Below are 576,716 nucleotides of genomic sequence, written 5' to 3'. Positions count from 1 at the left end.
AAATGGGCGTACGAGAAAATGACCACTTGATCGCTACCTCGGAGACGCTGTATCCTATCGCTCGTGCGCCGACTACAACACTACCTTCAAACTCACTTAAATCTTGATAATCTGCAACCGATCTAACACCTACGCCAGACACTTGTTTTCTTATATAGGCGTTACCGACCGCAGCGCCGTATTCTGCCTCTTTACATGTCTCTATATTTGAATACGCATGCCTATACCAGTTTCTTTGGCGCTTCAGTGTATGTTACTTGCATGGACAAGGGTGGAGGAACATGAGAGTCACGTCTGCCTGAGGAAACTTACAGAAACCAAAGTCAATAGGTAAGCCACAAATACACCACCGCAGAAGAAAGATTTCGGTTTAACGTCCCGTCGACGAGGAGTTCATTAAAGGGCGGAGCATACACTATGATGAAAAAGGTCGAGTCCTTTCGAAAGAAACCATCCTGACATTTACCTTAAACGATTTAGGAAAACGTGAGAACCAAAATTTGAGTAGCTGGACGAAGATTTATGCCTTCGTCCTTCTGAATGCCAGCCTGGTATGATAACCGTTCTGCCACGTCACTTGGCTTCACACTTATAGACTGATTGAGATGGTTCAAACTTCCTTTCTCTGTCCTGATTTAGGCTTAATTTGGTTTCGCTAAATCACTGGATCGTTGATTCTAAAAGTAACAACATATTAACTTGCTCGTCGTTTTCAGCTGAGCTAGCGTCCACTTGCATCGATCACGATGTCGACAGCAGACACGCTATAGACTTGGCTCGTTCCTTTTCACGACTGTATAGCTCCATCACTTTTTCTTGTCTCAAGTTCTCTCTTCTGTTACAATCTGTGAGGCACCCTCAGTCGTCTAACGGCGTGTTTTCCGCTTCCTTGCTGAAGTTCAATGCCCCAATGTCAGTAGAGACACGAGTGGATGCTGTTTACACTCTGCCTCTTAGTCTGGATTTACCGAGAACTACTTGGCGGCCTGAAAAGTGTTATTAGCAACACTACGTTCAGTTATTCAAGAATAACTCGTAGTTATTGTACTGTACCACTGCTATCGTCGAATACAAAGTTATCACAGTGTCTGAGAGCGTTGTTTCAGACTACATGTAATCTGCAATTCATGAGAGAGTAGCACGTAAATGAAATTCTGCTCGATACTTCGAAAACCGTAAATATTACGCAACGCATTATGTAGTGTTTTCTAGGGCTTGCAACTGAAGTGGCGAAACACAAATATGACAACAGTCAGCCTTTCACAAGGCGAAATCCGCCTTGCAGCTATAGCAATTCTGTAACTGATGGATTACGTAGTTTTCCATAATCGAGGAAAGCTTCGCACGGGTAGCTACAGCTGGATGACTTGGCTGGCGTAGCGCTAATAAATTATACACACAAACCTCCTCATTAATCAGCCTGTCTATTAGTGAAAAGCGTATCAAAATCGCTACAGTAGCTCGTGAGATTAGCCTTCAGATACGGACAGAAAAAACGCGGAGAGGGGCCTTAATTTATAATATGTATATATGAATATTCTGACGGTTAGTGTTTACTTCTGTTAAATTTCCAGCTTAGACGCTGCGGACGGTACAGAAAACTATTCACTAACCTGTCGGCACGGTTCGCAGAGAAAATTTTCAGAGAGAGAACACTAGTGAATGTATAGAAAGCTCAAGAGGTCCAGAACTGACAGGAGTAAAACGAACTGGTCCTCAAAATGCTAAATGTAGGCACTATGACCGAGTTAACGCCCAAGTTGGTCCCCCACACGCTATATCACGAGCAGGCACAGTAATTTTGCTTACGAATGGAGCATCTCAACGTAATTCAAGCAATTCACAATCATGGACGTGCGTTGTCCTACTGAAAGATGCTAGCTTCTGATTACAAATCCATAGTTCTGGGGTTCGACCTCCGATCAGTCCAATGAGTTTTATCTTTCACGTCAGGCAAAGTTTCTTTATGTGAAAAATGCCGAGTTGCTCAATGGTTCGGTGTCCACGTTAAACTCTACATCCCCTTCTAATAGACTGGATAAGCAGTTCAAAAGTCGGAGGAAGGCGACAGCACATCTCTTCCAAAAGTACTACGTCTAATAAAGCACTTTTCTGGTCAAACCAGCCTTCCAGCTGATGAGACTATTGTCTTTACCAGGATACTGTGCCATGACAGATAACACACGAGGACGCAGGTTGCCCGTAACGTTTCGATGTGCCATTACAGTTCCTTAAACCACTACCATATGTGACCTGAAGTCATACCCGATGGATTCCCACACAATGTCACTATGGTACAATCAATATATCTCTTGAAAATAATGGCATAATGTGTCCTCGGAGTCGCAGCGGCAAGTCTGAATAAAATCTTCTCGGGTTTCAAGTCGCGTCAATTCGAATAAAATTACCGAGCTTTCGATGGCCACCTCCGCCAATGTCGTCAGGAGTAAAACCCCAGATTGCCGGGGCTGACACGGTTCCACATTTACATAGCCACAGTTGCGGCCTCTGGCACCAATCAGAGAGGACCGAAATGACGTGTGCGCAGAAGCCGATTGGGCAGCTCGTAGCAACAGTGGGCCAGAGCTGTGGAGTTGCCCAGTTAGCTCCCGTGCACACGTCGTTTTGGCCCTCTCTGATTGGTGCCAGAGGCCACAGTCGTGGCTATATAAGCGTGAAGTCGTTCCAGCCCCGGCAGTCAGCGTTTCACTCCTGACGACGATGGCGGAGATGGCCATCTAAAGCTCGAGAATTTTATTTGAACTGATGCAGCTTGAAAACAGAGAAGATTTTATTCAATGGCAGAATGTGCTCTTTGCCCTCGGCGTCCCCATACTCGTAGCGGATAGTCACCATAGATGGCACAGAATTGATTTCACTCTCTGAAAATGACACAACGACAGTCTTTGGCTGCCCTTGCAGCCCGTGCATATCACAACTGTCTGTACTGAGGTGTTAACAACCACACGCGCGGGACAGCGATTCAGCAGCCCTGTGTCTGCTAGTATCTGATCGATGTTGCAGAATGACGTGGGGTGCTGTCGTGTATCCATTACTTGTGCCCAGATGGCAGGTGCAGATGTGAAGAGGCCAGAATACGTTTGTCATCCAACATGGTGCTCCACCCTCAGTTTAGTTCTACTTGGTCCACCAAAAACATGACGATGCATGTGGCTTTCCATATGTTCCCACTTAGTGTCAACAGCGGGTCACTGCAATACACAAACACCCCACAAGCCTAGTTAATAAACGACCTGACATGCTGGCCGCACACAGACCCACAATGAGGCCCGTTGTCTCACAGAAGAACGTAGCAGTTATGGCCACCAGGTGTAAATATAGCGACCTATAGCATCCCATCGGCATCTCCGGTGCTCATATTAAAGATACTGTGTGAGTGGTGGTCAATAATAAATCAACTTTATGCCTTTCTCACATGTCAGTGATTTTCTGCCCACGTCCTATTCGTAATTCACTACACATGGAAACGAATAGTACACTTCACAAAAGGAAAAAGACACAGTATCCCATGACTATAATATCAAAGTCACTGCTGGAATTGGCCAAGTCATACCGATACCTGGATGTAACACTTTGATACCGGCCGGGTGACCGAGCGGTTCTAGGCGCTACAGTCTGGAACCGCGCACCGCAACGGTCGCAGGTTCGAATCCTGCTTCGGGCATGGATGTGTATGATGTCCTTAGGTTAGTTAGGTTTAAGTACTTCTAAGTTCTAGGGGACTGATGACCTCAGAAGTTAAGTCCCATAGTGCTCAGAGCCATTTGGACCATTTTTTAACACTTTGATCGCTCGTGTAACCAGTTTTAGAATATTGCTCAAGTGTATGGGTCCCATTCCAGATAGGACTAACAGCGGATACAGAGAAGGGCAGCATGAATGGTCACAGGCTTGTTTAATCCGTGGGAGAGTGTCACAGAGATACTGAAGGAGCTGAACTGGGAGACTCTTGAAGATAGACGTAACCTTCGCTGAGAAAGTCTACTAAGTTTGAAGAACCGGCTTTAAATAATTGCTCTAGGAATATACTACGACCCCCTATGTATCGCTCGCATAGGGATCGTTAGGATAACAGTAGAATAATTACTGCAAGCACAGAAGCATTCAAACAATCATTCTTCCTGTACTCCATACGTGATTGGAATAGGAAGAAACCCTAATAACTAGCACAATGGGACGTAATCTCTGCCACGTACCTCAAAGTGGTTTGCAGATTATAGATGTAGATGTAGATTTCTAAACGTCTTTCTTCCATTCACAGCACCAGCTTTGCACCCAGTGGGCAAAACTGGAACTAATTTTTTTTCCTCTGTAAATCGGTTCTACATTAATGCATTAGAATATCTACCAAGTTTTGGTGCCATACGATAATTACAGCCCACGCTGGACCTCTGTAAATAGCTTCTGCCTCGTGATGACTGGGTATTGTGTGATGTCCTTAGGTTAGTTAGGTTTAAGTAGTTCTAAGTTCTAGGGGACTGATGACCATAGCTGTTAAGTCCCATAGTGCTCAGAGCCATTTTTTTTAATAGCTTCACTTTAATTAAACCATATTACATTATTTTCGCAACTTTTATTATTTGCTACGCTAATATTTAATGATATTTCCATTGTGTGAACCAGCCAAATTCAGCCATAAACATGAATCAGTGTCACTTCTGATAATTACTGGTAAAACTTACAAGCTTTTTTAAATTTTTTAAAAAAGAAGTTTCATTTTTATATACTGACATTTGGCCTTATTGGTGATGCGTTCCATCAGTACTACACTGTATAATTGTAGCGTAATTTTTGTTAATTACAGCAGCTCAGTTGAACAATTATAATGGAGGAAATCAGCCATGGCCTGCTCAAGGGAGAGGAAGATTTTTAGCGAAACAGTGGAAAATTTAAAGCTTGGGGTGGGGGAGGGTTAGAACCCCACTCCACCACGATGCCAGCATAGGGACATAACCACAAAGAAAAATGAAGGAATATTAGGGTTTAGCGTCCAGACGACGACGAGGCCGTAGATATGGAACACAAACTGCGTTAGAGAAAGGATGAGGAAGGAAATCACCTCTGTTCATTTCGAAGGAGCCGTCCCAGTATTTGCCGTATACGATTTAATGTAATCACTCAAAACATGAATGTGGATTGAGAGACGCGGACTTGAATGGTCTTCTCTCGAATGCGAGTCCAGTGTCTTTGGTTTAACCCTGGCAATACCAAGGGAAGGGGGCGGAGACTTCTTTGGCCCTCACTTTTGAAAATATTTTAATCTAATCATTTACTACAGATTTTAAATCTTTGAAAAACTATTCATCGTTTTTAATGATTTCTTCTAGCAGATTTCGTAACTGTTTTAAATTTTTCAGTAAAACCTAACAGAAAATTTTAAGTCTGAGTAGTGGGTTTGACTTTTCACAAAAAATGACATATTCATTTATTGAGGTTTAGGGCACTTCTTTAAAACATGTGTTGTGAATAAACGTCAACGAAACTGCTATTTTTTTTTAAAAATTATGGTGATCATAAAGTATCTCCCCTTCGGCAACACACGTTATGGAAAATGCGTTGATATTCTAAGCTTGCGTTTGAAATTTATTTTTAGGTTGTGGACCCTACTTATACATCGGTAGCTATTTACAAAGTATGTTGCAAATAAAAGTTGACAACAATTAACGAAATTCGTTTTCGTATTTTATTTTATTTATTTAGGTATTTATTTTACTTTTTGTGGTTAGCATTAAGCTTGGCACCCCACCTCTGTTAGTACACGTCATGGAAAATGTGGTGATATTGATAGAGTTAAACAGTACAGAGAATTATAATCTCTAAGGATAATCTTTTGTATACAACTTGCAGTTCACTTCAGCTGCGTAATGTTAAAGCAGAACTAAGTTTTTGAGGTTTTCTTATTATCAGATTAATTTAAAGAATTATTTTTCAAAACATAAACGCTCAAGTTAACAGGTATAGGAAATTCACAACTCCAGGAAATCTTGCACTTCTTTGATACTTAAGAAGTAAGGACTTATTGGAACGGCTGATTGATAAAATGTCCAATAACATTTTATATAGGAGTAGACGATGCATGCGTCTACTGAAGTACGCAATATACTGTAATTTTTATTATGTTGATGAGTATTTACGACCGTGTTTCTACCTGTCACACATATTAATCACCATTTAACATCATTTGAAGTAATTTAATGATCTGCACAAGACAAAGTTCATTATTTAATTTCTTATGCAAAATTAAGGTTCTTTGAAGACTGTAAGTTCGTGTATACGTTCTCTTGTTGAGACACTTCAATAGGTTCATATCCGTATCAATTCTTTCATGTAATGCCAGTCTTGTGTAAGATAGGAAGAATTTTCAAACTGAAGTTACCGGTAAACATTGTAAAATGTCGTAGTCAGTCATTCAAGTGTAAACATTTGAATTATTAACAACATTTAACACATATTTTCAAGACATTTCTTCGCATGAACTAATAAAACTTTATCTGTAAATCTACGCAACTAAACTGCTCGAATACTTTAGCCGGAATGTGGATATCTCAAAGAGGATTGTTCGAACACAAAATTTTAAGAAATTGTATACATGAAATTTTTCTGTTTGATAAAAATCATTACTTCAGATGGATTACTTGTTTATGGAACAAGTGTTGACATACTTATAAATTTATGAATTGTTGATTCTTCATTGTAAATCAAAAAAGTTAGAATTATAATAATGAAAACCTTTTTTGTAACTGTTACTTGTTTAATTAAAGGTTAGTGCAAGGCTAGGTCAGTTTGCTGTCGATTTGCTTATTGATTGGTTATTGAGAAGCCGCCACAATTTGCCATCCAGTATGCTTTTGTGGAATCTTCACACTTTAATTGATAATGAGACATAAGTTTTCTTGGCACGAAATTCCTTAGTTTGAGTTACCACCAGGATTTCTCGCTGACCTAATATAACGTGCCAACTTCACCAGTTAAATATTTATTAAATTTCTTTATGTTTCTAGCGTCCTAACATTACGTAGCAATAAATTCGTCTCGAATTAATACCAGTGTTGCAAACGTGTATGCTTGGCTGTGGATAGTGCAGTGATTAGTTGGAGAGGCACGCACCCGCAGCACTGTGGGAAGCATCTGGTGTTGCGCGGCTATCTGGCCGTCGCCGTCGCCAGCCGTGCTCGCATCGTGTTCCGCGGCGCGGCTTTCACACTGAAATATTACGACCGCTCTCTCAACGTAGAACGTGCTCCCATACTCGCCTACGAGCCTCGGAAGCCAATGTGGGGGTCATACATCGCCGTTCTTGGGAAGGGCTTACTGAAGGTGGCTCCCGTTATTTTCCTCCGAGCGTTCTCTCGTCGGAGACGACTCTTGTGCGACCTATTCTTCAGTGCTGCTCGAACGTTCGGTATCTTAATCGGATCGGATAAACAGAAGACGTCATTGGAACACAGAGGCAGCTAAATTCATAAACGACCTCTTCTATCGGTACGAGATCGTTGTGGATGGAAGGAGGAGTAGGATTTAGTGTGTAATCGTAATATACTTTTTCATTCGTGTAAAATGTAGCTATACCGTATACATAATATGAAACTGGAAGAAAATGTGTGTACGTCTGCAATCAGTGGTGCAGATATATAGTGGAAGAGATGATATATTTATTCATAATAGATGTGCGTGTAGATACGTAGTGAGATATACTGGAATGTAAATTATGTTGTGAGAATCATCAGTTTGTAAATGTGTTAAAAACTGTATACATTTAACTAAAAAGTACTGATACATGTATAACTTCAACTCACGCAGCCAGTTTCATGGTAAACGTGCTGAAAGGCTAGTAAATAGACATCTTAACGCGACGATGTCAACAGACACGAAGCACAGGCTTCAAAAGGGGTATAGGTGGGAAAGAATCTGCTGTGTTTCGTCTGTTTGCCACAGCTCAGCAATCGTAGTGGCTGGCAAGTGGTGGCCTGCCAATCGAACGCCCCTCGCTGTCAAAGAGGGTCAGGATATAACAGGCAGCACGTGGTCTTCCGTTATCTTGCTGGAAAACAACGTCCCGGTGACCCCAGAGATTTGGCACAGCTACCAGTCTTAGCACTGCGGAACGTGATGGCTGCTCTCCAAATTATCGGCTGTGCAAACTACAGGTCATCGTGTTGTGTACTGAGTGGCACCCATACTATCAAATCAGATGCTGGTCTCTTATGACGATGACGAATGCGATCTGACAACGCCTGTCGTGCTCGTAGCCTACCCACTCAGATACGTTCATCGTGATGCTGTACGCAGGACCGGCATTCATCCGAAAAGACGGCGGGATGCCACTCCTGTGCCCAGTGCTATTGTTACGCATGAAACTGTCAGCGGGCCTCTCTCTGCTGTCGCGTCAAGGGATGCCATAGCACCCGTCGCCGTGGTGGCAATTCGTGTTCTTCCAGACATCGTCGCACTGTCCTTGCGGATCCTTTCTTGCTGCAAACAATCCCATTTCCTGTCTCAGTTATGTGACGTTCTTGTACAGGTTTGTACGACAGAACGGCCGCTAGTCTTGTGTGGCCGTTGAGAGCCTGCATGACGTTGAGTATGGTCCCACTGAACGCATCGATTCCATATTGGCATGGGCAGACTTGGGATCTCGAGCCATGCGAGCAGCAATATCGTGGAATGGTAAACCGCACTCTTCACAGATCAAGCTTTGGTTGCTGTCAGATTCGGAAGCGTGCTAGTTGATGTATCTTCTTCAAAGCACCATCTTCTCACAAGCAAATAACATTCAAATGCGATTTCTGAATGAGAAACATTCTGCGTAATTTTACTTATACACTGATGAGCCAAAATATGACCACCTGCTTAATAGCTTGTTTATCCCTCTTTGGAATGAAATACGTCACTGATGCTGCGTATCAGGGATCCGACAATTTCTGGTAGGTTTGTGGAGATATGCGGCATTAGATGTCTACGCACAGGTCATGTAATTCGCGTAAATAACGGGCTGTTTACGGCTTACCTGATACCCCGTCAACTCAATACCCCCATTCACCAGGCATTTTGAAACTTTTTTAAGATTGGTATAGTCGGATCTGTGTTTCTACACCTCATATTTTCCTCAAAAGGTTCATATATGAAGGGCTTATTTCAATAGTGGTACAAGTCCACTTTTGTTCATTCTGAGATACAGAATCCTAAAGTTAAATGAGCGCTGAATAATCTGCAGTTGAGATACCAGAAATATTCAAGCATATGGCTTCTTGCTAGAGATGAACCTTTCTTTCTGTTTGTTTGGACCATTAATGTCAGAAGCATTATAGACAGAAAAGTAGAGGTAATGGACTTGTACCACTATTGAAATAAGCCCTTCATATCTAAAGTCTGCAAGGGAAGTGCAAGAGATCTATTGCCAAAGTCGAAATACACACAGCTTTAATAGAATCTTTATTCAACGCCATTGCATCAAAAACTAATCCATTAACAGAGGACTGAAAACTCCATTTAGTGATAATTTAGTAGTCAAGTTTCACCTTTTCCTTTCCATAATTCTACATCTGAATCAGGCGTAAAATTACAGGCACTGTATGAGTGCAGTGAGACACAAGTTTTGGATATGGGAATAACATTGTTTACTGTAGTAACACTGGTCGATAAGTGCAGTTTAGGATGTAAATTACATTAGCAGTTGCATTCGTGTGTGTTTTGCAATGCGTATTGCACCGAGCTGAGTCAGATGCATTGGATGTCAGCAAGACAAGACTTTTCGGAATAAATAAAATGCCACTCAGTGAGTTCGGTCTTGTCGATGTCTGTCTGCTTGTTTGTGTCTCTTGACAAGCATCATAGAACAATTCAGATGCAGAAGATAATTAATTTGTGGATTTGTTGTGCCTTACATTCAAAAATTGTTCAAATGGCTCTGAGCACTATGGGACTTAACTGCTGTGGTCATCAGTCCCCTAGAAATTAGAACTACTTAAACCTAACTAACCTAAGGACATCACACACATCCATGCCCGAGGCAGGATTCGAGCCTGCGACCATACCGGTCGCGCGGCTCCAGACTGTAGCGCCTAGAACCGCTCGGCCATTGAGGCCGGCGATAATTCTTCACTGAGGGATCTGAAGAAATCTATGATTTTTTTCAAAGCTATACTGAAACGTATGATTAGCCGTGAAAGATTGAACAAGGAATCAAAGTCTGCAAAACTACAGTGAAAAGTAGACATTTCATTTGCAAGCTGAGGTGATAGTAGGAATGGTATCAGCAGTCCGGTACACTTACAGAGGAAGTTTTTATTTAATTGTACTTTTAACTGCACAAGCCACACCCCCTCCCTATGGCGTTCATCACAGTGACGTCACAAGATGAAGTCATTTTTCAATGACGCCATCAAGATGATAGATTGCGAAAATTAAAAAAGCAATGTGCAAGATGGCGGTGGGCGGGAAAATTAATATTTCTATAAGGTAGATGGTGGCTAATTTTTAAAAACCCTGCAATTCACACTTCAGTGCCTGGTAGAGAGTACTTTACAGGGTACTCAAAAGTATCTTAACGCGCCGAAACATAAACAGTGCACAAAAGTATCCGAACACTCTTAATTTTTTACGCCATATTGAACCAAAAAATTAAGTATTTTTCAGAGTGCTCAAAAGTATCCGAACTCTGTGAAATTTCTGCACCATATTCAAAAGTATTTATCGAACAATTATATGGAGCATCACTTGCGTACCTTCGATGTTCAATTTCGAATGTAAGGGCTGAAACGTTACTGAAGGATAGGTATATACCACTGGACCAATATAAACAGATCGTCCTGTTGGAATGGAATGCCGGGAATGCCCTGAATGAAATGTACCATTTCGGGGTCTACAATTTCCCAGGTGAAATTTGTGATGAGAGTACTCCCAAATAAGTGCAGCGCGGATCGTAGGTGATATCCTGTTGCGCATCAGAATGTCATGCTATTGTCATATTGTCATATGGCGCAATAGAGGCTGTACTGATGAGCTCATCTTACAAGGGAAACTCCTCATCGCAACCACCTCCCCCCCCCCCCCTCCCCTCAGATTTAGTGGTAACGTGGTTCAGTCAAAACCCGTCAAAACCTGAAAACAGATCAAGCATGAGAACAGGAAGAAGGTATACTGGACTGTGAAAAAAAAAAGCAAGATCGGAACAGTGTACAGTCCAACTTCATGATGTGCAATATCGAACAGCCACGACGTCGTGGATATGCGGCCACAGTATTGGCTCCGACAGGGAAGATCCGTGTTCCAATTTCTCTCGTGGTGCCCCATAATTTTTTTCACTAAATTTTGGACTTTTTTCACAAAATTGTGAACTGCCCATCTCCCCCCCCCCCCCCCCCCCCATGAACCATGGACCTTGCCGGTGGTGGGGAGTCTTGCGTGCCTCAGCGATACAGATAGCCGTACCGTAGGTGCAACCAAAACGGAGGGGTATCTGTTGAGAGGCCAGACTTCCTGAAGAGGGGCAGCAGCCTTTTCAGTAGTTGCAGGATTGACTGATCTGGCCTTGTAACATGAACCAAAACGGCCTTGCTGTGCTGGAACTGCGAACGGCTGAAAGCAAGGGGAAACTGCAGCCGTAATTTCTCCCGAGAGCATGCAGGTTTACTGTATGGGTAAATGATGATGGCGTCCTATTGGGTAAAATATTCCAGAGGCAAAATAGGCCTCCATTCGGACCTCCGGGCGAGGACTACTCAGGAGGACGTCATTATCAGGAGAAAGAAAACTGGCGATCTACGTATCGGAGTGTGGAATGTCAGATCCTTTAATCGGATAGGTAGGTAAGAAAATTTAAAACGGGAGATGGATAGGTTAAAACTGGATATAGTGGGAATTAGTGAAGTTCGGTGGCAGGAGGAACAGGACTTCTGGTCAGGTGGATACAGTGCTATAAATACAAAATCAAATAGGGGTAATGCAGGAGTAGGTTTAATAATGAATAAAAAAATAGGAACGCGGATAAGCTTCTATGAACAACGTAGTGAAAGCATTATTGCAGCCAAGATAGACATGAAGCCCATACCCACCACGGTAGTACAAGTTTATATGCCAACTAGCTCTGCAGATGAGGAAGGATAGAGAAAATGTATGATGAGATAAAAGAAATTATTCAGATAGTTCAGGGAGACGAAAATTTAATACTCATGAGAGGCTGGAATTCGACAGTAGGAAAAGGAAGAAAAAAGGTGAATGTGGACTGGGAGAAAGGAATAAAAGAGGATGCTGCGTGGTAGAATTTTGCATAGAGCATAATTTAATCATAGCTAACACTTGGTTTAAGAAACATGCTTGTAAGGTTGCATACTTGAAAGAGACATGGAGACACCAAAAGGTTTCAGATTGATTATATTATGGTAAGACAGAGACTTCGGAACCAAGTTTTAAACTGTAAGACATTTCCAGTAGCAGATGTGGACTCTGACCGCAATGTATTTGTTATGAACTGATGATTAAAACTGAAAAAACTGCGAAAAGGCAGAAATTTAAGGAGATGGGACTTGTATAAACTGAAAGAACTAAAGGGTCTAGAGAGTTTCAGAAGGAGCATTAGGGAACAACTAACAAGAACAGGAGAAAGGAATACAGTAGAAGAAGAATTGGTAGCTCTGAGAGATGAAATAGGGAAGGTAGCAAACGATCAAGTAGGTAAAAAGACGAGGACTGGTAGAAATCCTTGGTTAACACAAGAGATATTGAATGTAATCGATGAAAGAAGAAAATATAAAAATGCAATAAATGAAGCAGGCAGAAGCGAAAGCAAATGTCTAAAAATGAGATCGATATAAAGTACAAAATGGCTAAGCGGGAATGGCTAGAGGACAAATGCAAGGATGTAGAAGCATATATCACTAGGGGTGAGATAGATGCCGTCTGCAGGAGAATTAAAGAGACCTTTGGAAATAAGAAAACCACCTGTATGAATATCAAGAGCGCAGATGGAAAACCAGTCCTAAGCAAAGAACAGAAAGCAGAAAGGTGGAAGGAGTGTATATAGAATCTATCCAAGGGAAATGTGCTTCAGGGCAATATTATGGAAATGGAAGGGGACGTAGATGAAGATGAGTAGGGAGATATAATACTGCGTGAGGAATTTGACGAAGCACTGAAAGACATAATGCAAAACAAGGCGCCGGGAATAGTAACATTCCGTTAGACCTATTGATAGCCTTGGGAGAGCCACCAGCCATGACAAAACTTTTCCATCTGGTGAGCAAGGTGTATGAAACAGCGAAATACCCTCAGAGTTCAAGAAGAATATAATAATTCCAATCCCAAAGAAAGCTGGTGCTGACAGGTGTGTAAATTACCGAACTATCGGCTTAATAAGTCACTGCAGCAAAATACTAACGCGAATCCTTTACAGAAGATTGAAAAAACTGGTAGAAGCTGACCTCGAGGAAGATCAGTTTAGATTCCGGAGAAATGTAGGAGCACGCGAGGCAATACGGACCCTTCGACTTGTCATAGAAGATAGGTTCAGGAAAGGCAAACATAAGTCCATAGCATTTGTCGACTTAGAGACAGTTATTGACAATGTTGACTGGAATAAACTCTTTCAAATTCTGAAGATGGCAGGGGTAAAATACAGGGAGGGAAAGGCTATTTACAATTTGTACTGAAACCAGATGGCAGTTATAAGAGTCAAGGGGCACGAAAGGGAAGCAGTGGTTGAGACGGGGGTGAGACAGTGTTGAAGCCTATCCCCGATGTTATTCAATCTGTAGAGAGAAGAAATAAAAGCGTTGAGGCTTGCCGATGACATTGTAATTCTCTCAGAGACAGCAAAGGACTTGGAAGAACAGCTGAACAGAATGGACAGTGTCTTCAGAGGAGGATGTAAGATGAACATCAACAAAAGCCAAACAAGCATAATGGAATGTAGTCTAACTAAATCAGATGCTGCAGAGGAAATTAGATTAGGAAATGAGACATTTAAAGTGAAACATGGACTTTAAACAGTTTAGACAAGAAGTGAATAGAAGCATCTTAAGTGTGGTGCTGCAGAAGTATGCTGCAGATTGGATGGCTAGATCACGTAACTAATGAGGAGATACTGATTAGAATTAGGGAAAAAAGAGTTTGTGGCACAACTTGACTAAAAGAAGGGATCAGTCGGTAGGACACATTCTGAGACATCAAGGGATCACCAGTTTAGTACTGGAGGGAAGCGTGGGGGGCTAAAAAGTGCAGAGGGAGACCAAGAGCTGAATACAATAAGCAGATTCACAAGGATGTACGGTGCATCAGCTACTTGGAGATGAAGAGGCTTGCACAGGATAGAGCAGCATGGAGAGCTGCATCAAAACAGTTTTTTGGACTGAAGACCACAACAACAACATCAACTGTAAGTCCGGTCATTGAAGTGACTGTTCGTTGTATTTAAATTTGTGTCTGTGTCGTGGTGTAGCGTCCGATTGCAACAGTAACGTATGTACGTACCTACTATTTGTTCTACACAACTACCATATGTTACGGCTCTTGCGTTCCATTTTGGAAGTTCTGACACTTGAATTTCTTTCTTGTAACATAGTCCACACCAATTTATTTGTTTTTCTTCATTTGTATGAGAGGTCTATGCGGCATCTCGCCTTCACTCACTGTTCATCACATTTACTTTCGACGGTAATATATTCTCACTTCATGACTCACATTCTGTAACTAATGTATAGTATAACAACTGCCAAGACTACAGAAGGAAAACAAACACGTCAATGACCGGATGGAAAGTTCATCATTTTTTGAAAAAAGAAAAAAAATGAGGGCAACGAGGAAAATTTGAACACGGATGTCCCCCTTGCACTCCAACACCGTAACCACACAACCACGACGCAGTACTTCTTGCTTGATGTTCCAGACATGTACCCCTGTAACAGGTTTATTCTAGGTAAGTGTCGTAATTTTGTTACACGGCAAACCACACGTTAAATTCATGTAGTTTGGGCATATAGCTCCTCTTGCCATGTTCTAGGGATAGCGATGGCTTCTGCAACGTTCCCATCTGGCAATAGGCGACGCGCAAGCTTCAATGTTTTTCATTTTATTTGATAGGGAAGGCCGCAGCGACGTTGATGGCGATACTTTGAAAAACAATACACGCTAGCCTGGGAAATGTCCACAGTGAGACGGTTCATGATTCATTGGCGAGAATAGAGCATTACTCACTACAGAAAAATGCATAACATACGGTGCAGGAACGTTGCCGATAGCGTGGCAGGTACAGAGGACGTGCGACATTTTAATCGGAAGAAATTTATCGCCGTAGATATAAAACTACGAGAAGTACGCCTTGTAAGCCACAAAAAGTTAAATTAAGTTTTTTTCACAGAGGAGGAACTCAGAAAATGGTGTTGGAACGTGTGGGAGAATACTTATCAATAAATATCTGTTAACTTGACTGTGAGATGTACGCATGCAAGGATACAGTCTGCAGAGTATTGGTAGAGCATCTACAACGTGTACACACGAAGGAGCAAATCCAGAGTTCAGTTCTGTCGATGGAGTATGTACCACAGTACTGCATTGTCCAACCACCTATAATCTGTATTGTTCACGGATGAGGCTTCTTTCAGTCGTGATGGTGTTTTCAACTGCCTCAAGAGCCATATCTGGAGTGTGAGAATGCGTACATCACACTCACCGTGGAATCAAATTCTACAAGATAAACTAATAGGGCGTTACTTTCTGCCGATGATGGTGAGTGAAGCACGTTACCTGGGATGAGAGCTGAGCAAACGATACTCGCGTTCGGTCGGACTCCACATTTCCCGATACGCTGCTGCGCTTCAAACAGCATCGAGTCTGCTCGAACAAACACGTGACGTTTGAACCACGCGGCGTGAAAGAAAGGGATACTCGAGAAACTGTAAGCTAGCCACATGCTAGAACTCTGCTTCATATTTGACAATTTCGTGAAACACAGAAGGAAACAGCGTTAAATCCAACTATCGTACAAACTATTGTTGTATTTGAACAAATTGCCAATAAGAGTTCTCATATAGCACCAGTATGTATAGATATCTACATCCATACTCTGTGAACCAGTTTGAAGAATTTATGTCGATTTTTAAGCAAAGCTAACAGTCAAAGGGGAAAATGCTGTCTTTTAAAGAATATTACTTGTTACGTGTCTCTCAACTTGGTACAGTACTTTATTTAACTACGATAGACTGTAATGATTTACCAAGTGGATTGCCAATGAGCATTTCGAGCAATGTTCACATTTTAGAACAAGGGGTAAAAATGTTACCAGCTTTTAACTGACTTGAAAATTAGATGCAATATTCAACTGAAACAAGAAACAAAGTTAGTCAACTATCAATTCCCTAATGAACGAAATAAATCATTAAACTGACTGTAACTGCTATCGCGAGAGTAAATCATGGAGATAGTACCACCAGATCGGGGGCTGAGCAAAAATTCGAGAATTAGACTGACTCGTGTTTGCGGTATGTTATTTACATACAGTTGTTACATATGACCCGGCCGGAGTGGCCGTGCGGTTCTAGGCGCTACAGTCTGGAGCCGAGCGACCGCTACGGTCGCAAGGTTCGAATCCTGCCTCGGGCATGGATGTGTGTGATGTCCTTAGGTTAGTTAGTTTTAATTAGTTCTACGTTCTAGGCGACTGATGACCTCAGAAATTAATTCGCATAGTGCTCAGGGCCATTTGAACCATTTTGTTACATATGACCTACACCCAACAAGATATAACTATCCGTGTTTCTCAGTAATTTTTATTATCAAAATCCATAGTACTATTTTGTCGAAAACTGAGATTTGGAGACTGTACCTATACAGGGTGAGTAAGCTAACGTTACCGCTGGATATATTTCGTAAACCACATCAAATACTGACGAACCGATTCCACAGACCGAACGTGAGGAGAGGGGCTAGTGTAACTGTTTAATACAAACCATAAAAAAATGCACGGAAGTATGTTTTTTAACACAAACCTACGTTTTTTTAAATAGAACCACGTTGGTTTTGTTAGCACATCTGGACATATAAACAAATACGTGATCAGTGCCGTTTGTTGCATTGTAACATGTTAATTACATCCGGAGCTATTGTAACCTAAAGTTGACGCTTGAGTGCCACTCCTCCGTTGTTCGATCGTGTGTATCGGAGAGCTCCGAATTACGTAGGGATCCAAAGGGAACGGTGATGGACCTTAGGTACAGAAGAGACTGGAACAGCACATTACGTCCACATGCTAACACCTTTTTACTGGTCTTTTTCACTGACGCACATGTACATTACCATGAGGGGTGAGGTACACGTACACACGTGGTTTCCGTTTTCAGTTACGGAGTGGAATAGAGTGTGTCCCGACATGTCAGACCAATAGATGTTCCATGTGGTGGCCATCATGTACCGTGTGTACCGTGATGTGCCTACAACCCCAGAGGATATGAAACAACGTATTGTGGCAGCCTGCAGCGACATGACACCAGATGTACTGCGGCGTGTACGACATTCATTACGCCAGAGATTGCAATTGTGTGCAGCAAATGATGGCCACCACATCGAACATCTATTGGCCTGACATGTCGGGACACACTCTATTCCACTCCGTAATTGAAAACGGAAACCACGTGTGTACGTGCACCTCACCCCTCATGGTAATGTACATGTGCGTCAGTGAAAAAGACCAGTAAATAGTGTTAGCATGTGGACGTAATGTGCTGTTCCAGTCTCTTCTGTACCTGAGGTCCATCACCGTTCCCTTTGGATCCCTACGTAATTCGGTGCTCTCCGATACACACGATCGAACAGCGGAGGAGTGGTACTCAAGCTTCAACTTTAGGTTACAATATCTCCGGATGTAATTAACATTTTACAATGCAACAAACGGCACTGATTATGTATTTGTTTATATGTTCAGATGAGCTAACAAAACTAACGGGGTTCCATTTAAAAAAACCTAGGTTTGTGTTAAAAAACATACTTCCGTGCATTTTTTTATGGTTTGTATTAACCAATTGCACTAGCTCCTCTCCTCACGTTCGGTCTGTGGAATCGATTCGTCAGTATTTGATGTGGTTTACGAAATATATCCAGCGGTAATGTTAGGTGACTCACCCTGTATACAATAGGTCGATTCTTTCAATGAAGAAGACAGCAGCCAACCACTATTGATAATGCTATTTACGTAAATAAATAGTGGCAGCTTGCTGTCTTCTTTGTTGAAAGAATCAACCTTTAAAATCCATAGTAACTACGACACGCTAAGACACGTCGTAGGGATAGTACCAACATAAGTCTCTATATCACGGGATGATCAAATGATCGAGGCGAAACTGAGGTTTCTACAGTAATGACTAAAACTGTTCGAACAGTTCCAGTGGCACTCTACCACAGCACTACGTGTTGTTCTTCTGCAAATGTAGAAAAATGCATCTCCTCTTTTCCGCCAATGGGTATGTTTTTCAGCAGGATGGTATAACAGTCCGATTCTATATTAATATCCTTGAGGATTCATTAGTAATATCCGTGAGCAACCGGACAATAAATACTCATCGTCTGATTAGAAAAGGAGGTCCTATCAAATGACCAGCGTCATCGCCGAATCGCACTCATAAATTCTCTGCATGAAGTTGATGGCATGTGTAATCCAATGTAAAACTCAAGAGAGGAAGTGGTTGACAGTCTCGTAGCTGCCTGCCCCCCCCCCCCCCCCCACGGTACAATCTACAATAGGAATACCTGAGAGGGCAGGGGAAAATTTTATGCATACAGTGAGAGTGGTTGTCAATACTTTGAAGACGTAATGTAAGCTTATGTCGTTGCTTGATGAAAGTTCTTCAGGAATTTCTTGTCTTGAAACAGACATGCACTTTAACAGTTCATGAAAACTGCTGGCTAAAGTCTGCCATGAAATTATACATCAGTATTGGGGCAAGGCGTATTTTACCCCAAAGTACCATTATCCAAGATGGCGGCGATGACGTCACCCAACCAAAAGCGGGTTCTACCACAAAGTACCGTTATCTCAGATGGCAGTGCTGACGTATCGTGTCTGTGACGTCATCCAAGACGGCGGCTGTGAGGTCAGCTGATGCCACAAGTACCTTTATCCAAGATGACGGGAAAGTGCCACGCCCCAATTATATGCTTTCCCCCTACCACGCCCCCCAGGTGGCAACCTCTAGTAACCTAAGAAAATGGTGGACCCGACTGCCACCTCATCCAAGAAACTGGCGCCAAATTAGAATTTTATCAGTAAATAAAGATCACTTAGGTTATCTCTACTAATCTAAGAAAATGGCAGGAAAGAAAGCTCAAATCCACTAACGTAAGCTATCCGACTGCTACCTCCTCCTAATAGGGATTGGTTGGAGAGAGGACTCGACATGTGCTGGACATAAGTCTTTATTTTGCATACACTATTTATTTAACCAATTAGAGGCAGTACCACCATCAAGTGTGGTCATCACAAGGTCTGGGTCAAGTACACAGTACCACCACCAGAGGGCGCTGTCCTCGCTTCCATGACGTAATCCAAGATGGCGGTCTGATGGTGAAGAGGAAGGGCCTCATAACAGGAAATTCAGGGGTAAATTGTTCATTTATAAAAAAATCTGTTTGTTGGGGGTTGGATTTCTCTTGTTCAAGATTCTCTGCTGTTTGGAAACATGTAGATCTTGGAAGAAGTAATTACATGGAGCAAAAGTGATGCATAACCTAACATTCAGCTCTGTACTCTGGGTGTCCTAACATAATGTTGGGCCCTTTGTCGGCACTTAACTTATTCCTCTGTTAAATGGTTTTCCATATCACCCCCATTCCTCTGCTGTCACGTCCTTGCTGATCACGTGAGGTACAGCACTCACCTCGCCACAGAACTCCAAGGCACGCTCACATCTATCCAATATGCGAAACGCCTCCGGGTATCACATGTGTTTGCCGTTGCTGCCACTACACCTATGGACACTGATGTCACAGACCACACTATAGAAACCAGTTCCAAAATAGCACAGGCTGCTTTCCCCATAACGATCCTGATGGAACAAACGAGCTGTGTCCAACCGTGCGTACCTGGCACAGCATAACTGACACCTCGCTGTGAAACTTCCACGTGGCGCCTCGCCATCTAAAAGATTCTCAATGTTATCCTGATGTTACATGGCTTTGTAAAATAAGAGCCAAGTCGACCTCTCGGAAATTGTATAGTGTCCCAGAAATAGCTAACGCTCGCTTTCTTGATGTTTCAGCTTGTATGCAAGGAAATTCTTACCCTAACAGAACCTGTTTACGAAAATATCCTGGAATAACGCCGAATGCATTCCTCATGATGGCCCCAACGTGGCACCCTGTTCACTGCGTGTTACTTTTCATGCTTTCAACATACTTAAACGTACTCACCGCTATGTAGAGACTCCTGTATCCTAGCACAAAGGATGTTAATGAATCGAGCATTATGATTGGCTCTTATCGAATTTACCCGCCGAATTACAGATGCCGTCAGTATCGAAGCACCATCAACCTTTTCTTTCTTTCTGCAGATGGGACTTTCCGTGGTAAAAATATGTTGTGCAGATCGCTAAATTGCATTGACAGTTAAACCTCCAAAGTTGTCTACAGATCATGAAATACATACGAGACTCACAAGAATATTTGTAGCCAAGACGATATTTAGCATTGTAACTATAATTAAATATTGTGATTGCTGCTACAGTCTGACACAAATCGATGTACAGGTAATGTCGCCTCTTGATGACTGTGCTTCTGAAACGAATCTCAGTATCTATAGTACACACAATTTTCCACGTAAAAAATCTCTCTCATACCCTTGCAGTTATCGATGTGCTGAATCTACACGTCCCTCACGATTGGACACCCAGTCATCCTCGCTAGTCATGCCACAACACAAACCATAGTAACTTTACAATGCAATATATACACATTTTACACAACATAAGCCACAGTAACTTTACTATGCAATATACAGGGTGGTCCATTGATCGTGACTGGGCCAAATATCTCAAGAAATAACCGTCAAACGAAACAACTAAGAAGAACGAAACTTGTCTAGCTTGAAGGGGGAAACCAGATGGCACTATGGTTGGCCCACTAGATGGCGCTGCCATAGGTCAAACGGATATCAACTGCGTTTTTTTAAATAGGAACCCCCATTTTTTGTTACATATTCGTGTAGTATGTAACGAAATATGAATGTTTTAGTTGGACCACTTTCTTTGCTTTGTGATAGATGGCGCTGTAAGAGTCACAAACATATGGCTCACAATTTTAGATGAACAGTTGGTAACAGATAGGTTTTTTAAATTAAAATACAGAACGCAGGTACATTTGAAAATTTTATTTCGGTTGTACCAATTTGATACATGTACCTTTGTGAACTTATGATTTCCGAGAACGCTTGCTGATACAGTGCGATTACCTGTAAATACATTAATGCAATAAATGCTCAAACTAATGTCTGTCAACCTCAATGCATTTGGCAATACGTGTAACGACATTCCTCTCAACAGCGAGTAGTTCGAATTCCGTAATGTTCGCACATGCATTGACAATGCGCTGACGCATCTTGTCAGGCACTGTCGGTGGATCACGATAGCAAATATCCTTCAACCTTCCCCACAGGAAGAAATCCGGGGACGTCAGATCTAGTGAACATGTGGGCCATGGTATGGTGCTTCGATGACCAATCCACTTGTCATTAAATATAGTATTTGATACTGCTTCATCAGCACGCTAGCTATGTGCCTGACATCCATGATGTTGGAAGTACATCGACATTCTGAAACATCTTGTAGTAACATCAGTAGAACATTACGTATGAAATCAGCATACATTGCACCATTTAGATTGCCATCGATAAAATGGGGGCCAATTATCGTTCCTCCCATAATGCCGCACCATACATTAACCCGCCAAGGTCACTGATGTTCCACTTGTCGCAGCCATCGTGGATTTGCCGTTGCCCAACAGTGCATATTATGCCGCTTTACGTTATGACTGTTGGTGAATAACGCTTCGTTGCTAAATAGAACGCGTGCAAAAAATCTGTCATCATCCCATAATTTCTCTTGTGCCCAGTGCCAGAGCTGTACACGATGTTCAGAGTCGTCGCCATGCATTTCCTGGTGCATAGAAATATGGTATGGGTGCAATCAATGTTGATGTAGCATTCTCAACACTGACATTTTTGAGATTCCCGATTCTCGAGCAATTTGTCTGCTACTGATGAGCAGATTAGCCGAACCAGCAGCTAAGACACGTACTTGGGCATCATCATTTGTTGCAGGTCATAGTTGACGTTTCACAAGTGGATGAACACTTCCTGTTTCCTTAAATAACGTAAATATCCAGTGAACGGTCCGGACACTTGGATGACGTCGTCCAGGATACCAAGCAGCAACATAGCACACGCCCGTTTGGCATTTTGATCACAATAGCCATACATAAACACGATATCGACCTTTTCTCCAAATGGTAAACAGTCCATTTTAACACAGGTAATGTATCACAAAGCAATTATCATCCACACTGGGGGAATGTTACGTGGTACCACGGACTTATAAATTTGTGACTATTACAGCGCCATCTATCACAAAGCGAAAAAAGTGGTCCAACCAAAACATTCATATGTCTTTACGTGCTGCACGAATATGTAATAAAAAATGAGGGTTGCTATTTAAAAAAGCCACAGTTGATACCTGTTTTACCTACGGCAGTACCATCTAGCGGGCCAATCATAGCGCCATCCTATTTCCCCCTCCAAGTTAGACGAGTTTCATTCTTTTTAGTTTTTTCTATTGGTACTTATTTCGTGAGATATTTGGCCCAGTTACTATCAATGGACCACCCTGTATACACATTTTACAGAAACAGTGCATTTATCTTTTATATTTGTACAGCACCCGAAAAAATTATGGTATACGTCACGATGCTCCTCAGTCCTATGGAAGCATCGTTGGTCGTTTCTTTCTACAGACGTGACATTCAGCGGCAATAAACTATTTTACACTGATTGTCATATTGCACCGACAACAAAGTGCCATACATATCGTCAAATACAGAAGGTTCTTACTCAATTACACTCTTCTCTCACTGAGGACAGGAGCTTGAATATTAGAGAATGAAACCGATCTCCGACGCAACAATATATCACCATGTACCGTGTCGACGTAGTAAACATACAATTTATATCCTCCTCCATACAAAATCATCCCTTTTACATCAGAAAGCTGTCAGTGGATCGAAGTCCCTCTTGAGAACTGTTGTGCACAGACTGGCTCGTTTCCCCCTCTCAGTACAAACGCATTGCTGTTTCTGGTCAGGACCTGCCTGCATGCTCACGTTCCTACACCCATCTCCCATCTGATCGCTCATGCAACATAATTCCAAAGATTATTTCTATACAAACGCAAAACTTTAGCTAGGTGAAGTATACTCTGGACCACTGAGTAACTAGAAACAATCAGATGAAAAATGATATTTGCACCCTTGAATACCGATCTTGGTAATGTAACAGATTCTAAATCATCCCTATAATTTGCAAGGTCAACTAAGGTGTTTTCATGTCTAGAGAACCGGCAAACATGTCATCCGCCTGTTAGATGCGCATGGCACAATTGCTCTTCTCTCAACTAAATAAAGATGGTAAATGTGAAGAAACAGTAAACCGAACAATTCACATAGGAGGGAATAATGGCCCAGCGCAAACACATGTCCATATTGAATCTCATCAAATTTCCACATTATCATGAAAGCTATCCAACACATACTAAGGATTAATTTGTTATTCACTCATCTAAAGGACAACATGGAGCCGTCCGTGAGGTATGCATATACACAGGCATACAGAAAACAGAGCAAACGCTCTCCAAATGTGGAAGTGAGTGAATACAGTCATGTAGAGTGCTACATAACGCCTCTCGATCAGTGCATTTGGACTAGGTGTTGGCAGCTGTGAGAGGTTATGTCATATCGCATGGATACATCTGAAATAAAATCTATAGTATTGCGAAAAATGACGAGGGAATAGGTATAAATTGACCGAATATATATCGAAATGCGGGGAAATTGAGGAAGTACTTGCGTATCTTCTTGTTTGCGCCAAACAATTTGTATTTGTACTTGGGAACAAGTATGCAGCAACAAGAGGAATCCGAGAAGGCATCGACATTGAAACGAAGGGAATCAGGGAGGCAGTCAATTTTTTTCCATTGAGGCGGAATTATACTGTATGTCTATTGAGGCACCAGTGATACACGCAAGTTGACTAGTACATTTGACGCTTTTCAGGAAAACAGAGAACTATCTGCCTCTAAACTTACTTGCATGTTAGTTAAAGGATAACAGAGAGTGGATGAGGTGATAGACTGAGATGGAGCTGTAACGAGGTATGATTTAATTGCTGACTGATGATGCATTCTAGACAAACTTTGATTTATGCGATATACTCCATCCCCTCCCCCCCCCCCCCCCCCACCGCCCGTCGCATCTTTGGTGTAAAATCGATACTTTAGCGTCATAACTAAGTTAGCGATAGGTGCTTGTGAGGCACTGCATCCCCATGTACATATTTGCCTGACAGGTGTGATGTCTACAGAGTTAGTGATGATACGATCTGTAATTTTCACATGTCGCACGCTGCTGCTATGCGTTTATCTGTTTCCTTGTAACGGGTTTCGCCATTACTAACGATCATTTTATGTAGGGCTGATGCAGACATAGTTTAATTTCCGAACCATGAACTGATGTGAACAATGGGGGCTATACATCTCCTGAAATCTTTATTGTACACATATCACACAGAGCCAATGTTTTAAGGAAGTAGTTTTTTCGTTTTACGGTTTGATGACATAGTTTATCGTAGAGAAACCGAGAAGAAGGGTGTACATCCTGCGTTTCAAATATATTTCTTACATTGGAATATTAACAGCGCGACATTTCACACGACTGATAGGTTGGAAATGCAAGCGATCTAACATTACAGTCCGTTTTAAGTGCAGAATGTTGTAGCCTTAGGAGTGCGAGTGTTTATGTTCTCTCTTACCAATACCTTCCAGGTACCGATCCTACACTCTAGAACAATACTTTAGAGTTGATAGCTTGGTTAATTTAAGTAAAGATGCATCGAACTCCATCCATCTGGAGCTCCTTCGCGCGTAACAATCATTCGTTTCTTGTTCTTCTTAACCGTCTGCTATTACATCACTACACTTTGAAATCTGTTACTATACATCGATAACGAGTGCTAAGCTCCTCGACATGGGCGCATCTCGAGAAATCTCATGCACTTGGATGGGTGAGAACTCGGAAAGCTCCCTTCATTCACGAGACATGGAGTGTAGCGGTCTTCTTCTGATCGGTTGCAGATTAATTCGGTAACGGTGCTGCAGGGCGAGGTGGTCAACGACAATGTGAAGACGGTCTTTCACTCTTTAATTTTACCTTAAGACAGCGAGAATGCTCTGTGACTCTCATACGCAGAGAAATAGATCGTAAATTAAGAATTGTGTTCGTTGTGTTAGAAATATGTAGAGCGCTGTCTGATATACTTTGATGATTTATGTGTTCGAGAATTAACACTGAATGGACGTACTGAGCAGTCATGTATCTACATTCGCAATGATACTCGCAAAGTAGAGAAGGGACAGTTTAGCTACGATACTGAAATTGGGGAAACATGCTGTTACATGTGCTCGATGCCTGCATGCATGCGGTATTTTTTCGATATACGGCAGGAGGGAGATGCGGTAAAAATCTTATCTAGTTATCTGTTGGATGAAATTAGTTGGCCTTTTATAGGTCGTGATTTTTCTCTGATGGAGGGTACAGAATAACGAAGATAGCATGTTGGGGAGATAGATGTGAATGGACATGGATCTGTAGTACTTGTATGTAGTTTGAAGAAGCACCACAATGCAGTAGCAAAATCCACGTCCTTCCCCCAGTTCCTGTACTGTCTTTTATAATACTTCATGTTGCAGGAGCAGGCCTTGTTTCCATCGAATAGTCAAAACACAGTTCTGTCGCAATAACTCTGCTTTGCCTGTTTCTGCATGGATTGCAGGTGGTGGTAGATATAGTTTCCTCTGACCCCTACTCATTTCTGACTTACACTGCAACGATCACGTGTGCAGAGGTGCAGGGACGAGGCGTAGAGTCTGGGGAGGCATTTGCAAGATGCATAGGGACTACCTAAAACGACAGGGTAATTTTACTGTAGCAGATAGATTCGAGAGAGGCGGATCGTTTGGACATATGAGAGTGCCAGAAACATGACTGAGTAGTGGTTGTAATCATTAAAGGACCCATTGCAGGTATGTACTTGAATGTAAAGACTTGATTCCAAACCCTAGACAGCATTTCTAGCGGATAGCGTGGCATTAGAGATCTGAAAAGCTTCTGTACATTTCTTACGCCCTCAATCATCACACCATCTACTACTGTTTGGGATCCTTCTCAATCAACCATTGCCTATAGCCAAGTGGATATATCACCGACCCCCTTGACATTGCATCGAGACAGAATGCCTTACAAATACTATAGAATTATCTATATGGGCGGTGTGAGGGAGTCGCAAATACTGCTTACGTAGCACGTTCTTTAGCCGAATCACTTTCAAAATGCGGTTGATTTATCACGAGGTTGCATCGTGGGCTACGTGTTGGTCTGATAATAAACATTCCTACAATAACCGTCATGGTATTTGTCCGGAAAAAACCACCTCATTCAGAAAAATATCGTACCTCGATTTATAAAGTCAGTATAGCTTTTAACATTGATACTTGTGTGTGTGGTGTAACCGCCAGACACCACACTTGCTAGGTAGTAGCCTTTAAATCGGCCGCGGTCCTTTAGTATACGTCGGACCCGCGTGTCGCCACTGTCAGTGATTGCAAACCGAGCGCCACCACACGGCAGGTCTAGAGAGACTTCCTAGCACTCGCCCCAGTTGTACAGCAGAGTTTGCCAGAGATGGACCACTGACAATTACGCTCTCATTTGCCGAGACGATAGTTAGCATAGCCTTCAGCTACGTCATTTGCTACGACCTAGCAAGGCGCCATTACCAGTTAATATTGAAATTATAAAACATGTACCATCAAGAGCGATGTTCTCCAACTATGGATTAAAGTTGAGTATTACATCAACTACGTACTTTATTTGCTACTATTAATTACTTTACCTTGTTCCAGACCTCACGCCAATCTGTGTGAGCTTAAATGCGTGCCTTTCGGCTTCCTCTCATAGTGACTTGGCTGTCTTGCCAAGTCACAACATTTTGGCGACGAGTCTCAAAAGGGTCTTCTTCTTTATACTTGCTTAAATTACTTGTGTCATGGCTTCGCCACAATCTCCAGATGTACTGTCCGAATTTTATCGCTTGCAGAGTCAGCAGACGCAGGCCTTGTTGGATGCCCTTGGACAGCTCGTCCAGGGTCAACGTGCACTGCAAAACGATGCGGCGGCCGCCGCTCCACCGCTACCGCAGCCACAACACGCAGTTGCACCACCTTTTCGTCCTTTTGATGCGGCACTGGAAAGCTGGACGGAGTGGTCACGCCAATTTGGATTCCATCTCGCCGCCTACAGAATTCAAGGTAATGAGCGGCAGCCTTTTTTGCTTTCTTGCTTCGGCGTGTCCACGTACCGAGTGATAGTGAAATTGTTTCCTCGACGCGACATAGCAACTCGTCCTACGACGAAATTTTGTCTGCATTAGATGCATATTTCAAAGAATCAGTCAATGTCGTTGCAAAAAGGTATACTTTCTTTCGAACAAAACGTACGGCCGGTCAAACTAATCGGGAGTGGGTTGCAACTTTGCAAGGCCTTACTAGGGATTGTGCTTTTGAGTGTGAATGTGGCCTCCCTTATTCAGATGGTATGGTGCGTGATGCAATTGCACAGAACGTTTCTGATGTTCGTATCAGGGAACAGATTTTGAAACTAGTCAATCCCTCCCTTCGACAAGTGATAGACATATTGGATCGGCAAGACACACTTGACTTTGCTCAGGAATCATTTGCAACTTCGCCAGCCGTGTGTCACGTTAACCGGCCCGCCGGGCGCGCTGCACGGAACAGTAAACAGCCCTCGCGCCCGTCCGCACAGCTGCCGCCACGTCCTCCGCTACTTTAGCCGCGCAAGCAAGCAAATGCAGTGCTAAAATCATGCCCGCGGTGTGCAACTAGACATTCGCGTGACAACTGCCCGTCACGCCAAGCTATTTGCTTTTTCTGTACTAAAAAAGGACATGTTCAGAGTGTTTGCCAGAAAAAGCTTAGATCGGACACTCACAACCATTCCAGGCCCTTTGCTTCGCGCCGGAATCGGAATCAAACCAAGAATACTCGGGCTTGTGAACCTTTGCCCATGGAAATTCATGTAGTCCATTCCACTCCGCCCGGTGCCACCCTCTCTAACAGTGACTGTGTTCGTTCCACAAAAAGTATGCGTCGACGTCGCCGGAAATCACGTCAAGTACCAAGTGATTCTGTACCAGTGTCGGTTCACGTGGCACGAGACAGTCGCTCTTGTCATCAGCAGGACAATAAAATTTTTGTAGATTTGGACATTCATGGCCACGTGATACAATTCCAGCTCGATACCGGAGCTGCAGTTTCATTGATCAATAAAGACACGTACGAACAACTGGGCACACCTCCGTTGCGTGCCACAAATGTTAAGCTAACTACATATTCAGGTCACAAGACCCCTGTGTTAGGACATGCAGCCTTCTTGCAACATACAAGGGACAAACAAAACTTGTGTCATTTTACGTCCTTCGTTCTTCTTCTGCAGTGAACTTGTTTGGTTTAGATTTATTTCAGTTGTTTAACTTGTCTATAGTCAATCAGGTCCTCTCAGTGAACAAGACTGTCCCTTCAGACAGTGTTTCTCGCCTATATGAAGAATTTGCAGACATTATTGCACCGGGCCTTGGTTGCGCTACGAACTATAAAGCACATTTGGAACTGAAAGTAAACGCGCAACCGAAATTTTTCAGAGCGCGCAATGTTCCCCACGCATTGCGGGATGAGGTCGCAAGAACCTTACACGATTTGGAATCACAAGGTGTAATTGAACGTGTGCAGGCTTCCCTCTGGGCATCACCCTTAGTAATTTTGCCAAAACCTTCCGGAAAATTGAGACTCTATGTGGACTTCAAGGCAACGGTGAATCCACAACTAGTGATTGCAACTTTTCCTTTGCCTGCCCGGAAAGTCTTTCTGACAAACTGTGCCTGGGTAAATATTTTTCGAAGTTGGACCTCGCAGATGCGTACTTGCAAATACCAGTGGACGACGAATCCCAGCGCGTCTTGGTGGTTAACACGCATCTTGGTTTGTACCGATTCAAACGACTGCCATTTGGGTGTGCATCCGCCCCTGCATTGTTTCAGCAATATCTGCAAACTGTTTGTGCATCGGTCCCTACTGCAGCAAACTATCTGGACGATATTGTGATCTCCGGAAAGACAGAAGAAGAACATTTAGCCAATCTCCGAACATTATTTCAGGTCTTGCGACAAAATGGTCTTCGCTTGCAGAAGGACAAATATGTGTTTTTTGCTCGGGACTTACCCTACCTGGGCCATGTACTCAATGCCCAAGGCATACATCCCAGTCCAGAGCACCTCCGTGCCATACAAGACTTGCCTTCGCCGCAGAATTTGACGCAGCTACAGAGTGTGCTGGGAAAAATTAATTATTACAACAGATATGTGCGCCATGTCTCTTCCATTTCAGCTCCGCTTCATCGCTTACGCCGTAAAGGTGTTCCGTTCGTCTGGTCGACGGAATGCGAACGCGCCTTTCGCCAGTTGAAATCGGCGTTGCTTTCAAATACTTGCCTTACGCCATTCGATCCCCAGAAACCCATTTGTTGATGGTAGATGCATCGGATTTCGGGATCGGTGCTGTGCTTGCGCACAAAGATGGTTCGCACGATCGCCCTATTGCCTTTGCGTCCAAATTGCTTTCGTCTGCGCAACGACATTATTCACAGATCGAGAAAGAAGCTTTGACTCTCGTACTTGGTGTTACGAAGTTTCATGATTTCTTGTATGGTCGTCACTTTACCATCATCACAGACCACAAACCTTTGACATCGCTTTTTCATCCGAACAAGCCTGTACTTCCACGTACAGCACAGAAATTTATTCGCTGGTCAATTTTCCTCTCGCAGTACCACTACGATATCTGGTATCGGTCCACTGCTAAGCACGGAAACGCTGATGCGTTGTCCCGTTTGCCTGTTGCTGAGGATAGAGCATTCGATTCTTCCGAACTTGCTTGCATGTTCATTGACTCGGAAACCGATGACGTGGTCGAATCGTTTCCGATTGATTTTCGTCGTGTAGCTGCTGACCCTGTCCTTGCTACCGTTTTGCGTTTTGTTGCTACGCAGTTCGCCGATTTTTTGCTCACAAGGAGAGACTTTTTGTTCGACGTGGTGTTTTGCTGTTGCGTTCTGATAATGATCAGTCTCGGGTCGTGGTTCCACGTTCATTGCAGTCCTCTGTCTTATGGCTTCTCCACCAAGGACATTGGGGTATAGTGCGAACGAAATAGCTTGCTCATCAGCAATGTACTTGGTTCGGAATCGATGCTGCGATTACGAATATGTGCTCTTCTTGCATGGCGTGTGCCGAACAACAATCCGCACCACCGCGGAAATTCTTTGCATGGCCGAAAGCCACTTCCCCTTGGTAACGCTTGCACATAGATTTTGCTGGTACATTCTGGAATGCTCGATGGTAGGTTGTGGTCGATTCCTTCAGTAATTTTCCTTTTGTTGTCAGGATGTCTTCCACGACGTCTTCGGCCACCATCCAAGCGTTCACCACTGTCTTTTGCATAGAAGGTCTTCCACAGACTATTGTTTCCGACAATGGCCCACAATTCATGTCCGCAGAATTTCAGTCATTCTGCAAGGCCAATGGTATTCAACATCTGACATCCGCGCCGTTTTCGCCTCAGTCAATTGGTGCCGCTGAACGATTGGTCAGGACTTTCAAGTCCCAGATGTTGAAGTTGAAAGAGTCGCATTCTCGGGAGGACGCGTTATTGCTCTTTTTGTCCTCGTATCGCTCTCAGCCCCGAGATGGTCGCTCGCTGGCTGAGTTGCTCCACGGTCGTCCTCATCGAACCCTGATTTCTTTGCTGCGTCCACCGCATCAGGTTCCTGTGCAGCGGCAGACGCCTGCTTTTGCTCCGGGCGACGTTGTATACTATTGCAACTATCGAGGTTCACAGCGGTGGCTCGCAGGGCGCATTCTTCGCTGCCTCGGCCGCGCTATGTATTTGGTTTTGGGGGCCTCTGGTGAGGTGCGTCGGCATCTCAATCAGCTGCGCGTCTGTCGTCGCACGGGTTCTGCCGCTCACCGTATGCTTTCAGCGACGGTGCCGTCCGGTCAGCGCCCTGGGGACCCATCTACTGGCTCGCCTCATCCCCAGGTGTTACCGACGCTGCCTTCCATTTTGCCCCATGGCGACGCGCCGCCGCCGCCGCCACCGCCGCCTGTTCTCCCGCCGGCGACGCCCGCAGTGGATGCTTCGCTGCAGCCGCCAAGCACCTCCCTGGGTCACGCGCCGCCGATAGCTTCCCATGACCAGCTGTCCTCCGACATGAAACTCTTGCCCGCTCCGGACCAGATGTCGTCTTCGTCCGTCGGGTGCCTCGTTCTGATGGAGGTCGACCCTTCGGCCCCTCCTGTCTCTCTAAGGGCGCATACACCGCATGTTGGCGTGCCCCCTGGACTAGGTTTTCAGGCGTTTCCTAGCTCCCCTCGGACCGAATGGCCGGGTGCGGGTGGCACAGCCTCGCCTGTTGTTAGGCTCCCCACCTTGTCGCATACGTCAACATGGGGTCCTCCCCACGGAGGGCGGAAGCCTTATAACACAACCGTACGCTGATTTGCGGGGGAGGAATGTGGTATCACCGCCAGACACCACACTTGCTAGGTGGTAGCCTTTAAATCGGCCGAGGTCCATTACTATACGTCGGACCCGCGTGTCGCCACTGTCAGTGATTGCAGACCGAGCGCCACCACACGGCAGGTCTAGAGAGACTTCCTAGCACTCGCCCCAGTTGTACAGCAGAGTTTGCCAGAGATGGACCACTGACAATTACGCTCTCATTTGCCGAGACGATAGTTAGCATAGCCTTCAGCTACGTCATTTACTACAACCTAGCAAGGCGCCATTACCAGTTGATATTGAAATTATAAAACATGTACCATCAAGAGCGATATTCTCCAATTATGGATTAAAGTTAAGTATTACATCAACTACGTACTTTATTTGCTACTATTAATTACTTTACCTTGTTCCAGACCTCACGCCAATCTGTGTGAGCTTAAAAGCGTGCCTTTCGGCTTCCTCTCATAGTGACTTGGCTGTCTTGCCAAGTCACAACAGTGTGCACCTGTAAAACCAAGACTGCTTGGCATAGTAACGTACAGTAGTTGCTGTGATCGGTGTTTTTTTTACATGTGGCCTATTAGGCTCTCTTTCTAAGACACATTGGTATCACTCCTGAGACCTCAATCGTAACATTTAGTTGTAAGTGCAGGAATAAAATATACATCTGACCAATTTCTTAGGGTAATGATTCTACCTGTGCATGCTTGACATGCAGTGCTGTTGACCTGTGTGGGGATGATTCACGTTTCCCATTAACAGTAGAAGCCCTCTGAATGGAGAGACCTGGTGGAGTGCATGAATGTAGATGATTCACCATGCTGTCCTGTAGACGACCAAATAACAAACTAATCCTTAGTATGTGTTGGATAGCTTTCGTGATCACATGGAAATTTAACGAGATTCAATATGGACATTTGTTTGCGCTTGACCATTATTCCCTCCCATGTGAATTGTTCGGTTTACTGTTCCTTCACATTTCCCGTCTTTATTTAGTTGAGAGAAGAGCGATTGTGGCATGCACATCTAACAGGAGGAAGACGTGTTTGCCGGTTCTCTAGACATGAGAAACACCTTCGTTGACCTTGTAAATTATAGGGAGGATTTCGAATCTGTCACATCACCGAGATTGGTATTCACGGGTGCAAATATCATTTTTCGTATGTTTGTTTCAAGTTACTCAGTGGTCTAGAGCATGCTCCACCTAGCTAAAGATTCACATTTCTGTAGAAATATTTTCCAGTCTGTATCTTCAGTATTACGTTGCGTGAGCAGTCGGTTGGATACTGCTGTGTGCAAACCATGCGAAATTAGGTATGTTTTTGTTATCCTAGAGTCTGGAGATGGGTGTAGAAACGCGAACATGCAGACAGGTCCGGACCAGAAACAGCAACGCATTTGTACTGAGGGGGGAAAACTAGCCAGTCTTTGCACAATAGTTTTCAGACTGACTTCGATCCACTGACGGCTTTCTGATGTAAAAGGGATGATTTTGTATGGAGGAGGATATAAATTGTATGTTTACTACATCGACACGGTTTCATGCTCTAATTTTCAAGCTCCCGTCCTCAGTGGGAGAGCAGTGTAACTAAGAATCCTTCCGTATTTGAAGATATGTATGACACTTTGCAAGGTTTAGTTGTCAGTTCAATATGGCGATCAGTGTAAAATAGTTTCTTGCCGCTGAATGTCACACCTGTAGAAAGAAAGAAAAGGTGGATCGTGCTTCCCTAGGACTGAGGAGCATCGTGACATGTAGCCAGTGTGAGTGTAGGCATACCATAATTTTTTCAGGTGCTGTACAGATATAAAAGGTAACTGCACTGTTTGTGTAAAATGTGTATATATTGTATTGTAAAGTTACTGTGGCTTATATTGCGTAAAATGTGTATATATTGCATTGTAAAGTTGCTGTGGTTTATGTTGTGGCATGACTAGAGAGGATGACTGTGTGTCCTATCGTGAGGGAAAATTATGTGCACTATAGATTCTGAGATTCGTTTCAGAAGCACAGCCATCAAGAGGCGACATTACCTGTACATTGATCAGTGTCAGACTGCAGCAGCAATCGTAATATTTAATTGTAGTGACACTGCTAAATATGGTTTTGGCTTCCAATATTCTTGTGAGTCTTGTATGTAATTGATGATCTGTAGACTACTTTGCGGGTTTAACTGTCAATGCAATTTAGCAATCTGTGCAAAATAATCTTACCACTGAAAGTCCCATCTGTAGAAAGAAAGAAAAGGTAGATGGTGCTTCGATACTGACGGCATCTGTAATTCGGCGGGTAAATTCGATAAGAGCTAATCATAATGCTTGATTCATTCACATCCTTTGTGCTGGGATATGGGAGTCTCTACATAGCGTTGAGTACGTTTGTGTATGTTGAAAGCATGAAATAAAACACGTGATGAACAGGGTGCCACGTTGGGGCCATCATAAGGAATGCATTCGGCATTATTCCACGCTATTTTCGTAAACAGGTTCTGTTAGGGTAAGAATTTCCTTGCATACAAGATGAGACATCAAGAAAGCGAGCGTTAACTATTTCTGGGACACTATACAATTTCCGAGAGGTCGACTTGGTTCTTATTTTACAAAGCCATGTGATGTCATGATAACATTGAGAATCTTTTACATGGCTAGTCGCCACGAGGAAATTTTGCAGCGAGGTGTCAGTCATGCTGTGGCAGGTACACACGGTTGGACACAGCTCGTTTATTCCGTCAGGATCGCTAGGGGGAAAGCAGCCTGTGCTGTTGTGGAACTGGTCTCTATAGCGTGGTCTGTGACGTCAGTATCCATAGGTATAGCGGCAGCATCGGTAAACACATGTGCCGCCCGGAGGCGCTTCGTGTATTCGAACGGTGTGAGCGCGCCTTGGAGTTCTGTGGTGATGTGGACATGGGTGTGTGCTGTACCTCACGTGATCGGCGAGGACGTCACGGCGTTGGAGGTGCAGGCTGCTACTTACTGGGAGTGCGGCTGCAGTTGTGGTTGCTGCAGCCCTAACCGTCTAGCCTGAGGGAGGGCGAGCCAAGGATGCCAGAGCAATGCTGTGGTGGCAGCAGGTGGGGTGGTGTCAGGGCCGGGGGCAGCAGTGGCGACAGCTGCGGCGGTGGCGGCGGGGGCGGGGGCGGCTGCAGCGTCAGGCGTCGAATGGCGGGATGTGTTTTCTATTAGCTGTCTTTTGTTTAAACTATATTCCATCGATTTCACTGACCAATAGGATGCTGCACATTAAAAAAACTACCCCATACATGTGAAAAATATCGATGCAATTAATTTGAATAAATTTTTTATGTCAACACGGTGTTAAGGGGAGGGTGTGCGTGAGTGGGTAAATGGAGCAGAATAGCAGGTTAAGTGCAGAGCACTAGGTTGATTTGCAAAATTTTTATGTAAATGCATTACAAAAGTGTAAGGGGGTGGGTGACAAAGAAGAATGGTCTAGAAATGGCGTTCAAAAGCATGTGGTATTCGAAAAGTGTACCAGAAAATGGTGGGAGGACATAACTACTTAATTTGGTAATAATGGCGGCAGAATAGTTTAAGGAAATAGGGTGATATGGAAAACCACTTAACAGAACAATAGGTTAAGTGCCGACAAAGGGCCCAACATTATGTTAAGACACCCAGAGTACAATGCTGAATGTTAGGTTATGCATCACTTTTGCTCCATGTAATTACTTCTTCCAAGATCTACATGTTTCCAAACAGCAGAGAATGATGAGAAAGAGAAAACCAACCCCCATAAACTGATTTTTTTATAAGTAAATAATTTACCCCTGAATTTCCTGTTATGAGGCCCTTCCTCTCCACCATCAGACCGCCATCTTGGACTACGTCACGAAAGCGTGGACAGTGCCCTCTGGTGGTGGTACTGTGTACTTGACCCAGACCTTGTGATGACCACACTTGATGGTGGTACTGCCTCTAATTGGTTAAATAAATAGTGTATGCAAAATAAAGACTTATGTTCAACACAGGTCGAGTCCTCTCTCCAACCAATCCCTATTAGGAGGAGGTAGCAGTCGGATAGCTTACGTTAGTGGATTTGAGCTTTCTTTCCTGCTATTTTCTTAGATTAGTAGACCTTTCTTTACTGGCAAAATTCAAACTTTGGCGCCAGTTCCTAGGAGGAGGCGGTGGTTGGGTGACTTAGGTTCGTGGAGGTGGCCCAGATGACCTATATTTAGCGCCATTTTCTTAGCTTAGTAGAGATACGTGAATTGGCCTTTCTTTACCACCAAATTTCAAGCTTGGCACCAGTTCCTAGGATGAGATGGCAGTTGGATTACTTAGGTTAGTGGAGGTAGTCCAAGTGTCCTTTCTTTCATGCCATTTCCTTAGCTTAGTAGAGATACGCGAATTGACCTTTCTTTTCCGCCAAAATTCAAACTTGGCGCCAATTCCAAAGATGAGGTGGTGGTCGGATGACTTAGGTTAGTGGAGATAACCCATGTGACCTTTTTTCCCGCCATTTTCTTAGGTTAGTAGAGGTCGCATTGTCCTGATTCAATTTGCACTTCCCACCTGGCAGGGAAGTGGCAAGGGGAAGGCATGTAATTGGGGCGTGATACTTTCCTGTCATCTTGGATAAAGGTACTTGTGGCATCAGCTGACGACATGGCCGCCATCTTTGATGACATCATCAACTGACATCACGGACGCCATATGTCATCGCCGCCATCCTGGATAACGGTACTTTGGGGCAGAACCCGCCTTGTCCCAATACTTACATCTTCCTGTTGCTCTTCTCACAAGCTCTATGGGTGGCAAATCGGTGTTCGGCAGGCCAATCGAGGATCGAAACATTCCTTAAGGCGTTTTTGGTGCGAACTGCGGTATGGTGACTTGCATTATCCTGCTGGAATATGTCATTTGGCAACCTGGTCACGAAGGGAATGGCAGCAGTGTTAATAGTTATTGTCATGTACTGGCCAGCATTCAGTCGCCCTTCAGCAATAACCAAATCAGTCATATTGCCATTTTTATTAGCTCTCAACACAATGATTCGAGGATCTGGAAAATTGACGTTTCCTAGGGCCTTTCGCCATGTCGTCTACGAACACATTGGCGTCGATCTGATCGCCATTTACAGGAGCGTGACTCATTCTGAACACCACAGAAGTGTCACTCAGTGTTCCAGTTGACTCTTGCTCTTCACCATTTATGTCCCTATTGTTCGTCGTATGGTGTCAGCAGTAAACGACGCAGCTTCCAGTAATCTGTTCATGACATTTTATAGTGACACCCTGCCTGCAATTTCTAACCGGATTTCGTCTATTGGCATCCTTCCATTCATCAGTACCAGTCAGACAATTCTAAAATCTTCTCATCCTTCCGGAAAACCCGTGCCTAGTCTTCTTGCCACAAAGTTGTTCTGTATCCGTCTCGTCACCATTCGTTCTGCTCCATAGTCAACTGTCTGTACGACCTGTTGGTATGACACTCCCGCGTCCGTCATCTCAATGATTTGATCTTTCTCAGAGTCCATTGATCTTTCTCAGAGTCCAACAGATGACGACAATCAGCAAGTGCACGTACTCGAACCGTGCTGTGTTGCAGTCTCCACCTGATAAGTTCCAGCCACCATGTACGCAGACCACTCTTCATTTGTAGGAATGGCTCTTTTCTGTAGTGGAAAGAAGCTTGCATAATGATGAGGTTTTCGTCACCATATCCCACAGCCCTGGAAATACTGAAGTATCGGTTTGCTAGTGTTCAGTTAAGGAATTCATGTCGTAATACCTTACATTTCCATCTCGGAATACAGATACTGGAATGCTTTGTTTCGGCACGGACGATAATGAGCAGGCTGCAGTCTTTGTCATCAAGGATGATCTGTTTTATCTTTCATTGAGAGCCATTACATACACATCGTTCTACTTCCCATCTGTTACGCCTTTTCTGAAGGGGATACATTGAAGGATTTCCAGTAGGATAACCGACCCTCTGGCTCATAATCAGACAAGCTTGGTGACAGTGAACGGGCCCAGCACCTCAGGCTTCCACTGCATCTCCCACACGGAGCACGTAGCTTAACAAGTAGTATGTGTGCAAATTTTCTCTGGAGAAGGAGCAACGAATATGTAAGTGAATCGTACTTGAGTACTTTTGGTGTCTGTAATGACCTGCAGATGCCGTTAATCAGTATGTAACAATTAATGAAGTGCACATGAGTCACTGATTGCTAATGTGTCTTCAGACATAGCTACGATTCTAACTGAAAACGTAAGTACAACGAACATTTAGTAATGTTATTTGAGTTTTCCATTACTTGTATGTGGCATGACACTAATTATGACTAAAAAGTGATATTTAGTCTATAAAGTTTTCCTCAAAAATATTTATTGCCGTTTTAGCATAAAATACTAGAAAATCCATTAAAATGACAGATATTAAATTGGAAATTTCGTTTTACGGTACCAGTCAAAGTAAAGCTAAACCTTTCCTAGTAACGATCACGCTGAAAATCAACTGATAAAGCTGTCATGTCAGTTGGCCGTATTTCATATCGACAGAATTCTGCATTCTAAGATCATTGTGTAACTTTTATCTCAGGCTTGGCGTTATCTACATTTCCAGCTGTGATCTTAGCATCGTTAAGTTACTGGTAACCTGCTTACTCTTTGTTTCGAATTCGTGTCACACCCACGTTCTTATCTTCAGTAGCATCCGCCACCAGTATTGGGGACGGGGTCGTCTCAGACTGCTGTATCAGGAGCCTTTTGCTACACATGCGTCTGTAGGTAATGAGGGAAAGGGGACGATGTGAGAGTACATACGTCGAGGACACTTGAACGGCGACACAGAACAGGAGGCAGCAGGTTGTTACAGCATTTAAAATCCCACATAGTCACAGAATTAGGGAAGGAAGGTCAGAGTTTAGCGTCCAACCGAAATTTAGGGGTCGTAACACTGCACTGCTGCTCATTACAATTGCAACTACAGGAAGGATAGGATACAACGAAATTTTAGTTATTGTACGTGTACAGTGTAGTAGGGTCCACCCCCGGTAGCTGAATGGTCAGCGCGACAGAATGTCAATCCTAAGGGCCCGGGTTCGATTCACGGCAGCGTAGGAGATTTTCTCCGCTCACGGACTGCGTGTTGTGTTGTCCTAGTCATCATTATTTCATCCGCATCGACGCGTAAGTCGCCGAAGTGGTGTCACATCGAAAGACTTGCACTCGGAGAACGGTCTACCCGACGGGAGGCCCCAGTCACACGACATTTATTTTAGTGTAGTAGGAAGAATACATGATCAAATTTCTGAGTGTTTTACGACGAACAAGGTGCGACATTTATCAGACAGTTCTGCCGCCTGGCACCACTTACGGCTCTAAACCTGTTGGGCATCGTGTCGAACTGCTCGAGCGTACTTTTTCTAGCTTTGAGTAGTTTATCTATAGCAGACCACGACATATGAGCCTACTACACGGAGTACCCTCGCAGTGCCATCTTTGAGAGGATAAGATATGCATCGCTATTCTTTTTGCTATATTAAAGATAGGCGTGCACGGATTTTGAAAACCTCTATAAAATAACAAAGAAACTTTTTGCTACTGTGCAAATCGGAGCAGATCCAAAATACAGGATTCTTAATAGTGAGGAACTTGGTTCGAATCCTAGTTGAGTCACAGGTATCCTGATGCATGTTGTACGAAGTTGTCGTAAAACAAGCTGCACCACGCTGCGGTCAGAGCCACAGGATTTCTCGCACTGCCTCTAATGACCTCGCTGCCCAGGGATCGATAAACTTTAAAAAAGAAATATGGAGGGAGGAGGAGCTGTGGTTAAAACACTAGGCTCTTGTTCGAAATGACACGGTTTCGGATCCCTCTTCGGTTACCTAGATTTAAATTTTCTGTGTTTTCCCGAAATAACTTCAGTTGAATGACGGGATTTCCTCGTCCAGCCATGTCCATTTGTGGAAGTTCTCGTCTCTAATGTCCACTGTTTTGACAGGGCGTTGGTTACTAACTCTCCTTCCATCATTTTAGAAAATAAAAACTGTCCTTGTATCAAATTCTACCTTTCCAGTTGTTATTCGACTTACGTGATGAGATTTCTCCCATTGTGGATTTAATATTATTATTATATATCTGGGGATTAATGCTGCATCTAACTATAGATGCGACTGAATGTGGTGCACCCCATTTTTCAGTGAATCATATAAAATTTGTCTTTTCGCTTTCGAAATTAATTGGTTTCATTGTTGTGGTACTGAGACGGAGGAGGGAACAAAACCGGTATTGGCCTAGAAAGACGTAAAAAATCATACGTGAAGCCGAAAGCAACATATAAAGGCCCTTAGACATGGGGATATATATAATATAGATCCTGTTCACATTGAAACATAATTATACGTGAGATGGTACATACAAATTTGTCTACTTTGTTACGTACTTCCTTCTGTCGTGACGCTAGCAGGAACCATTTGCTCTTGTGACACCGCCTTGTACTCTTACTCCCCAGTGCTCTTTTCCCTGCAGTACACTATTTGTTCGAAAACCTTGTCCTCGAAACTGGTTGACTGGTTTTTAAGATTTGCAGTTTTCCCTGTCGTGGCGTTTTACGGCTAGCTCTGCGCTTTTGCGCTTTTGTCTGATTTGACATTAAAAATTTCAGCATCAGGAAAGACAGCAACTAAAGAAATTTTACTTGCTGTATCTATATAATGTAATAGGAAAAAGTGTAATTAGATTTGTAGGTGATTTGGGTTGCGAAATTTAGTGCACAGAGCTGCCACGTCTGGCAGCAGCAATGGCCCAAACCCGGCTGGGCATCCATTGTAACTGAATCTGAGTGACGCAAATAGACTGACGGGAAAAATATTGCAACACCAAAAAAATAATTTATGTAGAGTAATTAAACTTCGGGAGTACGTTTCTCTTGGTAACATACAGGGTGACAATTATTGAACTATATGAAATAAAATCTTCATAACTTCTGAACGGTTTGCGTTAGGACGTTCCAACTGCACGGTTGGCCACGGGGCACGATGGGAATTGGTATGCTCATATCGTTTGGTTTAGCGACGAAGCCCACTTTCATTTGGATGGGTTCGTCAATAAGCAAAATTGGCGCATTTTGGCGACTGAGAATCCACATTTCGCGATCGAGAAGTCTCTTCACCCTCAACGGGTGACTTTGTGGTGTGCAATGTCCAGTCACGGGCAGGCATATCTAACGTGTTGTAACCTAAATCCGAATACCTGTAGTGACGTTTACATGTTGAATAAAGTGTGTGCACGCCGTAGTTTGTAACTAATTTACTTTTTTTCATATAATTAAGTAATTGTCATCCTCTATGTCAGTGATTAACATTGCAAGATCACAGGTTAATGTAAGCGCGAGATAAGTCATTGCAAATATGAAATCGTGGTACATTAATAATCGCTTTAACCGCCAGAATGCGTTGTGATGTTCAAGTGCCGCATCTCAGTTTGTGGGGTGGAGTTCCACGCTTGTTGCACTTGACTGGTCGGTACAGGAATATTGTGCATGACACTGGAGTTGTAGTTCGATGATTCCCATTTGTGCTCGACTGGAGCCAGATCAGGTGATCGAGCAGGCCAAGACAACATGTCAACACTCTGTAGAGGAGCTCGGATTACAACAGTGCGTATGGTCGAGAGCCTCTGAAATGATGTTTGATGTTCATGAATGACAGCACAACAGATTGAGTCACCAGACTGACGTAGTAGGTGTTCGTGGGATAACGACGAAAGTGCTCCTACTATAATACGAAATTGCACTCCAGACCGTAGCTCCAGATGTAGGTTCAAAGTGTCTAGTACACAGACTGGTTGGTTTCAGGCTTTCAACTGCCTCCTCCTACCATCACTGGCACCGAGGCAGAACCAGCTTTCATCAGAAAACACAACAGACCTCCACCGTGGCCTCCAATGAGCTCACGGTTGACACCACTGAATTCGCAAATGGCGGTAGTTCGTGGTCAGTGAAATGCACGCTACAGAGCGTCTGGCTCGGAGTTGTCCTTGAAATAACCGATATGTTACAGTTGGTTGTATCACTGTGGTGTCAACTGCTGCTCAAATTGCCGGTGCAGATGCAGTACGATCCGCCGAACACGACGGTCCTCTGTCTCGGTAGTGCCACGTGGCCATCCAGAGCCGACCGTACATTCCCGTGACCACTGCTGCCAGCAATCGTGTACACTGGCTACGTTCCTCACAAGTCTTTCTGCAATATCGCAGAAGGAATATTCAGTTTCTCGTAGCCGTATTACATGACGTCGTTCAAACTCAGTGAGGTTCGATAACGACATTTTTGTCACTTTAAAGGCGTTTTTGACTAACATCAACTCACCACGTCCAGTCTCAAAGACAACTAACGCTCACGACCGTTACTGCGTGTATTTAAAGCAAACCTGATTTCTATCCTCATAGTGGCGCCCCTAGCAGCACTCTTCTGCTACCGGCGCGAAATTTGAATAGACGTCATCTTTCAGTTGTAGAAACGCGCCTACCAACATTGGTCTGTGTCGATGTTTATGTCGATGTTTTTAGTGTTGCAATTTTTTTCATCAGTATGTATACATCATCCCGTGCTGCTTCAGCTGTGGCCAGCGTCCGTGAACCGCAGTGGCTGACGAGTGGTGGCGTGCCAGTTAGTCTCTCGGCAACCCCTGACCACATGACTCCAGTGGGTGAGAGATCTAGAGAACGTGCTGCGAGGGAACCGGCTGCATACTCTCTGTCTGGGAAATCTGTGGTAAGGTCTTACGGGACCAAACTGCTGAGTTCAGCCTACACACTACTTAATCTAACTTCCGCTATGGACAACACACACACCCATGCCCGAGGGAGGACTCCAACCTCCGACGGGCGGAGCCTCTCGGACCGTGACAAGGCGCCTCAGACCGCGCTGCTGCCCAGAGCGGCGTATCATACTCTCTGTATCGAGGCAGATAAGGACGGCGTGGCCAACATGAGATCTTTCGTTAACTTACTGGAAGATAACAACGTGAGGACCTCGAAGATAAGGCACCAGCCATAACCTGTGAGAAATGTAACAGCTTCTGATCGAAATTACTAGCTACGCAAACCAGAGGTGATCATGTTGTGTATCCTATAGTACACCATACAATTAAGTAAGGTGCTGGGCCCATATGACAACATTGATGAGCACCTTTAAAGCTGATACAATGGCGCCATACTTACAAATCATACACAACCGCTTACTCGTCGGAAGATCCGTACCTGAAGACAGGAAAGTTGCCAAGTCACACAAATACCCAAGAAAGGAAATACGAGCGATCCGTTGAATCAGAGACCCGTATCACTAAAATCTATTTGCAGTAGGATTTCGGAACGTATAGTTTGTTCGAACATTATGAATTAACTCCAAGAAAACGATTTATTGACAAATAGCCGATACAGAATCGGAAAGTATCTTTCTTGTGAAACACAACCAGCTATTTATTCTCACGAAATAGTGCGTGCTATCGACAGGAAATGTCAAATTGATTCCATATTTTAATTTCCAGAAGGCTTTTAAAACCGTTCTTCATAAGCGACTTCTAATCAGATTGTGTGTCTATGGAGTATCGTCTCCGCTGTGTGATTGCATTTGTGATTTCCTGTCAGAAAGGTCACAGTTCTTGGGAACTGACCACAAGTCATCGAGTAAAACAGAGTAATATCTTGCGTTCCCCAAGGAAGTGTTGTAGGCCCTCTGCTGTTCCTCATCTGCACAAACGATTGAGAAGACAATCTGAGCAGCCCTCTTAAATTTTTTGCTGATGGTGCTATCACTTGATTAGAAGCAACTGAAAAATGAGTTATGCAAGATATCTGAGTGGGAATTGACTCTAAATAATGAAAACTGTGAAGTCCTCCACGCAAGTACTAAAACGCATTCGCTTATTTTCGGTTACTCGATAAATCACACAAATCTAAAGAATGTAATTAATGATTACAGTCATGAATAACGTAAACTGGATCGATCACATAGATAATATTGACGGGAAAGCGAACCAAAGACTGCGATATATAGGCAGAAAACTTGGAAATTGCAACAGGTGTACAAAAGAGATTGCTTACACTACGCTTGTCCTCACTCTTCTGGAGTATTGCTTTGCGGAGTGGGATCCGTATCAAATATGATTGACGGAGGACATCGAGAAAGTTCCAAGAAGGGCAGCTAGTTTTATATTATCGAGAAATAGGGGAGAGAGTGCCATGGATACGACAGGCGAATTGGGGTGACAGTCATTAAAACAAAGGCGTTTTTCGTTGTGGCAGAATCTTCTCACGAAATTTTAATCACCGCTTTCTCTTCAGGCTGTGAAAATATTTTTTGGCACCCATATATATAGCGAGAAATGATCATCGTAATAAAATAAGAGAGCTCAGAGCTCTCACGAATAGATCTAAGTGCTCGTTTTCCCCGGGCGTTGTTCGAGAATGGAACGTAGAGAAATTGCTAGAAGGTGTTTCGATTAACCCTGTGCGAGGCACGTAATTGTGAACTGAAGAGTAATCATCTAGATGTAGATGGTGACGAATGTTTGTTCTCATCGGAGTCTCCACACACTAATACGTGCGCCATGATGCATATGCAGAACGGAGACTCGTTTGAAAAGACAGCATTGTGCCCACCTGTGTCCAGTCTTGTTGGTTACATCATTGTAGGTGCATCTCTCTTAGCTGCCACAACAAGGAAAGCAGTAACAAAGGTCTGTGTCCCGACTGCTCCTGGTTTCCAGGCGTCGTCGAACTATCTGTGTGGATACTTGCCTAGCTTTAAGCAAGCTCATTTTCCAACTCAAAGTACGTGATGTGGCTGTGCGAATGAACAATTTATCTGTCTTCTTGGGTGTTAGCTGTGTGGGGTGGCTGACATGGTGCATAGGGATCTCTGTGGCCATACTGAAGCCATTGATTCCGTGGTCGCATGATAGTCCTGGGATCTCACGCAGCGTGAGCAGCAATATCGCAGAACGATAAATTGCACTCTCGATAAGCCACGATCCTGCCACTCTCGAATTCCGACACATGCTGGTAGACATTTGTGCTTTTTACACGTGTCATAACACGACCTTCACACTAACAAACAACATTCAGATATGATTTCTTAATCAGAAATATGATGTCTAATCTTTTCTTATACAGTGTGTCCCAGAAACGTTGCGACAAACTTCGAGGGGTCGTGGAGGGTGTGTTGAGGAACAAATCGAGGATAGGAACCCGTGTCTGGAAACGTCATCCAGCGACGCTACTGAATGTCGAAGTCATAGGAGCTGGCGCCTACGCCTAGGCTACCCCTTTGGCATCAAATGTGACTTCGTGCACTGACAGACCACAAGTGGAACGTCTCGCAATGTCGTTTGTCACTCAGTGATTGCGACTAATTGCCACGATCGCCAGTGGAAAAGATGGAGAGAATTGCTGTGTAGAAAGGCCTCGCCTCCTACGAATTCGATGCTCTGTTGCCTTGATGGATGATGGTTTCGGACACATATTTCCATAACCAGTTCATTTTTCTCCTAGAACCCTCTAAAATCTCCAGGGTTTTTTGGTATAGATTGATAAAATAAACTGCAAGTGGAAACCCATATCATAAACCATCATCCACCAAGGCAACAGAGCATTGCATTCATAGAAGACAAGGCCTTTCTACGCAGAAATATATTAGATATTAACAAATTTGCCTTTTTCAGAAAGACTTTTCTGATATTGCCACTCTACATTTTACTCTGATAAGCCAAAATATTGCGACTACTGTCGGCCGCGACGTTGGATGCGTTGCGGGCACGTGAAGCGGTAACAAAGGTATGTAAGCGGAACAGACACGGACGGGAGATCGCCCTAGCGAACATATGGGAGACCCAATGAGATACGCGCCTTTGACAAAGGGCAGATTATTGTTATACAGAGCCTGTGAACGAGTATCTCGAAAACAGCGAAGCTGGTGGAACTTCCGCGTGCTACTGTGGCGAGCATCTACGGAAAGAGGTAGAAGGATAGAAAAACTACCAGTAGGCGCTAAATGGTTGGACGTCCACGACTCTTCACAGAACTTGGGGTTCGGAGGCTAGTCTGTTCTGTAGAGTAGGATAGATGGTAATCTGTGTCGTCTCTGCTGAAAGAGCACAGTGATGGTAGAAGCGCAAGTGTTTCGGAGCACACCGTTCATCGCACGTTGTTGAACTTGGAGCTCTGCAGAAGACCACCCCCACGTGTTCATAAATTGACCCAACTTAACTTAAAGAAGGGATCAATTGGTAGGGCACGTCTTGAGGCAACGACCAACAAACTGTCGGATCCCTGATGCGCAGAATCAGTGATGTATTTTGTTCCACAGACGGACAAACAGGCTTTTAAGCAGGTGGTCATAATGTTTTGGCTCATCAGTGTATATCCTCTCTACATCGGCCATCATCAGTTATTTTGCTTTCCATACAATAAAACTCATCCGTTACTTTATTGTCTGATTTGCTAATCTAACTCTCTCAGAATCGCACGATACTCCATTAGCTTGTTTAAATTTTGCTAGCGTTCATCATATAACCTCTTTTCAAAACACTATACGAGTACATTCTGTTCAATTTATCTTAAAAGTCCTTTGACGACTCTAACAGAACAACAGTGTGGTCGGCAAATTAAAGTTTTTGAAAATGGTAACAGCAGCAATCAGTCGTCGTTTCCGTCCTAGCGTTATTAAAGCAGATCCAGATCTCAGGTAATAACTAGTTATTTTCAGTGCAGTATTTGAGTTATTTTACGTGCCATGGTACATCTACACCTGTTGTTCTGGCTCCTGTCACAGTTCATTAAAGACTACCTAAAGTTTTGATTTTCCTCCCTTGACTTTTAGTTATTTTAGAAATTTCTCCTTGCTTTCTTTCACCGTTTGAGCCATGTACGAACGGTAAAACGTAGGAGATTGGCTATAACCAGTCTTCTCTTCTCAATTGCTGCTTCCCTTTCGTGTTCTTCAACTATTTTAATTGCAGTTTGGTTTCGGTACAGCGTTTAGATAACCCATCGCGTCCTGTGTGGCATAACAAACACATTTGCCAGAGACCGATCATTCTTTCCATTTGATCTTACGCACATAACTATATCGCGGCCTTTGATGTCGACACGGTGTAAGGGCACTTGCTTCACGTGTCCACTTGGTTTGATAGTTCTGCCCTGTCTAAGCCTGGCTTAGTCCTCACATTTCTGTTTGCACAAGAAATGGTGCATATGCCATCTCTCTCACCTCCTTGTTGCTAGTACACTCTTCTACACATTATTCGAGATGGAGTTCATTTGGCTTGTTGTTTCTGGCCGCTGCAGTGTAAGATTGCAGAACAAAAAATGGTTCAAATGGCTCTGAGCACTATGGGACTTAACTTCTGAGGTCATCAGTCCCCTAGAACTTAGAACTAGTTAAACCTAACTAACCTAAGGACATCACACACATCCATGCCCGAGGCAGGATTCGAACCTGCGACCGTAGCGGTCGAGCGGTTCCAGACTGTAGCGCCTAGAACCGCTCGGCCACTCCGGCCGGCTGTTGTAGAACATGTATCCTATTGTCGCAGGAACATATTTCCTTTGCGGTGCACCTCAATCGTGTACGTCACCATCGGATGGTCCGGATAATAACGGCAGCGTGACCTTCATCTTCGATCACGCGGAGACACCAAACATTCAGCCATGTTACCCAGAGTGCGCTGTCTGCAGATCTAGAACGCACATCACACTGTGGATAGACAAATGCTAGATAACCGCATTGCTTTGGAACTGGGACGTGCCATTTGGTCGTCAATCTTTATCATGCCCCGTTCAGCCTCCTTCCCTCATGATTGCCGTCGTGCTATAAGCAGCCGAGTCTGCCTTCAACAACCAAACAGCTGGGATAGGTATGCATACTCGAAAGTCGACAAATGATGTGTGACTTTTGTGAGACCAGGTCACTGCTGCTCGCCTACGTTGCCGGCGGCGATGCCGTTCAACTAGTTGCTAGCCGGAGCGAATACCGGCAATAGAAATATAAATATCATTCCTAGTATTTGTACTTGCAATTACTGATGATCATTCTATGAATCAATATCCTGGTTTAAATCGCAAATCTCTCTGCATAATCTCGTGGAGTGTGGACATGTCACATTTTTGTCGTCTGTCTGTTGGACAAAGGAATTAAGTTCGACAACCTCCTTCGTATTATTCGGAAGGTGTAGATTACTCTACTGGCCATTAAAATTGCTACACCACGAAGATGACGTGCTACAAACGCGAAATTTAATCGACCGGAAGAAGATGCTATGATATGCGAATGATTAGCTTTTCAAAGCATTCACACACGGTTGGCGCCGGTGGCGACACCTACAGCGTGCTGACCTGAGGAAAGTTTCCAACCGATTTCTCATGCACAAACAGCAGTTGACTTGCGTTGCCTGGTCAAACGTTGTTGTGATGCCTCGTGTAAGGAGGAGAAATGCGTACCATCACGTTTCCGACTTTGATAAAGGTCGGACTATAGCCTATCGCGATTGCGGTTTATCGTATCGCGACATTGCTGCCCGCGTTGGTCGAGATCCAATGACTGTTAGCAGAATATGGAATCAGTGGGTTCTGGAGGGTAATACGGAACGCCCTGCTGGATCCCAACGTCCTCGTATCACTAGCAGTTGAGATGACAGGCATCTTATCCGCATGGCTGTAACGGATCGTGCAGCCACGTCTCGATCCCTGAGTCAACAGATGGGCACGTTTGCAAAACAACAACCATTTGCACGAACAGATCGACGACGTTTACAGCAGCATGGACTATCAACTCGGGGACCATGGCTGCGATTACCCTTGACGCTGCATCACAGACAGGAGCGCCTGCGATGGTGTACTCAACGACGAACCTGGGTGCACGAACGGCAAAACGTCATTTTTTCGGATGAATCCAGGTTCTGTTTACAGCATCATGATAGTCGCATCCGTGTTTGGCGACATCGCGGTGAACCTAGTTTTGTTTGCAGCAAACGAATAACACAAATAAAACTAGGTCAAACCAAGAATGCTTGTAATCTGCCATCTGAAGATGGATTTGTAAAGAAAAATCCGAAACCGGTCATGGTCTGAAGAGAATAAACCTTTTAAACCATACATGTGGCTGGTAGCTGTTTTTTATATAAATTATAAACCTTAATTAAAGAGTAGCCTTCAATATGAAAATAAGTGAGAGTGTGAGTTGTCCTCTCTCAAGGTTATTACAGATTCAAAATGTGAAACAAACTTGGTAAAAGTAAGCATCGAAAGTGGGTCAAACATGTGAGTCAGATGCTTGTATAGACCACCCCCATCAGGAGCTGTAAGGCAGAGTGCTTCAAAGACAAATGGGGATTATCATGACTCAGTCTCCTGATTATGCTGTTGTAATATAGGGAAAATTCAGCTTGCCATCTATACAATGGGAGAGTCATGCAATTAAAAAGAATTTGAGTGAGGCTGTTCTGAACGCATTATCTGGAAATACTTCGAGTGGGTAGTTAAAGAACCAACCCATGAGGGCAATGTCCTAGACCCCTAGTAACTAATAGACCCGAACTTTTCGAACCAGTTCCGTCAAGGAAGCAATCAGTAATTATAAAGCTGTGATAATGTCAATGACTACAGGTGTTAAAAGGATGTTAAAAAAGATAACTAATTTTGTGTGAAATTGCGTACATGTGAGTTTGCAACATAATTTGATATTGAGAAAGATTCACAGAGCACTGTCATTCAGACAACTTCCATGTGAGTTTGTAAGTGATTTGTATAATATATCTGTAACTAATTGTGTACATGTGAGTTTGTAACTGATTTGTATACAGAAAATAACAAAAAATTACACATTAATTGTAACTTTTTCTTTATTAACTGAGTGAAATTAAAAACACATACATTAATTGTTATTTTATTTCATCTGAAATTTCCTTTCTGCATTCTTTACAATTCATTTTAATAGGAGGTGGTCCATCAATTTGACAATGTGCATTCACATTATAATGCTTGTACTTAGAAATGAGAGCATCATTTTGCATCACTTGTGGTAAACTGTGAAATATATGAGAAAGATCACACCCAAACAGTTGTTACACTCTTTATGTGTTGTCAAAGACAGAGAAACATGCATCCAAGAAATATTTTGGGTCCTTAAACCCCCCTCGGTTAGGTATCTCACCTGTACATATTCTATTTTTGAACGCACTTTCAACCGAAACCCATTCCAGAGCATTACTTTCCTGATGATCATGATTCAGCTTAATGCGCTTTGGCGATGGTTCGGTCATTATTCACTTTCAGCGCTTCTCAAAATATCGTATATGGCAGACAACAGGACATTACAATTAGAATATATAAATGAAACATCCCCACTCTTTAACCATATTTTGAGGCAAGCCGCTCCATTTAGAAAATCAAATTGACAGCTAAATGCATTATGAGAACAAAGTGTATACAATACAAACAAAATCTCTTTGATGTAAGCATCAACAAGATTATTAAACTTGGTAACATATAACTCTGTGTAATAAGTACACTCGTATTTTTCATAGACTTGAAAAGCAGCAAAATGTTCACCTTGTTTAAAGCACTCTGTTTGAATTAGCTGCACTATTTTTCCATTCAGTTCAGAATATGCATTTACATCCTCACCACACCCTATTACTTTTACTGCAAATACTAATGTGTCATGTGTATCAAAATCTGTGCCACAGGTATCGTCTTTTAAGGATTGCAAATCTATTTCCTTAATCTTGCCATTCGGTGAAACTTTCCGTATTTGAATTCGACATGGTTAGTATCACAATATGCTAACAACTACGTAATACTAGTATAAGGAAACATATGTTAGTATTTATCAAACAGATTCAAAGTCAATGATATCCATACTATTTTTCCTACGACGATATATAAGAGCAACTGTTCCGGAATTCAGAAATTCCAATTCTTCATCACTGAGAGTGGAGAATCTTGCAGGAAGGAATATTTTGGACTCCTTCAAGTATACTACGACCGCTGCTCCAAATTTCGTCGTCGTCCGTCTCGCACTTAGGATGGGATATTTCTCCCCCTGTTCCAGAGACGACAGCCGCAGCGTAGTTTTCGAGCCTCTTTCTCCCAGATGCTTCAGACTCTGCAACACTGAATGAGAGGCATCCCTCTTCTCTTGAGTTACAACAACTTCTTAGTAGATGAAAACTATATGCCACTTAGTAGTAGTAGCACTAAGTAATACATGTTAGACTTACATGTTTTGAGCCAGCTATGTGTTTCACTCTCTCCGACAGCAAAGGCAATTCCAATACTGACACTCGCACGGGACTCGCACAGCTGAAGGAATGCGACAGAGTGGAATCGTCTGTCGCTTTATACTGGTCTACAGGCATAAAAAGTTTTTGCTTCTCTGCTACATTCACAGAGAGAGAGAGCATCAAATAAAGACAGGGAGAGAGAGAGTGAGAGAGTGGGAGAGAGAGAGAGAGAGAGAGAGAGAGAGAGAGAGAGTGAGAGGGAGAGAGAGAGAAACCTCTTGCAGTCATACTACACATTGCTTCTCTTGGAGTACATTCACTTGGAAATCGTCCACTTCATGCTGAATTTGAATATCGGGTTGTAAATTAAAGTGTAATTTATCTGAGCAGTTGCGTACTACAAAGCACTCGCAATCATCATCATGTTCCTCAGATTCCTAACAGACGTCAATGAGTGCACATCTTACACGCTAGGATTAAAGACCCATATAGGAAATGGAGAAGGTGAGAAAAAAGAAAGTGCACTGTCCAAATGAAGTATGTACCTCAGTGCACATTTTAAATGATTGGGATTTTTCGGTATACAGAGAGGCTCGCATAGGGCTTTGCTGGCAACGTGCCGCCATTGACAGTCTTCGATTCAAGCAACGTATAGAACAAATGTGTAAAATTATCTCACCAATCCTCGACGATGCGCATAGGCAGCGTGTGATAAACACATACTTGAAACCTCTAAGTGAAGAAATTACTGTTATAAATTGAGATGTCTACTTAAATTTAGTTCAGATAGCGAGTGGGCAGTTTTGAGCTAAAAACATGCTGCACGATTCGATTAAACGAAACATTAATCTTAAAATACAGATCGTTAAAGCTAGACAGAATATCCGAAGAAAGATGCTATCTCTACATAAAAGAGAAACTGAAACAAAATCTGTGCTGGAAAAGACATTTAAGCCCATTTCACAACCACTAAAGGAACTGATTTACCGATTTCCGGCGAGAGAAAACAATAGCAATTCTGCAGCTAGATGTCAAGACAATATCAATGGCTGTGACATTAAAGAAAAATATGATGATGATGTGGAGAAAAAAAATGAAAAGTAGCAGAAAAATACAAGAGTTGCGTATAGCAGAAAATGCAGCTGGTCGACTGTCGGCTTCGTATTTTAATAAACCTATAGACAAAACCCGCGACACCGTGTACGGCGTAAGATTTGATCCATTATCAAGTGAATGGATGATTGGAAACTCATCAGTGGAAGTTGATGAAAATGACTCAATAATACAAAATCCTGGAACTAGAGGGCTATACAGTTTATTGTTCAAAATCAAGCTTAAGAATTACACGAGCCGTGATCTTCAAAATTATGTAAAAATTCTGAAGGTAACCAATGCCTTTAGACAACAATACCTCTCCTTCAAGCCTGTAAACGCAAACAAAGGATATAAGTATACACGTATCATAAAGCCATTAATTGGAATACTTGAGGGCCCAAAACGTCGTACTGCAGCAGCAGCAGCAGCAACAGCAACGGTTTCCCTAACATCTACAGAAAAAGACCGTGAAGAGGATAATAATAGAAGCGAGGATGACGATAGTGATGATGACATTGTTGAGGAATACAAAATTGGTAAAGCAGCGAAAATAAAAAGTAAAATACGTACGGGAAATTCCCTCTGTACCTGGAGTAAACAGAGAAGATGAAGAACAAGAAGTAAAAATTGACTGGAAAGACTATTCAAACAAATCACATGTTGACTACATTCACTGGAATAACCCAAACGAACTTGTTCAACGTCTAGTTTTTCTCCTTGCATCAAAAACAGCTGGCAACAATTCACACGACAATGAAATTATTTCAATAGAGGAAGAACTCCGAGAAGCTGCAATTATTGCTTAACATAAAAGAATAAAAAACTAATCTAGCAGTGCTTAAAACTTTGTATATTCATATCAACTGAATAAATAAACATTTTCACTTCAAACTATTTTTTGTGGTTTCCTCTTTTATTTCTCATATCCTTCAAAGAAACAAATCTAAGTATATTTGATTACAGAGAGAACTGTAATTGTAAACTGTGTGTGTGTGTGTGTGTGTGTGTGTGTGTGTGTGTGTGTGTGTGCACGTGCGTAACATCTGCATTGGAGAGCTGCCAGAGCAAGCAGCGAGCAGTAGTGATGTCACGGGGCGGTACGGTGCTAAGGACGGTACGTATAAGTCCTCAATGTGTTCCAAAGGCCCCATATAATATCTATTAAGTACACACAAATGGACCTGATGATTCTGTGTATATGTCAAGGGCCGCAAGATAAATGTTGGTTGCAAGAGTGTGCAATGTGTCCTGGTGCTGAAGTGATGACTGTATCTGTGATACAATATCCGCAGTTAACGTCTATCTTCAGGAGTTCTGGGAACTGGGGTGATGCAAAACTTATTTTGATGTTTGTATAAACTACTCCATAAATCTTATCCAGGCATGGAGTGAGTAATGTTTGAGGAGTCTACTACTCATCCACAAGTGAATCAGTGTTATTAAACTGTTTCGATATCCTCTTACAAATATATCAGCCTTGACCCATAAAGTGTCTGTCATAGCAGTTTTCACTTTGCCATTCAACATAGTGAACACCAATTGGTGTTGAACCACTATATTCCGGTCATTGAAAACAGTATGTAACGGCACAATAAATTCGATCTGGTTTCCAACATATTGTTTCTCAGCCCGAATATTGTCAGTAGACTCTTTCAAAAATTGCATTCTTAAGAGGTCTGAAGAAAACGCGTTGACTATGGCTTCGGATTTCTCCAAATAACACTTTTATCGCCTTGGTTAGACACAGCAGTATGATCCAAATGTATGATCGAAGTGAAGAACGCAACTGCATCACTGAATTCTGTTTGTATACTTGACCGGCTGATTCGTCATAGATCCTCTTAGAAATCAAGGTAGAATTATCAAGAAAATCGGAATCTATCACGTTATTTTCGATTCTTCGCCACATCACTCAACATCACTGAAACATGGTGCAGTCGATAACAACGTCTTTAGCTAACAGCATTTTGGTGTACGATGCATACATGTATGTACGGCGGTTCTTATTCGTTACATCTCGTACCATGGGATATGTTGCCTTAGTCATCTTATCTGCGACAATAACTTACAGAGCTTAAGTCAGCAGATTCTCGTTTAGTGCTGGTTTCTGCGCAACTTCCTACACCTTCTAGTATTTGGCCACTCGCTCCAGTGAATTGCTGTAAGCGCTTACAATGAACTAGAGGCCGCAGGGAGTCAAGGACAACACCCGCACGAAGACCTACTCAGCTGTGCTGGTCGATGATTACAGTTCCTGTGACCTGCGACCCTTCGTTCCTTCCGTAGTATCGTCAAACGGGAATCGATTCCGACCAGACGTCTTCTTTTCATTCCTTTGCGTACTGTTCTGTAGCTATGCCGATGCATAATACAAGATTAATTTCATGACACGAACACAACGCACGAAGTGTTGCAATGAGCGATAATACGAACGTGGATAGTACTCTCCACATATGTAATTGAGTCGTCCAATCACTGTTCATCAAGTCGGTCGCGCTTCCATTGAGCCCGATTCCACATCATCCACAATTTCAGCAGAATTAATCACAATAGCTTTTCATTAGCAGCAGTCAGCTGAAACGGACTGCCTACGTTCTCAGACAATTTTGACTGTCAGTACTTGCTGCCCGTACATATCGCAAAATGTCAAATATTAACCTACATGTGTAGGTTTTTGAATGGGAATTAAATACTGAAAAATAAATCGTTCAAAATGTTCATCGCAAAATTACCCAAAAAACACGATTTATTGATTAATTTTCAATTCAGTAACCAAGCAATCGTTTAATTGATTGTTAATTAATACAATTATTACATAATAATTACCACAATATTGCCTATTATTGCAGAATATTGTGCATTATTGCACAATAATTGTCTACTGTTTGACACTGCCACATGATGGAAAAATATCCGTCCACTAAAAACGCGCAAACGTGCGCACGAAAAATACATTTGCATTAGTTAACTATACTATTAAGGTAGCAGGAAATCCATTTACAAAAGTGGTGCCACGCAGAGGAAATTTTGTAGCCAACAATTTCGCATAATATCGGTAGCAGTTTTGTTTTAAGTCTATATACGTCATTATACCTGTTAAAAATATCATAAATATATATTTTGTAGCGCTAACCATCATATTTTATCCTGAAAACTGGGCAGAATTGCTGTCATATATTAAACAGGCCCCACAAACAGTATCTGAGAAATATGTCATCATCCGATTCATTGTTTACCCCCAACTGAAGCGACACGTATCATATCGACTTGTAACTCGAATCCTACCGCAGCATTAGACAAGTATGCAGCAGTGCCATCTACAAAAGATTTGGCGAACTAGAGTCGGAACGCGCAAATTCTGTTCAAATGGTTCAAATTTCTCTCAGCACTATGGGACTTAACTTCTGAGGTCATCAGTCCCTTAGAACTGGTTAAACCTAACTAACCTAAAGACATCACACACATCAATGTCCGAGGCAGGATTCGAACCTGCGACCGTAGCGGCACCTTCTGTACAGCCCAGGTTTCAAGTGATTTGGCCCACTGTGGGTCGCTGCTGCTTACAATTTGTAATAATGATCTAGAACATAACGTTGGAGGCTCCGTGGGATTATTTGCGGACGATGCCGTTGTCCATATGAAGGATGCAACGCTAGATGACTGTATCGAATAGCAGAAAGGCCTGCAGAGGAGCGATGACTGGTGCTCTCCCTGGCACTTTTTTTTCCTTTATTGGATTTCGATTCCCCCCCCCCCCCCCCCCCCAGAGGGCGGTGGGCTGGTAGCAGCGTAATATGCCGCTCTGCAGCCTACACAAAAGTTAAAAACAAAATTAGGATATACATAAAAATAAAAACAGACGATAAAACGGTGACTGATTAAAACTGGAACAAGACGAAAAATTGCGAAGAGAATATAAAAACAAAGGGTCGGCGATGCTGATTAAAACGCATATTAAATAGACGGACACAATTTAAAAAAACACGGCGACAGTCTGGTTTCTGTTCGTAACAGTTTAAAAACACACCTAGCGACAGTATAGTATCTGTTCACAACACTGATAGGGGACGCACAACACTGAACACGCACTTGAAACAGCACTATAGAGGAGACACGGTTGCAGATGGTGGATGGTGGGGGGTGGGGAGGGAGGGGGGGGGCAAGGTCCCGGACCGATGATGGGACAAAATGGAGGGAGGAGAGGAAAGGAAAAAAGGGGGAGCCGATAGAGGGAGAGGACACAGGAAAAGGGGGGCAGGGCGGATGCAAGAAGGAGTGGGGAAGGCAGTGGAGGGAAAAGAAAAAGGACCCAGGGGAAGGGAATGGAGTCAGCGAGTGGGCAGGTGGAGAAAAACCAGGTGGAAGTGGGGGAAGAGGGAGCCCAGCAAGACAGAGGAAGGAAGGGGGAGGGGAGGACCACAGTTGATAGGAGGGATAAATGGAGGGAGAGGGAATCATCTGGGAAGGGGAGTTGATGGAAGCCACCTCAGGAAAAGAGATGAAAGGTGTAAAAGTGGCGGTTAGGGGGGACACAACGGTGAAGGCGCGGCAGTGGGTGGGGGATGGAGAAAAGAGAAGCAACCAGGGGATGAGGGGTATCAAGTCAGCGGGAGGTGTAGAGGACGCAGAAATGTTCAAGGAAAAGGAGCAGATGGGGGAAAGGAATCAGGTCATAGAGGACGCTCGTGGGGGACGGGAGGCATATACCCCTGGCACCTGCCACTGAATGTAAATAAAACGTACTGCTCATAAACAGGGGAAGACGTCCGCTACTCCTCCAGTTACCTATCAGTGACAAAGCACTGGACACAGTCATAACTATAAAATACCTAGCACTAAGTATCCAAAATGATCTAAAGAAGAATGCCCACATAAAACAAATAATAGAAGAAATAGTTCTCAGATTGAGATTCATTGGGAGAAACTTAAGGAAACGTTCACTGCCTGACAAAAAAAAGTTAATCACCCGGAAGGGGAGTTGAAAATGAAATAAAACTTAACAGGTTGGAGGGCATGTGGCCGAGCTGTTCTAGGCGCTTCAGTCTGGAACCGCATGACCGTTACGGTCACAGGTTCGAACCCTGCTTCGGGCACGGATGTGTGTGAGATCCTTAGTTAGGTTTAAGCAGTTCTAAGTTCTAGGGGACTGATGACAGATGTTAAGTCCCATAGTGCTCAGAGCCATTTGAACCATTTATTTTTTATTTTTTGCTGATCACAAAATCGAGTCAAATTCACAAATAACTAAGCAGTATGAGACTACTTATCAGTACCACACTGCACACCCCCCCCCCCCCCCCCCCTCCCCTCCAATGGCCTCGGTACGTGCACTGATTCAGATGGGAAGGCTGTCGTAAGCCATTGTATCCTCTCCAGAGGTAAGCTAAGCTGGCCGACGACTGTTGTCACTGGTTGTTGATATCCTTGATACTGCCGTGGGGATGGAGTTGATGTCTGAGCTGGACCCACACATGTTCTCTCAGGGTCAAATCTGAAGATCTTGCTGGTCAAGATCATTATCTCGCAGACAGTTCATAGAGAAATGTGCCGTATGTGAACAAGCATTGGCCTGTTGAGAAATGGCACTACGACGCTGTCGCACGAGATGTAACACGTGAGAGCACAGGATATCCGTGACGTCCCGTGTGCCGTCAGAATCCACTCGATCACTACCAGCCCTGGTTAAAGCCCTGATGGTTCCCCACACCATGATGACGACCATAACACCACAGTACTCTCTAAAACATTGGAAAAATGCGACCTCTCTCCAAGTCGGCACCATATCCACAACTCACGGTCATATGGGGTGTTCATCGCTGAATACAATGCGACACCATTCGTCAGCAGTCTATGCTCCCCAGTCATGGCACCACCTCTCCAAACGCAGCCGTCTGGCTGCTGCTGGTCTCCATCAACAGTCTGTAATGACACTGAACGTTTCAGGGCGTCCATTAATTGTTGTCTGATGGCATCTGCAGATGTGAAGGGTTTATGATGTGTTCGGTGCACAACACGGCTGTGCCCCATTTTTATGGTCACATGTGTCACTCAGAAACTTGATTATGATTATTTCTGTCATAAAGTTACCATACAATCCAACATCCAGCCACTGTCAAATTTAAATGACCAACAAATTTGGATCCTATACAATTCTGTAGCGGTCACCCCTCAGGTCAGGATTTTTAGTGGTTGTGGAAGCTAAGCCGGCGAAGCGGTGACACTACTGGTGCAGGAGGCCGAGTTTTTTAGCTGGTGTGGATGGGTGTCATACGTCGTAAGGCATCAGTGAAACAGTGTTGCCTGGAATCATATTTATTACTTGTAATTTACAGTACGGTTTGTCTTCCCTGGCACGGCGAAAGGCACACTGATTTACACACTCGCGTACAAGGAATGCGGACACATCGCATTATCGGCTGCAACCATTGTATAGGTGAGGACCCAGTGGCAGTGACGTGCAGGTGACCCGGTCAGGAGTCTGTAGGCGCAAGCTCGTGCGGTTAGCCCCAGTGCCCTCAAAGCTGATCATGCACTTCAAATGGTTCAAATGGCTCTCAGCACTATGGGACTTAACTGCTGCGGTCATCAGTCCCCGAGAACTTACAACTACTTAAACCTAACTAACCTAAGGACATCACAAACATCCATGCCCGAGGCAGGATTCGAACCTGCGACCGTAGCGGTCACGCGGTTCCAGACTGAAGCGCCTTTAACCGGACGGCCACACCGGCCGGCTATCATGCACTTAAGCTGGTTCCAACAGCATATCACATACGGCGAGCCTCATGAAGGCGCAGCCCAGAATCCAAATCGGCCACGCAGCATACAACCGAGGGAACGATACTTAGGTGCCTTGCCCAACAGGTTGTAGGCGATACTTCGTGATCACTCGGTACTGCCCTTCACCAGCGGAAGGCCCAGGTTCATTTACATCTTCTTCAAACACGGCGGCGGTCAAACGCCAATGGCAATTTGGAGTGGCTGGCTATATCCCACTACAGCAGACTGGCTGTGGTTTCAGAGGCGAAGTCTTCTCTCAGCCACATGCAACATATTACGGTTCGCCATTCAAGTTATCTTGTAACTAGCGAGACTGTCATTCCGTCGGAATCAGAGATGCCCGCGATGCGATCATTTGCCCTCGTATCTGCTGAAGGGGTCAGCAGACTTTTCCTCATGGTGTTGTCTCAGTTACTGTCAGTTCCCCTTGCCTTCACAGTGTCTTGCAGTGCTAGAACGCCGTGTAGCGGCTGAGCTAGGAGATAACATGTTATGGCTCCATAATGCAGGGCTCTCAGAATGACGTATTAGTAGCTGTCATACTGCGCCGTTTGCACTTCTCGACTGCGACTTGGCTCAGTGGGGAAACGTATTACAAATGGCGCCCTGCCTTCTGCAACGCTGCACTCCTTGCGTGCCCCAGATACCGGTTGTGTCACATGGTATGAGCCGGATCTGACTCTCAGCTGTCTGCGCCAAGTAATAACTTTATTTATATGCGTACCCGGGAACTGAATTTGCTATGCAACAATTCTACCAGCTGGTGAAATGGAGATCCACAATTAAACCCGTTTCAAACTCTGTCAGACGCTGATGACGCTGTCTCGCACGAGTACGTGAGTTCATATTGATGACTCAATATCTGACAATGTTCACGCCCCTTATACACTGAAGAGCCAAAAAAACTGGTACAATTGCGTAATATCGTATAGGGTTCCTGCGACCAAGCAAAAATGCCACAACACGACGTGCCATGGACTCGACTAATGTTTGAAGTAGTGATGGAGGGAACTGACACCATGAATCCTGCGGGCTGTTCATAAATCCGCAAGAGTACGAAGGGGTGGAGATATTTTCTGAACAGAACGTTGCAAGGTATCTCACATATGCTCAATAATGTTTATGTCTGGGGAGTTTGGTGGCCACTGGAAGTGCTTAAACTCAGAAGAGTGTTCCTGGAGCCACTCTGTAGCAATTCTGGAAGTGTAGGGTGTCGCATTGTTCTGATGGAGTTTCCCAAGTCCGTCGGAATGCACAATGGACATGAATGGATGTAGGTGATCAGACAGGATGCTTAGGTCCGTGTCATCTGTCACAATCGTATCTAGACGTATCAGAGGTCCAGTATCACTCCAACTGCACACGCCCCACACCATTACAGAGCATCCGCTAGCTTGAACAGCCCGCTACTGACATACAGGGTCTATGGATTCATGAGAGTGCCTCCATACCAGTATACGACCATCCGCTCTATACAATTTGAAACGAGACTCGACCGACCAGGCAACATGTTTCCAGTCATCGACAGTCCAATGTCAGTGTTGACGGGTCCAGGCGAGGCGTAACGCTTTGTGTCGTGCACGAGTGGGCCTTCGGCCCCGAAAGCCAATATCGATGATGTTTCGTTGAATTGTTTGCACGCTGACACTTGTTGATGGCCCAGCATTGAAATCTGCAGCAATTTGCAGAGGGGTTGCACTTCTGTCACTTTGAACGATTCTCTTCATTCGTCGTTGGTTCCGTTCTTGCAGGATCTTTTTCCGGCCGCAGCGAGATTTGATGTTTTACTGGATACCTGATGTTCACGGTACACTCGTGAAATGGAAAAATCCCCACTTCATCGCTATTTCGGAGATGCTGAGTCCCATCGCTCGTACGCCGAGTGTAGCACCACGTTCAAACTCACTTAAATCTTGATAAGTTGCCATTTGAGCAGCAGTAACCGATCTAACAACTGCGCCAGACACTTGTCTTATATAGGCGTTGTCGACCGCAGCGTCGTATTCTGCCTGTTTACAAATCTCTGTATTTGAATACGCATACCTATACCAGCTTCAGTGTATAACCTACCAGGCTTGGTAACAACTCTAGATGCGAATAACACCAGTACACTCTGGTGTGCCACAGAGAATTGCAACTTTAATCATTTATACATCCGCCGATGGTGTGTGCATGTACGAAGTTATACTGGCATCCGACTACGTCTTCTATGTGCTTCATCCACGTAAAGTAGTAGCTTACAAAAACCCTTTCGACCCATTGTTGAATATTGTTCATCCATCTGGGACTCTTACCATGTAGCATTAATAGAAAAGGTACAGAACATCCGACGCAGCGGCGCGTTTCGTCACCAGATCGTTTATTCGGCCGGAGAGCGTTAAGCAGTTGCTCAGCGATACAAGAGAGGCGTTGCGTATTACGGAGAGATTTACTGTTGCTATTTCGAGAGCTTGCGTTCCAAGAAGAGTCAGGCAATACTTCACTTTCTCCCATATACGTCTCGCGAAATGATCACCACGAGAATATTAGAGAAATTAAATGTCATACGGACCTTTACCGAATTCATTTTTCCCACGCGCAATTCGTGAGTGGAGGAAAAGGGGATTAAAAGATAGTGGAACAAGAAGTACCATCCGCCACACGGCGTAAGGTGACTTGCGGAATGTTTGTGTAGATTAACGTTTGCTTGGTTCAAATACAATCACTGTCGTCTTTCTTAGTAAGCGTAAAATGTCAGATGAAATTGCGCGTAAAGTGTGTGTGTGTGTGTGTGTGTGTGTGTGTGTGTGTGTGTGTGTGAGTGAGTGAGTGAAGGAGTGAGAGGGACGGAGAGAGGGGAGAGAGAGAGAGAGAGAGAGAGAGAGGGAGAGAGAAGAAAGAGAACATAGAACAAGACGACATCATTGTGGGGACTAAAATGATTTGAGAATGAGCAAGGTAGTGTATATCGTATCATAAAGTAATGAATAGGAGGTGCATTCGAACAGCTTCTGCTGTAGCAGGTACCATACTGTTGTCTCACTGCACGAGTTAGGTAATGATGCCTTTCCCCACTCAGAGAGAGCTGTAATAACGTCTTGTGTAGTCTTCTGAAGGGTGAAAAGACTCCAGGTGGCTAAAAGGCAACAGCGACGACACACAATAATGGAAGATTGGACGCAGGCGCACGACAAAGAACAGGCAGCTCAGCTACCGTCCTTCAGTGGTCTACAGCCTGGAACACAGGGCAGAGAGACGAACGTCGTATAACATCGCTCACTGATCAGTCTTAACGTGGGAATCATTACCACACTATTATCATGGCGAATGAATAAGCTACAAATGGCTGTAGGAGTTAAAAAATAAAAATACTGATCTGAAAACGTACCTTTTGTTGTTCAACATAAGAATATGTGATATTGTTCCATAAGCTTCTGACAACCACCAGTAGAAAATTGTTTAGGTTGTTGTCTCGAGGAAATGGCGACCCTTTAGAGCTGCGACGTCAGGAAAGTGGTTACATATAAGAGGATCGAACTTACAAAGTAATATACACTGGTGGCCATTAAAGTTGCAACTCCATAAAGGCGACGCGAAACGATATCGGATTGGCTATGCAAATGATTAGCATTTCGGAGCAACCACACAAACCAGATAGGAGTGACGTCATCTGCAGTCTGTGTAAAGGGAAACATTATATAGTAGATTTCTTATTCAGAAGTCACATTTGGAAGTCGGTTGTTTGTCAAAAGATTATGTTACGCCACGTGTAAGAAGGAAAGCTTCAACTAGCAGTAGGATCGTGGTCAATCGAGGTTGTGGTTTATCGTTTCGCTGTATTGCTGCTCACATTTGTCAGTATCCATCATCTGACTGTGGAATCGATAGGTTCAGGAGGGCCAGATTCAAAGCCGTACAGGATCTCAATGACCCCACGCAACTCGCGCCAGAGAAGCCAGACATATTGTTTACTCGGTCGTGCAGAATCAAATAACCGTGTGACATACCACAATTCAGAAAATGGAGTTGTTCGCAACAAGGCAAATATCCACATGGACATCTATTTCTTCGATTTATTAACATCACAGAGTGCCCACCCAGCTAGCGGAGCCGTCTTAACGCGCTGCTTCGCGAGCGGGAAGACGTGCAGGTCCCCGGCACGAATCCGCCCGGCGGATTAGTGTCAGGTCCGGTGTGCCGGCCGACCGGAGTGGCCGTGCGGTTCTAGGCGCTACAGTCTGGAGCCGAGCGACCGCTACGGTCGCAGGTTCGAATCCCGCCTCGGGCATGGATGTGTGTGATGTCCTTAGGTTAGTTAGGTTTAATTAGTTCTAAGTGCTAGGCGACTGATGACCTCAGAAGTTGAGTCGCATAGTGCTCAGAGCCATTTGAACCATTTGAACTGGTGTGCCGGCCAGCCTGTATGGTTTTTACGGCGATTTTGCATCTGCCTCGGCGAATGCGGGCTGGTTCCCCTTATTCCGCCTCAGTTAGACTAAGTCGGCGATTGCTGCGCGAACACTGTCTCCACGTATGCGTACACCGCGATTACTCTACTGCGAAAACATTTGGGGTTACACTCGTCGGGTATGAGACGTTCCCTGAGAGGGGGGGGGGGGGGTCCACTGGGGGCCGAACCGCACAATAACCTTGGGGCGGTGGTGGGGTGAGTGGACTGCTGTGGCTTGCTGTGGGGTTGTGGACCACTGCAGGCTACAGCGGGACAAAGCCTCTCCGTCGTTTGTAGGTCCCCAGTTCAATACAAATACTCAGTACAAACGTGACATACCGCCTTGGTAACTATGGTGGGTCGTTTTCTACTAAAAATTAGTAAGAAGCTGCAGAGAAAGACTCTTCGTTTTTTTCTACAGCCCCTCTCAGTACTGTTATTTTTCTGGTCTTTTTCATAACTACAGTGTTAATTAAAAAACCTGTAATACAGAACGTACTTTTTGAGAAAGGAAAGATTTTTATTATATTCTTAAGTAGAAATAATAGAAGAAAGGAAATATTTAGATAATAAAAGAGAGCCATTTACCTGGCTATTTCAAGTGTGAGGACTTCGGTGAACACTTCCAACCTGTCTCACCTGAATTAACGTTTTCTTTTCTACAGTGCTTACCACTGTATGCATATATATCGTGAGATTAACTGTTGTAGTTTGCGTATGAGATTTAACAGTATTATTTGCTACTACAATTACTTCCTCCATTTGCCCAAGCCATAAGCGGGAGAGGAGGCTCAGAAGAGTGACTTCGAACCTCGTCTCCCCGAAAGGCACTTCTTACGTATGTTGTGTGTTTGTGTTACGATACTATGTATGTGTGTTTATGTACAATATTATAAAATTCACATGTTTTATCGTTTGCGTCTCATACAGTTTACATATTACACTATTACATGTCTGAAAAATATGATCAAAAAAACTAAAGAATTACTTGCGTTACTTTGTACAAACAGGAAAATTCGTTGTTTTATTTCTTATTACTAACTTACTTCAAAATTCCATGTATCTATTGCTTCTAGTATTGCTGCGGTAGTGCGATCTGCCACTATGGCGTTTATGTATCTGTATCTGGTGATACTGGTGTGTTCATGTCATCATCTGTTTCCATATCAGTGTTTGAATCTCTGTTGTCCCATCCATCCCGTTGTAGTGTAGGGTTTGCGTCTGGTCGTTGCTGCTTATTAGTCTTGTGCAGCGCTCTTGATATTTCATCAGTAATCTAGTTAAGCATGCTCAATTTATCTGGGTATCTTAAAGCTTGCCCTATGTCTTCGATTTCTGTCATCAGTCTTACGTGTGTGAGTGGGCTGCATTTTAGTGTTATGTACTCGTGGGCTGCATGTTCCCCACATTCCCACGTATCACTTTAGATAAAGCCAAGGCGGTGCAGGTGTGTGGGGTTAGGGCCTTGGCCCGTCAGGAAGCGTACCATACGGCGACATGGGTCAACATGTCTGAGCCTCAAACGTCCCCGGATATTCGGGAAGATTGAGAGGACCCAACGACCCTTGTCAGGCGTTTCCCATTCCTTTCAGAATGTCTCAACCTTCCAAAGATTTCACTGGCGTTTTTATGTAATATGCTCCTCTGTTATCTCATGTACAGTCTTGCTCAAAAGTATCCGAACGACCTGAATTGCATTTCGCCTGATTCGCATACAACCCTCATAACGCAGCTGTCTAGCAGGTCCTCTAATCGCTCCTCGGTACAGTCGTTTGACTATTGAAAATGGATCCGACAAATCACCACTCGAAAACATTGCTCTGTATCGCAATAACTGAAGATGTGAAGTAATACCACGATACTACAAATATCACGGAACACCTTATCACAGATAAGACTGTCCTTGAGGCTTGTAAGGTCACATTTATTATAATAAATGACATGCCTGAAATGTTACCACACTCATTACAGGGTGTTACAAAAAGGTACGGCTAAACTTTCAGGAAACATTCCTCACACACAAATAAGGAAAAGATGGCAAGTGGACATGTGTCCCGAAACGCTTAATTTCCATGTTAGAGCTCATTTTAGTTTCGTCAGTATGTACTGTACTTCCTCGGTTCACCGCCAGTTGGCCCAATTGAAGGAAGGTAATGTTGACTTCGGTGCTTGTGTTGACATGCGACTCATTGCTCTACAGTACTAGCATCAAGCACATCAGTACGTAGCATCAACAGGTTAGTGTTCATCACGAACGTGGTTTTGTAGTCAGTGCAATGTTTACAAATTCGGAGTTGGCAGATGCTCATTTGATGTATGGATTAGCACGGGGCAATAGCCGTGGCGCGGTACGTTTGTATCGAGACAGATTTCCAGAACGAAGGTGTCCCGACAGGAAGACGTTGTTAGCAATTGATCGACGTCTTAGGGCGCACGGAACATTCCAGCCTATTACTCGCGAATGGGGAAGACCTAGAACGACGAGGACACCTGCAATGGACGAGGCTATTCTTCGTACAGTTGACGTTAACCCTAATGTCAGCGTCAGAGAAGTTCCTGCTGTACAAGGTAACGTTGACCACATCACTGTATGGAGAGTGCTACGGGAGAACCAGTTCTTTCCGTACCATGTACAGCGTGTGCAGGCACTATCAGCAGCTGATTGACCTCCACGGGTACACTTCTGCGAATGGTTCATCCAACAATGTGTCAATCCTCATTTCAGTGCAAATGTTCTCTTTACGAATGAGGCTTCATTCCAACGTGATCAAATTGTAAATTTTCACAAGCAACATGTGTGGGCTGACGAGAATCCTCACGCAATTGTGCAATCACGTCATCAACACAGATTTTCTGTGAACGTTTGGGCAGGCATTGTTGGTGATATCATGATTGGGCCACATGTTCTTCCACCTACGCTCAATGGAGCACGTTATCATGATTTCATACGGGATACTCTACCTGTGCTGCTACAACATTTGCCTTTACAAGTACGACACAACATGTGGTTCATGCACGATGGAGCTCCTGCACATTTCAGTCGAAGTGTTCGTACGCTTCTCAACAACAGATTCGGTGACCGATGGATTGGTAGAGGCGGACCAATTCCATGGCCTCCACGCTCTCCTGACCTCAACCCTCTTGACTTTCATTTATGGGGGCATTTGAAAGCTCTTGTCTACGCAAACCCGGTACCAAATGTAGGGACTCTTCATGCTCGTATTGTGGACGGCTGTGATACAATACCCCATTCTCCAGGGCTGCATCAGCGCATCAGGGATTCCATGCGACGGAGGGTGGATGCATGTATCCTCGCTAACGGAGGACATTTTGAACATTTCCTGTAACAAAATGTTTGAAGTCACGCTGGTACGTTCTGTTGCTGTGTTTCCATTCCATGATTAATGTGATTTGAAGAGAAGTAATAAAATGAGGTCTAACATGGAAAGTAAGCGTTTCCGGACACATGTCCACATAACATATTTTCTTTCTTTGTGTGTGAGGAATGTTTCCTGAAAGTTTGGCCGTACCTTTTTGTAACACCCTGTATAACGTCAGAAAGTCGATGCACGTATAAAGATTTAACTTTTTCACGAGCTGCTAGTTGAGAATATGTATGAACTTCAAATGACACGGCGAACCGTCTCGTTCTGCATATGGATTCAAACCCAGGTCATGCAGACTAAGTAAAGACTTCGTGACCGACAGAAACTAACAGTCATTCCCGACTAGGCCTACAAAGAGTGATATACCTCGATTTTAGACAGTATCAGTTAGGAAATATGAACTTTAAATTACACAACGTAAACATTTTTAACGGACGCGAATTCCTACCCAGCATCTATTATCCCTGTTAACGAACTACGAGAGATGTTAAATATTACTTCTTCACAAGTAACTTACTTGAAATGCCGTGAGGTAAAGCGTTGTGTTGGACAGGGGTTCGAGCCATGAACCTAATCGGACTGTTATCGAAGCACAATCAACTGTGACATATCGGATTTTCTCGGCAGTAGCAAGATGTTTTAACTGAAACATCGAATGAAAATACATGAAAAATCAAAATTATTATCCACCAGCAGATAGATGTTCTTATGCTAGAGCTTGATAATACATTGTGAAAACTTTAGTGCCGGTCCAGGATTCGAATCCATTCACGCGCAATATGTGGAGATGTTGAGGAATCTGCAGTTTTGATCAAACAACAAACTGTAATCGAGCTTTACTGTGACGAAGGGATCAAATTTCGCGTTAAGGGCGGTCTAAGTTGCATTCCCAGTTCAGAACCAATTTTATCGACATACAGAAGCTCAAATAACAGGTGAAATAAGTGTCCTGTGACCATACATAGCGTTTATTTCGTCACTAAAGATAAATAAGTAGTATAAGGAAGCTTTCTGGTAATAGAGTTGCTACATGTCGCCACTCCTGACTTTATTGTGGTACAACCTAATGTCTACTTGGTAGAGAAGTTGTATCATGTTTATGTGAATTTCAGACCACAATGCCATTATACTTCCTTCACTTTGCGTAGCCAGAAAAGAACAGAATCTGTCTCTCCCTACCAAAATTATGGGCAGAAGTTGGAATCGAACCCAGACCATTATATGAATCTATTAGCAACCCAAAACGCCACCAAATCCTCTTCTGTGCGGCTAATTTTTCTATTGTAACGCCAGTGCGCCACACTGGATGAGAATTCTGACACACAGGCTCCCTGTAGTTCAGTGCATTCATTTACTCGGTTGACCGAATCGCCATGAACTAGCTACCTCGGCTACCCAGTGCATACACTCGACTCAATTTTTTAATCACCGAAATAAAATCACGTAACTGTCACCTACACAGAACTGCCAACATTGTAGGATATGGAAATTTAAGAGGGGAAGTGTTCCTTTCCACTTGAGCCACTCCATTGCGCTATCTGTTTCTTGAAAACGTCGTGCAGTGCAAAAGAAAAGCTGTAACTGTCCGTCTCTCAGAAGTCTACATCCGGCCATATGCATTATCTCACAACACTGTGGAATGCGGAAGTTCTGAAGGAGTTGTTCTCGGCTCCTGGAGGTGCTGTAGCTATGGCTCAGCTAGTAGTAAAACTGTAAATGTAGTTCATCGTAGACTAAATGTTGCGAGTTCAAATACGTTGACTGCTACATTTTTTTAAAACGAAATTCTGCTGTCTTCTGAAGTTATCAATCTAATGGAATTTTGAACATAATTCCCTTCACTTCTCAACCCAAAATAGTCACATGTGGAAAAAGTGCCAACTTCTGCAACATTTTGTTCTTTTCAGGTTTAATAGATGGCCAGGCAGCAGATGCATCTCGAAACTTTTGTATTATGTATGGGGAGAGCGCATTGTGCCAAAATACGTCAGAAAGTATTTTCTACATTAGCTGTCGTGTGGTAGTGGTATTTTATTCTTCTTGAAACCTTGTTTGACAGCTTTAACTCAGAACATGTTTCTACATGTAATCAATAAACTGCATGTGCATTGTCAGACTGTTATAGATAACATCAGAGAATTCGGATACATCGTTGATGACTAGTTTCTCTCTCATGTCTACAGTTGTTTAAACAACACTAAAAGAAACCTGACGAAAATTGCACTGCATTATAAGAAATGAAATAAAACTACCCATGATAACCTTACGACGAAAGTCTCTTTTAATAAACCTGATTATCTGTACACAAGTGTGCCTCTACCGGACCGAATTAATAAAATACTACTCACTTACATTTCGATTGGGTCTGTGTTTAATTGGTATACCGTGTCATACTCAAGAGGTAAGCAAATGTAGCATTTCATAATTAAAGTTATGTATTTCCAGAAGCTCTAAATTTGTTTGTCAGCAACGTAAAGAGGCATTACCTGTTGTGCAGCATTGTAAGTTTTTCACAATTGCACTATGAGCCGAAAGTATTTTCTTGCGTTTTCCTTATCGATGTTTGATCTGACTGCTTGTAGCTCTTTCACAGAATGGATAAAAACGTCGCAGTCAGCGAGACTGGAATCGCGAACCAGAAGAGACGCTTCTTTACAGATCAGCATATTACCACAGAACTAGCAAAGTGGTATGTGACTACAATTCCTGTTACGAGCCCAATAGCGACTAGAACTCGTAAATCGCTATTTAAAGGACAAGATTAGTTGGGATTTCCACGTGCAACGACTTTCCTGGGCCGAAAATCGTAAACTTACAAACTTTTGTTACACCTCAAGCGATAATAACTCAGATTATTCAATGGAAATGACAGGTAAAATCAAATTAACTTTGAGGCCTAATTCCGTGCACACCAGGAAGTAACTCGTCGATGACAGAGTTGCCAAACATACCTTGCCTTGTTGCCAGATCTCAGTTAAAGTACCAGCACGTAGAAGACGAACCGATGTGTTCCTACAGAGGGCTGGAGAGTGACCATAGCTGGTACCTCAAAGACGTGGCTGGCACGGCCTGGAATACCTAACGCGTCTGATTCGTACTTCTGTAACTAGGTGTATGGACTGAAGCGTAGTTACTAATAATACTCAGAACTGACTGTAAACTAAGCATCATAAATCAGTAACTGTCATAGTTGTTTTTATATTTCTTTCGTAAGTGTACTCAAAACTAAGAAACTCATTCATGGACGTTTTCGTGCCTGGCCGATAGTCGAGCACAACAGCAAATAAAAATAAAAATCAATGTGTGTGTGTGTGTGTGTGTGTGTGTGTGTGTGTGTGTGTGTGTGAAGAGAGAGGAAGAGAGAGAGAGAGAGAGAGAGAGAGAGAGAGATAGGGACAAATATAAAGAAGAATGAGAGAGAGAGTAAATGGTATGTAAAGAAAACTTTCATTAAAATGTAAAATGACACGTTCCACATCATTACGAAATGTCGTATTCATGATGTATGGAACAAATATTAATCGAATCAAATCTAATCTAATCATATTGCTGACTAGCCATGAAGAGTCATGAATTACCGAAATTTTCGCCAATATCAGTAATCAAATCTAAACTTGAAAATAAAAGACCATAGTTTTTGTAATAAACTGGGACTCCTATCAAAACTCTGTCGTCTCTGTTAACTAACCACGAAAGATGTCTTATATACCTCCATTCAAGAGTTACAAAGTGTGCATGTATTTAAAGATGAAGCGCATGATGTGAAGTTCTGTGATGGAGATTCGAACCCAACACGTAATCGGATTGTTAACTAAATAAAATAAAATCTTATGTATCGGTATTTCTTACCAGCTGCTAGGTGGTTGAATCTAGAATAAGGATACAAGATTTTGTGCATGAGCGACAATCGAACCGCACACCTGCAGTCGTTCTTTATCTTCCACGAATATAGTTTAAGTATCAATTGGTTACTCACCAACAGTAAGGTGTGTGCGTGTATGACCAGAAATAACGACACCTATTGCGAATGTTGGCAACACATGAACAGACATTAAAATGCATGTTAATTTTCACTAGCAGGCCGAAGTGCACGTGATAGGGCTTGAAATGAAATTATGAAAATTTTTGTACTGGATCAGTATTCGGACCCACATGCTTACCTTTGGAGGAGACCTAGAGAACATTGCAGTCTTGGGAAAAGGAACGAAATGATTGAACTATACTCTTCCGAGAGATTCAGATCAAAAAAATGGTTCAAATGGCTCTGAGCGCTATGGGACTCAACTACTGAGGTCATTAGTCCCCTAGAACTTAGAACTAGTTAAACCTAACTAACCTAAGGACATCACAAACATCTATGCCCGAGGCAGGAGTTGAACCTGCGACCGTAGCGGTCTTGCGGTTCCAGACTGCAGCGCCTTTAACCGCACGGCCACTTCGGCCGGCCAGATTCAGATCCTCGAGAGAGGAGATACGGATTCAAATCACAGTCAAGCACCAAATTTTTCAACGTCTGTAGATCATTCAAGTACAAGTAAAATAAGTGCCCTGTTCCTTTAAGTGGCTATCGGTGCATCAAATAAAATAATACTTACTAATGCAAGTAAGTTTACGCTGGCGACAGTATTTCTGTTTACCATGAGTTCTGCCTATGTCTTTTCCCAACGTAAACCGGCTCTGCCCAGTTGGTAATGAAGGAACTTGTTGTTTAATGCGGATTCTGAATTATAACGTCTTTCTCTTGAGGCACCAGTGGTAAAGTATTCTAAATCTTTTTTTGCGTCTTAAAAGTAAATGCCTGAACCCACGCATTACACCTGTGATAGTTTGTTCCAACAGATCATTGTGGCCACATTCCCCAGCCCCAGGAATCTGATCTAACAGATCATATGTTTAGCTTACAAAATTAGTCACGGTGGAAAAAATGCGAGTCTATTAAATGGTTAAGTAGAAGCAAGATTCCGGTGTGGAGATTATTCTGTTCCCATATCAGCAGGATGTAGAAACTCTTCTAGGTATCACAGCCTCGATGTGAAGCCATTTGAAATTTTCAGTAATTCAGCAAATTTCTTAGTTCGAGAAAATCCACTGAGAAGTGTGATGTTATCGGATAATTCTATTATTGCCGTCATTATTACTATCATTTTCTTCATACCGCTGCTGGTACACATGTGCTTGAACATCATTTAATGCCTATTGTTCATTATAGAATAGTTGCCCAAGAACAGGTTATTTCCCTGTCGACGGAATTCTTTTCATGTTAATATCAAATATCAGTAATTACTCGTAGATTACGTTAAAACTGAAGTAATTAATGAAGTCGTCACTTGATAACAAAAACGCGCTGTCTTTCTTCATTTTCTTGCGCCTAGAAATTGATTCTGTAATGTGGGAAAGAATTTCACATTTGCAAAACCCGCATCCGACCCTTTTTTGACCTTGCTGACCATAAATTCCAGCTCAGAGAGACACCAGTCTAAGTAACCCAATGTAGCGAAGACTGTTTGCCAGTGCTCTTTCTCACCGGAAAATACGCAGTTAACCCATTGGGCTCCGTAAGTACACTGTTACAGTAATTTCTGTGTCTATGCAATGCATGCAGATTGTAGAATTTAGTGGTGCTCTCGCTTCCACTTCTGCATACAATATGCTGATCTAAACGGGCCCTTTATGATTACAGGCCCTGGGCAGTGCAACATCATATTGACTCAAGTAATGTGCTTTTACTGACAACCTCACTGTTCGCTTTACCTGATTTTGTAATCATTTAAATAAAACAACATGACTTTCCAGTGTACGTTTTTTCTCATAAGACGCATAATGGCAACGAAGATTTGAGTTGTTTAATTTTTCTACTTTTCTGTTTTTGCCAACTTGAAAGCACTACATTCAGTTCTGTTCTCTTTATTTTGGTGCAGGGACGCGCAAGTGCCAAAGCACACAAACAAGAGATCCTTAATTTTAATTCCAAGCAGAAGCCACAGTGGTGGCTACATGGCGGCAAGTGATAAACAGCAAGATGACGAGTACCAAGCTCTCGGCTTCGATCCCTGGTCAGTCCGACAAATTTTATCTCCCATTCTACACTCATTTCCCCTCGGGCAGTGTTTGTCGATCTGAAAAGTGCTGAGTTAAACTGTGGTCCGGAAGGCACGTTCAACTGTAGGTTCCCCTATTAACTGTCTAGGCAAGTCAACTCAAGGGTCGGAGGAAAGCAACGGCATATCACCTCCAATAGGACCGTGCCTATTAAAGCCCTGTGGTGTTCAAACCAATCTTCTAACTGATTACTGCTTTACTTTACTATGGGTTCCAAAGTTAATGATCTTCAGGTTATTAACATTTTTGTGTTTTCATACTGTAGCTTTGATACCAGTAAACGTAAGTAACCGGCCGAGCACTGTCACCGTTCGGGTTGTCAAGGTGGTAGACGACGATCCTGTTGACCCCAGTTACAATCTTATTCATGGCTATGTTTCAGTCGAATACCACTTTGTGCGGCGGTGGTGGTGGTTAGTGTTTAACGTCCGGTCGACAACGAGGTCATTAGAGACGGAGCGCAAGCTCGGGTTAGGGAAGGATTGGGAAGGAAATCGGCCGTGCCCTTTCAAAGGAACCATCTCGGCATTCGCCTGAAACGATTTAGGGAAATCACGGAAAACCTAAATCAGGATGGCCGGAGACGGGATTGAACCGTCGCCCTCCTGAATGCGAGTCCAGTGTGCTAACCACTGCGCCACCTCGCTCGGTCCACTTTGTGCCTTTCTGTGTATTTCAAGATACACTTTTATACACTTGGTACGCAACCACATTGATATCTGATAGAGCTGTATTTAGCAACATGAATCATATATGTTTTCCGAGCAATATATCAGACCATACGTCAGCGCAGCGAGATTTCGATTGTGTGTTGCGCATGGTGCAAGATATATTTGTGTTTTGCCTGCTTCTGTGATAGGTTTCATCCCACTGAATGCGCGCAAGCTCACGAATAGACTATCAGTAATTGGAATTACTCAATAATACACTTAAAAGGTGTATTTTTGCATTATATAACCCGATGAAAATAACTGTAAATAGATTATATGCCTACTTGCTTATTACTCACGCTTCTTGATACTTTCCTCAAAAAATTAAAAGAAAAATAAAAAGAGAGGAAGAGAGACAGAGAGAGAAAATAGAAATGTATTTCAAATATCAGCTCGGTGACGCCATGTTCGTCTCGTGAAGTATGGCAGGGATAGTTGATAGGTAATATCTCGTTGTACTGACGATATGTATAGCTACAGGGTTCTCTCTATTCCCTCTGCAAACAACCAGAACAGAATTCAGTAACAAAGTGGTAAGAACATCTATGCAGTGCGCCAATTAAACACTCAGCCCTTCTTGGTTATTTTGTTAATCGTTAACAATTGTCTGTGATGCAGTAAACATCCTTGAATACTGATTTGTTACTGCTAACTTTGTTATTGTTATTCATCACGTCACAACAACTTTCATGTCACTCATATTGCTGATGCACTTTACGAATGGATCAGGATGGATTGAATGTGGGATGTTTAGTCACAGAGAATATACACATTTATCTCGACGTCTTGTGTTCAGGGTAATATGAAAATCTCAGTAAGAGAAGAGAACAATGGGATGCCGGTGATGCAGGCAATAATACCCAATTATTTCTGTCGACTTAACACTATGACGACAGACAAATTGGCGTCTCAATGTATTTTGATTATACTTCGTTAGCCTTCTTGCGACCTCGTTCTAATACCTCGGGGGAGCAGGCATAACATTTTGCTTTTTCAACACCGAGCAATAACACACAAAGTAGTAGATGGAAGGATACAAAGAATCAATCAGACTCATGGGTGTGGATCCAGTTCATCATTAGAAGACTAAACAAGAGGGAAACATTACCAAAGCAATGAATATGCTGGTTAGTATTCATTATTTGTATAGGTCTGAAGATGAAAAACCGCAGATCTGCACAGTACCTGCATCTACACTTTAGTTTCTGTCTCAATGACCATAATTTTTAGTTTCTTCTCTTCTGAATTTTCAGATATATTGATTATTATGTGGCTCAGAATAATTAATCAATTGTGTTTCTTATAGCTTCCATTCCCACCAACATTTTTCTATATTCTTGTGCAATTCATGAAATTCTACTTTTATGATATATGCAATCGATTTCGAGGCGCAAAGTGTTTGTCATCTTACTTTTCGTGACAGGTGGGCAAAGCTGATTTCCAAAGACTTTTTATTGTACTGAAATAATCTTTTGTCACAAAGTAACAGGGTAAATGTTTTATTCGTATATATTTTGTGGGAAACTGTAATAGTGATGGTAGTTTATTCACCTGAGTGTATAAACCCCGCGTCTCCTCTCTGTATCCTCCTATGACACGAGCACAGGATTCTCCTAGCATACCGCTACAGAGCTGTTCCTAGCACAACTGAGAATTGGCAACATCGTCTCAAAAATTTGGCAACACTGTGACAGTGCGATCACTTCCACATATGGTACTGAATTGACTTGCTAAATTTACTTGATATTCCCTCCCCATTTGAATGACTGGTGCTATATAACCCCTAGATACTGAGGCAGAATATTCAATTTTTTGGCTGAAGAAATGCTATTCTTCGTGTAAGTGACAACTTCTATTATCGTTCACGATGCGTTATGAGGCTGAGCGACCAATATCATGATGAGAGTGGCGTGCTGGCAGCAGTGTGTCCGTAGCCCTATGCCACCACCTGTATCTCGTGTTGCAAAGGCTCAATGGGTCGTCAGATCTAACCATGGCGGGGATTAGCATGTGCGAGGTTTTTTTCTGATTTATTTTATGGAGCTGCGAATTTTCAGAAAAAATTCTGTAACAAAATCAGAAGAAAACCTTTACACATCAAGTCCTCTTGGTAGCTCGATACAGCAAGTTGTGTTAATCATCATAGATCTTGGCTTTCTGATTGCCAAACTGCTTCACAATACAAGCGTCTCTGAAGAAATTCGAATCAACCATCAACGATACGAATTTCAATATTGTTCTTCACTTAAGACTCACATGCCAGGGTGATAAGTATGAAGGAAATGAACCTCTTGATTAGTATAGGGCCTCTATGCTAAATTTCCACAGTAGCAATTAGGAACTCTCTGCAGAAATTTGGTAACAGCGTCTCTAGCAACTTACTTTTTCTCTGGGTAGCTTCAAATATGGGCAATTTTGTCACCTTAAATCCAAATGAATATTTTAAATATCACTTTTGAACAGCGTTCACTTCTCCATTAATTAATGTATAGACCTCAAAAGAAGCAATTTGCCTGAGTAGCTATAGAGCAGGTTCTGAAAGGTATTGACACAATGTTTCGCATCGATTTACCATATGGAATCAAAGAAAGAAACCAAACCCATTACATTGCGTTTACTCTCTGTGCCTTGACTAACACATATGAATCCATGACAAAAAAAATTGTTTAAAGAATCTTCGGTGAAAGGGAAAAGAACAGGATGTGACGCTTTAATTATAGCACACTGGAACAGGAACAATGAAATTAATTCTGTGCCACATTGATGTATTGCATACTAGTGTAATAAAATACTCATCAAATAAAAACGGTTTTTTGCCTCCATTGCCATCGAGTGTGAAACACAAATCATAGACAGATTTTATTGGTCACCACTCAACAACATTGAAGCATGTTACACCGTCAAGAGTGAGGAGTGGAGCAGACGTTGTCGGCAGAAGGCGAGGCAGCGCAGTGCCTCAGCCCCCGCCGGTAGGCAGCAAATGGGTCCCAGAGAACTCAGACGCATGCAGTGTTCAGTGGCAGATGGCTGGCCAAGAAATCTCTCGCTAAAATAGTGTTGAACATAGCTGTTATTACCAATGTGACAGAAAGCGAAACATATTGTAGATTCGCTTGAATTACACTCATAGCTTCAGAACCGAGAGGAAAGGGGCGATAAAAGTTTCGTCGACGTGTGATTTCTGTTGCCAGATGTCGTATTAGCTAGTCTCGTGTTTTACCTCAAGACTACGGTCGTAGTCAAGACTGATGTACTCAGACAGCAGTCAAGACTTCCTCCGGGAAGTGCTGTAGTCTACAATGTTGCCAGGTCGAGCATATTGCTGGACATAGAATTTTGAGGGGGCCACGACTTTATTGTCCACCTTACGTGAACGACTCGGCGGTCAATTGTTTTGTCTAAGACTGTATCTAGAACACATATTGCACGCTGAAGACCCAGAAGAATTTAAAAAAAAATTAATTTATGAGTGCAACGTTAACAATAGTGTTCGAAGTATTCACAGCATTGTATAGGTGTGTGTAAACGCCTTCCAATGCCCACTCAAGCAAGACAAGGATACACAGTCTAGCTTCAGTATTATAAATACGCCTCAGTTTCTGAATGAGCTAACTCTTGATTGTAATCATATTGAATATTTGCAGTACTGTACCGATTGGGGTTAAACTCGTTTTCAGCCGATGATTCCCACAGCTACAGGAACACAACTTGTGATACCTCTTAGACAAAATACTTATGCAGTGATTTCAGACGAAAAGATCAACCTGACACAAACTGTGGGAAGTTTGTTTTACAACCTTCATACCTAGATAAAGAGCTTTTACTATTTGAGATATCTGTGAACGTTGCTGCATAAGACGATTTAAGAAGAAACTAAATTCCTTCAGCTATGACAATATTTAAAGAAATCGTCTTAACGGCACTAGGTCGTGGTTTGTGAATCGTTTACCATCCGTACTCTGCCGCATTTCGCTGGTTGGAAGGCAAAAAGCTTGCTGACGAACTTCACTAAAGGAAAAGGGGACGGAAAGTCTCCCACTGGATGGTAATGTTGTTTTATTTTAATGATTACAAAATCATGTGAAACGAACAGTGAGGTTGTCAGAAAAGCACATTACTGTTATCAGTATGATGTTGCACTGCCCAGGGCCTGTAATGATAAAAGGCCGTATAGATGAGCCATATTGTATACAGAAGTGCAAGAGAGATTACCACTAAATTCTACAATCCGTATGCATTGCATACACACAGAAATTACTGTTACGTATACATATGGGCCCAATGGGTTAATTGAGTATTTTCAGATGAGAAAGAGCACTGGCAAACAGTCCTCGCTACATTAGGTTACATAAACTGGTGTCACTCTGAGCTAGAATTTATGATCAGCGACTAACTGTGAGGTCAATAAGTCGGATGAGGGTTATGCAACTGTGAAATAGTTTCCTACATTATAGAAGCGAATATTAAATTCGAACTGATATTGCGAAAATTTTGAACTTGGATAGCTTAGAATGAAAATCTTTCTGTTTATTACGAAGGAAAACAATTGATTTTCTAAAACATTCTTTGTCATACACAACTTGAAAAAAGTCACGTCGACGAAATCATATCTAAGAACTGTCAGCGACATATATCTGAAGGCAGTAAGATCACTTGGCTTTTGGTTTGGCAGTATTCGACAGCCATTTCAAGGCGCAAGTAAATAAAGGAAGACAGCGCGTTTTTGTTATCAAGTGACGACTTCATCAATTAATGAAATCATCGAGTAATTGCTGATGTTTGACATTAACATGAAAAGAATTCCGTCGACAGGGAAAGAACCTGTTCTTGGGCAACTATTCTATAATGAACAAAAGGCATTAAATGATGTTCAAGCACATGTCTTCCAGCAGCAGTATGAAGAAAATGATAGTAATAATGACGGTAATAATCGAATTATCCGGTAACTTCACACTTCACAGTGGATTTGCTCGAGCTAAGAAATTTGCTGAATTACTGAAAATTTCAAATGGCTTCACATCGAGGCTGTGATACCTAGAAGAGTCTTTACATCCTGCTGACATGAGAATAGAATAATCTCCACGTCGGAATCTTGCTTCTACTTAACCATTTAATAGACTCGCGTTTTCTCCACCGTGACTAATTTTGTGAGCTAAGCACATCATCTGTTACAGCACACTCCTGGGGCTGGGAAACGTGGCCACAATGGCCTGGCGGGACGAACTATCACAGGTGCAATGCGTGGGTTCATGCACTTACTTTAAAGAGATACAAACAGATTTACTTCACCCCTGACGTTATAATCCAGAATCCGCATTAAACATCACGTTCCTTCATTACCAACTGGGCAGAGCCGGTTTACGTTGGGAAATGACATAGGCGAAAGTCATGGTAAACAGAAATACTGTCGCCAGCGTAAACTTACTAACATTAGAAAGTTTTATTTTATTTGATGAACTGATAGCCACTTAAAGCAACAGGGCACTTATTTTACTTGTACTTGACTGATATACAGACGTTGAAAAATATGGTGCTTGACTGTGTTTTGAAATCGTATCTCCTCTCTTGAGGATCTGAATCTCTCAGAACAGTATAGTTCAATCATTTCGTTTCTTTTCTCAAGACTACAATCTTCTAGGTCTCCTCCAAAGGTAAGTATCCGAATACTGATCCAGTACAAAAATATTCATAATTTCAGTTCAAGCCCTATCACTTGCACTTCGGCCTGCTACTGAAAATTAACATGCGTTTTAAAGTCTGTTCATGTGTTGCCAACATTCGCAATAGGTGTCGTTATTTCTGGTCAATCACGCACACACCTTACTGTTGGTGAGTAACCAATTGATAATTAAGCTATATTCGTGGAAGATAAAGAAGGACGGCAGGTGTGCGGTTCGATTGTCGCTCATGCACAAAATCTTGTATCCTTATTCTAGATTCAACCACCTAGCAGCTGGTAAGAAAAACCGATACATAAGATTTTATTTTATTTAGTTAACAATCCGATTACGTGTTGGGTTCGGATCTCCATCACAGAACTTCACATCATGCGCTTCATCTTTAAATGCATGCACACTTTGTAACTCTTGAATGGAGGTATATCAGACATCTTTCGTGGTTAGTTAACAGAGACGAAAGAGTTTTGATAGGAGTCCCGGTTTATTACAAAAGCTGTGGTCTTTTATTTTCAAGTTTAGATTTGGTTACTGATATTGGCGAAAATTTCGGTAATTCATGACTCTTCATGGCTAGTCAGCAATTTGATTAGATTAGATTTGATTCGATTAATATTTGTTCCATGCATCATGAATACGACATTTCGTAATGATGTGAAACGTGTCATTTTACATTTTAATGAAAGTTTTCTTTACATACCATTTACTCTCTCTCTCATTCTTCTTTATATTTGTCCCTATCTCTCTCTCTCTCTCTCTCTCTTCCTCTCTCTCTCTTCACACACACACACACACACACACACACACACACACACACACACACACACACACACACATTGATTTTTATTTTTGTTTGCTGTTGTGCCCGACTATCGGCCAGGCACGAAAACGTCCATGAATGAGTTTCTTAGTTTTGAGTACACTTACGAAAGAAATATAAAAACAACTATGACAGTTACTGATTTATGATGCTTAGCTTACAGTCAGTTCTGAGTATTATTAGTAACTACGCTTCAGTCCATACACCTAGTTACAGAAGTACGAATCAGACGCGTTAGGTATTCCAGGCCGTGCCAGCCACGTCTTTGAGGTACCAGCTATGGTCACTCTCCAGCCCTCTGTAGGAACACATCGGTTCGTCTTCTACGTGCTGGTACTTTAACTGAGATCTGGCAACAAGGCAAGGTATGTTTGGCAACTCTGTCATCGACGAGTTACTTCCTGGTGTGCACGGAATTAGGCCTCAAAGTTAATTTGATTTTACCTGTCATTTCCATTGAATAATCTGAGTTATTATCGCTTGAGGTGTAACAAAAGTTTGTAAGTTTACGATTTTCGGCCCAGGAAAGTCGTTGCACGTGGAAATCCCAACTAATCTTGTCCTTTAAATAGCGATTTACGAGTTCTAGTCGCTATTGGGCTCGTAACAGGAATTGTAGTCACATACCACTTTGCTAGTTCTGTGGTAATATGCTGATCTGTAAAGAAGCGTCTCTTCTGGTTCGCGATTCCAGTCTCGCTGACTGCGACGTTTTTATCCATTCTGTGAAAGAGCTACAAGCAGTCAGATCAAACATCGATAAGGAAAACGCAAGAAAATACTTTCGGCTCATAGTGCAATTGTGAAAAACTTACAATGCTGCACAACAGGTAATGCCTCTTTACGTTGCTGACAAACAAATTTAGAGCTTCTGGAAATACATAACTTTAATTATGAAATGCTACATTTGCTTACCTCTTGAGTATGACACGGTATACCAATTAAACACAGACCCAATCGAAATGTAAGTGAGTAGTATTTTATTAATTCGGTCCGGTAGAGGCACACTTGTGTACAGATAATCAGGTTTATTAAAAGAGACTTTCGTCGTAAGGTTATCATGGGTAGTTTTATTTCATTTCTTATAATGCAGTGCAATTTTCGTCGGGTTTCTTTTAGTGTTGTTTAAACAACTGTAGACATGAGAGAGAAACTAGTCATCAACGATGTATCCGAATTCTCTGATGTTATCTATAACAGTCTGACAATGCACATGCAGTTTATTGATTACATGTAGAAACATGTTCTGAGTTAAAGCTGTCAAACAAGGTTTCAAGAAGAATAAAATACCACTACCACACGACAGCTAATGTAGAAAATACTTTCTGACGTATTTTGGCACAATGCGCTCTCCCCATACATAATACAAAAGTTTCGAGATGCATCTGCTGCCTGGCCATCTATTAAACCTGAAAAGAACAAAATGTTGCAGAAGTTGGCACTTTTTCCACATGTGACTATTTTGGGTTGAGAAGTGAAGGGAATTATGTTCAAAATTCCATTAGATTGATAACTTCAGAAGACAGCAGAATTTCGTTTTAAAAAAATGTAGCAGTCAACGTATTTGAACTCGCAACACTTAGTCTACGATGAACTACATTTACAGTTTTACTACTAGCTGAGCCATAGCTACAGCACCTCCAGGAGCCGAGAACAACTCCTCCAGAACTTCCGCATTCCACAGTGTTGTGAGATAATGCATATGGCCGGATGTAGACTTCTGAGAGACGGACAGTTACAGCTTTTCTTTTGCACTGCACGACGTTTTCAAGAAACAGATAGCGCAATGGAGTGGCTCAAGTGGAAAGGAACACTTCCCCTCTTAAATTTCCATATCCTACAATGTTGGCAGTTCTGTGTAGGTGGCAGTTACGTGATTTTATTTCGGTGATTAAAAAATTGAGTCGAGTGTATGCACTGGGTAGCCGAGGTAGCTAGTTCATGGCGATTCGGTCAACCGAGTAAATGAATGTACTGAACTACAGGGAGCCTGTGTGTCAGAATTCTCATCCAGTGTGGCGCACTGGCGTTACAATAGAAAAATTAGCCGCACAGAAGAGGATTTGGTGGCGTTTTGGATTGCTAATAGATTCATATAATGGTCTGGGTTCGATTCCAACTTCTGCCGATAATTTTGGTAGGGAGAGACAGATTCTGTTCTTTTCTGGCTACGCAAAGTGAAGGAAGTATAATGGCATTGTGGTCTGAAATTCACATAAACATGATACAACTTCTCTACCAAGTAGACATTAGGTTGAACCACAATAAAGTCAGGAGTGGCGACATGTAGCAACTCTATTACCAGAAAGCTTCCTTATACTACTTATTTATCTTTAGTGACGAAATAAACGCTATGTATGGTCACAGGACACTTATTTCACCCGTTATTTGAGCTTCTGTATGTCGATAAAATTGGTTCTGAACTGGGAATGCAACTTAGACCGCCCTTAACGCGAAATTTGATCCCTTCGTCACAGTAAAGCTCGATTACAGTTTGTTGTTTGATCAAAACTGCAGATTCCTCAACATCTCCACATATTGCGCGTGAATGGGTTCGAATCCTGGACCGGCACTTAAGTTTTCACTATGTATTATCAAGCTCTAGCATAAGAACATCTATCTGCTGGTGGATAATAATTTTGATTTTTCATGTATTTTCATTCGTTGTCAACACTAACGATAACTGACGTTTTTGACTCTCAGAGAGACACGGAACTATTTGCGAGATCACTGTAAGTTCAAGGATGTTATTCCGAGCTGCTGGTGGAGAAAAATTCGGTAGCTGACGTCTCTTTGTGTGGGGTTCGATTACCAGTCAGCACTGAACTCTTCGTCATATTGTTTCTAGTTCAAAAATGCTCAAATGTCGCTGCTGGAGTAAGAAACCCATATTTAACGTTCGTTTTCTCTAGAATATAACAGCGATAGGTGCCGGGTTGGAGTCCTGGGAAGGAAAAAATTAATATTTCGTCTCGTCATTTCAGTCAAAACATCTTGCTACTGCCGAGAAAATCCGATATGTCACAGTTGATTGTGCTTCGATAACAATCCGATTAGATTCATGGTTCGAATCCCTGTCCAACACAAAGCTTTACCTCTCGGCATTTCAAGTAAGTTACTTGTGAAGAAGTAATATTTAACATCTCTCGTAGTTCGTTAACAGGGATAATTGATGCTGGGTAGGAATTCGCGTCCGTTAAAAATGTTTACGTTATGTAATTTAAAGTTGATATTTCCTAACTGATACTGTCTAAAATCGAGGTATATCACTCTCTGTATGCCTAGTCGGGAATGACTGTTAGTTTCCGTCGGTCACGAAGTCTTTGCTTAGTCTGCATGACCTGGGTTTGAATCCATATGCAGAACGAGACGGTTCGCCGTGTCATTTGAAGTTCATAAATATTCTCAACTAGAAGCTCGTGAAAAAGTTAAATTTTTAATGTCATTTAGTGTTAAATAATAAGTACGATGTGTTACTCTGAAGAGCAAATCATGAGTACAACGAACTTACTACGTGCATCGACTTTCTGACGTTATAATGAGAGTGGTAACATTTCAGGCATGTCATTTATTGTAATAAATGTGACCTTACAAGCCTTAAGGACAGTCTTATCTGTGATAAGGTGTTCCCTGATATTTGTAGTATCGTGATATTACTTCACATCAGCATGGCATCAGTTACTTATTTTTACAAAGAGATGTGTAGCCTTGCTTTCATGTTGCGCTCTCGAGTTTGCAGTTATGACTACTAGCAAATAGCCAGCCAGCATAGGCTATTACACCCTTAACCCTATCCTCTTCAACCGCATTCTTTAGGAGTGGTTCTATGGCAATATCTCAGAACATTGGCATGCATGTTGAATATTGTGGCCATACTTTAGTGCTTTTGTTGATAACCTTTTGTTTTCATGCTTGCCACTGAACCACGGTAATTTTGCCGAAGTCGAGTAAGTTATTGTATAGGACTGCTGGTATCTACATCTCTCGCGGTCTTGCGAACAAGGCACGCCACAGAGGTTGTCGAAGGTGTCGGTTTGCTACTGCGTATTTTTCTTCTGTGTCCTGTATTATGTCCAGCATGCGGTTAACTTCATCGTCTATTGAGCTTTTGGATCTAAATCCATACTGATGTGTGATTGTAGTCGATTACAGAGGAGCCTCTCCCGTACCTTAGCCAAAGTGTTCAAGAGGCAGGTGGTCTTTGGGTCTGTTGGGTCCCGATCCTCTGATTTTTTGATGATTACTACGTTCGCAATTTTCTCTACCTTGCAGTAATGCTTTATCCAGTGACTCTATTAGAAAAGTGGTGATCTGTGCAACTGTATTTTTAGTGTTTCTGAATGTATGCCATCTGGATTTGGGGGGAGGGGTCTTCTTATTCTTTACGTGTTTAATTGCTAACTCTAACCCTTCTTGGGTAAATGGGACAGTAAAGGTACTATTTCGCTACGACTGCCCGCCATAGCGGCGGGCAGTAACTGCCAGCCGTAACTGCCGACCGTCACTGCCTGTGTATTTCGTTGAGAGTGCTGACCGCAGCGGCCACGCCACTTAGTGAAAGGAACACGCACGCGAGCTCGCAACATGGATGCTAATACCATTCTAGGTTTTTGGTAGACGAGGAAGAAGAAGAGGAAATTATTGCAATGCTTACAAGATCTTGTCCCCACAGCATTTTACAAACACGGAAAAGTGAAGGAATTTATGATAACTTAGTAGCCGGTCACTTGCGAAACGATGAAGAGAGGTTCAGAAATTTCTTTAGACTTAACCCATCTCAGTTCGATTTTGTTTTAAGTCTGGTGAAAGAAGATACAGCAGGAACAGCTACCAGTGCAGTGCAAATTCCAATAGAAGCCGACGAAAAACTGGCAGTGACCTTACGGTAAGTAGCTGTATAAAAACATACGTATTCATCAACAATGGTTTAAAATGGATAATTTTGTATCTCTATGAAATAACATAAATTTCTATTAAAATAATGGGTTTATTTGGAAACGACTCAGGGCCTGTACAGTTTGTCGTTTATTTTATCTTTACACTGTGTTTAAATTACGATTAGTAATTATTTTCAAAAGTAGTATCACCTGCTTGTGGTTCGACGTTTATTAATGGGGTGAAAGTGTACGCATCGTCTCCAACCGATGAAGTTCGTTCGAACGGGGATGAAAGGGAAGACGAGCCGGAAGTACTGATGCTGACAGGTAGTGGCACAAGAGACGATTCTGAAGAACTGTCAAGTCCCGTAACATAGCTTAAAATGTTACTTTTCGCTTTATTAATGAGGTGACGTCGTAGTTTCCTAATGGACGCTGCGATGCTTCTCATGAACAGCCCCACATCATCTTCCGGCTCCCGATTATTAGCCAAGCGCTGCAGCAATTCCAATCGTTGTTGGCCCCTTTTGTTGATTGAATACCAGGGTGTTTTCCTCGATCTGCGAGCTGAGGTGCGTCACTAGACGACAAGGAAACAATGGCTTGTGGAGTGTGAGGCCCTGTTTCATTGGCATTTTGTCCGTCTTCATCAGATAGCAGTCCTTCAACACTTGTTGGCTCCTTTAGCGGAACACTACAAAAAGACGATCGCTCCCTTTCTACATCTCTCAAAAAGCGTAGTCTGTTGAACAACGCCCATTTTGTTGTTGAACTTGGTGCTGCAGAACCTGTTTGCAGTTGTTCTTTTCGAACTGTTTTCCAGTAGTTATCTCTGATGTCTTTCCATCTCCTCTTACACTGGTTGCCTAAAATGGAACGATATTTGTTTAGCTGTGTAATTAGGACAAGACATATTATGTATGTTTCATGTATTAATAATAATTATAGTTTGTGTTACAGGCTTCTAGCTACAGGGGAGAGTTTCGTGTCCATTGGATATGGTTTCTGGATATCACCAAGCGACGTGAGCATCATAGTTCGTGAAACAGTAGAAGTTATGTGCCAACACTTGGCACCTATCTCCCTGCCTCCTCCATCTCGAGAATCTTTCAGGGAAGGTGCGAAAGAATTCTACACTCTTTGGGGGTTTCCCTAACTGCTGTGCTGCGATTGATGGGAAACATATAAGGATACGGTGTCCTGGAAAAAACGTTCCCTTTTCTGGAATTACGAAGGGTATTTCTCCATAGTACTTTTGGCATTGGTTGATGCGAACTGTAAATTCGTTGCGATAGACGTAGGTTCATATGGGAAGGAAGGAGACAGTGGCATATTTAATAAGTCAGCAATGGGAAAATGATCATAAAAGGAGACGTGTTTCCAGCAGATGAAGAGCTTCCATTAACTGATATCAAGAGGCCATTTGTTATAGTAGGCGACGAGGCATTCCGCTTGCGAAAGCGTATTCTCAAGCCTTACACTCGCTCGTCTGCCCAGCAAGATAAATCAAAAGCGACCTTCAACGATAAATTGTCACGAGCGCGCCGAGTTTCTGAAAACGCTTTTGGACTTTTGTGTCAGGTATTTCGAGTGTTCTACACAAATCTGAATCTGCAACCTAACACATGTGATAAACTCGTTACAGCTTGTTGTTGTCTACACAGTCTGCTCAGGGACGCCTATTTAGAAAAAAGAGGACGACCTTTTTATGAACTTGACCACGACGTGAGTTTACCACAGAACATTATTCCCCTGCCCTGAACAGGGGGATTCTACCAAGCTGAAGGGTTTCATGTACGAGATACATATAAGAATTACTTCTGTGAACCTACAAATCAATGATTACAACCTGGAAAAGAATTAAGGCTCAAATAAAGGAAATAAATTATTGCTACTACTCGTAACGACTATTGTTGTAACCGTTTGATGACAGAAAGAATGGAAGCATTGTTGTAGCCTCCATATTGTACAATTTGTCACAGTAGGAAAAAACATAAATAAATGAATGTTATATGCAAAACACTTACCATCTTTTTTCATTGCTTCTCCTATCTTCTTCCACACCTTATCCTTCCTTTGCCATCACATTTCTGAAATCTGTATGCTTGTGATCATACAGTATAGAGTATCTGCTCAAATACCCCACTACCTGTTCGTCGTCGTCATCGTGAAAACCTTTCTTCGACATAGCGCGTCGTTGATTTCTGCAGTCATCACACACCTGGCAGTCGCGGCCGAACTGCTTGACTGCTTCTGCAGCGGCCGAGACGCGGCAGTCGCTATGACGTCACGACCGCTTACTGCCGAGCAGTTACAACGACATATGTTCCGTTGCTTTGCCTAAGAGCAGTAGTCAACTGTCCGCATTCATTGCCGGCCGCTACGGCCGGCAGTTGCAGCGAAGTAGTACCTTAACAGGGCCATTTGTGTAGGTGTCATCCATTTGTAGTCGTCTGTGTGATGTTGCTGGTCATTCGTTTTTTCGTCATCAGGGAGAAGCTTGTTCAGTAGGTTACCTGCTGAATGCCTCCAGCCCCTTGTACTAGAGCCATCTGAGCGCCTAACTGGCGTTTTCTGTGACCTGAAAAAGACTTTGAATGTGTGAATCACAGCATTCTCTTAAGTAAATCAGAATATTTTTGTGTCACCAGCAGTGCTGCAAAACGATTTGAGTCTTATCTAACTAACAGGAAACAAAGGGTGTCGTTGCAAAATACCTGAGCAGTAAGCAGTCAGTCTTCATCTGACTGGGAATTAATTACATGTGGTGTTCCTCAAGGTTCCATCCTGGGTCCGTTGTTTTATCTTGTGTACATTAATTTGTAACGTGGCAGAATAAATGAAGGTCAGATTCGCACCTTACATGAGAGCTTTATACATCGCAATGGGAAGGTGAATATGACACCTAACATAATTCGGCGGTTATGAGCAAATTTGCCTATCAGTATGTAATGCAAAACAGAGATGACACCCAATTGCCGGTAATTAACACACCGTTTCTATATAATGCATGTCTATGAGCAGAAGTTGCAACAAGCAGCGAGAGGCGTTTTAGTTTGGAATTTCAGAGGGGTACCACGACCTTTTTATGAACTTGACCATGACGTGAGTTTACCACAGAACATTATTCCCCTGCTCTGAACAGGGGGATTCTACCACGGAAACCACTTAAAGAGGAGTCCCAGGCGGAAGGTCAACGATCGACCAGGTGACTCCGACAGGGAGAGCGAGTATAACGACCCATTTGAGGGAAGACAGGAAAGAAAACTTACAGAAAACTGCGTTTCGGAATTCCAAATGGATATGAAACAAGACCAGTGAGGCATTTTCGATCACGTGTCCAGCGAGTGCTACACAAGTGAGAGAGTCAATATACGCATCTAGGCGTCTGGAACGGGAGCAAAACGTTCGATTGGCGGAAAAGCGCCAGGAAGGAGAAAAGATCCAAGTTTTGACGTAATTTAATGGTAGGGACCTTGCAATTGGTAGAGTTTCCACAATATAAGAGGAACACTCCTATTGGTTGGAAAAAGCCGTGACGTGAAGAACGAAAGAACCCAGGTGGGGAGACAGTTCAGCTATGAGTAAGACAAGACAAAAATTTCAGGGTACTCTTCTCTGAACTGGCGTCAAGTGCAGATAGAAGCGCATAACGCTCTGTACGACACAGAGAAGAAATTTGGCTGAACACTGCGTTCACAGCGGCTGACATACAGCTAGAAATTAGCTGTAGCGTCGTTTAGCTCCAACTGTGGAGTAACGAGCTAGCGAATTACTTAATTCTTCTTGTGAGAACTGAGAGGGCATTATAATATGCATGCTGCTCCGGCCATGCGCGTGTATATCGCCACTTTCTAAGACTAGGGATGAGTACATGTTTTCTCACATAATGAGAAACATAGGGAAAGTTTCTGCTGGGAAATTCAGAAAAGGTTTAATTAGTTTTATAGCAATTTCAGTGGAAGAGAGCAGCCTAGCAGACGACAGCTCATCGCAGCATAAGGTAAATACCGCATGCAGAGGAGTAAACTTGTTGGTTCACCAGCTTGCGTCCACTGTAAACTCGAGCGACCTTGGGTAATTTTTTGCTCAATTTGTCACATAACTAACCATCTACCATGGACTTGATTGTCATCCTAAAAGTGGTACCCAACTTTGAACCGGCATCGGACGATTTTCGTAGTACTGACCAACATCATAACGCAATTGAAGGAACAATTTTGTAAAGAAACTTGTAGTTAAACTTTAATATTGTCGTGTTTAGGATAATTTAACCTTCTGAGAGTTAATATTTAATACTATTGTGTTTAGGATTATTTCACTTTTTGATGTTGACGAGATGCGTTATCCTGACAACTGTTTTTTGTTGTCACATTGAAAACTGAGTAAAAGCGTGTATTTTTGTGCTAATATTGCAACATTAAACATGTCATTTCAACTTACACAGTTGTCTTCAATCCTAGAATAAGAAAAACCAGAAATATTGCACCTGACAAATTACCTCTCGTCTGTTGCATTACCAAATGCTAAGTTAGTTTTGCTTGCAGATGATATAAACATTGCAATAAGTATCAAGTCAAGAGCCTGTAAGAGCTTTCCTTCCAGCATCTGTATAACATATGAATGCAGATCGAAGCAGTTGACAGTGTTAAATTTATGGGACTACAACTTGGTAATAAATTCAGTTGGGAAGGGCATACCACAGAATTTGTGAAGCGCCCAAACAAGTCTGTATTTGCAGTGAGAATGACGTCAGATGTAGGAGATATAAATATAAAAAACTTCCATACTTTGCTTAGTTTCAGTCTATTATGTCATACGGGATCACATTCTGCGATAACTCATCAAACCGAGCAAAAGCTTTAGGTATTCAAAAGCATGTAATAAGACACATTTTTGGTGTAAATTCAAGAACAGCACGTAGAAAATTATTCAAGGAACTTATATTCTAATCGCTGCTTCACAGTATATTTATTCCTTTACGAAATTTATTGCAAGGAATAAGTCTCTATTTCCAACCAATAGCGCATTACATAGTATCAATACTAGGAATAAAAGAAATCTACGTAAAGACCTAAAATCACTTACCTTGGTCCAAAATGTGGTCTAATATTCAGGAACACATTTTAAATAAATTGCCAGCAACCATTAAAAACTTGGTTTCAGATAAAGCTCAGTTTAAACAGAGTTTTTGATAGGCATCTCCTTCTACTCTATAAATGAATTTCTTACCAGGGACTGTTAGACCAGCTTAAGTAAAAATGTCTGTTAGATTTCAGTTTGAACAGCACTTGATCACAACAGTCACGATTAGATATTTCGTGTACGATAAATTTATTAAAAGTGCATAACAATGTTCTTTCTAACAGTGTATTCATTCTGTAAATATTAGCAGTTGCAGTTGAATGTAGTGTATTCACTTATTTTGACGATCTCCTGAAAAATTATCAGGCTAGTGAACAGAAATTCAAATAGTTTATGTCTTTTATGTTATACTTTCTGATATGTTCTACACCCACGAGAGTCATCTCATTTTTGGGTCTATGGAACGAAAACTTAATCTAATCTAAGACTTGACAGTACTGTCGACGCCTTTACCTTTTCTGTTTGAAATTCTACATCTACATCTACATCAACACACATACATTGCAAGCCACCGTACGGTACGTGGCGGAGGGTACCCTTTCTTTCCTGATCCACACGTAGGTAAAGCGAGGGAAAAAGGACTATCTACGTTGGCGGCAGTAGTATCATCTTGCAGTCAGCAGTCTCTAAACTTTCTCTGTTGTGTTCTTCGAAACGAATGTCTTCTTCCCTCCAGGGATTCACACTTGAGCTCTCGAAGCGTATCCGTAACACTTGCGTGTTGATCGAACCTACTGTTAACATCTAAGAACTCGCCTCTGAATTGCTTCGATGTCTTCTTTCAGTCCGACCTGGTGCGGATCACAAACACTCGAGCAGTACTTGAACAGATGGCACTAGCGTCCTATATGCGGTCTCCTTTCCTAACATTCTCCCAATAAATCCAAGTCGAACATTCGCGTTCCCTAAGCTATTTAAAGGACGGGACTGTGTCAAGCAGAACACTACTAATAATGTATCTGAACGTTACGGGTTTGGTTTTCCTACTCATTTTTCCTACTCATCCGCATTAACTTCCATTTTTCTACATTAAGAGCCAGCTGTCATTCATCACACCAACTAGAAATTTTATCTAGGTCGTGTTGTATCAACCTACAGTCACTTATCTTCGACACCTCCTTGTGCATCACAGCATCGCCAGCGAACATCCGCAAATTGATGCCCACGTTGTGTGCCAGATCATTTATGTCTATAGAATATAGCAACGGTCCTGGGGCTCTATCTCCGATGAACTTTCGCCGTCGAGGAAACCATATTGGGTTCTATTACTTAAGAAGTCTTCGATCCAGTCACATATCTGGGTGCCTATTCCATATGCACGTACCTTCGTTAGTAGTCTGCAGTGGGGTTCCATAGTTCGCAGTATAAAATGTCAGAAAAGAGCAAGCTGGGTTTCGCACGAGGGATGATTTCTAAAGCCGTGCTGATTCGTAGATCTGAGCTTTTCGGTCTCTGGGAAATTTATTATATTCGAAGTCGAAATATGCTCTAGAATCCTGCAGCAAACCGATGTTAAGGATATTGGTCTGTAATTTCACAGGTCTGTTCTTTAACGCTTCTTATATACAGGAGTCACTTGCGTTTTTTTCCATTCGCTTGACACTTTGCGCTGATCGAGAGATTCGCGCTAAATGTAAACTAAGGGGCCAATGACGTATAGTATTTGTAAAACCGAACTGGGATTCCATCCGGACCTGTCGACTTGTTAGTTTTCAACTCTTTCAGTTGTTTCTATACGACAGGGATTATGTCAGTCATATGGGACTCAGTACGACGGTCAAACGACGGTACGTTTGTACGATTCTCACGCATGCACGATTTCTTAAACGTGGAATTTAAAACCTCGGCCTGCCTTTTGCTATCTTCTACTGCCAAACCAGACCGGTCAACGAGTGACTGGATGCAAGTGTTAGATCCGCCTAGAGATCATTCCCACCTTATATTGTTTTGTAGCTGAGTTTTGGAATCGTGGCCAGTGCGACGGCGTCTGAAACACACAGCGGCTTCCCCAGATGCGGCAGCAGGGAGAGGTGATGCGCCCAGCGACAACACTGGACGCAGGAGAGGCGACAGATCTCAGTTCTGCATGCAACGTCATCTGTGTGTGGAGGCTCCGAGGACAACCAGTGTTGCCATATTGAATTCGTCGCCATGGTATGAGGTGCCATCACACGATCTCAATTGGTTTGCATAGCTGACAATTTTGACAGCAGTCATTAAATCCCTGACGTGTACATCTTTGAAGTCTCCGTGACGCTATCTTTCAAAAAGATAACGCAAGACCATATGTTGCCCATGCTGTCCTTCCCTGCCTCTACGTAGAGCGTGTTTGTCCGTTGCCCTGGCCACAACGTTCTCTAAATCGCACATATATTAAAAACATCTACACTTACCACCATTGCTTAGAGATATGGGGATGAAACCTTAGAGATCATATATAGGGGCCACGTTTGTCATGTCAGGATTAGGTAGAGTACAGTGTTCAGAGAACAGAGTAAACTGCAAATAGCCCGACCTAGACACCCGATCTCATGAGAGGTCTTCTCTGTCCACGTCCCGCCCCTCAGCACGAAACTCACAACAGCTGTGAAGTGCTCTATAAAGATAATGGACCAATCAAGTTTATATCATTGTTGTGAAGTTTGTATTATAGGTGGCGATTACATTTCATATCGTCTTGAGAGGAAACTCTTTGATCTAGGTTTGGGGAGACTGAGAACAGCAGGCATCATTTATAGTTTTGATGTTTTCTTTTTTTCCTATATTTCTGTGCTTATGTCGGCTGATGGTTTTACTCCTTCGTTACCCAAATACCACTTAAAATTGTATGTTGTATTCTTAACAATGCTTTGGAAACCTTTACAACTACGCCCATTTAACCTAGACATGGGCCAAGTTAACATACCCTTTCAGCTGACATAGAATGATGGTTAATAATATCTGAGAAATGAACATATGTTATTAATTACAAAACTTTTATTTCAACAGTAACGCTGAAAAGACTGATGTGTGTGTTAGGCATCAATATTGAAATTAAATGAAGTAAAAAATGCAAGAGTAAAAATTACAATAAAAATCAGGAAGAATAACATATTTATCAATCAACGCTACACGTCCATCATGAATGTAGGTCGCTACCTTATTTGAATTAGTGGTTTTGATTATTGCACAGTTCTATTATTGTTATACCAAATCCTACCAGGAATGTCTCGTAATTTCCAAAACTTCTTTCCTTTCGCCCTACTGGAAACAAATAATTAATCACCATTTATATCCAGTATCATTCCAGAATACAGTAGGGCAGTATTGTATTGTATTGTATTGTATGTTAACCAGGGACCTAGAAACGACGGAGAGGCTCCGTCCCCGCCGCAGCCGCAGTGGTTCACAACCCCACGACGACTACCGCAGTCCACTTCACCCCTCCGCCGCCCCACACCGAACCCAGGGTTATTGTGCGGTTCGTGTTGTGGTTGGCAAGAGAGCCAACACCGTTTTACTAAAGGAGGCCGAAATGCACGCGTTTTAGCTCACGCAGGCTGGCGTGAGGTCTGGAACATGACAAGGAAATTAGAATTTAGAAAAACGGACGTAGCTGATGGAATACTTAACTTTAATCCATTAATGATGAACGTCGGTTTTGACGGTACATGATTCACAATGTCAATAGTAACTGATAATGGCGCCCTGCTAGGTCGTAGCAATTGAGGTAGCTGAAGGTTATGCTAAACTATCGTCTCGGCTAATGAGAACGTAAGTAGGCAGTGAACCATCAATAGCAAACTCGGCTGTACAACTGGGGCGAGTGCGAGGAAGTCTCTCCAGACCTGCCGTGTGGCGGCGCTCGGTCTGCAATCACTGATAGTGGCGACACGCGGGTCCGACGTATACTACCGGACCGCGGCCGATTTAAAGGCTACCACCTAGCAAGTGTGGTGTCTAGCGGTGACACCACAGTTCGGACCCCGGTGGACCTCCCCCCCCCCCCCCCCCCCACGCCCAAGGAACGTCTCACACCAGACGAGTGTAACCCCCATGTTTGCGTGGTAGAGTAATGGTGGTGAACGCGTACGTGGAGAACTTGTTTGTGCAGCAATCGCTGACATAGTGTAACTGAGGCGGAATAAGGGGAACCAGCCCGCATTCGCTGAGGCAGATGGAAAACCGCCTAAAGACCATCCACAGACTGGCTGGTTCACCGGACCTCGACACAAATCCGCCAGGCGGATTCGTGCCGGGGTCCAGGCGCTCCTTCCCGCCCGGAAAGCCGTGCCTTAGACCGCACGGCCAACCGGGCGGTCCGTAGGGCAGTATACTTCACCACCATACCTCAGATACTGCTCTAAATTATTTCCATAGACTACATTCATAGTGTTCTCGTTTAGAGCTGGTGTAGGTGGGCCCTCTTTAGATCAGGGTTAGTAAAAGTTTTCTACCTGCTGCGCAGTTTTGTATCTCTGTTAGTAGTAAGAGTTTCTAACCGCCCATCAGTTACACATTAACGATAATTTATAAAGTAGGGAGGTAATTTTACTTACAACATTTTGTAAAGCAGGGTTACAGGAAGTTAAAGCATTTAATAATAATTACTACTAAGAAACGTTTTATGAAAACGTAATGAAAATAGATTTAAAACACCTACCAAGAAAGCTGGAAAGTCCGCTAGTGGTTGGTAGGGACCAGGTGGAATACCACTGCTCTAGATCTGAAAATCTGGACTCATACTTCTCTCCAGTGATTGTTCTTAATGGGAAATCGAGGTTATCCTCAGAATTAGCACTCCTTATTAAATTAATGTACAATGGACATGGATGGATGCAGGTGATCAGACAGGATGCTTACGTACGTGTCACCTGTCAGAGTCGTATCCAGACGTATCAGGGGTCCCACATCACTCCAATTGCACACGCCCCACACCATTACAGAGTCTCCATCAACTTGAAAAGTCCCCTGCTGACATGCAGGGTCCATGGATTCATGAGGTTGTCTCCATAGCCGTACACGTCCATCCGCTCTATACAATTTGAGACGAGACTAGTCCGACCAGGCAACATGTTTAGAGTCATCAACAGTCCAGTGTCGGTGTTGACGGGCCCAGACGAGGCATAAAGCTTTGGGTCGTACAGTCATCAAGGGCATACGAGTGGGTCTTCGGCTCTGGAACCCCATATCGAAGATGTTTGATTGAATGGTACACACGCTGCCACTTGTTGATGACGCAGCATTGAAATATGCAGCAATTTGCAGAAGGGTTGCACTTCTGTCACTTTGAACGATTCTCTTCAGTCTTCGTTGGTCCCGTTCTTGTAGGATCTTTTTCCGGCCGCAGTGATATCGGAGATTTGATGTTTCACCGGATTCCTGATACTCACGGTACACTCGTGAAATGGTCGTACGGGAAAATCCTCACTTCATCGCTGCCTCGGAGATTTTGTGTCCCATTGCCCGTGCGCCGACTATAACACCACGTTCAAACTCACTTAAATCTTGACAACCTTCCATTGTAGCAGCAGTAACCGCTGTAACAACTGCGGCAGACACTTGTCTAATATAGGCGTTGTCGACAGCAGCGCCGTGTACTGCCTGTTTACTTATCTCTGTATTTGAATACGCAAGTCTATAACAGTTTCTTTGGCGCTGCAATGTATATTTCAATATAACTGTTACTAACATTTATACGTCCGCAGCTCGTCGTCGTGCGGTAGCGTTCTCGCTTCCCACGCCCGGGTTCCCGGGTTCGATTCCCGGTGGGGTCAGTGATTTTCTCTGCCTCGTGATGACTGGGTGTTGTGTGATGACCATAGATGTTAAGTCCCATAGTGCTCAGAGCCGTTTTTGACATTTATATCAATCAGAAATATTTTAAACGTCGCGACATATTCAAGAGCTTCACAGAATAACAAGAACTTCGAGTGAAAGGAAACACGTACGCGGTTGGAAATCAAGAAACTTGCAGCTCTTCGTCTCTGGCAGTTCTCATCACACCAAAACTACACTTGAAAGTGCAACACCTTTAGATTGTTCCACTGTGCTGATGTTAGTGCTCAGCACTTACAGTAGTGGAAGAAAGAAGCTGTAGGGCAACAGACCCCTTGTGTCAACTAGCCCTCGTCTCCTCTACACTGAATTCTTCAAAAGTCAAATTCTTAAACGAGATTTTGTCACAAATATATCATTTCTACTTAATTTTTATCCATGTAGCGTATATCTTTGATGTCCAATTACTTACAAAACAATCCTACTTAATTAAAATGTGTTCAGTTGTTTAATCCGGTTTCTATCCATTCTTTGTTTTACGTGGCTGCCTCCGTAGGTGGGTTTCAGCTTTCTCTTTTCTTATATTTTTACAATTACGTCATCGCCTACAGCGATACCAGTACAGCACCTTATCACACTAAAACTTCTCACGACCATGCTTATGTAGCAGACTCCCATCTAAGAAACCAAGTTGAAGAAAGAAGAGGGACTCCGTCAGAGTATTTGTGGATATGTCACCAATATCCACAAAGAATGTGGCACGATGGCATGCTTGGAACTAATGACGATACTTTAAAGCTTTTGGCAACCTAGACATTTCCTTGCACAAATGTGAAAAATTAAGGCTTTAGCCGGCCGGAGTGGCCGAGCGGTTCTAGGTGCTGCAGTCTGGAACCGCGCGACCGCTACGGTCGCCGGTTCGAATGCTGCCTCGGGCATGAATGTGTGTTATGTCCTTAGGATAGTTAGGTTTAAGTAGTTCTAAGTGCTAGGGGACTGATGACCTCAGCAGTTAAGTCCCATAGTGCTCAGAGCCATTAAGGCGTTAGAAGCAAGAAATGTACATTTACCTGCAAACGAATTTAAATAAACGATCAACATTTGTTAAAATTCTGGCTGTTGGGAATATGGTTTCACTGGAAGCTAGGCGCTCGCCATCCTAAGTCACAATTGCTGCTTAGTTAAGTTTAAGAGAAGTGTGATAGAACTACTATTATTTTCTATATACATATGTGATCTGGCGGACAGGGTGGGCATCAATCTGCGGTTGTTTGCTGATGATGCTGCGATGTAGGGGGAGATGTCGAAGTTGAGTGACTGTGGGAGCATGCAAGATCACTTAGACAAACTTTCTCGTCGGTGTTATGAGTAGCAGGTAGCTATAAATGTAGAAAAATGTAAATTAATGCGGATGAGTAGGGAAAACAAACTCGTAATGTTCAGATACAGAATAAGTAGTGTCCTACTTGACACACTGATTTCGTTTAAATATCTGAGCGTAACGTTGCAAGGCTATACGAAATTGATCGAGCATATGAGGATTGTAGTAGGGAAGCCGAATGGTCGACTTCGGTTTATTGCAAGAGTTTTGGGAAAGTGAGATTCATCTGCAAAGGAGGCCGCATATAGGACGCTAGTGCGACCTATTCTTAAGTACTGACCGAGCATTTGGGATCCGTACCAGGTCGGATTAAAGGAAGACATCAAAGCGATTCAGAGAGCTTTGTTACCGGTTGGTTCGAACAACACGCAAGTGTCACGGAGATGCTTCAGGTAATAAAATGAGAATCCCTGGAGGAAAGGCGACGGTTTTTCGAGGAATGCTATTGAGAAAATGTAGAGAACCGGCATTTGAAGCTGACTGCACACCGATTCCACTTGCCGCCAACATACATTTCGAGTAAATACCACGAAGATACTAGAAATTAGGGCTCATACAGAGGTATATTGAGAGTAGCTTTTTCCTCGCTCTGCGAGTGGGGCAGGTAAGGAAACGACTAGTAGTGGTCCAGGATAGCATACGGCACGCATGCGAAGTTTGTACGTAAATGTGGATGTAGATGTAGATTACAACTGCACTTCCACCAACAATTTTCACGACAGATTGTCGTGATTCACAAAAGCTCAGCAATTTTAATGCTGTGTTAGATTTCATGCGTAAGAAAGCATTTTGCGACGATGCAACAGTCGTCATTGTAAATTATGTGTAATATCGTAAAGCTGTCATTAACCTGAAGGTTGATTTAAGTATTATAGTGCTCTACTAGGTACTGTGGTACTGCCCCATTAGAGGCAGTACACCGTTTCATTTCAAATGACTTACTCAGTCAGTCAACGTAGATTCAAACCCACGGTACAACTCGTCATTTTCCACATTCCTAATTGACTGGAGATAAGAAAGCAAATTTTACTTCAAACCGTTCTAATTCTTATTCAAATGTTTGCTGAGTAGTTGTATAGAGGAAATTCCCAACTGAAAAATTAAACGTAGCGTTTCGTAGAAATAGACCTATCCTTATATTCTTCTGTAACGCAGTGAACTTTATAGACTGACACATCAGTACCTAAATTCAATGCGATAAGTTTTGAGGCTCTTTTTTGGGTATATGGACATAATACGGAATTAAATACTGCCTTATTTAAGAGCTGCAAAAAAATTAAAATTCTTTATAATGCATCAATCTACAATAACCGCTAACAGTATGATGTGTGTAACATTTAAATAGTAGGCAAAAGAAGGCAGTGTGCTCGTGTTACACAAATTGTCCCTCGGAATGTTGAACTCCATCTTAAGCCGGGTTTGCAACCGGAAGTCGCAAACTACAGTTGCTATCGAAATGATTACCTCGCCGCTGGCGGCGACACAGCAAATTATATGCGGAACTCTCTGCAGCCGTCTCCACCTCTCATCAACATAGAAGCCGACAAGGACCTGCAACATTCTTCACCGTGTACGGGTTATCTCGTGCACAACTCACACCTAAAAATGCTGAACACGTGCTTCAACCCAGAGGCAAAAGCTTTATCCCTGGTGACTTAAACACGAAACACCCGATCTGAACCTCCAGGATGACCAGGCGCAGTGGCCGCGTCGTCTCACGAGGTATCGAAAGAGTCAACGCTCTAGGGTGTGGTCCACTTGAATATACTACCTACCCACATGGAATAGGAGCACCACATGTCCCGGACATTGTCATCTTTAAAGGTATCACAGGACTCATCTCAGCAGAGGTTTTCCGTGACCCTCTCATCGGATCTCCCGCTAGTGGTATTTTCAGCGACGGTTCAGCCCACTGCTAACACACAGAGATTCAGTACTGCCAGGACCAACTGGGACCGACATCGACAATAAGTTCGCAGTAACTTGAAGAAGACCCGGCTAGTATTAACACGGACTCCAGTGAAGCTGTTACTCACTTCACCGTCACAGCCAGGGAGGCTGTTCACACTGCAGCAGCATGGGACCGGGAGAAATCAGAAATTTTACAAATCATCCGACGGAAAGGCCAGCTGTCAGAGGAATGGCGCCTCACCAGACAGTGAGGGAGCAACGCTCGCACTAATCTTCTCCACCGACACACTAAAGTGGGCCTAACGGACCACAACAACAGACTCAGGCCCGATAAACTTGGGACGCTACAGCGGGATGTCTACGTGGGACGCAGTCCGCATCTTTGGCAAGAAAAGGCCAACACTGCCACCACTCACAACGCCAGCTGGTAGATGTATACACCTACAGACAAGGCGAATGCCTTGGCTGTCGCATTTGAGGCGAACTTCCGTCCACTGCAGCACGCTATGAAACACGCTCACGTCCAGATGGCTGAAGAACGTGAAGACACAGAACAAGAAGCCATCACAGCACCCGGAGTATATCAGTGCCTGAGAGCACTCTCCAACAAGAAAGCTCTGGGACATAATGAAATCGACGCCAAGACACTAAAAGAATTGCCCCCAGAAGCCATCGACTATCTCGCCTGCACTTTCTCCTCCATACTGCAGCAAAGAGTCTACCCCGCGGCGTGGAAGCAACCTGTCACTGTCGTGGTTGCCAAAGCCGGCAAACATCGGGCAGACACGAGGAGCTATGGACCAATAAGCTTCCTGCCAACAGTGGGCAAGGCCTTTGAGCGCATTCATCTTCATAGAACGCCACGGCACCTTAACCGAGAAGACGTCTTTCCTGCAGAGCAATTTGGCTTCAGGTCTTGACATTCTACAGCTGCTACTCCAGGTAGCAGAAGAGGCCACACAATTCTTTAACAACAAGGAATACTATGGAGTAATATTCTTAGCTGTCTGTGCACATTTGACAATGTCTGCATTGAGGGCTCTGGTACAAGCTGCACACATAAGGAATGACTGACTCATTGGTGAAGCTACTCGCTGATTACACCGAAGGCAGGAACTTCGCCATCAGGACTCTTCACAGTGAATCAATGCCCCAAGATGTACGTACAGCAGTACCACAGGGGTTGGTAATAAGCCCTGTCTTATATAATGCCAGCAACGTTGACCTCCCTACGTCGCCACGTCTACGCCAACGACACCTAACTCGTCTGCCGGAGTCGGCGATCGAACGTCGTCCGGGGAAACGTACAAACTGTCTGCACTGACATCGGACGATGGGCAACAGACTGGCACATGGGTCTTCTTGCTCCAAAAAGTCCAGCTCTGCTACTGACTAGGAGGCGTCTTCCGAACATCCGTAACATCCTAAAGAGTATCTCCAGAACTTTAAAAAATACTGAAACAATCACTCACAAGACAGATTTTAACACCTCAAACATCACATATACTAGATGTCAAAAAAGAAAAACAAACCACTGGGAAGAGTAACACGGGGAATTTCACAGACTTAACAATCCTCCATCAAAACACGCAATCAATAAAAAATAAATTACAAGTATTAGAAGTTGAGCTCCATCTTTGAACTGCACAGTAGTTTGTATTACTGAGCACTAGTGTAGACACACAGAAATCCAACATGTAGTATTATCATTGTATGAAAAAGCAAATTCTTACTGCAGAACTACTTCAAGGGGTGGAGGATCATGCATTTATTTCAGAAAAGGAACACAGTGCAAATCAAGACATGACATCAGTACCGTAAGTGAAGAGAAACACTACGAAATATCAGCTATTGAATTAACAGGGCTTGATATCACCAAGAAAATAATCATTTTGTGTGTGTATGGATCTCCCAGTGGTAGTGTGGAAACTTTTTTCAATAGGTTAACAGAAGTTCTAGATACAGTCTCAAGTACAAAGCTCAACATAATTCTGTGTTGGACATTAACATCAACACTAATATCATAAATGACTCCAGCAGCACCTTCATAAACATCCTTCAAAGTTTTGGCATGTCCCTGTGGTCAATGGTGCAACAAGGGTTACCACAACGACTTCATCAGTAATTGACCATGTGACCACAAATATGGACAGGGAAAAATGTGATGTAGCTGTAAAAGATCTCGGACTATCAGACCATCTCTGTCAAATAACAACAGTAAAATGAGGCGTCGAATCATTCCCTAAACTACGAGCCTACAATCGACATCTATCAGAAATCAAAATAAAAGATTTTTCAAAAGAACTAGAAAAATAAATCTGGGATGAAGTGTATAAGGAAACCAATGTGAATATGAAATTCTCTAAATTCTCCACATTGTTTAAATTGAACTTTGAACAGGCATTTCCAAAAGTATGCATGTCTGTGTCAACATCTCACAAAAACAGATGAATAACAGCAGGTATTAAGATGTCCTCTCAAACACTTAAACACATCAGTTCCATGAAAAAGATTCGCAGTGATCCAGAATTCTTAAATTTCTATCATAGATACAAAAAGATCTATAGGAAGGTGCAGATTGCTGCAGAAAAGTCATTTAATGACAAAATAATATACAATGCAGAGAATAAAAGCAAAGCAGTCTGGGATGTTATAAAAAAGGAAACGGGGAGAGGCAAACAAACGCAGAATAATATACTGCTAAAGGAGAGGGATGAAGTAATAAATGATCCACAGCACTTAGAAAACTATGTGAAGGAGCATTTTTCAAGTATTGGAGAGAAGTTACAGCAAAAATTCCACCAAACAAATATAACACCTGTAAATAATGTTGCACTAAATACAATGATGTTACTTCCAACCACAGAGAATGAAGTCAGTAAAACAATTCAAAAACTAAAAAATAAAAAGTCAGTAGGCTTAGATGAAGTACCAATGTGTGTACTGAAACAATGCATAGGGGTTATACAAGGCTCCTTACCAAACATAATAAATGAATCCTTCATATCAGAGACATTTCCAGAGCATTTAAAACAGTCAAGAGTTGTACCTTTGCTTAAGAAAGGTAATGCAGAAGACATAGAAAATTACAGGCCCATTTCCCTGCAGTCATCATTCTCAAAAATAATAGAAGCAATTATGAAAGAAAGATTAATGAATCACCTGAATAAATACAATCTTTTAAGTGAACCACAGTTTGGTTTCCGAAGTGGCAAAAATACGGATTCAGCCATAGTAGAATTCACAAATGCTGTACTTGATGCTCTTGATAAAGGTGAGTTTGTCGCAGGCATATTTTTGGACCTTTCAAAGGCGTTTGATACACTTGACCACAAGATTCTATTAAAGAAATTAGAAGCATTAGGAATAAGAGGGGTAGCTAACGACTGATTTCGAGCATGCCTAACAGAGAGGGTACTAACAGTAGAGATAACACATACTTCAAATAGATCCAAACATTTATTAAACCACTTATCAGAACCAAAATACATTAATATAGGGGTTCCGCAAGGTAGCATATTAGGCCCAATAACGTTCCTGATATACATCAATGACTTTCCCAGTAGTGTTACTCATGCTGAAAAAATACTCTTTGCTGATGACAGCAATATTATTGTCTTTGAGAAAACAAGAGAACTCCTTGCCGAGAAAGCAAATGAAACTCTCAAGGAAGTTTATGATTGGTCAATAAGTAATAAAGTGACATTGAACACAAAGAAATCTAATGACGTGAATTTCAGTTTGAAGCGGAAAAATGACAATGTTAAATTAAATGTAGATGGCACCTCTACAGACTGTGTAACAAATGCAAAATTTCTAGGAATGAATATTGATTCTCAGTTCAAGTGGTGTGAACACACAAAGGTACTTGCAAACAGAATTTCATCAGCATGTTATGCCCTTAGAATCCTATCATCAGTGTGTAATATGCAGTGTCTTTTAGTTACATATTATTCATATGTACACTCAATTCTTAGCTATGGAATTCTTTTTTGGGGAACAAATGCACAAAATATGAACACAATTTTCAAACTCCAGAGAAGAGCCATAAGAATAATAACCAAAAATTCTAGTAGAGCTCATTGTAAAGATCTGTTCAGAACACTGGGGATTTTAACTGCACCATGTGAATACATTTACCAGTCTGTTGTAAACATCAAAAATAACATTGGTAATTACTGTACAAACAGCTCTGTCCATGACCATGCAACAAAAGATAGACTCAGCTTACATTTACCAAGAAAAAATAAACATAAAACTCAAAACAGCAGTTTCTACCAAGGAATAAAACTGTACAATAAATTATAAAAAGAGATTAAAGAAATTGCCAAAATCCACCTATTTAAAAAGGCAGTTAAAAAGTACATGTAATGCAATACATTTTATACATTGAAGAATTACTTAGCTAAAACAGAGTAGGGGTTTGATAAAAATGTTATGAAAATAAATAATAATAATAATGATTATAAAACATCCAACATTCCACATAACACCTTCACTTTATGTTTTTTTTCCTTCTTTTTCTCCTTTCTAGAAATACAGGGCTATTACAAATGATTGAAGCGATTTCATAAATTCACTGTAGCTCCATTCATTGACATATGGTCACGACACACTACAGATACGTAGAAAAACTCATAAAGTTTTGTTCGGCTGAAGCCACACTTCAGGTTTCCGCCGCCAGAGCGCTCGACAGCGCAGTGAGACAAAATGGCAACAGGAGCCGAGAAAGCGTATGTCGTGCTTGAAATGCACTCACATCAGTCAGTCATAACAGTGCAACGACACTTCAGGACGAAGTTCAACAAAGATCCACCAACTGTCAACTCCATTCGGCGATGGTATGCGCAGTTTAAAGCTTCTGGATGCCTCTGTAAGGGGAAACCAACGGTTCGGCCTGCAATGAGAGAAGAAACGGTTGAACGCGTGCGGGCAAGTTTCGCGCGTAGCCCGCGGAAGTCGACGAATAAAGCAAGCAGGGAGCTAAACGTACCACAGCCGACGGTTTGGAAAATCTTACGGAAAAGGCTAAAGCAGAAGCCTTACCGTTTACAATTGCTACAAGCCCTGACACTCGATGACAAAGTCAAACGCTTTGAATTTTCGGCGCGGTGGAGATCATGATCAGCAAATCATGTCATGGCCTTCACGCTCTCCCGACTTAACCCCATGTGATTTCTTTCTGTGGGGTTATGTGAAAGATTCAGTGTTTAAACATCCTCTACCAAGAAACGTACCAGAACTGTGAGCTCGCATCAATGATGCTTTCGAACTCATTGATGGGGACATGCTGTGCCGAGTGTGGGAGGAACTTGATTATCGGCTTGATGGCTGCCGAATCACTAAAGGGGCACATATCGAACATTTGTGAATGCCTAAAAAAACTTTTTGAGTTTTTGTATGTGTGTGCAAAGCATTGTGAAAATATCTCAAATAATAAAGTTATTGTAGAGCTGTGAAATCGCTTCAATCATTCGTAATAACCCTGTACTTACCTACAGGCAATGCATAGCACAATACTAACATCTCTTCCTATTTCTGAGCTCAACATCTCATTCATTATGGAGGGATGCTGACTCAGTTTTTCAGGATAGCAAATGGGTACAGAAAATGACCCAGAGATCACCAGTGTGTGTGTGTGCGTGTGTGTGTGTGTGTGTGTGTGTGTGTGTGTAGTGAGTGAAGTGTTATGAAACAATGTGTGTGTAGTGTGTGCAGTGACTTATAGTGAGATATGAGTGAATAATGTGGCATTACATTATTTAATACGTTATTTGTAAAAAAGTATTGTATACCAGGAGCAAATCTAATTATTGTTTCTAACTAGAAGTCTGTAAATATATGTGTATACAAATTAACTTATTTTAAAATGATCTAAATTTGTAAATACTTTGACATGTCCTATATCCTTGTAAAAAGATATCTTCGGATGAATGAAGCTACTACTACTACTACTACACTCTTCAACTTGCCGTTCGATTCAAATCAACTGTAAAATACCTTGTGTGACTTTGGACCGATGACCACCACGTCGATGACGTCCATAAGAAGACGACCAACAACCTTTATCCGCTCATAAACGAGCGTTTAGCTCTCTCCACTGCTTGTGGTTTTCAAATTTGTAGGTCTTCCATCCGGCCTGTAATGGACTTTACTTGTCCTGTTTGGTGAATAACTGCGAAGACTCATCTCACCAAACCACAATGCCTCCAAAACAAAGCTCTATGACGGATATGTTATGTACCAAGGAACTTCCCAGTGGAGTGTCTACACTATGCAGCAGATGAGAATGTGGTGTCACCGCCAGACACCACACTTGCTAGGTGGTCGCTTTAAATCGGCCGCGGTCCATTAGTACATGTCGGACCCGCGTGTCGCCACTGTCAGTGATCGCAGACCGAGCGCCACCACACGGCAGGTCTCGAGAGACTTACTAGCACTCGCCCCAGTTGTACAGCCGACGTTGCTGGCCATGGTTCACTGAGAATTACGCTCTCATTAGCCGAGACGATAGTTAGCATAGCCTTCAGCTTAGTCAATTGCTACGACCTAGCAAGGCGCCATTTATCCTTTGCTATGTATCTAATGAAGCATGTACAGTAACGAGACCAATGTTCACCAATTGTGGATTAAAGTTAAGTATTCCTGCAGCTACGTACTTTTCTTTATAGCATTCATTACGTATCCTGTTTCAGACCTCACGCCAGCCTGCGTGAGTTTAAGCGCGTGCCTTTCGGTTACCCGTCACTGTGAACTGGCTGTCAAATCAGTCCACAACAGAGAAACTCGGACTTGACAAATTTAAAGAGCACGCAATGAAGTTTGACAACAAGGCGAGAACTTCCCAAAGCCCTTTGGTCCGCAGCTTTCGAAGGCGCAACGACGTTGCCGACCGCTACACGCGGCTCGAGGTGCTGCTTGACAGGCAGAGAAGCTGAACTCGCAGTCAAAACCTACTTCTTAGCCCAACGCGGACACATTCAAACACGAGAAGCGATAAATGAACAATATGACACTGAATAGTAGGCAATACACATCCAGTTGCGACAGCACTATTAGTATAGGGCAATATCCCCTAGAGACGATGCTTGCTTGGCCTTAGAACGTATGGGAAGGCGTCGTTCTGTTTCTACATTTTTCACAAGTCTTAAAGCAATACTTCGATCAGTTCCTAAAGATTAGTTGTTTATGCATTAGAGCGTTAAATGAGGCACCATACCATACCACTGCTGTCCGCAGTTCGTGGTCTCGCGGTCGCGTTCGCGCTTCCCGAGCCAGGGTGCCGGGTTCGATTCCCGTCGGGGTCAGAGACCTGCCTAGAGATGACTGGGTGGTTGTGTTGTTTTCATTATTTCATCGTTATTGATGAGAGGGGCGAGACTGGACTGAGCAACAGTTGGGAAATTGTACGGGCGCTGATAACCGCGCAGCTGGGTGCCCCACAAACCAAACATCATCATCGTAACTCTATTGCACAATTTACAGTTTTTCTATTATGTCCTCTAGAAACTGTACGTTCCCTAAATTAAACACTGTCTGTAAATTCTCACAAAGATTCATGCCGTAACAGTACAGTCGATTCTTCATTAACTACACAGTTTAAACAAAATTCGTTTAAGAAAGGGAATATATTAGTGATAAAAACAAGTGTAATTATATTTCTATTTATGAAATACATATTAAGCTTAAATATAGACATCAATTTTGTTTCGTTTTTGTTTTCTTATATGCGAAACCCAATAGTTACTAGCCGCATTTGTCTTTGTTACGTCTACATATGGATCTGATCTGCTTGCATAGCCACGGTATGGATTGTTTGGACTAACACGAGAGCGATGAAACTTGAATAGCGCGGTGTAAACAACTCATGCTGCCAACTACACCCTGCCCCGTATACGTCAGAGACCTTGTTGTTGTGGCGTGTCGATCTCAGCATGGACTGTGTGATGTTATCTGTGTCATCTGTCATTCGAGCGAGGTTAGGGAGGTGGAACATATATGTGGTACGTGAGGAAATGGAAGGTGTGATAGATGAATAGTGAAGAGAAAGGAGGCGACGAAAAGCGTGAGTAATGATTTATTAATCGAATCACATTTCAGTATGTGGGATCAAATTAGAATGGCTGTGCATTAGAAATAGCTTGTGTTCGAAGAGCTTTCAAAGGACGTTTCCTTTCATATGTTTACATGCTGTAGAAGCGTGTATAGCGAAGTAATATACTGCTTCAACAAGTTATTATGTAAATTTTGCGTAAGAAGGGTCAGACACTGAATGGTAGTTACACCTTTTATACTTAAAAGGTGTTTCATTGCAGGATGACCTGACTTCACGGAAGAAAAGTGAACTAATAACTGTATGTGTGGTAGGATACCAAATGTCAGGCGGTCCGTACCACCCCTCTGAAAATCCGGGGTCAGAAGGAGCACCTGGAGATGGTGCTCTTCAGCCACGCAATCCACTACTGTGTTTCCTATGTGATGACTATTATAGTGAGCCATGTTTGCTTGCTTGTTACCACACCTTCTGTGCAAGATGTCTAAGAGGGAGAGATGCAGATTCAAAAATATCGTGCCCATTATGTGGGTAAGTATATTGTTTTGTAGCGCCCAATAGTTATATAGTTATAGAAATCTTTTTCTACTTTAAAAACTTTTTTAGTAAACATTTTTGAGGTTTGGCATCATGTTCTACCAGTATGAAATTAAAGTAAATTTTATGTTGTATTAGTGTGAGTGGATTTATAAGGTATATTGTAAATGTGATACTTTAAATACTAGAAGTGCCACATTCAGTAACATTGTTGTTACTGATCTGCCTAATGAGGTAATAGGAAAAAAAACTCTTGGTTATATAGAAAATGTTCTGTGAAGCTGAGATTTTTTGTTGAGGTTTTAACAATGTTTGATACTACATTGTGGCTGGTATCATTCTAGTGGAAATAGATCACCACTACCCCAGGTTTATTGACGGAAAAATTGCTAGTCCTGTGGTATTAAATCATTGTAAAACTTGCCATTCCATATTAACCAACTTTATACAAGTGATAAACTAAAACCTTAAATTTTCACAGGCAAGCTTTTGTCTGTAACCACCAATGATGGTTTTTCATTTAGGGTGTAAGGTTTTAATGACTTCATAAATTTAATGGTGCATAGTTGAGTTTAGTTTGTCAAAACTACTTAGAATTTTCATGCAAAGTGTAACAGATCCATTCAGTTTTCATTTTGTTCTATGATGATAAATAACTGTATTGCTGAAGAGTTTTTCTTCTATTAAGGGATAACTGTAACTGGCACTAACATTGTGGATTTTGTTAACGTTTAGTTCTGTTAAATAATTTAGTAGGGCTGCATTAGGGGACCTATACTAAATTTGCTGTCAGTAGAGCTTGAGCAGATAAACTACAAAGTACCACACTTACCAGAAGTTGTATTAGCAATTTTGAAATGTTATTACTATATAGTTGTCTTCTGATTTTTCAGAAGCTGATGTCTTATTTCTAGAAAGTTAATTTTACTTAGTTATGAAAGTAGTTTTGTAAACTTGTGTTTGTGACCTCCCTAGGCAATGAATTCATTGTTGATTATTTTTCTGCAGTGAGTTTTGCATTTTCTCTAACAATATTTCAAAAACCTGATCACCAATAAGTTAAGGTGCTTTAACTTTAAAGAATTAAACTGCCATTATCAGGGTTAATGGTATTAGTCAGTTAATGGCATCATATAGCCATTTTACAGCACTGACTTTCCATTTGTGGCTATTTTATAATTGGAGTGCTCACTTGATATTCCACTAGAAGAGCACATTTTGCAATTAGTCATGTGCTCACATAATAAATGGATGTTGCTAGTGCCACATTATACATGTTTTCTGTTTGTCACAGCTATCTATCTTCTAGGAAAGGCTGTCAAAATCTTCATTTTTATTCTCCCCAAATTACTTTAGGGTACATTAGGATCATGGATAATCTAAGGATGACATGGTGAAAGGTAATGTTGCAAGATAGTACAACAGAAGTATTATCAGTATGTCTTCATGTTTAAGATTTAAAAGATCAGTAGTCATTTTATGATGAAGTCACAAAGGAGAGATTAGGGGAAGGATTTAAGACACTTTTGGTCCAGATTCACCCCAAACCTAGCCTCCCCTTGGCTTTGAAAATGCTGCTCTTCAGTTGCTTCTTTTGTAGAAAATGGCAGTCTTCATTGTTTAAAATATTTATCTATAATGCTGAGAGTAGAAATTGTGATATAGGGAAGGAATTAGCTTTAAGGAAATTCCCATCCAGTGCCTATAGTAAAATGAGTACTTTATACCTCATGATTTCACTGTTGTGCTGAGTGACAGGTAATTGTTGTTTATCCTGGCATTCACAGTAATCATTTAAGTTATTTATTTGCTTACTACAATTTCCTTAATGGATAAAAAATTTCAAGATGTCAAATACTTTCATATTTGTTAAGCAACAAATTTGCTGCTTGGTATACTTGCCAGAGCGACTGAATTAATTCAGGAGTCACTCACTGTATGGTGTTCTCATGTTATGATTATTGCAGATAGTGATAAGAGAATCACGTATCAATGAAAAGTCCTGTACAAATAACCAGTAAAATCTGTGGACAGCTACTGTCTGATAAAAGTAACGAGGCACTATTAGTGGACATCAGTGTGATGTGTGCACCCTTTGCCTTTGTGACAGCTTGAATTCTGCTGGGGACACTTTGTGAGGTGTGTGATTTTTTTGTAGAGGAATGACAGGCCTATTATTCCTAAAGAACGAAGACCAGAAAAGGTACTGATGTTGGACACTAGGTTCTGAAGTCAACCTTCTCCCATCCCAGACATGTTCCGTTGGGTTCAGGTTGGGACTCTGGTCAGGTCAGTTCATTGCAGGAATGTTATTGGGAAAAAATTCTGACAAAAGCTGTTTTGCGAGAATGCATTATCGTGCTCAAACAACCAACCATTCTCCGTATGGTTCCTCTACTGTACGCAGTACACAACACAGTAAACTGTATTCATATCCTTCATTTAGTGTCTTAAGTCCAGTAAGGGGTCCACACCTCCAAACCATACCACTGCCTTCTTTGTATGTCTGTGTCAGCAATACTTATGGTAGCAACAAATTTTCTCCAGAAATTTGCCAAACTCACTCCTCTATAGGATTACCACAGAGTATAGTGTGTCATCACCCCAAATCTATAGGTTTCCAGTCAGCCACTGCCCAGTGGCATAGCTCTTTAGACCACCACAGTCATTGCTTAAAATTGACTTCAGAAATGCTGTTTATGAGGAGCTCTTCAGCCATTGTATGCCATTTATTTTTATTTTTTTAAACTTGCTGAGTAGTCATTGCTAGTTGGACTGGTAGTAACACTTCAAAACTCAAATGATTCCTTCTGCTGGTATCATTTGATTTGTTTAGTCACACTTTCAGTGCTTGACAGGCCGTGTTCTTTAGTACATGAGGTTCGTCTGGTCTTTGATTGGATGTGGTTGTTCCAGTGTTTCCACTTGTCATATCACCTACAATTGACTTTCGTAGCTTTAAAAGGATTGAAACATGTTGAATGAAATGTTGCTGCTGGATTTATTACTCGGATAACATCCAATGGCTGGTTCACATTGTCATTGAGATCCCCTAATTGACACATTCTGCTGTTAATGCTTCTGGTGGGTCTGCCACTTGTGACATCTTGTAGTTAACTCTGAATTATGTAGGTGTGTCTGGTTACTTTTGATCGAGTAATATATGTTAAAAGTTATGATGAAGCAATGTATGGAGTCTGTTGCCTAAGCCATTAGCTGCTGGTGCTGACACTGGGAGAATTCAGTTGTACTTACTAAAACTGCTCCTATTAGTTTGAAGAAAGTGAATTAGAAAGCTATTAAAGATCATTTTAAGTTGGCCAGTACCCCAGGTGTTTCATATTGTATGTGTTAGGTGCTTTGGTAAACATACTGTAGGTCAGGTGTGGTTTTAGTGCAATTGTTAATTACATAATTCCTTAACTTTATCTTTGAATTCAGTATTGCTTCTGTTGATAAATTGACAGAAATTTCATCTGCATCATAGCATCATCAACTGAGCTCAGCACTTGTAATTGTTCAGGATGTTGTAAAAATTAGTCTTGATGTAACCTAAGGAAAAAAAGTGATCACATCTGAAAAATTGGTCATAATGTGGTAGATACTCTCATAATGAGAAATTGTCATGCAAAAATTAAGGAATTTACAGTAACCTGATGGTGTACATTCTTCCTGAAAATGTCTAGCAGTTTTCATTTTCATCAGGAAGCATCTTGAAATATATTGAGGCACGGTGTGTTCACTGTTCTGAGAGAGGAAAAAAAAACTGTGCTGCAGTGTGACAATATTTCCTTGTGTTTTAACCATTGATGGTTTTTCATTACTCCAGTCTATTGCTCATATCAAATTTTTGAGTAATGTGTTGTTCCCACATGTGTGATAACAAAGCTTCAGCTCCTTTTACACTCACTCACTCTCTCACTCACTCACTCACTCTGGCACTTATGGCTGCTGGGAAGCTTCATGAAATAATGGGCTAATCTCCCTGGCCGACAGGGAGTATAACTACCATATATAGTATGAAAATTCTTATATGGTGTTAAATTTTAGAATGTTTATGGAAATCAGTATGGGTGCTACCAGTGACCGCAGGTTTTAGAACTGATTCTAGTGCATATGGTGGTCTGAATCAGTGGTGCTGTAAGTTGTCTCAATAAATTTAATAAGTCCTCAAAATACTTTTCATATTAAGACATGTTAATTCAGGTGTATCAGCTGGTCATCATAAAATACTTAAAGCCAATTTCCATAGTGGAATTACTACTGACCTCTTGTATTACATTTTAACTGGCCAGTACAGTGAGGACTTCATGTTATGTTAAGAGACAGGGCATGAGGTCCTGTATGTGAAGTGACTGAAAACACACATCGAAATCTCCACATTTCTCATTCTTTGCTATGTGAAGCTCTCCAAATTGATGAGGTCCAGTCCACTGGTCATTTCCCCAACACTTGTCACAAATCATGATCTCCATTTTGATGTCTCTTGTATTGTTGCTGCATTTGTAAATAAGTTATCTTTATTTCTGAGATGTTAATGAGGCTTGAGACTAAATTTTTGCAACTTAGTGTAGGCTGACATGTTATATTATGTATTTTGAGATTTAGAATACTATATACTAATCAAATGAGAATTGTTAACTTTTGCTCAGATTCAGATAGTTCTTATTCATGTGGATGTCTGTAAGGGAATAATTAAAGTGCACTTGGAACACTTGAGTTTTTCTTTATTCTTCAGTATCAGATTTTAGCTATTTAGATTTATTATTTTATATATTTATCTTTTTAAATTTTAATGTGATGAGCTGTCTTATACTTTTGTGAATTTTTGTTAATTTGTTTGTGAAATAAATTATTTGCTATGTTTCTTTTTGTTTGCTTCACTTTAATTTCCTTGAGATGCCTGATGCAATTCTTTCCCACCAATTCCTTACTGTTACCGTTTCTATATGCTTTACAAATTTTAAGCAAATGCATTAAGAGTTACTAATGACAACAAAATTGCTTAAATTTAAAACGTGTAGGTACTTCAGTGTGCTAAATGGTTTTGTTTCATTTTACATCAATTACTTAGGAGTGAGATCTTGAAGTAAGATTTTGCGGGCCCAGAAATCTGAGAGAATTTGGAAACATTCTTCGTACAGGATAAAAAGTAGTAATACAACAACAACAAAATTATTCTACTAAATAAATCTGCTACTTAATGTAAATTAGTGTGTACAGAATTTCAGCAGCCCAGTAAAATCTTCAGATGCTCAAATAAGTCATTCTTTAACAGTAAGGTTGCACTTAAACATGAGAGCTGGTTATGTTGCCACTGTAAAAATGAATGTGGTGTTGACAAGTGGCATTAAATCACCTAACAGCATGAGTGATACTACCATCAGAAAGTTACATCAGTGTTAGCAATGAATGACTAATGCAATGTTGAGCTAATTTAATGAAATACAGAAATATAGACCTCAAAGTTAATTTGTAATGTGGGGAAGATGATGATGTCAACTGAAAGAGCATGTTAAAACATATTTGGAAGCATGATGCATGAGTTCTAGTAAAGCAATTATTACTTTTTGTTCAGTTGTTTTCTGCACTTGGTGTTAATGTTATGCAATGGTGTAAAATTTATGGCATGACTACTGTATTGTCATTGGTGAGATTCACATATCATGGGGAACTGTTTGGCAAGGTGATGCATACTCTCTTCTGCAAGTGTGTGTGTGTGTGTGTGTGTGTGTGTGTGTGTGTGTGTGTGTGTGTGTGTGTGTGTGTGTGTGTAGTTTGATTTGAAGAACAACCTATAGCCTGTCCAAGAAAATATCACGAAGTGAAGTTGAAGTAATTTAATGGAAACCAGGGAAACTCTTTCTTTGAATCGAACGTCTCGTGTATTTACAGTGTGCTACTTAACTAGAAAGGGTTGTGACAGTAATGAGGACTACTTGAAGCACACAAGGGTGCTAATAAAATGTTTGTGCACGGTCATACAGAAAAACATCTGATAATTACTTTGTCGTAAATGGAAATGTTTAAAAACATTTATGCATTTAAACATTATGAACTAAGAATTGGTTGTCTGGAGTGAAGTATCATAACTTTTGGTTACTGCAGATGATTCATGATAAATGCTGTTCTGAGAAGTTATTTGTAGTGTCATAAACTGCAAGAAATATAAATTCAACTGACACGTCGTAAAAGGTTTGTAATAACCCTTATGACTTACTTCAAAAAATGAAACTGGATTTTCTGTGTTTAGAAACTGAAACAGTTTACATCATATAAATAATTTGAATTTATCAGGCAAAAGCACTAGACAGTTTTCACATAGTCTATCTCCACATAACTTTCTCCATGGGGTGCCACAGTATCCTAGCACTAGCCCTGCAGCCAGAGAAATTTGCCTGAAACTGAGAACTGCAGAGGCCTAGTTATTGGTATGGCCTTCAAAGTTAGATCCCAACAGATGAACCAGAAAATTACAGTGTTGCACTTTGTCCTGTGCACCTTAACCATTCACAACATAGCTGTAAGAGACAGTGACACAAGCAGGTGTCACTTTATTAAAAGGCACAGGACTAATAACTGTCCAGCTTCTCAGGCAGCATGGTGAGTAGACATCTGCAACCTTGCAGACAGAGCACATTACTTTCTGTGATAGAAAACTGACACTACCATAACAGGATGACCCTCTGCTATAACATGTTCAGAAAGTGAACTGGTTGTGTGGATATCTTAGATGGTTAGAACAATTGGAGTTGGCCTGAATTTTGTGTATGTCCTGCTCTGCACAGGACTTCCCTCACTCAACTGTTTGGGCCTTGGAGGCTAGTGTACGAAGGGTAGGTCTGGCAAAGTCCCTATTGCCAAATGAGAGTTCATGAGATGTTAAAGCATATCAGATGTAGTGGACAGGGGGAATTCTCACAACACTGGGCACAGCCAGCTACTCTTGTGTCTGCATTTTGGTGCTCCAAGTGTGGTAAAAACAAAATTGGTATTGAACTGAATAACAGAGTGCTAGATTATTAGGATATCAAAGGTGTGAAGAAAGGAAGAGGATGAGATAGAGCTTCAATCAGCAAATTTCTATGTGGCACAATTTGTACTAAGTAACTTTCATTATAATTTTGAAAAATTAAATTACTGCTACTAAAGGAATCTGATAATAGTTAGAACAGTACTAGAAATAAGATACTAATTAAAAATAGTAAAAACTTTGTTTCAACAGTCTAATGCAATTTTACATCTTACGAGATACAATGCAAATTTAATGGAAAAATGGTAGAAAAGCGACATTAGTAGTGAGCTTCGAACTTAAATATCAGGAATGATAAAGGAGGCATTCTAGTGCAATTTGCTGAGAACAAAGTGTACATCCTAAACACATTTTTTCAAGATCAACCTTTGCAGGAAATGGAATTAAAACTGTGATTGACTGTGTGCCGTCAAAGAACACATTTTGCAGTGTGTCTACCTTACACCTGATTCTGGTTTTCTGCTCACAACAGGTAAAGAAAATTGGACACTGTCCAATTCACTGATTAATAAAATATGTATGAAAGGGAAATGCCAATTAAAATTAACTAATTTAAGCCACTAGAGAATAAAAAACTGTGGCCTCGTGAGAAATTGTACAGTAACAGATATTATACTGGAAACAGCTTGAGGTGAAGTAAAACTGAAGCATATTTGGCTGTCGTGTCTTTGAGGACACGACAGAGATGAAATGCTAGAAGTGTGTAAAACGTTCCATAGAATTAGCTAAAACAAAAGCATTCAGAAAAGTTTGAGATGTCTGATAGTATCGGAGAATAAGGGGGGTGTTGGATAGCAACCAGAGTACAAAGAAAACGAAACACATTTGGGTTTGGTAGACATAGCACACCAGTCACATGGCAGTTACAACTAACTGGGAAACCATACTAAAGGTGTCTAGAGATTTATCAAAACTCTATGGTGGACCAAAGAAACACCCTTAGGTGAGACTGAGTGCTTTCTGCAAGTACTACCAGAAGAATGGTAAGCAATTTGGCACAGAGAGAAACCACTTGGAAACAATGGAATACCTAAAGAACTATAGTCACATTATGTATTTTTCTTTGTATGTAAGATTTTTACAAAAACTGTTACCAATTTAGAACCAGTGGAAGAAAAGCTGCCCTTATAAGTAGTACAACACATTGGATCTTCTGCAGTTTGTATGGGTTTTATAGACTATAAGAAAATATTTGACTATAACAGTAGGTCTTGAGAACTAACGAACAGTCTATCGACGTCAGCTTCAATTTTATTTCAGAGCAAGAAGTTGAGCAAAGGGACTAAGTTTCATCAAAATTGTTTCTTGATGCCTTGGTGGAGATCTGCAAAGCATTGAAATGAGATGGAGAAACACACACAGATTTTGACAGCCTTTGGTTTGCAGGTGTCATTGTAATTTTGTTATCTAGTATGACTTATGCAGAGAATGGAGGAATTGAACAGCACAAGTACAAAATTATGTGGGAAGATTAATTACAATAAGACCAAAATGTTACAATGAGTAAGCCGGTGGGATAATGGTTAAGGGTTAATAATAAAGTTAGAGAAGTAGTTAAATTTGTATACTTAGGAAAAACAATCAGGTGGTGGACACTTAAGGAAATAACTGAGTGAAAATGATTTGGAGTTAATTTATGAACATGAATGCTTTATTCAGAAGTGAATACCCAATATGACATGAACAGAAAGTCTACAACCAGTGAATACTGTCATTGTTAGCTAATGGAAGTGACAAAGATGTTAACTTAACTGCTCATATAGTGTGTGTGTGTGTGTGTGTGTGTGTGTGTGTGTGTGTGTGTGTGTAATTCTGTGTTGGATTCCTCATGTCAAGACCAGTCGTACAGGATGCCCTAATGGATAAATGGATGGTGGTGGTTAAATTTGACATTTATAAATATTGTGCTGTGAACATACCCAGTATCCAGTTAGCTTTCTCTGACTGCATTTAGTGCTGTTTCTTGTATTATTCTTAGGCTAAGAATCTACTTTTTGCATCCATTGGCAGGATTTGATAGTTTTTGGTAAACACAAAATCCCAACTTCTAACAGTCCTTTACTCACACACAAAAATCATGGTGTACAGAAATTTCAGGATATATGGTGACAAAGTTTGGACAATGGATTCAGCAATGAAAGAATATTGAATTCAGTGTCTCACCAGTTGGACCTGCATCTTAAAGATTCCTCAAATTTCTCAAGACAGAACTGTGGTGGACCAACATTTTCAGTGAAACTATTTCTGATTCTCAGAACAACAAAGTAGGAAGAGTTATTTGTATGTAATTATTTCATGGGTTTTTGTACTTTGACACAACTATAAATGTGCTTAAAGAAGGCAGTTCTTTATGTGGACATTGGTTTGAACACTGAAAGTTTTAGCTTTTTCCTGTTGCAAGTTTTATGCATGTGCCCTTATTACACCCATGAACTAACTTACCCTGCAAAGTTTCTACCACTTAATGTGAGATTTTATCATGACACTATTGCTATTTTTCATATACAGAAAGTATTACAGTAATAATACAAAAAACTTCTCATCTATAGGTACCATCTATTGAAAGACGTATAGAGAGAATAAATAGTTTGTACACTCCTGTGTGTGCTAATTGGAGTGTAGAAGCAGCAAGAAAAGAAACTGGGAAAAGTTAACCTAAATTTCATTCGCTTTAGATTTTTCATAGTTTCTATCACACAAAATGAATAAGAACTAATTTGTATGACAGCAATGAACAGTCTTTATCCTTACCTCTCTTCCACAATAGAAATAAATAAATTCACGTAAAACTATACTTTTATAGTGTTTTATATCTAACAAAAATGGAAAACCTGGGGTGATTAAATGACTTTAATAGTATGTGGTGAAGCATCTTACACAAAGCAAACTTAATGTGAATGAGGCAGTTTGTACCTTATTGTGACAAATTGCTAAGAATTGCAAAATGTTACCCAGATTTCCTAGTATTTTCCACTTTGAGAATGGTTTTATTGCAAACTGCATTAACAATGCAGTTTAACTTGTAGTGACACATCTTAAAATTTACTCAGATTTCCTAGTATTTTCCACTTTGAGAATGGTTTTATTGCAAACTGTATTAACAATGCAGTTTAACTTGTAGTGACACATCTTAAAATTTACTCAGATTTCCTAGTATTTTCCACTTTGAGAATGGTTTTATTGCAAACTGTATTAACAATGCAGTTTAACTTGTAGTGACACATCTTAAAATTTACTCAGTGGATGCTGTATGTACTATTGTGTCCAGTTCAGATAGTTCATAGTTTATGCAGCAATAATGTCTGATAAACTGTTTTAATTTATGTTACCATCATTGAGAGCAATGTGAAGGGTTTGATTTGTTAGTGGCAACAAAGTGTGTGGCAACAAACTAGTTTGATGGTACTTTTGGAGTGATAGGAACTGTGGAATGTACGATCTGTACCAGGTCCTAAAACAATGATTGGGTTGTGTGTAAGTGTAATTGAAGTCACAAAATGAATTTTTTAAAAAAAGAAAACCTGTAGAAGTTTTTCAGCTGAAACTGACTACAGAAGTTATTTACAGATTGGTCTCCCACTTATTTTTAGGAATACTTTCTTTTTGGCTGCACATCGAGAAAGTGTAAGGTGACTCAGCTGTGCATGTGGGTGAAAAATAATGAGAATGCTTTTTCCATTTGAATGTGGCTTGTCTTGTTCTCTGTATAAAAAATAGTTGTTAAAATGACATGACATTGTTCCATTATTATTATTAGTCTCGATATTATAAATGGAATAAACATATTAACTGGTAATTTAGGTGAATATTCATATTCAAGTAACATGTAGTCTGAGATATAAACATAGACTATACCTGTAATAGTGCAGGGCAACACAGTTGATATTTACTCTTGCATCAGTCATACAACACTATGGATAGACTTCACAGTGTGAAGTTGTATGCAGCTTTATTTCTGAAGTGAGCAGAATGGCAGGAAACTAAGGTTTCTCATGGTTTAGTGCCATTTCTGGATATTTTATAGGCATGGGTATGTTGTATATATATATATATATATATATATATACACACACACACACACACACACACACACACACACACACAGAGAGAGTAATGTAACAGTTAACTTGTTTTTGATACACCTGTACACTTTCTGTCAACTAAGGTATTTACTAATAGTCCATATAGCCATGTGTGGATGATACTCTTAACTACTGTGCTGACATTTTGCACGTGTTTGGCCTCTCCACATAAGTCTTTTCCATCAAATATTGAAATGTTGCTTAAATAATGAGTGAGAAATTAACCTTTCATTCAGATTAATATCCAAATCACCATCTGGTTATGTAGGTTTGGGTTTTCCATGGTTTCCTGAAATTGAGGCAAACACCAACATGGTTCCTCAGAAAAAGAGGACAATTTCCTTTGGCTACCTTTGCACTATCAGATTTTGTTCTCTCTCTCTCTCTCTCTCTCTCTCTCTCTCTCTCTCTCTCTCTCTCTCTCTTTCTCTTTCATATGACCTCACCAGTAGGGCATTAAACTGTACTCTTCCTTCCATGTTTCAGTAGGAAAGTACCAAAGGAAAGTGTAGTGAGAGCTTTTACTGAAGTTCATAGTTTTACATTTTAATAAACAAACGTATATTTCTACTTCCGATGGTTTCATATGTGACACAGCTCATGTGGTTTCACACACAGATCATCATGCATACAGTGTATGTGTGATAACCACTGTGTGTGAATGTTAATATTGAATTCTTGACAAAGTTGACTACCACAATATAGTAAAAAGATCTGATTTGTCATAAGGGTTATTTTCAGTGCACTCAATGTTACAAAGCTTACTTACCTTCTGTCGCAGTCCGAGGACTGTGTCACAATATATACAGTCATACAGTCTACTGCAGCTTACAAGGGAACCTCCCCATCGCAACCCCCCCCCCCCCCCCCCCCCTCAGATTTAGTTATAAGTTGGCACAGTTGATAGGCCTTGAAAAACTGAACACAGATCAATCGAGAAAACAGGAAGAAGTTGTGTTGAACTGTGAAAAAAAATAAGCAAAACATACAAACTGAGTAGTCCATGTGCAAGATAGGCAACATCAAGGACGATGTCAGCTCAGGAGCGCTGGTCCCTAGGTCGCCGGCACGGTAGCTCAGCGTGTTCGGTCAGAGGGTAACGTGCCCTCTGTAATAAAAAAACTCAGTTAACAAATCAACAACGAACTTAAATGGATGTCTTACAACGTTCGCCCCGAGCAGATGCAACGAAATAAAGCGAACAAAAAAAAATGTTAGCGTGAGCAGCTGCAAAACGAGAGATCCTTGGTTCAAGTTTTCCCTCGAGTGAAAAGTTTACTTTATTTTCGCAAAGTTATGATCTGTCCGTTCGTTCATTTACGTCTCTGTTCACTGTAATAAGTTTAGTGTCTGTGTTTTGCGACCGCACCACAAAACCGTGCCATTAGTAGACTAAAGGACGTGCCTCTCCAATGGGAACCGAAAACATTTGATCGCAAGGTCATAGGTCAACCGATTCCTTCACAGGAAATCACGTGTGATATATTCTATACGACACTGGTGACGGCATGTGCGTCACATGACAGGAATATGTTGTGAATAGTGAACAGTGTTTTATTCGTCTCATAACATACAATTTCTAATAATATGATTAGTGTACTGGAGACACGTCAAAAAAATGGATAACACAACTTAGGCCTAATTGGTACAAAGAATTTTAACATTAATATAAACTTTTATTTTTCTTTCCTCCCTTTTGTGAAGGACAGCTACATTTACACACAAGACTATATGTAAATTTATCCTGGTCAAATGTTCAGTTCATCCTTCATGAACTCCACAACAGTGTAGTAGCAGCGTTTGACAAGTATATCATATAGCTTTGTTTTCAGTGTCTCTAGGTTCATACTCAGAACATTATTTCCTTTTAGCTTGTTATGAACTTTCATTGCCATATACTGAGGAGACTGCGCGTATAGGTTTAAGCGATGAGTGGGAAGCATAAAATTATCTTTGTTTCTCGTGTTATACGCGTGATTGAAACAGTTTTTCTCGAATGACAAAATTGCTATGTAGAAAGATGATATCATAGATGTATAAGGAGGGAACTGTTAATAACTGTTGTTTTTCAAATAGTGGGCGACATTATGTCCTTGGATGGGCAGTACACATGTTCCTTATTATTCTTTTCTGTAACTTTAGTATGCGCAATATATTGCTTGAATTTCCCCAAAAAATAATACCATAACTTACAACAGATTGTCGACCCATCTAACTTGTACACTTGGCGAATGGGTAAAAAGATTCTTCTACTTGCCCGATTTAGGTTTTCTTGTGAATGTGATAATCACTCCCAAAAAAGTGATCGCATCGGACGGACGGACGGACGGAAGGACAGATAATAATTGTGTTAAAATAAAAATTTTACTTTTCACTCGAGGGAAGACTTGAACCAAGGACCGTTCGTTCTGCAGCTGCTCACGCTAACCACGGTACCACGGGGCTCCTGAGATACATTATCCTTGATGTTGCAAATCTTGCGCATGGACTACTCAGTTTGTATATTTTGCTTATTTTTTTCATAGTTCCACACAACTACTTCCCGTTTTCTCGATTGATTTGTGTTCAGTTTTTCAAGGCCTATCCACTGTGCCAACTTATAACTAAATCTGAGGGGGGTACGATGGGGAGGTTCCCTTGTTAGTAGGTGAGCGTTAATGGAGTTCCGAACGGAAAGAGTAAGTGACCTATCAAAGATCTGTGAGTGGGCATGCTGGAAGAGCAGTTCTCGTGAAAGGTTTGTATCCGGGTTAGCGTGCTCGGTCGTCATACAGATTCATATTGTCATTGCTCAACAGTAACTTAGTGACGATGGTTGCGTAAATAATCTTTCAAACATAGTTAAGTAATTTGAGTGTCAATTTGTGTTCAATTTATAGGACAAGACATGTCCGACAGGCCACCCGGAACGAATAAATATATTTAATATATCAGTATGCTGTTTCCGCTACGTTCTAGTGGGCAATGTGGCGAATTTTCTGACGTAAGTAGGCAAGGCTGCTGTGATTTAAACACAACATAATTGGCAGAGCATTGGAACTACAAAAAATACTCATTAGGATGAAATACAGAATAAATTATTTCCTATTAATCAGTAAATATATGTTCACAAATGCAGTTTATGCAGTGGTACTATAGTTACACGATGTAATGCCGGTGGAATTCGAGCGAATTAATTTTTGTGGTGTAGTACGCTGAATCGGAGCATGCAGTAGTATACACAAGTGTATCGTCGAGTCACTATTAACAGCAGAAGTTCGGTTTCGTTTATTATAGTGTCTGTAAACATTAGAGGAAATTATACACACTGCAACATCAGTTTATGGAACACTTGGCTGAGGTGCCATTGCTAAGATCGTGCTCTAAATTTCACACTCGTTTCAGAACGAAGTCTTTCTAGCAGTTTTATTTCAATGTACAGTTTCCTTCATCCCATTAAAAGTTCAAAACAACGGGTTCTGGACATTGCTTTATTATGAAAAATATTTGATTTCACACTCTATATTATTTCCGAAAACTAGGAATAGTTATTGCGATGTATAACGTTTTGTGACAATTAAAAGCATTTAAAATGTAACAAAATTAATGGCGCTTTGCGAGGCTTTTGTTCAGAAAACGTTTGAATCACGCTATCGAAATCAAGTTGTCTGCTAAATTAGACGGAGTTGCCAAGGCCCCAAATCTGAAAGAAATTGTTAATGCATAATTGATACAGACAGTTCTTAACACAAACCAGAATGCTGAATGATGTTTCTCCTTCAACTACAGTCATTGGACAAGTGCAAAAGAAACGCAAAACTAGATATACATTCAGAAATAAGTTTGAAATTTTAATATTCTGCATTTTATTCGAGAGGTCTAACAGTTCCAAAGTAATGTCTTCAAAGTTTGAAGTATGAATTGTTTTTAGATATGTATTTTCTTCTTCTGAATCTGTTGTGGCATTATTATAGTAATCATTGATAAATAACTTGCATGCCTCAGCGACCTGATTAATCTTAGTGTTTCCATAAAATTCCAAATGTGTCATCGTCATTGCTACATTCTGGGACCCTGTCATATAATTTTTTCCACTTTAATTAATACGAATATTCTGATTCTGAAGAGAAGTATGAATGAATGTCTCAGCGTAACTGGAAAGAAGTTGGGAACAAAACAAAATAATCCTTGCTGAGTTACACTCAAAACTAACCATTCATGGGGCGCACATTCATTGTTCAGAAGTTTACACTGAAGTAGAGGTGTAGGAAATACATGGGAATTGACATCTGCTGGAAAATGTTTTGGACGGTTAAGTGAGCCACATTTTATTACCTTTTGTATTCCCTTAGTTGTAGAATTTAAGGTGCTTAAAGTTCCAACATCAAAACCGTTGGGAACACTTATAACTAGATCCGCAATGTTGTTGATCTAAAAGTGTTTCACAATATACTTACGAGGTGCATTCAAGTTCTAAAGCCTTCGACTTTTTTTCTCCGGACTGGAAACATGCGCATTGTTTTAAAATGAGGCCGCGTTCATTGTCAATACGTCCCAGAGATGGCAGCACCGTATGGCAGATGGAATTTTACCGCCAGCGGCGAGAATGAGAACTGTTTTAAATACTTAAAATGGCGACGTTTTCCTTACTTGAACAGTGTGCAATCATTCGTTTTCTGAATTTGCGTGGTGTGAAACCAATTGAAATTCATCGACAGTTGAAGGAGACATGTGGTGATGGAGTTATGGATGTGTCGAAAGTGCGTTCGTGGGTGCGACAGTTTAATGAAGGCAGAACATCGTGTGACAACAAACCGAAACAACCTCGGGCTCGCACAAGCCAGTCTGACGACATGATCGAGAAAGTGGAATGACTGTTGAACAGATCGCCTCCAGAGTTGGCATTTCTGTGGGTTCTGTGCACAAAATCCTGCATGACGACCTGAAAATGCGAAAAGTGTCATCCAGGTGGGTGCCACGAATGCTGACAGATGACCACTTGGCTGCCCATGTGGCATGTTGCCAATCAATGTTGATGCGCAACGACAGCATGAATGGGACTTTCTTTTCATCGGTTGTGACAATGGATGAGACATGGATGCCATTTTCCAATCCAGAAACAAAGCGCCAGTCAGCTCAATGGAAGCACACAGATTCACTGCCACCAAAAAAATTTCAGGTAACCGCCAGTGCTGAAAAAATGATGGTGTCCATGTTCTGGGACAGCGAGGGCGTAATCCTTACCCATTGCGTTCCAAAGGGCACTACAGTAACAGGTGCATCCTACGAAAATGTTTTGAAGAACAAATTCCTTCCTGCACTGCAACAAAAACGTCTGGGAAGGGCTGCGCGTGTGCTGTTTCACCAAGACCACGCACCCGCACATCGAGCTAACGTTACGCAACAGTTTCTTCGTGATAACAAATTTGAAGTGATTCCTTATGCTCTCTACTCACCTGACCTGGCTCCTAGTGACTTTTGGCTTTTTCCAACAATGAAAGACACTCTCCGTGGTCGCACATTCACCAGCCGTGCTGCTATTGCCTCAGCGATTTTCCAGTGGTCAAAACAGACTCCTAAAGAAGCCTTCGCCGCTGCCATGGAATCATGGCGTCAGCGTTGTGAAAAATGTGTACGTCTGCAGGGCGATTACGTCGAGAAGTAACGCCAGTTTCATCGATTTCGGGTGAGTAGTTAATTAGAAAAAAAATCGGAGGCCTTAGAACTTGAATGCACCTCGTAAAACACTATAAGCCGAAATCTTAATAAAATGCATTATAAAATGAAGAAGATTATCGTATGGTAAAATGTTTGAAAATTACATCATAAATTAATATCGTAAGTATAAACTTAAAATGGAAACAATGAGGGCCTTTAATGCTTTAAGTAACGTTTTTAATACGCCTTAGTGTGAGTTGAATTGCAATGTCATTCTCAAGCTGTTGAACGTGAAAGAAGTCGGTTATTAGCCAACACGGTTTTATACATCAAAAAGCACAGCTGACGAGATCAGAACCTACTCATTCCTATGCATGGATAGTTTTTACCTCAGATTATGAGATCTGACACAAAATGTTGTACTTGATATTTTTGTCAAGCAATAGTTTCAGTATTTTCTGAAAACTTTCTTTCAGTATAGATGCAATAATTGTAGCAATTTTACCACAGCTGTCAGTGATTACGATCTAACACTGTGTGGCGTTGTAGTAGCCCCCACGCAGTGAACTACTTATTGTTTGACCTTCAGCTGTGGCTTTAATTTCATTTCATATTCGCTGCTATAACAAAGTGTAACACCTGAACTTGAACGGCACTGTTTTGCGCATTCGCGAAACCTTCTTACTTCCGTGCGTAGTTTACATCACAGCAAGTGGTCAAAAAGTAACACGAGCTGGACATTTCACCACCGCGTGAGATCGCCCCGCCCCCTCCCCCTCCCCCATATTCCGCTTCCGCTCCCTGTGGCGGCAATGCTGCTTACCCCTTTCTTCCATAAGCAACACATTGCACATTGCTGTGCCTCAAGGAAACGGGGGAGGGAGGGGGGGACGACGGCACTGGCCGCGAGATGGGGAACTCTGCGGGGAGACAACACGCTGGCATTATAGCCGCTCACTCATGTTCGCTAACCGCCAATCAAAGTGTAATGAATCAATGCACTGGAAATGACACTGCACCGCCCACTGTTAGTTTGCATACGTTGGGAGTTGTTTCAACGACGACGACTTCCGATATATACGGATAAATACTGGATGGGAGGCTGGGGCCAAACTGCAGCTGCCAGACGGTAAATAAAATCCGTGCCGTTTCTTGAACATCACTTGAATGATTTCTGTTTCCTGTACTGCCAATGGACACTGCAAAGGCACATAACGGAAGCTATATACAGCGGTGCATTCGAGAAGATAACTTTATACGAACAGGCAAATTAATGAATAGTAATTATTCCACAGTCACATAAGAAATTCATCTTCGCCGTTTTCCACTGCTGCAGCTTGGGCATCAGGTGACTGGTTTTGTCGTTTTGTTTATCATTTTACATTGAGAGGCTGAATAAACTTGTCTGACCTTTTTCCCTTTCTGCTTCCCGAGACGTGTGTTTAGATTCCACAATATTAATATCACTTTCATCAAGAGTGCACTCTTGTACAACGAAGCCAAAACTGTCCAAAGTTTGTAAAAAAAATCGTCAGTGTTGCAAACTCAAGACACACTGCGGTCTGCTTTGGTATCGCTACGTATGAGACCCTGGGACTTATTATACAGTATAGCTACTCTCCGGTAGTTCCCACGCCCTGGGTGTAGCTGACAGGTAACAGGTGTCTGTGATCTTTAGGAACAGCAAAGGGGATCCCAGAGACGGCGTAGTGACAGTAATTCCTTACATCGACAATAGTGGATGCTATCTGCCATTGACGCGAAGAGAACTGGGGGATAGTGATGGAAAGAATCTTATTAACCAGGTATTTGGCTACTTGTCGGCCACAGTTATAATCACTTTTTTTTAAAAGTTACTGATAACCGTTAAACAAAGTAAAGCAAGCAGTGCTATTTTAATAAAAATCCCAAGGCAACAGTCACGTGACGCGAGAAGCGGTACAACATTACTAGCTAATAACGTTGTCCTATGTGACGTCCATGCACAGTACTTAGACTAGCCTATTAGACGGCGCTCGGTGCACGATTCATTTTTACTTCGTAGAACAGTCAGTTTAAAAGTGAACTACCATGTGCAAACTTACGTTGGTGGAGGTGAACTATAATATTGCTGATTTGGCAACACTGACCTCTGTTATGAGCCGATGACTGATGAATGTTGCAATCTTTAGAAATGTTCTGAAACCCAACATGGTACAAAATTAGTTTTACAATAGCAGTCTGATATTGTCCAGCTGTGCACCCTGAGAAATCCAGACCCTTGACAGACTTCGGCCACGCATGAGGCTTGGGTCCCGGTGATTCCCTCTCCTCCCACCCTCGACTTGCCTGTACTAAAGTAATTTTTAACGTTTATAGCTGCAGAACTATGACTCCGAAGTTTTTAAATGGAACTATATACGTTTTCTGCGAAATTATACATACAATTTCTGGAACTTGATCAAATAAGCGAACAGCAGCACAAAATAGTGCCCCATTTTTAGGGGAGAGGTTCCAAAACGTCTGGCTTACTGTAACAAACGTGGATACTGTTCGCTTGTTTACCTGTGCGCTCGAAGCCCAACGGTCTGTTCACAGCAGAGAGTTTGTTCGGGAACTGTCGGAGAAGTGGATGTGGTTTCCGTTTATGGTCAATGTCACCAAACCTTAAAGCGCTCTTCTGAGCGTACCAAGCCCTCACTTTCTGCCTTTGCAAACATTACAAAAACAAATCAAGAAATTGGAGTTTTGAAGGATAAAATGCACCAATGAAAAAGAAAAGCATCTGATGAGTGAAATGCAACTAATATTTTTGCTGCGGTGACGCAAAATCCATGTCACTACGATGCAGCTTAAATGCGACCAGCCAAAGGAATGTTCTGTTACTACTACATTCCAACGCATTTCATATTTTCCATACTTCGCTTCATCAACCTGATGATGCAACTTTTGGTTGCGAAACGATTGTACTAATAAAGGATTATTCAACAGCTGCTCCAGTTTTAGCAAGAATTCACGGCAATAACTTTCTAAGTCGGTTGTTGCAGTTTCCAGTTTGTATTTACGAAAACTGCAAAGGTTTGCGTCGTTTCTATGCAAGATTTTGTTTACAGATAGAGTGTAGTACACAAGCTGTGGACAAATCAGTCTTAGCAATCTGGACTGCTGAGAACTTGAAAATCCACGCTGGCTGAGAAAACTGGATAAACGACGTTGGCCTGGCAGCCTGTGTTGTGGGCTTTTTCAAGACTCGCATCTTTGGTGCCTGTTGTATCGAATAGGTCTCTAAATAGCCACAAGTATCTACAATTGTTAACAGATGTGCTGCAGCAGTTAATTGAAGACATCCTACCGGTCATAAGGCAGTCCATTTGGTACCAAGATGACGGATGTCCTGCCCATTCCTCACCTTAACAACACATGTAGAGATAGCTGAGTCGGTCATTTGGGAAATACAAAAAGGGCTGCACACTAACCAAACTTAAAACCTCTGGGCGTTTCTTTGAGGGAAAAATCAAAACTAGAGTTCTACTAGGAAACACTACCGGCTTCCAAAGCCTTGAAATGTATAACATTGGCCTGTGCTGTAATAAGTCCAGATGAAATTCAAGACGCAATGGTATCAGTCCGAAATCGCTGTATAACATGTATCAATTCTCAATGTCAACATTTCAAGCACTTGACGTTATATTAATAGTAATAAACACACGAACACTATCTGAGTTATGTTGGTATAGTATAGTAGTGCATACATTTGAGTGACTTCTCCTCCTGAAAACAGGACGGCAGTTAGCGGCGCTGTTATCTTGTTATTACGTGATCAAGTTCGATATATTTTAAGTCGTTGAAGTCCTTTGCGGAAGCGTTTCCCAAATGGCACTAAAATAAGATAAGACAGGCGGTGTGCAGTTATGACGATTAAAAATTACTTTGTTACGCCAGCGAATTCGCCACAATGTCCACTACACCTTAGTGTAAAGCTCGCCTCTTCTATTTATTAACTCGTTCTGTATATCTTTTGGGACCTTTGTTAGCTGCCTCAACGTATATGAACACAAAAGGTGGAAACAGATAAGCAAAGAATATCTGTTAAAAATGTAATCATATGTGTGGACTATAATGTCAAACTGATTTTTGACAGAAATGACACTCCCACTTGGACTGTTACGCGACTGCAGTTTCCACTGTCGTATCATTCCCAAGGTATAGCACGCTATGGACTGCATCAGTAGATTCTGATTGTAAAGTAATAAATTTAATAGGAGTCTAGACCGAATAACAAAGAGTTGAAGACAAGTGAGCCGCCAGCTCCGGATGGAATCCCAGTTTGGTCTTACAAAGAGGACTCCACTCTAGGGCATTGGCGAATCTCTCGCCCAGCGCACAGTCACAAGCAACTGGAAAAACGCACAGGTGACTCCAGTGTAAAACAACGATTCCCCAAAATTACAGACCAATATCCGTAACATGTGTTTGCTGCCGAATTCTTGAACGTATTCTCAGTTCGAAGATAAATTTCCTTGAGACCGAAAAGCTTGTGTTCACGAAGCAGCATTGTTTTCGCTCGTGCAAAACTCTGCTTGCCTTTCCCTCACTTGATTTACATTGATCAGCCAGAATATTATGACCACCGACCGACTAGCGATATAAACCTTTCTAAGCGAAAGCAGCATCACCTGGCAAGGAATGACTGCCAATCAAACACACGCACGGTGCATGTTGTATCAGTGAGCGTGCTGTCCGTGTGTAGGATGGGGAAGGCACACGATCTGTTGGAGCTTGACTGAGGGCACACTGTGATGGCCCAGAGGTTTGGCACGAGCATGTCGGAAACTGCACTTGTCGGGTGTTCGAGGATTGCTGTGATGTCTTCAACATGTGGCGAAACCAGAGTGAAACCACATCCAGATGTTGTGTGGTTCTGCAGACACCCTCATTACAGATGTCGGACGTCGTAGGCTGGACAGACGAGTAAAACAGGACAGGTGGTGAATTGTGGCGGAATTAATGTCAGACTTTAATGTCGGGCAGAGTGCAAGTTTCTGAACACACAGTGCACCCAGCACTCCTAACGATGGGCCTGCGCAGCCAACGACCCATGCATGTGTTATTGTTGACAGCACGATATCGGCAGCTACGACTGAAATGGTCACATGACCATCGGCACTGGACGTTGTCGCTGTGGCAGAGAGTTGCATAGTCTGATGAATCCTGATACTTTCATTATCTGAATCCCGATACTTTCATTATAGTGCTGATGGGAGGGCACAAACCCGTCGTCTTCCAGGGGAACAGCTCCTTGACACCTGTACTGCAGGTCGGGGACAATGTGGCAGCTCCTCCGTTATCCTCTGGGGAACATTCACGTGGGCATCTGTGGGTTTAGTGGAGCTCGTGCAAGACACCATGACGGCCAAGGAGTATCATACCCTGGTTGCAGACCTCATACTCCCATTCATGACGAACGTGTTTCCTAAAGGCTGTGGCATTTTTCATCAAGAAAATGTGCCATGTCACAATGTCAGGAGTGTGATGGAGTTGTAAATAGTCTTCACGGGTTTGCCACCGGATCACGTTGTGCAAATTCCGGCGGAAAACCTGTGAAGACTATTTACAACACATCTGCTGGGAAAGCTTCAAGAGTCACATGTGATGGAGTTGTTTGAGGAACACAGTGGCGAAGTCCAGTTGATGTGCTGACCTAGCAACTCGCCATACCTGAACCCAACCTAACCCATCTGGGATGTGACTGAACGTGGTGTGAGAGCTTATCGCCCCTCGCTGGAATTTACGGGAATTAGATGGCTTGGGTGTGTAGATGTGGTGCCAACTCCCTCCAGCGACTTACCAAGGCCTCATGTCATGACGTGTGCCACAGGTGGACGTACTGGCTATTACTTAGGTGAATGTAATACTCTGGCTGATCAGTGTACTTCGAACAATGAATGAAGGGCAATAGGCAGATTCCATATTTCTAGATTTCCGAAAATCATTTGACACAGTGCCCCACTGCAGACCGTTAATGAAGGTACGAAATATGGAATAGGTTCCCAGATATGTGAGTGGCTTGAAGACTTCTTAGGAAATAGAACCCAGTATGATGTCCTCGATGGCGAGTGTTCGCCAGAGACAAGGATATCGTCAGGAGTGCCCAGGAAGTCTGATACGACTGCTATTATTTTCTATACACGTAAATGAACTGGTGGACAGGTTGAGAAGCAAATCTACTATTGTATGGTGATGCTGTTGTGGTGTACCGGAAGGTGGTGTCATTGCGTGATTGTAGGAGGATACAAGATCACTCGAACAAAATTTCTGGTTGGTGAGATGAATGGGAGCGAGCTAAAATGTAGGAAAGTGTAAGTTAATGCAAATGAGGAGAAAAAAACAAACACATGATGTTCAAATACAGAATTAATAGATTCCTGCTGCACACAGTCACATCGTTTAAATATCTGGACTTGACGCTGAAAATCTATATGAAATGGGATGAGGATGCAAGGACTGTGGTAGAGAAGGCGAACGGTCAACTTTTATTTATTGGGAGAATTTCAGGAAAGTGTGGTTCATCTATATAGGAGATTGCGTGTAGCATACTAGTGTAACCCATTCTTGAGTACTGCTTGAGTGCTTTGGATCCCTATGAGGTCGGGCTAAGAAAAGACATTGAAATACACTATTGGCCATTAAAATTGCTACACCACGAAGATGACGTGCTACCGACGCGAAATTTAACCGACAGGAAGAAGATGCTGTGCTATGCAAATGATTAGCTTTTCAGAGCATTCACACAATGTTGGCGCCGGTGGCGACACCTGCAACGTGCTGACATGAGGAAAGTTTCCAACCGATTTCTCACACACAAACAGCAGTTGACCGGCGTTGCCTGGTGAAAGGTCGTTGTGATGCCTTGTGTAAGGAGAAATGCGTACCATCACGTTTCCTACTTTGATAAAGGTCGGATTATAGCCTATCGCGATTGCGGTTTATCGTATCGCTACATTGCTGCTCGCGTTGGTCGAGATGCAATGACTGTTAGCAGAATACGGAATCGGTGGGTTCAGGAGGGTAATTCGGAACGCCGTGTTGCATCCCAACGGCCTCGTATCACTAGCAGTCGAGATGACAGGCATCTTATCCGCATGGCTGTAACGGATCGTGCAGCCACGTCTCGATCCCTGAGTCAACAGATGGGAACGTTTGCAAGACAACAACCATCTGCACGAACAGTTCGACGACGTTTGCAGCAGCATGGACTGTCAACTCGGAGACCATGGCTGCAGTTACCCTTGACGCTGCATCACAGACAGGAGCGCCTGTGATGGTGTACTCAACGACGAACCTGGGTGCACGAATGGCAAAACGTCATTTTTCGGATGAATCCAGGTTCTGTTTACAGCATCATGGTGGTCGCATCCGTGTTTGGCGACATCGCGGTGAACGCACATTGGAAGTGTGTATTCGTAATCGCCATACTGGCGTAGGGCAACGGCCGTGCCGCAGTGGATACACCGGTTCCCGTAAGATCATCGAAGTTAAGCGCTGTCGGGCGTGGCCGGCACTTGGATGGGTGACCATCCGGCCGCCATGCGCTGTTGCCATTTTTCGGGGTGCACTCAGCCTCGTGATGCCAACTGAGGAGCTACTTGACCGAATAGTAGCGGCTCCGGTCAAAGAAAACCATCACAACGACCGGGAGAGCGGTGTGCTGACCACACGCCCCTTCTATCCGCATCCTCATCTGAGGATGATACGGCGGTCGGATGGTCCCGGTGGGCCACTTGTGGCCTGAAGACGGAGTGCTTATACTGGCGTATCACCTGGCGTGATGGTATGGGGTGCCATTGGTTACACGTCTCGGTCACCTCTTGTTCGCATTGACGGCACTTTGAACAGTGGACGTTACGTTTCAGATGGGCTACGACCCGTGGCTCTACCCTTCATTCGATCCCTGTGAAACCCTAAATTTCAGCTGGATAATGCATGACCGCATGCTGCAAGTCCTGTACGGGCCTTTCTGGATACAGAAAATGTTCGACTGCTGCCCCGGCCAGCACATTCTCCAGATCTCCCACCCATTGAAAACGTCTGGTCAATGTTGGCCGAGCAACTGGCTCGACACAATACGCCAGTCACTACTCTTGATGAACTGTGGTATCGTGTTGAAGCTGCATGGGCAGCTGTACGTGTATACGCCATCCAAGCTCTGACTCAATGCCCAGGCGTATCAAAGACGTTATTACGACCAGAGGTGGTTGTTCTGGGTACTGATTTCTCAGGATCTATGCACCCAAATTACGTGAAAATGTAGTCAATCATCTGCATTTCTTCTTGGTGTAGCAATTTTAATGGCCAGTAGTGTATTTCAGAAGCGTGCAGGTAGATTTGTTACCGGTTGATTCGATCATTGCGCGAGTGTTGCGGAGATGTTTCGTGAACTCAAATGAGAATCCCTGGAGGGAAGACGACTTTCTTTTTGGAAGGACCATGAAGATAAGATGTGAGAAATTAGGGCATGTTCGGAGGCATGTAGACAGTCCTCGTTCTATTTGCGAGTGAAACAGGAAAGGAAATTAGTAGTAGTGGTACAGGGTGCCCTTCGCCACGCACCGTAAGGTGGCTTGTGGCGTATGTATGTATGCCGAAAATAAATACATAAGTGCTCAAAGTATCCGGACGCCTCATTGATCGCGCGATGTTAACAACAGGCTTGCATCAGAGCGTAGATAAGGGCAGGCACAATGCGTCACCATTATAGATACGTTTCCTGCCTGTTAGTGGGAGGCGCTGAGTTTGCAGGTTGGCAGCTTGTCTGGAAAACATGGATAATTGGGAATTCTCAGGGAAGTTGAGTTTACTGGAAAAGCCTTGGAAATCCGAGAGAATTCTGAGACTAGTGGGAATTGAACCGTTCTTTGAAGGAAAGGAATGTTGTGAGTCATTTTGTTGCAAATCATTGACGCTCTGTTTCGGAAATTATCGGATGTGGAGTTGCGTAAGGAAAGAATATTTATTAGTTGTATGACTAACTGCAAGGGACAGTCGAATGAAAGCGATAGAACTGACAACTATTGGGAATCAGGAAGGAACAGCGCGAACATTCACTGCTGTGCTATTTGTCTGACAGACGCGCTCGACGTGAGGTCAGCCAGTGGTGTGTGCGTACGACTTCACTATGGAGACTGAGGAAGAGGAACAGCGAGGTACAGTGCGGTTCTTGACTACGGATGGAGTGCCAGGAGGTGAAATTAATGCCCCAAATATCCGCTGTTTATGGCGAACACAGTATTTCAACGGACGACGGCATTCAGTTGCAGGATAACGCCCGTCCACATGTTGGCAAGATTGGTTCAAATGGTTCAAATGGCTCTGAGCACTATGGGACTTAACATCTATGGTCATCAGTCCCCTAGAACTTAGAACTACTTAAACCTAACTAACCTAAGGACATCACACAACACCCAGTCATCACGAGGCAGAGAAATGTTGGCAAGATTGTTTCGACTCACAGAAAATGTTTCGCTGAGAAGCCCTTACACATCCTCCAGATAGTGACGATCTCTCCCCCATGCGATTCCCATATTTTTGGAGCCCCGAAGAAAGACATTCGTGACCGTCGGTTTGCTTTGGACGAAGAGGTGCATACCTAGGTACAATCATGGTTCTGTAGGCAACTACAACCATCTTTGCCTGAAGCCATTGACCCTCTTGTCTCACAGTGGGCTGAATGTATTAACAATTATGGCGATTACATGTGAAATGATAAACAGTTTACTTAGTTTTCATCCATCTGTCTTATTTTCATTTGACTCCCTCTTATAATACCTATAAGTTCCAAATTACATACACACAAAAGGAAAAAAATTGCAGATCACAAACTTTACAAAGAAAAATTAAAAATCACTAATTACACAAAAACTTAATGCAATCACAAATTCTACGAAAAAATTAACTGACACGGCACTCCAAACTCAAAGATGTATATCAGTATTTGATATCCTATTAATAGCTTCACCTGGAGGCTTTGGAACGTCACTCCTTTTCCCTGAGTATCTTCTCTTGGGGTGCTGTCGGACGATGCGCTCAACGTCATGCTCTGCAGTGACATCCAGGGCTATCGACGAAGCCCCATCAGTGGAAGATAGGCCTAGTTCTGGTGTGGCCTGTTCGGGTTCTCTTCAGGCGACATCAAATCTTCATGGATAGTTCACACCGCGACGTTGCTACAGTTGGGGCGTTGGTAGCCATTAGAATGGAAACCTGTGAAAGCCTTCACTCTGTCGTTCCATACCTCCTCCGCTGGAGAGTGTTGTTCCCATGACAGAACTTCATCTTGGCCCACAGGTCTGTGGGACTTCAGGCAGGGGCCTTATCCAGTACAATGTGGACTGTGTGTATTCCTGGGAGTATGGGAGCATTAAATGTACCATTATCTGTGCCCTGTTGTTTCAGTTCTGGTGGAGCTGAGTCTGCAAGGGCATGGCGCCAAAGTGTCGGTGCGGTTTCAGCGTTTGTCATAATGCGCATTCACCCATTTCGATGGGCACCTGTTCCATTAGTGTTCGTGGTCGTGTACCAAACTGGTGCACAATAACCTTCAGGAGGATACACTAGGGACTGTGCGATGTTGCTTAAGATGTCCACTTGCGTTCCTCAGGCTGTTCCTGCGAATTTCCTTGTTATTTACTTCTGGTCTTTCGTTTTCGTCCAGTTGTGTTGTTTATGCGTTAGGGGTTAGGGAACAATCGAGAGTGACTCCAAGGTATTTTGTGAAATTTCTCCGGTTTCTTTGTTTTTTTGCAAAATGAAACATTCAGCTTTGTGTCTTTTAGGTGGTTACAGGAGTGGAATGCGCAGCTTTTCATGTTTGTGGTATTTGGGCGCAGTCTCCATATCTTATAATATTCATTCAGCTGTCCCAAGCGCAAACTTCGGACAATTCGTGTCCTCTTGTAAATGTTTGGTTTAGATGGCTATTACCAAGTCACCATCGTAACAAAGTTCTTGTGAGGCCATTACTAGTATGTCAGAAGTGTGCAGGTTAAATATAAGAGGATCTAATACCGAGCCTTGTGGTAGCCAATTTATTATGAACAATTACTTACTTAGTTTTTTTATACTATGGTACCATCATTTCCATGTGCCTGGTAAGTTTTGAGCAGGAAAGAAGGGCACTGAATTGTTATATTGTTTGTTACTCAATCGCCGAGCTCGGAAATTTTTATTATTCTCCGTGTTGAATGCGACGGAGTAAGAAGTGCGCGTGTATTGTCACGTAGCTGTGAATTCGTCATTAATACCGATTTTATTTTTAATTTCATAATATATATATATATATATATATATATATATATATATATATATATATATATATATATACACTCCTGGAAATGGAAAAAAGAACACATTGACACCGGTGTGTCAGACCCACCATACTTGCTCCGGACACTGCGAGAGGGCTGTACAAGCAATGATCACACGCACGGCACAGCGGACACACCAGGAACCGCGGTGTTGGCCGTCGAATGGCGCTAGCTGCGCAGCATTTGTGCACCGCCACCGTCAGTGTCTGCCAGTTTGCGTGGCATACGGAGCCCCATCGCAGTCTTTAACACTGGTAGCATGCCGCGACAGCGTGGACGTGAACCGTATGTGCAGTTGACGGACTTTGAGCGAGGGCGGATAGTGGGCATGCGGGAGGCCGGGTGGACGTACCGCCGAATTGCTCAACACGTGGGGCGTGAGGTCTCCACAGTACATCGATGTTGTCGCCAGTGGTCGGCGGAAGGTGCACGTGCCCGTCGACCTGGGACCGGACCGCAGCGACGCACGGATGCACGCCAAGACCGTAGGATCCTACGCAGTGCCGTAGGGGACCGCACCGCCACTTCCCAGCAAATTAGGGACACTGTTGCTCCTGGGGTATCGGCGAGGACCATTCGCAACCGTCTCCATGAAGCTGGGCTACGGTCCCGCACACCGTTAGGCCGTCTTCCACTCACGCCCCAACATCGTGCAGCCCGCCTCCAGTGGTGTCGCGACAGGCGTGAATGGAGGGACGAATGGAGACGTGTCGTCTTCAGCGATGAGAGTCGCTTCTGCCTTGGTGCCAATGATGGTCGTATGCGTGTTTGGCGCCGTGCAGGTGAGCCCCACAATCAGGACTGCATACGACCGAGGCACACAGGGCCAACACTCGACATCATGGTGTGGGGAGCGATCTCCTACACTGGCCGTACACCACTGGTGATCGTCGAGGGGACACTGAATAGTGCACGGTACATGAAAACCGTCATCGAACCCATCGTTCTACCATTCCTAGACCGCCAAGGGAACTTGCTGTTCCAACAGTACAATGCACGTCTGCATGTATCCCGTGCCATCCAACGTGCTCTAGAAGGTGTGAGTCAACTACCCTGGCCAGCAAGATCTCCGGATCTGTCCCCCATTGAGCATGTTTGGGACTGGATGAAGCGTCGTCTCACGCGGTCTGCACGTCCAGCACGAACGCTGGTCCAACTGAGGCGCCAGGTGGAAATGGCATGGCAAGCCGTTCCACAGGACTACATCCAGCATCTCTACGATCGTCTCCATGGGAGAATAGCAGCCTGCATTGCTGCGAAAGGTGGATATACACTGTACTAGTGCCGACATTGTGCATGCTCTGTTGCCTGAGTCTATGTGCCTGTGGTTCTGTCAGTGTGATCATGTGATGTATCTGATCCCAGGAATGTGTCAATAAAGTTTCCCCTTCCTGGGACAATGAATTCACGGTGTTCTTATTTCAATTCCCAGGAGTATATATACAGACCCCATATTTGAACAAGCTTGTTTTGTATTTGAGTGCTGAATACCCAGTTTTCGATTCCCTTTGATTAATTTACATGCAAGGGAGTACTTTGCTCATTTTCTCACGGCTTCATACCTCATGTTACCAATTATAATAGTGTGAAGAACGTCCGGTCTGAAAAACGATGCGTCATTGCTATCAAAGACTTCTGACAGTACATTGCAATGACTAACGTTCGAGGCATGTTAATGTGAATTTTTCTTGAGTTTATTAAGGAATGACGCGAAATGATGACAAACGATGGTAACGATGAAATTTTCACGGCGGCAAGACCTTATAACTTACATGATTGTTGATGAAATTGTAAATCCTAGCTGAACATGGAATAATCAGTAATAAGTGACAGAGCAATTCAAAAAGTTCATTTGCAGCCATAAAGACTAGTAAAGAAAAATTCGCTCTCACATACAACAGAAACCGGTTCAAGGAAATTGGGAATTTCATCCTGGAAACATTTGCAAACCTCAACTAAATATTTTGATGAAATAGAATCACCACACTGGTCTGAAGGATTCATAATTGTATATGTCCACTTGTTCAGAAAACTGTCGGAATTCACAAAAGTTACATGTGCCCCGATACACTGATTGCTGTGTTATTGTGAAACGTGAAACTGTGGATTCAAATGGTTCAAATGGCTCTGAGCACTGTGGGACTTAACATCTGAGGTCATCAGTCCCCTAGAACTTAGAACTACTTAAACCTAACTAACCTAAGGACATCACACACATCCATGCCCGAGGCAGGATTCGAACCTGCGACCGTAGCGGTCGCGCAGTTCCAGACTGAAGCGCCTAGAACCGCTCGGCCACACCGGCCGGCTAACTGTGGGAAGCACAAAACATAGTCATCGCTCTGGTAGGCCATAGAGTTCCAATGTGTATAGTACGAACCTATCGTCATACATCCAAGTCATCTATTACTGCAGAGTTCAGATGCAAATGTCAGTGACCGAACAATAGAACTCTGTTTTAGTGGTCGTGTCACTGTACAGAAGCAATCGATTGCACGAATGAATTCGCATCGTCTCTCAGTGGTGCAAACAGGTTCGTCGTTGATATGTGGATCAAAGTAACAAGATTTTGTCACTTGATGACGCAGGTACTCGATGTAGCATTCAGACAGGCATCTGTAGACCTGATGGATTCCTAACCCCGTTTACTGAAAAGAAATAAATAAATGTGACGACAATAAAAGTAGACTGTCGTGGTATGTTAGGGAATATTTGTTTCTCCTGATATATGCTGGCCCCATTGTTGATTGTTGGTAAAATGAATACACGTGAAAATTTCAAATATTGGCGGAAATTTCGAATTTTGGGGGGAATTCCTTTGTCCCAGGACTGTACTGACATCCCACCCCACCCACAACCTGAGGAATTGGCGGGAAATTTAAATTGGCAGTGCCCTTTCTGGGACCTGAACCCTGTTTCTACTGGAAGGAAACCCCAAGTGCACCCCCCAACACATGGAAACTGTCCAGATGCAGAAGAGGAAGATTGGGTTAGTTTATTTATTTTGGTCGGGAAAATGAAATAACGATCGGTCCTCATTACGTAATTAATCGCAAATATCGGGCCTAATTAGACAACTATATGCATAGTGCTACACAAGGACGGCCTAAAATCACAATACAGCTCAAAAATTGGCGATGCCATGCAACTGGTGTTATGCTGCTGGGAAAAAATTTCGCAATACTACTTGAAACTAGTGACACACCCTCAAACTTTATCCTTCACTTACAAGCTGGCTGGAAAAAAGGTTGGGATGTAAGGTAGTATCTTTATTCTTTTTGGCTGGAAATATGTTCAACTGATGAGATGCTGGTGTTGGACAGAGAGGAGTTTAAAAAGTGTATTACCTGGAAGCATACAGCTGAGGACAGTATCAGTCGTCGTTTGACGTCATAGTTCACTACAGATGCCTACCCAAAAACCACCCTGCAGCCCAGGTAACCGAAGCCAATGCAAGATACCACAACTGATATAAAAAATGCGTCACAGTACTAATTACACTTCGAAATTGTCATGAAAAAACCAGCACTCTTAATGGATGGGTCATAATGCAATACATATACTGCAGAAAGTCAGCGTCCTAAATGACTGCAGAGGGGGCGATAACTCACCGTGCGTTCTCCTTGTCGGCGGGGTGGCCGAGCGGTTCTAGGCGCTACAGTCTGGAACCGCGCGACCGCTATGGTCGCAGGTTCGAATCCTGCCTCGGGCATGGATGTGAGTGATGTCCTTAGGTTAGTTAGGTTTAAGTAGTTCTAAGTTCTAGGGGACTGATGACCTCAGAAGTTAAGTCCCATAGTGCTCAGAGCCAATTGAACCCTTTTTTTGCGTTCTCCTTGATATACAATCCCAAACTGCCGAAAATCGAGGCCCCTCATCCCTCACCTCTCTCCCTCCCTCCATCCACCTCACCTAAGTGGAGGACACCGTCTTCTTGAAACAGCCAGCTGCTCCACAAAGTGCTTTGCTGTTTTTCTGAGGCTCCATTGCCACCCCACTGATCACACCAGGCCTTCCGCTGCCCTCTGTGGTCGCTCTGGGCATGTGACCTGCCTTGAGGCAGCACACCTAGCACGAAAGGGAAATTTAGCAGCACCACCCTGCCCCTCTGGAAAATGCTCCAGATGGCTTTTTCAAAAGTCTGCTGCTTGGAGCCGGCCGCGGTGGTCTAGCGGTTCAGGCGCTCAGTCCGGAACCGCGCGACTGCTACGGTCGCAGGTTCGAATCCTGCCTCGGGCATGGATGTGTGTGATGTCCTTAGGTTAGTTAGGTCTAAGTAGTTCTAAGTTCTTGGGGACTGATGACCACAGATGTTAAGTCCCATAGTGCTCAGAGCCATTTGCTGCTTGGAAAACAGAAAGCCTTCCGCCTAAAGCAATCGCAGCCCCACACCGCAGTGTCTTCAGTAGAATGCGTACCAGCGAGCATGCTGCTGGGCGGTGGCCGTTATTGACGCTAAAACAGCTACACGTACAGTAGAGCTCGATGCTGTCATCTCTCAGAACAAAACCGTGATACATGAGGGTTATACCGACTGTGGGTTGTTCGTCCAAAAAATGGACTGCCACGACCTCTCAGGGTACTCGGCCACCACGCCATTCCGAACACTGGGCTGGAACATTTGTATTTAACATCAATGCGACTCCTATAACAAAGCAACTATTAAAAACGGAAAACACAATCGCGATGATAATAAATGTACTCTTCCACGAAATTAGCCACAGTCCATTTTCTTTTAGTTTTATGAGCAAATTCTCTATAGTTTTTACATGCAACTGCAGGATACAGTTCATATCTCATTACTTTGCGACATCCAGCGAAGTGCACCACAACCGATCACAGATGATCACGTGTGTATTACAAACATTTCAGACACGTGAAATACGCTAGAGAATACAACCTGTCCCTCCATTAGCTCACACGTCAAAAGAAAAAAAAAAAACAAAAAAAAACGCATTCATCTTATGTTCGACAACAACAAGCTATAATTCATGGGGACGTAGCTGTTTCGTACACTGTCGCAGGTCCTGTTTTATCAATGTGATGCTATATCATACTAGCATTTACGAAACAGATCGTTCGAGCCTGTCTCGCCCAGTGTAGGTGAGAGGTTGAAATTTCGTGAAAAGACATCGCCGCAACAAAAACAAAAAAAAGAAAGAAAAAAGAAATGCATGTCAAGAATCATTCCGTGGTGCCCTAGCCATATCCTCCACTCACCAGGCGGCACGTCATTGATATCAATTTGATACTCTCACCAGGCAGGTCAAATTGTAATCCATGGAAGGAGGACGATGACTATTGAGAGCTAACATTTGAAGCTGACCGCAGAGGGATTCTACAGCAAACACCATACATCTAGAGTAAGGACCGCGCTATTAAACACACGATTGTAGCGACTGTGTTACTGTCACCCTGCATAGACAGCGGTCTTGAGTCTACAGGCGCACAGACGAGTCGCGGACAGCGTTATGCTTTCTGGTAGAAATGCTGTCTGCAATTTGGTGTCAAGTCTCTCCATTCTACCACATACTTGCGCTGGATCGTGTAGAGACGTCTTTTAATGATTACAGTCACTGGTGAATCATATTCGTGCCACTCTCATATCTCAAAACGAGCCACCCATTTCGAACTTATCTGATAAGGATCCCATACAGCAAAAACTCCATTGCTATTTCTTAGACAGTCCCTCTGCATCTTGTAACTGCTCCTCAGTCTCTGCCCCGCCATCCCTGGAGCTTTGTCCATGTGATCGTCCCAATTTAAGTCGGACCTGAACGGAAGTTGGAGAGCGCTATATCTAAGACCATTTGCATCTCATAGAGACACAGGACGAGTTGAGTTAATGCGACAGGAGCGTGTTTTGAGCACTCGGTGGAAATGGGAACATGTTGTCGTAGTTCCAACAACTGTGTACAGTGTGTAAGGCCAACACCAAACGAAGCTTTCCCCTGTAACACGAGGTAGTAGAAAAGATGGTACGAGCAGTTACGGTGGTGTTTCTTGTTAGGAAAATTAGGAAGACTACACGTCATACAGGACATGGAAGAAAGATGAGGATTTTTACTACTGCATTGTGACACATCTCCAAACTACATACAGACATTGCAGTCCGAAAGAGATCTGTGTCTCTCAGAGTGCATTCATGTCTATCACCCAAACATTCTCTCTCACCTCGGCATGTTGTACCACCCAACAGAGGAAACCTACGAATTATAAAAACTTCACCGACGTCATCCATCAGAGAACTCGATAAGATATTACCACACCCCTGTCTTCTGATATATCTAAAACAAATACAGTCTACTTTGCGGCATTGACCATATGTGGCGATCCTACTGAATATACAGGTAGTGGTTCATTGGAGCAGGTGGCTCGTGATCAAAGACCGGTGTAAAGTTTCATCAACTGTACTGCATGAGGAACATATCCAACAGACTATTAATCACATTAGAGGGTTCCTGTATTGTTCCTTCATAAGCAGGTTAATACATATTTCACGAGTCTGAAATGTTTGTAATACACACGTGATCATCTGTGATCGGTGGTGGTGCACTTCGCTGGATGTCGCAAAATAATGAGATGTGAACTGTATCTTGCAGTTGCATGTAAAAACTATAGAGATTTTGCTCATAAAACTAAAAGAAAATGGACTGTGGCTGTGGCTAATTTCGTGGAAGAGTACATGTATTATCAGCGCGATTGTGTTTTCCTTTTTTAATATTTGTTTTTTTATAAGAGTCGCGTTGATGTTAAATACAAATGTTACAGCCCAGTTCTCGGAATGGCGTGGTGGCCGAGTTCCCTAAGAGATCGTGGCAGTCCATTTGGACAAACATCCCATGGTCGGTATAGCCCTCGTGTATTACGGTTTTGTTCTGAGCGATGCCGACGTCACGCTTTATTGTACGTATAGCTTTTGTCATCGTCGATAACGGCCACCGCACAGCAGCATGCTCACTGGATCGCATTGTACTGAAGACACTGTGGTGTGCGGCTGTGGTAACTTTAGGCGGAAGGCTTACTGTTTTCCAAGCAGCAGACTTTTGAAAAAACCATCTGGAGCGTTCTCCAGAGGGCGTGGTGGTGCTGCTAAATTCCCGTTTTGTGCCAGGGGGCGCCGCCTCAAGGCAGGCCCTGTGCCACAAGCGGCTGCGGAGGGTAGCGGAAAGCCTGGTGTGGCCAGTGGGGTGGGAGTGGAGCCTCAGAAAAACAGCAAAGCGCTTTGCGGAGTAGCTAGCTGTTTGGAGAGGCCTGTGTCCTCCATGTAGGTGGATGGTGGGAGGAAGGGGGTAATTGGCCCTGAGCACTATGGGAGGCCAGCAGTCCCCTAGAACTTACAACTACTTAAACCTAACTAACCTAAGGACATCACACACATCCATGCCCGAGGCAGGATTCGAACCTGCGACCGTAATAGTCGCGCGGTTAGGGACTGAAGCTCCTAGAACCGCCACTACGGCCGGCTGCTTCCAAGACGAGCTGTCAGAACAACTCCACAAATCTCCAGCAATCACAGGTGATTTCGGACAAGAATGGACCGCATTAAAGAACATCTCCAAAGAGAATGTTATTGGCGGACAGCAATGAAGAAATCCAAGCCATTATCAGTGCAAAGCGGGATGCTTACCTAGCCCTCTCTCAAGATCCGTCCTGTGCAGAAAAGAAAACACACTTTCAAGAGCTCAAGCAGAAATATCAGAGTGAAATACGAGCAATCAACAACAAATGGTGGCAACAGAAAGCCGCGGAACTCCAAAATCTTTCCGATTCCAGGAACCTGCGTGGATTCTATGCTGGAATTAAATAGCTTTATGGACCCATCCGCTCCTCATCAGAAATACAGAAAGCTGCTGACACTACCACCACCACCAACCGCACTGAAAGTCAGAACATCTTAAATCGTTGGAAGGAGCACTTCAGCTCACTGTTGAACCGCACTTCTACTACCGCTGGAGACTTTCTCAAACATGTCCCACAGCATCCTCCAAAACGTTAGATGGCTGATCCTCCAACTTTTCAAGAATTCAGCAAGTCACTCGATAGTATGAAACCAGGAAATACTCCTGGACCTGACAACATCCCGTTGTAACTTATTCAAGGTGGCGGCTTGCCTCTAAAAATTAGGCTCTTCTCACTCATACTATTAATGTGGGAAACTAGCAAGGTACCATCCGACATTAAGAATTCCACAATTGTCACCATCTTCAGGAAAGGCGATAGAAGCATCTGTGGTCATTACCGTGGAATATCCTTGCGCTCTGTTGCTGGTAAAATTTTTGCCAGAATCCTTTTAAATCGCTTTCAGACACTTTCAGAGACTGTGTTTCCTGAGTCTCAATGCGGGTTCGCCCATTGACATGATTTTCTGTGGACGACAACTGCAGGAGAAGTGCAGACAACATCAAAAGCCTTTACTATTAGTTTTTTACGACCTAGAAAAGGCCTTTGATACAGTTCCCAGAGAAGCCATGTGGATGGTCTTAAAATGTTTCGACTGCCCCGGACATTTTGTTGAACTGATTAAAGTTCTCCGTGATGACATGACTGGACAGATCATCTGCCAGAATGAAACCTCTAATGAATTCCCAATAACGAGTGGGCTCAAACAAGGCTGCATTCTTGCACCAACATTATTTGCCTTGTACCTGGAAGCTATGCTTTATGGGACATCTGTAAACAACGCTGGGGTAGAAGTAAAGCCCAGGTTCGATGGAGGATTATTTAACCAATCCACACTCCACTCAAAAAAGTTCACCATTACCACTCGTGTAACAGACCTGCAGTATGCTGACGACAGTGCCTCTCGAGCTCATTCACCTGCAGAGATGCAGCAGTCTGTTAATTGTTTCAGCAAGGCATACAAACGATTTGGTCTTTCCATCAATATTCAAAGGACAAAGGTACTCGCACAGCCAGCTGCTGGCTCTTCCCTTCCCGATTTCATCATATCCATTTCTGATACACCCTTGGGACAAGTGGACCATTTCCTCTACCTAGGAAGCATATTGTCATCTAATTACTCATCTGAAAAAGACGTGGAGAACAGAACACGTGTTGCACATGTAGCATTTGGTCGTCTCAGGAAACGTGTCTTCCTGAATAAAGACCTAACACTATACACCAAACTGATGGTGTATAAAGCTGTTGTCATCTCAACGCTGCTCTATGGATGCGGAACCTGAACATTATACCGCTGCGATCTGAAGAAACTAGAACGCTTCAACCAACAGAAGCTAAGATACATCATGAACATCAAATGGAATGACTTTATATCGAATACCACCGTCCCTGAGAAATCGAAAATTAATAGTACAGAAGCTGTCATTATTGGGCATCAACTAAGATGAGTTGGGCATTTCCAGCGGATGAGAGATGAGAGAGTTCCAGGTCAAATGCTGTACTGTGAAGTGAGCACAGGCAAATGGCAGCGAGGTGCCCCTCTTAAACGCTATAAGGATCAGTATAAGAAAAATCTAAAAGCCTTGAACATCGATCTGAGTAACTGGTCCACCATAGCAGAGGATCGCAGTCGCTGACGCTCAGCTACGTCAAATGCTCTACAGAACTTTGAGCAGGAACGTCGAAGACTGGAGAATGAAAATGGCCAGAGAAATAAATTCCTCCAGGCCCAGCCACATCCTCCACATTCCATCATTTGTAATGTCTGTGCTCGCATGCTCCATGCTAGGATTGGACTACTAAGCCATCAAAGACATTTCCACGCCTGAACCGTGACAGAGGAAATCTCAGGAGAAAAATGAAAACTTGGATACGAGTATCAGCCGCCGACGCCGACGGCGACGACAATATCATTGGTACGGAGACAGAGAGTAAAAGAATAAAATAGCACCACTGCAGTCTTGCTCTTGGAAAGACATAGGGCAAACATTATTAGTGATGTGCTGTTTGCTTAAAAATCCCGCGGTTACGCCTAATAGGAGTATGAACAAGCTACTGGCATTGGGAAAAATATGTAAATACCGTGAGAGAGGCATGGTTGAACATCAGTGCATATGCTAGCTATGCCTGCAGGTTGCGCTGTTGTATTTGACCACAAACAGCACATGTACAATGTGCTCAAAACGGTACAAATGTCAGTCGTGGTCACAACAGTATTCTCTGTAGTTGTACGTGCGTTGTGTCGGAGTTCAGTGAATTCGAACGTGAGCAAATGGTTCAAATGGCTCTGAGCACTATGGGACTCAACTGCTGAGGTCATTAGTCCCCTAGAACTTAGAACTAGTTAAACCTAACTAACCTAAGGACATCACAAACATCCATGCCCGAGGCAGGATTCGAACCTGCGACCGTAGCGGTCTTGCGGTTCCAGACTGCAGCGCCTTTAACCGCACGGCCACTTCGGCCGGCCGAACGTGAGCAAATTGTTGATGTTCGTATGTTGGGTGCTTCCATAACCAAGTGTTTGGCGTTTGCAGATGTGCTGCACCGAAGTTTTATATCGCCTACAGGGAACACGGAAAAATAAATCTACTAAGTCACATCGCGGAAGAAAGTGTGTGTTGAGTGATCATAACTGATAGTCATTGAGAGGGACTGTGAATAAAAATAAGAGGGCCACAGCTGCAAATGTCACTGCAGAACTGAATGTCGCAGTACCAAACTCTGTCAGCACCAAAACAACACCAAGGAAGCAAAGCAGGGAGCTGCATTGATGCCAATACCTGTAAACGTTGTGCTGAAGCCACAAAACCTGGGCTGTGTAGCATTGCAAGAAAGTCCGTTAAGTCACGTTTCACACTAATTCCAACTTCTGCTCAAGTTTATTTTCAGAGAGAGAAGCGTGGTGGTTTCGAAGAGAGAAACGTGTCGGTGGTTCGGTGACGATCTGGGCTCCATAGTTACTTTGTAAGGTCGCATTTCTGCCAAGGATTATGTGACATTTTCACAGATCAGGTCCATTCTCTGGCCACCACAGCCAAACCCCAATATTACTGAGCCTATTTGGTCTACTTTGGAGAAAAGGATGGTTGGTCGCTACCCACGTGAATCATCGTTACCTGAGGTTGGCACTATTTTGCAAGAAGAATGGTATATGATTCCCTTGAAAACCACACAGGACCTGTGTTTATCCATTTCGAGACAACTGGAAGCTGTTTTGAATATTAACAGGTTTCCTACAGCGTATTAGGCAAGGTCATTTGTTGTGTTTTTGGTGTTTCCATATATTTGTCCAGTCCATGTGTGAGGAATGATAATAGGCTTTTTTTTCTCTACTGGCCGAGATAAGTACTTGAGACAATGGTGTGCTGAAGGTGCTTTCATTCAAAAACGTATCAGCTATAGGTCATGTGTAGGTAGTGGGGAAGGCGGGGCTCGTATTACACCACACAGTGAGATGGCTGCAGCACGAGTGGCGAGAGGAGATGGACTCTTTTCATGCGCTAGGTTACCACTGACTGTGCAGTGAGGAAGGGAAATATAACAGAAATTGGTACATGAGGATGTATAGTTCGAAAGGATGTGACTACTTGTTCTTTTTGTTCATAAATCCGAAGCACTGTACATTTGTTTTTAGCTCGCAGGTCTTGTGTAGAACTGAAATCAGGAGTTCACAGGGAACATACGGATGCAGAGGATGGGGTTCAGTGGTTACAGGATGGAACATATCACCTATCGAGTGCAGGGAGAGGTGAAAGTGGCCCACTTCTAACAGAAGGGTCGTGGAATCTAGCACTGGTTGAATCTGGAGAAGGCATATTCAATTCTTCGGTATGTAGCAATGGGGAAAGATTATAGATCCTGTCCTGATCGAGGGAGAAGCAAAGTAGAACTTCATCAGTTGTGTGATGCTAGGGTAAGAACAAACAGGTGATGGGCAAAGAAAATAACTGGATGGGGCTGATCGCAGCTTCCCAACAATGCTAAAACGCAAAGCAGCCGAATGGAGAGTTGCATTTCTATCCTTCTCAGTGGCTGAAGGAACCGACCATTGAATGTAGTGTTCCCCAACTAGCTGCAGGGATAAATTGGAGAAGCAGAACTCAATATCTTGATCACTATCTGTACATGTATTTGGGGTGCAATGCATACCAATGTGGCACTGGGAGTGTCTTTGGAGGTACTAGTTTTGGTTCGTTGAGGATCAACAGGAATTAGTGCTCATGGCAGTGTCAGATGACAATGATACGGCTTCATCCTGCAAAAAGTACAACCACTGTGCAATCTGGTCATTGTTACTCAGCATTCACAGGTGTCATGAGCCACGAAATCTGGTACAGGCCCTTGTAGGATGGAGGCAACGTCTTTGTTCATTCCCTTTTGAATGCAGGACTTTTCAAAAAGGCCCAACCCCTATGTGTATAGGGTGACAAAATAGCCTTCTTTATATGATTAGCAGCTGCCCTGAAATTGTTGTGTTGCACTTTTTCCAAAATGGTTTTGCCTGAGTCTGAACATGCTGGTAGCTTATCTATTTCAAAAGGGGAGCTCATCTTTCGTTTGTACACAACTTCATAAGGCGTATGGCTAATCAGCTCATAAATTTTACTGTTAATGGTACACACAATACATGGCAAGTAATTATACTAACCATTGCGAGTTTTGTTAACATAGTAAGAAAGCATTTTAGTGATGGTTTTCTAAACATGCTTAGATGTTCCAATCTTCTTGGGATGAAACCGTGTTTTTCTCCATTTCTTAATACACAGTTAGTTACAAACTTATACGAATAGTGAGGACATAATATTTGTTCCTTGATCAGTCAGTATCATGTCAAGACTTCCAAAACGTAAAAACAAGATGCGTAACAAAAGCTTTCACTACCACCTCTGCTGTTATATCAGTATTTTTGCAGAAAAGGTCCTAAGAATCAAAGCTACTATTTCAAAGGGTCTAGAGACCTCAGGGTTTACAGTGGAATTTGGGATTTAATCTGTTTTGCTCGCTGTTCCTAAGGAATGTAATGTTCAACATTGCATTGTTATGTCTTCCACCAGTATCTTGTTGCTACTTGAGCATTACTTGCCAACATTTCACTGTGACAAGCTTGTATGCTGTCATGAAACTATGCAAAAATACCGTGTTGGAGCATTTCTGTATCACTGACCAATTCTCTTGCAGGGTTTCATGGTACAAAATCCCATCTTCCTATGAAAATTACAGTAGAGTAGCAAATATTGACTTCATTCGTGTTTTTATTGCATTTCCTGCAATTCAGCAATAGGTACTTTATCTGCTTGTGGCACATGAACTTTCTGGCTAAAAGGGTCGGCATTGTGGTGCATCTTAGTGGGCTTGTGGTGGACCTTGTAAACATTCTCGCTAAGCTTTAAGGTAATCGTGTCAGGTGAACACTCAGGTCTTTCAAATTTAAAGGTCACAATAAGGCAGCATGTTAGAGTTAGCAGATACTCCATTATTATCAGAATCTTACGTTTTTTCACCGAAATTCTCATCCTCCATTTATTTTTTACCTGGAGTGAATAATTCTCCATTTTCGTGTTTAAGTCTATTACGAATCACATTTTATGAAATGAATACAATGTTAAACGTATCTTCTTGTAAAATAATTTTCTTGTAGTTTCCTCAGTTGTGTTGAATGTCATGAATGTTGCCCACACTTGAACTTCCACATATTTACATTGCTTTCTCCAGCATCTACAGTCTGATTCAAGCATGGTTCGTACTGTGTTCTTAATCTGTTAGCCTTTACTAGAAAATTAGTTTCGAGTTAAAAATGGATGAGGACGAAGAAAATCCATAAAACACTCCCCAGCAAAAGAGTTTAAATCTCAAGGAGAAAATCACCAAATAAATCTCAAGAAACAGGAAGATATGTTTTCGTGGGTTAAGCCTGGACCAGAGAAGAGTCAAGCGTTTTGTAATTTGTGTAGGTAGAATTTTAGTATTTTGCACAGTGGACAAACTGACCTGAGGCAACATGTACAATACGAGGAACATCAAATTAACGTAAAGTGTAATTTTGGCAGTTTGCATCATATGAGTTAGAGCTAGTACTGTGCCAGTGAGCTGCAGGCAGAAAGGAATCAGAAAAATTGCATTACAGTACAGGAAAGCTTAATAGAGTATGAGCCAACAGTAAAAAATAATTACCAACATGTCAGATGTCGTAGACACGTTGGTACTCAAGAACTGTTGGGCAGGGCTATCCACTGCCATCTTATTGCAGGAGATAAAAGTTTCTCATTATTACAGAAGCAGATAGGATTGTAATCCGCCAAATGGAATTTTTTTTTTCTTTTTGAGACAATATGATCACCACATACGAATTGCCTGATTTTAGAAAAGGCAGATAGAACTGTAATGCACTACAACCCTCAATTTATTTGTCCTTTGAGACAATATAAGTGATATGCAAACATTATTTTTGAGGTCTGTGTTATAGGGCATTAACGCCATCCTAGACTTATTCATTGTTTTCTGACAGCACTAGCTCACATAAAATTCACATGAATCAGAGTGCAACACATATTCCTTCAAATAACTATTCATCAGCAAAATTCAGAAAATTGAAAGAAGTATTACAATGTACTGATTTCTAAAATAAACATTGATCCTGACTACTGATCTTATTTCAGTTGACAGCAGACAATACGATTTGTTTTAGAATTATCAACAGATTTAACACACTTACCGCAACCTAATCTCTTTACAGCACAAAAATTGAGACTTCCATTTGTCAAGTCAGATTATTAAGAGTGATTTCCTTTGAAACTCATCTGTTTGGTATTTTGAAAACAACAATAAAAGACTTAGAGTAAGATGTCCTAAAACTGATACAGCTAAAATCTTCCAAAAATGATACACCCAGTCCGTTCATAAGAAAACCATACCTATCACAAATGATGTTTAGGAATATTTGACCATAATTCATTTTTCCGTTACAAACTTCAGTGTTGACATAAAAAATAATTTTGACAAACAACACTTTTGGACTGAAAATAAATATTCATGCACTTCTGGAATCCTTGTCACATTTATGAAAATATTGACTCTGTATCTAAAAAATTTGTGTTAAATACACAGAAAATTGTGCTCTGTCTGCTATATTATTCATTATTGTCTCATTTATCACGTGGAGATAATCATCAAACAGTCAGTATAATCTGAAAATATGATGCGATTTCTGTAAATTGAAGGGGGATCACCGCTATCAGCTACAGCAGGACATTAAACGGAATCAGTGGCGACGAGCGGAAATATGTACCGGACTGGGATTCGAACCCGGGATCTCCTGCTCAGTAGGCGGGTGCAGTAAACACTCCCTCACAGCCGATCCACACTCCCATCAAGCGCCACCTATCTGAAGGAATGGACATTGTGCATTCAGATAACTGATAAGCCTAGTTGGGCAATGGATCCACTTTCTTCAGTGCGAATGCACAAATAGTCCGACCTCCTGTGGGATAGGTGGCGCTGATGGGAGTGCGGATCGGCCATGAGGCGAACTGAGATAGTCGGTGCAGTTGCGACAACGTTTTGTCCTGGATGGTGCATTAGTTACCGCACCTGCCTAGTAAGCAGTAAGCAGTAAGTCATCGCTCATCGCAGCTGATAGCAGTGATCCCCTTCAATTTATATACAGTGTTTCACAGCTGCTGGATCTGCGTGGTGTCTGTTTTTTGAAGGAACAGACCTTGCGCATTCAAACAAATGATGCGATTTGTTCCAAAACAAGATACAGTTGATTCAAACAGTGATAAACTATTTTTTATCGTGCAGTTCTATACACTGAAATGTGTTTCTAGCTTCTGTAGACAATAATGTAGCAGCTGTTGTATTTCTTGCTATTGTTGACGTTAGTGGACCAGATAATACAGACGGTGCTAGCTAGTACTGTAATTCGTTGATTGAGAGGGGTCATCATATGGACTTCCTGCAATAGACAAATGATTTACCTGGCACATTTTATTAAAATGCAGTTATTGGTTTCATGACATAAACCATCTTTTCGGATTATTTCAGTCATTTCTATGACATTTTAAAAGAGAGACCTTTGCTTTTGCTGTTGGATGGTCGCCTAAGTCCTTTAGATCCCAAAGTCATCGAAAAAGCGAAGAGTGAGTAAGCTGCAATCATAAAACTGCCAGCACAGATAACTGACGAACTGTAGTCATTGGATAAGTATTGCGTCATGCCATTCGAGGATACCTGGAATACTGAGTTGGTTCAGAGACAAAGAAGCAATAAGAGAACGTCGTCTAAATCAGATATTGTGGATTTTATCTCCACAAAATCGTCAGATGCTTTGAAACATAAAAACAGCTTCAAGAACGCACGAATTTGTGGCGACAAGAAGGGCATATGACCACCCCTTAAATTAACTATACCAAATCCGTTAATAATCATGCCAACTCTGCGTCGATGTGGGACAAAGGTACAAGAAAAAGAACACAGGAATCTGTCCTTACGATAGGTCACAGTATCCTGTTCGATGATTGGATACTGAAAAGTTCGAATATACAATATACAAAACAAAACTAAACTGAATGAACCCACAAATCTGACTGAGCCGAGTCACATGGCGCATTGTCATCTATAAAATTCCATCATTTTTGATTATGAAGTACATGAATGGTTGTAAATGGTCTCCAAGTAGCCGAACATAGCCATTTATAGTTAGAGTCCATTCCAAATAAACATAGCCCACACCATTATGGAGCTACCACTAGCTTCCACAGTGCCTCGTTGAAAACTTGGGTGGTCTGTGCCACACTCAAACCCTACATCGGCTCTTACCAACTGTAATCGGGCTCATCTGACCAGGCCGTTATTTTCCAATCGTCTATGGTCAAACCAGTATGGCAACGAGCCCAGGAGATGTGCTGCAGGCGATGTCGTGCTGTTCGCGAAGACACTAGCATCGGTCATCTGCTGCCATGGCCAAATTTCGCCTCACTGGTCTAGCGGATACGTTCGTCGTACGTCCCACATTGGTTCCTGCGATTTTTCATGCAGTGTCGCTTGTCTGCTGGCACTGACAACTCTAAGCAAATACCACTGCTCTCGGTCGTTAAGTGAAGGCCGTCAGCCACTTCGTTGTCGGTGGTGAGAAGTAATGCCTGACATTTTGTATTCTCTGCACACTATTGACACTGTAGATCTCGGAATATTAAGTTCCCTAACGATTTCCGAAATGGAATTTCCCTTGCATCTAGCTCAGTTATAATTCTGCATTCAGAGTGTGTTAATACCCGTCGTGCCGCCGTAATCACATCGGAAAGCTTTTCACATGACTCACCTCAGTATAAAGGAAGCTTCGCCAATGCACTGTCCTTTTATACCTTGTGTACGCGATACTACCGCTATCTGCATATGTGCATATTGCCACCCCATGACTTTTATCACATCATTGTAAATTGTTGACCTTTAGTCATTTATATTTTCATTCTTCGTGAATGATACTTAGCGACTCCTAGATTGCTTGGATCCGAATATGTTGGTTTCTGACACGATAGTCTTGAAGGTTTCGTACATTCTGAGACTGATTTTAGTTTGCCAAATTAACGGTGTTGATGAAACATTTCCAGGAGGTTCTAGAACAGTGGGCACTTCACGGTACAAGTAGTCGACATTTGAGCATTTTTTAGTATTCATCCTGGTCCTTTCATTTTCAACCGGACACTACTGTCATCAAACAAGGGATGAAAATAATGGGTAAGCTGACGAAATGAGAGTACCGAACTTGAACTGCCAGCTACAACCCTGATCTCAACCCAACTGCGCACACACGGTATAAGTTACAGCCCCAGTTTAAAGACAGACCACACAATGCCAGAACGGCTGCAGACCTTGTAATACTGTTACTAAATTAATGTAGCAGACAACTCAGTTGTCTGCTTGGAATATCCACAATACCATTTTTGTGCACTGATGGATGGTAAGCGGAACTCCTGGCTCTGGGGCTGAAGCCATTCGACACGTGAGATGACGTCCAAAGAGCCCGCGCCTGTCATAAATAGAGACTGGCAGGCGCCGTGGCGTCATCGTACGTACTCACGTCTGCTGCCAAATAGTTGGCCTAGTTGCAGGCGTTGGCGCCTATAGCTTCGTCACTATGTAGCGTCGCTGGATGGCGTTTCCGGACATGGGTCGCTCTCCTCAATTTGTTCCTCAGGACACCCTCTACAAGCCTCAAAGTTCGTCACAATTGTTCTGTTACAACCGTCTCTCGATTGATTCTTACCTTTGTTCATATATCAAGTAGAATGTCGAAAAATGTGCTGTATGGAATCGTAAAGGCATAACTCTATAAACACAAAAAAAAATTGCAGTTGTTTCAAAGAAAATGCCTTTTCTGCATGCTGCACATCGAAATTTTCATTTTCATTTATGCATTCAGACGCGTTTCGCCTTTTTTACAAGGCATCTTCAGTGGGTGTCCTGAAATATTACATGATTTGTTCATTTTTACATATAGGTTATGGTTTCACATCTAGGTTATAGAATTAAAAACAGTTCCTTAAATTTTTTAATGAAATAGAAAGTTACCTGTAAGTACCTTTACAATTCATAAAAAACGTTAAAAAAATAAAAAAAGAACGTTAAGGGACTGTTTTTGAATCTATAACCTAGATGTGAAACCATAACCTATGTGTAAAAATGGATAAGTCATGTAATATTTGAGGACACGCACTGAAGATGCCTTGTAAAAAAGGCGAAACGCGTCTGGGTGATATAATAAAAATAAAAATTTCGAGGTGCAGCATGCAAAAAAGGCATTTTCTTTGTAACAACTGCAATTTATATACAGCTGCTCCGAAAATGGCCACTACAAGAAACAATAAAAAAATTCAGAAGTCTCTTTCAAGAGACGGCCGCTGTGACCGAGCGGTTCTAGGCGCTTCAGTCCGGAACCGCGCTGCTGCTACGGTCACAGGTTCGAATCCTGCCTCGGGTATGGATGTGTGTGATGTCCTTAGGTTAGTTAGGTTTAAGTAGTTCTAAGTCTAGGGGACTGATGACCTCGGATGTTATGTCCCATAGTGTTTAGAGCCATTTGAATAATCTCTTTCAAGATGTGTTTGGTCTTGTAGAACGCGAAATAAAAATAAATGTGTTATACTCTTCGAGATTCTTGGTTGAGCTTCGTACGTCTGGTTCAAAAAATATTCAAATTTCTTTTGAATCGTACGACATTTGCTTCATAATGATAAATGAACACACTTGCCAGTGGATCAGAAATCTATGTACACTATCTGATCAAAAATATCGGAACACCCATATTCACGCGGAACTGACTACTGATGTCACGAGCCCGCATCTCGTGGTCGTGCGGTAGCGTTCTCGCTTCCCACGCCCGGATTCCCGGGTTCGATTCCCGGCGGGGTCAGGGATTTTCTCTGCCTCGTGATGGCTGGGTGTTGTGTGCTGTCCTTAGGTTAGTTAGGTTTAAGTAGTTCTAAGTTCTAGGGGACTGATGACCATAGATGTTAAGTCCCATAGTGCTCAGAGCCATTTGAACCATTTGATGTCACGAGAAGCGGACCCGCCAGTATAAAAGGAGGCTCGGAGTATCGTGTTGTCTGACGAAAAGAGGTAACAGCAAAATGGATCGGTCAGGGGAGCTCATTGACTTCGAAGTGCACTATTGACTCACTACAGCCCACCAAACAGATGTCTTCAACCACTCCTTAAGAGCAAGTGTTTTCCTTGAGGCCTGGAAACAGAGATCTGCTAAACCATTACCTAAAAAGGCACTACCTTTAGAGGTCATTGCCACAGCACCCTCTGATTACCAGCTTATCAGCATTCTTCTGGGACTGTCTAAGATCTTAGAATATATTGACTTCGAGCAGCTAAGTCACTACTTAACTACAAACACTCCTCTAGACGAATACCAATAATGTTTCCGCAAATATTGCAACATGTGCACCAATAAAAGTAACAAGCGATATGAAACTTGCCATGGATGGACAAGAGGCGATTATCATGTGGCTCTTAGACTTTACTAAAGCCTCTGAGACTGTGTAATTCGACAATTCCCTAGCTAAACTTAGCACCCTAAATTTCTCTCATACGTGATGTCTCTCCAGCAATGCGTCATGTCCAGTACCATAAAGTCACAGTAGACACAGTTAGTATCAGGCGTCCCCCAGGGCTCGTTTCATTGTATGTTACTGATGTGTCATCAGTTTTGTCCTACTGTAAATACCAGATGTATTCTGATGACCTCCAGTTGTATCTAAGTGAAAAACCAACAAAAATTTAAAACAACTTTCGTATCCCGTCTGGATAGGCGGCGCGTGGGTCTGCTCCAGTGAACTGCTTCTGCAAAATAGTCCTAGGGTGAAGGACGCGAGTAGGAGCGGGAAAAGGTCAAGTACTTCGGTACTCCGTATAGGTTAAAGCTCTTTTACTGGTGTATGAACATATACAAATTATAATATTACTTAACTTTGCGTACAGATGAGCACGTAGGTGCGAAGCCGTTCATGTAGCAAAGCTAACACAGGCAAAATCTGTAGTGGCTCGCCCACTATGAAAACGAAACAATGGTGGTCGGTCGTCTGCTCAGAATCGAATGGGTAGAATCTGAAGCGGCTCTCGTAGAGCTGCACAACACCAGCGACAAGGCGCTGTCGTCGGTGTCGGTGTCGTAGTGCCAACCTAAGAACTTGTATCTACACTGTGGCACCGGAGCTATCGATAGCACAACAACTATCGAGAATTTCTATACTGACGTGTGTGAACTATCAAAATGGGCGCAGGATATAGGGTTAAAGCTCAATCCAACCAGCATGTAAGTTCTCCTGATGGGTCATGCTGCACTCATTAGCCAGAAATATCGGGAGTTGCTACGATCATTAATTTGAGGTACAAAAATCAACTTCTCTCTCTCAGTAAAGAATCTAGGAGTAATAATAGATGAAAAGCTAAATTGGTCTGAGCACAATGCTGCACTGTGTAAGAAGGCATCTAATAAAATATGAAAAGCTCTTCCGTTTCGACCTGAAAAAGAAACTTGTACAGGCACTTGTATCTCAAATTGTCGATTGCAGCGAGGTCTCTCTCAGGATAGCTCACGGCGCCTGGAACTGGTGATGAACGCCTCCATCCGACATATCTGTAACGTTCGACTCTTTTATCATATTTCACCATATTATACACAGCTGTCCTCTCTACGTGCAGACAAGCGCAGAAAGACACAGACGTTATCTCCAAACAATAAATCTTCATTTACTTGTATGCTAAATACATAAATAGTTTCATCAAGACTCATGCAAAGCCTAATGTACCGTTCATAATATTTATGAATGTTGCCACATTTCACGTTAGAGAAAGTAATAGTAGCTATTTTGCGGAAGTAGATACTGAACTGCAGTGTGGATCATGGCACCCTGACGAACGGAAGCTTATGCCGTACAATGACGAGGTAAAACATTATGATCACCTGCTTAATAGCTTGTTGGGCCAGATTTGTGACGCAATACATCACCGACTCTGCGTATCATCAATTCTACAGTTCGTTGGTAGATTTGTGGAGCTAAGTGGCACCAGATGTCTACGCACAAATTACGTAATTCCCGTAAATAACAGGCCGCTGATTTGCGTACGCGGTGATGGCGCTCGATAGTGACTCAGATGGGAACCGTCGGATTCACATCAGGCGAATTTGATGAGCAAGACAACGTGATTTCGCTATCATGCTCCTCGAACCATTGTAGCACGATTCTGGCTTCCAGACATACACAGTTATACCGCTGAAAGATGACATCGTCGTCAGGGAAGATATCAAGCACGAAGGGACGCAGGTGGTCCGCAGATGACATGGTGTCCCATGCATGCGCAGGAGAAGGGCCATCATAGCAGTCCGCAGCTCGTGGTCGTGCGGTAGCGTTCTCGTTTCCCGCGCCCGGGTTTCCAGGTTCGATTCCCGGCGGGGTCAGGGATTTTCTCTGCTTCGTGATGACTGGGTGTTGTGTGATGTCCTTATGTTAGTTAGGTTTAAGTAGTTCTAAGTTCTAGGGGACTGATGACCATAGATGTTAAGTCCCATAGTGCTCAGCGCCATTTGAACCATCATAGCATGATACTAGCCTGCCTCCGTTGCATTTTGCACGTCTCGAGCATCCGTTCACCTGGATGACGGCGTTTGTGGAGACGACCATCGACCTGGTGTAGCAAAAAGCTGATTCATCCGACGAGCCGACACGTTTCCAGTGATACACTGTCCAATCTCGACGATCCCGAGTCCACTAAAATCGTAATTGACGATGTCGTTGGGCCAACATATGAACACACAAGGGACGTCTGCGACGGAGCCTCGGTGCGCGCTAAATGGTGTGCTCCGAAACACGTGTACGGCCACCAGCATTGTACTCTTTCGCCAGAGAAGCCACAGCTCGACATCTACCCTACTTTACGAAACAGACAAGCCTCCAAACCCCACATTCTGTGAAGAGTCGTGGACGTTCGAGCATTTGGCGCCTACTGGTCGTTTCACTGCCCTTCTACAACTTTCCGCAGATGCGCACGACTGTAGCACGTGTACATTCGACTAGCTTCGCTGTTTTCAGATACTCGGTCACAGGCTCTGCGCAATAATAATCTGCCCTTTGTCAAAGTGGATTTCTCCATTTGCAGCGCATATCTTCGCTAGGGTAATCCACCATCCGTCTCTGCTGGGGTTACGTACTTTTGTTACCGCGCCACTTGCCCACAACGCCACCAGGAGGCATCCGACGTTGCAATAGGCAGTGGTCGTAATGTTTGGCTCATTAGTGTATATGTCCTGTATGATGTTTCTCGATAATGTCCGAGAAAGAGAAATTAGCAAATTGCCAATGAAATTCAGTATTTCTTTCGAGAAGAACGTACAGCCTCGTGCCAGAAAATCCATAAATTTAATATGGCTGTGGAATCAAACATAAAACGTTGTTTTCGTATTAGTCGCATGCAAACGATAATATGCGAGAAAACTACAAAGGTTATGCGTAAAAGTGAAGGTACAGGTCAAATAATAATACAAGAAAACTAGTTTATTCAGAGCAGGGAGCATTGCCGTTTCCTCTGTTGTCTAGATGACGTGTCTACTAATACACTGATGGAAAAAAGGAATTTGTTTTCTAAGTTATCTTATGACGAGCAATGAAACTTGGATATCTCATCACATACCTAAGAACGAGCTTAAATCAACGGAAAGGATCTACATGCACAGGCTGTAAAAAAAGAACGGCTTTATTTCACGTTGAAGGAGTGTGTTAATCATTTTTGGGATACTAGATCACTGCTTGTTGATTTCTACCCGCCTGTCTATTGCGAGACGATGCAAAGGTTGCGGTGAACGCCATCTCTGAGAATTTGTGTAACGTCCAGACAGGAAGAATTGCAGTATTTCTGGTTTGGGAATTTTTGCATTCTCACGCTGCAGATCTTGGACCAAGTGTTTTCCTCTTGTTTAAAAAGTTGGAGTATCTGGGCGGAAAGACTTTTTCAAACGACTGTGAGAGGAGACTGAGAGGAGGCGTAACACTACTACAGATAAAATCACCTCGTTCTTAGGATATGGGCGTCGGTGGTGACCACATAGGAAAATAGCTCGACATACTCTCTAAACATGCATTAAATTAATTGCAAAATATAATTCTCAAGATTGATTTTCTTTGCTTTGCATATTTAACGTGCAGACAACTCCCGTCTCTCTGCCTGTACACGACACAGAAGTTCTAGACAAGGAAAAAATTGAGAGACGCGAGTTGGTATCTCTTACGGGCCATTTAACATGATGCGTAGCGCCCTATCAGTCAACTTCGGAGACGTTTCATCCCATATTTTCCTTGGCGATGTACCAAGATGGGCAGAGCACATATCATATTTCGATTTGTGTATAGAATCAATTCTGTAACAATTATTGGCAGTCTCTTTCAGACAACATGAACGTTAACGCAACTAACGAACGCCCTTTTAAAGGGATGTAACGAGATTACAGTTTAAGACTGTTTCTTCATTAGCAATCAGCATTTTAGATCGAATCATTTTAGCTTTGAGAAGTTGAACATTCCTAACATACTACATCTAGTTCTCGATTTGTGTCTTGGTTCAGCACACAGTTTTAATCTAACTCAAAAATTCAAACAAAATGTAGCTGAAGAAATACAGCACATAAGTTCACTGAAAAAATCATTACCTTCCTGCCAATATCCTGTGACACCTCGAAAGGTCTTGATAACACCTGCAATTGCACTGCACATGGTACTAGATACAAAAGACAACCACGTCAAATATTTGAGTCATCGGAACCAACGGAGGTTGTGCTGAATACTTAGATGCCCTCTCTGCCGTCTGGCATCTTGTTCAAAGCGATCCCAGAGACGTCCAGTAGCATTTAAGTCTGGGAACTTTGAGGGTCATTCCAGATTGTGATTGTTCCTGAGTGTGCCGTAAAACAAGCAGTCACAGTTTACTCACAATAGACCTGTGGCTTCAACCGATACACCCACGAGTTCGTAAATAAAATATCTTCACATCAGTGGAAAGTCTCCTATGCTTTGCACGGTTCCTCGGAAGCTGCCCTAGGATAAGGCTTTCTGGGGTCTACCTAGATGACAGCATCTATATACACTATGTGATCAAAAGTATCTGCACACCTGTTAGTGGGCATTAATATGGGGTGTGTCCATTCTTCACCCTTATGACGGCTTAAACTTTGCTGGGAACACTTTCAGTGAGATGTCTGAACGTCTGCGGAGGAATGGCAACCGTTCTTCCTCGAGAAGGACGCTTTGGCTCGGAGCACAATCGACGTTCTAACTCATCCCAAAGCCATTCCGTTGGCTTCAGGTCGGGCCTCAGGAAGGACAGTCGATTTCAGGAAAGTTATTGTCCCAAAACCATTGTCTCACAAATGCTGCTTTATTCCGGGATACATTTTCATGCTGATACAAACAATTATCGTCTCCTCCTGTACGCACTACACAGTGCGCTAAAACGTGTTCGTATCCTTCGGCATTTAGTTTTTCCTGAGTGCAATAAGAGGACCACACCACAACCACGAAAAACGCTCCCATAACGTAACACCACCTCATCTGTACTTCACTGTTGGCAGTAAACGTGATGGGAGATAACGTTCTCCAGATATTCCCTTTCATAGGACTGTCACAGGGTATAGCGTGCTTCATCACTCGAAACCATTTTTTCCAGTCATTCACTGTCCAGTGTGTGTCACTTAGCATTGACTACAGAAATGTATTGAGCTGCTCGACCATTGTACCCCATCCGTTCTAACTCCTTAGGCACAGTCATTCTGCCAGCTGGGCCAGCTGGTCTTTTGAGCTTAGGAATGTTCCCATCCGTCGATTTTTCACAGCTACTCAGTAGTCCCTGTCCATTAGTATATGATGTCTGCCTGGACTTGGTTTAGTTTTGGTTGTTCCTCCTCGTTTCCATTTCACAATCGTACCACCAACAGTCGACTTGGGCAGCTTTAGAAGGGTTGTAATGTCCCCGATGGATTCATTACTCAGATGGCATCCACTGAATAGCCAACATTCGGAAAGGAAAGAAAGGAAGATTAGGGCTTAACGTCCCGTCATTACAAACAGAGCACAAGGTCTGATTGTTTGAAGGATGGGGAAGGTCTTTCCCTTTCAAAGGAACCATCCCGACGTTTGTCTGGAGAGATTTACGAAAATCGTGGAAAACCTAATTCAGGACTCCCGGACCCGGGTCTGAACCGTCATCCTCCTGAAAGCGAGTCCAGTATGCTAACAACGGCGCCACTTCACTCGGTAGTCACTGAGGGATGCAGACTGACACTTCTTCTGTTATTGCTTCTCTGCTGACAACACAATACTCCCTGCCCCTTTTGCACTGGTGGAAGGAAGTAAGGAAGCGAGAAAGGTTAGAGTTTAACAGCCCGTCGATAGCGAGGTGATTAGAGACTGAGCAGAAGCTCGGATTTAGAAAGTTGTGGAACGAAATCGGCTGCGCCCTTTTCACAGCAATTCTTCCAGCATTTTCCTTATACAATTTAGGGAAATACAAAAATGAAGAAAGGAAGATCAGAGTCTAACGTCCCGTCGACATCGTTAGGGAAATCACGGAGCACTTTTATCTGGTCGGCTGGATGGGGATTTCAACCGTCGTCCTTCCGAATTATATTGATGGAACCGGTCATGATATGTAGTTGTCAACTCCGTATTACATAGAGGATCCTGATCTTTTCCATCAGATAGTATACATACTCAGCCACCCACAGTGTAGTAAGTGACAGAAGGTACTTTGTATCAATATTACCAGTTCCAGTCCTTTTTCTTTAACATACAGACAGATTTGGAATAAATTGTAAGTAGCCGTGTACGCCCTAATTTGTGTCATCTTACTCTCACATATTTACGCGAAATATACGATGGAGACAATATAACTGTAGAAGTGCCTCCCTCGGATACCGCTTCTCACGAGAACAACGTGTCCCTTCTTGCAGCGATCTCCTTTCAGTACGCCTGTCACCTCTATCTGACTTTCGTGTTGGCTACACAGACTTTTCACGTTCCTTGGATCTCGTCCATGCATTCCTAACTGAGCGAGACGGTGCAGTGATAAGGCACTGGGCTCGCATTCGGGAGAAAGGCGGTTCAGAGCCTACCCTTCCTTGCAGATTAAGTTTCCCACGGATTTAGGATATCCATCGTATAACGCAAATCAGTCTGTAGCCCGAGCTTCTGATCCATCTCTGATGGCCTCAGCGTTGAAGGGACATTTGATTCTTCCGGACAGATAATATGTTTACAGTCCTCCCTGTCGTCCTTTGCTGTCTCTTTGCCGAGGGTAACCGGTCAAAATTACGCGAACAGGCTTGACAAATGACCCCCCTTCCAATCAACCGCAATCCCCCCCCCCTCACCCCCCCCCCCCCACCCACCGCCACCCCAACCCTGAGTGGAACACTGCTCCAAACGTTCCATGCGATTCCATCCAGAGGCTACATCCACATACAGTTCGAGGAAGAACGACGATATAGTTCATTAGATATTCCTTTTTCATAGTGAAGTGAATTTTACGGCTGTCCCCGTTGACACATATCTGAAACGCCCTACATCCCTCATAGGGCGACTTTTGGCACGTCCAAAGACAATTGGTCGCTTTTGTCCGAGGCTTACATGTCTTGTACAGCCTACAGAACACGTATTGTGCTGTACCTCATACGAAAAGTATTCTACGCTAACAGAGGAAAAATCACAGTGCCAAAAGGTAATTAATGTAGAGTAATGAAATTTTGCGAATACATTTGCTAGGGAACATATTTAAGTGATTAACATTGCAAGATCACAGGTAAGCGCGAGATAAGCTAATGCAAATGTGAACTGCTGGTACATTCATAACTGCTGTAAGTGCCAGATGTGTTGAATGCAAGCAAGCAACGGTGTATGCCCTGTGTTGTACAAGTGCCGGATATTACTTTGTAGGATGGAGTTCCGTGTCTGTTGCACTTGGTCAATTCAGGGACTGTTAATACTGGTCGTGAATGATGCTGTAGTTGTCGTCTGACGATGTCCTGTATGTGCGCAATTGGAGACAGATCTGGTGATCGGGTAGGCCAAAGTAACATGTCGACACTCTCTAGAGCATATTGGGTTACAAAAGCGGTATGTGGGCGAGCGTTATCCTGTTGGAAAACAAATCTTGGAATGCTGCCCATGGATGACAGCACAACAGGTCGAATCACCAGTCAGGGTGTTTGGGATAACCAGTGTAGGTTTAGTGTGTCTAGCACACAGACAGGTCGATTGCAGGATCTCAACTGGTCTCCTTCTAACCAATATACGGCCATCACTGACACCGAGACAGAACCAGCTTTCATCAGAAAATATAACAGACCTCCACAATGCCCTCCAATGAGCTCTCGCTTGACACCACTGAAGCTGCAAATGACGTCGGTTTGGGGTCAGTTGAATGTGTGTTACAGGGCGTCTGGCGCGGAGCTGTCCTTGAAGTAACCCATTTGTAACAGCTCGTTGCGTCACTGTGGTGCCAGCTGCTGCTCAGATTGCTGCTGATGATGCAGTACGATGCGCCAGAGCCATACGCCGAACGCGATGGTCTTCCCTCTTGGTGGTGACACGTTGCCATCGGGACCTCGATCTTCTTGCGACCGCACGTTCTCTGCCAGCAGCCGTGAACAGTGGCTAGATTCCTGCCAAGACTGTCTTCAGTATCGCAGAAGGAATAGCCAGCCACTTGTAACCTAATTACACGACCTTCTTGAAACTCAGTGAGTTGTTGATAATGGCGGATTTGTCGCCTTAAAGGCATTTTTGACTAACATCAACCCACCAGGTCCAATCTCAAAGGTAACAAGCGCTCACGACCGTTACATGGCGTATTTAAATCAAACCTAATTTGCATCCTCATAGTGGCGCTACTAGCGCCACTCTTGGCGCGAAATTTTAAGAGATATCATTTCTGAGATGTATAAACACGTTTATCAACTTTCGCTTATGTCGCACAGCTCCTTCTTAGTGTTGTGATTCTTGGTTTTTCGTCAGCGTGTATTCAACAAACCATCACGGGTCTTCTTCATCCACAGAAAACGGTAAATTACCGATGTGCAGCAAAGAAGTTGGAAGACGGATGACGTCTACGTAAACTGCTATCATGTTTACCTCGTCCTGGGAATTGACGACCGAATCCGCGCGCGAGGGAATCTTCTGTTCGATATGGGCTATATGAGGAAGTGGCCGAAGAAATTGAGGACACTATTCGTCACGATTCCATAAAGTTTCACATCCATCTGTAGAAGAGCGCCGTAATCGCCCTTGCATTTAATAAACAACATAATTTCCCGCGTAAAGTGTTTTATTACCCCTCCCCACCCCCCTCCCAAAGAAACTGAGATACAAAGTTATGGTATTTCTCATCGGACTTAGCATGTTCAACCTGCAGTTCAGTAAAGTCGCTGATAATCGTTGCTAGAAATAAGTGAGGATTCTATAATGAATAAAAAGCCTCTACTAAGATTCCTAGAGGGGCAGCTGTCCGCTCTTGCCTCCCCCTCCCTCCACCGTTCAGCTTCGCACCAAATGAACCCTACGTGTTCCCACGTTGATTCAACGACAGCGTAAATTACGACTGCAGTGGACATGGATCCATCGTGATCGGACTAGGGATCAATGGAAACATGTCACGTGGTCGGATGAATTACATTACTTGTTACGCTAGATCGATGGTAGCCTCCACATCCAGGCGAACGGATGCTCGAAACATACACCAGATCTCAGATGCAGGCGGATAGGGACAGTTTTATAATATGGGGCTTCCATGGGACCTGTGCTAGTAATCGAAGTCACCGTAACATCGTAACATCTGTGACCTGCGTGAACATTTTTGCGGATCACCTACACCCTTTCATGATTGATGTCTTCCATATAAAGGGGTAGCAGAAAAAGACACACTTCTTCTGACGTCAGTTACAACGGATTTTCTAGGATAGCTGGTTGTCGGCGGCGATTCTCTACCGAAGATGAATGCGGGTGCAGCAGGAGAAGGCAATTCGTTGATACAAGAACTCCTATATTACAGTTTGTGCAGAATGGCTGGTCCAGGAGGGTTTAAATGCAACTTCTCCCTGCTGACTTTGCGGAAGTGTACACGTGTGTGTCTCGTGCTGCGAACTAACATCCCAAAAATGTTTGGTCTCACATGCGGTTCCTCTTCGTCGAAATGTCTTAGCTCAAACTCGTCTAGGGGTTCAACCGCACGTTTCGCATTACACGCCCTAAATTAGGCACTTGTAACCCTTTGGTTAAATTGTCTGGCTGATAGCAAGTTTGCGAAATACAATGTTAACATAACATATAATAACAGTAATAATAATATCGAGAACTAAGTTAACGACCCATAAATTATGCAGGCCACACAGTTGCGATTTGTTTAGAATAATGTTTATTCAGAAAGCAAACTAATAACGAAAGTGGTCGTATTTAGAATTGCTGTTACACTCGAGCGCATATTCATTTGACACAGTTCGATCACTCACAACGTCATCGCGAAATACAAGTCCAATACTCCGCCTCCTTGACTAAGCGAACAGTTAAGGGTTGACATCAGGCGCGCGGCTGCTCACCGCTCAGAGACTAACTGTAAGTCCCGCGATATCACACAACGCAAAATTTTCTAAGTCGTTTCACTTCTAAAGACCGACCGTCCGCTTTCGCTTCTCCACCAGCACTGTCCCTCTGCCCGTCCCTGGCCGTACTTTCCGTGCGCCGAACATACTCGCTCAACTGACTAGTGCAGTTCCCTTTCCTGAAGCCGTCCATCTGACTGGCTACAGCTTATTCTACATTATTTTACATTTTAACATATTTAAATAATCAAAACTTGACCACTTTCACGTTCTAAATAAAGTAACAATAATATCCATTACATAAGAAACGTTAAATTCTTTTACATGAAACCAATACAATTTCCTTCTTAGCTTTGAATGCTGCGGCCAGTAGCCTTGCACCAATGTGCTTTCTGATAAATAAATAAAGAACAAAAGTAAGTTTTATGCACCAGACTTTACAACAAATATTCTATTGCCTAATGATTCAATACGGTGTCATGCCGGCCGAAGTGGCCGTGCGGTTAAAGGCGCTGCAGTCTGGAACCGCAAGACCGCTACGGTCGCAGGTTCGAATCCTGCCTCGGGCATGGATGTTTGTGGTGTCCTTAGGTTAGTTAGGTTTAACTAGTTCTAAGTTCTAGGGGACTAATGACCTCAGCAGTTGAGTCCCATAGTGCTCAGAGCCATTTGAACCAATACGGTGTCATGCTGTCATCGTTCAATGTGTTTTGTGTGGAGGAAATGATGATCTGATGCTTAACTGAAAATACTGATAATTTAAATTTACTATATCTTTTTAAACGAATAAAGTTACAGAGTTGATATTTACAACGTTTGTCATTTTAATGATGCGCTAAAGCGTTCAGATTTTAAGCCGGCCGCGGTGGAAGAGCGGTTCTAGGCGCTTCAGTCAGGAACCGCGCGACTGCTACGGTCGCAGGTTCGAATCCTGCCTCGGGCATGGATGTGTGTGATGTCCTTAGGTTAGTTAGGTTTAAGTAGTTCTAAGTTCTAGGGAACTGATGACCTAAGATGTTAAGTCCCATAGTGCTCAGAGCCATTTGAACCATTTCGTTCAGATTTTAGCATTGAGGTCTTTGTTACAAAACTTGTGAATTTCACTTTAATAGTAAATCCTAAACTATTATAGATATTCAAGTTTTATTGGGATCACAATGAAAATTTATGGAGGATGGCAGATTAAAATTACTGTGGCTTCATTCTCTGCACTAATACAGAATTAAATAGTTTTCATAAATGTTTCGCTTTATGGCCGATCTTAGGTCCGCCATGTTTAACACTACTACGTCTCCTTGGCCACAAAAGCCTTCTACTGGGTTTCCCTATGACGTAGGTTCTCGTCTGTCTCACTCGCACACTACAGCGATTAGGCCTCAATAGACAATAGAAGCATGTGAGTTTCCCCATCTCGTGGTGAATCTGCGCCTTTTGTGGCACGCGGTCCTGGACGTTAGGGTTCGTTTCACAATTCCTGTTGGCTGACTCTTTCGGCCATATATTTAAATGAGAACGCAATGCTCGTTGATTCACAATGTGGATATGTTCCGGAACAGAGGCAATGACTGAGGTCCAGCTGTTGTCATGCAGCATCCAGTCAAACTGCTCAAGCTTCCTGTACGCTGTTCCACTCCCAGGCTGTTGGTACGTAGAAAACTGACAACATGGGAGTGTGCTGACTTGCTGAACTGGCAGTGGCCAGGTGCTGGTACACTGTGTTCGGCTCCAAGCACTGCTACAGGGCATCCTGCCAGATTCCCAATGAAAGCATCTTTCAACTGGTTAAATGTCTGTGTCACAAGGCCATAATTGTGCTGCAGTCGTTTGAGTAGCATGATAGTGAATTCACATTCTTATCTTGGCCACTAAATCCGTCACACCTAAAGCCAATGGGACATATCTGAGATGTTATCATGTGCCCAAAAACTACTGGCTCGTAATTTGTCTCTACTAAGACATCTGGTGCCACATACCTTCAACAACCTACTAATGACATGTCGAATCTATGCCATGTACAATTGCTGTTGCACTGTGTTCCAAAGGTAGACTAACACGCTATTAACCATAATGTTTTGACTCGCCAGTGTGTACGTTGTCTAAAAACACAGCAAAATTACATAAGGCTATTACGTTATAGTTAATCTTAAGTAAATACAATGAAATCCGTTTCAGTATTCAAGAAATTATCCATAATTATTTTAAAATTGAAAGCTGAACTCCTAATCCATTGAATGACTGATATGTAAATCGTGAAAATATCTGTTCTAGTACACGGCCACCTTCTATTCTAAGAAGAATGCTCCCCACGTACTGATTACCTACACTGAGGCACGCATCGTTACCAAACACCTAGCGACAAGAAGCCCTTCTACGAGAATATGAGAAGATAAAAAATCCTTACTTTGCCATTTACAAAGCGTGCGCCGAAGCGGACTAAAATCGAGGTTTCCGCTCAAAATTGCACAGATTCCTCATTATACAGCTTCATGAAATTTGAGAACAAAATATTTCGTAGCTGGCTAACCTGAGCGATTCTATGTGAGTTGTAACGTGTAAAAGATAGCAGATAGATGTGCAATAGCACACAGCATATCTGTAATTGTTTTGTATCTGACAGTGGTTCGGATTCGCTCCCCAGACACACTGTCAAAGATCCAAAAAGAGCTATAGGAACACCTATAGGCCTTCCTTAAAATCACTTAACTAATGCGAAAACATTTGTCAACACACATGAAAACCAACCTCAATATAACGCCTGACGAAATTTCATATGAACAGAACGTTCTAAAAACTGTGACTGATTACCGAAACAGACAAACAGAAACTCAGCCCTTGTAACAACTCCATCAAAGATACTACACATACTTAAAAATGAAAAGGAACTAAGGCTCCTGCATTGGGTAAGATCAATAATGAACGAATCAAACATCTACCACGGTAATCGTTAGTACTGCTGACAAGAATACTAAACAAATGCCGAATGCTAAAATATTTCCCTGAGAATTGGAAAATAGCGTGCAATATTACGATTTTTAAACCCAATAAAAAAACTCCAAAATCTGGTAACTACAAACCAATTAGCCTTTTAACTACAGTGAGTAGAACATCAGAAAATACTGTTTTAAAAAGAATCTAGAAACCATTACTAGAAGACAATACGATACGTCTAGATATCTGGGTTCAAAAAGAAACTCTCTGATGAATCTCACTCAAAGCATCACAACCAGTACCATCATCTATACACCAGCATCAGCGGATTTTACTGATTGGACCAAAACGTACGATAAAGTCTGGAAAGATAAGCTAATTGTGAAATTACTGATAAAGACCACAGTCCCATACTATTACAAATTATCGACAATTTCCTGACAAATCGAGATATTATTATTTCAGTTGATGGCACACGGCTGGAAGGCAACCTTGTTTAACGAAATCGAGGTATAAATCTAGCTCAGTATGCAGATGATACAGCTTTATTTACAAGCAACAGACACGCAATAAATCTATCTCACCTCCAAGAACAACCTAACATGGTTGTAAATGGTGCAGACTAGACAAAGGTAAAATAAATAACTAAAAAAAGGCCATATACACTGAATGAAAAAGAAATCACAACACCAACAAGGAGTTGTGCGACATAAACGAAAGTTGGTAGGCGTGTTTATACATCTCAAAAATTATGTCTCTTCGAATTTCGCGCCAGTCAGTCGCATAAGAGTGGCGCTAGTAGCGCGACTACGAGGATGCAAATCAGGTTTGTTTTAAATACGCGCTTTAACAGTCGTGAGCGTTAGTTAACTTTGAGATTGGACGTGGTGAGTTGATGTTAGTCAAGAATGCCTTTAAGGCGACAAAGCCGCCATTATCAACACCTCACTGAGTTTCAGGGAGGTCGTGTGATTGGGTTACGAGTGGCTGGATGTTCGTTCTACAATACTGAAGAAAGACTCGGCAGGAATGTAGCCGCTGTATACGGTTGCTGGCACCGGTGGTCACGAAAACGTGCGGTCTCGAGAAAACCGGGCTCTGGATGGCGACGTGGCACCACCGAGAGGAAAGGAAGACAATGTTCGACGCACGGCTCTGGCGCACCTTGCAGCAGCAATTTGAGAAGCAGTTTGCACCACAATGACACAACAAATTGTTACAAATGGGTTACTTCAAGGACAGCTCCGAGTTAGACGTCCTATACCGTGCATTCCAGTGATTCTAAACCACTGCGAGAGGTTATCCGAGGCCAGGGTAGAAGTCTGTTGTGGTTTTGTGATGAAAGCTGATCGTTCCTCGATACCATCGATGGCTGGGTGTTGGTTAGGAGGAGCAGGCCAGTTGAGGGCCTGGAACCAACCTGTCTGCGTGCCAGCCACACTGGAGTTACAGTCTGACGTGTGATTTCGCATGACAGCAGGACCACTCCCGTGGTTATCCCACGCACCCTGACTACAAATACGTACGTCAATCTGGTGATTTGACCTACCGTGCTGTCATTCGTGAACAGCATTCCAGGGGGTGTTTTCCAACAGGATAACGCTCGCCCACATACCGCTGTTGTAACCCAACATGCTCTTCGGACTGTCGACATGTTGCTTCGCCCTGCTCTATCACACTATCTGTCTCCAATCGTGCGCATTTGGGACATTATCGGACGACAACTACAGTGTCATCCACGAACACCATTCACTGTCCCTGTTCTGACCGACCGAGTGCAACAGGCATAGAACTCCACCCCACAAACTGACATCCGGCACCGTTACAACACACTACATGCACATTGCACGCTTGCTTTCAACATGCTGGTGGTTGCACCGGTTATTAATGCACCAGCATTTCACCTTTAAAATGGCTTATCTCAGACTTACGTTAACCCGTGTACTTGTAATGTTAATCACTTAAATATGTTACCTACACAAACGAATTTCCGAAATTTCGTGACTCTACATTTATTATTTTTTATTGCTGCCATTTTTTTGTCAGTGTATTTCTCTAAGAAGTTACCAAATCTCAGACAGTAATAGCATTTACTAACTTCCAGCATGTTCGAGTACCTCGGGTCAGCAACTTCTGCTAATCAGTAGAACGAAAAATCAGTCCCAGATTGTAAATTTTTAATTATTATTCATTCGATGACTAGTTTCGGGCCGAGACCCATTTTCATATCTTCGTAACATAGTCGAAAATGACATTTCCGAAGAAATGTTCATTGCAAATTTTTGACATCTTCGGAAATGCGATTTCCGACTATGTAATGACGATTTGAAATTGGGTCTCAGCCCGATACTAGTCATCGAATGAATAAAGAGTAAAAATTTGCAACCTTCGACTGGTTTTTCGTTCTACTGAACAATAGAATTAAGAATCGTGCCATTCCACTGTCTAGCCATATAAAGTATCCTGCGATTCCTGTACATTGGCAGTTTTTCTTACAAGCCACGTTCCAAAATAAGATCAAATCATTCTTTAAAAATCGAGTCACAGAAAAAATGTAAAATGTCTGAAAATGGCTAAGGATTTGGCTCCATTGTTCGTGAATCTGGTACCCCGGCCCGGCGGGTTTGAAAGCTGCCTGAAGACACGGAGCTGGATGACAGACTCTATACAGCAGCCCTGCTGTCACCGCTACGGAAACACGCCTATCTCGCCGGCCTGTCAGTGCCTGCGGTCGTGCTTTACAGCCAGCAGCGCAGCAGCTCAGTCAGTCGCCACTGTCGCCTCCATATTTATAGGTACAATCATGTACTACACATCAGCCGTATGGGCAAATGCGGCTCCGACCCGTGTAAAGATGAGCCTGGTTACGCAATACAAAGCACTTAGCGGACCTTCGATGTCCCAGCTCGCTTTCCGGGCAAATATCTGCACGAGGCCGCAGATGAGCAGGAAGTTATGTAGCCGATTGAGAAGTCTGCCACGAAACTGTACGAGAAGAATTGCAGCTCTGCTAATCGACTCATTCAGCAACTCGGGAGAAGACACGACAACCGAGACTGCTACACACGGCCATTAGCCTTGCTTGACAGATAACCAATCCTATTCGAAGGTGACAGACACGTCAAACAATTAACGCACCCACGGAGATACAATTAAATCTCGAAATACCTAGATGTCTACCAAATGAAAGTAGCAATCGATGCCACGAGGTAAACCAGTCGCGATTGCACTGCGCTCTGGTACTGCTCTCGCTACACGTCGTTGTTTGGTTCCGGATTCGCTACGTCTTTGGTTTGATCTCGGTTTACTCGTCAGATCTGTTATTCTACCGTGTCATCTCCATCGTCTGTCCGTCTCTTGTTGTCGACCACGTGTTTACTCTAAGGCGACTCGCTGTTGACGTCTTCGACCGGTAGGCCAGTTTCTGCTGTTCCTCGAGTCATTCTCGGCCTTATAGTGGGTGACGGGGTAAAAGTTTAGTAGCGTCCGATAGACACCAAACTTGTGCAGCTCGTGGAACAGCAACAGCAACAGCAACAGATGCTCCTGCAGCATCAATTGTAACAGCAGTTCCAGCAGCAGTTCCAACAACAGACTGAATCGCTCCATCAGGAAATTTAGCTTTTGACAGATCGCCTATACGTTCGGGGTTCCCAAACCGTCCAGTCTGTGGTACTTCCCAGACAGAGAGCCGCCCACCCACGTTTCCGCCTTTTAACGGCGCCAAAGACGATTGGGACACGTATTTGCAGCAGGTCAAACAACACTTCTCTGCTTTTCGGCTTTGTGATGATGTTCGAGAGCGCTCGCTCTTCCTGTCGTTGGCGGAACCGAAGACGTTTCTCTTACTAAAGTAGAAGGCTCCACTCTCGAACAATGTCGCGCTCACGTTCGAGGAGAGCTGTGGTCGTGGCTTTCGGATTTTATTCATAATGATTCCACGCAGTCTCATCGCTCCACGAATTCCATAAATACCATAAACAACCTGGTCACTCATAGCGCTCATGGGTAACAGATTTCTAAGTGTTGAGTCACCGCTGCGATTTCACTTGTGTGAACCTGGCTTGTATAACCTCATATGTAGATTCTTTGATTCAGGACATAGAGGTTCTGTCGTCTCCCCAGTCGAAAGCCTGCCCTACAGCCCTCAAACTGGACAACCCTTCCTAGGATATTATTTTGAAAATTGCACACTCTTTCGAGACTGGACAGGCAGAAAATGAACGCCTCGTGGCTCGATCGCAAGTAGCAGCAGTCCAGCTACTGCCACAGAAGCAGAATTCTTGTAAACCTTTTTCCCGACGGCGGCGTCGTGATTCCTCGATTTCGGATGTGTTGATGGCCTCTGAACAGCCAGTCAGACTTAGCAGCGTGGGCTTCCGTCTTGTCCTGAGTGCTTCCCAGTGCACCCTCATGCGGACTGTCTAAATCGCTTAGTGAAAAAGATGGGCATCTCCGTACTGTCCGCCGTACATCGTCCGGAATTCGGACCCCGTTTCCCATTAGTATCACGAGTAAACATGAACTTCAGGTGATTGCTACCCAGACCAATCCTTACGATACCACGTTGTTCATCGACCTCACAACTTTCTATCGAGGTGTCCGTTTCCAGGTGGACATGTGAGCTGCAGTTTCGTTGGTGATCCTCCACGCACGACTCGTCTCGGTTCCCCTGAGTTGGCCCAGCCCTCCCGTACACTGATCGCATACGATGACAATTCAACTCCCCTCTGTGGCCAATTCACGATCGCCGCTGCAAACAAAAACGTCGCACAGTTTATGGCAGTATTTGTTGTCGATAGTCACTACGCTGGCAACATTTTCGATATGGGTACATTCTTGTTGTTTGGATTCTCTATCACTGATGAGGTTCAGGTCGTTTCGGCACGGTTACCTTCCAGGAACTCGACGACCTCCGTGCTGCTTTTGTGTCTATATTCAAACCTGATCTGGGGTGCGCCACAGATTTCCAGGCTCCTATCTCCTTGCATTCAGATGTGGTGCCCCATTTCTGCTACGCAGTGCCGATTCCTGTCTCCCTACAGATGGTCATTAAGCAGGAACTCTATTGTTTCTACGATACTGGGATGAATGACTATGTTAAATCCAGCGCTTAGGATACCCCCCCCTATTGTGGCTTGGCAAGACAGCCAAGCCACTAGGAGGTGAAGCCGAAAGGCACGCGTTTAAGCTCACGCAGGCTGGCGTGAGGTCTGGAACAGGACAAGGTAATGAATATAGCCAATAACGTACGTAGCTGCTGGAATACTTAACTTTAATCCATAATTGGTGAACATCGGTCTGATGGTACATGCATCACAAGATAAATAGCAAATGATAATGGCGCCTTGCTAGGTCGTAGCAAATGACGTAGCTGAAGGCTATGCTAACTATCGTCTCGGCAAATGAGAGCGTAATTTGTCAGTGAACCATCGCTAGCAAAGTCGGCTGTACAACTGGGGCGAGTGCTAGGACGTCTCTCTAGACCTGCCGTGTGGCGGCGCTCGGTCTGCAATCACTGATAGTGGCGACACGCGGGTCCGACGTATACTACCGGACCGCGGCCGATTTAAAGGCTACCACCTAGCAAGTGTTGTGTCTGGCGGTGGCACCACACCCCCAGTAGTAGTCAAGAAACCCAATATCTCCCTTCAGCTCTGCGGAGGCTTTAAATCCAAAATCCATAATCATCACCCAGGCACAGGTAACTATACCATACCATGTCCAGAGCGCCTCCCCACGAAGTTGATCAGGGGCAAGCAATTTTCTAAGATAGATTTGGCCAACACATATTTGCAGACGCCACTGGATGGGAAGTCACAAAGTATTATGGCTATCAGCCCTCCCTTCAACTTATAAAAATACGAGTGGTTGCCTTTTGGGATCTCTTCCACTCTGGCCATCTTTCAGAGATACTTGGAACAGTTAACCATGTCCATCCCTCTTGCACTAAGTAGCTCAATGACATAACTGTCAGGGGCACAAGACGTCAGGACCACTAGTGCGACCTTCGCACCCCCTTTACTAGGTTGCGTAATGCAGAGCTCAAGTGTTCCTTACACAAATGAGTTTTTTCATAAAAGCAAGTGAAATATTTCAGCCGCTTGCTCAACAGAGAAGGGATCCAGCCCACTGACCGCAACATCACAGCTATCGACATTCTTCCCTTCCCTAAAACTTACAGGAGTTCCAGGAATTTTGGGAAAGGTGAATTATTATTCGAAGTTCCTCCCGAAGACGACGCATATTACGTATCTGCTAAACCAGTTGTGGAAGAAAGGCATTTAATAATGGTGGACGGTCACTTGCTTATCGCGAGCGTTTGCCTTACCATTCTTTTAAAGGAACAAAATCGGATTTAATCCTACTGAAAAAAATTATTTCCAGTCGTGGCCTGTAACAATTTTTGTGCATTCTTTTACTAATTAAACACGAAACAAGACAAATAGAGGCATAAAAATGAAATAAACTCTCTAACAATGTACCTGAAAAGGGACCATGAGGAAACTATCAAGAGGACCAGTTAACTCAAAAAGGTTTTTTTTGTCAAGTTTACCGAAAGAAAGGTAACAAGAAATAAACATACGAACAGAAAAGGATTTACACACTTCATCCAACTTCTTGCCGATTGAATACCAGGTACAGCATATTCGCTAAAAGGTCACGATAGAGTGGCTTCCTTTGCCACGTCAAATGGACCGTAACCATACCATTAGGAATCTGAGCACGACTCACAGCCACACCCAAACTTCCATATGTGTCTACAACCTGCACTCGTACGTCCCTTATGTATATTCCCATACAGGGGAGACATTTTAATTGAAAGTCGCTTTCCCGGTGTTGGCGGATAAATACGATATTGCAGTGCCTCTGTTGTTCAGAAGTACAAGGATATTCAAAAAGAAGGAACAGATTTCAAACATTTGCTGCTTCCAAACCACAAAAGATAGAAAAACAATTCCAACGTTCCTGGGAATAGAAAAGTTCAAATTGTTTAGCATTCAATGTGAGTACCACGGATTACACGACAAATATCAAAACCATGGCTTATTTCCTGCCACACACGAAGCAGCTGGTCTCTCGTTATCGAATTGACAGCTTCAACAATGCGATGTCGTAGACGTTCAAGAGTGTCAGGCATAATGGGGATAGCCGGCCGGAGTGGCCGAGCGGTTAAAGGCGCTACAGCCTGAAACCGCGCGACCGCTACGGTCGCAGGTTCGAATCCTGCCTCGGGCATGGATGTGTGTGATGTCCTTAGGTTAGTTAGGTTTAAGTAGTTCTAAGTTCTAGGGGACTTATGACCACAGCAGTTGAGTCCCATAGTGCTCAGAGCCATTTGAACCATTTGAACCACAATGGGGATAAAAACGCGGTCTTTTACGTAACCCCACAGATAAAATTCACAGGGCGTGAGGTCTGGAGACGTGGGAGGTCACCGACGATAAAATTTATCTTCTGCTGCTCACGTCCTGGAATGCTGTCATTCAGGTAGCGTCGGACGTGCGTAGAGAATTTAGAGAATTTTTATCCCCCGCCCTATGCCTGGCACACTTGAAATCTGCGACGTCACATTGTTGAAGCTGTGAATTCGATGACGAGAGACCAGCTGCTTCGTGTGTGTGTGGCAGGAAATGAGCCATGATTTTGATATTTGTCGTGTAACACGTGGTGCTCACATTGAAGGCATAAAAATTTGAGCTTTTATCTATACAGGAACGTTGGATTTGTGTTTCTTTATTTTGTGATTTGGAAGCAATAAATGTTTGAAATCTGTTCCTTCGTTTTGAATAGCCCTGTACATTAGGACATTACTTCTTCCGAGCGTAGCACGTGGGTAGCATTTTGAAAGGTTTCGTTCCACATTAACCTAAGTATCGCTGTTTCTACAAATCTGCGTTGGTGAACAAGGCCTCACGAACAAATATGCGATTATGTTTTAGGAAATGGAGATACCATCCCAGTCATCTACCTAGTGGGGTTCTGTCATCTAAGAATGCGTTGAGATCAGACTGCACAACAACAACTTTAACCTGGTCAGCGGTTACACCATTATTGTTGTATGGGAACAGCCGCTTGATGCCGAAAGACAAAAAAGAAATCAGCTGAATTATCCAGCATCTAACGAAGTCAACACTGATTGCTACCAATATTCTTCAGTCACAGACATAGACATAATCTCTGGTAGCATGTGGAAATTCCGTGACAGCGTGACGTCTCCGTGACATAGGAGGCTCAACTAAATAAAGTATCTAACGGCCAACTGAAATTTCCTTGTTGTGACGATTGAAGAAGGTAAAATTTGTGGTAAGGTTCTATGGGGCCAAACTGCTGAGATCATCGGTCCCTACGCTTACACACTAATAAAAAACTAACTTAAACTAACTTACGCTAAGGGCAACACACACACCGATGCCCTAGGGAGGACTCGAACCTCCGACGGGGGGAGACGCGCGAACCGTGACAAGGCGCCGAGTCCGCACGGCTACCCTGCGCGGCGGAAGAAGGTGCCGAAAGCTTCAGACTTGAATACAAATCTGACGCGGCGACAACTCCGTAAAGCATCTATTCGAGGCTGTCTCCGTGGAACACTACGTTGTCATTTATATTCAGATAATTTTTATTCGTTACGGAAAATTTAGTGTTGTCGTTGTCTTCAGTCCAAAGATAGACTTGATGCAGCTCTCCACGCTGTATAGTCTGTCCTTTGCAGGCCTCTCCATCTCTGCATAATTACTGTAACCTGCATCCATTTGAACCTGCTTGCTGTAGTGAAACTTGATCTCCTTCCCCTAGCACTTCCCTCTATTACTAAACTGACCACTTCTTGATGTCTCTGGATGTGTCCTATGAATCGATCCCTGCTTTTAGTCAAGTTGTGCTGTAAATGTATTTTTTCCCGATTTGATTCAATTTCTCTTCGTTAGCTATCAAACGAAACCATCTGATTTTCAGCAATCTTTTGTCGCACCTTACTTCAAAATATTCTATTCTCTTCTTGTCTGAGCCGTGTATCGTCCAAGTATCACATCTATATAAGATAAATACGTCCAGAAAAGATTTCCTAGCACTTAATCTTATATGCCATGTTAAAAATTACCCTTCCTAGTAGCGCTTTTCTGGGTACTGTCGATCTGCCTTTCATTCCCTCTCTGCTGCTCAAATTGCACAACGGATATACTATTTTTAGGGCCTCATTTCCTCATCTCAATTCCTAAACCGATTTTAATTCGACTGAGTTCCACTGCCCTTCTTTTGCTTTTGTCGATATTCCGTCGAACTCATCTTCCAAGTCCTTTGCCGTCTCTGAGAGAATTAAAATGTTATTGGCCCACCACAAAGATCTTATCTCTTCTCCTTGATCTTTAATTTCTTTTCCAAATTTCTCCTTGCTTTCCTTCATTGCTTGTTCAACGTAATGGTACAGACTGAATGGGGCCAGGTTGAACGATACCAGGGAGAGGATACAACACAGTGTCGTCCCTGATCAACTACTGCTTCCGTTTCATGTCTTTCGACTCTTGTTACTGCCGCCTGGTGTATTACGAGTTGTAGATGACCTTTTGCTTCCTGTATTTTATCCCTGATATGGTCAAAATTTCAAAGCGTTTCACTCAACTTTGTCAAAGACCTTCTCTAATCATAGAAATGCTATAAACATAGGCTTGCCGTCCTTCAGTCCACGTTCTAAGATACGCCTTACGTCAGTATTGCCTCGCGTTTTCCCACACTTCTCAGGAACTCACTGCGGGAGGCTTCTACCAGAGCTACCACTACTCCGCAAATTATTCGTATCTACCTGTTTTCTTTGAAATGGGAATCATTAAATTTTTCTTGAATTAATTTCTTGTAATATGAGTGCACAGGGTTCTATAATTCTTTTAAATGAAGTCCTCTTGCTTTCATGTGTTAGGTTTTTTTTTACGATTGCAATTTACAAGGATCAACCAAACATAATGCAACGTAATGAGAACAATGTAAAGTGGGAATAACAGTACACACAACCAGTTTTGTAATTTGATGACATTCGTATACATACAGTATTTTGACATGTTACGTTAGACAGAGATAACAACGTAATGTGCATATCAGAGAACAACCATTGGTCAATATTTCATTTCGTATACTGTAGTGCACTGTGTATATCACGACAGGGTGACATTAAAAGTCTGCAATTATAATGATAAGTAAGTGTCTAAGACAACCGAGAAATTTTTTTTCTGAGGTCTGTTTGTTCATTCAGTATGTATCGTGATTGTTCTTTCAAGGCGCTATAAATTTCAAGTTCTTTTAGAGCGTCCATCAATCTGCTTTCTCTCGCCTATAAACAGGGTGCGGCGAATAACTGTGGCCCGGAGAACACAGTACCGGCATAAAAACTAACACAGCAGAGGAAAGGAAATACAGTTCTAACCTGACTATAGCAGATATTGGAAGTGACCGCCATTCAGCTCTCGGCACTTTCGGGCCCTGGTCAGCAAGCTGCTGAAGACGAATCGAAGCTAGACTGCTGGAATTGCTGTAGTCTTATCCGAAATGTTCTGCTGTAGTTCTTGAAGACTGTGAGGGTTCCAGACAGAAAGTAATCGCACACTGACAGATCAGGTGACTTGGGTGGCCAGCTAGGGCCGTGTCCAGGCTTACCTCTGCTGACAACTCTGTCAGGGGTGAAGATTGTGTAAATGTGCTCCAAGGTTCGGCTGGCTGTATGGGTAGTTGCTACATCCTGTTGGAAGTAACTGTACGTCTTTTCCTTCTCCGTTAATGCTGCCACAAAAGGTATCCACTCGTCCGGACCACTTTAATTTGTCTCCACCGTCTAGTACCTTTAAATATTCATCGATCTGGTGCTGTTGTGATTGTGGTTTCGCAGATGTGCACTAAATGAAGGTTTATAGTTCTGGCTTGTGTCTTTGTACCTGCTGAATCTCGTGGAAAAACATCTACCTGTCTGCCCCATGTAGGAACTTTCACATTTATCACATTTGATTTTATAAGTGCAGACTTTTACTGTGAACCTATCCGTTGCAGTACATGAAATGAAATATTGACTAGCATCGCTGAATATCTGTCCTTTGATTTGTATATTATGTTGTCATCTCTGTCCAATGTACAGCCATATGTCAAAATCTTGTAAGTATACGATTGTCAACAAACTACAAAATTCCTTGTACATACTGTTATTACTACCTTAAATTGTTCTCATTACGTTGTATTATGTTTTTTAAATGCTTTAAAATGGTATAATGCCGAAATTGCACTCTTAAAATAAAACACTAAAAGCTGAAAGGCAAATTTCTTGAATTCTGTTAGTTTTTAATCTCTCTCACATATCTTGCATTTCATGTGGAATAGTTTTGTCATGACTGGCTCTTCCGAAGCTGTCAATAATTCTAAGGAAATATCGTCTATTTCTTGCGTCTTGTTGCGACTTACATCTTCAAGTACTCAATCAAATTCTCTTCGCAATATTATATCTCCCATCTTCTCCTCACCTACGTCCTCTTCCCTTTCATTACATTGGCTTCAAATTCGTTTCCTTTCCAGACCTCTTCTACACAATCGTTACACCTTCCGATCTTTCCGTTTTTGCTTAGCACGTAAAAGGAGAAGTCTGTGGCACAAGCCCGTGACCGGCCCTGCTTTCTTTGACCTGCTACCGTCCTGGAGGGACTCAAATAAGGGAAAAGTCCCCGCCCGTATATGGAATCGAGTCTGGGACCTCCAGGGCCAGTTTCTAGGCCACCACGGCCACCTCTTTTCTCTTTAATTTTCCTATTGAGAAATTCTGTCTTTCCTGTAATCATTAATTCTCCTACAGACTTATATTTGTTCCTTCATTCTCGCGTCGACATTTTGTACTTTCTCATTTTTAGACTTCTGTATTCTCCTTTGCCTACTTGGTAGCATTAACGTCCAGAGTATGGGGTGCACGATTTCCATGCGTCACAGCGCCACCGTCCAGTTCCATCTGTGGCCACCAGGTGCCGTGACCAGTCATCGTAATTCACAGTATCACACACCTGGCAAGTCACAGTGCACTTGCTGACGCGTCAACATGAGCTTGGACAGAAGGAGCAGGGCATTATAGGTGAAGCTCTATTATCGAAACAGCAGTAATGCTGCAGCTGCACTTAGAGAATATTGAGTGCTGAAAGGTTTACGGAAGGGTCCTCTTTCTCCACCTACAGTGCAGAGCATGAAGGAGGAGTTCGAATCAACTGGAGAACTGGGCGTCGCTCCGGGGGAGAGGCCGACAACCGGTTGCACCACAGGTTGTTGATGAAATCACTGTTGCTATGACAGACAACGCTGCATGCAATTCCCAATCGTCAGGCAATGCATGTGCTGTGTCACGACAGTTGAACATCCAGTAGTCCACTGTGCGGAAGGTGCTTCCAACCATTCTCAAATGGTATCCGTATAATATCCATATCTGGCAGCATCTTGCACTACAGGACGCACAACGACGTGTTGACTTCGCTCTTCACTTTCTCGCAAGGATTTAAGTTGACGAGGGCTGGCCCTGGACCATCCTATGGACGGACGAAGCTCACTTTTTTCTGGCGGGCGAGGTGAACACACAGAATTGCCCAGTGTGGGGATCTTAACCTCCAGTCACTGTGCTTGAAGTTCCTCTGTATGGTTAACGTGTGGCTTCACGGCTACGTTCATCTTTGGCCCATTCTGTTTCGAACAGGTTGGAGTTCGAGGAGCAAAGAGGTGCAGTGTGACTGGCCAGCGCTACTGCGGTATACTTTGTCACATGTCACAGCCGCCCTACGGGAAAGAGACGCGTTGAACCCAACAGTTTTCATGAAAGATGAGGCCTCACCGCACATCGCTCGTGAAGTTCACCTGCTTCTTCGAAACACATTTGAAAATGATCTAATTATCAGCAGATCGTTTCCAAATGCTTGGCCGGCACGATCACCTATTTCACTCCCTGCGATTTCTGTCTGTGGGGCTACCTGAAGGACAAGGTTTACCAGAGGAACATTTATATATGTGCTGATCTGAAGCGCAGCGTATCATGGGAGGTAACCAGCATACCCACGGACACGCTTCGTTCTGCTGTGCAGAATGCAATCCTGCGCTTTCAGACTCTTCTGGACACTGATGGACGTCGTTCTGAGACCCTTTTGTAGCAATAATGGTACCGATATGTAATGGTATGATGTACCGTAGCAGCACATTAAAAGTGTTTCAGTTGAACTGATTCTGCATTATTTCTCTTCTCCATGTTCTTCACACTAATACTACCAAGTCTGGTACTAGTACAGTAATTAGTTTCCGTGTTATCGCGTGTTAAATAGTGAAAATTCAATTATAACAACCCGGTATGTAAGTGCAGCAGACACAGACAGAGGATCACCCTAGCGAAAATGGGGAAATCCATTGAGATAGGCGCCTTTGACAAATGGCAGATTATTATTACGCAGGACCTGTGAACGACCGTCTCGGAAACGGCGAAGCTGGTCAAATGTTCACGTGCTACTGTCTTGAGCATCTACGGAAAGAGGTAGGAGGACAGAGAAACTACCAGTAGGCGCTGAATGGTTGGGCGTCCACGACTCTTCAGAGAACGTGGGGTTCGGAGGCTTGTCTGCTCTGGAAAGTAAGGCAGATGGTGATCTGTGGCAGCTCTTCCGAAAGAACACAATGCTGGTGCACGCAAAAGTGTTTCGGAGCACACCGTTCATCGTGCGCTGTTGAACATGGAGCTCACCAGCGGACCACACTTGCGTGTTCACAAGTTGACGCAACGACATAGACAATTGCGATTCCAATGGGCACGGGACCACGGGGATTCGGCCGTGGATCAATGGAAACGTGTTGGCTCTTCGGGTGAATCACATTTTTGCTAGACTATCTTGCTAGTCGTCTCCACAAACGTCGTCATCGAGGTGAACGGCGACTCGAAACGTGCAGCGCCCCACGGACGCAGGCTGCTGGGAGCACTGTTATGTTGTGGGATATATTCTCCTGTGCCATCACCGCGTACGCAAACAGCGGCTCGTACTTATGCGAATTACATGACCTGTGAGTAGACATCTAATGCGACGTACCTCCACAAACCTATCAACAAACTGTCGGAGCCCTGATACGCAGAATCAGTAATGTATTTCGTTCCAAAAACGGCAAACAAGGTATTAAGCAGATGGTAGAAATGTTTTGGCTCATCAGTTCCCTGGTTTCACCCAGTCGTTGCTTAGTTCTGTCTTGGAAACTTGAACAACTTTTGGTTCCTTCAGTTTATCCAGGTACCACCTCGTTAATTTCCCACCTTACTGCAATTTCTTCAGTTGTAATCCGCAATTAATAACTAATAAATTGTGGCCAGAGTCAACATCTTCGCCATGAAAATGTTTTGCAGTTTAAAATCTGCTTTCTAAAGATCTGTCTTGATATTTTATAATGTGTCTTAAAACTTTCGGGCCTCCAGGACTCTTCCTAATCTACAAACATGTTTTATTATAATTAACCCAAGTGTTAGCAGTGATTAATTTGTTCTCTGTGAAAAATTCGGCCATGTGGCTTCCCCTTTCATTCATTTACCTCAGCCCACATTGTTGTACTCTTTATCCACCTCCTCCTTTTCCTGTTATCCAATTCCCGCGCTCCATCACAAACAATTTTTTGCCTCCCTTTACGATGTCAATAATTTCTTTTATCTCTTCATACATCATTTCAGTCTTTTCATCGTCTGCGGAAATAGTAGGCGTAAAACAGTACTACTATGGTACATTTTGGTTTTGTGTCTGTTTAGTATGAATACACAGCATGAATTAATAACAATAACGTGTTTATTACGTACTTTTTCGTGGGTTTTAAATGCAACATAACAAGCAAACGTAATCTCCATACGGCCACAGTGTGTATGTGCACTGATACAGCCACAACGGTTGGGAAGTGGTAACAGCTGCGGCACGCCGTTTCCATCAAGGGCGGAGCGCCGCCGCGCGTGGTTACGTAGCTGTCCTGCTTCATTAGATTTGAATGAAGTTGCAACTGATTCCGACACATGTTTCATGGCTGGTGCAGATGCATCTGTTCAAGCAGTTACGTGCATAAAAACGTGCGAATAATAGACGCACGACAAATTGCCACGCAGCTTTCGGTATGTCGATATGTTAAAGCGTTTATGTAGTTTATATCGAGATTTTTAGCCCTTTACGTAAGGTGCCCATTTTAGGTGGCACGTATTAGTGTTATTTTTCCGTTGACGTGAGCTACAAATATCCGGAACTCAGCGTGCAGGCTATAGTCAGTCATTTCTCGTGCGAAGCGGCCCCGCATGCGAGGCTACTCAGTGCCGTCCCGTGCGAACGACTTGCGCGGAAACGGCCGCCTCTTCGCTACTATCGACCACGCTATGGAGAGCAACGTGACAGTGTGTCTGTGCGACGGGATTCGCAGTAGTGGGCAACACGCAGCATCCGGGGCCGATCGATTCTGCGGCCGTGATCGGTCCGCCAGGCGCATCTAGGCACTAGACAGCACGCTGTCCCGGCGCTCACCGTACACCTCTTATGTTCCAACACGAGCCACTAGCATTCTTAACTCCGGGTAGGTTAACGCAGTTTTTTGATAAACGGTGCTCCATAATTGTTATACGAGGGGTAATCATACAGTAGGGAAAAATCAAACTTTCTCACGATGTTGTCCGCCCCGATAGCTGAGTGGTCAGCGCGGCGGTCTGTCACGCCGAGGGTCCCGAGTTTGATTCCCGGCTGGGTCGGAGATTTTCTCCGTTCGGGGACTGGGTGTTGTGTTGTCCTCATTATCATTTCCTCATCATCAGTGGAAGGTAACGGGAACCACCACTGAAATCAGTACCCCAGAGGCTCATGCGGTGGACCTCTCTGACGAGGCTTCCCCCATGACAGGACCTGCCGTAAGGCAGAACACAACGTTTTCTCATGATGCTGGTGCTTCTCTACGTATTCATCCTTCGAGGCGACACATATTTTTCCCCAATGGCGATGTCTCGTCCGAAACCTCGATTGTAGAAGTCTGCATTTTGACTGTTCAGGAAACATTGCACCTCGAAATTCACCTCGTCGTCACTATGAGAAATCGGCCATACAGTCTGTTCGTTCGACGAAAGAGGAAGAAGTCGCAGAGTGTGATGTCAGGAGAATTCAGGGGCTGAGGCAAAATTTGATACCATAAAGACGTAACGTGTGTGACGGTTCTGTGCAGAATCAGTTGGGGCATTGTTGTGGACCAAAAACAGCCCCTTAGACAGCTTCGCACATCAATTTGACTTAACAGCCTCCTGTAACCTCGGCGGGAGAGTTTGGTAGCATCCTCCTGTGACTGTTTGGGACATAGTCTGTTAGCACCACACTCTGCATCACCACGGGCGTCCGCACGAAAGGAGGCAAGAATTCAATAGTTCCACTTCTGATGCAACTAATTAGTTGAATTTGAGAACAGGTCGTCTCTCAGGAAATAAATTTGGGAAGAAGAAGACAACGCCTATTGCATCTTAAACGTTTCATACTGTATCCAGTCAATATTTTCTTGAAATAAAATTATTTCTATAACTTAAACGTTGTCTTCTTTTTTTCCGCCTGTTTTTTTTTTTTTCACTGTCGCAGATATACGAGTCGTAAAGGTTAGTTAGTCTTTTGCAACTGCAATGACAGTCTTATTAAGACCAGACACGTTTCGCTTTATTCTGAAGCTGCTTCAGTGGTCAGGATTTTTTGTTGTTTACTTCATTCTTGTTGGCCTTCCTCGTGTATCTTCCGGGTATTCAGCACACAGCACTTTCACTTCACTAAATATTCACGTTTCGGTATTGAGAAATGGCGATAATAATAACACTAAGTTTGATTGAAATACGAAGAGTAATCTCTTTGGTCCCAGCAGAAAGCATGAAACTGCGAGATGTGTAAAACACATCTGCTACTTGCAACTACTGTTCGCAACATCGCTATTTTTTCTCGTCTAACCAAGAAAAGTTCAGAGTCAGGTAACTGCAGTCATACAAGAAATAGAAAGCAACCACAGAAAAAAATATTACACCGGTCAGAGCAACTGAAACAAAATAATGAAAAACAACGTACGGGCAACTATAGCAAATACATAAATTTTGATCCAGAACGGTGAACCTGACAAACACAACAATAAACAATAAAGGAAGGAAGGTGTTAGAGGAAGGGCTGAAATACAGTGTGTCTTAAGTAATAAACGTACATCAGAGTAAATATTGTTATAGATTCACACAGTACCCTGAGACATTAAGTTAGAAGAGAAAATAACCGAGTGAACATTGGGTTAACTATAGACCCTGTGATTCGATAGTAGACATGGAAAACAAAGAAAAAGATGGGATCAACATAACAGGAATCAACAATATTCAGACTACTAAGAAGGAAACTTAACAATGAAAAAAAAGGGACACACAGTAGTACGTATGGACTACAGACAATACGCTGATACAGCACAAGAATTCATTTCACCAAATAATGTTACAAAGTTAAAATCAGTGCTAAGAAACGCAGATAACACACTAAACGACAGGAAAAAGAAAGCTGAAACGGAATCATGCCACTGCACCCGTTCTCTGACAGCAACCGGAGAGCCACAAACTAAACGTCGCTGGCAGATCCACTGTCGACTTCAGGAATTCTGCAGGACACGGGCTGACAGTACAGAAATTCCCGCCCGTTCAGCCAGATTTAGGTTCTCCGTATTTTCTCTGCATCGCCCAAGGTGAATGCCGGCGTGCATGCTTTAAATAGGCAATAGCCGATTTGCTGCGTCATCTACGTCCGCCCCGTCAGTAATCATCTCATTGTTGAAGAAGGTTAAGCCATAAACTTCCGATCTTCCTCCGGCTATAAAATACTTCTTTTCAAGATGGTACCCGGACTGACCATTCCTGAGTTGCATTACTTTATTTCTTGTTCATACAAGCGAATGGCGGAACGTGCCGATTACCTGCAGCTGGTATTGACGGAGCTCTTCAACGTGATCCCTTTATTGCTACCTCTGACCTTTGCAGCTCGTTAAGGAGTCTGCGAGCTGGTCTCCTAGCGCAGCTGCTTCGTTCTCCGAGATGAATACTGTTTCAGGAAAGTTCTGCGCGTTGTTAACGAACTGCCGTCGCAAATTTATTTACAGAACTCATTGCACGATACGACATAGCTCTTCAATGGATTCGATAAGAGTGACTACATTGCGAACACAGAAATACTTGTGAACAACCTAGAAGCATTTGGTGTCTGTGTCTGGGGTAGGGGGAGGGGGGTAGGGAGCGGGTGGGGGGAGTTTCAGTCACAGTACATTTAAGAAAATGCGTTCCAATGTTTTTACATAACAAGCACAATGATCAAGACTTCGCAGTGACTCACCGTGTGAAACTAAACAGGAATTTTTATCCACGTAGCTTGCGTTTAAAAAAATCCCATGCTGTCTGTACCAGCAACACACATTTGTAGGCAGATTTAGAGACCTGCAAGTCGAGTTAAGCAAAGAGCAAACTCGGGCAGGTCTGTTCTCAATATAACAGGGACAAAAAAAGCTTATTTCATAACGGTCGTGTCATATGATCTCTTTTCAAAGTTCTTCTTTTTTGAAAGAAATGCAGATACCAGAAAAGGAGAAAGACAATGCTGCTTACAGAAGCCTTACACACTAAACTAGTTTATTACACTTTTAATAACTGGAATGATCTACCATTATATGTGACTATCTAAAGAGATTACCGTAGTAGGTGAAACTCTGAGCCTGAAAAAAAAACAGAAAGGCGTCCGATGTACTTGCAGGGGACTTGGACGAAAGAACGCCGACGGTAAACACAAATAAGAAAATCTATCACGGAAGTAATTAAAAAACAAACAACGGAAAGATGTGTGCCAGCAAACGCGAAATTTGTGTACTTGATCCTGGAAAGAATGCACGATGCCGAGACTGCGTCTGGTAGTATACAAACAAACGGACTCACCAAAAAGAGCTCTATATATCGACGTCTACATCTACATCTACAAGATTACTCTGCAGTTCACAATTAAGTGCCTGGCAGAGGGTTCACCGAATCGAGCTATTTCTCTACCGTTTCACTCTCGAACAGCGCGCGGGAAAAATGAACACTTAAATCTTTCTATGCGAGCTCTGATTTATCTTATTCTATTATGATGATCATTTCTCCCTATGTAGGTTGGCGCCAACAAAATATTTTCACACTCTGAGGAGAAAGTTGGTGATTGAACTTTCATGAGAAGATCCTGCCGCAACGAAAAACGCCTTTGTTTTAAAGATTGCCACCCCAGTTGACGTATCTCTCCCCTATTTCACGATAGTGCAGAACGAGCTGCGCTTATTTGATCTTTTTCGATGTGCTCTGTCGATTTTAGCTGATACGGATCCCATACAGCACAGCAATACTCCAGAAGAGGACGTACAAGCCTAGTGTAGGCACTCTCTTTAGTACACTTGCTCCATTTTCTCAGTGTTCTACCAATAAATCATAGTCTTTGGTTTGCTTGACCCACAATATTTAGTATGTTATCGCCCCAACTTAAGCTATTCGTAACTGTAATTCGTAAGCATTTAGTAAAATTTTCAGCTTCACTTCTGTTTTACTCAATGACTTTCCGTCATTTACCGAGAACTGTGACCTTCCTGACAGGAAATCACCAATCCAGTCGCACAGCTGAGACGATAGCCGTAGGCACGCAACTTGATTGTGAGGAACGGTGTAAAAGCCTTCTGGAAATCTATAAACGTGGAATCAGTAGCAGTCATTACTTCGTGAGAATAAAGAACCCGTTGTGTTTTACAAGAACGATATTTTCTGAATCAGTGTTGGCTGTTTGTCAATAATTCGTTTTCTTCGGGATGGCGCGTAATGTTCGGAAAAAAAATCCTACTGCAAATCGACGTTTGCGATATAGGTCGCTAATTTAGCGGATTACTCCTGTTTCCGTTCTCGGGTATCGGTGTGACTTGTGCAACTTTCCAGTCTTTAGGTATGGATTCTTCAACGCGCGATCTGTTGTATGTGATTGCTAAATACGGAGTTATTGAATCAGCATAAGCTGAGTGGAAACTGAGTGCTATACAATCAGGACCAGAGGTCAACCTTTATTAACTAATTTAAGCTGCTTTGCTACACCGAGGATATCTACTTCTAAGTTACTCATGGTGACAGTTGTTCTTGGTTCGAATTCTGGAATTGTTTGATCAAGGAATTTCGGAAAATTGCATTTAGTAACTCGGCTTTAGTAGCACTGTCACCAGTGATATCACCATTCTTATCGCGCAGTGAAGGTATTGAATGCGTCTTGCCACTGGTGTACTTAACATACGACCAGACTCTTTCTGGATTTTCTGCCAGATTTAGAGACAGAGTCTAGTTGTGGAAAGTACCAAAAGCATTTCGGATTGAAGTTCGCGCTACATTTCGAGCTTCTGTGAAACTCTGCCAATCTTAAGGTTTTACGTTCTTTTAAATTTGGCATACTTTTTTCGTTGCTTCTGCTACACTGTTCTGACCTGTTTAGTGTACCATGGCGGACCTTATTAATTTATCTCGTGTATGTCTCCCAATATTCGTCGATCCTGTTTCTCTGAATTTAAACCACATCTGGTCTACGCTTATATAGCCAGATTGGAAGGACTGGAAAATGTCTCTTAGAAAGGCTTCAAGCGAATTTTTATCTACTTTTTGAAACAAATGTATTTTTCGTTTACTTTTCGTGGGTTTGGATGTTAAGGTATTCAGTCTCCCTACAACCACCTTGTGGCCACTAATCCTCGGATCCGCCATAACGCTCCCTATTTGCTCAAGATTATTTGTTGCTAAGAAGTCAAGTATGTTTCCGCAACCCTCTACACTTCTAGTAAGCTTCCTAACAAATTTTTCAAAATAATTTTCTGAGAACGAATTTAGATGTTTTATGCCTAAATCCGACATTAAACATGACCATGGGTGAAAGAGCAACTTCAGAGTGGGCAGTATGTGGAGCAGCCACAGTAGTGGATCGTTCTGGGGATACGTGGGACGTGCTGGATGTCCCCCGGATCCCCACGTCTGGTTCCCCACAGTGATGCCCACTGGTAACAGCCGCTAGCTGTGTGAACGTCGTCAGCAGCGCCTCGAGCTGTGCATGACAGGTCACCAACTCAGATCATGTCCAAACACAGCAACCATACTCCCTGTCCATACCAAAGACGGCGAAACTGTACATTACACATTTATTAGAACGCTAGACTGTCCCTGGTACGCACAAAAACACGCTAACAGATAATGGAAAATAATTATGGAAATATGGTCCTGCCTCCAAAAAACAAAATTTTCTTCTGTAATATCCATACATGTTTCGGTGAAGTCTCGCCATTGTCAGTGGGCTCATTTTATTTTCTGTCAAATATCAAGCAAAAATTTTGCAGGGTCATATATACACTTTCGGGCATCTGGTATTTACATTCATAACATTATTAACAAAATATACACCCAAAATCACATAGTGATGTTCGTGTAGCTGTCTGTCATTTGTTGTGGCCGAGCGATTCTAGGCGCTCCAGTCCGGAACCGCGCTGCTACTACGGTCGCTGGTCCGAATCCTACAGGCTGCTATTCTCCCATGGAGACGATCGTAGAGATGCTGGATATAGTCCTGTGGAACGGCTTGCCATGCCATTTCCACCTGGCGCCTCAGTTGGACCAGCGTTCGTGCTGGACGTGCAGACCGCGTGAGACGACGCTTCATCCAGTCCCAAACATGCTCAATGGGGGACAGATCCGGAGATCTTGCTGGCCAGGGTAGTTGACTCACACCTTCTAGAGCACGTTGGGTGGCACGGGATACATGCGGACGTGCATTGTCCTGTTGGAACAGCACGTTCCCTTGCCGGTCTAGGAATGGTAGAACGATGGGTTCGATGACGGTTTGGATGTACCGTGCACTATTCAGTGTCCCCTCGACGATCACCAGTGGTGTACGGCCAGTGTAGGAGATCGCTCCCCACACCATGATGCCGGGTGTTGGCCCTGTGTGCCTCGGTCGTATGCAGTCCTGATTGTGGCGCTCACCTGCACGGCGCCAAACACGCATACGACCATCATTGGCACCAAGGCAGAAGCGACTCTCATCGCTGAAGACGACACGTCTCCATTCGTCCCTCCATTCACGCCTGTCGCGATACCACTGGAGGCGGGCTGCACGATGTTGGGGCGTGAGCGGAAGACGGCCTAACGGTGTGCGGGACCGTAGCCCAGCTTCATGGAGACGGTTGCGAATGGTCCTCGCCGATACCCCAGGAGCAACAGTGTCCCTAATTTGCTGGGAAGTGGCGGTGCGGTCCCCTACGGCACTGCGTAGGATCCTACGGTCTTGGCGTGCATCCGTGCGTCGCTGCGGTCCGGTCCCAGGTCGACGGGCACGTGCACCTTCCGCCGACCACTGGCGACAACATCGATGTACTGTGGAGACCTCACGCCCCACGTGTTGAGCAATTCGGCGGTACGTCCACCCGGCCTCCCGCATGCCCACTATCCGCCCTCGCTCAAAGTCCGTCAACTGCACATACGGTTCACGTCCACGCTGTCGCGGCATGCTACCAGTGTTAAAGACTGCGATGGAGCTCCGTATGCCACGGCAAACTGGCTGACACTGACGGCGGCGGTGCACAAATGCTGCGCAGCTAGCGCCATTCGACGGCCAACACCGCGGTTCCTGGTGTGTCCGCTGTGCCGTGCGTGTGATCATTGCTTGTACAGCCCTCTCGCAGTGTCCGGAGCAAGTATGGTGGGTCTGACACACCGGTGTCAATGTGTTCTTTTTTCCATTTCCAGGAGTGTATTATCCTGCAAGGTTTTAACCTGTTATTCGACCGAAAATAAAATGAGCCAACTGATGATGGTGAAACTTCACCGAATGGGTGTTTAGACTACGAAATGAAGAATTAGTAATTAACTCGCTTTCATTTCTTTTGACTGGTTTGATGCAGCCTGCCACGAATTCTTCTCCTGCGTCAATCTTTCAATCTCAGAGTAGCCCTTGCAACTTACGTCCTCAATTACACTACTGGCCATTAAAATTTCTACACCACGAAGATGGCGTGCTACAGACGTGAAATTTACCCGACAGGAAGAAGATGCTGTGATATGCAAATGATTAGCTTTTCAGAGCATTCATACGAGGTTGGCGCCGGAGGCGACACCTACAACGTGCTGACATGAGGAACGTTTCCAACCGATTACTCATACACAAACATCAGTTCACCGGCGTTGCCTGATGAAACGTTGTTGTGTTGCCTCGTGTCAGGAGGAGAAATGCCTACCATCACGTTTCCGACTTTCATAAAGGTCGGATTGTAGCCTATCGCGATTGCGGTTTAACGTATCGCGACATTGCTGCTCGAGTTGGTCGAGATCCAATGACTGTTAGCAGAATATGGACCGGTGGATTCAGGAGGGTAATACGGAACGCCGTGCTGGATCCCAACGGCCTCGTATCACTAGCAGTCGAGATGACAGGCATCTTATCCGCATGGCTGTAACGGATCGTGCAGCCACGTCTCGATCCCTGAGTCAACAGATGGGGACGTTTGCAAGACAACAACCATCTGCACGAACAGTTCGACGACGTTTACAGCAGCATGGACTATCAGCTCGGAGACCGTAGCTGCGGTTACCCTTGACGCTGCATCACAGACAGGATCGCCTGCGATGATGTACTCGACGACGAATCTGGGTGCACGAATGGCAAAACGTCATTTTTCGGGTGAATCCAGGTTCTGTTCACAGCATCACGTTGGTCGCATCCATGTTTGGCGACATCGCTGTGAACGCACATTGGAAGCGTGTATTCGTCATCGCCGTACTGGCGTACCACCCGGCGTGATGGTATTGCCACTGGTTACACGTCTCGGTAACCTCGTTCGCAATGACGGCACTTTGAACAGTGGACGTTACATTTCAGATGTGCTACGACCCGTGGCTCCACCCTTCATTCGATCCCTTCGAAACCCTACATTTCAGCTCGATAATGCACGACTGCATGTTGCAGGTCCTGTACGGGCCTTTCTGGATACAGAAAATGTTCGACTGCTGCCCTGGCCAGCACATTCTCCAGATATCTCACCAATTGAAAACGCTTGATCAATGGTGGCCGAGCAACTGGCTCGTCACTATACGCCAGTCACTGTTCTTGATGAACTGTGGTATCGTGTTGAAGCTGCATGGGCAGCTGTACCTATACACGCCATCCAAGGTCTGTTTGACTCAATGCCCAGGCATATCAAGGCCGTTACTACGACCAGAGGAGGTTATCTGGGTACTGACTTCTCAGGATCTATGCACCCAAATTGCGTGAAAATGTAATCACACGTCAGTTCTAGTATAATATATTTGTCCAATGAATACCCGTTTATCATCTGCATTTCATCTTGGTGTAGCAATTTTAATGGCCAGTAGTGTATTTGCTGGATGTATCCCAGTCTCTCTCTTCCTCGACAGAGCTCCCTCTAGTACTGGGGACGTTATTCCTTGATATCTTATAGATGTCCTATCCTCCCGTCCCTTCCTCTTGTCAGTGTTTTCCATACATTCCTTTCCTCGTCGATTCTCCGGGGAACTTCCTCATTCCTTACTTTATCAATCGAATTAATTTCAACATTCTTCGTTACCAACACATCTCAATTGTTTCTATTCTCTTATGTTCCGGTTTTCCCACAGTCCATGTCTCACTGCCATACATTCTGTGCTCCCGTCGTAATCACACATCTAAACACCTAAATAAGGTATAAATGACGTAGTATTTGTATCTGTAAAACTTGAAGCGAATTTTGAGTCATATAAAAGAGGATGGATTTACTAAGAACGCCCGAATTCTGAATTTGTAAATGTATAGTGAAAACATAGCTTACATAGCGACTGTACGTAAGAAAGTAAAAAAGAATGGAGTGCAGCGGTGGAGCAGCTGCTAATACACTGATGAGCCGAAACATTACGACCACCTGCTTAATACCTTGTTTGTCCGCATTTGGAACGAAATACATAACTGATTCTGCGTATCAGGGATCTGACATTTTGTTGATGGGTTTGTGGTGGTATGTCGCATTACATGTCTACGCATAAGTCATATAATTAACACAAATAACGGGCCGCTGATTTGCGTACGCGATGATGGCACTTGATACTGCCGGCCGGTGTGGCCGAGCGGTTCTAGGCACTTCAGTCTGGAACTGCGCGACCGCTACGGTCGCAGGTTCGAATCCTGCCTCGGGCATGGATGTGTGTGATGTCCTTAGGTTAGTTAGGTTTAAGTAGTTCTAAGTTCTAGGGGACTGATGACCTCAGATGTTAAGTCCCATAATGCTCAGAGCCATTTGGGCTTTGAGCACTATGCGACTTAACTTCTGAGGTCATCAGTCGCCTAGAACTTAGAACTAATTAAACCTAACTAACTTAAGGACATCACACACATCCATGCCCGAGGCAGGATTCGAACCTGCGACCGTAGCGAGAGCCATTTGAACCACTCGATACTGTCCCAGATGGGTTCCGTAGGATTTACATCAGATGAACGAATTCGGTCGCCGAGACATCAACGTGAGTCCACTATAATGCTCCTCAAACCACTGTAGCACGGTTCTGGCTACGAGACACGGACATTTATTCTACTGAAAGATGACATCGCCGACGGGGAAGACGTCAAGTATGAAGGGATGCAGGTGGTTCGCAGCTGTCAGCGTGTCTTCGATTACTGCCACGGGTCCCTTGCAAGAGCAGGAGGATATGTCCCGTAGCATAATACTGCTCCCATCAGCTAGCGCGCCTCAGTTTCGAGCCGCCGTTCACCTCGATGACGTCGTTTATGGAGACAACTAGCAAGCTAGTGTAGTAAAAATGTGAGTCACCCGAAGAGCCAATATCTGTAAGCAAAACCAAGCGTCGCTTAAAGTGGCGTAAAGAGCGGCACCACTGGACAGTGGCAGGCTACAAACAAGTGATTTGGCAATCCGACGGAAGGGTTTGGGTTTGACGAATGCTTGGAGAATGTTACTGTCATCACGTGTACGGCCAACAGGAATACTGGGGAGGTGGCTGTAAGATGACGAGATCTTCGATAAAGTCCAATGTTATCTTCCACTTGATTCCGTGACAAATAATTAAACTTTCTAGCTGTAAGACAACAGATAATTCTAACTCGAACTCGAACCCTAGAGGCTACGGAAGTTGAGTAGCACAAAACACAACTCGAGAAAAGAAGTCATTGGAAGCCTACAGCACTCCTGGTTGTATCATGCGTAGAAATGTGGTGCAAAACGTGACAAGAGGCGTAAGCGATGCAGGGACCTTACCACGAGGCGTCAGCCGAACAGATATACCCTTGTGGGTGACGCCAAGCACGTGCAGACGGGAAATAAATACGCATATAGACACCTGAGCAGAAGCGGTTAGTACGACAGATTGAAGTGGAGACGGCGACAGGTGTCGAAAGAGTGCCGGAGAGATGCCTATTGCTATGTGAATAAGGAATGGTATAGTTACCCGTGCTGAGATAGCGCTCAGTATCGGTTAGAAAAGTGATGGAAAAAAATGCATAGTGCGCAGTTTGGGTAAGAGGTAATTACAGTGTAACATAACAGTTGGTGTCGAACAAAATGTAAACTGAAATAGTTATCCACGATAAAAAGAACGATTGTGGGCCTGTATTACTCGAACCATTTACCTACAGAAATAACGCAAGAAATAACACATCGCAGCGCCACCATATCCACAGGTAAAAAAGAACTGAATATCACTACATGCATGTAGAACTTTTCAGCAGCCCAAGAAGATAATATAGAAGTGTTAACGATTTGCAAGTCGCAGTGTGTTAACTAACTTTTCTCGAAGTCAAATTGCAATAGGAATCGCGAAGTGTTAAATAACTTTCCTCGAAGTCAGATTCTAATAGTGATTACTGCAATACTAATGATTCAAATGGCTCTGAGCACTATGGGACTTAACATCTATGGTCATCAGTCCCCTAGAACTTAGAACTACTTAAACCTAACTAACCTAAGGACATCACACAACACCCAATCATCACGAGGACTGCAATACTAAATCCAGTCAGATGATAAAATAAGGACACACATATTAAGTTTCGTTTTACATAAACGTTAACATCCAATAGACAGATGATAGTGGTCACATTATACATGTTCAGACGTGTCACTGCCAGATAGCACGTAATTTTACTTGGCTTATGATACAAAAATACAAGGAGTGATGAAAAAGTTTCCGTTTGATGGCGTTGCTGCAGCGTATATGCAACGTAGCGCCACTCCTATGCACTGACATTTAGGCAAGAGATTAGTGTGGCACTCGTGACAGCAATAAATGCGGAAATGTGGACGAAATACGTCCAAAAAGGACCAACGTCTTGCTACTCTTTTCTTGGCTGTCGAAGGACAAACACCAACAGACATCCATCAGAGAGTGAAGAACGGCTATGGGGCAGCACGAACGTCGAAGACCACCGTTGTGGAAAGCTGCTAGTCGCAGTTCCACCCGAGACGCCGGTCCATTTGGGAGGCCAGCCTCATCCATTAGGGCACAAGTTACAATCGAGCACCTGCCCCGTAGTCCTGACGTCTCCTCGTGCCGTTATCACGGCTTCGGGCCGTTAAAAAACCTCTGCAAGGATCGACGATTCCTTTCGGTCGAGGATGTGCAGCAGGCATTACGGACTTCACGCAGCAGAACACGGTGTTTTACCACGTGGCTATCTTCAGTGATACGATTGCCTCAGTGCTCACGGCAATTTTGCCTGACTGGCATACTGTTTCTGTACTGCGAGGCCTTCTAACGAAAACTTTTTGATCACCCCTTACATAAACATAGTGATATCGGAAGCTACCTGTACATGACTATCAATGCACGTATAAACAGTGATATAACTGCTGATGTCATTTTATCAAACAATACTGTGCATATCTCAAAGTACCAGGATGCAACTCACTACGTTATGTATGACTTTGCATGCGAGGTAAAACAGTGAGCTAACGAAAGGCTACGTTATATATGGCTCAGGCTGCCGAGGAATATTAAATTAAGGGTAAAATTTAACCATCTTACATGGTGTTACGGTATGTGGGTATTCTTCGTGGTTGGGGTGTTGTCTCCTTATTGCGCTAAGAAAACGCTAAATACGGAAACCTATGAACCCATTTTACAGAATTGTGCACTACGTACAGTAGAGGAACAATTCGGAGACAATGAATGTGTCAGCGTGACAGTGCATCCTGTGTTTGTGAGGCAATGGTTTGTGGACAACAGCATTCCTGCCAATAGTCCCGACCTAAACCCAATCGAAGATCTTTGGAATAAATTAGAACGTCGACTTCGCTCCAGACTGCAGCCTCCAACATCACTACCGTCTCTGGTTTCGGATCTTCAGGAAGAATGGGTTTGCATTCCTCCACGGACATTCAGACACCACACGTAACGTGTTTCCAGCATAGTTAAAGCCGTCATAAAGGTGAAGGGTGGATACACCCAACGTTAACTTTAGTGTCCGTGGGTGTAACGAGGTGGATAAACAGTCTAGAACACTTCAGGCACTATAGAATGATTCAACCATAAATGTATTTATTTACAATATATTCAGGATTGAGTATATCTAACTTTGCATCCTGTACTCTGTCTGCAGTCTCGTTCCCTGTTACACTAGTGCCGGTTATCAATATTCATTATCAGTCGGCATAGCAATAGCGTCGTGCCAGATTCGTGAAGTTCTCACTGACGTCGTGCTAGACTCGTCTGGTCGCATTGCACTGTCTACCGTACGCTTGACGTGATCTGAGAGTAGCCTGAGGATAATCTGAAGGGGAACTCTGAGTGCGACGTCCCGCGGTGCAGTCACAGTTTCTGCAGGCTGTGAGGCGACGCTAATTCGCCTCCTCTGGCGCCGTACAGCGAGCCCTCTGTAGCAGCGGCTATCTAAATGTTTCTTCTGTAGAGATATGAGCGGTCGATGAGGAACCCCGTCGATACATTAACGTCCACTAATACGTGTCGGGAGACTTTTGATCAGATAGTGCAGCTCATAGCTTATTCGTAGCAACTAGTACCAAGGGGTTTGTCGATGTTCGAGTGTGCGGACGAGAGGCAGAACACCAAGATTTTCATGCCTTCACTTTTTGACACAGCGCCAAGTGTCTGGTGGCTAAATATGTTGAGTATTGAATCTTAATTTCACTACCCACATCAGAATCTACTACCCCTAAGTAGAGCGCCGCCACAGTAACGTACTCTAACGATCTCCCACTGCCTCACATATAGACAGGGGGTACAGGCAGGAGTTATATGACAAAATGAAAGAAGCTCGAAAACGAATATCCAAAACTGAGAACTAGGTATCTAAAGTAATATTTCCTATCATTTAAACATAGACATTTTTGATGGCAATGTCCGACGTGGAAAAAAGGTGCAGATACAAGGAAGGAGGAGCGGATTTCAGAGGGGTGTCATGTCTCCGGTCCCCACCCCCACCGCCAGAAACAGTTTAGTATAAGCATTTATATTTTTATACATTGAAGAGCCAAAGAAACTGGTACACCAGCCTAATGTCGTGTAGGGCCCCAGCGAGCAAGCAGAAGTGCCGCAACACGACGTGGCATGGACTCGAATAATGTCTGAAGTAGTGCTGGAGGGAAATGACACCATGAATCCTGCAGGGCTGTCTATAAATCCGTAAGAGTAGGACGGGGTGGAGATCACATCTGAACAGAACGTTGCAAGGCATCTGAGATGCCTAGCTCAGTAATGTTCATGTGTGGGGTTTTGGTGGCCAGCGGAAATGTTTAAGCCCAGAAGAGTGTTCCTGGAGCTACTCTGTAGCAATTCTGGACCTGAGGGGTGTCGCATTGTCCTGCTGGAATTGCCCAAGTCCGTCGGCATGCACAATGGACATGAATGAATGCAGCTGATCAGACAGGATGCTTACGTACGTGTCACTTGTCAGAGTCGTATTTAGACGTATCAGGGGTCCCATATCAGTCCAACTGCACACGCCCCACACCATTAAAGAGCCTCCAGCAGCTTGAGGTTGTCTCCATACCCGTCCAGGTTCATCCGGATGTTTCAGTTTGAAACGAGACTCGATGGACCAAGCAACATGTTACTAGTCATTAGCAGGACAATCTCAGTGTAGACGGGCCCAGGCGAGGCGTAAAGCTTTGTGTCGTACCGTCATTAAGGGTACACGAGTAGCCTTCGGCTCTGAAAGCCCATATCGATGATGTTTCGTTGAATGGTTCGCACGCTAACACTTGTTGATGACCCAGCATTGAAATCTGCAGCAATTTCCGGAAGGGCTTCACTTCTGTCGCGTTGAACGATTCTCTTCAGTCATCGTTGGTCCCTTTCTTGCAGGATCTTTTTCCGGCCGCGGCGATGTAGGCGATTTGATGTTTTACCGGATTCCTGATATTCACCTTACTCATGAAATGATCGTACGGGAAAATTCCCACTTCATGGGTACCTCGGAGATGTTGTGTCCCATCGCTCGTGTGCCGACTAGAACACCACGTTCAAACTCACTTAAATCTTGATAATATTCAACTTTGTTCAAATCGGTTCAGACAGCGGATCCTGAAGTTTAATTGCTATTCCAGAAGCCAAGGCTGGATAGTTATCAGTTGTCCCACTAGAATGTTCGTTGAAGACGGGCTGGTGTGGACTTGATAGAGGCAGACGACATGGCGCGAAGTACACAAGTACACTATGTGATAAAAAGTATCCAGACACCCCCAAAAACATACGTTTTTCATATTAGGTGCGTTGTGCTGCCACCTACTGCCAGGTACTCCAAATCAGCGACCTCAGTAGTCATCAGACATCGTGAGAGAGCAGAATGGGGCGCTCCGCGGAATTCACGGACTTCGAACGTTTTCGGTTGATTGGGTGTCACTTCTGTCATACGTCTGTACGCTAGATTTCCACACTCCTAAACATCCCTAGATCCACTGTTTCCGATGTGACAGTAAAGAGGAAGCGAGAAGGAACACGTTCAGCACATAAGCGTACAGGCTGATCACGTCTGTTGGCTGGCAGAGACCGCCGACAGATGAAGAGAGTCGTAGTGTGTAATAGGCAGACATCTATCCAGACCATCACACAGGAATTCCAAACTGCATCATGATGCACTTCAAGTACTATGACAGTTAGGTGGGAGGTGAGAAAACTTGGATTTCATGGTCGATCCGCTGCTCATAAGCCACACATCACGCCGGTAAACGCCAAACGCCGCCTCCCTTGGTGTAAAGAGCGTAAACATTGGACGATTGAACAGTGGAAAAACGTTGTGTGGAGTGACGAATCACGGTACACAATGTGGCGATCCGATGGCAGGGTGTGGGTATCGCGAATGCCGGGTGAACGTCAACTGCCAGCGTGTGTTGTTTCAACAGTAAAAATCGAAGGCGGTGGTGTTATGGTGTGGTCGTGTTTTTCATGGAGGGGACTCGCACCCCTTGTTGTTTTGCGTGTCACTACATATCACAGGCCTACATTGACGTTTTAAGGACCTTCTTGCTTCCCACTGTTGAAGAGCAGTTCGGGGACGGCGATTGCATCTTTCAACACGATCGAGCACCTGTTCATAATGTACGGCCTGTGGCGGAGTAGTTACACGACAATAACATCCCTGTAATGGACTAGCCTGCACAGGGTCCTGACCTGAATCCTATAGAACACCTTTGGGATGTTTTGGAACGCCGACTTCGTACCAGGCCTCACCGACCGACATCGATACCTCTCCTCAGTGCAGCACTCCGTGAAGAATGGGCTGTCATTCCCCAAGAAACCTTCCAGCACCTTATTGAACGTACGCCTGCGACAGTGGAAGCTGTCATCAAGGTTAAGGGTGGGCCATCACAATACTGAATTCCAGCATTACCGATGGATGGGGCCACGAACTTGTAAGTCATTTTTAGTCAGTGTCCGGATACTTTTGATCACATAGTGTAGAAGTCGGTCTTCTCTACAGTTGAGCTCACTTAAACTGGCCGCTCTGCTGCAACGCTGGCGCCTATCACTTCTCTGGCGTCGCCACAGTGGCGACTCCTTGGTGTGGCAATCGTTTCTGGAGTTGGTTCTCGACCTATCGACGCCTGCCTGGTGGTGCATGCTGTGCTTACGACGCCACAGAACACTACAAGCTGCTTTTTAGTTTGTTTCCCATAAGGATGTGCTTATGTCCTGTCCGCCGGCGGAGAACTCCACCGAGGCAGAGAGGGAAGGAGCTCCCGCCTAAAGTTACACCGAGACCGACTTCGGGAACACATGCTGAAATGCCCGGAAGAAACATTTAAACCCTCACGTAGTCATATACCGCAGACCAGTGTTCGTAAGCGCAGTACTAAGTGAAACACTGATAATGGTGAATGAACAGTTTGATTTTATATTATTTAAATTCTGATGTTGTCAAAATTGTGAGAGTTTGTTGCTGTTATAACTCTTAAATCAAATGCTTGATACACGTTCTTCTCAAATTGCTGTACGGATTCTTTTCAGATGATGTAGTTCTCTGAAATGGAATTTCTTGAAAGGGATGTACTCATTGATGTAAACAAATTATAATTGTATGAAAATATTGTATTGTTATTAACGTCGTTGGCATCTGTGATGGTGGTCAGATTTGGGAGGACGAAGGGGAGAGGCTGTAAAAAATTGCCTTCGCCCTCCACCTCCCACGTCTCGAGCCGAACCCTGGGTTCGCACCGGCCGCAGTGGCCGAGCGGTTCTAGGCACATCAGTCTGGAACCGCGAGACTGCTATGGTCGCAGGTTCGAATCCTGCCTCTGGCATGGATGTGTCTGATGTCCTTAGGTTACTTAGGTTTAAGTAGTTCTAAGTTCTATGGGACTGATGACCACAGATGTTAAGTCCCATAGTGCTCAGAGCCATTTGAATCATTTGAACCTGGGTTTGCATCTGTGGAAAATCGATGGAATAGCGAACAGCGCCGTGTTTTAGAGTTTGATCAAACAAAGCGTAACAGCGTAGTGTCTGCTGCAGGGTTAGATTGATTCTGGAAACAAATTCCTGGCTGCGGCTGACGCATTTTTGCGCTCTGTCCTTTCTACCGCGAATGCAGGTGAAATTGTATGGTGTTTGGGAGCTGCGAAGAGATTTGTCTGGATAGCTTAGTCGATGAAGGCACTGTTTACGAGAGGCAAGTATCCGGGGTCAGTCAGGGGCTCGGCGCAGAGTTTTAATCTTTCGGGACTTTTTACATTGGTTATCAAAAATTACTACAGTCTTTCGCCTTCTGTGATGTTACCTCCTTTTTTATTTTACCTTTAGCGTTTTCGAGACGCCTAGCGACTCATCATCAGTTGGTATACAGTTCTCATTAGGTAGTTATCATCTGATGAGTTACTTGACCACTCGATACCAGTAATGGTAATATTAAGAAAATTCTGTGATGCAATCCGAAATTTGGAGATTTGTGGTAAGTTCTATGGACCAAACTGCTGAGGTCATCGGTCCCTAGCCTTACACACTATTTTCTCTAACTTAAACTAACTTATGCTAAGGACAACACACACACACACACACACACACACACACACACACCCATGCCCGAGGGAGGGAGCCGCACGAACCGTGGTAAGACGATTAAGACCGCGCGGCTTCCCCGCGCGGCATGCCATCCGAAGAGTGAGGTCCGAGGCTGTAGCTGGTCCCTCACAACGGCACGACAAGCTGAAGATAGTCGCTGCACTGCAGCAGCCAATGAGAGACGTGGGCGCTGTCAGGCCCTTATCGCCGCCGCCGCTGCCGGAAGCTCGCTTACATCAGAGCGCAGCACAGCTCAGACAAGTCGAGTCACCGTCTACTTCGTCTTAGCTGAGATCCGTCTGCGACCTGACAGAACTATTAGTCAGAACCGCGAATCAAAGTTTACAATCAACTGTACATTGAGATGAGACTATCATTCTGCATTGTATCTAGCGGTAATAGCTATACAGTTCAGTGACGGTGACAAATATACTGTAAGACAAAGAAAATGACGCACCGCGATGGAAAAGTCCGAATGGAACGGAAATCAGTAGATGTGATGTACATGTACAGACAAACAAAAGTTTACAGTTTCAGAGTAATTTGATGATTTATTCCAGAGAAAGAGCTTCACACATTGAGCAAGTCAGTTAGGAGCTGGTCCACCTCTGGCCCTTAAGCGAGCAGTTATTCGGCTCGGCATCGATTGATAGAGTTGTCGGATGTCCTCCTGAGTGATATCGTGCCACATTCTGTCCAATTGGCGCATCGGATCGTCGAAATCCCGAGACGGTTGGAGGGCCTCGCCCGTAAGTCTAGAAACATTCTCAATTACGGAGAGATCATATGACGTTGCTGGCCGAGACAGGGTTCGGCAAGGACGAAGACGAGCAGCAGAAACTCTCGCCGTGTGTGGACGGGTGTTATCTTGCTGAAATATAAGCTCAGAATGGCTTGCCACGAAGGGCAACAAAACCGGACGTAGAATGTCTTCGACGTACCGCTGTGCAATAACGGTATCGCTGGTGACAACCAAAAGGGGTCCAGCTATGAAAAGGAACGGCCCCACAAATCATCACTGCTGGTTGTCAACGCGCATGCGTTCTTATCCCACTGCTGTCCGGGGCATCTCCAGATGTATCTCCTTCACTGGAGTACAACTGTCTTCACTGATGAGTCCTGTTTCTAACTGAGCCCCTATGATGTGTTTGGAGGCACTCTAGACCGTGCTGAGATACCGAGCTCACTGTCGCCCGACGACCAGCCATTTCTTTTCCTAGCAGGACCCCTCTTCTTGTCATCTGTGGCATCCTTACGGCACAGCAGTATGTCGACGACATTCTACTCCCCACTTCGTTGCACTTCGTGGAAAGCCATTGCGGGCTTACTTTTCAGAAAGATAATGCCTGCTCGCACACGGCAACGTAAAATTTTGACCGTGTTGCAGTATTCGCTCGACCTCCTCCTTCAGTAAATCTAGGCTTCTTACGACACACTACAAATTCTACCGTCACAAAGATGACTGGTTGCAGTCATATCTGATAACCTTTATTCTTCAGGGCCGCGGTGTTCCACGTCCGTAATGGATAAACATTTCAATTCAAATTGGTATCAGTTTGCACCGAAAATCAGAGGACACAACATGTGAATCAGTATAGTCGCTTCAGATGAGGCAAAAAAGAAATTCGTTGAAAAGTAACGTGTTGTGATGTTAACACCCTAAATCACAGGGTACTTACAATCCCAACTAGAAGCTACATTTGCAACTCTGTGAAAATTTTAATTTGGTTTTGTTTCTCAGTTGCTCGTCTGACTAACGCAACTGGTTAAGTAAAAAAAAAAAAAAAAAAAAAAGGTTCAGATGGCTCTGAGCACTATGGGACGTAACATCTGAGGTCATCAGTCCCCTAGAACTTAGAACTACTTAAACCTAACAAACCTAAGGACATCACACACATCCATGCCCGAGGCAGGATTCGAACCTGCAACCGTAGCGGTCGCGCGGTTCCAGACTGTAGCGCCTAGAACCGCTCGGTCACTCCGGCCGGCGCGTCATAATGTATTATACTACTGCTGCTGGAGAAAAAGCAACGTTTCGACCACGGTTGCAGCGGCCTTGTTCTGGGTCTAATAGTGCATTCTAGCTATGCAGTGTCCTTTATATTTTGTTGTTACTGTTCACTGCGCATGCCATTACGTCATAATCTTAAAAAGGTAGCTAGTTTCATAAGGAAGAAGGAGAGGGAAAGTTCCTGTGGGACCAAACTGCTGAGGTCATCGGTCTCTACGCTTACACACTACTTAATCTAACTTAAACTGACTTACGCTGAGGACAACACACACACCCATGCTCGAGGGAGGACTCGAACCTCCGACGGGGGGATACGCGCGAACCACGCATGTCAAGGCGCCCGAGACCGCGTGGTTAACCCGCGGGGCGTGAAACGGAAATGATGAGTAAATCTTTTGCTATTTCTTATATATATAAACTATTTAACAATCTGAACATTTCTGTTGGATTTGTGGTAAGTAATGCAGCAGTCTACTAAGCTCCTCAGAAGAGCAAAGCGAACTGGAAAATGACGCAAAAATATATCCTCACGGTGCAAAACGTGACAATTGACCCTAAACGATAAAATATGTGAGGTTCTTCATATTATTACTAAGAAGGTTTCGTCAAGCGTCGAGAAATCGATAAGTAAAACAAATTTGAGGGTTATAGATCTAACGAAAGTCTTAGTGTTTGCAAATATAAACAATATAACTAGGTGACATCACACGTTGTGGCGAAGGTGAAACAAATGTTAGGTTATTGATGCAACCTAAGAATTCTAATAAGGAGACTGCCAGCAGTATGGTTATTCGACTTCTTCTGGAATATTGCTGAGCACTGAGCGATCAGGACCCGACTGGATGGACGGAGGACATCAAAATTATATTGTAGTATACATAATTAGGGTAGAGAGTGTCGCGGATGTTTTTCTGCTTTTTTTTGAGGTTGGAGGGGGGATTGGGAAGAAGGACGATTTGGTGACTCAGTACTAAAACAGACGCTTTTTCACTGTGGCACGCTATTTCCACGACATTTCGACCACCATCTTTCTTCTCTGAATGCAAACAGTCATAAGATAAGAGCAATTATAACTCGCACATAAAGATTTTGCTGTTCTTTTTTCTCGAGATTCGTACGCGAGTGGAACGGTCGAGAAATTGAAGCAACTCTGTGAGCCCTTTACGTTACACTTATCTATGAATTACAGAGTAATCGTGTATCATTGCGATGTAAATGAAGTGCCTCAGCAGGACGTAACTTCCGTTGTGCAGCACTTGTTTCAGAGAGACTGAATACACTTTATAAATGCTCAAAATGTGAATGATATACTACGTATGCACAATTACTTGGCAAGGTTGCCACCAAAACTGTTTACTTTTAAAATCTGCTTAGTTATCTTCGTAGAATAGACAGAACTCTTACAAGATAGAATAGTTTTCTGCATTGTGTGATTGCTAGCTAGTTGAAATATTTTGTGGTACCTACATTTATCACGAGTGTATTCTTTCTCTTATTTTTCGTTAAATATCAATGAAACGTCAAGAGTAGATGTGTCAGCTCATGTTATAGCAAAATAGTTGTAGCTGCGTTAGTTTATAATACAGACTTGGGTAGGGTAGTTGAAGGGGTGAGCGTGGCTTCCAGCGAGGCTGGCCGGCTGACGGGCTGGTGGTAGCAGGCCAACGGCCGCAGCGCATCTTCTGCCTCTGCCGCTCCTTTTGACATCAGTATAAGTGCGGCAAGCAGAAATACTCACTGGGAGAGATCAACTGGAGATATAGTGGTCGCTCTTACTGAAGAAGGTGGATGTTCCATCAGAAAAGCTGGCGGAAGGTATGGCGTACCACATACCACTGCAATGAGATGGTGGAGGAACTGCCTCGAAAGAGGCACTACCGACAGAGCCCCTGCCTCAGACAGGAGGACAAGTAGAGTAGAGAAATTCCGTATTTGAACGCAAAGCAGCTGCAGCCGGAGACCAACTTCTCCGGCTCCAGTGACACGATTCGCCGAAGGCTGAGGGACGCTGGACTGCACGCGTGACGAAACGAGAGGTCAGCGAAAACAATGTTTTATACCGGCTGGCATTTGCGGAGCTCCATATGAGAGCGTCGCAGAAAAACGTCATTTTCAGTGACGAGAAGGTATTTTCCACCAGTAACACTGGTCCGAGAGTCGTTTGCCGGCCACAAGGGACTCGAACGTGTAACCACGACGAGAAGAAGTGTGCGGTTATCTGTTTGCTGCTGGGGATGGATTTCTGCGAGACGAGCACGAATTCTTCACACGATAGAAGGAACTCTCGACAGCGTGCAGTACGCCCATATTTTGGAAAATGTGACGCTTCCGTCAATGCGAATGCTGTACGGAGAACGGGACTTCACACTGCAAGAGGACCATTCTCCCATTCGCAAGTCTGCATTCGATCAGCAGCAGCTCTCCACGATTGGCATCGACTGGTCTTCATGGGCTGCTAATATGAATCCTATGGAAATCATGTGGGCCGAGGTAGCCAGAACGTTAACAGAGAACTGGCCACGAACCCAACCAATTATTGCTGATGCTCTTTGGGACTGCGTTCTTGAAGCCTGGGAGGAAGTTGCTTCTTCAGCCCGTTATATCCGACAGCTTATACGGTGTATTCTAGGCCAGGACGGATGACAGAAGTACAGAATAATGTGAAATTCTGGATAAAATATCAGGGTCCTTAAAACGTTTTGTTATGTCGTCTTATTCTTCATTTTTCCTCACTGAGAATCAATGGGATATGAGTAAGCAACAGATAAAATAAAATTTGAGTTAATGTTCCTTCGAGTTTCCTTTTTAATTGAAGTGACTTTCTTTTGAATACACAGTTTGTTAAATATTCTATTTTTATTTCGTTTATACTCTGTCTAGATATTTACAAAGTAATCAGTTTAGATGGACATTTTAAAAGTATTTTATGTGACTTCTAATACATCTTTCTCTTCCCTTCCATCTATTAATACGCCCTCCGTCCTTGAAAAGTAATGCATACGATTTCGTCTTACACTTATTCATTGTTAATTTCTGGGGCGCGTCCCTCATCTCTGTTATCTGTTGGAGTTCGTTTTCGGCTCTTGCTCCGGTAGTTAAACTTCACACTGCCTGCCACTTTCCCCTTCACCTCCTCGGCTTGGTGCGGCGGCCCATGTGTATCAGGCCACGCAGTACATCCGGTGACACAGGCTTTTCGATTGCGTCACCTGCTCCGACTCTCTCAGTGCCCTTCAAAGCCTCTGTGTGCTGTACGCCGTCCATCCCTTAGTGCAACGAGTCCAGGAAAGCTGTCACTTGCTCACTCTTGATGCAACCAGTGTGATGTTTACGTGAGTTCCTAGTCACGTCGGTCTGGCAAGCGACGAGGCTGCTGACGCTGCTGCCAAGGCTGCAGTCCTCGTACCTCAGCCCACTAATTCTTACATTCCCTCCGTCTGTCAGCAGGTGGTGTCCCTTTGGCATCAGCACTGGTCCTCCCTTCTCGGAAACAAGCTCCCAGCGGCTTGGACGACCTCCTCTCGGCCCTCTCGCCGGGAGGAGATAGGTTGTGCATCGAACATTGATTGTCTCTTTAGCCATCGCCATTTGTTAAGTGGTGCTCCCCCACCTCATTGTACTCACTGCGCTCAACCTTTGATGGTCCGTCATTTAGTGACGGAAAGGCCTTTTTTTAACCCCTTACGTTCTCGTTTGTATTTGAAGCCTGAGTTACACATCGTTTTGGAGAACGACGCGAGGGTTGTCGACCGCGTTTTACCCTTTATCCGTCTTAGCAATACGGCGAAGGATATTTAATTTTTAGTTCAGGACTTCCGTTTCTCTAAGGCCTATTTTATAGACGTTTCTCCACGTCCCTGTTTTTAGCTGTCTTCTCTTCCGTCGTTTGCGATTAACGTGAAGTCGTTTTTAACTCCTCTCTTTGTCCTTGTGTTCTAAAGTTCTGACATGGGCGCATATTGCCCTAGTTGTTTTTGTCTCCCTAAAACAGCACAAAAGAACTGTTAATTTCTCCTCCATTCTCTCTCTCATTCTTTTTCGCCTCTCTTACATTATCACCTCAATTGCCCTTCCACAACAAATCTAGCAGTTTCCATTGAATCTGTATGTTGTCGTTCAACTTCTGCTTTCTTTACTGTCCTGTATCATTCCTCCCGAAACCTATGAAACCGTATTCTTTCCTATCCCCTTACCTATAATCCTTTCTTTATTCTGAAAAATTTTCTTCCTTTTCTTTGTGTCCTAAGATAAAACGGACTGTGGCATACGTCTAAGTAAGGAATACCTTGCAAGTTTTCACACTTTTATTTTGCACTTCTGCACTCCCATCCATTCCTATATCCCTCCGTCCTTCACGCTACACCTCCCATGACACCTGTAACCACATCTGCGTGCTCTGCAATTCACACATAAGTGCTTGGCAGGGGATTCTTTGAACCACTGTCCCACTACTTCCCTACCGTTCCACTCTCAAAAAGGGCGTGGAAGTAACGAACAACTAAACGTTACCGTGCAAGCACTGATGTCTCTTATCACAATGGCCACGAATCCTATGTATGTCGGGGTAAATAAAATATCGTGGAATACACCGAGGGGGTTGATGATTGTAATTTAGTGAAAAAAACCTCGCTGCGATGTAAAACGCCTAGGTTTTATGATTTCCATCCTAACTCGTTTAAAATATCGGTGACAAAATCCTCCCTATTTAGTGACAATACAAAACGAGCTGCCCTTCTTTGAACTTTTTCGATGTCGTCCGTCAGTCCTACTTTTTAGGGATCCCATAATGCGTAGGAATACTCACGAAGAGGATGGATAAGTGTGTTGCAGGTGGTCGCCTTAACTGATATGTTACATCTTCTACGTATTCTACCAATCAAACGTGATCTATTGGTTTCCTTCCCCACAATATTTTCCATTTGACAGTTCCAATTTACGTTGTTTGTGATCGTAGCTCCCAGATATTTAGTTGAATCGACAATCTTTAAATGTGACTGAATTGTTTTGGCATTCATGTGGAAAACCTCATGCGTTTTATTGTTTAGGGTCAATTGTCACTTTTTGCACCGTGAAGATATATTTTCTGCATCATTTTCCAATTCGCTTTGCTCTTCTGAGGAGGTTACTAGGTGGCAGCTTTACCTGCCACAAACCTAACAAAAATGTTACGATTGTTAAATAGTTTATACATATAAGAAATAGCAGAAGGTCTAAATCAATTTACTTGTGGAATCAGACTAATCACTTCCGTTTCACTAGGTAACGTCCCATTAGTTACTGCGAACTGTGACATTCCACACAGGAAATCAGGAATACAGTCGCACAACTGAGACAAAAGTCCGTTAGGAAAGCATTGTGGTTGGAAGCCGCTTATGAGGAATACTATCAAAATCCTTTATGGAACTCTATAAACACGGAATCAATTTGAAAGCTCCTGTATGCAGTACATCGTGCAAATTAAGTGCCAGTTGTGTCTCACAAGAGTGATTCTTTCCAAATCCGTGCCGGTTTAATGTCAGTCGGTAATATATTTCGGGGTATTTCATAATGTTGGAACAAATTATTTGTTCACACGTCCTACTACATGTCGATGTCAGTGAAATGGATCTGTAACTCATTGGATTAGGTTTATTTTCTTTCGTATGTATTGCAGTAGTCTGTGCAACTTTCCGTTCTTCTTCCTCACCATAAATACTAGAATACTCCTCATGATTCACAAGAAAAGTAATTAGGCCGCTGCATCGTTGTTGTACAAAATGCACTTCTAAATTTTAGCCTTCTCTAGAAAGACATTGCCTGTAGAAAAATAATCGTCCTGCTACGACGATGAAAAGGTCGTGACAACATAGTGGAATATGTCTGGTGACGCTGTGATGGTTTTGTTACTTTCTTGAATGACAGAGAATTATTGTCAACAATATATTTCGCCTCGTTATCGAGAACCGTCTGATTATGCACAGCTAGTTTTACGATCCCACGCATGTAGCGACTTGCTGATTCTGAGCTAACTCAGGTTTAAAGCACAAAAACCAAAACAAAACAAACAAAAGAAAATAAAAACTAGCTTTCTTGGTCGTTGATCGATAAGGGGCAAGAAAGGTAAATACATGCGGGTGCCAAATTAGAAGGTGTGCGGTAGGCGTGTTTGCCAACCAAGCTCCTTGGTGCTGTCTTGCAGATCGCATTTGTTACTCTAGACTGTAAGGCGTCTCACTTGTTGGCAACAAATGTCAACTGTGAAGGTCACATCGCTATAACGCAAAACGCCTTCTTTGTGCCACCAGATGTATACAAATAAAATATATTTTGTGAACTTATACAGGCCAACGACCGAGCGAGTTGGCGCAGTGGTTAGCACACTGGACTCACATTCGGGGGGACGACGGTTCAATTCCGCGTCCGGCCATCCTGATTTAGGTTTTCCGTGATTTCCCTAAATCGCTCCAGGCCAATGCCGGGATGGTTCCTTTGAAAGGGCACGGCCGACTTCCTTCCCCGTCCTTCCCTAATCTGATGAGACCGATGACCTCGCTGTTTGGTCTCTTCCCCAAACAACCCAGCCCCAACAGGCCATCGATTGAGACAATGTTTGTGGCTTACCCAATATTTTCTCCTTGTGAAGTCAGAGACACGTACTTCAAACCACCATCAGGACGCAATGATTTAGGTTTATGGTGAACTACTTAAATCTATTACAGCAAGTGCCAGGATCAATCCTTTGAAAGGGTACAGACGATTTCCTTCCCCATCCTTCCCAGTTCGAGATTCTGCTTTGAGTCTAATCTCGTTTTCGACGAGACGTTGTACCGTAATCTTCCTTCCTTTCTTTTAACCTCAATATGACTTCTGAAGGCAGGTGTCGCACAAAGGTTAAGTGGTCACCACACTTGCCAGTAATCGGATACACTTTCATTGACCATAGTAGTACATCGCAGAAACGACCTTCATCAATGCCTGTTTGTCTTCCTGCATGTGATGATTAATTTATCTCAAAACGATCGTACTTGAAACGATACAACTTGACTTTCTCGATAGCACTCATTCCATACAGGGCACAGGTGTTTCGAACTGCCTCCACTGCTTTCCCCCTTTCATTAAACACAAACAGGACACAATGTCACAGATGTTAGACTTTATTTGGTTTCCTAATACATAAACGACCCTCCTCATAACGTCAAAAATGAGAAATACACCACGTGTCATGGTACGAGCTATACTACAAACTTGAACAAAATAAGATCATGGTTAAATACTCGTAAAGCAACATGCCATACCAAATCGCCGTGGAGCAAGCTGAAACATTGTACACACATAAAAAAAAAAAAAAAAAATTAACCCCAGTTCCGGAACTTCTGCAGATAATAGACCTTGACTGTGGATATTGTATCAAAGACACAGTCCCTTTGACTGGTCAGACATGTCACTAAACCCGACCAAAGATGTAAGCAACCATGCATGTGCAGCGCCTATTAGACGGAGGGGGTCCGACAGCCGATCAGTTCCAGTCATTCCACCAGGAAGGAGGTACGCGGCTCGTGTTGTCTGTAGTTCAACCATGCCTAGACGCCCAGTACCGCGGTTCGATAGGGTCCGCGTTGTTACTTTGTGCCAGGAAGGGCTCTCAACAAGGGAAGTGTCCAGGTGTCTCGGAGTGAACCAAAGCGATGTTGTTCGGACATGGAGGAGATACAGAGAGAAAGGAACTGTCTATGACATGCCTCGCTCAGATCGCCCAAGGACTACCACTGCAGTAGATGAGCGTTACCTACGGATTATGGCTCGGAGGAACCCTGACAGCAACGCCACCATGTTGAATAATGCTTTTCGTGCAGCCACAGGACGTCGAGTTACGACTCAAACTGTGCGTAAATGAGGCGCAACTTCATTCCCGACGTCCATGGCGAGGTCCATCTTTGCAACCACAACACCATGCAGCGCAGTACAGGTGGGTCCAGCAACATGCCAAATGGACCGCTCAGGATTGGTATCACGTTCTCTTCACCGATGAGTGTCGCATATGCCTTCAACCAGACAATCGTCGGAGACATGTTTAGATGCAACCTGGCCGGGCTGAACGCCTGTCCAGCGAGTGCAGCAAGTTGGAGGTTCCCTGGTGTTTTGGGGTGGCATTATGTGGGGCCAACGTACGCCGCTGGTGGTCATGGAAGGCGCCGTAACGGCTGTACGATATGTGAATGCCATTCTCCGACCGATAGTGCAACCATACCGGCAGCATATTGACGAGGCATTCGTCTTCATGGACGACAGTTCGCGCCCCCATCGTACACATCATCTGAATGACTTCCTTCAGGATAACAACATCGCACTAATAGAGTGGCCAGCATGTTCTGCAGACATGAACCATATCGAACATGCCTGGGATAGGTTGAAAAGGGCTGTTTATGGACGACGTGACCCACCAACCACTCTGAAGGATCTACGCCTAATCGCCGTTGAGGAGTGGGATAATCTAGACCAACAGTGCCTTGATGAACGTATGGATAGTATGCCACGACGAATACAGGCATGCATCAATGCAAGAGAAGGTGCTACTGGGTATTAGAGGTACCGGTGAGTACAGAAATGTGGACCACCACCTCTGAAAGTCTCGCTCTATGGTGGTACAACATGCAATGTGTGGGTTTAATGAACAATAAAAAGGGCGGAAATGATGTTTATGTTGATCTCTATTCCAATTTTCTGCACAGGTTCCGGAACTCTCGGAACCGAGGTGGTGCAAAACTGTTTTTTATGTGTGTATTATATCATACGCAACGTTACATGATGTTATACTTGCTAATTTGAGGGCATGAAAGTCCGCTGGAGATCAGAGACTCTGTGCCCGATGCATCGCAATCACTTGGGTGGACGCCGGTCTGTATCAACGCGGCCGCTGACTGATGGCGCTGAAATTGATCTTACCATGACAGACACCCACGAGCCCTTTCACATACATGTTCTGCAAGATTTTTTTTATTACTGGTTGGTTAGAAAATGAACGAAACTCTCTCGGACCTTCTGTCAGACTGATGCTCTTAGGAGACAGGCGAAATACGGCTTAAAAAGGAAAGGAAAAGGATGGGTTTGACATCACGGCTTTGTGTTCGCACTGCATGACGTTGTCTACAAGACTACGAATTGCTTATTTTCAACAGCTCAAGTGGAAGTCAACACTTCTCGCACCGTGTGCTGCGTACCCCATTATGACAAAAACATGATGCTAACACATGTGAAAACCGGTGGTTGGTTGGACTGAGGGTAGTTTGTAATGCCTAAGGTGTGGGTTCGACTCCTGCTGGGGTACCAATTTTTAACAGCCACAGACATAATCTTTTCACCTCCAGCAATGCCAATCAAAGAACTGTGCCATGGTTACAAACCAACATTAAATGTGTCCATTCGCTATTGACTGGAACAGAGTTGGCTTAGTTTTTTCTGTCAGAGGAGGAAGTCGCTGCTTGCAGAAACTCTGTCTCTAGTAAGCTTTCTTACACTAGTAACGTTGTTTTAGTTCAGAAACCAATCGTCATGTAAGATTAAAGGACCTTCAATTATTTTTTTAAATGACCTTGAGATTTTGAAAATATCGGCACTGGACTGGGATTCGAGTTCCGATTCCAATTTTTCTCTGAATTCGAACCCTTCGAGATGATACTGTCCCAGTATTTCTTGTTTCCTCCAGCTCTCTATGAATGGCGCGATCCTAACTACTAGCGATAGGGTATTTGATAGTTGACACCTCTTCGTGTGGGGTCAACAACGATGATGTGCGCGGGGTTGGAGTCCCAGACAGCACACTACTATCCGTTGCGTTATCTCTGGCTGAACGAATGCACATCTCGCTACTGGTGAAGAAACAATAAATACTTCATGACTATTTGTAGCAATAATACAATAGCAAAAGGTGCCTTGTGCGAATCCCTGCGAGGCAAAAATCATTTGTATCGTCGTCTCAGGTTCCAGTGTCACGCTATTGGTGAACAAATTTAATATCTGACATCTGATTGCGCTTAGTTAACAATTCATATAGGTACTGGGTTCTATTTCCCATTCATCACCACAACTGAAGTTCATGGCGTTTCACACTTGTACATTGCACTTTATTACGTACCTTTCGTGCTTACTTCTCAGGACCAATATAAGCTTCATGGGATTCCCAGTGCAGTGCTAAATGTACCGTCACTTATTTCTAGATTGGGACATTCAGCCTTATAAACTGAGACTGCTGAAAACTTCGATATTTTACGTCTCTTTATGCCTAGTCGATTCTCGATCAGACACGCAAGCTTTACTTGGTTAATAATGGCTTCAAATTCATATCACGGACATCAACTGGTCATGTCATTGAACAAGTATTGGTTTACTTCTGGACAGACTGCCATGGAGAGCAGTGTTCTCTAGTAGTCTCTTGTGGTATCCAATGTGTACAGTCGAACAATTGTATTGCAGAGGGTTTAGAGAACCTACGACACAGCTATGTTATGTTAGTTGCATACAGTCAGGTGCAGTCTAAACATTGGAATTCTGGGGTGGCCCGTTTTTGTGCTGTCGAGTGTACAGGTTAGAAGACTTGATGCTAACTGTACTACATGAGATTATTAGAACAGATGATAAGATACATCATATATGCCATGAATACACAACTAGATTATTAATACTTGGCATCTAATTCTAGTAACACTTGTTGCCATCCTTAATAAAATTCATTTTATAGATCTTTATGGGAATACCAAGTTATCATCTTTGAGTATTTCAGATTGGTATTTGGACTACTTACATCAACACAGAGTACAGTGAAAAAGTGTGGTGGGGAGGTCGGGGCTACATTGGCGTCAGATGCAGAAAATTCTTTTCTGAAGTATGTCAACTACTGCTTCATAGCAGCCTCGCTAGTGTGACAGACGCTTGTGTCAAGATATGAAACTTCTTCCATAGGGTTTATTAGATTTTTCTTTCCTTGTGCATACAGCCAATTTTGCCATCAGCAATTGTGATAAAGTTAACCGAACGTTCAACGTTGGATATAGAGTGAGTCTGTGTCTAGACAGCATTACTAGAGGTCGAGGACAAGAAGTTATGAGGTCTGTACCGACAAAAGGGATGCCAGCACACCCACATACACGAACGAGAAAGGAAGAGAGAATGAGAGAGAGAGAGAGAGAGCGAAGAGAGAGAGAGAGAGAGAGCGAAGAGAGAGAGAGAGAGAGAGATGTGCTGAGCTGCTCTGAAATAATTATTAAGCATAGGTTCTGTCACATTTAAGGATTTTAATCATTAGTTAGAGTATACAAAACGAGGGAATATCTCAAGTTGTTGCAACCTGAAGCACACGCCAGAAAGTTTCGTTTCAAATATCTTATTCGTGTACTATTGTATTATGCTAACGATCCAAGCAATGGACTGTCTCTTTGGGGCAAACATGCAGCTTGTACTTGAAAAGCAGCTGTGACAATCGCTGTCCAAGATACCTTGTATACCAGAGCTGCAACTTAGTTAACATGTATTAGTTATTCCTTTGTTATTAGAAACGACATATGTCGTGAGCAGTTACATATGTAGCCTTAACAGAATATAATAACAATAACTGCACGAAAATTGCTGCAGTCACCACAGACGCCTACTGTAGCGGCAACACAGCAGACAGACCAGCGTTGCAGGTTGCCGACTCCACCCCGAAGTTTGGCTGACCCGAGAGAGTTTACAAGCAAGTATCACAGTTGACAACAAACACGTAGGTGCGTCCAATATCCATAAGAGGGCATCAACCAGCATCAGAGGAAGAGGGCGCGACGATCAACGAACTATCTCCTGGCGATCATGTGTGTGCAAATAGTCCCGGAAATATCCTTCCGCCCGGGGATAGATAAGCCGGTGGCCAGCCATTCAGCGGGCAGTTCTCAACTCGCCGAGTGCGGAGAAGAGCGGCCGGTCCAGCGGTATGCCACCTCAACCATCCTCTCTTCCGCAACGATTGGGATACGTCGCTTTCCTCGAGTTACGCTATCTATCAGTTGTTAACAGCCGACTTCGACGTGGAACAGTTGTATGGGTATAGAGTCGAAGGGAACTCTAATTGTAGGAATTAGTTGTTATTTACTTGATCCGCAGAAGGAATCCTCATTGTTTTGTTGCTTTTGAAGAGTATGCTACTGTCGGTCTATTGTATTTTCCTTGATAAATAAATTGGCAAAACGAGTTGGTTGTTGCTCAGTAGGTTTAGTAAAAATAGTTGTCAAAATGCTTACCGTTAAATCCGCTAATAATGTCAGCTTACTGAGAATGAAGCTCGCAAATGAATTGGCCATTACTAAGACTTAGTGGAACTTTTTACTACATTGAGAAGTACAGGGGGAATTAATATGACACGTTTTACCCTTGTAGTCCTCGAACACAGTTTAAAGATACGAGAGACTTAAGAAAATAAATTACACATGCTGTTCCACGCCAGGACCACATGTTCTGGGTTTCCTGCAGACCCACCTCTGCTGCAGTAACAGGTGTATCATAGTTCCAGAGTGAAATGGTGTGGTAACTGGAAACGTACTTAGAAGTTGAAATACGCATGATATTACCATTACTGTAGGCAAAACATCTAAATTTTACACAGATTCACGGTGAAATTCTGGAGATATATGGAATGCTACATCTAGCCATAGTGAAATTGTGCGAACAACGGGGCCAAGAGCCCCGCAGGCATGGATGATGATGATCGGGGAGTTAAGATCTTGCAGCCGGCAGGAGTGGCCGAGCGGTTCTAGGCGCTTCAGTCTGGAACCGCGCGACCACTACGGTCGGAGGTTCGAATCCTGCCTTGGGCATGGATGTGTGTGATGTCCTTAGGTTAGTTACGTCTAAGTAGTTGTAAGTTCGAGGGGACTGATGACCTGAGATGTAAAGTCCCATAGCGATCAGAGCCATTTGAACCATAAGATCTTGCACCATGGGATTCCGTCTATTTGCCAAGTTGAAAGAAAATATGGGGAAAGAGGTTTTCCAACGATGAGACGTACTCACAGCTGTTCTCGAATGGCTTAATGACCAAGGAGCGGATTTCTACTGTCGAGTAACTGAACGATTGTTAGGGCATTCCAGTCGTTGCTTATAGAGACTTGGAGACTGTTGAAAAACGGTGTCACGTATCTGTGCCACGTTGAAGTGCATTTCAGCGTTCAATAAAAGTTACTTGGCCTGCTATAATAATTTGTAACTTTCTGAAGTTCCCTCTTAAGAAATGTCTCTCTGTTGGTTTTTTATTAATTTTTTTGTACAGCAGAATTAAGAAGTGATTTGTTATGATACCAATTTCATCAAAAGAAATTTAGAATCGACGGACAAAATCCCTTAGCTCCTCATTCATTTCATTTGTTTACTGCTTACTCTCTTTCGTTCACACATCAATCTTAAAGATTTCAAAACTAAACAACACACAGAAATACATATTTTTGACTGAGAATTATCCTGTATCAAAATGAATCATCCTGGTTCGACGTGTTACTGCTTCTGATGCAATAGACAAAAATTTAAAATGCTGCTTCCATTGAGAGGAAGGAAATCTGTCTCTTTCGTTGTAGAATACCTTGCAGTAATAGCCTGTTAACACTTTTTTTGTTTCCCGATAAGAGCAAATGTTTCTTGCTTCCTGATAAATACGCGATAGCAGAATAGACTATTAAAGACAGCTGACAAGAATGCGTATCGATTTTACGTGCATGAGATAAACATCAAAATAAAAAACAGCACTTTCATTGCAATAAATAATAGCTGAAACTCGTATGGATATTCGGTACATAGACGATTCCACGAAAACAATACCTAAGACTCTGTCGACTGTCCCATTCGTGGTAAGTTCCAGTTATCCCTACATCTTGTAGCAGTCATATTATTTTTGGCACAGTGTATTTATTCATGTCATGAGCTTCTGATTTTTTTTTTGTGGACCTAGTGACGTAAATACAGTAACTGAAAATTCTTGATTATACTGCAAATGTTCACATGAATTTTGCAACAGTGCCCTTGTGTTAGGAAACGTATGCTAAATCTAAGACACTGATATTATCAAAGCATTGTCAGGAATTTATTTATAAGGGAAAGAAATAACCCACTCAAAATTTTCCTGAAATATTTTGCTAGCCGAACTCAGTTAATTTTGCCTAGACTTCAGTTCATATAGCACTTGTGCAGCGAATGCACCTTATGCCTGATCAGGGAAAACACTGGATGAACGGCAACGTTACAGTATGACGGCCATCTGGAAACTGTGACATCTTTTAGCGTAGCCAAGATATGCTCAGGTTTAGGGAGGGCCAAGTAGTTTATGTGGCCATTGAATCTTATGCTCATTTGCAGTGTACATGTAGGGCCTCAGAACTGATACCAACTCACTCCATATTGGAGAATATCTTTGCTTCGATCGAGCCGTCTTGGTACTTACGGAGGGGCGCAGTTTTCTTTTTTCTGTCGTATTCGTTGCCATATTGGGTCTGAGGGATATGATGTACTGCCATCATTATTCTCTGATGTCCCACCTCTGTCTTTTAAGTATCAGTATTTGCAAGGTAGGCACGTAGAGTTTTTATTCCGAGTGACGGGACAATCTTTGTAGAGGCAATACATGCTCACGAGGAGAACACGGCAAGTGCCGTAAACCAGTTTCCCATAAGCTTCGCTCAGTGGAAGGAAAGCCAAAATAAGCGAACACTGCCGGCCGCTGTGACCGAGCTGTTCGAGGCACTTCAGTCCGGAACCGCGCGACTGCTACGGTCGCACGTTCGAATCCTGCCCCGGGCATGGATGTGCGTTATGTCCTTAGGTTAATTAGGTTTAAGTAGTTCTAAGTTCTAGAGGACTGATGACCTCAGATGTTAAGTCTCGTAGTGCTCAGAGCCATTTTTTTAAGTGAACACTCGACCGCTTCCGAGCAAACAAGCGTCAAAGTTTCCAATGTAATTTAGATGCCTTTTCGCCCATCTGGTGGCATTTGGCTAGTGTCGCGGCTTCTCGCTTTTGCGTCCCGTGTTTGATTTTTTTGATATATGTTCCCATATCCATAGAAGGTTACTACCCGATTGTTTCCTATCAAGTTCTGGGATACAAGGTCGTTATATTAATTGTAAAATTACAACTAGGTTTCACAGTAAGTTTAATATATATGTTTATGATATTTTCAGGTGTTAGAATCTTCTTATATTCTCATATTCTTATATTTTATTCTTAAGTTTATTCTTCAGGAAGATCCTGTGCATTCCCTTGGATGATACAGTTCGTAGAAGCATTCGAAACAGAAATCCCGAATGTCACGAGCTTCGTGCCAAAGCCAGTGTGCCACAGAGAATTTCACTCGGGGAAAGAAACGTCGTTAAAATTGCTGAAGACTTCAGGCACTGGCAATAATTTTGCGGCAAACCACACATAACACATCACTTTTTCGAAAATTGGCGATTGCAGTTGATTAAGTCGAGATAAACTATAGGAATTTCAAAACAATTTCAAAAAAATTTCCACCCGTTTATTTTTATTTTTTAATTCATTCACTAGACATGCAGTTAGCAGACGCGTAAAGACAACATTATTTCGATCTACATTGGAAAACATTCGTGTAGTAATATTCTACGAACATGGATAGAAAAATAAAAAACGAAAATAAAATAAAAATAATAATCTGGTTTCGAACACGGGGCGCAAAAACGTGAAGCTGCGACACTAGTCACCGTGTCACCGCTCCGGTTGAACTATTTACTCGCTGAGAGGCAGTTAAATTATCTCGAACACTTTGGCCATCGATTTCTCAGAAACGGTCGAATATCTACGGATAAGCTGAGACACGCGTTCCCTTATTTTGACAGCTCTTCCACTGAGCGAAGTTTTTGTAAAATCGGGTTATGGCACTTGACGTATTCACCTCGTCAGTAGCAGCCAAATGGGAAAAAAATCGCCTGTGGTCTATTTAAGGAACAACCATCACATTCAGCTGATGTGATTTACGGAAAGCATTGGAAACCTAATCTGGGAAGTTGAAGATGTCTGTGGGAGAAGCGTGGTGACTCCATGGCCCTCCATATCGCCTCCGTATGGCGCCACTGGCAGGGTATGACTGGTCGGTACTGAATGACCGGTACGCGGAGATGGTACATACAGGGCGGTTTTCCTAAATGGGGACAAACTGCATGAAACCATTCCCGAGAGTATAAGAATCAAGACACCTCATATGGATTATGGCCAGAAATGCGTTCCACGAGAGATAATAAAATGTTCCTTTCGTGCTTTAATTAGTTTTTAACATAGTTATGAAATTTAAAATAATTATCGAAAAGAAACACTTCAAGAATTCTATGGAGCTGACTTTCTCTGCTTAACAGAATGGAGGAATCATTCAAATATGGGATTTTACTTTTAATGTTTCCTGTTAAGTTATTCTCCTTTGTTAAATTTTATCAGTTCCAGATAGTACAACCCAAAGTTGGTCGGCAGTTCGCTCAATGACGCTTAACCGTGTAAGTTAGTTAATATTACCACAAACATGTAAAAATACTTTGCAAACGAGGTTACCGTACTTCGTTAGAAAATTCAGGTTCATTTAAGCAACAGAATATTTAACGACAAAGCGCTGAAGTCGCCTGACCGTTATTTCATCAAACTTATCGTCTCCAACTCAGTTCGAACGGCCGAATATTATATTTTCGTGTTCTATTAATCAGGAACGGAATGTTGGTGTACATTGAAGTGACAAAAGTCATGGGATAGCGATAAGCAAATATACAGATGGGCGTACACAAGGTATAAAAGGGCAGTACATTGGCGGAGATGTCATTTGTACTCAGGTGATTCATGTGAAAAGATTTCCGGCTTGATTATGGCCGCACAATGGTAATTAACAGACGTTGAACGCGGAATGGAAGTTGGAACTATACGCATGGGACATTTCATTTCGAAAATCGTTAGGGAATTCAATATTCCGAGATCCACAAAATCAAGAGTGTGCCGAGAATACCAAATGTCAGGCATTGGCCGATGGCCTTCACTTAACGACCGAGAGCTGCTGCGTTTGCATAGAGTTGTCACTGTTAACAGACAAGAAACACTGCGGTAAATAACAGTAGAAATCTATGTGGGACGTGCGACGTACGTATCCTTTACGACAGTGCAGCGAAATTTGACGTTAATGGGCTATGGTAGCAGACCTTTGCTAACAGCACATCGCCTGCAGCGCCTTTCATGGGCTCGTGACCATATCTGAAAGCCCCTAGAGGACTGGAGGACCGTGGCCTGGTTGGATGATTCCCGATTTCAGTGCTGAGAGCTGATGGTACTGTTCGAGTGTGGCGAAGACCCCATGAAGCCGTGGACCCAAGTTGTCAACAAGGCACTGTGCAAGCTGACGGTGGATCCGTAATGGAGTGGGCTGTGTTTACACGGAATGGACTGTGTCCTCTGGTGCAACTGAACAGACCATTGACTGGAAATGGTTATGTTTGGCTACTTGGAGACTGTTCGTTCCCAAACAACGATGGAATTTTTATAGATGACAATGTGGCATATCACCAGACCACAGTTCGTCACGATTGGTTTTAAGAACATTCCGGACAGTTCGAGCGAATGATTGGGCCAGTCAGATCATCCGACATGAATCCCATCGAACATTTATGAGGCACTATCTAGAGGTCAGTTTGTGCACAAAATTCTGCACTGGCAACACTTTCTCGATTATGAACGGCTGTAGTGGCAGCTTGCCTCAAGGACTTCAAACGACTTGTTGAGTGCCTGCCATGTCGAGCTGCTGTGCTGCACTATACTCGGCGAAAGAAGGTTGGTCATGATATTAAGATGTATCCCATGACTTTTGTCACCTCATTGTAATCATGACCTAAATAAAAAGCTTTATCTCACACAATGGTCATTATTTCAAATAGCAACAAACTGCATAACAATTACGTTTACTCTATTCGGCATCTGGAAAGAGAAGGACAATTACAAAAAAACCTCAAAGAGTCGATGATCATCACAGATACAATTTTCGTATGAAAACTGGTTTCTACTGTATTGCTGTACTACTTGCTGGTCGTCGATAATAATTATAATATGTTACACATGTGAATCGTATGAGCTTATGTTCTTGTTTGGTGTAAGGGGGATTTCACGAAAAATAGCGTTATAGTACACCCACTGGAAGATGGAGATAAAGGATCATTGACCGTGACCCCTTCATCTCCACGATGCAGGTGACCTGCCAGGACAGTGTAAGTCAAACGACTGTGAGAAATATGCTCCTCGACTATACCACTATCTATATCACTTACAATGTTGTTAGGCCTCATTACCTACGGAATCGCCTCCACAGCGACAGTTTTGTCGCTGGTTCCGCTGCACAGAAGTGCTGGGATTTCTGTCTTCCATCCTACTCGCGGATGAGACCCCATTACGAGGGGCGCTGTTGTCGACCTTCATAGCACCCACCTGTGGGTTACGGAGAATGCCGATGGTACAATGGAAGCCAACTACCACCACCGATTCAGCCTCAGTGTGTCGGTGGGGATTATCTGCGACGCCTCATTTGACTTGCCATCCTTACACAGCACCTCACATGGGAGGCATACCTGCGTTTCCTACAGGTGACCTATGATCCCCTGTCGGAAGACGTGCCTTTGGTGGTAGCAGAGTAATGTCGCTACTACATGATGGTGCTCCAACTCACTGCCCACTTAAGCGTCGAGCTAAAACAAAAGCACAGACAAAGGATTCCCACTTGACTAGTGTGTACCCATGTGTGCATTCAATCATTGAAACCTACATTCTTGCAACTGATTCCAAAGCACTCTTAATTTCTAACAGGAAGATAGGTGTATTGTCACCCATTAGTGGAGACAGTATTCTGTCAACTGTAACATCAAAAATTCATTAGATCAACTCTATAAATAAACAAACAAACACAGAAGTACACAGAATGTTTAGATACTTACTAGCAATGTCCTCACCCAGATGGAGACGTCTGTGCCCTTATTACCCCCTCCCCCAGAGCAATGATCACATGTATGTATCGTAGCAGATAGACAGATTAATACTGAAGTAAATTCAACTGGTGCATCTATGTCCTATGTATAGTCACTGAGGGGTAGAGAGGGGAAGGAAGGGAGGACATTTGCCCATCTGTCTTGTGGGTGGGGCCAAATCTTATGCATCTGACCAACAGGATAACAGCTAGAGCTTCTTCGGCCAATAACAGAAGAGATCTAGGGGGAAGGGAGTGGGGAGGATGTGGGTACCTCTGCCTGTGGGCCTTAAATATCTAGACCAATGGTTCCCAACAGGTGGTCCGCGGACCCCCAGGGGTCCGCGAGCTGTGCCAGAGGGGTCCGCAAGATGCTATTAGAATAAAAAATATATTGAATATATTTCGTATGATAACAGATTTTTTGTTTTGGTCGCTTCCTGCATGAGCAGAGCTTTAGCGGATGCTAACTTCTGCGACTAGCGTCTTCCTAGAGTGTAAAAAGATCAGCAGTGAGCATGAGCAACTTCTTATTCATACGGAAGTAAGATGGATTTCAAAAATGGTTCAAATGACTCTGAGCACTATGGGACTTAACTTCTTTGGTCATCAGCCCCCTAGAACTTAGAACTACTTAAACCTAACTAACCTAAAGACATCACACACATCCATGCCCGAGGCAGGATTCGAACCTGCGACCGGGGCGAGGTTCGTGTCTTCCTTCTTGACACAAAGTACGCGGATTTTCTCACTAACTTCTCTTGGCTTTGCTAAGTTACGTACTTAGCCGATGTGTTTGAACTCTTGAATGTGTTAAACTTGAGTTTACACGGAAAAAAATGTAGACGTGTTCAAAATTGAGGATAAAATTAGTGTTATGGTCAAAAAGTGTCAGATCTGGGCGTCAACGATAGAAAACGAGTCACTAACTAACTTTTCTACTTTAAAACAATTCTTGGAGCCATCAGAGGAGAGTTTGCCTGACCAGATCAAGATCAATGTAGCCGAGCATCTACGCAGCCTAGCCACCACTTTTAGAGAGTATTTCCCTGAACCTGACCCTGACGACAGATGGATTCGAAATCCCTTCAGCTGTGAAGAAATAGACAGAATCCAAGGCCTCACTGAAGAAGATTAATATAAACTTGAGGATCTGTCCAGCTGTGGTACGATGATAAACATTTTCATCGGTGAAAAAATTACGGATGTCTGAGCATCAGCACGCAAGGACTACAAGAAACTTGGAGATTAGCCAATGAAAAAATCCTTCCATTTGCAACCACATATCGGTGTGAGCAAGCATTTTCTTCCATGTGTTTCATGAAAAACAAATATAGGAATCGGCTCGACATGCGGTCGGATTTCAGAATGAAAGTATCAAGTTTGGAACCCAATATTTAAGAAATAATGGTCTCAAAGGTCAGATTGAACTCATCTCATTAAGAACTGAAAATTAAAACTAACTGTATACTGATGGAGTACTCTGTTGTAGCTGTATTTTATCAAATAAATAACACCTTGTATGAAATTAGTGTTTTCTTATTTTTCACACATGTCTGCTCAATGCAATCTCAAGTGTAGTACACTTGAAAGACCAATACACTCAGTTTTAATTTTTACCTGTAATTTTCAGTTCATACTCAATTTTTATTTTTTTAAGGAGTTTGTTATACTAAACACCCAGATTTGTAGACAAAGATTTTGAGCAATAATCAAAACTTTAACAATAACTATGATGGCTAAATTGAAAAAGTTTTAAGCTCAATATTTTTTCAATAATGAATATGTCAATGTTTTTTCTAAGTACCAAAAATAGAAAACTTATAAAAAGAGTCTTAATTTGGCTTTTTTAGGTACTTAATACTGTGATATGACAAGGTACCAGTCATGCTCGATGAGGGGGTCCTCGAAAAAATTTTGTTGGGAACCCCTGGTCTAGACCTCATGACGCCCAACCATGTGGAGGTTATAATGCCAGCCTTGAATGTCTAGAACATATGACCTCCAGATGTATGGAGGACATAATGTCTAGACACTATAATGGCTACATGTGTGATATGTATTATTCAACGTCTCTGTCTGGGTTTTTGAGGCAGACCCCTATATTTATTCGATCAAAAACTCGGGGTGCATGAGGCATAGAGAAAAAGAGCTGCATACACCATCTAGATCAGGCAGTGTGCTGACTCGAGTGTGTCTGCCCTTCATGAAACTGGGGGTTAGAGGCATCTCTGAACACTGTAATGATGTATTCGAAGTGTGTGATCACTTGCTTAATGTTTTAAAACATTAATTAAGCATCCCTACACCTCTTCTAGTACTGGTAACTTTGTCTGCTACAAGCACAAATGATTGGTGGGCTACTTAAAGGGGTTATGTTTTGATGTGAATAAAAAGTTCCTGATTCATATTCAATAATGCTCAAGATTATAATGTTTAAATAATGCACTAAAACACAGTAATTGTTTTAACAAAGAAACTATCTTGCATTTTCTTGAAATTCATGTAATTCCATATCTAGTACTGCACCTGCGATGCCTTGTGAGAGTTGCAGCGCGCTTTTATAACGTGGAGAGACCCAGAAACGTTTCTAAGTGTTTTAAATAAATAGACCATGCAATATGCAAGCTATCTCAATTGGATTTTTAAATTTCCCACCATTTTTACACTGGGCTATTTCCACTGTGGTGGTATAGTGACAGGCTTATGTCAAACAGCCACTTTTGATTGTGATTTCATAGTGTCAGCTATCTACAGTCATAAATTATCCTAACTGGGTAATAAATACCAGTGATAAGGATAATAAGTTATAGCAATATGGAAATGGGTGGTCCTAACTGGGTAATATATTAGATCATAAATGAACACTGGATAACAGCCCTAGTGGCCTAGGGGGGGGGGGGAGGAGGGTGGTAGGTTGAGAGGGAGAGGGAAGTAAGCATCTAGACGTTCAAGGTCAGCAGTCCAACCAACAGCATAACAGCCTGTCATTTATATGTAAGGCAGTAGACCTACAGGGAGACGGGAAGGGGGACGGGAAGTGACCATTAAAACATAACAGCCTGCCATTTATATGTAAGGCAGTTGACCAACAGCTACAGGGCAAGGGGAAGGGGAAGTGACCTTGCAAGGATAATTTCACAGAGTTATTTGGTAAGCGTGATAGCGTTACGGAGATGTTTAGCAAACTCAAGTGGCAGACTCTGCAAGAGAGGCGCTCTGCATCGCGGTGTAGCTTGCTGTCGAGGTTTCGAGAGGGTTTCTGGATCAGGTGTCGAATATATTGCTTCCCCTACTTATACCTCCCTAGGAGATCACGAATGTAAAATTAGAGAGATTCGAGCGCGCACGGAGGGCTTTCCGGCAGTCATTCTTCCCGCGAACCATACGCGACTGGAACAGGAAAGGAGGGGGGGGGGGGGGGGGGTAATGACAGTGGCACGTAAAGTGCCCTCCACCACACACCGTTGGGTGGCTTGCGGAGTATAAATGTAGATCTAGATATAGAAGCCACAGGTGGGGAGGGGTCCATGAAGTACATAGACCCTCACTCTCTTTGTGCTATTCGAGAAGAGTGGACATGTGCCGGCACTGTCTTCCCTTCCATTTTTGCACAACACATCGTACAAGCACTCATCACAGGACACTTGTCACTTCAGGACAGGTCAGAGGAAATCAATGGCAAACCACCTTCACTAGGACCTTGCCTACAACAGCAAGGCAGGTTAACATGGTGTCATTCCCTGAGTAACCTACACATGTTATCATTACTAAGGGCAGTGAAAATGAAAAAAAAATTCTTTGTCCTCTTGGTGTACAGCATATTTTCCTTGTGTACGAATGAAGTGAATAATCGTCTCAGCTAACAAAATTTTATATTATTATAACCTGGAAAAGTATTTTCATTGCGGCTTATAACTTGTTTCTCTCATGTATCGAACTTTCTAAGTGAGCTCGTGAGAAATTTCAAATGTAAGTGAAGTTAAATTATTCTCAAAATAAATTTTCTTGTTTCAGGCAACAAACGGTCTTAAAAGAAGGGACAACGCTTCCTCCACCTGATTACCTTATGACTCAGCTCATAGAGCTCTCCAATGCAGAAAATCCACCTTGTGCCAACTGTGACAAGAGAGACAAGGCTTCCATGTACTTTTGTTCCACGTGTGGTAAGATATTTTACTGTTTTTTTTCCATTGTAATCAATTTATCTTTTGAAAAATGTAGCTGATGTGGGCCACAAGAAAAATCAGTTACTTATTTGAGTAATAAAATTTACAACGCAGACCCCTAACATCTGTGATGTAACTTCTCAACTTACAGGGTTTCTTTTTAAGTGCAACTGTTACCACTATGTCTCAACACATTTAAGAAGTCAGTTGCTGCTCATATGTATTGGTGCCATTAAATCATATACAGTATTAATAGTCCAAATTTCAGCTGTGACTTGAGCTGTCCGAGCATGCTTCAAAGACCAGCATAAAGCGTCAGTTTGCCTGCTATTGGCCCTTACAAACAAAAAGGAGAGGCCTAATCATACGACCCGCAGAGTTTGGGCGTGATGTTTAATGTAAAAGATGCTTATTTTCGAGAATTTTAAAGAATCCGTGAGGTGTGAAACCAATGTTTCATGACATTGACCTGAACGTTTTTTGAAAAGGGATGCATAGTGAGGCAAACCGTTTCACATGACTTATTTTCGAGTGGTGCCAAATTATTACGCCGAAATTTCAGTTTGTCGCGACGTCTGCCATCTCCCTGTAAGCTATTTGAGCACTCCCTTCGGACTGGCTCAAAGCATTATAGACCACCTCAAAGCCTCAGTGGACATACTTTTCGTTAGCAAAGTGAATCCACGAAAAAGAATGTTATTCCATTCACCAGTGTGTCACAATAGAAACCAAACAAGTTTCGATTAAAGAGGAGGAGGAGATTAGTGTTTACCGCCCCGTCGACAACGAGATCATTAGAGACGGAGCACAAGCTCGGATTAGGAAAGCAAGGGAAGGAAATCGGCCGTGCCGTTTGTCAAAGGAACTATCCCAGCATTTACCTAAAGCGATTTTAGGGATATCACGGAAAACCAAAATCAGCGTGGCCGGACGCAGGTTTTAACCGTCGTCCTCGCGATGTGAGTCTATAGTGTGCTAACCACTGCGCCATCTCGCTAGGTATGTTTCGACTAACAAACATCACCTAGACAGTGGAAGCACATATAACACTGAATGCATTATACAAGACAGCTGAGTTTTATTTTCTGTTGGTCACCCACAAAATCCGTGTATTTATTCAGCTAGATATCTTTCAGTTTGAGTTCGATGACGGGAGACTGTATCAGTTACTATGGAGTGAGTCGAGATGTTATCTTGTGAAGACTGCAATTAACAGTTAACCAGAGGGGCAAAAATTCAAAGACATTCAGGAAAATCTTTGTGGAATTTGTTACAAAATTTGCATCTTACTTTCTTTTTTTTGCATTGATTGTTTGTTGGACAAATTTTACACGTTTGGGTTCAAGAATTTACGCGTGAGGTAATATTATCATTGTGCCTTTCATTTGTTTTACTATTTCGTGTTATCTGTCGGTTATTCTTTGTTGATTGATTATGATAACTGCGTTTACTCGTTTACTGTTATTTCAGGACAAGCTCTATGCAATCACTGCCGTGAAAACACACATCGTGCTAAAATGTTTTCTACACATGATGTTGTCCACATGTCAAAATGCTCAAAGGAAGGACATAGAAGGGTACGGCTAACCATATACGCATTTGAGTGACTGTTTTATCGTATTTTAACAGACGTCTGATTGACACATTCTTTTTTTCAGTGTGCAGTGCATGGAGAGCAGTACATAATGTTTTCAAACACTCAGAAAAATATGTTGTGTGTCAACTGCTTTCGCGACACACCTACCGAAGCTAGACTCCACTGTGTTGATATAGACACAGCATATTCTCAGGGATGTAAAAAGTTGGACAGAGCTGTTTTGGTAAGTTGGTTCGTATACAAGAGGTACCGGTAATACTAACAGAAGAATGTACTGTAGTTACTTAATTGTTGGTTTCTTTTCTTTATTTTCAGTCGACTTTAAATTTTTGCCTATGAATGTGAGCCTGAATGATCCAGAGGAAATGATCTCTGTCGCAACCTTTATGCAAACAATAATTATTAAATCATAACCATAAGAAAATAAGTGTTTCTAGTGTATGACGAATGTCAGACGCACTTTGTACATAATTTCATAAACGTCGTTTATTGTCTTCTTCAGTTAACCTGAACTGATCAGAGCCTTTCTCCTCGAACAATTAACTATGTTGTTTCACTGTGAACATCGATATTCGGGTGCTGTAGCTCAGGTACTATGTCGATTGTGTTGGTATTTGCTGACAAGCACCTCCATGTTTTCTCATAGAGTCACTCTTTGTTTCTGTTACCCCTACCGTCATTTTCCAGCGTATTCTAATTCCACCACCATTTTTAATGATCAGACACCTGACTATCAACCCTTCTGGGATTCAAACCCTCTGCCCTGTGTATCACTTTTTCTGAGGCTGTAATTCTGAGAAAATCTTAAAGTATTTAACTGACTGGCACCTTGCTACTACAGCAGTGTGTTACATTATTTGTTTTGTGGCTTTATATCTACATCTACATTTACATCAGTACTCCGCAAGCCACCTGTAGGTGTGTGGTGAAGGGTGCTTCTCGTACCACTGATTGATTCCCCTGAGCCTCTGTATTAGCTCTAATTTCGCGATTTATCTCATCGTGATCGTTTCGCGAGATGTATGTCGAAGAAAGTAATATTTCGCCCACCTTTTCCGGGAAAGTAGTCTCTCAAAATATGAATAGTAAAAATCTTGTGTGATGCACAACGCCTCTCTTGTAGCGCTTGCCACTGGAGTTTGTTGAGCATGTCTTTAACGCTCTCGCGTCGACTAAACGATCCCGTGACGAAACGCGCCGCTCTTCGCTGGATCTTCTCTGTCTCTTCTAGGAGTCCTACGTGGTAAAGCTCCAATATTGAGGAACAATAAATGAGAGAATTCTCGAGAACTACCGAATTGATAACCAGTTTTACTTACGTACACAATAGTAGTTTCGCCTACTTTTCTTCAGCCATTTTCGCTGGTAATGTTGACATGCGTGTTGGAAACTCTCCACGTTCAATAAGGCGCTATAATAATGAATATTACGGAAGAAGTGTTCTATTTGAGTTATTGGCTTAATACATTGATATCTGGATGGTCTAAGCCAAGCATGTTAAAACCATTTTTTTCCTTATTCACTCTCTTTTTGTAATGTGATGGTCTAAGCGTGGGACATGTGCTCAGTCGGGTAATCCACTCATTCAGTTCCTATGAAAACCATATGAGAACTTAGCATTTCATCTGAAAAGTCGCCATATCTTACAGTAGACGAGACCTATGGCACCATATCCAGCACATCTAGTACGATATGTCATAGCTGTCTGATGGCTAGAGCCGACTTGCATAGCTCCAGAATTAAAGCACAGAAAGAGGCAATTAAACAGTAAGTCTTCCAGTACTCGTAACACCAATGGAACGGGAACAAACCCTACTATGTAGCAGAATGGGAAGTACCATAAGCCATGCATTTCACAGTTGTTTGCAGAATACGTATGTAACTGTAGATGTGGATCTAGATGTTTGGCTGCTTTCTTTATGTTATTAGACGTCTAGTTATTTTTGTATGTTACAGCGAGACTAAAATTTGGTTTGGAGCCAGGTGAAACTCTCCCCCGCAGTTGTCCTGTAATATACTGTAAGTTGCACAATTATAACACTCCTAAGCTATAGGGCAGTCATCGGGTCGTTTATACAGATATCTGCTACCTTTAGTAATCATAACTGTAGTATGACGAAGACGTACTGTCACGGCTTCGTATGAAGCATCTATACAACGATTGGAATTCACGATATCCAGTTTTATTGCGCTATACGATAAGTTCGTTGATTTGAAAAAAAGCGTATGGGGCCTGAAGATGGCAAAATGAATTGACGAAATTGGTTGATTTCAAAATAACATAAAATATCTTAAACTGTACAGCTGTTGATAAAGTTTATTGACATTGAAAAAAACCATTTTGGATGTCGTGCTTACGAGGAATGGTGAGAATCTGTGCCACAGAGTGTATCGGGAATAATGCACATGGACCGATACCTGCACAAACTTGCGTAGATTAGATTGATCTACTTTTCGTTCCATAGTGAGGAGATCATCTAGGTTGTAGAAAAGTCAGAAAAACAAGAATACAAAATAAATATTTACAATGAAAAACAATTCTGCTAAGGTACCTTCCACGTATCCTATGTGGAATGATGGTCACACAGAAAAAAATCATTTTACAACACTTATTTACAATGATCACATTACTGCGCTGAATTTGTACAGAAGTCTGATTGTAGACCCTACCAATACTCACATTCTTCGATATTATTAGTAACATGCACTCCATCAGTTGGGTTCACTAAGAAATTCATCAATGGAGTTGAAGGAGTTGGAAACCTGTATATTATTTAGGCTCTTTTTAAACTGAACGTTTCGGTATTTAAACTTTTTATGGCGGTTGGCAAGTTATTGAAAATGTGTGTTCCTGAGTAACAGATGCCTTCTTGGAATACATGAAGTGACTTCAAATCTTTGTGAAGATTATTCTCATTTCTAGCATTTACTGATTTCATGAACTGATCTGTTGGTTTGAAAAAGAGATATATGTTTAATGACAAATTTCATTGAGGAATAAATATTATTAGGAAGCAGTACTTAATATCCCTAGTTCCCTAAACAGGTCTCTGCAGGAAGTTCTTGCGTTCACACCACAAATAATGCTTATTATACATTTCTGGGACCAGAAAACTTCAGTTTGGCTTGATGAGATACCCCAAAAAATAATCCCACATAGCACTGTGGAATGAAAGTAACCTTGGTATGCCAACTTTTTAATTTTTATATCACCTATGTCTGACAAGATTTGTTTAGGTACTGCAGCAGTTCTGTGGTGTTATCCTCCAAGCTGAATTTATTATCAAGCTATAATCCCAAGAATTTAATACTTTCCACCTGTTCTCTGTGTTTGTCATCATAGTTTGGGCACATACTAGTGGGATACCTCTTATAAGTTCTGAACTAGATGTAGAGTATTTATTCGATATTAGTGACAAAGAACTGACTAGGAACCAGTTTTTAATCTCCATGAAAATTTAATTAACTGATCTTTCTAAGACTTCACGTTATTTGCTATTTATTGCAATGTTTGTGTCATCTGCAAACAAAACAAATTTAGTATCTGATACTGTTATTGATGAAAGGTCATTTTTATACACAAGAAAAAGTAAGGGGTGCATCTAATAAGTTCCCAGTTGGATGATGCCTGACAGCTTAATACGTGTCTCTTTCCAAATGATACCCTTTGTTTCCCGTCAGAGATATAGGATTTGAACCATTTTGCAGCATTTTCTGTTACACTATAATATTCTAATTTACTTAGAAGGATATCGTGATTAAAACAGTCAAATGCCTTTGACTGATAACAAAATATGCCAGTAGCCTGTGATTTAGTGTCTAATAAATTAAGTACATTTTCACTGTATTTGTAGATACTCTTGTTAATATAAGAACACTTTGGGAATCTGAACTGCAACTTTCACAATATATTAGTTGCTGTCAGATTGTTAAGAAGCCGCATTCTATATTCATGCCATATACACACTGTATACATCACTTCAGTTCATGTCTTTGGGGAGTGTCCTAAAATAATCAATTCAGATTTAATAGGTTTTATATCTTACCGAGTTTTAAAACTTAACAAAGGCCACGAAATATTGGTTTGTAGTCTAATATTATTTGTTAGACTTTTCTGTGAACATAGGCCCTATTATCAATGGCTGTTTGTGAGCAGTTAGCTACCATAGCTGGACAGTTTACAGAAGCAATTAAGTTGAATGATAGTGTTACTAACTCTAATGTATCCGAGCTGGAAGAGTTTCTTAAAAGTTATGTTAAAGTCACTAGCAACGATTATTTCTTCGTATTTTGTTGTTAAATAGGCCAGTAGAGAGTCAAGGGGATTTATTAACAGCTTAAAGTTACCTGCAGGTGCACTGTGTACACTTGCTGTTATGAAGAATTTATTATGAAATTCTGCTTCCATCGCACATGCTTCCATATGCTGCTCTAGGCAAAATTTGACAGTCTATCTTCTCAAATTTATGACAATTCCTGGTGGCCGTGGCAACTCTATCCTCCATTTCTGCTCTACGAAAGTGAGGTGCTAACTTACATCCTGTAACAACACATATATACTAGTGGTCACATGATGTACAGAGAGGTAGATTATGTCAACTGGGTTTGATGACTCTGACTCATCACTGCAGACAAGTAGTTTATTCTTTTTACTTCCTTGACCTCGAATATTTTGATGCAATAAAGATATCTGGTATTTCACATTGTCTGAATTAAAACTTGGTGGAAATAAAATGTCTTCTGATTGCTGAAAATTTTTAACCAACAACCGTTTGTGCTGATGCAATACGATAGAATTCTGTTTTGTTCCTTTCTCAAACTGAATGTTTGTTTCAATCCTAATCTCTCTTAAAACTTGGCTCCTTTCTGCCCACCCAACTTTAAAAAATATATTGTTCTGAACCCTGTACACACAAGTAACTTACCACTCATGACAATGCCTCCTCCCTTAAATTTTCTGCTATTATCCCAGCAGTTTACCCTTCACTTCCCTGTTGATCTGAAGGTTGTGCCTAGTATAATCCGATCTACTGAGGAAATCATGTCAATATATGATATTGCATCGACATAAGGAGCTGTTCCAACTCCAAATTAGCTCTCCTGAGAGAAGAGCGCAAATGAGGTGGGTAATGGCGTCTGAGAGCAGGTACGAACTCAACATTGGTATGTCTCACTGATGACAGACTCTTTGCCAGGTCACACTCTATACTATACCCAGGACCTCTGTCAATACTATTACCTGGTCCAACCACTATAACCACAGTGTCTTCCTTGGTAACGTCTTTGCAAAGTCATCCTCAGTCCCTGTCCCCTGCTACAGACCAGCACTAGTTTTTAAAAAATTGGTAACCTGGCATTGTGAACCTAGTTCATCCTGCAAAAGTTTGACAACATGTCTTGCATGAGGATCGCCTAACAATAAAACTTTATTTCTCCTTTCTGTCTTCCTGCATTCTTAGTTTTATGCTGAAAATTTATTGTGCCCTCTCTACACCTATATCTGCTTAAGGTTCAGCAATTTCTAACTGAAGCAACAGGTCAAATGTATTTTTCACATTCATCACAGAACTGTCAGATGAAGTTCTAAGCCTGTTCCTTATGTTGCCTGTTGCCCCTCCTCTCTTTACCTTTCTTCATCCTTAACCTGCCCAGATCTTTCCTAGCCTTGTCTAATTCAGCCTGAAGGGCATCAGCTTTCCCCTCCAGTTCGACTACCTTCCTATTTCTGCCACATGCGAGTATCCTACAGAACCACTGAAGAGCCTCAATCACATCTCCGATTCCCGCCCCACTACAGTCACCCACATGAAATAAAAAAAAGCTACAGCATCTATGGCACCAAAGTCTGTACCTAACAATTCTTCAACAGGCCTGGTACTTTTCCTTCGTGGTAAATATAATATCTTGATGCGAATAAGTCAGTTAAATTACCGGTAAACAAGAAAACACGTTTACAAAAATTAGGCCCATACGCAACTGTATGTAAACAAACTATTAGTGCGAAGTTGCTGAATCAACAAGTTGCAATTTAAACTATTTTCCGACAATATGAACTAAGTAATAAAAAGATAAGCTCTACATAAGTTGCTAGAAAGACAGACAACAGCCCGGGTATATGATTATTTCGCGTTTTCTGGAATATTATATAAAAACAGCGAAGACTTTAAAATTAAACTTAAAAAACACACAAATACATGGATTTACTAAGTAATCTGTACTAAACTAACTGTCATTACAATCTAAATCACTTTTCTTTATGAGAACCCAGAAACTCGCACGTGGAACAGGGCTGCCTACAACGCACCGGATAGCATGTTTGTTTAGAATACACATAACCCAAGTGATACGAATATGAAAGCCACAGCATCTCGGAAGCGTGATGTAACTTCCTGAAAGCGTTCCGAGGAACAATGGGTATTACGCGAAGGATGTAAGAAGTGCCACAAAACCTAACATCTGGCGAAGTCACACGTCAGAGGAAGATACGTCGGCCATAGCCTTTCTCTAAAACACTGCCAGACTGGTGGACGCAGCGTAAGGCCTGTGGTGTCACCGCCAGACACCACACTTGCTAGGTGGTAGCCTTTAAATCGGCCGCGGTCCGGTAGTATACGTCGGACCCGCGTCTCGCCACTGTCAGTGTTTGCAGACCGAGCGCCACCACACGGCAGGTCTAGAGAGACTTAGCACTCGCCCCAGTTGTACAGCCGACTTTGCTAGGAAAGGTTCACTGACAAATACGCTCTCATTTGCCGAGACGGATAGCTAGCATAGCCTTCAGCTACGTCATTTGTTACGACCTAGCAAGGCGCCATTACCAGTTTATATTGAGGTTATAACATGTACCGTCAAGAGCGATGTACACCAATTGTGGATTAAAGTTAAGTATTCCACCAGTTACCTCCTGTTTTGCTAGTCTTATTTCTCTGACCTTGTTCCAGACCTCACGCCAATCTACGTGAGCTTAAAAGCGTGCATTTCGGCCTCCTCTAGCAACACGGTGTTGGCTCTTCTGCCAACACTTCAAGGCCTATACACAAACAGACCAGGAGGATCAAAGAGTGGCTCAGATCGCCGAATGACAAACGGAATCTAATCATAGCGTCAATAGTATACTACATAATCATATTGTGGTCGAAGCTCTTTCCTTGGCAGAGAATGGTTCCTAATATGTAATAAGGTTCAAATGGCTCTGAGCACTATGGGACTTAACATCTATGGCCATCAGTCCCCCAGAACTTAGAACTACTTAAACCTAACTAACCTAAGGACATCACACACATCCACGCCCGAGGCAGGATTCAAACCTGCGACCGTAGCAGTCGCGCGTATGTAATAAGGAAATGTGGTTCTGCTATGACCAAACTTTTTTTCTACCCATACATGTTTCAGAGAAGTACCTCTATCTTCAGTGGATTTTATTTATTGACTTATTATTACAAATTGGTATTCATAAGTATGTTTGACATTTGCAGCACAGCTACAATTATTGCCTTCCAGTATATCATTTTTTGTAGATCTCGGGTTTTCGTGCTTTTACAGGATGTTTAAGTGGAGCTTCCTAAGACACACTGTTTCACTGTTTATGTGAGGAGAACTACAGCGGTAATGACCAGAGATAAGCCCTAGGACGTTAGTGTGACAGGTACATATACTGATAAGCCAAACATTATGATCACTGTCCAATACGAGCCTGAATGCCACCTGGTGGCGTTGTGGGCCAGTGGAAGTGTATAAGCGGAGACACAACTAATGGGGAATCATGAGACACTCCAGAAGTATGCTCCTACTGCAAGGTACACAAACCAGCTAGTTACGGAGGCTTATTAGTCTCTGACAGAGACAGACATACACCTGCTGCTACTCAAGCAGAACACAAGACTACAATGGGCCAATCAACAAGGAAAGATAACTAAGCTGTGCCACGGATCCTGATAGAGTAATATCAAGTTGCTGGAATGCTAAGTGCACTCTGCCAATGTTGCCGGTCTTGACATCCTTGCGAACAACCATCATTCATCATTGCAGCCATATGAGAGGTCAACAGTGAACCCAAGCAGACCAGTTATGTCCCGAAACAGACAAATAGGAGAGATCAGTTTCACAACATGGAATGCCAATTGGATATACCATAATGGTGGAGCTGGGACAATTCTGGCACAGCCTGCAGTTTTGCTGGATTTCCACCCTTCCACTCCCCTATCACATCACTGATGATACCATGCATTGTTACCAGATTTCTCTCCCATCATTGCCCCTCTGATATCGGCCAATTGCCCTATGTATAAAATTACCTATGATGTGACTATGAAAGGAAGGCAGTTGTCCTAAGTGAAAATTGAGAGAAATTCAAACAATCAAAGATGGTACATTGTCCTGTTGGTTGAAAATTCAAGATAGACCTGAGCAATATGAGCAAAGCTCTATGATGTCAGGATGCAAGATAATGATTCAACATGATGAACATGGGGATACTGGTGCAGTCTGCATCACTGTCAGCTTTGCCACACACCTATCATGTCAGAATTCAAGATAGATGATCCGGAGATACTGGTGCTACCCTATGACGTCACAGTTCAAGATGGTGATTCAAGATGGCAGACCTGGGGATACTGGTGAACCCTGTAAGACTGTCAGTTTCCTGCAGCCCTATGATATTGGAATTCAACATGGATGGCCCTGGCTTACTAGTACAGAAATATGATGTCAGAATTCAAATGGCAGTCGAAGTTGGTGGACCTGGAGATACTGGCACAGCCTGCATGGTTGCCAGCGTACTTATCCTAAGTCTAAAAAACAGTACAGAAACCCAAGTTTAAAATGGCGGAAAATTCAGAATTCATAGGTCTACCTCCACCCATCTGATACCACAGTTTAAACAGTTTCCTCCACCCCTCTGACCTTAAAGTTTTAAGAATTGTCACCCTACATTTGGAGCTGACTTGTCATAAATTTAAGACTATGTGCTCAGTGGGAAAAGGTAGGAACATTTATGTCTTTATTTAAACAAATTCCACATAGGGTGAGCCCCCTGCCCCTTTCCATGAACACAAAATTCATGGTAGCCAGACCTGTTGGGAAACTTGTGCCACACTGCATGTGTGTAGCTCCACTCCAAGTCTGCTGTACTGAGTTGCACACCATGCATCACCTGCACATGGATGCCACAGGCTAAAGCCTCATGAGAATGGGTCGGGCTACCACAGCCCTGCAGCAGATAGCTACCTGCACATGCTGATGCTTCGGCTGTGAGTGACTGACTTGCTGCCCCCTGATACCCATCAACACCCACCTGTCCAGGACTCCACCTAGCGCCAATTGCTTGGGCAATGGCCACTACCTTCCCATTATTATTGAGAAGCAATAATAGGTTCGCATTAACTCTTACCACTTTTTGTAAATCCTAGAATACAATTTAGATGCATTAGCAGGGACATGAGAACTTTTGTTTTGCAACAGTCAGACAGACTGATAATTATCAACTTGATGCTGTCCAGCAACAGTCATCCAGTCTTCTCATTATGTTTTTTCTGGAGTATCCTCAGCCCAGTCAATCACCACAAAATACTTGTGAAGTGGATGTTTCATCCAGAAAATAAGAACACTGGTGTCATACACACTTCATTTAATTTTTCATATAGCTGGGTATATATACACACAGAAATAAGAATGCAATTCTACGCCTATATCACGTGTTGTAAACTCTTCATAGTTCCATAAAGTGACATGCAAGAAGCATCGAAATATTGAGCCTTCTTCCATGGGACTTGAAGTGTGTCATGAACCTTGTAATAAATTGGTTCATAAAGTTTCACATAACTCACCTCCATGGCCCAGGGCACTAATGCGCCCTTATGGTGCTCGACATGGAGGTAAGTCGGTTCAAATCCTCGTAGTGGAAAAATTTTTCATTGCCAGCATTTGGCTGGCAAGGGAAGGACAGGTGATGGAATAAAGTTCCTGATCACCAGACTTTGCGTCAGTATCCTAGTTTAGATACCAAACCTCTTCACAGTGTCTCATGATGTGAGGGCATGTGACATATCTGTCCATTGGATGGGGATATTAAGCTTGGCAGCCGCCTTGTTGCTATTTGCGAGGAGTAAGCTATGTGCCAGCACCAGGTTTCACCCTCTCCCGTCTATCATCATCTCATAATACAAAACACACACACACACACACACACACACAATACGTGTAGTATACTGTAATGGAGCAGAAGGTATAAACGTAAGGCTGCCAGCTCAATCTCTGATTGTGTGCATATTGTATGACATAATGTCTATGCAGTAAATTCTTGAAAGTCAGTTCCTGTATGTGAGTGGATTCTGTTCTGTTAAAAAGTTTTATTGTTCATCAGATGTCACCTGCACTGATCTTGTAATCACGTAACACTACTGGAGGCGTTTGTGTAATTTGGTTCTAGGCGCGCAGTCCGGAACCGCGGGACTGCTACGGTCGCAGGTTCGAATCCTGCCTCAGGCATGGATGTGTGTGATGTCCTTAGGTTAGTTAGGTTTAAGTAGTTCTAAGTTCTAGGGGACTGATGACCACAGAGGTTAAGTCCCATAGTGCTCAGAGCCATTTGAACCATTTTTTTTTTTGTAATTCGTGCAAATATGCCAGGAAAATCAAATGAGTTATGACACAGTCTACATCACTGTGTAGGGGGTAGTACCACTTAAGTGGCACAATAACGTGGGTTTTCAGATATCGCAGCTGGATGGAATTCATGATCAGGCTACATTTAAAAGCTGACACATTTAGGATGAAATCAGAGCTGAATATGGATATGTACTCTTGCTGAGGTGCCCCTGTCAGTATGCACTCCGTAACATCATATGGAAATAAAATAAAATGATTGAATTATATTTTCACAGAGACATACGAGTCTCAACTTTATCTTTGGTAAGGATAGAAGTCGAAGTGCCAAGGCTGGGACTTGATATTGGTCTTCTGCTTACTAGCCGAAATGTATTCTCTGTGTGTGTTTGAAGTAACCTGAACCTCAAAGTCCTGAAGAGTGAATTTTCGTGGGTACTCTATAAATAGTGCTGCAGACCAGAAATTCATGTTCAGTGAATAACAAGGGGAAATGTGTTTGCATCTACTAAGTGATTTTTCATGTTTCTGAAAATATGTCAGCTATAAAGAGCACCACAAATTGCAAACAGGTTCGAACTTGTCCATACAGGGTATTGGTAGAGGGAAAAACAAGTTTGTGTTAGCTATTAATAGCGACCCTTCTAAGTGCATTCTCAAGTTGGAATGTGCTACAAGTATGGATTTGCCTGGGCGAAAACTGCTGATTTAGACTGGCAGGAGAAAAACATCTTAGTGTTTGCTGTAATAGCAGCCCTTCTAAGTGTATTTTCGAACTGGTGTGTGCTGTAGATATCAGTTTATCTGTGAGAAAATCGCCGGCTTAGACCGGCAGTGGAAAAACACCTTTGTCTCAGCAATGAACAGAACAAGTCTGCACCTTTCAGTGAGCTTAATTTCACACATGTCAAACGGGTGTGATGGTCAGCGTGGCCACTCTTGTGCAGCTGTCATGTATGTGGCTTTAGTAAGATGAGGAGAAGCCACAGAAAGGGCCTGGGATCAGTGAGGTGGCAGGGTAGTAGTGAGTGCTGAGTCAGTCACTAGCAATCTAAGCATCGGGACATGCAGGTAACAGCCTGTTGCTGGGCTACAGTGACCTGATCCAGGTTGGTGAGGCTGTTGGTGGAGCAAATGGCATGCGACCTGTCACTGTGGGAATGGGTTTCAGTGCTGTATCGGGGCAACCTTTAACTTTTGCAGTAAAAGATTCACTCTGGCTTTTACTGCTTTCTATTTTGTAAGGCATCATTCCGTATTAAGTCTGTTTTTGTCCTTTGTAAGTCACAGTGTTTCCTGTGGGATTGCTTCTGTTCGGTGGCCTGCACCTTGGCTGGGTGACCTGGGAGTAGAGGATGTTGCTGCTTCAGTGATGGTGGTGATGTAATTAACTGCCTTGTCTGCTCTGGTGTTGGTGTCGACTTGGGTGTTCTTTTAGTTTCTGACTAAACTGCTGCTGATATTCGTCCAAATTTATCTTGGTGCTGTTAAGGCGACTAGTGATTGGAGTGTGTTGAACCACTGCTGAACATGCCACAGGTAGGTGATCAGATAAGAGCACATGTATGACTTCCACAGTAATGAATTCTAGGATTCCCTTGAAGATGCAGATATCGAGGACATCTGGCGTATTTCCATTGAAAGAGTAGCTGGTTGGTCCATTAGTCCATAGACTTGTGTGTGGTTTAATTCTGCTGCTGTTAGTAGGATGTGGCTGCTGCGAATAGTCATCCTGGAATGGCACACCATATGCTTTGTACTAAAGAACCTGGTGATCATGCAGTTGCCGAGCGGTTCTAGGCGCTTCAGTCCGGAACCGCGCGACTGCTACGGTCGCAGGTTCGAATCCTGCCTCGAGCATGGATGTGTGTGATGTCCTTAGGTTAGTTAGGTTTAAGTAGTTCTAAGTTCTAGGGGACTGATGACCTTAGAAGTTAAGTCCCATAGCGCCCAGAGCCATTTTGTGCAACCTATGTTTTGACTCTGCAGACTGTAACTATGCTGAGTTTAGAGGTGAACAGTGTTTGAAACATTCATTCTAAGCTACAACCATGCCCCATTGACTAGTACGTACTCATGCTGAACAGCTTCAGCTGTTTTGAACAGAGTCACGTTATGGGCCTGTGGGAATCAGGATGATTGCTGCACTTGTTGGGCACAATGTATTGGTGGTGTGTTGCTGCTTTCAACAGCGGTCTGTGGAACACTCCAACACCTGTAGACGTTCACATAATACGGACATACCTCAAGATCAGTGCATTATGTGAGCAGTGGTGGCTGACCAAATGTCATCCTGGGGCAAAATCTGGGCAATATTGCACCTGCTGTGTCATCAGGGAACCATATACTTGCAGCAGGACTAATAAATCGTGTGAATCTTTTTGGGATACCACTGACACCGTGACACTGTCTGTCATGGCTACTCTTGTGTCATGAAAGAGTTGACTGGGGAGTGGAATGGCGCTCTGTTGTCTGCAGTGATGAGAGCAGGTTTGGTCTCAATGCGAGTGATGGATGTACACCATTACGTCGTAGTCCTGATGAATCGCGTATTCCAGAGTGCATTTGCCCAAAATACACAGGTTCCATCCCAGGCTTTATGGGTGGGTGGGGGGGGGGGGGGGGAGGGGAGGATGGGGGCAATTGGTTACAACTCGTGATCACATTTGATGTTTCTGTAGGGTAAAGTAACATGAGTCTGTTACTTTGCACAAGCTGTTCTCCCGTGCTACTGCCATTTCATGACAGGAAGGTGGTATGCTTTTTCAGCTGGACAATGCATGGACACATATGGCTGCTGTGATGCAATGTGTTCTTTGTAGTGTATAAACCTGCCCTTGCCAGCAAAATCACCAGTTTTGTCGCCAGTTGAACATGCATGGGACATAATGAATCAGGAACTTACTCATTCTCCAGGGCCTGCGACAACCACTGACGAAATGCAGAAAAGGCACAAGATGCTTGGGACTATCTATCACAGGACGGCATTTGGCACCTTTATGATCGTTTGCTACAAACATGCCTGCCACCAGAGGGGGAGGGGGGGGGGGGTACACTGCACTGCATAGTGATATGACTGTTTGGACACCTTTTACTGTACATGTGTTTCATTGGATCTAAATTTCTTATCAAATACTTCTACACTGATAAACTATGTCGCTTCATTTGTCAATAAAATGACCTTGCCCTTGACGGTGTTGCAGCTTCTTCTGGCTGTGTATTATTTGCGATGTTTGCTCAGAGCAGCATTTTAAGCTGGTCTCAGAAACAAGACAGATGTCTACATTCTCATTCTGCAGGAATTGCTTGAATGTAAGATGGCTGGGACAGTTGTGATACAGTATGCATTGTTACCAGAGTTCCCTCTCCCACTCTCCCATGACATCATAAGTGATCTCATGCATTATTACCAGATATCTCCCGTCCCCACCCTTCTGATACAGGCCAATTGCCATATGTATAAGATAATGGGAAATTGAAAAATTGTACGGATATTCAAAATAGTAAGGGTGTTCCCCCATCTTATGAGATCACTGTATAAGTTAAGCAGTTGTCCTATATTGTAAAATGGCGAGAAATTAAAAGAAACAAGTTGGGGCATTGTTCTGTTGGTTGAAAATTCAAATCGCAAACCTGTCGAATGCAGGCACAGCCCTATGACTTTCAAATTCAAGGTGAATGACCCTGAGCTACTGCCGCAGACCTATGACATCAGAATTCAAAATGGTGATGCAAGATGGTGGACCTGAGGATACTGGTGCAGCCTGCATAGTTGCTGGTCACTTGTCGTAAATTTGAAAACAGTGCAGAATCCTAGGTTGGAACTGGAGGAAAATTCAGAAATTATCGGTTTACCTCCACCTCTCTCACATCACAGTTTAAATAATTTCCCCCATAACTTTGATGTTACCATTTGAACAACTGTCACTCTAATTTGGAGCTGACTTGCCCTCAGTTTAACATTGCACTCTGTAGTAGGAATAGGATAGGAACTTATGTGTCTTTATTTAAACAAATACCACATTGGGGAGATCCTCCCTCCTCTTCTGCAGTTGCGAAATACCTGATCGCTGGATGGGTCAGGAAGTTCACGCCACACCGTATGCATGCAGCACTGAAAGCCAGAGTGAATCTCCTGCAGCAACAGTTAAAGGTGGCCCCGATAGAGCGCTGAAATAGTAGCCTGGATTGAATCAAATGTCTCAGCATGGAATCTCGTTCTCTCTCTCACAAAAACATGAACCAGACTATCACCATTAATAACTCCCAACAGACACGCTTAGACACTAGCAGATAAGGCAAGTGCTATTGTCTACGTTTTGGAAAATAACTTCAAACCCAAGATTCAGCTAATCAATGCCGCTTACATTCAACTGGCGGAAGAAAGACTCCAAGTATATCTGTCAGCAAAAGCAGAAACCAAAGACCAGGCCAGCGAAGAAATTTCCAGAGGGTAAGTCCAGCGAAGTCTCAGACACCAGTGATACTAAAGCTTGCTACCTAAGTAAACACATTAAGAACGGATACTGGGAGAACTATGTCTCGTCCTTAGGTATGTACAATCATACTCAAAAGTATCCGAACGACCTGAATTGCATTTCGCCTGATCCGCATGCAACCGGCATAACGCGGCTGTCTAGCAGGTCCTCTAATCGCTCCTTGGTACAGTCGTTTGACTATTGAAAATAGTTCCAACATGTCAACACTAGAAAACGCTGCTCTGTATCGCAGTAACTCAAGATGTAAAGTAATACCACGATGCTACAAATATCAGGGAACACCTTATCACAGATAAGACTGTCTTTAAGGCTTGTAAGCTCACATTTATTACAATAAATGACATACCTGAAATGTTATCACTCTCATTATTAGGTCATATAGGTAATGCACGTAGTTAAGTTCGTCGTATTCGTGATTTCCTCTTCAAAGTAACATACAGTACTTATTATTTATCACAAAATGACATTAAAAAATTAAGTTATTTACTAGCAGTTAGTTGAGAATATGTATGAACTTCAAATGACACGATGAACCGTCTCGTTCTGAATATGGATTCAAACCCAGGTCAGGTAGACTAAGCAAAGATTTCGTGACTGACGCAAACTAACAGTCATTCCTGATTAGGCATACAGAGAGTGGTATACCTCGATTTAAGACAGTATCAATTAGCAAATATCAACTTTAAATTACATAACGCAAACATTTTTAACGGACGCTAATTCGTCCCCAGCATCTCTTGACCCTGTTAACGAACTACGAGAGATGTTAAATATTGCTTTTTCACAAGTAACCTACTTGAAATGCCGTGAGGTAAAGCTTTGTGTTGGACAGGAATTCGAACCCAGAACCTAATCGGATTGATATCGAAGCGCAATCAACTGTGACATATCGGATTTTCTCGGCAGTAGCTAGATGTTTTAACTGAAATGACGACACGAAACATTAATTTTTTCCTTCCCGGGACTCCAACCCGGCACCTATCGCTGTTATATTCTAGAGAAATCGAACGTTAAATATGGGTTTGTTGCACCAGCAACGACATGTGAGCATGTTTGAACTAGAAATAATATGACGAAGAGTTCAGTGCTCACTGGGAATAGAGCCCCACACATATCGTTGTTGACTACACACAAAGAGACGTCAGCTACCGAATTTTTCTCCACCAGCAGCTCGGTATATCACCTTGAACTTACAGTGATCTCGCAAATAGTTCTGTGTCCCACTGGGAGTCAAAAACGTCAGATATCGTTACTGTTGACAACGAATGAAAAAACATTAAAAATCAAAATTATTATCCACCAGCAGATAGGTGTTCTCATGCTAGAGCTTGATGATACATAATGAAATCTTTAGTGCCGGGACAGGATTCGAACCCATTCACATGTAATATGTGGAGATGTTGAGGAATCTGCAGTTTTGAACAAACAACAAATTGTAGCCGAGTTGTATTGCCACGAAGGGATCAAATTCCGCGTTAAGGGCTGTCTGAGTTGCATTCTCAGTTCAGAACCACTTTTATCGACATACTGAAGCTCAGATAAATGATGGAATAAGTGTCCTGTGACCCTACATAGCGTTTGTTTCGTCACTAGAAATAACTAACTAGTATAAGAAAGGTTACTGGTGATAGAGTTTCTACATGTCGCCACTCCAGACTTTATTGTGGTTCAACCTAACGTCTACTTGGCAGTGAAGGAATATCATCTTTAATGTGAATTTCAGGCCACACTCTCATTATATCTTCTTCACTTGGCGTAGTCAGAAGAGAATGGAATCTTTCTCTCCCTATCTAAAATCATTGACAGAAGTGGGAATCGAACCCAGACCACAAGTATAAGAACCTACCATCAGTCCAACAGACCACCAAACCCTCTTTTCTGGGACTCATTTTTCTATCGTAACGCCATTGCGCCACACTGGATGAGAATTCTGACACACAGGCTCCCTGTAGTAAATCGCAGCATGTTCAGTAAATTCATTTACTTGCTTGACCGAATCACCATGAACTAGCTGCCTCGGCTACCCAGTGCATACATTCGACTCTATTTTGTAATCACCGAAATAAATTCACGTAACTGCCACTTACACAGAACTGCCAACAGTGTAGGATGCAGAAATTTAAATGGGAAGTGTTCCTTTCCACTTGAGCTATTCTATTGCGCTATCTGTCTGTAAAAAACGTCGTGCAGCGCAAAAGAAAAGCTGTAACTGTTTCTCTCAGAAGTCTAGACCCGGCCATTTGCATTATCTCGCAGCGTTGTGGTATGCGGAAGTTCTGGAGGACTTATTGTTCAGCTCTGGAGCCGTTGTAGCTATGTGTCAGCTAGTAGCGTAATGGTAAGTGTCGTGCACCATAGATAAGATGTTGCGAGTTCGAATACATTTACTACTAAATTTTCTTAAAACGCAATTCTGCTGTCTGCTGAAGTTACCAATCTAATGGAACTTTGAACATAATTCCCTTCACTTCTCAACCCAAAAGAGTCGCATGTGGAAAAAGGGCTAACTTCTGTGACATTTTGTTCTTTTCAGGTTTAATAGGCAGCCAGGCAGCAGATGCATCTCGAAGCTTTTGTATTATGTATGGGGAGAGCGCATCGTGCCCAAATACGTCAGAAAAGTATTTTCTTCATTAGCTGTCGTGTGGTAGTGGCATTTTATTCTTCTTCAAACATTGTTTGACAGCTTTAACTCTGAACATGTTTTCTACATGCATGTATTCAATAAACTGCATGTGCATCGTCAGACTGTTATAGATAACATCAGAAAATTCGCATATATCGTTGATGATTAATTTCGCTCTCATGTTTACTATTGTTTCAACAACACCAAAGGAAACCTTGCGAAAACTGTGCACTGTATTATAAGAAATGAAATAAAACTACCCACGATAACCTTACGACGAAAGTCTGTTTTAATTAAACTGAGTATCTGTCCACAAGCGTGCTTCTATCGACACGAATTAGTAAAATACTACTCAGATTTTGATTGGGTCTGTGTTTAATTGGTGTGCTGTGTCATACTCAAGAGGTATGCAAACGTGGCATTGCATAAATATAGTTATGTATTTATAGAAACCCAAAATTTGCTTGTCAGCAGCGGAAAGAGGCGTTACCTGTTGTGCAGCATTGTAAGTTTTTCACCATTGCACTAGGGGCTAGAACTCATAAACCGCTATTTAAAGGACGAGATTAGTTGCGATTTCCACCTGCAACGACTTTCCTGGGCTGAAAACCGTAAGTTTAAAATCTTTTGTTATACCTCAAGCGATAATAACTGAGATTATTCAACGGAAATGACAGGTAAAATCAAGTGAACTTTGAGGCTTAATTCCGTGCACAAAGGGAGTAACTCGTCGAGCACAGAGTTGCCAAACATACGTTGCCTTCTTGCCAAATCTCAGTTACAGTACCAGCAGGAAGCAGACGAACCGATGTGACCCTACAGCGGGCTGGGAAGTGACCATAGCTGGTGTCTCCAAGTCGCAGCTGCTACGGCCTGGAATACGTAATGCGACTGATTCGCATTTCTGTAACTAGGTTTGGGGACTGGAGCGTAGTTACTAAAAATACTCAGAATTGACTGCAAACTAAGTATCATCAATCAGTATCTCTCATAGTTGTTTTTATATTTCTTTCAGACGTGTACTCAAAGCTAAGAAACTCATTCACAGGCGTTTTCGTACATTCGATTGTCGCTTAGGCACAAAACATTGTATCCTTATTTTACATTCAAACACCTAGCAGCTCGTAAGAAAAACCGATACGTAAAATTTGATTTTTCTTAGTTAACAATGCGATTACGTGTTGGGTTCGGATCTCCGTCACAGAACTTCACATCTTGCACTTCATCTTTAAATGCATACACACTTTGTTACTTCAGAATGGAGGTATATCAGACATCTTTCTTGTTTAGCTAACAGGGACGAAAAGGTCTTGATAGGGGTCCCAGTTTATTACAAAAAATTGTCGTCTTTTATTTTCAAGTTTAGATTTGGTTATTGGTATTGGTAAAAATTTCGGTAATTCATGACTCTTCATGGCTAGTCATCAATATGATGTGATTAGATTAGATTAAATTAATTCTTGTTCCATAGATCATGAATACGACATTTCGTAATGATGTGGAATGTATCATTTTAAATGAAAGATTTCATTACATACCATGATTCAATTTCTTTACAACAACTTTTTACACACACACACTCTCTCTCTCTCTCTCTCTCATTCTTTTTTATTTCTCTCTCTCTCTCCCTCCCTCCCTCTCTCTCTCTCTCTCTCTCTCTCTCTCTCTCATTCTTTTTTATTTCTCTCTCTCTCTCCCTCCCTCCCTCTCTCTCTCTCTCTCTCTCTCTCTCTCTCCCTCCCTCCCTCCCTCTCTCTCTCTCTCTCTCCCTCCCTCCCTCCCTCCCTCTCTCTCTCTCTCTCTCTCTCTCTCTCTCTCTCTCTCTGTCACACACACACACACACACACACACACACACACACATTATTGTTTTATTTTTATTTGTTTGTTGTGCTCGACTATCGGCGACGTACGAAAACGCCTGTGAATGAGTTTTTTAGCTTTGAGTACACGTCCGAAAGAAATATAAAAACAACTATAAGAGATACTGATTGATGATACTTAGTTTGCAGTCAATTCTGAGTATTTTTAGTAACTACGCTCCAGTCCCCAAACCTAGTTACAGAAATGCGAATCAGTCGCATTACGTATTCCAGGCCGTAGCAGCTGCGACTTGGAGACACCAGCTATGGTCACTTCCCAGCCCGCTGTAGGATCACATCGGTTCGTCTTCTTCCTGCTGGTACTGTAACTGAGATTTGGCAAGAAGGCAACGTATGTTTGGCAACTCTTTGCTCGACGAGTTACTCCCTTTGTGCACGGAATTAAGCCTCAAAGTTCACTTGATTTTACCTGTCATTTCCTTTGAATAATCTCAGTTATTATTATCGCTTGAGGTATAACAAAAGATTTTAAACTTACGGTTTTCAGCCCAGGAAAGTCGTTGCAGGTGGAAATCGCAACTAATCTCGTCCTTTAAATAGCGGTTTATGAGTTCTAGCCCCTAGTGCAATGGTGAAAAACTTACAATGCTGCACAACAGGTAACGCCTCTTTCCGCTGCTGACAAGCAAATTTTGGGTTTCTATAAATACATAACTATATTTATGCAATGCCACGTTTGCATACCTCTTGAGTATGACACAGCACACCAATTAAACACAGACCCAATCAAAATCTGAGTAGTATTTTACTAATTCATGTCGATAGAGGCACGCTTGTGGACAGATACTCAGTTTTATTAAAACAGACTTTCGTCGTAGGGTTATCGTGGGTAGTTTTATTTCATTTCTTATAATACAGTGCACAGTTTTCGCAAGGTTTCCTTTGGTGTTGTTGAAACAATAGTAAACATGAGAGCGAAATTAATCATCAACGATATATGCGAATTTTCTGATGTTATCTATAACAGTCTGACGATGCACATGCAGTTTATTGAATACATGCATGTAGAAAACATGTTCAGAGTTAAAGCTGTCAAACAATGTTTGAAGAAGAATAAAATGCCACTACCACACGACAGCTAATGTAGAAAATACTTTTCTGACGTATTTGGGCACGATGCGCTCTCCCCATACATAATACAAAAGCTTCGAGATGCATCTGCTGCCTGGCTGCCTATTAAACCTGAAAAGAACAAAATGTCACAGAAGTTAGCCCTTTTTCCACATGCGACTATTTTGGGTTGAGAAGTGAAGGGAATTATGTTCAAAGTTCCATTAGATTGGTAACTTCAGCAGACAGCAGAATTGCGTTTTAAGAAAATTTAGTAGTAAATGTATTCGAACTCGCAACATCTTATCTATGGTGCACGACACTTACCATTACGCTACTAGCTGACACATAGCTACAACGGCTCCAGAGCTGAACAATAAGTCCTCCAGAACTTCCGCATACCACAACGCTGCGAGATAATGCAAATGGCCGGGTCTAGACTTCTGAGAGAAACAGTTACAGCTTTTCTTTTGCGCTGCACGACGTTTTTTACAGACAGATAGCGCAATAGAATAGCTCAAGTGGAAAGGAACACTTCCCATTTAAATTTCTGCATCCTACACTGTTGGCAGTTCTGTGTAAGTGGCAGTTACGTGAATTTATTTCGGTGATTACAAAATAGAGTCGAATGTATGCACTGGGTAGCCGAGGCAGCTAGTTCATGGTGATTCGGTCAAGCAAGTAAATGAATTTACTGAACATGCTGCGATTTACTACAGGGAGCCTGTGTGTCAGAATTCTCATCCAGTGTGGCGCAATGGCGTTACGATAGAAAAATGAGTCCCAGAAAAGAGGGTTTGGTGGTCTGTTGGACTGATGGTAGGTTCTTATACTTGTGGTCTGGGTTCGATTCCCACTTCTGTCAATGATTTTAGATAGGGAGAGAAAGATTCCATTCTCTTCTGACTACGCCAAGTGAAGAAGATATAATGAGAGTGTGGCCTGAAATTCACATTAAAGATAATATTCCTTCATTGCCAAGTAGACGTTAGGTTGAACCACAATAAAGTCTGGAGTGGCGACATGTAGAAACTCTATCACCAGTAACCTTTCTTATACTAGTTAGTTATTTCTAGTGACGAAACAAACGCTATGTAGGGTCACAGGACACTTATTCCATCATTTATCTGAGCTTCAGTATGTCGATAAAAGTGGTTCTGAACTGAGAATGCAACTCAGACCGCCCTTAACGCGGAATTTGATCCCTTCGTGGCAATACAACTCGGCTACAATTTGTTGTTTGTTCAAAACTGCAGATTCCTCAACATCTCCACATATTACGTGTGAATGGGTTCGAATCCTGTCCCGGCACTAAAGATTTCATTATGTATCATCAAGCTCTAGCATGAGAACACCTATCTGCTGGTGGATAATAATTTTGATTTTTAATGTTTTTTCATTCGTTGTCAACAGTAACGATATCTGACGTTTTTGACTCCCAGTGGGACACAGAACTATTTGCGAGATCACTGTAAGTTCAAGGTGATATACCGAGCTGCTGGTGGAGAAAAATTCGGTAGCTGACGTCTCTTTGTGTGTAGTCAACAACGATATGTGTGGGGCTCTATTCCCAGTGAGCACTGAACTCTTCGTCATATTATTTCTAGTTCAAACATGCTCACATGTCGTTGCTGGTGCAACAAACCCATATTTAACGTTCGATTTCTCTAGAATATAACAGCGATAGGTGCCGGGTTGGAGTCCCGGGAAGGAAAAAATTAATGTTTCGTGTCGTCATTTCAGTTAAAACATCTAGCTACTGCCGAGAAAATCCGATATGTCACAGTTGATTGCGCTTCGATATCAATCCGATTAGGTTCTGGGTTCGAATCCCTGTCCAACACAAAGCTTTACCTCACGGCATTTCAAGTAGGTTACTTGTGAAAAAGCAATATTTAACATCTCTCGTAGTTCGTTAACAGGGTCAAGAGATGCTGGGGACGAATTAGCGTCCGTTAAAAATGTTTGCGTTATGTAATTTAAAGTTGATATTTGCTAATTGATACTGTCTTAAATCGAGGTATACCACTCTCTGTATGCCTAATCAGGAATGACTGTTAGTTTGCGTCAGTCACGAAATCTTTGCTTAGTCTACCTGACCTGGGTTTGAATCCATATTCAGAACGAGACGGTTCGTCGTGTCATTTGAAGTTCATACATATTCTCAACTAACTGCTAGTAAATAACTTAATAAGTACTGTATGTTACTTTGAAGAGGAAATCACGAATACGACGAACTTAACTACGTGCATTACCTATATGACCTAATAATGAGAGTGATAACATTTCAGGTATGTCATTTATTGTAATAAATGTGGGCTTACAAGCCTTAGAGACAGTCTTATCTGTGATAAGGTGTTCCCTGATATTTGTAGCATCGTGGTATTACTTTACATCTTGAGTTACTGCGATACAGAGCAGCGTTTTCTAGTGGTGACATGTTGGAACTATTTTCAATAGTCAAACGACTGTACCAAGGAGCGATTAGAGGACCTGCTAGACAGCCGCGTTATGCCAGTTGCATGCGAATCAGGCAAAATGCAGTTCAGGTCGTTCGGATAGTTTTGAGCACGACTGTACATCTCTTCGTCCCAGTCATGGTTCATGCCATGTAGTCTTCTGGGCCACCAAATGTCAAAAGTTTCATTGGTCTCTTCCTTCATGGTGAATGACTGCGACAGTTTTGGTGTCCTCTTATTACCTGGCTACCTTTTGATGCATAAAAATCAAGGTGAAGACATTTCTTTATCCTTAGCCCTGTGTCACGTTGAGTTATATAATGAACTTCTCATTGAATGGGAACTGCTTTAGGTTCATGACTTATCGAATGATATGGCCCCAGGCCCTGATCTGATTCATTACCAGATGATCCAAGATCTGAATGTTACTCTAAGACTTCATCTACTCAGCGTTATCAACCATATTTGGTTAGAAGGAACTTTCCTTTCTCAATGACAAGATAGTATCATCGTCACATTCCTTAAACTACACAAAATTTCTACATTTGTCGACAGCTACGACTGATTAACCTACCTACTGCTTCAAAACCAACGATTTCCCAATCATGGTATTTTCTGGTAGGGATGATCCACACTTGACCATCTCGTTCAGTTGGAACCAAGTGGCTATTTCTAAACGCCAACACCACATTGCAGTCGTTTTTGACATACATTTGGCGTACAACATCGCTTGCCGTCATTACATTTTAATTAGCCTCCATGACTGAGGCTTTGGAGGTTCCCTACCATTTCTTATTTGTCAGTTTTTGTCAGACCACATGCTGAGTGCGACTCTTCCTCATCGCCATCAAAGGGCTAGTGGCCTCCATGGTCCAAGTGGTCACCCCTACGCTGTATGTCGATGGCGTCTGCATTTGGTATAGTTCCAAGCTGCAGCCTTGCCTGAACATCAGCTCCAAAGTGCCATCCATAGGACCTCTGCTTGGACTCTGTCCCATGGCTTTCTATTCTCTCCCAGAAAAACGCGAGTCATGCATTTCTGTTATCATCCAAAAGCTCATCCTGGCCCAGAACTCTACTTGGGTAACCACCACTTGGAAGTTGTTGCACAGTCCCAATTTTGGCCACTCCTCTTTAATAAAAGCTGACATGTTCGTCAGATAAATTCAAGCTGCATGTGAAAGCCTAACGCTCTCTGATCCCCTTTCAACACCCCTTGGGATGCGGATGGTACTACTACCCTCCATATTTACTGGGGCAAGGTCTTGGCCTGATTGGTTGTCAGGTTTATGGCTTAGCAGCACCTTCAGCTTAGAAATTGTGGGACCCAGTCCATAATCTTGGAGTAGCCTGGCACCTCTGAACCATCCCTGTTGACAATCTCCTTGCCAAAGCAGAGATCTTCCCTCTTCAGCTCCAACATTACCAACTTTATCTCGTTTATGTTTTCCCACACATCCGCTTTCGTCAATATCCGGACATGGAACTAGGACTGATTTATTTCAGGAACCCAAAGTTTCGGTTACCTCTTTTGTATCCCGCGTGGATAGGCGGCTTGTGGGTCTGCTCCTATGAACTGCTTCTGTAATATAGGCCGAGAGTGAAGGAAGGGAGTAGGAGCAGGACAGGTGAAGCACTTCAGTACTGCATGTCGCTAACACCTTTTTATTAGAGTCAAAAAACACAAGTAAATAACAAAGGCTTACATAACTTTGGCTTGGATGAGCACGTAGGTGTGAAGTTGCAGTCCATGTCGGATCAAAGTCTCAATAGCAAGCTAGCCCACTCGGTAGTCGAAGCGATGTTTCCAGGCCGTCTGCTCTTGATGAAATGGACAGCAATCGAAACGGCACTTGCTGAGCTCCACAGCGTCGACCAGAGGGCGCTGTGGTCGGCGTGGTTAGTCTTCTCTCGTAGTGCCAACTTACTAGAGCGTGCACCTACGTTGTGGCATCGTAACTGTCGACGCCACAACTTCCATAACCTTTCGGCGTCTGTTTCCCCTCTGTTATTCAAGAGTATTAGGGCGCTCCTGTCGTTTACAGTGACAGCTCTAAAACTAAAGGGCAAGATATAATTTTACATCTCCCGCCGGTCAGGATCAACATTTGTTACTGGGAATGTGTAGTGTTTTTATGGCTGAATTGATAGCCGTTAACAGAGCCCTACATTTTATTAAACAGACCTTTCTCGAGCATATTTTATTTTGTAATGATTCAATGAGTAGTCTCTCAGCTATTGACTGATATTACTCTTGTCACCCAATGATCTGTGCTCTTAATGACTCTCTCTGACTTTAGTCATACTGCTTGCCCAGTTGTCTTTCTCTACGTCCAAATTCATGTGGGTATCCCAGGGAATGAAATGACCAACTATTTGGCTAGACAAGCGATTAATCACCCAACATTCACTTTGACAATCCCAGGTGCGAATTTGCAGGTGTAAATAAGAGCTCCCCTCATTTGGAGACGGAACAACATCTGGTGAGGTATTGTTCTGTCTAATAAATTATGCACTATCAAAGGAAACTACTTCTGCATGGCGCTCCTCCTTAAATTTCGTCTACACTGGTCATGACAGATTAATCCGTAGTTTTATTTTATGTAACACACCATCCCATCTACGTCTACCCCCACATCGTTGTCGTGGATGCCTTATAGACAGTTCCTCACATCCTGTTGAAATCCTCCCTCCCCCTCTTTTCAGGCTATCCATGCTAAGCATGGTCTTCCAGATTCTTTAGATTCTTTGCCTCTGATATTGGCAGATGAGTTATGGACAGTTGAACTAGTTCTCTGTTTTCTCCATGAAAGCGGTTTATATTCTCAGATATAACAGTTTAAACTACTGCTGGGTTGGGGGCATGCCGCATGCTGGTTCTGGGGGAGCCTTGAATCTACATCCTTTGCTAGCTGCCTTCACTCTTGTACTTTGCTTTAATTGCTTTCAGTTGTGCTTAACCCTAATCCTTTCATTCCTGTCGCTCCCTATTTTCCGTTTTAGGGATAGTAGTCTGATGAATAGTGGGCCCTATTCCCCTCCCTAACACTGTGACTACAGTGGGTCTGGGCTCAGATAGCTGAGAGACAGATGGGCCCCACTGCATGCAGAGCCCTGTGAGGTATTCATCTGGCCTCGCCCCCTCCCTACTCTCATATTATTTTATTATTTTCAGTCAAGCTGACATCCATTATATTTTTAGCCTTCTCATTTTTACTATTAGCAAAGTCCCAGCTACAAGGCATTCTTTACTCTGTGAATGTGTCCACCCTTAATCGTGTTGGCGAGAGGTCAAATGTTGATGGGGTTTCTCTCACCACAGACGAGCCCTGAAGGATGCCCCATCTCCTCTCTGACCTATGTTATCAGCTAAACCTGTGTACTCTTACTGGACTTTATATTACTGTATTTCTCAGCTCTGCCATCAATGTTGGTTTCAATGCCTCGATTTTATCACTCCTACATACTTTCACATTTCGATCAAATTTCTGGCTGATATCACTTACTTCAGATGAACTACATCTCGAGTGAGGGACTGATGGCAACGCTGCTTAGTCTCTTAACCTGCTACCAACCAACCAAAATTTGGCTAGCAAGAAGACAACAAAACACCAGACATTCTGAATTAGCAGGCAGTACCGTCAGGTTAAGTACTGCAGCTTATAGAAAGGTAGGCTGAATCTGATCAAAAGAAGCCAACAATGGGGGGATCATGCTAGTGACCATACAGGCCACAAATGGGGAAATCGACTGACATAAGCGGCTTTGAAAAGGGGCACGTTGTTATGGACTGGCACTTGGGAATGAGCATTTCGGAAATTGCGAATCTGGCCAGCTGTTTGTGTTCCGCTGCCGTGAGCATTTATGTAAAGTTTGTTGAAGGACGGTGAAACTATGAGTAGGCAACAAGGTGTTGGAAGTCCACACCTCATCCCACAATGTAGAGTTTGGTGACTTTCCCACTCTGCATAGCAACACGGCTGGTGATCTGTGACAGATTTGACGACAGAAGACAATGCTGGTGCAGGCACAAGTGCTTCAGTGTGCATTGTTCAGCAAACATTGTTGACACTTACATGTTCCCTTGTTGACTCACTATGACATCGTCAATTACGATTGTAGTGGGTACAGGATTACTGAGATTGGGCTGTAGATCAATGGAAACATGTTGCCTGGTCGGATGACTCACATTTTTTGTTACACCAGCTCGATGGGTGTGTCCAGATATGCCGCCATCCAAGCAAACAACTGCTTGAAACGCGAAGCATGCTATGAACATGGCCAGAGGCAGGATTATGCCATGGGGGACATTCAGCTTTGCTTCTGTGGGACCAGAGGTAGTGATAGAAGGCACCACGTTAGCTGTAGACTATATGAACATTATTGTGGACGACCTGTACTCCTTCATAATTTATGTTTTCCAGCAGGACAACTGTACATGTCACAAGGCCATAAGCGTGCTACTGTAGTTTGAGAAGCATAGTAGTGATGCCTTGGCCACCAAAATTTCCTGATCTGTAACCAATGGAAAACATCTGGGATGCTATGAGGTGTCAGCTCCACACCCACACATGACTGCTGCGTAATGTATTTGGATTGTGTGACCTGTGCATAGATATCTGGTGCCATATACCTCCAGAAACCTACCAAGGACTTGTCAGATCCATGCTATACAGAATCAATGTTGTACTACGTTACACTGCTGGACCAATATACTATCAAGCAGGTGGTAATAAATTTTTGATTCGTCAGTGAATAACATCCAGCCATGGGCTAAACCTTGGTCTGTCACCAACAGTGGAGGGTGAATCATTGATGTTCTGGCAAAACGACAGGAAGACTATTAAACGACCGGAAGCTGAAGATCTCGACACAAGTGCCCACAGTAGGCAATGTGTCAGAATGTGGCCGCGAAAGCCTCAACAATTTTAAGACTGGAACTTCCCAGTAGGTTAAAATTGTGTGCCGGACGAGCACTCCTGGAACTTTTGTCTTTTGCGGGAAAGTTCTATACCAACTGAGTTATCCAATCATGACTCACGACTCGCCATCACAGCTTTACTTCCGTCAGTACCGCATCTCCTACCTTCCAAACTTCACAGAGGTCTACTGCATACTTTGCAAAACTTGCATTCCCTTCTTTACATTGTTGAGCGGGTCACAACATGCCACAATGCTTGGCATTGGTTAAGTATCGAAACTGCAATGGCAGTGAATAATATTTAAACGACCTAAAGCGGAATGACTTCATTCAAAAACTAATACACGTTACAAAGTGCACATTGACAGTTTAGCACAAAAGAGCAGGCATCTAAACAAGTAAATTTGTCATACACCGCATTTAAGTTTCCAGATCATGCTATCAGAATAGCGGGAGTCATATATTTTCCAGCTATAGCCTGGGAGATTGTGGCATTGTTCTGAATGTCTTGCCTGAAATTTACTTCGCTCAGATAGAGAACAAACTCGTGAGGTGAATGTCTTAGGCCTAATAACCAACAGACCCGAACTTTTCTGATCGAGTAATTAGAGGAGACCATCAGTGACCCTCCCCCCCCCCCCTTGCGTGTCTGGGGGTAAGAATAGGCCCACGGTATTCCTGCCTGTCGTAAGAGGCGACTAAAAGGAATCTCACACGTTTCGGCCTTTATGTGATGGTCCCCTCTCGGGTTTGACTTCCATATTTTAAAATTATTCCGAAGAGCGAGCTAATTGGGGAAGGGCGCCTTACGTGGTGCATTGTATCCATCGGCACTGAGATCTTTAGCCCCCTTTCTCGTCATCACGTTGCAGTCCCTCCTATTCTCCATGTCTTGGGTGAGGATAAGCCGTGCACTATGCAGTGTCGCTTCCTGCGCTGATGACGACCATGGACTAATTTTCGCACCTAATACCCAGCACAGTAGCCAGTCCATTGTGGTAGGGCCGCCATGTACCCTGTTGGTTGTAGCCCCCTGACAACACAGGGATCGCTCTACTGATACCTGCGCCGTTAACTCCCCATGTATGCCATGGAGTAGATGCCTATCTCCCTGGGGCATTGGGACTCCAGGTAATGGTCATCCCACCAGGTGGCCCTTGTTCCGGATGGGTGGCACCCGTGGGGAGGGTCCTTGGTCAGAGTGGGTGGCATCAGGGTGGATGACACTCAAGGAAGGGTGGCACATCTTCTCTTGCTGGTAGCCAGCCGCCAGCAGCCTCTAAGTGTTCGAGGGCTCACTTAAATGTGCAGAAATATGAACCCAAATCGTTCCCCTCTGTGGCCACACATTGCGAGGAATGTAGGGGCTTCAGAGCGACAGGATCCTTATTCTCCACGTTATTTAGTTTGCAGCAGAACTGATGGTTACTCTTTTCTGGAAACCAAGCCTCTGTTTTTTGTTGAGCACCTAGATGATAAATTTGGGGAAGAGACAGCGCTATCCAAAATGCACAATGTGTCGGTTTTGATTCAGGCGGCATCCCCAACCCAGTCCTGGGCATTACTCACCTGTGACAAGCTGGGTGATATCCCTGTTTCGGTCACTCCCCACAAAAGCCTCAATATGGTCCAGGGCATTATTTTTCATCGCGACCTCCTGTTACAGTCCGATCGTGAGCTACGTGCTAGTTTAGAACGGTGGGGTGTTCATTTCGTCTCTCGCATTTACAGGGGACCAAAAGACAACAGGATTGCCACCGGTGCCTTCATCTTGGCCTTTGAAGGTGATTCATTACCTGAAAAGGTCGAGGTGATTGTGTACCGCTGTGATGTCAAACCCTATGTCCCTCCCCCTATGCAGTGCTTTAAATGTTGGAAATTTGGGCACATATCCTCCCGGTGCACTTCCAGTGCCACATGTAGAGCTTGCAGACATTCACTACACCCAAATACTCCATGTGTGCCTCCTCCAACCTGTGTGAACTGTAGACAGCGTCACTCCCCCTGCTTGCCGGACTGTCCGGTACTCCAAAAGTAGAGTAAAATTATGGAGTACAAGACCCTGGACAGGCTATCTTACCGTGAGGCTAAACTAAAATATGAAAGGCTACACCCTGTTCCCATGGTATCTTCTTACGCCACTGCCACAACTGCGTCGCCATCGATAATGCCGTTATGCCCACCACTATCTAAGGCTGCTCCTGTGGGCCCTCAGGGCCCCCCATCTTCCTCCCCCCTCCAGTTGGCTGGGGGAACGCCTTCTTCTGCTGCTCCCAGAGCTTCTACTTTGGGAGCATCGCCCCCAAAAGCCAGGGACACTGGTTCCCCCTCCCCCCCCCCCCCCTGAGAAGCTCCTCTTGTGTGGAAGGGGTCCCTTGGGACTCTACCTTCCACGATGCCCCCCAGTGGTCCAGGGAACACCAGCCAGTGGCTGAAAGAGCCACTGGCTGCTGGTCGAAGGGCTTCAAGGTCTTCATCTGTCCCTGAAGCTACTGCTGAGAAGCCCTCCCAGCAGGCCCGTAAGGAGTGACAAGAGGGCAAAACTTCAAATAAAAAGTCCGGTAAGAAGCAGGAGCCTCCAATGCCCCAGCTCTGCGTCTGAGGACAAGGTGGAGATTCTGGTGGCCCCTGAGGACCTACATCTCGCCGATGCCTTGGATGCAATGGTACTGGGTGCCAATACTCAGCAAGAGGCGACAGGTGCTGCTGAGGTCTAATTTGCCTCCTGGGTCACTCCATGCCGCCCCAGACGACAGAAAGCGTCATTCTCCAGTGGAACTGCTGCGGTTTTTTCTCCCACCAGGCTGAGTTACGTCAACTCTTAAGCAGTACACCTGCCTTTTGCATTGTCCTTCAGGAGAACTGGTTTTGCGTTATGTGGACCCCTGCCATTCGTGGCTACCAGGAGTACTATGAAAGCCATCCTACCTGTGACAGACTGTCGGGTGGCGTATGTATTTTCGTCCTTACCTCTGTCTGTAGTGAACCTGTGCCCGTTCAAACATCTTTAGAAGCTGTGGCTGTCAGGGTAAGGACACAACAGGAAATTACCATCTGTAACATCTACCTCCCTCCAGATGGTGAAGGACCACCCCATATATTGGGTGCACTCATTTCACAACTGCCCCCACCTTTTCTCCTTCTGGGTGATTTTAACGCCCATAACCCTTTATGGAGTGGAGCCAAGGTTAAAGACCGTGGCAAAGTTGTTGAGGACCTCCTCACTCACCTCGACCTATGGTTCCTAAACACAGGTGCCCCCACACATTTCATTGTGGCACATGGCACGCATTTGGCCATTGATCTATCGGTTTGCAGTCCTGGTCTCCTCCCTTCTATCCACTGGAGAGCACATGACGACTTGTGTGGTAGTGACCACTTTCCAGTTTTCCTGTCCCTACTGCAGCGTCCCTCATCTCAACGCCTGCCCAGGTGGGTTCTTCCCAAGGCTGACTGGAACACCTTTAAATCCGCTACCAACATAGTATATCCATCGCATGCCGCCATCGATGAGGTGATCCATCTCATCACTAATACCATTGTCGCTGCAGCTGAATCAGAAATCCCTCGATCCTCCAATTGCCGCCAGTGGAAGTCAGTACTTTGGTGGTCACAGCCATTAGAAATCATCGGCGGGCCCTCCAATGACATAAGCGCCACCCCTCCCTGGAGAACCTTATTGCCTTCAAACAGCTTCGACCACAGGCTCACCTCCTCATCAAACAAAAGAAGCAGGGGTGTTGGGAACGCTATGTCTCCACCATTGGAACAGGAACCTCCCCCTCTCAGGTTTGGACCAAGCTCTGCCGACTTTATAGCTACCAGAACCCAGCAGGAGTACCTGGCATTTCCACAAATGGAGCTGTATCCGCCGATCCCGATGTAATTGCAGAACATCTTGCTACTTATTATGCTCACATCTCTGCGACGGTGAGTTACCATCCCACCTTTCGTCTCCTCAAACAGAGGGTGGAGTGACACCGCCTCGCCTTTCCTCCACGCCATCCTGAGCTTTACAACGCTCCTTTTAGTTAGTGGGAATTCCTTAGTGCCCTTGCCGATTGTATCTGTCATCAGATTCCCAATACTGCCTCCTGGCTGTCTTCAACCGCATTTGGTGTGATGGCGATTCCCATCGCAATGGTGGGAATGCATCATCATTCCAGTGCTAAAGCCCGGGAAGAACCCAATAGATGTTGACAGCTATCGCCCCATCAGCCTCACCAATGTCCTATGCAAGGTGCTGGAACATATGATGAACTGGTGGTTGTGTTGGCTCCTAGAGTCTTGGGACCTCCTGGCTCTGTCCCATGGCGGTTTTTGCCAACGACACTCCACCATCGACAACTTCGTGTACCTGGAGTCTGCCATTCGGTCAGCCTTTTCCCGGTGACAACACCTCATCGCCGTTTTTTTCGATCTCACGAAGGCCTACGATACTACTTGGCAACACCACATTCTCGCTACTCTGCAAGAGTGGGGTCTTCGAGGCCCACTCTCGGTTTCTATACAGACTTTTTATCATACTGCACTTTCAGAGTTCGCGTTGGTGCTTCCCATAGTGCACCCCATACACAAGAGAATGGGATCCTGCAGGGCTCTGTCCTGAGTGTCCCACTCTTTTTAATTGCCGTCGATGGTCTTGCACTAGCAGTAGGATCGTCAGTCTCTCCCTTCCTATATGCTGACGATTTTTGTAATTCGTTCTGCTCCTCTTCTACTGTTGCTGCTGAATGCCATCTGCAGGGTGCTACACGGTAGGTGCAGTCGTGGGCCCTCAATCATGGTTTCCAGTTTTCGGCTGCCAAAACTTGGGTGATGCACTTCTGTCGTCATTGTACCATCCACCCGCATCCAGAACTTTACCTCGATGACCAACTACTAGAAGTAGTGGAGACTTACCGCTTTCTGCAACTGGTCTTCGATGCCCACTTAAGTTGGCTTCCCCATATTCGTCAGCTTAAGGACAAGTGCTGTCGGCATCTTAATCTTAATCAATGCCTGAGCCACATCGACTGGGGTGCTGATCATCGTACACTACTGCGGCTGTACCAAGTCATTGTAAAGACTTGTGTTGATTACGGAAATGTGGTGTATGGTCCAGCCCCCACTTCTGTACCGATTCTACTAGACCCTGTCCACCACTGTGGAATTCGCCTCGCTATGGGAGCCTTTTGATCTAGCCCCATGAACGGCTTCCTTGTAGAAGCTGGCATTCCTCTATTGCGGCTCCGGCGGCAAATATTACTCGCAAACTATACTGCCCACATACATAGTTCACCTCACCACCCAAATTACCATCTTCTTTTCCCCAACATGGCGGTCCATCTCCTGCAACCGCCGCCCAGAACTGGGAATCCCTTCGCTGTCCGTGTCCATTCACTTCTTCATGACCTTGACGCTTCCCTTTCCTGCAGGCTCGTTTCCATACACCTCCATGGCCCATACCTCGTCCACAGCTTCGAGTGGACCTATTGCTTGGCCCAAAAGGCTCAGTCCCACCTGAGGTCTTCTGCTGGAATTTTCTCTCTGTTCTTGGCGAGTTTGGGGGCTCAGAAATAATCTACACAGATGGATCGCTGGTCAGTGGTCTTTTTGGCTTCACTTACGCTCATGTTGGCCATACGGAACAATGCTCCTTGCTGGATGGCTGCAGCGTATTCACTGCAGAGCTGGTTGCCATCCACGCACTCTTCAAAATATCCACTCCTGCTCTGGTGAGTCCATCATCATTTGTATTGACTCCTGAAGCAGCCTACAAGCTCTCGACCAATGCTTCCTGAGGCATCCTTTGGTACTGTTAATCTAGGAGTCTCTTTATGCCCTCTACACTAGTGACCGCTCAGTGACCTTTATTTGGACTCCAGGCCATTTCAGGATACTGGGCAATGAACATGTTGACTGCCTGGCCTAACAGGCCACCAGTAAACCACCTCTGGAGATTGGCCTCCCGGAGACGGATTTGCGAGCAGTCTTCTGCCGCTAAGTTTTCGCGGTTTAGGACACTGAATGGTGCACCCTGAGCACACCAAATAAACTCTGTGCTATCAAGGAGACGATGAATGTGTGGCGGTCATCCATGCAAGCCATTTGCAGGGAATCGGTTGTCCTTTATTGGCTCCACATTGGCCATATGTGGGTAACACATGGCTACCTTCTCTGTCGCAAGGACCCACCTCGGTGTCACTGTGGCTCCCTTCTGAACGTCGTATACATCCTGCTTGACTGCCCACTTTTAGCTGCTCTGCGGCGGACTTTTAACCTTCCCAGCACCCTACCTTCAGTGTTGGGTGACGATGCCTCAATGGCAGATTTAGTTTTACGTTTTATTCATGAGGGGGGCGTTTGGCCTTCTTTCTGGAGCCTCCACCCTCCCTCCCTTTTAAATCTGTCACCCTTTGTTTGCATTCGTTCGTCTTTTCCTTACATGTGTTCATCTCACCTTGCCTTTTTGTGGTGAACATTTTAAAGTGTTGCAGAGTGGCGGCTCATCCTCTTTTATTCTTGTGATCAGCCAGCCCAGACCATCTGCGCTATGGTTTTAATGCCTTTTTCTACTTTTCCTTATGGTGTATGTCTTTTCCGTTTTTTGTTCATGCCATTCGATTTCTTTATAAGTGTTGTTCCACATTCCTTTTCCCCCTTTTACTTTCCCAACCGTACTTCGGGAGTTCTTTTACCCTGAGCCTTGTTTGCAACAGGAACAAGGTACTGATGACCCTTCGTCCCATAACCAACCAACCAACCATCAATTATCCGTAATGCTGTGGTGGCATAAATGAGTAGGCCATACGGCAGTTACTGGTCGAAGATATGGAGCAGAAATGGATAAAATTTAAAAGCATCGTACAATAGGGTCCTATATATTACACATATAAGTATCTACTTCCCAATAATATCTAGTTACACAAAATCTCATTCAAAATTTGATGTACTTCTGGCGTGTATAAAACTATTGTTGCAAGCTGAAATAATTATCTGAAAAGCGATACTTATAAATTATTGAACGCTGTAATAATACCTTCTTTCCTGATGTGATTAATAGTTATTAACCATTGGTATCAGCGTCTTTGTGGGGCGGGCTTTATCTTATTAAGACTGAAATCGAGACTGCGAAACCATTTTCAGTATTTTATTCATTCAACACAACATCAATAAACACTGCGTACATTTGCAACATTAAACATAATGAACACAGAAAACTGATTCACATGATTCAAAACACTTGAAGATCTGAGCAAAACGTGTCGAAAAAATGTTTAAAAGTCGCAAACAACTGACACACATATCGCGGGTTTGAAAATTATGAAACAACTGACCTACAATTGGTGCATCAACAACGTTTATAGAGTTTGTGTTCGCGCGACACTTTTCCGGAAGAACAAATTTACCGAATTAGTGACAAACTGCAAAGTAAAAATGAATTACATTGCATATAGATATTTTTGGAATCTACTATTTATATGCAACAAAACAGTGGTATTTATTTTTAAGGTTAAATGGTCTTTTGTAATAGAATGCTCTAGAAAAACAAGTAATTCATTTTTTTACATTAGTATTTTTCAGGAATATTGCTTTAAAGAAATTGTTTCCAGTGAATGTACCTTATTCCATCATCAAAGTGAATATTAAGTACCGTAATGAAAACTTAAGTATCACTTTTAAGCTTTCAAATAAAACTTTTAGGTACTGTTTTCAATAATTAATAACTTCCCACACTGTACCTGGTAGAAACTATACAAGAAAAACCAATATTAATTAACACAATCATGAGCTGTTTCTCCCAATTATTTCTTATTTGCCCCTGATGAAATAACAGGATAAACCTCGCTTGATAAATATGTTTACATATTGTGCAAAATCTTGATTGTTAGGAATGTTCACGCTAATTAATGACACGTTGTGATGATGTTGTTGCTGCGTTGGCCCAAACGTATCGTGTAATTCATATTTGAAAATGTATTATTCTTCTTTTCCTTTTGTTCCGCGTCGGCACATTGTTGGCACGATTATTAACAGATTTAGGCATGGTTACTTACAAGGGAACCTCCCCATCGCACACACACACCCCTCACCCCCTCAGATTTAGTTATAAGTTGGCACAGTGGATAGGCCTTGAAAAACTGAACACAGATCAATCGAGAAAACAGGAAGAAGTTGTGTGGAACTATGAAAAAATAAGCAAAATATACAAACTGAGTAGTCCATGCGTAACATAAGCAACATCAAGGATAAGGTCAGCTACGGAGCGCCGTGGTCTCGTGGTTAGCGTGAGCAGCTGAGGCACGAGGGGTTCTTGGTTCAAGTCTCCCATCGCGCGAAAGTTTTAATTCTTTTATTTTCAGTTTATGTGACAAACTCTTATGTTTTCATCACTTTTTTGGGAGTGATTATCACATCCACAAGAAAACCTAAATCGGGCAAAGTAGAAGAATCTTTTTACCCATTCGCCAAGAGTACAAGTTAGGTGGGTGGACAACATATTCCTGTCATGTGACGCACATGCTGTCAGCAGTGTCGTATAGAATACATCAGACGTGTTTTCCTGTGGAGGTATCGGTTGACCTATGACCTTGCGATCAAATGTTTTCGGTTCCCATTGGAGAGGCACGTCCTTTCGTCTACTAATGGCACGGTTTTGCGGTGCGGTCGCAAAATACAGACACTAAACTTATTACAGTGAACAGACACGTCAATGCTCGAACTGACAGATCATAACTTTGCGAAAATAAAGAATGTAAACTTTTCACTCGAGGTGGGATTTGAAACAAGGACTTTTCGTTCCGCAGCTGCTCACGCTAACCACGGGACCACGGCGTTTCTGTGCTAACATTAGCCTTCGTGTTGCTTATCTTCCGCATGGACTACTCAGTTTGTATATTTTGCTTATTTTTTTCATAGTTCCACACAACTTCTTCCTGTTTTCTCGATTGATCTGTGTTCAGTTTTTCAAGGCCTATCCACTGTGCCAACTTAAAACTAAATCTGAGGGGGGTGCGATGGGGAGGTTCCCTCGTTAGGGTGGCTTACCTGTCGACACACCGTTACCCCACGGGATGTAATATATACCCTAACTGTCTGCGCGTAGCGTTATTCATGTGAAAGTGAGCGAGTTTTTCTGAATGTTTACTAATCGTGTAACTGAGACGGGGTGTGTGTAATAGCCTGGTATTCATCTACTGGGATTTGGGAAACCACCCAAAACCCATGTCCGGCACACCGATTGTCATCGTTAATCCGCCGGACGATTCCGATTCGGAACCGGCGCATCCCCCATCTCGTAATCGGTGCTGTAACACGCACGGCTATCCGGGGGGATCATCTATAAACATCTGTTGCGACCCACTAATTCAGACAGTATCATATCGTATAATATGAGGCTGGTATTTGTCTCTTCATGTTCTTCATTAGCGTGCACCTTCATAACCAGTATGATCTGAACAAGGTTATTAAGGACAACAGAGAACGAGCATGGTCAAATAGCAAGCAAGAAAGTTGCCACGAAAGCAAAGAGAGCTGCATTACAGTTTTAAGTGAGCTAGAAGTCCAGAAAAAATTATTGCAAGGAGAGCAACGCCAGAAGTGTTCAGTGAATTCGAAAGTAATTGTTTACCATCTGGCTACATATCCGAAGAAGTTCTGGTCGCATGTAAACTCAGTAAGCAGATCAAAATCACGCAGTCAGTTGCCTAAGTGGCCGTACTGGCTTTGAAACAGACGATGACAAACAGAAGACTGAATTACCTAATGCTGGAACGGCAGATACTGATATAAGTTATAGTGTATCTATGCCGATACAAATTCAACTGCAATCATTCGACAGAGGAAAGACACATGGAGTGGATGAGATACTTTCAAGATTCTACAAAAAGCTTTCTCTCATTCTAGCAGCAGTTTATTGGAGCAACAAAGGGTACCAATTGATGGGAAAAGAAGTACAGCTCATTCCTGTTTTCAAAACAGGTCATCAGACAGATGCACATAATTATAGGCTTATGTCGATGGTGTCAATTTGTAGCAGAATTATGGAACATGCTGTATGCCCACTTATATTTTTGAAAGTAGAAATCTCCTCTATACAATTCAACATGTTTTTTGTCAGTAGAAATCTGTAAATTGCTTGTGCTGTTCATCCATGAAATTCAAAGCGCCATAGACAAAGGTACCCAGGTTGATGCCGTGATCTTTGATATCAGGCAGATGTTTGATACAGTTCACTATTGTTGTTTAGTTAGCGAAATATGGGCCTACTGAGTGTAGAACCAGATTTGTTGCTGGACTGAGGACTGCCTAGCAAATAGAACCCAATATGTTGTTTGGGAGACAAGATTGAAGATGTAAAGCTGTTTTCACAAGTACCGTGAGAGAGTGTTATAGGACTGTAACTATTTACAGTTTGTATTACTTATCATCTTGTGAATAACACTGGAAGGTCATAAGACTGTTTATGGATAATGCTGTCTATAGGAAGGTTGCAATGCCAGAAGAAATGCAGGGAAATCTTGCTGGAATCAATGATGTGAATGTGTGTTGTCTGGTCTTTGGACAGGTCTGAAAGAACAGACACCATGCATTCATATAGGCCTAATTGTTTTGCCTAGATGGGCAATGGACCCACCTTCTTCAGTGCAGTTGTACATGTACGTCTGACCTCCTGTGGTAATCTGAGTAGCAAGCATGGAGGAAATGGAAAAGGACTGTGGATAGGTTGCGCTCGGTGGGAATGTGGATCAGTGTCATTTGCCAGTATTACTTCGTGATGTATTTAAAAATTGGCAAAGAAAGGGCTATGTTATAAACCCTGTTTCTAAATAAAGTAAGTTCAAGACAACTAATCCAGATTTCTGCTTTTCTTACCCTTATCACTATTCATTGCCTGCAGCTTATCACCATGATTTTTAGCACTGACTAGTGTAAGTTGTGGCCTGATTGAAATTCATTTTCTGGCTGTGCTTCTATTACAACTGAATTGACATCTTTGTCCATAATTTCATCCACTCATTCGTGCATTGTTTCCTGTAGATCCCATGAAGAAGGAAAATCTTTAGCCTTGTGGAATGAGTTAAGATATTACATTAACAAACGAGAAAGAACTCTCAAAATTTAATTTTGCGAACTGTATTAACAATAAACCATTGATGTACAGTCCTAACATATTTGTCTGTCATTTATAAGTGTTTCAACTTTGGAAATTTTCATTGATGTGAAAAATTCTGAATTACATCACGGTTTGGAGACCATGTTAAACTATAGGCCCCCTATAACTGGTAGTATAAGTCAGTTCGAAAGTTGGAGGAAGACAGCTGCATACCAAATCCGATAATATGCTGCCTAGTATTGCTCTGTGGTGTTGAAACCAATCTTCAGATAGATGACTGCTGTACCTTATACTACTAAATACTGTTTGTAGTTATGTCAACTAAATGTGTCCAAATGAATCGGCAGAAAGCTACTGCTTCCTCAACCATATTCATTAGGAACTCTTTATCTCCTACTACTAACTTAATATTTACAACCACACACTGGTATTTTTCAGAAAAAAATAATTACCTGCATTTGAAACAACAGAGACCTGTTCACAATACACCTTTACTTCTCATGAAGCTTTACAGTGTACTTTGCTTCTTGCTATGCAGCTAAATTGAATTTTCATTCCTTGAATGTAGATAATCATATGTTGTGTTGGAGTAGTTTATAAGGTATGTTTTTAAATTTATGTTGAGCTGTTAGGGATTCCCTATTTCGTGCTTTATGCTGGGTGACAGCATGTTGAAGACCTCTGCACCAGAATACACATCGCCACTTTGATTCCTAAACAAGAATGTAATGCTTCCATGAATATTGTTTTTGTGTCTTGTATTAGGGCTCTGCAAATCAGAGTTAATCTAAAATTTTACAGTTGGACAGTATTCTTTCACATGTGGTTGTATTACAGTCATGAATGCAGTATATGCAGGCTGAATTGTATGCAGAACTTAAGTATACTAGGTGTAGCGACTGAAACGTATTGTTGGTGAGAACCATTGTAACTATCTTCAAAAACTAATCAAACAGTGGAAAACCCAGGATGGAATGTAACAATACAGGAAAAGGAAAGTTGCTACTCACCATATAGAGGAGATGCTGAGTCGTGATTGGCACAATAAAAAGATTCACACAATCATAGCTTTCGGCTATTAAGGCCTTTGTCAGCAGTAGACACACATACACACACACTCACACAAGCGCAACTTGCACACACGTCTGCAGTCTCAGAGAGCTGAAACTACACTGCAGAACTATTTGGTAATATTGTTGTCACACTACACACAAGCCACTGTTGACTAGTCTGTCTCCTATATCACAACCTGAAGTTATTCTAGCTACAAATCCAGTTTATCTACAGTTTGGTTGTTGTAGTTGTTGTTGTTGTGGTTGTGGTGGTCTGCATCCAAAGACTGGTTGACGCAACTCTCCATGCCAGTCTATCTTGTGCAGTCCTCTTCATCTCTACACAACTACTGCAACCCATATACATTGGAATCTGCTTACTGTATTCAAGCCTTGGTCTTCCTCTACAATTTTTACCCTCCACCCTTCCATCCATTACAATATTGATCCTTTCTTGCTGTCTCAGTACTTGTCCTATCAATCAAAATCTTCTATTAGTCCGGTAGTACCATCAATTTCTTTGTTCTACAGTTCGATTCAGTACCTCCTCATTTGTTATACAAACTCCCTTTCCAACCTTCATTATCCACATTTCAAATCTGTATAAGCCTACATTCAAGACATATACCTTCACGAAAGACATCCTGACACTTCAATTTTATTAGATTTCAGAAATTCTGTTCTTAGTATTATCAGTATGCATTAGATATACTCTCTATTTTAGCCATCATCTGTTTTTTCCCCTTGCCCAAATAGCAAAACTCATTTACTATATTTAGTGTGTCACTTCTTAATATAATTCCCTCAGACCTGCTCTTCCAAGTTCTTTTCTGTCTCGGACATACTTACAATGTCACAGTGAACCTCAAAGTTTTTATTTGTTCCCCTGAACTTTAATTCCCTCTCCATATTTGCCTTGATTTCCTTTGCCACTTGCTCAGCATACAGATTGAATAACATAATAATAGGCTCACTTTCTGGCCAACTACTGCTTCCCTTTCATATCCATTAACTCTTATACCTGCAGTTTGGTTCCTATACGTGTTGTGAATAACCTGAACAATTTGCTTACTGTATTTTATCCTTGCTATGTTCAGAATATCAAAAAGTGTATTCCAGTCAGTACTGTCAAAATATTTCTCTAAATCTACAAATACTGTAAATGTAGATTTATCTTTCGTTAACCTATGTTCCTAGATAAGTCATAGGGTCAGTATTGCCTCTTGCATTCCTGCATTTCTCCAGAACCTGAACTCTTCTTGCCAGTAGTTAGCTCCTAACAGTTTTTCCATTTTTCTACAAATAGTTAGTATAAGTGTTTCGCAGCCATGAATTTTTACATTGATAGTTCTGTAAATTTTGCACTAGTTAACACCTGCTTTTTTTGGAATTGATATTAATATATCCTTCTCAAAGTCAGAGGGTATTTTGCCTGTCTGATATGTCTTGGACATGAGGTGGACTGCTTCGTCGTGGCTGGCTATATGAAGGATCTCAATAATTTTGAGAGGATGTCGTTTACATCAGGGGACTTGTTTCGACTTAGGTCTTGTGGTATCATCTCCTACATCATCTTCATTTACTTGCTATTCTCTTTCTTTAGACCTGTCTTCAGGTTCATTTACTCATGTATACCACTTCCATATATTTCTTCCATCTTCTCAGCTTTCACCCAATGTGGTGGTGCAGTGGTTAGCACAGTGGATTTGCATTTGGGAGGATGATGGTTCAGATCCCCATCTGACCATCAAGTTTTAGGTTTTCTGTGATTTCCGTAAATTGATTGAGGCAAATACAGGGATGGTTCCTTTGAAAGGGCACAGCCAGTTTCCTTTTGTGTCCTTAATCAATCCAAGCTTGTGCTCCATCTGTAATAACTTCATTGTTGATGGGATTTTAAACCCTAATCATCCTCCCTTCTTGCTTTTACCTTTCAGCTTTCTCTTCTTTTGTTAGTACTTCCTTGAGCTCTTGATATCCATAGAGCTGTTTCTTTTTTCTCCAAAGATCTCTTTAATTTCTTTATAGGTAGCATCTATATTTTCCTTTAATATGAAACTTTCCTGTACCCTCAGGTCTCTTCCACATAAGCATTCTTCTTTCATGACTCTTAAACCAATTGTTATTAGTGATTAAATTATCCTCTGTGCAAAATTCTGCCAGGTGGTTTATCCTTTCATTCCTTTCCCACATTCCATTTACATACATGTTTTTAATTTTATTATGTGTGCAGTGCAATTTCCTGTGATGCATATGCACTCATCAAAAAGAGTTTTGCATCACCTCGGTTCCAAGAGTTCCAGAACCTATACAGAAAACTGGAATAGAAATCAACATAAACATTATTTCCACCCTTTTTATTGCTCACGAAAACCACGCATTGCATGTTATACCACCATACAGCAATACCTTCAGAGGTGGTGGTCCAGATAGGTGTACACACCGGTACCTCTAATACCCAGTAGCACATCCTCTTGCATTGATGCATCCCTGTATTTGTCGTGGCATACTATCCATAAGTTCATCTAAGCACTGTTGGTCCAGATTGTCTCACTCCTCAATGGTGATTTGGCGTAGATCCCTCAGAATGGTTGGCGGGTCACGTCATCCATAAAAAGCCCTTTTCAATCTATTCCAGGTATGTTCAATAGGGTTCATGTCTGGAGAACATGCTGGCCACTCTAGTCAAGCGATGTTGTTACCCTGAAGAAAGCCCTTCACAAGATTTGCACAACGGGGGCATGAATTGTTGTCCATGAAGACAAATGCCTCACCAATATGCTGTCGATATGGTTGCACTATTGTTCGGAGGATGGCATTCACATATCGTACAGCCATTACAGTGCCTTCCATGACAACCAGTGGCATACGTCGGCCCCACATAATGCCACCCTAAAACAGCAGGGAACCTCCACCTTGCTGCACTCGCTGGACAATGTGTCTAAGACATTCAGCCTGACCAGGTTGCCTCCATAAACGTCTCCCACGATTGTCTGGTTGAAGGCATATGCGACACTCATCGGTGAAGAGAACGTGATACCAATCCTAAGTGGTCCATTTTGCATGTTGTTGGGCCCATCTGTACCGTGCTGCATGGTGTCATGTTGCAAAGATGGACGTCGGGACGGAAGTTGTGCAGTATGCAGCCTATTGTGCACAGTTTGAGTCATAACATGGTGTCCTGTCACTGCACAAAAAGCATTATTCAACATGGTGGTGTTGCTGTCAGGGTTCCTCCGAGCGATAACCTGTAGATAGCGGTCATCCACTGCAGTAGTAGCCCTTGGGTGGCCTGAACGAAGCATGTCATCAACAGTTCCTGTCTCTCTGTATCTCCTCCATGTCTGAACAACAATGCTTTGGTTCACTCCGAGATGCCTGGACACTTCCCTTGTTGAGAGCCCTTCCTGGCACAAAGTAACAATGTGGTATTGACCATCTAGGCATGGTTGAACTACAGACAACACAAGCTGTGTTCCTCCTTCCTGGTGGACTGACTGGAACTGATTGGCTGTTGGGCCCCCTCTGTCTAATAGGCGCTGCTTATGCGTGGTTGTTTACTTCTTTGGGCGGGTTTAGTAACATCTATGAACAGTCAAAGGGACTGTGTCTGTGATACAATATCCACAGTCAACATCTGTCTTCAGGAGTTCTGGGAACTGGGGTGATGCAACACTTTTTTTGATGTGTGTATTTTAGATGCGTACACTGTACTGCACTGCATCATTACATAATTGGAATGACTGCTGCTGCTTTAAAATTAAAAATGTTTTGTGTGTTGTGTTTTATAAATATGGGATCTGTTTTGACTAAGAAATGTCTTCACACATTTTTCAGTCTGTCTGTGAGCTTCAAAACTCTGTACGAGAAGGTCTTCTTATGTTCAAAAATTTACTAGATGAACTGAGGCATAATATGGAGATGGAGAAGCACACAATAAATAGCTTTTGCCAGGGTATGCAGGAAGCTATTGCAAAGACCCATGCAAATATGATAATGGAGGTACAAAGGTAACCCTCTTTTTTAAAAATTTTTCTGCTAAATAAAAAAATTTATATGCTAACGCGAATGGAAGCAGGAAGCCTTAAAATGTACTATTATTGCATTTTGATTGATATCATAACGTAGTTTGAGTGTACATTATAGAATGAAACATTTGAGTGCATCATATGTAAAGGTTGGTTGACAGGGAAAGAATGTTTTATTTTAAGAGGAGCTTTTTATACCTGGTGCATGCCATACCGCAAAGCAGAATGTCATTGTAGACCCATACATTTCAGGTAGTAATTCCTGTGTAGTATTGTTTGATGTTGGCATATTTTTGATAGCAAAAACATGAAATACAGCCGTGTGAATTTTAATAGTGATTCTTTGAAAATATTGAGTGGGAAAGATAAGAAAGGAAGTATCAGTAGTGAAGGAATTTCTAAATATAATTATTCAATAGGATAACTTAGTAAATACATGTTCCACAAGACACAATTAAACTGATAAGAAATATCGGGAAACAAAAAGAGAATTACAAGATATGAAGAGAAACCATTGAACACACATCACACCATTAAAAAACACTCTAGTAGTCCAAGCAAGTAGTGAGCAGGTTGTAGAAATGCATAATTTGAAAGAGTTCATAGTTCACGGATTCAGTCAGTCTTGCTGTGTTAGCTGAATATTTATATTACTTGGCTGCCTTGTTTTTATAATCACATTCCAACTTAGAAACCTACTTTGTGCGTTGCGTACTTGTAACTGAAAATATGTAAATAAACATAAAATCTCGTACAGTTATTTCATGCATAAAAATACTTCTATCAACAATTAGTAACTTTTGAGTTTCAAATATGTTCCAATTTGATTTTTTTAAAGTAACATTAATACTTGATAGTGACTGTACATTTTATACACTGTGCTTATTAATTTTTGAATGCTCACTGAACCATTCAGTATTAATGTACATTATTTCTTATTCTCAGACATTTTTGTACCATTAGGCACAGTTAAGTTAAAAAGGATAGGAGTCATTGCATTGAACATATCTTTGCTAATGTACATTATTTTCTACACTGTTTGTTAAAGGAATCACAATAAAGTGGCATTTGTTCCCACCACAAGATAATGAAAAAAATAATTATTTTTTAAAAGCTGCAAAGGACATTTAACACAACACATGAACAATACAAAACAAAAGCGTACCACTTTTATTTTTCTTTGTTCACTGGATGGATCTCAGAATTCACCCCAGTATAGTGGACCATATACAAACTGAAAAATGTAACATTGTTTATAAACATGAGACAAACAAATCAAATAATTCTTAATTGATCATTACACTGAGTGGCCAAGAGTCATGGGAGGCACTTGATGTGATGTCAGTCATTGTCTCCTAAAGCCTACTTGGTGCACTTGTCTCCATGAAGACCTGGTAGAAATGAGTTCTTGACAGCCCACATTCAAATTGACGGTGATCTGACTCAAAGTAGACTGTCAGTCACCATGCACTGCTCTTCAGAGGTGATGTGGCATCTGTTCTGTGACCATTTTAGGGCATCATGTGTGGTAGCTCACTGATGTCAAAACAATGTGTGTGTGACATTGAAGATGTGCCCTAGTCACTGTTGATCTCAGAAATATGAATTCTTTTGTAATCTTTGATATGCCAAGACCCATGCAACTCGCTCTGTCATGTTCAAAGTCGGTAAACTCATGATGTGTTGCCATGTTTAGGACACTTTTGACTGTAAGAAACTACTGTGTCTACTCTTGTATCAAATGCTGCATCAGTCACAACACTCAAACATTGTGCATGGTACATCTTCAGATCGGACAACCATTCCTGTGACTTAGCCACTCAGTTTACATCATGCTTGCACCATTTTATAAATGTTACATTTTTGCTGTATTTTGTCTCTCAGGTATTCAGTGGTAACAATAGAAAATAATAGTCTTTGTTTTTTAAAGCTACTTCTAGTGAGCCAGTTAGTAATGATATCAGCTTTCTGATCCACGGAACTGATGTGCTCCACGTTGCAGATGCCCGAATTGACCTTTCCTACTATAAAGCATTACTTTATATCGATATGCTTTGTTCATTTACAGCGCAGTCAGAGGGGCATGTGACAGTCTGTGTTCAAGACAGTGGGTTCCTATTTCAACTTCGTGATAGTTCCTAAGATCAATCTGCTCCACATGGTGTCTTTCACAGTTTGATAAGAGGCAAGATATTCTGTTTCTGTTATTGATGAAGTGACCACCTGCTGTCTCTGAGAATTCCAAGTTATAGTAGGTTCACCAAGTTTAATGACAACATCTATGGTTGATGTTTAAGTACGAATACGTCCTGCATAGTGTGAATTGCTAAAGACAGACAAACAAATATCCCCGCACTTTGGCTAATTTAAACCACAAGATTCTGTTCCCTTTAGATACTTTATGATCCATGACAGCACATCAATATTCACTAATAGAACAAGCTTTCTACCCTCAACAAGGAGTAGCCTCAATTGTTTTGGAACTGGTGACCAGTTCAGTGCACACTTGACTATGATGAGAAGGTATTGCCCCAGAATTAGCATTTTCCATGTTGTACTGCACAGCACAGCCCTCATATATGCTTCTTGATTTGAGAAGATGGAATCATCTTGAAACTACTTTACATCTAGCCAAGATAATGATGAGCATTGTCTGTAATTATTGTATTTATTTATTTAATTTATTTATGTCATTTTCTTTCATACTCACAGGTGGGCAAACAGAACAGCCAATTCAATTGATAGTCAAATATCACAACACTTCATTTAATATAAAAATACACTTACCTTTGTCACCCTCCACAGCTGTGACTGAAGGGAACATGCATGGAATTATTTATACAAATATAGCTTGTGATTTATGAAGTAGACAAGAAACAGCTGAAGAAACTGAACTGCATGATATGGCAAGTCTGTAGACCTCAAACTCTGAATGTTCTAAAGGCAATACAATACCACCTGTCCATTGACATTACGTAACACTCTGGATACACTAGACTGACATGGTCTCAGCAGAGCGATGCTGCGGCAACTCTGTCCACTGTAGGTGGAAGTAGAACTTCATCTCTAAATGGAATTCAAGACAGAACTGTTGCACATGTCCCACATAGCTGTATTTTGTGACTGCATCATTGTAGTGGTGCTTTGCAACTCTCTGGAGTCATGGCTCGTGCCTCATCCAGATTGGCATCTCGTGTGCTGCATGGACATGCAGCATCTCTGTGGTGGTCAACTACTGGCTTTTTTGATGGTTGATGAGACCACAGTTTATCCTCACAAGATTAAGCCTATATGACTATCTCTTATATCTAAACAGGTATTCTACATGATTTGAATTACACCCCTTATGATGAGCATGTTATAAGAGGTCATACATCTAATATGAAATCCAAAATCTAGAAATAACTATAACATAAAAACTGAAAACTCTTGTAACAACAGCAGAAAGAACACAACTTATATATTTGTTCATCAAAAGTAGAAACAACAAAGAGAAGCTGCATACAGGTTTAAACTATGAGCATTGACAGCAATGCACAAGAGAGAAAGGATGGGAAAAGGGAAGAGAACGAGAGGAACATGATAGAAGTATTGCAGATAGGGGACAAGAAAGTGGGTTGACTGATTGAGAGAAGCAAAGAAAAAGATGCATAACTGTGAATTTCTTTACTATTTGATAAAGAGGAAAAGCATTATATATGTAAATTTTTAAAGAAACATTATGAGGTTGATGGCTTTTTCTTAAATGCTATAGCACATTCAGTTGTGTAATAGTGCAGAGTTGCTTGTTCCAGATGCAGGCATCCGCAACAGAGAAGGTGATTGTGAATGTTGTTTTATGGATGAGCATAGATACGATACTATGCAAGTGAAACATTATGTTACGATTATGATGTGATGAAAGGTACTTAATCTCTAAGGCGAGGTGCATGTATATGTGCACTGAAGAACTGATGAATTAGACTTAGTCCATGGTAGTCTTGTAACTTGACTGAGCACGACCATTCTAACTAGGTGTATGACTGATGACATCAAATAGACTGATGTTTCAGATGTAATCCACACTGATATTCAGCTAACCATTTAGAGTTTTCTCTACATACACTATGTTTCATTACATATTACTATCATAGTACTGGTGAGTACTATTGGCATCTGGTACCTAGGCTGTGGTGGTCTTAGACACGATGTCAACCCACCGGATTTCAATCGCATCACAGTCTCAAAATTTGGAAATTTGCGGTAAGGTCTCGTGGGGCCAAACTGCTGAGGTCATCAGTTCTAAGCTTACGCACTACCTAATCTAACTTAAACTAACTTACACTAAAGACAATACACACACACCTGTGCCTGAGGGAGGACTCGAACCTCCGACGGGGGAAGCCACGCTGACCATGACGAGACACCTCAGACCTCACGGCTATCGTGCACGGCTCACAGTCTGAGATGGCAGCTACTTTGCACTTAGACATGGTATTTAACTGTGCAGTACCATCGATATCATCACCGTGGCACTGTTATTGTGACATCATAAGGCACACCCTTTTTTTCTATGATGTCGTGTTGGCAGGAAATTCAAAACACAATGAAAAAAACAGGCAGCCGGTATGTATCTGTCATGTTCAATCTGAACAACTATGTATTATGTTTTTTAAATGCTAATCTTCATCTGAGCTGCATAAAATGGTGCCATCTTAAAAATAAATACTGCCAATACTGCAGTACTTTCAAAAATTACATAAGCCCATCCCGAATGTCAGAATACATAAGCACCTAAATGTATGCCTCATCAGTAAATTTCATCTCTCTCTGTTTTGAATATCATTAAAAAAAGGCTTTATGTTAAATACTGTACCTATCTTCTCTCATGTGCTCACAACAGTATGAAAAATTACATAATAGGTGTAACATGCTCTATTTCCGCATCTGTATTTCTTACCAAAAATACATTAGCACCTAAAATTCTGCCTCATTGGCATACTGAATCATCAGCAACAGCAACAAAATTACATACTGTAGTAACTTACAGAACTTCCAACATAAAGAGTATGTAAACAACTAAACTTCTGCTTCATCAGCAAATTTCTCTTTCTCATCTGCCTCCTCAGTAAATATCATCACCCCCTGTTTTATACTTTACGGAAAAATGTTTATGTCAAATACTGTATGGCTTCATCAATAAATTTCATCCCCCCACCTCTCTCTCTCTCTCTCTCTCTCTCTCTCTCTCTCTCTCTCTCTCTCTCTCTCTCTCTCTCTCTCTGTAATGGTATCAACAATATAATACATTGCAGAGGGGAACGAGAGGAAAAAACAAACAAAAATACTCTAGCTATAAGTTTTATTGTATTTTTTTTAAATATTTTCACACAGTAAATCAGTTACAAATCACATTAACTTTTTTATTTTTTAAACCACATACACTAAAATCACAGTGAATTGTTTGTCACCTTGTACTGTCACACATATTCTTCTTCATCTTAAACACCTTTTAGAATGTCATCTGTTGCACATAGTAGCTTGTTACTGTTTGAGTAAATATCTGGATCATCTCTGTCAGCTAACTGAGTTTTGACAGCTGCATCTATCTTAATTAGATCAAAATGACACTGAATTGCATTTTGTGGGCAAAGTGTGTATAATATATATAACATACCCCTAATGTAACAATCAAATAGTTATTGTGAAAGAGAAACAGATCAGTGTAATAAATACATTCTTACATATCATATGCTTCAAAATCTATAAAGTGTTCAGAACTTGTAAAGCAAACCTTCTTGAGCAATTATATTATTTTCTTGTTCATAACCAAAACAAATGACTTTCCACATCATGTGAATTAATCGCAGAACCACAACAATCTTCCCAGAGAGAGTAAACATTAATTTCTCTTATAGTTCCATTGCATGTTGCCTTACAAATAGAAATTGACATTTTTATACAGTTAAAATGTACAAGTGAAATAAAAAGAAAAAAAATACGGTAGTTGGTATGACTATTTTCAAAATCAGCTGTATCCGTGTCATTTACTCTGCTGCGATAAATAATGCACATGGTGCCACTGTTAAGCAGTGAGGTGTCACTGAAAGCTGATAATCTTGATGGAAGCGATGTCTTGATATATTACAGTTCTTCAAATAAACCGGCACAGCCATATCAAATTTTATGCTCCACATTGGATGTCTCTCTTTCTTCTTGAATGCCTACAGTGTTACAGTACATATTGTGCTTCCACTCTTACCTAGATATTTCAGATTTTGCAACATGGAAGCATAAGAACCCCTATTCTCTTGAATTACAACAAGTAACTGATAAGCCAAATATAAAGTCTATTAGTAGTGCTATGTAGTGTATGCCATACTTATGTTTCATCTCCAAAAAGAATAAAGTTTCGAATGACAATGACAACAATGACAGTGAGAATGAAGGCAATGACAATGACATCTCTGATGATCCAGCACCAATAACATGCTCCTTCTAGTGGATGCTCTGCTTTTATAACTCACCTTCCTGCTGAGTCAACAAGTTCAAATTTGTTGTGACTTGTTCTGACATGTCTAAACTCGTTGCAACATGTAAAAGTAATTAGTCACCGAGCTGTGACTTATCAGAAAACAAGTCCTGTCTTGTCAACATCTGCATTCGAGGACTCATCATATTTTGCATAATGAACATGTATGCACACATTCTTTCAGGTCTTGCACATTCAAGGAACAGGAAACATAATATCAAATGCCAGTGTGTCCTCAAGATGCTGAAATGTAACAGCTCATTTTTTATATGATTTCAAAACTAATTTGGCTTGCATGATTAACTGTTGTGCCTTTAGGTAGGACCCATATAAGTAAATCCATCTTTTCTGCAATGTAATTTTCAACAACTTCATGTCAAAGTACTCACTACTGTTACATCCCTACATTGGTAGCAACATGTCTTGTCAATTCACGTTATTGCAATTAGGTCTTTTCTTTTATGAACAATTGAGTAACAAAGGAAATGCCAAGTATCTGTAATGTCTGAAACCTGTAACAACTCTATTTATCCTACTTTCAGCTTGCTATGCCATTGGCTAACATAAAAACATCTAATTAAACAAAATTAACAATGTAAACAAAGTGTTTATTTGAACTGCCGAATTATGTTTTAAAATTCTGTTCACAGTAAAAATGATGTTCTCATATTTGAAACAGGAAACATGGTAGGAATGCTTGGGATAACCTAGTTTCAGTGTAATTAACAAAAATGTAATCAGCACTGTTTATTCACATCATTTCACTTATTTTTCCATGAAAACAAGAGATATGTAATTGTCTTTGTATCACATTCCATGCATTTCAATTGTAACTACCAGATGATAATATTTTTAGTAATTATCAAGAACTTATGTAATTGTAATTATCAAATTTACTATACACAACAATAAATCCGGGCACACAGTTTTAACCTGCAGGAAGTTTCAATAAATCCATTGTTAGCAGGAGTACGTAAGGCCCATGAGAAATCATGTGGGATTCTCTATATGATGTAATATCTTGAGTAGCTGTCTGTGACATAATAAATTGTACACCTGAAACAGTAACTGACTTTTCACGTCATATGAGAACTATGGTGTTCTCTGGCTGGTTTTCATGTAAGAAACTTACAGGAAACACCAATTGCAGCAAAGCAATGAAATGAAGGTCAGTTTTGCTCAGCATTTATTATTTTGAGCAAACTGAGTTACACCCACCAAATTTCAAGAACAGTTATTTCAGCTACCATTGACAAAATTAATATTTCATAAAGATGTTTACTTCGAATTGTTTTCTGTTGACAACATATATCCCCAGCAAGGTGGTTACACCGCAGTATGCACATTCATGGAATCGTTAACACTCTTTCAAATGCATGTGTTGCCTCTTCACCTCTGAGCTGCATAATGAATGAAAATGCTTATATTGACTGGTTTTATAGCAATAATCAGTGTGTAGCACTAGGGAGACACTTTGCAGAAACTGCGAAGCGTCATAAAGTCAAAACACCCAGGGATGTCCTGTTGCACAATAATTCCTGCCCCCACACTGCCAATCAGAGGAAGGCTATGCTTCAGGGATTTGATTAGGAAACAATGCAACATCCTCAGTACAGCCTGGATCTTTCATTGTGCGATTTACATGTTGTTGGTGACCTGAAGAAAGATATGATGGACATTGGGTTTAATGTGATGTGGAGGTGCAAGAGTTGGTGCAATTGTAGATCCATCAGCAGTTGACCACATTCTAAAAAACTGGAATTGATTGTCTCACCTCCCAGTGGGATAAATGTTTTAACATGTGTGTTGATGGAATCAGCACAAATGGAATCACTCCATGGTTCCATTGGGGCAGGTGATAGGTTTTCATGTGACTGCCCCATATATGAATTACCTTCTGCTGCTTATCAGGTGTCAAAACAATAGACATCTGTGAGCAGCTGCGTCTCCATGAAGCAAAATTAGATTTGTGCTCACTGTGGCTCAGCAGACTGCACCTTACACAGACATTCTGTTATTTTCCAACCTTCTATGATGCTGAACTTATAATATTGGCCCTATAATTCTGCCTATATATTCAATTCTCATTTGAAATTGGACATGATCTCTCACCATCTGTTTCCAAAATCTAATGCATAAAATCTCACACAACAGTTATATGAACTGTTTACAAATCTTTGAACTACACCTTTTGTGTGTTTCTTTAAATTGATGGGATGTTCTCATATGGAACTTCCCATACTGCTGTTGAGTGTTCCACTTTCTTATTTTCGAGAGCCATCGTAAACGTCAAGCAATAATCACTGCTTTGTTAACCTTCTCCTCAGTAGATGTTACTTCATTGCCATGTGAATTTTTGCCTGCCACTTTCGAAGCTAGCAAGAAAACTCTAATTGCTGCACCAATTCATTGAGATTATTCCACTTTGGTATGCACTGATGATTTGTTGGAGACTGTCTTCCAATCATACACATCAAGTGTGTTGTCATTCTATCCCATCCAATATGAATGTCATCATCTGTCTATATGGATCCTCCACTTTTATGTAAAGCATGCTTAACAGGATGTGTACAATTAGAGCTTCTGTGAAATTTAATGTTTCGTGACAGAGATAGTTCTATTTAAGAGAATTGGTAGCCCTGAGAATTTTACCATAATTTTGAAGATCTCATGTTGCGAGAATCTTTCTAGGAGGTTAAGCTTTAAACTATAGATTATTATATAATCCTTTCATTTCGAGATATCTTACATTGTGAATTAGTAAATCATCTCCAGTGACATCTACCTGTGAATCACCAGTTATCCACAGTGTTGATAGTGGTTCAAATCTGATGTCATACACAGTACTGGTATCACACATTTTGTTTATCGGTTTACTTATGAGAGTAGGTGAACGAAGAGGATGGGTGTAATTGGCATAGATTTGTAGATTAGTGATATAAGTATGAGAAATGGATGGCTCCAAACAAAATCAAATTAAATACAGAGTAGAAGCCATGGATTAGTGGTGTCCACTTCACCTGTAAATTAAACTTCCAAATTTCTTATGTCAAATTGAAATCTGCCTTCCCAACCATCCATCCATCTCCCCAATCCTGTCCCCTTCCACACACACACACACACACACACACACACACACACACACACACACACACACACACACACATATGTGCACGCATGTGTGTTATTATTGGCAGCCTCTTTTCACTACTCATTTGACCACAGGAAATCATTAAATAGAGTTGCCTGTGTAACGGAGGTGTAGAAGTAAACCATTGTTCTCATTTGGGTGCTCTGTATCTCCAATCATGAACAGAACAATATGGTCTGCTCAAACTGTGCAATCTGTTAACATGTGTCGAAGGATTATTTCAAGATTAGTCTGTGTGCACTTTACTGCAAGAAGGGTTGTCAGCACAGGGCTTTACTAATCAAATTCGTGTACACCACAGCAACATCATTTGAGCATTAAACTGCTATTGTGAGACACAGAGTTCAGCACTATAATGGTTGCCTGTAGTCAACATCAGCTGATGGCTGCTGCCTACATGGAGAATGTAGTAAAATTGGGTGCTGCCGTTTTGCAAGTAGCTTGAAGAACTGTGTTAAACCAGACTGTACACAGTCCTCTCCATATGATCACTTCACCCTCTAGATGATCATTGTGAACAACTGTGCAAATCTTCAGTACCATTGTACATGAAGAAGTTGGGCAAAGGAACATATAGAATGGAACCTGGAAAAATATAGTTCATAGTTCATTCACACTTAAGTGGCATTACGTTTTCATCACTGGTGAGTACAGGATGTGTCTGCTGCCTGACGATCATTGTAAAAAAGTGTGAAAGTGACCATGTACTAATGTGTGTGTCAGGCATGGACATGAGTCAGTCATTTTTTGGACTTGTGTCATGTACAATGTTGTCACCTTTCACCATTATCTTGAGTAATTTGAAGAATGTATAGTATGAGGACACATCCCCCAACCTATTGACCAGCCCTGCAGTTAACATTTTGCCAATTAGTTTGTCTTTCTAGACAATAGTGTATGAGTACACCAGACCGCATCTGTGAATACCTTCCTGCAGGAAGCAGCTGAATGGAATGACCTGTAGTCATTAACCTGATTGGCCATCTTGAGGCAAGTTGAAACTTTCAGTGTGCTGCCACAGGTACTTTCAGGAGGGCCACTTTCAAGGATTGAGAGAGGCTTGAATGAAGCCAAGCAGGATCCAAGTGAATGGCAATGCACACGTTGGAGCAACAGGGCAATGAATGTTAATGAGCAGCAGATTTTGATTTCACGAATGTGCAAAGATGAGCACTTTGGAGCATATTGCCTATATTTTTGTTATTGTTTTGTATTAATGTGACAGTGAAATTACTTCTTTTAGTTTTTTAAGATTTATTCTTTCCTTCTTTGCTCATCTCATATTTAAGCTCAGTCACATTCACAGAAATGCAAGTATGGAAACTTTTATTTGAGCACTATGTTACTGAGCAAATATCTTTATACATAGCCAGTATGATCATAATTAAGTAGAAATCAGTGTTGACAACAACTTTTATCACAGACTTAAGAATATGATCTCTGTTTAGAAGAAAATGAAATGTGTTCTCTTCTGTTAGTGAGTAATCAACATATTTTTGCATAGTTTTCCAAGAGAGGCAGTTCAGTGAAACTGAATATTAATAACAAAATTGATAGACATTGGCACGGAGGTCTCATGTTCATAGAGAGAATTGATTTCACAAAATTTCCATTTTTAGAGACAAAGACTGCAGAAAAATGGACAGGTAAATGTAATGTATTTGTCTGAAAATGAACCCTGTTCAAATCATCCAATTTGTTATGCAGGAGACATGTTATCTTGAAAAAGAAACGTAAGTACCTTCTTCAATATAAAAGAATAAGTAGATGAAGAGGAAATACAAAAGAATGAAAAGTCTGACATTATTCTATGTGTATTAGTGCAGTACCGTTTATGGTTATAATTTTTTATACAGGAGCAAGGTAATATTACAGTTAAACATAATGATTTTTTGTTTATACTGAAAAGTTATAAAACTTCTTTACAAGTTTAGTGCACTGTAAAAAATGCAGTATCATGTTTAGATGTGTGAGGAGTGCTCCGTATTGATTTACACTTTATTTTTTTGCATCTTTCATGGTGTACCATTGCCTCACCATTACAGCTGCAATTGTGTAGTACTTTGGTCTAATCTTAGGTGGCAGGACACCACTAAAAGTGTAATCCATTCACATTACAGCCCATTTTCCCAACTGCTGTCATTATGTGAGTGGACAACATGATGTGTGATCATCGAGGACAGTGATGCATAGTGTGTTTTCTGTGGAAGGAAGGTGCAAACCCTGAAGATATTCATAGGTGGTTGGGGCCATGCGTGGAGAGTATGCACTCCCATGAAAAGTGCTGTTCCAACATGACACTGGTTGTGCCCATACGAGTCAGAAAACCATGACAGTGATTGCTGAAATGGGGTTGTAGTTACTGTCACGTCCATGTAGGCCATGACTTAGCCCTTTTGACTTCTGTTGACCACCCTTGAACCAATTTACTGGAGTCTCTCACATCCATTGCAGGACAGCTGTATGCAGTTCATGGAAGTCTGAAAAATGATGCCTGCATAGATTTTTCTTCATAGTCCCGAATAGCTGGTAATGAGAAGGGGAAAGTCAGGAGAATACAGTGGGTGTGACAATAACTGGAACCCCTTTTCAGTGATGACAGCTGTGGTTGTCTGTCTCTTGGGGATGAGCACTGTCGTGTTGCAAGAGCACTTTTTGTGATGATGCACACTCTTCACACACTGCCACCAATTGCATGTGAATATCTGCCCCTTGCACAGAAACCACATCATCCAGTGCAGTCCTTGCTCATGCACCATGTTGTCCACCCACATTATGAGAGCAGTCAGGAAAATGGGCTGTGCTGTGCAGGTATTGTATTTCTAGTGATCGTCTTGCCAGTTAAGAGTAGATAGAAAAAGTGTTGCAACTATAATGATGATTCAAATGGTGTGCCATGAACTATGGGAAGAAATATAGTGTAAATTAGTATGGAATCCTCCGTGACCTTATAAATGTATTTTTGTTCAAACTGTCTTCCATAAATTCTTCCATGAAATAGCAGCATTTATCTACTAAAACTTGCACAACCAAAACTTTAGTGATGTCTTAAAAAGTGAACTGACCATTAATAATGATGTCTAGTAATTCAGTAGTCATTTATATGCTATGCTCTCTGACGTTTGTATGCATATAATGGAAACCAATTTGTGTTTTAAGAAATAGCTAGATGGATAATGATTAACATAGATAGACTGTTAATTAGTAACATGCATACGGATGTCCCTTCTCATGTTTTGGAGATGACATGATGCCCACAAGTCTGCTTGTATTTATATGTTTATAATCATTGTTCTAGCACTATGTGTAACCAATGAAGGTCATCACGTCTAAGACTAAGATATTTCTAGATACTCTAAGATCACATAACTTCAATTTCTTCAATGATAAACCTACCAGGTAAATGCTTGCCTACATAATGTCATTTGAAAGGCATATTAACATTGTACCCACTTGAGTATCATTAAGCTGTTACTATCTGATCACATTGGTCTACTCCTAAGGACGTCTGGAGTTGGAAAAAGTCATAAATGTGGGCCTGGACCCAGTACAGGGAGAGAACTCCATGAAATACACATTAGAAACCTCAGAAATGACCTGCAGTTTATTGAGTGAAGTTCCATTCTCAACAGACATCAGCCTTCTAGTGAAGCAGTTGTAAACTTATTACAAATTACAGTAACTAACTTTTGTAAATGCAGTTCTACTAAATATACTAAAAGACTGGTTGTAAAGAAAAGAGAAAAAAATCGCAACTAAGTGGTACACTCCTTATCTGTGTAAATTAAAAAACTGTTAAATTTATACTGCCAAACAATGGAAAGTCCAGGTTGGAATATCAACAATCATGAAAAGGGTAGACTGGTACTCATTGTAAAGAAGATGGCATGTTGAATTGCAGACAGGCACAATGAAAAGACTGACAAGAAGACAATCTTTTTATTATGCCTGTCTGTAACTCAATGAGTCAACTTTATGGTGAGTAGCACTGTATCTTTCTCATAATCATTAAAGGCATAATATGAAATGTTACATAATAACAGTAATTACAATGCTGAAGTGAGTTCAAATAGAGATCTGTTTCCCCTAAGGATATAGTAGAAGTATTAGCAAAACCCAGTGGCTCAAGAACTTAAGAGTATTAAGGACTTTCTAGCTTTATTGCAAAGAATATAGACATAATTAGCCAATCCCTATGCTGCCTTATAAACTTGATATATATTTTATTTTCTCCCCATAACACATAAGCTTACATACATGAGAAATGTCAACAACGTACAATTACAGCATTATTTGTGCACACACATAAGTTTTTTTGTATGCTACTGTACAATTCTTTAATTCATACCAAGGACAATAATATATTCAACATTCAGTAGTGAACAGTTGGTTTTATATGCAGGTTGGTTGATTTGGGGCGGCCGGGGGGGACAAAACAGTGGGGTTATTGGTCCATTTTATATGCAGTTTAGTGCTATACATATTGAAAATGAATAAGGAGCTACTAACATCAACCAATAATAGTTTAAACACCAGGAAACAGTATGTAAAAATTACCTTACATGGCTCAGGGATAGTGACCATAGGGGAGCCAAAACGGAAAAGACTACAGTCTTTGAAGGCATGGCATTGGAGAAAATTCCTGAAAAATTTATGGGGATAGAAAACCACCAGTGAAGATGTTTTCAACAACATAAGAGAGAAAACATCTTTGTGGAGAACTAGGGCATATCAAGGAATGGCAGGACTGTTGGTAGTACACCTATACAGACATTGCCTCTTACTTGTGAAATTAATTGGAGGAAAAATGCTTTGGAAAAATGCATGAAAAAGACACAGTCTTCAGTACATCAGGCAAATAAAACAAGATCTGAAATTGGCAACATACTCTGAACTAAAGATACTTGCAGAAGACAGGGAAAAGTGGAGAACAAATGTTGCTGCCAACCAATCTGTGAATTGAGAACAAAAGGAGAAGAAAAAGAAGAAGAAGAAGAAGAAGAAGACTTGGGGCAGTGATACGTTTTTGTGTACTTGTGTATTGTAAGAATAGCAGGTCATGCAAGTAAACTCTCTGACATGTTTTATGTTCTGATCTTTGCCACTTGTTATGAGTTCTGTGTGTTGATTTTTTAATTTCCTTCACTCCTGTCAATTTATAACTTTGGTAATAAAAATAGTTCTGGAATTATGTTCCATTATTTGTGTGGGTTAACTGTGAGGCCATATAATTGATGACCCCATCCAAGAGTTTACATACCTTTCACGAAACTGCATAAGTAGTGAGCAGCGGAGATACACACAGAATAATGAGCAGCAACAACAAACTATTCTACTCCATTTCTCGTGAAATTAGCAGGCTATGGAGTGAAATAATGACTTTGGAGAGTCCCATTCTGATAAATATGAACATGAAACCTATACAGGGCAATGAAAATGCCATTAATTCGGCAATGCACATGCACCACAACACAGTGGATACTGTCAGCAGAGTGCAGGGTGATGTTAAGCAAGATTTGAAGTATCTGCAGGCTCAGGTAAAACATCCTGCATCATTAATAGATGTAATGGTGAATGCTATAGTGGAGCCATGGGTACAGTTTTAAGAAACAAGGTATCTAACCACCAGCTTCAGCAGTTCACCACTACAGCACTTGCAATTGCGGGCACCACCATTCACCCCCTCTCAACTGCACACATTATTTGTGGTGATAGAACACATATTCCAGCAGCAGAAGGTGACCAGTGATCACAAACAATTAACCTTGGCGATAAGCAGCTAAGAACAGCAGACTACAATATTGATAATGGATATTACTGTGAACCTGCTGATAGATGTTTACAGTAAGCTGAAAGAAGAGCTAATCTCCCACTGCACAAAGTCTGCTGACCTCAGTAGATAGCAGGCAGATTAGGGTTTAATGTCCCATCAACAACAAGGTCATTAGAGACGGTATTGATCTCAGTCAGGCAGTTACCATCTAAGGAAAAGAGTGGTGACAGGATACCATCACAGTTCTGGCTGCACCTGCACAACTTTGTAGACAGCTCAGCAGTGTGTGACAATTTGTTGTCACACATATGAGAGCAATAACTTCTGGCTCAAGTGCAGATAGCATTGGTGGTATATGAGGAAAGATCTCCCAACAAATTACTGCACACTGCAGATAAGATCTACATAACATTCAAAGTCATTTGCAACAGTTGCAGTGGCACTGTTGAATCTGTTGAACAAAGTCAACCGCGGTCAACCAAACCCAACTGAAACCACAATTCCAGACTGCGACTGTCATGCCGTGATTCCCAAGCATTTCAGATGAGATCAGCAACTAAGAGCCCCGTGGAGGCACTGACAACACAGTTGCACTTCAGCAATGATGACAAGGCACCAGTAATCAGACTCGAGATCAGTTCACTGCCACATAAAAAGTGACATTTGCAGGAGGACTCACATGAAGCGTGACGGCATCATAATCATTTCAGCTTATATGCTACAAAATGCACTAATTTAAAAAGCTAAGGTGTCTACAGTTACAGTGTGATGTCTACATGCTGTCAGCAACAGCTGTCAAGTATTCTTATTCTAACATGTCAAAAAGGCTGTATTTATCAGGGAAAGATATCGGCACAACATTCCTGGTAGACGGTAGCTCTGGTATCAGCATGCTCCCTATCAATCATGAACCACGCAACAAACAGGATGTTCTGTTATGACTGAAGGCAATTGACAACTCATCACTCAGCACATATTGGTGAAATGTGTGCACTGACAATGTGGGTTTGTCCAGTCAGTTCATGTTATCTTTTGTTATTGCTGATATCTCAGAATGTATTTTAGTTGCAGACTTCCCTGCACATTTTGTGTTAGCGGTTGGCTTACAAGGAGTGTGGTTGTTAAGCTTAGTGGGCAACAGTGCATTGTCATGGACTGAAGGTCATTCAACTTGGAGAGTACTCCAGAAAATTGACAACACATTCCCCATGAACGAACACAACACAGGTGAAATACAGAAGCTTCCAGACAACCACACAGGAGAATTAGCAAACATGTTGTGAGAGCAGGTTCACCACAGTGAAACTGGACACAATACAGTATACTACATTACATCCATATAACACCAGTAGAGCCCATCTTGATGTGCACATGCAGAATTACACCAGAAAGGCTGACAAAGGCAAAGATGATCTTCAAGAAAATGTTGCAGTCAGGAGTTATTCGCCCACAGGACAGCTCACAATCTTGACCCCAACACCTAGATTGCAAGAAAGATGGCTCATGAAGATCATGTGAGGATTATTGTACGTTAAATGTGAGAACAATTCTGGATAGGTACCAGTGCCGAACATACGAGACTTCACATGCACGCTAGGCAGTGCAAAAATTTTTAGCATTCTCTACTGTATAAGATGGCAGTAATTACACCATTTGCTTTATTTGAATTTTTATTAAAGCCTTTTGGCAGCAATGTTTAATCGATAAGTACTCAAAAGACAACCATTTTGTTTTGCTTATTTAGACACTGTTTTAGTGTTCACTCCTAATGCCCAAGTGCACAAACAATATCTGTGCAGAGTATACAAATGACTGTGACCATGGGGTGGTGTTAAATAAAAACAGATGCCTCATGGTTTGTGAGTGCTAGTCTGTCAGCAATTGGTGCAAGTAGATGAACACTGGCAACTGCTAAAGTTTTTCTGTAAGAAATTGCAACTGGCCTAACAGAAGTGGTGTGTGTGATAGGAAACTGTTGGCCATCTACAAGGCAGTCAGATACTTCCATCCTCAAATATAAGCTCGACTGGTGACTATTTTTACCTATCATAAGTTGTATCCATGAATGATGGATCAACAATTAATAGAAGGCATGAGTAATCAACGAGATTTATTCCTCTACAAGTAAAGACAGGAAAGAGAATAATACAACGCTTCAGTGATGGAGCTGCCATAGATGAATCAGGTATCAAGAGAGCTGAGTAGTAGAAATGCATGAATAATCCAGTTCCATGTGTAGTCAAAGTGAACTGAATGATATGGTGTCGAGCTATCGGCAGTAGTGAAGTCCAAGATGAGACTGCCAAAGTGAGCTGCCAGATGCACTCATAAAGGCCTACCATTTTAGGGATACACCTGCTGTCTTGGACTCTGCTGATACTACACTCTTCCTGCCCATCCTGCATCCTGGTTGGAGCTATCCCATGATGGCATAGACAAGTCCAGATCAATGGAAGTCTTACAGGGAGCCCCTTGAGTGTGATATCCCAAATTTGGTCTTTAGTAAGTCTCATTTGAAAGTGTTGTGTTAACAGTTATCATAGGAAAAATATTACCTGCAAATGACTCACCATGTGCATGAGGAGGGCATTAGAAAATGAGTGTCCAGGAGATGCAGATGTCAACCTTCTATACAATAAATGTTTCACACTTCACAAAATGGACATCATCAACATTCAAGAAATGTTCAAAACAAACTATTAACTTGCACCACGAACACCAAATGAGAAATGATGTGTCACAGTAATGACAGAAGTATGCACCATCAACACCAAAGGCAAACTCCTTGGGAGTTACAAATCATTTAGGATGTTCAGCTAGGTATACACTCATAAAAGAATACTGTAACAGGGTAATGAGAGCTGATGGAATGTGATGGCATACAACCAAATGCAACACAGTTTGTTATGGAGCTTATCATGAAACTGGCTATCCTTCAAAGCATAGCTGCAGATACTATGATAATGTGTTTTATAGGGGCATAAAAAAATAAAATAAAACCAGAGGCTGAATTTGTCCAGGGGTTCTAGATGGTATGAACTGCAATGTCACACTCTTTTCAGGAGGGATAGTTTGCTCTAGAGGAGTATGATTTTTACACGCAGACTAGGAATCAAGCAAAAGCAAGTTATTTTGACCAACTATTGGCCAAAAACAGTTCTCATACTGTAATCATAGTTCTCTTATGCTCATTTTCCCACTCTTACTTGACGTTATGTAAATATTCCCTATTGCCCTTGCAATACCATGCACACAAGAAAGAATCATAGGGGACAGAGCACCTCCAATTTCTTGCAACACAATAAATAACTTTTCAGCCAATTTACCATCCAGATTAACAGTCAGCATAATAATTATTCTGTGTGGATGTGATAAGGCATTGATGTTAGTTGTTGTTCTTACAAATCTCTGAGTATCTGTAATTTCCAGGGTTCCTTTCATATCCATTTACTCTTCAAATCCTGATTGGTCAGAGTTGATAACAAATGATGGGATAAATTTGTTTATCTCATCTACAAATTTTTGGGCTGATTCCACAGTTTGCTGTGCATGGTCAAGTTGGCACTTTGTTTGAAATTTTGTTATCTTACATCTTCCAATTCAGTAGCACTGTTTGTAGTTAGGCAACAATCCACTGCCTCTCTTGAAATTGCTGTAATCTATGTCGCATACAATTTGATGTGCATAATGTAGTAGATCACTGTCATGCACATTCTGTACATTGTTATTGAGCATACCTGAAACGCGCAAACACCAGGTTTTGTAACAGGTGTGCCTTTTCGTCCCTTGAATATCTGTAGTTTTTCTTATGCGCTAGATGATCATATTACTGTGGACTTATTCAAAATATGTTCATAATTGTTGTTTTTTACTATGTTGTGGATGATCTTCCATGTACAAAATTGTTTGGTATCCACTCCTAGGACGATGATTGTCCTTTACTACATTTCAGTGGAGACGGGATTTGTGGCTCTGTGTCTAGCAAGGATTATTAACTACCAGGCTCAACACCTGTCTCATTATTAATTTCACTCATTAAACATGTTATCATCATTGTACTCCTCATATACATTATAGGCACAATCGATCATATACGACAACACACATTCTACTGACTCATCTGGCAGAAATGCTAGTATTTAATCTGCCACTTCTTTCTCACCCTGTGAAATTTCTTGGGTTCTTCTTTGATGAAATGTCAATTTCAGTAATAGTTGTAGATATAATACAATGTGTACATTGTTTATCATTGCCATTGCTCTGTGTCATATCAAGACCACTAGCACTGTAGCGCTGTTGTTAGCTAGTCATCAACTAAGCAGTTCAGCTACACTCTGTAGCCTCATGCTCTGCTCACCTTTGGATACCTTCACTCCTGCCCCTGTTGCCATTAGCAGCCAAAGTGGTTGCATGGTAGACAGTATGTGGGGTGCCGAATGTTGTATTCATCATTGACCTTTTTCAGCCTTGCACACTTGTGACTGCAGTGCTGACAGCACCGCAGGCTGCGACACCAAGGGCTGTGATGGCTGGGGTTGCAGTGGTGGAGGGAGTGGTGCTTATGGCTGAGGTGACCCAGGCTCCAAAGACTGCAGCTGTGACAACAGTGGTCATCACATGGGAATCCTACAGGAAGTGCCTGGCAGCTGATGCAAAACCTGCCATGGATGGTTGCTGGGAGAGACACCATTTGCATGGACATGTTCTGGAACAGAGAGGTCAGCAGCAGGAATGGAAATAGCATGAGAGCACAGCTGATTCTGGTGTGTGTGTTGATGGTGTTCTGACCCAACCTAAATAAAACAGGTTGCTCTGCCAACAGGTCAAACTGTAAACCCAAGTTCCGATGAATAACCACTGTTAAAACCCCTGAAATTTTAAGGGGGAAGGAGGAGTATGCAGAGAACACAGAGAATGGAGGAGATGTAGTGTAGTCTGGCATGACCTACCTTGCAGAAGTTCAGCAAACAACCTGTTTCCGTGAGGCATCATGTGTCGATAAGAACAGGAGCAGAGGCTTTTTCTTGGAGTGGTACTGGCTTAATTGCAACATCTGCTCTGTGAAGGTACAAATGAGTTGTTCTGCTTCACCATTAGATTGAAGTGAGAAAAGTGCTGATCTGACATGTATGATGCCATTGGCCTTACAGAAAGACATGAATTCTGTTGAAGCCAGTTGTGGGCCATTATTAGAGACAATGGTAGCTATTAATCCTTCTTGACAGATTATAGTTGATAAAGCTTGAATTGTGCTAGTCGATTATGTGGAATTCAGAGGGACCACAAAAGAAAATTTGGAAAATGTGTCCGCAACTATAAGCCATTGCAAACCCCAAAACAGCCCTGCATAATCGATGTGATTCATTGGCAGGGCGTGTTCAGTTGGGCCAGTTGAAAGACTGTTGGTGGGGAGCAGGAAGGTTCTCAGCACATTCCTCACAGTGTGTGACAATGTGTTCAATGTCTTTGTCCACCCCCAGCTATTTGCACTGGTGCCTGGCCCACTGCTTTGCACGTATGATGCCCCAATGTCCTTTATGAAATAATGCCTACACCTGCTTCTACAGAGATGCCAGAATCAGTATCCAGGTCTGTTTGTTTGGTGTTTGTAAGAGCAAAACTTCATTTTGGACCAAAAAGGCATCCCACTGGGAAAACCAAGGCCAAAGAGACTCATTTGGAAATGACTTCTTATATGTGGGCTAGCATGACTGTATAAACTGGCAAAGGAGCCAGAGGGTGCCATCTTGCCCCATGGCCATAGCAATTTGATGGTGGGTAGTCAGAAAGGTGACAACTGTGCTACATTGATTTGGTCAATGTAAAAGCAAGCTTCCTGACACGAATCAAATTCCACATCTGATCTGATAGGAAGACGAGATAAAGATTCTGCTTTGCCGTGGCATACTGTGGGGCGATAGAGAATCTCAATTATAATTAGCCAGAGAAAGCACCCATTGTTGGAATATTTGTGCTGTCCAGATGGGCACAGGTGTGTCTGAGTGGAATAAACTGGTGAGAGGCTTGTGGTCCATGAGCAGGAAAACTTTTGTCCATAAAAATATTGATGAAACTCGGAAATTCCATAGAAGACTTCTGTAGCTGACTGTTATTTATCTTAACTTTGCTAAGCAGTTTTGATGCGAAAGCTATTGGGTGGTCCATGGCGCCAGTCTTGTTGGGCAGCACTGCCCCAATGCAGTGGGAAGAGGCATCCACCACAAGGACCACAGGTTTTGCTGGGTCAAAGTGGACTAGACATCTGTCACGAAGCAAGACCATTTTTAATGTCAGGCGACCAGATGAAGGGAACATTTTTACATTGTAGGGCATGTAAGGGTGCCACAATGTGAGCATAATTAGGTATGAAGTAATTATATTGTGAGATCTTGCTGAGAACAGCCGTGAGGTCAATGAGATTCTTCATGGAAGGGTGCTTCCAAATAGCCACCAGATGTTTGGCGGAAAGACAAACACCATGGGAGTTGAAGATGTGACTGAGCTATAGAAAAATTTGCATTTCTCCCAGATGCATATGAGTGGTGCATCATAGAGTTTGGAAAGGACATTTCAGGTTCCAGAGGTGCTCCTCTGGAGTGCTGCCTGAGATGATGATGTCATCCAGATAATTGGAGCAGGAAGGGGCATTTGATGCAGTTTCTCTAGAAAGCATTGGAAAATGAGTGGGGCAGAAGTGCTGCAAAGGGGTAGGTAGACACTGATACTGGAACAGCCTGATGTGAGTGTTGATGACAAGTAATGATTTCACTGCATCATCCAAAGTGAGTTGCAGATAGGTGACCATGAGATCTATCTTCAAGAAGAACATGCTCCCTTGTAATTTTCCCATAAACATTTTGGGTCAAGGGAGAGAATATGAATCCATGACAGATCTTACATTGATGGCGGACTTAAAATCTGTGCAAAGGCAGATTTATCTATTGGGTTTTCTGAGTATGATGAGGGGCAACTCCCATTAACTGGCAGAGACAGGCGTGGGGGACCTCCCTTGCTTTTATGAATCATGGCTGGGCAGTATCCTTCAAAGCAATGAGGGTGGAAAAGTCTTTCACCATACCCAGAGAGTTCTCAGAAACCTGACTGTATTTGTCACAGGGCTGTGTGATGCTGTCATGAGGGCCATGGGAGTTAACCATTGCCACATTATCCGAGATTAGGAGGCAGAAGATGTCAAAGGCATTGCGTGTAAAAATGCTAGGACTGTCATGAGAATGAAGCACAGTGACTGTAACTGCCCTGAAGCTTCGAGCTGTGGGGTGCCAAGCTTTTCGAATGTGCACCTATCAATCAATGTAATGAAAGCCCCATATGCAGCTGGAATTGGACATCCTCATTCAGACTATGCATATGAATGAAAAGTTTCTTTGGCTCACATACAAGCACAGAAGGACACGTGAGTGACTGACAACCTGGGACGTGCGTAGTGGATGGTGTAGGAGAATTGAACCAGGAATGACTCATCAGAAACCAAAGAGCTCAGGAGTGCAGTATTGTTGACATTGACGTAATGGACATCCATATCCTCAGAACCATGGGCAGCCCTGTTGACAGACAAACCCAGTAATTTCTATGAGCAAATGTCTTGGATGCGCCCAATCTTTTTACAAAACAAAACATTTGATTCGACAGAAATGACAAGGATCCCTGTCATGAGAGATGTAGCACTGAGGGCAAGATTGAAATTTGCAGCCATTATGTGGATGCCACAGGCGTGAGTGATTTACAGTGCCTGGAAAAAATGGAGACCTCACGTGGCAAAGACCAATGGGTCTCAAGAGCACCCACCACAGGCAGCGACATTTTCAGTTCTGCGGTGTCGAATAGTTCCTGTGCCCTCGATTATATAAGTGACACCCTTAAGCGGAGGACACAATTGTTTGAGGACTTCTGTCTGAAGTTGAGAATCAATAATATTTTGAACAAGAGCATCTCACAATGTGGTGTCTGTATACAACTTACTACAGGGACATACAAAATTGCAGATGTAGGTCGTGCCTTGTAACTCCATGAACCATTGCTGACAGACTGGGTAAGTTGGCACATTATTTGAAAGAACTTATACTGTGCAGCAGCCCAAGCAACACCTGGCTGTTAAAATACTTATCAACAGCTGCAGTGACTTTTTTGGAAAGGAACTGGTTCAGGCTGATTGCAAATGCACAAGATATCTAAGCCAATCCAAGAAAAGAAATGTGAGTGTTGAATGTCACCTGAAATGTTTTAGTCACGAAGTGCCGAAAAAGGTGCAGTTTGTATTCAATCAATTCATCTGCAGCAGTGTTGAACCTGCAAAACAGTGTAACTGATCAGTGTCTGCTGCCATTATCATCAGCATGGGTGACATATTGAAGCAAGGCTTGCTGCAGAAACTGTCAGTCCTCCAACAGCAGTGTCACCTTGTCCATCAGTTGAGTGAACGGCATCAACTGGAACTTAAGAAGTTTCTGTAATGACACAGGTTCCTGTTGCTAGGCAGCCACCATGGAGAAAAAAGAATAAGCAACAGGTAAGACAACGTGTACAAAAGAAAAAGAACAAAAGAGGAGCTCCTCCAAAACTTAAAGCTCAATTCCGTTCACTCAGGAAATCAAAAAACGTTGCACAATGATCACTCATTGAAGGTGATTAGATACAGAACTCAAAATAAATGATGTGCCACCATATCAGAAAATGGAAACCAATGTGAGAACTCTCCTCTGTTGCCACTAATTTGTTATATCCATGAATGGTGGAACAACAAATAACAGGAGGTCTGGTTATAAATGAGGTTTATTCCTGTGCAAGTTAAGTCAGAAATCAGTATAATGCAACACTTCAATGATGGGGTTAGCACTGCCACTGGGACAGTGATCAGCAAAGTCCATGGGTGAATCTGGTGTATGGAGTGCCAAGTAGTAGAAATCCTTGAAAACCTCGGTTTCAAGCATACTTGAAGTTCAGATGTGGGTGAACCAAATGGTGTGGTATCAAGGTATTAGCAGTAGTGAAGTGCAAGATGAGTCCCTAGTGGCATAGGAATATGCTAATCTACAATGGTGTGGCATCACATCATTGCTGGAGTACTTTCATGTAGTTGTTTTATGTGGGTATGCTGGTTGGATGTTGCTACATTACCACAAAGGCAGCTTATATGCATGAACCACACCTGCACTGACCAGCTGGGCAGCACAGCACGTGAGCTGTGAATGACTGGCTGTGCACTGTGTGACATGATCTGTGGCCATTGGCAGCAGGCGCCATAGTGGTGTAGGCATTGATGATACCACATCATAAGCCCATTACCTCTGCATTCAAAAATTTCAGCAACAATCTCACCAAGATAGCTCTGATATATATTGAATTTGTAAACCAGTTTAGAACGGACTGTCATCACATAAAAGGGGCACAGAGTCTAGTCACGATTTCTTTTCTCGTATTTGTGGAGTATCGAACATTATAGACTATAGAGAACTTACTGTGGAGCAAGCCAAGGGCCCAAAGTTCTACATAAACATTTACATGTACATGACTGCTCTGCATTTCACAATTAAGTGCCTGACAGAGAAGTCATTGAACCACCACCAATCTGTTTCACTACTGTTCCACTCTCGAACAGTTTGTAGGAAAAACGAACACTTAAATCTTACCATGTGAGCTCTGATTCCTCTTCTTTTACTATTATGATCATTTCTCCCTATGTAGGTGGGCACCAACAGAATATTTTTGCATTCAAAGGAGAAATTTGGTGACAGATTTTGTGAAAACATTCTGCTGCAATGAAAAATGCATTTGTTTTAATGATTGCCACACCAACTTTCATATCACATCTGTGATATTCTCTCCCCTGTTTTGCAATAGTACAAAACGAACTGCCATTATTTGAACTTTTTTGATGACCTCTGTCAATCCTATCAGGTATGGATCCCATACCATGCAGCAGTACTCCAGAAGAGGAGAGACAAGCATTGTGTAGGCAATCTCTTTAGTAGACCTGTTGCAGCCTCCTAAGTGTTCTGCCCATAAAACACAGTCTTTGATTAGCTTTCACCACAACATTATCTGTGTGGCCGTTCAAATTTAAGTTATATGTAATTGTCGTTCCTAAGTCTTTAGTTAAATACACAGCCCGTAGATTTGTGTGAGTTATCCTGTAACCAAAATTTAGTGGATTCCTTTTGGTACTTATGTGGATGACTTAACACTTTTCATTGTTTGGAATTAGTCACTGTTTCTCGCACTGTGCAGATATCTTGTCTAAGACTTTTTGCAATTGGTTTTGATCATCTGGTAACTTTACGGGACAATAAATGACATCATCATCTAGAAGCAATCCGTGAGGGCTACTAGGTTGCCTCCCAGATTGTTCCTTGGGGAACACCAATTATTGCATCTGTTTGACTTGATGACTTTCCATCAGTTACTGTGAACAATGACCTATCTGACAGGAAATCATGAATCTAGTCACACAACTGAGATGACACTCCATAGGCATACAATTTGATTAGAAGTCGCTTTTGAGGAACAGTGTCAAAAGCTTTCTGCGAGTCTAGAAATATGGAATCAATTTGAGATCACCTGTTGATAACGCTCATTTCTTAATATAAAAAGAGAGTTAGTTATGTTTCACAAGAATAATGTTCTCTGAATCTGTGCTGACTATTTGGCAATAAATCATTTTCTTTGACATAATTCCCAATGTTCACAACACAGTAGATGTTCCAAAATCCTACTTTAAACTGATGCCACTGATATAGACCTTTAATTTAGTAGATTACTTCTATTTTCTTTCTTCATTAGTAACCTACTGATGTGACTTGTGTAACTTTCTATTCTTTAGGTATGGATAAGTCATCGAGCAGGCAGTTGCTAAGTATGGGGCTGTTGTATCAGCATACTCTGAAAGGAATTTAATTGGTATATAGCCTGGACTAGAGGACTTGCCTTTATCAAGTTATTTAAGCTGCTTCATTAGACCAAAGATAGCTACTTCTAACTTACTTATGTTGATAGTTGTTCTTGATTTGAATTCTGAAACATTTACTTTGTCTTCCTTGGTTAAGGAATTTTGGAAAACCATGTTTAGTAACTTTGCTTTAGTGGCACTGTCATTGGTAATATTACAATTGCTACAAGTGGTAAAGGGTGTAGCAGTCAGTTACAAATAATGTTTATTGCATGTTCAAATTTTGGTCACTGTTTGGTCATTTTCCTTACAGTACATGTAAGTTAAAAGATAAAACCACATATTTGCTCATACTCCCAACTGGACTATTCATGTCAGAGGTTGAACTGAACCTTTGTCATGAACAGTCCAATTGTAACTATGTGCAAATATGTGGTTTTAATATTTTGCCTTACATGTACTGCTCTGAAGATGGCACACAGTGACTGACATCTGTATATGTAATAAACATTATCTGCAACTGGTTGCTGTACCCTTTACTACTTGTAATAAATGCGCTCACTGAACACAACTGCTTCCCAATGTAATAAAACCTGATTACCATTCCTATTGCACAGTGAAAGTATTAATTGTGTCTTTCCACTGGTGTACTTTACATACGACGAAAATCTTTTTCGATTTTCTGCCAGATTTAGAGACAGAGTCCCATGGTGGAAACTATTAATATCTTGCATTGAAGTCCTTGCTAAATTTAGAGCTCAAGTAAAACATTGCCAATCTTGGAGATTTTGTGCTCTTTTAAATTTGTATTTTTTTCTTCCACAACAGTATTCTGACCTATTTTGTGTACCATGGGATATGAGTACCATCTCTTATTAATTTATTTGGTATGTCTCTCTACATTTCCGTCAATAGTATTTCTCTGAATTCAAGCCACATCTGGTGCATGCTTACATAGTAAGTTTGGAAGGAGTGGAGACTGTCTCTTAGGAAGGCAGGGAGTGAATTTGTATCTGCTTGCTACAATGTCCTTGTGGTCACTAATCCATGAATCCCTGTATCTGTCATGATGCTCCATATTTGCTCAGGATTATTTGTTGCCTGAAAGTCATGTATGTTTTTGCAACAATTTACACCTCAAGTGGGCTCCTGAAGTAACTGCTCAAAATAAATTTTGAGAAAGCATTCAGTACAATTTTGGACAGTAGTTTATGCTGGCCACCAGCTTCGAACATGTATTTTCACGAACAGATCGAGGGCAGATTGAAATCAGTGGGATACCTATTTGAAACAAGACTTAAGCTTACTTTGACCTATTTAGCAACTGTATCACCTGAGTGGGAGGGTGGGGGCGGGGTTGGGGGGGGGGGGGGGGGGGGCGGGGAGTGAAAGCCACCAGTTATCAATTATTAATTTATTCCAGTTGTCAAGTATAATGCCTACCCATACTAACTCATGGGAACTACCTATATTAATTTCACTAGAAGGTGAATTACTTGTGGTGTCATCTGAAGAACAAAGTACCATGGTGAGGTTGGTACCTCACAACGGAACAAGTAAACGTAGTTACTACCAGAAGCAATGACATATGAGAGATGGTGACGTAGAGATGGCCAGAAGAGTTTCCATGCCCCACCACACCAGCTGACTTGCTAACGTCGGAGCAGAGTGCCCAAGTCAGCAGTCATTGCTGAAGACATCTCTCAACCAAGCCAGCAGTGGAACAATTGTATTAGACAGAACTCTGCATAAAAGCTTATAGTCAGTTGTACTTTGTGAGAAGCGGCTAGTATCTTGTTCTGTATCAAATCATACATTAGTATTCAGTGACAGTAATATGACATTCTTGTGGTTCAAATGGCTCTGAGCATGATGGGACTTAACATCTGAGGTCATCAGTCCCCTAGAACTTAGAACTACTTTAACTTAACTAACCTAAGGACATCACACACATCCATGCCCGAGGCAGGATTCGAACCTACGACCGTAGCGATCGCGCGGTTCCAGACTGAAGCGTCTAGAACTGCTTGGCCACACCGGCCGGCTCTTGTGGTCTGAACAAAGTTAAGTATTTCATCTTTTTCATGTTATAATAAAGTGATGAAATATTTTGTGTGTTGTAGTATCATCTTGGTCCCCACCAGGAGTAAAGCTAAGAATTCACCATTGTATTGATGAGTGTTATTTCATCCAGTACAACACTACTTCTAACAGAAATAAACAGTTCACCACCAACTGTATTTAATCTATCATTTTTGAACACTGTGAGGCCTTTGTAAAAATTTTGACTAAACTTATCTCTGGGTTTAGCCAGCTTTCAGTATCTATTACGATTTGAGCTTCAGTGCTTTCTGTTAGCACTTGGAGCTTTGGTTATTTCCCAACACAGCTATAACAGTTTACAACTATAATATCAGTTGTTGCTATGTTTACCCTTGTCCTGTGTTTGCCATACACCCTTTTAGACTGACACCCTTTATGTAATTTCCTGATATCCTCTAACCTAAAAAAAAAAAAAATGACCAATGCACTCCACAGAGTCCCCACTACTCATGTAGCTGCTTCCTGTGTATAGTGGACTCCTGAACTAGTAAATGGGATCCAATATCCCACCACCCCAAGGTACAAATTGAGGAACCTGCAGCCTACATGGTTGCAGAACCATCTGAACCTCTTCCTGAGTCCTCCATTCGGCTCCATACCAAAGGTCCACAGTTGGTCATGTCGACTATGCTACAGAAGGCGAGCTCTACCTTCACCTCACAAGCAAGACTCACAGTCTTAACCAACTCCCATAGCCGCTGAAAACCAAAGAGAATCTCTTCTGAGCCAAAGTGATGCACATTGATAGTACTGACATGAGCCACTAACTGCAGTTGGCTGCACCCTGTGCTCTTTGTGGCTTCCAGAAGCACCTGTTCCACATCTGGAATAACTCCTCCTGGTATGTGCATAGAGTCCACACTCAGTTTCTTGCTCTTCTTGGCAGCCATATATTTTAGCTCCCAACTATCAGTAATCCCACCGTCTGTGAATGCCCAGATCTAACAGGTTCAGAGGCTTACTCTGAAGCAGGAAAACTGCATCTGGATGAGGTTCTTTGTCAGACACAGATAGCACCTAAAACCTGTTCATGAGATGAACTGGGGAGGCCCTTTGGTTGGCCCCTGGGACATCTTTGGCTGCCTGCCACACCTTGGAATGACCTCCCACTTGACCACAGGAGAGAGGTCAATCTCAGTGCGTGCAGTAACAATTGCGGCCTCAGTGGTCAGCCAATCAGGGTACATGTCGGGGTGCTGGATGTTCTTTGGATCTCCATGTGTGACTCTCCACAGTGATGCTCATTGGCAACAGCCTCAAGCTGCATGACTGAAGCCAGAACCACCTGGAGCTGTGAAGGAATGGTTGGCAACTGAGTTCCAATCATAACACACCAATCACACTTCCTATTCACACTAAAGATGATGGAAACATACACTATAAAGTGATTAAAATCCAGAATTGTGCCTGATAAATACAAAACCATGCAAGAAATTTAAGAATCTGAGCTAACAAACACACAGGAAAATCAAAATAAATCGCTTCTTATTAGAAGCCGTGGCAACTCACAATTGGAACAGTGGGCACTGACTTGATGCTACAGGGATGGAAACTACCAGTTAACTCAACTAACAATAACTGTTAAATGAATCATCTATAGGACTGAAAGTCAAACAAATTCCAGTACCTAACTGCTAAAATCGAAGGTGTGGTGCAGCATTTCTCAAGAAAAACCTTGACCATACATTTTGAAGGCATTCCAAAAGGCAGTCTTCGATAGCATCCATTGCCTGCCTCATTTCGGAGCCAACACTACAATCAGGTTACTAACAGACCATTTTGTTTTTACTTCTATGAAGAAAGACACACGAGTGGACATGTTCCTGCACTGCATGATAACAAAGTAATGTAGACAGTCACATACGTGCTGATATCACTAAGTTTCATGGTGCGCCAGCTAGATTCACCCATAGTCACGTCAACCTAGTAGGCACCCCTTTGCCATCAGAAGGATACATGTACCTATTGACAGATGTACGAGGTTGGCGGAGGCTTATATCAGCTTAAACTACAGTGAAAACATTTACATGTATGTTGATTGCACACTTCGTGTGCCCTTCTCATGCTGTGACTGACCAAGGAAGACAGTTTGAATTCATGCTGTTCCTTCAGCTAGCGGAGTGTGTGGTTTCCAATAACACTACACAATCAGCTACTATCCTGCCAGTAATAATATGGTCAGAACCTTGAAAGTTTTACTAATCTGTCACCAATAAAAATGGCCAGACTCTAACCTTAGTGGTGTTAGGAATTGAATGGTATGCAAACCCAGCATTAGGGCATGCATGGCTGAAATAGTTAATTGGGAACATTTAGGGATCCTGAGAGACTATTTAGTGCCCACGTCATCAGATACACAGGAACTCCCACAGTTGGTGCAGCAGTTGAAGCACCACTGCACCAACATATACAGGGTGGCCCATTGATCATGACCGGGCCAAATATCTCAAGAAATAAGCGTCAAACGAAAAAACTACAAAGAACGAAACTTGTCTAGCTTGAAGGGGAAACTGCCATAGGTCAAACGGATATCAACTGCATTTTTAAAAATAGGAACCCCCCATTTTTTATTACATATTCGTGTAGTATGTAAAGAAATGTGAATGTTTTAGTTGAACCACTTTTTTCGCTTTGTGATAGATGGCAGTGTAATAGTCACAAACATATCGCTCACAATTTTAGACGAACAGCTGGTAACAGGTAGGTTTTTTAAATTAAAATACAGAACATAGGTACATTTGAACATTTTATTTCGGTTGTTCCAATGTGATACATGTACCTTTGTGAACTTATCATTTCTGAGAACGCATGCTGTTACAGCGTGATTATCTCTAAATACGACATTAATACAATAAATGCTCAACCTCAATGCATTTGGCAATATTTGTAATGACATTCCTCTCAACAGCGAGTAGTTCGCCTCCCGTAATGTTTGCACATGCACTGACGATGCGCTGACGCATGTTGTCAGACGTTGTCGGTGGATCATGATAGCAAATATCCTTCAACTTTCCCCACAGGAAGAAATCCAGGGATGTCAGATCTGGTGAACGTGCAGGCCATGGTATGGTGCTTCGACAACCAGTCCACCTGTCATTAAATATGCTATTGAATACCGCTTCAACCACACACGAGCTATGTGCCGGACATCCATCATGTTGGAAGTACATCACCATTCTGTCATGCAGTGAAACATCTTGTAGTAACATCAGTGGAATATTACATAGGAAATCAGCATATATTGCACCATTTAGATTGCCATTGATAAAATGGGGGCCAATTACCCTTGCTCCCATAATGCCGCACCATACATTAACCCGTCAAGGTTGCTGATGTTCCACTTGTTGCAGCCATCGTGGATTTTCCGTTGCCTAATAGTGCATATTATGCCGGTTTACGTTACCGCTGTTGGTGAACGACACTTCGTCGCTAAATAGAATGTGTGCAAAAAAATTGGTCATCATCCCGTAATTTCTCTTGGGCCCAGTGGCAAAACTGTAGACGACATTCAAAGTCATCGCCATGCAATTCCTGGTGCATAGAAATAGGGTATGGGTGCAATCGATGTTGATGTAGCATTCTCAACACCGATGTTTTTGAGATTCCCAATTCTCGCGCAATTTGTCTGCTACTGATGTTCAGATTAGCCATGACAGCAACTAAAACACCTACTTGTTCATCATCATTTGTTGCAGGTCATGGTTGATGTTTCACATGTGGCTGAACACTTCCTGTTTCATTAAATAACGAAACTATCCAGCGAATGGTCCGGACACTTCGATGATGTCATCCAGGATACCGAGCAGCATATATAGCACACTCCCATTGGGCATTTTGATCACAATAGCCATACATCAACACAATATCAACCTTTTCCTCAATTGGTAAACGGTCCATTTTAACTCGAGTGATGTATCATGAAGCAAATACCTTCCGCACTGGCGGAATGTTACGTGATACCACATACGTTTGTGACTGTTACAGCACCATCTATCACAATGCGAAAAAAGTGGTCCAACTAAAACATTCATATATCTTTACGTAGTACACAAATATGTAATAAAAAATGGAGGTTCCTATTTTTCAAAAATGCAGTTGATATCCATTTGACCTATGGCAGCACCATCTTGCGGGCCAACCATAGAGCCATCTGGTTGCCCCCTTCAAGCTAGATGAGTTTCGTTCTTTGTAGTTTTTTTGTTTGATGCTTATTTTGTGAGATATTTGGCCCGGTCACTATCAATGGACCACCCTGTATAGCCTGGTCTCTTCTCATCATGGCAACCATCAGGTATTTGTACACAAATATTTGCAGTGCTGTTGATGAACTCAATCACGTCGTACCTACACTGACCGAAGATTGTCCCTTTTCTGATGTTGAGCAGAGGCATTCATACAGTGGACATATTGTGTAATGACACACCATTGAAAGTATCAATGGAATGTGTCAAACTGGTATGGATTTTACCCGCAACAACCTGAGACAGCTCACCAACATGTCAAGCCACAACTAGTCCAGAGCAGACAAATCATGCTTCCCAAAAGCCAGCTGACCCTTCTCCACAGCTGATGGACATATTGGTCCACAATTGACAGTGTAATCATCACCACAACATCCAGCCCTTACAAGAGCCGATTTGCAGATCGAGTTCAAATACGAATACGTACCAGTTGCTCTGAACTATAGGAGGGAGGGGGGGTGGGGGTGGGGGGGGGGGGCTGCAATGGGGCTGTGATACCTTTTTGTGTGCTTGTGCAATGTAAGAAAAGTAGGTTGTGTAAGTAAACTCTCTGACATGTTTTGTGTTGTTGTTTTTCTGTTTTATTATGAGTTCTGTGAGCTGATTTTAGGTTTCCTTTATTTTCAACCATTTTAAAATTTCACGGATGATAATAAAAGTAATTCTGTATGTTCTGGAATTGTCAGCTGCTATTTATGTGGATAAATTATGAGGCCTTACATTGTTTTTCATGTTATTTCCAAGTTATATGGGCATTTATGGATAAACTAAAGATTAAATTGTATTTTAAAAGTATCCTCAGTCAATATATTATGATAATTTGGTAGAAAATTATGAAAACCAGCTACTTTGACATATGGGCTTTTCGCTGTTAATATTAATCCTTAGTTAACCATATGGAAATCTGTTGTATACCTCATATGATGGCTCTGAATTCGTGATGTTAGTACATTCTTACGTTAGCGTAATGATTTGTAGCATATATATGGCATAACTTGTGAGCATTTTAGAATGGATAAATAGGCTCTTACAAGATGTTCCTGGATTCTCTTTTGCTACAGTTTTGAAGGTTCCCTTTTGCATGTGAAAACCCTTTACATATTACTTTGGTGGGTCAAGCCCACAGTGCTATTTCATAAGACAACAAATGACATACTAATCCAAAAAATGCAGTCCTTAGAGTTTCAGAAGTAAGATATGGGTGTAATCACCTTAAAACACAGTGCCTGTCAAAAGTTTTCAGTCACCCATGATTAAAAACTGTATATACTTCATTTCATTGTACAAATACATTGTATAAACCAAATGCACCTACAAAATAAATATTTTCTCTCTCTGGCATTAAGTACAGTACAATATGGTTTAGATTTTAGCCTCTTTAAAGTATTCACTCTTTGCCCCCAGAACAGCCGCACAAACTCTTGGCTTTCAGGAGATAAGATTTTGTAGTGTTTCTGCAGATGTTGCAGTCCAAAAAGTCTGTAAATTGCTCCATAGATCTTCAACATTAGGTGACCTCAGTTTTGTGGCCTCCCTGTGGAGTTCATTCCACAAAGAACTCAATGGGTATTAATTCAGGTGGCAGACATGGCCAAATCATATTCTTTAATTCCCCACATTTCTCTTTAGTATTGATGCATTATCTGCACAAATTAGAAACATTTTCATGATCATTATGATGCTGCAGAATAAACCCATGAGCAATAAGTCTCTTGAAGCTTCCTGACAGCTTAAAACTATGTGCTGGACTGAGACTTGCACTCAGGACCTTTGCCTTTTGGGGATAAGTGCTCTACCAACTGAGCTACCCAAGCACTACTCATGAACTGTCCTCACAGCTTTACTTCTACCAGTACCTCGTCTCCTACCTTCCAAAGGTCCTGAGTTCGAGTCTCAATCTAGCACATAGTTTTAATCTGCCAGGAAGTTTCATATCAGTACACATTCTACTGCAGAGTAAAAACTCATTCTTGAAACATCCTCCAGGCTGTGGCTACGCCATGCCTCTGCATTAGCCTTTCAACCAGGAATGCTCGAAGTTTCTTATCAACACACACACTGCTGCAGAGCGAAAATTCATTCTGGAAAAAGTCTCTTGCTAGATGGAACTACATTGCTGATCAGATTCATGTGATGTCCTTTTAATGTCCCATTAATTCTTACTAGATTACTAACAGTGTCAGTCACAAAAAAAACCCACACAATGACTGACACTCCACCATGTCACCATTGGTGCCACACCTGATTCTTCATATGTTGCAATCTTTTCACTTGTTTTGTTTCCTTAATAAAGGTTCTTCCACCACTATACACCACGGTTTAAGTCACAGTCACTTTTGTCACAAGTCGAAGAGTGTAACAAACTTTAAAATAGCATTACCAAAAATTTGCTAACATTCGGCCACAGAAAGAAATGATTTTTTTTTTCTCATTTTCACTCACTTTCCAAAAAGAGAGTGTGGGCACATGTAGAACTTTGTTCTTTTCAGCCTTGTGAATGCTGGCACTGGAGCAGGGAGGATCCCAGTTAGACTATAAACACAAACAAATTTTAACAATTTGTCACAGAAACAAATGAAATGCTGCCTTCCCTTCCACAATGTGATAACAGTTTGCCCCAGAACCAAACAATACAGGCTAACAACACAGCCTTTCATGTTCAATAGGCTGTAGCAATATGTCACTCAAACGAGCAATGTGCTACTTTCCCACCCAAATAATAGTGGATCTCATACTGATTTGGCCTGCATGCTTCACTTACTCTTGTCAGATGTACACTATATATGTTTGTGCATTTTAAGAAGTGATGGACAAATTTGTTTTAAGAAAGAAAAGGGAATGAAGTCGTAGTCCCAGTGAAACCAAAAATGGACGTACAAAAGAAGCAAAACTCAATACTAAAATAGACATACCACATAAACAATTAGTGAAAAAGTGAAAGATGTTATATAAGTGGTGTAAAGTACAGTATTCTGGAAAAATTCCATTATTTGTGTGTTGTTTGTGCGAGAACACAAAAAAGAAGAACTGTTTGGCACCATCATCAGGTAAGCTGTAGTAATAATTAACATTCATGACAAACATGAGAACTTTCCAATTCAAAACAGTTTTTTTTAATTATAGAAAACAACTTACAAATGATGATTATAAAAACATTAATTAGGTTCCCCTGAAAAATAAAATAAAATGCTCCCAGCTTAAATTATAAATGTCAACCTAATTGATTTGTTTATGCAGTTCTAAATTATTCCCACATTAATAACTAATTTGATTTCCATATATTACAAGTACATCTTATTTCTAGCTTTAACTTCTTTGCTGGATACAAGTAAATCTGGGACCACTAAAAGTTATTTATTTTCCTTTTACATTCAGGATATTGTGTTGTCAAAGCCAATATATTAAGGAGACAAGAAATCTCAGTGGACCATAAGAATTCAGTTCAAGAGTCATTAGAGGCACCAAATTTTGTCAAAGCCTTGGCTGCATCCTGTACAAATGCTAAGGAAAGTGTAGCAGCTGCTATGAAATTCACCTACACGATAACAAAGGAAAATATCGCTACAAGAAAGTTTTCCATTTTAAAAGAACTGTGTATAGAGTTAGGATGTCTTTCTTTGCCAAAATTAACTTTCAGTGGCAATGAAAATTAGGGAAGTTATGATAGTATTCGTAATATGGAGGATGTAATTTTAAAAATAATTACTGATAATATTTTATCAAAAGTAAACATAGCCTGGTGGTATTCAGTTATGATAGATGAGTCAGAAACTCTAATTACTTATGTAAAAATAGTGCAGAGGGGGAAAATGTACATGCATTACTTAATGTGTGTCCACTAACAGGCTGTATCTGTTGTAGGAATTTTGCATAGGCATGGCACTGATAAGAGAAAATTCTCCTGAGTTGCTACTGATGGTACATCTGTTAAGATGGGAGTTCAATCTGGAGTGGCAACTCTTTTTAAAAACAATAATCTCCATATATTATCTGTTAATTGTGTGGCCCATTGGCTAGTTCTAGCAATCAGTCAAGCTGATGAATACTGTTCGGAGTTTGTAAAGTTTCAAGATATTGTAAACAGAATTTATAGTTACTCTGAACAGTCACCAAAGAATTCCAAAGCATTAAAAGATATGCAAGATATACTTAATGATTCAAGGGAAAAGAAATTGTTAAAACTCTTGGGAAATCCAGGATGGAATTATGACAATATTACGAAAATGATAGATTCAAATTAATGATATCAATATAATGGAAGGAAACATTCCACGTGGGAAAAATTATAGAAAATGATAGATTGCTACTCATCATGTAGTGGAGATGTTGAGTAACAGACAGGCAGAACAAGAAGACTGCTAAACAAGTAAGCTTTTGACAAAAAGGCTTTCTCCTGTAGTAGACAATTCACACCCACGACCACTGTCTCTGGCTGCCGAGGCCAGACTGCTAGCATATGTACCTGATGGGAGAAGCAATCCAGATGGTAGCAGTAAGTAGTAGGTAGGGGTGGGGAAGGGAGGGGGAGGGATAGCAGGGTAGAGGTGAGGGACAGTAAAGTGCTACTTGTGTTAGCATAAAGAGTCGAGGTGGAGAGTGGGTAAGGCAGCTAGGTGCACTCGAGAGGTTAGATGGAGGGTCTTGGTGGGGGGAAGGGGAAGTGGAAGGGAGCAAAAAGGGAATGAAGTAAAAATACTGGGTGCATTGGTAGAATATAATGCTGTGTAATTCTGAGGTGGGAACAGGCAAGGAGATAGGTGGGTGAAGGACAGTGGCTAGCAAAGGTTGAAGCCTGGAAGAGGGGTGGGGTTACAGGAATGTAGGATATACTGCAGGGAGAGTTCCCGCTGCACAGTTCAGAAAGCTGGTCTTGGTAGGAAGGAGCCAGGTGGCACAGGCTGTGAAACAGTCATTGAAGTGAAGAATATTGTATTGGGCAGCATGCTCAGCAACAGGGTGGTCCAGCTGTCTTTCGGCCACAGTTTGTCGGTGACCTTTCATGTGGACAGACAGCTTGTTGGTTGTCATGCCCATGCAGAATTCAGCATAATGGTTGCAGCTTAGCTTATAGATCACATGACTGCTTTCCAAGGTAGCTCTACCTTTGATGGGCTAGGTGATGCTTGTGACTGGACTGGAGTAGGAGATGGTGGAAGGATGTATGAGACAGGTCTTGTATCTATGTCTATTACAGGAATATGAGCCATGTGACAAGGAGGTGGGAGTAGTGGTGGAGTAGGGACTGATGAGGACATTGTGTAGGTTCAGTGGGCAGTGGGATACCACAATGGAATATGTGGAAAGTAAAGTGAGTAGGACATTCCTCATTTCAGGACACAACGAGAGGTAGTCAAAACCCCGGCGGAGAATACGATTCAGTTGCTGCAGTCAGGGTGGTACTGAGTAACGAGGGGAGTGCTCCCCCGTGGCCGAATGGTGGTACTTTGTGAGGCCTGTGGGTGACTGGAGAGATAAGGACGGGAGATCTGTTTCTTTTTTGATCTGTGAAGGCCTTAATGAGAACCTTGAAATACTCGTATTTTGAGAGGGACTGCTCATCACTACAGATGTAATGACCACAGGTGGTTAAGCTGTATAGAAGGGGCTTCCGTGTGTGGAATGGGTGGCAACTGTCAAAGTGGAGGTACTGCTGGTGGTTGGTAGGTTTGATATGGGTGGTGGTACTGATGTAGCCATCTTTGAGGTGAAGGTCAACTTCTAGGAAGGTGGCATGCTGTGTTGAGGAGTACCAGGTGAAGTGAATGGGGGAGAACATGTTGAGATTGTGGAGAAATATAGAGAGGGTGTCGTTTTGAGGTTCTGGAGGATTGTAGATATGATGTCCTTACCCTCGATCCAGATCATGAAGATGTCTTCAGTGAATCTGAACCAGGTGAGGAGTTTGGGGTTCTGGGTGATTAGCAAGGATTCCTCTAGAATGCCCATGAGTAGGTTGGCATAAGATGGAGTCATGCGGGTGCCCATTACTGTACCATGGATCTGTTTGTATGTGATGCCTGCAAAGGTGAAGTAATTATGGGGTAGGATATAGTTGGTCATGGCGACCAGGAAGGAGGTTGTAGGTTTGGTATCTGTTGGGCATCGGGAGAGGTAGTGTTCAATAGAGCAAGATCATGGGCCTTAGTGATGGTAGTGTAAAGGGAGGTGGCATTAATAGTGACGAGCAGGGCACCATATGATAAAGAAACAGGAACTGCGGAGACTCAGTGGAGGAAGTGGTTGGTGTCTCTTACATATGAGGATAGGCTGTGGGTAATAGGCCAAAGGTATTGGTCTATGAGAGCAGAGATTTTCTAAGTGGGAGCACAGTAACCGGCCACAATGGGGCATTCTGGATGGTTGGGTTTATGGACTTTAAGAATCATTTAGAAGGTAGGAGTGCAGGGAGTGGTAGGAGTGAGGAGAGAGAGAGAGAGAGAGAGAGAGAGAAAGAGAGAGAGAGAGAGAGAGAGAGAGAGAGAGAGAGAGAGAGAGACTCTGAGGAAAGGTTTTGGGATGGTCCGGAGGATTTGAGGATAGACTGGAGATTCTGTTGGAGTTATGGAATGAGGTTACTGTGGCAGGGTTGCAGGTGGATGAATCTGACAGCTGGCAGAGTCCTTCCACCAGTTAGTCCTAGCAGTTGAAAACCACGGTGCTGGAGCCTTTGTCAGCAGGTAGGATCATAAGGTCAGGATAAGTTTTGAGTGGTGGATTTCAGTTCTTTCTGCGGATTTAAGGTCAGCTTGCATGTTAAGAGATTTGGGAAATGATTGTGAGGCAAGGCTTGAGGTTAAGAAGTTCTGGAAAGTTTACAGGGGGTGATTTGGGAACAGTGGGGGTGGACCACAGTTGAATGGAGAGGTGAACTGACTCAGGCTGGGTTCAACATTGGTTTTGGGTTGAGTCTGATTGGTAAGGTTGGTGGTGTTTCCACTTTAGGGACTGTGAGAAGGAGAGAAGATCTTTAACAAGTCCAGCATGATTGAATTTGGGAGTGGGGCAAAAGGTAAGGCCCTTGGAAAGGACTGATACTTCTGTGGGACTAAGGCTTCTAGAGGAAAGGTTCATTACTGTGTTCAGGTGTGTTTAGGTTCTGGATTCTGTATGAAGATGGGAAGAAGTTTTTGAGGGTGTGGTAAATGTAGTAAGTCTGCAAGGCAGGGTTTGTCAGCTATGAGGGAATGTGGGGAGGTTTGGAGGCTGATGTAGAGGTAGTGGATAGTGGTAGTCCAAGGTGGAAGTAGGTGGTGAACAGGTTGCAGAGTTTTTTGAAGTGACACTGTGCATGCTGCTTTAGCTCCTGGAGGGCAAGAGTCTCAGTGTGAGAGATAGGATACAGGAATTTGGGATTGCACAACTGGAGAATTTTATGGAAGAAGGAGGTATTTTAAGGAAGTTAGGGACTGATCTACATGATTTTGCAAGACTAGTTTGGTGAGGATTAAGAACTGGCAGAGTTTGAGGAGATGAAGGTCATTGTGCAAGGAAGGGTTGCAGCCAGAGATGGGTAAGTTGATGGTAGGGCCATTTGGGGAGATTCCGAGATTCCATGAGGCAGGTATCAATGCAGGAACAGTATGCGGGACGGGGTTCGTACCCTAGCCTGGGACTATCATAATCCACCGCCTCTAAAACAGCCTCTAAACCTCCCCTACATCCTCTCATAGCTGACAAACTCCGCCTTGCAGACCTACTACATTTAACACATCCTCAAAGGCTTCCTCCTACCATCATGCAGAATCCAGAAGCTAAACTCACCTGAAACACACTCATGAGCATTTCCTCTAAAAGCTTTACTACCACAGAAGGGTCATTCTTTTCAAAAGGCCTTACCTCTTGCCCAGCTTCCAAATTCACTCATGCTGGACTTATTAAAGATCTTCTTTCCTTCTCCTGATTCTTACAGTGGAAAAAATTTTTCAACATCAACCCTACCAGTCAGACTCCACCCAAAACCAGAGTTGGACCCTGCCTGATGCAGTTCACCCCTCCATCCAACTGTGATCCCTCCCCCCCCCCCCCCCCCCCCCCCCCCCACTGCCCCCAAAATTAACACCTGTTAACTTTCCAGAAGTTTTTAACTTTGAACCTTGCCTCACCATTATTCCCCAGAACCATCAACAGGCAAGCTAACCTTACATCTGCAGAAAGAACTGCAATCCACCTCCCAAAAAATTATTCTGACCATATAATCCTACCTCCTGACGAAGCCTCCACCACTGTGGTTTTGAAATGGAAGGATTACCTGCAGAACAACTTCTCCAGCTGTCAGATTCGTCCACCTACAAACCCTGCCACAGTGACCCCATTCCAGAAATCCAGCATAATCTCCAGTCTCTCCTCAAATCCTTAGGCCCATCCCAGAACCTCTCCATTGAGTCTCTCTCTCTCTCTCTCTCTCTCTCTCTCTCTCTCTCTCTCTCTCTCCTCACCCCTACCACTCCCTGCACATCTACCTTCTGCAGGCTTTCTAAAGGCCATAAACCCAACCACCCAGGATGCCCCATTGTGGCTGGTTACTGTGCACTCATTGAGAGAATATCCACTCTTGCAAACCGACGTCTTCAGCCTATTACCCACAATCTATCCTGCTATGTAAAAGACACCAACAGTTTCATCCACTGACTCTCAACAGTTGCCGTTCCTGTACCACATGGTGTCCTGCTTGTCACTGTTGATGTCACCTCCTTTACACTAACATTCCTAATGCCTATGGCCTTACCGCTATTGAGCACCATCTTTCCCAGCATTCAATGGATTCCAAACCTACAACCTCCTTCCTGGTCACCATGAGGAACTGTATCCTCACCCACAATTACTTCACCTTCGAAGACATCACAAACAAACAAATGCATGGTATGGCAATGGGCTCCCACATGGTTCCATCCTATGCCGACCTATTCATGGGCCATGTAGAGAAATACTTGTTGACCACCCAGAATCTCAAACCCCTCACTTGGTTCAGATTTGTTGATGACATCTGAGTGATCTGGATTGAGGGTATGATGTCATCAGTCATATGACCACATCGCCGCCTGAGAAATCGAGCCGCTGGATGCGATTCTCTTGATAAACAGAGCAGAAGAACGGCTGTGTTTGCCAAAGAATACACAGCCAGTCGCAGTACTTATGCTCGCAGTGAGGTGCCGCTAGGCCACTTCATGAGCAGCAGGAGAGTAGTGCAGTTGTGGCAGTCTACAGTTTGTAGCTGTGCTCAGTGGTCAGCCAGCACCAATGTTAGTCATTGTCTGCAACTCAGTCATTGCTGCCATCAAGTCTGTGTAGCTCCATTCCAAGTTAGTCTTCAAATTCACCAGATTCGACATTCAAGATTACGAGAGATTAATTTGTCACTGCAAGATTTGTGACTTGTAAATTCTGTCATTCTACAGACGCTTAGTCTAGTCGTGTCTTCTATAATCGTCAACCAACTGATCATGGACTACAGCAAAGTTAAGTATTAAATACTTTCTTATTTTGTACTCCTGCTAATTAATTGTGTTTTCCTGTTGTAGCTACCAAGCAGTCTTGGCATAGTAGAACCCACATTTCCATCTCCTTGGCTACCTCATATTTGCCACGTCATGCTGATGGACTCGATTATGGTCAAAGATCGAGAGCCATCAGAGATAGAAGGACCCTATACACATTCCTCCAGTACCTCAGCACATTCTCCTCTATTTTGTTCACCCAGTCTTCATCAACCCACCAAGCCACCTTCCTTGATGTTGACCTCCACACCAAAGACTGCTATATCAGTACTTCCATCCATATTGGACCTACCAATGACCAGCAAATACCTCCACTTCGACAGCTGCAACCCATTCCATACCAAGAATAGCCTAGCCATCTTTAGCCATTGCATCTGTAGTGATCTTTGAGGCCTTCACAGACTGTTCTCGCTTCCCACGCCTGGGTTCCCGGGTTTGATTCCCGGCGGGTTCAGGGATTTTCTCTGCCTCGTGATGACTGGGTGTTGTGTGATGTCCTTAGGTTAGTTAGGTTTAAGTAGTTCTAAGTTCTAGGGGACTGATGACCATAGATGTTGAGTCCCAAAGTGCTCAGAGCCAACCTTCACAGACTGAAATTACACTGCCAACATTGTACAGAAACAGATCTCTTGTTAACCCACAAACTCACAGAGTCCCACCGTCTGGCCACAGAAGAGCATTCCCTTCATAACCCAGTACACCGGGGACTGGAGCTACTGAATCACATTCTTCACCAGGTTTCCAATTACCTCTGATCGTGTCCTGAAATGAGGAACATCCTACCCACTATCTGCGAACTCTCCTACAATGGTGTTCTGCTGCTCACTGAACCTACACAATATTCTCTTGCATTCCTACCCCACCCCTGCTCCCAATCCCTTGCCTCATGGCTCATATCCCTGTAACAGACCCAGATGCAAGACCTGTCATATACATCCTCCCACCACCACCTACTCCAGTCCAGTCATGAGCATCACCTGTCCCATCAAAGGTGCACTACCATCCCCAACCCCTACACTGCTATCCCTCTCCCTTCCTGCCCCAGCCTCCTTACTGCCCCCACCAGCCAGATTGCTGTTCCCATCATGCACAGTTTTTCACCGTCTGGCATAGGCAGCCAAATACAGTGGTTATGTGTGTGTGAGTTTTGTGTGTATGAACGTGTGTGTGTGTGTGTGTGTGTGTTGTCTTCTCATGAAGAAGGCCATTGACTGAAAGCTTATGTGTTTGGCAGCCTTTTTGTTGTGACTCAGCATCTCAACTATATGGTGAAATCAGTCGTGTGATCTACAAGCTAAGCTGCAACCAGTGTGCTGCATTCTACATGGGCATGGCAACCAACAAGCTGTCCATTCGCATGAATGGCCACCAACAAACTGTGACCAAGACACACCTGAACTGCCTAGTTGCTGAGCATGCTGCCCAACACAGTGTTCTTCACTTCAGTGACTACTTCATAGCTGTGCCATCTGGATCCTCCCTACCAAAACCAGCTTTTCTAATTGTGCAGGTGGGAACTTTTCCTGCAATATATCTTACATTCCTGTAACCCCCATAGCCTCAACCTTCTTTAGTCACTGTCCTTCACCTTTTTATCCCCATCTCTGTTCCCACTCCAGCACTACACAGCCTTCTGTTCCACCAATGCACCCACAGTCTTTTTACTTCTCTCCTTTTCCACTTCTCCCCCACTCCCGCCGCCCTCCTAACCTCTCGCATGCGCCCAACTGCCCCACCCTCTCCCTACCTCATTCCTGTATGCTCCCACAAGCAGGACCGTCGTCCCCCACCCCTACCCTGCTGTCCCTCCTCTTCCCTATCCCAGCCTCCTCCCTACCCCCAAAACCTAGATTAATTCTCCAATCATGCACAGTTGCTCACAGTCTGGCATTGGCAGCCAGAGACAGTGATCGTGCGTGTGTGAGTTGTGTCTGCATGAATGTGTGTGTGTTGTCTACACTAGAAGAAGGCCATTTGGCTGAAAGCTTACTTGTTTACAAGTAAGGCAATAAACGAATCACAGAAATATATACTCCAAGTAATTCTGCGAATTTATAAATTTAAATGATCTGTTATTGGAATGGACATTGTTTAAGAGGTGTTGAACAGTAGGTAGTTTTAGAAAGTCTAAATCTACACAGACAATAATTTTCGAATTCCTGGACTGCATTTTAAAATCCCTTGATCAACATAAATTAGCTGCAGGTATTTTTCTAGATCTATCAAAAGCCTTTGATATCCTGGACCATAACATTCTGCTTGAAAAATTAGAAAGATGAGGAGTAAGAGGTGTAGCACATAGCAGGTTGTGTTCATACCTAAAAAACTAAAGGCAGAATGTATAACTTCAGTATGAATTCAACAAAATGAATAAAACATGAAAGAACTCCTTTCTTTCTAGCAAATTACCAGTAAAATGTGGTGTACCATGGGGCTCAATCTTAGGTCCATTACTCTTCTTTATTTAGGTGGACAACTTAGTTGAATATATGAGTCCCACAAAAACTATCCTGTTTGCCAATGACACCAGCATATTGCTCACTGGATCCAGTCCAGAAACTTTGCAGTCCACAGCAGAAAGTTCTATGAAAAAACTTTCTGAGTGGTTCACAAAAAACAAACTCATTATAAATACTGAAAAAAACTGTGTGTGTCGATTTTCATTTAATTCACCCAACAAATCAAATGTGTATTCAAGCACAATTAGAAAATGAACCCCTAGAACATGTAAGTGTCACAAAATTTTTGGATCTATGGGTTCAGCAAGACTTAAAGTGGGACACACATATAAATAACTTGTCTAGAGAACTATCATCTGTGTGCTATGGCCTAAGAATTTTCAAGGCTACAACAGGAAAAACAACAGTACTGCAGGGATACTATGCACAGTTTCACTCACTAGTCCGATATGGGATTGTTTTCTGGGGATATTCGACCCACAGTGTGAAGGTTTTTAGAATGCAAAAAAGAGCTCTAAGAATAATTTGTGGCCTTAAAAAGATGAAGTCCTGTAAATCCCATTTTACTGAGCTTGGTGTTCTAAATGTTCCAAGTTTATTCATTTATGAGACTATCTTGTTCACTAGGGACTACCTCCTGAAAACAGGCAAACTGCTACAGAGCAAAAATGTACGCAACTATAGTACCAGAGGGAAATCAAATATACATCAAAAATATCACAGAACAACCACCTATCAGGGGAACATAATTAACATTGGTGTAATACTACACAATAAGATACCAGAGGAAATAAAAAATGCTACTCATCCAATATTTAAACCTAAACTAAAGGCATTTGTAATAAAGTACTGTTTCTATTCTGTCAGAGAATTTCTGAATACGTAACAAAACTAATTATAATAGGTACCCATTTTTAATTTGCCTACTATTTTGCTAATACCATGTATTATTGTAACTTATCTTTGACTTGTCCAATATCAATTGTACAATTTGTGCTATATGATAAAACTGGACCAATAAAAAATCAAATCAAATCAAATCATAACATTTAATGATGGGACAAACAGGTTGTATGAGGACTCATAGTGGGCTACTGCCATGACATTAACTGAACAAACAAGTAATTGGTTTATTGGATGAATATTCTTTTTACTCTAACTCATCTCCAGAATAAATGTTAATAATTGTGATAAAGTAGCTACGCTCAACTTGGAGACAACTGATCTGAATCCTATTGGAGTAAAAGGTTTTCATCATCAGTATTTAGCCTGCAATGGAAGGAGAACAATGGTATTAAGTTCGTCACTAAGCCTCAGTGTAGTGGGTTGAATCCCAGATCTATTCACAGTGGGGCACATGAATGTTAGCTCTCTTGGTCTGTTCAAAAAGTGTACCCTATGTGATGTAACTGGTTTCGTTATCATTTCCTCTGTTATCACCTTCTGTCATACTGCACTCTGCATCCACTCATCACAACAAGCTAAACAGTGGTGTATGATGTTCACATTTTGTAGCTCTTAACCTTACAAAAATGTTCCAGGCAGATCATAATGATTTATAGGACTTATAAATGGATGTTAACAGTTACACACTAAGTAAATTCATCTGTGTAAAAGATCAGATAGATATGAAACAAAGAGGAAATCAAAAAATTGATAAATTAAAATTAGTTTATGTACTTATTATCCTTAATCTTATGAGCCATAAATTTATATAATCATTAATTCAGGGTAATGCACACTAAAGTTCAGCTTCCACATTTATATCATATAACTTTTTTTAGATTATATTCTTGATGACTCTTACATAACTTAAAATTATTAGATACCTAGCCAGTTACTGTCAGGATTTCATAAAAAATCATTGCATTGAGCTATGTATTCACAGATGCAGTATTCTACAGCTACATACCTACAGATGATCTTCACAACTCTCGAAACCCAACACACTCCACATGGTAACTTCTTCGAGTGTGTTCTATCAAATGTCTACCTCTCTCTCTTTTTGAGTTTTAGTATGTTTCCTCCTTATAAGTATTTTTAACAGTGGTATGCACTCATAAAACTGGCATATTTATCATGCATTCACTTACTTTATAATTTGAAATATCTGGGATAATGTAGTGAAAAGTAATTGTGGCTTATCATAGAGACTACAGTGTGTTATGAACGTAGCCATTACATAAGGTATAAAGTGATGTTACATGTTCTGTCCATGTATGACAGAGTTGTTTCAGAGAGGAAATTTTCAGTTTTGTGTACAGGTTATTAAAAAAAGTCTTGTTGAATAGGCAACTGCTCTTATAATATATCTATAATTAATTTCTTTTCACAATTATCACAGTGAGACATGGACTTTTGATGCAGAACCATTACATAACAGAGGATATCTCAATAGGCAGTAGAATGATGCATGTTGAGTATTAGTATGGGAGACAGAAAACCAAACAAATGGATCAAGAATGAGAGTGCATTAGAAAATGTAAATATGACCACAATAAAAATAGAATGGATATGAATGGGAAATTTATCCCACTGGTACATGGACTAAGGTAGTTCATTACTGGATTACAAGAGATAAAACAACTACTCAATTAAAGATGGGCAGTTGGCAGAAAACATGCAGGAGTAATTTGGATCAATATCTTTCTCAATCTCTTCACAAAAGGTGATAGGAGAGATGTCAATAACTACTAAGCGTGTCACTAGCAACACCAATTTCCAAAATTTTTAAGAAGATGATGTATTCTAGAATAGCACCTCATCTAAACAACAATAATGTCCTCAGAAAATCACAGTTTGGATTTCAGAAGAGATCCTCTACTGAGAATGCCATTTACGTGTTCACTCACCAAATTTTACAAGCATGAAATAACAAAATAGCACTAGTTTGTATTTCTTGTGACCTATCTAAGGCAATTGACTGGGTGAATCACAGTGTTCTCCTAGATAAACTGAAGTTTTATGGGACTGAAGGAATAGCCAACCCATGGATAATGTCATATAAATCAAAAGAATCCAGAAAACTGTGCTTTGCAATTCAGTAAATGTAGTCTGGGAACATTATTCTGCCTTTAGAGAAATCACATATGGGGTTCCCCAAGGCTCACTCATAGGCCCACAGTTGTTCCTTGTTTATGTTAATCATCTTCTGTCAACATAACAAGCAGAATTAGTTGCAGATGATACTAGTATTTTAAGCAGTACAAGCATACATAGTGCAACACAAGAGATATAAACAATGTATCATTGACTGGTTTTCTGCAAATGGTCTTACCCTCAATTTTAAAAAGACAACATATTCAGTTCTGGACATGTAGGGCTACTAAACCAATCATAAGGGTAACACTTGTTGATGAAATAAGAAATGGGGTGGGAACTTCAAAATTCTTAGGTGTATATATTGATGAGAATGTAAACAGGAAAAAAAACAAATTTTGCAATTCATAAAATAAGTTAGTTCAACCACATTTGCACTTACAATCATTTCAAACATATTTTGCATATTTTCATTCAGTGGAATAATATTTTGAGACGAAAGACTTCATTGCTCAAAAATATGCTTTAAGAATATTATGTGGTGCTCACTTATGATCATCTTGTGGACATATGTTTAAGGAGTTGGGCATTCTGACTAGTGTTTCACAGTATATTTATAAGTTTGCTGTGTTTTGTATCATAATGTTAGGTATTCATCATTAACATCTTCATATGATTTATTTAATATTAAGTATCTTTATGATTTTCATGGCTAGACTCAGAGTGACCCTGTATTTATGTAGTCTCCACTCATTATGGATCAGTGCATGTTATACCGTATTTGGTTCTGTTATGAGGATTCTTTGTTATGCCGTAAAGTGCAAAACTTATAACAGAAGTAAGTTTGGCTAAATGAATATATGCAGGATGTGATTATGTATAAGCTTTTCCAGTTGGATGTTGCAGTCTGTGCTGCTAACAGCTTTGACATTGTGATGGAAAATGCACACTGCATTAATTTTTCTGATTGTATTCCCTGTGCAGTTTGTGCAATCTTCTTTCTTATTTCCCTCATCCCTTTACCCCAAGTAGCCAAGAAAGATGTCACTCACACTTGGTGTTTGTGTTCATTTGTACCGTCTGTTACTTTGAGTTTTTAATGTGAAATCTTGTACTGCTATGCAGATTCTTTAATCTAAGTGAAATTTTGCGTGACAATTCAGATGGATTTCTGTTTACTTATAATGATATAATAGCAAATAAGCATTGCGTGAGGGGCACAAACTATCCTGTAAGCTGAAAGCTCAACAAAAATTACATATATTTTAAGTTTTGATCACTGATGTGAATTTTTAAGTTATATATTAGTGTGGAAACTGATACTATACACACAACCTTTATATAATGTTCCTGTCACAGCTATTTTTCACTTATATATGGCAATGTTAATAACAAAAAAATTTACATTAGATCTCAAACAAAATTTATTACTTTATGGTGCCAACAATATATCAGAGAAAGGCTTAACGCAAATTAAGCAAATTTTAATAATAGCTACAGTTTTTCTGTTGGTTTTATAGTGATCTGAGTATTATTATTATTATTATTATTATTATTATTTCAAATATCGTATATTAGAAGTTGATAATGATAATCAGGGCTGCATTAAGATACAAGTAGTCTACCAGATGAGAGATGATAAATCTCCAAAATTTTGCAAACATTCTATGGTATAGATCATTTTTAACACTGACTTGCAATCTTTACACTATCATTTTAGACACTGTACATAATACGTGTGTTGACAGAATACTTTTTCTTCAACATACTTTCAGATGCTACATAGTCACAGACATAAATACAAAAGAATACTTCTTGTCATTTTTAAAGAGCCACTAACTACCAGTTAAGACATAATCCAAGCTACAAGAAATGGTTTAAAGAGCCACTAACTACCAGTTAAGATGTACATACAGGGTGTTCCACTCAAACGTCCCTGATTTCAAGGACCCAGAAGAGAAAAACCACAGTAGATAAAACAATGAAAAATGCACCACATTGTAGAGCATCTCAAAGAGTATATATTCCCACATCAGAAGTGCCAAGTATCATCACCAGAGTGCAGCATGAAGTGAAAGTGGTGACTCCACAGAAGCGCGCGCAGGCAGTAGTGCTGTTTGCAGAAACAAAATTGCCGATTACTGTGCAAAGAAATTATCATCATGTGTATAAATGTGATCCACCTGATGTGAAAACAATTAAGGAATGGTATAGGAAGTTTCTGGTAACAGGAGGTGTTCTGAAACATTCTGACAGTGCACATTACTGAGTTTCAGAAGAGACAGTGGAGGACATCAGACAAACATTTCTAAGAAGCCCACATAAGTCAATTTTTCAAGCATGTAGGCAACTCGATGTATCTCGGTCAGCATTGCATCATGTAGTTCACCAGTGTCTTCGTGTGTGTGCTCACAAAGTGCAAATTCTGCAACACCTGATACCGAACGACAAACCACACCGACAACGATTTGCTGCGGATATGCTGCAGTGTATTGATGTGGATGCCAGCTTCCTGGAAAGATGTTTATTCTCAGATGAGGCAATCTTTCATCTATCAGAAAGGGTTAATAGGCATAATTTTCGGATTTGGGGTTCGCAAAATCTGCACGTTGTCCTTGAACATGTTCGTGATAGCCCTAAACTAAACGCCTGATGCAGGACAGGATTGTTGGACCGTTCTTCTTTTCAGAACAAACAGTGAATGGGTCAGTGTATCTGGATATGTTGGAGCAGTTTGTGTATCCTCAGATACAAGACTTGCAACCCAACATCATTTTTCAACAAGACGGAGCTCCGCTGCATTGGTCAACGGCTGTTGGCAAGTTCATGGATAGGAAATTTCTCAGTCGTTGGATCAGACGCCGAGGACCCATTATCTGGCCACCATGTTCACCTGACATTATGCCGCTTGATTTCTTCATCTGGGGATTCATGAAGGACTGCATGTATGCAACCAAAGTGGACCATATTCCTACGTTGCAACATCATATCACTAATGAGATTGCAACAATAACAGAGGAAATGTTACAAAGAACTTGGCAAGAAATTGAATATAGACTCGATATTCTCCATACCACAAATGGTTCACATGTAGAGGTGTGTTGATGATAAATAAATAAATTATTTGAGGTGCTGTACAATGTGGTGCATTTTTCATTGTCATATCTACTGTAGGCTTTTTTTCCTGGGCCTTTGAAATCAGGGACGTTTGAGTGAGACACCCTGTATTTTCTGACCAGTGTTCATTCCATCAACATATGTGCCTCTTTTTTGTGAAATATCTAAAACTGATAAATTCTTCTTAGATAGAAAGATGGTTTAAACAGCATTCTGCCAAAATATATTGATATTTTTATTGTAACTTAAATGCCCAATCCTAACTTTTAATAGTTCAGTTAATTCTTAAGCCTATTATAATGAAAGCTCATATGAGAATAAACAATGTAGTTAACAAGCATTAATGAAATGGCACAAAAATGTGAAATTTGAGTATGTGACAATGAGTACAGATAGGTGCTCAATCAAGGCAGCAGAAGAGAGAATTCTCAGTTTACACAGTAGCCTCAAACTCTTTTCACTTGTTTCATGAAAACAATTTGGTGTTCATTGTGTAAAAGTTAAATGTCTGATCTCAGTTACAACTGGAATCAATTTCAAAGCATTCTACAATGTTGCAGAGATGAAATCTACCTACGACATATCTAACGTTGTATCCACTCCTTTCTCCATCACTACCAGCTACACATAGTGTTTTCTGCAACTTCAGTAACAACTTTCCATATCCTCCCTGTTTCATTTTTCTACCCTCTATATTTTTCCACAGAAACTTACATAGAGCATATTTTTTCCTTGTCCCTGGATCACTTCTTATTACCTTACATTGTGATTCTGCTGCCCAGATAAAAATCTATGTAATTCACCACTGTATTTTTGTTGTAATAACTTCAAGTTGAACAAATATATTTCAAGGAAGATGCAATACATGAAAGTCACAGATCAAGTAAACAGAGTAAGACGTGTGTACACTTTAACAGTCAAATCATAACTGAGTCCAAGTGTAGCAGCCGCTGGCTGGCTGGCCGCTTAGGTGGCACTGCTGCTGCATGGCTGGCAGACAGCATGAAGGGGACGCGCGTAACTGCGCGGCAGCACTTTGAAAGATCGGCGAGTCACAACACTTTTCCCCTCTTTGAATTTTTTGCGCAGGTCTTGATGGAGGTGGCCTGTAGATTGCTAATGTCCATAGGTGTTGTTTGACTGGCCGTAAAGTCTCGAGGAGGAGGCTTCCCGTACAGACGGAAGTGTCTCCAATGATAACGGGTTGAGATGACAGGAGATGTGGGAGTCGAATCTGCTGGGGCCCCGTGCACCAATCTGCCTGTTGCTGCAAGTCCGGTTGTTATAACAGGAGACATGGGTGATGTGTCCGCATCCGTAGGAGAAAGAGGCGAGTAGAGTTGCTCCGACAGATGATGGTCATCTGGTTCCTGCATGGGCATGTCTCCTGGTGGTGTCAGTTCTTGTGCTGGCACCGATATGATGGTGAGAGGACTGTGTTGTGAGTAATGAAAGATTCCAGTATCCTGAGCATCAGGTAGAGCCGAAGGTGGTGTTGAGGCATCCGGAACAGGCGTTGCCAGCACACAAAGCCAAAGCTGGTCCGAATGACACACTGCAACACCCGTGTCCATCTGGATTTCATATAGGCATCGGCGACGGTGTCGTAAGATGCAGCCAGGACTCCATTTTGGCCGCCTGCCATACCCCCATACCCATACAAGGTCATCGACAGTGAACCGGCCCAGTGAAGGCACCTGCGGCCATGAGGTGAAAGGCCGCAGAAGATGAAGTAGTGCGCGGGGCTGTCGGCCATGTAAGAGCTAAGCCGGGCTGTGGTCACCAATGGGGGTGAAACGGTAAGAAGCCAGAAATTGGAGAAACGCATCATTAGCAGAAGAAGTCAGGAGTTTCCTCATCTGAGCCTTAAATCTGCGGACCAGTCGTTCAGCCTCACCGTTTGATTGTGGATGGAACGGAGGGACCGTGACATGCATGACGCCGTGACAAGCACAAAAATCTGAAAAATCGGAAGAGGCAAATTGCAGACCATTATCAGTAACAAGAGTAGAGGGAAGGCCTTCCAAAGAGAAAATGCGAACTAGAGCATTGGTGGTTGCCGCGGTGGTAGGTGACATGCAACAGACAATGGAAGGAAAGTTAGAGTAGGCGTCAATAACGAGAAGCCAATAAGTACCTAAGAAAGGTCCCACGAAGTCAGCAAGAATACGCTCCCAGTGCTTCTCAGGCGAAGGCCACGGTGACAAAGATGACGTCAGGGCAGCAGCCTGTGATGCACAAGGGCCGCAGGCAGCGACCATGTTTGCGATTTCAGAGTCAATGACGGGCCAGTACACATGACAGCGTGCCAGAGATTGTGTGTGAGAGACACCCCAGTGCCCTTGGTGAAGGAGGCGCAAGATCGAAGCACGCAAAGACACAGGCACCACAACACGCGGCGAAGCATTGTCAGTGGAAAGGAGGACAACACCATTCCTAGCCGTGAGGTGTTAACGCAAAGCGTAGTAGTTCCGCAAGAAGTCTTAGCAGGCGGACGATCTGGCCAACCCTTCTGAATACAGCGTAAAACCTGGGAGAGGAACCCGTAGCAGCTGCCAGCTGGTCCCCAGTCATGGGGAACCTGTCCACAACTCGCTGCTCAGCAACATCCAGGTGGAAACACAAAAGTTCGTCCCTAGCAGAGCCAGATCAGGACCCATGGGAAGGCAAGACAGTGCATCAGCATTCGCATGTTGTGCCATCGGCCAGAAATGAATCTCATAATTGAAACGAGACAAGTAAAGAGCCCAACACTGGAGGCAGTGTGCAGCCTTGTTGGGAAGTGATGTTGATGGATGAAACAAGGAAACAAGTGGTTTGTGATCTGTAACAAGATGAAATTTGGATCCATAGAGAAAAGCATGGGCCCTGTTTCAGCATAGTCTTCAATTTCTGGAAAGCCGCATCGCATGACGCGGCCCAGTGAAAGGGCACGTTTTTATGCAACAGGTGATGCAACAGCTGAGCCACTGAAGCAGCAGATGGTAAAAACTTGTGATAGTATGCTATTTTCCCCATGAAGGCCTGCAGTTCCTTAACAGATGTAGGGCGAGGAAGGGCATCGATCAAAGCGACAGTTTGCTGAGGCGGACGAATACCATCCCTAGAGAGTTGAAACCACAAGTACGTGATTGCCTGAAAAAACTTTGATTTCTGAAGATTGCACTTAAGACCGTCAGTCTGTAAGACATGAAAAACTGTGTGGAGATTTTGAAGATGTTTGTCAGTGGTGGAGCTAGTGACAACAATGTCGTCCTGGTAATTTATACACCCAGGGACAGGGAGCAATAATTGTTCCAAGAATCACTGAAAGAGAGCAGTGGCGCTGGCAACCCTGAATGGCAATTGTTGGTATTGACAGAGGCCGAAAGGCATGTTAAGGACAGAAACTGCCAGGAAGCAGCGTCGAGAGGAAGTTGATGATAAGCTTCCGACAGGTCAAGTTTAGAAAAATACTGGCGTCCAGCAAGTTTAGTGAACAATTCTTCAAGTCGAAGCATAGGGTAAGTGTTGATAAGGCATTGAGCATTTACAGTGGCTTTGAAATCGCCACAGAGATGAATATCACCATTTGGCTTAGCAACGACAACGACAGTAGAGGGCCACTCGCTGGAAGTGACTGGAAGCAAAACCCCTGAAGCAGTGAGATGATCCAGCTCCTGTTTGACCTGATCACGAAGGGCCACAGGAATGGGCCGAGCCCGAAAAAACTTAGGCCGAGCAGTGGGTTTGAGCGTGATATGAGCTTCAAAGTCGTTTGCACGGCCTAACCCAGGAGAAAAAAGGGACGAAAATGTAGTCGACAAGGAATCCAATTGAGCATAAGGAATAGTATCAGAGACGATATTGACAGAGTCTTCTATGGAGAACCCAAAAACGCAAAAGGCATCAAAACCAAAAAGATTCTCTGTGTTACTATGGTTGACCACCAATATGAGAACAGTTCGAATGGCAGATTTGTAAGATACCTCAGCACGAAATTGTCCCAAGAGAGAAATCTTCTGTTTATTGTAAGTCCGTAATTGCCTAGTGGCAGGTGACAGGATTGGAGAACCCAACTGAAGATACGTCTGAGAATTGATGATCGTGGCAGCAGAACCAGTATCCACCTGCATGCGAACATCTCGACCAAGTATTTGGACAGTGAGGGATAACTTCCCTGAAAGGGGAGAAGTACAATTGACAGACAACACAGAATAAGAATCAGCGTCATGTTCATGAACATCATGTATGCGGTCGGATTTGCAAACAGATGACACATGTCCCTTTTTTTAGCATTTGTGACACATGGCCCAACGTTGTGGACAATCTTCTCGTGAATGTTTTGTAAAACACTGCGGACATGAAGGAAGTTGCCGTGGGTTTTGCTGCAGTTTCTTAGAGGTTTGTTTTCAGTTAGGCCTAGGCTGTGCTTGGGAGCGTACTGCGGCCACGTCGGCCAGCGGGGACACACCACACGCTTCGTCAACAGCACACAGAGGTTGTATTTCCCCGACATCGCCTCATGCCTCTATTTGCGCTTCAGGGGCACGAGAAATTTCAAAAGACTGAGCGATGGGTAGGACTTCATCTAGAGTCGGATTTTCCAACTGAAGGGCATGTTGCCTAACTTCTTTGTCGGGCGCCGATCAGATAATAGCATCCCTTACCATGGAATCGGCGTAGGATTCTTTGTGAACTTCAGTAACAAACTGACACTTTCTATTGAGGCCGTGAAGTTCAGCACCCCAAGTGCGATAGGATTGATTTGGTTGTTTTTGACAATGATAAAAGGCAACACGAGAGACTACCACATCCGTTTGCTTTTGAAAATAGACGGACAGAAGTGAGCACATTTCAGCAAAGGACAAAGACACAGGATCTTTCAAAGGAGCCAATTGCGACAACAACTGATACATTTGAGTTGAAATCCATGAAAGGAACAGAGACATACATGTTTGTTCATCCGCAACATGAAATGCCAAGAAGTGCTGTCGAAGACATTTTTCGTAATCAGACCAGTCTTCCGCCATCTCGTCGTAAGAAGAAAAAGTAGGTAGAGACAACGACGAGAGATGCCTCGCATTTGATGCCGTGACGAAATCAAGAATCGCATTTGTGAGAAGCGTTTGCTGTTCTATGAGACCTTGCAATAGTTGCTCTAAATTAGCCATGGAAACGTGTGGGTCAATGATGGAAAAGAAAAATCACTACCTCGTCGCCAATTGTAATAACTTCAAGTTGAACAAATATATTTCAAGGAAGACGCTATACATGAAAGTCACAGATCAAGTAAACAGAGTAAGACGTGTGTACACTTTAACAGTCAAACCATAACTGAGTCCAAGTCTAACGGCCACTGGCTGGCTGGCCACTTAGGTGGTGCTGCTGCTGCATGGCTGGCAGACAGCGCCGCATGTAGAGGACGTGCATAGCTGTGTGGCGGCACTTTGAAAGATCAGCAAGTCACAACAGATGTCTCAGTAATTTCTTCCAAAAATAAGTTCTTATTAAAGAAACAAAGTAGGAAGTTACCATGGGGTGTTTGAATAATACTAAGAGGGACACCACATCAACTGCATGAAGAGAATTTACAGTGGAAGCTCCACAGGTATAACAACATACACTTATGTTCATGTCTGTTTGAAATTATGGCTAAAAGTCATGGTGCATTGTGACATTAAAATCTAAGGACACAGCAACATAGCCTTCACATTTGACCAAAATTGTCAAGATTTTGTCAGTCTTTGTGGTACAGAATACTTCTATTGTGAAGAATGAGCTTTAGTTTGGATGTCATACCTGTTAATCCATGATTTGTTAGCTATTATGCAAGTTTCTGCAGTTCTGCATCAATATTAACTCTATCAATCAAAAATGGTTCAAATGGCTCTGAGCACTATGGGACTTAACTTCTGAGGTCATCAGTCCCCTAGAACTTAGAACTACTTAAACCTAACTAACCTAAGGACATCACACACATCCATGCCCGAGGCAGGATTCGAACCTGCGACCATAGCGGTCGAGCGGTTCCAGACTGTAGCACCTAGAACCGCACGGCCACACCAGCCGGCGCAACTCTATCTATCGACTCAGGAGCAACTCTCAATCATTGCTAGTTTTGTTCGAAATGCAACAATTTTGGAACAAATTTTGCTGTCAACATATGAAAAAAACTAAAGTTGATGTGCCAACAACATCAGTGATTTTTCTGATCTTGATTCAGTGATCATTCAAAATAATTTCTTTCACTTTTCTCATGATTTCATTGCTTGGTGATATACTGTGGCATTTAGGGCTTTTGTTATCTTCAGCACTTTTACAGCCTTGTGTGAAATACTTATACCACTCTTAAATCCTTATTTTAGACATAGTGTACTTACCAAATGCAATATTTAATATTCCTAAAACTTTGCTGTACTTTATTCCATTCATATAGCATAATTTAATAGAAATTGTCTGATCAGTTTCTATTAAAAATAATTATGGTCATCACTGACACAATGATACACATGTAGTCTTTTTGACACCTGACAACAGACTAAATATCCAATATAACTAATGCTCTACAGATACTTTTCAGAAATGTTTATCAACACAATAACTAAAAAACTGTGCAGTTCAGACTAACACAACATCACCGTTTTCACTGCTTTACAATTTTTTTGTCTGTGGACCTCTGAAGGAATAACAGTATATGGTCAGTACAGTGTGCAAACTCTGATTGGACAAGGATGACAAGGGAAACCCCTTGTGGTGGGATTTGTGTAATTGTCTCAGCCTCCACCTCAAGCTACTGGTGAAACCATTAAAAACCTAAATCTGGATGGTTATATGAGGTTTTAAATACTGCTCCTCCTGAATATGTATCTTAATTCTTATCCATTACAACACATTGAAAAATAAGTGTACATGACATCTTTTAAATCTATACTTTATCTCTTCTCCCTTTTTGGCTATAGATTGTCAAGAATATTTGAGTTAATGCCCCAGTTCTACAGATTTTTGTATGTATTTTCTCCCACAGTGAATGTTTATATGTGACTGTTCAATTGGTTACTGATAGTTTGTTTTTCCACCTGGAGAAACTTTTCTCATTTTCATGCTTTTTTCTTCATTTTTTGTAAGCATTAACACTAAAACAGTTTGGGATCACACTGTCTGTATGCCAATTACATTGAAAACATCGGGTTGTCTAAGATACTATTTTCTCAGGTAGTATGATAATATGAACAGAATATACATTGCTGGCCATTAAACTTGCAACAATGGGAAGAGTAGAAGGTAATAAATTTTACTTATTGTACTTGGATGACATAGGTATTTCATTCTATGCCTGCTTCAACTCTATGTCATAGCTGATCAGTCGTAGTGGCTGGCATGCAAACAAAATGAAGTATCTTGAACAGCCAACCAGTATCGATTCTGAAAACATCTGTCATGCAAAATTCAACTCTTTCTTTTCTCACATGACATCCTGAAAGCTGTAGATAGAGACAATCAATAGGATGTACTATTTTTTGATTTATAAAAAGCATTTAAGTAGTACCACACCAAAATTTATTACAGAAAGTACAATCATATGTTGTATAAAACAAAAGATGTGCCCTGATTGAGGATTTTTTGGTAAAGAATCACACTTTGACTTGGATGCAAAGTAATTGACAAAAGTACATTTAACTTCTGGCTTGCCCACAGGGAAATGTAATGTTACTGTTGCTGGTCATGTTGTATATTAATGATCTATCAGACAATGTTAATGGCAACCTTAGACATTTTTGCTAATGACAGAGTTACCTATAATGATGTACTATCTAAATAAAAATCCATACAAATGTACAGTAAGATCTTAATAAGATTTCAAAGTGGTGCAAAGACTGGCATCTTGCTTTAAACGTACAGAAATGTAAAACTGTGCACTTTACAAAGCACATAAAAGTAGTGTTCTATGGCTACAGTTTCAGCCAGTCCCAACTGGAATCTGTCGGCTCATACAAATACCTGTGTGTAACAATTTGTGAGTATATGAAGTGGAACAATCACACAGGCTCCATTGTAGCTAAAGCAGGTTGCAGACTTTGGTTCACTGGAAGGCTGCTGGGAAAAATGCAGTCACTATGTGAAGGAAACAGCTTAAAAACACTTGTGCATCCCATCTTAGAATATTGCTCAAATATCTGTTAGACCCATAGGACTAAAAGGGGATATGGAATGTATCCAAAACACAGCAGGACAAATGATCACAGGTTTCTTCAACTCATTAAAAGAGCATCACAGAAATATTAAGAACTCGAATTGGCTGTCTCACTTGCAGATACACACCAATTAACCCACGAGAGCCTAATTACAAAGTTTCAAGAATCAGTATTAAGTGAAGAATCTAGGAAGCATTTAAGCAGCCTTTCTTCCCATGCTCCATAGGTGCATGGAATGGGAAAAAAAACTTAGCATGTGGTACGATGATAAATACCCCTCTCTCATGCAATTTGCAGTGGTTTGCAGCACACTTAGTTGCAGAATGTTTCTGAGATAATCTCAGGGAGGCAATAATTGTTACATTTGAGTGGTACCATAATCAAAGTATAGGATTTACAGGTCAAAAGTTTGTGAAATGTGGCATTAGAAGGGTTAAAATTGTAATGGAACTACAATATGCAATACCTTAATATTAGACAAGATGGACCATCGACATTGTTGTGATATCAACATTGCAAAGATGGCCTCTGTCAATAATCAGTCATTGGACATCCTTTCTAAACCCTATCCATGGTTCACTTCTCTGTTTTGTGGATAGCTTTAGAATCTCCTTAAAGGGACTTATTTCCTACAGGACAATACCATCACTATTGCTGAATAGTTTGACTTGTAACCAAAGCACAGCATCTTCTGCCATTCCAAGTCTATATCTATAGGCTAAGAAACAATCACCATTTTAAGGACTGATATTTCTTGACACAGAAGAAGCATGTGACTAACTCTACCAGACATTGCTGTAAAAATATAGCACCAGTGTTGTTCTCCTTTCAGTGACTTTGACGTAAGTTTGATTTTATCAGAAACACTACTAAAAAGCTTAACGTCACTGAAAAACTGACAGTGATATCATTATACAACAGACACTTATGCAGTTATTTGTTGAGGTTGCCTTCAGTCTACTAGCACATAATAAAAAAATTTGTGAACAGTTCTACATCAAGAGTCCGACAACCTCTCATATCATCATATAGTCATTTCAATTCTTTTTAGTTGTACGGTTTACAACTGATAGATTTACAAACATGAAGCATGTTGCCACATGCTGTCATGCATGCAGTATGGAATAGTGCTTAGCATAACTGGCTGACGTGATGCATTTCAGCAATTGAAACATGACCACCAGCAAGTATTTGTTATTTAGTATTTATCATTTCTGGAAGGTTCTTGAAATATCTTATGTTTGTATATTATAGAATACAAAATATTTGTATAAATAGCTGCACTCTTCGTCCCTGAGGTCAATTCTGTTCTGGCTGTACATTGACATTTATAATAAATGTGCTTTCAGTGCTAAGCATCATTTTTTTAGTGACAACTCTTGTTTTAGATTTAGACTTGACTGGGGTTAGGACATGAAATTGTTTAGTGAAGACGCTGGGTACTTCTCGTGGCACCAATTAGGTAATGTAAAAGCTGTGGTCTACACAGTCTGGAACCTTAATACAAGCAGTAAATCATTCACAGGATCTGTATATTCAGGAATCCGATGGATTCCAAACCAGCACTAAATCAGATGCACATCAGGCATCCTTCAATGTTCTCTGTAGGTGCGTGTTGGGACCCAATGAAATGGGTGAAAGTAATTGATCAAGTCACAGGTGGGATGATGTGATGTGTGTAGCAAATGTGTATTTTTATTTGGATGGCACAGCCCAGCATTGGTTCGGGAACAAAGAAGAGAACCTCAGTGGCTGGGATAAATTCCAGGCCAAACTGGAGAAAACATTTGGCAACAATCAACAATGAGTCTCCTTACCAGAAGAATAGGGCCCACCATAATGGCGAAATCACACAGTCCTACATACAGGTGTTTTGATCCTATGCCACATTGTGAATCCAAATATGACAAAAGCTGATAAATCTCACACTTGATGAAAGGAAGAGCTGAAGATTTGTACCAAAGCTCTTCTGGTGAAGGATGTCACAACAGCCAAGCAATTCATCAAGTGGTGCCAGCACATCAAGGAAATTCAACAGAAAAAAAATTCATGAAAGAACTCCTGAATGTGGTCCCTATGGCAATTGTGAAATACCAGTATGACCTCACCTCTCTAATATGTCAGGCAGTAAGAGAAGCACCAATCTCCGCCACCAACCAAACATGTGAGGAAGAATTGACTTGGACAACTTGGATTTAAACCACACTTGTCAAATGACAACTCAGCATCCAAGCAACACATGTATAACCAACATCTACACCAGTATAATGACCCCTAAAAGAACAGACATTTGGAGGCCATCACCGATGCAAATCCTCCATGGGAATAGTCGCCAAGATGTCAGGAAATCTCATTGACGTCATCATCGTTGGCCAACCTGTCCAGATGCTAGTCAACTCAGGGACTTCCTTTTCTGTAATGTCAGATGCTTATTGTTCTCAGCTAAAGAAATCTATGTTTTGTGATACACAAATGATTTTGCTGAAAGTTGCAAATGGGAATTATGTCCCGCCAACAGTAACATGTGTTGCAACAATAACTATCAATGACAGAACACAGTCCTTCAAATTTGTTGTCTTAACAGAATGTATTCGTAATGTTGTTCTTGGATGGGACTTCTTGCAGGCATCATGAGCAGTCATAGACTGTGGAAGCTCAGGGCCCTAGACTGACAAAGCTATTTCTACAAGCACACATAACAGAGCTAGCTTTGGGCAATTGTTCGCATGTTGAAGATGTTACCCCACCATCATCAATAAGATGACTCACAATCATCAGTCAAGATGCTTAGTTAAACTGTAAAGCTTTTGACGGCTGAAAAAGCTACTAAGGTTCACAAAAGAAATGTACAGGATAATTATAATTAAAGTTAAACTTTCAAAATGCTGTAGAAATAATACCACTGGTTAGAATGACTACAAATTGCAACGGAAAATTATTGGAGTAGGGAGAATGTATGGCAGAAGAAAAAAAAATAGTGTGAAAATTGATCAATAGATGGTGCTGTATGTGTCAGAATACATAAATGAAAACACTTGTCATGCACACAACCCATTGAAGTTGGTATAAACACACCAGGTACATGGGTTTTCCTCCTTTCACGTTTGCAATGTTCACCATGACTGTCACAATGCATGATCACACTCTGCTTGTAAAGCTGTATTACAAGGATGATGACTGTGCATGCATCACTCTGCAGAAACTCCGGACACTGAAGGGTTTGAAAAAAAGGCATTAGTCCGATGATAGCCATGGGTCCGAAGAAAATGATTTGGAAATTCGAAAAGACGGGTTCTTTTGGTGTGCAACCTGGTAGAGGGAGGAAATGAATTGATTCAATGTCAGTGGAAGTGGTGGCCACAGCAATGCAGGAGGAGACAAGTGGTGGTGTGCAAACATGTAGTGCATGGAGAATTGCCTGAACATTGGACATACCCATGAGCATGATGTGTAAAATCCTACAAAACATCATTATTTAGTATCCATTCAAAATTACCCATGTGCACGAGTTGCTGCCTGTTGACCTGCCAGAAATAGAGACTTTTGCTTTAGAATTTCTTGCTCACATGGAAGTGGACTATGATTGGCTGTGGAAGATTTTGTGGACAGACGAAGCCCACTTCCATCTGACAGGATATGTCAATACACAGAATTGTTGAATATGGGCAACAGAAAATCCACACGCAAATCAAGCAGTACCACTTCATCCTGAAAAGGTTACTGTGTGGTGCGGGTTTACGGCATCATTTATCGTAGGGCCATATTTTTTTTTTCGAAGAGACAGGTGCTTCCCATCTTGTTATCTGTACTATCACTGGTAAGCGCTTTGAATGTCTTTTGTGCAAGCTCATTATTCCAGCTCTCCAACGGCGTGGATGTGTGGATGGGATCATTTTTATGCAAGATGGTGCATTTCCGCACATTACAAATCCAGTTAAGCAGCTACTGAAGCACCATTTCAGAAATGCTAGATTTGTCAGCCACCATTTTCTTATATCCTGGTCTGATCTTAATTGATGTGACTTCTGGCTGTAGGGTTATCTGAAAGATGTTGTGTTCAGTGTTCTGATTGCAAACTTAGCTGCGTTGCAGGCATGCATTGCACAACACATTCTGAATGTGACCCAGGGAACACTTCAGTCAGTTGTGGAACATGTCTTTTCTTGATTTCAACTTGTTGCGGAAAATGGTGGACAGCATATTGAACATGTTTTGCACCAGCCACACAGAAATTAATAATCCAATTTGATTTTGATTGGTGCTTTTCTGTGATTTTTGGCCTCAGTACGATTAAAAACCAATGTGATTGATGCTTTTTATGTGGTGTTTGGCCTCAGGACAATTAAAAACCAATGTGATTGTTGCTTTTTATGCTGTGTTTTGCCTCAGGACAGTTGAAAACTGATTTTCCCATCCAATGTTATATGATCTTACCGTGGCGGATGGGCTTACGTAACTAACAGTATCATGTGTATACGTCCCATGCACACTGAATAATACATTGTTGTATGATTCTTGTGTCATTTGTAGTCAACCGCTATTAAATTATGATGCTTACAGTGCTATCTGTTGCTACATTTTGCAACTATTTATTTTTATTCTGCCATATGTTTTCCCCCTTCTCCGACAATATTCCGCTGCAATTTGACATCATTCTGACCAGTGGTGTATTTCTACAGTGGTTTGAAAGTTTAACTTTGATTATAATCACCCTACACACACCAGTGATGATCATAAGAATTCTAGGTGATCAAGGAGGACATCCACAATTCATCCCTAAAAGTATGTGTGTAGGGACAGCTGAACCACTCCAGGAAGGGCAACATAGTATCTCTGATGAAGACTCATGCTCCAGCACCACTACGGACTATGCAGGGGAGGAAGCTCCTGTTGAACAGCCAATATGGTCTGGCCTGTCCAGGGAACAAAGTTGCTGGGTGATAGCTATTCTGCATCAATTTTTGGATCCATTGAAACCCAGAGTGAAGAAAAGACAGACCAAGTGGCCCATGATAAAACATTGTATCAACACTGAGACTCATCTACCAGTACTTATATAGACTGATGCCAGCTGCATGAGTGGTAATTTGGGAGGAAGTGGAGGAGATGCTGCAAGATGACATCATTGAAATTTCGGAGAGTTCTTGGTCCTCTCCTGTGGTCATTATGAAGAAGAAGGATTGCACAAGGTGTTTCTGCATTGACTACTGACAACTGAACAAAATTGCAAAGATAAATACCTATCCGTTGCCACATATTAATGTCACACTAGACTGTTTGTAACATCCAAACAGACTCCAGGCAAATTTACATTGATGAGGGTGACCAGGACAAGGTTGCCTTTATAATTCTTGATGACCTCTGTGAGTTTAAAGTAACACCGTTTGGCCCGTGTAATGCTCCAGCCACCTTCAATTGTATAATGAACTACTCTACAACTGAGAAAGAGTGCCTTGCAACTGTTTGGGCCGATGAAGAAGGCTGACATCAGAGAGGTTGTTTTCTGCTTTCCAAATTCCTTTATTAAGGCTCTCTGCTGTTATTCATTACAAGCAGTGGCAGTGTGGTTCAGGCAACCCAGTACCTCCCACATATCCATGCGTGACAACCAGCAAAGCTGGCAGAGTGCAGCATGGCCGAGCAGTTGCGTGACGCCCCTGCTTCTGTTAGCAACGTCTCCAGACTCAGCAGCTAAAGCAGCTGCAGCTGAGGCATGGCTGATGTTTCCAGTGCTGCCCAGCTGGTGACAACAGGTCACACAGTGACCATGACCCACTGCTGAAGCATGGTGCCTGACCCACTATGTTCTGAGAGTCAACTGGCCCTTTGGCAGCTGTGGATCTTGTGCATGGTTGAACTGCGGCCCCCTACAGCATTCCAAATAGTGCCCCAAGTATCACAACCCCATGGTGGTAGACCTGCAATACTAATGCAAGATGATTTTAGTACATAAGTGACAAGGTATTTATATGCTCAAGGGCTTTGCATGCTAGGGCTTTACTATGCTGTGCAGCACATACACTAAACACTTCCATGGTTGCTGGTGTGGAAAGGCTTCCACCTTCTTCTGCTTTGGTGTTGCTGTGTCAGCTGTTTCCACACCTCACCTGACCAGCTCACCTCACAGCATGTGACAGGTGTGTAGTGTTTCGTGATGCACAACATCTGTACTCACCTGTAGCTGGCTCTGTTGTAATCTACTTCCTACTTTGCATTTCTTTTGAATAAGACTGGATAAGATTGGTGTGCTATATTGACCACATCTTCTTGCTTCACAAATAGCACACCCCCTTCTGAGTGCTCATTCAACAATGCTCCATTGATGACTAGGTAGCCCAGTTATGACATGCATTATCTTGTCTCCCGGCATATCTCAACTGAATACAGGGCTACCTGTTACCTTTTCCTCCCCATAAAGTCTCCTGCTGCCCCAGAGCAGTTCATTTCATGTATACTAAATGTTATGCTACACCTATATGTAACAAACAGAAAATATAAATCTATTGTTATCTTCTATCCCTTATGGACTTTCTATCGCTGCTTCACCTACGACCTCTCACTCACTTTTTCGCATTTTCTTTCCCACTTTTCCTTTCCAGATCAGCCCTCCAATTCCTGGGATAACCTTTGAAATCCCTCTAGCATGCACAATTATTGTTCTTTTTGGCAGCTGATACTTGATGCTCACTGGTGATGTAGTTTCCACAACTTGATAGTGCCCCTGATACTTCGCAAAAAAAAGTCTTCTTTCCATTTGGAGTGTAAGAAGTCAATAGCATTATCAGTAGTTCAGTCTTGTACTGTGGCGTTCTTGCTGTATAATTCACTGCTTGCTCTTGGTTTTCCAGTGCCCATGCATTCGTCCACCACACCCTGTTCCATATTTCTCACATCACTCTCGCAAACTCCTTAACCAATCCTCCCTTCTTCCTCACCTGGTTTTTGACATATCAATCGGCGACAGCATTTTTCAACCATATGCTACTTCATACGGCAACACTTCTGTACTCATGTGTGACTTCAAGATGTATGCTGGGCAATAATGCTTCAGATAATCTGTGCAATGGTACCCTCGTTCAGCACAAATCCGCTCTCTGTGCACAGTGTATGCAGTTCCACACGTCCACCAGCTCTTCAAAACTCTCCTGTTGTTAACCCTACATCCTCCATGACCTTCTAACAAGTGGTCATGTGTCTCATGTAGCATTCTATTCTTCTGTTTCGCTGGTACTGTTTCTTGTGGTCCCAGCTTGGTTTTTCTGCATAGCAACCTATCCTGCATGCAATACAGTGATTGTTTACTACATTGCTTACACACATCATCCGACTTCTGCACTGTCTGCCACTCCGTAAGTTCATTACTACCTATTTTCAGCTCTGCTTCTTTCCTACTTAAGCCATCTGTGTTCCCAGGTTTCTTTCTAAGTATATGTATGACCTCAAAATCAAAATGTCTCAGTTCTATGCTGCATGACCCATTATCACTCAAAACCTTTTGCCGTAGAGATAACACTTGAAGTAGGTTATTCCATAGATAAGGCTCAACATCTCTTTTTCTGTTGTGGAGTAGATTCCTCTCTCCTGAATTCATTTGCCTTGATGCATAGGCTACTGGATGCTCTATGCCAGTGGTCGTCAAACTGCGGCCCGCGGGCCGCATGCAGCCAGGATCATGTTTTCGTGCAGCTCGCGACCCTCCTCGGCTTTGCACGGGTAGCATTAGTTATCTTCTTGTCTGGTGTAGCAGTGTTTTGTTTATGGAAACTGCGTAGAATTGTGATTAAAGTCACCATCCACCACTTTCACTTAACACGCCACTTGCCAGTCTTCCGCAGTGCTAAAGGCTTGAGCGGCCTGCTAGCCAACAATGTGAGCCATGCATCAAACTCGCCTCATGCCCATGGCTGCTTGTTTGTCACCAGTGGGCTTCTCCCACAACCACCTCATTGTTAACTTTGATATGTCAGTGTGTCAGTCGTGAACTAAGTTTCGGTGCCCCTGAGTGTTCGTCACATATTGAGTGTATTTGTGCTTATATTCGGTGATATAATTATTAGTAGGATAAATAATGTTTGATGTACCCTCAAGAACAGTGACTAAGAGCAAAATATGTGAAGAGAAATGAAGTTTCCAAGAAATATGGGAAGAAGAGTTGTGCTTTATAAGTGGACACAAAGAAGGTACTGGTACTTGCTTAATATGCCAGGATACAATTGTGGGACTGAAGAGATACAATTTATTTCACCACTACACAAGTAATCACAATTCATTTACAGTAGCTTTTCCTTTGAATTCAACTGATAGAAAGGAAAAAATTGCTCATCTAAAATCTACCATTTGTCATCAACAAAACGTTATGTTAGCAGCAGTTGGGCAAAGCGAGGCTGTCACAAGAGCATCATACCAAGTATGTAATATTCTGGCAAAAAATATGAAAGCTTTCACTGATGCTGAATTAGTGAAGCAACGTATGACGACTGTTTCAAATTACTCTAACAGTAAACAAATATCAGCTGAAATAAATAAGCTCACACTTTCAGAATCTACCTGTTGACGTTGTATAGAAGATATTTCAAAATATATGTTTTAGGCAGTAATTAATAATGTCAAACTATACAAATACTTCAATCTTGCAAGTTATTCCAGTACAGATTTAGTTTCAGTGGCTCAGTTTTCATTATTTGTGCATTACTGCACAAATGATGAGGTAATAGAGGAAGATTTTTTAGCAATTATAACCATGAAAGGTCACACAAAAGGGTGTGATTTTGTGGATGCAATTAAAGAATTTGTAAAAAAAATTACTTATCTATGAGCAAATTCATATCAGTATGTACAGATGGTTGTCTGTCAATGATGGACATCGACAGTGGGTTGATAACACTGATTAAGAAGGAATGGAATTTGCCAAATTTACTCTCCATTCACTGATTACTGCATCAAGAAAGATTGGCATGTCAAATTTCAAGTACCAAATTGAAGAATGTTATGAAAACAGTTATAAGCATTATAAATTTCATTCGTGCCCGTGAACTTAATCACCGAAAATTTAAAGAACTTCTGCAGGAATTGCAAGCTTGTTACAGTGATGTTCTCCTACATACTGCTGTCAGATGGCTAAGCAAAGGGAAAGTGTTGGAACGGTTTGTTAATTTGAAATCTGAAATTATTTTATTCTTACAACAAAGTGCCAAAATTATCCTGAACTTGATGATGATGAATGGTGGATACTTACAGCTTTTTTGACCAATATTACACAAAAACTCAACACACTTTACTTGGAATTACAAGGACCAAACAATATAATGGGGCAAATGACTAAAAAAATATTTGCATTTGAAGCCAAACTGCAATTATATACAAATGAACTTGAAGTAAAAGATCTGTCTAATTTTCCAACTGTTGCTATGCTCCAATCAGGCTTAACTATCGCCAAAACTATTTACCATAACATGAAAGAATATTTGGAAGCCTATTTGGAAGGAATAAAAAACAGATTTGCAGATGTTAGAAATATTCGAAGCTGTTTCATTCTCGTAGAGAACCCTTGGCATGTTGGACATGATGATCTCAAATTATTCTGTCAATTTGGATTTCCTAGAACTAATTTGCTAAATGAAATAATCAAACTTCAGTATGACACACAGCTTAAAGCTCTGTTTATAGAACATTGTGAAACACAACAGTACACTAAATTTTGGAAATGTGTGCCTAATGATTATAAAAATTTATGAGACTATGCACACTTCATTTTAACACTATTTCCTTGAACTTTTCTTTGTGAAGCTTCATTTTTAAAAATGAAGTACCTAAAAAATAAATATCGTAATTGGTTGTCCAGTCATTTAGAAGACACAATGTTGATTGCATGCAGCTCAAACGACGCAGATATAGACGGCATAGCCAAAAAAGTTCTTATACAGCCTGTTACATGTGCAGTGCATCTGTCCTTTTCTTATTTTTTTTAAATTTCTTATTTATTTCTACAGTTTTTGAAAGTTTGAGATTAATGCAATTATAATAAAAATTTTGTGGCCATTTGAATAATGTAATATAATATTTTAATAATACATCTATCTCACCTTGCGTGAAAGTACTTTAAAATAAATTTCAGGAACAAGATACACTGATCCCAGATTTCTTTTTGGTAGTGGCTCAAAATTACTAATGGTGCCCTTCCTTCCCTTCACCCTTCGTATGCTCCTACCAAGCTACATGAATATTGTAAGATTATGCAAGTCATGTGAATTTTATTTTCACAGAGATAATTAAACTGGAATGAATTAGTCAGATGCACTATATGTTTTTTTCCAGTTTATTGAAATTTGATCAGCAGCACTGTATGCAGTTTTCAACACTCGTAAACATGGTGACAGTCATTCTCTGAAAGTCTGTGAATGGCACATGTCATCATTGACTCATGCTACCACAACGATTATTCCAGTCGGTCTCAACACAACTAAAAATGTAATTGTTGACAACATGACACAACTACTTGTATGTCTCCTACAAATATATCTCTCATAATCTAATAGTTGTCAAACCGATGGATGAGTATTTAAAAATCTTTTTCCCTGTATTTCAGAATTTCAGTGTCATAAACATGGCTTATTGTTGTCAGCAACTGCCCAGCAATGTTATTTGACAAAGAAGACACATAAATCCAACAGTTGCGGGTGGTTTGTTTCTGAAAGTACTATTTCATTTCAAGAGGTGCTAATGTTTACAGTTTCTGAAGAACGATAAATGATATATATCCATTCTGGTGAAGAATAAATGGTTTGCAGCTGTTGGCTGTACCTGTCTCCTTTGTCAAATGAAAAATATACCAGAAGAATTGTAAGTAGGAGGGCATAAAGTTGTTCTATCACCTTTACAGGTGCCACTTGGTACAGGGGCAGATAGATTTGTCATTGTGGAGGGGAGGACGTAATAATGGAAATGTTTTCTTGTTTGTTTCTCAGTGTTGACAACAAATCGATGTGTCTGCCTCGTGCCAATTATCTGCTATTGTATCAATCTTAAATGAAAGTGCATTGGATTCATGAAAATGCATTATAGAGATGGTCATATGCGGTACATATTTGTTAAAAGAAATAATTAGTCATTAGCTCTTTGTGTGTGTGTGTTTATCATCCACTTCTCCTCATAAACTCTTGGATCAAGTTCAACCACACTGATGCACATATTATTTTCAATATGTAAAGAAATAAGGTGGGGTAAGCAAAGACCGTGGTCTATGGGTAGCGTCTTTGATTCATAATCAAAACGTCTTCGGTCCCAGATTCGATCCCTGCCACTGCCTAAATTTTTATAAATAATCAGCATTGGCGGCCGAAGACTTCCGGCATAAGAAGTCAGCCTCATTCTGCCAACAGCCTTGTCAAAGAGGGCAGAGGAGCGGATAGAGGTTCAGGGCACTCTCTTGTCCTAGGGGTGGGAAATTGCCCCTAAAGGCAGAAGAATCAGCAATGATCAGCGACATGAGGATGCAGAAGGCAATGGAAACCACTGCATTAAAGACATGTAATGTGTATCCACAGGACATGTGGCCTGTATTTGAAGAAGTGTCATGATGATCTCTCCATTGGCAAAAGATTCCGGAATAGTCCCCCATTCGGATCTCCAGGATGGTACTGCCAAGGGGGAGGTTACCATGAGAAAAAGATTGAATAATCAATTAAAGGATAACGTTCTACCAGTCGGGGTGTGGAATGTCTGAAGCTTGAACGTGGTAGGGAAACTAGAAAATCTGAAAAGGGAAATGCAAAGGCTCAATCTAGATATAGTAGGGGTCAGTGAAGTGAAGTGGAAGGTAGACAAGGATTTCTGGTCAGATGAGTGTCGGGTAATATCAACAACAGCAGAAAATGGTATAACAGGTGTAGGATTCATTATGAATAGGAAGGTAGGGCAGAGGGTGTGTTACTGTGAACAGTTCAGTGACCGGGTTGTTCTAATCAGAATCGACAGCAGACAAACACTGACAACGATAGTTCAGGTATACATGCCGACGTCGCAAGCTGAAGATGAACAGATAGAGAAAGTGTATGAGGATATTGAAAGGATAATGCAGTATGTAAAGGGGGATGAAAATCTAATAGTCATGGGCGACTGGAATGCAGTTGGAGGGGAAGGAGTAGAAGAAAAGGTTACAGGAGAATATGGGCTTGGGACAAGGAATGAAAGAGGAGAAAGACTAATTGAGTTCTGTAACAAGTTTCAGCTAGTAATAGCAAATACCCTGTTCAAGAATCTCAAGAGGAGGAGTATACTTGGAAAAGGGCGGGAGATACGGGAAGATTTCAATTAGATTACATCATGGTCAGACAGAGATTCCAAAATCAGATACTGGATTGTAAGGCATACCCAGGAGCAGATATAGACTCAGATCACAATATAGTAGTGATGAAGAGTAGGCTGAAGTTCAAGACATTAGTCAGGAAGAATCAATATGCAAAGAAGTGGGATATGGAAGTACTAAGGATTGACGAGATACATTTGAAGTTCTCTACCGCTATAGATTCAGCAATAAGGAATAGCACAGTAGGCAGTACAGTTGAAGAGGAATGGACATCTCTAAAAAGGGCCATCACAGAAGTTGGGAAGGAAAACATAGGTACAAAGAAGGTAGCTGCGAAGAAACCATGGGTAACAGAAGAAATACTTCAGTTGATTGATGGAAGGAGAAAGTACAAACATGTTCTGGGAAAATCAGGAATACAGAAATACAAGTCGCTGAGGAATGAAATAAATAGGAAGTGCAGGGAAGCTAAGACGAAATGGCTGCAGGAAAAATGTGAAGACATCAAAAAAGATATGATTGTCGGAAGGACAGACTCAGCATACAGGAAAGTCAAAACAACCTTTGGTGACATTAAAAGCAACGGTGGTAGCATTAAGAGTGCAATGGGAATTCCACTGTTAAATGCAGAGGAGAGAGCAGATAGGTGGAAAGAATACATTGAAAGCCTCTATGAGGGTGAAGATTTGTCTGATGTGATAGAAGAAGAAACAGGAGTCGATTTAGAAGAGATAGGGGATCCAGTATTAGAATCGGAATTTAAAAGAGCTTTGGAGGACTTATGGTCAAATAAGGCAGAAGGGATAGATAACATTCCATCGGAATTTCTAAAATCATTGGGGGAAGTGGCAACAAAACGACTATTCACATTGGTGTGTAGAATGTATGAGTCTGGTGATATACCATCTGACTTTCGGAAAAGCATCATCCACACAATTCCGAAGACGGCAAGAGCTGACAAGTGCGAGAATTATCGCACAGTCAGCTTAACAGCTCATGCATTGAAGCTGCTTACAAAAATAATATACAGAAGAATGGAAAAGAAAATTGAGAATGCGCTAGGTGACGATCAGTTTGGCTTTAGGAAAAGTAAAGGGACGAGAGAGGCAATTCTGACGTTACGGCTAATAATGGAAGCAAGGCTAAAGAAAAATCAAGACACTTTCATAGGATTTGTCGACCTGGAAAAAGCGTTCGACAATATAAAATGGTGCAAGCTGTTCGAGATTCTGAAAAAAGTAGGGGTAAGCTATAGGGAGAGACGGGTCATATACAATATGTACAACAACCAAGAGGGAATAATAAGAGTGGACGATCAAGAACGAAGTGCTCGTATTAAGAAGGGTGTAAGACAAGGCTGTAGCCTTTCATCCCTACTCTTCAATCTGTACATCGAGGAAGCAATGATGGAAATAAAAGAAAGGTTCAGGAGTGGAATTAAAATACAAGGTGAAAGGATATCAATGATACGATTCGCTGATGACATTGCTATCCTGAGTGAAAGTAAAGAAGAATTAAATGATCTGCTGAATGGAATGAACAGTCTAATGAGTACACAGTATGGCTTGAGAGTAAATCGGAGAAAGACGAAGGTAATGAGAAGTAGTAGAAATGAGAACAGCGAGAAACTTAACAGCAGGATTGATGGTCACGAAGTCAGTGAAGTTAAGGAATTCTGCTTCCTAGGCAGTAAAATAACCAATGACGGACAGAGCAAAGAGGACATCAAAAGCAGACTCGCTATGGCAAAAAAGGCATTTCTGGCCAAGAGAAGTCTACTAATATCAAATACCGGCCTTAATTTGAGGAAGAAATTTCTGAGGATGTACGTCTGGAGTACAGCATTGTATGATAGTGAAACATGGACTGTGGGAAAACTGGAACAGAAGAGAATTGAAACATTTGAGATGTGGTGCTATAGACGAATGTTGAGAATTAGGTGGACTGATAAGGTAAGGAATGAGGAGGTTCTACGCAGAATCGGAGAGGAAAGGAATATGTGGAAAACACTGATAAGGAGAAGGGACAGGATGATAGGACATCTGCTAAGACATGAGGGAATGACTTCCATGGTACTAGAGGGAGCTGTAGAGGGCTAAAACTGTAGAGGAAGACAGAGATTGGAATACGTTAAGCAAATAATTGAGGATGTAGGTTGCAAGTGCTACTCTGAGATGAAGAGGTTAGCACAGGAAAGGAATTCGTGGCGGGCCGCATCAAACCAGTCAATAGACTGATGACCAAAAAAAAAAAAAAGCAAAGGCAATGTCTTCTTGGGGTGGGGGATGGTAATGTGGAGGGAGAAGAGGGAGGAGGACATGGGCACATACAGAGGGAGTGCAAAATGGACAGATAAAGGGGTGAAGAGATAGTGAGTGAGGGGAAAATCGAGATGGACGACAGAGAGTGAGGGAAGGAAGAGACAGAATAACATAAGATTGGAATAAATATATATCTAGCCAATGCCAGGTACCTCATCTAGTATGAAATAAAATTAAGGCTGTTGTAGTTCAGTCAAGTGGATTGAAGAAAAATGACTTTCAAAACATGTAGAAAACAGCTGTGATTGTGTCTCATGTTACTTAATACATTTAAGTATAAGTCCATTTGCTGCTATAAACCATCTGTTCACAAAGATAATGCAGCAACATTTCATTGAGCAATTTCAGTGTTACAATTTACGGGTCATTGAGGGTGGCAACAATCTGAAACAGAGAGCATTCTACACGTAGTGGTCCGAATGGTATCGACTTTAATGATAAGTGCTATAAAGTCAATGGTAAACCTCTTGCTTCTTTACTATAGCTAGTCTATTGGAGGTTCATAACACACCATTTACATGGTTAGCCAGTTAATAAAAAGACCTGGAAATCTGCGGTCCGAGGTGCCACATCATATTGTTAGTTTTGGCCCTTGAGCGAAAAAGTTTGATGACCACTGCTCAATGCCCTCTGTGTCTTCAGCCAGCACACATCCAAGTGCATGGTTGCATGCATCACATGTCAGAATGAATTCCTTAGTGAAATCTGGAAACACTAAGATTGGACTTGATGTCAAAGCTTCTTTCAGTTTTTTCCAAAGCATATTGACAGTCTCTTGACCAAACAAATTTTGAACATTTCTTCAGTAATTGCATCAGTGGTCTGACATCATCCACAAATCCATTTACAAATCTTCAGGAATAATTTGCGACTCCAAAGGTTGATTGTAGTTCCTTCTCTGTCTCAAGCATAAAAAATTCACGTATAGCTTTGATCAGTTTGTTTGTGTGTGTGTGTGTGTGTGTGTTTGTGTGTGTGTGTGTGTGTGTGTGTGTGTGTGTGTTTGTGTGTGTTTGGGGGGGGGGGGGGGATGTGTGCACTGTCTTAACCCCATCCTTACTAATTACGTACTCAAGGTGTACCACCTCTTCCGACACAAAATTAAACTTTTTTGTACTCAATATTAAATTCACTGCCCTCAATCTCAGGAGTACTTCCATCAAGTGTTGTATCTGCTGTTCATATCACTAGTATAGATGCTTGTATCATCCAGATACACCAATTGTTGACATGGTTCCAATCCTCTGAGAACTCCATCTAACAATATCTGAAATGCTGCAGGTGCGTTCTTTAATCCGAAAGGAATCCTTCAGAACTGATAGTGACACCACAGTGAAGAAAATGCTGTTTTTGGTAGAACTTTCGGAGTGACTACTAGCTGATGGTAGCTACCCCTTAAGTCCATTGTTTAAAAATGCATTAGCCCAAATAGTCTATGATTTCCAGAATGTTTGGCAAAGGTTAACGTTTGCTGTAATCACAACAAAACCTATACTTATATGATCCATGTGCTGATTTCTTGGGCATGACAACAATTCCAGCTCCCCATGGGTTATTGCTCTCATCAATAATCCCTTCCTTCAGCTTCTGATTGGTAAATTCTTCCAGAATTGGCTTCAAAAATCCTGATGTTCTGTATGGTCTGTGGCAAACTGGTGATTCAATTCCTGTTATTATCTGTTGCTGCTGCATGATATGTGTGGGTGGCATTGACCCATTTGGAAAAAAAAGAATCCCAAAACTCCAAAAGCAACTCTTCCATTTGTTCACTGTCACTTAGATGCTTTACCTTCCCTCATGACTCAGTTTCAGTGACGTTTGGTGATTGTGTGTGGCGGACACCTCCTGTGGCCCACTCTTGCTCCTCCAGGATATCCAAATTATCGATCAACATCACCATTATTAACTGTAAATTCTCTGCGCTGAAATTATCCTCAAATACAGGTACCATTTCCTCACCATTTATCTCTCATATGTGTTCAACACTTCTCTTCACCAAACAACCTACCTGAATGAGATTTTCACTCTGCAGTGCAGTGTGTGCTGATATGAAACTTCCTGGCAGATTAAAACTGTGTGCCGGACTGAGACTCGAACTCGGGACCTTTGCCTAGCCTACCTGTTCCAGTACTTCATTCGCTTCCAATGGATCCACCACACACAAAATTCCTATTGGTAACCTAGACTCAACATTAACCCAAGCAATTTCCCAGAGCTCATAGGTGTGCAATTGTGTGATTGAGTCTTAGTGTGATTGAGTCTTAGTGTGATTGTTCACATTTTAAATGGTTTGTCATTTGTCATAGACTCACCTTGTGACATCACTACACTGGTAGTGGTTTCACCCAAATGAAAAATATTCCCATCAAGCTCCACCATATGCTGCCGAAGATTAATTTTGGCACAATTCTGATACAAGAAAGCCAACCCCAGAGTCATGTCATAACCCTCACTCACATTTGGCACAATCTCTACACATTGTTTGAACTGAACCATGCCCAGGCAAAAATTTATGCCACCAATCCCAATGGCATAACATCCTTATCCCCCATTCCATGTAATCTATACCATGGGGGTTCCATTGCTTATGTTCCACCAGATCACCATTGGCAGCTGATGCATGTACCCCTGTCTCCAACAATATCCTGCAATTCCTCTTTGCCACCATTCCTCTCTGACCACAAATGACATCGCTGCATATGACTCTGTAATGTGTAATCTTACTGGGAATGACCATAGATGGACCTCAGGTTCCCTGTGGCGTTTAATGACTGGTTCTTTCCCGATTCCCTACCCCTGAAACTACGGTGATCTCTGCTTCTACTCCCATTGTCCCAAGGCTGGCAATATTGCTTCCTCAAATGCCTGTTTGTCCACACCTATAAACATTATATTGGTTGAAAACACCATCCATCTAACCTGCACTCCAGTTGGTATGTCAATTTCTTCACATTCACTTGCTAATCTGACAACTATGTGAATCAGTCGGACTCCTGTCCATACTTTTCTTGACTCCTCTGAAGGTAATCCTCTAAAAAGTGCATCAAGTGACCTCTGCTGAGCCTCTCATAAAATCACCTCATTCAACCCAGCATTCTGTCCCAGCTCATTAGTACACCAATTGATTTTCCTTATTCTATCTGCAAATTCTTCCATGGATGCCTCTTCATTAGCATGCCAAATGGTTCCCAAAAGTGTCTTCATATACATCTGGACTAACCCCTTCTTAAATTCCTCAAACGTTTTCTAGCTCCCTTGAAAGCCTCTGAATACTCAGTAAATATTTTGGCTTCTTGTGTTAATTTCACCTTTACTACCCTTAAAAGTTTCATGTCAGATGACCCTTCCATCTCCACCAAATTCTTAAGATCTTCCACAAATGCTTGTACATTCTCGGTTGATTTACCAGAGAAAGAGCAACTAAACTTATGGCTGACAAATCTATACCTCACTGTGGCAATTGTGACTTCACTAGACCACAAAACTCCATATTGTCTACTGTCAGTTTGCTACTATTTCCAATGACATGCAGACTGCCTCAGGTTCTCACACACCTTATGTCTTGGAGTCTGCATATGCCTTGACCATTGCAATACTTATTTTGAAACACCAATAATGACAGGACACACAAAATAAAATATATTAGCCTTCCATCTGAACATTAAACATTACAGTTTTTGGCACTGCCTAGCGACGTGCTCATAGTGTTTACATGTGAAACATACCACTGATGCTGATTCTGCACATGGAATGCTGAATGACCTTCTAAGTTACACTGCCTGCATCTAACAGGTACTAGCAAATTGTGAGTCCTATTATCTCTGAAGTGTGACAAATCTGCTGACTCTTAACTTGTAACAAAATTCATATTACAAAATGTTGTGTGTCCAAACAAGACACCACCAGGGAAGAAGCACCATAGCTGCAAAGATGCAAGCTGGTGCCAGTGCCATAGAGACTTTCCACTTGCATGAGTTTCACCAGCACAACAGGCAGTACTCAGGATGAAGATATCGACTCCACCTCAGCCAATTTCCAGCTGAATACAATCTGCCAATGACTGGACGGCAACGGGCAGAAGCCTACTCGGAAGATAGAAGAGCAGCTCTTGCCCACTTGGTTATAGATCATCATCCAGGGCTGACTTAGACAGGAAATGTCATTTCGTAAACTCTTAGAAGTGAACAGCCAGTTGTTGTAAATTGCATTTGTTATGCACTTTGAAGCTTACCTATAATCATTTGCACTTAGCAATTGAGGGCCTTTTTTGTGTTATATTAGATGCAGTGTTGCAGACTTTGTTATTCAACAAGTCACAAAGGTAAGTAAACCATTTTATCTCATTTGTGTGTTACTAATCTGTTGGAGTGCTGTAGAACATTTGTTCCCCTACCCTGTTACCCGACCCTGGGGAATAGTTGTGTAATAGTGGCAGTGAGAAATTGTCTTAGCAGTGTACTGCACCAGAAGCCATTTTATGATCTCATAGACTTGGCCTACCATAACAACAGTGGCACTCGGCCTCCATAGCAATAGCGATGAGGCCATTACAAAACTGGCGATGAGGGTTCACAAAACTAGTGACGAGGATATACAAAATTGGTGAAGTTGATATCTTCTTCCTCAGTGCCAACCGTAGTGCTGTTGGAACTCGCACAAATGGTGAGTCTCTGTGAAACTGGCACCAGCTCGCAACTTTGTGCCTGTGGTACTTTTGCCCTGGCTGTGTCTTGTTCAGACGCCGTAGCATAAAAAGCATGGCAGTCAAGCTTCTTTAACATGACTAAAACACTCAACAACAATTAAATATTCTTCACTCACCATACTGTAGGTTATAGATTCAGAAATTACTCTAAAAAGTGGATGTCAGTATTCTGACACCAGTGAAGAAGGCTGGAGTCAGAGAGACTGTTTTGTGTTTTCCAAATTCCTTTACTACGACTCTCCACCATGGTTCATTACAAGTAGCAGCAGTGTGGTTGAGACATCAGTTGCTTCTTGCATGCACGTGCTGAGAAAATGCAGCATGGCTGAGTGGTGAAGTAACACCACTGGTTCTGTCAGTTATGTCTCTGGGCTCGGCAGCTAAGGCGATGGTGACTGAGGCACAGCTGATGTCTCCAGCACTGCCCAGCTGGTGGCATTGGGTGACACAGTGGCATTACTCACTGGGGAAGAACAATGGCCAGCCCGCTATGTCTCAGGGCTTGGCTGGCCCCACAGCAGCGGCAGCTCTGCATCTCGTGTCTCAGGGAAGGCTGCCTTCATGTGGTGTCAAACTGTGGACCCCGTACAGCATTCCAGATGGTACCCCAAGTGTCACAGCCCCATGGTGGTAGTCCTGCAATACAAACACAAGATGATTTCAGTACAAAAGTGGCTAGATATTTATACACTCATGAGCTGTGATTGTTTGGGCTTTGCTAAGACATGGCACATGTTTACTGTACACTTCCGTGGTCCCTGGTATTGAATGGATTCTGCCTTCTTCCACTTAGGTGCTGTTGTGTCAACTTTTCCCACACCTCCCCTGGCTGGCTCGCCTCGTAACATGTGACCGCTGTGTTGTATTTTGTACAGCATAACATTTGCAGCTGCCTGTAGGTGGCTCTGCTGTAATCTACTTCCTTCTTTGCATGTTTCTGCCCAAATATGATTAGTATGCTATGCCATCAACAAGTTCAGGCCATTTACTGCTGTGAAAAACCTCCATTCTCTACATTGGCTTATTAGTGTGAAAGATTGATCTGGTTGAATGGTGAGATGAGTAGTGAGGCTTCAGGATAAATCAAGGTGATATACAACAGTTGACACAAACACACTGATGCCAAATGTCTTTCAAAAAATCTTTGATGGAACACAGCAGCATGGAGGAAATACCAGTCATCACTGCATTAAAAGAGATAACCACTGAACAGATGGAGATCTAACACTGATGAAAACCATAGAAGCCATGAGGAAGGAGGAACTGACCATAGATGAATCCCAGTTAATAGATAATGCAAACTATGATCCAGTGGGACAGAAATGGGTGCTCATCATCCCGGCTCATCAATGGCAAGTTATCATCCTGGGATTTGTGAAGTCTCTTGACAGAATCACATGCAGGTATCACTGGTCAGATATCTGTATCTGGTACTAATCCCACTTGCAGCAGCACTATTCCACCAAATTGGAATTGACCTATTGCGGAGGTTCCTGAAGTCGACAAGCAGAAATCAATGGATAATAGTCTGCACTGACTACCTCAACCACTGTGCTGTCACCAAAGCTGTGCCAACTGCTGAAGCTCCAGAGTGGATATCCTTGTAGAAGACATTATTTTGAAGCATATGTAATGATTTTTTGTTTTCTGATCATGGAAACATTTTCCAGTCCAGAATAGTATAAGTATTAATTTCACATTGTGAGATCACACATGGGATGCAACTGCCTGCCATCAACAAACAAATGGGCTCAACATTGGCAGATATGCTCTTATTGTATGTAGATGCTGAACAGAGAGATTGAGATGTCAACATGAAACACCTTATCACCAGGGCCAAAGAAGCAAGGCAGCTGGTTTGCATGTGGATCCTGGATGCCCAGGACAAAGACCAAGAATGCTGTAATGCCAAGCACCAGCCAGTGAGATGCAACCCACAAGATTTGGTATTAATTTTTACATCTGTGCAGAAAGTAGAACTATTGGAAAAGTTAATAATGTGCTACTTTTGGCCATTTTCTGTCCTTCCTCCCTTGTTGAACATCATCAGGGAGATAAAAGCACAGAGACATCATCCGTATCCTCTGTATGAAGCCCTGCTACAGTCCAGAGGTGCAGAATCATGGAAGGTGTTGTGGCTGTGCTCTCTTGTAATGTTTTGTGTTCCGGGCTTGTTGAGGAGAGGGTGGCCAGTTTCCTCTTACTAAAACACAAAATGCACACGTTGTTAAGATACACTTTATTACAGGAACCAATTGAGTACTTAACTTCAGTAATGTCTAAACTGAAGTTCCTTGGTTAACAGCAATCAAATAACCTGTACTAATTCTTAAGTCTTGTCCGTATTGATGTCACAGCTATGTACAATGACTAACAATCCCTCACAGCTATCTAAGGTACAAGGCAATAACTATCCCTGCAGTAGACTAGAGCACATTGTGATGTTACAATTGAAAGAAAACAGCCCTTGGTCACTATTTTTAACGAATTAATTTGTTAAAAATAGTGACCAAGGGCTGTTTTCTTTCAATTGTAACTATTCACAGTCTGTGAACATGCAGCCATGTACAAAATTTTACAGTGTGATGTATTGAGGTACAATGTAAACTAAGTCCCAATGCAACATTCTGAGGCACTGATATTGAGGAGACTGACCCAGCAGCAGTGGCCTATATGCATGCTGCTGAGGGAGCATTATCAGGGCGTTGCCCAGGGACATGACTTGGTCTTCTCTTGTCATAGGTGCACCTATTTCAGCAACTGCTATAAAATGTCTCCTAGTGCTGACTGGTGTTCTGGCAAAAGCATACGCCAGCAGATTCCTCCTCCCCCCCCCCCCTCCCCCCCACCCCTGAAATGCTGTACCATTGTCATGTGCTGGAGATGCTAACAATTACGGGGAGTGAAGGAGAGGGCTGGGGTGGCAGGTAGGAAGCTGAGCATAGAGATGAGCTGGGAGCCAGACCTGTGGAGGACAGCATACTGCCAGCCGTACCCCACTGCTAGAGCAGAGGAACATCGTCCCAAAAACGATGCCCAGGATACATGTCCAATCCCGAGGGTATCTCCTGAGGCGATGACGGTGACATTGATGGCAATGGCGGGTCCATGTCTATCAGGTCGGAGAGCGACAATGGCGGAAGCAAGAGTGTTACGTCCATTGGTTCATCCTGGGGTGCCATGGCAGCACCAACGGGCAGCTACAAAGACCTCATGGTTCCTTGAGGCCATGAATCTGGGGGAAGAAAAGCAGCAGAATCATCAGGACCCACAGTTAGATACGTATATGTGCCAATGCGTTTGTGGATCTTGCCCACACCCAGTGCTGACATCAGCCAAAAACCCCTTAAAGACCAAGATCATGCAGTGCAAAGCGATACTTGTGGACCATCAGCGGTGTTGGATGCTGTGGTGGTTGGAGCAAGTGAAGCAGCATCCGATGGCGATGGCCATGTAGAAGTTGCACCGGTGATAGTCCGTCTCGTGGGTGGGAGCAAAAGGAGGTGATACAGAATTGCAGCACCTGTTCCCATGTGTGGGAGGTGCGAAGCTTGGCCATCTGTTGTTTGAAAGTGCATATGAAGTGTTCTGCTTCTTCGTTGGGCTGGGGTTGAAACAGAGCACTTGTTAGATGACGAATGCCATTTTGTTCACAAAACTGTTCAAAGTCATGTGATGCAAACTTAGGTCCATTGCCTGTAATAATGACTTCAGGCAATCATTCAATGCAAAAAATTGAGGACAGCACTTGAATGGTGCTATGTGACGTGGTAGAGTTCATAGGCACCGCAAATGGGAACTTGCTAAAAGAGTTACCACTATGAGCCAACGAGTGTTCCAAAATGGTCCTGCAAAGTCTGTGTGCACTTGTTGCCTGGGGATTGAGTCTAGACCAAGCTGAGAATGCCTGTGGTGGAGCAGATTGGTTTTCCACCCATGTGTGATGCTGTGACGTCATCTGTTCAATGTGGGCATCCGTGCCTTGCCAAGTACAGTGCCGGTGTGCTAACTGTTTAGTGCGAACAATTCCCCAATGTCCTTGGTGAAGCAGTTGTGACACATCCATTTGCAACACTGTGAGAATGAACAACTGCAATTGTCCACTGTCAGATTGTAATAAGCTTGTGCCTTGTTGTATTGTATGCCGATGAGCAAACTATCGGCATACTACTGAGTTCTGAATACTGTTGAATGAGCGAGGCCAAGATATGTGAATGTAATGCAACAAAATCTTCAGATCAGGGTCCACTTCCATGATCTGTGCAATTTTTCTGTAATTCAATGGAAAAGATTGCAGCAATTCAGAGTCCTGCACATCGATCTGGCAACAAGATGCTTCAGAGAAATCAAAATCAGATTCAGGGCCGATCAGAACGCGAAAAAGGATGTCAGCATTGTCATGCTTTGCCATGGGTCTCCATACAATTTTGTACTGATACTGGGATAGAAGCAAAGCCAAATGTTCTACTTTTTGAGCAGTATGTTTAGGAACCAACTTTGATGGATGAAACAAGGACTGCAAAGACTTGTGATCTGTCACTAAATAGAACTTGCAAACAGATAGTGATGGAATTTTGTCACACCACACACATCTTTTTCAATTTTTGAATAATTGCACTGACTTTAAGTTAACAACTTTGAGGTAAAAGCAATAGGTCTGTCTTATGCACCATTTCTCTATGAAAGCACAGCACTGATTCCATAAGAGGAAGCATCTAGCCGGCCACAGTGGCCGAGCAGTTCTAGGCGCTTCAGTCCAGAACTGCGCTGCTGCTACAGTCGTAGGTTTGAATCCTGCCTCGGGCATGGATGTGTGTGATGTCCTTAGGTTTAAGTAGTTCTAAGTCTAGGGGACTGATGACCTCAGATGTTAAGTCCCATAGTGCTCAGAGCCATTTGAACCTTTTGAAGCATCTACTTGCAAAATCACAGGCTTGGCAGGATCAAAATGTAGTAAACATCTGTCACTGAGCAAGGCATTTTTGAGTTTCTGAAATGCGTCTTGACAGTCCTTAGGCCTCCCAAAAGGTACATTTTTTTGACACAGGTGATGCGATGGAGCTACTATCTGTGAATCATTCAGAATGAAACAAATGTGTATGTCAACTTGCCTAACACTGACTGCAGTTCAGATACATTGCAAGGAACAGGCAGGTCATAGATTGCAGGCAAATGAGATTGGAGGGGGTGCACACCGTGACTGTTTATCACATGACATACTGTAGTTCTGTCTGAAAAAAGTCACACTTTTCAAGACAACACTTGAGTCCTGCATCGAAAAAGAGTACACAAATTGGCAATGCATTCCTCTGGTGTATGACCTGAGATTACAATATCGTCAAGGTAATTTGAACAGAACAGCACTTGACCAGTCAACTGTTCCAGGTAACACTGAAAAATGGTGGGTGTGGAGGCACTGCTGAAGGGAAAATGCAAATACTTGAGCAAGCCTAAGTGTGTATTAACAACAAACACTTTCTGTGATTCATCATGTAGTGGTATTTGCAAATAAGCATCATGCAAATCTATCTTAAAAAAGTAATGGCCTGTGCCAAGCCTGTCCGTAAGTTCCTCAGGGCAAGGCAATGGATAAGTGTCAATTATTGTCTGCGGATTGACTGTAGTTTTGAAGTCAATAAAAATGCATATGCAACCAGAAGGCTTCGGCATCAAAACCAATTGACTTGTCCACTGGCTAGCTTGCATTGGAGCAGTCACACCATTGTGTTGCAATTCTTTTAATTCACTGGCTACTTGGTCTCATAAAGCAATGGGAATGGGCCGAGCCCAGAAAAACTTAGGCTGTGCATTGTCTTTCAGGGTAATCTGCACTTTTCCAAGACCGTCAGAAAAGAGTTCAGGAAATTCCTTAGTTATTTTTATTTTTTACTTGGAATTATCCTTTCTGGAAGGTTGTTTTGTTTGTAATGTTTGTATATTCTGGAATATTTTATGTTTGCATAAATAGCTGCACTATTTATCCAGGAGGTCATTTCTATTCTGGCTGGACAGTGGTGTTTGTAATAAATGTGCATTGAATGCTAAGTGTTGTATTTCAGTGATGATCCTGGTTTTGAATTTGTACTTGAGTGTGGTTATGACATACATTATATGATTCTAATTATGACAAATAAACTTTCAGATTAATCTTACCACCATGGTAAGTCATAAACATTAACGCAGAGAAAACTAGAGATTATCAAATTCATCAGTCATACCGTTGAGATAGACAAAGAGTGCCAAGAAAATTTTGGTATGACAAGAAATCTGGGAGCATTTTCTCAATTTATTTATAATTATTTAACCTTTTGCATTATTACCTACTAGGTATTTAATTTCCACATTCAACAGAAGTTATACCAAAGTATTTTACTACTGGTGGAATCACGATCAAGGAATTTTGTACAACATTGTATTTTCTAAATGATGTTACAGCCCCTAGAGACAATTTTCATTTCTTGTGTTAAATGATACGTACAAAAATTCTTGAAAACCATCACAAGCTATTAGTACTGATTTTTAGTATCACACTGTGGAACATTGACAAATTAAGAAAATATTTATAGATTTAAAAAATGCAAACAGAAATGGCGAGGTTAAAGTACCTCATAAATGGGGCAAGTTTGCCAACTATGTTAAAACAAGCACAAATTGCCAATAAATAAGAGATAAAAGAACATTTAAACCATAAAATCTCTAAAAGAATATTTAAACTTTGAAAGCTGTTTATTGGAAAGGTTTGTTCATGTAAAGATTCAAAACATTAGAGTAGGCAGTTTTAAGCCCACACTCTTGAGACTGAAATTCTGGGAAGTAAAAACTTTTCCCACTGACAGTCATTCAACGACATGAATCGTCAAGCTCTCTGTCTCCATAGGATCTAAAATGACTTCTTTGTGAGTCTCTTCTTCCTCTTTATCGCTCAATGTAGTCTGGTGGCTTGGTGTTTTTAGATGGAGGCATTTTATTTTCTGAGATTCAAAGTTGAATATTACCTCTTTCGCCCACTTTACCACTGCCCATTTCCTCACAAACCACTGCAGAGACAGTAAGTTGCAGAATAATATCATCATAAATTTCATACCTGTGGCCATCCAGCTTGCTGCTAATGTGTCATGTAATTTTAACAATATATGAAACAAAATAGTAAGTACATGATCTGAAAAAGTGCCAAAATGTAAGAAAACTGAGATAGTGTTGGTTGGTAAAGTTGTCACATTTTCACGAAGCTTCTTTGTGTACCATTGCCAAGTGATATTACTCGACATAAATGAAACATAATATATACCTCTAAAAATGATTCTGACAGACAATTATATGCAAATCAAGTCGTTTTTACTCAGATGTAAATAAATGAGCAGGGCGATTTACTCTTGTAGACAACCAGAAAATCATCTTTTCCAAGGCGAAAACAAAAATTTCAACAAGGAATTATTAACATAAGTCAGTGCTGAAAATACATAAAATGAGCATTGTTAAACCCTTTTGTGTATGGTTCAAACGTGTTTTGTCTGTTGGTTTGGTCAGGAACTAGATAGAGTGCTAAAAATAATTGTTTTCAAACAACGGCAAAGTTGTCTCTTATTGCAAAGTTGCCCCATTTGGTATCTGTTATTGTTGTTTTTATCAAAAATATCTTTCCTTCTCAGTACTCAAACTTTATCTTGCTAGAGCCTTACAATGAACCCGTAAGTTTCTGCTCACCTATTATTGCTTATTTTAAAGATACCATCCATGTAGCTAACAGCGGGTCAAACCCTTGTAACCTAATGTTCTAATAATTAATCTTCAGGGAATGCTTTCCTTCACCATTTTACAAATAATTCGGTTCAGTTATATTTGATAAGGTTCAAAATGCAGCTTACAGGAAGCCAGCTTAGTAAAGCTACCAAATCTTCTATGAACTATGATACAATGTTTATTGTTTTACAGGCAGGAGAATTATAATACTGACACAGAGAACTTCTGATTTAAATGAGTAATGGAAAATCTCATATAAAGATGTGAAATAAATACTAACAAAGAGATAGAGGGGCTGGCCAGTACTTGCCTCAGCTTAGTACAGCTGATAGATACACAAAAAACAGAACCGAAAATTTACGTTCCTAGCTTTCAGAACAAATGTTCCTTCATCAGGGAGGAGAGAGGGGAAAGAAAGGGAAGAAGGGAAAGGAGATTCAGTTACTCAAAACCCAGGTTATGAAGCAACAGGGAAAGGAAAATAGGGAGGGTAGAAAGGATGGAGGCATGGTTGTCAGAGGGAAGCCAAAGATATTTATATCTTGAGTATGCAATACTACCACCATCTGTGTATGTGCATATCACTATCCCATGACTTTTGTCACCTCAGTGTAATTAGAAAACTATTACCTCTTACGATGTTGAAATTAGAAAAGTATTACCTCTTACAATGTTGAGTAAAAGAGCATTTTTTTATGTACCAGAAATAAATTCTTTGCTGTTATATGTCAATAGCTAGCTGAAAGGAATTACTTCAAAGTTTATGATAATTATTTTAGTTTTGATGAGATCTCTTCATTAATGCACATAATTTTCAAATGTGTGAACTATTCTTTTATGTAAATGTAAGTTGTGTTTTATAGAATTGAATTAAATAGATTTTTTGCATACTGATACATAATATTTCTTTTGAATATATGTTTGGCCATACCTGGGAATTGTGTAATGCTATTGCAGAACAGAACAGTTGGTGATAAATACAGTATTCACAACATGGTCCGAAGTCACACAAAGTCTTGGTTAAAAAACTGTAAAAATCTCAGGCCACGTATCTCAAAACATATTTTGTTTGCAAAAGTATCATGTCATTTCAGTAGTCTTTAGAAACATTAATTGAATGTCTTTCAATTCTACTCAAATTTAAGTAACCAAGACAGAACTGGAATATAAATAACCCTCACCCACTCGCCACCCTCCCCCCCCCCCCCCCCCAAAAAAAAACAAACAAACAAAAGACCAGTTCATTCCAGTTCTGCATCTTAATCAACATACATATTCCATAAGCCACGGTAGAGGGTACCTTGAACCACTACTAGTCATTTCTTTTCCTGTTTCACTCTGAACAGAGTGAGGGAAAGATGACTGTCTGTATGCCTCCATATAAGTCCTAATTTCTCTTATCTAATCTTTGTTGTCCTTATGCAAAATGTATACTGGTGGTAGTGGAATCATTCTGCAATCAACTTCAAATGCTGGTTCTCTAAACTTTCTCAATAGTGTTTCATGAAAACAACATTGTTCTTCCTCCAGGGATTTCCATTTGAGTTCACAAAACAGCTCCATATACTCATATCTTGATTGAAACTACCGGTAACATATCTAGCATCATCCTCTGAATTACTTGGATGTTTTCCTTTAATCTGACTTGGTGAGGATCCCAAATACTCAAGTAGCACCCAAGAATGGACCACACTAGTGTTCCGTATGAGATCTCCTTTGCAGATGAAGCACACTTTCCTTAAATTCTCCCAATAAACTAAAGTTGACCCTTCCTCCTTCCCTACTACCATCCTTATGTGCTCGGTCCATCTCATATTGCTTTGCAGCTTTACACTTATTTGTTGGTGTATTGTTGGTCTCCCAATCTTTCCAGTTTATAAACTGTACCCAACAATGGTTATTGCCTTTTAATGTGAAAGCTCTCTGATAGAATTCTCAGAGTTCTTACAGCAATTATATCCCATTTTAAAGTCACTCAGTTCTACTTTGGCTCATTTTGACCAAAATTAAATGCACCTCTCCCATTTTAATTCTTTCTGAAATGTATTTCAGTTTGAAACAGAAATTTGGCTGTTACTCAAGAAGGTTATTATTATATAGCAGTAAGTGAATGAAATTCAGCACAATAGCACAAATACTCCAAAAAGTTATTATTAAGAAATTTATATTTTCCCAATCAATGCAAAACTTTATTCTTAATTATTTCTCAAATAAATACTAATTTTCATTCAGGATAGTAATTTACTGTCAATGTTTCAGCATTTTTGTTTGCTTGGCTGTAATTCTTTATTCACAATTTGCATGCTTCTTGACAATCTTGTTTAAGCTCTGTATGGATATTTTTATTTTGGTGTAATTTTTATTTCACAATATTGCACATAATCTTTTGCTGAGACCACTGTGAAAAATTCCACAATAATTATATGGAAAATATCTTTTTGAGAGTATAATGTGAATGAGAGAAACTTTAATGGTAAAAGTTATCATTTATCTCATTCTTACAGGCAGTTTGAAACTAAAGAACGGCAATTTAGAGGACAGCTAATGAGTTTGGGGACTGTTCTGCCTTTACTTCAACTGCATCTTCTTCTCTGCTCATCCTTTTCTTCATCAGCAAACAAGTATCAGTTTTTAGATCTAGCTTATCCTATGATGGACAGGCTAGCCGCAGTATCACAGCTTAGTCAGCCTCTAAGGTTTGTATGTAGAATTTCATAAGTCTTATAATGTCACATTTCATTTAATATTTCTATAAATATCTTGTATAATAAACTACACTACATTCTTACACACTCTTTTTGTTTTATTGTATTAGAACGTGCACATATGTGGTTATGCATTTTCTTCATGTGTATGGATGTTGAGAAGTACTGTTTGGTTTTGCATGTCTGTTAGATTACTTTGTATCCTTTGATGATGATTGTGGAAGAATTTCTATACTTTTACCCAAATATAAAGGAATTACCCATTCACCAGCTTCGATTCATTGACTGTTTTTTGGGAAACATGTTTGTTGTGACTATGTAGTACACGAGACCTGTCCAAAGTGACCCAAATATGGCTTTATTCATGAAGCACTCAGCTACAATAGAAAACAGACTTGCGTGAATCTCCTTGTGAAAGTAAGAGCCTACGGTATATCAGACCAGCTGTGTGGCTGTATTGAAGAGTTTTTAGCAAACAGAACACAGCATGGTTGTTCTCAATGGAGAGACATCTACAGACAAACTAACCTCTGGCATGCCACAGGGGAGTGTTATGGGACCATTGCTTTTCACAATATATATAAATGACCTAGTAGATAGTGTCAAAAGTTCCATGCAGCTTTTCGCGGATGATGCTGTAGTATACAGAGAAATTGCAGCACTAGAAAATTGCAGTAAAATGCAGGAAGATCTGCAACGGATAGACACTTGGTGCAGGGAGTGGCAACTGACCCTTAACATAGACAAATGTAATGTATTGCAAATACATAGAAAGAAGGATCCTTTATTGTATGATTATATGATAGCGGAACAAACACTGGTAGCAGTTACTTCTGTAAAACATCTGGGAGTATGCGTACGGAACGATTTGAAGTGGAATTGTTGGTAAGACAGGTGCCGGGTTGTGATTCATTGGGAGAGTCCTTAGAAAATGTAGTCCATCAACAAAGGGGTGGCTTACAAGACACTCGTTCGACCTATACTTGAGTATTGCTCATCAGTGTGAGATCCGTACCAGGTTTGGTTGACAGAGGAGATAGAGAAGATCCAAATAAGAGTGGTGCGTTTCGTCACAGGGTTATTTGGTAAGCGTGATAGCGTTATGGAGATGTTTAGCAAACTCAAGTGGCAGACTCTGCAAGAGAGGTGCTCTGCATCGCAGTGTAGCTTGCTGTCCAGGTTTTGAGAGAGTGCATTTCTGGATGAGGTATCGAATATATTGCTTCCCCCTACTTATACCTCCCAAGAAGATCACGAATGTAAAATTAGAGAGATTCGAGTGTGCACAGAGGCTTTCCAGCAGTCGTTCTTCCCGCAAACCGTACGCAACTGGAACAGGAAAGGGAGGAAATGACAGTGGCACATAAAGTGCCCTCCACCACACACCGTTGGGTGGCTTATGGAGTATAAATGTAGATGTAGATGTAACAAGATAAACTACATTGATGTGAATGGCACACTGGAAAGACACGTGAGAGGGACCAGTTAATGCTTTTCCGTGCATATATGTGCATGAGTTGTAAGCTGATGGCATAGTGGAGACCTTTCCATGTGCATGCCTACCACAGGTGACCTCCAGCCACCGGCCTGCACTGATCACTGATACAGTGGGTGGCTGGTTCACACACACACATGTGGCAACACCACACTCTTCCTATATGCACTAGTCACAGGATATAACACATCTCTCCCTCATGCAAAGTGGATGCCCAGGTGATGGAGGAAACTCCGCTGGCCAGCCAAGAGACACATCCGTCAGGTCCAGAGCAGCAGTAGCTGGTGTCGATGGAAGGGGAGGAACGATGTGCTGGGTGGCCATCAGATCGTAGAGCCAGACTGCACAGGGACGTAGGTTCGGCCGAGGGCAGTGGGCTTGTGCGGTGCCTGAAGACAGCGCCAGAGAAAAGGAAGCCATCATGACATAGTCATCAGCAGGCAAGTCCCAGTGCAGGGATGGCAAGGTTGGACCAATTGGTGTCGATGGCTGATTTGATGATTGGAGAAGGGGCCGATGGAGATGGGCCAACTGGAACAGCAGGCCGCAGCAAAAGACCTGAGGCCAGAGATGGACTGGCACTCAGTGCCATGAAGCTGGACCCCAGGGAGGAGCGTGGAGGGCAGTCCAGTGGGCTGAGGCAACAGTGGCCACATCTGAGAGCCTGTAGCTTCCGACGGTGAGTGGGGGCACAACTGATCAAGGTGGCGTGCCACCATCCCCATTGACCATACAGATGTCACACAGACAGGGTCTCCGGGGTGGATGACAGTAGCCAGTATCCACTTGGGACAGTAACCACACCCTCACGCCCACACCGGCGATACCAGTATGAAGTGGCTGCATGGATCTGACCACAGCAGGTGCGGCACAGGTTGCAGAAGGTGGAGCAGCGTGCATGGCTGCCAGCCATGAAGCAATTCAGCCAGGCTCTGCTTCCCCATAGACGTGAAGTGATAGGTCCTCATGAAATGGAGAAGGGCGTCATCCAGAGAAGAATCCACAACAACCTTTTTTTTGTGACTTGCTGTTCTGCCTAGTTATTCTGCCTTGTCATTTGGTTGAGGGAGGAATGATGGAGCTGTAACATGATGAATGCCTTGATGGGAACAACAGTTGAAAGTGAGGAATGAAGTGGGGCCCATTATCAGAAACTAAGGTACAAGGCGACCTCGCAATACAAAAAAACCCTTAAAAGCATACAAATTCTGACCTCAGCTGACAAAGATGCTTGCCAGAGAATGTAAGGAAACTGGGAAAATGCATCCACAGCCAGGAGCCAATAGGAATTCAAGAAGGAAGCTGCAAAGTCTACATGAATGTGTTCCCATGGCTGGTGCTGATCAGGCCTGGGGGACAGAGGTGCCTGGCAGTCGTGCATTGTCAGGCACACTACTCACAAGCCGTGACAAAATGAGCACTGTTGCCATCAGTCCTTGGCCAAAATACATGTCTCCTAGCTAACAGTTTAGTGCATGAATTTTGCAGGTGATCAGCCATGGAGGACCCCATGACAATATCATCCAGATAATTAATGCAACCCAGGACAGGCACAATCATTTGCTCTAAAAGTCTTTGGAAAATGACAGGGGTGCTAGCCACACCAAAAGGAAGGCGCAAACATTGATAGATACCAAAACGAGTATTCAAAACCAGAACTCACTGAGACTCTTCAACCACAGGAACCCATAGATACACTTCAGACAAATCAATTTTAGAAAAGTGCCGGTGGCCCAATCATTTCACCAACAGTTCCTCCTGTTGTGCAAAGGATATGTATACATGATACACTGCACATTGACAGTAGTACTGAAGTCATCGAAGATGCAAAGTTTCCACAATGGTTTTCAAACTGTAACCTATAGAGACGACCATTCACTAGCCATAAGAGGATGCACCTCTCCTAGAGATTGGAGTCTGTCCAATTCTGCTTCCACTTGATCTTTCATGATGACAGAAATAGTATGCACATGACAAAAATGAGGCCAAGCCATGTATTTTGAAGAAATATGAGCAGAAAACTTCACAGCACATCCTATATCGTCTGAAAACAATTCTGAATACTCCTCATTCAGTGTTTCTGACTGAGAATGTGGTATCTGATTGGAAAAAGATGAACTGCATCACTGATGGAAAATCCAAATGCCTGAAATACGTCCATCCCAAACAGGTTCTGAACATCAGCATCAGCAACCACGAAAAATGCGAGGGAGCGAACCACTGACTAGTAGGAGGCAGGTGCAGTAAATTGTTGCAACAATGCAATGTACTGTTTTTATAACAGACAAGCTTCAACATGACCAGTTTCAACAGCGGCGGTGAGCCTAAACTCACACTGATTTGAGTGTTCAATAACACCAGTGCAGCACCTGTGTCGATCTGTAGACAGATCATATGGCAAAAAACACTTAACTCAATAAACAACTTGGAAGAAGTCCCAAGCATTGGAGTCACACAGTTTATGTCCATGTCCATATCCTGAACAACTGCCGATGAATGACACATGGAGGTGATGTGGCCTTTCTTCAGGCAGGCATTAAAAGTAGTCCACTGCTTAGGGTGCACTAAATGTTCATGCCAGACAAAGTAGAAAGAAGAAGATGGAAACTGAGAATGCTGATGCTGGTGTTATGGCAGTTGCAGCTCCTTTGCCCAGGCTTGGTCAGCTCAGTGCTGTCCTCACATGTATACCGTCACCACTGCCACTTCCTCACGCAACCTATCTGTCGTCCTAGTGGGCATATCATGTGATACTACTGCCACATCACCCCACAGTCACAGGATATAACAGTGATTGACTGCAACAAGTGTTTATTATCTTCTGTATATTAAGTTATGAGTTCCTTGGATGCTGTATTCATATTGTAATGACATTTTGGTTAAAGGATTAGCAATAAATTTAGGTTAAGAGTGATGATAACTCATGTGCAAATTCTGCATTGAATGAGACAGGGAAGAGGCCTATAGTGGACATTGCTTCATTGTTCAGTTTTAGAAATTTTATTTATATATGTTACCCATTTTTGCAATTGTTCAGTAACCGAATGGCAGCATCATTAATTAATTGTCCTTTGTGAAACAACATGTTAGACATGATTGAACACTAGTTTTCATGTTTATGTTGACTATTTTTGGGCCCTACTTCAATAACCAGTGTCAGATGCTAAACTTTCTAAACTGCTAGTCTTAGCATACATTAATGTTTTTGAAAATTGCAGTACAAAGATGGGCCCGTGTGACTGAAATGAACTTTATACTGCAGTTATGTACTTCTGAACTGCCAAATGATTAGAATTACATAATTGTAGATGACCTTTGAATTTAAGATTTTGATGTGGAATAAAGGCCAAACATTTATTGTACAGGTTGAGGAGTCTGATGGATGAACATCAGAAAGGAGACAGCAAAAGAAAGTTAATTAAAACTTAAGATATATTATCATTGGTGGAATACAGAAAGGGCTTTCCCCTGGGATGGAGCAGGTGGAGGTTCACTGCTAGTGCAGGAGTTTGGATAAAGAAATGAATGCAGTAGGGAATGGGAGAGGTGGTGGCTCATGTTCGTGTGGCAGGTGGCTGAGCCCCAATAAAAGACATGACCTTGAGCACAGGGCAGTGTTAACAGATAATATTTTGCATCTGGTGGCACATGGTGTTGTATACTGCAATCTCCCCCTGAGGCTGTGTCCATCACAGCTGACATTTGTCACCAACAACTGAGACATCTTTCAGTTGCAATGTAATAAAAATGGCCAACAGAACTGCAGCAAGTGTTGCTACTATATGTTAATGCACTCTGATGATTTCACAAATAAAAGTGTCCAGGAGTTTGCTATTCTTACGGTCTTGTGCCCTAAAATGTTTACCTTTTCCACTCCTTATCGAATAACCATCAAGAAAATTCCTTTCTGGATGAAAATTCACTTCAAATCTGGCTCAGTGACATCTTTAACTCTGTACGAGTAGGTTTCTACTACAGACATGGAATCCGTAAACTATCTGAGCAGTGTCAGACTATTTTAGATGATGTTAGAGAATATATTGTGATGACTGATTTCTCTTTCATATTTACTCTTGTGCTCTGTATAGTAATGGAAAAATGCCACTGTACTAATACAACAGAATTTGAACTTACCATGATGAAAGTCTATTTTAATTAAACATAAAGTAAGTGAGAATGCTTAATTGACATGAATTAGTAAGGTATTATACATTTTGGACTTCAGAACAGTATGTGTTTATGTGCTGGCCTGTGTAATAGCCAAGTAGTGTGGTTATGAAACATATGGGCTGGATGCCTAAATAATAATAATAATAATAATAATTTATTCAGTACAGCTAAAATTGTGTGTTTACAAAAACAAAAAAATTATGTCAGCAGAAAAAGACTTTATCAAAGTATACAGCAATACACGTTTTTCACCCTTGCACTATGGGGTACTGGAAGTAGTGAGAAAACTTATGATGGAGAAGTTTTCTTAACATTTATGTACTGATTTTCGATTTGGTTACTTGTGATTCTGTCACAGAATAGCTAAAAAACTAACCTCCATTTAGAGTGGAACCCAGAGCCAATGCAGACTTCACTTTATAGTGTAATCCTGTTTCTTCGGAGCTAGCAAAGAGCTGCGTCATTTGTCTCTCCCTTGTTGCCCTAGTGCTGACTAAGACAAATAAGTTGCAACATAAATAGATGAGAAACTACAGTTTCAAAATGGAACAAGCTTCCTGGACAGAAAACTATAAATTTGTAACCTGATGTTGCATTTTAAGTGAAAAGTCACTCAGATTGTTGAATGGAAATGACAAGAAAATATTAAGGGAAGTTATCAGGATAAGTTTTTGTCATCCAGGAAGTAATTTGATGGTCTCAGTAGTGCCAAACATACTCTGCATAGTTGGCATGTTTCATTTGTACTACCAGCAGGAAAAATATGTTTCCATACCAGATGCGCTTGTTGAGAGTGCTTGGTAGTGACTACTGTTTGCATCTCAAAGATGTGGCTGCTGATGGCTGGGATATTGAAAGTATAAGCCAAGGAGTTTTATTCATATTTCTGTGCTGAGGTTTAAGGAATAGTGTGTAGTTACTTATGATACTCAGATGCACAGACGGCAAACTAATTATTAGAAATCAAAAGTGTCAAAATTATTTTTATTTTTCTGTCTTAAGTGTATTGAAAACTGATAAGTTAATTCACAAGACATGATCCAGATTTTGGAGCATCTCCATTGGTTATATTGTAAACATAATGAGTGGACAATGCATCTTTTGATCATTATGAATGTATAAAATGTTTTTCTTAAGAATGCTGTCATTGGCACTAACCCCAGCGCAGATGAACACAAATGAGAAGCGTACATCACAGCATTGATTGCAAAATGTGAACATCCACAGGAAGACTTCATAAGATATTAATAACATAAAGTTCCAAATTACAAAAGTCTGCTGCACTAGTACCAGAGAAAGCCAGATCAGAAAGCTGTGAAGAAATGAAACCAGCATGTGTGTATAATGGAAGCTCAATTCCAGGTTCTGCTAACATGAAAGGACAAGCCGTTATCATCAGTATGTGCAACAAGGAACTCAAAACATTGACAGTAATATCTAGAATAAGTTATCCATAAGCGAAACTGTCAGTTGGGTTATAAATACTACAGGACCTACAAGTATCAGCTACTCATAATGATTACAATATAACTGCTACTCATGCTTTGTCAATAGAAGCGAAAAGTGCCTAAGTTCAAGGGTGCTCTTCAAATCATCCACATACACTGCAAGTTGTATGACATAATGCATTTTCCTGCTAGTAGACATAATTGTGTTGAGCAAAAACACACTGCATATAGGAGTGGACATGGTCCCCAAGGATACGTGCATACTTGTGTTGATCCATTGCACCTTCCAGAAAGACGAGATCACTCAGGGAATGCAACAAAAACATTCCCCATACTATAATGTTTCCGCCTCCAGCCTGAACCTTTCCAACAATCATTGCAGGGTGTTTGACATCTATTCTAAGGAGTATAAAACATGATTTGACTGAAAAGACAACCTGTTGCTATCCACTGCACAACCAGTGAGGTACTGGTGTGCAAATTCCAGCCTTCATCACTGACGAACAGCAATCAGCATGGGAGCGTGAACCACGCGCCTGCTATGGAAGCCTATATGCAGTAAAGTCTGCTGAATGGTCAGTGAGGAGACACTGTTTGTAGCTCCTCGGTTCATCTGGACATTCAGTTGCTCAACAGCTGCACATCTATTCGCCCATACACATCTCTGCAGCTATTGATAACTCCTGTCATCTTCGGCCCTTGGTGCACCACAGTTGTCTCAGTACTGGTTTTGGATAGGGCCATTTTGCCTTGCACAGTATACTTTAACCATGTCAGCAGATGAACAGTTTACAAATATAGCCATTTTGGCATGGGCTAATCAAGCAGCAATTGACAGGGCAGCACTTCATGTCCTGTTGAACTTTGATGGACGGCAAGGTATGATACGATTGGTGTGATAACTATGGGTTACCACAGTCCTCCCCTCATGTTTAGGGTGCACACAAGCCGGTGTCACCCCAGCCTTTGTCGGATGCGTGTAAGCCAGTGTCACCCCAGCCTCCCTCCCTCATTGCACGTGGCACGCTAGAACCCCAGAAAGGTAACATCCATGTCCTCTGAGGTGTCATCGACAGGAGGGCACCACACTGCAAAAATGTCCCTGTTGCTTGTCCTGCATCGGAGTACAGGGCCTGAAGTGACAATGACAGTGAAGGACCCATCGTGGGTGGAGCGGCAGTAGACAATGGATGGGAACTTTGAGTAGGCATTGATGAGCACCTTCTTGGGAAGGGCTGGTGAAGTCAAAATGGATACACTCCCTGGACTGTGATGGCTCCAGCCAAGAGGAATAATGTTTCTGGGGAGTGGTCTGATGACTTGCACACATAGAGCACACAGCAATTAAATGTTCGATCTCATGGTCTATGCTGAGCCAATAGACATGGGGGTAGTCCAAAAATTTCATGCGTGAGGTGCCTCAATGATCCTGATGCAGGAAACTAAGAACGTTGTTCTGGAGAGATGTGGGAACAAACACACATGGAACAGCATTGTCTGTGGATGATGACAAAAGAACATCATCAATGAGAGAGTCTGTGTCTCAGCAAAAAATAATAGTGGATGGGATCTGCTGCACACGCCGGAGGCCGCTCAGGCCACCCATGGTGAAGATATTGGTGTGCTTGACAAAGAATGGAGTCACCGGCAATGGCTTGAATGATGTGAGAACTGCTAATCAGAAATCCATCCCTGTATGGCAAGCTTCCTCAGTGACGTAAGAACAAAGTAGTTCATCTTCATCAAAATTAGGGTTGGGTCCCATCGGCAAAGGCGAAAGAATATCTGCATTTGAATGTTGAGCCATAGGGGAGAAATGAATCCCATAATTGTACCTACACAGGGTTCAATGTTGCAGTCTATGGGCTGACAAGTGTACCATAGGACTAAAAAGAGACTGTAATGGCTGGTGATTAGTTACCAAATGAAACATAACATGATCACTTGTGTTATAACACACAAAATAGACAACACCAGTAAATAGATAATCACTTTAATATATAAATTCCTAAAGCATTCAATACGGAGGGTGTGTACATTGCCAGGTCAATGCCAAATTAACAAACAGAGATTCTTGAATGGAGTGAAGTTAGCTATTGCATGGAACATTACAAAATGATGATGAAAACACTCCACTCTTAGGTTAAATAGAGAAATATTAGATGTCTCCACATGGTGGCACTAGGCAATGTCTGTGCACACCAGTTGGAAGGCACAGCTGTCCATACTGTCTGAAGGTGCTACCCCATAGTGGCTGTGCTTTGTTGCTGTGCACTGGTGTGGCTGATCAAACAACAGATCTCTATGTAATGTATGTAACTATTGATGGCAGGGATATAGATTTGCTTTTATGTTATTTGATGCCACAATTTTAATACTGGTATTTAAAGTGTTATAAATAGCATTAAGATACATGAAGAGGAATTGAAAATTGAAACTGACAGTGCATAAAAAATTACTTATCAGTAGTTCTTAGGGGTTGAAATATGACATTTTTCAAACACTTAACAGCTGTGGGGCACAACCTTCACTAAATATATTGTGTGATAAAGTTAATAATAGGTATATCAGTTGGTTCTGCAAGAAATTTGTCAATTGACTATAAGGAGTTGGTTAGTAGTAAATCATTCAAAATTGTCTTAAACTGTACTTTATTAGTTACTAAAATAGTATGGTTGGTCGGAAGCTATGAACATATGTCTTCCTGAGTAATTGACATATTTCTGGACAAAAATGAGTAGCTTTAAATAAGTGGTATGGCTGTTGGTCTTTCAGGCTACTTTGAACTTCTGCTATGTGCTGAAGACAGCAGACATAATCATTATGTCATCACAAGCCACACCTTCTTTATATGACATCATGCCATATTTTCCCTTCCACTTTCCCCTACCTACCTGCCTCCCTCCCCTGCCTCCTCTCCATCATCCAGAACCTAGTATTCTACCTGGCATTAAAACAAAACATCCAACACAGCCTAGCACGTTACTGGCTACTAAAATGAAACAGCCTATCACAATGTTCAAAAATATCTGAATTTTTTTGAATCAGTTCCAGAAATATGTGTAATACTTGAGATGGGCCAAACTATTCTTTTCAGGGATCGTATCAGCACCATTCACTTACTGGAATGAACTAGCTCATTTCATGATTCACCACCCAATGTTCACTTACTAAAATAAATGAAAGAAACACAACTTCCCTTTTTAATTCTAAGTCACAGTACCTGTATTGGCACCTTATTTTGACATTTTTTGAAATAATATAATAAGATGACTAATAATTTTCTGTTATGTTCCTTGTAGATTTAAGATTTCCAAAAAGTCCTACATTTCTTCTTCAGTAAAAATCATCCACTTCTGAAATGTACCCTGTATCAGAACTATCTAATGTGTGTTCCATATCAAAAGTTTCAACTCTGGGAAAAATCATACAAAATAGAACACTGGAAGATACTGCAACATTTACCAGCTGCACAGACAATTTGCATCAAGATATATAATTTAAGATTTGTTAGTTTTGTCATCATAACTGGCAATGAATATACATGGCGAACATTAATAAAACTGACAAACTGCAGGGACAGATTTCTGACTATAAATGGAGGAAAAAAGGTTGTATGAACATGTGTCTCAAAATGGATGGTGTGCACGCAAAGACAACAAATCATCCCAAAACACAGGACGGAGCTGCATCACTTCCACGTCACAGCAGATGTTCAAAGTGGCCTACATGGGATTACAGGTGGAAGGGATAGCAGTGGTTGTCCTGCAAGATACACATAATCGTGCTTTGGCTTACATCATGTTGGTGGGCCACTTGCCTGGAGCTTGTACTAGGATTCTTCTCAGTATCCCATAGAACCTGATCTACCAGATCTGTTGTACGTGCAGTTCACTGCCTTTCAGCATGTTCCTCTGTCTGAAAGGACCCAGGACCACACTAAAACCCAAAAAAGGGTTTGAAATGTTGTTATGGTATAGCCATGCTGCCTCTCGACCATTTTCATCTGCTTGGTCATACATAAATATCATCTTGGTTTGTTCCCAACATCAATACCAGACCATTCTGCTGCTTACAGATGCTTTGTCAGTCACACAGCCTGCAACATACAAGGAACAATGGCACATGGTCAGAGGCACTGTCATTCATCAGCACCATCTATCATGGCAACAACGCATTTCCAGCCGTATGTTCACAGGACCATTTTTCTTCCATTTCCAACCAGGAATCATCCCTGCAGTTTGTCGGTTTTATTAATGTTCACCCTGTATTGTTTGCAGTGGCATGACCTCATGAACAAAGAAAATCATCATCTCTAGTGCCTCGTTCAATAAACTGAAGTTGTTTAGTATCATAATAAGCTACAATTCTACTCTTGTATTTTTCAGTGGAGCACCACATGGTAAGCCAAGTGAAGTAATGTAATGACCAGAATCTAGTCCATATGCTTTAAGATATAGACCACAAAAGCTTTTTCTAAAAAAAAAACCAGTAAGCTGTAGTATGTTACTTTTCAAATGTAAATCAGAATATTCTCCTTGTGTGCTACACTGGAATGCATTTCAAACACTTCATGCTCTTTTGTACCCACCTTGTGTTGTAGTTTAACCTGTTAATAAACAATTAGACTTATCAATTTGAGGTAAATGATCTCCCAATAAAAATGATTCATTAGTCACATACTCATACAGAAAAATCACCTTCTGATTAATTAAATAAAACTTACAAGCATAATGAAAATATGTCCTCATTATCATGAGTTCTTCTGATTTCGTTTATTATACACACTTTTCAAAAAAAAATTAAGTGAATCGATAAACTGGAAGTTTGTATTACATCCACTTTCATTGTGCATTATTGCGATACTCTTTGTAAATGATTTATACTTTTCCGTATATTGTGTCAGAAAAGAAATGCAACCTGGCTTCATTTTAACTTCTTTGTCACTGTCTGTCATGATTTCTTTACATGTGTTCATAATCAAGAAACAGCCATCATAATTGCTCAGATTGTGAATTGCAACTGGCACTGTATAGTGAGACCTGCAGTTCACACGGCAGCTGGCATGTGCAGCCCCCCCCCCCCCCCCCCCCAAATGCACAAGTGAAATGACAGTCGCTTCTATGTTTAACAATCTCTTTATTAAACAGTTCATGGCAAATATTACAGACTTCTGTTGAGAAACACAATAATTCTTCTTCATGGCTTATTTCCGGCTATGATGTATACAAACACACCTAATCAGAGTGTGAACCAGAGGTACTGCTATGACCGCAAGTAGAAGCTGGTTCTACCATACATTCCATATCAACATAAATCACAAACAGCAGCTTTAGCTTCTTGTTAAATCTGGTACATCTTACATACTCATTCCTACCACTGGGCATTATACCACTGACTGGTTTAAACTGTGCACAGTCAACCGAGTGTGTATCCAGTTTGTGTTTGGAGTGAAAATAACATAACCAGCACTTACAAATTTCACTTGTATGCTTATAAACAGTAATATTACTACTTGCCAGTGTTGAAAAGTTTTTCGCACAGTAAAAATGGTATGTTTTTGTATTAGCAACTTGCATCATAAATAATTTTACATGTTTCTCACAATGGTGCTTTATGACATATAACAGAACAAATAGAAATTCTGTTTGATCTCTCCTGTCTTCCATGATCATCTCTTCATAATCAGATAACTGTATGTCATAGATGTTAACAGAGGTACCCTCATTCTACTTTTTGAAAATGTAAACATGCTTCAGCTCTGCAGGAAATGGTATGTTAGCAATGTATCATTTTTTTATTTTTTTTATTTTTTATTTTTATTTTTTTTATTTTTATTTTTTGCATGTGGCCAATATTTCGGCTCACATTGTACATCCTTATTTACAGGATATAAAGCTGCTAGAACTGACCACTTTTCCTTTGAATGAGCATTTATTACTGCATGTTTATCTGCTACCATTTTTTGCAGTTTCATATATAGTCCTACAAAGAGCTGAACTATTTCTTTCAACACCCAGTGAGAATCTCTCTTCTCAAATGTCTACAGTTTCTTCAATAGCTTACAAATAACATTAGTTGCATACCAATCATCACTAAATTTGAACAACATTAAACTCTCATCCTTTGTATTGAGTTACATTTGCTTTACTTCATCTGACTTGAGCAAGAGAAAGCTGCAGACTGCTAAAAACTGATTTTAAGAGGCTGGTTAATTTGATGTGCTCTTTTCTTAAAGATATAAGCACTGACATCCAAGAAGTGTGTAGGATCCTTAAACCCAGACCGATGAACTATCACACCTGCACATATTTGTCTTTTTAATGCACGTTTAGCAGTAACCCATTTAATATCATTGGTTGGACGTAATTAAATGTGTTTTGGAGATGGATCACTCATAGTAGTGAACTGGACAGTTCACTAACACAAATTCACAAATTAGTAGGTTAGTCCCAAAGCCAGTGATGACCACAGTATTCAGCCTACCGAGTGACTTTCCTGTTGGCCTTTGTTTCTCAACCACTAATCTGACTGGGTTATAGTCAGCAGCTGCTGCAGCTCTTTGACTACTGCTCTGATCAGGTACTGGTACTAGACGACAGTTGCTTTCGATGCTGCAACACTGAATGTGAAAAGCATCCGTGAGTTACAGCAAGGAATCAGTTGGTGAAAGATGTAAGAATCTTAATAGTACGTAAGACTTACTTTTATTTTCTGGAGAGTTGTGCATGTTTCGGAAGACTCTCAATCTCCTGACAATCAGGTATTGCTGCTCTCTCTCCCCCTCCCTCTCCCCACCATCCATCTCCCTCTCTCTCTCTCTCTCTCTCTCTCTCTCTCTCTCTCCCCCTCCCTCCCTCTCCCCCCCCCCCCCACCCTTGTTCTCTTTCTCCAGCTGCCTGCATATTTTGCAACACTGAATGAGGAAAAAAAGCATGCATCAGTTACAGTAAGTAATCAATAGTTGTAGGATATAATATTGTTAATAATACAATGAGTAGTCCAGGTTGAAATATGGAAAGGATGGATTGGTACTAACCATAAAGATGACACATTGAGTTGCAGACAGGAACAATGAAAAGACGGATACACATTAAGCTTTTAACAAAGGTGTTATCAGAAAAGAGAAAAGAATACACACACATTCAAACAAGGTACAACTTCACACCACACACACACACACACACACACACACACACACACACACACACACACACACATACACATGCCCACTATCTCTGGCTGCTCAGGCCAGACCCAACTTGAGCAGCCAGAGATAGCAGTCATGTGTGTAGGAGGTGTGCTTGCATCTGTGAATGTATGTTTCTCTTTTCTCATGAAGGCCTTGGCCAAAAGCTTAATGTATAACAGTCTTTTGGCTGTGCCCATCTGCAACTCAACAAGTCATTTTAATGGTGAGTAGCAGTAATTGTTGTTAAGATTATAAACTGGAAAGTATATTGCAAATGAATGGGTCCAAAGGAAAGGTTCACCAAAATGATCGAAAAGACTGAGGAATTACTTCTAAGGAACAGTTGTTCACAATTCACTTTGGTCCCAGTTGGTGTTGTTTCTGAGAAGTATCATTGACTATTCATTGTGGTCACCGTTGGTCTCATACCCAGTAATGGTCATTCACAGTTCACTTTGACAGGTCTCATTCCCACCTCAGTCTAGTTCCTCTCCTTGTTCCTGCCTCAGTCTCATTTGGCTGGGTTTTTTCTTTTTTGTGCTGTCACTCATTACAGTTCAACTTTTTTATAATTACATAACTTATATAAAAATTAAGTTGTATATAACACATACATATTTTTCAGGACAAAAAAGGAGAAATCTGCATATCTCTTCATCATTTTGGTCAATTGTAGAACAAGACAAGTTGTTTTTTGTTTGACCATGGAAAATGAGCTGCTATTTGTTTTTATTTATAGACTTTTGAAATTTCATCTGCTTGATTTAACAGTTTTTAAGATAACTTTTAATAATTTTTTAATTGTAATGTAAGGAGGTTTACATAACACTTATGATTTTCTCATTTCTTCCAAAAATAAAACAGGACACTTAGGGAGGCTCCTATTTTTCAGGTTTGTTTGTTTCTTTGTGTTACCCTGTAGTTTCATTTCTCTGCACAAACAGATGAGTTGTGGGTGGTTCCAGCTCAGTTAGAAAAGGGGAAGTGGTGCCTTTCCATTAAAAAAATTGTAGAATGACATAAGATCATATTTACTTTTTATCTCAAAAACTATTGTTTAGAAGTAGTTCCTTAATTAAATACTTTTTTACTTTCAGTTTATTTACTGATACCATATTGCTGCATTAACTTCAATAATACTACTTATAAACCTACTATTTACTAAGTGTGTGAGGCAAATATGACAAGAAAATCATATTTTATTTTAAGCATACTTATACTTCGGTAAAGTCTCTTTCTTGCCCTGAAACCTTATGGGAATACTCAAACACAACCTGAATTTCATATAGCTTCTCTCTCTCTCTCTCTCTCTCTCTCTCTCTCTCTCTCTCTCTCTCTCTCTCTCTCTCTCCCCCTCTCCCTCTCCCTCTCCCTCCCCCCCCCCCCCCCTCCCCACACTCTCTCAGCTGGATAATTTACAACTTTTAGTTTAGTAACTAGGTGTAGAGCAATGATGACATCTTCATTTTCATGCCACTGTGAAGAATCTTTCTTAGGGAACTTGTCACTCAAATCAAATCTGTTTGGAGACACTCTTACTGTATTAAAAATGAAGTGTTCAATCCTGTTAGTCATAATTTTAGGGATTTGATTGAATGCTAGTTGAGTCTTGTATGTTTTCATCTGTTGGTTCTGCTTCACAATTCAGTGTAGTTTTGATTTGGATTCAGAAGGTTAAAGTGACAGAAAAGGGAACACGCATGATTTTCAGTTTTTGTAAAGCCACACAGGAATATCACTATTGACATCCTTATACACAGTGCACACCCCTGCACAAAGTTTTGAAAGAATTCTGAAATCCAAATATGGTGCTTAGGCTTCTGAAGTGCACAGGATCCAGCTTCAAATTACATACTCATAAGGAAAATGCAAACAGAACAAGTTGCAATCTTTTCTTGTGGTCGTAATTCAGAGTCGTCATGGAACAAATATTTTCCATATATAAATGACTTTTGCAATCCACCTGGCATGATGTATCCCCAAGGAGCATGTAAAGATGTTACATGAGATGTTTCTTTGAGAAGAGAGTTTGCAGTTAATTAAAAAATATCAATATTATCCTCTTATACAGTATGATTATAATTTAAGTTCCAGTTTCAAAAGAACCGCTGCTCAGAATGACATCAAATTTGATCAGAATTTTATAAAATATGTGGAAACATGACAGAAACAAACACAGAAAAAAACACTTTTCCTACTACATTGCACTGTAAGCATCATAATGTAAATGGATTTGATTACAAATGATAGATGAATCCCAGTACAATAGCTTTGGTGTAAGTTGCACATTGACCCCACCATACTGTTGCGATGTGTGTGACTGCACAAGTTTGGCATCCAATAACTGTGGCACTGTTAGTTAGATAAACTCATCCACCATGGCAAGATCATACCACATTGGATGGGAAAAGTCAGTTTTTAATCATCCTGAGGCCAAAAACCTTGTAAAAAGAAACAATGACATTGGTTTTTAATTCTCCTGTGGACAACAACTACATAAAAAGTAACAAAGAAATTTTTTAACCGTTGTGAGACTGCCACAAGACATAGTCAGTATACTGTCCACCATTTTCTGTCACAAGCTGCAACCAAAAAACAGCATTTTTCACAACAGATTGGAATGTCTTGTGGGTCACATTCAAAATGTGTTGCACAATGCATGCCTTCAGTTCAGCTATGTTTGTAATCAGAGCACTGAATACAGCATCTTTTAGATAATCACACAGCCAGAAGTCACACGGATTATGATTAGGTCATCTGAATGCCCAGGCTGTAGGGAAATGAAAACTGATAATTCTAGCATTTCAAAAATGCCTCTGCAGGAGCTGCTTCACTGACTGTGCAATGTGGAGAGGAGTGTCTAAAAAAAAAAAAAAAAAAAAAAAAAAAGGTAGTAAGAGAAGCCATCAACCCGCACCATGCAGTTACCAGTTACCTTTGAAGACTAAAGCGGTACTAGTTGATGTGTGAGCAGATGTTCTATTACTCATATTCTTCAGTTATGTGTATTGACATGACTTTGGAGATGGAAATGAGCTTTGTCTGTACACAGAATGTTCCATGGCCATTTATTATCCACTTCCATGTGAGCAAGAAATTGTAGAGCAAATACTTGTTTTACTGACAGGCCAGCATGAAGCAACTCCTGAATATAGGTAGTTTCATAGGCCAGCAATGCCATGTGCTTTGTATAATTTTATGCACTGTGCTCACAGCCATGTCCAAAGTTCAGGCAATCCCGTGCACTGCGTTTTTGCACACCACCACTCTACCCCTCCGGCACCACTGTGGCCACATCTTGTACTGACGTTGGATCAGTTGTTTTCCTCCCTCTGCCACATTGCACTTCAAAAGAACCTGAACTTCAAAATAACGTGCACTTCAAAAGAACATGTCTTTCCAAATTTCATAATCATTTTCTCCAGACCCTTGGGAGACATCAGACCTTGTGGACTAGCTTTGCCAGCAGGACACAGTCCTGCATTGACACAGTCATGCTGAGCATCTCAGATGCAGTCTGAGAAACAACTATGTACCCCATGTCTTTTATTTTACATATTCTGCCACTTACAGCACCAGCTGGTTGTAAAATTTTCATAAATTTTTCCCACTAGAACATTCTGTTGAAATTTGACATCATTCTGAGGAGTGGTTCTTTATGTACTGTGTGTTCAAACTGGAATTCTAATTATAATCACCATAATCTTATGCCTCAGAGGTAAATGCAAGAGACCGTTTTCCAAAACATTTTCAACAAAACACACATTTCTCTAAAAGTAATTGTATTTTGTGCTGTTGTGGGCGAAACTAATGATTTAAGTAAAAATCCTTTCAGTGTAAGTTTCGTGCACACATTTGCCTACATTTTTCCATAATAAGTTAAATGACTGAAATACACATAAAATTATCAGCATTGTCTAATAGTGAGCTTTTCTTTTCAAAACATTTGTGTTGAAATTAATATTTAATGAATTTATTGAAGTGTTGAATTTCATGTTTCTTTCACTCTCATCTGTTAATAGCTACCTGTGCCTACTCAGAAGTTCTCTTTAACAAATGACTTATAACTGGTTCCAGGCATGAACCTAGGGGCCCCTTTCAGATGATGATTGATCAAAAACTGGTTATCTTCCTCGATTGTAAAGCTCTTCAAAGCAGTGATGTGTGCTATGTCATGAAGGTTTTGGAAAAAAGTCTTCTTTATTTTCACTTATGAAGTTCTGATTACCTCCCAGCATATTTATAGAATTAGTGCCATTGCTGATACAAAGCTTCTAATTTTAGTACACAAGTATATATTGTCATTGTTATTGTTGTTGTTGTTGTGATCTTCAGTCCAGAGACTGGTTTGATGCAGCTCTCCACTCCATGCTATCCTGTCCTGTGCAAGCCTCTTCATCTCTAAGTAACTACTGCAATCTACATCCCTCTGAATCTCCTTACTGTATTCATCTCTTGGTCCCCCCCTATGATTTTAACCCCCCACACTTCCCTCCAGTATTAAATTGGTGATCCTTTGATGCCACAGACTGTGTCCTACCAACCTATCCCTTCTTTTAGTCAGGTAGTATCACAATTTTCTCTTCTCCCCAATTACGTTCAGTACCTCCTCATTAGTTACATGACCTACCAATCTAATTTTCAGCGTTCTTCTATAGCACCACATTTCAAAAGTTTCTATTCTTTTCTTGTCTAAACTGTTTATCGCCCATGCTTCATTTCCATAAATGGCTACCTTCTAAAAGGACTTCGTAACACTTAACTCTATACTACTTGAATATCTCTTCTTCATAAATGCTTTTCTTGCCATTGCCAGTCTACAGTTTATATCCTCTCTACTTTGGCCCTCATCAGTTATTTTGCCACCCAAATAGCAAAACTGCCCCTTAAAGTGTCTTGTTTCCTAATCTAATTACTTTAACATCACTTAATTTAATTTAACTACATTCCATTATCCTTGTTTTGCTGTTGTTGATGTTCATCTTATATCCTCCTTTCAAGAAACTGTCCATTCTATTTGGCTACCCTTTGATGTCCTTTGCAATCTCTGACAGAATTACAATTTTATCGGCAAACCTCAGAGTTTTTATGTCTTCTCCCTGGACTTTAATTCCTACTCCAAATTTTTCTTTTGTTTCCTTTAGTGCTTGCTCAATATACAGATTGAGTAACATCAGCGATAGCCTAAAACCCTGTCTCACTCCCTTCTCAACTACTGCTTCATTTTTGTGCCCCTCAACTGTTATAACTGCCATCTGGTTTCTGCCTCACATGTTCGTACATTTCTCCGGAATCCAAACTGATCTTCCCCGAGGTCAGCTTCTACCAGTTTTTCCATTCTTCTGTAAAGGATTCATGTTAGTATTTTGTAGCCGTGACTTATTAAACTGATAGTTCAGTAATTTTCACACCTATCAGCACCTGCTTTCTTTGGAATTGGGATTATTATATTCTTCTTGAAGTCAGAAGGTATTTCACCTGTCTCATACATCTTGCTCACCAGATGGAAGAATTTAGTCATGGCTGGGTCTCCCAAGGCTATCAGTAGCTCTAACAGAATGTTGTCTACTCCCGGAGCATTGTTTTGACTAGTCTTTCAGTGCATTGTCAAATTCTTCATGCAGTATCATATCTCCTCCTCATCTGCTGAACTCGTTGGCATATAAACTTGTACTACTGTAGTGGGTGTGGGCTTTGTATCTATCTTGGCTACAATAATGCACTCACTTTGCTGTTCATAGTAGCTTATTTGATTTTGTATTTATAACCCTCTATTCACCTAACCAGAAGTCCTGTTCCTCCTGTCACTGAACTTCACTAATTCCCACTATATCTACCTTTAACCTATCCATTTCCCTTTTTAAATTTTCTAACCTACCTGCCCGATTAAGGAATCTGACAGTCCATGCTACGATCCGAAGAATGCCAGTTTTGCTTCTCCTGATAACAACATCGTCCTGAGTAGTCCCCACACAGAGATCTGAGTGGGGGACTACTTTACCTCTGGAATATTTTACCCAAGAGGATGCCATCATCATTTAACAATACAGTAGAGCTGCATGCCCTCGTGAAAAATTATAGCTGTAGTTTCCCCTTGCTTTCAGCCCTTTGCAGTACCAGCACAGTGAGGCTGTTTTGGTTGATTTTACAAAGCCAGATCATCCAGACTGTTGTCCCCGCAACTACTGGAAAGACTGCTGCCTTTCTTCAGGAACCACACATTTGTCTGGTCTCTTAACAGATACCCCTCCATTGTTGTTGCACCCACGGTACGGCTATCTGTATTGCTGAGGGATGCGAGCCTCCTCACCAACAGCAGGGTCCATGGTTCATGGGTTCACGGGAGGGGGGGAGAGTATTATGAACTGAAAACAAAGACACTGTATTTGCTATGATCACAAGCTTCTCGCAAAAGTGAATGACTGTGGTGGTGGTCCATGCTGGGTCATAAACATGTTCCATAAGTACTTACATTCAGCCTGCTCTGACCTCTCACTCCCTGGCCTGTGGTCACTGACTTGTCATGACAGCTTGTTAATGTGATACTTTCTATGAATTCATTCAGCTAAGGAAATCAAAGTAAACAACTTGTCCACATAAAGCAATCAATGAATTTATCATGCAGAAGTAATACTTCTGCATACTTGATATTTTTTCTGGAAATTTATCTAAAATCCATATAGCATGTGCAGTTAGGTAAAAAAGGAATGATGGACAAGGAAAAACGAATGATTGCCAAAAAGGAATATCACCAGTGAACTAGTCCCCAAAGATGAACGAGTACACGCATCTCTATCATATGCACATCCTGGAAGGTAAATGTTGAACAATGTTGATATTCAGAATTGTCCAGCATCGATAACATCCAACTCCAAGTGACAGCCCTGCTTTTATAACACAACTTCCTGCAGAATCAGCAGGTGGCGAGGGTGTCGGCACATGCACATTCAAGGAATTGTCATATTTTCCTTGAATACACATGTGAAACAGCTGATCATCAAGTTCCAAATAGCTCTGGCTAGTTCCATGTTGTTCCAACAAGCAAAAGTGATTAGCTAGTAAGTTGTGATAAGACATGTCTTTTTGACATCTGCATCATATTTCACTGAATCAGCTCGAATGCTTGTGCACTTACACATTTCAAGAATCAAGAATTTTATTCACCATATATCATTTTACAGTGATATTGGCTTCATCATACAGGATGTACTAGTACATACAGAATAATAAGATAAACAAGTGTCAGTACATTATAGAATACATTTCAAGCATGGCAGTGTACCAAATTACACCAGGATAGCTTCTAAAAGTTAATGCAATAAGCTATACTGTAATCTAATGTAATATACTATTATATTGTTTATTGTATACACTATGTAATTACACACGATTAACCACAGCACACAATAATATGTTTACTACAGACAACCTTTAAATGCTAATATCCTCCTCAGGCATCTCAAAGAATTCTTTAATGTCATAGAATGGATGATCTGAAAGCCAGCTGTACCACTTAATTAAAAAAAATTATAATCATAGACTGAACATGAATTGGCAGTTTATTGGACATTTTGAGTGGGTTAACTTTGTGGGAATTTCCTGTTCTTGCTAATCTTTCGCGCGGTATGTCTAAATTACTCTTAGCCCTGGTGTTGTGTTCATGTATTTCCCCTCTGGCAATAAATTCTGAAATATCATTTTTAATGTAGAGTACAGACACATAGATGTATAAATTTATAATTGTGAGTATTCTGAGTCTGGAAAAAAGAGGAAGACAGTGCTCCCTATGACCTCTTTTACATATTGTGTGTAAGGCCCCTTTTTTTTGTGTAATTTCAGGATGTTCTTGATGTGAGGGGAGTGCCCCTATATAACCAGACCATGTGAAATATGTGACTGGAATAGCCCAAAGTATGTCACCCTATGGTACTCTAAGCTCACTATCTCCCTTAGTTTCAAGATAAGGTATGCCACCCGAGATATTTTTTCACATATGTGATTGACATGTTCCTCCCAATAGAGTTTAGAGTCAATGTGAATAGCTGAGCGTTTTACTGACTTATTGCCTACTTCGTTTGATGTTCCCATTAAAAGTTGTTGGGCTTTATCAGGATTGCACAGGAGCTTATTGGCTGCAAACCAGTCCAGGGCCTTATCAAGTGTTTCTTTTGTTATTTTATTCAGATCTGAAATGTTCTGATGTGTGGTAAGTAGTGTTGTATCGTCAGCATAACACATGACAGGGTGGGCTATGTTTTTAGGTAAATCATTAATAGCTACAATGAAGAAGAAGGGTCCAAGGATAGACCCTTGTGGTACACCTGTGCTGATTTCCATTACGCAAGAATTTACATTTCTGACTGAAACAAATTGTTTTCGGTTACTTAAATAAGAATTTATCACAGCTAAAGTGCTCCCTCTCACCCCATAAAACTCTAGTTTCCCCAGTAGTACGTTAACAGAAATGCAATCGAAAGCTTTGCTTAGGTACCGGTGCTTACACTTTTCAAGGAATGGGAAGCATAAGATCAAAGGCAGGTTTGTCCTTGAGATATGCACATACAAGGAAAATATAATACATCTTCATCTATACTTCACAAACCACCTTATGGTGTGTTGCACAGGGTACTTTGTATACCACTGTCACAATTTCAAATGCTTGTCACCTCCTCGCCTCTGAACTTTGTGGTTACATTGACTGGCTTTATAGCAATAACTATAATTTTGCAGTGAAAATTACCTACCTATTTTGTAATGTATGATAACACTGCTGATAACTGAGTCCTGCACTCTGATAGCAGAATCAGATTGCCAGCCAGCTGTGGAGCTATTGTTGTCCATCGCCAGCCAAGCAAGCAGTCATTGCTGTGCATTTTCTTTTCAGATCCTATACTTTTATCCCCACATGTAACTATAATTTTGTTGTAGGTATTAACCACTCAACAAAGTTATTCAATCTGTGTCTGACAACTTTTTGAGGTAACTTGATGTGAATGTTGTCTTTATTAAAGCATTATATGGCTTTACTTTATGCTACTGTCATTTAATGTGCCACTAAAACATGACAAGGAGTTGTGTAATCTGTAATGTCTGTGAGAAATGTTGTCAACTAGTTATCAGATTAATTAAATTTATGGAAAATGGTTATAACGTCTTGTGAAAACATTAAAGCCATTTGCAGACGTATAAATCTAAAACGCACAAAAGTGTATAATTTTTAAAAGCAGCTATTTTGAGAAATAATAAAATGGAATATGATGAGCAACTGCCTCATACAAATATTCAGAAGTTTAGACAGTACCATCCCAAGCAATTCTTCCACTCTTGAATAGCACGTGGGAAATCTTTCCATGTGAGCTCTGGCTTTTCTTATCAGAAATAAAATATTTTCACATTTGAAGGAGAAAGTTGATGATTGAAATTTCATGAAAAGATCTCATCAAAAGAAAAGGCCTTTTGTTTTAATGATTGTCCCCCAAATCACTTGCCATATCTGTGACTGTCTCTCCCTCTCTCTGTATATCTACCTCTAATCTATATATCTATCTATCTATCTATGGAATGTTTCCCTCTATTATATCCATATCTATCTATCTTGTGATAGTGGAAAACTAGCTGCACTTTGTTGAACTTTTTGTGAATTCTATCTGATAAAGATCCCATACCATGCAGTAATACTTCAGAAGAGGATTGACAGACATAGATAAGGCAACCTCTTCAGTATATTTCTTGCACATTCTGAGTGTTCTGCCAATATAACATAGTCTTTGATTTCCGTATTCCACAAAAATTTTTAAATGATGATTCCAGTTTAAGATATTCATAATTGTAATCTGTCAGTATTTAGTTGAAATATAAGCTTAAAATTTGTGTGATTTATCATGTAACTAAAATCTTTTAGTATGGTACACACTGGAGGACCTTCCACTTTTTATTGTCCAGAATTAACTGTCACTTTTTGCACGATAGAGGTATCTTGTCAAAATCATTTTGTAATTCATTTTCACTGTCTGATTACTAGACTGTGGATAACAGCATCATCTGCAAATGATCTATGAGTACTGTTCAGATTGTCTCTTACTTGATTTATATAGATTGAGAACACCTGAATAACTACAACACTTCACTGGAGAACTCCAGATATAATTTCTGTTTCACTTGATGACTTCTCATCAGTTACTAACAACTGTGACCTTTCTGACAGAAGGTCATGAACGCAGTTACACAACTGAGGCAGTACTCCATAGAGAGGTAATTTGATTACAAGATAATACAGTAACTGAAAATAACATATACAAAAGGCAGAGACTTCATAAGATACATCTTATCTTTCTGTGGAGAAATAGGCAATGGAAATGCAATAAGAAAATACCATATCATAACATACTGCTTTGAAGGCTGTGTAGTTTGGAGAGTGAAATTATACATATAAGCTCAGCAAAAGCAACTGCTGGAACATGTACACTAAGTAATATGCTTGGTTTTGAGCAGGCGACCAGCCTCAGTGGTATTGAAACATGCATATCTGTGTGTGTGGGGGAGGGGGGGGGGGGGGCACGCATGCAGTAAATGTCTGAGAATGCTACTTTTACCTTCAGCTCTTTGCTGATGGGCTTAGGATTTCGTCTCTGTTCCAGTGCTTGAAGGTTTATTCTTGACATCAGGGAAATTTAGTTGGATTTTAGTTGGGAAGCTGTGTGTATTATGAGAGATTTTAACAGAGTGTGTGTCATTGCAGAGAAATGAGAGGTTTTGTGAGAGGTGATGTGACTCTGGCAAAAGTCAGTTAATTCCTAAAAAAACCACTGATAGACTGAAAGAGCAAAATGTTGAGTCGTGTCATGAGTTGCTCAGAAGTTACTATGCCTTCAAGTTTGTTGCACACACTCTTGGAAGGTTCTTAAATTTTCAGAGGGACATGAGATGGTAGTAACTTGCAACATTTGTTGGAATTGTGGTTGTATTTCAATTTTCTGAAGGGGAGGTTTAAGGTTTTTTTTTTTTTTTTTAAAGTTATCCTTGTCTAGTGACAAACAATGCAATGTTATTATTATTCCATGGCACTCTTGGATTAGATTGTCAGCCTAATAGATAGGAGGAGGAAGTATTCAACTAATAAGATTTGTTAAAATGAAACTGAAGTGCGTAGTTTTGTGTGTCCGACTCTCATACTTTTGAACTCTTATCCTCAGCCTCTTTTCTGGTGGCCAGAAGACATTTCTAGAGACTAGCTTTTGAGGCTATGAACAGAGGATTCAGGATCTCCGTGACATGCTGTTGATCCACCAGTGTTCCGTTAATTACTTCCAGCCATGACCTGAGGTCATAACTGATTTCTTTCTGCACCATGATGTCAGGAGTGACACTACTGTGCCCTTCTGAAAAATTGGATGAGTTGAACATCTCTCCAGGTTGCCAACATTCTTGCTAACAAAGACCCTCTGAGACAGTGCAGAACCATGAGTGATTGCTGAACAGAATGCAGTACCATGCATCAGGAGTCCATGCTTACCGCTAATGCCCCCACTCCAAACTCAGCCATCTGTGTAGTGATATTAATGGCAATTCCCTAATCTCACTGCTGCTACTAGCTGACCATTGGTGTGAGATGATACAGAATGTTGCAGAGTGTCCATTACCTGTTCTTGGATAGCAGGTGCTGGTGTGAGAGGGTTAGGCTGCACTTGATGTGTATTACTGTGATCCTCCCATGTGGTGTTCAGACATGGTTGGCGGTAATCTTGATGAGTATGCATTTCCTCATGTCCCCATGCAGTTTGGTATCAGGCCTCTGTCACTTCAGCATACCTCATAAATCTGTATATTCCATGATTTGAGATCCATAGTGAGGCTCCTTTCAAACTCAGTCTGGCACTGGTAATGCCATCTCATATGAGTGTGCAGCATTTCCATGTGTTTCACAGTGATCACTCAGCACATGATGATTTTCATGTCTCTTATATATACTACCAGGCCTGATAACAACACTAAATCTAAATAATACTAATGCTCTCCAGTGAACATTGTATATGTCACATAGAATTGCAGCTCTAATCATTCACATATCTGCCGAGGGCATGCAGGTCTACTATGTTACATTGATATCCAACCATGTCTAGTGGGCACTATAATTTTTTTTTTTTATTTCTGTCAGGCAGTCTGTTTAATAGTCAAACTCTTCCACTGGACTCTGCTGCCACAACCCCAGAAACAGCCAATCAAGTACCCCTAAATGGTTTATAACTATTGCCAAGGATACCCAAATGAAGTGGCTACATGCTATTTACTTTCTGGTATGTCTGTGAAGTGCAAAATGTTGTCACATCAACAAAACAGCACAATAACCTCCAATATAATGGCTGTTCGCCACACTTCATGAGTGGGGCAAACAAAAGACTATCTAAGTGTGGTGTTGGTAATTTATGAAATAAGTTATGGAAATGCTGTGTTTGTATCAGGATGTTCATGTTATTTTGTCCAATTCTTATATTTTATCCAGTATGTATAATGCATGTTTATGCTCATGAAGAGAACAATGGTTTTTGTTTTATAAATTAACCTAAGTCTGAGAGAGGCTTTGCTTCAGTTCATTTTCTGAAGTACCTGGCAGCAATGAATTTTTTAAATATTTCATATTTTCCCAATTTGCCAGAGAGAGAGGCAATACCATGATTAAGACAGTAAATTTGTAAAAGTTCCTGGCAGATTAATACTATGTGCCAGACCTTGACTCAAACTCGGGACCTTTGCCTTTTGCGGGCAAGTGCTCTACTATCTGAGCTACCTAAGCACAAATTTGTACTTAAAGGACTTGGTTCAATTCCCTGTCTTTCAATACAACTTAAGTTTTCCATGGCCAATACTGGGAATGATCTGTTAATTAGGGTATACTCACTTTTCTCCCCCAGCATTCATCTCTCATGATGCTGATCTTGATGGAGTGCAAAACACTTCCTTGCCAATTTGATAATGTGTAGAATATAGTTTACACAATTTATATATACCTTCACAATAAAAATTTCATGTCACAGAACTGATTCATCTTCTTGATTATTAATTTTACAAATGTTAAATACATCCCAAAGAATGCAATAATTTTGCTTGTACTTAAGTTGAGTAAAAATTTTCTGTTTCTGACATTTTATGTTAAACTTTTGTATGTATTGATATAAACATTCTCTTCTCTTCTTCTTTTACAGACCTGTACAGTCAAGTCAGATACGAACAAATTATCGTAATGAATTTTCTCATGCTTTGGAGCCTTGGGTGGGGAAAGGTGCTTCTGGTTCACAACAGCAGCAACATTCACAACACCAAGAAACATCAGGAGAAGGTAGTGCAACCATTATGCATGTCTGCTTATCACACAGTATTATCATGTATACGAAAAGCTCAAATTAATATTTCACAAAAGCTTTGAGTACCATTTGCATCTTCTTGAAATAAGGAATATAATACCCACAGCATTTCCTACATTCTCAGATTGATATTACACTATCCGTCTAACCTGTATACAAAAATTGTCCATCCTGACACCATTTCTGGTTTCAGCCTCAGCTAATTATTCATGCCTCACTAACTCCTCCTAATTAATTTATGTGATGGATATTTCTTAAGCTATCTAAGTGAGAGTTACCTGGATTAGTAGTCATGTCATCAGTAAACTCCTTTACAGCTGATTAATTTTTTGGTATTAGTTTCACAGTTTCAGTCTTCTTAATGATAACATTTTTTTCCTGGGCCTGTAAATACGTTTATTGTCCACATTTGCAATTTTGACTCTTAAGCCATTTTCAACTGGATGCTGCCATACCACACCCTAATTAAACTTATGTCTAAAAACATACATGCAACAGCACAGCACAGCTTTTGAAATACATTTTTCTGGTGTTTGGAATCAATGAGTAGAATAAATAAAGAAATGCAGTTAGTGTTAAAGAAAATACTCGCTCACTCAAAAAAATTGATGAAGATTCATGCAATAAGGAGGAGGGAGATATAGAAGTGCATTGTAATGATTTCTAATAGATGCTATTCAGATTATTAAGTTTCAGGTAAGATGATACAGTTCTATTTCTTATGACCATCATTGCTAAAAAAATACTGTGTTAAATGTATGATGCAAGACTGTCACCTGTGAAAAATCACATTTCAGGTTGATAGGGATATGCAGGATGTACTGAATGGAGAATACATCCAAATTGAAAAATCAAATCATCATAAGAAAATATAAGTATGACATAAGGGTTTACTGTTCAAGGCAGAATATTTTGTCTGAGAGCACAAGCTGAATTCTAATGTTGTGATAACTGAATAGCTACAGAAATTGGTACACCTGCCTAATATTGTGTTGGGCCCCCAAGAGCATGCAAAAGTGTCACAATGTGATGTGGCAGTAGTGCTGGAGAGAATTGACACCATGATTCCTGCCGGGCTGTCCCTAAATACGTGAGAGTACGAGCGGGTGGCGATATCTTCTAAACAGCACGTTGCAGGCATCACATATATGCTCAATAATGTTCATATCTGGGGAGTTTGGTAGCCAGTGGAAGTGTTTAAAATCAGAAGAGTGTTCCTGGAGCCATTCTGTAGCAATTCTGGACATATTGGGTGTCGCATTATCCTGCTGGAATTTCCCAAGTCTGTCGGAATACACAATGGACATGAATGGATGCAGGTGATCAGACAGGATGCTTATGTACATATCACTTCTCAGAGCCATATCTAAACGTATCAGGGGTCCTATATCACTCCAACTGAACATGCTCCACACCATTACAGAGCCTCCACCAGACTGAACAGTCCCCTGTTGACTACAGGGGCCATGGCTTCACGAGGTTGTCTCCACACCCGTACACATCCTTCCACTTGACAGAATTTTAAACAAGACTCATCTGACCAGACAACATGTTTCCAGTCATCAGTAGTCCAATTTTGAAGTTGACAGTCCCAGGCGAGCGTAAGGCTTTGTGTCATGCACTCGTTAAGAGTACACGAGTGGGCCTTTGACTCTGAAAGCCCATATCGATGATGTTTCATTGAATGATTCACACATTGACACTTGTTGATAGCCTAGCATTAATATCTGCAGCAATTTGCAGAAGAGTTGCACTTCTGTCATGTTGAATGATTCTCTTAAGTCATTGTTGGTCCCGTTCTTGCAGGATGTCGAATATTTGATGTTTTAGTGGATTCCTGATATTCACAGTACACTCATGAAATGATCGTACAGCAGAATCCCCACTTCATCACTACCTCAGAGATGGCATGTCCCATCACACGTGTGTTGACTATAGTACCACATTCAAACTCGCTTAAATCTTGATAACCTGCCATTGTAGCAGGAGTAACCCATATAACAACTGTGCCAGACAGTTGTTGTCGTATACAGGTGTTGCTGACTGCAGTGCTGTATTCTGCCTGTTTACATATCTCTGTATTTGAATACGCTTGCCTATACCAGTTTCTTTGGCACTTCAGTGTAAGAGAGAGATTTGAAAATATTTGACAATTATCTATGAAGTGACAGGAAATTTTGTTTAGTAGGGTGACTCCAAGCATGAGTCTTGTACTGGTTTTCTTTAAACATGGTAATAAAAGTAGGTTGCAGCTATATCTTAAATGAAGAGAGCAATGACGGAAGATTAGGAACATAAGATTTAATGATGGAGAACAAGCTTGGTTTGGGAAAGGATATGAAAGGAAATTGGCCTTGCCTTTTTCAAAGACACCATTCCAGTATTGCCTTAAGTGAGTGAGGTAAACCACAGAAGACCTCTACTGGATGGCCTTGTGTAATTTGAACTGCTGTCCTTCCACATGTGAGTCTGATGTCTCATCACTGTGCCATCTCACATGGTATCTTAAGTCACTGGCTCTGATAAAAGTGAGTATTTCACAATGACAAAAATTTTATTTAATTAAAAAGGGACTATGGCCCAGCCCAGATCCACCCTGACCAGAGGATAATTTATGAGGACTCTATACAAGTTCTCAAGATCATTTATTAATGGATAAGTTCTGTTAAATATGGATATATGGCCACAGCATGTTTTACATACCTTTCTTTTATAATGATGGTTGTTAAACACATAATGTTGTGTTGAAAAACCCTTCCATTGATATTTGTGCAATTTTCTATGTGACTGACATTTTATATGGATAAATGCATAAATCTTGCACAATGTTTTTTGTATCAAGGAGCTGACTGCATGGTAGGTGCTGTGTTTGTGAATTTAAGATCAAACTTCATGTGTAAAACATTTAAAAATTATGTTTGCAAAATCTGAAGCATAATGTGAAGTACTTATGTTGTTATTGTGTGATTGAAGAGGAATCATAGACTGACCAGTCTTCAGAAAGAAAATTGGTCTCAAATAATTGGTTGCTGAAAGTAAATGTACACCAAAAACGAAAAGTTAAAAAAAAAAAAATTTTTGAGATATCATTAGAGAATTATTGTGACAACAAGCAGGTCCATTTTTCCACATGCCACCCATCTGCTGTGACAAATGGACTAGCACCGAGCGGATGACATGTCAATCAGTGCACGCAACATCACAGAGCACGCTTTGCATCAAGCTGTAGTATAACTCCCACTCACCCCTTTGCCAAGCATGGGGTTTTCCCCAAAAAGCCACATGGCAGCAGGCATTATTCTCAGCAGCACTTCCTGCAGAGATGCCTAGCAACATGCATGACTGAACACACTCTCCCAATTCTGTTAGTGATTGCAAAAATAAGTTATTTTGTGTGATATCAGACATTTAGTGGCCTGTTGAGTTCTATGTAGGCCCCTGTATGACTGCACTGGACAAGGATGGTATTAGAAATTTATGGACTAGGAATAATTAATAACTGAGTGATTTGATGGAACAATTTTTAATAATTTGTGTGTTAAGGCCAATTAACTACATTGATCTTGAAAACAAAGAAATCATTTACTATAGATGTAGTAAGAAACCATTCTCCAACATGTTAGTCCAGAGCATTTTTAATATTTCTCACTTCAGTGAGAGACTTATCTGTTCCACGCCAGCGTTGATTTCCAAACTAATGAGATTTTCAAGTTACATATTGATTCCTGTACAGTGCCAAAGGTTTGCTTATTCAAAATGAGGCATGAATTATTATTACTGGCATAAAAGTGATCACTGTAATTTGCAATGAGATCCTTTTTTTAAAAATTGATTTTTTTTTTAAATAAAAGGTTCATTCAAATGAAACCTGGTCAGTGCATCTAACTTTGGTTAACACGTAAGGTGGCACCATGTAACTATGGGTATGGTGGCTGGCACCATCTATTCTTAGAGAGAATGACGTGGGTGCGCCATTTTATGTTGCATAGTGTCAATGTGGTTTCACACTGAAGAGAAGGTGGTCACACAGGTTATCGTCCACTACTGAACATGCAGGCGAGTAAGCAGGAACAACGAGGAGCGATTCGATTTTTGGTGGTGGAGGGAGTTGGAGGTCATGAAATGTACCGATGGATGTAGGCTGTGTACGATGAGTACCATCTGAGTCATAAGTGTGTGGAATGGCACAAATGATTCCTTGAGGGGCTTGAGTCACTGGAAGATAATGCTCGTCCTGGACAGGCTCATCATGTCATCACATCGGAAATGGTTGTGGAAGTGAGTGCTTTAGTCTTGGACAACTGCAAAATCACTGTGGATGAGATTCATTTGTTACTGGGTATTAGCGTGGGCACCACCCACACCATAATGCATCAACCCTTGAACTTACGAAACATCTGTGCACAGTGGGTTCCCCACCATCTGACTGCCGAAAAGTGCCATACTTGAATGGCGCTGTCTTTGAGTCATCTGCAACATTATCATGAGGAGAAATACAACTTTCTGTTGTGTATTGTCACAGGTGAGAAAACATGGTGTCACCATTTTGAACCGGAAAGCAAGCATCAGAGCAAGCAGTGGGAACATGCAACTTCACCACCTCCAAAGAAATCAAAGGCTGTGCACACCACATCTGGTAAGGTCATGATGTCCTTTTTTGACCACAAGGGCCCACTGCTTGTCGAGATCCTGGAATGGGGAACCGCCATCAATGCCCAGCGTTATCAAGCCACTTTACCGAACCTTAGACGAGCCATCAAGTCTAACCACCAACACATGTTGTCCAATGGTGTTATCCTCCTGCATGATAATGCCCACCCACATAAGGCCAATGTGGTGAAGACAACATTGCAGCAGTTTCAGTGAGAAATGCTGGACCATCCACCGTACAGTCCCAACCTTTCACTGTGTGACTTTCATGTGTTTGGATCTCTAAATCAAGCCATTTGTGGATATCGATTCGCAACAGATGACAAAGTGTGTGACTGGGTCCAAGCCTGGGTTCAACAGTAGCCGACTAGCTTCTTCAATGATGGAATCGACCGGCTAGTGTTGCTATGAGATAAATGTACCATTTTTGAGGTAATAAAATCATTACCATTACTTTACATTAGTGATCGAGTTTCACTTGAATGCCCCTTATATATTTAGCAAGTGGTGTGAAGTATGTCTTGGGCCATTTCGCTGTGTCTAGTCCTATGTAACGTTTATTTGGAACAGATTAGTTGGTGGAATATACAACCATTGCCACACTAGTAATCTCGCCCATTCCCACACTGGTGATCTCGCCCAAGCCACACACCAGACAGCTTACGAACTTAGCGTCATAGGCCAAATCCAGAATGAATCTGAAACTGGCTAACCCCTCTGTTTGAGCTTGGCCCCAGCCAATGGCCAGACCCCCTGCCCCCCGTGCCCTGCCCCCCACCCCCCTGAGATAATGGAGCCAGTGGCTGCGTTTCACACATTCGTGAACCAACTTGTGCAAAACGGCACCACCACTGTGCACATCCTGCCTTCCCCCACCCATCCAGCTCATGGCACAGTCCGCCTGCCACCTTTCAGTTCTCAGGAACCCTGGCTGTAGTTTGCCTCTGCTGAAAAAATTTTCACAGACTCTTCAGTGATTAGTTGCACTACCCATATCGCTCTGAGGGTCACTGCAGAAGTGTGTGACATCATAATTGCCCCACCCAGATTGCACAAATTGAATGTGCTCAAAACCAATTGATATCATGGTTGACTTTGTCATCAGAGATGCAGTGCGCACACACATTATTTTCAACAGAGGTATGCACCAATATGTGACCCTCACAGCTATTGCAACATCTGTGCTCTCTGGTTGAATCCACAATAATTTCAAATAACCTGCTGCTCATAAATTGGCTCACATGCCTGCCCGCTGTCATCTGTATGGCACTGGCTATGCATGACTACATGAATATTGATGCAACAGCCATCACTGCCAATAGGGTGTTTCAATCACTCAACATCCACTCTGTGATCACCGTAACACAGCACCACGACCTCCTCTCCACAAAGCTGTCTCCACCCGCAGTGTCCATTTCGTCATCCGCTACCCCCTCTGGTGCCCCCATGGACAGGACACAGCTTATGGACCAGATGATTGCAGAGATGAATAAACTCATATCCTGCCCAGGCATGCATGCATCACTCAAACCCCACACTGTGCCTGACACCACACGGTGACATTCGTGACTACACGGTAAATTATAACAGCCAAACAGTTGCAGGATAAAGATTTATTAAAATCCTTGACCACAGTTTCGGTATATCTAAATATACCTTCATCAGAAGTAAAATACACTAAAATCACATCCTGCAGTGGAGATACATAAAACAATCTTGCCAAAGGTGTTGTCAGTAGTTAAAACATCATGTTTTAACTACTGTGTTTCGCAGGGATCGAATGAAGGGTAGAGCCACATGTCGTAACACATCTGAAATGTAACATCCACTGTTTAAAGTGCCGTCAATGCGAACATGAGGTGACCGAGACGTGTAACCAATGGCACCCCATACCATCACGCTGGGTGACATGCCAGTATGGCGATGACAAGTACACACTTCCAATGTGCGTTCACTGCGATGATTCCAAACACAGATGCGACCATCGTGATGCTGTAAACAGAACCTGGATTCATCCGAAAAAATGACGTTTTGCCATTCGTGCACCCAGGTTCATCATTGAGTACACCATCGCAGGCGCTCCTGTCTGTGATGCCGCATCAAGGGTAACTGCAACCATGGTCTAAGAGCTGATAGTCCATGCTGCTGTAAACGTCGTCGAACTGTTCGTGCAGATGGTCGTTGTCTTGCAAACATCCCCATCTGTTGACTCAGGGATCGAGACGTGGCTGCACGATCCTTTACAGCCATGCAGATAAGGTGCCTGTCATCTTGACTACTAGTGATACAAGGCCATTGGGATTCAGCACAGCGTTCCGTATTACCCTCCTGAACCCACCGATTCCATATTCTGCTAACAGTCATTGGATCTTGACCAACGCGAGCATCAATGTCGCGATACGATAAACCACAATCCCAATAGGCTACAATCCGACCTTTATCAAAGTCAGAAACGTGATGATACACATTTCTCCTCCTTTGTCACCAGAACAATGTTTCACCAGGCAACGCTGGTCAACTGCTGTTTGTGTATGAGCAATCAGTTGGAAATTTCCCTCATTTCAGCACGTTGTAGGTGTTGCCACAGGCACCAACCTTGTGCGAATGCTCTGAAAAGCTAATCATTTGCTTATCACAGCATCTTCATCGTGTTGTTTAAATTTCGCATCTGTAGCACGTCATCTTCATGGTGTAGTAATTTTAATGGTCAGTAGTGTATTTTGCAATAACATTCAATAAACATTGTCCAACCACACAGATATTGTCCATTTCCAATTAATATATTGAGCTGTCAAGCTGAATGTATTTCATTTTGTTGTTAAAACCATTTTCGTTATCTGTCAGTATTTTTAATTCACAAAAGAGGAGGCCAATTATTTTTATAGCTGCATACTTATGTGTTCTTGCCAATCCTTGTTGCAATGCTCTGATCTCTTTGCACAAGACTTTCTTCAAAGGAGGTTGTTCTTATACTGTATTCCACATCTACATCCACATATATACTCCGCTAGCCACCAAGCGGTGTGTGGCGGAGGGCACAATTCACGCCAAAGTGAGATTTGTAATGCTCTCGTGCTGGCTAAATGTACCATTCACAAATCTTGCCGCTCTTCTGTGGACCTTTTCAATCTCTTGAATGAGACCCAACTGGTAAGGGTCCCATACAGACAAACAATACTCTAAGACTAGACGAACTAATGTATTGTAAGCAATTTCCTTTGTTGAAGGACTGCATCGCTTCAGGATTCTACCAATAAACCACAATCTAGAGTTTGCCTCCCGTTACTTGTGTAATCTGATCATTCCAATTGAGATCATTTCAAATAGTCACACCCAGATACTTGACAGATGTTACCACTTCCAGAGACTGGGCATTTATTTTGTACTTGTACATTAATGGAGATTTTTGCCTTGTTATACACAGTACGTTACACTTACTAATATTGAGAGATAACCGCCAGTCATTACAACATGTATTTATTTTATGCAAATTTTCATTGATTTGTTCATAACTTTTGTGTGGTAGTACTTTCCTGTAGACTACAGCATCATCGGCAAACAGTCTAATGCCACTGTCAGTACCATCAACCAAATCATTTATGTAAATTGTAAAAAGCAGTGGACCTATTATGCTGCTCTGGGGCACACCTGAAGTTACGCTTGATTCTGTTGAAGTCACCCCATTCAGAACAACATACTGCTCTCTGTCTGCTAGTAAATTTTCTATCGAGCCACGTATGTCATCGTATAGACTGTAAGTGTGCACTTTTTGGAGCAAGCGACAGTGCAGAACTGAGTCGAATGCCTTTTGAAAGTCGAGAAATGTGGTATCATCCTGGTAGTTGGTATTTAGAGCCTGTTGTATATCATGCACAAAGAGGGCCAGCTGTGTCTTGCATGACTGCTGTTTCCTAAAACCATGCTGGTGTCTACAGATGAGCTTCTCAGAGTCTAGAAAGGTCATTGTGTCTGAACACAATATATGTTTCCATGATTCTACAACAAATCGGTGTCAGTGAAATTGGCCTGTAATTATGTGCCTCCGATTTTCTACCTTTTTTATACACACCCCACTCACCCTCTCTTCGCTCCATCTAGATAATTTTCTTCTCCTCATTCATTTTTCTTTCTTACTGTTCCCTTTTACATTAATTTCATTTACATTTTAGTTTAACTACAATAGATTTCCACAGTTCTCTGATATGACAGCTCCCTTCTTTTCAAAAAAATTATAAACTTCTTTGATATGATAAAGTCTCATTCTTATTCAGAAGTAATATCTGAGTAAATTATTTTCTGATGTTTGAGCTAGTGTTCCTTTGTCTTGCAGTCTTTCGCACAATCACTTACAAGCTATTGGAACTCCTAATAAATGTATTTTTGCAGAACATGACATGTAAAACCCTCTATATAGTTTTAGTCAGTTTTCACAGTACACTGCCTTCAAATAATGTGCACCATAAATGTTCGTAAATAAATCATAAGTAACAGCTACTCTAATGAATTTCTTAAAAAGAGTTAAAATATGTTTTGATAGCTTTTTACAAAATTGAGTATTTACAAGAAGTTCCTGTATTCCCATTCATACTTTTTACTTTAAACCAATAATTCTTTTATAAGATGCACTCACAAATTGCAAATACAATATTAGACCAGCTGTCTGGCTTACTACACACACATGAAAATTTGTGCTGGCTAGGAACTTGAACCTGGATTTCCTGCTTATTGTGAGCAGTCACATTAACCACTGCAGCTAGCTGTACATGCCTCATGGACTGCTCCTAACTTACTCGTCATGGTATCTACATCCCATAGCACTCACACACCATCTGTGTGATTCCCCGCATAGGGAGAGAAATTGTTTTTCTCATCCATTTGTCTTGCTTTGGCATTTGGCATTTGATGGTGGCTGTATAGGTCGATGGAAATGTTCTTCAGACATGCATCTGTTAGACTCACAAGAATGGTGTCCAAGCACTATGGGATGTAGACACAATGACATATGGAGATTTGGATTGTCCAGGAGGCATGCACAGATAGCTGAAGTGGTTAAGGCAGCTGCTCATGATAAGTAGATAAATCTGGGCTTGAGTCCACAGTACAAATTCTGATGTATCTATAGTAAACCAAACAGCTGATACAATATCATATTCACAATGCATGTCTGAAGGACATTTAAATTCAACTATATAAACACTGCACTAATTATATTTAATACCAATAATTATTCTTTAAAACTTAATAATTTTAAATGATATTCAGTTGAAACACTTTATTTGTTTAATCACATTCACTCATTTTTGTAACAGTCTGATTATATTAATCTTATGAACATATCTTTAATTCTTTTTTAATTTCCTTTGTTGCATTTCAGAAAGAGTGAATGAAGAATCGTTGTTGCTTCTTGGGCATTAATATGCATGAATTTCTGTGCAGGAGGTGGAGCTTTGTACGAATCATCACAACAGCAAGTGCAACAAGGCCAACCCTGTGCTGCAGTGCATGGCCAAGTACAGGGACATGCCCACCCTGTCATGCTTCATCCTCCTCCTTCTCGAAGGCAGCATTCAGCATTGAGGGCTAAGGCACTTGAAGGGGAAGGTCCTTTCTCCAACCACTGTAGGAGTTTTGATACTCAGATAAAAGTAAGCCACATACATATTTTTCTGGTGGTTCTGATATTCAAATATTTTTGTTTCCTGGTTTGCCAAAGAGAATTCCTTGCCTGTTACTGTGAATAAGCAGTTAACAGATAATGACATTTAGTGGTGTGTATCTAGTTAAAAGTATCATATTATAATATAAATAACCATACAGGATGTTGGATGAATCACTACCAAATTATTGTGTATACAGTTTTATGTCTCATACTATAGAAAAAACACACACACACAAGCACATGTGTGCGCACGCACGCGAGCAACATGATACAGTGGTTAAGCAACTGGTGAAACATGTTTCAGATCCCTGTCTGATTAGATGGCCAAACAGGAATTTTCTGTGGTTCTCCTACATGAAGACATTTATATTCATGCTCATTAGCGTTTCACATTTAATTTTTATCCATCTGATATGAATAAAATTGTCATCAACTTAGAGACTGATTTGAAAATATATAATATAATCGACTAGGGAAAATATCTACTCATAAAGCAGCAGCATGAAAAAGCACTTAAGAAAGATATGAAAACATATCAGCTTCCAAAGAAGATGTCCCCACCATCTGGCAGAAGTATTGAAAGGAAAGGAAGAGGGATGAAGAAAAAGGACTGATGAGATTTAGGAATTGGCAAGAGTTATGAGAAGTCACCCAGAACAAAATTGATTCCTCCCATACCTTAAGAACAAGTAGCATGAAGTCATTCTCCACAGCAGTGAGAACTGCTGTGATGTGGAATCTGACTGGGTCAGGGTTAATTGGTGGTTGACTCAGGGGTCAATGCTGGGGCCACTTCTGTTTCTTATGAATATGATAGTCTTCTAATATGACAGCTGATTCTAAAATATTTCTGCTAACTGATGACACTAGGTCAGTAATGAAAGATATTGAATGCAGTATAGGCAATGTATCAAATAATGCAGTTCAAGATGCAAGTTCATGGCTTGTAGAAAATAAATTGATGCTGAATCACAATAAGACTCAGTTTTTATTATTTTTATTTTTTAAATTTTTTTTCCATGTGTCACAAACAGGTGGTACATCTGTACTTAATACAGCTGTCACCAAGTTATTCGCATTCAGTAAATTTAGTTTGATCAGTTTTCTCTAATTCTAACACATTATTCAACTAAAACTGACATTTTGATTATGCAGACTGGACATATGGTTAGTAAGTCTGAAGAATCTAAATTTTTACATGTACAGACAGATGATGAACTGTCATGGAAAACCCATGTTCAGGATCTTGCTCAAAAACTGAATACTGCTATGTTAAGCAATAAGACAGTATCTGCAGTAAGTGATAGTTCAACACAAAAATTAGTCTACTTTGCTTGTTTTCATTCACTTATGACATATGGCATTATATTCTGGGATAACTCTTCTCATTCACAAAGGGTATTTTTCATTCTGAAATGGGAAGTTCAAGCATTATGTGGTGTAAACCTCTTGTCACTGTCTTTTTGGAAGTCTGGAAATTCTGACATTGGCCTCTCAATAAATATTTTTTTTTTAATGTCATTTGTTGTTATGAGCTTATTCCCAAGAATTAGCAGCTTTCACTTAGTTAATACAAGGCAGAAATCCTAACCGCATTTGGATTTCATCTCCTTAATTCTGGTGCAGGAAGGCATGCAGTATTCAGCTGCATCCATTTTCAATAAGCTACCTCAAGAATTAAAATATCGTAGCAATATCCTGCAATATCAAGTCTGAGCTAAAGAATTTCCCCTTGGCTGCCTCCTTCTTTCTGTTGAGGAGTGCCTGAAAAAATTAAGCAACTTCCTGTGTTATGTTGTTGAATATGCAAGTATATACTCAGCAGCTTGTTGTGTGCATGGTATTAATGTAAACTTTATTTTATGTATTATTAACTTCTCTGGTGTTAATTTCATGTATTGACCCATTCCATTACCATAGAGATTTGCTTCTCAGTTTGGTACTATGGAACTAGACATGTAAAACAAAATAAAAATAAAACCAAAGGATTTAAATAAATGACTATACCACAGGTATCAGCCCTACCATGCCTGTATGGACTTCCCGTGGCGGGATACCAGTTTTGGTGTGGATGTTCTCAAAGAGGTCAGGTCTATTTGTTGCCATTAGATCCACTGTATTTCCGTCATGGGTGGGGTTCCTAACTACCTGTCCTAGGTTCTTTTCAGAGAAGGCATTTAATAGTGTTTCACAGAATGTCTTATCATGCCCACCACTAACAAAACTGTAATTCTCCAAATTATTTTCTCAAGGATTCAAGTTTCCTCCAATGATTTCAGTATAATTGTGGAACTTACACACAAGTGGACTGAGATTTCCTCTAAAGATTTTGGTTACATCAGGAGATAAATCTGGTGGACAATACAAGGATACAATTATCATTTTATGCTCATCCCTCTACTGAGTCTTGCCCAAATGAACTCACACGCAGCTTCAATTTTTATCTCAATGGATCTGAGTTTATTGTCTATTGTGAAAAATACACCACCTTAATTTCCCATTTACCTCTCCTTTTAATATACACTTAAATCTTTCCCAAAAATCTCACTGCTATCAATTACAGGTTTCAACCAGCTCTCTATAAGTAGTATTATGTGAGAGCTTCACTGCTTTTCATGATCACTTTAAACTCTGGCACTTTGTTGCAAATGCTTCAGTACTTTACCATTAGGATTTTAATACTCTCACCTGTGGAAGGCATTTGTTTTGATGCTTTCCTACAGCTATTGTTATCTGGATTGGATGGAGAGTCACCTAATCTGAAAACCTTGTTAGCAGTCTCTGATGTGCAGTGCATGCTTGACCCATTTAGGAAGACCCTACAGTTCTCAACCGTAAGATGACAGTCCAGATAGTTGCAGCCTAGAGAGTCACAGAACCTCTGAAGTCTCTGGTTGAGTCCTTCCACTTGACTCAGAACCAAACGGCCACAATCAGTTTTGGGGACAATGCTGCAAATTGTGAACTTCATTGAAACTCCAGGCACAAGAGTGGCCTTCTCAATCTTCTCTGCCAGTCGCTGGAATGACCCAAGTATGATCTCAAAGCCCAGATGATGGGCATCATTTGTTCCAATGTGCACCACAATCTGCAGCTGATTCACCCTGTTCCCTCAGTGTCTGCTGGAATAGCCTCTTCAACATGTTGATTATTCACCATACATTTGAACTGCCTACAATTAATAAACCCCTACCCTTTTGCATTTGCATCCTCTTGACACTGAGCATAACAGGTTTCCCAAAAGTGAAGTGATTCCCACTGGCTCACTTTCAGTATCGGTGAAAGACAGCACCTCAGACTTGTTGGTTAGGGAGTCAGTACAACACCCTGAGTCCTCCCTGGTTCCCCATCTGCCCTGTACAGGATGCCTAGATCTACCATTGACATGCCACTTGCAGTCTGGTGGATGAGTAATGACAGATCCTCTACCTTCTTCAGAGGAGATGAGAACCACAGGAGAGGACAGTACTTGAGGTACCTCTGGTACTGGCATCACAGGTACATTACTCTTGGGAGCTCTTCCAGCACACTGATTTGCAGCAGCTGCCAATTGTTTGACAGTAGTTATGGTGGTTTCAAGCTGCTTATGAATGTCAACCAACTCATCCCATGTTTGAGAACAGCATTCACAGTAGGGCTGCATTTTGGCTGATGTAATGTATTACAGGCAGTCAACAAATAACTTTAAATTTAGCCTACTGATTATATTTTAATCTGTTGAGCTGAAAAGTTGCTAATTCCTGTTAAGAACTGAAGTAAATACACAAAACAAGATTTCTATTAAAGCAACACAAAAACCTGTGGTAAAAATTGCTAGTTTCCTAAAATGTACCACGAATATAAAGAATCCCTTGTGCATGTAGTCACCAATTCATTTGGCAAACACAGCATTGTATCTTGAAGCACTGTGAGGAACACATCAGATGTGTATAACTGAGACACACAGAAAAATCAGCAGTGACAGAGCATAGTGTAATGAAGAGCACACTTTTGACTACTAGAACACCAAATTGCTGTGCCGAGCAATTATCTACTGAGACAACATTACAAATAAATCCATAGAAATATGGATCTACATGAATCTCATCACTTCTGCTTGGAAGCTCTCTATAGTGACAATATTATGAGAGCACACACTATGCTATCCAGCATGTAAGACACTTCTGGAATGCCTATGCAGAAATTTGAGCACAGCCTCTGACCCACCTGCCACTTCCCACCCCTGCATCCCACCTGTTCCCTGCCCAATGGCTGCACAGGATCCAGCTGCGTGTAGCCAGGTGAAGAAAGCTCACCACTAGTGTAGATACGGGGACATCTGCAAATCTCGGTAGTTTTCCCAAAGATGATGAGTATGGAACTCATTGAAACATCACAATAACTTAATGCTACCATTTGGCTGGAAACCTGAGAGCTTCTCATCAGTAGTATATACGGGGAAAGTCTATGTCATGTACACCAGATATAAATTCCTCAAAATAGTTGATATGTACATTTTTAGAGACTTCACCAAATGACAATGTCACAGAAGATGTGAGTAAAACAGAGGTTCTGCTGCCAGCAACAAACAGTAAAATAACAGATAGTGTTTGCTGGACTCAGGCAGTCAATAAATTAGGAACTAAACACAGAAATTCTAGAACAGTTGATTACTATGGCTTCTCATATTTGTTGTTGTTGCTGTCGTCACCATCTTCAGTCTGAAGACTGGTTTTATGCAGCTCTCTATGTTACTCTATCCTGTGCAAGCCTCTTCATCTCTGAGTAACTACTGTAACCTACACCCTTCTTAATCTACTTACTGTATTCATCTCTTGTTCTCGCTCTATGATTTTTACCCCCCACACTCCCCTCCAGTACAAAATTGGTGATACCTTGATGTCTCAGAATGTGTCCTACCTACGAAACTGTTCTTCTAGTCAGGTTGTGCCACAAATTTCTTTTCTCCCCAATTCAATTTAGTACCTCGTCATTAATTACATGATCTACCCATCTGATCTTCAGCATTCTTCTGTAGCACCACATTTCAAAAGCTTCTATTCTCTTCTTGTGTAAACTGTGTATCGTCCATGTTTTACTTCCATACATGGCTACACTCCATACAAATATTTTCAGAAAATACTTCCTGACACTTAAATCTATACTCGATATTAACAAATTTCTCTTCTTCAGAAATGTTTTTCTTACCATTGCCAGTCTGCATTTTATATCCTTTACACTTTGGCCATCATTAGTTATTTTGCTGTTCAAATAGCAAAATTCATCTACTACTTTAAGTGTGTCACTTCATAATCTAATTACATTAATTTGATTACATTCCATTACTCTTGTTCTGCTTTTGTTGGTGTTCATTTTATATCCTTCTTTCAAGACACTGTCCACGCCATTCGGCCACTCTTTCAAGTCCTTTGCTGTTGCTGACAGAATTACAGTTTCATCAGCAAACCTTGAAGTTTTTATTTCTTCTCCTTGGACTATAATAGCTACTCCAAATTTTTCTTTAGATTGCTTTACTACTTTCTCAGTGTATGGATTTAACAACATTGAGGATATGCTACAACCCTGTCTCACTCCCTTTTCAGCAACTGCTTCCCTTTCATGCCCCTTATAACTACCATGTGGTTTCTGTACAAGTTGCAAATAGCCTTTTGCTTCTTGGGTTTTACCCCTGCTACCAAGAGGGTATTGCAGTCAATATTGTCAAAAGCTTTCTCTAAGTCTACAAATACTAGAAATGTAGGTTTGCCTTTCCTTAATCTACCTTCTATGAGAGGTTGTAGGGTCATTAGTGCCACATGTGTTCCTACATTTCTCCAGAATGCAAACTGATATTCCCCAAGGTCAGCTTCTACCAGTTTTTCCATAAAGAATTCTTGTTAGTATTTTGCAACTATGACTTATTAAACAGATGGTTCAGTAATATTCACACCTGTCATCACCTGCTTTCTTTGGAACTGGAATTACTACATTCTTCTTGAAATCTGTGGGTATTTTGCCTGTCTCATATGTCTTACACACGAGATGGAAGAGTTATGTTGTGGCTGACTCTCCAAAGGCTATCAGTTGTTCTGACAGAATATCGTCTTCCCCCAGAGTCTTGTTTCGACTTAGATCTTTCAGAGCTCTGTCAAATTCTTCTTTCAGTAACATATCTCCCATCTCATCTTCATCTACATCCACTTCCCATTATGTAATATTGCCTTAAGTTCATCTCCATTGTATAGACCCTCGATATACTCCTTCCATCTTTCAGCTTTCCCTTTTTTGCATAGGACTGGTTTTCCATCTGAGCTCTTGATATTCATACAGGTGGTTCTCTTTTCTACAAAGGTCTCTTTAATTTTCCTAATTTCCCCTAATAATATATGCCTCTAAATTCTTACATTTGTCTTTGAGCTATTTCTGCTTAGTCATTCTGCACTTCTTGTCAATCTCATTTTGTAGATGTTTGTATTCCCTTTCACCTGCTTCATTTACTGAATTTTTATATTTTCTCCTTTCATCAATTAAATTCAATATTTCTTGTGTTACCCAAGGATTTCTAAGAACCCTTATGTTTTTACCTACTTGATCTTCTGATGCCTTCACTATTTCATCTTTCAAAGCTGCCCATTCTTCTTTTACTGTATTCCTTGTCCCTGTTCTTGTCAATCATTCCTTAATGCTCCCTCTGAAACCCTCAATAACCTCTGGTTCTTTCAGTTTATCCAGGTTCCATCTCCTTAAATTCCTACATTTTTGCAATTTCTTCAGTTTTAACTCACAATTCATAACCAATGAATTGTGGCCAGAGTTCATATCTGCCTCTGGAAATGTCTTACAATTTAAAATCTGGCTGTGAAATCTCTGTCTTACCATTATATAATCAATGTGAAACCTTCCATTGTATCCAGGGCTCTTCCACATCACCAACCTTCTTTCATGATTGTAAATGATTGTTAAACCGAGTGTTAGTGATGATTAAATTATCCTCTGTGCAAAATTCTATTAGGTTGCTTACTCTTTCATTTCAGTCCCCTATTACTATTAAATTTTTGTCTCGCTTTACTAGCTAAATATTTTTTTTATCTCATCATCATCATCATCATCATCATCATCTGCGGAGCTAGTTGGCATACAAGCTTGTAATATTGTGGTGGGTGTGGGCATCATGTCTATCTTCGCTACAGTAATGTCTTCACTATGCTGTTCATGGTAGATTATCCACATTGTTATTTTCTTATACATCATTGAACTTACTTTTGCAATACCCCTATTTGATTTTATATTTAGAACTCTGTATTCATCTAACCAGAAGTCCTGTTCCTCCTGCCATTGACTTCACTAACTCCTGCTATATCCAACCTTAACCCATCTATTTCCATTTTTAAATTTTCTAACCTACCTGCCTGATTAAGGGATCTGACATTTCATGCTCCAATTCATAGAGCACCAGTTTCATTTTTCCTGATGATGACATCCTCGTGAATAGTTCCTGCCCAGTGATCTGAATGGGGGACTATTTTACCTTTGGAATATTTTATGCAAGAGTTTGTCATCATCATTTAACCATACAGTAGAGCCGCATGTTTTTGGGGTAAATTATGGCTGTAGTTTCCCTGTTCTTTCTGTCATTCACAGTACCAGCACAGCAAGGCCATTTTGGTTGATGTTACAATCCCAGATCAGTCAGTCATCCAGACTGTTGCCCCTGCAATTAATGTAAAGGCTGCTGCCCCTCTTGCTACAGTACAACTGTCTGTATTGCTGAGGCATGCAAGCCTCCCCACAAATGGCAAAGTCATTGGGGAGGGAGACCTCATATTATGCTATATAATGTATCAGAAAACAAGTTGTAATCCCATTGTAATTTATAAAATATTAAATTCAGGAAATCATCTAGCATCTTTGAGGAATCTGCAATCAGAGTTCATAAGAAAGCAGACAGAGCATCTCTGGATAACTTTGCCTACACTTTCAAAAGGATACTTCATGCCTAAACATGAAATCAAATAATATATGTAGTATTGTGACCTTATGTGGGCTCCACAAGTAAAACAAAGGTCCTAGGTATACAGAAAACAATATCACTTTTATTTTAACAATTATAAAAGCCTTGCTTCATATAAAATCCACTGATGTTACAAATTGTCTGTATAAAGAACATAAATATCAGAAATTATATAAATTATGTCTTGAGCTTATGGCAGACTGACAAATCTAGAAGTTCCACAACAAATGTGAACCATTATCACTTTTGAGTGAAATTAGAACAAATTCAAAAATACAGATAGACCACAAGGAGACAGCTGCCCATTAGTCACAAGCACTAAGTTCGATAAACCAGCAGATGCCAAATCCTTGCACCTGAGTTTACAGAGGCCAAGTTGCTGAGGTGGATGTTCATGGCTGACTAATGGCTGCTTCTTGTCATGGCAAAGGCATGTAGTTCTGGTTCAGGCAGCAGCTGGAGCTGGCTTGCCAAGGCTGGGCAGTGGCCATAATACTGCATAGGCAGATGGATATGGCATGGTCTGTTTGCAGGTACATGACTTAGTGGAAGCAAGTACTGCTGAGTTCACCGCACCTCCTAGTGGTGGTACAGTATCCAGCTGTAGGGGGATTGATCACTGTTCGTTGTGGTGCTGGCTGTTACAGTTTCCCATGAAGGCAAACTGGTGTTATCATCCAGCAATGATGTGTGCTTGTTTCCCAAAGACAGTTCACCTGCAAGCTGGTGTTTCTGCAACCTGCTGGACTTGCATGTTATATTGATGGACTATTGTCCCAACACAGCATGTAGCTCATTGCAGTAAGGGTTTAGACAAGTCTCTCTACAGTTATGGCAGTTGAGAGCATGGGAATGAAGATATGCAGTTGTTTTGAAAATAAGAATGTAATCTTTGTAACACTGTTGAATCCAAGGAAATATTTAATATTGTTCCAAGAACATTTTTATCAGAAATCTTTATCACTACATATCGGGAGAGAATATTCTATCCCTAATACAGCCTCAGGGGAATGGTAGGAAGTTATTATTGAAGAGAAATTATCAAAAGCCAGACTATCTTCCAGTTTCAAAGGTTTCTCTCATGGGCCTGTTGCTGGACCTTAACTGTTCATTATTCATTAAACTGAAGTAGCTACAGTTGTGCCTTGTGGTGTGGTACTATATTTAGATGGCACAACAATCGTAACATGTGATTTTGACATTGAATATTTCCAATACAGTGCACAGGTAATGATGAAGAGGTGAACCGTTTGGTTTCAGACAAATGTAAGACAAAAAGTTACAATAAAATTGGACACATTATATTCATGTGAATGCTCCCTGTTCTGATTACAAATCAGTCAAACTATTAAGATTTCACTTATACCAAAAGCTTTGCTGGGATACCCACACACAGGAGAACTATGTGGCAGATTAGCTAGTGTCATCTGTCTGCATTACAAGCTAAGGAATTATTTCAGTAAAGAACTCATAATATATGCAGGTTTTGAATTCTTCCCTCCCATCTCATTTAATGGAGTACTGGTATGGGCTACTTCTATAGTCTCAAAACTAGTGTTTAAATGAAAAAAGAAAGACAACGGGTGCAATGCCGAACTTAGCCATTTGAATCATGTGGAGATTATTTCGAACAACTTAATATAATGACAGTACTTAGCCTATATATCTATAATACCTTTTTATTTATTAAAAATATAAGTAAGTATTACCAGAACTGGATACAGTTAACTTGTCATATTCTAGGCATGCAAGAACCTGTAACAGCTACAAATCTCTTGGTCTTGCCTACTTCCGTGAATTATTTGAAAGTACCAATAAATCGGTTTGAAAGTATCATTGAAAAATGGATGAAAAGTAAAGTATTTTATGCTGCCCATGAATTCTGGGAGTGTGTGAGAAATGGTCTACAGTTCTTATTTTAATCAGCTATAAATAAATAAAATGTAGTATGTAACCATAATTCATACAGTGTATCTCTTTAATATTATTGTCATATACCTTCTGCCATTTACTTAACTGTTTAATTACACTATATAACAAGAAATTGTTTATGTCAATGTAACAACACTTTCTGAATAAAAATGACCAGTGGAGAATGAAAATGACCAAAGTGTGACCAGACAACAGCTATTTTTTAAATATTTATGATATTCTTGTTTTTAAAAGACATAAAATAGAAAATTGTTCATTCATGTACTTCAATTAATAATCACCAAATAGCACCCATTGTCATGTTTTTTTTATTAGTTTTACATCCATTTTCTTCGTTAGTACCATAGGTTACTACCAGATAACACTCAATTGCAAAATTATTCCACTGTTTTATAGATTACTCAAAATTGGTTGTATGTTTTTTTGTTGTGTCTTATTTGTCTTGTATCCAGCTCCATGGAAACTGAATGCCCGTAGGAGGTAATGGACCTAGATGGCCATTAGAGGACATAGTCTTGCCGCAGTGTTGCACTCGCAGTGTGAGCATGCCACTCGTCTCACCACATGAATACGCCAGCTAACAGTGTGCCTCACAACTTATATAAATACAGCTGCCTAGCAAACAGTCAGCCATTTCTGTACTCTGGTCTGATATTGTTGGTTACTATCATCATTGTACTATGGACTACTGGATAACAACCTTGCTTGGCACTTGGTCTTTCTCTCTGGTTGCAATTTTGACTTAGCTCTTTGCCTGTTGACAACATTGTGGTGAAGTTTTCTGCTTTGCATTTCATTGTTTATGTACTTTTCTTTGGTCTTGTCCTGGTCTATGTCCTATCTGCTGTCAGTCAGCTGTGTTTAGCTCAGCTACAACTTAATGTTGTGTTCTGTCCACAGGAGGTCTGATGACCTTGCTGTTTGTGCCCCTCCCCCAAATCAGCGAACCAATCTTCTGCAGGCAGCCCTTCCACCTTCCAGCTTGAGGTGTTCTTTCCTGGGTTCTGATGAATGCACTGATATCCAGCTACTTGCAGATATAGCAATATTTTATTACTTCTTGTACTTCAAATATCAAGATATGTCAATAAGAGCTTTGGATTGAATGGCAACAGCTTTCTCTAGGACAGAAGTGTTGCTTGTCATATCCTTGTTTGTCACAAAACACTCTACTTATACATTACATTGTGTGGTAGATATCTGTCCAATCACTGAAGGTTTCCTTTCTTGATGAGATCAAGAGATGTGCATATACAAGAATGGGAATGTTTACTTGTCGTTTCATTTTGGAAGAGACCATATACCAAATGCAGTATGAAATATTTATATTACTGATGGATTCTGAGATTACACAAGAATATATGTATACAAATATACAAACTCATAAAACAATAGAAAAAGCAGAACACGACCCAAAAAAGGTAAATAGCCTTTCCTGAGATATGTGAAAGTGAGAAAAATTATTAAAAGAGCTTGTACTGTAACTGGTAACTAAATATAACTGAAATGATTGTACATAGAAAATGATGATTTTATAATAAAGGAGGTTATTCAAAGAGAGAGTGAGTTACAGTATACAAAAAATAAAATGTAACAGTATAAAGAAAAATACAAAGAGATTACAAACAAATGATGTGCTCCAAATAGCTCACTGAATACAAAAGCACATAATTTTACAGCGTTTCTAGTTCCCTTAATGAGGAAGCTTTTAAATACCTAAGTCTAGTCAGCTTGTTTAGTTTTCTATCCTTTTGTTTCAGGAACTAAGTCAGCAACTCTGTGGTGTAAAGGAGCGGCTTGGTGAACTTCACAGAGATGTCACGTTATTGCGCCGGGCACATACTCCACCCCTGGCTGCACGATATGAGCATGTTACCAGAGAATGTTCATTACTAGAAGAACAGTTAGAAAGGCATCAAGTTGAACTTGAAAGGCTGAAAAATGTTTTTGATACTTTATGGGAAGAACAACTTTGCCGAATCCATGTGGAGCAAGAGATCTTCCAGTCACAGGTATCCAGTAGCTTGTATTAATTTTTACAGTGCACCTTTATTTATTGTTACTTAGTGCTATATAGAAAGTAACTTCAAAGTTAATATCATTTTCATGCATAAAGGTCATACCCATAATATTAATTGTGACGTAGGTGTAATGAAATCCTGTTATGATCATAGTGTCAGGGATATGAATATTGACTTGATGGAACTAATTATGATGAAAGACACCTACGGTAGTCAACAAACAGTGCTTGTAAGTTTTGAGGGTTGTGATGTGAACACAGAAAATTTCTAATGTCAAAACTTCAAAATTATTTATTCTCACATAAAAAAGATGTGTCACTATAGTTAACATAACCACAACAGAATGGGTATTAATAATTAAAAAGTTGATTTTAACAAAACCATTTCATAGTAGAAATATTGAGAAGATGATAGCAACTACTGATCCTAAAATGAAACTCCAACTATATTGTAGAGGTTACACTGTAATGGCAATTTCTAACAGACTGAAGTTATGTGCTAGACTAGGACTCAAACCCACATCTCTGCCCTCCAGGGAAGTTGTTGTACTCACATTATTCTCAGAACTGAGAGCTGGTTGCAACCCATAGTAGAAATCTCAGAAAAATATAGTGAGACACATCGAAGAGACAAATTACACACTGTAGGAGGTTGAGTGTTCATTGGTGTTGAGAAAAATATTGTGCCTATCGAGGTTGAAATTGAGTCTGATTGTGAAATTATCTGCATACAAGTAGCAGGACTAGGTAAACTCAAGTTAATTGTTGGATGTTTTTATTGAATACCTGATTCTGCCCTAGTAACTGTAGGATCATTCAAGGAAAGTCTATGCTCAGTAGCACAGAATTAGTTACAGGCAAATTTAACATACCGAGTATAGAGTAGGATGTCTAAGGATTCACTGCAGGTAGTACAGACAGTCTTGTTGCTATCCTTGTATGAGGAATCATCAGGACACTTGAAGGAATAACTGTTTATTAATAACACAAAACTTGATTGTATTGTCCTTGGATGAATGTCCATACAACTAACTACATTTATTTATTTATTTTCTGTCCATATAACAAAAAGTTTTTGGACATTGTCAGGAAAATTTAGCTTACATTACACACATTCAGTAAAATATTTACATTCTTTCATAACATCATATGGATCAGACACATGTCTGTACACACTATTTTTCAAAAGGGCACTACAAGCAGATTCCTCTATAGTGTAACACAATTTAGCTTATATTTGTAATAGTACAGTGCTCATAATACAGTGTATAATTACATTCTTTCATACCACTGATAGATCAAAGACATTGTGTGTATACACTGTTTTCCAAGATAGCACTACAACTTAAAGTCTTCTATAGAGCAACAACACTTCTCTATTAATAATTGCTTCAGTCTACTCTTTAGCATATTTTGATTTGCTTTCTTGAATTCACAGGGTAGTGCAATGTAGAAAATTGCTCCCATGCTATGTGGGCTGTGCTCCATTGCCTTTTTATTGGTCCCAATTCTATGAGAATTTTCCCTTCCCTGTGTATCATAGTTGTGTACATTACTGTTTGTCGTATTAAATTCAGGATTTTGTTTCATGGACATGACTGTCTGCAGTATATACACAGAGTACACTGTAAGACTTTTATATTTTCTAAAGATGTCTCTACAAGGCTCTCTCTTCTTTACCTTGGCTACCATTCTTACTGCCTTTTTTTGTAATCTAAAAAGTCTATCTATATGAACTGCTGGTGCCCCACCCCATATCTCAATACCATACTGAAGGTGCGGATGAATCAACCAAAAATATATTTGCCTTAAAGATCATGGTGCAAGAAGGCTGAGACCCGTTTCAGAAGATACACATTTCTACTGATTTTCTTGCAAATATTATCTACATGTTCTTTCCATGATAAGTGTTCATCAACAACGATGCCCAAAAATGTATGTGAATTTGCATATGCAAGACCCAATGGGGATTTAAATACAGTATCAGTTATGGCAGCATTATAACTGAGGATGAACTTCATTATTCCTGTTTTGTCTTTATTTACAAGAAGCTTGATTGCTGTAAGGTATGTGGACAGAGTATTGAAACTGATATCGATACTGTTAGCTGCAGACTGCATATCACTGCCACAGCTAATGATGGATATGTCATCGACATAGCTTACAACCATGCAGTTTTGGGATTCAAATAAGTTATTTACATATACAAGGAACAGAAAAGGCCCTAGTATGCTTCCTTGAGGCACGCCACTTTGAAGTGTCCTGGAGGTTGATTTAGTTGTCAGGAGCTGCTCATTATTTTTATAAGTTAGCTTTACACACTGTTTCCTGTCTTTCAAATAGGAGGCAAGTAGTTTCAAGGCTAGTCCTCTCAACCCGTACTCTTCTAGCTTATACAGAAGAATGTTATGATTCACAGTATCAAAGGCTTTACTCATATCTAGGAAAGTGCCTATGACGTTGTCACTTTTTTCCAGCTTATTTAATATTTCATGTATATAAAAGATGCTACTGCTGTTGTAGTAGATCTCCCTTTTCTAAATCCATGGTTTAGATTGTTTAATAGATTGTGTTTGGTGAAATATGATATAGCTTGATTTAGTATTACTCTCTCTAACAATTTGCCTAGTTCTGAGGTTAATGATATTGGCCTGTAGTTTTTAGTGTCAGTTTTTAATCCCTTTTTATGCAGTGGTATAATTTCAGTAATTTTGAAAAGGTCAGGGAATACACCATTACTGAGGGAGGTATTTATCAAGTGAGTCAGGGGTTTCACTAATTCATCCCTGCATTCCTTTAGCAGTTTAGGTAAAATGTCATCCCAGCCACAAGATATTTTTGGTCGAAGTGCTGATATGATTGCTAGGACGTTCCTCTCAGTAATGCCGTGGATATAAAAGAACTGGCTAGATTTTCCAAGGCTAAAATTTTGTGGCTTGACATGAACTTCATTTGTACCAACTGTACTGAACTTTTGTATAAATTTCTCACACATTTATTTCTTCACAATTTTCTTTTAATGTTATGTTGCTGTGTTCACAGGAATTCTGCTTCACACTTTCTTTATGCATTATTTTCCAGGCAGTTTTACTGATACTGCTAGAGTTCCTTATTTCAGAGGTATATTTCTGTGCTTTTACGTTAGTTAAGGACTCTCTGTAAGTTTTTCTGAGCAGTTTATATTTTGTTGAGAAATATTGTAGTTTAGTATCTCTAAAAAGTATATAGCAATCTTTCATTTTCTACCTCAGTTCAATTATTTCAGAAGGGAGATTCTCAGCTTTATGGTTTGTAGCTTTATTTACTTTTTTAACTAAGGGACAGGTTTCATTTAATGTGTTACTGAATAACTTTAGAAATATTCCCATTTTTCATTCACTTCAGCTGCATTGTACACTGGTTCCCATTTTTCATTCCCTAGTACCATCTTAAGTTTAGAATAATTAAATTTTCTTTGTATTGTATTGTATTTTTATTGGTCCTGTTGTCTACATAGCAGCTTATGCGTAAGACATTGGACAAGTCAAGTTATAAATATACAGGCTAAAAGTCATTTCAAGGCATACATATTTATGGTTACAATAATACACTTTACACATAAGTATTTATATAACACATTTCATAAATTTAAATATTCTTCAATGGAGTAAAAGCAGTGATGCTGTAAATACGACTTTAGAGATTTTCCAAATGTATTGACCTCAGTGATAGATTTTATGTTTTCAGGAAGTTTGTTATAAAGCTCAACTCCCGTGTGAAAAGTACCTTTTTGGCACAGTGCTGTGCTGATTTGAGTCACATGTCAGTTTCTGTTTTGTCTGGTGAAGTGCTCATGCATATCACAGTTTTTTTGCAGTCTCCAGTCCTTGCCTATTACATTTAATTTAAAGAACAAAGGGGTTTCCATAATGTATACACATGGTAATGGAGGAATAGCAGAGTTCTTAAACAGGGGTTTACAAGAGTCTCTAGGCTTGCACGCAAACAAGATTCTAATGCCCTTTTTTGTAGTTTAAAAGTGCTATTAGCTGTTTTAGAGTTTTCCCAGAAGGTGACACCATATCTAAGATGAGAATGAAAGTACACATGATATGCATTCAATACTGTTTTCTCACTACAGCATGATTTTAATGAACAAAGAAGGTAACATGTTTTGCTCAGTTCTGCATTAAGATATTCAATATGCTTATTCCATCTGATGTTACTCTGCAGCCAAAGTCCTACGAAATTGGTTTCAGTATTGTTACCAACTGGTTCGTCATTGATAGAGACTGATGGGATAAACGTGTCCTTGTTAGGAACATTGTGGAAATTTGGAGCAATGGTTTTCTTACTGTTTATTACAAGCTGATTACTCTGTGCCCAGCTGCTAAGTAGTTTCGTGACCGTGTTTACTGTCTGCTGTAACTGTTCATCGTCGTCTCCTTCTAGTAGAATCGTGGTGTCATCTGCAAATATGATTGTTTTGTGTGTATCAGCATTTAGGCTTAGATCATTTATGTACAGAAGAAACAGAAGGGGTCCCAATACTGATCCTTGGGGTACACCACACTTAATTTGTTTATAGTCAGATAGGTGATTTGATACAGTTTTTAGTTCAATATTTGTGTGCTTGATGCACACTGCCTGCATACGATTACTCAGGAAGGAACTGATCCACTTGTTGGACAGACCTCGAATATCATATCTTTCTAGCTTTGATAGCAGAATTTTATGGTCCACCATGTCAAAAGCTTTTGATAAGTCAATAAAGACTCCTATTGTTTCCTGTTTTTTGTCCATCAGGTGTAGGATGGAATTGATGCACTCATAGACAGCAGTTTTTGTTGACCTCTTATTTCTGAATCCTTGTTGTTCATTACATAGGATGCTGTTTTTATTTATAAATTTCATAAGTTTCTCATACATAACTTTTTCCAGTACTTTGTATATAACTGTATCACTTTCAGTTACATCTATGTTCCCTACATAAATTTCCATAGTAAGGGCTCTGTGATCACAAATGTAGTTTTCCAAGGTGTTTACATTTACTTTCTCTTTTCCTACATTTGTGAGAACATGGTCAATACATGTCTTCATATTTGCAGTGGCTCTTGTGGGTTCTGAGTTCATTTGTTTAAAGTTATAACACTGTAATAGTGCAAATAATTAACACTATTATTTAATGAGTCTATGTTGATGTCTCCAACAAGCAACAAGTGTTTTTTTATACACTGCTGTCCCTCCAGTAAGTCCTCTAGGCAATTTAGGAACTCTTCTGTGTTACTTCCAGGTGACCTATACAGTGTTGCTATAATAAGGTTGTTGTTTACTGCTGCAACCTCAAATAACATTCCAGTACTCAGATCATCTATCCATTTCACTTTTTCACATTTTATATCATTTCTACTATAAATGTCTACCCCACCACTTTTGTGTGTCTTTCTGCAGTACAAGTTTATAAGTCTGTAATTTTTTAGCCGGTAACCATTTGCTTCCTCTTTCTTGCATCCCAATTCACTCGCTAGGAAGAGGTGTGGCTTGGTTTCATTTAGGTAAACACTCAGCTGCTCTGTTTTATTAGTTACATACTGGACATTCTGATATGCAATGGTTAATTTATTATGCTTTCCTCTAAAAAAACATCATTGTTTACTTTGTGATGGAGAATTCTGTTTAATTTGTCTTTTTCTTTGATAATTTCCCATATTTTGTCATACAAGAATTTTTTGCCTTCAAAATTTAGGTGCATACCATGTCTGGTATGTAGGCTTCTGTTCAGTTTGCCTATATCTAATATTTTACATTTGCCAAAACAAGCACACATTTGTTTCATTTTAATGTTTGTTTTTCGAATCAACTTATTTACACATGAATTGTGTATGAGCATCATTGTAACAATGGTGTTTCGTGATTTATTTGCTTCTAGGAAGTTTTCCAGGCTTGCTAGGCAATTTCATTTTTGATTTCTTGCGATGTAATTGGCACCAGCTATACACACTACATATTCATTTTCTTCTTTTTCGTCATTCTCTTCTTTTTTGTTTCCCTGCTAGTCGACATCAATAACAGATTTTGACTTGCACCTGGTTTCACTATTCCTATTGCTCGGATATCTTTGTAATTTTCCTGTAAAACACTCGCCAAATTTCTGCTGTGGCTGTCTGTTAATAAGAGAACATTGTACCTTTTTTTCGACGGTTTGACGATCATGTTTTTTACCGTTTTTTGTTTGTTTCTCCACTGCATAGTTTACGAAATTCTTTTTCGCCACATTTCACACTTTGGTTTCTGGTAAGAGCTGAGGCACAGGTAGGGCAAATCTAACTGTTTTGTGAGAGTTTTCACTTTTTTTGCTGTGAAGATTACTTTTTGTGACGTTTTTACACACACTCGAATTTACCTCATATTTTGATCCAGTCACTTGACTACAGTTTTCGGAATGAAGGATATTAAAATTGTTTTCACACTCGAAACTTGGTTTACTCACTGTAGGTGACATTTTTTCACCTTATGCTTTACATCTGCCGTTCACTGTCTTCCATTCCATCGACTTATAGTTGCTAACTTTCAGCAGTACACCCATGTTTTGTTTCGACCTAAGCTCCATATTTTCATGCTTTAGGCTGTCATTTTCTCTTCTTAATCCTTTGATTACTGATTGTGAACTTGAAATATGTTCACTATACATTTTAAGTTCTTCTTCGCAGTTCATACAAGCGATCTTTTTAACTACATCACTGTAATTTAATTTAGCAGTAACATCATGTACATCTATACTCACCACCATCTTGAACTCCATTTATATCCAACAGAAATGTCACTCCTGTGACATTGTCTGTAATGTGCCTATATGACAAACACCAGTGACATAGTAGACAGCAGCATGAATACCTTGGACATTACTGGGCCAGCACTGTTGGCGTATGATTGATGGTATACTGCAGGTGAAGATGACGATGAACTGAGCCAGGTCTGCCGGTGTAAAGCACCGACACAAAATTGCTGGTACTACAGACTTGTAGCACTGGGACTGAACTGCTGATGCAGCTGGATGGAACTGCTGGTACTGCCAACTTGAGGCTTAAGGTGTAATTCACTTAGCACAGTCCAGTGGTAGCCCAAATAGTCAGACATAGATGGCTATCCACATGGCACTGCGAGAGCATGTGACCTGGTGTACCAAATAGTCCCCTGCCAACAGTGCACTCTTCTGTAACAGGACACTGCCTGTTGGTGGCCCTAGACACTGTGGAGGCAATGTGTAGCTCTGTAGTAAACAGCCTAGGCCGTACAAGGAAAATATCTCGGTGTTGATGTGAGCTGCGTTCGCTTGTCCCCCTGGTGGGTTGGCTGTCTGCATGGCCTACCTGGTGTGTGGAGGAATTGACTACCAGATGGATACAACATTGCCACCTTAAAAATTAAAAATAGATGGTACTGACATCTCAAAGACATCTTGCATTCACAGGGGCAGTCCTCACCAGCGCTGACTGTCCCAAGATCAATACAGTCAGTAAAAGGAAGACTGGGAACTGAGCAAAAAAAAAATTACGAAATGTTGCATTCCATGTACACTGAACTGAACAAAAACACTATGCACATATAAGAACATTGGAAGCTATATAAACCACTGAATAAGAATACAGGAGACAGCTAACAAGATTGCTGAGCATGTGTTGTGGGACACATGCCTGCTGATGCACAAGAACAGTACAGAAACTGCAAACACTCAGCACCAGGTGCATGGAAACACAGGTGAAACTATTTCTCAGCCACATTAGGGCTGGCAGTGCCAGGCTGGACCGCAGGAATGATGTTGTCTCTGACAGGCTTGGCACCAACAGGAGAGCCAGCGATGACCGGACTGGCATCATCATCGACACAGTTGGTGATGACATGAGGGCTGATTGGGATAGGGCTGATGACGTCTGGAGTGATGACAGTGCTGATGGCATCACTGACGCAGCAACAACATGAGTGACAGCTGGTACAGGGCTGATGAAGGTAGGACTGATGATGTTGTTGACACAGTTAGTGATGACATGAGAGCCAGTGACGTCTAGACTCATGATAGGATTGACATCGTAGCCGATAGGTCAGATGATGACTGGAAGGCTGGTGGTGACAGAGTCAGTGTGGAGAAGATGGCTGGCATCTGATGGCGCCACAGGCTTGACAACGTGTGGTGAGACTGCTACCATAGATCTCTGGGAATGAAACACACAGTGCTGCATGGCACAACAATAATGTTGTAAACAACCTGACTGAAAGTGGCCCAGCTCGCCACACACAAAACAGTTGGTCACCCTGTCTGGACACTTTTCACTCAAACACCATGAAAAAGACTGTCCAACATTGAAGAAGGACATGACATCCTCACTGCGCAGCACGAGGTGACTGACACAACAGAAATGCACATTTAATTGTTCCACTAACAGTTTATAGTCTATGTCCTCTGGATGAGAGACTGTGAAAAATTGATAACACAAACAAAAAATTTCTGTATTCCCATAGGCCATAAAGTGCAACTCCAACTATTGATGGCACAAGTCCCAATTTTTTTCTGTAATACACACAAAAAGTCAGCACAGCTGTGAGAGAGGCATGATGAGATGTGGCTGTAGCAACCAAAACCTGAGTGATCTGAGTTACACCCTGTAGCAGTTTCTAAATTTGCTGCTTCTATAGCCAAAGGATGTGAGGCACTGATGGGGCAGACATGATAATGGAAATGTGCACTCAAATCATATAGATGAAAATGCACTGCCAGTCTTGGGACTTGGATTGCCACAAAAATATGAAAAAGGCACTAAATAACTACTGAAAACAATACAGACCAACTGCATCAACTAAGAGAATTCCTTTGTCAACAACACATGGATGGAGACAACCAGTGTGACACAAAAATACTGTCATAAGATATGCAGAAAGCAACTAATACCACTGAATACAGGCTATGACAACATTAAAAACATGAATACACTGCCCCATCAAAACAAATGAACACAATCAAACAGAAACCTATTCGCCAGAAAACCTCTCAGCCAAAGAGAAAAACAGCATATAACTCCACTGAACAAACTTAACACACAGCAAGAACAACAGACTGCATCCTACAACAGTCTTGTCACCAGAGTGATCCTATCCCAGAAGTCCAAGATAACCTCCAAGCCCTACTGAAATCCATGGACCTTTCCCAGTTCCTCTCACCTGGGTCCATCTCCCTCCTCATCCCAATAACACTCCACACACCAGCCTTCTAGATGCTCCTCAAAATCCACAACCCAACAATTCTGGACATCCCATTATAGCTGGCTATTGTGCTCCCACTGAAAGAATTTCTGCTCTTGTTGACCAACAACTCCAACCAATTGCCGAAAACCTAACTTCCCACATCAGATACTAACTGCTTCCTACATCAACTTTCCACCATCCTCAACTCTTTACCTCCCAGATGCATCAGTGTTGATGCTGCCTCCCTATATACCAACACCCCTCATGTCCATGGCTTTGCTGCTGTTGAACACTACCTCTACCAACAGCCATCAGCCTCCAAACTCACCACCTCATTTCTTATACACCTTAACAACTATATCCAGACCCATAACTACATTTCCTTTGAAGGGGAGGTTTATGGACAAATCTGTGGCACTGTCCCCACACAGTCAACCTAACAGTTTCCCCTTTTTCCATCCTGTGACCACTTCCTAATTCATGTACCCATGTCACCTTCAGCATGTGCTGCTTCCCATGGCTGCTGCAACCATGCCAACCCATATACCTGCCACCCCTCCCTCCTGCATTCCTAGCTGCCAAACAGGTTGCCTCCTTCCGAGCTGTAGCCACTCACCCCCAGTTCCTTTCCTTGCCTCTGCCTCCCTCTACCTTTACCCACCCTGCCTGATACTACTTCCAACTCAACCAGTCCACCTGCCATTCCAAATGAAGATCCAGTGGCTTACAACTGCAACACCTTATCAAGTCACAGGTTGTGGTTTACATGCAATCAGTGTTCAGCTTTGGTTGGTTAGTTTGGAGGAGGGGACCAAACTGCGAGGTCATCAGTCCCATCAGATTAGGGAAGGATGGGGAAGGTAGTTGGCAGTGCCCATACAAAGGAACCATGCCAGGACTTGCCTGAAGCAATTCAGGGAAATTATGGAAAACCTAAATCAGGATGGCCAGATGCAGGTTTGGACTGTCATCCTCCCAAATGCGAGCCCAGTGTGCTAACCACTGTGCAACCTTACTCGGTGTTCAGCTTTCTTTGTCAACATATTTGCTATGAAGTAGAAGATTAGGTAAACATATTTTGTGCTAGTCATGGTTTTAGGTTAAAAATAGTGTTTTTAAAAGATGTTTCATGTTTAGTGCAGTGTGTTATATGAAACATTATTCCTGTTAGTAGACTGTGTCCTTGATCTGCAGTTACGGAAGATCTGCAAAATACTCATCTACCACAACTCTTCCATTTGACTCAAAGCGTTTTCCCACCACAATTTTCAATATGTGGATAGATAGATGTCAGAATATACCAAATCTGGTGTATGGGATGGACGTTCCAACAACTCAAATTTCAAATACTTCATTATTATTCTTTTCCATCTCAGAACTCCTTCATGTATTTTTCATTTGGTTGATCCAAAAGAGTAGCATAGTATTCACAAGTTACTGTTTAACCTATTGCTTGGCAATCAGTCAGGCTAATTTATTCCCCATTCCACAAGCAATTTTCTAGGAGATAAGATTGTCTCGCCTTTTTTGATGAAGGATCACAGAATTCCACTGAGTGCTTTGGAGTTCTGGAATGAAGTGATGGACCACTGCTTCATACACAATAACAAAGTGGAATGCAAATTTAGTTTTATTCAGTTTGAAAGGGTCCAAGAATTGATGACTATGTTGTTGCTGTATTAGCTTTTGGTAAGCTTTCAACAAAGTGACACTCATCTTTCGCAAAGTTTTGTAGTATTTAGTTATTCAAGTATGCCAATACTTAATTTAGCTGACCTTTTCTTATTTGTTTAAAAAGAAATAGCAGACTATTTGCAAATCTTCATTAATTTTGCTCAAACTTTTTTGCTGATAAACAATCCAAAATAATGAATTTCAGGATGATGTGGTACTCTAGTTTGTTATTTGAACAAAACACACACAGCAGGAGTACTTTAAATGCCATATAAACCAAACTGTTGTGCAAGTCGAATTATGCTTTACTTATATTATTGTACAACATCTATTATCTTAACAAAAATGACATTTTGATGCTATGCATACCATCTCATTGTCAAGCTGAGATATTTTCTCCTTACCCTGATAAACCAGTGACACATAATAGTGCATTGCAGAATATGCTATACAACAAAACAGCAAGACTTTGGATGACATTTATGTCTGTGGAGAATTAGTCCTATGATTTCTCCTTCTGTAGTTTAGTTTTCGCTAACATGCATAATTATTTTCCCTTATGTTTAAACTCTACCATTCTCTGTTTTAAGCTTTCCAGGCTCTATTGCATTTCAGTGTTGTTCTTTCCCTTTTTCTTTCCTTTCCTTTCCTTTTATGTTTTTGTTCACTGCTTCTAAGAATTTTTTTTCTCTGCTTTCTGCTTTCTTTATCATTAATATGGGGACTGCCCTCTTCACTGCTTGTAATCTATCAAGTTATTACATCTTACCTGTCACATTTGCCTTGCAATTTATTCCTGTTGTATCCTGTTGTTTCACAGCATATATTGCTGGACATAGATTTGATATAATTGATACCCAGAACATGACTGATTAGTGTTGTAACTTGGGCACACAACATGACCAAGAATGTTAGTACAAATTTATTAGACTGTAGCATGTACACTATTCGCCATAACATACACTGCACACAATAAGATAAGGCAAATGTATGCAAGGAGTAATCACATGATAACTGAGAGCAATTGTAGTGTTGCAGGGCTTAAATAGGTATTTGCTCTTGGTGTGTTCTATCAGAAGTTCACAGTATTGCTCTTTCACAGTGCACTTTTGTGGATGACAACACACTGCTAATGTACACGGCTTTCAAGAGTGCACACATTACTTCATTCCTCTTCCCTTGGGGAACAGCTCGTGTTTGTGAGACGTCCATGGTGTCTTCCTCCACAAGGCTCTGACTGAGATGACATACTGATACTGGAGCGTATGGTCAGAAGTACTTTGGGCACAGGCAGTGTTGCAGTCTGCCTCCTCATGACAACCTATATGGTAAGATGGGTGATGTCAGTGCGAGCTCCATGTCCACATCAGGTCCAGGGCCTGGTGGTTGTGGTACCCCCACAGTTGATGGCTGAGGTGGTGGAGACAGGTCTGGTGTGGATGGCAGCTGCATCAATATTTGTAGCAGTATTGGAGAAGCTGCAGTGATAGGGGACCCTTCGTATGTCGTAGCAGGGACCAGGATCTGGTCATCTACACACGGGCACAACTGGTTGTAATGGTGCACACAGGGGCTCTCCTCCATACAGATGTCGCAGAGATGGCAGCTTCAGGATATGACAGCGGGAATCCATTTTGTGGGAAATGACCAAACCCACGTGTCCAGACAGCCACCTTGGATCAGAAATGGGACAATGGCTGCACAGATTAGTTACCCTGGCCAGGCTGCAGGAGTATCTGGGGTTGACACCTGTGGAGCAGTTTGGTGGGGCTGTTGCTGCCAAACAGCATGAAGCAATAGGAAGACTGAAGAAATTGATCCAACGCAGTGAGTCGTGTTGTTTCATTTGTGTTTTGAATGCTCTAACTAACCTTTCCGCCTCACCATAGGACTGTGGGTAGAAGGGTGGGACAAAAATGTGGTGAATCCCATGGGCATTGCAGAAGGAGGTAAACTCCTGTGGCATAAAATGAGGGCCATTATCAGAGACCAACATTGCTGGAAGCCCTTCAATGGAAAAAGTTTTAGACAGGGCTGCCACGGTGGCAGAGGCTGAAGTTGACGGGCAACAAACAACATATGAGAATCGAGAGAATGCATAAATTACTATTAGCCAGTATGCATTAAGGAAAGGGCCACAAAATTGATGTGGAGATGGTCCCAGTCCTGCAAAGATTGCGGCCACAGAGACAATGTTGCCTGCGGGGAATCTTGCTGTGATGCACATTGAGAACATGCCTCACCAAACAAATGATGTCACTATCCAAACCAGCCCAAAAAATATGACGGCAGGCTAACACCTTGGTATTGACACTCCCCAGTGATCAGCATGCAGCAATTGCAGGACCTCACTGAAAAGAGCATACATAAGTTATTGAGATGTTCAGCAGCGGAGGAGCCAGACATCACAATAGCATCAAGACTGTAGGCACAGCCAGGCACATACCTCGTGAGTTGTTCGAGAAACCATTGAAAAATCTCCTGGGCACTGGTGACACCAAATAGTAACATCAAATATTGATACAAGCCAAAAGGAGTGTTAATGACCAAGAGCGCTTGAGAGTCAACATCAATGGGAAGCTGCAAATATGCATGAGAGAGGTTGATTAGGCAGAGCATAGCAAAAAGTTCATCAGGGCACAGTAAGGAATTCATCTCAGTGATAGACTAAGCATTGACAGAAACTTTGGAAGCACCATCCCAACGGCGTTTTGACAATGACTAAGCGGGTAACCCATTTTCTGGATGCAATCAGTTGGACAATCCAGAAGGCCATGAGGAGGTTGGGCTCTGCCTTTATTTGGTCATGTAGCCCCATTGGCACCAGGCAAGCCCAAAAGAAATGGAATCTGGCTGAAGGTTTCATGGTGAAGTGGGCTTTGAAATTATTGGCACAACCCAAGCCCACAGAAAATGGGGCAGAAAATTCTGAGCATAAAGTATGAAGTTGTGTGTAAGGCACTTGATCAGAGATGACATGTCATCAGAAGTAGTAAACCTGAAAAGGTTTAAGGTGTCCAAACCAACCAAATTTTTGGTGCGTGCATTGTTTGTCTCCAGAAAAGTCAGCAGATGAACCACAGATTTTTATGTGATGGGGGCTGAGAAAATACCTAATATCAGAATGCTTTGTTTATTGTTGGTGACTAATGTAGATGACACTGGCACTAAGGGTGGAGAATCCAAGCCTATGTTTGCAAGTTGAGTTATGACATTGCAGCACCAGTGTCGACTTGCATGTGTAAAACCCTCTGATAAACCAAGACATCAATAAAAAGCTTTTTGGATGCATTGGAGATTGCTGATATCCATGTCAGCATCTGCAATAGGCTGTCAGCATCTGCAATAGGCTGTCAGAATTTTGTGTTACAATCAGGAGCCATGTGGCCCACATCTTGTTTCACTGGAAGCAAACGGCCCAATGCTTAGGACAATCTGGCCTATCATGAATGACAAAACACAAGGGGCAAGAGGGAAGCATGGAGCACTTGCATTTTTTATCATTACTTGGCTTGCTGTGCTGCTGCTGTGGCCATGGCAGCTGCATTGAGTTGGGCCGTCTGCTGTGATGTTTTGCTCGCATGCAGACTACCACCACCATATCGTCCCCCTGTGAACCATCCGACAAACAGCAGGGAGAAGCAGGTTGAACTTCTGCAACATCACACCTGGATTCAATTTGAGTACCCACAGCCCTCAAAGCCTCAAACAGTTGTGCAGTAGTCAAAATGTCAGAGAGGGAGGGTTTTCACATTGAAGTGACTGACCATGAACCTCACAATCGGGCCCAGCCAAATGATTGCATCACAAACCATTCGGTTGGCATATGACTCCTTATGTACATCAGTGACAAAGTGACAACAATGGCTTAAACTGTGAAGCTCAGCTGCCTAAGCTTATAGGAATGTTCTAGTTTCTTGTGACACAGATAGAACTCAAGCAGCAATGACATATGTCTGCTTCTTATTGGAAGAAGGTCACACATGTTATCCAAAAAGAATGAAGACAGATCCTGCAGGGGTGGGGGGCAGTTGGCAAGGTGTTGATACATGCAAGGCGATAACCAAGATAGAAATAAAGCATGGCATAAATTAACATCAGCCAATCCAAATGCATGAAAATGTTGCTGCAACCATTTTTCATGAGCTTCTCATTGTCTGACAGACTCATTGTAAGCCAGAAGTGATGGTGGATAAATGGCCAGGGCAGCAACAGGCAAAACAGGAGGCCGAAGGGGTGACGTGGCAGGTAATATAGTTTGAGATCGACCAGAACTGGCTGAAACAGAGGCAAGCATTTGCAATATCTGGGTTAGATTGTGTTGCACTGTGGTGAGTACCTCCTGCTGATGACGAGATGCTGCAACGCTGCAGCAAGAACCCCTGGCCGATCAACCAGCCAGCATAAAATCTCGTCAGTATCATAGACACAAGCAGAGACTGCAAACCACACAGAGAACAATACTATACTCATTGTCACTTCTGTTGTAACTTGGAGATACAACACAACCAAGAATATTAGCACAACTTTATTAGACGGGCCATGTATACCAATCACCATAACATACACCAAACAAACTAAGATAAGACAAAAGTATGCAGGCAGTAATACATGATAAATGAGCATTAGTTTAGCATGGCAGGGTTTAAACAGGCACTTGCACATGGTGGGCTCTATCGGAAGTTCACATTATTGCTGCTTTGTGGCATACTTTCACTGTTGACAACATGCTGCTAATGTGTGTGGCTTTCAAGTCTGTGTGCATTACTTCAATTAGAATCACTAAATTGCAAATATTTGGAACCTTGTTCATATTTGAGTTTACATCTTTGTCTCAATATTAGCAATCCACTGAAGCATTGGATGCTCATGAATGAAAATAACTAATTAATTTTCAATCTGTGGTCACTGCTATTTCCTATTTGCATTAGACTTAAGATGTTCATGTCTCTGTGCCGATGCATTTATGCTTCCATAGCTGCTAATGAAACCAAAATGTTTCCCAATTGTAAAATTCCCCATGTATAGTGTTAGTAATTTCAGATAATCACACATTGAGTAGATTCACACACAACTATCTTGCCAAACATTTCTGAATTTCACAATGTAGCACATTTTGTTATGCATACATGTCCCTTGTCGTAAAAGAATAAAAGTTACTTATGTATTTGACACTTTATAATACAGATAATCATAAATTTTGAGTCTGTTAAAACACACTGGACTGCCACCTGTCTCACTGAATACATGTGTTCTAGTCAACCCAAGAAATACGAAACAGTAACAGCTTAGTTGAACACTCAGTTCACATAGATAGGGACAACACTTTGAATTTTCACATTAAGACAAGAGTAGTGTGAAAATACTTTTGTGTCAGCTTGAAACAATTCAAAGGTACCTCATAAAATTTATATTACTCTTACACTGAGCTGCTTCCTCATTCCAGGCTAATGTCAACACCAATACTACCCAGTGCTCAAAATGATTCCCACACAAATCTGTTGTAACTTATATGTTCTTACTGCCACTACACTAACATTTGTGAAAATTGCAATACCCATAAATACTAGCCTAAATTAATTAAAATGAAGAGGATATTTTGTGTAGATGTAGACCCAGCAGTACTCTCTTTGTGTGACTGGAAAGATCAGTGTTACACAAAGTTTAGTCAGTGAAGAGTGGAAATGTGAAAGCACAAGCCATTATCCATCATTAATACTGGAAGTGAGAATATCAGTATGTCTGTAACCTTACATTAGGCAGAGTGATCAATCTCCTAGAAATATGTCTACCGTATAATGACATTTCAGATCTTAGTGGGAGTACTATTACAGTAGTGTTGTGTGAGTGTAGTCGGTCAGTGGAAAAGGGCCATATGGAGAGTTTTGTATCTACACAGGGTGTGACAGCTCTGTGAACAGTCACTGTCCATACAGATGTAACTATACTAGTTGAAAGTGGCTCAACAACAAAGTCAGGGAGCTAAATTCTGGAAGAGGGAATGAAACTCAATGTTCAAGTCTATCTTATGGGAGAGCAGAAAATCCAAACACCTCATAGAGATGAGCATGAAAACAGACATCAAATACAACCAGTGTGAGCAATTGAGCAACTAAGAACTTGGAAACAGACTGTGGCATGAGGTGTAGGCCAGGTCCAAGAGTGGTAAAATCAGCATAAGAACTGATGACCCTGGCCTACTATTACTGACAGGTAAACATTGGGTCAGTGGTTTTGCCCATACAGTGCTTCACATGTGCCATCCAGGACAGCTTGCTGCACTACTCACTCCTCATTGGTATCCACTAGCAGGGATACTAAATTTATCACCCAGCCCTCCCCCTGAAAAGGTCACATAGAGCCAAAAATGAACAGGTTGGTGCCGCAACCTACATCACCAAACTGGAGAGGGTGCTGGCAGTGCATTAGGCAGTGTTGACAGAGCTGACACCTCTGGAACAGTTGAAGAGTGTACTGGCTGGTGGAATGGCTGGTCCCCCTGCATCAGCAGGCATGAAGGCCCATAAATGAAATCAAATCAAATCCACAAGCGAGCAGGGAAAAGAAGGGGCAAGTTCCAAGTCAATGGGCTTGACATGAGTTGCAGGAGCAACCACCACTGGTGCTGTATTCTGGGGACAAAAGTAAGACAGCAGAGGGCATGGGGGGGGGGGGGGGGGGGCAGTAGTGCCACGCTGCCACAATTGGGAGCCACATACTGGGAAAATGTCGTAACTTACCATGTTGACCAGTTGGTACAGAGAGTGTGGCACCACTGGTACAATAGATAGCAGAAGCAACAAATTTGGAATGGTGGGTCAACTGCTCCTGTCTGACATCTGCTACAAACAAATTTTGACATTTCTGGCCCATCACTACACCCAACAGCCACCCCTGATGCCAGCAAAAAGACCAGGCCTGAACGGCAGCAGTGTGAGGAAAGCACAGCATGCTGCAACTCTGTGGGGCATGTGACTGGTGCCCATGCAGAAATTCTGTCAGACTGCACCCCCTAACTGGCACTGCCCAGTACGTGATGAGAAAATTAAATAGTGGATCATCATGGGACAATGCAGACAATGGTTTCTCCATTTGGGTCTTGAACGTTCACATGAAGACCTCCACTTCAGAGTTGGAAGCTGGATGAAACATGGTGCTAGTCAGATGCTGCAACTGCAAAACTATTCTAACTCCCACAAAACAAGTTGCTGATTGTTACTCGATACTAGAGTCCATCCAGGGATTTGGGGAGTGGGGTGGAGGAGTATGGAGGGGCTTCATAGCAAAAATGATGGACAACATGTGAATAGTAGCTGCCAACATTGGGAAAGACAATTTGGCAACATATCAGAAGTTAGACAATGCATCCACTACAAACAGCCACATGATTTCAAAAAATAAGTCTGCAAAATTGATATGCACCCTGTCCCTAGGGTGCTCCAGCAGTAGCCAAATGGAAAACTGATGCAGTGGTGCAGCCTAGCTCTTTGCACAGACTGCACAAGATGTTCAATATCTCAATCAATTGCCAGCCAGTAAATGTGATGCAGAGCCAAAGCCTTCATGCAGGACATGACTCAGTGCGACACATGCAGCAACTGGAGTATGTGAGAATGCAGTGCTAGACAGACAGCCATGTTATGCCTTTGCTCATCCATGGCAAGCATGTGGAACTCCCAGACCATGTTAAGGCAGTCACACCGGTGGAAAAATGTATCCCATGCTGACTCCACTTGTGAAGAAGTGAAGTGTGCTTGGGCTGTCCCATCTGGACTGGTGATATGATTTTCTGAAGAATTGGGTCAGCAACCGTGGTGGCCATGACCTCCCATACTGTCAAAGTAAGATCATGCAATGTCTGCTGCAAAGCACTAGCCAATGCAGAGATAAGGGTTCTGCTGTTGGTCAAACTCCAGTCCTGCTGTTAACTGTGATAGTGCAGCCACTTTATCATGTTGGGTGATAGACTGGTAATGATGGTGCCCACTTCTGCAGTCCTATCTGATTGATGTTGACTGAGGGTTGAGTAAAGAAACCAGTGGCTTGTGGTTAGTGATGAGTAGGAAATTCACATCAAATAAGAAAACTTTTTAATCATGAAAATGATAGCCAATGCCTCCTTTTCGACCTGTGAATAATTAGTTGTGCTGCTGAAAACATACTGCTGCAGCTGTAAGTTCACGTGATTCAGGAATCTGAGTAACTTCAGCTAAGGAGGTGCCAGACAAAGCCAATGCCATAGGCTGGACCTATGGGTCAGGTCCTAACTGGACAGTCACATTTCTAATTAGCGAGGCCTCATACAAGGTTGAACACTGGGGACACTCAGACCAATACTTGCATATGATTGCCCAGTGCACTTATGGTGGTGGTTAAACTGCAACCATGCTGCAGTCACATGGTTGTAATGTCTAGAATGCTGTGTGAGTACCCGATGGAGTTCCTCAAAGTTAAGTTTCTCAGGCTACTGGAGAGCTTCAAAATTTTAATGATTTCATACTAACCCACACTGTTGGACAACAACAAGGTGGCCTTATTATCTGGATTAACGATATGCATCCCTGCAGTGCAGCAAGAACTGGTGCAGGTGCTACTTATACCTTCCCACAGACGCCATAGCTGGCAAACAGCATCAGGGCATTGGGGAAGTCACCAGCGCAGTGTGCGAATGGAGCGATTCTGCATTCTGTTTGAGCAGTTCTTACAATTGCCCCTTTTACATCTTTTATTGCTGTGCCTGGAGGCACAACTGCCCCTACCAGCATTGCAAAAATGTGGAGTTCATAGTGACCACAAATTAACACTATGAAAAAAGAAGAATACTGTCACAGATGTAGGAAAATCCTAAATTGCCACTTTTATATCTGCACAGGACATGATGATGCCACGAACCATCATTATCGGCACAAATCTAACTATACTAGCCAACAGTTGCATAACTACAAAGCTAGGGAGCTGAACCCTGGATGAGGAAAAGAAGCTTGCTGTGCAAGTCTATCTGTGTGAGAGTTGTGAGTCTGAACACTGTGTAGAGATGAGCACAAAGACAAACATGAAACATGACGAGCATGAGCAACTGAAAAACTAAGCACACAGAAACTGAACATGGCCCAAGGTGAAAGTCTGGCCCAAGGTAGTTAAAACCTGCATAACATCTGACAGTCCTGGTCTATTGCCACCAACAGGCAAACAACTGGGTCAGTGATTCTGTCCATACAGTGCTTTGTGTGCCATCTGTGACAGCTTGCCACGCTGTTCTTCCATAAGACCCATGCCATCTCATCTGCGTCCATACTGATATCAGCTGGTGGGGATACTAAAGAGAGAGAAATGGGTATGTAACTCAAATTTGTTTATGTGGCCATCCTGTGCAGCAAGCACAGAAATATTTGTTTTCTAAATAAAAACTGCCTTTCTTTGGTGCACTGTAATTTATTTCTCCCAGATGCATTTTGCCTTTTTTTACTCTATGGCATCTTGAGTGAGATCTAGAATGATACAGTTTTGTTTTTATGTTGTTATTTTTAGATTAGAAAACAGTTCACATCATGTTTTTATGTAAATAAGTAATTACTTACAGTTCTACATGTTTTTGGTTGGCATCTGCATTTCCTCTTATCTGGTCTGGAGGTCGCACCACCACTTTATTTACATAACATAAGCTCATTTTTATATTCTGAACTTTTTCCTTCACACTATTCATCCTGTTTACCCTTAGTTTTGTGGCACACTATTACTCTTCTGCCAATAGTTATAGACATTCATTTGAAAACTGTGCTTTTAAAGACGTAAATATTGTGAGCTCACTATGTGTTTCATCCTGTTTGCTTTGTTTACCTACATGTTGCCAATTGAAGTATATACTGAAAACTAACGTCTATTCATGATGTTTATATCTGTGTGTGTGTGTGTGTGTGTGTGTGTGTGTGTGTGTGTGTGTGTGGGTGGGTGGGTGGGTGGGTGGGTGGGTGGGATGGGGTGGTGGGGGAGGGGTTGATGGTTATTCATTGTGAGAGGTAGAGTATTGAATATGAGTGTAGTAGCTGTCAGAGCAATGATCAGCTGCTTTTTATCTATTATTGTAAAAAATAAATTGTTTGGCATGTGGACTTGATCATTAAACAGGGTTTTCTTTTCTGCTTTGGTTTTCTATATGTGGTAATTTTCTTGCAGGGTTAGGAGGTGTTTTTTATTGTTGATTCTAATTATTTTCATGTCTTCTTCTCCAGTGGCTGGTTTGTGATTATGTTCTCTTAGGTGTTCTGCAAATGTAGAGTGGTTTGTCTCATACTTCCAGGCTCTCATCTGTTCTTTGTATCTGACATCAAACGTTCTGCATGTTTGTAGCTGCCACCACAACTGCTACACTCCTCTGATTTAGTATAGAAAGCAAGTATTCCAACATACCAGTACCAGAAACAATACAAATCATAGATAACAACCTGAAAACTTATATCAACTCCCTGAAGAACAGATTAATGAAATGCTCACATTGATAGAGCTCCTAACAGAACAAAATTACTTCCAATTTAATAATGAATTTTATGTACAGAAAGATGAATTACCAATGGGGGTCCACAGTTTCAGCAGCCTTGGCAAATATTTTTGTAAGCCACTTAGAACAGATAATTTTCACCAAAACAACAGCAAAGCAATACAACATATTATATTGGCTCAGGTATATGGATGACACCCATTGCTTAATAGACGTACTACAAACAAAAATTGAAAAACTATATACTGACATGAAAAATGTACATAAAGATATAAAGTTTACCATTGAAAGAGAACAGAACAACCAAATTAACTTTCTGGGTATAACAATCAAAGAACAGAACAATAATCATATGTTTGAAATTTACCGTAAACCCACAGCAACTGATATTATCATTCCCCAATCCTCGAGCCACGCACACTCACAAAAGCAAACAGCACTTCGACAAGTGCTCCATAGACTCAACACAGTGCCACTCATCAAAGAAAACTACTAAAAAGAACTTCAAATAACAGGGTGTATATGATCCGGGACAACTGGGAGATCCGGGAAAAACCCGGGATTTTTTCATCCGGGAGAAACCTGGGAATTCTTTAGAATTCCGGGAATTTTTCATTGTTTTAGTTTTCAGTTAAATTTTTGTGATTTTGACTGGTAAGAACCAATACTCCAGCAAAGAATATTACTGTATCCCATAACTGCAGAATAATACTGCAGCAACAAAACATAAATGGGGAAAGAAAGAAAGAAAAAAAAAAAACTTAAGTTGCAAAGGAAATGCACTGATACAACAACAAAACAGTGCTAATACAAGCGTCTGCCAGCAGCAAAGTGTGTCAAAGGCTTTAGGAAGACTATGCTTTATAACAATAAATTGCCTCCGATGAGCGTGATGAGACAACTGTTTAAATTAGATTTGTTCAAGCAGTTGCGGGTGGGCTCTTGCGCATGCACAGTTGAGTCGCGTATGAGTAGTACCTTCTCCCGCTTCTGGTTTCAGAAGTGTGACTGGGTGCCACTACTTAGTATTGCCCCGATTTGTAAATATAGTAAATCTGGGGCTGATGCACAGAGCAGTCTGAGTTGTGGTGGGGAGGTGGATTGTCTCCAGGTAACCTCTGTTTACGTTCAGTGATTTTGTTGTTTCCTCTTCATTTATTGCTGTCACGTTAAATGATAACAAAATGGATTTTTGTGGCCGGGAGCTATCAAATGAATTAAAATACGTTCGCATAATTATGGAAGGCTAAAATATGTTATTAGTTTCATATTTTATTTCCACCTTTCTGACAGTCAAGCATTAATCGCCTTACAGAGCAATGAAGTTATTTTTGGCAGTTTGCTAAAGAGAATTGACTTTTATTAATCTTTTCTGCTGAGGCAGTAAATTTACTTGAAACAAAGTGTTTAATTTCACACTATTGGCTAGTTTCAACTGTTCACTGCATTTCAAGTGCACATATGGCATTATGTCATAGTAAAGAACCAAACATACGAATGTTCATTTTAAGCTGAATTATGCATTTTAGTATGGTTCGTGAAATTCCAACACTTCTGAAGTATCCTCTAATGCCTTGTTTCTTTTATGACATATTGTAAGATCTTTTAATGTTTTACACATATGGACATAATGGGCTTCCTGCGTCATCGTAGCTGCACAAGCGTGGTGACGTCTGTTATCTGGCGCTCACTTGCAACAGCTCAAATGAACCTATTTCTAACGGGTCGTGGGAAAATATTGTGAATGGTGGTTTGTAAAGCGTTACATTCAAAGTAGATTTCCTTTTACACAAGATGAACTATGTGCGAGAATGTACAATGAATTTCTTAAAGCACAAAGCATTTGACTCTCATTTAAAAATCAACTCTCAATGGACGACCATTTAGAAGAATTTTGAGCCCAGAAGATCAGAATTTCGAGCCCAGAAGATCAAACATTTATGTCGTTATTAAAAATTTTACTGGCACATTTGTGTGACGTATCTTAAAGTGTAACACGTGCAAAAAAGATCAACATTATATGTGGAATCTTAGCTTTTCTTCCAGCTTATTAATCTTTGAGACTAATATTATATAAGAATACCATGTATATTAATTTAAACCATTAACTTTTCTTATTTGTATGTTCACACTACTTAAGAGTGATCTTGCTATTAGCTGACTACATCACGTGTCCTATGCTGTCATAAGCTGGTGAGATCATGTGACATGAGCTATGACTGGCTTACAAAAGCACATCACAATCTCGATTTCAATGCTTCGGAAAGTGACAGGCAGTGTTTGGTGGAATTCAAATTCATACCTTCGTAATACAAAAATATGCAGCGTACATGTTGCTGCACATCAAAGGTCTTTCAAAACATGTTCTTCCCCCCTGAGTTTTGTTTTCTAAATTGCCAGGAAATTGTACATCAGTATATAAAATCATAAACATTCAAAGGATTAATGAGTTTTACAGTGCCGAGGAAGAGTATACTGTCACTTAACGCTGAAAAAGTGTATTTTCCCCTGGGAGAAAGTGTATTTTTAACCAGGAAATCTGGGGAAAATCTTGGAACTCTTTTTCCTTGTCCATGTATACACCCTGAATAATAATGCACAATAGTAACATAGTCACAAGGCTCAATAACAAAATGAAAAGTAAAATAAAAGCAAAAAGCACCAAACTACAGACAACAACAAAACAGAACCAAACACAAACACTCAGTACCATAACAACTACACAGAATAATCAGAAAAATACAAAAGAAAACACAATGACATACAAACACAAACTCACACATAAAATCACCAACATTTTCAAAAGACAGGGGATAAACATAGCATACACAACAGACAATTCTATGCAATAATACACCCCAAAACTGACAAAAACATAGACATATACCAGAAAGTAGTTATATATCAACAACAGTGTAACACTTGTGATGTCAGATACATAGGATAAACAGGCAGAACATTTGATGATAGGTACAAAGAACACATGAGATCCTAGAAATATGGGACAAACCACTCCACATTTGAAAAACACCCAAGAGAACATAATCACAAACCAACCACTAGAGAAGAAGGCATGAAAATAATTATAGTCAACAATAAAAAATACCTCCTAACCCTGCAAGAAAATTACCCCATACAGAAAACCAAACCAGAAAAGAAAATCCTATTGAATGATCAAATACACATGCCAAACAATTCATTGTTTATAGTAATTGAAAAATAATAGAATAACATTCCAAAAGAGGCTTATAATAATAATAACAATAATAATACCACCCAATACCTTTCCACTTACTTGTCCTTTAATCCCTCCACAGGACATTTATATAAAAACTTAAAATCAGCTGATCACCAAAGCTTTTAACCACTCTCTGATAGCTATTACATTCATATTCAACACTCTATAACTCAAACTGAATAACCCCCTTCCCACCCACACACACACACACACACACACACACACACACACAGAAAGATATAAAGATATAAACATACATCAAAACAAAACTGCATCATTCTAGATCCCACTGAAGATGCCTTAGAGTAAAAAAATGTGAAATGTGCCTGGGAGAAATAAATTACAGTGCAACAAGAAAAGATGGTTTTTATTTACAAAATGGATATTAAACTGTTAAAGATGACCACAGCTCAGTGGCCTTGTGCACTGTACAGCTATGCCAAAGGTAGTGTCTTTTTGGTGGTGCACTGCAAGTGATATGAATGTGTGTCTGTTAATGTTTAGACATCTGCTAGACATGTTGCATACATTCCAGTGTGTTGTCTTCCTTTATGTAGATACCACAGATCACTCGGAGTGCCACTGGTGTGTGACAATCATCATTGACGTTCTGAGTGGCAGAAAAAGTGTTTTTCCGTAAGTCACATTCAGACCTCTTCTACACTGTTCACCACAAGCACATTAGATATCACCATGATGATTATAGTTTGACAACTTTGTGTTATTTGTACTCCACCAAGAATATTCTATTAGCTTTTTTAAAATGACATTTGTTCCCCTGATTTATTCAAGAATCTGACATCTGCATCTGACAGTCATTTCAAATTTATACCTTCGTAATACGAAAATATGCAGCGTACATGTTGCTGCACATCAAAGGTCTTTCAAAACGTGTTCTTCCCCCCTGAATTTCGTTTTCTAAATTGCCAGGAAATTCTACGTCAGTATATAAAATCATAAACATTCAAAGGATTAATGAGTTTTACAGTCGCCGAGGAAGAGTATACCGTCACTTAACGCTGAAAAAGTGTATTTTCACCTGGGAGAAAGTGTATTTTTAACCGGGAAATCTGGGAAAAATCTGGGAATTTTTTTTCCTTGTCCACGTATACACCCTGAATAATAATGCACAATAGTAACATAGTCACAAGGCTCAACAACAAAATGAAAAGTAAAATAAAAGCAAAAAACACCAAACTACAGACAACAACAAAACAGAACCAAACACAAACACTCAGTACCATAACAACTACACAGAATAATCAGAAAAATACAAAAGAAAACACAATGACATACAAACACAAACTCACACATAAAATCACCAACATTTTCAAAAGACAGGGAGTAAACCTAGCATACACAACAGACAATTCTATGCAATAATACACCCCAAAACTGACAAAAACATAGACATATACCAGAAAGTAGTTATATATCAACAACAGTGTAACACTTGTGATATCAGATACATAGGACAAACAGGCAGAACATTTGATGATTGGTACAAAGAACACATGAGATCCTGGAAGTATGGGACAAACCACTCCATGTGACATCTCTTTTTCTCGTATATCATTATGTAACAACCAAAAGGGAAAGCTGTTTGTGTTACAGTGAATGTTCTGCATAAAAATGTTTCAGTAATGCATTTTTTAATTGTTTACCAATCATTTCTATGATGTGTGTTTGTATTTTTCAATGTATCTGTTCGTTTTGTTATTATGCTTTACTTTTTTCTTTCAGATGAATGATATTTTAACATTGCGTTCTGAAGTAAAACACCTGAGTGCAATTGCTCATCAGCTGGAACCATATGTAAAATCCCTAGCAACAGCAGAATGCATAGGACCTCAAGGAAGCACAGATCGTGTACAGCCAAGTGGCCCTGAATCTGGAACACAAGAAACATCACATCATCAACTGCAGTCTCTACTTGAACATATCAATATGTTACAGATGGATGCAGCTAACTCGTAAATATATATATATATATATTCATTTCACCATTTCTTCCTTTTTAGATTTGTGTTATATCATGTGAGGGTTCTTTCATTAAAAGAAAAAAAAGAAAAAGAAAAAAGGAAGGAATAGAATAAAAAGGACGGGGTCTGTCTGAAAAATATGCACGAGCATAAGAAATTATTACAATGCAGTTTACAAAACAAAACTGGAATTTATTCTGTTATTATTGGGTATTGTATCAAATAAACTGCTCAAATAATTAGCACCTCATTATATATGGTTACATAGGTTTGACTTTTTTGGAAACCTCTTTCTCAATATCCTTTTGGCCACAGGAAATCACTACATGAAGTCACCTATGTAATTGAGGCAAAAATGAAGCTGAATTCTCAGTTGAGTAGTGCTCACTGTGTCTCAAATCCATTGACATGCTTCGAAGGGTCATTTCAAGCTTATACTATAAGTGCACTGTGATTTACAGTTGACGGCAAGAAGGTTAGTCAGCAGGTAAAGTTGCTGATACGCTTACCCTGCAATGATGCTATGAAAGTTAGTTGCTGTCATTAGACATAAAACGTTAAAGATTTGCCCCATAGTCAGCACCCACAGACAACAACACCAGCTGATAACACTACTTTCTAATTATGGCTTGTATGTACCCTATGCAAAATGCAATAGAACAGCGCACTATCATTTTGGAAGCAGCTGGGAAGGCTGTGATGACCCATATAGCATACAACTGTTGCCACTTGATCAATTTGGCTTCTATGCATCCATTAACAATGTGATGAATTGGACTTCTAAGTATCCAGTAAAAATAACAATACAGACTGCTGAGCAGCAAGGTTCACAAAGAAGTTGGGAAAAGGAAACCAGGATAATAATTTTGTGTGGCTCAATGGCCTGGCACAAGTCTTTCAATCAGATTCCACTTTGGCAACCTCTGTGCCCCTGTAATCACACTGGGGAAAGAGGACCTACAGTTTCAAGTGGAATTCAAACCACATGTCATTCCTGATTAATTTTACAGCATTTAAAAGTGAAGACAAACTGAAAATTTTTCATGGTTTGAGCGATCACTTTACAGTTAGACCTATGGGCCGAAAGGAAACCAGGATCATGGTATCTGTTTCTCTTTGCCAATAACTACCTGATGATGATCATAGAAGACTGTGGAAGCAGCCATGTACCACTGGTCCATGTTTCATACCTGCAGGCCGTCGAGTTCAGCACAGAGGTGGAGCAACCATTATCATGTACATCTGCATGTGAATACATACTCCAGAAGCTACCATATGGTGCATGGCAAAGGGTAGCTTGTACCACTAATAGTCATTTCCTCTCCTGTTCTACTCACAAGCAGAGCAAGGGAAAAGTGACTCTCTATATTTCTCTGTACAACCCCTAATTTATCATATCTTATCTTCGTTGTCCTCTTGCGAAGTGTATGTTGGCAGCAGTAGAATAGTTCTGGCATCAGATTCAGATGCTGGTTCTGTAAATTTTTTCAATAGTGTTCCACAAAAAGAGAGTTGTCTACCCTCCCGTGATTCTCTTCAGTGCCATCCATTAATCCAACATGATGGGACTCCAAAACACTCTACCAGTACTCAAGAATGGCTCATACTAGTGTTCCATACACATTCTGCTTTACAGATGAATTACACTTCCATAAAATTCGTCCAGTAAACTGAAGTCAACCATTTACCTTCCCTAATACAATCCTTACATACTCATTCCATTTCATGTTGCTTCGCAATGTTGCACATAGATATTTAATCGATGTGTGTGTGTCAAGCAGCACACTACTGATGCTGTATTCGAACATTGTGGGATTGCTTTTCCCACTCATCTGCATTAACTTACATTTTTGTACATTTAGAGCAAGTTTCAATCTGTCACACCAACTAGAAATTTTGTCAAAGTCATATTGTGTATTGTTAGAGTCACTCAAAGATGACACCTTCCTGTACACCACAGAATCATCAGCAAACAGCCATAAATCGTTATTCATCCTGTCCATCAGATCATTTATGTAACAATATAATCAAAAGGATCATTGCTACTCACCATCTAGTGGAGATGCTGAGACACAGAAAGTCACACCAAAAAGACTGTCAGAAAGGCAGCTTCAGCCAACAAGGCCTATGTCAAAAATAGACAACATACACAAACGCACACACTCACACTCGCGCAGGCACAACTCACACACACATGACCACAGTCTCTGGCAACTGGAGCCAGACTGCAAGCAGCAGCACATTATGAGAGAAGCAACCAGGTAAGGGTAAGGAGGAGGCTGGGACGGAGAGGGGTAGGGATAGTTGGGTAGGGGTGGGGGCGGTAAAGTACTGCTGGGAGCATGCAGGGATGAGGTGGAGAGTGGGGCAGCTAAGTGTAGTCGGGAGACCGAATGGGAGTGGGGGGAAGAGGGTGGGGACTGGGTGTGTTGATGGAGAGAGCTGTGTAGTGCTGGAATGGGAACAGGTAAGGGGCCAGATGGGTAAGAACAGTGACTAATGAAGGTTGAGGCCAGGAGGGTTATGGGAGAGCTCTCACCTGTGCAATTCAGAAAAGCTGGTGTTGATGGGAAGGATTCAGATGGCACAGGCTATAAAGCAGTCATTGAAATGGATGATGTCATGGTGGGCAGCATGCTCAGCAACAGGGTGGTCCAGTTGTTTCTTGGCTACAGTTTGTTGGTGGCCATTCATGCTTGCAGATTAGCTTCTGGGTTGTCATGCCCACATAGAATGCAGCACAGTAGTTGCAGCTTAGGCTGTAGATCACATGACTGGTTCTACAGGTAGCCCTGCCTTTAATGGGATAGGTGATGTTTGTGTCAGGACTGGGATAGGTGGTGATGGGAGGATTTATGGGATATGTCTTGCATCTATGTCTATGACAGGGATATGAACAATGAAGCAAGAGATTGGGAGCAGGGGTTGTGTAGGGATGGATGAGGATACTGTTCAGATCCAGTGGGTGGTGGAATACCACTGTGGGAGGAGTGGGAAGAATAGTGGGTAGGACATTTCTCATTTCATGGCATGACGAGAGGTAGTTGAAACCCTGGCGGAGAATGTAATTCAGTTGCTCCAGTCCTGGATGGCACTCAGTCACAAGGGGAATGCTCCTCTGTGGCTGGGCAGTGGGGCTTTGGGAGGTGTTGCATGACTGGAAACATAAGGCACAGGAGATCTGCTTTGTACAAGGTGAGGTGAGGAGGGTAATTACGATCTGTAAAGGTCTCAGTGAGACACTCGGCATATTTCAAGAGGGACTACTCGTTACTACAGATACGACGGCCATGGGTAGCTAAGCTGTATGAAAGGGACTTCTTGGTATGGAACAGGTGGTAGCTGTCAGAGTGGACATATTGCTGGTGGTTGGTACGTTTGATATGGTGAGAGGTACTGGTACAGCCATCTTTGAGATGGAGGTCAATGTCGACAGAGGTGGCTTAATGGGTTGGGTAAGAGCAGGCGAAGCAAATAGGGGAGAAGGTGTTGAGGTTCTGGAGGAATATGGATAGGGTGTCCTCACCCTTGTTCCAGATCACAAAGATGTCATCAATGAATCTGACTAGGTGAGGGGTTTGGGATTCTGGGTGTTTAGGAAGGATTCCCCTATGTGGCCCATGAATAGGTTGGCATAGCATGGTGCCATGCAGGTGCCCATAGCTGTACCATGGAGTTGTTCATAGGTAATGTCTTCAAAGGAGAAGTATTGTTGCTGAGGATATAGTTGGTCACAGTGACTAGGAAGGAAGTGGTTGGTTTGGAATCTGTCAGGCATTGAGAAAGGTAGTGTTCAAGAGCGGTAAGGCCATGGGCTTTAAGGTGTTAGTGTAAAGAGAGGTGCCATCAATAGTGATGAGTAGGGTACCTTGTGATAAAGACACAGGAACTGTGGAGAGTCGGTGGAGGAAATGGTTGGTATCTTTTATGTAGGAGGTTAGGTTGTGGGTAATTTTAATCTACAAGATCAGACATTCTCTCAGTGGGGTGGGGTGGGGGGGGGGGGGGGGGGGCACAGTAACCAACCACAATGGGGCATCCTGGGTGGTTGGGTTTATGGACTTTAGGAATCATGTAGAAGGTAGCAGTGCAGGAATGTTAGGGGCAAGGAGAGAGATGGACTCTGGGGAGAAGCTCTGGGATATGCCTAAGGATTTGAGGAGAGACTGGAGATCCTGCTGGATTTATGGAATGGGGCCACTGTCACATCGTTTGTAGATGGATGAATCTGACAGGTGGCGGAGTCCTCCTACCAGGTAACGCTTGTGGTTCAAAACCAGTGGTGGAGCCTTTGTCAGCAGGTAGGATTATAATGTCAAGACCAGTTTTTAGGTGGTGGATTGTGAATCTTTCTGTGGATGTAAGGTTAGTTTACATGTTGAGGGATTTGGGGAATGATGGTGAGGCAAGGTTCGAGGTTAAGAAATTCTGGAAAGTTAACAGCACCAGCATCCTCCTTACCCCCACCCAGTTGCCTCTTCCATAATGCCCTGCTGCTCCCAGTCAGACTCTAGCTGCCAGAGACTGCAGTCATGTGTGTGAGTTGTGTTTGTGTGAGTGTGTGTATGTTGTCTACTCTTGACATAGGCCTTGTTGGTCAAAAGCTAACTTCCCAACAGTCTCTTTGTTGTGCCTTTCTGTGACTCAGCACCCCATTATACAGTGAGTAGCAACTACCCTTTTCATTATATTGATAGATTAATTATGAATATAAAGAATTATAGGGGAACTATCACACTTCCCTGTGGCTCTCCTGACATTACTGTTGTCTCTGATGAACACATACCATTGAGAAAAACATGCCGGATTGTATTATTTAAGAAGCCTTCATGCCACTCACATGTCTGGGAAGCTCCTTAGACCCTGCTGAAAGAGCAGCCGCCTGTCCACTGACAGGACAAATGGTCAAGGCTAGACTGCCATCCTCTACATCACTCTCTGCCTTGAGAAACGCAAACACATTACCACCTGCCACTCACCCTGTGGTGAGGGCAGACCCACTGTGTGAGATTATCATCAAGGTGCCTCAGCAGCAGAGCCCATGGGTGAAACAAGCGACACCTGAGGTTTCCCATGTGACGTGCCAGATTCTGCATGACTGCTATACCCCAAGGCACCAGCCTGAAGATGGCTGACTATGACCAGAACCATCTTGAGCTCCTCCTGCACCCACACACAGTGCACACTTGTATTATCCACACTAGCACTACTAGTTTAAGAAATAACTATAAAAACACACAGACGAAGCTAAGTATGTAACTTACTATCCTCCTGATGTGTCACGAACTGAGGCTGTGCCTTACTGAGGTGTGTAGCTGGCTGTTCAAAGGAAATAACTGTGCTACATACTACATGAATCTAGACGTTACTGTTATTAAAATTCAATATTACACCTCTCAAATAGAGAAACAGCTGAGATTACACTTCTTAAATACAAAAACATGCAAGGAATTTATGAATTAAATTACAAAGAAAAGCCCAGAAAAGCTAATTATGTAACTTGCTGCGCTGCTAGTCCATCACAGGCAGCAGCTGGTAGCTGACTAAGTTGAGATGAATGATCACTGGCCATGCCAAACAAACAAATTTCAACTATGCAACAAAATGGGTGAATCTAAACTATACAGTTACTAAAACATGAGAAAACAGCTCTTAACTACAAAAACACACAAGTAATTTAAGGATCAGACTATAAAAAACCAAGCAAGGTGGCACAGTGGTTACACACTGGACTCGCATTTGGGAGGATGACGGTTCAATCCTGCGTCCAGCCATCCTGATTTAGGTTTTCCGTGATTTTCCTAAATCGCTCCAGGCAAATGACGGGATGGTTCTTTCAGAGGGCACGGCCGACTTCCTTCCCCGTCCTTCCCTAATCCGATGAGACCGATGACCTTGCTGTCTGGTCTCCTTCCCCAAACAACCCAACCCAACAATAAAAAGCACAGAAAAAGATAAATATGTAGTTGCTGCTCTGCTGTGCAAGGGTTGGATTCCTCTCTCCATTATCACAGCAATTAGATAGCTGAACAGTGCTGAGACATGTTCCTTCAACCTGTTGTCCAGCCCTACAGTCAACATTTCAGTTCTGGGTTCCTCTTTCAAGATGGTACCTCAAGTATTTCACACCCAATTCATGGACAGCTTTCCTCCAGGAGGCAGAAAGTAACCAAAAGGAATGAATGCCCTGTGGTATCTGCTGACTTGAACCTGTTTGAGCATGCTTGGAACCTTTTGAAACATACAGTGTGTCATTGCAGAAATCCTTCTCTTACACTTGCTGTTGGGGGAGTTGCCATTGAATAATGAGATGGGCTCAAGCAGCAGTGTCTCAGCTACCTTGTGGACAGGACACTGAGGAGGATTTGAACATGTCACAATCCATAGGATGGAGCAATACAATTTTGAACATTACTCAGCAACAGATTTTTATTTTCCAGGTGTAAAAACATGTGCCCTTTCAAATAAAAAATCTCCATCTGAACAGGCCTCATAAGGCACAACAGTGATCACAGCTCATGGTCTAGTGGCTAGCATTGCTTCCTCTTGATCGTGGGGTCCCAGGCTTCATTCCTGGCGAGGTCAGGAATTTTTCTGTCTGGGGACTGGGTGTTTGTGTTGTCCTCATCATTTCATCATCATTTGGGTAAGTGGTGAGACTTGACAGTGCAAAGATTGGGATATTGTACAGATGTTGATAACCATGCAGTTGAGCACCCCGCAAACCAAATATCATCACAAGGCATATTAGTGCTGACTGCCTGCTGTATCATCCTGAGCCCAAAGGCTTCATTGTGGGAGGATATGGAGGGTGTGGAGTCAGCACACCACTCTCCTCTCCATTGTCAGTTTTTGTCACCTGGTGCCACTACTTCTCAGTGAAGTAGCTCCTGAGTTGGCCTCACAAGGTCTGAGTGCACCCTGCTTGCCAACAGTGCACTGCACATCCAGACAGTCACCCTCAAAGTGTTAGTCATGCCTGACAGTGCACTTTCAAATACATTTCCTTTATTTTGGGGTTATTATTTTGCTTTTATTTCACATTAGAGTTACTTTTATAGTTTCAAGACTCATTCTTTAGCTAAGAAACACACATTGCACATGTTGTGCAAACCTTTTTTGTGCAGCTTATATTCTCAAATATGTCTCACAAAAATTGAGCTAGTTGATATAGTTATGTATATCAGTTTGGATTTTGAAACTTCCTGGCAGATTAAAACTGAGTGCCCGACCAAGACTCAAACTCGGTACCTTTGCCCTTCACGGGCAAGTGCTGAGCTACCGAAGCACGACTCACGCCCGGTACTCACAGCTTTACTTCTGCCAGTATCTGTGAGTACTGGGCGAGAGTCGTGCTTCGGTAGCTCAGATGGTAGAGCACTTGCCCGCAAAAGGCAAAGGTCCCGAGTTCGAGTCTCGGTCGGGCACTCAGTTTTAATCTGCCAGGAAGTTTCATATCAGCGCACACTCTGCTGCAGAGTGAAAATTTCATTCTGGAAAGTTTGGATTTTATTTCCATCAGTCAGTGAACACCTAAATACTCACAATGCCAGCTGATTTTTTTAAAGCAATCTGGCAGCTAAATGTACTTGACATACTTTTTTAGTTTTGATTTCTTTTATATCAGCACATTTTAAACAAATTTTGTGTGTTTAGGAGTGAGGCAGTGGATGAATGTGAATGGGTTCAGCAGTCTGATTGGATGTTGGATTTTATATGTTTCCATCACAGGTGTTTCAACCACATAGGTTCAGAATATATTGGAAGGGGCAGTAATAACAATGTTTCTGACAACAAGTTGTGTCCTAGCTACACTTTTAAAGAGGCAGAGCTACTTTTGTAAAGAGGCGGAGCTCTCAATTTTCAGCTTTTTTCACAACTATGGGTGCTCTTTCAAAATTCCACTGTATCCTGCCATTTTGACATTTAGTTTGCCAGCTGCAGCACACAAATATATGACTAATAACAAACTTGTATTTACAAGCAAGTCTTCATTCTTATGGCACTTGGAAAATGGAAATACTAGGTTCATCTAAAAAGTAATCAAAAAAAGGTCTGAAAACAGTTGCCAGGAAATGTTTATTGGAAGAGATATAGATATCTCTGAACTACTTTCAAAATAACTGTCACAAGAATTGAGAAGTTAGGTGGGTTGTTGTGGGGCTATAAAAAGTGATATCTTGAACATTTTTCATCAAGGGATCTAAAATGAGGAATGAAGCATGTATTGCACTACGAGATTTTGAATTCTTATCTGTTTGGTAGCTCCTCTTCCATCCATTGGTGGTTGCCACCACAGGGAAGTATGTAAATACATAGCTCGTCCACTTGAGTCACTCTATAGCTGCATCCTTACAATGCTTTCATTGCTCTCTGTATGTATGTATCTGCAGATCCTTAACTGATTTTAAAACGATCTGTCTTCATGAAGAGTAATTACATATTCTGATATGCATTTATGTTATGGACAATCTCATATGAATACCAGAGCAATAGATTTGCTGTACATGGAAATATACGTAAACAAACAACTTCCTAGTGAACCAACGTTTACTAATGTTGATCACCCACTAAGGGCAACAGGAACTATCTCAGATGACAGAAATTAGGCAGGTGCATGAAACAGGTTACAGGCCCTTGATTTTGAAGAAGTTCTTTTGGAACATGTTTCTTCCAAACAAAGAATCAACACATGTGATTTCCTGATTTCCTGTGCAATGTATGTCAGTTGCATGAGTGTTGGCAGTTCCCACACAGTGACCATCTACACGTAGTTCCTGATCAACCAGATTAATAATGAGTCATGTTTTATGACAGAGACTACTGTTTTACACCTGCAATAGCCATTTATGGGCACTGTATATCCACACACTAAATGCTTGAGAAAATATGAGATACTCAACAAATGTTTGGGCTCAAATTGTTGGAGGCCACCCTGTTGGACCTCATGTCTCACCACATTGTGATGTTTCTGTAGAATGTCTTGCCCAAAGTTCTCAAAGATTATCCATTGCAAATGGACATTAGTATGTCATACCAATGTGATGGTGCTGTAGCATAATTCGATCATCTTACCTGAGCATCTCTTACAGACATCTTCACACAGAGTAAATGGAAGGGGATGCCAAATCCTTTGGCATGTATGTTCTCTTGATCTCACCTTTCTCTTCTAATGACAATGGCAGGATTGGATATGGAAAGGGCATTCTGTACTCAGCACTGATAAAAAAAAGTAGATGAGCTTACTGAGTGCAATGTAGTAGAATCTGGTACAATGCAGAGGCAGCATGGAACTTTATAAAGGATAAGACAAAACATGGCTCAACATTGAACAATCTCTACTGAAGTTGGTGGTTATCATTTTGAATATTTATTGTAAAGTATTTTGGCTTCTCAAAGCTCTAATGACACAAATTTGGCTTTTTATTTGACCGTAATTGTCCATAAAGCTGTCCAAATTACTCTATTTTTTATTTTATTTTGCCTACTGAATATCAAAAAGATTTATCACAAGAACAGAAAACAAACACCATTCTCAGAGTGCTATATAAAATATATCTTACACTTATGACCTTAGGGGTCTTGATAAAAATGTTCAAAATATCATCCACTATTATGCCCCAATTTCTTTATTTTTTTTAATTTTTTTTCCGCACACAATAGCACCCCTTGCACATGATGTTATCAGAACATGAAGTGTGCAGTACTGTGACATTTTGCAATAGGTTTGAATGAAATATTTTTCAAATATCAATACTATTTACACAGGTTCATCATACTTTTTTATGAGAACTGTTACTTGTTGACAACTATAAAGTTTTGAGTAGATTTGCCTTTTATAATGACAAAAATTAAGGACATTATCTCAGCTTATGGCTGATGATATTATTGAAGATAAAAGATGTAGAAGCAGATTTGATATTTTTTACACAGAGTCATTGTTTCCAACACCATCATTGTTTTTGCAAATGGTTGCTAAGACGGTGACTCTGTTAGTGAAGATTATCTTTATGATTTATTTTATGAACAAAATAAAGTTATCCATTTTAACAAGGCAGATGTTTTCAGTCTAAATTTCTTGAAATATTTAATAGCTACGGATCATCACTCATCAAAAATATGAATATTGTTACTCACTGAAAAGTAGAAGCATTGCATTGTCAATAGGCACACACAAAAGAAAGAAAACTTGCTGGCTTTCAGAGTCATCCTTTGACAAGCTAGAGGAAAACACACACACACACACACACACACAGAGATATATATATATATATATATATATATATATATATATATATATATATATATAGAGGGAAACATTCCACGTGGGAAAAATATATCTAAAAACAAAGATGACGTGACTAACCAAACGAAAGCGCTGGCAGGTTGATAGACACACAAATAGACACTAACATACACACAAAATTCAAGCTTTCGCAACGAACGGTTGCTTCATCAGGAAAGAGGGAAGGAGAGGGAAAGACGAAAGGATGTGGGTTTTAAGGGAGAGGGTAAGGAGTCATTCCAATCCCGGGAGCGGAAAGACTTACCTTAGGGGGAAAAAGGACAGGTATACACTCGCACACACACACCTATCCACCTGCACATACACAGTCACACAGTTTTGTGACTGTGTATGTGCGGATGAATATGTGTGTGTGTGCGAGTGTGTGCCTGTCCTTTTTTCCCCCTAAGGTAAGTCTTTCCGCTCCTGGGATTGGAATGACTCCTTACCCTCTCCCTTAAAACCCACATCCTTTCGTCTTTCCCTCTCCTTCCCTCTTTCCTGATGAAGCAACCGTTGGTTGCGAAAGCTTGAATTTTGTGTGTATGTTTGTGTTTGTTTGTGTGTCTATCAACCTGCCAGCGCTTTAGTTTGGTAATTCACATCATCTTTGTGTATATATATATATATATATATATATATATATATATATATATATATATATATATATATATATATATATATATATCAATGGTTGCTTCGTCAAGAAGGAGGGAAGGAGAGGGAAAGATGAAAGAATGTGTTTTTTTTATGTCTGCTTGTGTCTGTATATGTGTGGATGGATATGTGTGCATGTGCGTGTGCGAGTGTACACCCGTCCCTTCCCCCCCCCCCCCCCCCCCTCAAGGCAAGTCGCCCCGCTACCGGGATTGGAATGACTCCTTACCCAAAACCCCACATCCCTTCATCCCTCCCTCTCCCTCCCTGCCCCCCGACGAAGCAACCGTGGGTCGCGAAAGCCTGAAATTTTGTGTGTGTGTTTTTTTATTGTGCCCATCTACCAGTGCTTTCCCGTTTGGTAAGTAATGGAATCTTTGTTTTTAATATATATATATATATATATATATATATATATATATATATATATATATATATATATATATATATATATATATATATATAGGAGTGGAAAGACCCACCCTAGGGGGAAAAAAGGACGGGCACACACTCGCACACACACCCACATCCAACTGCACATACACAGATGCCTGTGTCCGTGTATGGGCGGTCAGATATCTAAAAACAAAGATGATGTGACTTACCAAACGAAAGTGCTGGCAGGTTGATAGACACACAAACAAAATATATATATTGAAAACAAAGATTCCATGACTTACCAAATGGGGAAGCGCTGGTAGATAGGCACAATAAAAAAACACACAAACACACACACAAAATTTCAGGCTTTCACGACCCACGGTTGCTTCGTCGGGGGGAAGGGAGGGAGAGGGAGGGATGAAGGGATGTGGGGTTTTGGGTAAGGAGTCATTCCAATCCCGGTAGCGGGGGGACTTGCCTTGGGGGGGGGGGGGAACCCACATCCTTTCATCTTTCCCTCTCCTTCCCTCTTTCCTGACAAAGCAACTGTGGGTTGCGAAAGCTTGAATTTTGTGTGTATGTTTGTGTTTGTTTGTGTGTCTATCAACCTACCAGCACTTTCGTTTGGTAAGTCACATCATCTTTGTTTTTAGATATATTTTTCCCACGTGGAAGCTCCAAAAGCTAGCAAGTTTTCTTTCTTTTGTGTGTGCCATTCGACAACTCAATACTTCTGCTTTTTGGTGAGCAGTCTCCTTCAATCTTAAATGAATTACATTCTCTAAGAACTTTCCTACAGCATGAATATTATTATTTTCATTTGCGAATGGACTGCTTTGTCCATGAAATCTAGTGAATAAAAATAAGGAAATACTTTGGACAAGAAGTTGGGGAATAAGTCAATATATTGCAACATATTCTGAGATAATGATGTGCCAGGAACAGTTTGAAGCTAAGCTCCTTAGCATAGACATAGCAGTTACCCACATAACTAATAAGACAGATGTTTCTTAAACTACCGAATCTCCAGGAGTTTTTGTTGACTGTGCTAGTTTTGACCTTATTTTTAGTAATAGTTGTACAATAATGCAGCAGCACTGTTTGCCAGAATGTGTGATGAGACAAGCCAGTGTTACCATAGAATTTGATCAGCCACAGTGTGATTTGCATTGAAATCACATAAAGTTCACTTTCAAAATGATGGAGCCACATTAAAACAAAAGAAGATATTTTAAGAATATCTGGGGAAGTTTATCTACAAAGAAAGTGAAAGCAGTCCCTATTATTATCCTTTACTCACAGACTCTTAGAAGTCTAGGCAGAAGTAGTTCAACATCAGAAAAGATGTAACATGATAGGCACTTCAGTAGCACCATTTTTTAACCCTCTGTCACTCATGCAGATGACACTCATCATCCACATGACTTTCGCACTCAATTTTGTCTGACAGGACAGGATTGAGATCACACCATTTTCAGTACCTTTCTGTTAACTCTCCAGCAGTTAGCTCCAGTCACTGTTGGCTTTCAGTTATGAAAGATACATTGTTTATGAAACATTATTATAGTCTGGAGGACACCAGTCATCCGCGTGAGCTCTGCTGCCACAATCTGAAACAAAGTAAGTCTGTATTACTTTATTGCTTTCCAAGATTCAATCAATCTTTCATGTGCATAAATTTGGGCTTATTGAAACTGACTGCAGTTACCTTCCATGTTACCTAGTATTCTCTTTATTTTTAGATTGTGGAAGAAATGTCAAAAGCAAAAAAACCTCAGACAGAGTTTAGTAGAGATCATAATGTATGGTTGGAATGATTCAATGAACTGAGTGATGAAGATGCTCACAGTGATAGCACTGACTCAGAGGCTGAGGACTGTGTTCATGAAAGAGGTCATGATTCAGTAACAGAACAAGAAGTACCAGAGAATGATGAATATGAGTCACAGAAAGAAGTAACTCAAGAGGTTGCATTTCTTTTAGTGAAAGGTGAAATAACTAAACGGAGGAAAAATAAATATCCTACCATTGTTAGAAGCAGATCTTGTAATATTATTATGCATTTGCCTTTACCAAAAAATCAAGCTCGTATAAAAAAGACAGAAATAGAAATTCTGAACTTTTTCTTGGATGAAAACATAATAAGCATTATCACAACATGCACTAATATATCCATCAGTGAAGTTCATGGTAACTTCTCTAGGGAAAGGGATGCAATAGAGATCAGAGCTTTTGTTGATTTGTTATATCTGTGTGGATCTTTGAGATGTTCTAGGAAGAGTATATCGAAATTGTGGGATAACTCAAAGGGAAACGGACTTGAATCATGTTATTTATGCATAAGTGAAAACCAATTCAGGTTTCTGTTGAGATGTCTTAGGTTTGATAATATCCTTGATAGAGGTGTTTACAGAGAGACTGACAAGTTGGCTTCTATCAGAGAGGTACTTGAACCTTTCACGAACAATTGTCAAAAATATTTTTCACCTAGTGAATATCTTACTGTTGATGAACAGCTTTTGGGATTTAGAGGAAACTGTCCATTCCATTCACGCAATATATCCCTAGCAAACCAGTGAAGTATGGGTTAAAAGTGTTTGCTTTGGTTGATGTAAAAACAGCTTACACTTTGAATTTAGAATTGTACATCGGTAAGCAACTAGAGGGACTATGTAATGCCACTAATTCAGCTGAGGATATTGTTCTTCGAATGGTTGAACTGGTTAAAACGTTAGAATATATTATACTGTGTACAAATATTAAATGTATTATATTTAGATTTAATAAAAAATCATAAAATCAGTCATTAAGGCCATTCAAAGTATACAAATAGACCACTTGCTTCTTGGATGACACCTGTCATCTGTGTAAGTGACCATGTCACGAATTTTCATGTGAGTAAAGGAGGGTTGATTGTGAATAGCATTGAAAAGCACCAATACAAGGGTATACCACACACTGCTCTTTTAAGGCAATATTACTCAAAATGTAAATATATTAAAGATATAAAATTCTTTTACAAGTTAAAATTGCATTCCAGATTGGGTCTCAAAACCCGATCCCAGCTTCTCATCAACTGAACTATCCAGGCATGCTTCTGAGCTGTCCAGCCACATTTCATGACCTGTCACACAACTTCAGGCTGACAGTATCCATCTCCTACTTTCCAAATTCCTCAGAACACCTTATTCCCACATAACTTGCTTAGCACTGCTGGTGGAAAGGATATGGTAGGGAATGATTTAACCACAATTGAATAGCTTGTTTCCAGATGAAGTTTTCACTTCACAGTGGATTGTAGACTGTTACAAAACTCCCTGATAGATTAAAATTGTGTGCTTCCAGTCCATAAGGCAAAATATTCCAATTCTGTGGCTAAGTCATTCTTCACCAATCGATGCTTCCAGGAGAGGTAGATCATCAAGAAAAATAGCAGAGTTTCTGTTGAATTTGGAAATGAGATAAGGTGTATTGGCAGGTAGAGGTTGTGTGACATGCCTATATAGGTCATTCGGTAAAACAGTTGGGTGCAAAATATGTGAGTATGGTTCAGAGTCCCAGTCCACTGTTGTCATCTCTCAGGCAGCTTTATAACAGCACACTGTTGAATGTAAGTGTAAAACATAGATGTAGAGGTAGAAGATTCATTCTGTATTGTGAAGGTACTTCTTGCTTAAATCTATGCAGTGCACACAGAATACAAGGTAAAAATAATATGCCAGATGTAAACTAAAAACCTAAATACAGCTATATCAAGATGGCATTTCAGATCTCTTAGGAGTTAACAGAACATATTACATTCTCATACATGAATGATATGGTTATTACCATGACTGTTCTCAATATTTGCTTGACAATTTATTGTGGATTTATAAACTTTGTATATCACTTCCTTCCACACTCTTACCTCTCACATACACCAACAGAATGGCACAATGTATATAAATAAATGAATAGATTCATGGAACAGTTTCTCATGAAGACCCTCTGGTACTGAATTTTTTTTTGTCAATCTTTCACTTGAATTCATTCAGGCTTCCTTATTTTGAAATTCAAATTGTAATATCAAATGTGAAGCCCATCCTCTGATTAGCTATTACATGTTTCAGATACAGAATCAATGGCAGTCAGAAAGTTGAATGTCGGGTCCATTCAGGGCAAGCAATGACATCTCCCACATCAGAAAATATTGTGTACATGAAAGGTATGAAGTATATAAATTAATGTTCATTTTCATATTGCAGATTTTACTCTCACATGTAAAATACAATTTTATTTAATGTTAGAGACTTTTATTCTGATTTGGTTTAGAGAAAACGATGTGTTTATTGTTAATATCATTGCCTAAGATGTTGTGATAAGACTGACAAAAAATTAAGCTAAAACACCATATTTTAGCTGGATTATGGCCTACATACATGTTCTCCACTACTCACAGTCTCTTGCTAAGTAAACCAGGCTCTACATTTTCTCTGCGTGGGTGGTATCTGATGAATCACATTTCTATAGGTACAGCAGCCATTGTGTGAGTCATTTGTGGCATTATGAAGAGATATATGTATCACGCAAATAATAATGAAATTTAATAAAGCTTCACTGGAAGGTTGGGGTATCCTGCTTCATTAATGTGTAATGTTTTCCCCATTTCTTAAGTGCTCTATAGCACCAAGTATGACAGTATCTCATTACTTCACCGCCCATTGTTTTATATCCTCAAAAGCCTTGTTGTGTTACTCTTTTCATTTCCAGACAAACTAGTTTTTCAGTAGCATAGGTAGGTAGTGCTATTTAATAACTGGTCCTTCACAGCCTCCCTCTAGAGTTCACACTGACTGAGAAATCCTCTCAGCTACTTTTTGCATCTAAAAACAAGGAAATTTCTGACATTTTTTAACTTGGTTTAAACCCATCATCACACACAATGTGCCTGCATAAGTCTAGCCTATTCTTTCTTTCTGGTTTTGGACTTTTTTCCATTGACCATAATTCTAGCACTTTCTCTAGGGTGTCTACAAGCTCCTCTCATGGTGACATTGCTATCAGTATCAATATGTCATGCACAAAGACTGCTTTTCCAACAACTTCTTTCCCTAGAACTTTTTTGCCTAGCATGTGAATGAATTCACACACAGAGACATTCAGACAATACTGCAGAACTTGATACTGACAGCTGCTTCTCCAATGCTGTTGTTGTGGTCTTCAGTTTGAAAACTGAGTTGATGCACCTCTCTATGCTAGTGTATGTTGGGCAAGCCTCTTCATCTCTGTGTAAGTACCGCAACCTACATCCAATTGAGCCTGCATGCTGTATTCAAGCCTTGGTTTCCCTCTACAATTTTTATTCCCATACTTCCTTCCATAAGCAAATTGACAATTCCATGATACCTCAGGATATGTCCTATCAACCAATCTCTTCATTTAGTTAAACTGTACCATACATTTCTTTTTAATCCAATTGTATTTGGAATTTGTTATTTTATCTACCCATTTAATAGTCAGCATTCTATTATACCATAATATTTAAAAAGCTTCTATTCTCTTCTTGTCTGAATTGCTTATCATCCATGTTTCACTTACGTACAAGACTATGCTCTGGACAAATACCTTCCCACCATTTAAATTGACATTAGATTTTAAGAAATTCCCAGAGCCATTTCTACCATTAGGCAAGACTAGGTGGCCAACTAGGGCAGCAAAATTTTAGGTGTGGTATAGGATGGCAAAAATTAACTTCAGATCAAACAGAAAAAAAAATTGAGCAAGTGAGAAGAAAAAATGAAAAAGAGGAAAAATTAAGACATTGAATTGTTTTCAAAGTCAGACAGAACAGTTACATACTGAGTTTTTACTTACTTTTATGAAAGTAAACACAGTCCTGTACCTAATTTAAAACTAAATCAGTGGCCATTGAATATGAAACGGAAACAAACATGACATTGATTCATCTCTGTCGATTGCTGGAGAAGGGCACGTGCACTCACTTGTGATCATTTTGCGATGTGATACTATACCTCCCTCAGTGCTCCTTTTTGTTTTTGTCTCTGCAGATCATTTGTCAAGTGTCAGTTGTATTGCATGGTTCTGTTGATGTTTTTAGTTCTGTTATTATTTCCTGTGGTTAATTGATCCCATATTCACAAACTAGGTTGCCGAATGCTGAAAGAGATGAGATTTATTCCTCATTCTAAAACTATTTCAATTGAAACAGAAGCAAAATAACACCACAGTTATCCAGATGACCTAATTTGAGGTTTTGGTATGCCTCCAATCAGTATATCATAATTTCTAAATTCACGGGAAAATTAAGTCACACCAGAAAATAGTTCCACACCCTTATTAGTCCATTTTCTTGTAATTAAATAAGTAATTGATGCCAGATTTGGTTGATCTGGTATATTCAATTGAGTTCTAGTTTAAAATGTTCAGCAGAATCTTCCTGTTCCAAAAATTGATGACAAAAAATAAGAAACATAAAAAAATAAGCATTTGTTGTCCTCAATTAATGTTAAAGGAATTGAGAACAAAACATGAGGACTATCTCCAGTTTAATGATTAAAAGTATAATAGGAAATTTGCATTGTTGTGCCATTGGATGCGGGTGGCAATGGCCCTGGAAATTCCCCTTTTTTCAGAAATGCTTTCCTTGTTATTGCCAGTCAGCATTTTATACCCACTCTACTTCAGCAATCATTGGTTATTTTACTGCCCAAATAGCAAAACTCATCTATTACTTTTAGTTTCTTCTTTCCTAATCTAATTTCTTCAGCATTGCCTGATTTAATTCAACTACATTACATTGCCCCAATTTAGTTTTGTTGATGTTCATCTTATAATCTCTGGCTGTTCCATTCAGTTGTTCTTCCAAATACTTTAGCATCTCTGACAGAATTATGATGTCATCAGTAAACATTGAAATTTTTACTTCTTCTCCATGTACTTTCTCTTTCCAAATTTCTCCTTTGTTTTCTTTACTGCTTCCTCAATGTACAGATTGAATAACATCAGAGGTAATCCACAACCCTGTCCCACTCCCTTCCCATCTACTGTGTCCCTCTTATGTCCTTCAAGTCTTATAACTGCAGTCTGGTTTCTGTACAAGCTGTAAATAACTTTTCATTCCCTGTATTTTACCCCTTTTACTTTACAGAATTTCAAGTATTAAAGCACAGTTAACATTGTCATTCACTTTATCTAAATCTACAGATGTTTTAAACATAGATTTACCTTTCTTCGCCCTATCTTGTTGGGTAAATTGAAGGCTTAGTATTGCCTTGGACGTTTCTACATTTCTCTAGAACCAAAACTGATGTTTCCCAAGATTGGCTTCTACCAGTTTTTCTGTTCTTCTGTGAATAATTTATGTCAATATTTTGTAACCATGACTTATTAAACAGATAGTTTGATAGTATTCACACCTGTCAGCCTTTTGCATTTTTGGAATTGAAATTATTACATTCTTCCTGAAATCTGAAGGTATTTCACATGTCTCATGTGTCTTTCACAACAGTGAAATAATTTTGCCACAGCTGGCTCTCAGAAGTAACTCATGCAGCAATGCAGCAGGACTTACCATTGGGTTGCTTGTATACCCTTATCACTAAAAATTTGAACATCTTTGAACTTTTTTAAAAATTCTTCCAGATATTGTGCCTATTCCATTACAGGGGAAAAGTTTGTTCATTCCATAAGCATCCAAGATTAAACTAACATCACCATTTTTCATTTCAGAGAGAAGGATTATACAATGGATTGATCACCTTTCTGTCTCCTCTAGCTTTAAAAGTCTGGTAGTGAGCACCATGGGTTTTGAATCCGTGCCAGATGGCAAGGACCTTGATTACCACTAGAGGTCTCTGCAGCCATCATGCCATAACCCGTGACTGCACGCGCTCCTGGCCAGCGTATAATGTGAGGGCACCACTGCAGAGCACGTGGTCCCAGCGGCCAATAGTGATGTACCTTATCATGTATTTAAGTGCCTGCTTCTCTCTCAGCAAGGCAGTCTGATATTCGCATGAGTCTCTCAATATCTCGCTTACAGACATCGTGTTTACTTTGCTTGTTTTCATGTCTGAGTGGTTGTTGTTGATTTCATGATGTTTTTGCTTGTGACCCTGTTGCTTCTTGTGTGTTGCTGTTCTTGGTGTCTTGCTCGGTCGCCTGTCGTTGTGTGTGTCCATCCTTTTCCTTGTTTGTTCGTGGGCTGCTCCCATTTGGTCCTGCCGCACTTTGGTTCATGGCCACCCCGCGACCAGAACGGTCGCGGTTACAACAAAACGTATCTGAATTTCTTTATCTGTAACTTCCCTCCCTGCCTTAATAATATAATAATACTTAACAGAAAATGCTATATACTCTGTAACAGTTACTGCACACTTGCTGCCCTATATTATGCCAGGGTTGTTGAATAATGTTTTGCTGAGTCAAGGCAAATGCTTTGCCATTCAACTGTGTCCTGCCTGAATACTACTTCCAAAGGATGTAATCGAATTTTCATCATTGCTTCCTGATTAACATGTCCAACGGATTTTTATGTCTGCACTGTTTTCTGTTTAGTACCAGTCAAGGCCGGTTAAAGAACATCTTTCCACACAAACAACTTCTCATTTGACACCCATTCTTTCTCCCTTTCCTCTCAAACACCTTCACCTGTGTCAGTTTATGTTACTAATTGTAATAGCCACTGTACACAAATCTTGCACTAGGGCACCCCTAGCACCACTCTTAGCCTGTCACCCAAGGAGTGGATTGTTGATTGGGTCTTAAGCTGGCCGACGTGCCACTGTACCTTCTATCACCTGACCTCTAAATGTATCACTCTGTAACTGTAAATATATTGTCTCACCAAGGGTGTGTGTGAGTATTTGAATGTCTTTATAGTTATGTGTGTGAATGCTACTAGAGAAACAGCAATAGCTGGAAAGCTTCTGTAACTTTTGTGTCTGTTGTATGTTTCTGTGCAGCACACACCAGTCAGCTGTAAGTGAGTGTTTGCCTTTCCGTTACTTTATGTATTATTCCATTGCTGTTGTGTTGCTATATTAACATATTCATTACAGACCAACCATGCCTTGAACCTCCTTCACACTGATATTGCCATTTGTCTCCTTTTTATGAATATGTTTCTAATTTTCTACCCCTTGGATCATGAGCAACTCCAGACTGTACATGACTGTTGCATTTCCCTCAAACACGATATCATTCTTTTGAAATAATCTGGTCATCAATGGGACATTAAGTCCTATATTCCTTTCTTCAATTAGCTGCTTTTATAGTGTAACATGCAGTGTGCTGACTTGTGAGACAAGAAAGGGAGCCAGGCTAGAATTAAAACTGTGAAGCAGATTAACAATTGCAGCTGGTGCACCAGCGACCCTGAGTGTGGCTTTTAGGCAGTTTCCCGCATTTATTTCAGCAAATTTTGTGTGTTTACCCAATTTGTGCCTCAGAAAATATGATTCAGGGACAGTTAAAATAATATCACACACGTAACTATGTTTATACAATTCACAGATGGATAATGCACATGACTTCCATCACTTAGGTACCTGAGAACTGCAATGACAGGAAGGGCATCTGTTCATATAATTAAATAAAAAAGAAAATTTTCCAAAACTTGCATACAGCAAAGCATGTCCTAGTTGATGTAAATGCTAAAAAAATCCTTCTTCCATTATTGTATCTAAAAACAAAGATGATATAACTTACCAAACGAAAGCGTTGGCATGTTGATATACACACAAACAAACACAAACACACACACAAAATTCAAGCTTTCGCAACCAACGGTTGCTTCATCAGGAAAGAGGGAAGGAGAGGGAAAGATGAAAGGATGTGGGTTTTAAGGGAGAGGGTAAGGAGTCATTCGAATCCCGGGAGCAGAAAGACTTGCCTTAGGGGGAAAAAAGGACAGGTAGACACTCGCACACACACACACATATCCATCCGCACATATACAGACACAAGCAGACATTTGTAAAGGCAAAGAGTTTGGTAGTTTCACTTTGTATTCACCTTCCCCTTTTTACCGAAATCTACTGTGCAATTTTATCCCGCCTATATATACTCAATAATACGTAACCCACTTCCAAACCATAACCAAAAAAAATTTTTCCACTTTCAACACTACTGCTGCTACAAAATCCACCATTTCCAATACTCAAACAGTTCCTTTCACCTACTGATATCTCTGCCCAAACTCTTTGCCTTTACAAGCGTCTGCATGTGTCTGTATATATGTGGATGTATATGTGTGTGTGTGTGTGTGTGTGTGTGTGTGTGTGTGTGTGCGAGTGTTTTTCCCCCTAAGGTAAGTCTTTCCACTCCTGGGTTTGGAATGACACCTTACCCTCTCCCTTAAAACCCACATCCTTTCGTCTTTCCCTCTCCTTCCCTCTTTACTGATGAAGCAACCGTTGGTTGCGAAAGCTTGAATTTTGTGTGTGTGTTTGTGCTTTCATTCGTATGTAAAGAATTCACGTCAGTATTTTGCAGCTGTGACTTATTAAACTGATAGTTTGGTAATTTTCACATCTGTCAACACCTGCTTTCTTTGGGATTGGAATTATTATTTTCTTCTTGAAGTCTGAGGGTATTTCGCCTGTCTCATGCATCTTGGTCACCAGATGGTAGAGTTTTGTCAGGACTGGCTCTCCTCAGGCTGTCAGTAGTTCTAATGGAATGTTGTCCACTCCTGGGGACTTGTTTCGACTCAGGTCTTTCAGTGCTCTGTCAAACTCTTCACGCAGTATCGTATCTCACATTTCATCTTCATCTACATCCTCTTCCATTTCCATAATATTGTCCTCAAGTACATCGCCCTTGTATAGACCTCTATATACTCCTTCCACCTTTCTGCTTTCCCTTCCTTGCTTAGAACTGGGTTTCCATCTGAGCTCTTGATATTGATACAAGTGGTTCTCTTTTCTCCAAAGGTCTCTTTAATTTTCCTGTAGGCAGTATCTATCTTACCCCTAGTGAGATAAGCCTCTACAGCCTTTGTCCTCTAGCCATCCTTTCTTAGCCAGTTTGCACTTCCTGTTGATCTCGTTTTTGAGATGTTTGTATTCCTTTTTGCCTGCTTCATTTAATGCATTTTTATATTGTCTCCTTTCATCAGTTAAATTCAATATTTCTTCTGTTACCCAAGGATTTCTACTAGCCCTCGTCTTTCTACCTACTTGATCCTCTGCTGCCTTCACTATGTCATCCCTCAAAGCTACCCATTCTTCTTCTACTGTATTTCTTTCCCCCATTCGTGACAATTGTTCCATTATGCACTCCCTGAAACTCTGTACAACCTCTGGTTTAGTCATTTTATCCAGGTCCCATCTCCTTAAATTCCCACCTTTTCCAGTTTCTTCAGTTTTAATCTACAGTTCATAACCAATAGATTGTGGTCAGAGTCCAAATCTGCCCCTGGAAATGTCTTACAATTTAAGACCTGGTTCCTAAATCTCTGTCTTACCATTATATAATCAATCTGATACCTTCTAGTATCCCCAGGATTCTTCCATGTGTACAACCTTCTTTTATGATTCTTGAACCAAGTGTTAGCTATGATTAAGTTATGCTCTGTGGAAAATTCTACCAGACAGCTTCCTCTTTCATTTCTTACCCCCAATCCATATTCACCTACTATGTTTCCTTCTCTCCCTTTTCCTACTCTCGAATTCCACTCACCCATGACTATTAAATTTTCGTCTCTCTTCACTACCTGAATAATTACTTTTATCTCATCATACATTTCATCAATTTCTTCATCATCTGCAGAGCTAGTTGGCATATAAACTTTTACTACTGTAGTAGGTGTGGGCTTCGTGTCTATCTTGGTCACAATAATGCGTTCACTATGCTGTTTGTAGTAGCTTACCCGAACTCCTATTTTTTTATTCATTATTAAACCTACTCCTGCATTACCCCTATTTGATTTTCTATTTATAACCCTGTATTCACCTGACCAAAAATCTTGTTCCTCCTACCACCGAACTTCACTAATTCCAATTATATCTAACTTTAATCTATCCATTTCCCTTTTTAAATTTTCTAACCTACCTGCCCGATTTTCTTTCTCCTGATAACGACATCCTCTTGAGTAGTCCCCGCCCGGAGATCCGAATGGGGGACTATTTTACCTCCAGAATATTTTACCCAAGAGGACGCCATCATCATTTAACCATACAGTAAAGCTGCATGCCCTCGGGAAAAATTACAGCTGTAGTTTCCCCTTGCTTTCAGGCTTTCGCAGTACCAGCACATCAAGGCCGTTTTGGTTAGTGTTACAAGGCCAGATCAGTCAATCATCCATACTGTTGCCCCTGCAACTACTGAAAAGTCTGCTGCCACTCTTCAGAAACCACATGTTTGTCTGGCCTCTCAATAGATACTCCTCCGTTGTGGTTGCACCTACGGTACAGCCATCTGTATCGCTGAGGCACACAAGCCTTCCCACCAACGGCAAGGTCCATGGTTCATGGGGTATCAACTTACTATGCTGCAATTTCATTCTTACAGGGTAGTATAGTATGTCTACGTCATGTGTATTGTGCTTGCAAGTTAAACACATCATGCCAAATATCAATAATTGGATAACAAATCAAGCCTCTTGCAGTGAAGATTTGAGAAATGTGACCAATGCTGTATTGAATAAAACTATTTCTTTGCAGGCAGCAAGCAAGAAGTTCAATATTTCTGAGAAAACTGTAAAGACTAGAATAAAAAACAATAATTTCTCTAAAGAACATCTCAGACTTCTATAATAATCAGAAATTCAGGCCGAAAGTAGTGGTAAAACATATTCTTGTGCTCCAGGCTGTAGTATTTGCTCCATGAAGAAGAGATGTTAGAAAGATAGCCTAAAATATAGTGGACATACTCGATTTAAAAACTACACACATCAAAGAAAGTTTTGCATCACCCCGGTTCCCAGAAATCCTGAAGATAGACGTTGACTGTGTACGTTGTATCACAGACACAGTTCCTTTGACTGTTCAGAGATGCCACTAAACCCTCCCAAAGATGTAAACAACGATGCATGAGCAACCCCCATTAGACAGAGGGGGTCTGACAGCTGATAAGTTCCAGTCATTCCACCAGGAAGGAGGTAAAAGGCTCATGTTGTCTATAGTTCAAACACGCCTAGACAGTCAATACTGCGGTTCGATCATGTCCACATTGTTACTTTGTGCCAGGAAGGTCTGTCAACAAGGGAAGTGTCCAGCTGTCTCGGAGTGCACGAAAGCGATGTTGTTCAGACATGGAGGAGATACATAGAGACTAGAACTGTTGATGACATGCCTCGCTCAGGCCGGCCAAGGGCTATTACTGCAGTGGGTGACTGATACCTATGGATTATGGCTCAGAGGAACCCTGACAGCAACACCACCATGTTGAATAATGCTTTTTGTGGAGCCACAGGACGTCATGTCATGACTCAAACTGTGTGCAATAGGCTGCATGGTGCACAACTTCACTCCCGACATCCATGGCGAGGTCCATCTTTGCGACCACGACACCATGCAGCGTGGTACAGATGGGTGCAACAACATGCCAAATGGACCACTCAGGACTGGCATCACATTCTCGTCATTGATGAGTGTCGCATATGCCTTCAACCAGACAATCGTCGGAGACATGTTTGGAGGCAACTCGGTCAGGCTGAACGCCTTAGACACTGTCCAGCAATTGCAGCATGGTGGAGATTCCCTGCTGTTTTGGGGTGGCTTTATGTGGGGACAATTTACGCCGCTGGTGGTCATGGATGGCACTGTAATGGCTGTACGATATGTGAATTCCATCCTCTGACTGATATTGCAACCATATCAGCAGCATATTGGCAAAGCATTTGTCTTCATGGATGACAATTCGCACCCCCATCATGCACATCTTGTGAATGACTTCCTTCAGGATAATGACATTGCTCAACTAGAGTGGCCAGCACGTTCTCTCTAGACATGAACCCTGTCGAACAAGCCTGGGGTAGATTGAAAAGGGCTGTTTATGGACAATGTGACCCACCAACCACTCTGAGGGATCTACACTGAATAGCTGTTGAGGAGTGGGACAATCTGGACCAACAGTGCCTTGATGAACTTGTGGATAGTATGCCACAAGGAATACAGGAATGCATCAATGCAAGAGGACCTACTACTGAGTATTAGAGATACTGGTGTGTACAGCAATCTGGACCACCACCTCTCACTGTATAGTGGTACAACATGCAATGTGTGGTCTTCATGAGCAATAAAAAGGGCAGAAATGATGTTTATGTTGATCTCTATTCCAATTTTCTGTACAGGTTCCAGAACTCTCAGAACCGAGGTGATACAAAACTTTTTTTGATGTGTGTACATTTAACAAAGATGAGAAAATAGTGGTAAACCTATGGCTAAGTTCCTTTTTAAGAATAAATTCTGAGCTCTGTATAAAGAAAAGTGAAGGTTATTCTCTACCAAGAACGGAAGGCATGAACAGGAAAGAAGTATCTGATGACTTTGAACTTTTGACCCATGTGTAGAATGCTGATGAAACTGGACTCAAGATAAAAACTTTTGCTGGACAAGTAATTGCTCATAAGGGTAACAAAGATATTAAAGTTATAACATCATATGAGAAAGGCAAGGCAGTTACTATTTTGTCTTGATGTAATGCAGAATGCCAATTTTACCCCTTTTTGAATAATGAAGGGCATGTACAGCTAACCCAGATTTCAATGGGAAGCACCTCCAGGGCAGTTAACAAAATTAGGCCTGAGTCAACCTTTATTAATACAGTCTTGTTCATGAATTCATTGCTAAACGATTTCATTCCTAGAGGGCATTCAGGAAAAATCTTCTTATCTTGAATGTCCATGATTTGCATATGAACAATGTCAGTTTGTTAGAAGTAGCCACAGATAACGACATCAATATAATCTTCCTGCTGAGTCCATAGCACACATTATCTTCTACATATAACCACTATGAAGTGCATGGCAGAGGGTACATCCCACTGTACCAGTAAGTAGGGATTTTTCCGTTCACATACAAGGTGCAGGAAGAATGATTGTTTATATGTCTCTGTGCATACTGTAATTAATCTAATCTTGGCCTAATGATCTCCCTATGGGACCAATCTGCAGGGAGTTGTAGTATATTCCTAGAGTCATCATTTAAGGCCACTACTTGAAACTTTCTTTGTAGACTTTCCCAGGAATTTTTCCATCTATTCTCAAGAGCCTGCCAGTTCAGTTCTTTCAACATCTCTGTGAAACTCTCCCATGGCTCAAACAAACCTGTGATCATTCATGCTGCCCTTCTCTGTATACATTCAAGATCCCCTGCTAGTCCTATTTGGTAGGAGTCCCACACACTTGAGCACTATTCTAGGATGGGTCACACGGAATCATTTGCAAGCAATCTTCTTTGTAGACTGATTTCATTTTTTTAGTATTCTACATATAAACCAAAATTTGCTATCTGCTTTACCCATTCCTGAGCTTATGTGATCATTTCATTTCATGTTCCTACTAAGTGTTACACCCAGGTATTTGTGTGAGTTGATTCCAGCTGTGACTCACTGATATTATATTCATAGAATACCATGTTTTCTCATTTTGTAAAGTGTACAATTTTACATTTCTGAAGATTTAAAGCAAGTTGCCAATCTTTGCACCTCTTTGAAAACTTATCATAGTCTGACTGAATATTTGTACAGCTTCATTCAGACTGTACTTCACTGTAGACAATTGCTTCATCTGTCAGAAGTCTGAAGTTACTATTAATATTGTCCACAAGATCATTAATACTCAACATGAAAAACAAGGGACCCAACACATTTCCCTGGTGTACACCCAAAGTTACTTCTATACCTGTCAAAGACCTCCATCCAAGATAACTAGCTGCAACCTCTCTACCAAGAAATCCTCAATCCAGTCACAAATTTCATCTGATACTCCATATGATCATACTTTTGATGGTAAGCATGGGTGTAGTTCAGGGACAGGTGCTTTTTGGAAATCAATAAATACTGCATCTACTTGACTGCCTTGATCCATGGCTTTCAGAACGTCCTGTGAGAAAAGTTTGATTTAGGTTTCATCTGATCTATGTTTTCAAAATCCATGTTGGTTGGCATGGAGGAGGTTATTCTGTTAGGCATTATATTTGAATGTGAAATATGTTCCCAGATTCTACAACTAATGGATGTCAAGGGTATTGGATATTTTGTGAATCACTTCTGCTATCCTTCTTGTAGACAGGTGTGAGTTATTGTTTCTTCCAGCTACTGGGCACAGTTGTTTGCTAGACAGATATACAATTGATTATAGTTAAGAAAGGGGCTGACTCATCTCCATATTGGGTATAGAATCTGATAGGGATTCCATTTGGTCCTGGGACTTTGTTCAGTTAAATGATTTGAGCTGTTTCTCAATGCCACTAACACTAATATCCATTTCAGCTTTTCATTGGTATGAGAATTATACTGGGGAAATATGAGCTTTCCTTTGTAAAGGAACATTTGGGAATATAATTATGTACTTCTGACTTTACTTTGCTACCCTCGGTTTCAGTTTCTGTCGTGACCATGAGTGACTAGACACTAATTTTGCTGTCACTAACAGCTTTTAAATATGATCAGAATTTCATTGGTTTTCATGAAAGATCTTTCGACAATATTCTGCTATAGTAGTCACTGAAGGCTTTACACATTGCTAAGAGACTACCAAATGTGTTTCATTCAGCATCTCTTCAGCTACAGCCCAATGCTTTATTTAGTACCTATTATGCAATAGTCTCTGTTTATTTAGAAGTTTGTTTACAATGACTTTATACCATGGAGAATCTCTGCATCATGAACTTTTCTACTGGGTACATATCTGTCTGATGCATGGTCAACTAGTCTTTTAACTTGAGCTGTAGTACCACCACATGCTCCTGTTCTGAGCTGAAAAGTTTCAAGTTCCTCATTGAGATGTAACACTACCATGGCTTTGTTTAGTTTTCCGTACATATAAATCCTTCTACTTGTCTTACTTGCCCTTGGTACTTTGATATTCATTGTTCCCTTAACTGTGTCATAGTCACTGATACTAGTTTCAATGTGGACTTCTTGAAAGAGATCACATATGTTTGTTGTCGTTAGATGTAATGTATTTCCGTCACATGAGGGAGATTCAGAACTGTATCTTGTTTCAGGGAATTCATTTAGTAATGTTTCAAAGGATGTCTTGACACTCTCACTGCTAACAACACTACAATTGTCCCAGTTGATTTTTGGGTGATTAAAGTCTCCTCCAATGATTACAGAATGATTAGGGAACTTATGTATAAGTGAACTGAGGTTTTCTCGTAAGTTTTCCGTTACATTAGAAACCTATTATAATTTTATGTCCAACCTTGATACTTAGACTTGACCAAACAGTCTCAAGTGCAGCTTCAATCTCTATCTTGGTTGATCTGAGTTTCTTGTCTGACAAATACACCACCTCCACTCCCCATTTCCCTATCCTTTTGGTATCACTTAAATTTCCCCCAAAGATCTCACTACTGTCAACTTCAAGTTTTAGCCATCTTTCTGTGCCTGGTAATTTGTGAGCTTCAGTAATTTTTTAGAAGTGTTTCATGCTCTGGCACTTTGTTGTGAATGCTTTGGCAGTTAAACAACCACTGGACTATGTTGCTTTCAAACCACTAAAGACGAATTGGAAAGATGTGCTAGTCAGGAGTTCATAAGGGTGAACAATGGCATCAAGATTATTTCCATATCTCATTTTGGAGAATTATTGAAATCAACATGATTTCAATTTGCTAGTGTTGAGAATGGGATTTCAGCATTTAGAGTTACAGGTATCTGTCCGCTTAATATGGCTGCTATTCCAGTTATGCTTATCTTGTTCACAGCAACCTAAACAATTCTGAGTATTCTTCTCCAGTCACACCTTCCTCATCTAATTTTTATGTTTCCACTTCTCCTCGCCAGCTACAAGTAATTCAATGAAATCTACTAATACTAATGTTGCTTCCTCATCTCACTTTCCTGATTCCTTTTGTCCTTATCATGGTGCAAGCATATGAAGTACTGCTAATGAGTCTTTAGTAAATGAATTCTTACTTCCAATATCTACATCTAATACTAATCAAAATGTACAGTTAACATAATCCAAGATTCTGTGGGCTACCTGACCTATTCCCTCATATTTAAAACCATCTTGTTCAAAAAGGAAACAAATTACTTTTAACATAACAGATCCAGTTTACATCGACAAACAGAATCAAAGAAGAAAACATAGAAAACAAAATAACAAGAGGCCTGCTGAAAAATCTCCTCATAAAACACAGAGAAATGAATCGGTTAAGTTGTCAAAGAAATGTGCAGGAGTTTCCAAGAACACACAGAAAAGATTTGAATTAGAGTTATCATCAGATGATGATAAAAACCAGGAAACAGCTACTCACTCTGATGATGAGTCAGAGGAATTCAATGAGGATGAACATGTAGAATGTCTGAAGCTGTGATCTTGAAGCTGACTGTCTACAATGTGTAGTGTGCAAATGGTGGTTGCACAAAGACTGTTCAGTTCATATCTGTGCTGTTTGTGGGAGAAATGAAAAGAAAAAGCAGCAAAGATTACAGTTATACAAGAAGTAGAATAATATTTCCTATCTTAGAATTTCCTCTGAACAGTTTCATTCAGTTTCTGCATTTGTATCAGCTATCATGTGTGTTTGTAATAGTTAAGTGTTATCCTAACTCCTTCATTGTTTCCATTGGCTTAAAATTTTAATAAAAACTTCTTATACCAGTTTTCAACCAGCAGGCTAGACTTGTCTTTATAATTTAATGAACCAGTTCTGAAATACAGTCATGAGACATTTCTCAAGCCCAAAGTATGTCATCTTACTTTCCCTAGGTGGAGAGATGCAAAATACAATCATTTTTTCAGGTTACCTCCATTTGGAAATTGGGTGCCCTCAGCCACTGTTATGTGGCTTATAAATTATAGAGTGCAGAAATCAGTCGTCCTTTTTTAGACTTTATTACGCAAATATAGATTTCAGCTAGTGGCTAGCCATACTCAATGCCCTATTTTATATTCTCGATGCATGTAAGTCCCTGTTGTTTGGGCACCCATGCATCAAGAATAGAAAATAGTGCATTGAGAATGGCTAGCTGCTGGCCTAAATCTGGATTCACATAATAAAATCTGAAAAAGGATGACTGCTTGCTCTACTCTTATAATTTATATAACAATCATTGTAGATACTGCTTAAAATTCCAATTTTATTTATGTATTTACAGTCTGCAAACTAGATTGCTTACAAATAACTCATGTATCCCATACCAGAATATTGCTGAAGTGTATGGAACCCATACCAAATGGAACTAACTAGGGACATTGAATGAATGAGTAGAAAGGTAGCATGAATGTTCACAGGTTAGTTTGTGTTGTGTTGGAAGAAGAACCAACACCGTGTTACTAGTGGAGGCCGAAATGCATGCGTTTTAGCTCACGCAGGCTGGCATGAGGAGGGAAGAACTATACTGACGTGAGATCTGGAACATGACAAGGAATGAGAATTCAGAAAGCGGACATAATTAGTTTGATACTTAACTTTAATCCATTAATGATTAATGTTGCTCTTGGCGGTACATGATTCACATTATTGTCTGTTCAGAGTTCATTCTAATTACTGAATATGGCGCCTTGCTAGGTCATAGCAAATGACATAGCTGAAGGCTATGCTAAACTGTTGTCTCTGCAAATGAGAGCGTATGTAGGCAGTGAACCATTGCTAGCAAAGTCGGCTGTACAACTGGGGCGAGTGCTAGGGAGTCTATCTAGACTAGACCTGCCATGTGGCAGCACTCGGTCTGCAATCACTGATAGTGGCGACACGCGGGTCCGACATATACTAACGGACCGCGGCCGATTTAAAGGCTACCACCTAGCAAATGTGGTGTCTGGCAGTGACACCACAGTTTGACCCATGGGAGAGTGTCACAAGGATGCTGAAGAAGCCAAATTGTCAGAAACTATTTTATATTCTGGGAACCTGCAGTTGTTGAAAGGCATGATGCTAGGAACAATTCCATTAACAGCTGATAAAATTGTTGTTTGTTAAAACACAACTGGTTTTGTGGTCTAAAGCCACATCATCAGGTACAACCTACATTGTAAAAACCAAAGTACAGTGTCACTACATTTTGCGGGCATGAAATGAAGTCAGTTGTGTTGTAATAAACAGCAATTTGATCAGCTGTTGGCAGAATTCTTCCTAACATCATGAATTATCACACTCTTTAAGATAGATAGTATCCTGAGAAAGCCTACTTACAAAATTTCAAGAACCATTTTTAAGTGATGACTAGGGGACAAGATTAGGTTAATTACAGCACACACAGAGGCATTTATACAGTCTTTCTTCATATGTTCCCTTTATGAATGGAATGAGAAGGCCTAATACACTCCTGGAAATGGAAAAAAGAACACATTGACACCGGTGTGTCAGACCCACCATACTTGCTCCGGACACTGCGAGAGGGCTGTACAAGCAATGATCACACGCACGGCACAGCGGACACACCAGGAACCGCGGTGTTGGCCGTCGAATGGCGCTAGCTGCGCAGCATTTGTGCACCGCCGCCGTCAGTGTCAGCCAGTTTGCCGTGGCATACGGAGCTCCATTGCAGTCTTTAACACTGGTAGCATGCCGCGACAGCGTGGACGTGAACCGTATGTGCAGTTGACGGACTTTGAGCGAGGGCGTATAGTGGGCATGCGGGAGGCCGGTTGGACGTACCGCCGAATTGCTCAACACGTGGGACGTGAGGTCTCCACAGTGCATCGATGTTGTCGCCAGTGGTCGGTGGAAGGTGCACATGCCCGTCGACCTGGGACCGGACCGCAGCGATGCACGGATGCACGCCAAGACCGTAGGATCCTACGCAGTGCCGTAGGGGACCGCACCGCCACTTCCCAGCAAATTAGGGACACTGTTGCTCCTGGGGTATTGGCGAGGACCATTCGCAACCGTCTCCATGAAGCTGAGCTACGGTCCCGCACACCGTTAGGCCGTCTTCCGCTCACACCCCAACATCGTGCAGTCCGCCTCCAGTGGTGTCGCGACAGGCGTGAATGGAGGGACGAATGGAGACGTGTCGTCTTCAGCGATGAGAGTCGCTTCTGCCTTGGTGCCAATGATGGTCGTATGCATGTTTGGCGCCGTGCAGGTGAGCGCCACAATCAGGACTGCATACGACCGAGGCACACAGGGCCAACACCCGGCATCATGGTGTGGGGAGCGATCTCCTACACTGGCCGTACACCACTGGTGATCGTCGAGGGGACACTGAATAGTGCACGGTACATCCAAACCGTCATCGAACCCATCGTTCTACCATTCCTAGACCGGCAAGGGAACTTGCTGTTCCAACAGGACAATGCACGTCCGCATGTATCCCGTGCCACCCAACGTGCTCTAGAAGGTGTAAGTCAACTACCCTGGCCAGCAAGATCTCCGGATCTGTCCCCCATTGAGCATGTTTGGGACTGGATGAAGCGTCGTCTCACGCGGTCTGCACGTCCAGCACGAACGCTGGTCCAACTGAGGCGCCAGGTGGAAATGGCATGGCAAGCCATTCCACAGGACTACATCCAGCATCTCTACGATCGTCTCCATGGGAGAATAGCAGCCTGCATTGCTGCGAAAGGTGGATATACACTGTACTAGTGCCGACATTGTGCATGCTCTGTTGCCTGTGTCTATGTGCCTGTGGTTCTGTCAGTGTGATCATGTGATGTATCTGACCCCAGGAATGTGTCAATAAAGTTTCCCCTTCCTGGGACAATGAATTCACGGTGTTCTTATTTCAATTTCCAGGAGTGTAACTCGTGCAAAGTGAAGTGCCGTATGCCATGGACTTCACATTTTTTTGCATTGTATGGATGTAGTGCAGGTGTAGATTTCCATACAGTGTTGAAATCAATATCAGCATCAGCATAAACAGCAACAATGCTGACAATTCATCTAAACAGTGATAGCACAAACATGAAGAGAGAATATAAACTTGGAAATCATATACCACCAATATACAGTTATAAAGTTAAAAATAGTCTTAAAATACAATTTGGCTCTGAAATTTATATAAAAATAGTTTTGAAACTACTAAGAGATGGCCTTTACTACTTCAAGAGCTTTAAAGTAAACTGTTCTAGATGGAGTGTATAACAGGTACAATGAGGATTACTGGACAATAAGAGAAGTGTGTAAAAGTATGAGATTGGCTGTATCTAAATGACTGTAGGTGTAGCAAAAAAGGAAATAAATGTGCAAGTTCCTTCCTTAATCTACATACTACCATAACTTACATTTTACAGTGTCTTAATGCCTTAGGCTTTATCCCCCCATCTGTGTCCATCTAATTCTCCCCCATCTCTTTCTGTCCATCACTTCCTACCCCTTTCTCTCTCCACATTACCACCCCTACACCAGTAGGACATTGTTGGTTCTTATACCCACAGTATTTCTTTCCCAACAGTAATTTATGCGTGTACCAAATTTGGTTGAAATCAATCTGAAGGTTTAGCAGGAGCTTTTTACCCATGGCTTTGCCCATATACACACATCACATATATTTGTGCAAATATTTCACCTATATCTCTCACAAATTTCCAGTTTTGTTTTCATGCAGCTCAGATTCTATAATGTCATTTCCTGAACTATGTGTTGTAGAATGATATAATTTTGCAGGTACACCCAGTAGTATATATAGATACTGTCTGCAAAGTGTGTTTTAGATCGAGTTAGTAGTAAAGAAGTAGTAAATTATAATGTCAAGCATGGTATAGCATTTTTTCGTGCCTCTCAGAGATTATGACATCATATCTACTGAACTATTCATTGTGCAATGGTGTACTTTTGCAAGTACATTCAGTGGTATACATGAATACTGTTTGGAAAATGTGTTGCAAATAGAGATAGTGTAAATAAGTCTGAAATGGCAGTTGTACTGCATGAACAACAAAAATGTAGTTAGCAACAAACTTGTTTTACTTTCATCATTCTGTGTGGGGTATCAGAGAGAAAGAGTCTCATAAAGGCTTGAAATTATGTGTCAGGTTGTTTGAAAGGCACTAAGTGCTCTCATTCTCAAATACTAGATGAATATATTCTGGCTATAACATGTCATGAACTATACTTCTTTCCACCACCACCCATTTGAGAGGTAGGTGATTTCCCCACCCCCACCCCACCCAACCCCCACCGCATAATTTTTACAAATTTTCCTTAGCTTATAATGGCAGATTATATAACCATGAATGATCAAGATGTTTGTACACTTATTTTTCGTTTTTTTATTTGTGATGAATCCATAATGGTTTCACATGGCACACAGAGACAGTGAAAGACATATATTTTGTGATTAAATATCTGCCACTGTCTGTATTTCAGTTTTTAAAGTTTTATTTCTGATATATATTTTGGAGTGAAAGCTCCATCATCAGGGTTTTCAACGTTCTCATGAGGCTTCCCATCTTGAACTGATGAAGCAGTCTCACCTGCACATTGTGATTAACTAATTCATAGGTGTCCCATGGTGAAATTCCTCAACATTATCTGCTTTTTATTGTACATATATCATCACAGACATAAGGAAAGATTGAAAATATGTCAAAGGACTCAGTCATATCAGTAAAATATTTAAGAATCACATTATGATTTATTGGGAAAGTCATATTAAATTAAAGTTCATCTATCAAGCAAAGTGTTTAAACTTCACTTGTGCAACCTACTCTTGAATACTGTTCAAGTATTTGGATGCTCATGATTTAAGACTGTGGTGATAATGTTGTAACAAACAGGGGTAGTCAGTTCAGGATTTTTGTGAAGATTGTCAGGGCTCTTAAACTGGACTAGTTGGAAGAAGGATGATGATCTCTGTATGAAATCTGTTGGTCAGATTTAGGAAACCAATATTTGAAATTTGGTTTAAAATTTTTGTACTATCTTCATCTTTTATCTTATTTAAAGAATGCAAAAACATGGTAAGAGAGATTATATGCATCTATACAGACAATCAGTACCAAATACTCCATTTATAAGTCGAAATAGAAGAGGGCTGAAAAAAGTGTCACATAATTCTCCAGGAGGTAATATTGGTCATAACTAGAAGATAAGCTCATATAATGATACATCCAAAAACCAGTACCTGTTGAGATATGGACCAGTCTGTCTTCTCATTCCCATCTGTCGGTCACATAGAAGTAGACGCTATAGGCCATGGTGCATATAACTACCATGCATCCTGACACATTCTTCACTCTATTCAGACTGCGTCACACGCTTTGGTCACACGCTCCTGTAATGTCTGTACATTGTTGATGGATTGGGTATATCCCAATGGTTTTAAAAGTTCTTAAAGCCAGAAATTAGATTCAGGTCTTGTGAATGGAAAGGCCATGCTATTGAACCTCCTCAACTACTCCATTACCCATGAAACATTGCAGTGAGGTGGTGTCACACAATCCTTAGAAAATTGAGAGGTGCCCCATTGTGTTGCAGAAACCCTAATCATTACCTTTCTGCAAGGGTATAGTCTCCAATAGTGCTGGTAATTCATCATTCAGAAATTGGTGATACAGAGCCTGTTGATCTGCTCAGTAGGGTGTGTGGCCCATTGAATTTGTCACCAACAGTTCCTGCCCATGCATTGATACTGAAGTGATCCTAATGCATCACCTTCACAACTGCTCAAGGATGTACATGTGCCAAAAGGTGTGTATTGTGATAATTTACTGTACAGCAGTAAGAGGGCTTACATTGCTGAATACTACACATTACTCATTACTAGAAAAGTGGCCCACACCTCAACAGGTATTGTTTTCTGAACATATCACTCTAGTATTGTTTCTTCTAGGTTTGACTAATACTCCTCCTGGTAGAAACATGTGACACTTTTTAAATGCCCCGAACAACTCTTGCTTCACACACCAATGAATACCATTTTTTTACATTTGATGGCCTGCCTGTATGGGTGAACTGAGCTGTGTTTTGCTCTTTTTTATAAACTCTCTTCATTGCTTTCATAGTTTCTTTGGCTGTAATATTTCCCACTAGACCTTCACTGTCCACTGCCATAAAAAATGTCATTGATGAGTTCTCTTCTTTGCCTTCTTGTTCAACAACTGTCATGGAAGAAATGACATGATGGTAATTCCTATAAAGAAAGGTTTATTGTGTTTTAGCTGCCCAGCATATATTTAAAATGGAACCTGCCTGCAGATTAAAAATGAATAGTTTTGTTGGATGTAGAATGGCAGCTGAGCATAGCAGATCATATGGCTTCACTGGTTTCTTTTAAGGCAACATTCATACGGTCATGAAACTTCAGGTATAGTCCTTCTTTCTGAGTTGTTATGGTGATACAGTTGTTGTTAATTGTTAGTATGTTTCACATAGTGTTGTGGCATTCAAATTTATGGGCTCATTCAGTTGCCACCTACTGTTTTCCAAAAGTATAGTAATTTATTAAGTTCATGCGTTGTATAGAGTGCAAACTATCTTCAAACATTAATTGAATGATTGTTTGTGATGGCAGCTCAGCAAGATCCAAATTCCTCAACTGATGGTTGACATAAATTCATGTCATTAACAAAGTTTTAACAGAAAAATCTTAGAGGGTGCAAGATTTTACAGGGGTAATATGCGGTCCTTCATGAGTGGCTTTTGTTACACTTAACATGAAATAATATGCCAAACACAATTATTTTTAGATCCTGTACAAACAGAACATGCCTAGCATTGATTAATTTTTCAAACCTTTTTAACAATATAATCTTACATGTGTCTTCATCTGATTCTTGATTTTGTTCTTACTTACTGTCATCGATGAAAGCATGATTTAGTTAAACATTACTTGCATCTGGTGAGCTGGGACTTAGTACACATTTGGGACTGGTCTATTTATTTATGCTTACTGCTACCAGGTGTCCCCAACTTTAGCAGGCAATATGTGAAGTGTAAACAATAAAAAACACAATAATTTGTATGACATATTTGGTTGGTACAGTACTTGGAACTTCATATACATTTCTTTTTATTGATATTTCATTAAAAAATCCCAGTACTGGTACATGAATAGAACTATTAGTGTGTTATTGTTCTATTCTTAGACTGCAAATTGTGGACATATCTGATTTTAAAACCAATCCCCCACTAAGTTTTTGAGAACAAAGGCTTTGCTCAGGTCTCATTCTGTGACCTAAGCAAGGCCTTCGACTGTGTTGAGCACATGCCACTACTATAGAAACTAGAATTCTACGGCATCAAAGAAAACAGTCTCAGACTATTAAAAGCTTATCTCAACAACCGTAAACAGGTAGTTTGTGTTCGTAAGGAAATGTCAAACATAGAAAATGTTAAAGTAGGTGTGCCTCAGGGATCTGTACTGGGGCCCTTCCTGTTTCTGATAATGATCAATGACCTCCCCTCATTTATTAGATCCACCACTGTATAGTATGCAGTTGATACGACTTTTCTCCATAGCAGTAACAATCTTAATGATCTTAAAACCTGTGCTGAAAATACACTCACTCATGCAGCATATTGGTTCAGAGCAAATGGTTTCCTGCTAAATGAAAATAAAACTCAGCAGATAATCTTCACTCTAAGAGACAAGCCACTATCTGATGACCCTAGTTCTGTTAAATTCCTGGGAGTTTATTTAGACGAAAAGTTATCCTGGGGCCAACATGTAAACTATATTAGTAGTAAACTATCTAGAGTAATTTATTTATTAAGACAACTCAGAAATTGTGTACCTGAAACATACATCAGATCATATTATTTTGCATTTTTCCAGAGTATAATATCCTATGGCATTATCTTGTGGGGTAACTGTAGTCATATACATGACATTCTATTACTGCAGAAGAAAGCCATTAGGATAATTACAAATTCTTCACGTAAGGCTCACTGCAAACCCTTATGACTGTAATAAACCTCTATATATATAATGTCTTAATCTTTACGAAGAAGAACCTACAAGATGTGAAACACAGAGAAAATGTACATTGTTACAACACAAGAAGCATCAAACACATATACACGCCTTACCACAGACTATCAAATTCAATAAATAGCTATGAAGTCACAGGGCACAAGCTATTTAATAAGTTGCCACATGCCATACAGGATCTTCCTGAACATACATTCAAAGAAAGACTGCATGAATGGGTTATTGCCCACCCATTCTATGATATCAATGAATTCTTCAACTGTAAAATGCAGTAATTCAACAGATGACCCACTGTACATTTATTGTAATATAAGCTAAAATATTTCAGTAGTCAATACCTTATCACACTGTATTATAAATTGTAGCTTCATTTGACGTTGTCATTTGCTGTAATGGCCTAAAGACAATAAAATCTTTATTATTATTAGTATAGTACTTTGTTCCTGGATACAACATCCCTGAGTCCATAAATTACTTTATTCATAGAAAAATGACCAAAATTAATCATGTCCCAGAGTAAACAGATAAACCCAATCTTTTATCTTTGAAAAGAACAATTAATTAATGACTTTTTACAGTTATGTTACTGATTCATTGTATTAATAGTTATCTTGGCAAAGAATCGCTTTATGTATGTTTTACAAACTGTCAATTAAATTTTCTGCCGACATGCATGTAAATAATAACAAAATATCTTCATTGTTATAAAAAAACTGAGAAAATATATCATCATTAATTTTTTATTATCTAATTAGTTGATGGGAAAGAAGCACCAGTGCGGGAAACTTCTCGTACTCGAGCAATGAGAGACGCCCAGCCTCTGGATGCTACGGCTAATGCAGTTATATTTGCAAGTAGACAGCAGCAACAGCAACAGCAGCACCAACAGCAACTACAACAGCAACAACAGCAGCAGCATCCAAGTACAGCCCAAGATTTTCAAGTTGCTGAGACAACAAGGGATGGCAAGAGAGGTGTTCTCAGCCAGCTTATTGAAAAAGTTTGTACATTATTACGTAGTTCTGCAAAATATATTTTTACTTGTTTTACACATGTTGTAAGTCCACTCACAGAAAATAAAATTTAATTTGCAAAGTTTATGTTTTTTCTTAGTCTTGCATAAATTTGATGCTGCTGCAAGAATATTTTATGTAAGATTCATATGTATAGTTACTTATCTTGGATATTCAGATAGCTATTTTACATCTTTGTACTGTTGTACACATTTCATTAGTCCTTGTTTTGTTCTTGTACTGTCAAAAAAACAGCATGCATATATTCTAAATTTCTTTTCATAACCATGCTTCATATTTTGTAGTCCAGCTGACAACAGTTATAAAGTAGGAAAACATTCAACGGCATCAAATAACATATGCTTAGTAGATTTAATTCAGGAAGAATGTTGATTATGGCAAATATAATCAATGTCTAGCTCATCAGGCAAGATTTTTAAGAAAAAAGAATATTATAATGTACAATAATACATTTCTTCAGTAATAACGTTAGGTAAAACTTAATCAACAAAATTCAACTGTTCATATTAAAATCATGCCAGTTTCAATGCTGGACCGTTTTCTTTTAGGAGATGTGTTATTTCATATCTAAGAAGAAAATTAAGTAAATGTGGCTTTTACTGTTACTGCATTCATCAATACGATTTCATCTCAGATTATTAAAATTTCCCAGTGCAATCATTAGACTCAAGCAGAAGCACAGTCATTTCCTATTGTAATTTTGTTAATAATGATGAAGTATCCCTAACAGATCACTCAAAACATTTCAAAAAGAAACCACATCAAGCAAAATATCATGCTGTTCATATACTGGGGCTAGTATTTTCTTTTTACTATTGGAGTTTTGATAGTGAGTTAACTAAAGAGTCTTTTATTAGTTGCTATGTATATTTCTGGACATGAATCCTTACAGCAAAATCTGTCTGATTATACTCTTCATATTTCTTCGTTCACAATATTTGCAGTTATCTGATCACTATATAAATTGCTTAATAGCAGTAATATATGCAGAAGATATCATTGTAGAATGCAGACTAAATTATAAATAATATTTTATAATATATTAGTTTTGTAATTTTATTTTATTGTGATTAACTCATAGAGAAAATTATGCAAATTCAAATATCACACTAAATGTAAAATTGGTAAGCACAGAGATGCACACATTGGAGGTTAGAGAAAACTTGAGAAAAAGCAGGAATTAATTATAAAATGACATAATAAAAATATATTCAGCAAATTAATTTTAATTTGGACCAGATATGTGGCTCATCTCAAAGTGTGATGGCTCAAACTCAAAAACAAAAGAAAGCAAGGAGTACAGAGCTTTTTGGGATAAAGAAACGTTTTTGAAGAGTTAAAAAGAAAAAGAGATTAAGGAAATAGTGTTTAATTATCTACATATACAACGTGAGACAGTTAAGACAGGCCACCTGAAAAATACTCATAATGAGTAAAGATATTGTGGTGTTGTTTTATCTGAAAAATTTTCTAACGTATGGAATTAATTTTTAACATTTATAGCTACCGAATAATGCGTCACATTTTTAAATGGAACTGAATAATTTTTGAGACATGAAAAGCCTTCAAAGAGGACTTCATTGACATAATATGTGTGGAAATTGTCAAATAGTAATGGGATGACAGCACCACAAACTACTCTCCTGTCATCAGAAAATTAGGTCTTCATTACTATACCAAATATAGGCAGACATATTCCTCAGGTATGTTTTATGTGTTTACCTATGCACACACTGTCTTTGGTTGTTTATGGTGAATGCTGCCAAACCATTAGTGTTGGTGCTGTTGTATGCTGGAAGGTATCCTGACTGTGCAAAACACTCACTATCTGTCTTTACAAACATTATAATTTTTTAAATAGAAACTGGATGTGTGTAGAATAAAATATCCTAAAAAACGAGTAGCAGTTGATGAGAGAAATGCAACTAACATTTTGGCAGTGGTAATACACAATTCATATGTCACAGTGAGACAACTTCAGTGTGCAATATTCTACAAATATTACATACCAACACATTTGATTGTTTCCACATTTAACTTTACTGGTTGTTTCATGATGGCAACTTTCAAAATCAGTTACAGTGCTTCTAATTATGTTTACATGAACAGCAAAGTTATGAGGTTTTTCTGTGCAAGATTTCGCTGATAGATGATTTGTCATTTGCAAACTATCATTCTTCATGGTGTGCACAACTAGTCCACTGAAAACCTATACTGTTTGAAAGAAGTGGATTAACAGCAAGCTTGGTTTGATGACATCTAATGAGCGTATTTCAAGTAAAATATAATTGGTCCCTTGTTTACTTATGGGGCACAAAATAGCTACAACTATCTAGAGTTCCTAACAAATATGCTGCTGCTGTTATTGGAAGACATTCCACAGGTATTATACACTCCTGGAAATGGAAAAAAGAACACATTGACACCAGTGTGTCAGACCCACCATACTTGCTCCGGACACTGCAAGAGGGCTGTACAAGCAATGATCACACGCACGGCACAGCGGACACACCAGGAACCGCGGTGTTGGCCGTCGAATGGCGCTAGCTGCGCAGCATTTGTGCACCGCCGCCGTCAGTGTCAGCCAGTTTGCCGTGGCATACGGAGCTCCATTGCAGTCTTTAACACTGGTAGCATGCCGCGAGAGCGTGGACATGAACCGTATGTGCAGTTGACGGACTTTGAGCGAGGGCGTATAGTGGGCATGCGGGAGGCCGGGTGGGCGTACCGCCGAATTGCTCAACACGTGGGGTGTGAGGTCTCCACAGTACATCGATGTTGTCGCCAGTGGTCAGCGGAAGGTGCACGTGCCCGTCGACCTGGGACCGGACCGCAGCGACGCACGGATGCACGCCAAGACCGTAGGATCCTACGCAGTGCCGTAGGGGACCGCACCGCCACTTCCCAGCAAATTAGGGACACTGTTGCTCCTGGGGTATTGGCGAGGACCATTCGCAACCGTCTCCATGAAGCTGGGCTACGGTCCCGCACACCGTTAGGCCGTCTTCCGCTCACGCCCCAACATTGTGCAGCCCGCCTCCAGTGGTGTCGCGACAGGCATGAATGAAGGGACGAATGGAGACGTGTTGTCTTCAGCGATGAGAGTCGCTTCTGCCTTGGTGCCAATGATGGTCGTATGCGTATTTGGCGCCGTGCAGGTGAGCGCCACAATCAGGACTGCATACGACCGAGGCACACAGGGCCAACACCCGGCATCATGGTGTGGGGAGCGATCTCCTACACTGGCCGTACACCACTGGTGATCGTCGAGGGGACACTGAATAGTGCATGGTACATCCAAACCGTCATCGAACCCATCGTTCTACCATTCCTAGACCGGCAAGGGAACTTGCTGTTCCAACAGGACAATGCACGTCCGCATGTATCCCGTGCCACCCAATGTGCTCTAGAAGGTGTAAGTCAACTACCCTGGCCAGCAAGATCTCCGGATCTGTCCCCCATTGAGCATGTTTGGGACTGGATGAAGCGTCGTCTCACGCGGTCTGCACGTCCAGCACGAACGCTGGTCCAACTGAGGCGCCAGGTGGAAATGGCATGGTAAGCCGTTCCACAGGACTACATCCAGCATCTCTACAATCGTCTCCATGGGAGAATAGCAGCCTGCATTGCTGTGAAAAGTGGATATACACTGTACTAGTGCCGACATTGTGCATGCTCTGTTACCTGTGTCTATGTGCCTGTGGTTCTTTCAGTGTGATCATGTGATGTATCTGACCCCAGGAATGTGTCAATAAAGTTTCCCCTTCCTGGGACAATGAATTCACGGTGTTCTTATTTCAATTTCCAGGAGTGTATTTTGGAGTAACTCTTCCCATTCTAACAAGATATTTTTGGCTCAGAAACAGGCAGTTCAGGCAATAAGTGGTGTAAGTTCGTGAATCTCTTGTCGACCCCTGTTCACGAGTCTGGGTATTTTGACATTGGCCTCTCAATATATATATATATTCCTTGCTGTCATTTCTTGTTAACAGTATTAGCTTATTCCCAAGAATAATCAACTTTCACTCATTTAATACTAGGCATAAATCAGATCTATATTTGGATCAGACTTTCTTAACTCTTGTGCAGAAAGGTTTGCAGTATACTGCTGCATCCATTTTCAATAAGCTACTGCTTGAATTCAAAAATATTACCAGTAATCCACATGCTTTCCAATCAAAACTGAAGAGGCTCCTCATAGTCACTCCTTCCATTCTGTCAAGGAGTTCCTTGAAAAATTAAGCTTATTCATGTTGTATTGTTGACTGTGTTTACTTAAGCTTATGGACTGACTTTTTTCAGGTTCATAAACACTGTATTTTTATCTGTTATTACTTTTATGTTGTAATTTCATGTACTGACATGTTCCATGACCTTGGAGATTAGCTCCTCAATTTGGTCGTACAGTACTTGATGTGTAAAAAAAGAAGTATGTTCCACTAAGTCTGCACTGATAATGACAGGCTATCTTAAGAGAATATTTGGAGGTTGTTGGAGTAGTCATTTGACAAATGCAGCATGGGCTGCACAATCAGCAAAGTCAACTCTCAGGAATATTATCTGTGGGGAAAATAAAAACAAGAGATCTACAAAAAACACGGATAAATACCACCAAAAATATAAGCTACCATATAACACAGGCCTGTGATATAAGTCTTGACAATATTTAACATTCAGTTAGATGTATCCAGAATCACTTTATTGCAGGTATCCATGCTCAAAGTAAACATTTTGAGCACTTAAGTCATAAATATATGAACTGTGCCTGTATTGTGTGTTTGCTGCCTTTTGGTGCAAAGGAGCAGACATTTGTGGCAGATTTCTCCTGATGGCAGGTCAATCGTTTGTAGAGCTGTTATCTTGTTACTGTTTGACCAAGTTCCACACATGATATGTTGTAATCCCCTGTGAAGGCACTTCCCTATGATGCAGAAAATATATATAGTTATATATTTTTTTAAAGTGGGTATCATAATTCAGCAGCTATAACCATAAGCCACTACTGGCAAACATAAAAAATTGTTACTGTGTCCACTAGCAGAAACCACATCTCATTATATTTACTCATTGTGAATATATCTGGAGTAGCCTGCCTTAGCTACCCCACCCTGCACATCAAGTGAGTGAAAAATGACTATCTAGGTGCCTCAGATGTGCCCTGATTCACCTTAACATATTATCATGACCCCTTAGTGAGATTATGATGGAGACAGCAGAATTCTTGCACAGTCTTCCTCTCAGATCAGTTCCCTAAATTTTCAAAATAGTATTTTGTGAGAACAATGGTCCCTTTCTTCCAGAGGTTCCCATTTATGTTCCCCAACATCTCTGTTACACTTTTTACAGACTATACAAATCACCTACCTAGCAGCATGTCTCTGAAATTATTTAATGTCTGCTCTCGTGCCATTTGATAAGGGCTCCACTACTTTGCAGTTGGGTGCACTAACATATTGTATGCCATTTATTCCACAGGTATACATTCTGGAATATACAACACTTTGCCATAACTCTCCCAATAAATCATACACCTTCCATTCTTCTTTCCCTGTTAATGACTTTACATGGTTTTTTCTATTTGAATTGGTGGCTAAGTTTGTAAGTATCAGACTGAAATCCTAAAGCATGGGTTTACTCCTCAGTCAGTACTATGATGTTTTGTATGTTGCCTGTCAGTTCTATTATCTCTGGTATTGACTTCATATATGAAAAATGTAAAGTTGTACTGCAGTTAAACTGCAGTTCTCCCTATACTGAATGGGGAAGTCCATTCCAAGGTCAAAAGAAGGAAAGGGTATACAACCCCCAATTAGATCATGTCTAGGAAAGCACTGCAGTTGCCAAACCAATATTTGCATTGATTACAACTATACTTTCTGTTACAATTTGATATCACTTCTTAAGTAATACCTTGAAACATTTAAGCAATTTGACAGATTCCAGAGGCTTATCACTAAGCTTTAACTCAAATACTGTCAGACTCAGGAACATAAGACGCTTGGCATTAACTGAATGTGTACACTGCATTTAGTTTCTACAACACAGTTTGTCTCTCTATTTATTTGTCAAAAGGACCTAGTCTTCATTTGGTAGCCTCTGTCACTATCTACATGTTTTCCTATCAGGGGCAAAAACTTTTACTTTAAAAGTTTTGAAGTTCTTGAGCTTGCCCATTTCTTTCATGATATCTTGTGAATCATGGATGAAGGAGAACCAGCAGATTCCCAGAAAGCATTTGACACAGTGCACCACTGTTGACTGTAATAGGATACATGAGTGGCTTGAAGATTTTTTAAGTAACAGAACTGAGTATGTTGTTTTGAACAGTCAGTGTTCATCAAAGACAAAGTGAACTGTCGGGAGTGCTCCAGAGAAGTATGGTTGGACCATTCTTGTTCTTTGTATACATTAAAGGTATGATTAAGAGGGTGAGTATCAATCTGTATCTGTCTCTTAATGACACTGTAGTGTACAAGAAAGTATTGCCATTGAGTGACAGTAGGAGATACAGGATGACTTCCAAGTTAATGCAGATGGGTATGAAAAATAACCCTGCAGTGCTCAAATACAGTACTGGAGGTATGATGCTTAACACAGTCACAATGATTAAATATCTAGGTGTAATGTTGCAAAGTGATTAAAATAGGACAAGCACATAAGGTCAGCAGTAAGGAAGGCAAATCTACATCTGCAAATACATTACTTTTGCATACATTCTCCACAATCCACCATACATTGCTTGGTGGAGGCTATCTTCTACCACTACTAGACATTCTGTCTCCTGTTCTGCTCACAAATAGAGCGAGGAAAAAACAACTGCCAGAAAGCCTCTGTATGATCCCTAATTCCTCGTATCTTATCTCCATCATCCTTATGCTAGATGAACATTGGCGGCAGCAAAATTGTTCTGCATTCAGCCTCAAATGCTGGCTCTCTAAATATGCAAAACAGTACCTTTTGGAAAGAGCATCATCTTCCATCCAGTATCTTCCACTTTAAGCTCACAAAGCATCTCCATAATACTTGCATGCTGATTGAACCTACCAATGACAAATATAGTATCCCACCTCTGAATAGCTTTGATGTCTTTCTTTCCTGGTGGGGATCCCAAACATTTGAACTCAAGAATGGGTCACACTAGCATTCTTTATGCCATCTCCTTTATGGATGAGGTACACTGTTCCAAAATTCTCCCAATAAAATGTTGTTTAGGATTTGTCTTCCCTACTCCAACCTGACATGCTCATTTCATTTCATATCACTTTCAGTGTCACACCCATATATTTAACTGAAGTGACTGCATCAAGTTGCACACTACTAATGCTCTCTTCAAATGTTACAGGACTGTTTTTCGCACTCATCTGCATTAACTTACATTTTTCTACATTTAAAGCAAGCTGCCATTCATCACACAAATTAGAAATTTTGCCTAAGTTATCTTGTATATTCCTAGAGTCACCAGCTATGATATTTTCCCCTACATCACAGTCTCATCAGCAAATAGCCGTAAATTGCTGCTCACTCTGTCCCTCAGGTCATTTATGTATACACAGAAATGGCAGACTTCAGTTTTTTGGGAGAATTTTAGGAGAGTTTAGCTCAGCTATAAAGATGATAACATATAGAATACTAGTACAACCTGTTCTTGAGTACTTCTAGAGTGTTTGGGCACCCCAACAGGTCAGATCAAAGAAACACATTGAAGCAATTCAGTGGCATGCTGCTATATAGGTTGCCAGCAGTTGCAATCAACACACAGGTATTATGGAGATGCTTCATGAACTCAAATGGGAATTTCTAGAGGAAAGAGAACATATTTTTCTGCAAAACTGTTGAGAAAATTTAGAGAAATTGAACTTGCTCCTGACTGCAGAACAATTCTGTTGCTGCCAACATACATTTCAGTTAAGGACCTCAAAGACAAGATAAGAGACATTTGGGCTGATACTGAGGCATACAGATAGTCATCTTTCCCTTGCTCTATTTGCAAGTGGAACAGGAAAGTGAAGTATTAGTAGTGGTAAAAGGTAAACACTGCTGTGCATCATATAGTGGCTTGCAGAATATATATGTAGCTGCAGATTCATTTACTATTACTATCACCTAAAATCCAATAATGCAGACTTAATGTTGAGTATAATTTTGTCTACATAAAAATTGATACATTTAGTTTGTCTACTTTCATCATAATATTTCTATAAATATTTAATGAAGATGTGTATACCAAGTTGCACTGACTTTCTGTATGCTGCAGACAAGTTTAGGAACAGGTCGTCATAAAAATAGAGACCTTTCTGCTTACAATCGAATATAATTTTCATAAAATAGAAATGTTCATTAAATAGGTAAAAAGTAATAGAAGTAACCACTAGCAGATGATGCAAGCAAGATTGTTTAATGATAATATAGTATGAAATATTACATGGTATCAGAGTGAGAGGCTGTAAGAAAGTAATAAAAGGGGAAAATATGGGTGCTGTAGAATGAGCAGAACAGAAGATGAGGAAATGGCAAGATAAAAGAATAAGAACAAAAATTCATTATTAGTTGATAGATCACTACAATTCATTACATTCTTACATATATGTGTCTATCTCTTGGTTGGAGGAAATGACACCATCTCCACATTTTTGGAAAAGAAAGAGAAACAAATATTATATGTATAGTGGCAAAAAGTTTCTTTGTTTATTCAAGTTCACACTGCTATACACATTTTGCACCTATCCAAACATTCTCTCAATACACATTTTTTGCTGGTCTCCTTTGCCTGTGTATTGACTTCTTATATTCCCTGTTACATTTGGCATTCCTTTTACCTTAACCTACTTATACCTCCATACTTGTGTCTCCCAGTTACATCTAACATCAAAATGAAAGCTCTGTCTTCCCTCATCAGCCCTGTCTCTCTGTTCATTGTTCTGTTAAACTTGGACAGATGTTGCATAAACACTGTTGTATTGCCTACAAGCCATTCTTTACAGGTAGCACATCTTTGATAAAAGTAAATAATGTAAACATGATAATGAAAGTATCATTATTATTTTATATGCTTGTGAACTTCATTGCAACTTTTCAGTTTGACTACTGTATTTTTGTTCCATCCCATGCCCATATCTGATGGTATTTAATATGAAGTGTTCTGTTTCCTTAGTTCCTCATTTGGTCAAACATCTCTGAGGTAAATTTATCTTATTATTGAAATTGAGTTGCAACGAATGCAAATATTTTATGCTTGAGGAAACTGTACAACAATAAATTCATGAAGTCTTTAATTTTTATGACACATTTTATCCACACTAGAAAAAAATATCTCTGGTTCTTTGTTACTGTTGTTTCCAATCATGCAGTGAGTAATCTGTATCAAACAAATAAACGTAAGATTGATATATCAGTGACGTGAGCTCTCATCCTTCAACAGAGGCTAAATTAAAGAACTAAAGCTTTTAAGAAGATACCTTTATCATGGAATACATTCAAAATATTCTTAAAAGTACATCTATACTTTTGCTGTATTATTGGGCTTTCCTGCAACGCTTGAGGTTTGTATCTTAAGATAACAGTTAATAGGAAACAAAATGTTGTCATTAGAGCACATACATGTCTGCTGGTATTATAACACTTTACAACAGCAACAAATAAAATGGTTTCAGTCTGTGCAATGTACATAACGATTTATGAAGATACTGGCAAAAAAGGATTATTGTACCTAACAACCCAATTACCAACTGCTATTCAAAATATTATTAATTATCACAGATACTGCAGACAATGACTGGAGGAAGCAATGATACTGTCAGACCAAAAATATAGTTATGAATCTATCAACTACTTACGTAAGTGATAGTATGTGGTGTATCTGACTGCAGATAGAGTGCAGCCTTTCATTAACCATGGTACTAGGAGGGGGAGGGCAGTAAGCCCATTGTCCCAGCCATATTTTACCCCCAGGAAAGAACCCTCGTACTCATTTTATAGTTGACTGAGCGGACTTACATCCATACTGGAGGGATTGGAATGAGGAAAATTTCCCACTGCTACATGGGACTGAAGCTGGGACTTTCAGGGCTCTAATCTAGTGCTCTACCAGCTATACCACCATGGCTACCATCAACCAATCATAGTGCAAAATAATAAAATAACACTAAATGTAGAATTTAAAAGAAAACATCAGGTATAAATGAATGGGCTTGCCATTATAAAAATCAATACACTATGTTACAAGTGTTACAAATGTAGATAACAGCAAAAATTTCAAAACCTGTTATATCAAGAAAACTAAAGCATGTGGAAGTAAAGTGATATGTTATAATGTCAACTATTGAGATTAAATTCTGTGTGATGAAAAAATGTTTCATTTTGAAAGGAATGGGTCCCAAGGGACCAACAAATTGGTAGTTTCTTTCAGTGTGTCTGGGAACCATTCAGAAAATTTCCATATATCATTTACGGTCTATAAATGTAACGTAAAGTGGTATATTTTTATTTGGTATGTCATATTTGAATTACTAGAAGTTATTTATAAAAGGTATAGTTGAACTCATATATTTTACTTATCCCACATAACTTAGTACTGTCACATAGCCTGCACCACTTAAATACCATCAAGACACCCATGCCCTAATTTTATGACACTACAAATAGATGTGACATTCGAAATTCAATTCAGGACATCAGCCCAATGTCCAATAATTAGGAACTTCATGCTGTCTGCTTCATTCCATGTGCTAGCCTAATACCAGTGAATAACATGTATTTTACCACCTGAATTAAAAATTGTTATCATCAAGACAAGTATGACTGTGATTATTGTGCTCTGGTAATATTGTCAGAGGAAATTAGTTTTTTTATTAATTCTTTATTAAGAAAGGGGGGCTATGTAAATCGATGAGAACAAAAGACAAACTGTGAATTAACCAATATACATAGCCTTGAGTTCCAGAATCACAATATATCACAAATGACTTAATTCACAAATTCAGTGCACTGACTTCATCATTTCCTCACCTCAGTGAATAAGCTTTGTGTCTGTCCATTCATGTTATTTCACCTGATATAATCATATGTCACTAACTGTATCATGTGAAACACAAATTTCTTTCTTTGAAAATTTTACCTTGAGCAACTAAATTGATTACCCTGCCACTTCTTGGTTTCTAATTCATGCTTTTACTTAACATACAACTACAAATAGTCTGAGTGGTTCACTTTAAAACTGTAGCTTAGGGCATAGTGAATCATTAAAAGGTTCACTGTATTTTTGATATACACATTAACTGGCTTTAAGAAACAATAAAACTTCTTTTAATCATGGAGATTTATCCTCACACAAGATTTGTCATTGTAGGGAATGTTTCAAAGTAGATCAAAGCTATTGGATATCATTTTCATTCCCTGAGTCCTTTAATTATTCATTAGTAGACTCCATATTTAAGTAATAAACATCAGCGTATCTGATGTTTACTATAATTTTTTTTTAAACATGTACCAAGGCTGTTGAATACAAATTCATCCCAAAAAGTTGCTCTGCTTTTTATGTTACAGTTTAACTTCTTGGCAAAAACTGATATTATGAGCTAATTAATTTTGAATTTGCTGTATGGACAGAAAGCAGTTGTGCCACAAGTGTGTTAAAAGTTAAAGTCCTCTTAAAAAGTAGGTAGTGTTACATACGTCAGTTAATAAAATAAATGGAATGACCCTTGGTGATCAATCTATCATGTGCCTAAATTCATATGGAAGATTACCTGAACACCACAGCTATCATATCTAACATTTCATTATGTGGAAAGCTTCAAATTATGTAACGCTGAGTCCCACTAATAACCAAACTATATTTAACAAACAATGCCAGAACTGAAACAAACACTGCCATAACTGGTTGTGGACCTATATTCTGTATATTCAAATTAAGAATTCAGTGTATTCCTTCATGTTAGGCATGGTTGTTACATCTCATAGTCATACTACACTCCTGGAAATTGAAATAAGAACACCTTGAATTCATTGTCCCAGGAAGGGGAAACTTTATTGACACATTCCTGGGGTCAGATACATCACATGATCACACAGACAGAACCACAGGCACATAGACACAGGCAACAGAGCATGCACAATGTCGGCACTAGTACAGTGTATATCCACCTTTCGCAGCAATGCAGGCTGCTGTTCTCCCATGGAGACGATCGTAGAGATGCTGGATGTAGTCCTGTGGAACGGCTTGCCATGCCATTTCCACCTGGCGCCTCAGTTGGACCAGCGTTCGTGCTGGACGTGCAGACCGCATGAGACGACGCTTCATCCAGTCTCAAACATGCTCAATGGGGGACAGATCCGGAGATCTTGCTGGCCAGGGTAGTTGACTTACACCTTCTAGAGCACGTTGGGTGGCACGGGATACATGCGGACGTGCATTGTCCTGTTGGAACAGCAAGTTCCCTTGCCGGTCTAGGAATGGTAGAACGATGGGTTCGATGACGGTTTGGATGTACCGTGCACTATTCAGTGTCCCCTCGACGATCACCAGTGGTGTACGGCCAGTGCAGGAGATCGCTCCCCACACCATGATGCCGGGTGTTGGCCCTGTGTGCCTCGGTCGTATGCAGTCCTGATTGTGGCGCTCACCTGCACGGCGCCAAACACGCATACGACCATCATTGGCACCAAGGCAGAAGCGACTCTCATCGCTGAAGACGACACGTCTCCATTCGTCCCTCCATTCACGCCTGTCGCGACACCACTGGAGGCAGGCTGCACGATGGTGGGGCGTGAGCAGAAGACGGCCTAACGGTGTGCGGGACCGTAGCCCAGCTTCATGGAGACGGTTGCTAATGGTCCTCGCCGATACCCCAGGAGCAACAGTGTCCCTAATTTGCTGGGAAGTGGCGATGCGGTCCCCTACGGCACTGCGTAGGATCCTACAGTCTTGGCGTGCGTCCGTGCGTCGCTGCGGTCCGGTCCCAGGTCGACGGGCACGTGCACCTTCCGCCGACCACTGGCGACAACATCGATGTACTGTGGAGACCTCACGCCCCATGTGTTGAGCAATTTGGCGGTACGTCCAACTGGCCTCCCGCATGCCCACTATACGCCCTCGCTCAAAGTCCATCAACTGCACATACGGTTCACGTCCACGCTGTCGCGGCATGCTACCAGTGTTAAAGACTGCGATGGAGCTCCGTATGCCACGGCAAACTGGCTGACACTGACGGCGGCGGTGCACAAATGCTGCGCAGCTAGCGCCATTCGACGGCCAACACCGCGGTTCCTGGTGTGTCCGCTGTGCCGTGCGTGTGATCATTGCTTGTACAGCCCTCTTGCAGTGTCCGGAGCAAGTATGGTGGGTCTGACACACCGGTGTCAATGTGTTCTTTTTTCCATTTCCAGGAGTGTATGTCATATCTTCTAGTGATAAAATATAGAAATCTCATGTCGTATGTTATCTCTTGCAAATTTAGCCACTGTTTGCATTATTTCAACCTGTAATGGAATTATTATAGGGGAAAATTCTGATAGAATGTAAATACTTTAGGACTAAAGGAAACCATTGATCGAAAAGCAGAAGCATTGGGTCGTTGACAGGCACACACATAAAAGATAGAAATTTTGCTAAATTTCAAATACATTCTTTTGCAAGCTAGAATCAAACACACACACACACACACACACACACACACACACACACACACACCTCTTTCCCTACATAGTACCAGCGCCATGGTAGGGGCACAGGTAGGGGTAGTTAGTAAATTTTCTGTCTCGTTTATGTGGGCTTGTTGACAAATCAACACTTCTGTGTATCAATAAGGTGTCTCCTTTACTCCTAAATTATAATGGAATAAGTTTTCTGTTTGAGATTAGCTACACTGTTCCTCCCATTGACCCATAGTGAGGAGATATTCAAGGATGTGGAACATGTCATAAAAACAAAAATACGCAATACACATTTACAAAAGAACTGATATGCTAATATTTCTTCTGCAGATCCTAAGTGAGATGTTCATCAATAATGTGGAAAAAGTAAACAAATTATACAGTTTTTTAGATATCAATTGAAAAGCACACCACAAAAATTTAAATATATACACACTAAAGTGCATAAAACAAAAAAGGTTTTCAAGGCTTATTTATGCAACTTTCTCTTCTTCATTGAAGCTGAGATGGAGTCAGGTATTTCATAGCACTTCATGTTACATGCTATAGTTAACAATAACTATACTGATTACTTCTGCCAGGAAATTCAGCAGCAGAGAACAAGGAATTGGCCAGCAATAAAGCTTCCAGGTTCCTCTTAAACTGTATTTTGTTTGTCATTGGGCTTTTTATGGCTGCTGGCAAGCTATTTAAAATGTGTAATCCTGAATAACAGACACTTTCTGGACAATAGTGCTTGACTTTAAGTACTTGTAGTGATTGTTCTCATTCCTTCTGTTGATTCTGTGAACTGACCTGTTGGTTTGACAAGATGTACATTATTTATGAACAGTTTAATTAAGGAATAAATATACAGATAGGCAGTAGTTGGTGAACACAGTTCACTGATCTGGGTTCTGCAAGACATTCTTGAATTTACATCACGTGGACCCAGAAAATGTTAATTTCTCTTGGTGAGCTGCTCCAAAATATGACATTATGGAGTAAAAGTAAGCAAAGTATGCCACATTTTTAATTTTATTTCACTTAGATCTGACAACATTCAAAAGGCAACCAAAGATCTTTTTAGGCATTTCAGTAGTCTTTTTTGTATGCTCCTCCCAACTGATTTTACTACTATATTTTAATCTCAAGAATTTAACACTGTCAACCTCTTCTATCTGCATTTGAAAATCTTTATACAAATGTGAATGGGCACAATTTATCAATATCCATGAAGTCTGAAGCACATGCCTCTAGATCACAGGGTTCCCAGGTTTGATTTCCAGCTGGATCTGAGATTTCTTCACTCAGGGAGTGGGTGTTAGTGTTGTCCTAATCATTTCATCTCATCTTCATCAACACAGAAGTTACCAAAGTGGTATAGAAAGACCTGCACCAGGATTGCCACATGCTCATTTCATTTCATATCCATAAGAAAGTCTGCATTTAATGTCAGGCCTGTATTGGTGTCTTGGACTATTACCAAGCAGTCACCATATAACTCAATATCTCACCTAAGCATTTTTAATGAATGAAAGAAAAAAACTGACCTTCCTCAAAACCCATCCTTCTTGGAGAAGTTGAGAAACATCTTCATTTCTGTTGATACACAGCTGTTCAAATAAAAAATATTAGTACTAAACAGGCATCCTTTGCAAACACCCACTGCATTATCTGGTGCACAGAGCATGCACATTGAGGTAAAGTGGTGCAACTTCATGAATTCTTCCATAACAATGTTCTGTGCTGAGCCATGGTATTAATTTTTCACCACATATTTCAGCAAACTGCTGCCAGCTGCTGACACTCTATCTCTGGGAACTCTTGTAATTAACACATTGAAAATGAGTTTGAAAATTCAAATTGCAACTTCGGCAGCACATAAGAGAAGCAGGGTGTAAAATGAAATTTTAAACTCATCCACTTCCTACAACAATAAATCTGTGATTTATTTAAGTCTTAAGTGTTGCAGCATCACTGGTTTATCTTTATCTCTCTGGTTAGTACTGGTTGAAAACGTGATGGTTGTGTTCATTTCTTGGCAATTTCAAATTGTTAGTGATTTGTCCACTTGTATTATCAGGTGGTAATGTTGAAATTTTGTCAGTATCAGTACCTTTTTCCCACACTCAGTCTGTAGCTATATTTAATACTGCCCAATAGATTTATGTTGTCTGCATCACTCACACATCCTTGCAACTTTGTTTTTGTATAAAGACTTTATACGTTTTTCCACACTCCTTTCCCATAGCAGCAAAAATTCTCATTCCACCCATAGCATGTGTCTTTTTAACTCATCCAAAAACTATAGGTAACTTTTTCAACAATAACATTGTTAGCGAATAGCATATAGAGGTCACTGATAATTACTACTTTTTTGAATTCATATTGCCATTTCCTCATTCCACATCTCTGAAGATCCTCATACACAATGAAATCTATTGAAAACAACTGTAAATGAATCAAGGTGTTTCCTGATTCTAGTGCTGTGAGAACTGTACTAGTTTTTGTTATTCTATTTTCAGTTCCATCTTTTAATTTTTCTGCTTTCCATTTTGTTTTCTTTTTCTCATGCTCAATAATTCCACTTCCTATGTACATATTCATTTTTTGTTTTCTCATGAAGCTGAACAATGATATGAAGTGCAATGCTATCAATTATTGTGTTCATGTGAAGTGGCATCACATCACACACCAGTTATAAACAGAGCATTTAATTCTCCAGGGTTTTATGGTAATCAGTACTCACATAGGTTGGTTCTGATCTCTGAATGATGCTCTATCCCATTGCATGGATAATGTGACAGCTGATGTATTGGTTTCAACCAAAATTAAATTACACAATGTAGAAACAGCCTTGGAAAAATATGAGAAGATTGTTGTAGCATTTAGCACTTAAGACTGGTTTGTCACATTCCCTTGTTTTTTGGACCTTTCGTTCTTTCCTCTTATGGAGGAAAATGGACTGTTTTAGAGCAAAACCATGATTCTCTTTGCAGTCAATTGTAAGGGATTTTATTCTGTTTTGCATCTCTATTATTTGTGTCATTTGGTGCCAGGGGATGGTGAACTTATATCTCCAAATTTATTTGGTGGGGATTATTGGGTAAAGTTCTGGTATGCATCTTACAGCTAAGGAAAAACCTTCTAAAACCCTGCCCAGAACTGCTTGTGTGGCCACCTTGCATATACTGTTGTCATCTCACCATCTCTGTGCCTCATTCTGTTGATTTATTTCCACCACAGCAGCATGTTCTGTGGGAGCTGTCAGAAAATTGAAAAGTGCAACTATTTCATCTGTTTGTGACCTCTGATTCACTATCTCAGGGCAGGGTCTTCCATCTGTGACACCTGATCCTCCTTCATCAGCTTTGCTGCATAGCCATCAGTGTGCAAAGGTTGTGATGTAGTTTCCTCATGTGTACATGTGTTGGTCCTCTTGGCAACATGCATTTCTTTCAGATGCCACTTGTGTACCTCCCACAGGAGACACCTGATGGCTTCCACATCAATGTGGTGTGTGATCCTGAACCTGCTTTGTACTTCTTCCAGGGTGGGGTTCTTCCAGGGTTGGGTTGATCATGACTAGCAAGCTGTCTTCATCATCATAGCAATTAAGAGGGGGAGGGTGTTCCTTGCTTGATGCTGCAACAGAGTTGTCCAGCACATTCTGCTGCAAGGCATGTACTCTACATGCATTGCTGCCACCAAGGCTGAGGTGCTGATGTGGAGAATGCTGCTTCTGTAATGGCTAGCCAGTGACTGCCTCAAGGTGGACATTCCCCACCCTCACTGCTCTCATTGTTTGGAGGGTGCTCACAAAACAAGCTGTGTCATGTTTCCTGGCATCTGGCAGGCTCCAGTGGCACTGTGGCATGCACACTGGCATCTCATCTTTGTCTTTGTCCTGACACAGTGCAAAGACTTCACTTCACTGTACTGCATTGCAGCCTAGTCATCTGGTAAAATGCCTGTTACCACAGTTCACACATGTCAGTGATTCCAGTTGATTCCTATCACATTTGCAACTTGTGTCATCACCAACACACTTATCACATATAGGGTTGAAGTTACAGTACATTGGAACATGCCCAAACTGTTGTCAGTGATAGCACTGTGGGTCTTGCTTTGAGTCCTCTGTCATCTTTTCAGTCTTCACCAAATATCTGAAATATTTCGGTGATGAAGGAAAAATATCTCAGAGTCTGGTATGACTTCCTATTGCTTAGCTGGCAGTTCTGGAGGCTGTACAGTCATCTTCAGGATGAACAACAGTGGTACCTTCCATTTTGAACCCTGGTGTCATTAGCAGAGTCCCAGCAGTAGCACATTGGACAGTATTCAGGAGGATGATGGTTCAGACACACATCCTGCCATCCCAATGTAGGTTTTCCATGATTTCCCTAAGCTGGTCCTCAAAAATGTCGAGAGGATTCCTTCAAAAGAACATAGCCGATTTCCTTCCCTATTCTCAAAACAACTCCAGCTCATGTTCTATCTCTAATGACCTCAATGTCAACAGGACATTAAACCCTAGCCTTCCTTCCTTCCCTTTAGTAGCCCAGCATGTGGAAGCAAGTGGCAATCTCATCACAGGCCACCATCCACAGTAGCCCTTGGACGAGTGTTTTAATGTAGCACCTTTGACTGTCAGTGGACACAGGATCATATACTGGAATGCTTGGCTATCTGCTTTGTGGTCTAGTATTGCAACCACACTTACCTGCATGACAGGACCATCATAGATCACCATATTTCAAAAGCCTGATTTGGCAAGTTTTTTTCAGATCCTCTCACATCTCATTTCACATGATGTTGCCCAATTATCAGATGTACACAGGCATCATTGTGGTCTTCTCATCTGGCAAAGATAAGCACAACTTGCATTTTTGGCTGTAAACTTCCATCCAGCCACAAGATACTTCCTCTTCTTCTTCTCTGGCACAGTACTGCAGCCAGTCTACACTTTCAGTCAGCTCAGAATAGTCAGATTCTGGTACATCTGGCTTGTCAGGTTTCTTTGTAGTAGTTTTGAGCAAGGCCTCCAGCCAGTTTGCAGTTTCTGTTAACTCAAGTGAGTTAACTTCCACTGCTCCTGGCTTGTCAGCTTCTTCACCTTTCTGCCTTTGTCTTTCACCATAATGTTATGGGTGGCAGCAGGTAAGGTAGTTTTGCTTTCCTGCAGTGAAAACTGCCAACAGTGTTCCTTCTCATAGCATAGTTTGCCAGTTGCATCTACTCACAAAGCTTTACACAAACTCAAACTCAAACTTAACATAGTAACAGTAGTTCATCAATTGACAATTCAGATACTAATGCTCAATCTCAGTACTGCAACTGGCTGTTGCAGTGTGTGCATTATGGAAAGGTTTATTCTGAAATGCTCTTTCTTCTGACATATGTCTCCATTTATCAGGGTGTGATTTTCCACCGAACCATAATATCTGATAGGTGTGTGAATAATCTTCTGCAATCTTCTTTCAGAGAACTAATAGCAAAGAAAAAGATGCATACTATCGAAAGGTAAATTCGCTCAAGAAAACTATAAAATTGTGAGACAGAATTGCTGGCCAATACTTACTTTGAGGATGCAAAATACTTAGTACTGCTGACAGACACATATAAAAGTACAAAACACTATCCTAGACTTTGGAACTATTATTTCCTTCCTTGAGGAGGAGAGAGGATAATTATATCCTGCAGGAAAATGCAAGAGCACATACTGCCAGTACGTATACAATAGCATTATGATGTGTTTTTAATGACTCATGCTGCTAATATGTGTAGCGTATTTGAAGCTGATATGTCACCTGCCACATTGTCTGAGACTAAGTAATGGGCCAGAGCATCAGGCATAGATCACAGACTGCCTACAAAGATATCAGTTTGCATACAATGCGAAAGACAGTGCCTGCATCATACATGAAACACCCCGTGCTTAGAATGTCCAGTTCGCAATTCCATCTAATATGCATCCTGTAAGTCCTTCTATAGACTGCTGCAGAAAGTTCAGACTCAAAATAATACTGAAACTTATCTTCATGTGATAAAAGGTAATATGTATCTATATTGCTGAAATGTTGAGCAAAGAGTTTGTTAACGTCATGTTAGCATCATGACTATGTTAGTTTTATTTCCATTCCTGTAACCTTGTCCATTTCAAAATTTTCATGTTATTCCATTTGTAATGATAATAAACTACATTTGTACATTTTGATGTGAAAAAATTGTGTATGTTACTGTAGGTGTTTGGAAACTTGTGTGCTTCTATCTTTTATTGTTGTATTTCATTTATCACAAAGTGCTTTCAGCCAGAAAGAATTTTCTTACTGAGTTTGTAGTGTTTTATGGGTATATCAGATCCTGCAGTTATTGTTTTTGCCTTCAGTGTATATACTTGCAATGTTTTGTACTAACTGACAAAGAATGAAATTAATTCAGGTTCCTGTATGAACTTGAAGATTTCAATTTCATTTATGTGTTCTCTTCTGTATCGACTTTAATAATAATGTTCTTCCTTTCATACTTTGTTACTATTTAATGTCACATTTATTATCATCATTACACATTTTTCACCTATTTGTCATGTTCCACTCTTGAGCTTTAATGCTGTCTTCTAGTATTTACAAATACTTAAGAATATTCTTCTTTCTACTGTTCTCACTATACTGATGTTTCAGGATTCATCTGTCTCCTGTAATTCTTACAGTATCTTATTACTTTACTACCAATTTTGTTTCTTCCATTTCTTCTGATTAGCATTATTTTGAATTTTGCTCCTTTATCTGCAGTTCTGACATTTGAATGAACTAAACCAAAAGCATTTATTCCTAACAAGTTAGCTAAATGTTTACTGAAAAATTTTATGGCTGCTTCTTCATTGCTCATCTGATCCTTAATACTGGCTTGAACTTCTCCATTATGTATTAACATGACAAAAATATGTTGGTGTAGAGCATCATTGTAGTTTTTCTCATTCATATTGCTGGTATATGTTCTTCTGCACATTCAAAAAAAATCTCCATGCCTGTAAATTTTTTATCTTCTGTGACTGAAACCAAATATTGTGAATGTTATTACAAATATCTGAATATTATGATCTGAGTGCATTCCAATATGTATTTGCATGGAGACTAAACTGTTTTGTTATTTCTGTTTTTCAAAACCAGTGTAATTAAAATGTAATACACAAAATAAATGTGTTGATAAATAAATGTTTCTTTGCTTTTATCCACATATTATTTACACAACAATGAAGTTACCTTTACTCACAAATAATGTACTACTAATTTTTTGTTGATGAATCTATGATGTCCTCTGATAGCTGATCATCAAAGTAAAGCTAAGATCATTTTTCAGTAGACTGTTGCACGTTTTTCCAACATGTATTTTTCATTCTTCTTCTAACAGTTAAATATCCATACTATATGTATCATCCTTTTAAAAAAGGTTTCTCACACTTCTTAAGTCATCTAAAGCTTTCCACCTTATCTGTTCTCAACTGCAACATCAGTTTCCATAGACAATTCTCATGGTTCCATTTAGACCACTCATAGTCTTATCCTTCCACTGACATGTCAAAGATGTCTTTTCTGACATTCGTGCAATGTCCACTCTACTGTACAATCCTATATTATTATATACAACTCACTTTTCATTATATCCCCACACTAATGCAAGTTGCATTTTTGGATAATCCTTGTGAATGCTGCATCATTTCTAAGACTAAATTCATATTGTAAGTAAGTGTCTGTAGTATCCTCTGCATCAGAGTCATTAAACAGATGAAACAGATTTCCAGCATAAAGCAAAATCAGAAAGTTGGGTTATGCGGAAAGATAGATAAGGTACTTGAATTATATCTGACGAACTCACTGATGAGTAGACAGCCCAATATAACCTTCCCTGCATTTTTTGCAATGACAAACCTTTTGTTAGTGTTCCAGCATGTGACTTCAGTCAAGATCTCTCACTTGTTTCATATACGGTACCAGTTTTCATTTTTTACTTCTTGAGACAGCAAAACTTTTCTATATGTTGAATTTATTGATATAGATTATTATACTGCAATGATTTGCTAATTGACTGATTAGCAAGCAATGTGTAACATAAAGCTATCAAATGTGGACTTTTTGATTAGCTTTTGGCACTTTTACTTTTACAATCCCTTCCACATCCATATATTCTGCATCAAAACTGGCCAAATGCCATAGATAATACAATGTTTTGAAGGTTCAACTGCCAATGCTGTTTTCAGTCCAAATTTAATTTGAGATTTCTTTTTACTGCTATACTATGACTCTGCAATAACTATATCACTTCATTTGACATCATGTTTCTCTAACAAACATTTTATCTAGTCTCCTCAAATGAAATAGCTAGATGTTTACTCTAACTGCTTATGGACTAACTTACATTAGCTACCATATTGTCCTGTTTCTTTAGCATTTTTCACAACTTGAGGTTTACTATTTTCCTTGAATACAAGAAATTTTGCATGAAGTAAGCTTTATCAAATCATGTAACATGCTCTGCTCTTCTTGCTTATCAAGTATGTATCTGATGTAGGACCAGGAAATATGACTGGCAACCTTTTAGAAGTACCAGTCATCATGGCTTATGCTCTTACTCTCTGTGGTCTTTTAATCATGCGGATTCATCTGCAACTGGTTCATGTTTGTGACATAAAAACAGAACAGATTAGACACATACTTATTGTACTGAGTGGGGTCAGTGTATTCTGCAATAATATTTGTTAAGTATTTCCTGATATTAAAATATTAATATTACATTGAATATAATAGAGGGAAACATTCCACGCGGGAAAAATATATTTAAAAACAAAGATGATGTGACTTACCATACGAAAGTGCTGGCAGGTCGATAGAAACACAAACAAACACATACATACACACAAAATTCTAGCTTTCGCAACCAATGGTTGCTTCGTCAGGAAAGAGGGAAGCAGAGGGAAAGACGAAAGGATGTGGGTTTTAAGGGAGAGGGTAAGGAGTCATTCCAATCCCGGGAGGGGAAAGACTTACCTTAGGGGGAAAAAAAGGACAGGTATACGCTCGCACACACACATATATCCATCCGCACATACACAGACACAAGCAGACATTTGTAAAGGCAAAGAGCTTCCAAAATTCTACAACTGATAGACATTAGAGATATAGGTCTATAGTTCTGCACATCTGTTCGATGTCCCCTCTGGAAAACGGCGATGACCTGTGCCCTTTTCCAATCCTTTGGAATGCTACGCTCTTCTAGAGACCTACGGTACACCGCTGCAAGAAGGGGGGCAAGTTCCTTTGCGTACTCTGCGTAAAATCAAACTGGTATCCCATCAGGTCCAGCGGCCTTTCCTCTTTTGAGCGATTTTAATTGTTTCTCTATCCCTCTGTTGTCTATTTCGATATCTACCATTTTGTCATCTGTGCGACAATCTAGAGAAGGAACTACAGTGCAGTCTTCCTCTGTGAAACAGCTTTGGAAAAAGACATTTAGTATTTTGGCCTTTAGTCTGTCATCCTCTGTTTCGGTACCATTTTGATCACAGAGTCTCTGGACATTTTGTTTCGATCCACCTACCGCTTTGACATAAGACCAAAATTTCTTAGGATTTTCTGCCAAGTCAGTACATAGAACTTTACTTTCAAATTCATTGAACGCCTCTTGCATAGCCCTCCTCACACTACATTTCGCTTCGCGTAATTTTTGTTTGTCTGCAAGGCTTTGGCTATGTTTATGTTTGCTGTGAAGTTCCCTTTGCTTCTGCAGCAGTTTTCTAACTCAGTTGTTGTACCACGGTGGCTCTTTTCCATCTCTTACGATCTTGCTTGGCACATACTCATCTAACACATATTGTACGATGGTTTTGAACGTTGTCCACTGATCCTCAACACTATCTGTACTTGAGACAAAACTTTTGTGTTGAGCCATCAGGTACTCTGAAATCTTCTTTTTGTCACTTTTGCTAAACAGAAAAATCTTCCTACCTTTTTTTAATATTTCTATTTATGGCTGAAATCATCGATGCAGTAACCACTTTATGATTGCTGATTCCCTGCTCTGCATTAACTGTTTCAAATATTTTGGGTCTGTTTGTCACCAGAAGGTCTAATATGTTATCGCCACAAGTTGGTTCTCTGTTTAACTGGTCAAGGTAGTTTTCAGATAAAGCAGTTAAAAAAATTTAACTGGATTCTTTGTCCCTGCCACCTGTTATGAACCTTTGAGTCTCCCAGTCTATATCCGGCAAATTAAAATCTCCACCCAGAACTATAACATGGTGGGGAAATCTGCTCGAAATATTTTCCAAATTGCTGAGCCAGGGGGCCTATAGAGACGTCAGATTACCATGTCTGAGCCTGCTTCAACCGTGACCTTCACCCAAATTATTTCACATTTCGGATCTCCGTCAATTTCCTTCGATACTATTGCACTTCTTATCTCTATAAACGTGCCTCTCCCTTCACTGTCCAGCCTGTCTCTGTGGTATACACTCCAATCTGACTTTAGAATTTCATTACTGTTTACATCTGGTTTCAGCCAACTTTCTGTCCCTAGTACTATGTGGGCATTGTGACCGTTTATTAATGAGAGCAGTTCTGGGACCTTTCTATAGACGCTCCTGCAGTTTACTATTAGCAGATTAATATTGTTATTCCCTGTTGCATTTTGCCTACTCCTACCTTGCACGTCTCAGAAAGCGTATTGTCGGGCCTAGGGAGGGAATTCTCTAACCAAAAAAACCCACATGTGCATTTCACACTTACTCTGCTACCCTTGTAGCCACTTCCTGCATGTAGTGCACGCCTGACCTATTCAGGGGGTCCCTACATTTCTCCACTCGATAGCGGAGGTCGAAAAATTTGCACCCCAGATCTCCGTAGAATCGTCTGAGCCTCTGGTTTAAGCCTTCCACTTGGCTCCAAACCAGAGGACCACAATCGGTTCTGGGAACAATACTACAAATAGTTAGCTCAGATTCCACCCTGCGAGCAAGGCTTTCCGCCTTCACCGACTCCACCAACCGCCTGTATGAACTGAGAATGACCTCTGAACCCAGACGGCAGGAGTCATTGGTGCCGACATGAGCAACAATTTGCAGTCGGGTGCACCCAGTGCTCTCTATCACCACTGGCAGGGCCTCCTCCACATCTCGGATGAGACCCCCCGGCAAGCAGACAGAGTGAACACTGGCCTTCTTCCCTGACCTTTCTGCTATTTCTCTAAGGGGCTCCATCACCCACCTAACGTTGGAGCTCCCAATCACTAATAAACCCCTCCCCCCATGTGCCTGCTCGAACCTCGCTGAAGGAGCGAGATGATTGGAAGCTATTCTGAAAGCAAACTGTTTTTTACACCATACTAGGCATGGTATGTCTCCACATTTTTGTCCACTTCCTTTGTAGTACTTTATTAAATAAGCTTTAAGTTCTCTTTGAAGAAACTTACTTTTATTTTCTTTTTAATATGTTGGATAATAGGTTGAAACTTCTCCTGCTGACTTCTCTATGAGGGCCAAATTACCAATTTCAAGTTTTGTTGTTTCATTTAGCAGTTTTACCTACCTTATGCTATACACTCATATTTGTTGTTATATGTGGAGTTGTGTCTTACTGTTCATCACTGACAAAATAGTCACACGATGGTGTATACGTCTTAAATTTTATGACAGCAAGAAAATGCTTGCAATAATGTTTAAGTGAAGTTTTGGGTATGGTCCTTACTGTTCTTTTTATGTCTAAATGGCATTACCAGTTGTCCTGCATACATAAACTGATTGAGATGGATGTAGGAATGTGAATCTATATGACATATAGTTAGCATTTTTTCTTAAGATAACTTGGCTTTGTTCTTTATCGAGAAAATCTCTGTGCTTATTTCCTTGCACATAATATCCATGCAGTCTACCCATTTGAGATTGTTATTTTTATCAGCTCCTAAATTTGTTATAGTTTTCATTTACACTGCCTGACAAAAAAAAAGTGAAACACCTGAAGGGAAGGAGGAAACAAAATTAGATCTATTGAGTTGAGAGGATATATAAGATGTTATTTCATTGATTACAAAATCAATTCAAATTTACAAAGAACATGATTCTATTAGCCCACTTATCAGCATGATGTTGCACATCCTCTGGCCCGGTTCCACACACTGATTCAGCTGGAAAGGGTATTATAAAGCCATTGTATCCTCTCCTGGGGCAAACTGGCCCACAACTGTTGTAACTGGTCCTTGATATCCTGGATACTGGTGCTGGAACTGAGTCAACATCCAGATTGGTTCCACACATGTCCTTTAGGGGACAGATCTGTGGATTCTGCTGGCCACAGGAGTACCTCAACATCATGCTGAAAGTTCAGAGAGACATGTCCCATATGCAGACCAGAATTTTCCAGTTGAAAAATGGCAGCTAGATACTGTTGCATGTCTGTGATCTGCCGTTGTGCCATCAGCATTCCCTCAATCACTACCAACTATGACCTGAAGCCATACCGGATGGCTCCCCACATCATGATGCCAGGAGTAACACCTCTGTACCTTTACAAAAAACATTTCAAGATTGGGACCTCTCCACAAGTCCCTGCCATACTGCCTGATCAGGATCATCAGGGATAGTGGAGAACTGTTATTCATCAGTGAACACAATACGATGGCATTCATTAGCAGTCATGCCTCCCAGTCACAGCACCACTCCATATGGAGCTGTTTGTGTTGTAGTGTTAATGGTAATTACACACTGAATGGTAATTCCCTATACTGCTGTTAGTCTCCAGCCAATGGAGCGAGATGACACAAATGTTGCAGGAAGTCCATTATTTGTTCTCAGACAGATGGTCAGCTGTACAGGTGTTATGATGAGCTAGGTGCACAATATGGCAATCCTCCCTGGTGTTAGACACATGTGGTTGACTGGAATCTTGATGATTTGTATGTCTGTTCTCATGTTCCACTGCAGATCAACATCTGGCCACTGTAACATCCAAATGTTCCAGAAATGAGGATATTGCATTATTTGACCCACCAGCCAAATGGAGACCCACAATGAGGCTCCTTCAAATTCTGCCAGGTATATGTCTCACACAAGTATATGTGTCACTGAATTCTCACACTGGGCACTCAACATCTGCCCCTGTTCACACTATTTATATACACTACTAGGCCTGGTACTAACATCATATGTGGACTTCACAAATGCACTCTGGTGGCCATTATACTTGTTACAGAGAATTGCAACTCTAATCATTTACATATCCAGTGATGGTGGGTAAGTGTATGAAGTTACATTGACATCCAACCATGTCTTCTAGGTTCTTCACTTTTTTTGTCAGGTAGTATATTTAAATGAGTCATTATTTTTGAAGTATCTATGTCATACATTCCTCACTTTCTGGTCTGGAATACCATGCAGAATGCTTTGATTGGTTTGTAAAAGGATTATTTAGCAATAAATATTAATCTTTGCATTGAGATAATCCATTAGAATAAAATGGAATAGAATAGAAAATTTATTTATGCTAATAGTTACAACATTATGGTGATTTTATGTGGATTTTTTCCTAATTATGTTACAAGGAGGTGTTTACATGAGTAACTACTTTAGTAAAGTACAAATTGATCACTTTTTGCAAACCTAATACAGTATCCCATAGTGGTTGGTTGTTTTGGGGGAAGAGACCAAACAGCGAGGTTATTGGTCTATCCCACAATGAATCAGCATATTTGATAGGGCTGTACAGATTTTTTATGCAGCTTTAGCTTACACTGTAACTTCCTTGTTTAAAATTTTCACTGTCTCCTAGACACATCAAACTAGAATAAAAACTATTATGATAACCTTTATTGTCTTTATAAGGAGCAATTAAGTGTCATAACTGCTGCTGTAATAGTCCTATATAATAAGTAACCATCTTGTGATTGGTCAGCTTATGTCATCATGATGTGATGCTGTCAGAGATCATATTGATGTCTGTAATGCATGCCTGTAATGCCAGAGCATGAAGACAATATTTGCCTTTAACTTGACATTTCTGAAACCTTCTTGTGCAGTCAGAAAATAAATCTTGTGCTTGTCACATTAGGACCCTATGTGTAGCCCCACAGAAAGAAAGAACTGCAACAAGTTGTTCATTTTGTGATTGTTGAGCATCTTTGTATTTTTGTTTCTAGGAGAGTAAAAGCTTAGTATTTATATCTCTGTAACTGTTTTTTAAAAACAAATGCTTCACATGTTTGGAACTCAAGTGTTGCTTCTCAGAAACAGTTGTAGCTCTGTATACTAATGTATTATAACTGGTCTCTTCTGGGCTGGGTTTTGAAGCTCTGCACACTGAGGTAAAAGTAAGTGTGCATAGGCATGTGATATAACAGACTGGTCTACATGTTCATCTTGTATATGTTTTATTAAATCATCTAAAAATGGCAACTTTCTTTCTATGTTCATCTCAACACTAATGATATAATGAAGACAGGTGAAGGGGTACCAGATTTAAGGCACATTCGTCTAAATGCTTCGTAAAGAAATTAGCCACTGCTGATGATAGTGAAGAACCTGTGTCCATTTCATCAGTGATTTCATAAAATTTTCTGTCATACAAAAAGTAAATGGCTGTCAAAGTGTTTCTTCCATATGGACTTTACTAAACAGGGAGACCATATCAAATCTGACCATAATATCATTTGGTCCAACTCTGACTTGCTTGATTACCTCACTAAACCTGTGAGGGTTTTTGATGTAGACCATGATGTTTTCAATGATCAGCCATAGGTCTCATGAATTTGGTCATATATTTGGCTACCCTAAAGGTGGGAAGGCCAATAGGAACTTTAGGAGCTCAGATGTTATCTTCATGACATAATTAAGTAGACCAGAATTCTTTAACAGCTGCACAATTTGAGAACGTAGGATCACATTTCAGGCATGTGTGTATATTGTGTTTGAACATCAAAATCACTTTTCCATGACATTCTGAGCCATTATTGTTAGTTGGCAGCATTATTAAATCTTCATCTCTCCTACAGAGCCCTTTCCTACCTAATCTACTGGTGTTTGACTTTGGAAGCTTTATTACTGCCAAAATGTATTATGCTCCAAGTCTTACCTAATTGGTGATATCCTGTGAGAAATGTAACATTACCATTTGAACTCCGTTAATAATATCCACAATGGGTATTTGGCTTAGAATCTATATACAAATCTCCTCAAGGAGAAAAGAGTTTCTTAATCAATATTTCTGCCTGACAGGTTGATGACAATGCACACTGTATGGCTAGGTGACTCTTGGCTTTGCAGCTGTGTAATTTGACGCAGCAAGAAGATGAAGAAAATTTTATACAAGCATGTCGTCATGAGAAACTTCATTTTCAGATTAACCTTCTGATTTATATGTTGTGGAAAGACAAAACAATATTTAACTGAGTACCAAATCTTGTAGCACACCATGTTCTACTGTTAACAGGTGCAATGTGTTGTTGATCACATTCTCCCACCATTTATGCATGATTTCCATCCTTATTTATTTTGCATGACTTCATGATAGTATGACACTTTCATCATATCCCATACTACATCAACAAGAAATAATTACCATAATGAAATGCTTTAGACAGTTCCATAACACCATCGTATGTTTTTTGTCTGTTGCTGTTTTTCTTCCCTAAATATTGTGATGACTTTAGTCCCATACATTTTTGACTCACAATTCTTTTCTTTAGTTATTTCATGGTAGTAAATGAGGAATCAGCTGATATTGTCCTTTAGTTTCTTAATTCACATCTGCTTTCATGCATAAAAATTGATTTTAGTGTACTCCTATTTAAGAAAGCTGGAAAAAATCTCTCTCTTTTGTTGAAGTATTTACCAAGTTTGTTAAATAGGTTACTACTGCATGTTTATTGATTTATGTTGTAGCGTAATGTATGTCAAATGAAAGTTTGACTTTCAGCTCTTTTATTACATTTGAAACTAATGACCTTGTTGTCTCAGTGCACACAATAGTTTGGTTTATCCTATGATTTTTTCAGTTTCACTCACTACTTCTGTTTTGTTTACTGCAGTTAATCTGTCTACTATGGTCTCACACATCTGCATCCATTTCTCAACTTCTGTGGACACTTTTAACTTCTGTCCATTTCTGTCTCTCCTTTTGTTTTTGGACGGCTGTAAATCTTTCAGCTGTTTCTTTTCTAATAAAGTAAATCTTTGTTTCCTTAATGAGCTTAAAATATTCTTTACTTTTTATTTTGTGGAGAAGACTACACATATCATTTACTGTAATGTTCACAATATATTTTCAGTTTCTTTTGTGATTTGTATTCCATACTATTTTTATTTTGTTTACAACTCTGTTATGTATAGCATGAACAGTGCTACAATAATAATGAAATATGTTACATAAATGATTTCATTTTGTATGTGCACCACAATTTTCATATATTGTTTCTCAGCTTTCAGGTCTGACATCTTGTTGTTGTTGTTGTGGTCTTCAGTCCTGAGACTGTTTTGATGCAGCTCTCCATGCTACTCTATCCTGTGCAAGCCTCTTCATCTCCCAGTACCTACTGCAACCTACATCCTTCTGAATCTGCTTAGTGTATTCATCTCTTGGTCTCCCTCTACGATTTTTACCCTCCAAGCTGCCCTCCAATACTAAATTGGTGATCCCTTGATGCCTCAGAACATGTCCTACCAACCGATCCCTTCTTCTGGTCAAGTTGTGCCACAAACTTCTCTTCTCCCCAATCCTATTCAATACTTCCTCATTAGTTATGTGGTCTACCCATCTAATCTTCAGCATTCTTCTGCAGCACCACATTTCGAAAGCTTCTATTCTCTTCTTGTCCAAACTATTTATCGTCCATGTTTCACTTCCATACATGGCTACACTCCATAAAAATACTTTCAGAAATGACTTCCTGACACTTAAATCTATACTCGATGTTAACAAATTTCTCTTCTTCAGAAATGCTTTCCTTGCCATTGCCAGTCAACATTTTATATCCTCTCTACTTCGACCATCATCAGTTATTTTGTTCCACAAATAGCAAAACTCCTTTACTACTTTAAGTGTCTCATTTCCCAATCTTATTCCCTCAGCATCACCCGACTTAATTCAACTACATTCCATTATCCTCGTTTTGCTTTTGTTGATGTTCATCTTATATCCTCCTTTCAAGACACTGTCCATTCCATTCAACTGCTCTTCCAAGTCCTTTGCTGTCTCTGACAGAATTATAATGTCATCGGCGAACCTCAAAGTTTTTATTTCTTCTCCATGGATTTTAATACCTACTCTGAATTTTTCTTTTGTTTCCTTTACTGCTTGCTCAATATACAGATTGAATAACATCGGGGAGAGACTACAACCCTGTCTTACTCCCTTCCCAACCACAGCTTCCCTTTCATGTCCCTCGACTCTTATAACTGCCATCTGGTTTCTGTACAAATTGTAAATAGCTTGCCGCTCCCTGTATTTTGCCCCTGCCACCTTTAGAGTTTGAAATAGAGTATTCCAGTCAACATTGTCAAAAGCTTTCTCTAAGTCTACAAATGCTAGAAACGTAGGTTTGCCTTTCCTTAATCTTTCTTCTAAAATAAGTCGTAAGGTCAGTATTGCCTCACGTGTTCCAGTGTTTCTACGGAATCCAAACTGATCTTCCCCGAGGTCGGCTTCTACTAGTTTTTCCATTCGTCTGTAAAGAATTCGTGTTAGTATTTTGCAGCTGTGGCTTATTAAACTGATTGTTCGGTAATTTTCACATCTGTCAACACCTGCTTTCTTTGGGATTGGGATTATTATATTCTTCTTGAAGTCTGAGGGTATTTTGCCTGTTTCATACATCTTGCTCACCAGATGGTAGAGTTTTGTCAGGACTGGCTCTCCCAAGGCCGTCAGTAGTTCCAATGGAATGTTGTCTACTCCCGGGACCTTGTTTCGACTCATGTCTTTCAGAGCTCTGTCAAACTCTTCACGCAGTATCGTATCTCCCATTTCATCTTCATCTACATCCTCTTCCATTTCCATAATATTGTCCTCAAGTACATCGCCCTTGTATAGACCCTCTATATACTCCTTCCACCTTTCTGCCTTCCCTTCTTTGCTTAGAACTGGGTTTCCATCTGAGCTCTTGATATTCATACAAATCGTTCTCTTATCTCCAAAGGTCTCTTTAATTTTCCTGTAGGCAGTATCTATCTTACCCCTAGCGATATAAGTCTCTACATCCTTACATTTGTCCTCTAGCCATCCCTGCTTAGCCATTTTGCATTTCCTGCCGATCTCATTTTTGAGACGTTTGTATTCCTTTTTGCCTGCGTCATTTACTGCATTTTTATATTTTCTCCTTTCATCAATTAAATTCAATATTTCTTCTGTTACCCAAGGATTTCTACTAGTCCTCGACTTTTTACCTACTTGATCCTCTGCTGCCTTCACTACTTCATCCCTCACAGCTACCCATTCTTCTTCTACTGTATTTCTTTCCCCCTTTCCTGTCAATTGTTCTCTTATGCCCTCCCTGAAACTCTGTACAACCTCTGGTTCTTTCAGTTTATCCAGGTCCCATCTCCTTAAATTCCCACCTTTTTGCAGTTTCTTCAGTTTTAATCTGCAGGCCATAACCAATAGACTGTGGTCAGAGTCCACATCTGCCCCTGGAAATGTCTTACAATTTAAAACCTGGTTCCTAAATCTCTGTCTTACCATTATATAATCTATCTGATACCTTTTAGTATCTCCAGGGTTCTTCCATGTATACAACCTTCTTCCATGTTTCTTAAACCAAGTGTTAGCTATGATTATGTTGTGCTCTGTGCAAAATTCTACCAGGCGGCTTCCTCTTTCATTTCTTAGCCCCAATCCATATTCACCTACTACGTTTCCTTCTCTTCGTTTTCCTGCACTCAAATTCCAGTCACCCATGACTATTAAATTTTCGTCTCCCTTCACTATCTGAATAATTTCTTTTATTTCATCATACAGTTCTTCAATTTCTTCGTCATCTGCAGAGCTAGTTGGCATATAAACTTGTACTACTGTAGTAGGTGTGGGCTTCGTATCTATCTTGGCCACAATAATGCGATCACTATGCTGTTTGTAGTAGCTTACTCGCATTCCTATTTTCCTATTCATTATTAAACCTACTCCTGCATTACCCCTATTTGATTTTGTGTTTATATCCCTGTAGTCACCTGACCAGAAGTCTTGTTCCTCCTGCCACCGAACTTCACTGATTCCCACTATATCTAACTTTAACCTATCCATTTCCCTTTTTAAATTTTCTAACCTACCTGCCCGATTAAGGGATCTGACATTCCACGCTCCGATCCGTAAAACGCCAGTTTTCTTTCTCCTGATAACGACATCCTCTTGAGTAGTCCCCGCCCGGAGATCCGAATGGGGGACTATTTTACCTCCGGAATATTTTACCCAAGCGGACGCCATCATCATTTAATCATACAGTAAAGCTGCATGCCCTCGGGGAAAATTACGGCTGTAGTTTCCCCTTGCTTTAAGCCGTTCGCAGTACCAGTACAGCAATGCCGTTTTGGTTATTGTTACAAGGCCAGATCAGTCAATCATCCAGACTGTTGCCCTTGCAACTACTGAAAAGGCTGCTGCCCCTCTTCAGGAACCACATAATTGTCTGGCCTCTCAACAGATACCCCTCAGTTGTGGTTGCACCTATGGTACGGCTATCTGTATCGCTGAGGCACGCAAGCCTCCCCACCAACGGCAAGGTCCATTGTTCATGGGGGGGGTCTGACATCTTATATAGTAAATTTATGCATTGTAAATGAACCTGACTTCACTACCCTTATATCTTCTATTTGTAGTTATTACAATAATGAGATGGTTGCCACACCTCTAGAGGTGGGGTGGGTGATTTTATAATTCATATTGATCACTTCATTTAGTTGTGCAACAGTTCAGCTTGTTGGTAGTAGATGATAGTCAATTCAAATTCTGTTAAATGTTCACAGTGCTTGAAACATTAACAATGAGAACTACTTCAGCTTGTTAAATACATAATGGTAACTCATTTATATAAAACAAGAACAAAAGTGGGCTCACTGAATGAATGATTCCAGAAAATTTAATGAAAATGTTAACAGAATTATAAAGCTGCTACCTCTATCTTTTGTTTCTTGATAAAGAATTTCAATCTTTTATTTTTGCAATATTTTTCATCTGATATGTCATCATGTATTCACTCAAAGAATTACAGATTACACTCATAACAGAAGCCAACTGTACATCAGCCAGTGAATATTGAAAAATTTTCAGTTGCAATAGCTTTGACAGCATTTGTGCTGTGACTTTGTGTCTTTTACAGAAATCTTAATGCAGCAGAACTCTTTTATCTATCACTTATAATTTGCAGCCATATGCTTCAGTCTGAAAGTAAGATCATTTTTTGTAGCCTGTCAGTTAGCACTTGATTAAAACAGTAGCTTATTCTCATTTTCATACCAGTTGTACAAGACACTCTATAGGTTTCACAAAAATTATTTACAAACATTATGTATCTTCTGAATGTTATTCATTGATCACAACAGCAAAAGAAGATCCACAAAATGCACTTTTTACAAAATACTGACACCCATAAGCTGAAGGTTGAGAAACATTTCTTTATGTACTGTAACAGATCACTGCCTGATCCATGACAGATATGCACAACATGAGTGCAAATAACTTACTGCAAGATACCAATGCTATTTCAATTGATGACCTACAACCCATTTCATGGAATACACACTAGCAACATAACATTTATCACATGATATTGTAGCTCTGTAGTTTGTTTGAAATCTGTCAGTAATATCCAAGGCTGCAGGAAGCACTCTGCCAATGCTGGGAAAATAGATGTGAATGAAGACTGGTACATAAACATCAATATATTAGGTACACGTGGCTAGAAACTCCCTTTGGGTGCAAGTCTATTTAGTCACCTTGTAACCTTGTATGTTGATGGGGATGAAATGATGAAGTCAACACAACACCTAGTCTACCAGTGGGAAAATCTCTGATCCGGCTGGGAATCGAACCTTGGTCCCTCGCATTGAATTCTGCCACACTTACCTCTCAGCTATGGAGACGGACAATATATTAGGCAGTATGACGACCGAAAACATGTGGGGAAATTCTTAAATACTATCTGAGAATTGTTTCATATCATATTACACTTAATATCATAAGAGATTTCAAAGGAGAATAGTTTAATTAAGTTCATCTTCACTCTAGATCTAAATGAATTCTCAAATGGCTAAAATCACTAAATGATTGGCAATAGAATATACCAAAGCACAAGAAGAATATTTTATGTTTAAATGAGATTTGGGAAAGAACTAAAAAAATGATGGAATCAAAACTTCGAAATATGTGGATAAAATTGTTGTCTTTGTATGGAATGATACATCAAAGTTCATCCAATATAAATAAGCATAGTATCCTGATATTTTGAATTCTTTCTTTTGTAGTTAAAAATGAAAGGAGGTCATTGGAAGGATTGAGGCCAATGGAAATTGTGTCTACTAGATCACAGTATGTAAGACATTATTCAGATACATTGAAAAATGCATCTGAAATTTTCTAAATATTTTGCATCATTGTTGAAAACATGTAAAAGGTTGAGGAGCAGGAGGCAGGTAGTCAGAAGTTGTTTTTTTTTTTTAATTTTTAGTATTATGTATCTGTAATGCAAATCTATCTATAGGATGTAGAATAAATCAGATAATTATAATAACACTTATGCTAATTATTTATAAGGCTTCAGTATAAGTCATATGTAAACAGTGAAAGTTTTGCTAATGTTACGTAGTAGAATGTCACCTATATATATTAACAATGACCATCTGTGAATACAGAATTTTGTGTATAAAAGTAAAAGTTACTGCTTTTGGGTTATTTTCCTTATGGAATAGTTCTCACACATTTTACCTTTTGCAGCAGTTTTCGGCATTTGCTTTACAAATGTTACACATCTCAAACATCTAACTCAATGGTGCTACCACAGAATCAGCAGACGTTCTCAGAATCAACTGATTACTTATTTGCTGTTGTTTATCTAAACAGCCCATCTAAACTCCCCTGTCTGCTCAGTTGTTAGTTGTATCATTTGTACACCAGATAATAAAAACACTGTCAGATGATAATAAGAATGTTTCATTTGGGATGATTTATTGCCTTTTTTCTTTGTACCTAATAACTGTTTCCTCAAGTAACATTGCTTGTCTCTACTCCTTTCTGATTACCACAGCTGATTCTTACCTCTTCCACATTTTCTGTACGGTACTCCAGACAAAAAGATAGCAATGTGTGTTGTAATTTTTGTCGTGTTTTGAGAACTATTTTGTTGATGCTTTTAATGGAACTGCATCATTTTGCAATCAGTAATTATGCATTCTTTCCTTTCTCTGTATCTTCACTTTGCTCCTCATTATTTTTGTAAAAGTTGACATAGTGTCACTTCGAAGCTGTCTAACCCAATGCCTACTTCAGTGCAACTGTTTTTATTAAGCCACAGTCATTAATTATTATAAAATGTTTAAATTGTCTGTTTTGGCAAATTACTGGCATTGACAGGTGTTATCTACATATGTACAAGAAGTGTTTCATTCAAAAATAATGCAAATAATTCTGTATAAATCACAGTCACTAATTAGGAACATAATTTTATCAAAATGTAAATACATGCCACTGCACAGTATGATAAACACCAAAAATGGCTCTGAGCACTATGAGACTTAACACCTGTGGTCATCAGTCCCCTAGAACTTACAAGTACTTAAACCTAACTAACCTAAGGACATCACACACATCCATGCCCGAGGCAGGATTTGAACCTGCGACTGTAGCAGTCACGCGGTTCCAGACTGAAGTGCCTAGAACCGCAGGGCCACACCGTCCGGGGGGGGGGGGGGGGGGGGGGGGGGTGTGAGGGGGGGGGGAATTGTTTATAGTATTGTACATATCAGCATTTATATACACAAAAGTATTTTGTTTAGCTTAGGGATAAAACTTTTTTATTTCTTGTGAATATTCAAATCACATCCACTGATAGCAATGATATGCTGAAATGAAACCAGTAATTTGAATATTTTATAATAATTAGTGCTCATTACCTTTTTCTGAGCTGTAAGCTGTGGTGCCAAAGAATCTATATTTTTTATCCAGAGACACAACTCTATACTTAATTTGTCTTACTTCCTGTTTTTCTGTGCACTAGCTCATACAGTATTTTTGCACTTATTTTCACAATGCAGCCTTTTGTCTTATTGCAGTTTCTCCCTTGTAAAAAGACTCTCTCTCTCTCTCTCTCTCTCTCTCTCTCTCTCTCTCTCTCTCTCTCTCTCTCTCTCTCTCTCTCTCTTGTTTCTACAGTTCCTCTCCACAAGATCTACCAGATGAATCATGTATCTTTGAGTAATAACATTTATACTTCTAAAATTTTCCCATCACCAATTGATTTTAGAGATACAATTGTTCCCACTGATGCAGGTCTCCCATTATTATTTGCAACTAGGCTGAAGACACATCATGACTAACACCAAAGTTACTTGTCATATGTGTCAGAAAAGGTAATTGACAGGATAGCTGATGAGGTACTAGTCTGCCTACTAACCAGTTATTTTGATATGACTCAAGTAGCCCTGTTTCCTCAAAGGGCCCCTAACACTGATAACACTTTTATGGAATAAATTATAGTAAATTTAAGTGTTAGCAAAAAATAATAAAATAGAAACTGTAACTCTTATAGAGATATTTATTGCTTAGCACAAGTGAAATAACATTTTGACACAGTGTATCTGAATCAGTAGATAAACTAGAAGTTATAATGACATGATTATGGAATGTGTGATAATAAGAGCTGTCAACTTACTTCTGAAAATCATTACTTTTAGTGGTATGTGATTTTGAGACATGCAGCCAACTCCATTTTCCTCAAATGGCAACAAGTAGGTGTATTCTTGAATGACAGCACCTTCATCTACAAAAGCTCAATCTCCAAAAGCAATCTGTTCCTTTGACATTCTGTAACATAAATATACTTTAGTTTACGCATTGTAAGTAATTAAGGAGTGAAGGAGACAACTTACTGAATAATGGAAGTGCTGAGTCGGCAACAGACACACGAGAAGAATAAAAACCTTGCTTTCTTTTTGTGTGTCTATGACTCAATACTTCTGTCAGTAAGTGGTCTCCTTTTCTCCTAAATTATTTACATTCCATTAGAACTTTTATTGCCATATTTAGTGTATGCATTTTAATCGTAAAGTTATAAAATTTCCTTACTATATCTGACCGATGACTGGGTGGATAAACATCAGATTACAAATCCAAAAAATTGTGTACTGAATCCTAATTAATCTTTGGACATTGTTTGATAGTTGACATGCCTTTGGTGCCTAGTAATTATTTTGTGAAAAATTAAATTATGCCATAGTCCTGATTTTACATTAAACCATAGGTTCACCTGTGATTGGCTGAGTCAGAAAATTTTCAGTTTAGAAGAAGGAAAGGGTCACTCTTACCCAGAGGCATCATTCCTCATGATGAATTGTGGTCTACATCCACACCTATGCGTGTCTACATTCTTCAAACTACTGTGAAATGCACAGTAGATGCTACTTTTCATTTCACCACTTATTAGGGCTTCTAAACCCTTCCATTTGCATATGGAGTATGTGAAGAATGGTTGCGTAAATGCCTCTGTATGCACTACAGTATTCAGATTAACCTTTTTCCAGAGAGTACTTTGTTTTATTACATCATGAATACCGTGTCAGTGTATTAATTACCGCTGTCTGTATCTGTGAAATAAATCACTCCAAAACTATTCAAATTCTACATTACAGCAATTTTGGTTGTCATTGAATTATTTGGAAAGTATCAATTCACTTTCTCAGTCTTGCTCCATGTGTTATTCAACTATTCTTTTTATCACTCAGGATGCAGGTTTGTCTTCTCATACATTTTCTTGTTTGATCAGGCAAACATCACTAATACTTCTTCATTTATCTTTGTATTTGTTTTTCTTTCTCTTCAAAAATTTATTATTTTTGGCAGTCATTTACTGAGTTTTATTGTCTAACTCTATTTGTTCTTTGCAATTACACTTTTTTACATGTGCAGTATTACAAGGTCTAATTATTAAATTTTTAACAATTATTTGTTAAATAATATGTAACATATATTATATCATGTTTTTATTAATTTCACAGCCATACAACAGACTAATACATGTAAAACATGCAATGATCAGTTAACACTGAAAAGGAAAGAAAAACACATGTTGAGAAACACAGCACACTAAGATACATTCTGTTGCAGGGTTAGTTGGTTCTTATGTGAAGAATCTTAGGGTGAGAAAATAAAATTAAAATCTGGAAACTTGTCTTCCACACATGAGCAGAAACTGTCTTTTTAGATGCCCCTGGTTATTATATTGAACTAGGTGGCTAAATTCCATAATTTTCAGGCTACTGGACAAGGTTATACAGTTACATGGGTCCCTTCTGTGATTATCACTCTATCTTCCTGGCTTACTAATACATCACATCCTCTGTCTCGGAAGGTATGTTAGCTTCTTGGGCTTTCATATGAATAGAATAAGAGATGTTAGCACATGTCATTTTTATTAATTAATACTGTATTAGAATAACATTGGACAAAGAAAAACAACTTCCAATGCATAATCCATTCTTAATGTCATCTCAGTATTTTCATGTAGTCTCAATTGTGAACTGGTCTTAGGCCAAACATTGAAGAATGAGATAAGATGACTGATAATAAAACTATTGCCATATGTAATTTCCTTTGCTACAAGAAATACTGTTTGTGTGTGTGTGTGTGTGTGTGTGTGTGTGTGTGTGTGTGTGTGTGTGTGTGTGTGTGTGTGAGAGAGAGAGAGAGAGAGAGAGAGAGAGAGAGAGAGAGAGAGAGAGAGGAGAGAGAGAGACAGAAGGGAGGGATGACATCACAGACATATTACACACATAAACAGAAAAAATAAACAAGAAAGGCAGCTGAATTGAACATGTCAAACATATATTATTTACAGCCTAAGCTGTATTTGCTCATGGATAAAATGCTATTTTTGCCTTTATGTGGAAACTGACACTATTGAATAATGTTTTCATCACATACATCAATTTTAATCATAACTTAAGACAAACCTTAAGTGTGAAAAATTTTCTGAGTAAAAAAATCTAAAAGAACTGTAATAAAGCCTTGCTTTTACCATAAGTAATTCCATGTTGGGATATGCATCAAACTATGTTGCACTGCAAAACTGAATTTAAAAATGTATAACAATAATTTTAACTCCTGAATGGAGCGATACATAAGATACAGGAAAGGCAACCATTCACCTGTAGCAGATCGATGTGTAGACCACAGTAACACATAACAGAAAACAGCATTCACAATAGCTCTCAAGGACCAGCTCTTTTTCCAGCAATACTAGACACACACACACACACACACACACACACACACACACACACACACACACACACACACACACAGGGTATGCATTTGAGTGTCTGTGTGGTCATGTATGTGAATGTGTGTACTATTGCTGTAAAAGGAGCTAGTGCTGAAAAGCTAGTGTCAATTCTGTTTTCTGTTATGTGTTACTGTGCTCCTTGTATTGATCCACTATAACTGAGTGGTTGCCCCCTCGTACTTTATGAATTTAAATATATGCTTATATACTTCCCCAGTTGGATTCTGTGCCACGTAGTGCTATTTCTGTTTTGGCCATCTTATCTACTATGATTTGCTTCAATAGTATGAAATATATGTTAGTGTTTTTATTGACTGCAGAAAAAAACATGTGACAACTCATCAGTGTTTCATGACAAATGTGTGATTAAGGGCATTTGATTTCCCACACAGAAAGAATCTATTAATTACCTTTTGTACTGAACACATGGCCAATTATATTTCATTTAGCCTTTGAAAAATTGTGAACAGGGGAAGCATGAAAATTTGGCATTTTCCTGTTTTATAATACTGGTATCTCTTTTAAAAAAATTATATTTTATCTTTTGATATGTTAATAGTTTTTGTTTCCAATTTTAATTATGCTAAAACTGTTTCTGAGGAAACTAAAATGTAGTCTCATGTATGAAGGTTAGATTTGTTTGTAATTTGAGATGCAGGTATATATGAAATACAGAGCACTGCACAAATGGTCTTCTGTTTTTAAAAATTATTTATTCAAAAAGTGTAAAATATGTTTCTGTTTGGGTTATTACATATGAGTAGAAAGAATGTGTGTAATTTGGTAGAATATTGTAGTTCTCTGACAGCAGAACTTCTGTCCATTCATGCAGGTCCCCACACACATTCAGCATGGCTCTTTTCTTATCTATGTTCAGGACTTTGTATTCAGCATATGTTTCAAACTTATTCCTCTCTTTCACTGTTCCTGAAAGCTTGTAGGCTTCCTGCTACATATCATTATTAGCTACACAACAAACTCAAAATGTCTTAGCTTACATATATCACACCTGTCCCCATAGATTGAAATTATTTATTTTGTGCATTCATCATGATTATATTATGTGTGCATGATAAGAAAATAAGGAACCAGTTCTCAGTCCACACACACACACACACACACACACACACACACACACACACACACAGTGTCCAGTAGATCCTGGTAAAAGAGAGATTTTTCTTCGAAGTGGACTACATCAACAAAATACAGTACAGATGTCGCCTTACCAGTGACTTTCTTTGGGTTATTTAAATAAAAGAGTAAGCATCTGTTCCTGTATGTAAATATATGTAAAATTGTAAGATTGAGTGATCTCTTTGACCATGTTCATATAATTCTGGGTTATATATGTGACAAGGAAACGTATAGAAAGAACAGCAAATAAATATCTTTTGAATGAATTGTTGAATATGTGTGAATTAAGAACACGCTGTTGTATATATGCTCACAGCTTTTTAAAGATCTTCGTATTGTAACACATAGCTGTACTTTAAAATTAGGGCTTTATTTTTTTACACTTTAGTATTCATAAACATGAGTATCAAGGGTTTATGGAAAATTTGTTAATATCTTGTGATGTTGCTTGAGTCCGTAATCACTTTACCTTTATTGTTAGTCATAAATATTGGTAGTAAAATTTCCTGTCAGTTTAAAACTGCATGCCAAACTAGGACTTGAGTAGAAATCCTTAAGAATGTTCTTATTGACTGAAATATTGAGGCATTTGCAATGGCTTACTTCACAGCTTTACTGTTCCAGTACCTATTTCCTACATATCAATGTAGGAATGATATACAGATAGAGTGGTTCAGACAAAGAAAGACATACTGCAAAAGTTAGATTAAATTTCTGAGGAAACAAAATGTCTCTCCTCAAAGTATATCCACATAAAATTGCAGATGTAATCCAAAAAGCTGATGGAATCTTTCAAATAAAGAATGGCTTCTGTGGAGATTCAATGAATCTCTCAATTACACATTCACATTAAATGTGTGAAATATCAACAAGAACTCAGTAATGTTTTATCATCACAATTACTTTATTTTTCCATTAGGTACAGAGATGTTCACTAGAAAGCCATTGGAAATAAGAATTTTTGTTATCACTTTCAGGTTCGCATTAAGGAAGATCGCAAAAAGTCGCCAGTGCAAGAGGAGGCTAGGGTGGTGTTAGGAAGAGAAAGGAGTAAATCTGATGGAAGAGGCACTATTTGTGCAACAGACAGTTCTCGGTCAAAGCAATCAATGGCTGTGACAGGAGAAGAAATGAAGCAAGTTACTAGTGCTGCAGTTGGGAAAATTGGCACATTCAGAACTGGTAAGAAAAATTAATAGCAGTTAGCAAATCATGGAGCAAAAATTAGATATTAAATTCAGATGTTTCATAGTTTTTTAATACCAAATACACTGTATGAATAACTGAAGTAGTACTGTTTACTTGGACAGTATTATTCCCCACACTGATTTATTGAAAGATTTCATTTTGGCTGAGAAAGTAAGTGTACTTTAAAACAACTGTATTTCAGTTCTCCATGTATTTTACAAAAAGTTAATAGTTACCAGCATTTTCATGTACATTTAATCTGAAATAGTTGATTTTATTGAATCAAACTCCCTGGTTTGTACTGGGAGGGGATGAGGAAACAGTGATGATGGCCCTACACTTTTGGTAGGCCTACCCACTGTTGGGAGTTGTGGCAGAAGCATGGCAGCTAGCTGGCTTATCATCCTCTTGTGGTGGTTGTGGTAATAGCTAATTGAATCATTATGAGCAGAGCAGATTCTGCTAGCATTGAAAACTATCCTTAGCCAAGGAAATTGGTGCATTTGTCCCCCATGTGACATCTGTATGGTTGTTACTATGCGTCCCATCCACCTTCTGAATAATGTGGCCCAGACAGCTGCATCTGAATGATACTGACATATACATCATTGGACCCTGTGGCATCAGTAATGTCAGCATTATCATTTACTGATAGTCACCTAACAACTCTATTGAACATTTTTTAGTGATTAATGTGACTCTATAGGAATGTGAAGAAGGATTAGAGCTATTTGTGATGATTTACAGTATTAATTTTTTTCTGTCTGTGCTTTGTATGTTCTGGTTATTCATTCTGCCCCATCATTGCATCAGAGGTTGAAAAGGTGCATATTTTAAAGGGACAGTGTTTGAATTGAGGGAAATGAATTGTAAGCCATTGTTTCAGACAATTGTGCTTGGCAACTTTTCAATTGTGAATATCTTTGATAAGGCCTATGTAATAGCATCAGTGATAGTTTTGGACACCATATTAATACCATGTGGGTATTTGGGTATTATGTGTACCTTGACCAAATACACTGACATCTGAAAGAGCCCTACCAAGTAATATGAATACATTACTATGGCTTATTTGGAAATGATCGTGGTAAAAAAGTGGGTGGGGTGCAGTCTTATTTCTCTACAAGAGTAACACTTACAAATCATTTGCTTAATATCAGAGCGTTCATCCACCCAATAAACATTTCTGAGCATTGCTGGTGAATTAAATAAAAATTTACTTTCTACAGGAAATCATATAACTTTCTTGGCAAATGCCTTTCCAAGATTGATGTCTGAAATACTCCTCTGTGATAGAGACAAGAGGGAGTTGAGTCAATAATTAAATCGCTGAAGACTAAGGATTCTCATGGTTATGATGGAGTGTCTAGCAGAATATTAAAGTACTGTGCTGTACATATTAGCCCTGTATTTAGCCATATTTGTAATTTTTCCTTTAGGAATGGTCAGTTTCCTGAGTGATTAAAGCACTCAGTAGTAAAGCCACTTTATAAAAAGGGAGAAAGAGATAATGTAGATAATTTTAGACCTATTTCTATGCCACCAGTGTTTGCAAAAATTACTGAAAAGGCTGTGTACGTAAGGATAATTGATCATTTCATATCACAAGATTTGCTATCAAATGTACAGTTCGGCTTTAGAAGTCAATTAATGACTGAAAATGCTATATTCTCTTTTCTCTGTGAGATACTGGTTGGGCTAAACAAAAGGTTTCAAATGCTTGGCATATTTTTTGATTTAACTAAGGCATTTGATTGTGTTGGTCACAAAATATTGCTCCAGAAGTTGGATCATTACGGAATACAGGGAGTAGCTCATAACTGGTTCACCTCTTACTTTAGCAACAGAGAGCAAAAGGTCATTATTCACAATGTTGATAGCTGCTATGTGTTGGGGCCACTCCTGTTCCTTATTTATATAAATGATATGCCCTCTAGTATTACAGGTAACTATAAAATGTTTCTGTTTGCTGATGACACTAGCTTCATACTAAAGGATGTTGTGTGCAACATTGGCTCAGTTTCAAATAGTGCAGTACATGGCGTAAGTTCATGGCTTGAAGAAAATAAACTAACACTAAATCACAGTAAGACTCAGTTTTTACAGTTCCTAACACACAATTCAACAAAACCTGACGTTTTAATTTCACAGAATGGGCATACAATTAGTGAAACTGAACAGTTCAGGTAGATAGTAAGCTGTCGTGGAAAGCTCACGTTCAGGATCTTGTTCAAAGACTTAAAACTGCCATTTTTACTATTCGAATGGTATCAGAAGTGAGTGCTCGTTTGACACAAAAATTAGTATAATTTGCTTATTTTCATTCGTTTATGTCATATGGTATTATATTTTGGGGTAACTGTTCCCATTCTAAAAGGATATTTTTGGCTCAGAAATGGGCAGTTCAGGCAATAAGTGGTGTAAGTTGACGAACCTCTTGTCGACACCTGTTCACGAGTCTGGGTATTTTGACATTGGCCTCTCAATATATATGTTCCTTATTGTCATTTCTTGTTAACAACATTAGCTTGTTCCCAAGAATAAGCAGCTTTCACTTAGTTAATACTCGGCAGAAATCAAACCTGCCAATTGGATTGGACTTCCTTAACTCCTGTGCAAGAAGGTGTGCAGTACACTGCTACATCCATTTTCAATAAGCTACCACTCAAATTCAAAAATCTTAGCAGTAATCCACACACTTTCAAATAAAAACTGAAGAGTTTCCTCGTGGGTCACTCTTTCTATTCTGTCGAGGAGTTCATTGAAAAATTAAGCTGATTCTTATTGTATTCTTGATTGCATTTACTTAAACTTATGGATTTACTTTTTTCGGGTTCATAAACATTTATTTTGATTTGTTATTGCTTTTATGTTGTAATTTCATGTAATGACATGTTCCATGACCATGGAGATTTGCTCCTCAATTTGTTCCTATGGAACTTGATGTGTAAATAAATAAATAAATAGAAATATTGGCAGTTGAGATTTTATACATATGTTATCCTGAATAGCCTTTGTGCCTTTGTATAGGACTGCCAAAAAGTTTTGTGAAGGACCTGCAGAATAACAATGTCTATTGGTTAGTGTTGTGGCCACTAGTACTTCTTGTACAATTGAAAATGTATGTTTTGATCTTAAAGTCATGTAACTTAAACTGTTTAATGTTTGAATGAATTCACCTATGCAGTACTTGCACTTGGACTTGGTCCAGATTTGTTAAATTTGCATTAATTTGTGCCATAACAGGAACCTATCTACCACCATACTAAGACCAATATCAAGCTGGAAACCTACTAGTTGTAGATTGTAAAGTTCTAAGAGTTAGCACTGGAAGTCAGGAAAGAGCATCAGTATTTGCATATTTCTCAGTTGGTCTGTAGTATAGTATATTTGTACAAGCTGATAAATAATGCCCATTGCTGTAATCTTTGCACTTTTGACTGTGTAATAGTGTTATCTGAGCCAAAAAAGTTATGACCAATGGTTTACTGTCAGTAATAAGGTGAAATGTTGCTCCTTACAGATATACATGGAATTTCTGTATAGCATGTATGATACTTAGTGCATATTTTTCAATTTTTGAATAGTTAACATGAGCTAAGTTTAGTGCTTTAGATACATATATAATAGGGTGTTTGCTACCATCCAGATTTTTTGATGGGAGAACTAAGACTTTCCTACGAGGAGAAGCATCAGTTAGTTTATTTAGTCATTCATTCTAAAATCTTTCCAGATTGTGGGCTACATCATTAATTTACAAATATTATGTAAGAGTGTGTGCATAAACACAAATTTGCATGCAAGATGATTTTTGCCTTTATCTACAAAAGAGTTTTCACTATTTGCAGTAGATGATGTTGCACTTTACTGTTTCAAGTCTCTCATATTTCACATACTGCCACTCTTTATTCTGTTACTGAAGACAAGAAGCAGAAGTTTTAAATTCTGCATTTAAAAATGGATTCATGCAAGAGATACTACTGTACCAATTTTGGACTGCTGCACAGACTCACAAATGAGTGATATCTATATTAGCACACTGAGCAGTGAAAAACAGTTGACACTACTTAAAGCAAACAAGGCACCAGGCCCTGACTGAATTCCACTTAGATTTTACATTGGATAGACTGTTGCTCATATTTATTGAGAATCACTTGCACAGTGAATAGTCTCATGTGACTGGAAAAAGAGTGCGGGTAACTCGTGTTTAGAAAAAATATAATAGATCATATGCATAGAATTATAGACCAATATCCCAGTTGTCCATCTGTTGCAGGATCCTAGAGCATATTCTAAGCTCTAACATTGTGATTTTCTCTCAAAGAATCAGCATGGATAGTCTGTTTGAAATTAATTTAGGGCTGACAGATGTGAATAAAATAGTGAGGTAAGGCTTATGAGGCAGGCACAGCACATTCAACCTATACCATGAGACATGTAGCCACAGCAAGCACCTATGGTTGACAGACCTTTGCTCCCACCACTGCAACACTTCTAGATTGCACTATGTTACAGTTTCAAGTGGTTTGCTGTCATTTGAGATTGTTCATTGTGCACTGAGATTGTTTTTTCCCTTACAGTTGCTGTGTTAATATTTTATCTGTTATTACTGTTGTTTGTTGTGTGATACTGAACAGTGTCAGGAGCAAGTTCATGAAATGCTATTAAGTGGAAATGTTCAACATCACGCTTTCAGAAAGAGGATTGCCGTACAATGTCAGTCAAAAAACTTATTTGTGTGTTACATGCCTATACTGTCAAAAATTGTTCTTGATAAAGTTCTCAGTCATTCTGTTGTTGTTGACAAGACATCTACCATGGCAATGTGAAAGGAGAAGATTATTGGCTTGAGTATCAAAACATCTAAGTAAGTGGAACTTCTGGATCTAATATCTCTCCATAAACCACATTTCCCCATACACAAAGTTGAGAGACTGGCAAAAACATATGGCCATATAGTAATTATGCTGGCATCTAGTCACTGCCATTTCAGCTCAATAGAAATTATATGGACATCGCCAGTAAAAATCAAAAAATACACTCCTGGAAATGGAAAAAAGAACACATTGACACCGGTGTGTCAGATCCACCATACTTGCTCCGGACACTGCGAGAGGGCTGTACAAGCAATGATCACACGCACGGCACAGCGGACACACCAGGAACTGCGGTGTTGGCCGTCGAATGATGCTAGCTGCGCAGCATTTGTGCACCGCCGCCGTCAGTGTCAGCCAGTTTGCCGTGGCATACGGAGCTCCATCGCAGTCTTTAACACTGGTAGCATGCCGCGACAGCGTGGACGTGAACCGTATGTGCAGTTGATGGACTTTGAGCGAGGGCGTATAGTGGGCATGCGGGAGGCCAGTTGGACGTACCGCCAAATTGCTCAACACATGGGGCGTGAGATCTCCACAGTACATCGATGTTGTCGCCAGTGGTCGGCGGAAGGTGCACGTGCCCGTCGACCTGGGACCGGACCGCAGCGACGCACGGATGCACGCCAAGACCGTAGGATCCTACGCAGTGCCGTAGGGGACCACACCGCCACTTCCCAGCAAATTAGGGACACTGTTGCTCCTGGGGTATCGGCGAGGACCATTCGCAACCGTCTCCATGAAGCTGGGCTATGGTCCCGCACACCGTTAGGCCGTCTTCCGCTCACGCCCCAACATCGTGCAGCCCGCCTCCAGTGGTGTCGTGACAGGCGTGAATGGAGGGACGAATGGAGACGTGTCGTCTTCAGCGATGAGAGTCGCTTCTGCCTTGGTGCCAATGATGGTCGTATGCGTGTTTGCCGCCGTGCAGGTGAGCGCCACAATCAGGACTGCATACGACCGAGGCACACAGGGCCAACACCCGGCATCATGGTGTGGGGAGCGATCTCCTACACTGGCCGTACACCACTGGTGATCGTCGAGGGGACACTGAATAGTGCACGGTACATCCAAACCGTCATCGAATCCATCATTCTACCATTCCTAGACCGGCAAGGGAACTTGCTGTTCCAACAGGACAATGCACGTCCGCATGTATCCCGTGCCACCCAACGTGCTCTAGAAGGTGTAAGTCAACTACCCTGGCCAGCAAGATCTCCGGATCTGTCCCCCATTGAGCATGTTTGGGACTGGATGAAGCGTCGTCTCACGCTGTCTGCATGTCCAGCACGAACGCTGGTCCAACTGAGGCGCCAGGTGGAAATGGCATGGCAAGCTGTTCCACAGGACTACATCCAGCATCTCTACGATCGTCTCCATGGGAGAATAGCAGCCTGCATTGCTGCGAAAGGTGGATATACACTGTACTAGTGCCGACATTGTGCATGCTCTGTTGCCTGTGTCTATGTGCCTGTGGTTCTGTCAGTGTGATCATGTGATGTATCTGACCCCAGGAATGTGTCAGTAAAGTTTCCCCTTCCTGGGACAATGAATTCACCGTGTTCTTATTTCAATTTCCAGGAGTGTATGTTGTTTGCAGTTGAGGTACTCCTCAATGAAGCTCTTAGGAGGCTGGTTCAAATGGCTCTGAGCACTATGATACTAAACGTCTATGGCAGGCTGTTCCAACCAAGCTCCAGGGAGCCGGAGTGCTCCGGAGCGCTCACTGCTGCAGCTCGGAGCCCGCATGGAGGGGGAAAGCGAACTGACTGCCCCCTGGCCGCATGCAGCCGCAACTGACGCAATAATCCGTGTTCAATGACAGCTGTGACTAGCTGCGGAATCCCTGTACCTCTATTGGAGGATACCTTTCTATTCATTGAGAGGGGTGGTCATCCGCAGTGTCTTGTATGTCATAAAGTATTTAATTCTGTGAAGAGGTACAATATACAACGACATTATACACATCTTCACGCAGCGCATTACGATCAGGTAGAACGTGTTGCATGCAGAGAACTGGTAGCCAGGCTTAAGAACGACATACCAGGAGACCTAAGTTTAAAAACATGTTCGTAATACAGAGGGTATCAAAATATGCAACATAGTTCGTGTTCTGTAATGCGTTTATAATTTTCAGGTGAATGAGAGCAGAGAAAACACAACTGAATCTGCAATTCGAGCAAGCTACAGGGTCGCTCACATCATTGCGACAAGTGGCAAGCCGTTTTCGGTGGGACCACTTGTAAAATCGTGCATGGTAGCAGTTGCAGAATGTTTGTTTCCGAGGGAGGTGCAGGCAATTTAAGGGGTTTGCCTGTCGAAGCAAACAATGTCTCGTCGAATCCTGGACATGGCAGCGGATTTAGAGACACAGCTCAGGAAAAAGGCGGAGAGGTTTGTTGCATTTTCGCTAGCGCTTGACAAAAGCACCAACACATTGGACTGTGTTCACCTTGCAGTCTTTGTGCGTGGTGTCGACATGGAGCTGCAAGTAACTGAAGAACTCTTGGATGTAGTACCACTTGATTACACCGCAACAGGACACGACATTTTTGAAGCTGTTTGTGAATCAGTGGACAATATGAATTTGCTGTGGGATAAGCTCCTTTCTGTAGTGACAGACAGTGCACCACAAATGATCGGACGTCACCAAGGTTTTGCTTCTCGTTTGAAAAATAAACTCAGGGACGAATTCTGGAAAGACATTTTCACTCTTCATTGTTTCATTCACCAAGAGGCAATGTGTGGTGAAATAGTAGAGCTAGGTGGCGTAATGAAAGATGTCGTGAAGTGGGTGAATTTAGTGCTACGTCACGGTATGAATCATCACCAATTCAAAGGATTCCTGAAAGATATGGAAGCGGAGTATGGGGATATACCTTACCACAGTACAGTTCGTTGGCTGAGTTAGGGAAAAGTTCTTGATGTTTTCTTTGCCATTCGTGAGGAAATATCTCTTTTTCTCGAAATGAAAGGGGAAGAAATGCATTGTCTGAAAGATATAAAATGGATATCAGACCTGGCGTTCCTAGCTGACATAACTATGCATCTGAATAATTTAAATCTGTCATTGCAGGGCAAAGGGCAGCTAATCGTTGACATGCACGACCAGATCAAAGCATTCATGGAAAAGTTACGTTTATTTGAGAGGCAGATGAGTAATGGACATTTGTTCTTCAATGGTCTTGCTTCTTTAAAACTCTCTGAAGGTATTACTTTTGGCGATTACCAAGCAAAGTTAAAGCAGCTCATCACATCATTTGAAACACGATTCCGAGACCTCACTAGTTTGGAAATAGAACTTAAGGTGTTCAGCACTCCTTTTTCAGTTTCCCCCGATGAGTTGTTGCCGTCACTTCAATTGGAGATTATCGATTCGCAAAATTAAACTTTGTTGAAAGAGAGGTACTACAACACGTTGGATTTGTCACGATAGTATCATTCTTTGCAGGAAAAAACATTTCCCAGGCTTCACAATAATGCCGCTCAGATGATGTGCATGTTTGGATTTACATATTGTTGTGAGCAGCTTTTCTCAGCAATGAAAAGAGTAAAAAGTAAGGAATGATCATTTCTTCAGGATGCAACAATGAAGGCCATCCTCCGCATAAATGCTGCGAACACTTTGACGCCTGATAATTCCGATCTTGTAATGAAAAGAAAATGTCAAGCTACAGAGGCTCAATAAATTTAGTATGCAATTTCTTGTTAAACAGTTTTTCTTGTTTATTTCCTGAACATTGTATTTCCTGGTGTAGCATGTCACCAAGTCTTAGCAGCTAAGAGTATGAGGTTGTCTATCTTGTAAGCCGCCTGCCTCAGCCAGCCGTGCCACATGCCGGCGTGCCGGCCCACTTGAATGGTCACAGCGAGCGACACAGCTCCCTGGAGCAGGGAGCGCTCCGCGGCTCACAACGGAGCCAACGAGCTGGAACAGCCTGGTCTATGGTGAAGCTATAAGGAAAGTCACCTCAAAAGACTGGAAGAAAGCCATCTCTCTTATGCAACCCATCATGGAAGATTCATGGCAGCGTGATGTTTTATTTAAAGAATTCAGTATAGAGAATGACACATTAAAAATGCAGTTATAGTGGTACTTCAAGTACGTGTGATAGCAATGAGAGTTGTGTCTATAGAGTTTTCTCATTTTCATCACAAAAAAGATGCACAGCTGGATTCAGATAAATGTTTGGTGTATGCACTATAAGTACCTGCACAGTAAAATTATATATTTGTAAATTTTGACTGTTAAGGTGGGAGTTGTTAGCAGCAACTGTATCTGAATGAAGTTCATCTCAGCAATACTTTCATAATCACACAAAATAAATCTCTACCATACCATTATAACAGTTGTAAAAATAATTTTTATCACCACCATCCATCTTTCTATCAAACCAGTAAGATAGCTCAGCTCTCCTCGATTATCAGCATCATTTTTTGTTATGTCAGAAGCAAGTAGGAAGTTTGATCAGAAACCACAATAGCAGATTAAATATAATTTTAGCGTATCAGTGACCTTGACATAGTGGTAACACTTGTTCCCGTCGAATCACCAAAGTGAAGCACTGTTGGGCTTGGCTACTACTTGAGTGGGTGACTGTCTGGGTCTTCCGAGCACTGTTGACAAGCCAGCTGCGCTCAACCCTTGTGAGGCCAATTGAGGAGCTATTTGACTGAGGAGTAGGGGCTCCAGTCACAAAACACAACGGCCAGACACACACACACACACACACACACACACACACACACACACACACACACACACACACACACACACACACAGGGTGTTACAAACAGGTACGGCCAAACTTTCAGGAAACATTCCTCACACACAAATAAAGAAAAGATGTTATGTAGACATGTGTCCGGAAATGCTTAATTTCCATGTTAGAGCTCATTTTAGTTTTGTCAGTATGTACTGTACTTCCTCGATTCACCGACAGTTGGCCCAATTGGAGGAAAGTAATGTTGACTTCGGTGCTTGTGTTGACATGCAACTCATTGCTCTACAGTACTAGCATCAAGAACATCAGTACGTAGCATCAACAGGTTAGTGTTCATTACGAACGTGGTTTTGCAGTCAGTGCAATGTTTACAAATGCGGAGTTGGCAGATTCCCATTTGATGTATGGATTAGCACAGGGCAATAACCGTGGCACGGTACGTTTGTATCGAGACAGATTTCCAGAACGAAGCTGTCCCAACAGGAAGACGTTCGAAGCAATAGATTGGTGTCTTAGAGGGCATGGAACATTCCAGCCTATGACTCGTGACTGGGGAAGACCTAGAATGACGAGGACACCTGCAATGGACTAGGCAATTCTTTGTGCAGTTGATGATAACTCTAATGTCAGAATCAGAGAAGTTGCTGCTGTACAAGGTGACGTTGACCACGCCACTGTATGGAGAGTGCTATGGGAGAACCAGTTGTTTCTGTACCATGTACAGCGTGTGCAGGCACTATCAGCAGCTGATTGGCCTCCACGGGTACACTTCTGCGAATGGTTCATCCAACAATGTGTCAATCCTCATTTCAGTGCAAATGTTCTCTTTACGGATGAGGCTTCATTCCAACGTGATCAAATTGTAAATTTTCACAATCAACATGTGTGGGCTGACGAGAATCCGCACGCAATTGTGCAATCACCTCATCAACACAGATTTTCTGTGAATGTTTGGGCAGGCATTGTTGATGATGTCTCGATTGGGCCCCATGTTCTTCCACCTATGCTCAATGGAGCACGTTATCATGGTTTCATACGGGATACTCTACCTGTGCCGCTAGAACATGTGCCTTTACAAGTACGACACAACATGTGGTTCATGCACGATGGAGCTCCTGCACATTTCAGTCAAAGTGTTCGTATGCTTCTCATCAACAGATTCGGTGACCGATGGATTGGTAGAGGCGGACCAATTCCATGGCCTCCAGGCTCTCCTGACCTCAACCCTCTTGACTTTCATTTATGGGGGCATTGGAAAGCTCTTGTCTACGCAACCCTGGTACCAAATGTAGAGACTCTTTGTGCTTGTATTGTGGACGGCTGTGATACAATACGCCATTCTCCAGGGCTGCATCAGCGCATCAGGGATTCCATGCGACAGAGGGTGGATGCATGTATCCTCGCTAACGGAGGACATTTTGAACATTTCCTGTAACAAAGTGTTTGAAGTCACGCTGGTACGTTCTGTTGCTGTGTGTTTCCATTCCATGATTAATGTGATTTGAAAAGAAGTAATAAAATGAGCTCTAACATGGAAAGTAAGCATTTCTGGACAAATGTCCACATAACATATATATATATATATATATATATATATATATATATATATATATGCCGACAGGAACATATTTTAATCAGTAAAGTAAATATGTCGTGTGACTAGGACCTCCCGTCGGGTAGACCGTTCGCCAGTTGCAAGTCTTTCAATTTGACACCACTTTGGCGACTTGCACGTCTATGGGGATGAAACGATGATGATTAGGACAACACAACACCCAGTCCCTGAGTGGAGAAAATCTCTGACCCAACTGGGAATCAAAACCGGGCCCTTAGGGTTGACATTTTGTCGCGCTGACCACTCAGCTACCGGGGGCGGACATCAGTAAAGTGATGACACTTGAAACTTCTGGGCTGATAGGCCATGGTCAATGTATAAAACTCTCCCCTGACATTTTCTCTCTGACTGCAGGAGACATCCTCGGACGATGTCTCCTGCAGTCAGAGACGAAACGTCAGGGGAGAGTTTTATACTTCAACCAAGGCCCACCAGCCTGGAAGTTTTAACTGAAGACAGTACTGGCTGTGAAAGCCTACACTGTATGATCAAAGTGATGACAGTTCATGATTTTAACACAGATGGGACATTAATCACTAATGATGGTTTATATTTTTTGAGGAGGGCTGAGAACTTTTCTTAGCCATGCCAACTGTTACTCTGCGGCATTCTGTAACTCCCTATAGCATATGACCTAGTGATTATATACACCAGAAGATGCGACTTAAAAGTTGCGAAACTGGTTGTGAGGTTCTTTAATTAACTTGAATATATACAGCTACAGTGGACTATTGGACTTTTCATTAGGTTTTATACTTTAATAGTTTTAATGCCTGTATTTAAACACCTGTCGTAATGTATGAATTCCAGAACGACATTTTCACTCTGCAGCGGAGTGTGCGCTGATATGAAACTTGCTGGCAGATTAAAACTGTGTGCCTGACCAAGACTCGAACTCAGGACCTTTACCTTTCGTGGGCAAGTGCTCTCTCAACTGAGCTACAGAAGCACGACTCACGTCCGGTACTCACAGCTTTACTTCTGCCAGTATCTCGTCTCCTACCTTCTAAACTTTACAGAAGCTCTCCTGTGAACCTTGCAGAACTAGCACTCCTGAAAGAAAGGATATTGCAGAGACATGGCTTAGCCACAGCCTGGGGGATGTTTCCAGAATGAAATTTTCACTCTGCAGTGGAGTGTGGGCTGATATGAAACTTCCTGGAGATTAAAACTGTGTGCCCGACCGAGACTCGAACTCGGGACCTTTGCCTTTCGCAGGCAAGTGCTCTCCCAACTGAGCTGCAGAGTGAAAATTTCATTCTGGTCGCATACGGTTGACTGGATGGCCGAGCGGTGACCTCTCCAGTTGGCAGGATGCTAAGAAACGACTGTCTACGTGTCAGAAACGCCAAAGAAACATTATTAATTCATAACACCTTTATTCCTGCTGAGTACAATGTGGCTTGGTGATATCAACAACCTTCCCCGAGTCCTCGCTGATGCATAGCGATGACACCAGATCCGGGCCACCCAGTCTTGCTAGCACAGTGCGGCATGCTGTGATGTAGCGGAGGAATGTCCTTACTTCGGCCACGTGTGGCCGGCGGCGCCCGGCTGGGCAGCCGGCTTGGCTGCGGACAGCAACCTGCTGCGCACGGAGCCTGTGGGTTGGAGTCCCGATGCTGTCGGCACAAGAGGCGTTCTCATAGTGCGGAGTGTACTCTATCCCACCCCGTCTTCCTCCCTGCTCCTCCTGGTGGCTCGTCCACGGTGGACGGGCAGAACGGGCTGCAGTCCCCCAGCATCGTTGGCTCACTCGGTTGTGACGGCGGATGCACAGGGCCTAGGCCCCGCACGATCTTGATGATGGCTCACTCATGTGATCAGCATTGGCGGCGAGTGAGTCTGCTGTGATGTCTGCTAATCCTGGGTTGATGATTGACAGCGGCAGCAGAGAGAAACAGAGCTGGTACTGTCCCCTCATGTCTGCTGCTGGATGGGCCGCCCTTACTGCAACATCTCCTTAATAAAGATTAATATGTCGATCACTGAGCTGAGTGCTATGCAGCGACCCAGTACACATCTAACTGCAAGTCTAACTGTGAGTGCCTTGTTGCTATCAAAGCTGGCGTATTTAAAGGAAGCACGAGCGACATTCTGACGTCATGCTCGTTTGTAATGAACGCATTCGTTCCACTTATACTGCTGATTCATGTGTTGTACTCGCCCCTTAGGTGTTCTTGCGACAGAGTTACGTGTTGTTACAGCAGACTTACGCGAAGTTGTGAAATGCAATACAGCTGACGCTGTACCTCTGTCTTGCACTCTACGAAAGTCTCCATCTAACACAAACCCGGATGCTAAGCAAATCTATCTTGCCTGTTGTGCGTAACCAGGCCATTGCCCCTGCGTGATGACACATTCCGATATATGTGCAATCCTCCTACCTCTTGGGTAACGTACTGCCTCTGGCTCTCAGCGTAGGCAACGAAACTTTGACAATATTCCACGTTTCCAACTCTTTACCATTCTGCGACACTAGACATCCCCCCTCCTTTAAGAAAATTCGTCCCGAACTTTACAATTCTGGACTTACTGGTTGTGCACGCCATACTTCCTTATACTCTACAGGTATCTTACAACTACTCCTTCAACACTGTCAAACTTTGCTGGCCGAGGTGACTGAGTGGTTCTAGGCACTACACTCTGGAACTGCGCAACCGCTACGGTCGCAGGTTTGAATCCTGCCTCGGGCATGGATGTGTGTGATGTCCTTAGGTTAGTTAGGTTTAAGTAGTTCTAAGTTCTAGGGGACTGATGACCTCAGAAGTTAAGTCCCATAGTGCTCAGAGCCATTTAAACTGTCAAACTTTTCTTATCCGCTAATAATCTATTTACACTTAATACTGATTCCAATCTTATCATTGGTTATCTATTTATATTACGTTCCACTATTCCTGATTCATCCCATAGGTATTTGATGTTCAGTTATTATTTCAGAATGAGACATCTTTTTCCGTATACAAAAGTAAGTTGCACAAATAAACACTAGAACTAAGATTATGCTAGTCATTGACGCACCAAATATAATTGTGTTTTGCTTATGTTTCTCCCGATATTGCTGCACGTGCTGCAGTAGTTGATTAACTGAGATCTGCTCTTTTTCTGAGATAATCAGGCTATCTAAAGATTGTAGCAATGTGGGATTCAAGGACTCATTAATAAACGTTAGGTTCTGGAGAGGCAATATATGTGGTGGTTCCTCTGGATAATACAAGATAGGCTGTGTCACGTTAATCATTGTTGTACCCGTGTAAGTAGCTGGTAGGTGAAAATGCTTCCCCACTATTTCACATCCAGTGCCATCAATCAATAACCCACTGCCCTGCAATTCAAGCTTTGATATATCCGTCAATCTACCATTTCTGCAACAAGTGACAACTATGGTCTCTAGTTCAAACACAGAGTAAATCCAATGTTCCCCAACGTTCTAAAATTTCGGTCTCGGAAGTAACACCTTCTTTTCGCATTCTAAGGTTCCCATATTCCCCAAGACCAACTGCATCTCACGTGAATGATTGCGGTTGCCACCACCTTTGGTGGACAAATAAAAACACTTCCCCTGGAACAGTCTGTCAAATCTTCTGTAGACATTACCACATGAGCACTCCTCTGTCTTGACACTAACAACACTTCCCAAGTTTGCACTTGCACTCACTTCCCAAGCATCTAATTGGATACGGGTCTACCGTATAACACTGGTACTGCGAATTGATACCCGTCATTGGTATTTGCATTTCTACGTGTATACTCGCCTGATCCATAATTACTCTCACTTTAGACATGCGATAGAATAACGGTAAATTCCACTTCGCCGGAGGCACGACATGATGCACTCCTTCTGAGAATTCTTTCTGCACTTTCAGCAACGCCTTCAGGATCTGATCTGGACCTAACAAAGTGGCACTTAATTGCCCATGCACTGCATGATGCACAGCTTCATATAACGCTTCCACTTCGACACGCGCATCATCCACCCTGTCTGCTAATACCCTGTCTGCTACTTGTATTTTCCTGTCTATTCAGCTCAATCTCGCCTGTATAGCCTCTATATCCCCATTCAACACTTTCCTGGTATTTGCTGTATACTGTTCAAGGTCTGTTCAAGGTCTGACGTCAACTCCTGCACTGTTCTAGTGACATTCAATCTCCCCTGCTCCATGTTACCTATACGTGTCGTGTGCCAATCCACTTTTGACTTTGTCTCCTCCGCCAACTCCTGCATCTCCCCCACCATACTATTTAAGCTCCTTATATCTTCCTCGTCCACGTTTCCAAACACTGTTTTCAGCAATTTTCCCCCTGCATCCAACCACCCTCGTTTCCTGTGAACGAGTGTTTGCGGGACCATTTCCGTTACTTGTTGCAGCTGCCTTCTCAGCTTTTTGTGTGAGAGCTTCAATTCCTGATACTCGTTCCGTATGTCTTGAAACAACCCTTCCTTCTCCGTGGCTGCCTGTAGCACTGTAAACCTATCCTGTAGTGTCCATACATCATTCCTCACTCCCCATATATTATACGTGAACTCAATTGTCCACCTGCAGCTTGACAATACCACATCTAATTGTCTTGCAAACAAAATTCCTTTATCTAGTGGTTACATCTGCACCACCTCTCCTCTGCAACAGTGTAGCAGTACCAGACGACGAAAAGTTTCCTGGGCCACATCCTGGCATGGCACCTGAAGGAAAAGGAAGCCATGTTAATCGCTCCCTTTCTTACCACGTCTAAAACACCCAAATGACAAGTAAAAACTACACATACCCTATTACCTAATAACAATAAATACGACATGTTCCTCCCCGAGGACACTTAATCTACTTATCCCTAGACCAAAGTGCGTAAGGAACGTTCCTCTGCTGTTCTTTTAGCTTCGGTACCCTCACACCCTTTGTTACTGCGGGAGGAATGTGCGGTAACATCCACTGCGCCCTTAAACGGCTCAATCCTACTCACATGAACTACTGATGACTTGGTTGGTAACTGCAACTTTACGTTCACTGGAGACACTATTTCGTTTACCTGATACGGTCCAGAATATTTCATCAAAAACTTCTTCGTTTTACCCTTCAGAACATAAGGATTAGCCAACAATACCCACTGACCAATTCTGTATTGCAGCAGTTTACCTGTTCTTTGCCCAATACTCTCTTGTTTCTCCAAAGCTTTAGTATTAGCATGCCATACCCTTTGCCAAATCTCTCTCAATTTCTTGGCGAAATTCTTCACTGACTCATCCTGTGAACCTACCTGAGGTTTGAGCACATCAAATGTTGATGGCATTTTCCGACCATAAATTACCTCATACGGAGAGAGCCCCGTTCCTGTATGAACTTTCACGTTATATGCACTTGTCAACAGATTTAAATACACGTCTCAATTCATGTGTTCTGAATTTATGTAATGACTAATCATCTTAACTAACGTCCTATGAACCCGTTCTGTTCGTCCATTTGACTGTGGATGAAATGGGCTTGTCCGCAATTTCTTAACTTTCAATAAACGGCATAACTGCTTCATCAGCTCTGACATAAAGTTACTACCCTGATCTGTAATTATAGCATCAGGCACACCATACTTAAGCAACCAGTTATTTACTAAGGCTTGCGCAACAGTGCTTGCCTTCTGATCTGGAATAGCTACCATTACCAGGTATCGGGAAAAATGATCTAATATTGTTACTACGTATTGATTACCAGCTTGGGTCTTGTTAAATGCCCTGATTACATCTAATCCAATGAATGCGAATGGACTATCCGCTTCAGGTAGTCTCTGTAACTGAATTTTCTGATGACTTAAATCTGCTCTCTGCGCACACGGTATACAATTTTGCACATACTGCTCTACATCATTGTGATGTGTCTTCCACCAAAACCTTTCAGCTACCCATCTATCAGTCGTTCTTTTACAACCATGACCCAACAATACATGGTTGTGCGCTTGTTTCAACACTTCTTCCTTCAGGTACTCTGGTACTACGAGACGTAGTCCGCACTTCGTCTTCCTGCAAAGCAACCCATCCTGCATTTCAAACAGCGGTTGCATTTGGAACAATTGACACTCTCTGTCATTGGCTTGCACCTTTATCCACTCCTTCTCACTTATGCCCACAACTTGTACACCTGCTATTTTTCTACTAAGCGCATCTGCATTCGTATGTTTTACCCCTGGTTTGTGAATTTCCTCATAGTCAAATTCACTTAGCTTCTGTGCCCATCTTGTTAAATGACTCGAAGGATCTTTCAACCCCAACAACCATTTCAATGCTGCGTGATCTGTAATCACCTTGAACTTACACCCATATAAATAACAGCGTAAATACGAGATACCATAAATCACAGCTAACATTTCTTTCTCTGTAGTTGAATAATTCTTCTCTGCCTTATTCAGTTGCCTGGAAGCATAAGCCACTGGATGTTCCTGTCCATTAACCCTCTGAGAAAGAATACAACCTACAGCAATATTACTAGCACCACAAGATAGTATGAACTCTTCTTCAAAATTAGGAAGTATGAACACTGGGTCTAATGTTAGTATCTGTTTGAGCTTCTCGAATGCCTCCTGACACTGTGCTGTCCATTCAAACTTAACACCTTTCTTTAACAATCTCGTTAATGGATGTGCAATTTCCGCGAACCCCTTTACATATGATCTGTAGTAATTACATAAACAGACATATTACTGAACTTGTTTAGTGGTCTGTGGTACTGGAAAACCATGCACAGCCGATGTTAGATGAGGATCCATTCTTACCCCATCCTGACTGATAATATGGGCAAGGTAAGTCACTTGCGTCTGAGCGAACTGACATTTCTTGACATTAAGCTTAACATTTGCCGCTCTTAGCCTACTAAATACTTCATTCAGCCGTTCCACATGCTCTTCTATATTACGAGAAAAAGTAACAATATCGTCAAGGTATACCATAGCAATCTTTGGTTTCAGTCCCCAAAGCACACCATCTAACAGACGCTGGAAAGTAGCAGGAGCATTTTCACCCCAAATGGCATTCTGCAATACTGAAAGTGACCAAGGCTTGTTGTAAAGGCCGTCTTTGGTCTATCCTCGGGACTTACTTCTATCTGCTGGTACCCACTCTTTAGATCTAGTGTCGAAAAGTATTTACACCGACCTAGGTTGTCCAATGTTTCCATGATGTTCGGTATTGGATACTCATCTGTTACAGTTCGTGCATTCAAAAAACAATAGTCACAACAAAACCTATACTTTTTAGTACCGTCCAATGACTTCTTAGGAACTACCAATATGTTGGCGGACCACGGGCTTTCACTGTTCTCTATAATACCGTCCCTTAGCTGTTGATTAATAAATTCTTCCACTAGTGGTTGTAGGTGTTTCATTATTCTGTATGGTTTTCTATAGACCGGCGGACTATCGCCAGTCAGTATACGGTGCTGTGTAATAGGAGTTGCTGGTAATGGACCTTCTGAACTAAACAAATCTAAATACTCTAATAACAAAGCTTCCATAGCTTTCCGATCACCATTCTCCAAATGCCAAATCTTATCAAGTAGTACAGATGCCTTGACAGTTTGCTTGACATTATAATCACCTTGGGATTCACCTATATCCTCATCGTCGAGTATTTCCAAACTTGCTATCACTAAACCCTTTGGGAGATCCACTTCATCTGCCCCAAAATTATCTACACTGACTGGAATCATCAGTGCCCCATTTATATCCCTTACGCGCGCAACGCTCCTCCTAATAAAATGGCTCTGAGGACTATGGGACTTAACATCTATGGTCATCAGTCCTCCTAATAAAACAATGCATTTCATCCAATGCTTCATTGCTCTGCAGTGGCTCCACCACACATAGTCTCTGCTGTGGTACATCGGTACCTACTGACAACCAAACTAACTTCCCTGTACCCGAAGGCACTTTGACATGCGTAATCATCTTTAATATCCTTGTACGCGGTTCAATTGGTGACATCTTAGCAATGGATGCACCTCGTGACGTAGAAACATGTACAGCTGTTGTACCCATTGAAAACAAGTTTCCACTAAGTTCAACTGTAAGCTGTGAAAGACTAATTTTGGCATGGTGTTTATCAAGGAAGTCCAGTCCGAGAATCACAGAATACCCTTGTCCCACAGTTGGCAACACTTCCATTTGCTCTTCGAACTCTACAGTTCCAGTCTTAAAAACGAGCTGTGTTGTACCCAATGATTGCAACTCATTATTCCCTACTCCAAGTAATCTATACTTAGGAGTACCTAGTCTTCTCCTACCCATGAGGTCTAGACTAGCAACAGATACATGTGCCCCTGTATCAATCGAAAACTTACATCTGTTATTTCTTACAACACCCATCAAGCAACAATCCATCTCTGTACTAATTTTCACCGTACTTCTGCTTACCAGGAATGTCTTCTGATGGACGAAAACTTACATCTGTTATTTCTTACAACACCCATCAATCAACAATCCATCTCTGTACTAGTTTTCACCATACTTCTGCTTACCGGGAATGTCTTCTGACGGACGAAACACTCCCGCTCCCGTTTAATGCTTTTTCCTGTTTATTCCTATTACCATTCTGCTTACTACAACACTCATTTGCCTTGTGACCGTAGCTTTTACAAGCATAGCACTGCAGCTGTCCGCATTGAGCCTTCACGTGACCTTTCCTCCCACAACGGTAACAATTCCTCTCTGATGCAAAGATGCGTTTATCATTGCGAACCCTTGTTGCAATGTCTATCTCCTGCAGATGCGTTGCAGTACGCAGTGCTGCAGCTAAGTCCCCAGGATTCTCCATCCTAACCCTATGAGAAATTTCTGCAGGAATTCCCCTGAGGAATACATCGAGGGCTCTGTTTTCTGCCTCTCATAGTAACACACGATCCGCATCAGGATTACCCGATAATTCATAGGTCTGCGAATTAATTTTCCGTATCCTATCTGAAAATGACTCCACTGTCTCATTGACCTTCTGTGTCAAATTAGCTAATTTCTCCCTAAAAAATCTTGCACTATTCTGCTTATGATATCTTTGTCGTAACCCATCTGCCAGTTCTTCAAACGTGCTCACCTTAGTAAGTGTCTCATGGTACATCATGATCATCTTGGCTTCCCCTGCAAGTCGCAAATTTGCCATACGTAACGTAGTTACATCCGACCAATTGCTCATTGCAGCTGTTGCCAAAACATCGTTAATGAATTCTGTGACATCCTCTGTTGTTTCACCCGAGAAATGCGTGATCAGGTTAGCTATTGAAGGATATATTTCAAGGTTGGACATTGCTACTGACTTGCACTCACTTGAACCAGATTGTGACTCTTGCTGCAAACGCAAGGTCTCCATTTGTGTCATTAACTCTACATGACGTAACTTATGCTGTGCATTCTCTTCTAACAATTTTGAGACTTGCTCCATCAGAGCAGCTATACTCACTTCAGTACTAACGGATCTTGTTTCTGGCATGATTTGTGCAAATTGCCAACAACTTACTCTATACTGAATTTACTCCTCAGAACAATAACTACACTAGCTACTCAACTCCTTTGTCACAGTTGAGCACTACACACAAGAAGACAAACAAGACTCACAATACACAACTAAACAAAATTAATACTTCCGCCTTGTTATTGCCCAGCGACACTCTCTACAATTGTGCGCTCCGTGACCAAACCGTTTACAAATTGAACATTACACTGGCACAAACTTCGTGCATGGCTCCCCATGCCCCGTTAAATTACACACAGTACATCTGACTGGTACCAAGTACGTTTCCCAACTGTTTCCCTTAAACTCAGATAAATCTGCTGTTTCCGCAGGTCTCACAAAGTGCACTCCCAACAAAGAACGTGCATTGCCTCGTGCACTTACCACTACACCATATCTGTAGGCCGTGGGTGTGAGGACTTGTGACACCAAATCTGTAGGCCCCCAGTGGTCCAGGTCGCCTACAGTTGATTGGATGGCCGAGCGGTGACCTCTCCAGTTGGCAGGATGCTCGGAAATGACTGTTGACACGTCAGAAACGCCAAAGAAAAATTATTAATTCATAACACCTTTATTTCTGCCGAGTACAATGTGGCTTGGTGATATCAACAACCTTCCCCGAGTCCTTGCTGACTCGTAGCGATGACACCAGATCCGGGCCACACAGTCTTGCTAACGCAGCGCCGGGTGCTGTGACGTAGTGGAGGAATGTCCCTACTTCGGTCGCGCATGGCTGGCAGCGCCCGGCTAGGCAGCCGGCTCGGCTGCGGACAGCAAGCTGCTGCGGGTAGGAGTCCCGACGCTGTCGGCATGAGAGGTGTTCTCGTAGTGCGGAGTGTACTCTATCCCACCCCGTCTTCTTCCCTGCTCCTCCTGGTGGCTCGTCTGCGGTGGACGGGCAGAACGGGCTGCAGTCCCCCAGTGTCGTCGGCTCACTCGGTTGTGACGGCGGATGCCCAGGGCCTAGGCCCCGCACGATCTTGATGACGGCTCACTGATGTGGTCAGCATTGGTGGCAAGTGAGTCTGCCATGATGTCTGCTAATCCTGGGTTGATGATTTACAGCGGCAGCAGAGAGGGCCAGAGCTGGTACTGTCCCCTCACATCTGCTGCTGGATGGGCCGCCCTTACTGCAACATCTCCTTAATAAAGATTAACATGTTGATCACCGAGCTGAGCACCACGCAGCGACCCAGTACACATCTAACTCTAAGTCTAACTGTGAGTGCTTTGTTGCTATCAAAGCTGGCGTATTTAAAGGAAGCACGAGCGATGTCCTGACGTCATGCTCATTTGTAATGAATGCATTCGTTCCACTTATACTGCTCATTCATCTGTTGTACTCGCCCCCTTAGGTGTTTTTGCGACAGAGTTACGTGTTGTTACAGCAGACTTACGCGAAGTTGTGAAATGCAATACAGCTGACGCTGTACCTCTGTCTTGCACTCTATGAAAGTCTCCGTCTAACAGAAACCTGCATGCTAAGCAAGTCTATCTCGCCTGTTGTGTGTAACCAGGCCATTGCCCCTGCGTGACGACACATTCCAATATACGTGCAATCCTCCTACCTCTTGGGTAACGTACTGCCTGTGGCTCTCGGCATAGGCAACGAAACTTTGACAATATTCCACGTTTCCAACTCTTTACCATTCCGCGACACTACTTATGCATCTTTGATTGAAATCTAGTGGGTGACAGCTGAGATTATGATGCATGTGTGCAGCATCAGGCATTACATTTAACTGAAATTACCTGATGTTAGACATCTCTGAAAGAGTTCCACTTTCGAGCAGATGCAGGTATGATATATTCTGAAGATCTCTTTTGCATAATGTGTTCATTTAAATTCAATAACAAAAAAGTTTCCCCACTTGTCGAAAATTCAGTAATGTCATTAGGAAATCCATTTTCATAAAGTTCTATACATCACCTTAAAAATTAGTTGCTGCAAATAAAACTAATAGAGAAACATAATCCAGCTCTTCCAGAAAACTGTCATGCCAGTTCCATATTTGTAGACCAAATAGTTTGCACATTTGAGTGAGCTGAATTAAATATTAAATTACACAGGTGCTCTGAGTCTGACCTGGTAACTCATCACCGTGTCTGCACATATTCCTACCAAAGTGTCAATTTTAAAAGAATTTTGAACAGACTGTAGTTATAGAGTTTCCTCACAAATATTTGATTTACTCAAAGAATGTGTGACAGATAATACCATCTACATTACACTGGACAGAAAATGTTCCTTAGAAACAAAATTAGTACTGGGCATGCCTAATTACATGTGAAAGTGTCATTAAAGTAGTCAATAGACATAAATGATTTATCAGAGAAGAAAATAATGATAGCTCTGCCATTCTGACCTCAGATGGGCTAATCAGGATCGGCTGACCACAGTGTCATCCTCAGCCAATTGCTTAATTTGGATGTAATGTAGAGATTGTGGAGTCAGCACTCTGCTCTCCCAGCCATTTTTGGCTTTACAGACTTTGGAGCTGTTACTTCTCTTTCAAGTAACTCCTTAGGTGGCATCACAAGGCTATGCAGACACTGTTCCACTCTTCCATCCAAGGTAAAGTCCCTGGCAGTACCAAGAAATGAACCCAGATCCTCTATGTGACAATCAGTTATTGAGGGAAACATTTATCAGATAGAGTCAGCTGCATTTCCAGTTTGTTTACTGAAAATATTGCTGTCTGCAGACCATCACGAGATGATTGTTAAGAATATTATGAATGACTTAGACAACGTGTCCACCTGCTTTTCAAAATGCCAACTCCCCTTATTCACACATCCAAAAATGGAATGGTACAAGTCGATGTTATTTGTGGTTGGCACACTTTATACACAGGTGCACCGAGACAGCTCGAGGGTTGAACAACTTCAGAGGCACATTACACAGACAGTAACTGGTTGATATAGGTCACACAAAAATATAACAGAAATCATCACAGATCTTAAATGGGAATTGTTTGGAGAAAGAGATGAGCATTTTGAAGAAACTAAGTTGCAAATTTGTAAAACCAATATTCTGTCAAACATACAGCTTGGATTAACTATATGGGAAAGCTCAAGCATTAAGGAAACAAAAACAATGGTCACATTGCAAAACAAGGCAGTTGAGATCATTTAAAAAGCATCTGCATCATTCAGAAACTAGTCTAGGCATCTTGACCCTTACATTTATTTGTTGTTGTTGTTGTTGTTGTTGTGGCCTTCAGTCCTGAGACTGTTTTGATGCAGCTCTCCATGCTACTCTATCCTGTGCAAGCTTCTTCATCTCCCAGTACCTACTGCAACCTACATCCTTCTGAATCTGCTTAGTGTATTCATCTCTTGGTATCCCTCTACGATTTTTACCCTCCACGCTGCCCTCCAATGCTAAATTTGTGATCCCTTGATGCCTCAAAACATGTCCTACCAACCGATCCCTTCTTCTAGTCAAGTTGTGCCACAAACTTCTCTTCTCCCCAATCCTATTCAATACCTCCTCATTAGTTACATGATCTACACACCTTATCTTCAGCATTCTTCTGTAGCACCACATTTTGAAAGCTTCTATTCTCTTCTTGTCCAAACTAGTTATCGTCCATGTTTCACTTCCATACATGGCTACACTCCATAAAAATACTTTCATAAACAACTTCCTGACACTTAAATCTATACTCGATGTTAACAAATTTCTCTTCTTCAGAAACGCTTTCCTTGCCATTGCCAGTCTACATTTTATATCCTTTCTACTTCGACCATCATCAGTTATTTTACTCCCTAAATAGCAAAACTCCTTTACTACTTTAAGTGTCTCATTTCCTAATCTAATTCCCTCAGCATCACCCGATTTAATTTGACTAAGTTCCATTATCCTCGTTTTGCTTTTGTTGGTGTTCATCTTATATCCTCCTTTCAAGACACTGTCCATTCTGTTCAACTGCTCTTCCAAGTCCTTTGCTGTCTCTGACAGAATTACAATGTCATCGGCGAACCTCAAAGTTTTTACTTCTTCTCCATGAATTTTAATACCTACTCCGAATTTTTCTTTTGTTTCCTTTACTGCTTGCTCAATATACAGATTGAATATCATCGGGGAGAGGCTACAACCCTGTCTCACTCCTTTCCCAACCACTGCTTCCCATTCATGCCCCTCAACTCTTATAACTGCCATCTGGTTTCTGTACAAATTGTAAATAGCCTTTCGCTCCCCGTATTTTACCCCTGCCACCTTCAGAATTTGAAAGAGAGTATTCCAGTTAACATTGCCAAAAGCTTTCTCTAAGTCTACAAATGCTAGAAACATAGGTTTGCCTTTTCTTAATCTTTCTTCTAAGATAAGTCGTAAGGTTAGTATTGCCTCACGTGCTCCAACATTTCTACGGAATCCAAACTGATCTTCCCTGAGGTCCGCTTCTACCAGTTTTTCCATTCATCTGTAAAAAATTTGCGTTAGTATTTTGCAGCTGTGACTTATTAAACTGATAGTTCGGCAATTTTCACATCTGTCAACACCTGCTTTCTTTGGGATTGGAATTATTATATTCTTCTTGAAGTCTGAGGGTATTTCGCCTGTCTCATACACCTTGCTCACCAGACGGTAGAGTTTTGTCATGACTGGCTCTCCCAAGGCCATCAGTAGTTCTAATGGAATGTTGTCTACTCCCGGGGCCTTGTTTCGACTCAGGTCTTTCAGTGCTCTGTCAAACTCTTCATGCAGTATCTTATCTCCCATTTTGTCTTCATCTACACCCTCTTCCATTTCCATAATATTGTCCTCAAGTACATCGCCCTTGTATAAACCCTCTATATACTCCTTCCACCTTTCTACCTTCCCTTCTTTGCTTAGAACTGGGTTGCCATCTGAGCTCTTGATATTCATACAAGTGGTTCTCTTCTCTCCAAAGGTATCTTTAATTTTCCTGTAGGCAGTATCTATCTTACCCCTAGTGAGATAAGCCTCTACATCCTTACATTTCTCCTCTAGCCATCCCTGCTTAGCCATTTTGCACTTCCTGTCGATCTCATTTTTGAGACGTTTGTATTCCTTTTTGCCTGCTTCATTTAATGCATTTTTATATTTTCTCCTTTCATCAATTACAGTCAATATTTCTTCTGTTACCCAAGGATTTCTACCAGCCCTCATCTTTTTACCTACTTGATCCTCTGCTGCCTTCACTACTTCATCCCTCAGAGCTACCCATTCTTCTTCTACTGTATTTCTTTCTCCCATTCCTGTCAATTGTTCCCCTATGCTCTCCCTGAAACTCTGTACAACCTCTGGTTCTTTCAGTTTATCCAGGTCCCATCTCCTTAAATTAGTAGTTTCTTCAGTTTTAATCTACAGTTCATAACCAATAGATTGTGGTCAGAGTCCGCATCTGCCCCTGGAAATGTCTTACAATTTAAAACCTGGTTCCTAAATCTCTGTCTTACCATTATATAATCTATCTGATACCTTTTAGTATCGCCAGGATTCTTCCATGTATACAACCTTCTTTTATGATTCTTAAACCAAGTGTTAGCTATGATTAAGTTATGCTCTGTGCAAAATTCTACCAGATGCTTCCTCTTTCATTTCTTCCTCCCAATCCATATTCACCCACTATGTTTCCTTCTCTCCCTTTTCCTACTGACGAATTCCAGTTACCCATGACTATTAAATTTTCGTCTCCCTTCACTACCCGAATAATTTCTTTTATCTCATCATGCATTTCATCAATTTCTTCATCATCTGCAGAGCTAGTTGGCATATAAACTTGTACTACTGTAGTAGGCATGGGCTTTGTGTCTATCTTGGCCACAATAATGCGTTCACTATGCTGTTTGTACTAGCTAACCCGCACTCCTATTTTTTTTATTCATTATTAAACCTACTCCTGCATTACCCCTATTTGATTTTGTATTTATATCCCTGTATTCACCTGACCAAAAGTCTTGTTCCTCCTGCCACTGAACTTCTCTAATTCCCACTATATCTAACTTTAACCTATCCATTTCCCTTTTTAAATTTTCTAACCTACCTGCCCGATTAAGGGATCTGACATTCCCCGCTCCGATCCGTAGAACGCCAGTTTTCCTTCTCCTGATAACGACATCCTCTTGAGTAGTCCCCGCCCAGAGATCTGAATGGGGGACTATTTTACCTCCAGAATATTTTACCCAAGAGGATGCCATCATCATTTAATCATATAGTAAAGCTGCATGTCCTCGGGAAAAATTACGGCTGTAGTTTCCCCTTGCTTTAAGCCGTTCGCAGTACCAGCACAGCAAGGCCGTTTTGGTTAATGTTACAAGACCAGATCAGTCAATCATCCAGACTGTTGCCCGTGCAACTACTGAAAAGGCTGCTGCCCCTCTTCAGGAACCACATGTTTGTCTGGCCTCTCAACAGATACCCCTCAGTTGTGGTTGCACCTATGGTACGGCCATCTGTATCGCTGAGGCACGCAAGCCTCCCCACCAATGGCAAGGTCCATGGTTCATGGGGGGTACATTTATTTATACATAGAAAACAATAATGTTTGTATTCTTGTAGTCTTTTGCTGTGGCATTCCTGAATGAAATCTTCTCAGTTTACAAGCCACATGATATCTGTTGTGTGCTACTTTCTACATTTAGATTAGATTAGATTAATTATTCATTCCATAGACGCACAAAAGAGGGGATCCTCCTGGGTGTGGAATATGTCACATGAACACATTACAAAAATGTAATTAGAAAAACTTGAGTTTCATTAATTTTAATGATCCTCAGTCAATAAACAGTAAAATTATATACATGAATTAAAATTAAACTTCTAATATTTACAGGTTTAATACTTACATCTGCTTTCATTAAATCCAACATTCACACAGTAGCTAGTTACTTGGCTATTACAACCAAGTATTGTCAAAAATTAAAGTAAATTATTCATTTCAATGATCCTCAGTTAAGAACAGTCAAATTATGTACAAGATTTAAAATTAAACTTCCACTATTTACAGACTTAAGACTTACATCTGCTTTCCATACATCCATCATTCACACAGTAGGTAGTTACTTGGTTGTTACAACCATGTAGTGTCAAAAATTAAAGTATAATAAATTTTCATTAAAATGGTCTACTGCAATTGTTGAGAAATTCATGGATGGACTAGAAGGAGTTGGCCACCAAAAATTCTTTTAAATTATGTTTAAATTGTGCCTTGTCTGAAACTAAATTCTTAATGGTTGCTTGGAACTTATTGAAAATATGCATTGCAGAATACTGGACTCCTTTTTGTGCAAGAGTAGGTGATTTTAATTCTCTATGTATATTGTTCTTATTCCTAGTATTGATACTGTGTACTAAGAAGTTAGTTGGAAAAAGAGATGTATTATTTACAACAAATTTCATTAAAGAATAAATATAGTGAGAAGCTGTGGTTAGCATGCCCAATTCTTTGAATAGGTTTCGACATGATGTTCTTGGATTTACACTACACATTACGCTTACTATACGCTTCTGTACTCTAAACATTTTTTCTTGGTTTGTGGAGCTACCCCACAATATGATACCATATGACAAAATGGAGTGAAAATACGCAAATATTCCAGTCTTTTTATATTTATATCTCCTATGTCTGACATCATTTGCATTGCAAACACAGGCTTGTTTAGGTGCTTCAGCAGTTTGTTAGTATGTCACTCCCAACTGAATTTATTATCAAGTTGTAGTCCCATGAATTTTACACTCTCAACTTCTCCCATTTCCATGTCATTATATTTTATACACAGACTAGAAGGAAATCTCTTGGAAGTTCTGAAGTGCATATAGTGGGACTTTTCAAAGTTTAATGACAATGAATTGGCTATGAACCACTTATTGTATTGTATTGTATTGTATTTATTGGTCCAGTAAATCTTACATGTACAGTACAGCACATAAGATATTGGACAGGTTAATTTCAGTAAAAATTTGATTAGCTGTCCTTTCTAAATTTATATTTGATTTACTATTTATTACAATGTTTGTATCATCTGCAAATAAGACAAACATGGCATTTGGTAATGTAACAGATGACAGGCCATTAATATACACAAGAAAAAGTAGTGGACCTAGTATGGAACCTTGGGGTACACCAAATGTAATATCTTCCCAGTCACATGATGTCTGATTGCCTACTGCTGAAGTGTTAAATAATGACACCCTATGTTTTCTATTAGTAAGATATGCCACTTGCAGCACTACCAGTGATGCCATAATATTTTAATTTACTTAAAAGAATGCTGTGATTCACACAGTCAAAAGCCTTTGACTGGTCACAGAATATTCCAGTTGCCTCTAATTTGTTGTTTAATGGTAAGCACAGGTGAGCTACAAATATGTGCAGCAGCTGTTGCTGTAGGGAAGGTGGACAGGAGCATAAATGGTTTGTGAACACATAAATACAGTAAAAAGTAGTTTTACTTAACCTGTTGTTTTCTCCAAGCATTATGACGAAACTTTACAAAAGAACAAACAGCAATAAAGTGTGGATATTACAATAAGCTAAAGAGCATCCTGTAGCATGAGGCCCCTACTACTAATGCACAAGAACTGTTGAAAGCTGACTAAGACTGAACACTGTCAAAGACTGGAACTGAGACTGGACTGCGTAGCTGCTGCTGGCCAGCCTATATTGCAGCAGCAGAGGATGCTCATAGTCAGAGTTGCTTAAGACACGGCTTAGTTGGCACACTTCATTGGATCTGCCAGGTCACCGCATGACTGCTGTTGGCAGCTGTCAGAAACAAGCATTTCTATTGCCAACTGTGAGATGCCTGTGAGAGTGGTATCAATCTGGGAAACCACATCCCTTCCCCCAAACCTCCTCACCATCACCATGTATTATGGATGAGTGAACAACAACTGGAGAGATGGCTGGATGCAGATGGCAATGAGAAGACAGTAGCTGAAATGGAGGCTGGTGCCGAGCACCTGTCCACACCCCGGCATACTCTCCGATCCCATCTGGAAACGCCAGCTGTGAAGTTGGGCAGAGGGTGCGAACCCACATCCAGAGGCGGAGCAGCAAAGAAAGTCAGATGCGTGTCTACAACTGTATAGGGATCCGAGGCAGCATGTGGGACTGCTGCTGGGAAGAGAGGTCCAACCCCACTCAATGGTGGCTGTCAAATTGGTGATGATCTCAAAAGGGCATCAAGTTTTATTGGCTCCAGGACTGACACCTACTGCATGGAGTCCCCAGAGTCCCCGGGAGCTGGATGGAGTGAGGGCTGTTGTATCTAGGCAGCACAAAGCCTGTCACAGGATCGTGCAACTCACAAGTGTGAATTTGATTGTGGTGGCATATCAGCAATCCTCTCAGTCCCTGCACTAAAATTATAGAATGTCCAAGAAATCATACGATGGTGCCTCATTCTCGGCACCTCCAGCCACTATACAGTCTGTAAAAGACTAAATCATTAGTGTGATACTTTGCCTGACTGGTCAGAGTGGGCACCACGCACAGTAGTGGGTGCAACAAGTAAAGAAACAGCTGGTGGCACCATCCGTGCTCCACCAGCGACGGTCTGTTGCATGGCTGAGAGTGGTAGGAAGACTAGAAGAGCGACAGAGCTCGATCCTGCGTGCAAGAGACATGGCGTTTGTCCATCTGTTGCTTAAATTTTCATACAAAGCATTCAGATTTGGCATTGGATTGCAGGTGGAATGGTGCACTCATAATGTGGGTGATGCCAGAGGTGGCGCAAAACTGTTCAAACTCGGCGGCAAGAAATTGTGGTCAGTTGTCAGTCACAATCACTTGAGGTAATCCCTCGAGGCAAAAGATCGACGACAAGGCCTGGATTATGGAACGAGCTGTTGTAGATTGCATATTAACCAAGAAGGGCAATTTGCAGAAAGTGACAACAACAATGAGCCAACTCATACTCCAGTAAGAACCCATAAAATCCAAGTGCAATGTTGCCAAGGCGCTTGAGGATTGGGCCGTTCAAAGAACTTCTGAGGCTGAGCTGACTGATGTTCAGCACAAGCTTGGCATTGGGAAGTCAACTGTTCAATTTGTGCATGCAGATTGTGTCAAGTACAGTGATATTGCATCATCTGCTTTGTGTGTATGATAGCCCAGTGAGCCCGGTGTAGCAAACGAAGCATGTCAAACACTGGGGAACCACAACACGTGACTTGTCATTATCGGAGTGAAACTAAATGACACCTTGGTCAGCTGAAAGGGCATGCCAGTGGACAAAATATCTTGACCCACAGAGCTACAAAACTGTCTGAATGCAGACAACCAGTGTGGATGTCATGCAACAGAAACCACAAATCGAGAACCACTGCTGTGGCATGTCAATGTTTTGGTGATTAACTGGAAATCAAAGCAAAGCATCTATGTCTTGTGAATTAGTGTAGAACAAGAAGCATAGAACTCATCAAATGCTGAGTCTGATTCAACAGGGAGGTGATAAAGAGCATCTGCGTTGGCACGCTTAGTGGGCTGACACGCACTCTCATATTGGTAATTTGACAAAAGAAAAGCCTGCCGCTTTGGCTTCTGCCTGTGTGAATTGGGACCTACTGAGATGTGCTAAAAAATATTGAAGAGATTTACGGTCAGTCACCTAGTAAAACTTTCTGCCAAAGACATACTGGTGAAACTTAGTTATACCGTATACAACAGCAAGAGGCTTGTTTTCAATTTGTGAATAATTACATTGAGCTTTGGTCAACAACTTTAAAGCAAATGCCACTGCTCCTTACTGTTATGTAGAAAGTAGTACACAACAGAAATCATGTGGCTTGCAAACTGAGAAGATTTCATTCAGGCATGCCACAGTGAAAGACTAAGAGAACACAAACATTATTGTTTTCTATCTATAAATAAATGTAAGGGTCAAGATTCCTAGACTAGTTTCTGAATAATGCAGATGCTTTTTAAATGATTTTAACTTGTTTATTTTGCAATGTGACCATTGCTTTTGTTCCCTTAGTGCTTGAGCTTTCCCATATAGTGACTCCAAGCTGTATGTATGACAGAATACTAGTTTTGTAAATTTAAAACTTGGTTTCTTCAAAATACTCTTCTCTTTCTCCAAATGATTCCCATTTAAGATCTGTGATGATTCCTGTTATATTTTTGTGTGACCTATATCAACCAGTTACATTCTGTGTAATATGCCTCTGAAGTTGTTTAACCCTTGAGCAGGCTTGGTGCACCTGTGTATAAAGTGCGCCAACCACAAAAAACGTCATTGTGTAGCGTTCCATCGTTGTCTTACAATTGTAAGCCCATACCTATTCCTTCATCATTGCTTCAGCTAATAGAAAGATACGTTGTGTTGTCATATGTCCAAGTGAGCAGCAGGAACATAAAACACAAAGCAAGCTAGGTGATAAAAAAATTGTGGTCTGTGCAAGAAAATTACCCAGATTTCAAGCTAGCAGCACAGTCCCACAATGAGGGAGCTGTCTACAATTTCATTAGTAATAAAATAAATGATTGACAGGGATCTGATGCAACTATGCTGGTTAATTCTCTGAGAGGGTCATCGCAGGGGGTAATGCTTGTACGCGGCAATAGAGTGATACAATGAAAGTTTGTTTCATTATGTTTAATTAAACAGTGATTTAGCTCATGTAATATAAGTTTATCTTATCATTTTTGATTAAGCTAAGATTAAAGTGTGATTTTGCTCATACATGTTTACCATGGTAACACGAAGACAGCTATTCTTTACATGTGTACAAAGTAAGCCACACACCCACTCGTGTTACAAAAATCAGCAAGCCCACTCTAGGGTTAATGTATTTCATCGGACTAGCTAGATAAGGACAGCAGACAATGAAGTGTAGCTCCAAAATAATTTGTACAGTAAACTTGACATGGTTTTTCTTAATAGATGTACTAACCTTTCCCAGAATTCTCACAAAATGATAACCCTTCCATTTGCTTCTTGCACTCATATTTTATTGTGTTTTTCTCATGTCATTTCACTTTCAAGTATTACCCTAAGTATTTAAATTATATAACAGACTCCAAAAGTTTACCATTCATTGATTAATGTGACACTATTTTTTTATCTTATTTATTCACATTGTCTTACAGGTATTCATATATAAGGGAAGTTTGCCTTTTGAAAAACAAGTGGACACATTGCCTAAGTCATTCGCTGCTTTCCACACAGTGAAAGATGCTTTGTTATTGATCAATGGCTTGTTGTTTATGATCAGCCAATCTGGTGATCTTTGCTGTGGATGCTTCCTCTTATGGCGTTGGTGCTGTTCTGTCACATAAATTTGGTTCTGTCAACTATACGGTGCGTGGTGGAGAGTACCTCGTAGCACAACTAGCATCTTCTCTCCCTGTTCCACTCCCAAACAGAACGAGGGAAAAATGACTGCCTATATGCCTCTGTACGAGCCCTACTCTCTCTTATCTTATCGTTGTGGTCTTTCCGCGAAATGTAAGTTGGCGGCAATAAAATTGTACTGTAGTCAGCCTCAAATGCTGGTTCTCTAAATTTCCTCAGTAGCGATTCATGAAAAGAATGCCTCCTTTCCTCCAGAGACTCCCACCTGAGTTCCTGAAGCATTTCCGTAACACTTGCATGATGATCAAACCTACCAGTAACAAATCTAGCAGCCCGCCTCTGAATTGCTTCTATGTCCTCCCTCAATCCGACCTGATAGGGATGCCAAACGCTTGAGAAGTACTCAAGAATAGGTCATGTTAGTGTTTTATAAGTGGTCCCCTTTACAGATGAACCACATCTTCCCGAAATTCTTCCAATGAACCGAAGACGTCTATCCGCCTTCCCCACAACTGCTATTACATGCTTGTCACACTTCATATCGCTCTGCAATGTTATGCCCAAATATTTAATCAACATGACTGTGTCAAGCACTACACTACTAATGGAGTATTCAAACATTATGGAATTCTTTTTACTATTCATCTGCATTAATTTACATTTATCTATATTTAAAGTTAGCTGCCATTCTTTACACCAATCACAAATCCTGTCCAAGTCATCTTGTATCCTCCTACAGTCACTCAACAACAATACCTTCCTGTACACCACAGCATCATCAGCAAACAGCCGCACATTGCTATCCACCCTACCCAAAAGATCATTTATGTAGATAGAAAACAACAGCGGACCTACCACACTTCCCTGGGGCTCTCCAGATGATACCCTCACCTCCGATGAACACTCACCATTGAGGACAACATACTGGGTTCTATTACTTAAGAAGTCTTTGAGCCACTCACATATTTGGGAACCAATCCCATATGCTCATACCTTAGTTAGGAGTCTGCAGTGGGGCACCGAGTCAAATGCTTTCTGGAAGTCAAGGAATATGGCATCCATCTGATACCCTTCATCCATGGTTCGCAAGATATCATGTGAAAAAAGGGCAAGTTGCGTTTCGCAGGAGTGATGCTTTCTAAAGCTGTGCTGATGCATGGACAGCAACTTCTCTGTCTCAAGGAAATTCATTATATTCGAACTGAGAATATGTTCGAGAATCCTGCAACAAATCGATGTTAAGGATATTGGTCTGTAATTTTGAGGATTCGTCCTTCTACCCTTCTTATATACAGGCGTCACCTGTGCTTTTTTCCAGTCTCTTGGGACTTTACATTGGGCAAGAGATTCGCGATAAATGCAAGCTAAGTAAGGAGCCAATGTAGTAGAGTACTCTCTGTAAAACCGAATTGGAATCCCATCAGGACCTGGCGATTTATTTATTTTCAACCCATTCAGCTGCTTCACAACCCCAGGGATGTCTATCACTATGTCCTCCATACGGGAATCTGTACGAGACTCAAACAGCAGTATGTTTGTACGATCCTCCTGCGTGAAAGATTTCTCAAATGCTAAATTTAAAATTTCAGTTTTCGTTTTGCTGTCTTCCATTGCCAGGCCAGACTGATCAGTGAGTGACTGGATGAAGCCTTCGACCCGTTTACCAATTTTATGTAAGACCAGAATTTCCTTGGGTTTTCAGCAAGGTCTTTTGCTAAGGTATGACAGTGGTAGTGGTTGTATGCTTCGTGCATCACTCTTTTTACAGCAGCATGAATCTCTACTAACTTTTGCCTGTCCTTATTCCCCTGATCTTTCTTGTACCGTGAGTGCAACTGTCTTTGCTTCCTGAGCATTCTCCGAATTGCGCTGATAAACCACGGTGGGTCTTTTCCATCCATAACTCACTTTTTTGGCACATACTTGTCCAATGCGTGATTTACAATGTGTTTAAAATTTGCCCATAATTCTTCCACGTCCATCGTACCGGAAGTAAATGAAGTCGATTCATTTACTAAGTGGGATGCTAACAACTGCTTATCTGCTCTTTCTAGTAAGAACACTGTCCTAGTCTTCTTGACTGACTTTTTAACTTTCATAACCATAGTCATAATGACAACATCATGATCACTAATCCTTGTCTCAACACTGACACCATCGATGAGGTCTGGTCTGTTCGTGGCTACCAGATCTAAAATATTTCCATTACGCGTTGGCTGTCAATTTGGCTGCTCAAGACAGTTTTCGGATAATGTGTTCAAAAGTAATTCACACAACAGCTTGTCTCTACCACTTGTAATGAATCCGTAGACATCCCAGTCTATACTAGGTAGGTTGAAGTCACTGTTCCAGCAGCTGTCTCAGCAGTGTAAATGTCACTGACATTATCAAATTTTGGAAAGTTGGAGGAAGGCTACAAGTGCCTAGGATGGGAATCTCTTGACCATTATACACAGTCAGAGTACAGTGCAAGGTGCACAGCATAAGTTTGCCAAGCAATTCATAAGTGCTACAGCTGAGCAAAGTCACTGAAGCTTCAATGTCAAATTGCAAATGGACTAATATAACATGATCCGGGTACTTCTGCGATACAGAGTGTAGACTCCATTTGAATGATTCTAGAACTGTCACAGAGGAACCTGGTGGCCAGTAATAACACCCAACAATTAACTTTATTTCTCCTAGCCCTGAAATAATTTGAGCAGAAAGGCTCCAGAAAGCAGTGAACTATGGTGGGAGCAGAAACATTGCCAAATGGAAATCGCAAAATTTGAAGAGACCAAGATGAGTATTAATGACAAAGACCTGTTCCGACTACTCATCCAGAGGTATTTGCAAGTAAGCATTGTGCAAGTCAAGTTTCAAAAAGTAATGCCCAGCACCCAGTTTGTCCATTAATTTTTCCAGTCACAGCAAGGAATAAGCATTTGAGGATTCACAGTTTTCTTAAAACTGGCACACAGCTGGAGTATGCCTGATGGCTTCTTTAGAATAGCAAGAGGGGATGCCCACTGACTGTCTGTAATGGCTGCTGCAAACTTATTGTCTTGCAAAGCAGTAAGTCCTGAACCACTTGTTCTCAAAGAGCATATGGAACAGGACGAACTTGAACAAAACGCAGCTGTGCATTGTCATTCATTGTGACATGGGCAACAAACTTGCTAGCTTTGCCTAAACCCTCAGAAAACAAATCCTGAAGTTCTGCATGTAATTTAGCAACACTGTCCCAAGGATCAAAGGAAGTAACAAAAAATACATTGTCCTGGAAGTTTAATCCAAGCAAACTGAAAGATTCTAGACCAAAAATGTTAGCACTGTTTCAGCAGCTGTCTCAGCAGTGTAAATGTCACTGACATTATCAAATTTTGGAAAGTTGGAGGAAGGCTACAAGTGCCTAGGATGGGAATCTCTTGACCATTATACACAGGAATTTCAGTAATCAAGAATCTGCAGAAGGGGTTGGGTATTGAAGAAACTGTTCCCCAATTTCAGAGTCAGCCACACTGTGTGTGATAGCATCGTGAATCATTGCATGACTGTGGTATTTGCGACAGTAACATTTGAACCTACACTGTCTAGTAAGGACTTGAAAATGAGTCACTCGCTGACAGTATGTCTATCCTTGTTGCTTATGCAGCCTAAAGAATTTGCAAGGAGCACCCGCCACTTGAACCCTATCCTCATAAAAATTTGTAAGCACCTGTAATAGTTCCTCATATTTTACATGTTCTGGGTGCAAAGTGGGAAACAGTTTTGCCCACAGTCTATAAACAGTCATTCCTGCCATGGCCAAGAAATAAGAAAGATTGTCAGTACCTTGTATACTATGTACTGTGCTGTGTGCTTTGAACTGTATGAGATATTCATTCCAGTCTTCCTTCATCTCGTCAAACTCTTGAAGTGGCAGTACACACACAGGCAGTGTGGGCAGTGGTGCTGCTGTTGGTTCCACCATCATTTTGGAAGCCATCTGTGCCATCATGAAGTGATTCATTACTTCAATCAGTTGCGCCATTTGTTGACTCTTAATGTGAATAACCCGAGTTAGATCTATGGCAGGTGGTGCAGCAAGTGACTGCGGTGTCATTACCATTTTGAACTAAGCAATACACAAAAATGCAAAAAGCAATACAAGATAGCACAGGAAAAAAGGGTGCAAAAGCAGCCATGGAACCTAGAACATAAATAGTACAAGTAAAGCAAACACATGGAACACAGAATACAAGTCCACAACAGGTAAAAGCAACCAAAAAGATGACAAGAAGACTTGAAGACTGTCACATGTGGAAACGAAAACATCTTCTTGCCAGGTTTGTTGTGTACTGCCACGTACACAATAGTAAGGAGAAGTGGGCTATGGAAAGGTCATCGTAGGGAAGCTGGACAGGAGCAGAAATGATTAGTGAACACATAAATAGAGTAAACAGAAGTTTTACTTAACTTGCAGCTTTCTCCAAGCATTGTGAAGAAATTTTAGAAAATAACAAACGGCAATAAAATCCAGCTATTACAAGAAGCAAAAGAGCATCCTTAATAGCTCCCGCTATTAGTGAACGAGCGAACTATTGAAGGCTGGCAAGACATAAGACTTTCAAAGACTGGGATTGAGACTGGACCACGTCACCACAACCAGCCATCCTATATTGTGGTGGCAGAGGGTGCTTGTAGTCGGAGCTGGTGAAGGCATCGTTCCGTGGCCATGAATCATTGGATCCACCAGATCCCTGTGTGACCGCTATTGCTATCTGTTGGAAACATGCATTTCCATTGCCAACTGTGAAATGCTAGCACAGAACACAAAATATACAGAAAGGAAAGCTGGGGGCAGCTCTTTTGATTCATATGAAGCCAAGCATTGCACTCGATGCCATGTTGAAACTGAGTAAACACGAAACGATAGCTGCTTACTACTATGGCTCAAAATGGACACTCTTATGAAACAGAACTAATTTAACCAACTAAATGAAAACTTTTATGAAAGGGAATGCTAATGAAACAAGGTGTGATAAATCATTTCTTAAAAACATATCAGATGAGATGTTTAATTAATTATTGTTCACTTGTTTAAGCTGTGGATTGCCACTGCTTTTCACTTTAGATGACAATGAAGCTACTTTGTACAAATATCAGTACTTTCCTTGCAGCAATTTTATTTTAATACTTCATTTTTCATTTCTGGGATTGTAAACTAATAAATCAACTTCAATTCCAACAGAAACAGCTGTTATTCAGCACTCTGCAGGAGTTTCAGGTTATACACCAGTGTTGGAATTTTTGTTCAAGTTTTCAACCAGAAAGTAATGCATGAGCATTACTTTAAATGAAGCCAGTATGCTATTAAAATTTTATTTACACAACTGTTTTGAATTAGGCCCAGACCTATAAGTTCACTCTAACATATTACATAATATGAATCTTATTCAATTAATAAATGGTGATTGATAAATGTCACATAGAAACTTTTGCCTAACTTTGTCCTAAATATGTGATGTGTTCAGCTTTTCCATTTTGTAACTGTTGGTGTAGAATGTCTTGTTCTTCATAATTTTCTTTCAGTAATAAGTACTACAATAAACCATGATCACTAGTTCAAGACATGTGCATTTACTTCGCTGAACTTTTCATCACAGTTTTCACGAAAAATATAGCTCCATCAAGTGTAAATAATCAACCAGAAAATAATGAATCCATCTAATTTTATATCTGAAGTTCTCGCGTACAGCTTACAATTACCTCCTGGAAAATTATGTGGAATCCCACATTCTTGTTTGCCTTTCCTTTCCATGGGTGTTATGAAAGTAGTAACAAATACAATATGTTAAACATTATTTCTATTTATTCTGCAGTGTAAGTAACATAAAAATTGAAAAAAGAAAAGATAAAATTGTTTCCACAGACAGGCTCAAACCTGTGAACCTTGGCTTACCGTTCAATGCTCTTTCCACTTGCCATGCAGTGCTTCGAAATTGAACTACCGTAAATGGCTCGTCCCTCATCTGAGCCATGCCAGAAATTCTATTTTCTTTTAATTGCCTGGCCATCTGGAGTCTCCATTTCTGTCCCTTTTATTTCTGGCCAAGCCCTGCATATTCCATAAATTTGGACAAAATCAGTGATGATGAGTAAGAACTGTCCCTTGTGAGCTGCAGGCTACTTGTGTATTGTACACTCAGGCAGCATGCTCAGATAAAATTCTTTAATTTCTATTTTCTCCATACTGTGTGAAATTGGCTTTCCTTCCAACTTTAAAAATGATTACAATATGTTAGCTACATTTAGTATACAGCAACGTGCACCTAAAATTAACCAGATGTAAAGTAGCCAGTGACCACATATTTTTCTGCAAACCATTCAAATTCTGTGTTACACAATACTTGTAAATTAAGTATCACAGTAACTACAACCCATAACAAAAAAACAGATACTTCATCATCAAGCTGTGATATGAAATTATTAAGACACAAAATAAATCAGTTTTATATGACAATTATTTTCCTCAGGATTGTGTGAGAAGTATTATATACAGTAGCAAATATGTGCAAACATGAAACAAGTCATTATTAATTTTTTAAAGAAAAAGGAGTACCTCTATTGAATAATTAACCACAGGAGTTGATGTAGCATTGCATCATTTACATACAGTATTCTTTACAGTTTAATGAGCTTTTACTGTTTACAGCAAGAAAATCAGAAAACTCATTTTTCTTATGTACTGCTATCAGTTGCTTCATGGGAATCGCTCGATACTGTCCTGTGTTGTCTTTTCTCTTACTACTGCTCATTATATGTTTCTACAGTACATCAAACAACTGTTTACCTGTAGGTGAACCCAGGAGCTAAAATGCACAATTAAAAAATAAAATATCCATTTGCCTTTGGCGTCAATCACAGCTGGTGACTGGGTTTCAATATCACAGACTTCATGCATGCACACTAAATTTTTGTGCATGGATTTTAGCTGCTGAGTTTCTGTTCTGTATACTCTCTATTCTGTGAAACCGGTAAGGGTGGTATCGATCTATGGTACCACAATTTTGAATAAAACACTTGAACTTTTGATGGCTATCCCTGCTACTGTTGCCAGGAGTAAAAACCACTGACTGCTGGGGCTGACATGGTTTTCCCTACCTACGGGTTTTATACAATCTGCAACTCCAAATACCACATACAGGATTTTCATATTCTCTTGCTGGCTACATGCAAACTATTAGTCCTACAGAAAAAAATGAATCGATCTTTCTGTAGGAAATTTAATGTAGTTAAATTTTGTACTGGGATACAATTTTGCTAGAGGCTGTAGTTTTTTAATTATTCAAGAAACACATACAGCCGGCTGGAGTGGCCGAGCGGTTCTAGGTGCTTTAGTCTGGAACTGCGCGACTGCTATGGTCGCAGGTTCGAATCCTGCCTCGGGTATGGATGTGTGTGATGTCCTTAGGTTTAAGTAGTTCTAAGTTCTAGGGGACTGGTGACCTCAGATGTTAAGTCCCATAGTGCTCAGAGCCATTTGAACCATACAAAAGTGCCCTTCAGACATGTTTTTCTTGAATAACTCAAAAACTGTGGTTTCCAGCAAAAATATATTCCAGAGTAAAATTTAATTACACTAAATTTCCTACAAAAAGGTCCTGTTCACTTTTTTAGGACCAATAGTTTGTACAAAGTGAATGAGAGGATAAGAAAATCTCATGTGTGGTTTTTGAAGGCATTGCGGGCTGCATAAAACCCGTAGATAGGGGCAGCTGAATCACCGTGTATGGGCACATTTGCAGCATTTGGCACCAATCAGAGAGGGCCAAAATGATGTATATGCAGAAGGTGGGTTGGTCAGCTCATAGCAGCAGCAGCTCTGATCCACAGTGGTATTGAGTTGCAGCAAATGGCACGAGAGGCTGCTGCGATGTTTGATACTGCCACTCTTGCATACCTGTGTCTAGAATCCATCTTAGTCTCTTTCAGTATCCAGACTCGACCATATGCCTAGTAAGTGTGTACCCATGATCTCTGCTAAAGCTGTTGCTGTTTATTCTTATCTTGGACACTCTCTTTGTAATGGAATCCCAATATGTTGATGCATGAGCCAAGACTCTCATCTTTTCAAAATGTATTATACATCCATTTTTCAGGCAGTGCTCAGCTAGGGCCAACTTGTCAACCTCCCTTTGTTCAATATGTCACTGGTGCTCAGTACAGTGCTCTGCAACAGTGCAAATTGTTTGACCCATATAGATGTTGCCACATTTTCAAGGGACACCGTACACACCGACCACATGAACAGCCATGTCATCTTTAACAGTATGCAGTGTATCTCGTATACTGGGGGCAAGCCAGAACAGTGGCTCCAGCCCACGTCTCTACAGCACACATCCTAACTTGCTACATAGTGCCCTTCAGCCAGTTCACAAGGCGTCCTACACTGGTGGCACCTGAAAGCATTTGCAATGTCTCATTTCCTATAACTATTCCCTCTGAACACATGTCTCAAATGCTGAAATTCAGACTGTAGGTACTTGTTGTCAGAAATAATCTTTGCTCTGTGTACTAATGTGTTCATGACCACTTTCTTGTGCATAGTTTGGTGTTCAAGTATCAGTCAGTGTGCATTGGTTTCCTGTACACTAAATGAACAAGCTGGCCACCTGCCTTCCACTCAACTAAACCATCCAAGAGTGGCAGCTTGCCATCCTTAACCAATGCAATAGTAAATTTAGTGTTGGGATCAACACTATTCATTTGGTCAATGAACTGCTGCAGTGCATTTTCACCTTGAGGCCATATTTAGAAAGCAAGGCAGATGCATTGCCACAGAGTTCAGGGCTCGCTCCTGAAAGAGCCGCATGAAAATATCTGTGACTGTCAAAGACAGTGATGATCCCATTGCTGTGTCATCTGTCATGTCACAATATTCATTGTGGCAAGTAGCAGCAGGTTAGGACATGTGCTGCAGAGACATGGTCTGGGACCAGTGGTCCAGCCTGCCCTCAATATATGAGATGTGCTGCACCCTGTTACAGATGACATAGCCTTCCATGTTCTCAATGTGTATGGTGTCCCTTATGAATGTAGCTGCATCTATATAGGTCAAACAATTCACACAGTTGTGGAGCATTGTAGCAAGCACAAACAACATATTAAACAAAGGGAGCGTGACAAGTCGGCCATAGCTGAGCATTGTCTGGAAAACAGACACAAAATACAGTTTGAAAAGATGAGAGTCTTGGCTCCTGCATCAACATATTCATGTTCTGTTATTAGAGGGTGGCCACAATTAGAATAAACAGCAACAATTTTAACAGAGACCAGGGATACACACTTAGTAGGATGTGGGGGTAGGCTTTGGATACTGAAAGAAAGCCAAGATGGGTGCTTGATGCTTGTAGGGAGGTGGGAGCAGCAGTTTCAAATGTGGCACCAGCCGTTCATGCCAATTGACGTCATTCAGTCCAGTGGCAGGCCAGAGCTACTATCAGCTGTTCAACTCATCTTCCAGTTAAATATATAGTTTTGGCACTTTCTGATTGGTGCATATTGCTGCAATCATACTCCTTACAGTGATGGTGGAGATAAGCATTGAAAACTCAGGTGTTTTACTCAAAATGAGGCAGCCTGAAAACTGATACAATTTTATTCAACAATAACATAAATGACAAAAGGTAATTCAGAGTGGGTTCTGTTGTGACTCGCTGATCATTCAAAGTGCCGCCGTGCAATTACGCACGTCCTCTACGTGCGGCACTGTCTGCCAGCCATGCAGCAGCTGTGCCACCTAAGCGGCCAGCCGAGCAGCGGCCACTAGACTGGGACTCAGTGCTCATTCGAATGCTAACGTGTACACATGTCTTACTTGTCAACTTACTCTGTGACTTATATGTGTTGTTGTGTCGTTCCGAAATATATGTGTTAAACTTGAAGTTCTAACAATTGGCGATGAGGTAGTGGATTTTTCCTTTTCACCGTTGACTCACAGGGTTCCATGGCTACTGTAGAGCAACTATTGCAAAATCTCCTTGAACAGGAAACGCTTATAACAGTGGCGATTCGCGATTTCGTCAAATGCGGGGCGTTTCTCGTCGTTGGCTATACCTCCTTTTCCTCCTTACGATGAGACGGCGGAAGACTGGTCTGATTATGAAAAACGTCTTCCACAGCACTTCTTGGCATTTCATGTCACGGATGAACAACCATGTAAGTCTCTGTTCCTTTCCTGGATTTCACCTCAAATGTATCGGTTGTTGTCGCATTTGGCTCCTTTGAAGGATCCTGCATCTTTGTCCTTTGCTGAAATGTGCTCACTTCTGTCTGTCTATTTTCAAAAGCAAACGCATGTGGTAGCCTCTCGTGTTGCCTTTTATTGTTGTCAAAAACAACCAAATCAATCCTATCGCGCTTGGGCTGCTGAACTTCACGGCCTCAGTCGAAAGTGTCAATTTGTTACTGACATTCACATGGAATCCTATGCCGATTCCATGGTACGGGATGCTATTATCCGGTCGGCGCCCAACAAAGAAGTTCGGCAATGTGCCCCTCAGTTGGCGAATCCGACTCTAGATGAAGTTCTCTCCATTGCACAGTCTTTTGAAATTTCTCGCACCGCTGGGGCGCAAATAGAGGCATGGGGTGATGTCGGGGACATACAACCTCTGTGCGCTGTTGACGATGCCGGCCGACGTGTCCGCAGTGTGCTCCCACACGCAGCCTCGGCCTAGCCGTAAACAACCCGCTAAGAAACTGCAGCAAAACACCCGGCAACTTCCTTCATGTCCGCGGTATTTTACGAAACATTCACACGAGGATTGTCCCCAACATTGGGCTGTGTGTCACAATTGCAAAAAGAAAGGTCATGTGTCTTCCATTTGCAAATCCGACCGCATACATGATGTTCATGAACATGACGCTGATTCTGATTCTGTGTTGTCTGTCAATTGCACTTCTTCCCTTTCAGGGAAGTTATTCCTCACTGTCGAAATCCTTGGTCGAGATGTTCGCATGCAAGTGGATACCAGTTCTGCTGCCACTATAATTAATTCTCAGACGTATCTTCAGCTGGGTTCTGCACTCCTGTCCCCTGTCACTCGGCAATTACGGACGTACAATAAACAGAAGATTTCTCTCTTGGGACAGTTTAATGCTGAGGTATCTTACAAATCCATCATTCGCACTGCTCCCATATTTGTGGTCGACCAGAGCAACGCAGAAAATCTTTTTGGTTTTGATGTTTTTCGCGTTTTTGGGTTCTCCATAGATGACTCTGTCAATATTGTCTCTCATGCTATTCCTTATGCTCAACTGGATTCCTTGTCGACGACATTTTCATCCCTTTTTTCTCCTGGGTTAGGCCGTGCAAACGACTTTGAAGCTCATATCATGCTCAAACTCACAGCTCGGCCTAAGTTTTTTCTGGCTCGGCCCATTCCTGTGGCCCTTTGTGATCGGGTAAAATGGGAGTTGGATCGTCTCACTGCTTCAGGGGTCTTGCTTCCTGTCACTTCCAGTGAGTGGTCCTCTCCTGTCATTGTAGTTGCTAAGCCAAATCGTGATATTCGTCTCTGTGGCGATTTCAAAGCCACTGTAAATGCTCAATGCCTCATCGACACTTACCCTATGTCCCGTCCTGAAGAACTGTTCACTAAACTTGCTGGAGGCCAGTATTTTTCTAAAATTGACCCGTCAGAAGCTTATCATCAACTTCCTCTCGAAACTGCTTCCCAGCAGTTTCTGGTCCTTAACACACCTTTCGGCCTCTATCAATACCAACGCTTGCCATTCGGGGTTGCTAGCGCCCCTGCTCTCTTTCAGAGATTCTTGGAACAATTATTGCTCCCTGTCCCTGGGTGTATCAATTACATGGACGACATTGTTGTCACTGGCTCCACCACTGAAGAACATCTTCAGAACCTCCGCACACTTTTTCATGTCTTACAGACTGCCGGTCTTAAGTGTAATCTTCAGAAATCACAATTTTTTCAGGCATCTATCACGTACTTGGGGTTTCAACTCTCTCGGGATACTTGGGGTTTCAACTCTCAGGGGATAGTATTCGTCTGCTTCAACAAACTGTCGCTGCAATCGATGCCCTTCCTCGCCCTACATCTGTTAAGGAACTGCAGGCCTTCTTGGGGAAAATAGCATAATATCAGAAGTTTTTACCATCTGCAGCTTCGGTAGCTCAGCCGTTGCATCGCCTGTTGCATAAAAACGTGCCTTTTCACTGGTCCTCATCATGTGATGTGGCTTTCCAGAAGTTGAAGACTATGCTGAAACAAGCCCCGTGCCTGGCTACTTATCAACCTGGCCAACATCTTGTTCTTGCCACAGACGCCTCTCAATACGGGGTCGGTGCAGTCCTTGCGCACCGTTTTTCTGACGGTTCGGAACAATCCATTGCTTATGCCTCCAAAATGCTCACGGATGCCCAACAAAAGTATTCTCAAATTGAGAAAGAAGCTTTGGCCATCATTTATGCTCTTCATAAGTTTGGTGTTTTTCTCTATGGCTCAAAATCTCTTCTTGTTACAGATCACAAACCACTTGTTTCCTTGTTTCATCCATCAACGTCACTTCCCGACAAGGCTGCACATCGCCTCCAGCGTTGGGCTCTTTACCTGTCCCGTTTCAATTATGAGATTCATTTCCAGCCAACGGCTCAACATGCGAATGCTGATGCTCTGTCTCGCCTTCCCATGGGTCCTGATCAGGCATTTGATAGGGACGAACTTTTGTGTTTCCACCTGGATGTTGCCAAGCAGTGGGTTGTGGACGGGTTCCACATCATTGGGGACAGGCTGGCGGCTGCTACGGGTTCTGACCCTACCCTCTCCCGGGTTTTACGCTGTATTCAGAAGGGTTGGCCAGATCGCCCGCCTGCTAAGACTTCTGATTCATTGCGGAACTACTACACTTTGCGCTACCGCCTCACAGCTAGGGATGGTGTTATCCTCCTCTCCACTGACAATGCTTCAGCGCGTGTTGTGGTACCTGTGTCTTTGCGTGCTTCGGTCTTGCGCCTCCTTCACCAAGGGCACTGGGGTGTGTCTCGCACAAAATCTCTGGCGCGCTGTCATGTGCACTGGCCTAGCATCGACTCTGAAATAGCACACATGGTCGCTGCCTGCGGCCCTTGTGCATCACAGGCCGCTGCCCCGAAGTCATCTTTGTCACCGTGGCCTTCGCCTGAGAAGCCCTGGGAGCGCATTCATGCTGACTTTGGGGGACCCTTTTCAGGTACTTATTGGCTCCTCGTAATTGACGCCTACTCTAACTTTCCTTTCATTGTCCGTTGCACGTCACCTACCACTGCGGCAACCACCAGTGCTCTCGCCCGCATGTTTTCTTTGGAAGGCCTCCCCTCTACTCTTGTTACCGATAATGGTCCGCAATTTGCCTCTTCCGAATTTGTGGATTTTTGTGCTCGTCACAGCGTTATGCCTGTCACGGCCCCGCCATTCCATCCACAATCCAACGGTGAGGCCGAACGACTGGTCCGCACATTTAAGGCTCAGGTGCGGAAACTTCTGACTTCTTCTGCTGATGATGATGCGCTTCTCCAGTTTCTGGCGCCTTACTGTTTTACCCCCATGGGCGACCACAGCCCGGCTGAGCTCTTACATGGCTGACAGCCCCGCATGCTACTTCATCTTCTGCGGCCTCCCACCTCACGGCCGTGGGTGCCTTCACTTGGCCGGTTCACCTCCGACGACCTCGTCTGGGTACGGGGATATGGCAGGCGGCCAAAATGGAGCCCGGGCCACATCTTAAGACACCGTGGCAGATGCCTGTATGAAATCCAGACGGACATGGGTGTTGCAGTGCGTCATTCGGACCAGCTTCGGCCTCGGGTGCCAGCAACACCTGTTCCGAATGCCGCCACAGCACCTTTGGCTCTACCTGACACTCGGGATCTTGGCAGCTCACAATACTCACAATGCAGCCCTCTCACCGTCATTGCGATGCCAGTGCCAGAACGGACGCCACCAGGAGACGTGCCCATGCAGGAACCGAAGGACCATCCTCTGTCAGAGCAAATCTACTCGCCTCCTCCTCCAACGGACGCCGACACATCGCCCATGTCTCCTGTCATATCAACTGGACTTGCCGCAATGGGCAGATTGGTGCATGGGGCCTCAGCAGATTTGACCCCTACGTCTCCTGTCATCTCAACCCGTTATCATCAGGGACACTTCCGTCCGTACGGGAAGCCTCCTCCTCGAGACTTTACGGCGAGTCAAACAACACCTATGGACATTAGCCATCTCCAGGACACCTCCATCAAGACCAGTGCAACAATTTCAAAGGGGGGAAAAGTGTTGTGACTTGCCGATCATTCAAAGTGCCGCCACGCAATTACGCACGTCCTCTACGTGCGGCGCTGTCTGCCAGCCATGCAGCAGCTGCGCCACCTAAGCAGCCAGCCAAGCAGTGGCCACTAGACTGGGACTCAGTGCTCATTCGAATGATAACGTGTACACATGTCTTACTTGTCAACTTACTCTGTGACTTATATGTGTTGTTGTGTCGTTCCGAAATATATGTGTTAAACTTGAAGTTCTAACAGGTTCTAAATATGTGTCCATAGTCAGAACATTCAGATAAACCAGTTAAGAAGCATATCCCACCAATTGACAACTCTTGTAAAAGGTAGATCTAAATAAAGTCACTAAATGTGAATAACTTGATGTCAGCTGTAGTAGGTGCAGATGTTCACATGTTGGTGGCATGAAAATTTTTGCTAGACCATGACTTGAACTTGGATTTCCAACTTATTGCAAGCAGTCACCTTGCTATTAGACTATCTGTGCACACCTCCTGGACTGGCTCAGTAGTCTGCCTACAAAAATACAGAAACTTTCTGTAGATGCTTAAGGGAACCTGGATTTCCAACTTATTGTGAGCAATCACCTTGCTATTAGACTATCTGTGCATGCCTCCTAGACTGATCCAACATCCATATGTGACACTGTCTACATCCCCACCATTTAAAAGAGCCTTGGTACTATGGTATCAAGTTAATAAGTAGTCTGCTTATAAAAATACAGGAACTTTCTGTAGATGCTTAAGGTCTATCTGATGGTAAGGAATCTTATAGTGTTAAAATTCATCTGATAATAAATTTTTTAGTAATTGTATATGTTATCATTTGTGTTAGGCATTGTATATGTTATCATTTGTGTTAGCAAGTCTGATCAGAATTGTTGCTATGAGTAAAATATGTGATACTGCATGTTTTGTATCCCTGTTGTGTCCTTTATTGTACATACACTCATTGTACACAGTGTAATCCTACAAGATCACATTACAGTCAAATCAATACTGTGTAAAAGTCATAATGCAGTATTTTGAGGAAAAGATATGAGTGATTAGAGACATTTCAGGGCATGCCAACAGTCATATTTTCTTCTCTACTTAGACAAAAGGAATAGGATATGGAGAGGCTAAGGTTCATAGAAATGTATGTGCAGTGTGCCTTATCTCTTCAATCACATACCACCTCCAAAAGTCTGACAAAGGAGCACTCCCCTTGTGACTCAGTGCCATTTCGACTACCTCTCGTAGTATCCTGAAATGAGGAATGTCCTACTCACTATCCTTCCCACCCCTGCCATAGTGGTATTTCACCACCCACTACACCTGCACAATATCCTTGCCCATGCCTACTCTGCCCCTGCTCCCAACCCCTTGCTTCCTGGCTCTTATCTCTCTAATAGACCTAGATGCAAAACCTGTCCCCTGTGTCTTATCACCATCACCTACTCCAACCTGGTCACAAGCATCACCTATCCCTTCAAAGGCATGGCTGTATGTGAAAAAAGTCATGTGTTCTAAAAGTTAAGCTGCAACTGATGTGCTGCAGTCTATGTGGGCATGACAACCAACAAGTTGTCTGTCTGCATGAATGGCCACCGACAAACTGTGGACAGAAAACAGCTCAACAACCCAGTTTCTGAGCATCCTGCACAACACAACATGCTGCATTTCAGTGACTACTTCACTGCCTGCACCATCTGGATCCTCCCTGCCAACACCAGCTTTTCTGAATTGCAGAGGTGGGAAATTTCCTTACAATATGTCACATGTTCCCTTAACCCTCCTGGCCTCAACCTTTGTTAGTCTATGCTTGACCCACCTACCCTCTTCCCTGTTCCCACTCCAGTACTACATAGTATTCTATTCCAACACACTCACAGTCTTTTTTACTTCTCTCCTTCTCCACTCTCCCCTCCCCCCCTCCCCACCCTGCCAACCCTCTGTCTAACCTTCCATCTGCACCTAGCTGCCCAAACCTCTGCCCACCATGTCCCTGTATGCTCCCACAAGCAGCATTTTACTGTCCCCGACCCCTACGCTGCTATCCCTCCCACTCCCCATTCCAGCCTCCTCCTTACCGCACCACCCAGGCTGCCTCTCCCACATGCGCCGTTGCTCACAGTCTGGTCTCGGCAACCAGAGGTAGTGATCATATGTGAATTGATATGGGCTTGTGTGTGTGTGTGTGTGTGTGTGTGTGTGTGTGTGTGTGTGTGTGTGTGTGTGTGTGGTGTTTGTTTGTTTGTTTGTGTGTTGTCTACTTCAGAAGAAGGTCTTTTGGCCAAAAGATTGCTTGTTTAGCAGTCTTTTTGTTGTGCCTGTCTGTGACTCAACATACCCTTTTCATAATACTGCCACTAATCAGTTCATTTATTCTTAGGACTGAGCCTCCATATCCCCAAAAGGTTATTCTCTCTGTTTCAGAACTGTCTGAATCCACATTTATTATTAGAATGCTCTAAAACATTATCAAAGTAAAGATAGAAATAGATTTTGCACACATCTAACAAAACAGTCACTAGAAGTAACTGAAGATGTATCAGTTACATGTTTACATTAAGAATTTCAAATATATTCAGAATTCTACAGTTTTATGAGTTTCCATAGACATTTTAGTGATCTGAATGATAATAACTTAAGGCAGTAAAAAGTGGAATCAGACTCTACCTCAGGAAACATGTACATCAGTAAGAACTCGTGGAAGTTCTGTATATGGAATGGCAAAGAAACGAATAAAACTGAAGATTCTATTTGAGGACAGGAGTGATGCATTACTTCTAAACCAAAATTCATCAATGCTAAGCTCTGATCAAATTCAAAATCATTTTGTATTATCTTCTGTCCTATTTTTGACTTTTAGTAACAGATAACAGATATTAAATAATAAATCCTTACTCCACAGGTAAAATGGAATCCTCATCTTGTCGGTACGGTAGCACTACCTCTCGTGAAGGATCGTCAAAAGTTGCTTCCTTCTACCATACTATAAGTGGAAAAGTCTTAGGTTCAAGGGATAGTGATAGATCTGATCCTTGTGTAGTTTCTGAACAATCTCTCAGTTCAAATCTTCATACACACCATCATTTGCCTCCTCCTCCCCCACCAACATCCTCCAGGAGACCTCAGTCTCACCACGAAGACATGACAGCACCTGATTTGATGGGGACTGCAGCATGCACGGACGGACGTGAAAGGCTCGACAGTCACTTAAAAGACAAGTTGCACGATACAATGGGTCGAGCTACAATGGTGGGACGTGCCATTCGCCCAGGATCAGTTGGTGATAAAGTAGAGGACAGAGCAGGAATGGTAAATGAAGAAAGTGAATATCAAAGAATATTTGATGCAACTGCTACAACATCACCTGTCAGTGATGGTTCAGTAGGGGGAAGTGTAACAAAGCAAGCTGTAAGAGCTATGGTGCATCGTGAACCTAGTGCTGTAGCTAGCACACCGTCATCACCCCACAGGCAGAGGGGTCATTTCAGTAAAATGGTTAGGATGTACCCAGCATCTGACACAGAAGATAATGTATTTTATACTCCAGAGGAACAAACTGGAGAAGATAAGTCCAAAAAACAGAATTCTTGTGAAAGTTTGACATTAAGCACAGTTTCGGTTAATAGCAGAAGATCGTCAATGGATTTAGGAGATAGAAAAACATTAGTTGTAGTCATTGGAACTAGTAGTAAAGCAACCAAAGCCAGGTTAATGCAGAAACAAAGATCATGGGAAACATTTCCTCCAAAGAAACGGAGCACTGAAGAGCAAAGAGAGAGCTACAGTAAATTTTGTAGAGATCCTGATGCATTTAGAGGTGGCTTTGAATGCAGACCACAGAGTGATGGGGGAGGCCAGAGTACAGCTGGGACCAGGGGAGAAGGAGGAGCCCTGAAGAAAGCAGACAGCTTTGAGGGCCATGAAGAAGCAGTAAGAACATTGGTTGCAGCAGTTCAGGAAACAAGAACACAGCAAATGCAGCAACAAAGGAAGCAGTCTCAGTCAAAATCTAGTGGCAACTAAAATAAAAGTATTTCAGAAGCTTATGAAGGAAGGATCTTATTTGTCGGTAAGCAGTTTGAAACTTTTGCTATCTATAAACAGTGTTCATGATTCTGTTAACAATTGTAGAAGGATGTCAATAAATGCTATCTCAGACTGGATACATAGTCATAAGTGACATACCTATCTTGACTGTGAATAATGTCGCACACCTCTATTCTTATGCAAAAAGAGCTCATACTATTTATACTTTCTTTTTGTTTATTTGACTGTAGATCTTAAATCTCTTCAATTAAATGTTGAAAGTCTTGCAGAGCCAAGAATCATTATCTACTGTAACACAAATTTCATGGAACCTCTTGTTTTGGCAAACCATTTTATATGTCAGTTGTAATAACGATGGTAGTAATTATTTATAATGAAGACTCATGGTAACTGGTAAATATTATATTGATTTTTGTAGTTTAGAATGTAACAGTTCAATTTCAGCAATGATATTCTGTTTTATCACTGATGTGTAGTACATAGAAAGAGTAGCTACTGCATAGGTAATTAAAAGTGCAGAAACAAATATGGAACTGTACATTTTATACAAACTATCAAAGAAATCTGGGTTTCCTTTACACTATTGTTTTAAAATTGTTACTACTTAAAAAAAACAGAAACAGAATGTACTCCTTTCCCAGGAAATGCAACTCTTTTAATGTAGAACATGACAAAAATAGATTAAGGCCTCTATGTACACTTTTTGTACATTCATGTAGCAGTTGTGGTATACACTCTAAAAAAATGATTGACCATGTAACTTTATGGAATTTTAAATTGGGTTGCTATGACAAATGGCAGTTTGTGCTCAGTGAGTGGTCATTCACACAGATATTTTATATGAATTAAATTTTGTTAAATATTTTCAGAGTTTTGTGGATGTATACCATGACTGCTCTTTAACGAATAATATACAATGGCAGAAATAATTTCAAATATCAATGGTAAACCTTTTCTGTCATTATATTGCATTCTTTGTAATCATTCTATAAATGGCTATCTCTCCTTAGAGTTCCTTTTGTCTTTTTTAGCGTAGGACAGCTAAATTAATATGTTTGATATGCATTTGTATATACATGGCCTATTTATCATTATTTTACCCTACAGAACCATGAATTTTCAAGTGTACAACAAAATCACTAATGAAACAAAAAGTGGTACTTGAAATTAATGCTCAAATATAAATGAATATATTGTATTCATAAATGGTTCCAGTAAATCAGCTATGTGATTCTTACTTCATTCCTGTCACTCTTAGGTTCATTTACTTACTAATATCCTTTATTACTTACTTACTCTCTCACTCACTCACTCACTTACTTACTTAAGATATGGCTATATGCAAGTACAATAAATTTCTTTTTACTATGGTACCTAAAAATACAAGCTACCTCTTTGAAATGAGAAAAGATACTGAGTGTCCTTTGACCATGAATACAATTCAATTTAAGGTAACACAGCACCAGCCTTCCCTTGCATTTTCATGTAAAGTGTTTTATTTCAAGGTATGAGATCTGATATTTATTTTTATTTGTTGCCAAGTGACAGCGGCACTTTATGTGGAGTACTCTACGTCGTACATTCTAAATATTGCTGTGTTGATGGCAATATGAAACATTCAAATTTGCATGAAATTATTTTCAGTGCATTGTAGAATTGTAACTTTACTTACCACACAGTGCTTGCAAAAATGTCAACCAATCTCTGACATGTCACTTGTTTTTCACCACCCAAATAAATATGCTGTAAGTTCTAGCAAATAATATAAGCACACATACACCCCTTGTGGGGATGCCTTTAGTGTTTCTTTTAGAATACCATTGACACATTGCAAAGGACTGACCATTATTCAATTCAGCACCTTGTCTCTGAACAACAAATAGTACCTGGGGTATTTCCCAGGAAACAGACTGTGACAAACAGCAGTGAACATTTCCGAGTGGCTTCTTCTTTAAACTCTCAGAAGAGGCACAGTACAATCGTACTTAATTCAAACATTGGCTTTGTATGTGCTTACATCATGACAAATGCAGGTATCACATTTTCCGATCAAGCATTGATACTTTTGCTATAACACTGCTTGAGCAGGGCACCCGAGTACACCACTTGTTCTGTCCCGTTCGTGTGGCCCACCAGGAACATCTCAGCCACATGCTTCTGGCTTGCCCCACTGCAGTTGACAATCCCTTCACTTGCTGCTGACCTCTGTGCCAAAGAATCTCTGGCAATGATCAGGCTGAAGAGAGGTCATTGCCCTTTGATGTGACTATCAATAAGTCCCAACTTGTCATATACTCGCCCCCCCCCCCCCCCCCTCTTGATTTCGGCCATCGCCAAAGAGCCCATACTTGCCCCAAGAGTCCAGTTTTATGTGGAAGAGATGAGCTCTAATCTGTTGACTAGATCCAAGGTCCCCTAAATTCACTGTAACAGTGTAAGAAATCCAATGAACTCCAGGGGTCCCTTCAAACATGGTAAAAAGTTTTTTCTGAATCTCTCCAATGCCTTACTGGCTCCATGATAGTTCCTAATGAACACCTGGTCCCCAGTAAGATAAGTGTCTGGCTGCCTTCCTCGATTATAGCGTTTTTGTTCTCTTTTGTAGTTCACAGAATATTCCTTTTTGGTGAGCGTCACTTTGCAGTCACCTGACAAGAATCCATGTTCTCCAGTAATAAGTCCTCAATGGACCACAAACTGCAGAGGGGGTTGGCTAACCTATAACCCAACATGAGATCAGCCAGAGCAGCCTTATGATTCTTGTGCTGAGCAGTACTGAAGGCCATTGTGAGCCATGGCAACAAACAGTTCCGTCCACCTTGATTGCTACTATGGTATGCTATTAATGCAGATTTCAAAACGTGATTAATTCTATCTGCATATGGAGGGTTAGGATAATAGGGTGTTGTTGTAAGGTGACAGATTCCCATACCAAAGTGAAATTGTTTTAACTTGGTAGATGTAAAGGTGGCAGCATTATCTGTCACCAAACATTGGGGTGTGTAAAATGTTCCAAAAATGCCTTGTAAATTCTGAATAACTATCTGAGTGTTAGCAGCTCAGGTTGGTAAGAACCAAACAAATTGCATAAACATGTCTACACAAATGAGAATAAATTTATTACCACTAACTGACCAAGGCAGAGGACCCAAATAGTCAATATACATTCATTGGAAAGACTTCTCCACTACCTCGGATGCCAAGAGTCCCACCTTACTATTCCATGCTGACTTACTAATGGCACAGACACCACAGGCCACCTTGAGGCTCTCCTTATCCATTCCACTCCTGATGAAGTGGTGCCTGATCTTTTCCATCATTTTCCAGATTCCCAAGTGCCCGCCCACAGGTGAGTCATGAAAATAATGGAAGAGCAATGGGCACAGTTTCTTAGGAGTGATGATCTTCAATTGTTTTGACCCACATTCTCTACAACATATGACTCTGTCCCTCACTACATATCTGTCACCAAACATAGGAATATGTCAAATGTTCCAAAAATGCCTTTAAATTCTGAATATCTATCTGAGTGTTAGCAGTTCAGTTTGCTAAAAACAAAACAAATTGAGTAAACGTGGATAAATTCATTACTGCTAACTGACCAAGTCAGAGGACCCACAAAACCAATACACATTTATTAGAAAGGCTTCTCCACTACCTTGGATGCCAAGGATCCCACCTTACTATTCCATACTGACTTACTAATAGCACAGACATTATAGGCCACTACTGCCTTGTGGATATCCTTATCCATTCCACTCCTGATGAACTAGTGCTTGATGTTTTTCCCAGTTTTCCAGATTCCCAAGTGCCCACCCACAGGTGAGTCATGAAAATAATGGAAGAGCAATGGGCACAGTTTCTTAGGAGTGATGATCTTTAATTATTTTAAGCCACATTCTCTGCAATATATGACTCTGTCCCACACTACGTACCTGTCACCAAACGTTGGGATATGTCAAATATTCTAAAAATGCCTTGTAAATTCTGAATAACTATCTGAGTGTTAGCAGCTCAGGTTGGTAAGAACCAAACAAATTGCATAAACATGTCTACACAAATGAGAATAAATTTATTACCACTAACTGACCAAGGCAGAAGACCCACATAGTCAATATACATTCATTGGAAAGGCTTCTCCACTACCTTGGATGCCAAGAATCTCACCTTACTATTCCATGCTGATGTACTGATGGCACAGACTTCACAGGCCACTACTGCCTTGTGGATCTCCTTATCCATTCCACTCGTGATGAACTGGTGCCTGATCTTTTCCCAGTTTTCCAGATTCCCAAGTGCCCACTCACAGGTGAGTCATGAAAATAATGGAAGAGCAATGGGTGCAGTTTGTTAGGAGTGACAATCTCCAATTGTTTTGAGCCATGTTCTCTGCAGCACACAACTCTGTCCCTCACTACATATGGTGGTTATCTCTTTTCAAACTCTCTTTGATTAGGCATAGATCCTGGTCCTGATCCTACAACTCTCTAATATTCCTGAAAAGACACAGTATCTGATTCCATATAGATGCCAGAATAGGCTCCTCATATTGATATTGGGTAGTATCAGCACCACGGAAGTTTTTCAGGCTTTCTTCAGACTGGCAAACACTGCCCACTGAGATGCCCCCAGTACAATTTACACCCTTTTTTACAAAGCTCATTCAATGGGGCTGGCATTTCAGTAAAACCACCAAAGAATGTCCTAAAAAAATTATTATCCTAATGGACTGAGCTGCTTTCTTTACATTGTGTGGTGTTTGGTATTTCTCAATTGCTCACACCGGATCAGTATATAAATCTTCTCCTGTTGCTGTATGTCTTAAGA

General features: G+C 41.3%; 1 protein-coding gene and 1 pseudogene across 1 annotated transcript; both read left to right on the top strand.

Annotated features, from left to right (window-relative positions):
- The first annotated feature begins 107,223 nt into the window (after positions 1–107,223).
- On the top strand, positions 107,224–571,983 carry LOC124722970. The gene is made up of 15 exons (XM_047248137.1): positions 107,224–107,340; positions 107,577–107,859; positions 227,527–227,675; positions 229,149–229,255; positions 229,337–229,498; positions 273,303–273,475; positions 362,033–362,224; positions 389,738–389,871; positions 399,983–400,191; positions 411,888–412,139; positions 438,514–438,743; positions 454,185–454,279; positions 477,828–478,072; positions 520,373–520,577; positions 570,745–571,983. The coding sequence occupies exons 1-15, from the start codon at positions 107,307–107,309 to the stop codon at positions 571,863–571,865; spliced, it is 3,591 nt and encodes a 1,196-aa protein (XP_047104093.1). The 5' UTR covers positions 107,224–107,306; the 3' UTR covers positions 571,866–571,983.
- LOC124724025 lies at positions 132,081–132,197 on the top strand (annotated as a pseudogene).
- Positions 571,984–576,716: the final 4,733 nt, after the last annotated feature.

Source organism: Schistocerca piceifrons, chromosome X (genome assembly GCF_021461385.2).
Source record: "Schistocerca piceifrons isolate TAMUIC-IGC-003096 chromosome X, iqSchPice1.1, whole genome shotgun sequence".
NCBI lineage: Eukaryota > Metazoa > Arthropoda > Insecta > Orthoptera > Acrididae > Schistocerca > Schistocerca piceifrons.
Note: the sequence above shows the minus strand (reverse complement) of the source record. Positions and strands in the feature narration are given on the sequence as shown.

Bases quoted from the DNA above. Each gene is read 5' to 3' on its own strand.
- LOC124722970 (XM_047248137.1), top strand. From the start codon at position 107,307: ATGAATAGTGAAGAGAAAGGAGGCGACGAAAAGC. The intron at 273,476-362,032 runs GTAACCCTCTTT...TCATTCTTACAG, and splicing joins ATGATAATGGAGGTACAAAG to GCAGTTTGAAACTAAAGAAC. The intron at 438,744-454,184 runs GTAAATATATAT...TACATGTTTCAG, and splicing joins CAGATGGATGCAGCTAACTC to ATACAGAATCAATGGCAGTC.